This window comes from Lepidochelys kempii, chromosome 16 (assembly GCF_965140265.1).
Source record: "Lepidochelys kempii isolate rLepKem1 chromosome 16, rLepKem1.hap2, whole genome shotgun sequence".
Taxonomy (NCBI): domain Eukaryota; kingdom Metazoa; phylum Chordata; order Testudines; family Cheloniidae; genus Lepidochelys; species Lepidochelys kempii.
Window position 1 is genome coordinate 15,291,057 of NC_133271.1, and position 508,706 is coordinate 15,799,762.

General features: G+C 45.8%; 9 protein-coding genes across 25 annotated transcripts; 8 read left to right on the forward strand and 1 right to left on the reverse strand.

Moving 5' to 3' along the window:
• The first annotated feature begins 5,478 nt into the window (after positions 1–5,478).
• COL27A1 (collagen type XXVII alpha 1 chain) lies at positions 5,479–300,339 on the forward strand. 6 transcript variants are annotated; one of them, XM_073314250.1, is made up of 63 exons: positions 5,479–5,527; positions 8,302–8,385; positions 61,682–61,981; positions 75,577–75,647; positions 82,770–84,205; positions 97,715–97,768; positions 111,194–111,247; positions 119,432–119,485; positions 121,537–121,590; positions 130,565–130,609; positions 131,457–131,510; positions 136,251–136,295; positions 139,308–139,361; positions 140,633–140,677; positions 164,128–164,181; positions 170,961–171,005; positions 179,175–179,228; positions 179,671–179,715; positions 187,096–187,149; positions 188,885–188,938; positions 189,091–189,144; positions 191,300–191,353; positions 191,667–191,720; positions 193,600–193,644; positions 195,565–195,618; positions 196,877–196,921; positions 207,503–207,556; positions 210,664–210,717; positions 211,455–211,508; positions 214,588–214,641; positions 228,427–228,480; positions 230,395–230,439; positions 230,622–230,666; positions 230,897–230,950; positions 234,786–234,839; positions 237,947–238,000; positions 240,656–240,709; positions 242,117–242,170; positions 245,724–245,831; positions 263,441–263,494; positions 263,600–263,707; positions 267,288–267,341; positions 267,702–267,755; positions 276,731–276,787; positions 276,975–277,028; positions 278,644–278,697; positions 281,405–281,458; positions 282,996–283,049; positions 283,129–283,236; positions 283,674–283,781; positions 284,944–285,051; positions 288,036–288,089; positions 288,824–288,886; positions 289,845–289,898; positions 290,989–291,024; positions 291,703–291,720; positions 292,124–292,159; positions 292,471–292,497; positions 292,807–292,875; positions 293,878–294,046; positions 294,284–294,393; positions 297,258–297,476; positions 298,234–300,339. In XM_073314250.1, exons 3-63 carry the CDS (start codon positions 61,926–61,928, stop codon positions 298,378–298,380), a joined length of 5,241 nt encoding a protein of 1,746 aa, XP_073170351.1. In that variant the 5' UTR covers positions 5,479–5,527; positions 8,302–8,385; positions 61,682–61,925; the 3' UTR covers positions 298,381–300,339. The 6 variants fall into 6 exon arrangements, with proteins under 6 accessions (XP_073170351.1, XP_073170352.1, XP_073170350.1 ...); XM_073314251.1 differs by lacking the exons at positions 5,479–5,527; positions 8,302–8,385 and adding an exon at positions 8,448–8,496; XM_073314249.1 differs by lacking the exons at positions 5,479–5,527; positions 8,302–8,385 and adding an exon at positions 60,163–60,245.
• Positions 300,340–303,865: 3,526 nt separating this feature from the next.
• Positions 303,866–310,487, forward strand: LOC140899218 (alpha-1-acid glycoprotein 1-like). The gene is made up of 6 exons (XM_073314285.1): positions 303,866–303,979; positions 305,988–306,130; positions 306,786–306,859; positions 307,442–307,543; positions 308,332–308,432; positions 310,458–310,487. Exons 1-6 carry the CDS (start codon positions 303,866–303,868, stop codon positions 310,485–310,487), a joined length of 564 nt encoding a protein of 187 aa, XP_073170386.1.
• A 16,779-nt stretch (positions 310,488–327,266) lies between these two features.
• Positions 327,267–362,545, reverse strand: SLC25A25 (solute carrier family 25 member 25). Of its 3 annotated transcripts, none has more exons than XM_073314709.1 (10): positions 362,233–362,545; positions 335,693–335,819; positions 335,499–335,586; positions 334,261–334,372; positions 332,840–332,998; positions 331,894–332,046; positions 331,329–331,436; positions 330,883–331,050; positions 330,286–330,436; positions 327,267–329,814 (listed from the first exon to the last, which is right to left on the reverse strand). In XM_073314709.1, exons 1-10 carry the CDS (start codon positions 362,476–362,478, stop codon positions 329,630–329,632), a joined length of 1,497 nt encoding a protein of 498 aa, XP_073170810.1. In that variant the 5' UTR covers positions 362,479–362,545; the 3' UTR covers positions 327,267–329,629. The 3 variants fall into 3 exon arrangements, with proteins under 3 accessions (XP_073170810.1, XP_073170811.1, XP_073170812.1); XM_073314710.1 differs by lacking the exon at positions 362,233–362,545 and adding an exon at positions 347,082–347,777; XM_073314711.1 differs by lacking the exon at positions 362,233–362,545 and adding an exon at positions 339,553–339,883.
• On the forward strand, positions 362,249–375,073 carry NAIF1 (nuclear apoptosis inducing factor 1). Of its 4 annotated transcripts, XR_012155293.1 has the most exons (5): positions 362,249–363,237; positions 363,637–364,192; positions 366,492–367,201; positions 371,603–371,949; positions 375,016–375,073. XR_012155293.1 is itself a non-coding variant. In XM_073314714.1 (3 exons), the coding sequence occupies exons 1-3, from the start codon at positions 363,118–363,120 to the stop codon at positions 366,962–366,964; spliced, it is 1,149 nt and encodes a 382-aa protein (XP_073170815.1). In that variant the 5' UTR covers positions 362,249–363,117; the 3' UTR covers positions 366,965–368,970. The 4 variants fall into 4 exon arrangements, 2 of the variants coding, with proteins under 2 accessions (XP_073170815.1, XP_073170817.1); XR_012155292.1 differs by lacking the exons at positions 371,603–371,949; positions 375,016–375,073 and adding an exon at positions 368,219–368,969; XM_073314714.1 differs by lacking the exons at positions 371,603–371,949; positions 375,016–375,073 and having other exon boundaries at positions 366,492–368,970.
• Positions 375,074–377,091: 2,018 nt separating this feature from the next.
• EEIG1 (estrogen-induced osteoclastogenesis regulator 1) lies at positions 377,092–422,311 on the forward strand. 2 transcript variants are annotated; one of them, XM_073314712.1, is made up of 12 exons: positions 377,092–377,139; positions 378,066–378,756; positions 403,917–404,037; positions 404,399–404,428; positions 409,146–409,262; positions 409,831–409,877; positions 412,109–412,263; positions 413,804–413,908; positions 414,237–414,426; positions 414,628–414,749; positions 415,994–416,063; positions 417,207–422,311. In XM_073314712.1, exons 2-12 carry the CDS (start codon positions 378,611–378,613, stop codon positions 417,250–417,252), a joined length of 1,149 nt encoding a protein of 382 aa, XP_073170813.1. In that variant the 5' UTR covers positions 377,092–377,139; positions 378,066–378,610; the 3' UTR covers positions 417,253–422,311. The 2 variants fall into 2 exon arrangements, with proteins under 2 accessions (XP_073170813.1, XP_073170814.1); XM_073314713.1 differs by lacking the exons at positions 377,092–377,139; positions 378,066–378,756 and adding an exon at positions 398,401–398,420.
• An 11,166-nt stretch (positions 422,312–433,477) lies between these two features.
• DPM2 (dolichyl-phosphate mannosyltransferase subunit 2, regulatory) lies at positions 433,478–439,893 on the forward strand. 3 transcript variants are annotated; one of them, XM_073314143.1, is made up of 5 exons: positions 433,478–433,606; positions 434,622–434,742; positions 436,687–436,776; positions 438,200–438,302; positions 438,598–439,893. In XM_073314143.1, the coding sequence occupies exons 3-5, from the start codon at positions 436,696–436,698 to the stop codon at positions 438,654–438,656; spliced, it is 243 nt and encodes an 80-aa protein (XP_073170244.1). In that variant the 5' UTR covers positions 433,478–433,606; positions 434,622–434,742; positions 436,687–436,695; the 3' UTR covers positions 438,657–439,893. The 3 variants fall into 3 exon arrangements, with proteins under 3 accessions (XP_073170244.1, XP_073170243.1, XP_073170245.1); XM_073314142.1 differs by lacking the exon at positions 434,622–434,742 and having other exon boundaries at positions 433,480–433,606; XM_073314144.1 differs by lacking the exons at positions 433,478–433,606; positions 434,622–434,742 and adding an exon at positions 434,749–435,411.
• A 6,215-nt stretch (positions 439,894–446,108) lies between these two features.
• PIP5KL1 (phosphatidylinositol-4-phosphate 5-kinase like 1) lies at positions 446,109–459,547 on the forward strand. Its single transcript, XM_073314255.1, has 11 exons — positions 446,109–446,455; positions 447,729–447,865; positions 449,724–449,918; positions 451,206–451,256; positions 451,775–451,929; positions 453,444–453,568; positions 454,119–454,153; positions 454,269–454,324; positions 454,985–455,097; positions 457,394–457,556; positions 458,318–459,547. The coding sequence occupies exons 2-11, from the start codon at positions 447,863–447,865 to the stop codon at positions 458,736–458,738; spliced, it is 1,317 nt and encodes a 438-aa protein (XP_073170356.1). The 5' UTR covers positions 446,109–446,455; positions 447,729–447,862; the 3' UTR covers positions 458,739–459,547.
• Positions 459,548–467,022: 7,475 nt separating this feature from the next.
• ST6GALNAC4 (ST6 N-acetylgalactosaminide alpha-2,6-sialyltransferase 4) lies at positions 467,023–478,244 on the forward strand. Of its 3 annotated transcripts, none has more exons than XM_073315007.1 (8): positions 467,023–467,239; positions 467,568–467,673; positions 468,489–468,551; positions 471,639–471,812; positions 472,653–473,065; positions 474,365–474,472; positions 475,401–475,586; positions 476,189–478,244. In XM_073315007.1, the coding sequence occupies exons 2-8, from the start codon at positions 467,644–467,646 to the stop codon at positions 476,229–476,231; spliced, it is 1,017 nt and encodes a 338-aa protein (XP_073171108.1). In that variant the 5' UTR covers positions 467,023–467,239; positions 467,568–467,643; the 3' UTR covers positions 476,232–478,244. The 3 variants fall into 3 exon arrangements, with proteins under 3 accessions (XP_073171108.1, XP_073171107.1, XP_073171109.1); XM_073315006.1 differs by having other exon boundaries at positions 467,599–467,673; XM_073315008.1 differs by lacking the exon at positions 467,023–467,239 and having other exon boundaries at positions 467,650–467,669.
• A 7,439-nt stretch (positions 478,245–485,683) lies between these two features.
• On the forward strand, positions 485,684–502,327 carry ST6GALNAC6 (ST6 N-acetylgalactosaminide alpha-2,6-sialyltransferase 6). Of its 2 annotated transcripts, XM_073314304.1 has the most exons (7): positions 485,684–485,824; positions 489,140–489,200; positions 491,553–491,617; positions 498,257–498,436; positions 499,484–499,881; positions 501,066–501,173; positions 501,276–502,327. In XM_073314304.1, the coding sequence occupies exons 3-7, from the start codon at positions 491,603–491,605 to the stop codon at positions 501,463–501,465; spliced, it is 891 nt and encodes a 296-aa protein (XP_073170405.1). In that variant the 5' UTR covers positions 485,684–485,824; positions 489,140–489,200; positions 491,553–491,602; the 3' UTR covers positions 501,466–502,327. The 2 variants fall into 2 exon arrangements, with proteins under 2 accessions (XP_073170405.1, XP_073170404.1); XM_073314303.1 differs by lacking the exon at positions 489,140–489,200.
• The last annotated feature ends 6,379 nt before the right edge of the window (positions 502,328–508,706 follow it).

Sequence of the window (508,706 nt, forward strand, 5' to 3'; positions counted from 1 at the left end):
AGAGCTTGACTTTGCAACCTTTTAACCCTTAACTTTGTATTCTTTCTTTTTTTTTTTTAAATGATTTAGCTTCTTGATGAGAGCAACCTTAACTAATGTTAACCAAAGGAGTTTGTTTATTTCTTTGAATATAACACAATGCACACAACTAAGTAGTTCACACTTTGTTGCATTCATGGTACAAGACTGAACAGTCATTTATCTTACTGTACATTTATCAACCTGTGTCTGTAGCCTTTCCTCTTCTGGGATTGGACTGGCTGGTTTTAAAAAGCATACAATTATTTATTATTTAAGTCCTATAGTAACCCATTAGTTGGTCTCTCCCAGTCAGCTGGTGCATGAATTGCTTCATGCTCTTAACCATTCCACGTAGCTCTCAGATGCTTGAAAATAGTTGGGATCTAGACAATGTCTTTCCAAATTCAGCTCTCTCTTTTATGCTGCCCCACTCCTGTATTTTAATAAAGGATGGGAAATGGCACTGCCTTGGTTGAAAATAAATTAGTCTATGCAAACTCATTGACTCTTGCATGATACTAAGCTGCTAGAAATGAGGCCTTGCTATAGCAGGAAGCATTGGCTAACTGGGTTCTCTCTGCTGGAGAATAGGCAGCATATAGTCTTGCAAAATTGTCCCCAATATAAGAAGCAGAGTCAGTACGAGCCAGCTCAGAAATACAGGACTGTACTTGGAGTCATCAGTAAAAAGACGCATGTAGCATTTTGGAGCCTGTTTTGCCATTGCCCTATTCCAATTTAAAGTTGGAATAATTCCATTTAAATTAAGCGGGAGTAACAGTAGTGAATTGGGCCCTTTTATCTCAAGATGCCAAAGTACTTCTAAAAGGTGGATATCACTATCCCTTTTTGCAGCTGGGGAGAATAAAGATGGGGAGAGATGTTTGTTGTCCAAGGAATGTAGTGCCATTGTAGAAGAGCTGGAAATAGAACCCTCATTTCTTGAATCACCTTATGGTGCCCTGTAAAATGGAGATGGGTGAGTTTATTGATACTGCAGACAAAAGCGGTCCAGATAACGTATCAGGCTGCAGTTATCAGAAGAATAGACTTTTCCTTCAAGGAGACCCAATGAAACTGAAGGGCAACACACGTAACACTGATAAATAGCAGACACTTTGTGGGAGGGAAAGCATAATTAACCTGTGGAACTCGTTGCCACAAGATATCATTCAGACCTAATCTTTAGGCAGATTCTAAATTTTTATGTATATTCTGCAACTGGGGATGATTAGATAGGATAAAAATTGTATCAAGGGTATAAACCATTGTGCATTAGGTAACTGATGGGAGGCGGGGGAGGTTTTGAGAAGAAACAGCTCCTATGGGTAGAGGGAGGATGGTGCAACAGTTAGGGTGCTAATCTGGGCTGTGGGAGATCAAGATTCAGTTCCCTGGTAAAATCATTCAGTTTTTCTGCTTCAGTTCCATCTGTAAATTGGGGATAATAGCACTTCCCTTCTTTGCAGAGGTGTTGTGAATATAAATCTTTAAAAGTTAGTGAGGTGCTTAGATACTACAGTAAGGGGAGGTGGGAGACATATATAAATTGTCTAATCCCTAAAATAGTCAGCAATTATGGAATAAACTATGGCACATCTTGCACCTTCCCTTGAAAAAATCTAGTACTAGCCGCTGTAGGAGCGGTGTTGCCAACTCCACATAGCAGGAAGTCGTCAGAGAAACCCTGAAAACTCGCTAGATGTCGCTATGTAACCTACATGAGGGACCATTTCAAACAGATGCAATAAAAAGTGTCCATCTCACATGAGAGGGAATATCTCTCTCTGCTCAGTGATGAGGGGTGCCCCGGTCAACGTCCGAGTGAGGGTGTCTCTCCCCTGTGAGGGATGCGGGGGAGACGGGGCAGGGTCTGTGGGGCAGGGCAGGGTCTCTGAGGAAGTATTGCTGGGAAGCGGGGGAGACCGCACTCACTGGAAGGCTGTGACAATGAGGCACTGGTTCTCCCAGGTCTTGGGAGGTGGTGGCTGAGACACCATCTGCTCTGGCTCTGTTGTGCACGCTAGGCCAAGTCACCCCGGCCCAGCCTCCTCCCTCTGCACCTGATCATGGCCTTGCCTGGCTTGATGGGGGAGTGCCAAGCTGTTCATCTTATGGAGATTGCGGTGATTCTGGGCCAGGCCATGCCTGTGGCTTGAAGTCTCGAGCTGTCGTTGCTCAGTCCATCCCCAGCTCGGCAGGTTTGCTATCTCCAGTCCAGACACTGGTTTCCCGCCCCCCTCTGGCTTAGGGCTGAGGCCCACCGGCCGGATCATATAGTAAGAAGAGCATGGAATGGATTTTATTATGGTTTTGTGACTATACATATTGGTGACTTCTTTCTCTGAATATCACAGCAATTGTCAGTGAACGACGCTAGATTTGTCGCCGGTCACTTTGATACTAATTTCCTTGCTAGGGAAACCAAAAAGTCACGGAATCTAGCAGCAAAATCGCTAAGTTGACAACACTGGCTAAGGCAGGATGTTGAGCAAGACACACCACTGGCTGCTCTGGCATGGCAATTCTGAGCCACTTTCTGGTAGTTGAGCCAAAAATGCTGCAGGAAAAGCTTTCTGGTGATATTTCTGGTTTCAGCTGGAAACAGGCAGTGCACATGGAATTTAAAAGGGGAAAGGTAAAAGGAGGAGCAGAGTGGTTTAAACATTTTTAGCCTCCAAAGAAAGTTTGGGTTGAACTTCAGGCAAAAGGTTGGGTTGGTTATTTTAGCTGAACCAGTTCTCTCAACCAGTGATAAAGACTGCAGTAAAGAAGGGACATGCCTAAGCACAGGAATCATTGGCTAGTGGTTAAAGCATGAGGCTAGAAGTTGGAGATTCTGGATTCTAATCCCACCTCCTATTGTTCTACCAATTTGCTGTGTTTCCTTTGTCTCTCTGTGCTCCCATCTGTAAAATGGGGATGATGATACCTATCTGATGGGTGGGGCTATGAGGATTAATTTGCTAAACATTACAAAGACCTTTGAGATCCCTATAGAAATGCCTGGTATTGTTCAAGAGAAGGGATGAACGAATCCTTATGGTAGAAGGTTTGCTTTTAAAATTAACAGCAAAGCCTCCTGTGAAGAAGCCAACATTTCCAAACTTGTATATTTAATATTAAGCACTTAAATCTGTGTTTACATAAGCATCTAAATATGTTTCCTTGTCTCCAGAGATACTGAGCAACTGCAGGACACTTAAAGCCAGAGGCACCTATGTTCATATTTAGGTTTGAAAATGTTGGGCAAACTTCTTGAATTCTACTCTCTATTCCCAGAACAGTAAAGTAGTGTAGATCTCTGTTGCCCAGCAGAGGGAGTCTCTTACACGTTCCATCTACTACTAGATATGCCCTGGACAGAGACGCTTGATTTATTCATAGGGTGTTTGGTTTTTTTTCACATTTGAAAAATTTATCAGGAGGGATTCTTTGTAAAGGTAAAAAAAAATGTGGGATTTATTGGTGTCTGACTATTGTTATGAAATAGATAGACTTGCTGACAATCCACTGAGTGAGAGGAGACGTGAACATCTGCTTGGGTCCATATGTTTTCCCCCGGTGAACCTTATGAAAGAACTTCTCAGTCTATCAAAGAAAACAAAAAGAAGTGTTAGGAGCAGAAGCTTCGCCAAAGCTTGGGGTCCCAGCCAAGAAGTTGGAGGGGAAGAGAAAAGGCTAAGTGGAGAGAGAGAGAGAGAGAGTGAGTGTGTGTGTGTGTGTGTGTGTGGTTTAAAAAAAATAAATAAATACAGGCCAGGTTTATGTTTCAATAGTAGTGCAAGATTTATTCACCAGCCGTTGTAACCCCTTCTACAGAGAAGCGAGAGGAGCTTTAAAGAGAGATAAGGAAAGAGTCCTTGGTGCCGAGTCCAAACAGCTAATGTGTCTCATTCTCTGGCAGTTCAGACACCAAGGGTGCACATCACAAGTGCGTTCAAACGTGCACATGCCATATGCAGGATACAGCTTCACGATACTGTCTAACATCCAGGATTAGGTTACAGTTGACAGATCAACTTTGACTATTATTCACAGCATAGAGCTTCACCAGTAGCAGCAACATCGATAGATACCTAGCCTGTACCTCACCCCCTTCCTAAGCATGCTCATTGTCTGTGGAATTCAGTATTAAGTGAAGTCATGTGCAGATTATGATTCCCTATGGAGAGGATGGGGATTCTTCTCCCCACCCCTGCCCAAGTCTTTGCCCATTTTCTTACAAAGCCATTCAGTCAATCAGGGCAGGTTACACTACAGCCTAAGTCAATATAACTTACATGTGGAACACCCCGTGCACTCCCTCACACGAGAGATGCAAGTTTTACACCAGCACTATGTCAGTGGGAGACTCTTTCCCCCTGACATAGCTTCCACTTCTCATTGAGGTGGAATAATTATGCCCATGGGAGAGCACTTTCCCGTCAGCATAGCCCATCTTCACCAGATGCGCTACAGTGGTGCAGCTGCGCTGATGCAGCTGCCTCGATATAGCTCTGTAGTGTAGACTTGCCCTCAGTTTTGCCACCTGTGTCCTCACATGGATGTTGAGAGAGGCTGCTGATTCTGCAGTAGCATAAGCCCCTCCCCCAGAGGCCAAACATCTTCTGATACCAGTGAATTGCTAGCCTTCATTTCAGGGCTTTCATGTAGAGGGACTTGACTGAGCCCTTTGGTGATAACTGACCTTGGCTGCAGTTGCTTCAGGCTATAGTGCCTTTTCCTTGACAGACAGGCCTCTGACCTTGGTGTAAGATGGTGACTTTTCACTGCAATCTTCCTTGTCTCATTTAAAGTAGGGTAGGATTTTCTAGCATCAGGACTTGGTGATGGTTGCTAGCAAATGTCTTTCTTATTTGAGGCCAGGATTTGCTTTTGCATCTTCTCCTCCTTTCTCAAATGTAAGGTTCTGAGGTACTATTTCTCCTTTTATCAAAGGGATGAGTGACACAAGCATGTATATCATCAGTGATTTCAAGTCTGTTCTTTTGTAGGTTCAGTCAGAGGTATAGGATACAGATAGTTTATCAATGTTTGAGCTCTTGAGTAGTGAGTCTGCTAAACTTTACCAAGGTCTCTGAAATACTAAACCTTTAAAAATGGTATTTTGCTACATGCACACTAGTGAGGGTGCTATCAGAATTTCAAGCCAGCTAGCTCATGCTTGCGGTCTCTGTCTATGTATATATTATTCAAGTCTTCTACCATCTATTGCCAATACACTTCTGGCATCTCCAAAGTGAGGAAGAGGCTCTCCTCTCTAGGTTTGTGCAAGCAGCAAAATGGAAATCACTAGATCTCCTCTTCTGATTGAGTCCTCAGGCCAAGACACCCAACTTGCTGTTTGTTGATAATGTTCTTAGCATTCTGTTAAACTTAAATGTCCCAAGGTGAATGCTTTTCATGCTCTGAGTCCTGTGACCTATTGGTAACTACCTCCCATTTATTTGTAGTGAACAGGAGTGGGGCCACGGGACGATCGAGATGGTAAAGGAGCACTCAGGTATGATAAAGCCATTGTGGAGAAACTAAATTAATTCTTTGCGTCGGTCTTCATGGCTGAGGATGTGAGGGAGATTCCCAAACCTGAGCCATTCTTTTTAGGTGACAGATCTGAGGAACTGTCCCAGATTGAGGTGTCATTAGAGGAGGTTTTGGAACAAATTGATAAACTAAACAGTAATAAATCATTAGGACCAGATGGTATTCACCCAAGAGTTCAGAGGGAACTCAAATTTGAAATTACAGAACTACTAACTGTAATGTGTAACCTATCATTTAAATCAGCTTCTGTACCAAATGACTGGAGGATAGCTAATGTGATGCCAATTTTTAAAAAGGGCTCCAGAGGTGACCCTGGCAATTACAGGCCAGTAAGCTTGACTTCAGTACTGGGCAAACTAGTTGACTATAGTAAAAAACAAAATTGTCAGTCACATAGATGAACGTAATTTGTTGGGGAAGAGTCAACATGGTTTTTGTAAAGGGAAATCATGCCTCACTAATCTACTAGAATTCTTTGAGGGGGTCAACAAGCATGTAGACAAGGGGAATCCAGTGGATATAGTGTACTTAGATTTTCAGAAAGTCTTTGACAGAGTCCCTCATCAAAGGCTCTATGGAAAGTAAGCTGTCATGGGATAAGAGGGAAGGTCCTCTCATGGATTGGTAATTGGTTAAAAGATAGGAAACAAAGGGCAGGAATAATGTTCAGTTTTCAGAATGGAGACAGGTAAATACTTGTGACCTCCAGGGGTCTGTACTGGGACCAGTTCTATTCAACATATTAATAAATGATCTGGAAAAAGGAGTAAACACTGAGGTGGCAAAATTTGCTGATGATTCAAAACTACTCAAAATAGTTAATTCCCAAGCAGATAGGGAAGAGCTACAAAAGGATATCACAAAACTAGGAGACTGGGCAACAAAATGGCAGATGAAATTCAATGTTGATAAATGCAAAATAATGCCTATTGGAAAACATAATCCCAACTATTCATATAAAATGATAGGGTCTAAATTAGTTGTTACCACTCAAGAAAGAGATCTTGAGGTCATTGTGGATAGTTCTCTGAAAATATCCACTCAATGTGAAGCGGCAGTCAAAAAAGCGAACAGAATGTTGGGAATAATTAAGAAAGGGATAGATAATAAGACAGAAAATATCATATTGCCGCTGTATAAATCCACGGTATTCCCACCTCCACTGTGTGCAGATGTGGTCACCCCATCTCAAAAAAAGATATATTGGAAAAAGTTCAGAAAAAGGCAACAAAAATGATTAGGGGTATGGAACAGCTTCCATATGAGGAAAGATTAATAAAACTGGGACTTCTCATCTTAAGAGGGGATATATTAGAGGTCTATAAAATCATGACAGGTGTGGAGAAAGTAAATAAGGGAGTATTATTTACTCCTTTTCATAACACAAGAACTAGGGGTCACCAAATTAAATTAATAGGCAGCAGGTTTAAAACAAACAAAAGGAAGTATTTTTTCACACAGTGCACAGTCCACCTAGGGAACTCCTTGCCAGAGGATGTTATGAAGGCTAAGACCATAACAGGGTTCAAAAAAGAACTGGAAAAGTTCATGGAGGATAGGTTCATCAATGGCTATTAGCCAGGATGGGCAGGGATGATGTCCTTAGCCTCTGTTTGCCAGAAGCTGGGAATGAGTGACAGGGGATGGATCACTTGATTACCTGTTCTGTTCATTCCCTCTGGGGCACCTGGCATTGGTCATTGTTGGAAGACAGGATACTGGGCTAGATGGACCTTTGGTGTGACCAAGTATGGTCGTTCTTATGTTTTTATGTATGCTAGCAACACCAAGAGGCTCTAGTTGAGTTCAGGGCTCTGTTGTGATGGGTGCCGTGCAAATCCTTCAAAGACCCATCACTGAAAAACTCAGCATCAGAGAAGACTTGTGGTGTATGAAGGTTGGGTGGAGAGGGATTCAGTCAAATATGTTAATTTATATAAACAAAAAGAAAAGGAGTACTTGTGGCACCTTAGAGACTAACCAATTTATTTGAGCATGAGCTTTCGTGAGCTACAGCTCACTTCATCGGATGCATACTGTGGAAACTGCAGAAGACATTATATATACACAGAGACCATGAAACAATACCTCCTCCCACCCCACTGTCCTGCTGGTAATAGCTTATCTAAAGTGATCATCAAGTTGGGCCATTTCCAGCACAAATCCAGGTTTTCTCACCCTCCGCCCCCCCCCGCCAAACTCACTCTCCTGCTGGTAATAGCCCATCCAAAGTGACCACTCTCTCCACCTTGATTATCATACAGATTTTAAAGAGAGTGGTCACTTTGGATGGGCTATTACCAGCAGGAGAGTGAGTTTGTGTGTGTGTGGGGGGGGCCGAGGGTGAGAGAACCTGGATTTGTGCTGGAAATGGCCCAACTTGATGATCACTTTAGATAAGCTATTACCAGCAGGAGAGTGGGGTGGGAGGAGGTATTGTTTCATGGTCTCTGTGTATATGTAATGTCTTCTGCAGTTTCCACAGTATGCATCCGATGAAGTGAGCTGTAGCTCACGAAAGCTCATGCTCAAATAAATTGGTTAGTCTCTAAGGTGCCACAAGTACTCCTTTTCTTTTTGCGAATACAGACTAACACGGCTGTTACTCTGAAACCTGTCTTTATATAAACAGTTGCAATTATTCTTATATTTCTAAATAGATACATGAAGAGTTAGCTATCTCCATCGGCCTTTCAGTCTAGCCAGCATTACTAATTGGTTGATTTCTTGCAGGACTTGCAGCCTGCCCATAGGTCTTAATGAGGAGAGACTCGTGACCTAATGGATCAGTTAAGAAGGATGCTCAATGCATAAGAGGTATGTGAAGATATCTGTGTGAGAAGCTGATGAGCAAGGAGATGAGGCTGGTGAGATGGAGACTGCATAAGAGACAAGTAGGAAGGAGCAAAGCTGGGCAGGTCCTTAAAGGTATGTACAAGTTGTAAGGCTCCTAAAGTGTTCCTTGTATGAAACAGAGAAGAGAATCCTTTGCTAACTCCCTGAGTCTTCTGCACAGATGAGCTATTTGTGCCAGGTAAAGCTCATGATGAAGAGTGGTTGGGAGCCAAAAAAAGAAAGCCAAAGTATGGGCTCTAGCCAGCTCAACTAGTAGTGACCATTGGACTGGTTGTGACCATTCGGTGATGTTATCTTACACAATTATCTTCATCTTAGATCTGAAAGGTTGGTCTGTTCTCTGAGCAATCTTCAGTAACCCAGTAGACACATTATGGGTATCTCCTGGGTGTTAATCAAAACTCCAGGGTGCTAAACTAAACCTCCTTGAGGCTCCCCATCAGTAATAGATTCTGAACCCATTAGTCGACAAGAGAAAATCTTGAGTAATCTAATGTGTGCATGCTGGTTGTATGAATTATGCCATACTGTACTATTCTGGAAAATGGCTTTCTAAACTGTGGGAGAAGGATTTGGCACCTCCAACTAGTTGAGTTTCCAGAAGCTAAAATCTTTCTGAAGACTGAAACCGACTGGGGTTAACCTGACTCCAGAGGTAGTCTGTGGTGAGTTCTTGGAATTATTATTACTTGTATATCACATAGGAGCCCCAGCCCTAGACCTGCCGTGCTAGGTGCTGTACAAGCACAGAAGAAAAAGGCCTGCCCCCAAAAGTGCACAGTCTAAGTGTGAGACAAATGGGGGACTACAAGGAAACCATGAGACAATATTGGTCAGCATGATGAACAATGGTATGAGCCCAGCAGCAGCCTAATTGTTGTCAAATTTTCTGTAGCAATCATGGCAAATGAAAGTTATAACACGGCCTTGTGATGGTGGTGCTCCTGGATGTAGCATATGAAATATGTGATGGTAAATGGAAAAGCAACAGAAAGTGTGGGGGGGCATTCGGTGCTCCGATTAGCTGAGACTAGAGCCTATTTACAGTAGAGATACTGTGTATGGAAAAGAGAAATTTGTGTAGTTATGCTCCCTAGTTTTAAATTACACTGGCTATCAGTGCACATGCATCAGTGCCAAAGGAAACTACGGACTAGGATCAATTTTATATGACTAAAGCCATATTCTGGAGACTATTGATCAGATGCATCTAATTGATTACTCATTGGTTTGGCCAATATTTTTTAATTGTGGCATCTGGGATTGAAATGCTGGATAAAATTCAAGGAATCCTGAATATGGAGACAGACCAGCCCAAGACTTGCAAGAGTAACTAAGGATTTTTTGGTCCCCCCACTTGCAACCCTCCAAATACTTGAATTTCCAAAAGTACTAAGCATCAAAAAATCAGACCCCTTCAATGTGTCTCAAAATGAGGAGACAGGGCCCTGAAATATGAGCCAGGCTGGCCACAAAATCACTAGGCCTTTGAAAATCTTGGCCTAGGTTCTTTTAAAATAATCTCAACAAACACTCTGGAGTTTCTGCTGTCTACTATCAATGCTAACCTAAGTACTTTGAAAATTTCATCTTTCCTAGTCTATATATACTAGACATTACCAGCTCCATTTGATTGGACTTTCTGTTTGCAAATAGAATAATCTTGTGACCTAATTTCCTAAGGAGGACTATTATTTATCAACTATTATGTAAATTCTACCCCACGACTTTTGAATTGCTGCTATTTTTAAAGATCCAAATCTCCAGGGTGATAGATCATCTTGTAGACATGTTAAAGTCAGAGTCATGCATTTACAATTAAATAACAAAACTTCACATGAACAATTTATGATGTAATACTAACTTATCCGTAGAAGCATAATTCATCACGCTGCCTACAAGTGGCAGATGCCAGCAGTTTGGACAATTAATCCATAGTTCCATGAACATCAGCAAACTTTGTTGGCAACCTCTTTGTAGGCAGCACATAATAGAGACTTTCACTTGTACATATGAAATGCAACAAAAACATACAGCCCTAGCCAGGAGTATCAATTTAGTTTCCACAAGTCGAGGTTTTTGAAAGTTAGGGACATTATTTGAGACTTTTCCCCCTCCTTGTCTTTTTCCCCTCTCCACCCCCATAAGTAAGATGGGGAAACTTCTTCTTTTTGAACCAATGATATGTTCAAGAATTGTGCCAAAAGTAAGAAAACAATGGTGGCAATACTCAATTCAGTAGCCTCAAACATGCAGTGCTAGGAGGGTGATAAGTCTGTCAGCATTTGCCTGCAACATCCCACATTGCTAACAGAGGTGAAGCGTTAAATGTTCTGCTTATTCAATGAGGTGTAGGTGGCTTGTTACTTGTTGGATAGAAGAGAGGTGGAAGGGACTTACTGGGTAGAGAAGATCTAGAGTATGGGCTGAGCAGTCCTAAGGGAGGAACCCTAGGAGCAGCCAAATCTGCCAAGAAGGCTTGAGCTGAACTTTACTATCTTGCTGTTGATATGAAAGCCAAACTTCATGAAGGTGGGGGGAGTAGGGGGAGAGTCTTTGGGTTCTACACAAGCATGTGGGGCTGAGAGTCTAGTTCAGATTGGGAAAGGCATCTCCTCACATGGAAGGAGGCTATATTTGAAGGACAATCGAGAAATTTATGCTACAGAGTATTATTGAATTTGTACACTAGCTTCTACAAATGTTGGCCAGAAAATAAAGTGTCATCGGCAGATATTGAGGGAAATGAACGGAAAGATCAGCCCAGTCAATGTCACAATATGTCCATTGTGGCATGTCTCCACAAACTGTCTACCTCCAACACTAGAGGCTTCCCTGTTGATATTTTCATTGGCTCACTCACAGCATAATGGCCTACTTTGTGCTCTAACCCTGTTGGTATTTGAGGACCCTAGGACAGAGGATAGTTGTAACTTGCAATGATGTCTCCTGCAGTGGCAGATTTAGAGTTTGTGGGGCACTGTGCGTAGCTTCCTTTTTTGCCGTCCCCCTTGGGACCCAGCCAAGAAAAAGAACATTCTCTCTTATCTCTCTCTTGTTGTTCATTCTTTTCTTTTTCTTCATCCTCCTCCTATATTATAAGTAATGGGGAAGTAAATGAAAATAAAGTGAGGTACCTTGATTGGGGCAGGGAGTTGGGTGCAAGAGGGGGTGTAGGCTCTGGGAGGAAGTTTGGGTGCAGGCTCTGGGCTGGGGCAGAGGGTTGGTGCAGCGCTGTCCCTAGCAATTCTGGGGCCCTACGCAGTCCCCCTGTGGGGTGGGGGGCCCCAGGCCTCTGCGGGAGGGGAGTGTGGGGGCAGGCCCCAGGCCTCCGCGGGGCGGGGGGGGGGAGCTGGCTTGGGGGACAGAGGGGAACCATCCCCCAGCACTCACTGGTGGTGCGGCTGGGGCCCGGTCACCGCACTTCCCACTGCCGGTGAGTGCAGGCCCAGCCCTGCTACACTCCTCAGGGAGGTGGGGGCGGGGAAGAGGCGGGGCGGGGCAGGGGCCAGGGGGAAGAGCCAGAGCAGGGGCTGGAGCAGCACATAGTTGCACAGGGCACCAGGAAATTTGGTGCCCCAAATTTCCTGGTGCCCTACGCAGCTGCGTACTTTTGCATATGGGTAAGGACTGTCCTGGGTTGGGATGTGGGAGGGAGGCAGGGGAGGTGGCGCTTACCTTGGGCAGCGCCAACTCCAAAGCAACCAGCACACGCACCCCTCTGGCAGTGGCTCCTGGGCGGGGCGGGGGCAAGGGGTCTATGCGCACAGCTGCCTGTAGGCACTGCTCTCACAGATCCCATTGACCACAGTTCCCGGCCAATGGGAGCTGCGGAGTCAGCCTTCAGGGTGGGGGCAGTGCGCAGAGACACACGCACACCCCCCAGGGATCACAGGGACATGCCGGCCGCTTCTGGGAGCGAAGCGGTGCGGAGGGAGGGAGGCAGCGCGGGCAGGGAGCTGCCTTAGCCCTGCTGCTGGCATGTCTCTGCGCACCCCTTGGGAGGAGGGGGGCAGCGGGTCTCTGTGCGCTGCCTGGGGTGGGGACAACATGTGGCGCTGCCTCCCCGCACCCCCACTTGGGGCACGCAGAGAGCAGCATGGGGCCACGTCATGCAGGCAGCCTGCCTGCCTGAGCCCTGCTGTGCCACCGGACGGGACTCAGGCAGGTTGTCAGATATTTGTCCTGCATTTTGGGGGGTACTCTGTCGTTGGTGGCCCCATGCCAATGCACAGTTTGTTTCATGGTAAATCTGCTCCTGGTCTCCTGCAGGAATGGCTGCAGTTTGCAGGAGCAGTGTGGATAGAACATGTGGTCTGTTCTAGCTCCTCCCACTGGACCACTGACCACACTCTCTTTTCCTACTGAGTTCAGGACACTGATCATCTTCTTCTGATCAGAAGTAGACCGACTCAAGCTAGTGGGCATCTTTCCTTCAGCTAAGAGGCTTCTGTAGTGCTTTCCATATCAAGTTGCTACTTCCGTTTCCCCTGCTGTGGCATGGGAACTTATAGCCCTGAGTATCCCAGAAAACAGAATAATTGTACTCCCAGAAAACATTAATTCTTGTTCTCTGCATTAGCCCAGGATAAGTTGTTTTGATTTCAAATGTGCTGAAGAACTATATTGTAAAGATGTAATAAGCTGCACCTTTAACCTATACAATCCATGCACCCAAATGTTCACTTAAGTTGCCATTTCCATTCCTATCACTGAAACTTGCATAGCAAAAAGAGAATAACTCTTCGGGGGGGATTTTAGGAGAATTTTACATGCTATTTCACAGGCTTTGATTTTTCAATCATGTGGAAAGATAGTTGGTCAGGGAACAGACAGACAAATGTGTTCCAGATCCATTTCCAGACTTGCATCTGATGAAGTGAGCTGTAGCTCACGAAAGCTTATGCTCAAATAAATTGGTTAGTCTCTAAGGTGCCACAAGTACTCCTTTTCTTTTTGCGAATACAGACTAACATGGCTGATACTCTGAAACATTTCCAGACTGTGTTCTTACACTGTAGTGTTTGTAATAACTGTTGGTACTGCATTAAGGGAGAATACATGAGACACTTTCCCCTTGCTTGGCATATATTTTAAAAAAAAGTTACCATGGTCTCACTCTCATTATGTTTGACGATGACATATGAACATCTGATGGATAATTAAGGATAAAATTAGATGGCTTCTTTTCTCCGATCATTTTTCTTCCCATTACTGGAAAGGGAAATAACTTGAGATAGAGCCATCCACTCAAAGAGCAGTCAATTCATGTAATTGCTTTTATTGGTTGTCTTGGAGTGGTAATGACTGTAGAAAAATATTCCAGAGCCATGTGTAACTTAGTCAAGCCAAACAACTGGTCCCATAAAATATTAGGTTGCTTCAAACCTAGAGATGGCCCCGTACCAAAATCCCTGATTCCAACTTCGGGAAAGTTTAGATGCCAAGCTAAATTTAGCAGTTTAGACTTGTCCCTGCTCAAATCTGGTAAAGTCAAAATCCCATGTGTCGTATGTATCTATCATTCTGATCTTGGGAAGATAACAATAATGGTTCCCTGGCAAAGCTGTATAGCAACAATAGTGTGTGTGTATACTCTGATTTTATTCAACTCTTCAATACAGGTGGAGCACACTTGGAAAATTGTTTTGTTCACTGGCTATTCAATGTTTATCTGGACTGCGGTGTCATTTCAGAAAAATTCTAGTGGTGGGAGAGGGGTGAAGTTGTCAGCATATAGACCATCACATTATATGATATCCTGCAAAGTCCGAATGTGGGGCAGGAAGTGGAGCGTATAGACCTGTGCCTTGCCCTACAGCAAATGATGCCCTGATCGCCATGATACCATGCCACGAGTTGGGCTATAATGTGTGAAGGATTTGCCGTATAGCTAAGCCTCCCTCTCTGCTTGACCTATGAGTCATTCTTGCATCAGTAGGTAATTTACTGTCCCATCAAAACTTCATTGTTTGTTAATGTAGTTCTCCATTATTTTCTTGGGGACTTCAGCAAATGGTGTGGTACAAAAAGCATATTTGAGGTTCATTTGATTATCCACAGTTTAGAAAGTTTTTTTTTTTTTTCCCAATTCATTAGATCTGTTCTGAGCCTCTTAAAGCAGGGGGAGAAAAATTGATTTCAAAGAGTTTATTCTCTGCGATAACCTTATAGCATTTCCCTAGAAAGCCCATGGAGCTGCATTTCAGTTCTGATGGCAAGAAGCAATCCTCCCCTACTTAAAAAAAGAAAAGACATCATATAATCTCTACCAATGTGTTTAGGCCACTGGGAATGTCCCTGTATGAAGACAAATTGAAGTCTTGCCACTGTCAGGCTACAACAGCAAAGACTTATGGTGGTGGGGAAAATATCTTTATTCAGGAGGAGGTGGTGTTATTAACTTACATGTTTGTGTAACAGCATATAATTGCCTGGTACATTACAGAAATGAAGATACAGACCCTACTTTATAGAAATTGCAATTGGAGGCCCTGATCTTGCATTGAGCTTCTGACAGTGTTGCCAACTCTCACCATTTTCGTTCAAGTCTTGTGATAGTTGGTGGGCTTTTTTCTTTAAGCCCCAACTCCTGGAGTCATGTTAATAGGTAAGAATTTCGGGATTTTTAAAAAATGAATGAGCCTATTTAGTTGTGTATAGAAGCTTAAAAAGGTGAAACTGAAAAGTTCATACACCAGAAGTAAAATTGAAAAGAAGACTGGTTTTAAAAAGAGAGAATTCTATCTCATGATTTTGGGGGCTGAGCAGACTCATGATATTTTTTTTATTTTTTTTTTTTTTTAATGTGGGATTGGCAATACTGTTTCCAGACAGCTATACCACTACCCCTGTGGGAAGCCTCCTAGATTTCAGTGGGATTCTGCACAGAGTTCATTGCAGGATTGGAACCTAAATTGGATAAACATAGGACATTTATTACAACGGATGGAGGAAGGGGGTTAAAGAAGGATGAAGATTTAAATGGAGATAAAGTTACATAGTTGCATGTAACTGGATGTACTGCCCCTTTCAGAGCTCAGTTATGAGAGTGATTATAGGAGGGAGAAGAGGTTCTGAAGGGGCTGAGAGAGGCAGAGGGGAAAAGCTCTGGGAGCTGTAGCAGAGGAACTACTTTTGTTTTGATGACTTGCTGAAGTTTTATGTTGAAGAATATGACTAGGCCCTGAAAGAGAAACGGGTATGGCAGCGAGTCTAACCTGAACAAGGGGAAATGGAGGCAGCAGCTAGCTCCATAGGGTAAGTGGCGTTGTTACAATGCCTCTAGGTAAAACGTACTCCGTGCCTTTACCGCTCCACGGCTGGCCTCATGTTTGAGCGTGTACGCTGAAGCAGACTGCAACAGGATTATGCTAAAATTGCGGTGGACCATCATGATGTACGTAGGACATCCCGTAGCACTCGAAGCTTGTTCTGGCCAGCATGTCTGATTCATTAAGCAACAGAGAGGTGGTAAGTATCTAATATCGGCACACTTTCCCTTCAGGACACAAAATAAAATAGCACCTTGGGTGTATGAAAGGGCTGCCATCCAACCAAGCACAACATGTGCATTCTGTTCCTTAATATAGTAATGTACAATCCACAAAAATTAATGCTGGGATCCAAAGATCTCAAAGCATTTGGTAGAGGTTAAGCAAGACTCTCAAAGCCTGTGTGGTGTGTGTGTGTGTGCTTTAAAAACCAGGGTGACCTAGGTAAATGTTGAAATTTACTTTTTAATACTGCTGAAATATTTGAACCTTAGGTGGCGTTCCAGACAGACGCCAGCCATTCGGAAATATAAATGCTTACTCACCCTTCTGAATTCTGTATCTCTGAAAACTCCAGGGGGACTTATGACATAGCAAATAGATGCTCTTAGCTGTTTCAAGTCTAGTTATCTACTTGGTGGTTATACTTCGGTTTTCTTCCACATGCACTAACCCCCATCACTTCATAATTTTGGAGCACTTTTTCACCATGAAATTTTCTCAGAAGTGAGGGAATTTTGCGCCAGGCGAAGCTTAGACTCCTTGTTGGTCCTGGTTGGTGTCCAGAAAACCTGCATAAGGTGCCGTACTGTGTGCCAGCCAGTTGACAGAAAACCTCCTTTCAGAACCACTCACTTTTTACAGGAACAGTTTATTTGGTGACTTCCATAAAGATGCCCATAAAAAGTCATTATATCAGATGCCCAGAACTAAATGGCTCTTCTAATGATTTGTTTTATTATGTGATAATGAATGTTTGTTGGAGGGTAGTTCTATGTGGTTTTAAAAAATAATCCTAAAAATGTTATTTGCATTTTCTGAAAGTTCTCCCCAGTCTTTGTATAACTTGAGTCTGCAGGGAACTGTAAAATGTGTTGCAGAGATTGACTTGGATTTGATCTGCTCTGACCCTTTCTGTGGGAAGAGTGACAGAGCAGGAAAGAAGAATGTGCTGATGTTTACAGGTTGGGAGGATGCACTTTGCCTTTCACTTATCAAGGTTCTGAGTGAGCTTGACTTGCTACCTGTGATAAGGTACCATGCACTTCTGTGGCTGATTAAAGCCAGTGGAGAAATGCTAAACCCTTTATTAAGGCATGTTATCTTCTCCCTCGAGGAGTACAAGGTGCCAGCCGCACTGGAGCAAACAGCAACTATACCTTATTCAAAACTGCCTTTCTGGATGTTTACAACTTCCTCAATTGCTGTTCTTTCTTGAACCTACCTTTTTATTTTGAGGGGGAGGGAGATTGAGGGGAGTTGGAACAATTCCAAGCTACACAATTCCAAGCTACGCAGTTTCTCTTGATCCATCTCGGCCTACTTTCTGACCTAGAAACTGTTTTGGTACCAGGTTTCAGAGCAGCAGCCATGTTAGTCTGTATTCGCGAAAAGAAAAGGAGTACTAGTGGCACCTTAGAGACTAACCAATTTGAACATAAGCTTTCGTGAGCTACAGCTCACTTCATCGGATGCATACAGTGGCTGATCTAGCAATGGATGAGGGAAAACATGTCATAATATTGGATGGGATTTTCAAAAGCTTTTGGAATGGGCCTAACTCTGCTCCATGGAAGTTCAGGGAAAGTGACCAAGTAAGTGTCTTGCATCGTGCCTTGATCTCACTTCTTTGTTTAACGTTACTAATATTTCTGGCAGAGGGATAACCTTGTAACTGCTGATGCATACCCAATATAAACCTCAGCCTCACTTTCTCCTCTAACTAGGCTGTTTCTAGGGTTTCCGTGAAAGGCTCTTGCCCCATTTCCTTTTATATACTGGTTGGAGCTAACTGGACTCACCTGCCAGCATGACTCAGCAATAATTGCTCTCAGTCTTAGTGCAGTGATTTAACACCTGAGCCTAGTGTGACTCTGCAGAAGAGCCCTGCTTTTCTAAACAAGGTCTTAGATTCGGCTACCCCATGACCTGCCTTCAGTCCGTAGCAGAGTGCTCATTGGGGAAGGGCCAGGTATTGTCCCTGATCCATGGAAGGATTCCAGTGAGTGCCAGTTGTACTTGTGAACTTGGATCAGGGGGAGTCTATGGCTTTCTTCCACTTTAGCAAGCTTGAAATCAGAGGCAGTACTGATGCTCTGCAACATAGCCCACTCTGGCTCGTTTCAAGGCCCATTTCCTTGTTCAAAACCATTCTCTCTGTTCTCTCTTTGGAGAGAGTGAAAACTTCCTGGAGGCTTCACCTCCCCCATGTGCATGGAGCACAGCCGCTGGCAGATCCACATTGACAGCGTGACTCGGGTTTCCAGGTAAGGAGTGAAAGGGCCATTAGAGGCACGGTTCTTTCGAGAGAGGACTTTTATTGGCACAGACAGAAAGATGATGATTTTTTCCACCCCCCTTTCCTCTGCACAAATCTTCTTTTCTTGCCTAGTTCAAAGAGCCGCCTGACGAATGCTGTGGGAATTGCCTACTAACAGGCGTGTGCTTGGTGATATTTTGAGCAGGGACACGAGGACTGGGTGGGGTGGTGGCGAGGCACTCGCTGTTTGCCTGTTAGATGTGTCAGGCTGGTGTAACTTTTTGAAAAGACCTCTGCCATGTTACACAGCAGCTTTGTGGACGAGCTTAAATAAATGAGTGACTTATCCCACTGCCAAGGAGCATCAGTGGGAGGTCAGTATTTGATATTTCCACACCCAAAAAACCAGCTCCAAGCTAGATTTACAGCACAAAATACCTATTCAGGCCTCTCCAGCCCTCTGTTTTCATTGACTTCCATCCTCTGCTTGTATAAACAGAACCCCTTCCTTGCTGAAAGAAAACAGTATTGCTGATAAGGGACAGCCTCATCTCAGCATGTCAATGCACCACAACTAGGGTTTTGTGTACCGATCTGATCCCTGTCACAATGTTAACAAACATCTAATATGGGAGCCATATTTCCACTCTAAAGACAGCTTTGAGGGTGCTATGTGAAATGCGTTCTACTTTTCATTTATGCTTCCCTCAGCAGTTCCTTCCTTCTTTAAAGAAGTTCTTAAGATTCAGCCTTCTATTTATCCTGCCAACTACTTTTTAAACAAAGATCCTTGTTCTCTACTGTCTATCGATAAATTACTAGCCTTTGCCGCTTTCAAAGGATTATCTAGCACTGCATTTCTGTCTATATAATCACAGTGGGATGTCATTAAAAACTAAACATGTACCCCCTCCCAGCAGCAATAATTAAATTTACTGTGGTGTTTCCGTTCCAGGTATGGGGGACATGGCAAATACCACAGTCAAGGTAAATACTGTGTTGATGTAAATATTTGGATTTTTAATGGTGCTGCATGTGTAAAGGTTAAGGGGCAAAAAGTGTATGCGGTCCCTACCTCAAAGGGCCTTGGGGTCTAACTCAGAATAATAGTGCTTTGCATATCTGAGGCGCTCAGCATCTTGCAGGATTAGGCTCTAACATACGAAGGCTTTGTGAAAGAGGCAGGTCTTGAGAGAACTGCCAGACTGTTTGTCTGTCCTTTGTACTTTTAAAGCGCCTTCCACGCTAGAGACCTTCAGAGCACTTTATAGATACTAATGAACAAAGCTTCAACAGGCCTGTGAGATAGAGGAATCAAGGTGCAGAAGTTAAAGGAACTGCCCCAGGCCACACAGCAAGTTGGTGTTAGCAATGAGATTAGTACTCTGGAGATAGAAAAGGAGTACTTGTGGCACCTTAGAGACTAACCAATTTATTTGAGCATAAGCTTTCGTGAGTTACAGCTCACTTCATCGGATGCATTATATTGGAGATATTAGTTTCCAGCATGGCATTGAATCACTAGTCCATTCTGTCTCCCTAGTAGCTTATCTTAAGTGATCTCTCTCCTTACAGTGTGTATGATAACACCCATTTTTTTCATGTTCTGTGTGTATATAAATATCCTCACTATATTTTCCACTGAATGCATCCAATGAAGTGAGCTATAGCTCACGAAAGCTTATGCTCAAATAAATTGGTTAGTCTCTAAGGTGCCCCTAGTACTCATTTTCTTTTTGCGAATACAGACTAAAACGGCTGCTACTCTGAAATCTATTTATTTTGATTTTTAACACAGAGACATATATTTAAAACAAACCCTCCTGTCACAGGCTCTAGTTAACCTTCATAGGTAATTAATACTAAAGTTGGTTGGAAAATGGGGGTTTTCCCCCACAGAATTTCAATTTTGGGGATGAAAATTGAAAAACGTGGCTGAAAAAAATTTTGATTCATAAATGGCGCAATGCTGCCTTATGTTCCCATTTTTCCACATAGACTAGACTCCCTAAGTGGACTACATCTTTCATAAGACACCACAAACTCCCCATTGGGCAAGAGGCAGTGCATCATGGAAAATCATGGGAGATGTAGTCTGTGCAGGAAGTATAGCCTATAGAGGAGAAAAGGGATATAAGGCAATTGAACTGTAACTCCCATGAGGCACTGCAACAGCATAGCCTAATTAAACAAAAAAAATTGTTTGGATTTCTTTGGGGATTTTTTGTTTGTTTGTTTTTTAGGAAAAATCAAAATTTTCCATGAAAAGCAAACAGTTGTCTAAACAAATGTTTAATGGTTAACCCAATTTTCCTTCAAAACAGTTTAGAGAGAATTTTCGATCAGTCCTAATTAAAATGACCATGCAGTCCACACCTTTAAAATGTCCCTGTCTTTGCTTCTGCAAAACTCTATCCTCTGCAAATAAAGAGATAGACCTCCACCTTCCCCAGACCCTTGCCCAAATCACTGGGCTTTGCAGTACGCCAAAAAGATCAACAAATTTGGGCTATACTGGACCAAGGGCTATTTTAAACACACTCAGACATCAGCTAGTGCTCTCAGTAAATGGAAATCAGAAATACTTCGTTGCTTCACCAAATTACCTCATTAATACTGATAGAGACCAATAAAAGCCAAGTAACAAAGGTGAACTGTGCTTTGTTCATAGGCATGTGTCTCATATTGGGGAAAATGCAACCTCTTGGCCCAGTGTTCAAATGGAGGCCATACAGTGATGTCCAAATCACACAACTGAATACTCAAATTGTTCCTTGCTAGTACACACAGTCCATTTTCCCTGATCAAGGGTGGATGTCAGTGTCAAAATGCCTTACTTGGATTTCCTATTTTAATAATTGATAGGGCCCTGTAATGTACATAAGCATGTGAATAATTTTAAGCACCTGAGCCATCTCTTTACTTCAATGGGATTACACTATGTAATGGCACTTGCAGTCTGTAGATCTCAAACACGTTACAAAGAGGGTTAAGTGTCTTTGTTCTCATTTTGCAGATGTGGAAACAAAGGCATGGAGAGCCCAGCCTCTAGAGGAGAACTGGGACATAAGGCAATCAAACTACAATTCCCACAAGTTGCAATGACTTGCCTGAAGTCAAACACCAATGGCTTTGATAAATCGCAGAGCTGGGAGTAGAAATTAGGTCTCTCTCAGTCTGGTGTCATACACATTGTATCCTGCTATCCATATTTTATTGCCAATGCTACTCAAGCTTTGATAGTATCTTCCAAGGCTCCTAACTTGACCTTTCTACAAATTAAAGAAGTGTGTGTGTGTGTGTGTGTATACACACTTCCAGTTTACAATTCTGCTTGTAGCTCTGCATAGAGAGCCAGATCCAACTTCAGGTCAAGTCAATGGAAAAGCTCCCAGTGCCTTAAACGAGAGTCGGATCTGGCCTATAGACCCTGATTCACTAAGGTATTTAAGCACATTTCTAACTGGACCTCAATGGAATTACCCATGTGCTACAAGTCAGGCACATGCATGTGTAACTTGCTGAATGGGAGACATATTTAGAAAGCACCACACTTTTTAGTGCTTTGTGAACAACTATCTTAATATTTCTGACCTTTATTCTTGAGAACCGCTTTGATTTCCTCTTCTATACTTTAATGCATTAGCCATAATGACTCTTTAATATAATATAATTGCAAGTGGACTGAAATCTTTAAGTGGCCAAGGACCAGAACAGAGAACTCCATAAATCTGATATTTTCAGCTTTATATTCTGCCTCTCTTGCTTCTGCTATTTTTTTCATCTCCAATGAATAGAAGGCTTCATCTTTGTAAACGACATCAGGACAACACACATGAATGGATTCCACCACAAGCTCCTCAGTAACACTCTCACTGTTTGGGGGAAGTAAATATGTGAATTTCAAAAGGTCGTTCTGTGTGGAGAATCTGTTTGGACTTGAACAGGAAGTGGGGAGCAGGCATATAGGTAGAAATATTAATGAAGTTTTTGATAAAGGCTTCATTCAAGGCTTTCAGAGAAAATATAACTCTTATGGGACCCACAGTTTATCTGCCAAGTCCAAGAATCTGGCTGGAATTTTAAAAAAATATTTAAAGGTCTGCACAAGAAGTGAGGATTAAATGGCAGACCTACCTCACAAAGTCACACATGAAATTTAAAGAGATTGCAGCTATAAGAGGAGAGCAAGGTCTGCAGAATAAGGTTGGGGGTGTTCAAGTCCATGTGTATTGGGGTGTACTGGTGAGATTAAATTATAGGTCCTTCATGTTGTTTTACATTGGTGTGTGTAGAGGGCAGGCCTGATTGAGTTAGTGTGGATTACACTAAATGGATTACATACCCTTCCAAGTGGCAGGCCTATATAAGAGGATAAGAACCTACTACTACATTACTAATGGAGTTACTTCTTTAGCTCAAGTGGTAAAGGCTCATGGTTTTGATGACCCAAACATGAAATTGTTGCATGCACGCAGTGCTTGTTGCTTAAAAGAAGCAGTAAAAACTGTAAGTGGTGTTAGGAACAAGGTTAAATAGAGGTCCTAGAGCTGCCAGTTGTGGGAGCCAAGATAAAAGTTTTATCAAGTGAACTGGACAGAATATTAGAGAATACACTGAAGGAATGGATATGAGCTGGTATAGGGTGACCTAATAGGGAAGGTCATCAATCTCTAATAGGCCTGTTCCATTTCTAACTTAATTGATTTCCCAAATAATTACTTAAGATCAGAAATGTCTAGGCCAGTTGTTTAGTGAAATGGTTTCCTTCGCAGCAGGATGGAAGAGTCATCTCTTCTCCTTGAATTAAGGTTTGATGATGTTTTATCATCTCACCCTGAGGTTTGTAGCAGGGTTGGCCAGGAAGAGCCTGCATAAGGAACTGACTCAGAGGTTCAATTATTTCCATAATCTCATGCTTTTGGGGATAGTAATCTGTTACTGGTCCTTTCCTTGTATGTGCTTTGCCTTTTGCCTCTGTAGGGCCATGCTATCTGGCCATATCACTGATGCCAATGGAAATTGTACACTACTAAGGAGAAGAGAGTAGTTATGGATTGTGATTAAGGAGAAAAACTTCCTACAACTGGACTCTGCTATAAGATTCTTGACCATGGAATTAATGGTCCTGTCCTCTAATGTGCCTTAACCAGCATTTCATTGGGAAGGAAAAAGCAAAATCTCAACTATATAAAACACAACCTTTTTCTTTGCTACCTTTCCTGAAGCATCCATTCGCAGTCTCTGATATGCTTGCATATTTTTTGACTTGTACCCTATAGATTACCTCTGCCAGAACTATTAATATTACTGATCATTTCCCAGAGTGCACTGCTTGAAAATACACACCAGACCTTTCTTTTCTCTCCCTTTCTAGAGCAAGGATGAGTGTTGTACTGTGCATGGCTTCAGACCTCCCTCACACCCTGGTTACCAAAGCATAGGTTGCCAGCATAAAAACTTGACTTTTTTCTTCCAAACATCTCTTCCTCCCCACAACCTGGCATACCAGTGACTTTCAAAGTACTCCTTTTAGAAGCCCTCTCCTTAAATGGAATGCATGGGTGGCATTGTGTTTACTCTCTATTTTGGGGCAATGTTGTTTGCTTTCTGTCCAAGTTTTCTAAGGTGTGTCCATGTAGTAATGTGAATGTGATGGGTACCCTTTATAAATGTATGTACAGGAAAGATAACCTTAAATTATTTCTACTGCAGTAGCACCTGGAGGCCACAATCTGGATCGTGGCCCCGTCATGTGAAGTGTTGTGTAGAAAAAAATGGTCCCTGCCCAAAAGAGCTTACAAGTGACTGCAAATGGATACAGCAACACATGGGGCAAACATAAGTAACAGTGAGATGATTACAATTTGTCTAAGTATTTTCACCTCCACTTTAGAGTTGGGTAACTGAGGTGTAGAGAGATTAAGTGACTTGCCCAAGGATTCTCACAGAGAGTCTGTTGCAGAGACCCAGATCTTAAATCCAAATCTCCTGGATCTCAGTCCAAAATATTGACCACAAGATCATTCTTCCTTTGTCTAAAACCTTAATACTGCAAAACCTTAAGTATGTGATTAACTCCGCAATGAGTCTGTTTGCATGCTTAAATGTTTTGCAAGACTGTGGCCTAAGTAATGTACATCTGCAAAATTTCAGGATGAAATCCTGAACCTACTGAAGTCAATTGATTTCAGCGGGGGCAGAATTTCCCCCTAGGTCTGCCCTTGTTTTTAAGACAAGCAACAGAATATTAGAGAAAGAACAAACACCATCTAGTGGGTTTTTTTTTTTCTGTTTAGAGCAATGAACGGATGCATTTTTTGTAAATCAAAGGAAAATGAGACATTTTATGCGGTAAGCTTTAAAAATCTCGCATCATCCTATGAATACCTCTATGATATTTGCATAGAATTTTTTTAACAGGTAGAGAATGTTGTTTCTACTGTTCTGAATCCAACATGTTTTATTATGAATTCAGGAGCTTCTTTGGTGCTCTGTTCCACTCTAAGAAAAAACGAACAAAACACACAGTAATCTTTTACCCTTTATTTTTTTTTCTTCTTCATATGGGGTTATGAAATAGTCTTTCTAAACATGGATAGTAATTGATAAGACCTGGCAGAAATTTGAAATAAGTTATGTGACAAAGTTCCTCCTCTACCTTGGTGGGTCTTACGCTTATTGGCAGATTTACTCACCTTGGAGCTTCACGGCAGCCCTTAGTTTGGCCATTTTCACGAACACACAGTCCAGGTCCAATCCTCCTGTGTCTGACCAGGAGTTGGGAGGTTTGGGGGGAACCCAGGCCTGCCCTCTACTCCAGGTTCCAGCCCAGGGCCCTGTGGAATGCAGCTGTCTAGAGTGCCGCCTGGAACAGCTGTGCGACAACTACAACTCCCTGGGCTACTTCCCCATGGCCTCCTCCCAACACCTTCTTTATCCTCACCATAGGACCTTCCTCCTGGTGTCTGATAATGCTTGTATTCCTCAGTCCTCCAACAGTCCACGTTCTCACTCTCAGCTCCTAGCTCCTCTTGCTCCCAGCTCTTTACACACGCACCACAAACTGAAGTGAGCTCCTTTTTAAAACCCAGGTGCCCCGATTAGCCTTCCTTAATTGATTCTAGCAGCTTTTTGATTAGCTGCAGGTGTTCTAATCAGCCTGTCTGTCTTAATTGTCTCCAGAAGGTTTCTGATTGTTCTGGAACCTTCCCTGTTACCTTACCCAGGGAAAAGGGACCTACTTAGCCTGGGGCTAATATATCTGCCTTCTGTTACTCTCCTATAGCCATCTGGCCCGACCCTGTCACAGTTCATATTCACTTTGATATTCATACTTTTTTTTTTAATTCCAAAAGGAAACGTTAAATTGTCTAATCTGACTTCTGTATAACATATAAAAATAAAGTACTTAGATTGTAAGCTCTTTGGGACAGGGCCCATGTTTTTGTTTTGTACAGCATCTAACACAACTGGGTCCAGATCCATGACTGAGGACCCTAAGGCACTAGTTTAATACAAATAATAAATTAACAGTATTTGGGTTCTAGTTAGTTGCCGTGCAATACTGCAGGCTACCAACAAATGGTGACTGATTTTGTTGAAGGTTGGACTCTAGAATAAAAAGCAAAGTGGGACAGGAAGTTGTTGCTGACAGCAGACATAGCTATTTCCTGACTTTATCAAATGTGCAACAACCCTTAAATAAAGCCTGTTTGGGAACATACTTCTCTATCTAGTCAGACCTCATTAACTTAGACTGCTAGGATATGAAGCAAGGATCTGGGCGAGGTGTGTACATGAGTGGTGCTGACAGTAGCTGGAAATATGATCTGCTTCCAAGATGTGGCAGGGTTGTGTGATTGTACTTAAATTTCACTCTGGGCAAAAGACACTCCGGGACTGCTCTCCTATTTGTTTCTCACCTTAGGCTGTGAGTTCCTTAGAGTAAGGACTGCTTTCCTTGCATGTTTGGAAAGTGCCAAGCATATAGTGGGTGCAGCCACAAATAAAATAAGGAACATGCAAATAGTCTCTCTGGCTTTGTCCTGACTGCCCAAAAAGATATGTGTTCACCACGGCCTAACACATGTTAACTAGCCTGCTGGAAATCCCTAGTAGAGACAAAGAGCTGTAGCTTTTACTGCTCAATAAACCAGGCAGGCTCAACCACGGGCAGAGGCATAGTACTGACCTCACCTTCATGGAAAAACTACAGCACCTTTCTCCACTAAGATTTGACAGTGAGATAACGATGGTGTGTTAGTTATTTTGCAATTTAAAAGAAACCCACACACACAGAGACACCTTTTTTGCAGTGAAGACTGTCTATGAGCAGGGTGATATCTACCCTTGGGTCAAAGAGGCAGACCAGCTTTGCTGTTACTGTGGGACTGATTCTGATCTCACTTACCTTACTGTAACCCCATTGACTTTTCTGGAGTTATTCCTGATTAACACCACTGTAAATGAGTTCACAAGTAGGCTCCTTATCTGTAAACTTGATATATGGTGACAGCTTAGGTAAATAATAGCTTAGGAGTGCATCCTATGAACTCTGTGTAGTCCCACTGTGTTCTGTCACACAGGTCATGTTCTTTTCTCATGATATTTCTGACCTATGTGTTCTAACGCATTTTCTCATGATGTGGGTGTATGCTGGGGCTGTTGCTAGAATACAATGGACTTGCTGGCATAGGGCCCTCAATCTCACCTTCTGCCACCACAAATTCTCGCTACTAGCAGAGCACGGCTAGCTGCTCCTTTACTTCTGTTACATATAGTGAAATCCTGGCTCCCTTGGAATCCATGACAAAACTCCCATAGACTCCAGGGGCAAGAGTTCTCTATTTCCAGTGATGAAGGACACAAGTTCCATTCCCATCACCCATTCCTTGATGCTAATGACTGCATCACCTCTGACCTATCTATGGGTGCACAGATAAAATAGTGATTAGTTTGGTATAAATAACTACTAAAGTGATAGGAATGTCAGGCATGCTCAAACAACTTATCATAAGCCCTAAAACTGATAGAACTTCTTTTTACTATATCTCTTCTTATGATCATTAGGTTATGGTTAGCATTGACTCAATTACGTTTTATGGATACAAATCATTTCAATGGCACATTGTGTATAGAACTACCTTGAATCATAGCCTAGCCCAGCTTAACAAGGGATGTTTGAGTCATAATCCTCTCCGGCCATGGCTTTATCTTCACTAGATCTCTGTTCTTCAGGTTGGTGAAAGATCAAAATATCGCTATGTGCAGAATTTAAAAATAAAGGGGGGGGGGGAATACTCCCTCAGCACTTGGGCTTCAAATAGACCAAAAGAATTCCCAAGAAACATGGGCTAGAAATAGATAATAAAATCAGTAAGGAGGCTGTGTTCCGGAGTAAGCCATAAAGAGAGAAGTCAAGAGTTATTCAGGGTATCTTATTTTGTAGACTAAGGAAATCATATGAAAATGGCCTCTCTGTCTGAAGATTTTTTTGGTGTGACTCTAGTTGCTGAAACACCCAAGACAGGGTGCATATTTTGGCCCATTGGATAAACAGAACCTAACATGAGGAGCAACATCTGATTCCCTCCCTTGCTATATAAACTGATGGTGATTCATCCAGTTTTCAATAGAAAGGCCACCAAGTTGGCTGAAATGTATTTGGGGCTAGTTTTGTGGAATAAAAAGATCAACTCAGTACAGCAAAGCACTGACCAGATGCCAACACTCCGTGGTGGGCACAGAGACTGGTAACTTGTCTTGTAAGCAGTCAGATTGCCCGGCAGAAAGGAAAGGTGCTTGAAATTGCTGATGGTTTGGCAAAAGAGAACTTTGACCCATTGTGGTGGTACAATGTTTTCCTATCTGTTCTATTAAAAGTTTCCATACGTTGTTTTTTAAAGCACCCTATTTTATAAGTTAGATAAATAACACAGAAGCTGTTTGGACAGGAAAGTGTCATTTAAAAAGTAACCTAGCAAAAATGATGGCTCTTAGCCAAATTAATAACATAATGTGACTAAAAAAAGTCTCTCTCTTCGTGTAACGCTTGCAGTGCTATCGAAATAACAAATAGCAGCAGCGACTCATTCTGTGGAGTCCATTAGTGCCTATGCAGAGTGTCAGAGTAACAGCCGTGTTAGTCTGTATTCGCAAAAAGAAAAGGAGGACTTGTGGCACCTTAGAGACTAACCAATTTATTTGAGCATGAGCTTTCGTGAGCTACAGCTCACTTCATCGGATGCATACCGTGGAAACTGCAGCAGACATTATATACACACAGAGATCATGAAACAATACCTCCTCCCACCCCACTGTCCTGCTGGTAATAGCTTATCTAAAGTGATCATCAAGTTGGGCCATTTCCAGCACAAATCCAGGTTTTCTCACCCTCCACCCCCCCACACACAAACTCACTCTCCTGCTGGTAATAGCCCATCCAAAGTGACAACTCTCTTCACAATGTGCATGATAATCAAGGTGGGCCATTTCCTGCACAAATCCAGGTTCTCTCACCCCCTCACCCCCCTCCAAAAACCACACACACAAACTCACTCTCCTGCTGGTAATAGCTCATCCAAAGTGACCACTCTCCCTACAATGTGCATGATAATCAAGGTGGGCCATTTCCAGCACAAATCCAGGTTTTCTCACCCCCCCACCCCCATCCACATACAAACTCACTCTTTTGCTGGTAATAGCTCATCCAAAGTGACGACTCTCCCTACAATGTGCATGGTAATCAAGGTGGGCCATGTCCAGCACAAATCCAGGCTTTCTCACCCCCCCTCCTTTTCCCGGGGACACACACACACACACACACACACACAAACTCACTCTCCTGCTGTCCTGATGCCTTACTTTTCAGCTAGGATGAATCAGACAGTATTGTCTGTGACTTCAAGGGAGTTATCATTTATGGGCTTTAATTCCATACCGTGGAAAGACAAATGGACACTTTTTAAGATTTATAGTGGAATTCAGGGGGCTCGGGAGCACGGCTAGAGCAAGAGCATTTCCGTTCTTCCCCTGTAAAACTGATTATGATTGTGGCGGCTTTCAGAAATAATCTAAAGTGCTCATTTATTATAACAGGAACATCTCTGGTTCCAACTTTTTTTTTCTCATTGAGCAATGTCCAGAGACTTTTGTAGGTGGAAGAGGTAGTTGCATCAAAGAGCATATGACAGGCATACGGATGAGTTCAAGCTGCTAAATTCAAATCCAGATACAAATTTAAACCAAGCTTTGAGGGTGTTTTGGATTCCTGATTGCAGTTCTGTAGACAGCAGTGAGTACATATGAGCTGGGATCTGGACTGAATGTGAATTTTATGTTTAAAAACAAGAGACTAACCCCAAATCTTTCCTGAGGGTTCCGTTTGTTTTCCTACATTTCTATTTATCTAAATTCATTTTGCAAGCAGGAAATACGAGATTAAAAAACAAACAAACCTTATTGCTGAAGGAAATGGGTGGGGGAACACCCAAATCTCTGGCTATTTGTCCAGCCTCCTGAAGAGTAAACAACTGTAAGAATGTGAAAACTTTGTTTTCTGGACTAATTGTTCAAAGCTGGGGGTTTACAGCTTGCTGAGAATTATTTGATAGAAAATTTAAATCTCCCTAACTCTGCCATCTCATGTTTTTCCCTTGCCTCTCTCTAGCCCAACTCCTTCCCTTCTTTCAGAGTACTGTTGACACCCATAAAGGTCCCAAATGTGACCACTGGGGTGGAGTTAGAACCTGATTTAACACCCTTCAATGGGTGCCTTACGTGGGGTCTGATCCAAAACAGGTTGAAGTGTATAGGATTCTTTCCATTAACTTGAATGGGTTTTGGATCAGACCCTATGTTCGCACACTATTTTGAAGCTTAATTCACTCTGTAGAGTGCTTTGAGATTCTCAGGTGGTATGTGCTCAGGAAGGACTGATTCTTAAACAGTGACTTTTTTCTTACTCATTTTGTACCTGTATTTTCTATCTATCTAGGTTTCTATAATGTGCTCTCCATGTAGTATCTAAAAGATGTGATTATTTTCCCCCTAGAAATGCAATAAAATATGCCTTTTATCCACATTCTGGTAATTATAACCAAAGAAGAATGTACTATACTTGGTTTGCTTTGGGAAATCTGCTTTTGTACCTCTTCTTTGCTTTTAAGTCCAGAAGACACAATCACAATTATCTACTCTGACCTCCTGCATAGCACAGGCCGTAGAATTTTATCCAGTGACTTCCTACGTCTAACCCAGTTGAGGAAAGTAATGTATTCAGTACTCAATTCTCTGTTTCAATGTGTCCATTATAACTAAAGAGCACTATTTCTGTGAATGTGTATTTGTGGGAATATCATCTGAAAGCTTAATCATTGCTGTAGGGCCAGTTGGAGTCTCCACATCCAAACATCCGCACATTTTTTGGAGTGCTGGGAAGTGAATTGTTATCCAGATCTGAATTTCACAACCGGCCTGTGTAAACAGAGATCCAATTACTCGCACAAGCAAACAGGAAGATATAATCTTGGTATGGGAGGTTTCCTATGGGCCAGATTTTCAAAGGTTTTTAGTTGCCTAAAGATGCAGATGGACGCCTAGTGGGATTTTCAAAGTTTAGGCACTTAAATCCCATTGATTTCAATGGGAGTTGGGCACCTAACCTGCTTAGGCACTTTTGAAAATCCCACTAGACATTTATCTGCATCTTTAGGTGCCTAAGTACCTTTGAAAATCTGACCAGATGCCTCTGAGCATTCCGAGTATGAACTAGACATTTCCAGAAGCTGGAGCAGGTTGTACCCAAGCTGGGTTCTTGTGCAGACCAAGGTAGAATGGAGAGAAACCACAGTACTTATCTCCTTAGTTCTTTACTAAATGTTGCCTCTACCATGAGCTAAGCAAAATGCACAGAGCCCTGTTCTCCTGCAGCATGACCGGAGAACAGGAACCACCCACATCCTAGATCAAGAAAACTGGGCCACTGCATTCGAATTGAAAAGGCGCGCGCGTGTGTGTGAAGCCTGTTCTAGTGAAATTATACTTCTAATATAGCAAAGCTCCCATTTATTTCAATGGCTAAGGGTCAGGCCCCTATAGACTTTTTTGTAGTGACCAATCAATTCCCACTGCACAGAATCCTTTTTAACTGATCCTCCGAGACTTTCTTTTGCTGTGCTCTACTAATTTAATGCACTAATTTGGCACATAAGAGGTGGAGCCCATGATATCCTGTTCCTGAGGAAGAAACATTGGGGAACACTGCAGCCCACTGTTCCAACCTTAGGCATGTTTACTTTAATTAGAAAATGCACTTGTTGAGTCCTCAATTAATTAGGTAAAGCTGCATCTACTGAAAACAGATGAAAAAGCTACTGTGTGGGAGGAAGAAGAAAAAACCTAAAGGATGAAAGGGGAAAGATAATGAGTGCTGGAAAACAAATGGTGTTAACGAAGCTAGAGAGCGATCACAGGTGTGGATCTGTTTAAAGCTTAAATTGTAGCTGCTGTTTTATAAATTGGCTGTAGGTGAAGTTGCCGCTGCTGTTATGTAGGATATTTGGTGTGATTTTTTGGGGGTGTGTGTGTGGCAGGGGGTGTGTTTTAAAGCAGATCATGGAAAATACCTATATGTTAATCTTCAGATTTATTACAGTAGTGCTTAAGGACCAACCATGCATAGGTCCCCATTGTGCCAGATGCTGTACAACCACAGATAACCATCCCTGCCCTGAAGAGCGTTCTATCTAAATAGCCTAGAGAGGTAGAGGGTGAGTGAATGGTAGAACCCACAAGCAGAGCTATGTGATTGCAGCAAAGGGCATGTTAGTTCTGTGGATTATTTTGTGTGGGGGGGGGCTTTAGTTAGGAGAGAATAAGCTAAATGGAAATTGAAGAGATAGAGGACCGGGAATGGGCAGGGGTAGGTGTGGAGTGAAGCCAAGGTGAAGAGACCGTGTGGGTTGGGAAAGGAGAAGGTTGAACCAATCAGCACAGGGCGGGGAAAGTCCCCTCAAAACTAGAAAGTTCTCTGAATGCCCAGAGATCCCTGCTCTGGCAGCTTCTGCAACTGCTCCTACCAGCTGGAATCTCTGACTGGTTTCTCTCAACAGAATTTTTCCCAAGGCCGCATGGGGATGGGCCCACTCGAAACCCAGTTCCTTATCCTTCATTGTTTCTCCATATTTTGGGGTAGTTTAGATGAAACCACGATCTGTATTTCATGTCTAATGCCCTACATCTATTCTGGGACAAACAAAAATCATGGATCCAAACGTTCCCTCCAAGTTTTATTTTGGGTGGCAGTTGGGATGGTTTCAAAATCCAGATGTGGATCAAAATTTAGTAACACTGGTCTGTTTCTGAAAGGAAGTCATCAATCCTTCTGGTTTGTAAGAGATTTTGAAAAGCCCACCCACCCCCATTTCATTTTACCGCTTTCGTTTTTCTTCAGATCCAAAATCTCAAAGCGCAAGAGTCAAAATCCGGGTTCTAAGACAGAACTGTCACGTTTCATATCGTTACAATGCAAAAATACACACACGGTATTGCTAACCCCACATGTTGAAAAAAATCCCCAAATCATGAGATTTAAAAAAAAAACAATGATACATTTTGGGTTAATTTTATTTGCATTCTGGTTTCCAAGTCTTTGGATTCCTGTTTTCAAGCTCTTCTCCACACCCGTGAGAGAGAGAGAGAGAAACTTTTTTTTTTTTAAATGTAATTGTCTGATTCCAGGAGCTCTGGCTTTAAGAAATATGCCAAATATCATGAGAGTTGTGCTAAAATGATAATAGTTGGCAACACCAACTGCATCTCCAAAATGAGAGGTTGACTGAAACCTTAGCCCAGATGTTCTGGAAAGATTTTGTGAACCTTGGCAAAGTTTTGGCATTGACAGGCAAAGTGGCTGCAGGGTTTATTACAAAAGTTTATCGTGGTTCTAAACAACACTACTCAATCAAAAACCCATTTGGTTCATGGTTGTATTAAAGTAAAAAAGGCTCCTTGTTGACTAAGCCATACTTCATCACTGTAGATAGATAAATAGACTTTCAACTGTCTGGGGCTTTTTAAACTCTTCTCTTCTGGAATGTAAATGCAAGAATCTTTCAGATGCTTCTGATGAAAGTTTATATTCAGCTGATGACTACATACCAATTTCCAGGGAATCGTAATAACAAAACAAGCCATTCTGTTCAGAGGCTGAAAGAGCCCTTCTTTGACAGTTCTGCCATTCAGTGCAATTTTCAGTCTTTTTCCATGCAGGAATACAAATTTAGTTTAATGAAGGATAAAGACTTTTTTTTTCCATGGAACAGAATGAGTTGTGTTTTATTTATTTATAATATATTTTCAAAGCTGTGGAATATTCCTAACAAATACATTTGTTTAATGACACGGGATTAAGTCCTGACAATCTTTGGAATCTGACTTTTTGCTTAATGCTAACCTGGCTTGCTCTCTACTGCACAGTAGTCAGACTTTCTGTAACTGGAGCCTCTGGGCCGAGGAGAAGTTCGATGATTATGCCAGCAAATGGATTACTCTGAAAACAGAAAAATACAAAACACTTGAGGGGTGTGTGTGTGTGTGTGTGTGTGTTCCTGGGTTTGTATCAGTTAACAGATTGTCATCAATGCTATCTTTTCAAATAGGCTTTCTGATCCCAAGCGTAGGAGAGGCTAGCTGCTTGGCTATTGCTGCTGCTGCTGCAGCCCTGTCATTTATCTCTTGGCTTCACAAATGTTGAAACAAAACATAAACATTCAGATCTGAGGAAGCTGCCTCTGTCTACTTACACTTTCATTCCAGCTGCATTAGCTCTTCTTTGTGCTCTTATTCCTGTTTACCTGCTGATACTTCAGCCTCTAAATGCATTGCTTAATTTTATTCACTCATTTGCATAATGTTTTCCCAAATGAGCAATTTAACCTTATACTAAAAACAAATCACATTCAACTCTGTAAAATATCTTGGGAAGCTTTGCACGACAGATACAATTTCTGAACTGCATTGGTTGACGATTTCAAAGCCGTCTCAGGGATTTAGATCCAAATCTTCCATTAATTTTAATGACTAACGGAAGAAGTGGGTCTAAATTTGCTAGACTGTTTTGAAAACCTCAACCATTGAGTGTGAAAAGTCTGGCCCTTCTTCTCACACCACTGTCACCCTCTTGATGCCAGTGTTGCCCCTTTCCTGAGCGGTAGCAGTTGTCGGAGCCTGGAAAGTCAGTTTCCCAGTATAGGAGAAACCAGTGATACACTAAGTGGTAACTTGCTTGATTTACATAAACACTCCTGTCCTAGAACTGAGATGCAGGGTCATCCCTTCTTTAAGGCATTTCAGCACACCACCAACGCTTAATTCCCAGAATCAAAGCCATATGACTTATGTAACCAGTTAACGCCAAGTATTTTAAATCTTGAGCATGGAATTCTGATGATGACTCGTTCACAATTGATTCATGGAGTCAAAAGGCCTGTTTGAATCATCAAAGAGTAGAAAAATCACCATCTACCAGCAAACTTTCTGAGAGCAGAAAAAGGTTGAATTTATTATGAAACTATTTTCTATGAATTATTTGCTCAGCTCTGGTCTATTTATAGATGGGTCAAGGAGGTGATGCTAAAATCAGATTAGGTTTAGGTTGCATACTGGTTCAAGTCTGAATCAGAACCTGGTTTGGGTGTAAAATGCATGGACCAGAATCTCACAAAGGTTATTTTGTTTAAGATTTCTTTACCACTTTTCCCCTCACCCCCACAAAAAAGCTGAGTTCTCACAAGATTTCAACAAATGCTAGAAAACTAGTCCCATTCAAGTGGTGCATCTGACCCAAAATCAAAGCAAGAGTGGGTTGCTTTAGATCCAAAATTTGAATCTGAATACCCTTTCTCCCCCATCCCCCATGAAATTCAAAAGTGTCCAGATCAAAGATTCTGATATTGGCCCCTTTCTATACAAATATAATCAGATGCTCAACTAGCCCCAAGCTAAAGTCTGCCAAGTGGTGAAAGACAAAATATATGTTTTAGTGGTGCCAAAATTGAGACCTTAAATGTTTGTTTGTTGTGAAAAAGATGAGTATTCTGCATGATTTTTCACAGTTCCACGGAGACTACCAATGGACATGGATCATTTTAATCCTGACATGCAGCATAAATCATATATAAAAGCTGCATGCATATAAAAACTCTCCATCCTAAAAGAGAATTGATATGGGAAATGAAGTGATATAAGAAGAAAGGAGGGGTGGAGGTGAGAAAAGGGGGTGTGTCAAGATTTAGAAGAAAATGTACCACAAGGGGTCAATTGATGTGCTTTTGTGCTAGACTGAGAACTGACAGCATTAGTTGCCTATCTCATTGCCTTATAGGACTAAGAGTTTGTTTCAAGGAATATAGGAGCTGTGTTTCCTCTAGCACAGGGGCTCTCAAACTGGGGGTCAGGACCCCTCAGGGGGTCGCAAGGTTATTACAGGGGGGGTCATGAGCCATCAACCTCCACCCCAACCCCGCTTTTCCTCCAGCATTTATAATGGTGTTAAATATACAAAAAATGTTTTTAATTTATGGGGGGGGGTCGCACTCAGAGGCTTTCTATGTGAAAGGGGTCACCAGTACAAAAGTTTGAGAACCACTGTTCTAGCAGATGTAATTGTCTCTGGGAAGTTTAATTAAAGTAGGATCAACTGACCACCTAACAATCATGGGAACTGTGGTGGATTCCCAACAGTGTGTGTTGTTGTCTTGGCCAAAGTTAAGGAAGTAAGTGTGCTATAGAGAAATAGCATAGTGAAATCCTAGGAACTGACAAATTCTAGGATGCAAAATCTTATCAGGGGGTGGGAGGCCTGCTGCAATATCCACTTAGCTCTCCACTGGTAGCAGGGCAGAGAAAGGCCCGTTCTTTGCAGTCCCATGTGACATGAGCAAACAGTCCAGCATTTATTGGAACCGTAAGTTATGCTTTAAAGGCCACTGCCTTTAAGAATAGAACAAAAACTGTTTAAGATCCCTGACCACAAAAGTCCTGTTTAGCTTTTAATGGGATTTAATGATAAGATTCACATTGACTTCAGTGGGAATTGGATCAGGCCTGAAGTGTGAAATACACCTAACTATGGAAGCCCTTCTGCATCACTTAACTCTGTGACCTTGCACTCCAGATGTTTTAAGAAAATATGTTTATAAGTGTGAATATGATGTAACTGGAATATGCTTTATGCAAAAGTTCTCTTGTAAGGTATCATTACAAAGGTTATAACCTAATGAAGGTTTCAGAGTAACAGCCGTGTTAGTCTGTATTCGCAAAAAGAAAAGGAGTACTTGTGGCACCTTAGAGACTAACCAATTTATTTGAGCATGAGCTTTCGTGAGCTACAGCTCACTTCATCGGATGCATACTGTGGAAACTGCAGAAGACATTACATATACACAGAGACCATGAAACAATACCTCCTCCCACCCCACTCTCCTGCTGGTAATAGCTTATCTAAAGTTATCAAAGGACAACTGGTTGTAAATGGCTCTGTTTACTTGCAAACCTTCCTGTGTACCAGCCCATAGATAATGAGGAATGAGATCTCACAGGATATGTGACTAGGTCCACATGATACTGAAATCCATCTTAAATCTGGTACTTTTCCATTTAGGAGGAGGGGTGGGGACCCAGAGACACAAAAGATTCCCACCTTGTGCCAAAGCTATAAAAGGGGCGGGGGGGAGCAGGACAAAGAGGCTTCCAGTCATGAGAAAACCCCTAGTTTTCACCTAAGATGTCTGCTGGAACTAACAAGGACTGTACCAGGGAAAGGATTGGGCCCAGACTAGGAAGGAGTCTAGTCTGTGAAAGAAGCTTATTGGACCATCTCTGAAGGTGAGATATTAGCTGTAATCAGTTTCTTAATGTATTAGGCTTAGACCACTGTGTTTTCGGTTTATTTTGCTTGGTAACTTACTTTGTTCTGTCTGTTATTCCTTGAAACCACTTAAATCCTACTTTTAATACTTAATAAAATCACTTTTGTTTATTAGTAAACCCAGAGTAAGTATTAATACCTGGGGGAGCAAACAGCTGTGCATATCTCTCCATGTTATAGAGGGTGGACAGTTTATGAGTTTACCCTTTATAAGCTTTATACAGAGTAAAATGGATGTATTTGGAGTTTGGATCCCATTGGGAACTGGGTGTCTGGGTGCCGGAGATAGGTACTTGCTGAGTAGTCTGTTAAGTCTGCAGCTCTGGGGGCATGGGTCAGACCCTGAGTCTGGGTTGCAGCATGCTAGCATGTCTGGCTCAACAAGACAGGGTTCTGGAGTCCGAAGCTGGCAGGGAAAACGGACTCAAAGGTAATCTCAGCACATGAGATGATGGTCCCAAGGGAGTCTCTGTGACTGAACCCGTCACACTTTCTCATTGCAACCCAACTGGGGATGTGAGGAGGGCAGCTGCCTAAGCTATCCCATGTGAGATCCCCACCAGAGGAATGTGTACTGAACCCTGCCGATGTCATGAAGATACGCACCTAAATCCAGGCTGCATGGAAGCACTCTGCTTAGTGATCCACAAATGGGAACCTGCTGTCTAGAGTCAGGTGGTTTAGGCACCCAAGTAATTTCTTGCGAGAATGAATGAGGTGCCTGTCTTGCTTCACACACAATGGCTGGAGGAGGTGGTGATGGTAGTACCACCAACTTTATAACTTTTAGCCCAGAGGTGAGAGCATTCATCTGGGATGTGGGAGACCTGACTTCAATTTCCCCCTGCCCCTTGAGTGGTAGAAAGATGGGAGACCCATGCTCAAATCCTCTCATGAGAGGGCTGTAATCACTTGGGGCTTTTTCCTTCTAAAAGCTCTCTCCAGCTAAAGAGGAAGGGAACAAAAAGTGTTAAAATGAAAGCCATATTTAATACTTTACATTTCAAATGTATTAACTGATTTTCCGTCTTTTCCTTATCTTTAATAAAAGGTTAAAGGAATTTTTATTGGTGTGTTTGTCATGGTGCTAAGCAGGCTGAGCTCTCTGTACACCAAACCCTAACCATTGTTTAATGTTGGACAGTAAACTGGGTTAAATTGACACCTTTGGCCCATTTATTTAATCTAAATTATTACAACAGAACCCAAACATCCTGGCTCTGTGATATAACCACTGGACTGTGCTGTCTCATTAAATTGATCGGGGTGGCATCTGTTGCATAAGTTTGGCAGGATGTTGTTTCCAATTCTATTGTGCATCTAGCATGCCGCTCTACGTGCATGTGCATGAACAGCTTTAAAAACACCATGCATAAAGGATCAGTGGCCTTGACAAACAAGGTCAACATCACTACTAACTCTTTTCCCCACCTCAGAAAAAGAAGAGAGTCCTCTTCACTTCATTAGTCCCCTCAGGAAAAGCCTGAGTAAACAGATAGGCTTTGCACCATACCCTGCAGGTCATTGAGCATAGAGCACCAGAACAAGGGTAAGGGAAGCAAGTCCCAGAATGGAGGGCCCTCTGCTGAGAAGACTTTTCCCCAGATGTACAAATATAGGGAATGTCTGCTCATTCACTTCTGGTGATGTGTAACTGTCAAGCAAAGTGAATTGATAAGTAAACGAATCTGGAGAAACGATGATGTTGGAAAGAACTCCTGTCCTGTGATCCAGTTGTTATAATAGGAATTTGTTTGCTATTAGTTAGATCCAATAACTCATGGAGATTTCAGTAACTTTTCAGTGGTACTTTTTCATACTGTATTATTAGCCTATGATTATTCCAGACTGGCACTTGGAAAGTTCAGTGAAAGCAGCACCAGACATTCTTGGTAGCTTCTAAGGACAGGCCAGGAGGCATTCAGATTCTTTCTGAGCAAGCCAAGAGAGTTTGTTACTGGGATGAGGAGAGGCGGGAAAGAGTGTAATGGGCATAAAAAATGGATAAGCTCCTTCTCAAATGTAAACCAACCTAGGATAAAAAATCTGTTTGTAGCCAAGGTGTCTTCAGAAAAATTATGCATGGAAACCCAAGTAATAATGGGAGGTCTATGTCCCACTGCATCCTCTGGGCCACCGTAGCTCATCATGGTGTCTTCACCTCCTTGCTACTCATCTTAACTTTATTTCAGTGATGGTTGGATGAACATGAAAGGCATGTCCTGATTTTTATTTCATTTTTGTTTTGCTTTGATTCAGATGTACTGGCCTCCCAAAAATCTTAAAGAGAATTTCTCCAAGAGTCTGGGTCAGAACTAGATCCTTCTTTCATCAGACAAATTTAGGCTGTGTCTAAGTTGGAGAAATTTGCCAAAATTATTCAGACCTGGTTTTAACACAGATTCCATTGCCCTGATGTTAAAACAGGCTAGAGCCACAGTATAGATAAGGTTTGAGTAGCCTGAATAATTTCTCCAGCTATTTCAGTTCAACCTGCTAAAAAACAAATCTAATGGAAATGGTTATCTTGTCTGTTCTGTAGCCCCGCAGCTAATTTTGACCTTGAGGTATCAAAGTCCTTGGGCTCGGGCACTGTACTGGGACTCAGAAGTTGAGTTCCATTCCCATCTCTGCCACAGACCTGCTGTGTGACTTTAGGCCAGTCTCTTCACCTCTCTGCCTCTGTTTCCCCCTTCTGTCTGATCTACTTAGATTGTAAGCTCTTCAGAGACAGCACCTAGCACAAAGGAGCTCCCAATCTTGGCTGAGTTCTCTAGGCACTATGCAAATAATGGTAGAAACAGATTGAATTTTGTCATGTAAATTACATGGAAGTGGGTGTCTAAGTAACTTACAGGATGAGAGATAAGCAGAGAAGAGTATAATGGGAAAACAACTAACAGGAATGTGTAGTAGTAAGAAAGAATGTGTGGGTTAAAATAAACCCCGTTATTTTAGGGCTAGGAAAGGGATGTAAGTTATACCTCCTTAGATTCCTTACATTCAGAGTTCTTTACACCCACCATACATCAGCTTTCACCACATTGTGATCTCTGAATTTAGCCCATGGACTCTAATAATTCCACAGGTGTCCAATGAAAAAAGACTTGGACCTGTTCTGAGCTAAACCAATCGGTGAGAAGCCAGAGAGACTCTACTGTATCTAAGTTTAGTGAGGAAACACCTGGATTCTGTCAGACTACAGTGCAAAATCTGAGAGAAATGTAGATTCTCCAGTATTCAAAGGCAAAACAGCTGGATCCAAGTACTGATGCACATCAGAATTTTAGATCTTGTTGGCTCTCATAGATGCTTAATTCAGAACATTCCAGGATTGTGCCAGAATTACACAGAATGCAGCATTGTTAGCTTTTTACCTTCATGCTCTGTTTGGTAAGTGGTATGAACCAGCACGGCACAGGAGAAATACTAGTTACAGTATGTGAAGTCCTGTGGTAACACCATTGGTTAACATAGTCCGAGTCACAGTATGTGGAGAGCTGTTCTGTGAAAGTATCTTTCATTCCAGAGTCCATGTGGTCTAGTGGTTAGAACCAAAGGCAAGAAGCCAGAGGAGAACTGGGGTTCTTCTAATCCAGCCTGAGTCACTTACACAAGACACTTGTCCTTCTTGTGCCACCTAAGTCAACTGAGAGGCTGTTGCATCTGGATTTTTCTTACAGGAGGAGGGGAAAAAAGTGTTCATCCTGAAAGCTGTCAGTTGAGATGCTAGTCTCTTTAACTTGTCATTTCTTCTGGCTCTGGAACAGACGGGGCCTCCGTGTGTTAGTTAGATGGCAGGCTATAAGATAACATAACAGTATACAGGATCATCACGAAATCGTCACTCTTCACATGTGGAAAAACTTCATTTCCATTTTGGGAAAGGAAGGCTATAAGATAACTGACAAATCCTCCAACTATGCCAAGGCTTTCTGGATGTTTCACAACAAATGGAAATAGTATTCTGGACAGTAACAGCAAAAGATAGGGAAAACACCAGTCTATAGAATGTATAAAAGAAAGTGTGTGTGTGTGTGTGTGTGTGTGTGTGTGTGTGTGTGTATGTAAATATATAATATAGAACTTAGAAACTCTGTCTGAAGTGACTTGCTACGCAGGGGGCCTAGCCCAAGATTTTCAAACAGTGGTTTGGGGTGCCTCCATTTTTCGGGTGTCCAACCTGAGATACTTTTAAAGGGACCTCGTTTTCAGAAGGCCAGGCACTCAGCAATTCCTGAAAATTAGGCCCTTTTACAGTGTCTCAAGTGGGGTACCCAAACATGGAGGAACTCAAAATCATAGTTGCTTTTGAAAAATCTTGACTCGAAAGTGAAATTTCCATCTCTATTTAGGAACTGAACTAGAGAGCTGTAGTTTCTATTATTTTGACAGACTAATGTTGTTTGAAAGAGGCCCTTAGACATGAGCTCTCAAGGTTCCACCAAGTCCTTTGTCAGAATGTGGGGTTGTATCCAAGTCTATGGCATGATTTAAAATGGCAGGTTTGCATCTTTCTCCATCCCAGGCTGCTCTTTCACCATCTTGCAAAGTGACATTTCGGGCATGAAATTCCACTCTTTTTTTTCCTTTCTCAGTTTCACAGCTGCTGTAAAAGTGTTGTTGTAGGGCATAACTCACACCCTCCTCTCTTGGTTTATCTAAAACAGTCGACTGCTCTTGCCTCGGCTTAAATCAAAGAACAGCAGAAAATCTCTCACTTGGAATGAGACTGTGACACACTAACCCATGGTTTTGAGCTGAGCTGTTGTTTGAATGTTCCTTGGATTCTGTGCCCTGTATGTTTGTGTATGCACTTTTTCCCCACCAGTCTCAGACCTGCGTAGCATGAAGGAGTTGGGGGAGAAGGGCCTCCTCCATCAGAATATCTGAAACCTGCCCCATCTTCAGTAAACAGTAGCCTCTCTCCTCAACAATCTCACGAGCTTCTCCACATCACCTAATGCTGTTTGCACTGTGTGGCTCAAATCTGAAAAGTGAGTTTGTAAAACTGTCCTTTCTCATTACTACAGCTGAGCAGGTGGGATTTATATTGGTAAATTTCCACCATGTCTACACTGCAACAGTTGTGATCATTGATCAACAAGCCAGTGTCCAGAACATCTCCCATTCCCTCCTTGAGTGTGCAGTGGGGCAAATGAACATCACCCAGCCCATTGTATTCCCATAAACCAATGATCGTTGGGCCAATCGCTTAATTAATATGGGCTCTTCTTTCCCCAGTGATGGACCAATGACTCTGAGAGGATTTTTTGAAGTAGGTAAATACCAGCACTATTAACCCTGTCACCTGGGATGTGTAAGTTAAACACTTACTATCATATTGTAGGCTCACTCCTTCTGTGATGGCCAAAGAGAAGTGAGCCAATAACCATTTAGAAGCCCTCCAAGTTACACCTCACTCTTGGTTTCCGAGTGGATCACCTTTTCTGTTTGTCTTTTAGATTGCGAGCTCTTCATGACAGGGACTGTCTTCATTTTGCACCTTGTAGAAGGCTAACTGGTCGGCTGCAGGGGAGGAACTGTGGGCCAGGCTGGGAGTGATGGAAAGCTACTACCTTAAAATACTAAGAATTGAGCTGAAACATAAAGCAGGTTTTTAATCTCATACCCAAGTTGTCCACACACACACACACACACATATACTGCATATATACACAGGATTCAACAGTAATCACCCTCAGCATTTAAGTTGCTGTGTGTTAGACCACCAACATTGCAAGCCTCTCAAGTATTCAAAAATTTGAATCAGCAGGAGGAACAAAAGGCATCTGGGTTTTAATGGCAGAGAAAGTCACCATTTTAATAACCAAGGTGCGTGTTCTCAGCTTTGACTTTTATCTTGGAAACAACATCCAGTGATTAATCTATTCCTGGCTTTGTTCTTTTTGTGACCAGGGAAATTGTCTGTGGAGCACTTTATTTCCTGCTTTTGGAGAGGTTAAGCAAGGCTAATTATTCTGTAGCAAGCAAACTAGAAGTATCCTAAATTCCTATAGTGGGGAGATGAAATAGATAACAAATTAGATGCAAATGTTTGTTGCCTAAAAGGCCATGTGCCAATACTGTAGCCTGTTTTAAAACAATTCAGCTGACTAAAAGCTTTGTGTATGTTCTTCTGTCAGTCAGGATCTGCAGATCTGCTTTTTTTAGCTAGACAAAGCATTGGAGAGGCAGGACTGATTTTTCTCTTCACCACTGTAAATCAGGAATAGCTCCAGTATGGAGTGTGGAGTTATACAGGGGTAAACTTGATGTAAGTGAGATGAGAAACAGAGCAGTATGGGCTGCTGTTTCCAATAACCAGCCCATTAAGGTTTAGCTTGTGTACTGTTTTACTTTGCCATTCACAGCTAGGGACATTTCATCGCATTACCTCGGCCCCTGCTGTTCATAAGAGCACAGAATAGTGAGCCTCTGCCTATAAATGCTGTGTTGCAGTCACAGATCCACATCTGTTTAAGCACTCTGCCCCAGGTCGATCACAGCTCCACATTGCACTAGTTGTATCACTGTGGAGTACATTTGTCTGCTAACTTCCTTGGAGCTTTTACTGCTGCTGGCTTCTGGGCATCTCTCACATGATGGTTTTCGATGATCTGTAAAGCAAATGGAGAATCAACTCGGATGTGCCATGTTGTTAAGAGACGTTTCCTGGGTGTACTTGCCATGAAGTTCAGTGAGAAAAGGGTTAATTCACTCTGTCTTTTGTCTTTACAAAAGCCTTTTGTCCATCCAGTGTGTCAGCTGGGGAATAGCTCTCACCAAAACATGTCACATGAACAATACAGGTAATGGTTTCAAAAACGACAGCACACTGGAAAGAGACCCAAGATGTCCACCCACTGAGATCACTCCATTAAACTGGATGAACCCTCAGTGAGGAATAACTGCTGCATCGTAAAGAAAACATCTAGCACAGGATCCACTGACGGCACACAAAGCAAGGGAAACACTTTCTTTCAATTAAAAATGAAGGAGCGAGGACTTAATCATGCAATATCTGCTTCTGACCCTGTGTCTTATATTAAAGTGTCTTTAGGGGCAAAGATTATCTGAATCAATTCTATTGTAATTAATCTCGTAATCCCTCTACACACACCCTTTCTGGAAATGTTTAAGTATCAATACAGGCTATTGGCTACAGTAGGAAACTGGGAGTCGGGACTCCTGGGTCCTATTCCCAGATCTGTCGCTGACTTGCTGAGTGACTTTAGGTGATTCACTTAAAGCAAGGTTCTGACACGTATGCACCTTACTCTGTGAACAGCCCCACTGAAATCTGTGGGATTACTTGAGAAGCAAGGGTAATACACTACATGAGTAAATTCGGCAGAATCCAGCCTTTAATCTCTGTACTTCCGCTTCATTACCTGTGAGAGGTACAATACCCATCCAAAAAAGGTGTTAGAACATGAGAATTGCTGTACTGGGTCACACCAAAGGTCCATCTAGCCCACTGAATTACATAGGGAAGAAAGTGGCTCTTTTCTCCTTAGAGATCATTGTAGCCAGTAGTCCTGGTGCTAGGTGCTTGGAAGGGGTAACTGTGCACAAACCCACTTTGTAAAAGCAAGCTTTAAACTAGTTCTGTAAGGAGAGCTCCTCTCCCCAGCTTTGTCTCCCTTAAGCACTGTGATCTGTGTAGGCAGGCAAGGCATGCCTTCCTGCTCTGGTACTTTTAATAAGCACCTCCCAGTTGTGGGTGTTTGATGTCAGATTGCTACCTTTACTCTGCGTGGTTATTTCTGGCGAAGGGAAGATTAATCCTTCAGTGGGTGTTTGATGTGTTAATAACTATGACTGAGTTTTTGTGGTTCCCTTGCAAACTCTGAAATCTATAATTTTCAGTAAGCTATCATCCCAGTATTCCTAGAGGGAGAGGGTGGTCTTTGGTGGTTTGCAGAAAAAAATAAAAATAAAATCAAAGCCATCAGTGACACTTGCAAATATTTTAATTCAATGTTTTCCTTTTTTTTAAAGCTTGCATTTCTTGCTATTTTACCAACTAACTTCGGGGTGGGGGGGAGTCCTGTACAGAAACTTGCTTATGTCCCTTGGTTTTTCCTGACCTTCCATTATTAAACAAGTCAGGGTGAAGGGAAAAACAGCACAGACAAGCTGTTTATTATTTTCTTCACAAGCTGTCTCAGTGACACTATATCTGGGACAGGCATTTTTTGTTGTTGTTGGGTTTGTTTGTTTTTTGCCTCCCATCATTTGAAATACAAATTCTTGGAAACTTACAGAATGGAATGGGTGTTTAAAGGGAAGAAATGTGGGCTGAGGGATTGGGAAGCAGGATTCCTGGTTTCTTTTCCCTGCTCTGCCGCTCATTTGCTGCATGACCTTGGACAAGTCATTCATGGCCTGGTTTTTAGAGTCATGCTGAGCGTACACAGCTCCCGTTGACCTCCTTTGGATCTAGGAGTGAACAATACCTTTGAAAAGCAGGCCATTTAAACTTCTTGGGTTTTCAGTAAATCCATCTGTTAAACAGGGAACATAACTTACCTAGCTCATACAGGTGTTAAATTTGAGATCGCATTCATAATTGTAAACTATTTTGAGATCCTATGAGGAAAGATGTATTAGAAATACCTGCCAAGTGTTGTTTGTAATAACAATCTATTCATCATGGGGTTGGTGGTGACTGGCGAGTTGTTTGGGAGGGAGCAGTGGGAGAGTGAGCTGGGAACCACTTTCCCCCACATTGTGAGTTAGCTCCTTAACATAGTCTGACCATGGGGTGCACTGTGGATAATATAGCGGACAGAACAGTGTCTCCCCATATCTGCCTTACTGCACAGGGCAGCTACACTGGTATGAATATTAAGAAAATATGAATGTTTTATGCAAGGTTTTGGAGATGGAAAGTGTTAAGTATTATCACTTATTTATTAGTTCAAGTTACTTAATGCAGGACTTTTACAAAGATTGCAGACCTGAGCTACACACTCATTTAAAAAGTGCAGTTGAAATAGTTCAAAGAAGGGTAACTATAGTGATGCAACGAGAAGAGACTAGTGGAACTATTCCTTTCATCTTAAAAAACAAAGAAAAAAACCTTAAGCAGTTAACATAACAGATCCCTATAAATAACTCCAGTGAAACAATATAAGAGAAAAAATAACTATTTAGGGTGGATATAAAATGGGAGCTGAAGCTGACAAAGGATAGATTTGACTTAGAGACAAAATCTTGAGGATGGTGAAGTCAGTTTGCCAGTGGAAAAGTTTGTCTGCTGATGTGCTAGTGAGATGTTCTATCTGATGAGAGATGATCTCAGAGTTAAATCAGTTCGGCTATTTTGTTTTCAGAGTAATGGAAGAACATTTGGTATCACTGTCTCTGGTTATTTTGGGGTACAAATCTCAAGCCTCATCCACAACATATTTAAGTCAATTACAAGACTCCCATTGACTTCAATGGGCTTTGGAAGAACAGCAGTGGAGAAAATAGACTTAAAAGCTGTTGATTTGGTCCCTATAATTGCCACCCTGTAATGATGCCACTTAAAATGACATCTGCCCAGCTAAGGGTCTAAGGGCCAAATTCTGAACCCAGCTACACCAGTGTAAATATGAGGCAAACTCCATTGAAGGTAACTCCATTGAAGGTAACATCCCTCTAACTGTGAGTGGAGCTGGGACCCTAATACTTATTCTTCATATGGAGTGTTGGATTTTTTCATCCTATTATGAAACTGTGCATGGGAACGTCTGCTCACAAGTAGTGAACATTTTATTTTAATAATGTGAGCCAAAGTGACCATGCTGTACAAGCACTTAAACTCCTTTAAAAAAAAAGACATTATGGAACAATCACTCTTTGATATCTACAAAACTAGGCACCTATTTAAAAATGCTGGGCTGACTTTTCTGCCAGCGTAAATGGGTGAAACTCTTGAAATGGGTTATGTCAATTTATACCAAGAGGGAAGTGGAACCTCTAAGCCCCCTGACATACGTTAACAAACAATATCAACTAAACTCAGCAGCTAGTTCAGCAGCCCCTTTCTTACAGCCCCCTTCTGGTTCAAGACTCTAGATATCTTGAAGAAAAGGGACTGAAAGTTCCTTTTAGAAGGGATTTAATATAAGAGTAATAGTGACCCTATTATCTAAGGTTAAAATTGAGGTACTTTTGAAAGAAAATTAATACATAAAAGAATGGCTTCTTGTTCCATCCTTAATCAAATTGGAGGGATCCTAATCATGACAGCAGACATCAAATTACTCCAGTTGGCTACCATGTTTGACTTTTCTGGGTAAGCTACTTCCAAGCATTAGCGAGTTGCATGGGATTTGGCTGAGCTAAATTACCTCGGTGGACATAGGAGACGGGATCAGAGAAGCTAATGTTATGATTAGTTGCTTAAATTAGATGGTTTATGATTCATACAGAACAGGCATGCCCTGGAGACTAGATATGGGGAAATAAAGACCTACACAGCAATTTGTCATAGGCAAGTAGAAAGCAAATCCCTTACTGAAAGATCTTCTCTTTAATGTAACTGCCTGCTAGGAGAAGTTGCATTTTGCAGTGGGCATATACTGGTTTTAAAAACAAAAACAAAACTTATTAAATTCAGAGCCTGCTGCAAATCCTACCTTGATGCCTCAACATGGTGCAGCGGTGACCCTGGCTGTTTGACAGCGATGGTAGCAGAGTGCATTCTCCAGCAGGTCTAGCCAAGCTATCAAGGTGCTGGACTGTCAGCCCAGAGAGGGGGTTGCTTTGTCTGTGGAGGGGCATATAATCCCTCTTTCTGAGGCTGTAAAATAGCTAAATTGAGGAGGTAAACGCGCCACTGACAGCCCAGTCAGTGGGTGGCTGAAAACAATGGCTAAAACAACATGGAAAACCAAGTCTCCATTCTCTGCACATTCCTCGATCCCCACTCCAGAGGCAGTGAGGCATTGAAATGACAAGAGGCTGCAAAGCATCTCAGGTGCCAGGTTGCCAAAAGGAAACCGGACAACTCTCTCAGTGTGCACTTATAACTGCAGAACACTGACGAGGGAGGAATCAATAAACCATCTCATAGAGGAAAAGGCAAATACAGCCTGCAATGTGCTGGGCGTTTGCGAAACATGACGAAAAAGGTAGATGGTGGTCAGCTGGAAGGATGGAAGCACGGTCATTATAGGAAAAGGAGAAGGCAAGAGGACAGTTGGAGGAGTTGGATTCATCATAAAAAAGGAATGGTCTTCAAAAATTGTCTCATGCTATTTGAAGTCATCGTGTATCGGGGTGCTTTACCACCGATTGAACCAAAATAGTACCCTCAAAATCATCCAGATCTATGCTCGCACAAGTGCATGCGAAGATGATGATGTGGAAGGATTCTATCAGGAACTGGAGGAGACCCTCGCTCAGAGTTCCACATATACGATTGTGATGGGAGATTTTAATGCCAAGGTTGGAAGAGGGAGAGAGGGCAAAAAGTTCATAGCAAGGTACGGTATTGGAGAACGAAACGCGCGAGGAGAACTAGCTATATTGACAGAGACGAGGAGAATGTTCATTGGGAACACCTGGTTCCGAAAGAAGGCCAACAGAAAATGGACCTGGATCGCATGAAACACAAAGACAAAAAATTAAATTGATTACTTTCTGATCAATAGATGATGCATCATGCAGGATATTTCAGTAGTGCCATCATTCAATATCGGTAGCAATCATCACCTACTGAGAGCCAGACTCACATTCACTGTGAAGGTGGAGAAAAAGGTGCTGAGTATGGCAAACAGAAGGCACCAACCGGTAGCCTTCGATGAGGCAATCCTGAAGGAAAACATTTCTAGGGAAGATTGGAACCTCCTGAACGACTGCGACGATGATTATGAGAACTTCAGTAAGACTGAAACGGTGTGTGAAATCAGCTGAAATCAGCTTGGTGAAAGACCAAGAAGAGCTAACGGAAGAATCTCGAAGAATACAAAGACTTTATTGGAAAAGAGGAGGAAAATGAAAAGAAATGGCAGCAACAGGCTTGAGTATTCCCTTCTCTGCAAGCTCATACGAATAAAGTTGAAGGAAAACTTTGAGAAATTTCGAACCAAAAAGCTCCTAAAGGCTGCTGAAGTTCGTAAAAGTCTCAAAAAATGCAAACGGGAACTGGCGTTGTACAGGTCATCATTATCGGCTTTGAAGGACAGGGACAGAGAATTAGTAACTGATCGAATGGAGATGGAGGCAATCTGCAGGTATTTCTATACCCCTGCAGGTATTTCTATACCCAGCTGTTTGCATCCTGTATAGACGCGCCAATGCCATCACTTCAACAAACCGATGAACACATACTCCCGGTTCTCATCAGCGAAGTCCATCACGTAGTCCATCAAATGAAAGAGGGGAAGGCTCTGGGCAAGGATGGTCTGACAGCAGAAATGCTTAAGGCAGGAGGTCAGGAACTTTGGAAAGCTCTTGCCCAAAGGTTCAGCCACTACCTGGAAATCCAGAAGATACTGTCCAGTTGGAAAGAGTCCAATACCATCTTGCCGCATAAGAAAGGCGATGGAGAAAATCTAAAGAACTATAGCCCAATCTGCTTGCTTTTGCATATCTATAAGTTGTTCACTAAAATAATAAATCGACTGTCGCAAAACCTGGATGAACAGCAACCTAGAGAGCAGGCCGGCTTTCAAAGGAATTACAGCACGATAGACCACTTCTTCACTCTAAACCAACTATTAGAGTGTTCAAGGGAATACAAGTTCCCTTTGTGCATTGTCTTTGTGGACTACGAGAAGGCATTCGACAGCATAGAGACTAACGCTGTTCTTGAAGCTCTTTTAGAACAGGGCATCAGTGCAAAATATATCACATTACTGAAGGAAGCGAACTCTTGCTGCCGCATGGACATACTGCTGTTCGATACTCCCCTCCGAATCCCCATCGAGAAAGGTGTGAAACAAGGAGATACAGTTTCACCAAAATTATTCACAGCCTGTCTTGAATTGGTTTTTCGACTAACAGACTTGAAAGGCGGGATTAATATCAATGGTGAGCGGCTAAACCATCTCAGGTTCGCAGATAATATAGTGCTGATAGCCAAAAATACAGCCCAGCTTGAGAGAATGCTTAAAGAACTGAATGCGAAAAGTAGTCAAGTCAGATTATAAATGAACCGGTCGAAAACGAAATACATGAGATCAGATGTTCTGCCAAGAACGCAAATAACTCTTGGAGGAGAGCAGATCCAAGAGGTTGATAAATAAGTTCATTTGGGCCAGGAAGTCAACATGTGCCATGATCAGAAAGGCGAACGGTCACACAGAAAAAAAGCTGGATGGTGCGCATTCAATGACCTCAAGGACATCCTCCAAGGAAAGATCAGCAAAACAACTTGTGCAAATCTTTTGAATTCAACCGTGCTTCCAGCGATGTTATATGGCAGTGAAATATGGTCGCTGACAAAGACCGAAGAACGTCAACTGTCTGTCACACAGAGGGCGATGGAACGAACATTTTTGGGCATTTCACTCCACGACACATCCCCAGTGAAATAATTAGGCAGCAGTCTGAAGTGCGAGATGTTGTTGAAAGCAGGGTCAGCAAAATGCGGTGGGCGGGACATGTGGTCCGACTCAGCGACAACAGATGGACTGCAGCTATATCCAAGTGGTATCTGCGAGAACAGAAATGGCCACGTGGTTGGCCTCCAAAGAGGTGGGATGATTTCCTAACAAGGAAATATGGACAAACATGGCGAAGGATGGCCAGAGCGAGAGAAGATTGGAAGACGTGTTGTGATCGGCTCAGTCTCAACTGATGAAGGACCGACAGTCTACACAAATTCAGAGCCTGATCCAAAGACCATTGAAGTTAATGGTAGCCTTTCCATGATTCTGGTGGGCTTTGGATTAGATATCTACATTGGGAGAGCAACAACAACACTGATAAATTGGTTTAGACTACTGCTAGAATGCGAGCCACTTCTAATTCCTAAGTGTTCTGTCCAAATCTGAGAGGTGCCGAGTACACCTTGAACTTTTAGTGGGATTGGAGGGTATTCAGCATCTTACATGACTGGACCTTTCTAAACAAATACAGTAAAAGATCGATCACTGTACACTGTCCAATGAACTTTTGTTCACTGATGGAATCTCCTGCTGTGTGGTCACTGCCTGACGAATAGCACGCTATCCAATTATGTTTAAATTAAAAATAAAAAATCTTCCGTAACATCAGTTTCAATCACTTCATTTTATTTCACTCTCCTCTGGGGAAGAAGGGATTCAGTTCACTGTTGGGTATATAAATATTGGCTTGATTTTTTGGAATTGGAGGAACAGAGACACAACCAGGTCTCTCATTAGTTCTAATCCACATCAGTAAATATTCACCTTCTGCAATGGATCCAGTTTGTAGAGCTTTACAAAATACTATTGCCATTGTGGAGGGGTGGAGAGAGCGAGAGAGAGCACAGAAGTGAGGAGTTTGTTTGATTCAAAAAAGAAGGCCTATTAGACATGGTGTAGATGTATATAAAATTCCCATATAACAGTGGGCATTTCAGCACAGAATCCCAATAAGCCATAATATATTAATGTAAAGTGCCATACCAAAAAATGTAATATTAACCCCCAAATTCAACCATATGCATATGTATCTGGCTACCAAATTCCAGGAAATATTGTTGAATTTGAGGATTAATATTAAATTTTTTGGTATGACACTTTATAGCCAGATATAACTGAAAGATTCCTAATGAACTTCACATATGAAGTTGGGACTGGTTGGGAAATAAAGTCACACTTCTTCCTGTAAATGGGGTGTAGGTTTTAGGATCTATTAGCAACTGCATAGGAAAATAAGACTTCTACAGTGCTCTTTATTTGTAGAACACAAAGATCTTCTCCACACAAGAGGGTTGCTATCATTTTCCCCATTTCATAGATGGGGAAACTGAGGCACAAAGGGGTGCTATAACTTGCCCACGGTCACATAGTAGGTCAGTACGAGAGCTAGAATCTCCTAGGTCCAAGGGTAATGTCCTAGGCATTGGACCACACTACTTCAAGACAGAGAAACCCTGTAGTTTGTCTGAAGACACAACATTTTAGAAGCCAGTTTGATACCTAACTAACTACTGACTGATATCTAATAACCATATCACTTTCTCTGAATTGCATCAGGAGCAGTAAAACACTTTGATAAGCAATCTGTTGTAAATATTCTTACATACAATTACTCAAGGAAACAATGCCATATCTGAAAATCTTAGTTTAGATTAAGTTAAGAAATTGCCTTTTATGGCTGCTTGGGATCTTAATGCTACTCTCACAGGCAACATGAATCAAATTGCAACAGTTTCACTGTTAATACCTTAGGGCTTAGCTGAGTGAAAGCCTCAGCTAAGTGCGTGTGCGCGCACATGCACGCAAAAAGAAAAGTCTATTCCTAGTGTTATTTAAGATTTGTTGTTTTGTTACCACACCAGGTGGATTCCACCAGGTGCTCAGCTCTTCTCCATCTGGTCTCAGCCTTGCTTCATTTCTGCTCAGACATATTTTTTTCACCTTAATTCCTTCTTAACTATGGTTTGCTGTGTCATCTCAGAAATCGTGACGTGACCGCCGTTTTTACTCTTGTTATAGTCTTCTTGAAATTCAGACATGGCTACCTTTGATGCTTTTAAGCAATTCAGTAAGGTTCCAGTCCAACACCCATTGAAGGTGGCAGGTGTCCTTCCATTGACTTCAGTGGACATTAGATCAAGCCATAGAATCTCACTATGACCAAGATCTTGCCCTAATCTCTGTGCGGGTGCAACCCCATTGACTCTGTTGCATGTGCAGTGGTTGGCTGGCAGTGGGTATAATTACATAGTTCTCGGATTTTACAGCCTGATTCTTCAGAGAGAATCTTGCAGTTTCCAATTCCAGTATCTCTGAAAGGGCACAGCTGGTCTGGTCTCAACACCATACTTTTTTACAGCTAGAATGAGGGCCACTGTTTTGGCCAACACGCCAGGGACTGAACTAGGGATCTCCAGAACTAAAAGCATGAGTCGCTAGATCTTGAACTAAAGCACTCTAGTTTGCGCTGTAGCACTTCATATCCTCTGTGGACCAGGAACAAAGGGGCACCCGTAGCACACACTCACCAGGGGTTTACACTAGCAGCAAACTGTCTTTTCATAATCTTCATATTTCGTTTTGATTAGATGATAAATTCTTCAAGACAGGGACTCTCATGTATTATGTGATTGTACAGTACTGAGCAAAATGGGACCCTACCTGGTTGTGACATTTAGGCACTAACTCAGTATAAATGTTTAATAACCATTATTATTATTCTCATACTCTTAGAACAAAAAACCATCATCAAACAAAATGTAAGATGATCAAAACTTAAATTACAGAATAGAGCACAGGGCTAATGTTAATAAAGACAAAGCTAGCAAATACTCTTTCATAGCTACTGAGTAGTTTTTGTTCTTCTACTTCTGCTGCAGTATTCCAGAGAGGGGGTTCACAAATCCATTAATTCTTGCATTGCTTTTGTAAAACAAAGAACAGACAATGCTGCAAACAGGCAGACAATACATACAATTATATTGTACTTTTATGTGATTAATAGGATCTACATCTTATCCATCTTCTACAGTGGTGCTTTTAAAGCATTCAGCACATAACACAGTAGGAGGTGTAACCCCACTAGTCTCCCTTTACAGTACAGGAACATATTTTGATCAGTGAGCCTGGGCTCATATTGTCTTTTCCAAAGAGAAGATCCAGAGTAACTTTGGAGGTCTCCAAAGGTGAGGTTGCTCTTGGGGCAGTACTGCTAGCAGGAGAACAGATCCTTGGTTTCTGTAGCAAAAGAGCATTTTACTTGAACAATAAAATCGGGACAGCGCTTGGTTATGTCTCCACCAATGCAGAGTGTCGTGAGCAAACTCCAGTCATTTGACATACCGAGTCAAATGTCCCAGCTGGTATTTGCTCATATATTAGTGCATTGATCAAGCACAACTGCAGGACTAGGAAAGAAGAATTATTGCTTTGCATGAGCAGCAGTGTGGCATATTAAAGTTTATTTTATTAAGGGAGGGAAAAGTTGGCCATGGCGATCTTCTGTTCATTTCTAAAAGCAATGCAGGATCGTCACAGCCTGCCAGCTGCCAAAGGTGGGCAGGAAAGCCTAATGTAACATCATATTTGGAGGATATTGCTGTTAACAGTGCCACTCCCCAGTATTTCCCAATAGTGTAAGCCATTGGAAGAAGCCCAAGACCTAGTGTATGATTTGAACCCATCTTAGAAACAGGTATCCAACCAAATGAGTCTAACGGAAAGGAATACTGCTGCAAGCAGACATTGTTTCTGTGAGGTGACACCCTGAACAAAGACACTTAGGAACAGCTAGGAATGAGATATCTAGGGCCCGCCTACCTGACATATCTAAGCATACTAGTGTGCTGTGGTCTGGCATGTTTTTTGGGGTGTCTATCTAATAATGTGTATCTTGTTTGTAGTATGGGTGGGACAACACATGTTACAGCTAACTCATGGCCCATGAAATTGCATAACAATTCTTCTGCTTAACAATAAAAGAATACAATAGAGGCCTGAGCAGCCACCTGCACTTCCATAAGAAAGGTAGGTTTGGCTTTGTTTCTCTGCACTGTGATTTATTTCATTCCATGGACAAGGCCTAGGTTAATAATTAACCATTATTCCAGCCTCCTTGAGATTGCCATGCTGTCCAGCCCAATGTGATGCAGTAACAGGAATGCACACAAAATTCATCCTTGCCAGGCATGGCATCTCAGCAGCAGTGGTCAAAGAACAATGGCTCTTATTGTTCTAGCAAAGTGCAAAGAATTTCACACATTTCACATCAAACAGCTGCATGAGTTCAAACATGTCACCACTAGTCCACTGTATCGCCAAGCAAACCGTAAGGCACAAAATGGGGTAGAAGTTATTAAAATGGCCACTGCAGAAGGAAAAAACTCCACCAAACAGTAGCTGTGATCCATACATGGCTTCCTAGCTTACTGTGCAGCTCCTGTACCATAAAGATTGTTCCTGGGGAACTATTAATGAGAGACATACTAGTAGTGCATAACAGTTCCTTGAATCACTAAAGAGGAGCCCAACATAAAAGGATAAAAATCACTAAAGAGGAGCCTGGCATAAAAATAGAATTTCACAAATACAACAAAAGAAATGTTTTGGTCTTAATCCTGCAGCAAATACAAGGCCCTGAATAATATGATGTCATGACTGAAACTGTAAAAGAAGGAAGGAAGGAACAAAAGAGAGATTCCTTAGAGCATTTAAGTATCAGCTAAAATTTGACACCAGGACCCAAATTCTGCCCTCACTCAAACCTTGATCCTCTAATGAGCTGAGCACAGGTAGAGCCCGTAGTAACTTCAGCAATGCTCTGCACATGTGCGGGGGTCTGCTCGTGCATGCCTCATTGCAGGGTACTGGGCATGGTGGATAAATTGGGGAAGGATTTGGTCCTGGTTCTGTGCAAAGAGCTGACTGGAACTAGTGACCAATGGAAGACACAGTCAGTACAGGAAGTTGAGACTACAGAGGCTGAATGGGAAAGCCACAAAGAAACTGAGTGATACTACAAAAGGAACTAGTAACACACTTAAGTGCAATGTAGGAACAATGGGCCAGATTCACTGCTGACATAAGCTGCATTGACTTCAATGGAGATGCACCTATTTACTCCAGCAGCAAACAGGGCCCTACATCCTCCTATGTCACCAGAAAGTAAAGGAGCAAATGAATCATTCCCTCATCCACCACCTAAAAGTTTTGAGTTATAAACAGCTTGGGCCTGATTGTCCCATCAGTTGTGGGAAAACAACTCATGATGAAGTTAATGTGCAACTGACTGGGTAATTGGGCCTTAATATGTAATAAACCAATATTTGGAGAGAAAGGGTGGGAGTCTGAAAGTGAGGCATGTAATTGTAAAGATTAGACTTACTGTTCCTTTAGAACTGGAACAATCTGTTACAAAAAGCACCAGAAACTACTGCTGCAAAGAGCAACGCAGAATATTCTGGTTCCTGTTATGAATAAAGGATGAAACAAAGGTTGGTGCTTATATATCACTCCCTGGGGTGATTATCTCACCTTTACAGACTATGTTAAACGATGGATACAGGACGCCCTGGGCCAAGCCCTGCCCCGTGCAAATTCAGTTGACTTCGATGTCCTGTGGCATGTATCAGACCAACAAAAGGAGGTGAGATGGGATAAAAAGCCTTTTGCCTCTAGGTCAGTGATTCACATCCAGCCCAGGATGCCAGAGATCTAAACTATTTTCCCTGCTGATAAGTTTGGTGGTTTATGTGAAATTGAGCCTCATGGGTATCAAAGCCCACTGAGCAGGTGCAGGATCAGGGCTTAAATGAGCCACCCTGGAGACTAAGGTTTATATAATTACCAAACAGGTATTGCGTGGACATGGCAAGCTTCATCCCATACCAGTGTACTGTACTAGTGATCTAGAGGGACGATCTATAGCACAGAGAGGAGAGTTCAGTCTCCATGGCTCATTTCAGTCTTCATCTCCTTTGGTCTTGCAGAGACTGCTTAACCTCCATGGTGGTAGCTTTTTATGATGTAGACTAGAGTATGTTCAATGTAATATAAGTCACCAAACAACTTAAAGTCAACAGAGAAACAAATTTAGATGTTTGCTAACCCGGGCTGGATTTGAACCATCAACCAAGAGGGGGTGAAAGCCACTCTATTCCAGCTCACCTTCTTTTGTGGTCTGATACATGCCACAGGCCTTTCCTGTGCCTCAGATTTCAGGCTGCCTATGCCCTTTGCCTGGTCTTGTTGCAACTTTAAATCTGAATAGGGCACTTAGCTAAAATAGATCTAAACATATCTGTGAATTTCAGGGTCAATAAGTGATTCAAGATGCCTTTCAGAACTTGTACTAAGATGACTGGCTCAGGTAAAAATGCACTGTGATTCAATGAGAACGTCATTAGGACCAAGCCAAACTGGAGGAGGGCAAGTCCAGGTTAGCTTCTGGAATTCAACTTCTGCTTGAAGTCAGATACTGTCAGTTGTATAGCACAGCTGTAATGCACTCTTTCCTGTCACTCCTGGGCATTTTCTCACTTGGTCTACACAAGAAGCAAGGGAATGAAACGATTTTAATAAAAGCCTTATTGCTTAACCAGATTCCAAGTTATGGATCCAAAGAACAGATGGGTAGTGATTCTCTTGGAAGTTATCTAAATATGGACAAATATTTTAAATACTCTATGTATTCAACCAGTAATGATTACATACTGCATTTTTTTTAAGGCATACTTTTTGCAAGGTTAAAATCTCTTGTATAAAAAAAACCTTATGGATATGTCCTTAAATTATTTAAATAGACTTTTAAAAAGATGGAAAAATCCAGTGCACTTTTCACTATTTGTGGTGTGTATGTGGTTTTGGTGGCAGTTGTTTCTTCTTCGTTTCTCAGTTTGGCTAAGTAACGAACCTAGAATGGTAAACTTCAGTTTTGTTTTTGCTGAGTTTCAGTTTCTCATGCAATGCCACTATGCTGAGGGATCTGAATTCGCAATACCTACATTATTTTAACTTTTATTGTAATGACTTCCATTGAAATTTGGTTTAAAAAAATCTGTGAAGTTATTTCTATTCAGACTGTTTTTGTAGCTTCTCCCTTTAAGAACAAAGTCTAAATTCTGAATCTCTCTTTCATTGGCAGTACGTATTGCTGATATGGTACTGGGACTTATTTTATCTAAACTAATTTACCTCTCTCTACTTTTAAGATCACAATACTGTGATTGCATCCATGTCCACATCCTACAAATGTTTATCTTTGTGCTTAGCTTGCTTTTATATGACTACTCATGTGATTAAAGAGAAGCTTGTGAGGAAGCATTTGCAAGATTGTGTCCCAAGTCTATTTCATTTGAAGTCCTAGAGAAACTGCTGTGTATCCCAAGAACTGGGAACTGCTGTGTTAATAATGTGCCAGTGCGATCTATGCATATGTTTCTACCTCCACCTTTCTTTAACCTTTGCTGTCTTTTGTTTTGTTTTGTTTTTTGTTTTGTTTTATATTATAGCACTGTCCTGAAAAGCATCACCTTGTTCTCTTCCCACTGATGGATTTTTGGGGAAGGAAAGTTTGGTAGAGTTAATGTTGACTGGTCTTGGAGGGGATGTGCATTTATAGGGGCAGGAGGAAGAAAGGTGTGTTTTGCATTTTAAGAATGACCAAATGTGTCATTTCTCTTAGTGATTAAGGTCCAATCCTGCAAGCTGATCTTCACAGTTAGACCCTTGCTCCCATGACTTCAGTGGGTTGCTGCATGAGCTTTCGGGTTTTCTGGGCAAAGCAGCTTGCAAAGGGTCAGGTCCTGAATTGCTCATATGGTAGCAATTATCTGGATGTGTTTGTACACATTTAGATGTCTGTACATTGCTCTTACTCATATGCCTCATGAAAGCTTATGCTCAAAAAAATTTGTTAGTCTCTAAGGTGCCACAAGTACTCCTTTTCTTTTTGCGGATACAGACTATAACGCAGCTGCTACTCTGAAATCTGCCTTCTGTGTGAGAGAACAATGAAATGTGAGATCATCTGAATCTGTCACTGAAATAACTGAATATAATGAGCTTGTTTCCACTTTTGGTTGCTTCGAGCCTTCTCTTAAAACAAACAAAGAAATTAAATGCAAACACTTCAGAGCAAAGTTATAGATGAGACTTCACACCCCATAGAAGTGAGGTGATACAAACCATAGTTCCTAGAAGCAACTGTAACTTGGCCAAATTGCATACATATATTACAGAAGAACAATGCTCAGCATATACAATAATAGACCATATATTTTATGTACGAGGGGGCTGAGTTATGGTAGAAACCATAATTTTGGGCCAGATTTTGAGATCTTTATTCAAACAAAACTCCCATTGCTCAAGAAAGGTTCACAGAACTTTGACTTGTGCATCTATCTTATTGTTTATGGCATTGTATCCAAGTATTTAAGGTGGTTTAATGTCAATATCATTTGCAGCCAGATTTTCAAGAGCGGCCTCTAATGTGTGTGCCTTCAATTTGGGTGCCCATGCCCAACTTGAGTTACCTTGGGTCTGACATTCAGAGGGATCGAGCATCCACAGCTGCCACTGATTTCCATTGCAGTTTGGGCTGCTCTTATAAATCAGGCTCAGGTGTCTCATGTTGGAAACCCAAAACCGTTTAGTGTCTGATCTGGTGAGGTGTAGCGTGCCCTTGATTCCCATTCAGTGAAGAGCATCTTGCAGGACCTTATGCTGCAGTGGGTCATGTCTTCCTGTCTGCCTTGTGCAGTTCTAAACACTGTCAGCCCTTGATAATAAATAGGTGTTTTATATTTAGTATTTTGTGTCCAGTTCTCTCTAGCTTCCCTGCTGCATGCCTTTATCCTTCCCTCCCCAGTCCTCCTCTGTCTCTCTCCACTCTGTGTGAGTGCCACCCCAACCCCATTCCCTTTTGGGATGTCACTGTGTCCCTAAGTGATACTCTATGCCCAGCCTTCCTCAGTAGATTCCTTTGTATGTTTCAGTGCAGTGTGGACCCTGCCCCCTGGAGGCTGGATCCTGGCTCATTAGCTGAATGTTTGCTGAAACCGGACACCTGGTGCACTTGAGCCAAGGCAGAGTCCCTGGCTGCAGCTATTTAAAAAGGACAAGAGCAGTCTTTTATAATTTCCACCTCTCTTCACATCAGAAGGCTTCTAAGCTCCATGTTCCTTCAAGGCCAGTGCCTGGTCCCAAACCATCTTCCCCACTGACCCACAGCACCATCCATGAGCCGCCAACAGAGCAGCAGCCCTGGGAAAATCTCTCTGCAAAAATCCTGGGACAGGATTATCTGTTGAACTTGGGGGAACAGAAACTTGCCAGGAAGGTTTGGACCTGTCAGGGCCAACGACCCAAGGAGGCGCTTGGTGCTGTCTGGCCCTCAGCTCAGAAGTCATGGTGTGATTTAAAGAAAAAATCAGAATCAGAATTTTTTTTTTAAGTTGCTGGGACAAATGAATACAAATGAATTTAGGGTCTGGAAGGAGAGATTGCACAACCTTTCACCTCACCACAAAGTAAGTGTCAAAGACAGAAAGCAAAGGGTGGAAGGGAGAAAACATTTGAAGAGGGGAGGGGATCAGGGAAAGGGGACAATAATCCAATGAGCTGGTAAACTGAGGCTTAGGGCAGAAAACAGAGCAGAAAACAGCTTCTTAAAGTGTCCGACTCTGACACATTGTAGTTTTAACTAGTAAGGGTTCTAATTTCTATGCAAGCCACCTGGGTTACAGTGAATCTAACAGCCAATCTCTCCCTCCCTTCTTCCCCCTCCCCCATGTACTCAAGTGATTATTTGCCTGCCCTGACCTTTTTTTTTTTTTTTTAACTGTTACACGTGCTCGACAAAATGCATGTCTGGAACACTAACATAGGTCTATACATGGGAATTTGGGAGAGTGATTCATACTTCACTAACAGTAATTAGAAGGGGGACCTCATACAGCTGGAGAAGGTAGCACCTTTGAGATCACTCAGTTTTCTGCTTTATATGCACAGAATCATCCAAAGTTTCCTTTCTAATTATACAAAGCTTTGGAATGATGACTTGTGACTCTTTAATTTCTAAAGAGACCCTAGGTAAGAATGACATCAATTCCTATGCTCTGTATTTTGTGCGCTTGAGTATGGGTAAAGAGGGGTGTGGGAGACAGAGAGCGTGGAGAGGAGAGAGCTCCTTGCATTTCAATCACCTGTTACATCAGCTTGCCTGCTCCAAAAGCAGAAAATACAGAAAGAGGAGAGAGGGATAGCGGTGCCTTTGTGTGGATGACTGAAGGCCCTAAGCAAGAATCTAAACTGCCTCTTCAAAGCACTCCACAAAAGAAAAATCTTTAAAGTACCTTTGACTTTGCTATCAGATGGGGAGAACAGTTGAGGCAATTTGTGGGTCAGTCCTACCAGAGGTTTTCTTTTCAGGTTTTCCATTCCTGGTGAAAGATGAAGGGGTCGGTTTGAATGTAACCTTTGTTAATTTCCCTCTATAGGCCAGAGAGGGGTTTGAATGGAGTTTCTCTATTTATTTTCTCCTGGGATAGACTGGAAGGGGTTGGTTTCTTTCTTTCTTTTTTTTTTTTTTTTAAGTGCTTCACTTCAGTGTTACAGAGGAGGGCAGCAGAGAGAGGCAGCAGAAACATCCTTAAATAATTTTCATTTCTCAAAATCTGCCTTTTCCCCTCTTTTCTCTAAGTCCAGAGAAGAGTTCGTGGGGGCTGGGAAGCACATCTGCATTGCAAATAAAAATAATTCTGATCACCACCACGCAAACAAACAAGTAACAGCTCAGAGAGAGAGAGAAAAAAAAAACACTTTCCACCAAGGACTTTGGAAATAAGAGATCACAGAAGTTATATTAATAGTAAGGAGGAAAATAAGAGGCAAGAAATACAGCGACCATGGGCCACATTTTTTTCCTAGCTTGTACTTTCTGTTCCTCTCTCTCCTTTTTCCCAAGGTAACTGCAGTCTGCCGAGAGGGAGTTAAATGGGATTAAAAGCTCTGTGTAAGCAAAAGGACCCAGAAGAGAAGGAGGGAAGGAGTTGGCCGTGCGGGCCAGGGGGTGTCTTTGGCACAGCTGAGCCCCTTAGAGAGACAGAGAGCTGAACTCCTGGGAAGGATGCACCCACAAACCAGCCTTTTCCCCTTTTTCTGATGGATCGCTGCAAAACTTGCCCGAAAGAGACAATGCACTAAACGTGATGGAGCCGGAATCAGAGCCGGTCTCCAGACTCAGAGCAACAGCAGCAGCCAGGGGGTGAGTAAAAACTCCTAACTCTGCCTGAGATGGGGAAAGCAACAACCGGGGGGGGGGACGAGGGGGGCCCCTCATACAGTGTGGGGCCTGGGGGGAGCGAGCCGAGGAAGAGAGAGGACTCCGCACGGGAAAGAGCAGCGCTCTGCTCCCGGGTGGCTTGGGATGGGGTGGGGGAGACATTCCTGCTCTAAGCAGGGGACGATGTGAAAACTGCCAGGCTGCAGAGGAGAAGGGGCTGGGAAAGCGGAGGCCACGCTACCCCAGACGGGGAGGAAAGCGGCCAGGAGGGACCGGAGCTGGGCAGCAAAGGACGAGGATGAGGGGTGGCTTCCTCCTACCCCGTTCTTTGATTGGGGGGGGGGTAGGTGGGGGAAGGGAGGGAGCTCCCGGCTTGGAACCGGAGGGGGGGGGGAGGAAATGTATCCGCAACAAATGCAGAAAGTATTAATCTCCTGTTCCTGAGTGGGAACAGCTTCCAGCTCTTGCTGGGAATGGGACCCTCAGTCCCTTCCCCCATTTAAGTGTGCGGGGCCTTATACCTAAGGCTTCCTCTCTCTTCTCTGAACCCCCTCCCCCAAACCCTCAGTAAGGGGCTGCAGAAAATGGATCAGAGCTTTGCTTAGAAACTTGGGGGTGGGGAGGGTTACTTTCCCACTGAGGCTCACTAAGAGACCCCCGGTGTCTCCTTTCCACACCTTCTGGCCCAGTGAAGGGTTAACCGGAGGCTTGCGCTGTCGGATGTGATGATGATTTACAGATACTCCCTTGAAGTGCTGGGGTTCTTTTCCCCTAGCAGTTTGGAAGCCTTGTGTACATCTCCTTGTGTTGCCAGCCAGATTTATATGGCGTGTCTGAGATGGGAGAGGGCGGTGGGGAGGCGTCTTGTGCACCCCTACTCCCCCTTGGTGTCATGCCCAGCTTGCTTGGCTACATGCAGCTTGCAACTTGGATGTGACTTCTAAAGAGAGAGCTGCCTGCTTCCTTGTAGGCTGTGTGTATAACTGTGTGGAGAGGTGGGTGGTTTCTCCACAGGGAAGGCTCGGGCTAACTGTCCCTTGTGAGCCCTTGTGTGTTGATATATATGAAGACTGAATGGGCATGTTCCCTTTTCGCCCAGGCTTTTCGGTCTTCATCCCAATCACACCTTGTGAATGCTGGGCGTACTCTTTAGAGAAACGCCTGCTTAGGTCTAACAGCCTGTGGATGGGAGGGTGTGACTCTGATCCATCTGTCAAAGGTGGAAATGTAGGAGGGGAGAGAGGGGCAGTGGAGACTGACTGGAGGGACTAGAGCAAAGGGAGAAGGCCCAGAGAGAGATGTTTGGCAGGGCAAGGTCACCTTACTGGGCACCAGCTTTTAGGCATGATAACTTATCACACCATTACTGTTCCTGTAATGAGGACACAAAGGCTACAAATCCCAAGGAGCATCCAAATCCTGCTGAGGAAGCAGTTAGCACAGCAAGAAGCTGCAACTGAGGGAGGAGAGTACAGCATTGTAGCTCGCTGAGTATACTACTTATGCTAGTTCTTCAGATGTCTGATTCTCCCAGAATAATGGTCTCCTTTAGTTAAATACCTTACAAGGGTGTTGCTGATAAGCATGTTGCTCATTCTTTCCCTCCTCGCAGAGGTCGCTTGCAACCTTTCACGTTATCCCCGAGCTTTTTATTTTGTTCTGTTTTATGTTGATATTTGCTCCGAGAAGGCTGTGACTGTAAAATATACCATTTCAGTAGCTGGATGTACATGTTAAGGCCTCTAGTCTTAGTAAGCATCCCATTCCCCTTGAGCATGCCTGTATCCACACATGGCAGGACATTTTGCATTCAAGAGTTGCTCATCTTGGAAATGGTTTAGTGCAGGGATTCCCGAACGATGGTACCTGAACCCTGGGCGGTATGTGAGCTTGATGTTCCCTCCATCCACTTCACAGCAATTTTTTAAAGAAGATGGTACATCAGCCATTGGTCTAGTGCATTCACACAGCAACGCTGTTTTATAATGGAGCCATTCTGGCACATTCACACATGGTGTGATTGTACGAGTGCATTGTCATACTCCTGATTCACCCATTCCAGTGTGGCCAGAACCATTGCTGCCCGCAGTGGTTAATTTCCAAAGGTGAAACGTACAATGCAGGATGGAGTTAGACTGGATTGACTGAGCCAGCAGTTATTGCCTGTGGTAGGGTGAAATAAGTGTTGAACGCACTGGGAGAGCTAATAGCCTCATCCCAGTCTATACAACCAGGGGGACACAAGGAAATCTGACAGACGTTGCGAGCTTAGCGACCTCTCATCAATGGTTTATTGCAGTGTCTTTTCAATGTACGCAGGGTCTTGGAGGCTAGAGAGCAGGTTTCTGCACTCTGCTGCTGATTGATTGAATACATCAGAGCCACAGAAACTTCATGGTCTTCTTCAGCCACAGCTACATCTGTTCAATTGGATCCAGGCAGCACAGGTGCCAACTAATGACGACGTAGGAGGCTAGCCTAATGTTTCTGCAAGCCTCTTCAGTGTGCCTGTTCTGTGACCCAGCACTTCTGCTTTGGCATCCTGGAAACATGCTTCCTTGTACTTGTTCGCATGTGTTGGCCCTTCATGTGCCAAAACAAGAATACCTCAAGACTGACGCTCAGCATTCACCTGCAATGCTGGCTACCACCAAGGCAGACTGTAATGCACCAATTTTTTTTAGAAAACCTAGAAAGATCATTTTGGGTGCCAGCTTGTATGTAACAAGAAATTACTGCCCCCGTCACTCTGTGTAGACAATTTCATGATAGATCATGGCACCACAGGACAAACTGAACAACATGGAGACAACCAGCTGACCCTGTGTTGTACATATGCACTGGACAGTTGGGGACAATCAGGAAAGCATAAGATCTAGCTCTGTAGATTCTTATACCATACCAAGTGGTGTGATATCCTAGGGGTAAGAAGCATTGCCTAATGGATAGGGTACAGGACTAGGGTTACAAAGATCTGGGTTGTTTCCAGCTGCCAACCATTTGCTGTGTCAGCTTGGGCAAATCCCTTAATCTACCCTCTCTTGCCTTTGTTCCCTACATGTAAAAAGTGGTTGGGAAGGAGACTTCCGTACCTCATACTGAGGTTATCATAGAATATCAGGGTTGGAGGGGACCTCAGGAGGTCATCTAGTCCAACCCCCTGCTCAAAGCAGGACCAATTCCCAATTTTTGCCCCAGATCCTTAAATGGCCCCCTTAAGGATTGAACTCACAACCCTGGGTGTAGGAGGCCAATGCACAAACCACTGAGCAATCCCTCCCCCTAAATCCATAATGGTTGAGAGGTGCTCAAACACTGTAACAAATGCTGCAGAAGTACAGTATCTAACTGGAGATGCCCAGTCCAAAGGCAAAAAAAGACACTGTACACCCTTGCTCCCGCCCCCCTCTCCCAACCAGGCTAAGTGTATTGGGGTCACAAAAATAAATGACAGACTTTTATTTAGATGACAGTGAAAACAAATGGGAATTCTATGAGCCTTTGCCAAACCCCACTGACAAAATCAAAGAATGCAAAGAGGCTTGTAGGAAGAACAAAATAGATGTTTGGTGACAGACTATGCTTAGCACTTTTTTTTTTTTTAAGGGTTCCAGTTACATAACTGAGAACACAAAAGAAATGAGCTTATTGAGTGTTGTCACTTCACACAAAAGCAAGGTCAACAACCAGGCAGATAATGATACTGATCAAAGAGGAGCCCAAGGGTAAAATGCTGTTGCTGGTCCTCTAAACAGCATTTGAGTCATAACAAACTAATGTCCTGTCCTCCATTTAGTGATTGAGGAGCCAGATCTTCAGCAACAGGAACTCTAAAGGAAGAGAACTGAATTAAGTATTAAGAAAAGGAGTACTTGTGGCACCTTAGAGACTAACCAATTTATTTGTCACAAGTACTCCTTTTCTTTTTGCGAATACAGACTAACACGGCTGTTACTCTGAAACCTGAATTAAGTATTAGTGTATTAAGTATACTGACATGTTTGTCTAACCTGTTCTTAAAACTGAGCAATGCTAGGGATTCCACAACCTCCCTAGGTAACCAGTTCCAGTGTTTAACTGTCCTTAAGTTAAGGAGTACTTGTGGAACCTTAGAGACTAAAAAATTTATTTGAGCATAAGCTTTCGTGAGCTACAGCTCACTTCATCGGATGCATTTCTGTAGCTCACGAAAGCTTATGCTCAAATAAATTTGTTAGTCTCTAAGGTGCCACAAGTACTCCTTTTCTTTTTGGGAATACGGACTAACATGGCTGCCACTCTGAAACCTGTCCTTAAGTTAGAAAGTTTCCCCTGATATTTAACCTAAATATCCCTTGCTTCAATCTTAGCTGATTACTTCTTGTCCTGCCCTCAGTGGACATGAAGAACAATTGATCACCATCCTCTTTATAACAATATTTTACATATTTGAAAACTGTTATGTCTCCCTCTTAATCTTTTCTGGACTGTACAGACCCAGTTATTTCAACCTTTCTTTATACATCATGTTTTCTAAACCTTTTATCATTTTTGTTTCTCTCTACTTGACTCTCCAATTTGTCCACATCTTTCTGAAAGTGTGGTGCTCAAAACCAGGTGCCGTGCTCCAGCAGAGGCCTCACCAATGTCAGGTAGAGTAGAACAATTACCTCCTGTGGCTTACAAACAAGACTCTTGTAATGACCCCAGAATGACATTTGCCTTTTTCTCAATAGCATAATGTTGTTGACTCATCTTCAGTTCGTGATCCACTATAACCCACAGATCTGTTTTTGAAGTTCTACTCTCTAGCCAGTTATTCCCCATTTTGTATTTGTGTTTCATTTTTTTCCTTAAGCATAGTACTTTGCACTTGTCTTTATTTAATTTCATTTTATTGAATTCTGACCAATTCTCTAATTTGTCAAGGTCACTGAAGAACTGGATTAGAATTCTCAGAGCGCTCGCAAGCCCACCCAGCTTGGTGTCATCTGCACATTTTATAAGAATACTCTCTCCACCATCATCCACGGGTTCACCTTTAGGCCTGCTTCACAGAAAGAATTGAATTGTATCTATATCTGCCCTACTTCCTGCTTCAAAATAAATTGTAGCAACAAAAAGAGACAATCCCCCTAACTCAGCAGATCCAGATAACTTGCATCCAAGAGTTTTAAAAGATTTGGCTAGAGTGCTTGCTGGACCATTAATGTTGGTTTTCAGTAATGGCACATGGAGTTCCAGAGGACTGAAAGAAAACTAATATTGTGCCAGTTTTTAAAAAGGGCAAATGGGATGACCTAGGTAATTATAGGCTTGTCAGCCTGACATTGATGCTGGGCAAGATAATGGAGTGGCTGATATAGGGCTTGATTAATAAAGAATTAAAAGAGGACAGTGTAGTTCATGGAAATCAACATGGAAATAGATCGGGGTGAAAGTAAGTCTAGTGACTTACTGGTACGGGGCTGGGCTGGGGCCGGCTCTGGCCTCTGGAAGGGGCGGGGCCTCGGGCGGAAGGGGTGGGGCCTCGGGCAGAAGGAGCGGGGCTGGGGGAGGTCAGAGCCAGCCCCGGCCCATCCTGTCCCGGCAAGTGCTTCCTTCTCCCTGCCCGGGGTAACAGCGGCAGCTGGAGGCTCTGGCAGCGGTTTAAAGGGCCCTGGGCAGTAGCGGCGGCCGGAGCCCTGGGCCCTTTAAATCGTCCCTGGAGCCACACCGCCGCTTCCTCAGGACTCTGGCAGCAGGGCTCCGGGGACGGGGTTCCGGCCGCCACTACCGCCCCAAGCCCTTTAAATCGTTCCCGGAGCCTGCCAGAGCCCTGGGGAAGTGGTGGCGGGGCTCCGGGGACGATTTAAAGGGCCCAGGGCTCATCCGCCAGGGCCCTTTAAATCGCCGCCCAGCCCTGCCACCGCTGCCCCAGGGCTCCGGCAGCAATTTAAAGGGCCGGGGGCTCCAGCCGCTGCTGGGAGCCACAGGCCCTTTAAATTGCGCCTGGCGAAGCCGATTCACCCCGGTACGGTGCACTGGCTCTTGCTAGTATGCCGTACTGGGGCGTACCGGCTTACTGTCACCTCTGAAATAGATCCTGTTAAACTAATTTGATACTTTTAATGAGATTAAAAGTTTGATAAAAGTAATAGTGCTGATGTAACATACTTAGACTTCTCTAAGGCGGTTGACTTGGTACTGCATGACACTTTGATTAAAAAAAGGAGAATTGAGTGTGCCATTGTGAATTGAGAGTGTGCCATTGTGAATTGCCATTGTGTGTGCCATTGAGAATTGTGTGTGATATAAAATTAACAACTGACTAACCGATGTCTCCAAATGTAATTGTAAATAGGGAATCGTTGTCAAGTGGGTGTGTTTCCAAGGGGGTCCCACTGGCCCGATGCTATGTAAGATTCTTATTAATGACCTGCAAGAAAACATAAAATCATCACCTGATAGAACTTCCAGATGACACAAAAATTGGAGAAGTAAATAATGAAGAGGCCAGGGTGCTGATTCAGAGCAATCTGGATCACTTGGTAAATGAGATGCAGACAAACCATATGTGGTTTTAATACAGCTAAATGTAAATGTATGCATCCAGGAACAAAGAACAGCGGCCATACTTATAGCATGGGGGACTCTATCCTGGGAAGCAGTGATGTGAAAAAGATTTGGGGGCTACAGTGGATAATCAGCTGAACATGAGCTCCAAGTGTGACACTGTGGCCAAATGAGCTAATGTCATCTTGGGATGCATAAACAGGGGAATCTCAAGTAGGAGTAGAGAGGTTTTATATCTGTATTTGGCAGTGGGGCAACTGCTGCTGGAATCCTGTGTCCAGTTCTGGTGCCCACAATTCAAGAAACGTGTTGAAAAATTTGAGAGAATTCAGAGAAGAGTCTCATGAATGACTAAAGGATTAGAAAATGTGCCTTATAGTGAGAGACTCCAGGAGCTTAATGTATTTAGCTTAACAAAGAGAAGGTGAATGGGTGACTCAGTTACAGTCTATAAGTACCTATAATTGACATGGGGAACAAATATTTAATAATAGGATCTTCAGTCTAGCAGAGAAAGGTATAGCATGATCCAATGGTTGGAAGTTGAAGCTAGACAAATTCAGACTGAAAATAAGGTGTAAATTTTTGACCATGAGGGTTATTAACAATTAGAGCAATTTACCAAAGTTTGTGGTGGATTCTCCCTCACTGGCAATACATAAATCAAGATTGGATGTTTTTCTAAAACAGTGGCTCTCAACCTTTCCAGATTACTGTACCCGTTTCAGGAGTCTGATTTGTCTTGCGTACCCCCAACTTTCACCTCACTTAACAACTACTTGCTTACAAAATCAGACATAAGTGTCACAGCATGCTAATACTGAAAAATTGCTTCTTTTCTCATTTTTACCATATAAGTATAAAGTAAATAAATTGTAATATAAATATTGTACTTACATTACAATGCATAGTGTATAGAGCAGTATAAACAAGTCATTATCTGCACAAAATTTTAGTTTGTAATAACTTTGCTAGTGCTTTTTATGTAGCCTGTTGTAAAACTAGGCAACTATCTAGATCAGTTGATGTACCTCTGGAAGATCTCTGCGTACCCCTGGTTGAGACCCACTGTTTTAAAAGATCTGCTCTAGGAAGTATTTGGGGAAAGTTCTATGGCCTGTCAGACTAGATGTTCGCAATGGTCCCATTCTGGTCTTGGAATCTGTGAACTGCTGTTTACTAAAGAAAATCAACTCTATTCCACTTTGATTCATAGGATGCATCCATGGCTCAAAAATGTCAGAGAAGCTGGTGTTTGTCCTATTTTTAGGGATGTGCAAACCCCAGCTATTTGTCGGGAAGGATGGCTCAGTGGTTTAAAGTATTAGGTTTGAAATATAGTATATTGGAAAAAGTGGTTCAAATCCCATCAGAGTCAACTCAGACCTTCAGCTGTAGTCTTCTGGATATGACCTTAGAAAATGAGGTTCTGTGTATGCTCTACATGTAGAGCCCTGCAAATCTGCGGATATCATGAGTTGGATGCAGATACAAATTTTGTATCCACACAGGGCTTTTGTAACACCACATGGACACTGTAAGAGAGGGAGTCTTGGTTGAAATTTCCTCTCCATTGTCTGTCTACTGTGTAACTGCCACTTTCCAGCCCAGTGAAAGCTACTGTATAAGTGTAAGGTATTTAAATTGGGCTTTAAATTAGAGTTGTCTAAAGAACCAGCGCCATACTGTCTTTCTGCATGTCCTATTCTAGGCTTTTATGAAAGAAAAGCATCTTTGTAATGCTGGGTGCTACTGAATTGCTGTTGCCAGTGTCTGAGGTCCCACCCCATGTGAATGACTCCTCTCTTTCATCTTGCTCTGTTGAGGCACTCTGATGTTGCTAGGAGCCACCTCCTCAAGGAAACAGCAGTTTTTTGGTCCATCATAGTTAGACAGATGTTGCCAAAGCTGTGTGCGAGTGCTCTATTGACACAGTGCTAATTGCATTTTCATCCTGAATTAAGATTAGAGTTATCCTGGGAAACTTGATGACAATGCTGTGTGTACGTACATTCTAAACTGTCACACCCCCGACACACAATCATGGGAAAACAATGTCTCATAATCATCCCTGGGATGAAGTTGTCTGGCTATATTTCAATCTCACACTATTCTTACCCAGAAATGTTGTAAAGACAGTGTTTCAAACCATTTCACTTGGTATTCCCTGCAATGTGCTGCCAAAATTCACGTACATTTTAGCTGATGTCTTAGGGCATGTGGGTTTTTTCCCCCTCTTTCAGGCTATACTTGGAATGAGTTCTCCGTTCTCATTTTAAAATCTGGTGTGATAAGTACTTAGCATTCCAGAAGAACACATTCTTAACTGTTCTTTGCTTAAAAGCTACTAAGGGCTGTTACTGGAGACATCTTTCCTTTTTCGCTCACTCACAGCTGATTGACTTCTTCTAGGTCAACTCCACAGTTTCCAGTCTTTTGAGGTTATCATGAAAAAAATCGGGGCACAAAATCTGCCTTCTTGGCCCTTGTTATGACAATTGATGATGACCAGGGTCAAAAATTGATGATGTTTGACTCCCCTCTCAAAAAAGTTACTTGCCTTGGCCAAGCAGAATTTTGCTATAGCACCTGGCTGTTCTAATGATAGGCATTGTGTAAATAAATAAGGGGTCAGTGCTGCCAGACAGGATTCTGTCAAAGAACAATGTGAGGTGTCATTCATAAAGCAGCATATATATGCTTTAGGATCCCAAGAAAGGAACATGGTTTCTTTCTGATAGATGTATAAATAAAGGTGAGAAGAAGGGTCTTTTGATTTGTCAAGGACCAGAGTTCAGTGTTCTAGGTGTCATTGCATTACTCACACCTCTGATCATTGAACTGTTGTTTCAGTTGTGGATCATCAAATCTGAGCGGGCAACTAGAGCTTGGGTCTAAGTAGGTAAGTATTAGCAGCAGCAGTGTTGAGACAGCACCTATGAACCCCAGGTGTGGACTGGGGCCCTGCTATGCTAGGTGCTGGAGAGACACGAAATAAAAAGACCATCCCTGAGTATAGTGGGGAAGCTGATTTTTGTTCATGTTTTTATTTTGTTTTATGAGGCAGTTTAAAGTCTCTACTCGTAGGCTGAGATTTTTCAATTCCTGTTAGGAACTGAGTATCCAAATGGGTTAGGAGTCTCTGAAAATCTCAGCTATGGTGCTGTGTTTAGGATTTAGGCTCTACGGCAGGACCTGTATGTGTTCATCTCTCAGAAACACCGTCAGATCTCATAGCAGGAAATGTTCATTTAGTCTTTTCGAAGAGCAGTTCTCAGCAGCCAGATTCCATTTTTGTCCTTCGTGCAGGGAAAGGCACTCTTGAGTGATTTATTCCAAGATAAGATGATACTTTTTAGCAGTGGCTTTGTCATCACTGAATCAGTGCATTACTATATGTTACAAAATATAGTGAATGCAAGGTAAGAACTGATAGCCATCAAACATTCTCAGGATGTTTTTATTTTTGCCCTTGAGGCAAGTGCATTGTACATGACACATATCGGGATTATCAGCGAGGAAGATTCTATACAGACCACAGAGAGAGAGGACTGATGACTCTCTTGGCCCCAGGGGCCCATCAACTCGTTGCTTTCAGAAATTTGATCTCTAACCTTCACTAGAAGAGTGATGCCTGACTCTGAAGGCTGAAGTCCGTGGGTTTGATCCTAAGTCCATTTTGCAAATCAGTAGCTCCACTGAATTCAGTGGGGCTAGCGTTGAATGAAAGTCACCCCTATCCTATGGAGAGACTGGAAGGGCACCTTCTCGGTCTTGAACCAGGGTTTATGTGGAGGATAGGTCTTATGGCAGGTTTCACCTGGTGTCTCTGAGGGTTTGCAGGAACTAATTGAGCTTGCTGGGGATATTTGTTCTTGCTGGGATGCATGCATGCACACACCCATAGAGGGGTATTATTGTGGGTGACTCTAAAAATCCCTAGTGATGGGGTGGAGCAGAGATAAAGGAATAGATAGATCTGCTAGCTCTATATAAGGAGAAAACTCTCCCTTGCTTACTGCTACTCAAATCGCTTATGCAACCCTGTTACCATAGAGTTGTAACGGAAAAAGACCTCATGTTATAAAAAACCTGCAATAATTAACAGCCCCATCAGACACAGGTCTGCCATTTGGAAGCAGCATTCACTTTTTCCATTAAGCTGGTATATTTTGCCAAAGTGTTTTTCTTCAGCATTCTGGCACTTGTCCTCATTCCAATCTTGTACTGTATTGGCTGTTTGAGGAGAGCAGCAGTGTGTCCAGTGCCAGCTGGAGGCTATGCTGTGAATCCATCTCTTTTACTGCCCAGTCAGTGTCTGTGCAACAGAATCGTGTGCTAGATTTTCCCTGAAGCTTGTTCCCCTTGCTTGTTGGTCAACAGGAAATCTAGAGGCAAATTGTGGGGATTTTCCCTTCCTCATTGCCATTTTTATTAAAAATAATGGGCTTTACCTTGGTACATTGTGGGGGGGACTGAATTGGTGACTGATTCACAGGGTTGTTTGATACTATAAAAACATCCATGCTGTATATAGATACAGAGCCCTTGTTCTCACTCGGAAAAAAGGTGCTCTTTATTCATGTGAGCTAGCACATGGAATCAAAGAAAAGGTAAAATCTGCGTGAAGACCAAGGCATTTTGCAGTCTTAATGCTAATTAGCAGGTTGTAGTAAACCCTGGGCTCTTTAACTCAACCTTCTAGTGTGTGAAAGCTACAAACTGCCTTGTCTTCCCTAGGATTTTACCTCATTTTAATTACCATGAGTTAGCTAACGCAAGTTAAGAACAATGTGGTTTTTTCCTATTGAGGAAACCCCCCTTTTTAAGCTCTGTTATTGCATATAGCAATAGCTGTGACTCTGCAGCTCACGCTCAAGACACAAAAACTAAGCCACATCTGAGTTCTAATTGATGGTAGTTTTTGGTTGGTTTGATGGGTCACAGAAATGAGGGTCGGGGATCCGAGCTGGGTTCTGGTCCTTTTACATCATGCCTGTGGCATAAAGGGATCCAGGAAGCAGCCAGGAATTCCGCCGGGGCTGGGAGGGTTCCGTGGGTCGTATGTGGCCAGTGTAATGGTGGAGCAAGAAGGTATGGCTAGGATGCATTATTTAGCTATTCTGAGTTGCTGGGTGGTGCGCTGGGGACCTTTATAATGTGGGAATAAGTTAGAGTAGCCTTCAGGTCCCTCCTGCACCTGAAAGGTGAACCCTGGAATCAGGAGCAAGGAGACTGCAAAATAACAATTTGGTCCATCTAATTAACTTCCCGGATGTGGGATTGTTCTAGTGCTTTTTCTAGTCAAGTGTCAGAACATAGCAAGCAGTGGGGTTCATACATGGATTTCTCTACTAAAGTTAATAGTGTAGCTTCACTGAAGTCAATGGAGCTGCAGTGTTCTACAGCAGCTGATGGAAAGACCCAAACTAATAAAAAACCTCTACAAAGTTTTTCATGTGCAAGAGCTGAAACCAGAAAGGCTGGGAAACAGTACACTAAAATATTGAAATAAATATACAATTATTTTCATTCAGGGTCTATTTCATGCCTTTGTCCCACTCCCACCCCAGATATACTATTGGTCTAACTGAAATGAAGTAGTACTAACAACTTATGAATGATCCATGTTTTTTCTTTCTCTGGTGGAGGATTTTATATAGTTTACATTTTTGTCTCTGTTCCTTCAGCTGCCTAATGGCCTTGAAACTTCAACCTAGCTATTAAATCTCCTGTAGAAGACAAGAGATTTAATCTTATAACTTTCCACAGATAGTTCTGAGTGAATTTAACCAAGGAGTTTCTTATGCTTTTGCATTATTTTGATACCAATCAAGCAATTTGTGGGTTGAGGGGTGGTTTCTGCAACCTTTCTGGTATAGCTTTTCCTCCCTGCTACTGCTTTCACTGGTACCCAGAAGCTTATAGTGTAGCTAGCAGAAAGCTTTTCCAAATGCAGCTTCACAGGTGTGAAACACAACCTTCCAGAGGGGTGCCTCCACATAGCTTGGAATGCTGCAACTCCTGTGGGCGTTTTCTTAACCCCTACCACCGGCAGGCAGAATTTCTCTACACATTGAACTAATGAGAAATGCATTAATGGTAGTGCTTTAACTGTGCTGGGTACCAAAGGGTTAACCGCCTATCCCTTCTCTTTGTATCCTTTCTTTAGAAGAAAATAAATTAAACCGCATAGGGCTTTTCCCCAAATTTGTTCTTAATGAATGTGAGAGCAGCAGGGTTCCAACTTTGTTTACTCAGATGCAAAGTTTCAGAGTAGCAGCTGTGTTAGTCTGTATCCATAAAAAGAAAAGGAGGACTTGTGGCACCTTAGAGACTAGCCAATTTATTAGAGCATAAGCTTTCGTGAGCTACAGCTCACTTCGTCGGAGCATCCGACGAAGTGAGCTATAGCTCACGAAAGCTTATGCTCTAATAAATTGGTTAGTCTCTAAGGTGCCACAAGTCCTCCTTTTCTTTTTTCAGCTGCAAAGGTAACTTACATAACACTTACTGTGTGTCCTCCCATCCCCTAATACGTACACTTTGGTCAAGTCCATCTTTTTCCTTATTTTGAATTGCTTCTGTGTCCCTTTTGCATCCTGGCATTCCACACTGGACAGTGCTGCAGCTAACACAGAACTTTGGTCTTTCTGTAGGACTGACAATCTGACACCCTTGGCATCACTGCATATAGCTCTCATCCCAATTCAGGGCCTGATCCAAGGTCTGTTGCAGTCGATGGACAAATTCCCATTGATTTCGGTGGGCTATTGATCAGGCCCTCAAGTAGGATTCTGGTTATGGAGTCCCAATACGAAGCAAGCAGTCAGTTCTGAGCTGTGAGGGTCTGATCCTCCAGCTATTGTCGTTCATGACAACACCCTCCTCCCCCCCCCCCCCCGACTTCAATAAATGCACGATTGAAGCCTTGTTCAGGATGAAGCTTATTTTTTTGGCCTTTAACAGCCAGACTTGAGTAATGTTTTATATTTTAAAATTGTAACAAAAACCTGATTTTTTTCCCCTTCTCTGATTTTTAGGGGATCCCTCTTTCTCTGGACTGTTCTATATTTTACCTGTTTCCTTGGATTCGCACAGGGAAGTCCTGAAGGTAAATTACACTTGTGTGTTTGTTTTTCTGCCCTACAAAGAAAAATGTGTAAGTGAATTTTAGCCAAGGGGCTTGGCTTCAGTTTAGATAACTGTATCTAATCAAGAGCCTAATGCACAGACTTAATTTACTCACTTCTGCTGTTTTGCTGCTGATGGTTCAGGTGTTGACCTGAGTAGACCATCCAGACTTGGAGACCAGCAGTTAAGGCCAGATTTTTAAAGGTATTGGGGTACCTAAAGATGCAGATGGGCACCTCATGGGATTTTCAGCTCTATCTACATATCTTCATCGTTTGGCACCTAAATTCCTTTAAAAAATCTGGCCCTTAAAGCCTTTTATCTAATGAAGTTGGTCACTAATGAGTTAAGCATCCCTGGGAGGCTGGTAAGTATTATAATTAGGGTCCTACCATATTCACGGTTCATTTTGGTCAATTTCACAGTCATAGGATTTTTTTAAATCATGAATTTCATGATTTCAGCTATTTTAACCTGAAATTTCAGAGTGTTGTAATTACAGGGGTCCTGACCCAAAAAGGAGTTGTGGGGTTACAAGGTTATTGTAAGGGGCATTGCAGTACTGCTACTGTTATTTCTGTGTTGCTGCTGGCGGCGGTACTGCCTTCAAAGCTGGGCAGCTGGAGAGCGGCAGCTGCTGGCCAGGAGCCCAGCTCTGAAGGCAGAGCTGCTGCCAGCATCAGTGCAGAAGTAAGGATGACATGGTATGGTATTGTCACCCTTCCTTCTGTGCTGCTGCTCGCAGATCTGGGCCCTCAGTCAGCAGCTGCCACTCTCCAGCCACCCAGCTCTGAAGGCAACAGCTCAGAAGTAAGGGTGGCATGGTATGGTATTGCCATCCTTACTTCTGCACTGCTGCTGGCAGGGCACTGCCTTCAGAGCTGGGCACCTGGCCAATAGCCTCCGCTCTCCGACCTCCCAGCAATGAAGGCAGCACAGAAGTAAGGGTGGCAATAGCATGACCCCTCTAAAATAACTTTGCAACCCCCCTATAACTCCCTTTAGGGTCAGGACCCCAACTTGAGAAATGCTGGTCTCCACTGTGAAATGTGTATAGTAAAGGTTAAAACACACACAAGACCAGATTTCACGCTCTGTGACACATTTTTTCATGGCCATGAATTTGGTAGGGCCCTAATTATAATCCCCCTTTTACAGAAGTAGAATCTGAGGCATAAAGAGGGTGTAGCCTGTTTCAGAAAAGGCTATGAAACCACCTGCTGCTCAGGTATGGGAAAACACATGCTGCTGTTTTCCTTGAATTACATCACTTGGCACAATGCAATGCTGCTGATGCAATGTAACCCCAACGTTATCCAGAGAAATGATAGGTGGTTTATTGTTGGAGAATCCTTGTATATCCAGGCATGGCCTCTCCCTATCCAAGATGCATGCCAAATGTACCCTAATCTCGCACAGTATGAGTCAGCTCATGCTGAGCACAGAAGCGTCATGTGGTTTTCATCTACTCATTCATGCTGGGTTATGCCCCCCTTCTTTCCCCCCGTTCTAGCCAATTTCTGCTCCCTCGTAGCTGCACTCGCTCTTCACCTGGGAAAACAGGTGGCTTCCTTCAAAATGGTATTGTCCTTCAGTAAGCCAGTATGTACAGTATGGGGCATGAGAACATGGTATATATTGTGCGTTTCCTAGCTCCTATGCAAGCCAGTGTTGGGATGCAATTGATCCAGCTACCCTTAATGTGAGTTCATTGTGCTTTCCACCCACCAAAAGCCTAGCGATAAGATATTGGACCAGATTCCTCCCTGGTGACTTTAACAGTTTTGAACTGGAGATAAGGCAAGTTAGACGCAGATACACGTGCCCAGTGTAAAAATGCCCAATTATCTATTCCCCAGAACCATAATGCCACCTGAGCCATAATGCAATCTAATTTCTGTTGATCTTTTTACACCACCACCCCACTACTCCTGCCTCTCGAACTGACAAAGTTTCTTTGTGTGGGAGGAGGAAGAATCAAATGGCTTATGACCTGATCAAGCTCCCATTAAAATCAGTGAGAGACTGTCATTTGATTTCAGTGGGAGCATATCCTTAGAGAAACCTCCACATTTCACAAGCTAAATTTTCACACTTGCTATTCTTGAGAGATTTCTAAGTTTCTTTCCCACTTTTCTAAAGGGTAAGACTCCTTTAGGATAACTAGTGACCCGCATGGGGATCCAGGAAGTTTCCCGGTTGATGATGATAAAAAGAATTCTCGCTCAGTTTCCATCATCCAGCTGTGGAGAGAATCTGTTTGTCAGAGAGCCACCTCCTCTAAAAATAGCAACATCTCCTCCACATGATTTACTCAGGGTGCAGGCTGGAACTGAACAACTTCCTATATAATCAGCAGGCAATAATAAGTGGACTAGCAAGCTCCAGGCCTCTTAGGCTCCAAAACATGAAGGAAAAATAGAAAGTTGGTTGCAGCTCAGCTGAAACGCAGCCCATGGAACAGTCACCACCACCAGCAATTTTGAAAAAAGTAATATTTTCCAAATTCTACTTTCCTGCAAAGGAAGTGAACATCTGGTTGAATCACTTATTCAAGCAGTTTTCAGAGCGAGTTTTATGTTAACATAAAAGAGAGCAAACAAATACTGTGTTTTAGCTATTTTTTTTATTTTTATTTTTTAATAGACTTTTAACGCTCCATTTTTGGAGTCACGTTTATTGCTCTTTTTACTCCCAGGATAATTATGGGATGTTTAAATGTTTTTTGGCTGTTGGCATCCATATAAAACAAATTTTCATTGTGTGTATGCGCACACAAAAAGCCTTCCATTTTATAGCATGGTGCAATGAAAGCCCTGCCTCTGATGGAATTAATTACCTTCCCTAAAACATCCTGCACTTTTGGAGGAGAGAAGGATGGTTTCCTTACAAGTAAAGGGATAGCTCTTTCCTTTAAAATGTTTGATGTGGGCATCCAAATAAAGGTCAGGTGAATGGTGCAAGCGAACATCAGAGGTTTTAGTCCATATTATCCAAAGCTGGTGCTAACCCGCTGTGGACCATAAGAAGGAATTTTGTTGCCCTCTTTCCCTCAATACTAAAACACTTACGATAAAAAGTGAATAGGGCCCCCTGGAGCTGGTTGGGGCCCTAAGTAATTTCTTAGTCTGCTTATGCCTAGCACTGGTTTATCACTCAAGAATGTAAGGCTGGGATAATGTAACTCTAGTTTCATGCAAGTGAGCAGTGGGAGTTTTACCATTGACTCGAATGGAAGTGGAGTTAGGCCAATGCTGTGTGTTTTTGAAAATCTAGAACTAAAAGGGGAAGGGGAGGGCTGCGTACATTGGAAAGGCAGCATCCATACAAATGCTACAAATTCAAAAGCTTAATGGTCCAGGTCCTCATCTGGTGTAGTCTGTGTCCTTACATTTATGTCAGTGGATCTGCACGGATTTGCACTAGCTGAGGTTCCAGGCCAATAGTTCTGAAATTTAGACTTCATTCAACCAAACTTTGGATGTAGGTCCTAGATCTAAGCCAGCAGAGGCTAGTAAACTAAGAGTTATTTTTTTTCCTACTTTCTGGTTTTGTGGGGGTGGAAGGGAAATAAATTAGACATTTCAGCCTTTGGTGAGCATCTCTTTCAAAGATATGATAGTTCAGGAATCCCTTCTGCATATAGCTTCCCATTTTGGAGAGAAATTTGCCCTCAGCCCCGAAATACTGCTACTTGGGTACTACAATTAGGCCATGTCTGCACGAGAGACCTTACAGCGGCAAAGCTGTACCAATGCAGCTGCATCGCTGTCAGTCTCCTGGACAGCCACTCTGTGCCAATGGAAGAGCACTCTCCTGTCGACATAATTAAATCACCCTCAATATGTGGCGGTAGCTATGTCGGCAGGAGAACGTTTCCCACCAACATAGCACTGTCCACATTGGCGTTTCTGTTCGTGTAACTTATGTCGCTCAAGGGGGTCTGTTTTTCGCATCCCTGAGCGACATAAGTTATACCAACAAAAGTGCCAGTTTGGACATAGCCTTAGTTACACAGGGGTAAGAGACAGAAAGCTTTACTCCATCCGTTTTTTAAAAAACATGTCCTGATGGTAACTCTAGGAGGAGAAAGTTGAAGGGAAAAGGTAAGGTTTCAATAAATTCATATCAGTTTAAAGAAGCCAAAAGTGGCACTTGTGCACCTTTAATTGTACACTAGTTGATGGCATCCCTTCATGGAACTCATCTGGGGACATGCCCATCAGTTCAGTGGACTCAGTATGGGATATAGTAGCAGAGGTGGGCTGGGCAGGCAGATGTGCTGGGCTGGGTGGCTGAGCACAGAGCACACAACCCCCGCACAAGGTCTGCTGTAATCAGGCTCCATACAGACATTGGGCTTTTGGTCCAATCTTATATGTTTTTCAACACAATTTGATACAGTAGCTAACGAGACAGTTGGATTTGTACTTCAAACAGCAGCAGCATGCTCTGAACAGGGGAAACATAGTTATGTCTTTGCAGAGCAGTTCCCTGGAGTACAAAATATTTCTGCCCTATCACTACAGTACATCTCTTGAAGAGAACCTAAAAATACACCTAGCAATTGGAAGCCAGCGTTTAGCTCCTAGTTTTAAGCGGCAAATCTATTTCCTTAGGGCCAGATCCTGGTCCCTTTTGAAGTCCATGGCAAGCCTCCCACTTGACTTCACTAGAGCCAGGATTTGGCCCTTAGCATTGGAAAGGAGTTGGGAAATGATCCAGAAGACAGAAGTGACTTCAAGGATAGCTCTATACCTCCCAGCGGATTGGGGGATTCTATCCATGCTGTGAGGACGGAAATCCCTATTGGGTTATATGGGAGGGGAACCAGGGGCTTGTTTAGCCAGAGATAAACACCAGTATTAATAAATCCATACATGCTCATACAATAAATAATCTCCTCAGCATAGAGGTAATTGAGAGAGAATTTCCATCCCCTTCACATTTGACCCCTAAGCTTCTCTGTGGCTCTGTCCCCTATAAAGGGAATTGAAATGCCTTAAAAATAGAAAGTGGGGTGGGAAATAAAGCAGGTCCCAGACAATCTAAATATTGATTTACTTGTTCTAATGTACAAAAATGGTTATGGTTTGCCAAAGTCTAAGAACAGAGCTGTTCTCTTTCTAGTGTTCTCTCTTCCTGGCCAGAGCCCATGCTAGGCCTCAGACGGGCTTAAGTTTACAGGCTTTCTAACAAACACTCATGAACTCTTTCTGTTCCAGCTCCACAAATACTGAGAACAGCATTGAATATGTCACAGTTAAGGGTGAAGGAGGCCAAATTCTGAGGGCCATTTTGGGGGAGTTTTTTTCTTGGATTATTTTTCTTCTGCTCATTTTTTTTCATCTGAGAGGCCTGTGAAGTTAATTGAAGTGTAGCTGTGGCTGGCACTGTTACGCTCCTGATTGTTTAAACTCTTCCCTTTGGATGTAGGCATTTGGATTGAGGCGTGCAGCCCTCTCCAGGCTAGATTGTACCGTTGATAATTCCCATAGGAAGATTAGGTGGCAATCTAGGAATCGAGATTGCAATTTGTCAGTTGTGTTTATGCCGGGAAGACTATAACCCTCTTTATCTCCTTTCTGAATAGCTACTTTTCCCAGCGAGCTAATGGAACAAAGATAGCAACCCTATGTGTGGAATGAAGAGTAGAATAGGGATAAAGGTCTGATCCCTTAAGGAAAAGTCCTATAGAGTTTAATAGGGAGGAAGCCAATAGGGTTCTATGTAGATGTTAGAGCTTATAGAATTTAATAGAGAACTTCGTCCTTGCTATAGTATTCTATAGGTTGGCTTAAACATTCTGTGGAAAGATTTATTATGTTCTATAGGCCTTATTTCTATTCGGAGTTGAAGTCAATGGGAGCTTTGCTGTTGATTCAAATGGGAACAGAATTGGATTCTAAATGCCCCCATTTCTTCCCCCTCCTCCAGTTTTGCCATTTCCCTGCCCAACCCCAGGACATACTTGCCTTAATGGCTCCTCCTTTCCCCCTCCCTCCCCGGCCCCCATGGACTATTCTCTTCCTCCCTCTCTTGAGCTCTCGAGCATTCTCCCAAGTCCAGCATTGTGGCCCAGCTGGCAGCCAATTGGCTGTAATTTGTGCTGCTGTTGCCTGCTAATCTGTTTTAGACTCTCTGCTCTTTATAAGCAGCCCCTCTGACCATGGGGCCAGGAGCCAAAGGATTCTGCCTCAATCTTCCCATTGCATGCCTCTCACCCAGGCTAGTGGATATGAGCCTATTCAGCTAACATCCAAGTTCATGTTCATAACACTTCATATACATGTATGGTCCGTCCAACTTTTGTACAAAATTTAAAGCTGTGTGCTCATCCATTTTAACTAATGCTACAAGGTGATACCTTCAGTGGCTCGGTTAAGCCTAGATGCAGCCTTCCCATGCTCGGGGTTGCTTTCTCTTTTAAAAAAAACAAAAACAAAACTATTAACACCATACAGTATTATCAAAGGCTATGGGTCTGTCTCAAGTGATGGAGCTGGTGTGTCTGGAAAGATGGAATTATGGGTCTCCACTCCATAAAATTCTGCTCTCTACTCTAAGTGGAAAAGAAATCTTAGTCTCAAATCATTTTTTTTATTATTAAACGTCCAACTACGTCAAGTCATAACTCAACTTCTGCCAAATGGTCATATCCAACATTTAATCCCAAATGTGTGATATTGGGGCTTAGGAGGAAACATTCCATGGGGGAAGGTTATCTTCCAAACTGTCTGCTGTGACTGGCTTTTCTTCCACTTTCCTTCAAAACATCTGTTACTGGGCCACTGTTGAAGACTGGATACTGGGCTAGATGGACCATGATTTTGGTCCATTATGGCAATTCCTATGAGATACTGAACTGCCACTGTATGGGCTCCTAGCCTGGAAATCAAGACAAAATAGATGCATCCATGACCTGACTGTCTTAAACCAGTTTTGAGTGGAGAGGAAGGTAGGCACGATCTATAATCCACTGCATTTGGGGGTCCAATCAACTGCCCATGGTGCCCTTGGAAAGATTCCTGTTGACTCCGATGGTGTTGGATCAGGCCCTGGGTTTGCCTGGGTACTCATGCTCTTTGCTCCTCTTTTTCAGATGTGGACATTCTTCAAAGACTGGGCCTGGCAGGGAAGAAGCCATTGAGCGGATTGTCTTCATCACGCTCGGTTCCTCAGGGGGTTATCCCTTTCAAATCGGGGGTCATCTTCACTCAGCGAGCACGCATCGAAGCACCCATTAGTACCATCATCCCCGCTGCCTTTGGCACAGACTTGACCCTAGTCCTGAGCTTGTGCTCCCACCGCATCAACAATGCTTTTCTATTCTCTGTCAAGAGCAAGAAGAAAAAACTGGAGCTGGGAGTCCAGTTTATCCCCGGGAAGGTCATTGTGTACATAGGCCACAAGCACTCTGTATATTTTGATTACAGTGTTCATGATGGCCACTGGCATAACATGGCCATTGACATCCGAGGCCAGATGGTCACTTTAGTTACTTCTTGTGGGAAGCAAAGAGTACATGCGGATTTGCATTTTAAAAAAAACGAGGCATTGGATCCACAAGGGTCTTTTCTCTTAGGGAAAATGAACCAGCACTCGATACAGTTTGAAGGCGCCATTTGCCAGTTTGATATTTATCCTTCTGCTAAGGCAGCTCATAATTACTGTAAATACCTGAAAAAACAGTGCAGGCAAGCGGACACCTTCCGGCCGAATCTGCCCCCGCTTGTCCCACTCTTGCCCAGGGATCCCAGCGCCTCCCCAATGGCCTCTCTGCAGACTAAGTTCTTGCTACAGGGTTTGAAGAACCTGACCACTGTGATATCAACATCAGAGCTCATCAAGGTCACAACACCCCTCAAGACTCCAGCTACAGCGTCCACCACCTTGGTCCCACATAAGCTGCTGTCTCCCAGGCTGACAACCAAAGCAGCCAAGGTTACAATTGTGCGGTCTACCGTTCCATCAAGTACTGATATGCAGCTGCCGGTCCATTCGCACTCTCGGACTACTACAGCAGCCCTCAGGATTTCCCAACCCTCTTCCAATGCAAGTTCACAGAAGCACTCCGTTCCCGCTGTCAGAAACATCCTGCCTGCTGGCCAAAACTCCATTGCCATCAGCAGGAAAGAATTGGAGCAAGAGACCAAAAAGATGATCAACCAAAAAACTTCCACCAAGCCCTCTGAAACCCTCAGCACTGTAAAGCCAATGAGGAAGAAGATTGAAAACACATCTAGAGACATCCATCCCATGACCATGAAACAAAACCCGGAGAACCTGACCAGTGGACCCATTCCAAAAATGCTATTGCCACTACCAACCAGGAAATCCGTTCCTAGCCTAATTCCTCTACTGTACACCAAATCAACCCCTGGATCTTTTCATCGTACCTTCAGAACCAGTGTGCAAGCCTTCAACCTCACAACCCCTGCTGCTGTTGATGGGTTTCAGGTCTTTGACCCCATTGGACCCACCCTATTTCCATTTTTACTGGGACTTCCTGGATCTAAAGGAGACCAAGGTCCCCCGGTAAGTTCAAGTTTTTAAATATATTCATGGTGTGGTCCAGTGAATAGGACTCCCAGACCAAGGGTCATATCTGCTATCAACTTGCTAGGCCTGCCTTGGGCAAGTCACTTCACGTCTCTGGTCTTCCATTTCTCCACTTATAAAAAGGGGATAATGTTTACCTAGCTCTGTAAAGTACTATGAGGTGGTTTACGTAAGTCCTAAATATTGTTGTTAAACTAGAGAGATGCCTGAGCTACCAGGTTTGTATCTGAACTTCTCCAAAGTGGTTTGGACTTATCTCTGCCCCAAACAGGGTTGATGTGATGTGAACAGCAGAAGTTGATAAGGGTGTCAGCATTGACTTAGAATCTCCAGTGTGTTTCCTTTGTGCCACTCTACAGACATGCGTTTTCGATATCTTCTGTTCTGGGCTTAACCAATGCATTGTGCATCCCTTTCAGTGTATGGCAATTTATGAAGTCTATTTGTAATATTACAAAACCAGCCAGTTAAAATGTGGGGTGCAATATATTTCAAATGTAGTTTAGAAATACACCTTGTTTTGAATATCACAGAAATGGCCCAACTTCAATATTTTTGTATTTAAAGTGCTTTTAAAATGTGACCCTGGAAGATTTTAGGATGAGCTGCAAGATGCATTTCTATTTCCAGACCTTCCCTAATAATGTTTTTTATTACACAAGCACCTAGGGACACCTGTCAAGGCTCCATTGTGCTAGGCATTGTATGAGCCAATAGCAAGAAGAGAGTCCCTACTCCAGGGAGCCTTGCATCTTCCTAAGTGGTTAATGGCCTGATCCTATGTGGTGCTGAGTTCCCGTTGAAATCAAACCCTAAAATCCTAGCTGATTGGTTGGAAACCCCCATAGGCTGGGATTTTCAACAGCACTTAAGGGAGTTAGACACCTAACAATGGTAGCTGGGTGCCTTGACTCCTACAAAAATCACAGCCTTAGTGTGTTGTCGCAATTTAAACCTTGTAAAGGCACCCAGACACCACCCTAATGGGCACCCTACAAAATCTGATGATAACGAAATAATGCCATTGGTTAATATTTTCAAAAGTGACTACTGATTTTTGGGTGCCCATCATGACACCTTTAAAGTGGCTTGATTTCTCTGCTCTCTCCCCCACATCCCAATCCCTTGGGACTGGTCCACTGAGTGCTTTCAGAAAAGCAGGTGTCTCAAGTTGTCTTTTCAGAAAAAACTAGCCTTTTTTGAAAAACTTGGCCATTGTATACACAATGCATATTTTCAAACAAGGGACCGGTAAAACAAATGGAATAATGGAGAAACCACTTTAGAGAGCATCAATATTTTTATGGGGTAATCATTTCTTTTTAAAATAATACACATTTAAAATGTACACAGAATTTCTTTCTAAATAGGCTTTGCAACATTCCATTTTTAAAATAATTTTGATGGATAATATTGATGTTTGTTTTAAGCATTTTTTCTATTTTTATCTATTTAAATTTTTAGTTGTGGGAAATTTATGGCAAAGTCTGACAATAATTATTTAATGACAGGTTTCAGAGTAACAGCTGTGTTGGGCCATTTCATTGTTGGTGAGTATTTGCTTCAGGTTGCGGGGCTGTCTGTAGGCAAGGACTGGCCTGTCTCCCAAGATTTGTGAGAGTGTTGGGTCATCCTTTAGGATAGGTTGTAGATCCTTAATAATGCGTTGGAGGGGTTTTAGTCGGGGGCTGAAGGAGATGGCTAGTGGCGTTCTGTTATTTTCTTTGTTAGGCCTGTCCTGTAGTAGGTAACTTCTGGGAACTCTTCTGGCTCTATCAATCTGTTTCTTCACTTCCGCAGGTGGGTATTGTAGTTGTAAGAAAGTTTGACAGAGATCTTGTAGGTGTTTGTCTCTGTCTGAGGGGTTGGAGCAAATCCCCGCAACCTGAAGCAAATACTCACCAACAACCACATACCACACAACAGAACCACTAACCCAGGAACTTATCCTTGCAACAAAGCCCGTTGCCAACTGTGCCCACATATCTATTCAGGGGACGCCATCACAGGGCCTAATAACATCAGCCACACTATCAGAGGCTCGTTCACCTGCACATCCACCAATGTGATATGTGCCAGCAATGCCCCTCTGCCATTTACATTGGTCAAACTCGACAGTCTCTACGTAAAAGAATAAATGGACACAAATCAGATGTCAAGAATTATAACATTCATAAACCAGTCGGAGAACACTTCAATCTCTCTGGTCACACAATCACAGACATGAAGGTCACTATCTTAAAACAAAAAAACTTCAAATCCAGACTCCAGCGAGAAACTGCTGAATTGGAATTCATTTGCAAATTGGATACTATTAATTTAGGCTTAAATAGAGACTGGGAGTGGCTAAGTCATTATGCAAGGTAGCCTATTTCCCCTTGTTTTTTCCTACCCCCCTCCCCCGCCCCCAGACGTTCTGGTTAAACTTGGATTTAAACTTGGAGAGTGGTCAGTTTGGATGAACTATTGCCAGCAGGAGAGTGAGTTTGTGTATGTGTGTGTGTCCCCAGGGGGGAAAAAAAGGGGGGGGGAGTGAGAGCCTGGATTTGTGCTGGACATGGCCCACCTTGATTATCATGCACATTGTAGGGAGAGTGGTCACTTTGGATGAGCTATTACCAGCAGGATAGTGAGTTTGTGTGTGTGTTTTTTGGAGGGGGGTGAGAGAACCTGGATTTGTGCAGGAAATGGCCCACCTTGATTATCATGCACATTGTGTAGAGAGTTGTCACTTTGGATGGGCTATTACCAGCAGGAGAGTGAGTTTGTGTGTGGGGGGGTGGAGGGTGAGAAAACCTGGATTTGTGCTGGAAATGGCTCAACTTGATGATCACTTTAGATAAGCTATTACCAGCAGGACAGTGGGGTGGGAGGAGGTATTGTTTTATGATCTCTGTGTGTATATAAAGTCTGCTGCAGTTTCCACGGTATGCATCCGATGAAGTGAGCTGTAGCTCACGAAAGCTCATGCTAAAATAAATTGGTTAGTCTCTAAGGTGCCACAAGTACTCCTTTTCTTTTTATTTAATGACAGTAGATGTTGAGATTCAGAAAGTTAAAGCTTTATAACCATTGTGACTAAGTTCCTGCTCTACCTTGGTGGGTCTTTGCGCTTATTGGCGCATTTGCTCGCCTTGGAACTTCATGGCAGCCCTCAGCTTGGCAGTTTTTCTGAACCCACAGTCCAGGTCAACTCCTCCTGTGTCTGATCAGGAGTTGGGAGGATTTGGGGGGAACCCAGGCCCGCCTTCTACTCCAGGTTCCAGCCCAGGGCCCTGTGGAATGCAGCTGTCTAAAGTGCCTCCTGGAACAGCTGTGCGACAGCTACAACTGCCTGGGCTACTTCCCCATGGCCTCCTCCCAACACCTTCTTTATCCTCACCATAGGACCTTCCTCCTGGTGTCTGATAACGCTTGTACTCCTCAGTCCTCCAACAGTCCGCGTTCTCACTCTCAGCTCCTAGTGCCTCTTGCTCCCAGCTCCTCACACGCACACTACAGACGGAAGTGAGCTCCTTTTTAAAACCCAGGTGCCCTGATTAGCCTTCCTTAATTGATTCTAGCAGCTTCTTGATTGGCTGCAGGTGTTCTAATCAGCCTGTCTTAATTGTCTCCATTATCTTTGAAAACTCATGGCGATCCGGGGAAGTCCCGGACGACTGGAAAAAGCCTAATGTAGTGCCCATCTTTAAAAAAGGGAAGAAGGAGGATCCTGGGAACTACAGGCCAGTCAGCCTCATCTCAGTCCCTGGAAAAATCATGGAGCAGATTCTCAAGGAATCAATTCTGAAGCACTTAGAAGAGAGGAAAGTGATCAGGAACAGTCAGCATGGATTCACCAAGGGCAAGTCATGCCTGACTAATCTAATTGCCTTCTATGACGAGATAACTGGCTCTGTGGATGAGGGGAAAGCGGTGGACATGTTGTTCCTTGACTTTAGCAAAGCTGTTGACATGGTCTCCCACAGTATTCTTGCCAGCAAGTTAGAGAAGTATGGTCTGGATGAATTGACTATAAGGTGGATAGAAAGTTGGCTAGATTGTCGGGCTCAGCGGGTAGTGATCAATGGCTCCATGTCTAGTTGGCAGCCGGTATCAAGTGGAGTGCCCCAAAGGTCGGTCCTGGGGCCGATTTTGTTCAATATCTTCATAAATGATCTGGAGAACGGTGTGGATTGCACCCTCAGCAGGTTTGCAGATGACACTAAACTGGGAGGAGAGGTAGATACGCTGGAGGGTAGGGATAGGATACAGAGGGACCTAGACAAATTAGAAGATTGGGCCAAAATAAATCTGATGAGGTTCAACAAGGACAAGTGCAGAGTCCTGCACTTAGGACAGAACAATCCCATGCACCGCTACAGACTGAATGGGACCGAATGGCTCGGCAGCAGTTCTGCAGAAAAGGACCTAGGGGTTACAGTGGACGAGAAGCTGGATATGAGTCAACAGTGTGCCGGTGTTGCCAAGAAGGCCAATGGCATTTTGGGATGTATACATAGAGGCATTACCAGCAGATTGAGGGACGTGATCGTTCCCCTCTATTCAACATTGGTGAGGCCTCATCTGGAGTACTGTGTCCAGTTTTGTGCCCCACGCGACAAGAAGGATGTGGAAAAATTGGAAAGAGTCCAGCGGAGGGCAACAAAAATGATTAGGGGACTGGAACACATGACTTATGAGGAGAGGCTGAGGGAACTAGGGATGTTTAGTCTGTGGAAGAGAAGAATGAGGGGGGATTTGATAGCTGCTTTCAACTATCTGAAAGGGGGTTCCAAAGAGGATGGATCTAGACTGTTCTCAGTGGTAGCTGATGACAGACAAAGGAGTAATGGTCTCAAGTTGCAGTGGGAGAGGTTTAGGTTGGATATTAGGAAAACCTTTTTCACTAGGAGGGTGGTGAAACACTGGAATGCGTTACCTAGGGAAGTGGTGGAATCTCCTTCCTTAGATATTTTTAAGGTCAGGCTTGCAAAGCCCTGGTTGGGATGATTTAGTTGGGGATTGGTCCTGCTTTGAGCAGGGGGTTGGACTAGATGACCTCCTGAGGTCCCTTCCAACCCTGATATTCTATGATTCTAAGGTTCCTGATTGTTCTGGAACCTTCCCTGTTACCTTATCCAGGGAAAAGGGACCTATTTAGCCTGGGGCTAATATATCTGCCTTCTATTACTCTCCTATAGCCATCTGGCCCGACCCTGTCACACCATTAAGACACAAATTGTCAATATCACATGTCAAAATATACAAAGTAAATATCCTTAAATCAAACTCTAATAAGGTCTCAAGCAGCTTTTTTCTTACTTTGCCTATCTGTACATTTCAGTTTGTATCAATGGAAATATTTTTTGCCTTTGTGTGTATACAGTGAAATTGACATTTATTGACAAAAATCTAATCCTTCCAAGCCTACTTATAAATGTAACTACTGCATTCACACACACTAACCATTCTTAAAAGAATATATATGTAGGCGATGAAAAAGTATACATACGTTTTGTAATGCCAAAAGCAATTAGGCCACCATAAAGACTATCTGCTAACTTTTTGGGTTTTTTAAAAAAATACAAGAATACAAACAAGATCTTTAAACTGACTAACTTCTGAGAAAATCTTTATATTTGATCCTCAGATTTTTGTTGTATTGTAAATGTGGGGCAGGAGTGTGTACATCCATATAAAGTAAGATGGTCCCAGAGAGATTCCTTGATTGCCAAGTTCCAGCCCAGAGCTAATTTTTACAGCTGACTTCTTAAAACACTGAAAGAAGGGTTTACAATGGAAAAATGGAGACAAACTTAAGGGACACCATTAGCAATACTTCTGTCTGCAAATGTACTGACTATTGTTACAAGTAACAGCTCCAATAACAATGGCCCTGATCCTGAAAATACCACATGCTTAACTTTAAGGTTTGGCGCCAATCTATAGTTATAATTTCAGGTTTGGATCTAAGGTGCTGATTGTCACCTGATATTTTGGATGCGGCGTCACGGACAGATCTCCGTTTGTTCCAATGTTCCTTTGTGTGACTGAGATCTCAAGGTTGCTACTTTGTCACGGTTGTATGCTGTCAGGAAATTGTAGACTCCTCTTTGATTTTTATATACATTTATATATATGAAATAACACACACCCTCCAATTGTTGACAGTGAGTCAGGAAGTCTCCACAACTTCCCTGTGTACACAAAACTGTCTCCTACAATTTCTTTTGTTTCTCCATAAGTGAAGAGCTGATGTATTTGTGGAGATTTCCCCTTAAGCTTATTTGTTTTTCAGTAGCAGGAATCCAATCAATGATTGTGCACCCCTTCTCCAAAAATATGACGTACCTGTAACTGATGGATCTATAGCTGATGCTCAGGGCTCCAGTGAACTCTTGGCCTCCCCTCTCCAACTCCTTGCTCCAAAAATAGTCTGAGGGTGAACATACTAGTCTTGTTCTTCCTACTTTTCTCTCCCACCCAACATGAAGAACTTGTTGTTCAAGTAGAATGGAAAATCCCACTCAGCCTGTGAATCACAGCAAACAGACTGATGCAGGCCACGGATGGCTTAGGGAATCGATGGCAGAAGTTTCCATCTGCTCAGAGAACAGTTAGGGTCCTGGATCTGGGGAAAGGAGAACAACTAAGCCGCTGCCTGGCTTCATCCCCTTTGACTTCTGGAAACAAAGTGAGCGCATTGAGAGGGAAAGGTTATAGCTGCATCGAAGCTGGCTGCTGTGTACAATATCTTCTGTGACTCATTTGGGGATCTCTGTATGACACTTTGTTGAAAGTTTCACCCCGACATTGGCCTGGGGGCAGAAAGCACTGAATCAAGATGACACGTTGAGAAATTAATTTAGCATTTATGTAGCCATATAAGCGCTGATAGATGCTTCACAGTTGAGTAATTACTCTGGCACCATCTCCATGTTATTGGGCAGACATTTTTGATGAGGTCAGACTCTCAAAACAGTACTTCCTGGTCCGGTATGTGATATCTCAGCCAGTCAATCTTGCCTTGATTAAGCAGATTGCAGGCTGAGACTGTGCACTGCGTCTGGCATAAGGATGGAAGGAAGGAGATGGTGTTAACTCGTGCAATTCTTACCTGATAGAAGGTTCCTTCATGACAACTATTGGGGATATTCTCCTCTTCTCTAGGGGAAGACTCTGGGAAGGTGCTCTGAAAACAGTCCATTGCCAATCTCTAGGGAGGGATTTGTTGGCAGGCATGGAGGAGTCATGGTGTACAGACCTCAAGAGATGAGAAATGGGGCCCATCCCTGGAAAGGGAGCCCCTGCGTGCTGCTCAGCTGCCATTGTATAAGCTCGCTTAAGAGCTGTGCTGGCATAGGCTCCTTCCCCTGCACTTACATGCTCCCCCTCCAAGCCACGGCGGATGAGTTAATGTTGCAGAGAGCCACACTGACTCCCATGCAGACTTCTGCTGGAAACTTACCATGTTGGAAGGGAGCATCTTGAGTACAGCAGCTCCCTCTGGGTCTGGCTCCATTCCAGAAGACTGATAGTTCCCAGCTGCCCACATCCTGCTTTAAAACCTAGGAACTGTAATGATGTGGTGCTCTCAAGAGTGGTCTGGCTGAAAAGGGGTGAGGATGCTGTATTGTCTCTACTCTCCTGTCATGAGCACAGGGCCCTTTGTGCTCTCTCTCTCTCTCTCTCTCTCTAGCTCTTTTGCTGCTAGGCAGGAGGAATAACTATTTCATTCTGCTTTGGTACCGTTTTACACCCATTTTATCCAGGTGTAAAAGACGACACAGGAGCAAGGCAGTGGTGAATCAGGCCCTTCAGTCTTTGCATATAGCACAAAATAATATCAACGTAATCCTAGATTTACATAGGGCCTCTCCTCCCAATTGGCCCCAAAGCTGTTTACAAACTTAACTGCTGTATACAAAGTGTGTGCTGAAAGAATCCCTTTGCTAAATCAGTAAACTTCAGATACCTCTGGGGTAGAGCATAACAAGCTGTTTAGCAGGCCACAGCAGGGCTAATGCAACAGGATATGAAGACACATCCCATACACAATTAGAACTGCAGCATTGACGCCTTAGGAATTTAGGGTAACGGACTGTTTTGTACACAATGGAATTTGGCCAGAACGCCAAGATTATCAGGCTTGTTTTGTTTTTCAAAAGTGCCATGGGATCATTAATGACCACAAAGAGATAGAATTTGTGTCTTAAATCTTTTCTGGGCAGGAAAAAAAGGAGCAAAAAGGCCCCCAAACACCATACTAGGTCACTAGCTCAATAATGACTCAGTGGCTGGCAGTCTTTCCTCTGACTCATCAACACTACTTCCCACAGCACCTATAAAGTCCAGGTCTCCCTTCCATGTGCTGACCCCGGCTGACTTTGGCTTGCAAGAATTGATGAGCATGCAGCCCGTGGCTACAAGTGGTATGCAAAACCACAAAAGAAAATGACATTCTATTAATGCATCCTCAGTGCAAATAAACTTGAGTTCTCCTGCTGATCACATACTGATCACTTGCTGGGCTTTTGGGTGTACAATATATGGCAAGATATAAGGGGCCTTTCCCCATATGCAATAAAGCAGGAATTCCATAGGTTCTTGCCAGCCACAAGAGCAAAGCCCAAGAGACCTGAACGGTGTCCTGAATTTATATGCATCATTGGGGATTTTAATACTTTACTCATGCTGAAATGTATGGTGGAGCTGCCTGCAACTGTCTGAAGCCACTAAGAGGATGTGGTGCCACTGAATAACACTAGTGCTACAATTGGAGTGTGTTTAATAATCAAGCCACAATCTTTACGCGGGGGTGGGGGGGAGAGGGAGAGAGAGGGGAGGAGCTGGGGTGTTTTGACTGAGTTTTAAAATGTCCTCATCAGAAAAATCCCAACATAAGAGGGCACAGTCACTGTTTGCAAGATACCATTTGTAAAGATATTGTACATATGTTGCTTTTCACCAGTTTGGTGAATCCTGGATGTAAAATAAACTTGGTTCTGAAGCCTTTTGCTTTTGCTATGACTTTCTCAAGGAGCTGAGGGATCCTTGAGCTTCCTCAACAGGATGGTGGGGAAATGGAAAGTTCTTTCCAGGACTCCTCCAAAGCTCTTTGAAGTCACTGGGAGTCTTTCCATTAACTTCAGTAGGCTTTGGGTCAGGCCCTTAATACCGAGAATAGGGACTCTGATGAAATTCATCCTTGTGCAGAGGGCCAGTGCAAACTCTCTGCTACCACTGAAGTCCCACTTAAGCTTTGCTTTTTGAGGGCTTAAATGGGACATAAATGATGCATAGACTTTGTGCAGGCCCCCTGCCCAGACATGAATTTCATCCTCTGCGCACACCAGAAAAAATGATACTTCATTAAACAAATATCACGCATATTTATGCTGTAAAAATGTGGTCTCCTTTACAGCCTGGGTGTCGGAGATGTGGGCCCAAACTGAGCAATTTTATGGGGTTACTGAGTGCTACCGGAAAGGTTCAGCGTTTTCTCCACTCTGACTCCACTGGGATTTCAGCATCTTTCAGGGGTGATCCCTCTGGCAGCTTTCTTGTCTGTCGTTCATGAGAGAATACACAGGACTAGGCTTGGCAGGATCCCACTGTAGTCCAAAAACAATGGCAAGAGAGAGATTTCTTCTTTCACCCTTAATTGATGATGGAGAAATTTCCAAAGGTGGAGAATGAGACTCATGGAAAGGGTGGGTTTTATTTTGCATTATAGACCGCTATTCTCCTCAATTGTCATTTCCGTGATGGCTGGGCTACAGATAGAGGGGTTGAATCTGTTACAGCCTTGGCTAACATAGTTGCTTTTTTTTTTTACCTCAAGCAGTAGAGGCTCATGGTTTTAGATTTGATCCCTTTTGCCGCTCACCCACCCAGAGGTACGAAGTTATGCTGGCAGGCAATATTGTTGCAAAATCAAATATGTTTCTGAATCTGTGAGATCGGTCCAGTTTTCTGCAACTACCATCTTTGGAATATCTCTGACCTCCCTCCGTTTTGTTGCAAAAATTTGCCAACTGAATCAGAAAAAAAAAATCTTGGTAATATGGATAGTCCTCAAAATCAATAGAATATTAAATGTCTTTTTCCAGTCCTACTTGTGACATAGACGGCTACCCATGTTGACAACCTGTGATATAGTATAGAACACGCGATGTGTTTCAATGCCCTTAATTTATGAGTCAAGTACAGAAAAGCCACATCGTCAGTATAATATACAGAATAAAGATTAAGATGGTTTTAGAATCATTCACATAATTGGCCCATAAATCATTATGAATTTAAGCAGAAATGCATCCAAAGGGAATCTGGTTTTAGGGCAGTAACTGAGTATGAAACAACAGTCCTGCTTGTTTAAAATGAAGTTGGTGCCAAAGAACAAGTTAAAAGAGCAATTGGGATCAAAGTGCTGGAAAGGAGGTAATGGGAAATATATAAAGAGAAGACAGGAGAAGAAATGATGGAACATAAGACCCTTCCGTTTCACGGTCCTTCAGCATCCTGCCATGGGCGCAAGCATGTAATAAGCAAACTTGGAAAATGCTCCTCCAAACTACCTTAAGCAGCAAAATTGGACTGGAAGTCTCTCAAGAAGATGCTCTTCTCTGAAAGGTTTGTATGAGGTCCTTGCTTCAATCATCTGTATTCTCTGTGTTGCAGTAGTGCCTGGGAGTCCCGGCAGAATGAATATGTATTTTCAATATATAGATGTATTACAAGAACATTTTTGTGGGTGGAATTTTTGGGTTTTTATTCCCTAACCTAGTTGAAACCAGGACGTAAATTATGCAGCAGGGATCCCAGAATATGGAGCACTGTTTACCCTGTTCTGACCCCATTCCCTGACAGTGAAATTAGTACAGTATCTTGTGGGTTTTTTAAGTTCAGTTTATTTTAAATTACCCCCAAATTTTGGAGACTGTGGTATTGAAAAGGTGTAACTGGGTTGCAGTAATTATCAGAGGGAAGGCAGGCATCTCTGGCACCCTGCAGAGAATCAGGGCTTTTGGTACCAAAGACTATCTGGGGGAGATGGGTTTGGTTTTTGGTACTCAGGATGCAGTTAGAATTTTTGGAGAAGGGATGCATTTCCTTTCTTCCTCCCTCTTTTTGGGCAGAGGTGGAGACGACTTTAAGTGATGGGAGGAGTGGTTTGAATTCTTTGTTTCAACTGGATGTTGCTATGGAGGTTGGTGGGATGGGGGAAATTATCTCCCCTCATATGTGCCACTGTTATTACAAGCAACAATGGATGAGATGTTTCTGCTGAAATGATCAGGAGTGGATACTGACATTTTAAATTATCATCATTATACTTCAGAGTCAACACTCTGAGCTGGATGGGAGCAGTTCACAGAAATAATAGTTTCAGGATGTCTGCAGACTCAGATATCACTGCATCAGTTATATTTCATTCATCTTTTGATAATTATTTTCCTAGCTACAAGGGTTGGGGAATTTTTTAACAAAAGCTTGGATTCCGGAGCAGTTATTCTGCAGACTGAAACAAACAAAAAGCCTACAATTATGTGTTTGTACAGCTGCATAATCGCATTATATGTGGTGTTCGGAGTTAACACAATGGCTGGTTAAACTAATGTGCGTATAACTTAACATAAGGATTGGTTGTATCAATGGGGGCTGCTTATATAAGGAACAGCAATACTGCATTAACTAGTGATGGGCATCTCTCAGATCAGATAATCGCCCAAGAGTTCAGACTAGGAATGAGGCTGGAAATCTCAAGAACAAGGGAATATCAAGCAGTTGACATTTGATAGAACCAGTAGGTGACTGTGCATTAGAACTTCCACTGTGATGAGACATTATCCCTATTAAGCCATTATCCTATCTTACGCCTTTAGAACATGCATTCTTTTGATATCTTCACTACTGTCTGGTTCCACCTGAACCAGCCACACTGCAGAAAGAGAAATGCTAATGCATTCCGTGCCAGTCCAAATTAGTAGCATGGAGGGAGGAAGGCGATTACCTGTACATTTTTTAACCTCTGCAAATTTTTGCATTTGTTTGGACCAAGGTTCAGTTTTATCCTTATCTCTTCTGAACTCATTCACTCATCACTTACCTACTGTATGTGAGGATTGGTAATATTCACCAGGGTTCTTTTGAGGAGAGACTTTGTGAGCATGCCTGCATTCAGGCCGTCACTGTTTGAAACCATAGCCTAGGATGGACTTTGGAGTAGGGGTCTCCAAGGATTATCTGGTGCATTTGCGTTTATATTCCTGAGATCTGTGTTAGGGATCTTGAACATTTAACTCTTCCTTTGGTACCGCAGTATGCACAGACTCTGAGTTACCTCTGTTGTTTCACAAGTGGCAGAGTCGGTTTTGTAGTGTTCTTAACTTGTGAGAACAGAGCACCACTTTAATCTGCCAAAAAATTGTTTGGGAAAGGGAGGATGTAGGGAGCAGGAACCGAACTGTGGAGTACAGCATGCACCTGCTTGGCAGCGGATCTGATCACCTCCTACTCACAGTTCTCCTTTTGGTAAAAGCTCTTTGGACTCCAGAGCGGTTGGAAAGTTCAGGCTGGGGTCCAAAGATTCTTTAGCCTCCTGCTCTTTCTCTCCCTCTCACCCCCCCCCCCCGAGAAACAAAACCCATCATTCATAACAAGCTACTTTAATATAAATCCCCAGTGAGACACTTTAGCTAACAATTATTAATGTCAGTGCTGTAAAAAGGGTTGCAAGAGTGATCAGGAGTTGCAGCTCTCTCTGGAAATTTGGATTCTCCAGTCCATTGAGAATAGACTTTTTAAAGGATTTTATAGTTTTACTTCACCATCTTAAACCTCGTTACGTTCCCCTAAACTGTTACAGACCAGTGTGCAGCAGGGAGCCTTTAACTCTGTTCTGTTGTAACCCAGCATCCAAGAATCCCCACTGCTTTGACATGACTAAACTTACCTCTGCGATATTGCAGCACCATGTTCAGGAACTTCCACCATTGACACTAATTTTATTACTTTTGCCATATTATATAATATCCAGGAGAGTACAGAGCTGGGGTGTGATTATCTCTTTAATATCACAGTTCCTCTAGGAACCTATACTAGAGAGATTACTGTTTCCTTAGCTTTTGTATGATAAAACACACAACGTGCCTGCTTCTTTCAACATTGAGATGCAGTTTGTGTTACCTCTATTATGTTACAGCGCAGAACCCAGGAAACTGAAACACAGCTGTGATTAGAGAAATAAAGACTACAGCCGCAAGATGAGAATGCTTTGTCTCTGCTCTATTGAAATACATAGTTCTGAGACTGGTGTGCATAGTTTTTATTCCTTTACAGCAGTAGCATAAGTTGCATGGAAACTCTGGGCTTTGTGCCATAACTGGTCTTTCTTCCCCACTCCTGCTCCAAACAGTTAGATTCTGGCTCTTTCAGAACTGTGTTACAAGAAGCACGGTCTTCTGTATAACTGTAAATAATATTTCTTTACCTCTTTTCTAGGGCCCCCCAGGTCTACCAGGCTTACCAGGCCCACCTGGCAAGAGAGGCCCACGGGTAAGTGGCTTTTTGTGTCTACCCCTGCACCTCATTGCTGGCATCTTGTTTTTCTGTGCTTCTATTCTCCATGCCAACACATGGTGATCACTGTAGTGACTGAGCTAGTGACCACTTTGAGCACAGCTGTTGAGGTCTGGCACAGTTTAGAGCAAAGATTGGCTTCCCTCCTTTCCCCCTCCCCTATCCAAGATTTTCAGCAGGCTGAACTTCTCCTGCCAGGGTCTGGGGAAGGAGCAGCCTGACCTGAGGTTTGGCATTAGCCTATCGGTTGGACTGTTGCTCTCTGTCCTTATCTTCCCACTTCCTCTTTGGTGTCCAACCTTTTATTGTTACAAAACACACACAGACATTAGGTTTGACCATGCTTCTTCTCTGACCTTTATGTGCCAGGTCTCCAGACCTACTTCCTGTCACCTCTGAATTTTGCCGTTGCACACAATGCTATCTGAGCGGCACCTATAATAAAATTCATTATAATAGTTTTCCACTCAGCTTAGCTGTGGCGGACCCAGAGAAAGGTCCTCTCTGATCTGCTTCTTGTCTGTTTCAGAATCTAGGACAAAATCTCTAACCTAGTCTTCAATATCTTCCATGTATTTTCCTTCCTACCCCATATCTGCTAAATTCAGATACAAACATGACTAAGAGTCACAAGAGCCATCCTTGGGAAATGCCTCATCCCCTGAAACACCTGGGTTTTTTGAGCCCTGTAGTCAACTAAGTTACACACAACTTTTAGCATTAGCTCAACGGCTGCAGCAGCTACTGCAGTACTGGGCAATTGTATACCTGGCTGTGTTTTTAATAATAGGTGGCGATTCTTGTGGTAGCACAATGTTGTCCCAAAGCGCAGAGCTGAGTGTGGATCCTGAACTCACTCTCTTGCATGCTGAGCTGGGGGAAATGGAGCCCTTGGCCTCTAGGGCAGGAGGGGAAGGAAGGATCATTTAATATCATGATCAGGTCACCTCTTTCAGTTGACCCTAAGGGTGACCAGATGTCCCGATTTTATAGGGACAGCCCTGATTTTTGGGTCTTTTTCTTATATTGACTCCTATGACCCCCCCACCCCTGTCCTGATTTTTCACACTTGCTGTCTGGTCACCCTACTTGAGGTGCCAGAGTTCCCACTGGTGCCAGAGGGAACTTTGGCTGGAAAGATAAGTCAGCCCCACATGAGGCCTTTCAAAGCTGGCTCTGAGGGCTGAAAACAGGGCAGTGCCAGAGGGCGCTTGTGTTACGTTCCAGTGGAATTCATGGTAAATGGGCGTGGATAAGTGTACCCCATTTCTGTACTAGTAAAAGGGAATGGCCTGATTTTTTCCCCCTAAAGAAGCTGAGTGCCCATAGCTGCCCCTGAACCACTTCTCCTCTGTGGCACAGATAGCGTTAAACACACATGGGTGGAGCCCTAGGGCCCAAGTAGTTTGTTTGCTAGTTATGGGCACAGGTAGTGCCTTACAAGCATGTGAATGTCATTCACAGTGATTCATACAACAACAAAAAGTATTCTGTGCTGGTACATGCAAAGACATGCAGTTCAGAGGAAGGCAGCGTATCTAGTGCTTAGAGCAGATGCCTCCATTCTAACTGTGATTCTGCCACTGACTCATATGACCTAAGGGAAGTCATTTAACCCCATTTGTAACAGAGGAGTCACACAGGGATGTAATACCGCATTCGCTTAACTAACAGGAGGGGTGAGGATTAGCTAACTAACGTCTGCTCTTCCGTTGCAAATTTTTCATTCCAGGAGCTCTTAAGCACTTCTATAATGGGCCCTGATTCTTATTTACACTAAGGCTCCTTTCCTCCACTCTTTCAGTGTAAAGGGACCTTAAAGTGTAATTTTTGCCCATTTTAAGGCCCCCTTATGCAGCCAGGATGATGTAAAGGGACCTTCGTAAAGGAGGACCAGGCCTGATGTTTTCAATACAGGTTATTTATTTACATCACTGTTCTGCACTGGAACTTTTGCAGCATGGGCACAGCATTTAGCTATTGTTTTGTACTGTTGCCTTCACAGTACTGGGTAACATTTTGCACAGATACAGCTGATGTTTTGTGCAGAGATCTGCGCGTTGCAATCCATGTCATAGGCAGGCATAGCTACCTTTTATTCCCCCCTCTGGCAAACAGAGTGACCCAGCAGTGGTTTTACAAGACTCCAGTACATATTTTACATAATCCTTTATTGACATACACATTAGCACAGACCACACTTAAATACCAACATGGGGTTCTCCTATAAGCCTGCAGTTGTGGAAAATTACCAGTTAAAGAAAGTCTCTGCTCTCCCCGGCTCGTTATCCTTACTGCAGGTCTCCAGCAGAGCTTAGTGAGCACAATGGGATGTCTACACTTGGAGCTGGGAGTGTGATTTCCCGCTCAAGGAGACCTCATCCTGCAAGCTCTCATGAAGCTAGCATAATAAAAACAGAAGACCGCTGCAGGGGCACGAGCAGCGAGGGACGTATTTGGGTGGCTAGCCTCTCCCACTGCGTGCACTGGCCATGGCCTGTGTTCTATTTTTAGTGTGCTAGCTTGCTGAGAGCTAGTGAAAGTAACTTTCCTGGAGCTGGGAAGCACAAACCCAGCTTGAAGTGTAGACATACCCTTATGGTATGTAAACTTAATCCAGGGTCTGGAGGCCCCAGCTTTCCTGTGCACATATATCCAAATTCCTCCAGCTTAACAAAACTGAGCTTTGAAATTTCAGTGGCATTAAAAGGGGGGGGGAAAGTGTTGTTAAGACTCTGAGCAGGTCTTTCAGTGTCCTCCTCCCATCCATGGCACAGCCTGCTTCAGCAGGGAAGCCCCTGACAGTCACGTGTAACTTCTTGAGTTAAATCCCAGCCAGGGGGTTCTCATCAACTCAGGATGGAAATCCCAGCTGGGAAGTAATCAGATGCAGCTGAGCCTAGTTTGGCTGGCTCAGCTCTTTGAAACTGAGCCTAATTTCAGGAGAGAGAAAGGGGTGGCGGTATAAATGCCTGCACTTGGAGCACTAGAGACAGAAGAACTGCCCTGCGTGTATTGTTGTTTTGTCTTCATTAACGGTTCTGGGATTTAAGGATTTGCACTGCGGGAAGGGAATGTGGCCAGACAGTAGGATGGGCTTAGAGGGGTTCTTCTTTTTTGGTTGCAAAAGAACCCTGAAAAAATAATCAACCCCAGAGAGTTTTTTTTTTTTTCCTTTTTGCTTAACCTGGATGTCCTATGAAATTCCTCTGCAGCTACACAGACCTTGTCCCTGCTACAACAAGACCCATACTGGATCGGCCCATTGGTCTATCAAGTGAGGTATCCTGCCTCTAGCAGAGAGGCTAGCCCCTGAAATTTTAGGGGGAGGAGGAACGATGCATGTAACTAGCTTTGCAATGTTGTACATTTTGAGAGCAGGAAGGATTTCTTCCTCTCCTCTGCAGTTTATGGCCTGATGAGGCATGGTGCTCTCATCGTACCTTGGATAACTTCAGTGTTGTTAATGCTTATAAAATTAGCCATCTCCTCAGAAACCTGCCATGGCCTTTGACTCTGATCACCTGCAACAGTGAATTCCACAGGGCGACAATGTCCTATTGATACAGCACAGTATTTCCACTTCTTTATACAAGTCTGCGGGGTGACCCCCATGGTCTCTGATTATTGGACAGCGTAAAAATAACTCTGAGTGGCTTTCTCTTTTCTAGGGTTGGTGGCCCACTGTTGGTTTATGGAGAGCTGGCTGGTCACATGATGCTGGCTCCTTATTTCCAATCTTCCTGAGCAAAATAAGCTATAACAGTCGAAGCATAGTATTGCCAGTGCATACCTGTATTCACGCTAGGGGCTCTTGCCAGCATAGCTCTGTCGGTCTCCAATCTCACCCCGACCGATATAGCTATGCCAATGAAAATTTGTAGAATAGATCTGGACGGTGACTTAATTGTGATAGGCATAGAACTCACTAGCTGTAGTCCGTGCTGGCACTACATAGTGGGTTTTTTACTGGTATTTCGGTTAGGGGCATGTGGGATTTTTTATATTTATATTGAAATACTTTTAGTGGTACAATCCCTGGCCTGGATGCAGTTCTGTTGGTATAAGGATACCTGATATGGGAATAGCTGTACCAGCATAAAGCCCCTTTGTACTGACATAACTGCATCCATGCTAGGGAAGTTCTACCACTTTAACTATGCTGCTAGAAAGTGGTACCATATTTGTGTGCAGACAGCTCGATTGCACTGAAGAATATGCGTGGCTTAGTGAGGTCTGCAGAAAGAGAGTTAAAAGGTGCTGTAAACCACAGCAATAATGCTTACGCGGCAGTTTCCAAATGTTAATTAAACCTTACAACCGCACTCTGGAGTAGCACAGGAAGCCTGCACATGTGGAAACCAATGGGAAGTTTGCCATTGGATTCACTTCCACAGAAACAGACTTAGGGTAAAATTTTCAAAAGTGCTTAAGTGACTTAGGAGCTTAAGTCCCATTAAAAGTCAGTTTTGCAGGTGGGCAAACTGATTTGCCTAAGGTCTCATAGCCAGCCAGAGGCAGAGCTGGGAATAGGACCCAAAAGACTTTAATGCCAACTCTCTGCACTAATTTTAAGCTCTCAATAAATAGGAGAAATTCCATTGTGCAAGTAGGTAAAATGTTGCTTTTGCACTCACTGATTCTTACCTCCATCACGCCATGAGCCTCAGAGCATTGGAAGATTCCAAGCTCCTGCTGTAGCATTTCATTGCTACATCTTGTCTTTGGTTGCAAAAAAATAATCCTAATCTTTTTCAAAAATGGGGCTTTTCCCCCCAAGATGATAAAATTTCAGTCTTCTGTAAAGATTGTCCCAATCTCCTCATTCCACTAGGAAGGTTTTCCAGTTTCTAAGAAGTGTTTAAAGAAACAGTTTGTTTGGCCTCATTTCAAATATTTAGCTCATTTTTCAGCAAGCCAAAGGTCAGAGTGGAATCTGGAGGTCAGGAGCAGAAAAGCTGCTTTACATTGTGAAGCCCCCAAGTATAATGAGTTTTCAATGAGTAGCTGTCCCTTTTGGATGAAGCGCTGTAGCATTTTGCGTGAGTTTTTTAATGGGGGGGATTGCACACAGTTGCACTTTTGTTAATTTGTGCAGGCTGTGAACCAGTACAAATAAAAGAGTTTCTGTGAGATGGGTCCCATCTCTGCCCATGTAGCAGAGATGAACTGGCTGGCGCTGTGGAGTTCACAAGTAGATAGCTTTCACATGAGGTGGCATTCCATCCAGATTACAAGCCCAGCCACATTTGGGAACCCCCTTACCCCACCCCATTTTCAGAACACATTGAGGGATTGTGTTCAACGCCTGGTTTCCATGCTGCTGATTCTCTGGTGACTGCTGATGATTAAAACAGTGTCCCATGATAAAACTTTCCATGGAATTTCTGGTGCCGAGGCTGGAAGACTTCAGATATAAATCGACTTGTTGCTGGGTTTTATTGTTTAAGCAGTGCCGAGAGTGAGCCAAGATTGTGTGTGTGAATAACATAGAGGCTGGTAGAATTTCAGCTCCTAACTTGGTGGACTCAATGTTGTCCCATCCGATGCAAAGAAAAGAGAGAAATGAGATGATGATGATGATGATTACATATAGTCATAATACTTATGAGTATATACCGACCCTTTTAGTTGAAGGGGAAAGAAGTAGGGTTTAATCTAGAAGAGCATGAATAGAGGGTAGCAGCTAGCTCTAGCATAGCTCATCTATGGAAAGATGGCTACGTCTGGGAGATACGGATTAGGGATAGGTAATCCTGATGGTCTGGAAGGGGAGGGTAATGAAAACTGGATTAGGCTGGGTAACACAGGAGTAATTAGCTGAAAGGAAGATTGGACAGACACTGTCTTTGTGAGGTGCGTGTTGATAGAGGGATGGATGTCTCTGAGACTGTTGGTTTGATGAGAAGAAGCTGCCTTTCAACATGTCATATAACAGGCGGTTAACTGGGATTGGAGCATCAAATGTTGCAGCTGTAGTTGTTTTGTGCTAGTAGTCTGATGTGGTCCCTTTGCCGAGGAGCTGTCCTATATATGCCTTTGGTGAAGTTCCCTCTGTGAGTGGTTAGTTCAGGTGGGAGTAGTTAAAACTGATCTTACTGGAGTGGCTAAGGGTTGGTGAGGATGAGATTGTGCAGTTAAGAAGGGGCTTTGATTTGCTTTGGCTTTTTATACATTCTTTGTGCCTTCAGTGTGAGAGAGAGGGACAAGATTGAGAGTACTATAGACTTGGGAGGCTGCTGGTTTTCCTACCATCCATTATTATTTATTTGTATAGTGGTAGCACCTAGGAGCCCCTGTCATAGACCAACACCCCACTGTGCTAGGTGCTGTACAAATACAGAACAAAAGGACAGTCCTTGCTCCAAAGAGATTATGACCTAAGTGTCTATGTTCCGGAGTTCTGGTCAAGGAATAAGTTTTAGAGGTGAAAGGGTACGTCATTCCCCATATCCATTTAATCATAGGGCACTCTGTTGAAATTGCCTATAAGCATGCAGCTTGTGATGGTGGAGAGATGGGCACCTGAGCAGCAAAGACTCAACTGAGACAAGGAGGTTGCATAGGCAGCCCCACGGCTATTAGATGACAATGACTTGTTTATTACTATCCTTATATTCATAGCTATGACCTAAAGGTGAAAGATGTCCTGGTTTATTAGCAAACTCCCTCTGATTTGGAATGTTTGCTAGGCAGGAGTTTATACTTGGACCGGCTGATTCTACAGAGTTGGAGCGTCACCATCTTTCGTGATCACTTATTATAGCTGAAAGAGAAGTGTAATGAGCTGAATAGTCGCTGTTGGGATCAGTGTAAATGAAGGGGTAGTTGCATCTGCCATTGGCTACAGGAGATAATAGAATGGCTCCATGAACATCTGAGACACACATTGTTATATTTAGGATTGATTGGGTTGCAGAGGGGCTGTTAGCTCCATTAGTGGTTTGATTGGGGTACGTGTCACTGGGACATGTGCTATGCATAAGGGCACTTGTTTCTGAGATGGATGAATTGAAATTAGGTGTGGTGGTTTCTCTTTTCATTTTTGCTGCGTGCTGGGGTAGGTTGTTTGTAGTTGCCTATGGGCAGATTTGATGAAAGGCAAGAGGTGGTTGATGGTGAGACGGTATGAAAGAGGAGTGAAAGTTGCCTGTGGGATTGGAGAGGAACAATAAGGTAGGTGAGGAATAAATGCACCCACGGGCTGGCAGAACACAGAGACCATCTCCATATAGCATCTTAACACTGATCTGGGCATGTGTATGTGGGCTTGGAGGGTGCAGTTTAAAGTTCCACCAATTACTTCCATTGCCATTATAGACAGGTGCGTAGCTTAAATCCTAGGGCCTGCCTGTTCAGATTTTCGCTGCTCAAAGCTCCGGAGGCAGATGCTGTCCTGTACGTTTTGTTACTCTGCTCATGGTTAGCTGTACCATGCTGACTCTTTCTCCTCTGCCAAGAATGTGGGTGTAAACTTAGATTAAAGGGCTAACCGTGTTGAAACATATCAAAATCAGTTATTTTTTACCATTTTAGGACTCTTGCCAGACTACGCCCTTGTCTCTCCATAGCTGCACTATACATTTTAAATGAGACTCTCATAACCTTTGGGCTTGATCACTGCCATGCCCTGGTTACTGGGTTGGACTTCCCACTACACCAGCAGCACATTGCCTTCCACTTAGTCAGACCGGGATGCTTTGGAGATTTCAAGTGAGATGGATGTCTGCTATTTTGATCTTGCTAACCCCATGTTCTGTTCACCTCCCTATGTCTCTGATCCCACTGAAGTTAATGCTAAAACTCTTATTGAATTCAATAGTATAGGAACAACCCCTTAAACTAGGGATCTGGGTGTTTATCTTATTGCATATCTTATCACTTGGTGTTGAGAATTCTGATCTTGCAGACCTTTGCTTGGACTGAAGACTGGTCCCTTTTCAGGCTGGCTTTTGGTTAATGCTTCCTACGGTTGTGCTGCAAAAGTCTGCCTATGAACAGTGTTAGGTACATTATTTGTTAGCCCATGAGTTTCTGACTGGAAGTTTAGCCATAGATAGGGCTACAGATTTGTTATAGCATTTTTTAAATAAAAAATCACAGAGCAGTCATGGTGAATTTAGTAAAAGTCACGGATTTAATGACTGCTCCATGATTTTTGTTTAAAAATGCCCTGACAGACATGTAGGCACCGACCATCCATAGCAGCACCCTCCGCCCCAGCACCACAACCCTAATCTTGGTCTGAGTAGGAAGAGGAGCTGAGCCCAGACCCATGAGACAGCAGCCGCTGCTGCAGGGTGAGTCACAGACACCAAAAAAGTTGCGGACAAGCAGGAAAATCGCGCTATCTGTAACTCTCTTCCCACCATGACAGAGCTGTAGCTGTAGATTCTGCATTTCCAGCTGGAAGCTGGGTCAGCGTCAATCAGCATTGGCTGTTCCCGGTTGGAGGTTGTGCTGCTGCCTATCGCTTTCTTATTGAGAATTCTGTCTTGTATTATGATGGATAACAAGTCGCATGAATGTGCACCAAAAGGAGACCAAGCTGTAACATGGGATTTGAGCTGGGATGTTTGACTCTGAACTTGCATAACAGCTGAACTACCCTCGCTTTATAAATCTGGCTTGGTGCTTTAGACCTTGCTCTGGACTGCTTGCATTAACTGCTAGTGTGTGAAGACATTTTAGGATCTTGACTTTATAGAGATGTTGCTGCTCTAAGCTCTGTCATTAAAACTAATCCCTCTATAATTAGGACATTTTTTCTTTGCACAGCTATATGGCTCTGAATATTTCCTTGATCCCAAAGACCCTAGGAAAATGCTTTAATCAGGGACAGCGAGGAAAACTGGTCCAATGATTAGGGTACTAGCCTGGGACTTGAGAAAACCTGTGTTCAATCCCTGCTCTGCCAGACTTCTCATTCTGTGAAACATGATAATGTACATAAGAACATCCATACTGGATCAGACCAATAGTCCATCTAGTCCAGTATCCTGTCTTCCAACGTTTCCCAGTGCCAGATGCTATAGAGGGAACTAACAGAACAGGGCAGTTAAGTGGTCCATCCCCTGTCATCCAGTCCCAGCATCTGGCAGTCAGAGGCTTAAAGACACCCAGAGCATGAGGTTGCAACCCTGACCATCTTGGCTAATAGCCATTTATGGCCCTATCCTCCACGAACGTATCTAATTCTTTTTTGAACCCAGTTATACTTTTGGCTTTCATAACGTCCCCTGGTAACGAGTTCTGCAGATTGACTGTGCATTATGTCAAGAAGTACTTCCTTATGCTTGTTTTCAACCTGCTGCCTAATAATTTCATCAGGTGACCTCTGGTTCTTGTGTTATATGAAGAGGTAACTAACACTTCTCTATTAACCCTCTCCACACCATTCATGATTTTACAGATTTCTGTCATATCCCCCCTTAGTCGTCTCTTTTCCAAGCTGAACAGTGCCAGTCTTTTTAATCTTTCTCCATATGGAAGCTGTTTCATACCCCTGAGCAACAAAAATGCTTTTCTCTGTACCTTTACCAATTCTAATAGATCTTTTTTGAGATGGGGGGCCAGAACTGCATGCAGTATTCCAGGAGTGAGCATACCATGGATTTATATAGCGGCATTATGATATTTTATGTCTTATTATCTATCCTGTTCCCAACATTCTGTTAACTTTTTAAACTGCCACTGCATATTGAGGGGATGTTTTCAGAGAACTATCCACAGTGACTCCAAGATCTCTGCCTTGAGAGGTACAGCTAATTAAAACCCCATCAGTTTTTATGTATTGTTGGGATTATGTTTTTCAATGTGCATTACTCTGCATTTATCAACATTGAATTTCACCTGCCATTTTGTTGCCCAGTCACCCAGTTTTGTGAGATCTCTTTGCAGTCTCCTTTGCACTTACCTATCTTGAGTAATTTTGTATCATCTGCAAACTTTGCCACCTCACTGTTTACCCCTTTTTCCAGATCATTTATGAAATTATTGATGAGCACTGGTCCCAGTACAGATCCTTGGGGGACCCTGCTACTTACCTCTCTCCATTCTGATAACTGACCATTTATTCCTATCCATTGTTTCCTGTCTTTTAACCAGTTACTGATCCATGAGGGGACCTTCCCTGTTATCCCATCAATCCTTACTTTGCTGAAGAGCCTTTGGTGAGGGACCTTGTCAAAGGCTTTCTGAAAATCCAAGTACACTATATCCACTGGATTACTCTTGTCCAAGTCTTTGCTGACCCCCTCAAAAAGTTCTAACAGATTGGTGAGGCATGACTTCCCTTTACAAAAGCTGTTTTAACTCTTCCCCAACAGATCTGTTGGCTCAACAAATGCTCATGCTACCAGATGTAATAAAAAACTCACAATTTTAATGAAATGAAATAAAACTAGTGGGATAGCTCAGTGGTTTGAGCATTGGCCTGCTAAACCTAGGGTTGTGAATTCAATCCTTGAGGGGGCCATTTAGGGATTTGGGGCAAAATTGGGACTGTGTCTTTTAAAGGCGATTAAAGGCACTGAATTCCTTTGTTAGTTGGACACTAATTCCATTTGTCTCCTTTGGAAATCACAGTCTGGGAGATCTGGACCCAAACATGCAGAATGATGACAGCAAATATTACTGTCTCAGAGCTGAGAAAGCAGCCAAATAACTTTCTCTTTATCCACCAATCTATGCTCCTCCTTTAAATCAAGAGTAAATGAAAGTACTTCTGCTGGTGGTGTAGAGATTGTGCATGTTGGCAGAATGCGAATCTTCAGAATTGACTCTTCAAATTGCTATGCCTCCCAGGAACGTGTTCTGGGATTTAGCAGCATTATTACCTCTGCCTGAAAAGTTAGCAGATTGCTTCTGCTCTGTACAAAGCCTGGGATAATTTATTTTTAGCTTCTTATTCCAGATAGCTCCTTAAATAGTCTTTGGAAAACATGTTGAGTTCTTTTAATAAATGATTTAAAAGGAGATATTGCTATATATCATCTATTGTAGGTATTTTACAGTGCCAGTTGCCCTTAGTATTGTCAAAGTCAGATTCAGGACTCACATAATTTGTCAGACCACTCTGTTTATTAGGAAAGCGCTTTGCCAATGCACCCAGATATGTGAGCCCCTCTCTGAGGCTCAAGCTAACTTATTTATACAAATAAGCCAAAGCCAATTTAACATAAGAGACAAAACGAAGCAGAAACTGGTAAACGTTAGTATGCAAATAGGATATGTATGTATATTTGTCAATCTCCTACCTCAGTAGGAGCTCCTGGTTAATTAGTTTGAGGACCTATTGTCTCACACTCCTTAATGTTTCTCTTCCTGACAACTATATTTCAACAAACCCTTCAAGCAGCATTTCTTTAAAGAATTATAATTTCAATATAATTCATTCTACTTTCACAGTATCTAGGCAGAGAAAATTGCTATAGCTTTTTGAGTGAGGGTCACAGACTATATTTTTCATCACTGATGTATCTATTTTTGAAATGAAAGAATCATTTAAGTGCCACTGGGGAAAACTGAAGCTCATTTTAAACAGGGACTTTACCATATGCCAATCACAGTATGGATTTGCATTCTAGTCTCATCAGAGCCTCTAAAAAGGCAAAATTTCAAGCACTTTTCAGGGGATGTGCCCTGAAGATTAAACAAGTAGTTAAACCGTTAAAATTTCATTGTAGCAAGTACCTCTATTTCCCCTTATTTGAGCTCTCAGAAACGTGCCTGCTGCTTATTCTAAAATGCCAAGTAAATCGCTCTAAATATATACAGTCTTCTCGATCCCCCAAATCGCTGCTCCTTCTGGGGCTTTTGCAACTATTTTGATTCCTGATGAGGATGCAGCGATGCCCACAAAGCACACTTTATACTGCTGTAGTAAAGCTACCTCCCATGAATGAAACAAGCTATTCTGATAAAAGCACAGCTTTGCTGGAACAGCTGTGTCTATGCTAGGGACTTCTGCCAGCACAGCTCTGTCGGTCACAATCACACCCCTGACTGACATGGATTATGTCTCTATTACAGACTTCTGCCAGCATAGCTAAGTTTTATGCACCCTGGTACCGCACTGGGGCTAAGCACAAAACCTCCAAGGCTGCCAGGAGTTTAAAGGTCCTATTGTCTGCTAGCATAACTCCACTGACTAGTGTCCCTAGGGAGGAAGTCAGGTCACATAGGAAATGTGAGGTTTCAGAGCAGCAGCCATGTTAGTCTGTATCCGCAAAAAGAAAAGGAGTATTTGTGGCACCTTAGAGACTAACACATTTATTTGAGCATAAGCTTTTGTAGGGAGGTTTCAGAGCAGCAGCCGTGTTAGTCTGTATCCGCAAAAAGAAAAGGAGTATTTGTGGCACCTTAGAGACTAACACATTTATTTGAGCATAAGCTTTTGTAGACGAAAGCTTATGCTAAAATAAATTTTTTTAGTCTCTAAGGTGCCACAAGTACTCCTTTCCTTTTTATAGGAAATGCGATTGCAGAGAAACTCTTAGACTTGAGGCCTGGTATTAATTGAAGTCAGTGGAGCTATGTGGAAGCCCAGCACACTTGAGAGAGATCACCACTTTACTGCCATTGCTAATGCAGTTGCAAGTAGTTAGTGGGTTGCTCTCTAAAGTGGTTGCTGACACTTTGCGTATCTGCACTCTGGTGGGAGACTCCTGCAGTTGTGCATTGATGTGAAGGTAGGTTTTTTAAACCATCTTGCATCCCCTGTGTCTCTGCATTGCAAACTGCTCATGTTCTCAGTCTGGTTACAGTTGTATTTGCCATACAAGAACAATCTGCTAAAACGGGGTCAGCCCTGTCCAGCCACAGTGCCATTATCTCCTTGTTACTGCTGGCTAATTAAGAGGGCTGCCTAATCAGTGTTCTGCTTAAGCCACCTCCCTCCTGGGAGGAGCAAACTGAAGCTGTGTTGATTCCATGGAGGGGAAGAGTGACTGAAATGCTCACACCAGCTCTATCCCTCCTGCTGCCAGGAATGGCTTTTGTTAATTACAGATGTTTCGGGATGGTGACCTGGTCTACACTTAAAAGTATTGCCTGCATAGTTATGTTGGTTCGGAGTGTGCAAAACTCCAACCAACATTGCTTTCTGGCAAAAGCCCCTGTGTAGATGTAGTGTTATTGCCCCCTTTCCCCCAAAAAAGTCCTTTTTTTCAGTGTAGCTTATTTTGTTTGGGGACCTGGATCACCTCTAGGAGGGTTTGCAGGTATAGCAAAACCTTTCTAGTATAAACAAGGCCTGTGTCATTCCTGGGGATTGGACTGAGCCTGGATCTGAGCTTCCTCAAAGTTCGGGGGTGCTTGGAGCTGGGGTTTTGGCTCCATCCATATTGAATAACGTTGATTTGTATAGATTTATTATGCCTTTTTTTTCTTTTTTTTTAGGGTTCTCCTGGTCCCCATGGAAACCCTGGCCGCCCTGGTCTACCTGGCCCTAAAGTAAGTGTTTACCAATGTGAAAAGCTTTTGCCTTCTAGCTCCAGAGGAGACCCCAGTAAGGAGAGAGAGCACATAAGGCTCCCTAGGGAAATAATTGTAAGGGCTCTTTCATCACCTCTTTTCACACACAACACAGCAAGGTCCTCTCCCTACACCCTGTGAAACTCCCTGCAGCATTGCAAGGCATGCCGTCTGCACCCTCAAAATTCACACGAGGCTCCCAATAGTATCACAGATTTCTTCATCCTCCACAAGATCAGACTTCCGTCCTGTAAGGCCCCTGTTGTTGTTCAGCCTTCTTTGGGTGCTTAGTGAATTCTTGTGGGTTCTTCAGCACTCTTAGTCAGCTGTGTGACTGCTACTCCAGTCCAGACCACCCAGACAGCAGAATTGGCAAAGTATTTCTTTGTCTGTCTCCTCCCTCCCCTGAAATCACTTCCATCTCTCCTCTTCCCCTCCAAAATTCCACCCAATTCTTCTTCCTCTGCCTGATACCCCCTTTAATACCATGCAAAGATTCACTTCAGAGTCCTGGCCAAGATTTTGGGATCAGCCAGCAAAGAGGCAAAGAATCTATCCCAGATTTGAGCCTGGGCACAACGTATGGTAGGACAGAACTCAGCGGGGTTAGTCACTATGCTGTCAATGACTGCAGTTACGTCCAACACAGCTGAAAGTGTCAAATCTTAAGGACATCCTAGTAACCTGGGACATAATATCCTACCTGGACCCTAAAGTCCCACAGTACATCACCTCTTCTGTTGTATTTCAAGTTTCCCTAGTTGCTTCCTTTTGGATGTCCTCTGCCTTCCCCCACCCCCACCAAGTTCTATGCTCCTTCCTCTACTGATTGCCCCCAAAAGCCTTTACTTCTGCCCCTCTCCTTTTTCTTTCCCCCACTCCCATACAGAAGTTCCACTTCAGTTCAGTAATAGCCCAAGTGCTGTACTGTCAGAGGTGCTATCAAAAAGTTGGCCAGTCAGAAGCAAGGCCTCGCCTGGCTGGCTAGAATACATTGTTAAAGATGCAGATGAAAAGAATAGGGACTAATTCCAGTGTGTTGGCCAACATTCCCTCTTCCAGAAACTTCCATTCTAATATCCAGCTTCATTCATTATATAAACACGTTCTCTAGAAAATGTAAAAGTCCTAAATTTGGATTCTATTTGGGGCCTGACCTAATCAGAAATAGCTTTAGAGCTACTGGTGGCCCAAGTGAGACCAGAATTTAGTGTCCTATAAAGGAATGCAGGAGGAGGGAATCAGTGAAAATCTCTCTGTTAAGCACTAACAAAGTGAAAGCTTTAGGATTTCACATCAAATTGAACAGAAGGTGCAAATAAGAGTAGATTATTTTCATTAGCACATCAGTAGGAAGAGATGTTTCAATTGCTATTGATGTTCTGGAGCAAAGAGTCTAGCAACCTGCCATTCTGCCTCTACATAATTAAAAAGTAGGCACCAGAGATGTGCTGGTGAACAGCAGCTGTTCTTTATTTAAAAGTGTAGTTATATGGTCTGAAAAGTGAGGTTATAAAAAGTCTACATCTTGGTGTTCTGTATTTATTCCCTGTCAATGACTTCCGGATCTCACTTGTTGAATTTTACAGGTCAAATCAAGATCTTTTTATCCTAGCTGTCAGCCCTGCAAACTCTACTTGGGATCTGCAATTTGCAAATTCAAGCTTTTTTGTGGGGGAAGTCAATTCCCCTTGCCTTGTACATAGCGAAAAATCATCACTGGTACTAACAATTATTTAGTCCAAGCTTTCTTCTCTTCAGCTGTCTTGACCCTGCCATGTGATTTTATATATTTTTTAAAAATATTTTTCTTCTTTCCTTTACACCATTCTGGACAGGTGGGCTTGAGACATTAAATGTTTGATGGGAAGACAAATGGACCAATGCAGATCATAGATGCATTCTAGTTACAATGCTTTTCCCTACTAAGGTGCAGTGAAGTTATACAGAATAGTGGAACACAGTTGACAACTTGGAGAAAACAATGCTCCCTTCCCCACCCAATCCATAAGAAAAACTCATCATCGCCAAGGCAAGCTACATTTCACAGTATGCTTTGATGATCAGCACATGTTGGGGTTTATTGGACTACTGTGGGGAAGGAGTCCTGGAATCGAGCACTGAGAACACCCTACATTCAGCTCTGTCAAATTCAAATCTTTGGACCTTGATGAGTCCTCTTGATCACCGTTCTGATAGCTGAAGAGTCCCAGCTGCCCTCCTTGCTTGTAGGTGCACTAGGAAAGAGGTGGTTTCAAAGGAAGCCAGGACCCAAACTGTAGTTCAAAGTTAACATCATGAACTGCATCCAGAAATAAGTTGGGGGTCCAATACTGTCTATGGAGCAGAGGTGATAAATGTTTCATGAGTCTGACTCTGGTAGCTACATGGGCCTCCAGCTAGTGCAGAATGTAGAGTTTCTGAGCAGCCTGGTTAATCAAGTCTGTCTAACTTCTTGTCAGTGGCTTGAAAAGGTCCCAGTAAAGGAAAAGAGAGAGCCTCTAGGCTGACAACCATCAGCTGTGGTAGGTGGTTCATCACGATGCTTTCCAAGGCAGAGGGAGAGCTCAGTGTCCCATAGTAATATGAAAACCATAGCTAAGTCTTGGGCTGAGAATGAATCTACATCTGGCCAGAGAATCAGCTGAGCAGTGACATAGTTATGCTGGAACTGGGGGTGCTTCCACTCCCCCTGGCTTGAAGTGGTTTCCATCATATAAAAGGTTTACAGTTTGGTTCAATGGCTCTCAGCATCCCCACTGTACAAATTGTTGCAGCACCCCTGAGCAGTGACTTTTTTGCAAGTTTTTACAACACACTATACAGACTGGGTAGCTCTATCTCTTCAGGTGCCACCTCTTGGCAGGCATGTACAGAGTGCTGTGGTTTTCTCTTTCCTTCCTGCCTTACTTCATTTGGCTGGTATTTAAAGCCCAACTTCTCAGACTCGGGGGGAAGAAGAAGGGCAGAATAGACTTTGCACGCATCTCTCTGACTTTTGCAATGAATCCACATTGCATTAATCTTGACAGGTGGGCTTCCACATCTGGGATCTGACTTTTTATCTAGAGGTGCTGAGTGTCTACAGCTACAACTGAACTTAGTGGGACCTGCAGGTGCTCAGTATCTCTGAAAATCCATCCCCTGAGAGGCAGGCTAAGTAGTGCTGGCCTCAGTTTTTCCTGTTAAGAGGCACTCAGGCAGCTAGCTGAGGTCTTCCCTAGATAGCACTTTGTAATAATAGTAGCTTGGAAAAAACAAGCAATCCAGCAATGGAGACCAAACTTTCCCAGACAGATACAGCTTGGAAAATATGACTAGAACAAATCACTGTCACTGAGGAAGAGAACCAGGAGCGTACTTGTTATCAGCTGAATTAACAGGGCACTGATAAGGCCAGGCGGTCAATTGCACGTTAGGGATTTCGTGGTTAATTTTATTTGACCAAGGGGTGGGTGTGTCTGTGTGTTTATACCATGGTATAAAATCACTTGTAAGTTTATACTACATTTTAGAGCTGTCCTGTTACATTGTCAAACAAATGCATTTTTTTAAATGTACCCCATGTTAAGAATTCCACCTTGTTCCTGTCATTATGGGGAATCTTAATAGGCATCTGTAAGTAAAAAGTTCTTTTAAATAGTACTATATTTTTTTTGAGCCAAATTCCCTGCTGTTGTAAAGGGGCACAGTTTCACTGGATTCAGAGTAGCAGCCATGTTAGTCTGTATTCGCAAAAAGGAAAGGAGTACTTCTGGCACCTTAGAGACTAACAAATTTATTTGAGCATAAGCTTTCGTGAGCTACAGCTCACTTCAATGGATGCATTCAGTGGCAAATACAGTGAGGAGATTTATATACACAGAGAACATGAAACAATGGGTGTTACCATACACACTGTAAGGGGAGTGATCACTTAAGATGAGCTAATTCCAGCAGGAGAGTTGGGGGGGCGGGAGAAAACCTTTTGTAGTGATAATCAAGGTGGGCCATTTCCAGGAGTTGACAAGAACGTCTGAGGAACGAGGGGAATAAACATGGGGAAATAGTTTTACTTTGTGTAATGACCCATCTGCTCCCAGTCTCTATTTAAGCCTAAGTTAATTGTATCCAGTTTGCAAATTAATTCCAATTCATCAGTCTCTCGTTGGAGTCTGTTTTTGAAGTCTTTTTGTTGTAATATTGAGACTTTCTGGTCACTCGATTACAGACCTAAAAGATTGAAGTGTTCTCCGACTGGTTTATGAATGTTATAATTCTTGACATCTGATTCGTGTCCATTTATTCTTTTACGTAGAGACTGTCCAGTTTGACCAATGTACATGGCGGAGGGGCATTGCTGGCACATGATGGCATATATCACATTGGTAGATGTGCAAATGAACGAGCCTCTGATAGTGTGGCTGGTGTGATTAGGCCCTATGATGGTGTTCCCTGAATAGATATGTGGACACAGTTGGCAACGGGCTTTGTTGCAAGGATAGGTTCCTGGGTTAGAGGTTCTGTTGTGTGGTGTGTGGTTGCTGGTGAGTATTTGCTTCAGGTTGGGGGTCTGTCTGTAAGCAAGGACTGGCCTGTCTCCCAAGATCTGTGAGAATGATGGGTCGTCCTTCAGGATAGGTTGTAGATCCTTGATGATGCGTTGGAGAGGTTTTAGTTGGGGGCTGAAGGTGATGGCTAGTGGCGTTCTGTTATTTTCTTTGTTGGGCCTGTCCTGTAGTAGGTGACTCCTGGGTATTCTTCTGGCTCTGTCAATCTGTTTCTTCACTTCAGCAGGTGGGTATTGTAGTTGTAAGAATGCTTGATAGAGATCTTGTAGGTGTCTGTCTCTGTCTGAGGGGTTGGAGCAATTGCGGTTGTATCGTAGAGCTTGGCTGTAGACGATGGATCGTGTAGTGTGATCTGGGTGAAAGCTGGAGGCATGTAGGTAGGAATAGCGGTCAGTAGGTTTCCGGTATAGGGTGGTGTTTATGTGACCATCGCTTATTAGCACCGTAGTGTCCAGGAAGTGGATCTCTTGTGTGGACTGGTCCAGGCTGAGGTTGATGGTGGGATGGAAATTGTTGAAATCATGGTGGAATTCCACAAGGGCTTCTTTTCCATGGGTCCAGATGATGAAGATGTCATCAATATAGCACAGGTAGAGTAGGGGCATTAGGGGACGAGAGCTGAGGAAGCGTTGTTCTAAGTCAGCCATAAAAATGTTGGCATACTGTGGGGCCATGCGGGAACCCATAGCAGTGCCGCTGCTTTGAAGGTATACATTATCCCCAAATGTGAAATAGTTATGGGTGAGGACAAAGTCACAAAGTTCAGCCACCAGGTTTGCCGTGACATTATCGGGGATACTGTTCCTGATGGCTTGTAGTTCATCTTTGTGTGGAATGTTGGTGTAGAGGGCTTCTACATCCATAGTGGCCAGGATGGTGTTTTCAGGAAGATCACCGATGGATTGTAGTTTCCTCAGGAAGTCAGTGGTGTCTTGAAGATAGCTGGGAGTGCTGGTAGCGTAGGACCTGAGGAGGGAGTCTACATAGCCAGACAATCCTGCTGTCAGGGTGCCAATGCCTGAGATGATGGGGCTTCGATTTGTACTCCCAGAGAATTTAAACTGTTGTTTTTTTCTCAAATATTTGTAATACTACAACTGTTTACATGAACCTCTTGCCACTTTGCAACAGCAGGTGACTTCATGTCTAATTAGTGAGGATGATGATAATCTCTCAATTTGACATGGACTTCTGTTGTACTAAAGACCATGCTTGTTGTCTTGCTAATGACTTGATAAAAAGAAAAGGAGTACTTGTGGCACCTTAGAGACTAACAAATTTATCTGAGCATAAGCTTTCGTGAGCTATAGCTCACTTCATCGAATGCATGCAGTGGAAAATACAGTCGGGAGATTTTATATACACAGAGAACATGACTTGATGTAAATCTGCCCATGTCCTAACAGCATTCAGTGTTGGGGGGGAAGGGTTTCTCCATCAGCCAAACAATGTTTTGTAAAGCTGTGTAAAAGCTGTTCCTGGAATGGGGATTCTCTCTATCATCTGGAGGCCTTTTGGGCTGAAATTGTAGTGGCTCTTCTGAATAAATCTTCATTTCTATAATGATACAGAGAGGATAAATTTCCTTTGGGAGTGTGGTTTGGCTCTAGAAACCTTGATGTTTAAAACACTGCTGGTAGTCGGATTTCTGGGCTGGAGTATTTTAATTTCACAGCTCCTGATTTTTTACAGATAGGAAAAAAAACTTTTTTCCCATGAAAAGGGAAAACAATATGGCCTGTTAGAGCAGGGAACTGAGCATCAGGACTCCTGGGTTCTATTCTTGGCTCTACCACTGTCTTGCAGTGTGATTTTGGGGTAAGTCAAGCTCCCTGTGGCTTAGTTTACCCACCTATATAATGGATCTAATAGCGCCTACCTCACAAGCATGTTGTGAGGCAGGGTCTTGGAAAAGTGCTTTGAGATCCTCCAGTGAAAGGTGCTGTAGAAGTGCAATTACTACTTAGTTTACACTACTCTAAGTGATCAAGCTAAGAAGATGTGACTGGGAAGGAAACATAAAGTAAAGACATCTGCCTGCAGGAAAAAATGCTGCTTTTGCAGAATAAAAAATGCTCCACATTCCATGAGAACACTTACAGCAACCATATTAATATGCTCCCAGCAATAGCAGGTCCCATAAGCAGCTCAGAGGCCTGCAAAGGAGGATTCCACAGACAGAAAGAAACTGCAGGGACGATAACAGCTGCATGCAAAGTGAGATTATCTGCATGACTTAATTTACTGTTTGGCAAACCCAGAACTCTTCATTCAGAATTTGTACAGATACATCTGCATCAAGTCAGCAGTGCTCTCTACAGTCTACGTCCAAGAAGTCTCTGACCAAACCTGTCGGCTTGTGGGGGACAGAGGGAAAGGGAGATTTACACTGTTTGGAAGTAAGTGTCAACATAAGCCCGTCACAGTGAGGCTGGAGGAATAGCTGCTCGTCTAGCTGGAACCGGACCATGATGCTGTTAATGAGAAACACTGGTTAAAAATACTTCTTTGCAACTTTCATGAAAGGACCTCAAAGCACTTGACAAACATTAATTGACCCTCACAACTGTCCCATGCAAGTAGGTAACTGATGCCCATTTTACAGATGTGCATACAGAGGTTGTGACTTACTTAAGATCACAAAAGGGAAGAAACTATAGAGGCATAGCATTGAGACTTCTGAGTGTTAGGTACCAGATTGTAGTAGAGATACTAGACAGATCTAAGGTTCTGCATGTGCTAAAGCCTAACTGTGACATGCCAGAAGAATCTAGTACGTTCCAACCTTTTGCCCTCACATGCTCCCAACTAATTCTCTGTGTCCCATTTGGCCAGGCCCCACCTGCTAAGATTTCAGGCTGGGTTTTCCAAAGGAACCTATTGGAATGAGGTGTCCAAATCCTACTGAAATTCCAGTTGGGACCTGGGCACACAACTCCCTTTGGCTCCTCTGAAAATCCCGATCCTAAATCCCTGATTTCTCTGCAGGAGCAGAAAACCTGCAACTTGAGTCACAGCTGTGAGAAGGGAAAATTAAGAATACCACCATTTAAGATACAATGGGCCTCTTTCATCTGCCAGCCGAGAAGCCCTACTACTGCTCTTGAGTCTTGCCGCTGCTAGCTCCTAATTAGTATACTGTTCCCTCTGGTTTCATCTGTCCCCTACAGTTAAATCTGGAAACAGCATCTACAGTAAGTTGCTGACCCGTACTACTTAGCAGTAGCAATGGGCTTGGAGTGTTGTTTTGTGATGGTAATTTATAGGGGAAAACTGGGGGTGGGGTGGGTGGGAGGGAAATCACAACTATCCAGTAAATATGGGAAGGCATGGCATTGCTTTCTTCCAGATATTTCTCTAGTTATTTTAATGCAACCAAAAATAGTTTAAAACATTTAGTGCTTTAGCAGCAACAAACGATTTAAAAAACCAACCCCAGCCGATGCACCAGTAAAGTGGAACCATATAAGAAAACTTTCACAGGTGTGGGAGGAGGGGATGAGAGGAGGCACAATAAAATAGTTTTAGAATTTAAAGGCTCCATTCAAACAAGACCAAATGTATAAAATTATATCTCTTCAAATATTGTCATGAGTTTAATTCCTTGTTTCAGGGCCAAAAAGGGGATCCTGGGCTGTCACCTGGAAAAGCTCATAATGGAGAGAAGGTAAGCATCATTTTTATTAGACAGAGATTGGGGTCCTGTTGTTCTCGTGGCTGTCTATGTACCTAACAAGACACAGTCCCTGTTCCAAAGAGTTTACAATCTAAGCAGAAAAAGCCTCAGAGGTTCCCACTTTACAGATGGAGGGGACTGAAGAATTAAAAGATTGTGTCTGCACTTCAGCTAGAGGTGTGATTGCACTTGTGTAGGCATACCCATATTAGCTTTAATCTGGCTATCATGGCTAAAAATAGCAGGGAAGACACAGCAGCGCTGGTGTCAGCACAGGTTGTATAAATGAACCTGGAACCCTGGGTATGTACCCATATTCCCAGCCCATGCTGGGGTCTGTGATTTGCTCAAGATCACAGAGGGATTCTGCAGCAGAGCTGGAAACTCAGCTTGGATCTTTTGATCCAGTGGCTTAACTGCCAAACCCACCTAGCTGTCTGGGTGAGGGGGAGAGATTTATCTTGATCATCGTACTCAAAGTAGGTTGCATATACTCTGACCCTGGTGTGTGAGAATGGATTTTTGTTTCCCCCACTGAAGTCTAATCATCAGTGCAAACCATGCAAGACCAAAATGTACAGTCTAATTTTTGGTTTTAGCCTTTGTTAAGGATCAAGGGGTTCTATTGCTAGACCTTTTCAATAAATTAAGATCTGAGTTTTTGCTGTTTCACATGTGAATTGGTTTTTACTGATGTCTGGTAATAGGGGCTCACATAAATACTGAAATTAACAGAGGAACAATCAGAATAGCCTAATGTGTGTATTGATTTGTTCTTTTATTAGTGCCTGCACACTTCCTAGTTCATAACTCATGTCCAATGCATATGAACTTTTTTTCTCTCCCTCACACATGAGACTTTTCCTATTCATATACGGTTAATGGAAAGCATTGGCCATGAAGGGACTATTAATTTGAAGCCAGGTGCCTTTGGGCCATAAATTAAGACACCCAAAACCAGTAAAGATGAAGAAGTTAGAGAACACTGAAATTATTCTTTCAACTCAACAGCATGAGGTGCCCTTGACATTTTTCGAGTTGCTTCAGAATGGGTATGACATGGAAAGCATCTACCAGAAAGACATGTAACAGTTTTCTCACAAAGTATGCCTAGTGTAAGCATGAGTAAGGCCCAGAGTATGCTTAGCCCATGTTAACAAGGCCTGCTGGTATTTATAGAAATTCAGAGCTTTCAGCAAGAGTTTGGAGTAATGCCTAATTCTTCAGCTACTTATGCCAAACTCATGTTAAATAAAGACTGAAATAATCAGTGACAGTCGATGCTAAAGTCCTAAGAGTTCGTTGAGTCTAGTCAGAGAAAGCCAAACTGTACTGTAAGTAAGGAACCGGATGTGGTATGTAAATAATTTGCACCAAAGGGCCTGGTCCATTCTTAAGATATTTCTAATACACCAATCGGGGTTGAATTCAGTCCTTTCCCAGGAGCACAGGCAACCAACAAATCTCTTCTTCTAAGCAGCCAGGAAAAGATCAACCAACATTGTGTATACAAGGAAAATAATTTTATTCTTAGAGCTATCTGAGACTGAGTTGGAGCAATGGGTTGAGCCACTTTGGTAGTAGTAGGGTAGTTTATGAACCTGGCTCCTGGATTTGACAAGTGGAAGCAGCCGATGCCTGTTGTTCATGCTGCATTTAAAAGACAGGATTCTGCTATTTAAAATCCTCCAAAATGCAATTGCAGTGTGCAGCTGAAGGAGAGAATTGAAAAGAGGGCTCACATTCTGTTGGTGAAAACCTGGAGTCCCCACAGTAGCTGCAGCTAATTCCCCAGTTTACTGTTTAGGTGAGACAATTAATAAAGAGATTGTGAATTTACAGTTATCTTTTAATGGCACTTTTTTACTTCTATAAATTCTTTTTAGTGGATTTCTGAGGAATTAAGAATACGAGTCACAGATACCAGCAATTCAGCCCCTCTATCGTGGAATCTATTCTATGACAAATAATTTCAATAAGACTATACAGCAAGTGGGAATAAAAACAGCTGAAAACTAATGAGGCATGCTTGTGTTTTACAGGGAGACATGGGTTTACCTGGTTTGAGTGGGCTTCCTGGACCACCTGGTCGGAAGGTAAGCACATTTCCATTTCTAGTTAATTAAACCAATATTGTCAATAAATAACTGTAAGTACCCTTCTCAAGCATCTTTTACCTTAAAATTTCAAAGTGCTTTCAAATATTTTAATTAAGCCTCAACACTCAGTGTCGGGGAAGCAAGTTGTTGTTTTTGTCTTACAAATGGGTAAATTGAGGCACCGAGATTAAATGACACCGACGAGATCCTGTCAGAAGCAGGGACTAGAACACTGGAGTGCTGACTCGCATTCTGCTTTTCTAGGCACTGGGCTAGACCGCTTTTCTGCCCTTTGACTCTGTGTATTGACCAGGAAAAGTGTCCAGGCTTAGGTCAGGTTTAGCTAACACATGCTAGCCCAAGTCATTCTAAACTTGGTCTGTCTTAGGTCCTTATATAGCCCACAAAACTATAGAATCTGACCATCTCACAAATTTTAATGTATTTATCCTCTCAGCATGCTGTGAGGCAGGACAGTGCTGTTATCCCCATTTCACCATTGGGAAACTGAGGCACAGAGAGGGTAAGTGGCTTGCCCCAGGTCACACCAGAAGGCTGTGGCAGAGCAGGGAAAAGAACCTGGGTCTTCCAAGACTAGCACCCTACCAATTGGAACATGCTTCCTCTAAATGCAACCCTCTCCTAGGGTGAATGCAGGCTACCATCTTTATTTCAGTTAAAGCTGATCATATTCTAGTGTGGGCAGGAGCTATATTAAGGTACCGGTTTAGGTATGGCTTAGTTAGTGCATGTTATCTGAGCCCACTAAAGCTTGACCACATTTTCTGGTCAAGACCAACCCATATGCATTTGGAGAAGGAGTTTCTTTCTCTCTGTATTTTGAATGGAGCTTGAAATTAACATGGATCTGCTTTGTTTGCTTCCATATATGTGCCATCAGCAGCACAAATGTCACCAGGAATGTGCATGGGTCTGAGAATGCCTTCAAGTGCTGGAGTGTGAGATTCCTCACTGCCATGTCCCACCATTGGTGTTTGCTTTCCCACATTAGTGCCCCAACCATGCTAGCACTATTAATTGTGTCCATGCTTCTAGTGGTGGCAAATTCCACAGCTTTGCATGAGTGTTTGTGGAAGCATTTTTCGCCCCCAACACAATTCTGTTTTTTGTTTTACCCTGCTGCAAAGAAGAATCAATCTAGTGTGGTGAGTGGAAAGACTGAAATAAATGGCGTTCAGGGAGCATGAATGAGACCTCTCCCAGCCTGGAGATGAATTATCCCCCAACATGGGATGCCTGATTGCTTCTTCCTTACTATTTGATACACTAATGACTTTGGTGAAAGTTTCAAAGTAGTAGGGATTTCCTTCCAGGTTGCTGATGTGGAGCAAGCTCTGCTGATAGTGGCTGGAAGCTCTTCAGTGGCTTATGTGAAATGGGTCTCAGGGTCTTCATTGCCATTCCCAGATGGCAAATATTGACATTGCAAAACTAACCATCCTAATTGCCACCCTTTTGATCATCTCAGCAGAGAGGTCAAGATGTGAATGGGTCATTGAGAATGAATTGTCCCTCTCAGCAATTCCCTGGCCCTGTTCCCCGCATGGGCCGTGCACACAAACACACACCCCTACCTCAGTTTAGGGGCTGTGGCGTTTGGAGTAGAGTGAGGTGGAATTTTTTGATTGAAACTTTTTTTTCTAGAAAAAATGCAAATTCAGCAACCCAGAAATATTTAGCAAAGTAGTGTTAATTTCACCCGGTTGTTTCTGCTGGGCATGGGGAGGGGGAAGGTGGTTTTTTTTGTTTTTGTTTTTTTTTTAATTTAAAAAATGGAAAGGTTTCCATTTTAACTCTTCTAAACGAAATGTTTTGCTTTCAAATGACTTTTCATTTCTAAATTTTCTTTAACTTTTTCAGTCCAAAACAGATGCTTGAAATTGAACTAAAACATTTTGTTCAACCCAAAATTCATTTTTATGGAGGGTTGTTTGGTTCACCAGCAATTCAAAAATAAAAAGTCCATTTTTTTAAAAAAATTTTTTTTGCACTGCTCTAATTTGGAGAACTTTCACTGTGGCTGCCCACCTGTTCCTGTTCTGTGGCTAGAGGGGTTCAGACTCCAGGGCTGTCACTTGGTCCCCTTTCATCTGCAGTAGATTCACAGTAGGGGGAGCTGTGCTTATTTATCCTATTCCTAAATACTGGGGAAAGTAGGAGAGGGAATGGAAGTAGAAATCACCTGCAAGGGGCAGTGGTGCTTGTTCCACTTGAGTTGTTGAGTAGAGCCAGGCAGTGGACCGACTGGGGCTTAGCTAACCCCCACACTCAGCTTTCTCAAACTGGTTCTAATGAATTAGGTGCAAAGAACACAGTTTTCTTAGCATAGCAGCTCATAAAACGAAGCCTCGCGGTTGTGATCAGCAAAATGCAATGGGCTTATGGTGGAAAGAATGGAGCAGGAGTAGGAGACTAAACAAATAGACCCAAAGCCAATGCACAGGTCCCACACCAGACTTTGGAAAACCTGAAGCACATTCAGGGGTTGTTGCGGAGGGGGCGGGGGAGGAGGTGTTTCTGTTTCTTCAAGGACACGAGTAAGTTGGATTGTGGGATTTTCCTTCAGTGCAGCAAAAAAGAGGAACTGGCTTGGCAGATGCTTTGGTGCTGCCTGGATTTTATTAGCCTTCTAAATTAAGAAAACTTTTTAAAGCTGTTGAAGAAATATTTGGAAAAACAATTTTTAATCTGTATTCCTTGCTGGCATCTCCCCAGTGAAAATACCATGGTGTTTGGCTGCAGGCAGGCAGCCCATTTAGCCTACAAGAAAATGGCAAAGTCTTGAAAATTGGCATAAGCAAACGCAAAAAGGTACTGTCCTTCTATGGGACAAGTCAGAAAAGAGCATCATGCAGGGGGTTTGGATGGAACCCATTCATATCTGTTTGTAAACTCTCTGTGTAAGAACTTCCAAAGAGACAGAAGTTTCCCTCATGGGTTTCTTTCTCCCACAAACATTTTTCTTTCTGAAAGAAGCAGTTGGCTCTGCACTTTTTGAGATGGAGCCGCTACCAAAGGCCTGTAGTTCTGTATGGCATGGTTTGTACCATAAGCAAACATGTACCATGTAAATTCACACGCCGTCTATTCCTTTGTAGGTTTGGATACTCTGGTCTCTGAGTGCCCACAAATATTTTTTGCCTTTGCCCAGCTACAGGGTATGTGAAACAGCTGTTCAAACAAGGGATACCAAAAACATTGGTGTGGTCTGAGAGAGAGACATTGCTCATCCACTTCACAAGGAGTGAATTTTGTTTTTGCTGAACAGCAGTTCTAGAGAATGGTGGCAGGACCTGAGGCACCAGAAGGGAAGTGCATTAAAGAAAACTAATAGCTCATAAATGCCTCTTGGCATTTGGCTGTCGGATGCAGAATATGACCATCTTGCAAATTGATTCTACTGAAGTACTGTGCAACATGTCCTGAGACAGAATGTTGCTGAGGACAGAACAGCTGCTATTGTAGTTGAATGTAAGGCTGTGCCTGATTGAGAGGTATTGAAAGAGTGAGTGACTCACCCAAGGTCATGCAGTGAATATAAGGCAGAGCTGGGAACCTGAACCCAGTTTTCCTGGGTTGCCAGTTCAGGGTTCCAGCCTCAAGACCATCTTTCCAAATAGGCTGCATTCAGTGGCCTCTTCCAGCTCAGCCACTGCCCAAGGTCTGCTTGCTGAAGCCTGTCTGTTTCCCACAGAAATGCGAATTGTCATCTGTAGCTATGACAGTGTGGATTATAAACATTGTCACAGCTGAGCAAATCCTTCAGTGAAGTGTAATTTCCCCTTGTAGTGACAGCCCCCTTGTGTTTAATCGCCCTGTAATCATCAGGAAGTGTTTGGATAGGAGAGCAAATGTAATTGTTTTCATACACTCTTCTCTGTTATTTCAGTGCTATTTAAAGAGTATTGCAGCAGGTAAACACTTTCACATACCAGCCAGCCTTAAAATGCATGAGCTTTTTCAGTCCCTAGCTATGATTAACCTCAGACAGTGGTAATCATCAGTTTATGTGAAGAAACACATTTTAAACACCCCCGAGTTAGCCATAAATAGTGAAGAGTATATTTAATAGGATGCAACAATAATATACGGTCTGTATATTTAACTTGAGAGCTATTCACTTGGCTTTATATATAAAAACATCATGATGCACGGTGCAGACTTTAGCTCAAGATCTTCTAGTCTCCAGATCTTCTTCTACTCATGCTGTAATTGGGGCTGGTAGGAAATCTTATGAAGCAATCAAATTCCTGGATCTGCCTTATCTAAAAGAAGCTTTCATGCTTCTTGATAATTTTTTTTGAGGGGAAGAGGAGGAGCTAAAATGTTCCTTATTTTTCTAATGTAATCTCTCTGGGGGGATTCTTGGAAAGGGATCTTGATATGAATGTAGCTCAGAAGATCTGTGACTTTTTGAGGACATCTTTCTGTCTGTAGGGGATCTCTCCTCATAGCATGAACAATGCTCTTTGATTTTTCTGACCCCAGTGATAGGCTTTGATTTGGATTTGAGATACAGAAGTCACTAACTCTCCTGTGCCTCCATAGATTCTGATTCTAAAATCTAAATCAGGTCCTTGATGTGATCTTTAGGTGGGAGATCATTTGTTTTTATGCCTTAGGCATAGATTTCTTTTGAAAGGGACGTCTCCCTCATTTAGTACCAACTTTGTTGCTGTTTATTATCTGTAGACCACCAAATCTGGGCTTGGCAACACATGAGATATAAATAATGACACAGTCTCTCCCCCAAATAAGCTGACAGTCTAAACAAGACAGAAAAAGGGAAACTCTTTGTATTGACATGAAGTGATTTGCTATCTCTCGGACAGATGGACTTCCAAGTCCCAGTTTAGCTGCTTAGATCCCAGAGTTTTGTGCATCAAGAAACTTTTAAAAGAGGAGCAAGAGTCTGCACTCAGATTTGTTTGAACATCAGGAATCCAGAAACTTTAAATCTTGACCTTTGCAGCTATGTCTCCTGACAGAGCCTATCTCATGGAAAGGACTGAAAAAGGGCCCTTTTATTTCTCTGGGATAGGGAAGAGGAGACAGCCTTCTAGTATAATTTTTGGCTAGCTGTTCAAATCTCAGAATGGTTCTAGGCTGATGGCAAGTTGAAAGCACATTTCAGGTACCCAATCTGGGATTCCAAGACACTAGCTTCAGGGTATGTATATGAAGATGCTGGGCACGGAGGTTGTTGTACAATACTTAAACAGCCAGCTCTTTTCATTTGCCTCCTATGGCACTGCCTTGCTCTTACCTCTGGATGAAGTTACTCATTCACTTTAAGGTGTGATGTCCCCATTCATGCCAGCCCTGTCAGGAGAAGTGGCTGGAGAGGCTGATTACGTGTAGAAGCAAAGACGTTACATTTTGACATGGGGCTACCTGGAGGCCTCTGGAATCAGTTTTGGCTCCTGCTGTTTTTCTGACACTGCTAGTCACAGTGACAAAGTGTGCCCTTTGCAAAGTGTTCCCGCCGAGTGCCCTTTGCAAAGTGACTGATATCAGATGTGAGTCCAGGAATCAACCATAGACCCTCTATGCCTGACTGAGGTGAAAGTCCCACATCCTCCAGGTCCCCAAGGAGCCGGAAATAAAGATGGAGGGCAGAGCCAAAAGAGAGGAATAGCCTGGTGTGCTCAGTGGAAACCAGTAAGCCCTAGAGTCTTTTCATCGCATTTGTCTGATCAGTAAACCCACCCCCCCCTTACCTGTCAACTTGCCAAAATCCCAGTATGGGTACATGATCTGGGACAAAGATCTAAAACTAGCACAGGTTATTAATGCTACGGTATGGGGGGAAAAAAATCACACATCGCTGATAGCTTTGCGAACTGCAATCTAGTGTCTAACCTCCCATTCCCAAATCAAGAAGCTACCAAAACACATATCTCAAATTTACTGCTGGTACCCTTGACCCCTCTCGGTTGAGCTTCAGGGCCTGATACAGAGACAGCAGGGTTAACTTCTCCCTGGGCTTGGCAAGGGCATGAGACTCTCCCTGCTCGTTTAGTCCTTGAGCTCTTGGTGAGTTGAGGTTACCATTTGCAATGTTGGCTTTTGTGATCTAGACTCTCCTTCACTAGGAAATGAATGGAGACAATGTCAGGTTGCCAACAGCCTTTGGAATGCAAGAACTTTTGGTCACTGCCTGCTTGGAGATCCGCAGGTGAAAAGCACTTTATCCCATTACCTGAGCCATCAGGCCTCTTTGTAACTCTCAGTATTATGATCCTGATCCAAAGCCCACTGAAGTCAGTAGAAAGACTCCCATTGTCATGATTAGACGTTGGATCAGGCCCAGACCCTATGTTAACTAATTATAGAAGGTTCAGCTAAGGCTTACTTTACCCCCAGCCATTTGATCTTTCATTGAAGTCCCAGTGTGTGACTTTCAGTGGCTAGAGAGAGAGAGATGAAACACAGGATTGTGATGTAACAGCAGGATCAAGCACAAGAAATGGGGTCATGAGAGAGAGTGAGTGTTTCTTTAAGCCCAAATATCTGAAATAATGAGTGAAGAGGCACGTGAATGGGAAGTAGACATGGAACATTGTGAGGGCTGCGTTCCTTTGCGAGGGAGGAGTTAGGCTGCAGGTCCTAGAAGATCACATGGGAAAAATAAAAAAACAATTGAGCAGAAGCAAAGTCCAGTCACTTGTCTGGTGAGTGAACTGAAGGGCTGAGCACTTAGCCGAAAAGGGTACCATTGTGTCTCACAGAGGGGGAAAAATAGGCCACCTAACATGTTTGACTACGCTACAGTGACATCTTTGGATCTCCAGTCCAAGACTGGGTATAAAGTTATAGATCAGGAAATAATTAACCATTATAACTCAGCCTGAAGGTATTTTTGTTGTTTCTATATTTTTATTTAAATGTTGATACTTCCCCCTCCCCTCCACTCCCCACCCCAGCTTGTTTTAAGTTACATTTTTCTATTTTTTGTGTCCTCCGTAGTAGCCCAATTATCACGTTAGTCCCTAACTAAATGTAATCTTCTGATGTGCTTTGCCTCTACTTTATGGAGACTAGTTTATTTTAAATAGCTACAGTAACATAATAAAGGGAGACAAAGAGTATAAAATCCAAGCATGTTACTTGATATACAAAGGGAGATCTAAGTAAATCTGGAGAATGTAAACCACACCTTAAAATGAAGGGTCTGTTTGTTGGCAGTGAAAATTATAAACTCTTTTATCCTCTAATAAAAAGATGTACCACATAATCTGGCCAGCTGATTACCAGAATAGTGTCCACTTCTGGTGTCCACACTTCAAAAAAGAGGCTGAAAAAGTGGAATGGGCTCAAACAAGAGCTACAAGAATAATCTGAGGTCTGGAAAACCTGCCTTGTAATGTGAGGTTTAAGAAACTCATCCTGTTTAGCTTATCAGAGAAGTATGAGATGACTTGATCATCTTTAAGTACCTACAGGGGAGAAGATGCCTGATAACAGCGGGCTCTTTAATCTAGCAGACAAAGGCATAACAAGATCCAAAGACTGAAAGTTGATGCTAGATAAATTTGAATTGGAAATAAGGCAAAATAAATAAATGAGGGTAGTTGGCCATTGGAACAATTTACCAAAGGATGTGATGGATTCTCCATCTCTTGGATATCTTTTGGAAAGATATATGTGATAACTGAACCCTATGTTACTGGCCTTGATTCAGGAATTGCTGGGTGAAATTCTGTGGCTTGTATTATGCAGGAGGCTAGACTAGATGACCCAAATGGTCTCTTCTGCTTTAAAATCTATGGATGCAATCCTGGCTGTATTGAAGTCTGTTGCAAAATTTCCATTGATTTCAATACAGTCAAGATTTCATCCCATGAATCTGATTTAACGGGAATTGTGGGAGGTCACTGCAGGACACAGAGAATGTGACTAGTCAGGTAGATCATTTTGTAGATATGTTTTTCCAGCTCCATTCTAAGATTGAGCCCTTCCTAATGGATAATGTTCAGGTACAAACAAAGCAGCTTCATCTGTGATACTGAAAATCCAGCTGCGAGTGGTGGTTATTTGCATTGCAGTAGCATCTAGAGGCCCCAACCAAGAACAAGGATCCACTGTGTTAGGCGCTGTACACACACATGGTAGCTGACTGCCCTAAAGAGCTTAGTCTAAACAGACAAAAGGTGGGAGGTGAAAAGTTAGCATGAATCATAAAACGGATTATAGATTTGGAGGAAACTTCTCTATAGAGCTTTCATAGATTCATAGATATTAAGGTCAGAAGGGACCATTATGATCATCTAGTCCGACCTCCTGCACAATGCAGGCCACAGAATCTCACCCACCCACTCCTGCGAAAAACCTCTCACCTATGTCTGAGCTATTGAAGTCTTCAAATTGTGGTTTAAGGACTTCAAGGAGCAGAGAATCCTCCAGCAAGTGACCCATGCCCCATGCTACAGAAAAAGGCGAAAAACCTCCAGGGCCTCTTCCAATCTGCCCTGGAGGAAAATTCCTTCCCGACCCCAAATATGGCAATCAGCTAAACCTGAGCATATGGGCAAGATTCACCAGCCAGATACCCAGGAAAGAATTTTCTTTAGTAACTCAGATCCCATCCCATCTAACATCCCATCACAGGCCATTGGGCCTATTTACCATGAGTATTTAAAGAGCAATTAATTGCCAAAATCATGTTATTCCATCATACCATCTCCTCCATAAACTTATCAAGTCTAATCTTAAAGCCAGATAGGTCTTTTGCCCCCACTGCTTCCCTTGGAAGGCTATTCCAAAACTTCACTACTCTGATGGTTAGAAACCTTCGTCTAATTTCAAGTCTAAACTTCCCATTGACCAGTTTATATCCATTTGTTCTTGTGTCCACATTGGTACTGAGCTTAAATAGTACTGAGCTGGGATGAGAAATTCAAACAAAGTTCTGATTATTTTGTTCTGTTACTCTTATATTTTTAAACAGGGATACAAAGGCTACCCTGGACCACCAGGTCATCCTGGAGACCAGGTGAGTGCCCCTTCCAGGTTCCAAGACTTTAAATCCATCCCTCTTTGTAGTTTATCTCTCGTCTGCTAATAATCTGAAATCAGGCTGAGTCATTTACCAAGCTTTTCAGTGGAATCAAAGTGCTTTTTCGGAGCCAGCCTAATAGAGAGACGATTTATGCAGCTAACTCCCGTGCTAATTGGGAGTTATGCACATATGTTAACCAAACATCAGTGGGGGCAGGGAGAAAGGAGGGACTTATTTAAGCTTCTAATTTATTTGCAACATTTATTGCCCAAACTTGTGCAAGTTTATACAATGGAAATAGGGGCAGATTTATACTCATTCTTTTTTCTTTACATTAAGTTTTCAGCTGGAGTTTACTAACTAACCACATCATACTAAGTACTTGACTGTAACTCACGTTCCACCCCCTTTTTTTATTTGGATAAATCTGATGTTTGCAGTCAAATAGCAATGAATAGCAAGGCCTGTTATAGATGATGTTAAAGGATATTATACATGAATCCATTTAGTTTTTAAAAAGTTTGGCAGAGCTTTCCCCCTGGTAAAGCAGTTCCATATGCCAGAGATATAGACACAGCCTTACACCTTCTCTTAGCCTCCTTGTTCCAAACTATCTGCAAGTTTCAGTGGAGGTGGGAAGACAGCAACGCTTGCTTTATGCCTAGATCCTGTTGAGTTGGCTTCTGTAGCTTTTTCTTCTTCTTAAATTTATTCCTCTGCCTTTTTTTATCAAAATTTTCTTTCTCTTTATAAATCGGAAACAAGTTCATTCACAGCCCCCCACTCCCAAAATCTAATAGGCTGTAGCATTAACCTCACCTTTGTGTGCTTTTCTTTTAAGGGTGAACGAGGACCAGACGGGAGCCCAGGTGCCAAAGGTTATCCTGGCAGGCAGGTGCAGTAAATCTTACCGTGCTGTGCACAGAGTAGGGATTTGGGTATGCAGGTAGATATAAGCATACTCCACTAAATACGGTGCTCACACCTTGGAATGTGTTGGTTTCTTTTTGTTTGTTTTTCCCCCTTAGCATAAATAATTTGGTCCTTTCTGATTTGTTAGTGAACATTCAGGTTCTTAGAAATCGTTCTGTTCCTTGTGATCATTGTCTTTGAAAAACTAAAGCATACTCATTCGACAAATTGACGTGATCCCTGGAGAATCTGCTCGGAGTATCATGGAGGTCCTGTGCAGACACGATCATGGCAGGATCTGCACTTGTTGGAGACGTAAACAAAGGAAAAACTACTAAGCATGTTTTGTTCCTTCACAGATATAAATTCTGTATGGCAGCACCTGTGGTTTTTGTACTTAAAAATTCCCTGCAGATGGGAACTCTGTAGAATCTGTTCCATATAGCTTCAGTTTCTCCTTATAGACCTTATCTCTGGAACTATGCTCACTATGGGCCAGGTTATGCTCTGTGGACACAACAAGGAGCCACCATGCCCCTTCCTTCTGACCCTACACAAGAGCCAGGTGCAATGGCGGGTGCAGGAACAAGTATTCTCTGTGGCCCCTGGAGTCAAGGCATCTCCCTGCCCACTTTGCAATGCCTTGCATCCCAGGAATGGCCCAGGTGGGAGGAGGTTTTCATCCCTTAGTGCAAAGGGAAGGAGTGCAGCATCTTTAACAATATTCGTTCTTTCAAGTGTCAGTCAGGCACTGGAGTTACACGTGTGGAAGAAAAATGAGCAAAGAACCTGGCTAGCTGAACATCCCTTCCCTCAGTTGCTCAATTTTCACTCTCTTAGCTCATGGGATGCCGTCATTTTAACCCGTTCTCCAGTCATCACAGTGTCTTCTGTGGTGGGCAGGATCTGAACTTGCAAGATAAAAACAAGGGAAATCTGGCCACATTTTTTCAGACCTACTTTATTAATCATAAAGAGATGAGAAGGGGGCGTATGCCTAGTATCCTAACTACCTGCAGTTTGCAGATCACTTTTAATACCTAATATCAAATAGGAGAAAAACCTAAGACAGAAGAAGTCTAGTGACAATAAAAGATCGTGATTAAAGCCAGCAGCAAACTCTACCTATGAAGCTTTGTCTGCTCAGCCTTTTGCTAGAGGGACTATGGAAATAGGGTCAGTCTGCTTTTGGAGATCCCTTGAGGAAGTGACTACTAGCTAGTCCCTCATGTGCTACTGTACAGCACTAGAGGACAATGGTTAGCCATAGGAAACTCACCCATGCTGCCTGATCCATAGCCCTCCACCTCCAGCATATTTACAGCCTGTCAAAGCAGAGCCACAATATAATCGCTAAACACAGTGGGTGCAGCTGGATATTGTTTTTAGCAACATGTCCACACAATCCCTGGTGAAGAACAAGTTCCCGCCACGATGCTGTGATCACCAATGTCACCAATCATTTAAAAACTGTAAGATGGCATCCAGGACACACATCTTGCCCGTTTTTAAAGTAGAAAATCTGCTCTCTGTGTCCTCAAGATCCAGTCTCTATGGCATGTGAGATCTGAGAGATGGGTCAGTAATTTAACCCCTGCAGAACCTACTCTCTCCCAGTAGCTGGCTGTATCCACATATTGGTAAATCTTCCAGCTCCCCTACAGACATGCTCACTGGACATTATATCATACAGACTGGCCATGGATGTGAACAATGGAGGAAAATTCTTCCAGTCTCTCCTACGTCTTTTATCCAAATGCATCTAATGGAGACATCCATTTCCCTAGCCTGATAAAAATTCCATAGAGAGACACACTGTGAACCTGTTTGGCTTATCCTAGCAGTTCCTTTACAGGCATGAACGTGCACGGGCTACGGTGGGGATAATCCAAGAGCAGGAGTGCCAAATGTCTCTCTTGGACCAGGTGGTCCAGCACTCCACATCAGTTTACTTTTGCACACCAATCTTGTCCTGCTGTGAGCTGCAGTAAACAAATAGCCCTGCAGCACAGTAGTAAGGTGTAGGTGGAGCTGACTGCAAAGGGGAATAGACTAAAGAGACAGAAGAAAACTGACTCTCTGGCCTTTACCCTCTAAAAAATGTGCCAGAAGCCCTTTATGTGTGCAAAATGTTGCAGAGGAAAATAGACCAGGCTCAGGCACTTTCTTTAATAACTGCTCTGGAATGATGCATGCTCTAGACTGCCTGGAATGAATGCGGAGAACATGCGCAGAGGCATGAGGCTCCAGCTGGAACTGTCCCCTGATCCTCCATCACCGTGGCCCTGGTCCTGCAAAATTTTATTCACGCAAGGTCAATCACCAAGATTTTGAAAAATGAGTACCTTAAAGCCAGGCTCCCAGTCTGTATTTAGAAACCTAAAGAAGAGTCTGATTTTTCAAAAACGTGGAGCAGCTAGCAGCGCCTCCTGCTGATTTGTAGAATTAGTCCCGTGAGTTAGGGTTTACAGGATTGGGTCCAGAATGAGTCACACTCTTGTCATACAGGTATGAACACAGCCATGTATCTCAAGGAAAAAAAAATCCCAGGTAAACACTAGAAAATGTAATTATTAGTGTTGTCTCGTGGTTGAGCTTAATGTTAAACATTGTACCTAGCCCTACTGGGGGTATGTCTACTCTGGAACTGCAAGGTGTAATTTCCAGCTCAGGTAGACTTTCCCACACTAGCTCTGATTGAACTAGTGTACTAAACAGAGAAGTGTAGCCATGGTGGTGGGAGCAGTGGGAAAGGTTAGCTGCCCCAAGTGCAGTCCCAATCCAAGACCCTAGCTATGACCATGGACAGCTGCCGCTCGTACTGCCATGGCTACACTTCTACTTTTAGTGGGTATGTCTATCCTAGATGGAACTTACACTTTCCAGCTCTCCTGTAGATGTACACAGGTAGGCTTGTACTGTGTGATCACTTTCATATGACTCCATACAGATGCTGATTTGTTAGTCTATTAATAATAAGGTAGTGCAGATATTAGATGAAACTTTCTGCATTCATACATCTTAGGAGTGAATATGAACAACCGAGGGTTCATTTAGCATATTCCAGAAATACAGTGCTGATAGCATTCTAGAGATACCCAAGTCTGTGAATCTACAGCATAATGTACAGACTAATTCACTGGAGAGTACAATCAGTAGGAGAGATTGAGATATTTTTATGAACCTAAACGTGAATGTTACATTCACACCCTCTGCAAGGCTCATGAGAGATTTGTACACCAGAACATCATGTGAGAGCATGTGTTCATGAGTTCAACCAACATCCTAACCATTTGCGTTATGGTGAACTGACAAGATTAGTGGATGCTGTTTAATGGATTCACAGAGTCTTACTCCCAGTCAGATATTCTGGACAAAGTATTTGTCCCCAGGTACATAGAAAACAAAAGTACTTTTAAAATGCAGTTATGGTCAAGAAAGTGGCTCTGAAAAAATGGCACCTTCTTATTCAAGAGATCTGAACCCTGTGTGTTTTCAGTCAGTTCTCCCTACTGACTAAGATTTTACTATTTGTAACTTCTGTCAGCTGTGTTGGCTCTGCAGTGCTATGGGAGAGGGAGCTTGGCTCTATTTTGCTTCGTGCATCATAGGCAGAATTGTTAACGATGTTCCGACGGCAGAAATCTTCTACTGGTGATGATGTGTGAGCCAGAAAGAGCACAACTTGACTTTCAGATCCCAGGTTGAATATGCAGAGCTGACAGCTGAAGAAAAAATAAACCTGTCCTTTTTACTTGTAAACTAGATAAATTTGGTCTGGAAGCTGGTGAAAGGCAATAAACATGGAAGCTCATTATGCAATTTTTATAGGGCCTCTTTTTAGAGTACAGCCCTGCTTAAGGGAAGGGCAGTGGGTACAGAAATACAATGAGATTTATTTTGAATTCTTTCCCAGCTTCCAATGTTCTGGATAGAACCTGCCCAGTGTACCTAATTTTTACAGATGTCATAAGGCTGATCCTCCTTCACTTGAAGCCCAATGGTAATTTTAGTAGTGACTTCAAAAGGAGCATGAATGGGCCCCTCATCATTGCTAGAAAAGTGGGTGCATTGATTACAAGTCTTTCCACTATTGAAGGTAAAGAGGGTCATTCATGTCTTGGAGCTCAAAAATTTAAAATACCTTTTTAACCATTCCCTGCATGTGGAACTGTGGGCCTGATCCACAGCCTGCTGAAGTCCGTGGGAGTCTTTCCCTTGTTTTCAATGGGTTTTGGATTGGGCCCCATCTACAGTCCCCTCCCAGGAGTTAAGGTATTTTTGACATTGCAGTTAGCTGCCGCCTTGTCTGTATGGTTCATTGGCAGCATGCTCAATCCCACCTTTTGGTGAGTGCCACTGTCTACATGGTGTCACTTTACATTGCAACTAGCATTTGATAGCAATTTACTTGCATCCCACTATGTTAACCTCTCCAGTCTTTATGACCAGAAATCTCCATTCTAGTTCCAGTGTTCTGGGTCTCAGAGAGTGAGCTCCTGTGTTTTATAAGATTCCTGTTTTGCAGAGTCATCAATTCACAACAATTAGGGATTTGTTCCTCTTCTCCCCCCACCCCTCATTCTCCCATATTGATACCCCTTGGGATAGTTGTGAAATCATCAGAACCATCCTAGGATAGTGCTGTAAATATGGCACTGCTCATTAGGGTTTATATTAAAGCCTCTCCACATTTGTCTTTGTTTTTTCTCTTGTGTTTCAGGGTTTACCAGGACCAATAGGTGAAGCTGGTCCAAAAGGCAGTCGAGTAAGTGAGCCATTTTTTACCTTGTTTTTCTTTCCTCTCCCCCTGTTCTATCCCCTAGTATCTGTCGCTCCTTGTGATCAACTTTGCAACCCTAATATAAGTTTCTTATTTTTATTACATAGAGCTCATTAATTAATTGATGCATCATTAAATCCCCAATTGGTTTAAAACTGTACCAAAACCAACGGAGCAACTTCCCAGTATTGCTGTGCTGCAAAGTCAACCCTTTCAAAGTCCAAAGAATTGGAGAGGAAACAAATCCAAATCCCAAAGGATTGGTCTCCCTACAACTTTGGTCTCAGTGAGGCCTCTCTAGCTTCATCAAACACACTGGTTCAGCCACTCCAAATACTTTGAAGAGGGGTTCTTCTAGATGTAGGCTGGTCCTGAGCTTTATAAGCAGAGAAATTTGGAATTGATTTTACATCTTTATGCATCACAACAAGCCAACATCTTGAAGCCATATGCAAATGAGAACATTAATATCCCTGCATCTCAGCTTGGGTTTGCTCATCAGCTCAAGCTCTGGGGATTCCTGCTGACTGTTGAGGGATGAATTAAGAATTAAAACTGCATTTAATCACCTTTTGCTCTTCACCTACAATTAGAAATCCATAGTGATCCTCTGAGCCAATAAAAATGCTCCTCTCCTGACCATGTGGTCCTTTCTCCATGAACAGTAAATGCTACCAGCTGGTTTCCATCACTTGAAAAATTGCAAGCAATAAACAAAAGCTGACTCCATAGCTAACTTTATTCCTGTGGTAGGGAAAGGGGTGGGGGGAAGCATCAGCTGCTTAATGTACTCCGGTAGACACAGGTCTGTGATAGCACAGCTTGCTTCTCTCACTTCACTAAGTAGTAACCCTATTTCTGAATCCCCCATTTCACTAGAGTAACCAGGATCTTGCACTAGAGAATTGTGTGACTTATGGTACAGTAGGAATTCAGCGTTCATACGGGGTATGGGTGTTCAATCCAGGATAAGCCCCTTGAAAATTATCATTCATTTGCTACCCCTAAATGTCTGGGACTCAGATTTTGAAAGCCACCTAGGAGAACTGAACCTCTAATTTCCATTACAATTAATGGGAACTTAGTCTTGATATTTCTTAGCCCAGATATCGACCATTTTATGGCTGAAAGAGTCTGAATTGTTCACCACTTCGGGCCCTCTTCCCCCACTGCTTTTTCATAGGAAATGTGGGGAGATGTGAAGGTGGCTGCGTTGTGACTCAGGATGAGAGGACAAACAGTGGGTTAGATGGCTGGGCTCTGTCTGTGTGGTTGTATCATCCCATAGTGAAATTCTAACTAGTTGAAATACTGACGTGGTGTGGGATAGTGGTCTGATGGGCTCCCAGAGAGTCTCAGAGGCTTATTGGGATGGGTCAGGAGATTTGGGGAGTGGGAAGGAGGAGGGATGGAAGAAGTTCAGTGTCAGTGTTTGAATTTTTTTCTATGGCGACCCAAGTTTTGGGAAATCGTTGAGGTGGCTACCTGCTAAAATTCACTTCTGCTTGATGCTATGCAGTTGACAGAAAGAGTCCTGTGCAAAGGAGCAATGCACAAGGTAACATTTTGTTTTAATCACTGCGTGCAGCGAATTAAGCACAAGTCTCCAGTTACTGCAAGTGAAAGGACATATAGCATTTATGCAGCTGCTTTTGCCCAGGCAGGGGCCCAGAGCCCAGGAGAAATATTGCAGAACTGAATATATGACACTCACTACTGAACTGAGATGCCTTTACAGTAAACTGGATTTTAATGAGGAAGAGGAGACTCTTCTGATCAAAGTTAGATCGTGGAGGAAATGTAGGCATGTAGAAGGCTGAGCCATTGTACATAGCTATTAGGAAGCTTAATGCAGACCCAGATCAGCATGCAAGGCCTGTACAATTTCAGAGTGGGGCCTTGGTGCTCGAGGAGAGGACAAGGAGTCTGGTGAAAGGCTCGTGGAGGTATTTGGTATGGTGGGCCTGGTATTTGTAAGTGGTCTGGCTAGAATCTGCACCACAGGGTGCCCTATGGAGAGCAAGAGACAGGATTCAGCAGGAAGATGAGGGAACAGATGTTGATAAATCGAAGAGGGTGCAGAGAAGAACCATGAGAATGATTAAAGGATTAGAAAACTTGCCTTACAGTGATAAATGCAAGGAGCTCAATCTGTTTACCTTAACAAGGAGCAGATTATGGGATGATTTAATTACAGTCTATAAAGCACCTACACGGAGGACAAACAGTTAATAATGGGCTCTACAGTCTAGCCGAGAAAGGTAAAATGTGATCTCATGGCTGGAAATGGAAACTAGACAAATTCAGATAGGGAAAAAAGGTGTAAATTTTTAATCATGAGAGTAATTAACCGTTGGAACAATTTACCAAGGGTTGCGGTGGAGTCTCCATCACTGACAATTTTTAAATCAGGACTGGATGTTTTTCTAAAAGATCTGCTCTAGGAATGATCTAGGGGCAGTTCTGCAGCCTATGTTATACAGGCAGCCAGACTAGATGATCACAATGGTCTTCTGATCTTGGAATCGATGAAGGGAAGGATGAGCTTCAGGGACACTGCGGAGAGAGGAGGAAAGGAAGACCAGGTATGCGGCTGACAGGAGGAGAAACAGAATGAGAAACTCCAGGGGGACCAGGCCCTCCCACAGAGATCTCTGTTTGGCGTAGGCATGCAGTTGACCATGGTTGTAACTCTCTTGCTAACCTGCAACCCAGCTCCATTTCTCTCAGGTACGATCAGAGCCAGCCCAGGTAAGGTTCCGTCCAGCTGGCCTCTTCCTGCACGGAGTCCTCATGATCCCTGGTGTGAGGGTATGTGCCCTTGGACTACATCGTGGAAGCCAGCACCATGCAGTCCATGGGCATATACACTTGCCTCAAGGTTTATTTCATCACGGCTGCCATAGACCAGCGCTGGAGGACGTTCTTCTGTTCAGGCAGGATGGAATAACTGCTGAAGGGAAATGTATTTGACTTCTTGTTTCCTCTTTCCCTTAGGGGTATATTGGTCTCCCAGGATTATTTGGGCTGCCAGGGCCTGATGGAGAACGAGTGAGTATTTTGTGAGGAAAGCCCTGGCTTTCTGTCTCTAGAATATCCATCACCCAATTTCTTCGATACCTATTGCAGCCTCTTCTGGACGTGACTCTGTGGTCTGCTCCCTCGCTTTGCCTGCTCTTAAAAGAACAGGAAAGAATGCCTAATACTGAGACAGAGAGATGGTTACTCTCTTCAGTATGCTCCTTTCCTCATGTAGGAGATGGACCTTTGTGCAGTACATTAATGGGCAGCTCAGGAAACTCAGGGTTCCAAGCAAGGTGACACATTGCTATTCATAAAGTAGAGGGGAGTGTTCAGGTGGATTATATTTTTCCATTGTTGCTGTGATTTTTTTTTCTTTTGGTCCATCTCAGTGTAAGAAAAGCAAATACTTAAGGAAAAAATCATTCCTTCAGCCTGGGACAAATGTTTTTCCAAATTGACTAGTGATTTTGAGTGCTGAACTGGAAATGCCTTCAAGGAGCCCGGTTCTCTGAAGGCAGCTGCTTGTCCCTTTCTACTGTTGGGCTCCTTTCAGGTATCTCCAGATGGGCAACCTAAAGTTGAGGCATCCAGTGTGACTGGTCACTTTTGAAAATCCCCATCCCCTCACCCCATCTTTTCACTTACAGCTTCCATGCTTTCCAAACCATTGATTCTGATCTGGAAGAGTAACAGGGGACCTTCCTTTCCTCTCTTCTCTTCTTACCCAAGCCCTTTTAAAAACAGTGCCATTTCACCCCCTTGCCAGCCACACAGTAAAGGGCCCACTCTTCCACCCCCTCCCCACCCCCCCAAACCAGATCTTCTAAGGATGAAAATTGATTTTTATTTTTGCTCAACCTGATTAGCAAATACAGACTCCAGAAACAAGAAAAGCCGTTGAACATGTGTGTGCTTGCATGGGAGGGACTCTAATGCTCCGGAGTGGCTGATTTAATGCTCATAGAACTAAATAAGAAACATAAACAGAAGCTCTCTAGTGAGTGCCTTGGCTGTAGCTTTCATTTGATTCCAGGCCAGTGGCTTAATTACTGCTACTGCTAAGCATAGCCTGCTGCCCCTGGGTGTGGATGATGCTTGTCCGAACTATGGGGAGGTTATAGTTAATGGGTTAAGGTTATTTCTCTTCCCACTCTCTCTTGCTCTCACAGCTGACTGCAAATAGCCAACATCTTGATTTCTCACCAGTGCCGCAGTTATTAGCCTGTTTTTTGTTTCCCTTTGTTTTGTTTGTTTTCCCATTCAGACCTATTTTTTTTTCTGTGTGTTTTTCCTTACAGGGTATCCCTGGAGTTCCTGGGAAGAGGGGCAAGATGGGTAGGCCGGTAAAGTTTTTCCTCGTCTATTATGCAGACTTTGTTGAATGAAACTGGAAACATAATCCTTCTGCTGCCTGGTTCTTTTCTGTAACTTCTGGTGATAGCTGAATGGGGAGATCAAAGATCTCCTGATAGCTTTCTAGCTCTCTGGCTTGTACCCCCCCTGTCCAGACAATGCCATATACACAAGTGCATTTTGTATAGCAACAAATTGTGTCCATGAAATGCTTTATGGAATTAATCAGCGCCATCATTTTATTGTTATGAAGGTATAATAGCTGTGGATGGAGGGGAAGTGTGAGATCTAGGTGAGAGAGAGAAGAAATATTTTCCGGAGAGTAGATGAAGCCTAGAGTTGCAAGAAGGCAGGCAGATGGCAGGCACGGCCCAAGACAAGGCTCTTGCACTACCATTGGCCAAATTGTGTAGCAGGGACAGTGGAGAAGAGTGTGAGATGACCAGGGGAAGCAGGGAAGGGAGGAAAGGTAAGACTCATGTGACTGTATCCTGCAATGAATGTGGAGCCAGATGATATTGTTTGGAAGCTCAGGGACTGGATGCATTGGTGTAATGACTCTTCCCTGTATGTGTGAGAAAGCTGGCAGCTGTGTTCTGCCCAGTCTGGAGAGCTGACACTCAGGGAGTTCCATTAGCCCATTTGCTCCTGCTTGCTTTTGGCTGTGATCTGTTGTGCATCCCTTTGTAGTGGATATGTTCCCACTTTCCCATATCTGCTCTCCAGCACTGTTATGCCATCACTTGGCTTATTCCCTTTTATGCTCTCTCCCCTGCCTGTGTTTGCCTTGCCAGATCTGTTACGCAGTTGGCAGATGTACACGTGGTGTCATAGCCCTCTGACAATCCCTGAGAAGGCTTGTTCTTACATTCTTGTATTCAGTGCCTTGTCTTTCACCTAGTGTACGTTTCTGCTCTGTGCCCCTGTCGCTGTCATGCTTCCTTGTAAATTGTCCCTTTACCCACATGCAGAAAAATCCACTGCTCCCCTCCCTCATCCTTGCATGCGAACATGTGTTTTCTAGGAGTCCCACGCCTACCACTTGCTGCTGTTCTCACAGTAAAAGCTATGCAAACATCCTGACAATTCTTCATTCATCCCTGTTGACTATTCATCTCTTGGAGGGGGCAGGGGAGCAAGGGGTAGAAAAAAAATGGCCAAATCTTCCTATAGTTTCGTAGAATGTTAGTTACATCAAAAACCACTATGATGAATAACTGCAAAGAGTCCATTGAAACTCTGACTCACTAACCAGAATAAAATAAACAAGGCAACCGTCGTTAGGTACAGGGATCTGGTCAGGGTTTCTGGGCTCTGATGTGTTTCCACATACAGTGTGCTGTATGCTCAACACATTCCAGCTGTTTGGGAGGTTTTTTTGGGTTTTTTGTTTTTTGTTTTTGGTGATCTTCCACATGGAAGTCTTTGCCTAACGGTCACTGTTACAAACCCAATGTTCCCTGGAGGTCAGCGGGATTCTCTCTCACAAATGCGTATGTACTTAGGCTGTGATTTTCAAAGGCCATAGGGAAGTTAGGTATTCAAGCCCCACTGAACTGAGTGCCCAATTCTTAGACTCCTTGTGAAACGTCCAGCCCCATTCCCATGATGGGATATCAGGGATTTATCAGAAATCTTGAACATCCTGTTCTGTTTCGGTTCTAGTGCTGCACCCTTCGCTGCAGGATCCTCAGGCCCAGATCCTCAAAAGCAGTTAGGCCCCTGACTCCTATTGAAATCAGTGGGAGTTAGGTGCTTAAATTCATTGATTTCAGTGGGAGTTAGGCACCTAAATAACCTCTCAGGCTCTGAGCCTGAGTACTTTCCAGGGTTGCATTAAGGATTGATAATGATTATCTACTTCCATAACATTGTGAGACACAGGGAGGTTAAATGACTTGCCCAAGGTTACAAACAAATTGCTGGTAGAGCTGAGACAAGTACTCAGCCTATCTGACTGCCGCTCCAGTGCCTTATCTACTAGGCCATCTGCCCTTCAGCATATCTGCATTGTCAGTGGGCCCACTTCAATTTTGTTCATTGCTTCCCTGGTCTGGTAGGTTCTCTGTAGCTGTGCTTGTACTTCTGTCTCTGTCTGTTTGAGTTGCTTGTCATTGCAGTACAGGACCTCTATAGATTAAGCACTGAAAGTTTTGTATGTTACACTGTGAGCCTCCCAGGATGATGTAAGTGTGTAAAGATTAAAAAAGACAAACTGGATATGAGTCAGGTTTTGAAACCGTTCCAGGGGAGTTGAGCTGTGCAGGGCTGTAAGGAACATGGTGAATCTGTCCTGAAAACAGCAATTCAGCTGACTCTTCCTCCTCCTACCGCACTCCTCCTACCATGCATCAGAAACACACTAGATGAGTGTACTTATAAAATGTGTGGGCAGCAAGGAGTTCCCTAGCACAGGAGAGGAGGTCTGGGGCTTTGTGCTGGGAGAGTTACTATTAAAATGCGATGTACTAGGAAGACTTTAATAACATGACTCTGTGATGTCTCGAGGACAGCTGCCTTTTGTAGGAGCAGGCTGGAGCCTGGGAACCCAAGTGGCTGTTACTAAACCTTCATCCTTTCCAATGCACTGACTAAGTGAGGGGGTTTTATGGTGCTCAGATGGGCAACTGGCCATGAGGTCCTGGCAAGAGAGAGAAGGGGATGAAATTGTAACTTGATTGGCACGAGAGTGGAATGCGCACAGTTTCAGATGCACAAAGGAGGGGAGAGAGTCCGAGCTAAAAGGCTTTGGCTTTATCTTTGTATGAGCGAGGGGCAAGCTGGCCATAATTCATCTTCACAAGGGAGATGTAATAGGTCAGGGTGGGACAGGCAGCCTGTGTAATATCTTTGCGTAGAGGAGTCTATTGCTCTCCACCTTTCCCAGGGAGCAGAGCTGGTAGGAATCTCTCTCACTGTGTGGGATAGAGATGTCTCATCTTTAGAAGGAAGTCTGTGGGTTTTCAAGGAGAGTGAGAACAGTCTGAGGTTCTCTACCAAGAAAACGAAAGAAATGCATGAGGCTCTACCTTCTATCAGGGAGATGTAGTGGCTCATGAGAGAGTTGGCTTTTAGATTACTACAATAATCAGAGTGATTGTGACATGTGGACACTGTAGGAGTTCACTAAAATGTATCTCAAAACCTGTGCATGGCAGAGAACACTGAATTGCTATTCAAGGGGAAAATGAGTTCCATTTTCAAAAGCAGCTTTGGTACTTAAACCCCTGAGCCTCTTTGGATGTCATGCAGGAAGCCTATGCAGAAACCCATAGCTTTAAGTGAGGTTGATGAGAGGTTCTGAGAGATAGAAAATGAGTTACCTGTTTCATAGAGATGAGAAGTGAATTACAAACTGTTTGAGGCAGATTATTAATCAGAAAGGGATGAGCATGTAAAGAAGGAGCTAAAAGTGACAGAAAGAAATAGGATCTAGTGTTTGTGATTCAAAACTGTAGACAAAGGATGTGCACTATTAATAGCAGTGATAAGAATGAAGAGCAGGGTAAGATGAGAGGAAAATGAAAAGATCTTCTGAAGAATAATGGGCAACTTCTAAGGCATAAATTGAAGCCCATTTAACGGTACCAGGTTTGTATGGGTTTGGTATGATTTACATCAGGACAATTTTAAATAATTGTAGCCTTGGTTCAAATGGCATGGATGTCACTCCCCAACTCAAAACTCTGCAATAATTCTAGCACTCATTATCCCAGGTCCATGGCTATTTGTTAGATATACGTTTGCCGGTTTGCACAATGATAGTTGACTAGGTCAAGTAATGACCTCTTGGAGTTCTCTTTTGTTTTAGTATGTGGCTAGGCCAATTCACAATCTTTAACTCTTATTAAGAATGCCTTCCTGATTTACTCATCGCCTCTCACAATGTTTGTCCCCGGTTTGTGGCCTTCCTGTTCCTGTGGTGGGCTTGGACTTGGGTGTCCTTTATAAACAAACAGTTTACATGAATGTGAGCTTTGATTAACTGTGCATGTTCAGGTAGTCAGGTCCAGTAGGAGATAAGGAATCTAGCAACATTGAGATGGAAAAGACCTGTTGCCTTCTTCTGTCTACCTTATTCCCTAGCTGTATCATAGCTGCATATTTCCTTTTGGTGTATCCAGTGGTCTGTTAGACACCTTGTAACTATCTCAAATGGTGGAGTCTTTGTCACCTTTCTTGAGAGACCACAGTCTAACAGGATCTTGGATTCTGCAGGGGCTGGCCTTTCACTCATGAAGGGCACAAGCTGAATTTTTTGACTTACTTACTTTATTTATTTTGACACAGATAATGGAGGGCAGGAAACAAATCCCCATGAAGTGATGGGTTAAACAAGTGTGCAAGTGAATGTTATAGGAGAGATTTTTCTACTGACAAATCCGTTCCAAAAGGTTCCAAGTTCGGTTCGGAGAATTGGTGAACAGTTAATGGATTTGTCTGAAGTTTATTTTGATGTAGCCAAACATTTGAATTGCTCTCCCACTCTGTGACCCCGTTGCAGTTGCTGTTCCTTGTTGGCATGGCAGATGTGCTAGGTGCTGTACAAATGTAATGAAAGAACAATCCCTGCTCCAAGGAGCTCTCATATGAGAAGACTCAGTCACTGGATGAGACAAATTATTGTGATTGGGAGGCCAAGGTAAGAGTAAAGAGAGAACATTATCTGTACGATACACAGAGGTCTCAGCTCCCCGCCTGCCTAGACATGCTCATCTGGTAATGTTTTGTAGAAGTTTTTCCTCATCCCTATTATTTTCTTTGCTCTTCTGTAGCTTGTGTATTTGGCAAGTGATAAGCAACTGTGTTCTGCCAGCTGTTAACAGATTGCATGTTGGGAGAGTACTTGTAATCCAATATGCCAACTAACCTTCAAAGAGGGAGACTTATCAACAGTGCAGCCCTGTCATCCCACTTACAAAACCTTTGGCAAGTTCCAGCGTGTTGGCCAAAGTGCTGCTCCCAGTGGATAATTGGACAGGTGGCTTGGATTATACAACTACCATGTACAAAAAAAAAAGGAATCAAACCAAATCTTCATGGTCTGTTAGAATGGTGCCATGTACCCTAAGGATGAGCATTGGTGGGAGTCTGTCAGCACAAGCTATGGGGAAACAGCACAGTCCAGTGGCTGGGATACTGGACTGGAAGTCAGGAGATGTGGGTTCTAATCCAGTCTCTGATGTGTTGTGTGACCTTGGGAAAGTCACTTTTCCCCTGTGTGGCTGAGTTTCCCTGTGTGTGAAATGGGGATAATTATATCTCCTTTCCTTTGTAAAGTACTTTTGAGATCAGTGGGTGGAAAATGGTATGTAGGTGCTAAGTATTATTCTATTAAGATATAGTGCATACGTACAAGCTGCCAGTTCTCCAGCAATCCCATGGAAGTGGCCTCCGAGTGCCACATTTTGGCAAGCTGCAGAATTTGGCATCCGTTTTGCATGAGCTGACCACAGTTTAGGTCTGCCGGCTGGCCAACTCTCCGCTTGTAACCTGATGGTGCCCTTCTTGCCTGGGTGTTTTTCATGTCTGCTGTGTTTATAATTCAGTACAAAGAAAGTTAATATTTTAATTGTCTACAGTAAGCATCATGGCACGGTGGATTTTTTTTTCTCCCGCCCCCTTAGGTCAGGAGGAAGCAGTGCGTCAACTGTGGGCCCAAGCATTCACCACTTCCTACTGACCACCTAATAACCGGTGTCATCTGCATCCCTTCCTAAATGGAAAGATGTTGCTGTGTTTGACACACCAGATAATGAGAAGCAGGACATCTCAGGCTCTTTTTTGTTAGGAAGGGTTAGTTTTACAGCACAAGGAGGAGGAAAGTTGGCAGGTCTGAGTACTGAGTGGTGAACATAAGTGGACACAGTCATGCCAAGTTACACAGTCTCTCCTGTTGCCCAAACAAAGAGTGGTGGGACACTTCTCACCATGTGTCTGGAAAGGCGGAGAATGACTATGAAAATAAATATAATTCATCCCAGTGAAGACTAGGGCCTGAACCAACCTCTCTTCCCCACTTGGGTCTGTACTCCTCTGCAGCCGGGTCCAAACACCATGGCTCTTCCCTGTCTTCAGAATGAGATCCGTGCAAGCCCTAACTTTGGGAAGGTTTGGATCTAGACTCTGTAGCTAGGCCATCTGTGTTTTAGCACCCTAATAAATCGTGAGGTCATAACGGCTCTGACATTGCACCGGCAGACTCCATTCAGTGGAGCTCCATTTGGGTGCCCGTGGGAGTCTGGCCATGTGGAACTTCTTGCAGGATCCTAAGAACCTGCTGCTGCCCACATTGAAATGAATGGGGATTTTTGCCATTGACCTTACTGGCATCAGTATCAGGCCCAAAGCACTCACATATAAAGTGTGTGAACATAATGGTTCCCATTGACCAACGAGGGTTTCAGCCCATGTGTCTGTTCCATTATCCCATCGCTGCAATCTGGTTAGCAACAGAGACCCAGGGAGGGAGTGGGGAGAAAAGAAATAAAATTTAAAAAAAACAAAAAACTCAAACTCTACTTTAAAAAATATTTTGTTAAAAAATAATAAAGAACTGTTTTAAATACTTACAGGCTTAAGCTCTGCAGATTTCCAGCTGGCTGTAGAGTGTTTTATTATGTTGATCCAGCAGCTATTGCTTTCAAAATAAAAAGTGAGAGGAATGGAAACATACTTTTTTAAGAAATGCAAAAGCAGTTTGAGATCCCAAATGATAGAATAAGGTATATTCTAAACCCCCAAATCTTTGCTCATCAGCTCTTCCTCCCCCATTCTCCTGCCAAGCCTCAAGTCTGGAACTGGGTATTCACCTTAAAGAGTTGGTTAAATAGCTCAACCTTTGAACCATCGTTGCATAACCTAGGAAGTCATTTAAACACAATCTGTAGCACTCAGTCTTGCATCCATGGATCCTTTCTCTCAGATAGCGACCAGTTGAAGTCAATGGGATTCTGCACAGAGTGAAGGTCAATGCTCTGGTGTACACTTAAAACTTGGGTTGACCTAGCTGCATCACTTAGGCTGTGAAAAACTTCATGCTATGTGTGATGTAGTTAGATCGACCTACCCCACTCTGCAGACGCAGCTAGGTCAACGGACGAGTTCTCCCATTGACCTAGCTACCACCTGTTGAGGGGGCGGATTTATTACAGCCACAGGGAAAAAGAAACCTTCCATTGCTGTAGCAAGTGTCTACGCTACAGTAGGGTAGCTGCAGCTGTCCTATTGTTGCTCTTGTAATGTAGACCTAGCCTATGCATACAGGTAACTTTGCAGGATTACCGCTATGGTTTGTCCAGATGATGTGGCTAGTGGGAGGAGAAAAAGTGTTCTACAACTGACCCTAAAACTTTGTGCCTTCACGCACTGAGACCTTGTCTACACTAGCCCTTTTTGGAGCAGTCTTGCACCATTCCAGTGGTACTAACAGTGATGGCAACTGTAATGTAGACCGGCTGTTGGTGTCCACCAGCAATTTTAACACCGTGTCATCTAGACCGTCTCTGAGCAGTGGTAAAACCAGTGGTGTCCTGTACTACCCTGAACTTGGGTGCATTCAGGATCCAGTATCATGGCTCCACCCTGTCTTCAGAGTGGGCCAACCTAAAACTGCCTAATCTGTGCAAGCCCAGACTTTGGGAAGGTTTGGATCTAATCTCTGCAGCTCAGGTTGTCTCTGCTTTAAGCAGCCTAATAAACAGCAGTGTCACGAAGAGCCTGATGCTGCAGGGCCTTTGGCTTTGGCAGACCCCCTGCTGACTTCAGTGGGGCTCCTTTTGGGTGGTGGGGGGTCTGCCCATGTGGAACTTCTTGCAGGACTGGGGCTAGCTGCCGTTGGTGCAATGCTGGAAGGCTTCCCCAAGAGGCTTTAGTATGTAGACAGTTCCAGAAACGTATTCGCTAGGACATGGTTTCTAACCCCTATGTAAAGTGGTTTGATGCCAGTGCAAAGTTATGCTACAACCTAGCTTGGCCTCCTTTTTGTGCTTTAGCTGCCTCTGTGGTTAAACAAGATTGCTTGCCCTGTTTTAATGAGACCTAGAGCAGAGCATTTTCCTGACTGGGAGGACAGTCTCAGATCTGAGCCCCCGGGCCTAGGTAGCAAGCTCTGAAGGATGACATGATTTTCAAATATTTTGTTTTGAATAAGTGTGGTACAACACCTAACACAGTGGGGCACCAGTCCCTCACCCTGGGTCTCCCAAGCCCAGCAGGGTCAGGCTGCTTCAGGAACTGGATACAATAGAAAGCTTTTGGGGAACACAAAGGGGTTTCAGGAATTGGTGGTCATGATTTGTGCTACTGGCCTTTCAGGAGCTGTTGTCTATTGGAGGTAAATCAAACGAGGTCCTGAACACTTTGTAATCAATCAAACTCCTACTGCAGTTTGGGGAGGAGCAGGGGGTGTTACCTCTTTAATGTCATTTTGCTTGTTGGCCAGATAAGTCTCTCTTTTAAAAGTAATTGCTTTTGTTACTGGTGGTAGCACTTTAGATGGTTCAGATGGGACATATTTCAAAAACAGAATTTACTTTTCACTGCTTCTCTGGTTTCTTTACTTTCTCCTTCTGCCTCAACTTGGACAGTAAAATTGGGCTGTTAATTGTCACTTCTCTCTGGGCCTGTTTCACCATCATGACACACTGGTATCAGTCTGAAGTGACACACTGGTCTCTTTCTAGTTAGTTTCACTTTCCACTTTTTAAAATAATGTGTTTGGGTTTCCTATATCCATCTAGCTAGGTACTTACATGGCTTCTATCACTCTGATTTCTGATGCCTCGCAAGCATGTATTATGTGTTCCCTGAACACTCCTGTGAGGTAGGAAAGAATTATTATGCCTAGAATCTCTTTTAATTCAGGGGGAACTGAGGCACTAAGAGATTAAGTGATTTAACCAAGGTCATCTGGGGAGTTCCTGGCAGAACTGGGAACTCAGAACCCAAATCTCTTGGGTACCAGTCTGATGCCTTTAGCATAAAACTGTCCATCCTTCCTGCAGGTAAATGTTTACTCATTGATCAAACGAAAACCTGAATTGATTTAAATTTAAATTTAAAAAAAAAAAAGTAAAAACATTCTTGCAAATTTAAAAGTTTTTTTTTCAAAAATGTAAAATTTGGGTCTAGAAATGTTCCTTAAGGAGAAAACAGCATGATTTGGATACCTTGGTTGATAATGGATTAGGATGCTTGAAAGAAAAGTTGCAGAGGAAAAAAAGGTAAGTAAGGTCTCTATAGTGCTCATCACCCTAGGGTCTAAGCTGTCAATTAGGGCACCAACAAAGTGAAAAAAGTCCTATGCAGCAAAACATGGAGCAAAAGGAGTGAAGAATCAAAGAGGCCAGAACTGCAAAGAAGCCCAAGTGAACGTCAATGGAATTTCAGTCCTCCAGTTGAGGGGCTTGATCCAAACCCTATTTAAGTCAATGGGAGTCTTTCCTATGGCTCCCATGTGTCTCACAGGTGGAGATCTGTCTAGGTACATAAGAGGATGATGTGAAATCTTTGTGAGAGAGCATGAAACGTGGAAGAGTAAGGTTATGTGTCCATCTCACAATGGCCGTCTCTGAGGAGCAAAGGGGCAGAATTGTAGCAGTACCGCCCATCTGTTACAGGGCTCCAGGAAGGAGATGGTGGTTTGGGTGAGAGGAAGTTGCTATGGTTCTAGATCTGGAAGCAGGACAGGTGAAGGCTCTTGTCCTTCCTGAAGAGTCAAAAGCATGAATGAACACAGCCGGGGAGCCTGGAGATTGTACAGTGTTAAGGGTCTGCGTGCGGGGACTTCTCTTAGCTCTTCTGCCTCTAAAACATGCACTTGGACATACCTGTCAGCCCCTTTGCTCACCGGTAGAGAGGCTCATGCCTGTTCTATTCACAAAGGATGTTGTCAGAGATCAACGCTGCCAGCGTAAGTTCCATTCGTTTATTTTATTATCCCACTTTTTCTATGCATGCCTTCCCCTTCTTTTTGTTTAAACTGTTTGACTTACAAACTCCATCCTTCAGGGAGACTTTCTGGGCAGCAGCTCACCTGGCTGAAGCCAACTGGCAAACATAGCTTTTTGCAGACCAAGGCTGGAGGGCTGGGTGCTTTGGGCAGCTTTACCTTCAGCCAACAGGAAAATAAAATCCTATTTTTGGAGAAGGATTCTATCGGCCTGAAGACCTGCCAGGATTCTTTGAAGCAGCAGCCACCAGATTGCTTCCCTTACTCCAGCAGAGAAGGAGTTTTAAATAAAATCAGATGTTCTCTTTCTCTTTTTCACCTCTGAAAAAGTCTAGGGGAGGTATAAGATTCAAAGCATCTTACCATTCTCCTCTATTTCTTGAGGATCATTGATCTCCGTGATGAGGTTGAGAGCTCTGTTTTTCTTTCTGTCTGTCTGTCTTTCTAGAGCCTCTCTGACAACCATAGCAAAAAGGCCTGGTTTCTCCTTGTGTCCCTTTAAGCAGTGAAAGGAGAGGACCTGGTCTTGAGCACCATTTTAACAGGCACCATGATATAAACAGGGAAAGGGGAAAATAGTGTTTGTGTTCATCTATCTGTCTGAGCCTGACCATCCTCAGCAGAACTCTCATTAAGCTGGGCACAGGATGATATGCCTTTTGCAGAGGGGAAGGCTGATCTGATCCAGTGGTTATCCTAGGATGTTGAAGACCTGGGCTCCATTCCCAATCGTGCCACAGCCTTCCTGGGTGGCCTGGTGCAAATCATTTACCCTCTTGGGGCTCAGTTACTTCTCTGTAAAATGGAGAGAATAGCAGGGCCCTGCCTCACCAGGGTATTATGAGGTGCTCACATATGAGCACCATGTAATGGGGGCCATATATATACTGAAGACCATTTCCTTAGGGCAATACCCTCTCCTGCTTGTATATGCTGTTTTTGAACGCAACTTCGGCTTGCTTCTTTCAGGGAGTTTCTCTCTGACAATGTGAAATCCATTCAGCTTTTTTTAATATTTCCCAGCTGCTAACTAGAGCCAAAAGTTTGGTCATACCTGACTTCAGCAGTCCATAGAGGAGCCCCATTGGCTCTTCTCCAGCAAAACTTGTTACTCACGTGTTTTCCTCTTAGCTCTGTTGCCTTTGTTGCCTCCATCCAGTTCCCCACTTTGGATCCTATAGCTGGCAGGATGAATATCTATATATTTTTCAGTGTGGTGTTTCTCTGTTCAATCCCAGTCCTTGAGCATACTTTCCACAGGCTATGCTGCTCAGGAAGCAAACTGCAGCGTGCTTGCAACACGCTCACAATCCTAAATGGTAGGATTTTCATCAACGAAAGTTATACATTTCTTTACTATCCTGTGGGGCAGGATTTTTAATTATATTAGACTGGTTAGTCATTTTCACAAATCTCTTGTCGTTGGCCCCACCCTGTATTTGCTTATCAGCAAGGCTGTGAAAGAAGCGCTTTCTGCCTCTCCCACGTCTCTAATGTGGTATATCACGCTAGTGGAATAGAGCAGAAGTGAGTCAATGCAGAACTCCTTGAGGACTCTAGAGGGAGGTAGTAGGAAGAATCTGGGGAAGAACAAGAAAAGGAGTACTTGTGGCACCTTAGAGACTAACCAATTTATTAGAGCATAAGCTTTCGTGAGCTACAGCTCACTTCCTCAGATGCATATCGTGGAAACTGCAGCAGGCTTTATATATACACAGAGAATATGAAACAATACCTCCTCCCATCCCACTGTCCTGCTGGTAATAGCTTATCTAAAGTGATCATCAGGTGGGCCATTTCCAGCACAAATCCAGGTTTTCTCACCCTCCACCCCCCCACACAAATTCACTCTCCTGCTGGTGATAGCCCATCCAAAGTGACAACTCTTTACACAATGTGCATGACAATCAAGTTGGGCTATTTCCTGCACAAATCCAGGTTTTCTCACATCCCCCCCACCCCCATACACACACAAACTCACTCTCCTGCTGGTAATAGCTCATCCAAACTGACCACTCTTCAAGTTTAAATCCAAGTTAAACCAGAACATCTGGGGGGGGGGGGGTAGGAAAAAACAAGAGGAAACAGGCTACCTTGCATAATGACTTAGCCACTCCCAGTCTCTATTTAAGCCTAAAATAATAGTATCCAATTTGCAAATGAATTCCAATTCAGCAGTTTCTCGCTGGAGTCTGGATTTGAAGTTTTTTTGTTTTAAGATAGCGACCTTCATGTCTGTGATTGCGTGACCAGAGAGATTGAAGTGTTCTCCGACTGGTTTATGAATGTTATAATTCTTGACATCTGATTTGTGTCCATTTATTCTTTTACGTAGAGACTGTCCAGTTTGACCAATGTATATGGCAGAGGGGCATTGCTGGCACATGATGGCATATATCACATTGGTGGATGTGCAGGTGAACGAGCCTCTGATAGTGTGGCTGATGTTATTAGGCCCTGTGATGGTGTCCCCTGAATAGATATGTGGGCACAATTGGCAACGGGCTTTGTTGCAAGGATAAGTTCCTGGGTTAGTGGTTCTGTTGTGTGGTATGTGGTTGTTGGTGAGTATTTGCTTCAGGTTGCGGGGCTGTCTGTAGGCAAGGACTGGCCTGTCTCCCAAGATTTGTGAGATATTTGTGATATATGCCATCATGTGCCAGCAATGCCCCTCTGCCATATACATTGGTCAAACTGGACAGTCTCTACGTAAAAGAATAAATGGACACAAATCAGATGTCAAGAATTATAACATTCATAAACCAGTCGGAGAACACTTCAATCTCTCTGGTCACGCAATCACAGACATGAAGATCGCTATCTTAAAACAAAAAAACTTCAAATCCAGACTCCAGCGAGAAACTGCTGAATTGGAATTCATTTGCAAATTGGATACTATTAATTTAGGCTTAAATAGAGACTGGGAGTGGCTAAGTCATTATGCAAGGTAGCCTGTTTCCTCTTGTTTTTTCCTACCCCCCCCCCCCCCGAGATGTTCTGGTTTAACTTGGATTTAAACTTGAAGAGTGGTCAGTTTGGATGAGCTATTACCAGCAGGAGAGTGAGTTTGTGTGTGTATGGGGGTGGGAGGGATGTGAGAAAACCTGGATTTGTGCAGGAAATAGCCCAACTTGATTGTCATGCACATTGTGTAAAGAGTTGTCACTTTGGATGGGCTATCACCAGCAGGAGAGTGAATTTGTGTGGGGGGGTGGAGGGTGAGAAAACCTGGATTTGTGCTGGAAATGGCCCACCTGATGATCACTTTAGATAAGCTATTACCAGCAGGACAGTGGGGTGGGAGGAGGTATTGTTTCATATTCTCTGTGTATATATAAAGCCTGCTGCAGTTTCCACGATATGCATCTGAGGAAGTGAGCTGTAGCTCACGAAAGCTTATGCTCTAATAAATTGGTTAGTCTCTAAGGTGCCACAAGTCCTCCTTTTCTTTTTGCGAATACAGACTAACACGGCTGTTACTCTGAAACCTTCATTAGGGAAGAACAAGGAGCAGATAGAGTAACAAAATCTTCCTCTAATCCCAGTGGCTGCTTGCTTGCAGCATTCTGGCCAATTTGTGGCATTACCAATGTTGTGGAACATGACTGCCTTGCAGGATCAAACAAGAGGCGATTGGCTGCGCGTTGGGGACGGCCAAGTTGGGAAATAGCCATAGATATGTGTGGGAGCTAATGCAATTCCCTGAGTTAAAAAGCAGAGTACTGCAGTAATCCACAACAGGGGTCCAAAGCAGTGCTGCTCACCCCTTTAAAAATACTGCAGTATTTGGTAAGCATCTGAAACACTGTAGCATTACTATTGAAAGCTCTCATGCACTGGACCATTGCTGTTAGAATATTTCATAGTTTGGATCTTATCTTTGTAGAGAGACGGGCTTTGGGACCATCTCCCCTGTCTTTTTCATGGTTGCATGCAATTCCTACATCTGTTGCATGTATGGAAAATTAGTACCTATGACACTGTGCTTAAGTTCCTTCTGAGGCTGGGTTGCCCCTGTTCCCGCAGGATTCATTTTACATGTTTAGGTCCAAAGACATGCACCTGGGAACCACATGCTGCCATTAACACCTGGGATTTGGGAGGGCTTAGGCCAGTTGTTCTCAACCAGGGGTATGTGTACCCCCAAGGGTACACAGAGGTCTTCCAGTGGGTACATCAACTCATCTAGATATTTGTCTAATTTTACAACAGACTACATAAAAAGCACGAACAAAGTCAGTACAAATTAAAATTTCCTACAGACAATGACTTGTTTATACTGCTCTATATGCTATATGCTGATGTAAGTACAATATTTATTTTCCAATTGATTTATAATTATATGGCAAAAATGAGACAGCAGCAATTTTTCAGTAATAGTGTGCTGTGACACTTTTTTGTATTTTTTGTCTGATTTTTGTAAGCAAGTAGCTCTTAAGAGAGGTGAAATGCAAGACAAATCTGACTCCTGAAAGGGGTACGGTAGTCTGGAAAGGTTGAGCACTATTGGCATAGGCTGCATAATTTAGGCAAAGGGGAGACCAGGCCAAGGGTAGTGAGTGTTGTCTTGAACCTACTATTCTAGCTGTTAATGTTGACATCCCTGTTCTGTGTTTCAGTTCTTAGTTTATTGGCATTTTGGCCCTATTTTCCCCCAGGCTGGGGAAGGGCAGAATAACAAAGGCGCTTTAATCTTTACCGAACTCTCTGGACACCAATGTGATACTTACTACCCAACAGCCCCGTTCTGTCTTTTTACCGTATATGGTCCCCATCACCACAGTATTTGAGCACCTCACACTCTTTAACACATTGATCCTCACAGCAAGGGAGGGTTGTACTGTTATCCCATTGTACAGTTGGGGTACTGAGGTCCAAAGAGACTAAGTGCTTGTCAAAGTTACACTGCTATAAATTAAGATGTAAATTGAAATTATATGGGTATAACTCCCCATGTGGACACTCTCTTGTGCCTTTTTCTGGTTTATTTTATCTTGTTCTGGAAGGGGCATAAACTAAACCCCAAAAAAAAAAAATTGTCCACAAAATACTCAGACCAATACAGCTGTATATATCAAATCAGTTTAATGATACCAGTATAATTGTTAATAATTCCCTGTGTAGACAAGCCTTTAGTGAGTTGCTCAAGGTCACACAGGATGTCTGTGGTTGGCAAGGACTTGAACCTAGAGTTGACCAAGTCCCAGACGAGCACCCTAACCACTGAGCCATCCTTCCTCTTGTTGCCCATGGGTCATTTTGAGAACTACTGCTGTAGTGCTTTTCTCTTGGGGCATGTCTACATTGCAGTTGGGAGGTGTGATTGCAGCTCATGTAGATCAAAGATAGCTCGAGTAACAGTAGCAGCAAAGCCATGGGGCAGCATGGGCTAGCCCTGCTCATGCAGGATCCTGGGTACATGCTTGAGCAGCTGATGCCGATGCTGCCATGGCTTCACTACTATTGTTACTCAAGCTAGCTCTGATCTAGCTAGCTAACTGATCTAGCTAACTCTGGTACATCTACACATGCTGCAATCACACCTCCCGGTTGCAGTGTAGACATACCATCAGAAGTCAGAGTGCTGTTACTAGAGTGTGGAGAGTTATCATATGGAATATGCAGCAGTGTAGCTACAGTGTCATTTCTATAAGCATTCTTATCATCCTTCACTAGTTGTAAAATTGTAAACAAAAGAATATTCAAAGGCAATATCATTTTATTGATCAAGCAACGAGTTTTCCCTGTTTTAGCCTTATTGGTTCAGCACGTAGCAGAGTTTTGGTTTTTCCTGTTTTTTGCTTTTTTTAAGAATGCCCTTTATTTATTTATTGTGTCTGCAGACATCAGAAAGCTGCTTCCAGCAGGCATTCACCACAGCTTCTTGGCCAGGCCTGTGTGCAGGCTTAGGAGACACAGTGCCTAGTTGGAAAGGCGCACAACTTTCCCTTTTGCAATGATTCCCGTAAAATCTGAAACCTGACCCCAACCAAGTTTTTACACCCTCACTAGCATGGGCTGAACGCTGCAGATGATTGGTACAGCAGAGGGGGAAATCTTGGCTCCACTGAAGTCAATGACAAAACTCCCATTGACTTAATTGGGGGCAGAATTTGATCCCTGGGTGTTAACTGCTCCAGTCTCTGGTGCAAACCCTTGGAAGATAAGTGAATCTCTGGTGATGTCTTATTTTCAGGCTTCTCTGCATTTTTTGCTATTGGTGTGCTACTATTCGAGTCTCACTCATGTCAGTTTCACTGATGAAGTTTCCAAATGGCATGCTGCTATTGGCCATCATATTTTGCTTTCTTCAGATTCATCTTTCCAAAGAAGCCTCTGTCCGTAGCATTCAATGGAGCTGGTCGGGTGCAGCTGTGCAGAGTGCCAGCAATTAAACTACCAAAAATCTTTGGGGCGAGAGAGAGGGTGTGAGAGAGAGAAAGCGAGACACTGCTTGGAAAGGACTGCTATGCCATCATGTTCTGGCTTCCAAGGATCTTACCAAAGCCCATTTTTTATTCTCTTAGTGTCTGCCAGTCTTGTGTCAGATAAAATGAGCTGAACCAGCATTCTGAGCCTGACTTTCACTTTCTTCAAAGCTCTTCCCGTCCCCGATCTGTTTCTCTCTGAGACAAACCAGCAGTGGAATGTATACACAAAGAGGTTCCTCTCTGCTGAACTGGAGGGAATCTCGCTCTCTCTCCCTCCCTCTCCCGCCCCATGCTGTCATCTAGCAGTCCACAGAACACAATAATATCACCCACTGCATAGCAGACTCCCAGTCAGACTTCATCTGTTGGAGCCAGATAGGTGGATTAAGGGAGCTCTATGGTGACTTCTTATTTGAAAGCCTCCTCACAGCGTGTGTGTCTGTCTGTCTAGGTTCTCCATATTGGCGTCCATTACCATAGTATCTGTGCATGCGGCAGGGGACGGTTGTTTTGAATAACTTGATCCTTTCTGCTTAAGCCCTAGATATAATCACAAAATCAAGGGGCCAGATGCTCCATTAGGCTCTTGCCTGAGTGGCACTAAGAGTCTCACTGTGGAGAACTCCCTTAGCAGAGGGGATCTCTCTGTTGGCATAAAGCTGGTGGACCTGGCTCCTGCACCAGCTGCCTCTGCCCTGCCCCATTGCAAAAGGTGTACCAGAGGAGGAAAGGAGTGGGGCAGGTAGGAGGCATGGCAAAACTCTGCTGTATTAATCCTCCAATTGTCTTGTAGGAGTTTTACACCATTGGTGTAATTTAGAGCAGCCCATAGGCTACTCTAACTTGATCCAGCACCAAATCAGTGAGCTGCAGTTGGCTCCCTGACACACCTCACATACCCCTGTGCTGAGTGGAGCTCAAAACTAGAGAAGAGTCCAGCCAAAAATCATCTTAAACACAACTTCTTTCTCCTTGAAGACACACTTGTGCTTGATGTAGTGACTACTGCGTACCCCTATACTTGAGCCCTCATTGGCAGGGAGAGGCAGACCAAAAAAGGAAAAGAAAAGTTAGTTCTTATTGCTCTGATGATGGACTTTGGCTCTTCTATTGTGAAACTGATCTTATACCAAAAGCATTTGGTGTTTATGGAAGTAAAGAGTCAATCTGTGCATAGGTCTGGTTTGTGCTTAAAATTTAAGTCGACATAGCTACAGTGCTTACGGGTGTGAAAAATCCAGAGTGCTGTGTGCCGTAGCTGTGCTGCCCTAACCCCCGGTGTATATGCAGCTTGGTCGATGGAAGAATTCTTTCCAGCTACCGTCACTCAGACAGGAGGTGTTCCTACAGCGACAGGAAAACCCCTTCTGTCACAGTAGGCTACTTCTACACTATGGGGTTAGGGCAGCATAGCTATGGTGCCATAGCTATGGCACTATATTCCCCATTACATAGACATAACCATAGTCTGTGCTGTGTGACACACACAACTCTGGGCAGCTCATTGGTTTGTAACGCCAGTGTAACTTAGAGCCATTTACTGCTCTTGCTGGAGAAAGGGTTATGAATAAATTCTAGCCTCTGAGGGCAAGACATACTATCGGCAGTTCAGTTCAGTGAAGGCAGACAGACAGTGGCTTGCAAGCCACAAGTGGTTCTTTAACATGTCTCCTGTGGCTCTCTGCAGCTCCTGATATTAAAACACTGTGGGATTTAATTATTAACCAGTCTAAGTTATTAACCAATCAGGATGCTTTTACTGTTGTTGTTGTTGTTCAATTAAGTTAACAACTTGCATTAAGTTATTAACTTCCTTGCTGTGAGAATTCTATAATATAAACAAAATATTTCCCGTCATACTGTTTAAATAGGAATAGTACTGTAGTAAATGAAACTGAATTCACACTACTGTGGCTCCATTGAGGTCTGAGTATCCTTGAGTTAGGTATTTGCAGAATGGGCTGTGTGGACAAGACATTAAGGCTGTCTTAAGATGGAGAAAGCAAGTAATACTGAAAATATTATTGTGTAAACTGATGCAGGGGGTCTTCGCTATGAAAGTTCTGTTCATCTTGGTCCCTGCATTTCAGAAAGAACCTGGCAGGGATGGGCAGCTGACTGGAGTTGAAGTGTACCATGGGTGGGGACAGGAGGGATTCTGTGAATGGAGAGATTTAAAAGTTTGAAAAAGAGAGGTGAATATTAGGAGATATGCAGAATGTCAGAGTGAAGATGTCCGTGTTAAGGGTAAGGCACTGGACTAGGATTCGGAAGGGCTGGGTTCAATTCCTGGCTCAGCCACAGACTAACCATGTGACCATGGGCAAATTACTTATCCCTCTGTGCCTGAGTTCATAGAATCACAGAATATCAGGGTTGGAAGGGACCCCAGAAGGTCATCTAGTCCAACCCCCTGCTCGAAGCAGGACCAATTCCCAGTTAAATCATCCCAGCCAGGGCTTTGTCAAGCCTGACCTTAAAAACCTCTAAGGAAGGAGATTCTACCACCTCCCTAGGTAACGCATTCCAGTGTTTCACCACCCTCATAGTGAAAAAGTTTTTCCTAATATCCAATATAAACCTCCCCCCCTGCAACTTGAGACCATTACTCCTTGTTCTGTCATCTGCTACCATTGAGAACAGTCTAGAGCCATCCTCTTTGGAACCCCCTTTCAGGTAGTTGAAAGCAGCTATCAAATCCCCCCTCATTCTTCTCTTCTGCAGACTAAACAATCCCAGCTCCCTCAGCCTCTCCTCATAACTCATGTGTTCTAGACCCCTAATCATTTTTGTTGCCCTTTGCTGGACTCTCTCCAATTTATCCACATCCTTCTTGTAGTGTGGGGCCCAAAACTGGACACAGTACTCCAGATGAGGCCTCACCAATGTCGAATAAAGGGGAACGATCACGTCCCTCGATCTGCTCGCTATGCCCCTACTTATACATCCCAAAATGCCATTGGCCTTCTTGGCAACAAGGGCACACTGCTGACTCATATCCAGCTTCTCGTCCACTGTCACCCCTAGGTCCTTTTCCGCAGAAAGAGTTCCCCATCTGTAAAATTGAACCAATAATCCTTTCTTTCTCCTACCCTCTGTGTTGTCCATTTAGATTATAAATTATTTGGGATGTGGACTCTGCTACTTTATGTATGTACAATACCTCATACAATGGGGTCCTGATCTCATTCAGGCCTTTAGGCTCCATTGTAATACAAATAATAAAATACTGGTAAAGAGAGCCAATTGAGAGCTTCAAGTTACCCTCACCATATGACAAGAATGAGGAAGCGCTCAGTGAATCTTAAAAGACAAATGTAAAAAAACAATAAAAAATAAGTCCGTTTTTTTTTCTTTTAGGCATCTGTAACTAACCTTTGGAACTCACTGCCTCATGTTATTTCTGTAGAAGCAATTTATTTAGTAAGATTCATAACCAGGAATTGTCCTTTTGATACAGATACAAACAACACATGGATTTGTGCTAGATAGGCTACACATGGTAAGATCCATCATTCTTCATGCTTTCAAGCAAAATCTGGGATGAGGAAGAAATTTTCCTTCTGTAGGATAATGTTGCAATAGATTCATTAAGGATAGGTTTGTGACTTCCTTAGGAACATATGATATTGGAGACAGGGTACTGGGGATGTCACATCTCTCTCCATAAAATATTTCCTACTAAAGGAACATGAGAATTGCTGTACTCTTAAATACAACGTTTGATCCCCCAGGATACAGCCATTCTGGTTTTTCCTCTAGCAGGCAGAATTATCCCTGTTGAAATGAATGTACCATATTGGCTTTTAAAGAAACTACAGGGAAAGAATTTCAGGTCTGATCCTGTAGGAGCTGATTTCCTCAGCTGCCATTAGGTCAGTGAGAGTCAAGGGCACTCAGCACTTGACAGGATCAAACCCTAAGTAAATTATCTTCCAGGCAACTTCTTACCTTAGAGGGAGGGAATTCAGAGGGTGAAATACAAAGGCCTATGCACCACTTATGGCCTGTTTTGAAGATTTGAGTGTTTAGGCCTTGTGCTTATGCTCTGCTCAGTGGTGAACAGAGCCCTGAAAGCTGAGTCATGAAAGGGGAGACCCACCTGTATTTTCAACTCTGGCTATTGTTCCTTTCCCACCGCATCTCTTCAGTTTCTGGCCTAGGGAGAGAAGGGGCAGGTCCCCAAACAAGGGTAGCTAAAGTAATTGGCTTCTTCCAGCAGTATAAAGAGGGATTGCATCTCTAGAGAATGGCCAGCAGGGGCACGCGATACCCCATGTCTCGGCAGCGATTGCTAACATGAGCAGCGGAAGACCAGTCCCAGTCTTTACAGTGTCCAGCTTCCTTCTCCTCTGCATTATTGCCACTGAGCTGCATTTGGCGAGATTTGCACGACTCTGGATTTGATCGCTGAACCTAAGTGATTGCTATGCACAGTGAGCTTCCTGGGCCAGATGTGAAGAGAAGCTCAATTGCCATCTCAAACAGGACCCAAGTTCTTCTAAATCAGGGGTGGGCAAACTTTTTGGCCTGAGGGCCACATTGGGGTTCCAAAACTGTATGGAGGGCTGGGTAGGGAAGGCTGTGCCTCCCCAAACAGCCTGGCCCCCATCCCCTCTCACTTCCCAGCTCCTGACTGCCCCCCTAAGAACTCCCCACCCATCTAACCCCCCTGCTCCCTGTCCCCTGACCACCCCCTCCTGGGACCCACTGCCCCTAACTGCCCCCCCGGGACACCACCCCCTATCCAACCCCCCCTGCTCCCTGACTGCCCCGACCCCTATCCACACCCCCGCCCCCCAACAGGCCCCACAGGACCCCACCCCCTGTCCAACCCCCCGCTAAAGCCCCTTTCAGAATGCGGCCCTGTGAACATGGGCGGAGGATGCAAGGAGCAGGGGTAGCCGGAGAGAGGCAGCGGTTTCTGCTTCAAAGTGCCGCTTCTCTCCAGCCGGTTGCGTGGCCGCCCGGTGCTCCTCCTGAGTCCTCCATCCACGTTCGCCATGCTCCCGCCACCTGCACTGCCCGCCTGCTCCCTGGAGGCTGCAGGTGAGCCTCCCTCCCTGCTCTCCCCTGCCCCCGCAGTGCAGCCCCCTCCCGCGCTGGTGGCATGGCGCACTGAGGCTGCGGGGGAGGGGCCTGGGGCTAGCCTCCCCAGCCGGGAGCTCAAGGGCCAGGCAGGATGATCCCGTGGGCCTGATGTGGCCCACCTCTGCTCTAAATAGCTCAAGCCAAGGAGGGTCAGTCAAGCTCTAATTGGCATTGCCACAAGCTGTCACTTTCTTTTCCTGCAATCAAACATCACTCGAAAGGTGCAGAATTCTTTCCTGCCTTCTGTAAATACCAATGAAAACTCTTTCCAGACCGACCCTTTCCACTGAAAGCCACGCTGATTGGTATAAGTCAGGGAGCCCCTACATCAGCCCTAAAGGGAAGCTGCTTTTGGGACTCTCAGCTGATCTAAAGAGCTTGTACAAGCAATGATCAGAAAAATTCAAATCCCACTGTATTTTAAAGGGGAACCACCCCTGTCTTGGGGGGTAAGATTGGACTTTTTCTGCTCTGTCCAGCCTTCTGAAAGCTCAAGCCTTTCTCCCATGCTGTATGCAGTCAGTATTGCTGGGGGGATATGTCTTTGATCTAACTTTGTATTCCCTGATCTACCAACTGGCCGGTAGGTGAGCTCTCTCCGGGTACGTCTACACTGCAGCTCAGAGCGCACTTCCCAACGCAGACAGACAGGCGAGCTAGCTCTGGTTGAGCAAGCAGTGTAGCTGCTTGAGCTAAACATAGCTGTGTCGTGGGGGGTAGCATGAGCGGCAGCTTGGCTAAACTGCCAAAATACACACCCAGAGGGTCTGGATGGGTGTGTACTCATGTCGCTAACTAAGCTGGCACTTGTGCTACCCTGCCATGGTTAGAGCACCAGCTTGAACAGAGGTAGCCTGTCTACCCACGTGGGGCAGCATGCTCCCAGCTGCAGTGTGAACATTCCCTCAGTGTCACGGGCAGCATCGGATCCCTCAACTTCTGTTCGTTACCCTCATTATCACTTCACATCTACACAAAATTACAGATCTTCAGGGTGTTTCTTCTTTGACATACACAGTGCACTTTGCGGGGCTCTAGAAATGTTAATGTGACAGGCAGCTTCTGGCTTTCTGGTTTAATACCCTCTCTTTCCTCTCTCTGCCTATATTCCAGTAAAGACTTCAGCTATAAGCAGCAAAGCTTCTCTTTAGGTTGCTGTGACCCAATTTTAAAACAGAATGAAAGCTGGCATTCGGTGCCTGACTCAGACTTTCTGTAGCACTGCTGGTGGTTCTCCACAAGCTGTCAGCAACTTATGCAAGAGGCAAAAGTGTGTGTGTGTGGGGGGGAAATCAACACATACCTTTTGTCCTCATTGGAGCCTCCAATGCCTTGTCTAAGCTGTGATATTTGTCTGTTGCTGATAAAGGGGGTTACCAATGGATGCCGCTGATCCAGTGATAGATATGGTTTTAGCTGCAAGAATAGATAAGGGCAAACCACGGTCAACAACTGTGCAGGTTTTAACCACGGCTTACGAATTGGTTTGTCCTTGGCTATCTCATTGCTGACCCCTATTGCATTCCCACTGCTGACACCTAGGTGTTTTTCACATTATGGTCAAGGCTACAGACTTCTTTGTTTTCTCCTCTGATTTCTACCTCTTGGGACTCTTACTGCTTGAATGTATTACGGCTCATGGCTGAGTGATGCAAAGCATGCTGCAGATGTGGTCTGTCTCTTTAGCACCTCCTGCTGGCCTCTGGACAGACTCAAACCTTGTTCTCGTCCACATGGCCGTATAGTGCTCCTCCAGTATGTTGGAGGTGTTGGGAGTCTTTTTAATCATAATCTTTAACTTCAGGCACCACAAGTGGCAGTCTGTCTGTGCTCAGACCTGCTTTGTAACCTGCTGGCTTTCAAAACACCGCTCTGAGCAAAACAGGAGTAGCATTAAGTTGTCTGTTTTCTTTTCTCAGTATGTGCCAATAACCAACATTTGTTTGTATTTGCCTCCCAATCTCAGGGTTTTCCTGGCGATTTTGGTGAACGAGGACCTCCAGGCATAGATGGGAACCCAGTAAGTTGCAAAGTCTTCAGTAGACTTTTTGCTTCTCTCTTGCTGCTCCATTTTACACCCTGTTGTACTATGTTGTGCTGGGTGCCTAGAATCTGAAGGAAGCTCTCTGCTGAAGCTGTCTTGGAAGTTCACAGGCAGCTGTCAGTCTGTTGTTTTAGATCCCTCTGAAAAGCCCTTCCATCTCTTACATAAACTGCTAGTTCCAGTGTTTCAGTTAAGAGGTCATTGTAGTGCCATCTGCATCCCATTTCCCTCTCTGCCCCCTCCATTGCTTCTCCTGCACCCCAGTCCTGTGGAGCACTTTCTTCCCATAGGGATATAATTGTAGGGAATTTAGCGTGGGTGTGAGGAATGATGTTGCTCTTAACCAGTGCTGAACTGTAGCCGGTTTGCACCGGTTCACTAGAACTGGTTGTTAAATTTAGAAGCCCTTTTAGACCTGGTTGTTCGCGAGGGACAACCGGTTCTAAAAAGGCTTTTAAATTTAACCGGCCAAAAGTGGTGCCTTAGGCGCCGACTCCACAGGTGCTCCAGCCCTGGAGCACCCACGGGGAAAATTTGGTGGGTGCAGAGCACCCACCGGCAGCTCCCCGCCCCACCCCCAGCTCACCTCACCTCCACTCCGCCTCCTCCCCTGAACGAGCTGCCCTGCTCTGCTTCTCCACCCCCTCCCCCCCGCAGCTTCCCGCGAATCAGCTGTTCGCGTGGGAAGCCGGGGCGGGCTGAGAAGCAAGCGGCGGCTTCCCGCTCAGGCCCAGGGAGGCAGAGTGGAGGTGAGCTCGGGGGGGGGCGAGGAGGGCCGCCCACGCTGCAGCAGGTAACCCGGGGGGGGGGGGAACTGCTCCCCGCCCCAGCTCACCTCTGCCACCCTCGGCCTGAGTGTGAAGCCGTGGCCTGCTTCTCCGTCCTCCCCTGCTTCCTGCTGAACAGCTGATTTGTGGGAGGCCAGGGTGAGGGTGGGGTGGGGTACCGTGGAGAAGCAGAGCAGGGCGGTGCGTTCAGGGGAGGAGGTGGAGATGAGCTGGGGCCAGGCGCGGGGCGGGGAGCTGCCGGTGGGTGCTCTGCACCCACCAAATTCTCCCTGTGGGTGCTCCAGCCCCAGAGCACCCAAGGAGTCGGTGCCTAAGGCGCCACTTTTGATGTGGTCAGTGGGGAAGCAGCCTCTCCCACGCCCCTAGGAGCCAGAGGGACCTGCCGGATGCTTCCTGGGAGCTGCCCCAGGTAAGCAGCGCCGGGATTCCCCACCTCGCCCCCCGGCAGGTGCCTCTGGCTCTTAGGGGTGGGGTGAGCACCCACTACGGTGGCCCACAAGACCCTCCTGCCCGGTTCTGGGGGCAGTCAGGGAACAGGGGACGGGGGTGGATGGGGCAGGAGTCCGGGGGGGGGGACATCAAGGAACGCGGGGGGGTTGGATGGGGCAGGAGTCCCAGGGGGCGGGGGTGGGCAACGACCGCCCCGAGGGGTGAGGAGGGAACTTGTTGTTAAGATTTTGGCAGCTCATCACTGCTCTTAACCGACTTGACATGCAACTGTCAATATTATCCTCCGTAACAGTTTGTGCTCTCTGGGCCTGATCTGGAGCTCACTAAGGTCACTGAGTCAAGAGAGAGACTCCCTTTGATCTTGAGATCAGGGCCTATATAGGCCTCCTAGGAAAATTGCCCCCAAACTGGCAAGTGACATTTTGGCTTTTACAGCCACTCCTGGTTTCTCTCATTTTAAAATTCCAGGATCCTGATTTGATCTGGTTTCACTTGGCCACTGCTGCTTGTGGGAACAGCTTGGGGGTTCTGGAAGGCTGTATGTTTAACAGCAGAGATATGAAGCAGGCAATTGTTTCAGAGAATGGTACATGCCCATTGTTATCTGTTCTGTCCTTGGAGTATCAGGGCAGGCATTCAGCAGCACTAATTCTCCTAAGCTTGTACTACAAGTGCAAGGGGTTGTTCTCCTAACAACCTCCTTTCTATTGCATCTCATTTGCCTGATGCTGGTAAATGAGCTAACACGCTGCCACATGTCTCCGGCCATCGGATCATTAATAAATGTGTGTCTAGAGTATTTGGAGGAAGCTCTAAGATCCTCTCTCTTTTAAAGTGAATTTTAAATACCTGTTCAAAGGTGCCAAATCGCTAGCTCTGGAGCTTCTATCTATGGACCAGATACTGCACAGGAAATGACTTCACACCTCCCTACTCTTGTGTCCCAGCTCTGACCTGGAACAAGTGTCTCCAGACCATTCAGTTCTTGGTCTCTCCTATATTTTCAAATTACCCTTACTGGGTTTTTAAGAAGTGGTCTTGTCCTGCTGGAATTGGACTGAAATCACCAATTCATTTCACATAGGCCACTGAACAACTGGATGTTGGTACTATTTAATCACTGTTCGAGCAGAGCAAAATAATTAATAAGAAATAAGGTGTTCACCGCTTTTTTTTCCTGCTCACAACATATTTCCTAGCAGATTGCAGACTTTCTCAAAAGTATTAGTTATTCATGGATGTCTTTGCCAATTCTCCTCCCGATTTGTTTATGAACAGTTCTTGGTCAATCTTTCAAATACACACTGCACTGGTTATTTACACAAGTCACTGGTATTGTTTCTGTACCCTGATTGGATGATTTGTATAAGTCACCCTTAAAGCGCACATTTTGAAATTTCCATTCAGCGTAAAATTCAGTTTCTGCAAGCATTTTCTGCTAGTCAGGCTTGATTGGTCCAGCTTTAGTGCAAAGTGAAAACATAAGAGTCCTGAACGCAGTTGATTCAATGTTTTTGATTCCTAAAAAGTATTCTTGGAATTTTTTCCCCCACTGTTCAGTGAGCTCTGGCAACTCCTACATGGGTTAGTTTTGAATCAATGACCTAGCAATGAAAGGCTATAGATATTACCAATCCTTTAAGACAACCAGTCCTTTAGGAAGGTCTGAGCTCCTGATGTATGTTCAGAGAGATGTTCTCTTTTCCAAGAACACACTTTTAAGTTTCCAAGACATCGAAGGCCCATTCTGAAGATGTGTTTAAAAGCAGCTGAATGCCAACTCCCAAAGTATTAGAGAGATCCTAGGAAAGTAAATGTCCTCTCCATTTAATTCATCCAGAAGGATCACTCTGCTTTCATCTTATCAATGGCCTTTAAATATTAATGTGCCTCAGAGATTACGGAATGAAAACAGAATGTTTTGGCTTATTTGAAGGGAGGTTCATGAGGTCACGAGCAGAGTCACAGACACAGAAAAATTCCAGAAAGTCTGCGTGTGGAACTCACAAATACGCCATGTTCGCTAGGTGAAACGTGGCTAAATCACAGGCAGGCAGCTATGGGTCCTGAGCTGCCCCTTCCTGTGTCTGATCCACTGAGCTGCCTCAGCATCTGTACCATACTGTACTGTTCCTTTTTCTGCTGCTGCACGGGAATGACTGGTGCGGTCTGCGTCTCATCCTCTTTCCATTCATCTCATACAGTGAAAGGAGCTAGTCTACCGCAAGTCTCCTCCTGCCAGCTTCCTGAGAACTGTTAAGCCATCACATTCCATATCCCCCACTCCCCTGATCTCTGGCCATTTAAATGAGTTGTAAAATCATAGGAACTGGACGTGGGAAACAATGATTAGCTCGCCTCATCTATCTCCTGACCCAGAGCTAGAGTCAAGCACTACAGGAGAGCATGGAGTCGGATTTCCAAGCTATGCACCTCTCTCTCTCATAAGCAGGAGATGATAATAAATCTGGGGAACTGTTAGTGGTCACGCTATTGTTGTGGATAACCTAGCCAGAGAAGATAAAGGTTGATGCAGCCAAGGCACCAGTGAAACCTCTGCTTTCCTTTCGTAGGGCAGGGAAAGGCTGGCATGCGTGACTAACCCACCACCCCCTCTCCTTCCCAAGCAGGAAAACCTTGTGGTATGTTTTGACAATTGGCTCCAGCCTCACTCAGTCCCTGGACACTAAAGTGCCCCTTCTCCTGAGGTATACTCACTGTGATATAGCTCGGGTATCCAACCGGTCACACCAGTAACAAGGAGCATAGAATAAAAATTAAACCCCCCATCCCTTACAGCAGGGGACATAGAACCCATCAGGAATCCAGAAAATGAGGTCGTACTTCTATTCCCTGGCTGGATAAATCGAGTATCTTTCATCTTGTAACTGAACCAGGCAAAAAAGGGCTACGACTACTGAACTTTTAAAGGAGACCTTATCCCAGAAGCAATGATCCTGAAATCCCACCCAAGAGAACAAAGCTTTAACAGATGTCCAAAATATGCAGGAAAGGAATTTACCATGAAAACCAATTTTAGGTTGGTTGGGATTAGTGTGTGTGTGTGTGTGTGTGTGTGTGAGAAAAAGTCCTTTTCTCCATTTTCCATAAAATAAACACATTTCCTTCCTCAGAATAGATCAGTACACTTAAGCAGGCAGGTAGGTCCTTCTTTCAACAAAGTTCACTTTCTCCACCAAACAAGCTCACAGTACGCAGAAAAGTAATTGGCGCCTTGCACTGTATTGGAAACCATTTAGGATTTTCTCTTAATTTTACAGTAAAAGGGAGTTTTATTATATGGAACTATGTAAAAACGGCTTCCACTGCATGCACATCATAGCCTGGGTAATTCTGTCTACTTTCTTTGATAACCTATCTAGAGTTGGTGTATCTGATCCAACACAGATTATATAAAAAATTGCAATGTGGAAGGAGTATATTACTATTTTTGTATGAGTGGCTGCTAGAGGCTAAAGGGATTGTGCTAAAGTCTGTACATGTGCATAGTAAGACCTAAAGATTTACAGTCTAAATATTTGTGGTGGAATTGAAGTGTTATCCCCATTTTCAGATGGAGAACTGAGGCACAGGAGGTTTAAGTATCTTGCCCAAAGTTACAAAGGGCCAGATTTTCAAAGGTATTTATGCACCTAAAGGTCCAAGGCAGGGAAGGTCATATCTTTCATTGGACTGACTTCTGTTGGTGAAAGAGACAAGCTTTTGAGCGCTACATGATTCCAATGGGAGTTAGGCACCTAATCTGCCTAAGTGCTGAGTGAGATTTTTCAGAAGTGCCTGTCTGCTGCTTTAGGTGCCTAAATGCCTTTAAAAATCTGTCCCCTGGCAACTGCATGGTGGAGCTGGGAATTGAGCCCATATCTCCTGAGCGCCAGCCCAGTGCCTTAACCACAAACCTAGTCAGCATCTCTGTTTTGCTAAATGGTTGGCTCTGTTACTGAGAGTCCAGTAAGAGTAGCTGGCTCTTTCCAAGGTTACCTGCACACAGGGCATCCATAGTGGATGATAAACAGTAGAGGGCACAGGGTGAATAGGGAATCCTGTTGTTTTGGCACAGTCACACCAAAATGCATAGTATACTGCCGATTGCCTATTTGAAACTATCAACCATATCTTCTATAACAATACCACCTCTGTGTGTGCCTGCGTCTGCCTCTGAGGTGTGCTAGGGAGGGCGGCATCTCTTACAACAATGTTTGCATCTGACTTTATTGTTGATTACTTGCTCCCTCTGAATAGGCTGGATCTACTAGAGAATACCATCCCTAGCACCCAGCCAGTAATGGGTGCTGCTTTCCACTGTGTTATTACAAACGAGTGTCTCGAAAGCGATAGCAGAATCCTGAAGGGATTCCTGCTAAAATGCTCTGGGTGCAAGGCCAGCCTCCCTTTGGAGAAGCTGCTGCAAGTAAAGCCCATTTCCTTTCTGGAAATGAAGAGTTACAAAACACTGTGGACTAGATTGGGGTCAGCAGCTGCATGAAGCGAGGGAAGAGGAGTTGAAAGGAGTCACCCTCTTTCCCTGACACCTCCATGCAGAGGCTGCCAGTACTGGACTGTCTCTAGAGCAGCCCTGTCCTGCCCTTTCCAGTAGTCAGCAGTGTTGACCCCCATGTGCAATGGGAGGTGCTACATGCTCTGCCCAGTCCCACTCCTCTTCTCGTCTGCGGGCCCCCATGCAGCAACTACTTAGCCCTGCATGCACAAGAGATCATGCTTCTTAGTAGCAACCTCCTCACTGGATACAGCCCCAAAATGTGCCCAGATTGCAACCCTGTTTTCTTCCAGATGGTCTCTTGTGACCGATTTCGTTGCACGATTGTTCCCATTTTACAGAGGGGCAAACTGAGTCACAGAGGTGCCATGACTTGCCTGACGTCACTCAGGAAGCTGGTGGCAGAGCCGGGGATGGAACCCAGATCTCCCAGCCCGAGTCGTGTCTTCACACCCTATTAGACGTCATGGCCTGTAACCACTCACCTCCCTGCCTGCACGCCCTAGGGCTAAAGGAACTGCTCCCATATCCTTCCCACCAAGCTCTGCTCATCCCTTTTAACTCCCCTTCCCTCCTTCCTTTTCCCTGGCTGCCCCCCCTTCCATCCCATCCTCTCTGTCCAGTTCCCTTCCTCCCCGGTTTTCCTTTCCCTTCTCATCTGCCACCCTTTCCCTGTCCTCCCTTCTCCTGCCCCTCCCCCTCAAACACCCAGTGAAACGCTCCCTTTATCCTGCCTGCTCCTAGGAGGGGAAGCCAGTCTCAGCGCATAACTGCAGGGACTGTAGGAGAACAACAAGTAGCCTTCTGTCTGAGGGCCTGCCCTCCTTCATTAACATGCTTTCTGAAGATGGAAGCTCTAGATTGCTCAGGCTGTTGGAATGGGGGGGCGGGTGCAAGGGGGAGGCTGGTCTTTTCCTTCAAGACCTTGAAACACTGAGCCACTTTTCAGCCTCTGTTTGTCTAAAAAGAGTCTGTAACGGTGTTGGTCTCTTTCCTTTTAGGGAGAATTGGGAGCCCTGGGTCCTCCTGGAGTTCATGGACTCATTGTAAGTACGAAAACAAATGGAGCTTTGGCTTCTGAGGGCTTTAACCCTTTCAGGGCACTGCAGTCACACACCATTTTTCTTCTTCCTCCTCCTCTTGTGAGGGAGACTCAGGGGCATGTGACTCTTCTTTTTATGGGGGAGAGGAAGATTAAAACTCTGGGGGGAGGTGCCAAACTGGGATGAGGAAGTGGAGGTGATAATTTCAGGTATATAACATTTTTAGGCACAAGGTAGTCCTTGAGAATTTAGCCCTACGTGTCCTCTGTGACTTCCCCTTTTGGTGACATTTACCAGTCTATTTCTTTAAAGATAGGATCATGCATTTATTCCTGGTAGGAGTCTGTTTTCTTCCTTAAAAACAGACCCTCTAACCAGTAATGCCAGGAAACTAAATTGTTTGATCAAGGAAGGATGCCTGGTTCCTGGACAGTGAAATTATTGCATGAAGGAGTACCCTGACATTTGGGAATGTAACTACCCTCCTCTCACAAACACACAGCTCAAATCTGCCCTCTGTTACACCCTCATTGACTTCAGCAGGGCATGAGCTGGTTTAACAGAGGGTGGTATTTTACCCACAAACCTCTGTGCGCTGAAGTGAGCATATGCCCTACGTGCTCTCTCTGCTCTTGGATTGGCACTCTTACTTTTACTTTTTTAGGGCTGTGATTTTGTTTGGAGCCATTTCCCTCAATACACAAGAAGTGACAAGCTTTTTTATTATTGTTAAGATGACATTTGTTCGAAACAGTCTCCTCTTCGCTGATGGCTAGCTGTGAAATCTGCCATGCAGATTATGAGCAGTTACAAATATCTCCTCATGCCTTGGGGTAATCGTTTATTGTATGACAGTAGCACGCAGATGGCTCAACTGAGATTGGGGCTGCATTATGCTAGGCGCTGCACAACACACAGTAAGGGACAGTCCTTGTCCTAAAAAGCTTACAATCTAAATAGACCAGACAGACAGAGCATGGGAGAAAGACAGTGTAATTATCCCCATTTTATAGATAGGGAACTGCAGTACAAGGATTCGCATAGGGTTACAGAAGAACTGAACCCAGGTCTCCTGAGGTCCAGCCAGTACCGTTAACCACAAGAGAGGAAGTTTTTTTGGAAGTTATGGGAAACCAAAGGACATTACTGTCCATGCCAGCACAAATGATGGACTTCATCCTTGTCCTATTGTGAGCCATCTTGATTGGCCTTGCTTCCAGTGCAGAAAGGCATTTCTTTCAAATGCTGGCTTTGGGTTGCTAAGGGTGCAGCCTTCAGTTTGCTTCTCTCTTCCCTACTCCTTCCTCTCCCTTCCCAATTGTTCTTTGAAAAGATACAATTTCTGGTGTATGAAGGACCTTTAGAACCACACACCTCCTCTGTATTCCCACAAACTGGCGCTTCATCAAAGCAACTGAGGGGAGAGCCTGTCCAGTTGTGAATCAAAGAGAGGGGCATCACTTCCTAAGAGTTATTTGCTTCAAGACCAGTACCTTGAATGATGACATTTCTCCTTTCCAGAGACTCATTTTATGCTCATGGTTTTTAAAGGGCACCAGTTTCTTCATAAGAATTTTCTCCTCCCATGACAAATATCTGCAATGCCTGGACAGCAAAGATGACTTCACAACTGTTTTCTCCAATTGTTCACCACTCCTGGCTCTTCGAACGTCTTTAGCGAGAGCTTCGGTTGATGGACTCCATATGGATGCTCTCAGGCAATCACAAAAGCTATATCCTTGATCGTCACTCATAAATGCTCCAAGCGCTCTCTTCAGATTGCATGGAGCTACTCCAGGTAAAAAAGGAGACCTATCCCACAGCGTAGGCCCATGTGAAATGACCTGAATCAGCCAGTCCTGGAGTACCTTGTGGCTGTCCAAGTCCACCAGGAGATTGTCTAAAGAAGGGCCCAGCATAGGAATGGAACCACATGTGAGATGATTTGAGTTCAGCAATGTGGCTGATATCTAGATCTAACTAAAATCCCCCTAGGAGGCTTTCTTTCCAATCTGGATTTCAAACACAGATGGTTCCTAGCACTCACACTTCACCATGTGCATCTGCCAAAATAGCCCTGCATTGTGCCCTGGAGAGTGCAGGAAACTTACATGAAGATAACTTGGCAGTGGAGCAGGTCAAAGCTGCGATCCCTATGTAAGTAGGAGCTGTGTTTAGGCTTGGCCATGTTACTGTCCCTTCACTAGCACCTGGTCTCCTTAAAGCGTGCGCTCCCTCTGGCAGGGGTTGTTGAAATAATTGGGCCTGCCAATTTGCCCTAATTGTGAACTCAGTTGGGAGGAGTAAGTGAAAGTTCATGGAATGTCACAATAAACTAGGACAACAAATGTTGATGGGAAAAGGTGCAAAAGCGAGATGGAATGACTGAATTAGTCCAAACAAAAAGGCCTACTGATATAATTCAAGGACTGTGTTAAGATAATGCCTGGTAAATAAGAAAGTGTCAGACCAAGAATCAATTAAACAAATTTGGTGTGTCAGAAATTAGGCTTGTTGGTGGACAAAATAATGACAGGATGGGCTATTCCACCCATCCCTCCCCTTTTGGGGTCCCCAAAAAGAGACTTTAGAGGGAAAAGCTGGCTATCATGATGCTGTCTGACTGAAAGATGAGAGATCAGGAAGGAGCAAGCTTCACCCTCATGGCTACCATCTCCTGGGATCCCAGGCTTTCTTCACCCTAATCCTGAAAGATGTCTTGACCAGACCAGGCCATAGAGAGGCAGCCAAATGACACGGCCACCTCCTCCAGCTCCTGCTAAATCCCAGCCAACACTTTGGATGTGAGACTTTGTCCCTGTTCCCCTACCAACACCCCATGAGTCCTTTTTCCTTCCTCACCTTATTTCTTCTCTTTCCTGGCTCCTTTTTTTTCTTCTGTTTAATAAGGGTCTGGCTCAGCTGGCCAAGACTGCATATTTTTCTGCGCTGCTGTGAGCCTGCGACCCGAAAGGCAGCTAAATGCAATGCCCTAAACAGCCTGACAAGTTTGCCTGGTCTCGGAGTAGCTGATAAGACTGTACGCTCGTCCTGGGTTTTTTCCAGCAGTGAGGTTGCAGGTGAAAGTCAACACCAGAGACAGAAGGTGAATTTTCAATCTTTGCTGTTCTCTTCTCTCCCCTTGTGCGTCTGTCTGTCTGGTTTTGTCTTCTGAGGAAAGAGGATTGGACTTCAACAACAACAACAGCTCCAGCCCATTTCAATAAACTTTTTCCCCGAAAAGGACAGTTATTACCATCTTTGATACCATCTAAAAGATTGTCAAACAAGGGGGCTTTTCTGTCTAAAAACTCTCCAGCTAAAAGGGAAGAGAACAAGGGATGCTGTTACAAAGAAAACCTTATTTAATCACATACATTTCAAATGCTTTAGCTCCTTTTCCTTCTCTTTCTGTATCTTTAATAAAAGGTTATAAAGATTTTTAATGGTGAGTTTGGCATGGTACACGCAGCCTGAGGTCTCTGTATTCTAAACCCTGAACCTTGTTTAACACTATTTAGCATTGGACAGTGACTGGGTTATGTTAACACATATGTCTGATTATGTGTGGGGGCATTATGATTATGGGTTATGTTTGATTTTTGGGGCCTCTTTGTTCCATCTAAATTAATACAACAGGGTCTGTGACTTAGCTGAATTTGAACCGTGCATGTCACTTCTTTGCTTTGAAAGCACATAGTTCCTACTTTAGGTTTCTAAAACCCCAGAAAGAGCGACCCACTCCACAAAGGCAAATCTAGGCAGTTTCCATTGGAAAAATCAACACGTTCACACTAGACAATATTGTTCTCCTGGCATCCAAGGAGGCTGCTACCATTCAGGCTTGGGGCAGTTCTGGGAAACAGGGGCTCCAAAGGGTGGGAGTTTTTCTGGGGGAGAAGTTCTCTCTTGCATGCATCTGCAGGCAGAGGAGAGCTCTCTTGATGTCACAGTACTTGCAGAGGATGAGTTGCTTCAGCTCTGTATATAAAATATGAGGAGAGAAGTGAGTTCTTTCTTCACCCACTTTGTACAAGGGAGCTTGAGCTAGACATGATTCCAAGCGGTCTGTAATAATCCTCCAGGAGCAGCTGGTTCAGAGAGTGGGTGGGTTATAGGAAACCCTTAGTAAGGCTGACCTAGGAGGGGGCCCCCCAATCTCTTTCCACTCCACCTCATCCCCGTCTCCTTATCATCCCTCCATCCTCCCTGCCACACAGAGTAAGAAAGGGGGAGATGGTGGATCTTCTCTACCCCCATCTCCTCTCTCTTCTCAGCTGGTGGCAAGAGGCTCTTTTCCTAGACCAGGATCAGCAATCTGACTAGGCATGGCTAGGACAGCTTCCTTAAGATGACATCAATTGTTGGGTTCATGCACTGCGTGTCTTGAAGCCCACATAACTTCACCCTGCCAAACTCCATGCAGTAGTTTCCTCCTGTCCCAGTTCTGAATGCTCAGAGGGCCACAGCCCCATTTTACAGTGGCTACCGAGCTCCCTGCAGGGGTTTTTTGCTTTGCTGTTCGAAGGCTGAAGAGCAGAATTAGTTGTAACTGGAGCCTCCTACTTTCGTAATTAACCGTGTGGGTGAGCGCTAAGTAAATGCGTTCCTACAAGAAGCCTTTATGCTGGAAGGTATGAAAAGGGGATCTGTTTTAATACAGCCTCAGCTCAGCACTCACAGTGAGTCTGCAGCCACATGACCTCCTGTTATAGAAATATTCCTCCAGCAAAGGCTTCCCTGTTTATTTACACATTACAGGAGAGCTTGGTGCACTGTATCACTGGCTCCCTTCATGGGGGAGAGAGCAATCAGAAGCCTGTTTGAATACAGACCTGTGAAAGCTTTTTATTTTAATAACATGAACTCTAGCGTCTTTTCTAGCCTGACGCATTAGTGCTACAAGGGTAAAGAGTCCTCACCACAGCAGAATTTCCAGGTGGTTGGAGTATGCCTTTCCCTGACCTTTTTTTTATCCTTCCCCATCTCCTAGTCCTTCTCTGTCCCTTCCACAGATGACAGAAATCAGAGTCGATAGAACTCCAGCATCCTTGCATGTTGCTTTCCTTGCTGGATCCGTGATTGTTTCAATATCCTTTTTTAAAAGCCCCATAAAGCTCCGCTTGAGCCAGAGAAACAACATCAAGCTCTTGAGGACTAAAATACTGTTCCTAAATCTCTGTGGTGATGAGCAGCTCCAGCAAAAATAAACCAGCTTTGACCGGTGCTGAAAAAGTTGCCATCAGCATCTTCCAAGGAACCAGCAAAGTTGTAGCTGTTTCCTCCTGAGAAAGGGAAGAGTACAGCAGAACCTCAGAGTTACAAACTGACCAGTCAACCACACACCTCATTTGCTACTGGAAGTACACAATCAGGCGGCAGCAGAGACGACAAAAAAGAAAAAAAGAAAAGCAAATACAGTACTGGACTGTGTTAAACATAAGCTACGAAAAAAAGGGAAAGCAGCATTTTTTCTTCTACATAGTAAAGTTTCAAACCTGGATGAAGTCATTGTTCAGTTGTAAACTTTTGAAAGAACAACCCTAACGTTTTGTTCAAAGTTACGAGCACCTCGAGTATGGAGGTTGTTTGTAACTCTGAGGTTCCATAGGAAAAAAGAGAAATGGAGTCTGAGTGGGCTTTCACCTCTTCCTTTTGTATGCACAAATACTTGTCTGTAGTGACCGAACTGGAGGTGGAAAATATCCCTTTGGAGTTAGTATTGCAGTGCTAGCCATATGGCTCTAGCTCTAAGTCAGCCCTCTGCAGAGAGCACCTGTGAAATTCAGTTAATAGTACATGAACTGGTATGTTTACTAGACAACAGAGCAGACAAAGTATAATTAAAGTGTGTGTTCTTTCGACCTCATTCATGTGGCTCATGTAATTGTTTAGTGCCACAGATAATGAAAGAGGAAAATCCATCGCTGTTCAAAAACTAAAGAGAATGGGAGAAATTCTAACCCAGAAATCTGACTAAATATTAATCTGGTGCATCTCAGATGAGCTGTAAGATGTACCTCTAGGCCCAACCGTTCCCAGTGATTAAACTTTGGTTTCTTAGCAGACTTGTGAAGCTGCAAGCGGCAGCAGCCATGGGCGCATGGTGCTATGTCTCAATTTAAACCCTGTAACTTTCCCAATTATGATACCAATAAGTCCCAAATAAATGCTTGTAATAATATGGTAGAAAATAGCAGCCCTGGGAATGTGCCTTTATACTAGCACTGAAAAAATGCCTCCTCAGCAGAATGTTAGTGTAAATTAAAGTTCTCAATTAACCCAGCCATTTCTCCTCTGGAGTTTAAATGGTTTGCAAAATGCAAATAGTTTGAAAACTCCTTTTTAAAACAATGCCAAAGACAGACTTGTAAATAAACCTCAATCCAGGATTCAAATACAAAGATGTTATTGAATTAAAAGATGAACAGATTGTTTCAACCTCTGAGGGAGCATTAGGGATTCAGATAGATTGCTATCCCCAAGGAGGGCTCAGGTTTGAAATGTTGGATGCGACAGGAATCGGAGGACCACTTTCTAACTTAACAGGAGCCAGCCATTGTGTCCTCTGCTCTGGGTAGCTCATACCCATGAACGTCAGCTCCATGTGTATCGCATATTGGAATATGATGCTTCATGCACTGTGGGAGATGGCCCTGGATGTGGAAATCTTCTTGAATGAATTGCACCTTTCTCCTCTCCACTGCTGGATTTGAGGAACTTTTGGAGCAGGAGCTCATTTAGAACTTCTGGGATTTCTTCTGGAAAGGACTTTTCACTGCAGATGTCGATCCATCTATAACGCTTCTTTAATCCCCATGGACAGAGAGATGGAAGGAAATCTATCAATTCGCCAGGGCTCATGGTACAACCTCAGTGGTGTTTAAAGCACCGACCACAGTGAATGGTTGAAAATGTAGCAAGGGAGCTGTACAAAGGCAGCTAATGAGCCAGGCCACCCTTGCCAAGATCTCACTAGGTATCCAATAAACTGGGGCTAGGATTTTCAAAGGAATCTAATGAAGTTAGGCACCCAACTCCCATTCAGTTTCAAACTTCCTTAGGCTCTTCTTACAATCCCAGCATAGGAGTCTGCTAAGAGAGCTCAGGGGCTAACAATTTAAGAATAAAGAAACAAGAGAAATAAAAATGCAGCAGGGTATTGGCCTGTTACCTTTGACTGCTTCAGCATAGCAGTGCTGCTCTGCTACGGAAGTACTTTTTAAACTGTGAAACAGATTATGTGGCAAGCTTTGCAGGAGATGGTACAAAAGTAATTGGGTCAAATTTCAGACCTGCTTCGTTGGAGTTGCACCTGCTTCAACCAGGTCTAGATTTGAGCCTTAGACTTGAATGTAGATCCAAGAATCTGCTGAATTTAATCCATAGCTTTCCTAACTTCATATTATTCTCCTTTCTTTGTTAGTCTCCTACCTCCTCCACACCTTCAGCAGCACACATTTTAGATTCTATATGTGTAGAACTTTCTTGGTGTATATTCCTTAGATGTTAATCCCATATTGAGTTTGGGAAGGTAGGTGGTATTCCACCTACTTAATTTCACTGAGTAGATTTCAGCTGGATATATTTCTATAGATAGTCTATATTTCTTATTTTAGGGCCTGTCCTTATTCCCATTGAAGCACATGAACTTCTATGGGAGCAGGACCGGAACATTCCTTTGTTCTTCTGGTGTTGTGCATTGCTGAACTGCAACAATTCTCTACACAGTTGGCCGCATTTCAGTAGCGGATGAAGTGATCCCTGAGGAGAACTTCCGTATCAGTTAGTTACGTTTACAAAGTGTGTTTGGTGTCCTTCGTTCTGAATTAAAAATGTGATGCGAGTAGAAGTTGCTCTTCTTACTTAATTATTCTGCAAGACATATACTTGGTATTTCTATAGTTAGAAGCTACCTATACACTGATTATAAATCTCTTGACTAACAGGATCCTGCTTCCATTGAAGTCAATGGCAAAACTTCCATTAACTTTGAGAACAGAATGTGGCTCTTAAGTTTTCAAACAGCAAGAAAATCCTCTCTATATGTTACTCAACCCAATGAACTGGTGAATAGGGTTAGAGGCCCTGGCAGGAGGGTTTTCATGCCATATATCAGGATTCATCAGCTACACACCTAATAAATTTGATTTATTGTGTTTCTCTTACCAGGGAGATATGGGTGCTTTCGGACCAATAGGCTATCCAGGACCAAAGGGACTAAAGGTAAGGGAGTAACTAAGCCTTGTGTTCTCTTATCTGTCCAAACCAGGACTGACTCTGTCTGAAGATTGTTCAGTTCATTGTTTGGGTGAAAGTGGTTGTCTTTATGAGGAGAAGGTTGGGCAGTAATGTTTGTCCACTGACCAGTGAAGGATGGTAGACAGAACATCACTCTGGCAGTCTGCACCAGGTGTGGATTACTGGGGAATGCAAGGAGCATTTTTTCTGTGCAACTTCAGACCGCGGAGGGTAATTGGCAGTAAATCCGATGATCCACCTCAGAGGCTGTATGAGGAGAGAGACCTGTGGCCCAGACCAGATAACCCTGGATGCCATGCATTTTGGTCTATGGTCCCATTAGCCCTGTCGGTGACTTAGACCTGATTCAGGTCTTCAAGATACCGGAGCCGTGCTCAAACTCAACTTGGGCTTCCTCTTTTTTCAGGGGCTGATGGGAAACCCTGGAGAACATGGACTGAAAGGTGATAAGGTGATCTGAATACTCCCTTATTGCACTGTGTTTTATTCTGCATGTGAAATCCCACTTGTAGCTTCTGTTTCGTATTCTGCACCACATTATGTGCCCCATTCTCCTTCCTTTTCTGGCTATCTACCAGAAATCCCATCCTCTTCATCATTTATCATCTGTTCTCCTTTCTTGACACTCCCATTTATATTTTCCTTTCTTTTTAAATAAAATGTCCATCCTGCCCCTGGCCTACAGAACTCTTCCCATGGCATCACATGGGGTGGGAACATTGCTACAGTGTATATGGCTTACCCTTTTAGTTTTTCTGGTAACAAGTGTAGACACAGCTGTTAAGGTGTAGATTTGAGATCAGCATGAATCTTACTGGTGACCAGAATCTATGCTATGGAAAGCCCCTGGAGTGAAAAATTATGTCCCTGAGAGCCTTCACCTCATTTCAGCACCACTTCCTTTAAAAAAAAAAAGGGGGGGGGGTGGGGCAGAAAACCCCATTGGGTAATATTTCCCTTTCAGATGAGTTTTCTAGGCTAATCCCGGTCAGCTCCTCTGTCTTTACAATGATGCTATTGTGTTTGAGTTATATATAATGCATTGTATGACAATGTGGTTTTGTTGTTATGCATTTAGATCTTATCACTGGATGGGGTAGAAGTAGGGCTTTATCAGCATTGTTGCCACTTTCATTTATTAGGGCATGTTTCAGGGTGTCTCACAATATGACACAAACATGCAGACCATGTTCTTTCTTCTCGTGAGGAAGGTGATTGAGAGATCAGCACAGAAGCTGGATGAGACGTACCTACTGGAACCTCGATTAAAAACAACGTTAAGAGATGCAAAACCTCATGTAGCCGCTCTTATTTCAGGTTAAGATTGGTTTATATCAAGTTAGTTTGCTGATAAGGAAGAATCAACTTAAACTAAATTGATACAAGCCACTTTAAAGTAGAAATAAGGGGTGGAAGTTGCAATGGTTTAACTAAATTCGTTTAAAATGCAGCGTGAGTTAAACCAGAGCAAGTGTGAGTGTAGACAGGTCTGACTCCCATAAATGACACCCTCCTGCAGATGCTTGGTTGTAGGGTTTGTTTCTTCCTTCAGAAGAGGGAAATGCAATAGGGTAATTAGCCTTATGACGTTGACTGCTTGGGAGGATAGAGCAAAGGGGTAGTAATTGTATTGTCCCCCTCCCATTTTCGGGGGGTGCTTTAATGGCACTGTTGCATTCATTCACTTGCTGCTGGTTTTAAACTGTGGTCGATCGGCACGAAGCCAGGTCAAGGAGCCAGATGCCCTCGTGCCCTGCGTTGTGCTAGCAGGTCACTGTCGCCCTCCCATGTACCCAGGGTCAGCTTCTGCTCTATACCACCTCACCCTTCTAGGAGAGTGGGGGGCACAACTGGCAGCAAGGCATGTTTGGGCAGTAGGGAGACTTCCCTATAAGGGTAAGTCATGGTCGCCATAAGCAGGAATCCTGACCCAGCACTAACTCCAAGGGCCCACGAACTCTCCCAGCAATGCAGCCTGCTCTCCCTGAAGAATTGGCTTGTCCTTAAGATGCTGAATCTCTTACGGATTGGCCAGTGTTTTAGGCCTTACAGGCAATATCATTCTCCCCTTTTTACAAAGATTATCAGATCTGTCTATTTAACGCACTACGTGCGTCACGGTCCTTAATGTATTTATCTTTACAACACCCCTGTGAAGTCAGAAAGTTCTAGGGGATTGGATCTGGATCTCCTGTGTCCCAGTCTAGTGCCCTGGCCCCTACCTATTGTTCCTTCATTGCTACCAGGCATCCTGCTTTTGGTCTCTCTCTCTCTTTCTTTCTCAGCAAGGTTGGAAGAACCCAGCGTTTTCTCTCCTTTCTCTGACCACCTCTCCTGTTGCATCCTCCTCTGACTGGGCACGCTTCCTGCCTGGATTTCATTAAGGCCCTTTCCCACTCCAAGAATGACAAATGACCTAGCTCAAGCCTTCTCTATCCTTAATGAGTTGACTTTTCATTTCAATATCCTGGGGCACTGTCAGAAAATCAGATCAACGATGATATCACAAATGGGAGAACGCTTCCAGACGCCTTGGGGGCATCCTTTCCAGCAGTCACATAGCCAAAGCCCTGGGAAACACAGGGCCAAGTAAATAAAACCCATGTTGAATTTGACAGCCTAGTTCTCTTTCACACAGGTGACCGCAGTCAGTTTTGATATTTTAACTATAAAGTCTTTTACTCGAGAGGCCAAAATCTCAAAATATGCTGCACTCACTTGCACAGATAAAAACGAGACATATCAGCTCAGTAGTGAGATTGGGAAAGTTTGTCTTTCTTTCGGCCTGTGTTTTTCAGCTTTTTGGTTTTGTGATTTTATTTTTTTTTTGCATCGGTATGCAGCCAGTTGGCTTGTTTCTAATACCTAGACTTAGCTTTTCTAAGTGATCAGTAACCTGCTGTATTCATTTGGTCTCATGCTTCTTTATCTTAGTGCATCTTTTGGTCATATTGATCACTCTGTCTATTTTTATATTGTGCACCAGGAGCAAGGAACAGGTGTCTCCTCTCCTCTCCTATCTTGCTGTATTATGTTTTTTATTATTGGTATTCTAGTCAAACATACAGACCTTGTCTGGTACTGGGCCTGGTTGTGCTAGCGCTGTATATAAACACACAGCAAGAGACAGTCCCTGCCCTCAGAGTGCTTACAAAGAGTCTAAATAAACAAGACTGACAAAGGACGGATTATCATCATCATTTTACACGTGGGGAACTGAGGCACAGAGAGATGAAATGATGTGCCCAAGGTCACCCAGGAAGTCTCTGGCAAAGGCAGGAATTGAACCCAGTTCCCGAGTTCCAGCCTATTTCCTTAGCAGCAAGACATCTTTTTCCCTTTTGCTTCCTTCCTCTTTCATTTCTGTGAAACTACGTTCCGTCCCAACCACTGCTAGGTGCCTCAGCATCTTTCTTCCTCCATATATGCTGTACAATTGAATCTGTTAATAGAAGTCTTAGATGTAATGAAACTCCTTTCGTAGTGAGGGTGCAGTCCCCAGATTGCCCTCCATTTTGGTCATGGTGCCCCTATGCATAGAGTGGAGTGGGAGACGTGACTTGAAAGTAAGGGTCCATTCTGCATTCACCTCCTGGATATCTCATTACTAGTTTCCACCTCTGATGTGCGTTTTACATGGGTTTTCTGTGGCCCGTGGCCTTTCTCTGATCCCTTAATATCCCTTTTCTGTCTGTCAGATCTTGACTTCATCACTACCTTCCACTGTCTCCTTTATCCAAACCTCTACTTTGCTCTGAAGGCCAGAAACCTATGACACTTCCTTGGCACCCATGTTTCCCTTTTGTATCTATCTTGTCTGAGAGTTTGTCTACCACCATCTGTGGGATGTTGCCAGCATTTGTCCTTTCCTGCATGTTGCCTCTGCAAACAGACAGTGATTAGTACCTCTATCACTTCCTGACTAATACAAATCCCTTTCTGTTGGGTGTGGTGGCTAAGGTTGTGGAGAACTTCTTGGCTGAATGCACTGAAGTCCCCATCCACATCACAGATAAAACCTTCTGAAGCATAACTGGGTTCTGACAAACTCAGCTTGACCTAGTTACAGCTAACACAGTTCGGCCTCCACACGGCAGCATTTCCGGTACACAACCACGTGTCAAGTGTGTTGGCTTGTGCACACCCTTCACACTGCACATCTGTGTTTGTGTCTGCTGCCCAGGCTCCCTCTGGAGAATGCACTGTTTCAAGCAGGCCCTGCTGGAGGTACTAAGTGGGGTATGTTTTTGCATGGTACCTTGCACTTTAGAATGCCCTTGCACAGACACATCTGGGAAGTAGGACTGCCTGACTCATGTACACGGCAGTACATGGGTGGGAGGTCCCATCTGCATGTCATATGTTCAAGACTGACAGTCTTGTTAACAATCCTGCTCACGAACCGGGGTCAAAACAGTAAGGGACCACAGCCAAGAATTTCAAGTGTCTAGTGACTTTGGGTGCCCAACCTCAGACATCTTAATGGGGGCTCACGTTCAGGAAGTGCTGAGTACCCATCCTTTGAATGCCCAGGCTCTTTTAGGTGTGTCAGGTTGGGCAGCCAAAATGACTAGTCACCTTTGAAAGTCTTCATATGCTAACCAGGTTGAGTTTGCATGTCAGCCATACCTTCTTACAGCGTGGTTACTAGCGTAGATGGCTTGAAGGCTTAGGAGAAAGAAACTGCCAGCTTTATGGAGCATGTCTACTCTGGCTGGGCATCCATACTGACTCCTAACTCAGATTCCAGGGTCTTGTCCCAGCATGGGTTGGGTCTTGTGTAAAAAACCTGGGGTAGATTCTTGGAAGGCAGTTGCTGATGTCCTGTTCAGGAATGCAGAGACGGCTTCCCTAGAAAGTGGCCCAAGAATTTGTTGCAGGAGATGTGTAGAAGGGGCAGCCCATTACAGAACCAGAAGAGAGGGGGGAATGAAAGCACCAGCTCTGCTCTCCTCTGGTGAATGTGGAGTTATAGCTCCGCATGGGGCTGGAGTTTACATTTTATATATATAGCCCAGACATTAGACAGCATCTGGAGACAGAAATGCTGAATCAGCAGGAGGTGGTGCAACATTCACCCCCGCCAGGCTGACGACAATCAGTAATCTTTTGTAATTATTAACTCAGTTCAGATGAGAGCAGCCTTGATTGGCCTAATTCATTCCATCTGCCACTTCTTGCTGCCGAGCAAAGGTCTGAAAGGGACTGAGGGCTTTGAGGGTGTTCCGCACCCTGCTTGGCAAGGTGGGGCTCTGTCACCTTCCATCAGGGCTTGCAGGATTTGGCCCAGTGTGTGCATCTCTGTCTCGGTGGAGATTTCCCCACTTTGTTGCACTGGAATCGCAGAGCATGGCTGGTGGGGGCATCCTTAGGCGGTGACAAGCCAGCAGGCTGGAATTCCTAATGTGAGAGCCATGCCACTCCAGAGGGAAGATGGGAATTAACGGTAGGCCCAGCAGTTCTCCTCAGAGCTGCGGTTTACAGGATCTTCCTAAGGATAGCTAGAGTTACTTCAGTTTTACAGCTGCAGTGTCATGTTAAACCCTGCTATTACAGTTTCCTAGCCCAGATGGTTACAGGAGAAGCACATGGTCTTCTGGCCTACTCCAGCTACTGGGTTGTTTTTCCCACAGTGAAGGAAAGCGCTCCCTTCACCCCTTTGCCAGGGAGGTCTGCTCCAAGCTCTTTGAGGTAGTTATCCCCCTTCCCAGCACCGATTGTATGAGGCAGCACAACAGAGGAATTAAAAGTTTCTGCATGCTTTGCAACAAAATGTGCCTAATCCATGTCAAACACACACACATTCCAGCCACACTGCTGAAAGGCTATAGACTGTTTGGCGCCATGGATAGCAGCTGGACGGATATACATGGGGTATGCCACACTTGGGTAGTGCTTCCTGAATCCATCCCATGAGTGGTTCTATACCCTCAGTGCCTTGAAGGTTAATGACAATGGGTACAGGCTCTAGTCTCACATAAGCCAGGCCTCTCTTCTACTGGAGGATCTCTTGTCTTCATTATAACCTCTTATGGGGAAGCCCCAGTTCCAAAGAGCCTGGTTAGTTCCAGAAAGATAATATGGGACTGTCCATAACTAATCTGCTTTTGGTAAGGTAGAAGCCCCTCTGCACATCCAAACTTGGAACTCTGTTCCTTAACATCGTCTTTACGGATTTCCCATGAACTGCCATTTCTTTCCTCACCCCTACCTCATCAAGATGATTGAAGACTGATTTCTCTTTCAGATGATCTGTATCAATGGCTGTATGTAAAATAAAGTATCACTTCCATCCATGAGCACTTCAGTCTTTAGCTGGAGTCTTTTTAGCCTGCGCAAGTCTGGGACCTCCATGTATTTTCCTTTTTAAGCAGCTTTTTTAATGCATATTATATCATAGCTTGGTTATGAAACAAATAAACCTTTTCTTACGGCTCTCAGTTACCAGGTTTGACAAAGGCAGGCTGGTTCTCAGAACAAACCCAGCTTCTTCACCCCAGGCTGCTCTCCCATCTCTCAGGGCAAGGGAGAGTGGCCTAGTGAGTTGGGATTTTCAAGGCTAGGGTGGACAAAAGACTAGAAAAATTAGAACATTCAAAAATTGGAACCATCCAGCATTAACAAGGAGATGGGCTGGACAGTGCAACTAATGACTCCCGTACTCAGGGTTCATCTTAACGAAGTGGTGGCACTTCCACTGATCTTCTTCTGTGCATTTGGAGATGCACTTATGTTCATTAATCTCTGTAATCACTGAGTGCTCAGTTGTTAACCTGAGTGGAATCTCTCCTCGTGGGGCTTTTTTCTCAAGTGTTGGAAGTCTGTGACTCTACATCTAAAGTTCGTGGTCTTCCATACAGATTCCGTTTAGAAGTATAGTTGTATGCATTGCTCTGTGCTACTCTCTTATAAGAAAGCCAGGTCGGGATGGACTGGAGGGACAATCTATATGGGACACAGCCTCCATAGCATTTGCTGCTATTTGGCCTTGTCGTCATGCAAAACTTTTATAAAGATTACTTCTCGCATTTGTGTTGGGGAGAGAAACTGCCTCCCCCCTCCCTTCCCTCTCTATTCTTTAGAGCAGATTTCCCAAATCTGATTTCCTAATCAGTTCCTCTGATGGGACAGTTGTTTCTAAGTGCCCAGAGAGTAGGGATCCTCTTCCAATTTGGAGAAAACAAAGGTCCCATATTGGGTCATCTCCCTAACAGCTCAGTGCTAGCCTACCCATTTCTTAGTCAGGCTTCGTGGCTGTGATTCTCAAAAGGACCTAAGTCTCATTGAAAGTAAGCCAGCATTGAGTGCTTAAACCTCTTTGGAAATGCCAGCCTAGATTTCTGCAGTAGGTTGGTACTGAGGGATTTCAGTAGATGTTCAATACTTTTATAGGGGAAGGGGTTGATCAGTGCTCCCAGTTCCAGGCTATGCCTTCAGAAACCCCTGGGAGCCAGGCTCTGTAGAGGAGAACAACCTAAGAGGAAAGTTCCATTTACCAATAAGCAAGCTGGCTGTTTTGCTCAGCTGTATTTTGACATTCATCACCTATGTGTTTGCTACTTGCAAGGGAAAAGCAGCCTGTAGTCCTCTCGTCTAACATTTTTTGCAGCAGGCACAGGTATTTTATATTTTCTCTCTCCTGTGGTTTTGTTTCTCAGTTCAGATTTGTTGTTGGAAAAGGCATATTTTGCTCAAGATTATTGTGATGGATTATGACTTTTGATTTGTCACCAGTTCTGTTTGAAAGGGGCCTGAAATAATTTCCTATAGACCTGGATGGTTTTGCCATTGACGGTGTATATTGTAACTTTCTTTGGTGATGTGTATTCAGGGTGATCAGGGACTGCCAGGTGTTCCAGGAGATATTGGATTCCAAGGAGACAAGGTAATTGCTTACAATTTTTCTTCTTACATAGATAACATGCATAGCTGCCTGCTTTCTCTGCTAATATTCAAACCATGTTCTTTTGAAAGCTCTGATTCCTCCTGACATAAAGACACTATAGTTATTTGCATTACACCCTCAGATTCACCCCCTGCTCTGCATAGCTCTGAGACCTTCTCGAACCGAAGTCAACAGAATGGGATTTTTTTTTTAAAAAAAATATGCAGTTCTATACGGGAAAATAAAGTGCTTCCTATGGAAAAGGTCATAACCTCCCGCAGAAACTGAAAGTGATGGAACAAGTTCTTCAGATTAGGAGCAATATGCGTGGTCCGCTGGCTGCAGAGTCAGTGAATTTGTCTGCTACAGGGACTTAGGCCCCGAAGCAGCAAAGCACTTAAGCATATGCATAACTTTAAGCACGAGCAGTCAGAGTCCTGTTTACTTAAGTGGAACTACTGGTATGATTAATGCTACCCACGTGCTTATGTGCTTTGCTGGACTGGGCCTCTGTAGTGGTCAGCCACGCCTCCCTACAATAGCTTATATGTTCTTCTACTGCCATATTTAGAGGGTACAGCTCATTGGCATCAGTGTGGGTGACCCTGCTTACGCCAGGGTTGAATTTGGCCCCAAGAATCAATAGGTTTTTAGCATGTGTCCCTCTGAATACAACCAGAGAGCAGGGAATTTCAGGCAAAGAAAGCATGCATGCCAGGTCCCTGCCCTATGATAGCTTGAATGTCTTTGTGCTACGTATCGGTGAACACAGTACAGTATGCAAAGGTCTGTGTAGCTCTTAGGATCAGGGTGCGGAAAGTGTGTGTTTTCCACGTGTTGGGGAGCAATGTGCGTATGTCCCGATGAAAAGATGCTGTCAGGAGGTGTGTGCTGGATGTCTGGGTACAGAGAAGAAGAGTGCCTGCATTAGCCAGGAAGATCACGTAGCAGAGAGGGGAAGTGTCAGTGAGCCAGAGAGCAGATGTGTGGGTTGCCTATGTAACAGGTATAAGGGGCCAGGCATGTATATGTCTGCCAGCTAGGGAGGAGAGTGTGTGAGCACCTGCCAGCCAGGGGTTGGTGTGTGTAAACAGCTGTGTAAGGGCCTGTAGGGAGTGGAGTTGGAGTATTAGCATGTAAAACTCTACAGATCAGAGGTGGGAAACCAAGAAATCCCTACACCCTGGGATCCACTGTGCTGGGATTTTCGTTGGGGAAACCACCAATCAAAGGACTTTCAACAGCTGGCCTTAAGACCCTATGAGAGCGAGAAAGAAGAGGACATTGGAGAAATGTAAATGTACAGCAACGTTAAGTATAGGTGTCCTTCTAGAACTCAGTCTTCTTTAAATGAGTGACTCCTAAAGTCCTCTCCTTTTTGAACCTTCAGGAAAGTCTTCCCCAGCCTTGTGTTGGTGACAATACCATGCAGCCCCATGAGGCAGCACAGAGGACTCCTTTCTCCTCCCCTTACACATGCTGAGGTCCCTCCCAACATCCGGGTGTATGAATGCACAAAGTGAAAAGAGAAAGGCTTATGCTTGGCAGGTTTAATCTGTTCTACTGTGTCCTTCCATGGTGTGGTCACCCACCCCCCAAAGCACTGGATATGACTGGAGTTGTCAGGAAGAAAAGATTCTCTCGCTGTTGCAGAAGCATGGGGTGGGGGCTTTACAGTGGTTATTTTGCATCTGTTTAATTCTATTTCCTGAAAAATTGTTTCTCTGTTTCCCAGGGCAGTCAGGGCTTTCCTGGGGTACCAGGAGCCCGAGGGAAGCCAGGTCCCCCTGTAAGTAATGCCTTTAATCATCTTCTGTTTCCTAATCTTGCCTCTAAAGAGTTCAGTGCCCAGCTGGAAAGAGAGCTCAGCAGGGTGGATGTTATTCTAAACAGGAACCTCAGCAGCTGTCTCACATTCACCCTTGTTTTCTGATTTTGCAGGGAAAAGCTGGTGACAAAGGTCCAGTTGGGTTTCCAGGATCACCCGGCCCTGAGGTATGTGCCTTCAGCTCTGATCATTCCTTTATTTGTTAATTTCTGCTGCCTGTCTTCATTGGCAAACCTTCATAATTCCCCCACCTCCCAAGCAATCCTCACTGCAAAGGGAAATGAGAAACAGCCATTTGACAGCTGCAGGCTACTTCGCTGCTGAGATTCCGCCTCCTTTGAACACCAGCTTGGGTTTTAATTTAGGAATCATTTAGATACTCACTTCCCTGCCAGTCTTGGAAACCACTCTTCAGGTGGACCCATCTATAGATTCGGTGGAATTATTTGCTCCTGACTCAACCAGTAATGCTCCATGTGGATGCAGGGTTGAAGTCTTTGCTAGCAAAGGACAGGCAAATTCCTGTTGAACTCATTGCTGTTGTGCTGCACTGACAGGTGGTCAGTTTGCATAAGGACCCCTCCTCTGTGGTTACCTTCAGACGGTACCCTCCCTCCCCACTCCATGCAATCTCTGGGGGCTTCCAAAGTCATAACTCCATGCTATGCAGTAAGCCTCTCCCACATTCCAACCCAGCTGCAGTGATGTACAGTGAGACCAAGAGGATGGAGTCCTTTTGGGCCACCAGTCCCAACCCACTCTCTACCTCAGTGTGATACCAAGGCCCCACTTGTTGTAGTCTGTTCTCTCCTCGTTCTGAGGTTGTGCCCTCAAAGACTCTGGTAATAGGATGTTCGGTCTGGCTGAAAGACTGTTTTAGACAATTATCTCCCTCATTTTTGTTTTGACCCCTTCTGCAGCATCACGTTCACTTAAAAGAGAAGTTTCCTACAATCACTTAAATTGCTAATAATGCTTAGCGCCTTTTCCTCCATAGGGTTTGAAGCACACTAAGAAAGGTGGTATCATCCCCATTTTTCAAATAGGGGATCTGAAGCCTAGAAAGGTGAAGCGAGTTGCCCAAGGACACATGAAAAGTCAATGGCAGAACCCAGCTCGCCCAGCCTTCTCTCCTTTCCCGTGGAGCAATAGATATAACCATCATGGCATCCCTCGCCTGTCCAAGCAATGTCCCATAGCTGTCTTGGTCACTTGGCCTCCTGCTCACCAGGCAGCTCTCCAGCCTGTCTTCTGCTGCTGCCCCCTTCCTGGGGAAAGAGCTCCTTTCCTGAGCCAAACCCTGTCAGAAAGGTTCCTTTTTGGTCAGGGGAGAGGACTGGGGACCCACTCTTCCACTCTGGAAGATCATACATCAGTCATGGTGAGGAGAACAGCAGTGGGTTTTCAGCTCAGCAGGTTCATCGTTGACCTATAGTGAGTCTCAGTTCTTCCCTGTTTATCCTTCTAGCCTCTGTCGTGGGTAACCTGGGAATCTTTTTAACCAAATACTCTTCATGTTAGAAGACAACTCCATTGTCCTCACCCAAAACCACATTGTGATGCCTTCAAGTACAAGATCAATTTCTCTGCAGCATGTTGTGATTCACACCCTTATTAATAATCAGAAAATGTTCGTCGTGAGCCTGAGAGCCACTTGCAGTGCTGGCTGATAGACTGTTTTCCTTTCATCAGTGTTCTGGTATTTTGCTGGGCCTGGAATGGCTCTCTGTCAAGTGGTATCGCTTAGTAATTCTTGTTCTTTGTTTCTATTGGAAATGACTGTGGATTCCTTTGTTTCTTCAGTGAATGGGCTGTGGGTGGAAAGGGGGTCACTGTTTGGTTAAAGACAGCAGCTAATGAGAATGTCAGCACCTTTTCTAATCCCTAGGCTGCTTCCCTTTGTCATTCAGGCCGGTGATTTATTTCTCTGAGAAATGAGATTATATACTGCCTGATAAAGATGAATTAAAAACCAAAATGCCATTTTTAAATATGTGATGACAGGGAGGCCCTTACAACAATGAATTTTGGAAGGAGATGGACCAAAAAGGGGCTGTTGACGGAAGGGGTCCCTTGTTCTTACTTAAACCAATAACCTAGATCTCTTTTCTACTGTTACTGTCTACCACATACTGGATTTCATCCGGTTATTTGAAAGCTGCTTCAGTCCCTGCGGATGCCCCACAGTGGCCTGTATGTGCACAGTGCCGGCAAATAATAAATGTCACAACACAAAGTATCAAGTTAAATCTTTAGAAGAGCACAGGAAACCTTTCCAGAAAGCTCTCTAATGTAACACCAACCATTTCTGATTCTCTCTAGGGCTTTCCAGGGGATATTGGTCCACCAGGACAAAATGGCCCCGAAGGCCTGAAGGTGAGCGGCTCTCAGATAGAAGCCTTGTGCTGAGTTGGAAACAGCCAATGAAAACACAGATGTGGGAAGGGGGGTGGGGGGAAAAAGCCCTGGAGATTCCTGGAGATTGTTCTGGCTGAGACTTCGGTTTGGTCTGTTTGGATTGAGGTCCCTCCAAGAGTGGGATTTTTCTTTTTTTTTTTTCTGAAACAAAATTGACATTGGATCCTGTCCCATGGCAATGTGTGTCGGAAAGAGACCCGTCTCACTTTAATGGACCCTCAGAGCTTATGCTTCTATTTTCTGAGAATCTTTCCTTTTGGATCCATTGCAGGGGAAGCCCGGAGCACGAGGTTTACCTGGGCCGAGGGGACAGCCTGGCCAAGAGGTAACTGTCCATGTGGCTTTCAAGGCCAAATGCAGTTCTTGTCCAAGAAAACTTTCCCTTTCCAATCATGTTAATCTTTCGCCTAAATGGGGCCCAGGGTTCCAACCGTGTGCTCCATTTGCACCTGGGCACAAATACTTCGTCTCAGTCACCAGTCAGAAACCTGCAACATCACAGACCCACTGGAATTAGCGCTCGGGGCTACGTGCTCCTCTCAGTCCCTGCATCCAACTGCTGCTGGCGTCAGCAGAGGCCTAGCCACTCCATTAGCTTCCTTTTTCTACCCCTCATCTTGGTGCCGTTTTCCACTCAGGCCCGTATGCCTGAAAATCCTCCTTTCCTGGCCCACAGCCCAAGGTGCCTCTGTTCTGTGTTCCTGCATGCACTGCCTTAAAGTGCATTTTCTAATGTGAGGCCTACAAACCCTGGTCTTCCCCACAGAGTAACATTGTCTTCTAAAATAAATAATGAACAGGATGTACCCACTATTCTCCAGTGTGGGCACATGACCTTATTGCTGCATAAGCCCAGGTCTGCCGCCTCCACCCATACAGTTGTGCCTTCATTCAGGGCTTAATTCTGCCCCTCACTACGGGGGTGACCCTTGAATTGGAAACACTTTAGAGCAGAGACAGTGAGCCTCGTTCTCCTCCTGCTCACAACAGCTCTACACCAGTGGCACTCCAGTGACTTCACTGTAGTCTCTCTTGATTTACATCAGCCTGAGTGGAAAATCAAGCTCATTGTCTTTTGTCTTTCAAGAGCCATCTACATTTGTAGCCCTCTGCAAATAATCCAAATTCAGTGCATGAACTGAAAGCATTGTATAATAGCAATAATAATTCTTAGCCTTATTTAGCGCTTGTCATTTTAAAAGAGCTTTTACAAGCATTAACTTATTCATCTCCATGACCCCCATCCCACCTGTGAGATAGGAGAGTATTCTATCCAATTTGCAGATGGGGAATCCAGGACATAGATTAAGTTGCTCAACCCAGGTCACACAGTGAATCAGTGTCAAAATCAGATATCCTTGACTTCCAATCCCATGTTCAGTCCCATTGACCACGTGGCTTCTATTAGTCATCCTAATGGTCTAACTCAAAACCACTAGAGCAATGGGTGGTCTAAGAGCACTTTCAATTTCTCTTTCTATTGTGGGTTTAGTCTAGACACTTGAGTTCACCATCATGTGGCTTAATTGAAGGTCTTCTAGAAACTTTAAATCTGATCCAGACTAAACACAAACTGACGAGGAACCCAGATGCAGGGCCTAGTCCAATTGTCATCTAAGCTTTTGGGAAATTTCAATAGTGGAGCCAATCTAGTGTCTTGTGTGAAAGTGAAGGAAAAACCTCAGTATATTAGCCAGTTTGATATGTGTGAAAGTCTGTGAGAAACCTTGCATTTGGGAGAAAAAGAGCAAGCTCTCCAGGGTTTGCATCCTTGGCCAAACCAAGTTAATCAGATGCCCATGATCAAGTACAGTATCTTGTGGGCCAAATTCTTTCCTTTGGTAAGCACATGCAATTGCCATAACTTCTCTGGGAATTTCTGGTGGGCGTCCACAGGCAGGATTTGCCTTTAGGTTTATTCCTCTGGCACTGGGATGGCTCCACAGACATATCTGGCTGCATTGAAATGGGATGGGGTATCACAATGGTGATGAGGTCTCCCAGAAAGAAGTGCTCTGATAATCTTCCTTTCTAGTCTGATGGGATGGAACTGTTAAAGTGTTATGACAAGACAGCTATTGTGTAAGCATGAGGATTGTGTATTTAAATGCTGATGGCATTACAAGCTGTTTACTTTCATAGCATTTCTGGAACCCAAGAGACCTATAAGATTTTCTTACTAGTTTCATTTTTTTCCCCTTCAGGGAGATGAAGGACCCATAGGGCCACCAGGGTCCCCTGGTCCAGAGGTAGGTTTCACTGCTCTTAAGTGGCCTGCTCAGTTACTAAGTAGCTCTATACACCTCACCAGGCATTTGAGGTTGGAAATAAAAATGAAAGATTTGAACCCTCTGTTTCAGTCAAAGAACAGTCCCGCTGGCAAGCATTGTATTGTCTATGTGCAACAAGGGCTGGATCCAACATCCATGTAAAATCAGTGGAAAGACTCCCACTGGGCACTGGATGGGGGCTATATAATGTCTTAATATTCAACTAAAGATAGGGCTACGTTAAAGCCCCATATAAACAACCTTTAACTTTGGGATAGTTCAGATCCAAGTGCAAACTGTGTGACTTGGACCTAGCTCCATAATTCATCCCCGTGTTGGCTTCCACGATTCAAAAATATGTCCCTGGTCTCATTTGAATGCTGTATTTGTTTTTAAAGGAGAAGAGCAAGAAAAAGGATGGATTGAGAAATACAAGGATATGGACAGTAGACTTAAAAAGTCCTTTTGTCTGCCCCATAATGTGAAAGTAGGGGACCCTCAATCAAAACAACAGGGCAGTATATTTGGGATAAACAAAAGGAATATAGTCATATCTTTGGAACTCACCACTGCAGGATTTTATGACTTCTGAGAATATTTGCAGGATCGTGATATAATGGTAACCAGATCTTACCCTCTGGGTGTAATCTAATTGCTATACAGATAAGGAAAGGAATGTCTTATCCCACATACAACTTACTGCTATTGAGCACATGCGTTGATACAGGGATTTTCACTGCTCTCTATAAACCAGGTATTGGCTGCTACCAAAGAGCAGAGTGATTCCTTGGATCTGATGCTATAAATCCATTCCAGCCCCAGCAGCTAGGGCAGAAACTAAAGCAGCTTTCCCAGGCAGGGAGTAAGTTTTCACTGGACCTTTGGTTTGAGGGTGTATTCCTGCTTTGATGAGTGATAAGCATGGGGAGCATATACTCACGCACACAGTCAACAGTTCTTACTGCTCTGTGCTGGCCAGCAGTGATGCAACACTGCTGCAAGAAAGCTCCTATTGGCTGAATTCTAGCTGGTACCAGTGAGATATTGTTGCCAGGAAGTTCATGCTCCCAAATCCCAGCTAGTTTCTGTGGGATGCTGCTGTGACAAAGCTCATACTGGCACTAGGAGATGCTCCCTTTAGGGGCTCAGGATGCTGGGGCCTGAGCTGGCACTAGGCACAGATGGCTGCTGGGAGTGTTAGGATGCCAGATGAAAGCAATGCATAATTACCCAGCATTAAAAGGGCAGCAATAAAGTCCTTCCATTCATTTCTTACAACACCCATGCTGCACTTCTGGTGTGATGCTGAAGAGATGAAATTTACCTAATGGTGGAGCAGAGACTTCCTTACACATGCAGTTTCTATCTAGAGCTGGGATCCAGGTCATCCAGAGATCAGACCCAGGGCCAAAGCATTGTGCCCTGGTGCCTAGAAGGGCTGCCTTGGGGTGTTGTAAGCTGGATTCTTTTGGAGACTCTACTTAGTAAGCAGAGCTGAGCAAATCATTGATTTTTCAGTTCGGCCTCTGACCAAAACTGATTTTTTGTTTGTTTGTTTTCGCTCTGTGAAATGAAAAAGCAAAAAAACCAACTCCTTCATTCGGGTCAAACATTTTGAATGACTATTCGAAACGCCATGTTTGAAATTTTGGTTTTAGGGGCTTTTTTGTCAGTGGAAACTATTCACTGACTCTGACCCAAATTCATAGACCGTTTCAGTGCTCCCTAAAATGCATTTTTCAGTAAATTTATTATTTGCCAAAAAAATGTCACCCAGCTCTATTTGTAAGTTGCATCAGGTCACACAGGCTGTGGCTGCTGTGATCAAGGGCAGCTGCAACAGCTGGGAGCAAAGACAATATTGAGCCTTTTATATTCATCATCCTTTGTACGTTTCAGGGTCGACCTGGCAGGAAGGGATTTCCTGGAAAACATGGCCCTGATGGTCCAAAGGTAAGGCGGGAGGGGTGTTCATACCAGAGAGCTGATGGGTTGGGGTGGGAGCCAGGGGGAAGAGGAATTCAAGACTGGAGTGAAACTTCAAGACCCCCTCACATTTAACATGTGTCAAGCTTCCAGTTTCCATCATAGAAATGAAACTGGGCAGTGAGGATTTGCTCTTCTCTCTGCATTTCTTTGTCTTCGGCTTCTGGAAACTCGGCCTCAGCTTGGTTTCTGTGGAAGAATGACTGTGCATTTTTAAACCACACGCTTTATTATAAACAAGTTTGTTTCTCTTTTGATATTAAATTGTTTAATTGTTTTTCCATTGCCTCTCCATTTTTTGTTCTGAAACCATGCTAACCATTCCTATCTCTGCTGTTTCACTGGCAGCAGGAGGAGCTATTCCAAGAGCAGCCTGCGCTTCACAATATCCACCCCCAGCAAAAAAAAAAAAGGCAGCTCTTTAAACAAGTAAATAACAAAAATCTGTTCTGGCAGCACATCTGGAGTCACATTATCTGCTGACTGAGAAAATGCAGCTGCTGTGACCCAGAGACAACACCAGGTTAGCAGTGACTGTCTTTTAGACAGCCTGTCCTGAGTTACTCAGACACTTCCCTGGACCAACTCTTCCACAGTCCATCCTTCTCCCTGGTCAGTCTGGGCTTATGTACATCCCTGTGCTTTTCTCTCCATCCTCCGGCCATGCTCTCTGAACGATTGTAAGAAGTTGACTTTTTAATGGTGATCACAGTAAGTAATCAAAGTCACCACCAGAGGCTGGATTTTCAAGTGCACTGCACCCACGATTGATCCTGAAGTTTTCCAAAGAATTCTGCACCCAACATACTGAGCTTTTAGAAATCTGGTTCCTTATTTTGGTGCTCAAATGGGAGCTGAGCTCTCTTGAAAATCTGGCCACAGAAGTGCATCTGTCATGTTAGCACAAACTCTGACTCTTCGTTCCAAATTAACAGACTCTTGGAAAACGTAGACAGCTTGGCAGTACCTATTTTGAAGGCTTGATCTCATTAAAAAGTGGGCTGATGCACCAGTTTGGTGCAGTGTCATAGCACAAGGCTTGTTAGTGCTGGAACTCTCAGTATTTGAGACCCAGCACTGCTCACCCAAAACATTTAGTGACGCCTGTCACTAACCCTGTTGTGCTGCAGTTGAGGCACCAGGAGTTTAACCCTTTTGGAGAAAGACCTTTGACAAAGCAGCACTGAGTTAGCCTTCTGTGATACCTCTCTCCATCTCAATGCAGGGTGAGCCAGGACATCCAGGGCGGACAGGAAAAGTTGGTGATCAGGTAAACTCCTTATTTTCTTTGTCTATTTGAGTGTCTCGCATGTACCCATTTCCCCATGCATCCCTGGTACTGGGGCAGAATCTTGACCTGTTCACTGAAGATCAGGTGTTTTGTAAACACTGGGATTTTATAATATACGAAATAGTATTGGGGTGTGTGTGTGTGTGTGTGTGTCGCAGAAAATGGTTACCCTCCTTGCCCCTGTATTCTTTTCGTCCTCAAGGGCCTCTCCTTATTCCTACTTTTCTTGCAAAATCATTGGTTCCCAACAAAGTGGATTCTTTCATCACTAAGCCCAGATCCAGTTAGCTCAGCCTCAGAGCATCGGTGACCCAGTGGGTGGCTCTCAGATGTCCAGAAGTTGTCAGTGGTATTTATAGGTGCACATGGCACCCTGCGGACAGTTTGTACAAAATAATGGGTTCCTGCCCTGAGGCACCCGAGACCCAATAGGAGATACAAATCAGATACTAAGGCTATTCCCCGATGCAAACTTGGTAGAAATAATCATCAGTTTCTTGAGTCTTTACACAGTCAACACCCCCTCACTGCCTGCCTGGTCCAGTATTGTACTGACCCCACCCGTGAGGTGCTGCGCTTCCTCGAATCCCTCTGGATTCAGTGGAAGCAGGGGTCACTCAGCATCTTGCAGGTTCATGCTTTTGGCAACAATAGAACAATGATGAGCCCTGCTTCATTGCACCATAAAAGAGAATGTGCTGACTAGGAAACATAGGAAGATGCATCATCTCCATAGGCTTCAGGGAAACCACAGGGTTCAGGGGAAATGAAACAAATGTTCCCCGTCTTTGTGTGATCGAAACCAACCTACCTATCCATGACCAGCCCTGAAATTGCAGCCACAGAGCCTCCGACACATTCTTCTCATTCCCACATGACCACATCGAGCTGGACGCGGCTGATTTGGCCAGAGCAACTGAGAGGCTGACCAGCCATTGGCAGAGGGACGTGCAGCTTCTCCTGGCAGCCGGCTTTTCGTTGCTTGTCAGTCAAGGTCTTTGGTTTGTTTGTTTTTTGTTTTCCAGCCTCCCTGGATCTTTGTTCTCATGTATCCAACAGCTGGAGGTCATTTGTCTCATAGCTCTCTGACCAAGCATGTTCAAAAGCTAGTGTCACGAGGGGCAATTGTCAGTGCTAGCAAGACTTTCTCAGGGATTTGGCTAGATTGCAAGCTCCACTGAAAAGGTTAGTTAGTTCTCCGTAAAGCACCATGCACGCCTACAACGCTATCGAACTAACACAGTATAACCACCAGGCCCTTGCAAAACTGGGGACATCAGTCAGCCTCCTGCTGTTCTTGTTGCTACTTCAGGGATATAATGTCTCAAGACTGTTTACCTTAAACTCTGAGCTGGCCTCTGGCCGCAAAGCTTGCAACTACTGTATACCCTTCGTTTTCGGGGCATCTGGGACACGTTTAGGGCACACAGATACCAGCCCTATATCCAGAGGCTAAAGTTCCCTGTTAGTGTCTTAATTTTTTATGGCAGATTAAGGGATTTATATATCTCAGCAAACTTTGCATAGCACAAACTGAGTCCAAATACATTTCAATGGCTTCTTTTCAAAGACATTTTCAAGCAGATTATAAAAACAGTGGAAACAAACAATGCTGGGAGACATGGAGGTGTATTGGACAGAGCACTGGACTGAGACTCATGAGACCTGGGTTCTATTTCCAGTTCTGCCACTGGCCCTGGGCAAGACACTTCCCCTCTCTGTGCCTCAGTTTTCCCATCTGTAAAAACGGGGATGATGATACTGACTTCCTTTGTAAAATGCTTTGAGCTCCACTGATGTATCGTTAATATTACCACCTCTTGCAGCTCACACCAAATGTGTGTGTGTGTGTTGCAGAAAATGGTTGCCCTCCTTGTCCCTGTATTCTTTTCGTCCTCAGGGGCCTCTCCTTATTCCTTATTTTTACAGAATTTTCTTCAGACTCAGGGATCAATACAGAGTAATTTGATCACTCCACAACCCACATTGGCTTCAATGAAAGTAGAGAATGCTCACCACTTCCTGGAAGCATGATCTGTTTATTTATTAATGTTTGAAATAATAAATATTTGGTCCACAAAGAAGAAGCAGAGGTGCTTAGGATAGTGTCATTTCGGTTTCTTTCAACAAGATCACTCATTTGTTTGTTTTTAAACAATTAAATGGGGCTTATGGGGAGGTGGAAATAATAAACAATAAAACAAAATCCTCTCAGTGCACAAACTTCTCCATTCTCTGTAAGTTTCACTAAACTAAAGGAAGAACCTACAGGAACACAAAATGCTGAATTGTATTAGCAGGCAATTTAAATAGGAAAGGTTGATCTTATCAAATAAAACACTGGGCTGGAAGTCAAGTGACCTGGGTTCATTCTTGCTCTGCTGCCAACCAGCTATGTGAACTTGGGCAACTCCCTTTAACTCTCTGTGTCTCAGTTTCACCCCTGCAGGATGAGAAGGGTAACCCCCACTGCAGGTGGCAGTAAGACATGTAATCAATTTAGAGTGTAAGTTCTTTGGGGCAGGGACAATCTCTTGCTCTCAGTTCTTACTCTGTACAGCTTCTAGCACATAAGAGCAGCCATACTGGGTCAGGCCAATGGCCCATCCAGCCCAATATCTTATCTTCAGACAATGGCCAGTGCCAGATGCTACAGAGGAAATGAACCAAAAAGGGCAATTATTGAGTGATCTATCCCCTGTCATCCTGTTCTGGCTCAGGGACACCCAGAGCACGGGATTGTGCCCCTGATCACCTTGGCTAATAGCCATTGGCGAACATACCCTCCATGAACTTCTCATTCTTTTTTTGAACCCAGTTACCTAGAGCTTTGCGTGGACCCAAAATTTGTATCCACATCCGATCTGCAAAAATGAGTCGCGGATACAAAACAGATATCCATGGATTTGCAGAGCTCTAGTTCTACATGTTCTGGGCTCTGATATCTATTGAGAACTCTAGGTGCTATTGTATTGCAAATAATAATGAATATTTAGAAAGTGCTTTGAGATCCTCAGCTGGAAGGTAGTGCAGAAGGACAGAGGATCATGATTATTATTCCTTAAGTCCCTCAAGGATGACTCTGAATAAAAACTATAGGCCCCATTCAGTGAAAAGAAAACACAGCTGGCCTCTGCTGATACTGAAGCCAGTACAAGAATCTGAAAGCTGGCTGTACTATTTTTACTCAATTAGTCTCTGTCTAGAAAAAATTCCATTTCCTTACCAGTTATGTCATTATAACAAAAACGTCACACCAGGTTTGTGATAAATTACCTCCTTTCCTAGCACAGCTTTGCTAGACAATGCTTAGAGTATTTCTTTCCTTCCCCCTCCAAATAGCATCATTTGGAGCTTTGGGTCAGGGCAAGCCAATACTGGGGATTTTTCATAGATCTGTGGTGGAAGTGGTATGGGGGAAAAAAACTATACCCCAGATTTCCAGCCCATGAAAGATCTGATCTTCCCCATTTCCTGCCTCTCCCAGGCAAAGGTGCTGTCTGAGAGGCCCCCATAGCTTCTGTGACAGCGATGCAGCTTTTCAGAGTTGCTGCTAGGCACTCGGTAGCAACTGCCTCTGGCTGGAAGCAGCCAGCGTGGTGGTGTGAAATAAGATCACATATACATCTCCTCGCTAGGCTCAAGCACTCTGCTTTCGGGTCCGTATGTTTAAGCAAACATGCGAGTTTTGGGAAGCTTTCCAGTGTTACTTGCTGGGAATTTTTAAAACCTGTAGGGTGGCCCCTGACTCCTTACATCTCTATTGCAAAGAAACTGACTCAGGACAGTCACTAGAGGTTGCGCTCTGGATGCTGGAAGATCCACTCCCTCCAACCTGGATCTGTACGGTTTAACCCTTCCTTGCCAGCAGGTGGAGACAGAAACTGGGTGAGCAAAGACACCACAAGGGCAAAGACACCAGCCTTCCTCGTTACTGAACTGTGTGAAAACAGGCCCCAAGGATGGGAACTGCCTGCGTGTCCATGCCAGAGGCAGAAACCAAGCCAAGACGACACCAGAGGCGAGGAGACCCCTGCCTTCCCCCTGAAGGAGACAGAATAACAAACTGGGAAAAGGTGCCTCAGGGGCAAAGACCCCCCTGCCTGCCTTGTGCTGGGGACCATAAAGACTAATGATCAGCCATGTCAGCAGAAGCAGCAGGGAGAGCCTGCGAACGACCTACGCTCTTAACAAGGAGCAGATTCTGTTCCAGCAGCAAGGTTTCAGTGCCTCCCCTCATCTTTAACAAAAGAATAACTAATTGCTATCCGGTTACAGTGCATCCTGTTGAACGTTATGTTCAGCTACTTACCAGTCACATGGGGAGAGTACAGTGACGCTGTGCACTTGACCTTTGAAGACCCAACAGTGAAGATTCTGTGCCTGTTGCAGACCCCTCTCTAATTATCAGCTTTCCCTGAGTATTGTTAAGATTTCTGAGTACTTTGAGGTCAAGACAGCTAACCTAGCTCTTTACTGTCTGGCTTAGTCCCATCTCCATCAGTCCCGTGCCTCTGACTTGTATCTAATTGTCTCTGAGAGTCAGTGGCTACCCACATCCAGGTATAAATTCCTTGTAAGGTATTTACGTGGCTCCCACTACCAGAGTATCTGAGCTAGGGTAAAAATGTATTTACCCTCACAGCACCCCTTCGGAAGCAGGGCAGTGCTACTATCCCCATTTTACAGAGGGGGAACTGAGGCATGGAGAGATTGTGACTTGTCTGAGGTCAAGCAGGAAGTCAATAGCAGAACAGGGAATTGATCCCAAGTCTCCTGAGACCCAGAGTAGCACCCTAACCACTGCACCATCATTCCTCTGGGGAACTAGTGCTTCTGAGCTGTGTGGCCCTTTGCTTCCAGGTCTACAAACACTGCAGTGCAAGAATCTTCCTTGTGAGACCAGGTGTTTGGTCAACATGTCAAAACACATCTTTTGTTCAGTGCTCAAAGTGAAGCACAAAAATTCTAAAGGCAGAGGGTGGGGTGCTTTGGTGTGCAGAGAGTTAAAACCACAGAAAATTCAATGCAAGTCATGCAGTGCGGGTTAGAGTGGCCTCCCAAATCAGTGATATTTACTGTTTTACTTTCCCTTTCTTTCATCTAAATGGGATTATTGTACATTACCCTCCATTCCTTTCTGCTTCCGTTTGTTTTGTTTTCAGTTCTAACGAACCAGTGAAACACGAGGGGCCAGTGATTGGCTCCTGCTGGGAGCAACTGGCGGGCACTCTGAGCCTGTGAGCACGTGCTCATGCTGAGCTCTGCTGTTGGTTGGGTTTTTCAAATGGTGTATGATTCATTGCCAAGCTGCAGCAAAGGGGACAAGCTTAATTGTAACGGGGCTGCATGATAAGCCAGGACATACTGAACAACTCATCCAGTGTAAATGTTTTACATTCTTTACTGGTTACTGTGGGACTTTAACCATGCAGCCACTGCTGCTGGGATTTCATGTGCTTTATTACGCATGGTCCTTGAAGTTGTGTTTGCTGCTATGTTTGATTTCATGGCAATTGCTGGGAGGTTGGAAAAATATTTTACACTGGGTCCATTTTGTAGCAGTGACAGCAATCTAGGTCTACATTTCTCCCATGGCTCTGCTGGTCAGTATCTGCCATCATTGGCTCTTTTGGTAATATTTTAAGGCACGTATTGTTGTTTCCTGTGTTCTGTTCAGTGTCTCAGTCACATTTTGGCCAGCAAAGAGCTTTGTGAGCCAAGCCCTCATACTGATTTCAGATACCCCGATGAACTCAATGGGACTTTATTTTGCCTAGACACAACTATGTTGTTCGTGTATGCTTTCAAAAGTATCTCTCAAGCTAAAGTTAGCTCATCATAGTAAACTGGCTGCAAAAGCCAGAGGGACATCTTACACCACTGGGTCTTCTGCTTCTTCTATTTAGCTATGTTGCTACACACAGTCCTCTTCTTACTAGGTTCACATGAAGCAATGATGTCTTCCCTTGAGTTGTAAATGAGAACATATGCCACCACCATAGAGATCTCTCTACAACTCTTACTGGAGCTAGATGCTATACTAAGAATCAACCCACATTACTTCACCCATTCTGCCACAGAAAATGAAGTGTGAAGTGTTTGTCTCCTGCCTGCTTGCATTTGCAATGTACGTGATGATGCATCTGCCACTGCCCGGTGGCTGAGATGATGAACTTGTGACAGAAATAGGATCCCATGGGGACATATTGTTCGTACTCTGCTTTGAACTCTTTCTTCAAGGTTAATGCTGAGTTTCTGTTCCAATAGCCCATCACTATAGCACTGAAATGGCTCACATCGGGAGGCCAGGAAACAGAAAATGTCACATTTTTCACATTTAACATCCAGCTGACCCAGCGAGTGGCTTCCTCAGTTTTCTCAGTCTTGCCAGCCTGTTAAGTTCTTTTCATAAAGACTTCCCATAATGTAAATTGGCGCTCCATGGTGGGCATCCATTTTGACATGGAAGGCTGTGTACCCAGCCCTTAGGAAATATTCTAAAATGGCCTTGCTTTCAACAGTGTCAATAGCTTTGTTTATTGCAGGTGCCTATAATGTTGTGTGGGACACACTTTAATTAGCCTCTGAATTTCATATGCCTTTTCACCTGCGGGAGAGGCTCTGAAATCACTAGGTTTTCAAGAAAACGGAGAAACATTTGACTTTTTACCTTTTACAGTAGCTTTCAGCCTACATGCCTTTTCATTTAAGTTGCTTGGTCATTCTACCCTGTGCTAGAAGACCAGCCTTTGTGTTTATGGCCTTGTGTCCAGGGTCAGAAAATAACTAATAGTTATCAACTATGTATTTGTACCTGGGTCTGATTGAAAAGAGAATTGATCCATTGACTGTGCCACCTAGTGGTCAGATATTTTCACGCCTTTACCTTCACCACCACTGTGTTCCTGTGTTGAACAGTTCAGGCTTTTTCTTAATTGGCCATTAAAATAAACACGGCTTCACCTTTCTATGTCTCATAGTATGGGTGTTGGGTTTTTCTTTCTGATATGCGTCCTAGTGCAGTAGAATTCCTTCAATTACGTTCCTTGATCTAGGTTATGGCTGGGAGCATTTTAAAATACTTGCTGAGGAGAATGCTGGCTCTTGTGAGAGATGCTAGTTCAACAGCCTGGAAACAACATCAAACTTGAGTTCCAGGATTTCTTCTGAGTCCAGCTGTGGCTTGTTGTTGTATTATTATTTATCTGTTTATTTGTATTGCAGTCCTTCATTAGAACCCTGGTCAAAACCAGGGCCCCACTGTGTGAAGCTCCGTACAAACCCAGAACAAAAAGATGATCCAAAGAGCTTACAATACAAGCATTCATTCCATAGCCTGCTTTATCATGATCATTGAGAATGCAAGTTCCTAAAGTCATGTGACTGAGCTTGACCCCCCGCATCCCTAGTAAAATGATACTTTTACAATCAGTTTGTGTTTCCTCCTCTCTTCCATGGAGCTGCAGGAATGGCTGGCAACATCCTGATTCCGAGGGGGTAGCTGTGCGTCCTGGATGGTAGGCATCGTTTTGGCTTGGCCTGGGTTTGCGTCATGACGTGATCACGTCTCAGTCTCCTGGCAAGTCGTTGCTGGACAAATTGCTAAAGATAGCATCTCACTCCAGGCTTAATCGCTTCCAATATGCTCTCCACCTTTCCCCAGCTGGCTTCTTAATAACCCACTTTCAATGAGACATCACTCCCAGTTTCAGACCATGATGAACAATTGCACCAACCTGCCAAGTGAGTGAGAACGTCGGGAAGAGCATGTGTGTTTGACCTCTGGCCCTGCCTAGAGATTGGCCTAACTGAGTGTAATCCAAGGTCAGATGTTCGCATACAGGCCCATCCTGCACCTCAGGAAGGAGCTCCTGTGGCAGCTACTCTCCTTGCATTTAAAAGAATATAGCCCATGGGGGCATTCAGGATAATCAGCAGAAGTCAGTGGAGAGACCTCTGTAGTGTTAGACATCTCTGAATAGCCACAGTACTGAGTCTCAAACACAGGCATAACAAGGGCTCTTCTTCCTTACTACATGGCACGGCTCTTTTTTCCCCTTTCTTCCCACTGGATGTGACTCCATGGAGGATGATTACTTTTGGCTCCTGTGGAAGTTGCATAACCTGTAAGCCGACTGCACTGACTGTGATTTGTAACCGGGTGGTATCACTTGATGCTCTCTCAGTGAGCAAAGGTAAACTGAACTGTAAAGAGTGAGAGATTGTAGATATCTGCCATCACTTGCTGGAGACAGACACCAAAGTGGACTGAGAGAAGGTATACTGCAGGAGCAGAGCCCACCTGCCTTTCCTCTGCTGGGAATGAAGGGTTTGAAACACTGATAGGTGATTTGAAAATGCCCCATGCCATCAAAGTGGAATTTACAGGGGTGGAAAAACCTAGTGATTTTTTCCCTGACATTTCAGTAGAATGTTTTAAAAAAGAAAAGAAAAGTGTGTGTGGTGGGGGGGGGGGCGGCGGCGGGGGGAGGGCGGGCTAATAAATGTAAGTCTTGTGAATAAAATAGTGACTCTTCCCTCCCCCACACACTTTGAAATTTATTCTGGGTGTTGCTGTGAGTTAACCCTGACATGGATCCTGAGAAGGCAGTGTTGCCCAAATAACCCTCTTCAAAATCACCTGACAATACCAGCCTAAACATTTGGGGAGACTGCCTTTGAGTTAATAATACTTCCAAAGTTCATAGTGTTTGGCATCTGCAGATGTGACTGTGCTTCACAAAGGTGGGAAATATGGGGGCTAGCTGGGGAAACTGAAGCAGAGTAGTTAAGTGACTATTGCCCAGGTTTGCATAACAAGGCAGCGGCAGAGCTAGGAACAGAACTCAGGTCTCCTGGCTCTCAGTTCACTGGTGCATGCTGCCTCCTTAACATGTTCCTGAATACTGTCAAGATGGTCCTGGAGCTTCTGAAGTTCATATCTGGATCTGAACTGCGTGTCTTGCCTCTGTTCTCATAATGGATCAAACCAAAACCCCAGATCTTGAACTTTAAATTTTTATCCAAACTTTGCAGTTTGTGCTCATCTCTGAACATCAGTACGTCTAAAAAGTCCTATCTAAACATGGTGCTATGGAGACATTCATTCACGTCGGGTGGGATGAGGACAAAGGACTAAAGAAAGCTCTTGTCGAGCTGCATTGGGACTGTCCACTGCTCTCTTTGTGAACCCCATCTCGAAGTGCAGAATTTCCGGGATGGGCCAGTTCATTTTTTGTTCCTCCTCTCTTTACTGGCTTAGGAAATCCCCATTTTTTTAAATTCTCTCCCAGCACCCTACGGCTTCCTTTTCCATATGTTTCAGCTCTGTGGACCACCAGGCATGTGTGTGAGAGATCAGAGAGTCTCAAATTCACAAAACAGTTTTAAGCTCCATAGAGGCATCTAACACCACATTAGGGATCTGTCCAAGGAACTCAGTTAGAATGGTCTGACACCGACTGGCAAGACTTGCTCAGCAACTGCCTCTCAATAGCAGCCAAGGCTCTGTCTATAACCATACAAGCTGGAAAGTAGCTTTCATTCACACCACAGATGCCAGCTATTGGCAGGTTGTGAAGCGGTTCAACATGAGATGAATCCCTTCAGTTATGCGTTCTGAAAAAAGACACAGTATCGAAGCTTGCCAGGATGAGAGACAAGGTGGTTTGCTGCTCCAACAGCCCTGCAATAAGAGAGAAAATAGAGTGTTCCATTTAAAGCAAACCCACTAGAAAATGTTCCTTGTGTTTCTAAAGCTTTTACTGAGTTGGGAGGGTCTATTTTACTCAAAAAACGTGAACAGCATCTCAATAATTTTTAGTTTATACCTTTATGCTGTAGCCATTTTCTTCTTCATAATTAAAAGCAGTTCTGTTTGTTTCTTTATCATCCCAAATGATGTTCATTCCCAAAGATCTTGTGTCTGGGTTCGTTTTTCAAGAAGGTTTCTTATTAGTGTGACAAATCTACGGTTCTGTTAACCCGTCCAATTGCATCTGCTCCAGCTTTTATTCTCTATAAATATCCCAACCATGCTGCTCCTAGAATGGCAACATTAGTCAGACAGGGCTCCAAGCAGCTGCTGACTTTTTAATCCTAACTAACCCAGAGCCATGTCTACACAATATGATGGTTAAAATGCTGGTGGCCACCAGAGTCTTGTCTATGCTGGCTCTTCCCCCACTGATATCCCTGGCAGAATTGTGCTGACAGAAGCAAAGTCGGGAAACGTTAGCAACATAAAACCCTCCATAAACTAGGCCTTGCTGTCGAATGCTGTTGGCTGAGTCAGTAATTTGTTCCTGGTATTGTGTTTTGTGGCTCTCGTAGGTGCTAGCATTAAAGTTCCAACTGTCTCATAAAGCAGAAACAGCTGGTTGAATTAGGGACTCCTATGTCTGGGAGCACCGCTACCCTCTGTAGTAGCCAATAAGAACTACTGAACAGCGTACAAAGGACACTGGGCTAATTCCACTAGCAAAGAAAATCAAATACATTGTTTACTCTCTGTGGAAATAAAGCAGAAAATTAATTGCACTCTTCTGTTCTCCTCAGGGTCTGATGGGTTTCATCGGTCCAGTTGGGGAACCTGGAATAGTGGGAGAGAAGGTAGGAATGGTTTGCAAACAAATTGGCTGTTATATTTGGGAGGAGGATGAAGGGAGTATGTGAAATTATTTAACATTAACAGTGTAGTTTTCTTAACTCAGAATGCCATTAAGAATGTTGCAATTCTAAGATGTGATGAGTTAGCCTTGTGCCAGTCAGAAACTTATGTTCTACTTCACTTTAGGGACTGCCACTCGTTCCTCCTTTAAAGGAACAGTCACAAATTTTTTGAACATAGGAATTATTGCCGGGCAGGAGAGGAGTTTCGCGCATTCATTCATAGCCTTGTGAGAAGCCCATAAATAACATTCCCAACTCTCTTTCCTCTGGCAAACGTTGCCTCCCCTCCCAAGACTGTGACTCAAAGAGAGGTTGAGCTCACCTCATTAGTGCATCAGCATCACTGATCATGTCACCGCATCTCTGAGAATGTGAGGCCCGGTCCTTCATTCTGTACCTCTGACAAAGCAGAAGCAAATGGGAGTGCAGCTTGCAACCTGATCCCTGCATTGCATATCCCTGTGCCCATGCAGAGTTCCCCATGAATGCCATAGGATCTGGGCCTGAGCAAGGCCTTCAGGATTTGTTAGTAAATCTCCGATGCAAAGGGAGCACAGTACTGTAGATATGGAACTAAGCAGACGCCAGTCTTAATACCATTTACATTAATTAGCTATAGAACATGGATGATGTATAAACAGTAGACAGAGTTCAGGTTCTCTTTGTTGTCAGCAAGACCGTCTTATTGCACAGCACACTCTAAAAATGCTAACACCTCTAGCATGCTAGAGGTCCAGCCGTAAGGTTAATGCAAATATAAAATGGTACATTATACTGCACCCTCACCCCTTTCATGATTGCTCCTTAGACTTTTGTCCTCTGGGACAAAGTCGTGGTGGCAGGACATCATTCTGTTTGTTGTGTTGTCTTGGGACAAACTTTATTGCTTATATTACACTAAAACCTAGAGACTCCACTGTGGTAGATGATGTACATTCACATAGTGTATGAGACAATCCTAGCCTAAAAATAGCTTACAGTTGAAATGGACATGGCAGACAAAGGGTGGAAGAAAATTACGTGTTGCTAACTTAATTTTATACAAAGGGAACGGATGCACAGATTAAGTGACTTGCCCAAGGTTACACAGAAAGTCTGTGGAAGAGCCAGAAATTGAACCCAGGTCTGCTGAGTTCGAGTGGAGTGTCTTAATTTCAAAACCAGCCTTCACGCTGGAATTTAGCATTTGTAATAAGATGCTACATCAGTGTCAGGACAAACTCAGGCTGTCTTATGAAAATCTGCATTAGGAAATCCTCGGTGCAGCTGAAATTTGTACCAGATCTTTTCTTCTCCCCCAAGGCAAATTTACTGATAACAAAAAGTGACTATCATCACATCAAAGCCTTGGCCATAATTCCAGCTGGCATTCCATTTTAGCGCTTACTGTGTTACTGTGCACTAAATGAAGTGGGAAGTATGCTTTCATTTGACACAGCTGTGTCGGCGATCTCCATCCAGAAAGTTGCAAAATGTAATGCTGAAGCAAATGGAATCAAACTACTGTCAGAGAACAATGTAGCTAACAGGTCTTTAATAAACTCCATACACTGAGAAAGAAAGCTTGCCATTATCAATTGATTCACAAGGTCCAGCTAATGACAAGAGCCTCTTTGGATTTGTGTTTAATAGATATTTAGAATCCAGGAGACATTTTCCCAATACAGTCTAACTACTGGAAGGAAGGTCAGATTTTGGGTGTAATCTACTACATGGCAGTATGTTTGTAACTCCTTCTCATCCCCCTGACCCCAGTAGTGTGCACACATACACTGTGAATTTAGGTGTGTGTTACCAATTGAGGATCATAGTCACTGCATGTGTTGCCAATCCATCCAGGCAGGAGTAATCATAAACCTATTGTTAGAACTGTGGATCGATAGATTCACCATATATATATCGATAGATTCACCATAGATTCAGGCAGAAGTACAGTGATGCAATATTGATAAAGAGTTATAACTCACCTATAAGACTCCTGGCCTTCTGTATCTCCAGCTATCATGATATGGAGAAGCCAAGGATATATTGAACAGAGGTGACACGTCTCTATGTGATAGCATAAACCTCTAAGGCCAAGATTTTCATAAATGACTAGTGATTTTTGGAGTCCTCAATTTTTGGTGCTGTCTTGAGACTCCTTTTTTAAACAAAAACAAAAAGCCTGGTTTTAGAGGGCAGAGGCTCAGCCCCTTCTGACCGTAAGACCCCTTTAAGGTGTCTCAAGTTGGACTCTGCAAAGCATAGGCACCCAACATTATTATTTATTATTTGTCCTTTGGTGGTTCATGAACCAGAAACCCCTGGTGCTAGGTGCTGTACAAACAATGAACAAAAAGATGGGCCCTGCCCCAAAACGCTTGCAATCTATTTTTGAAAATCTTGGACTTAATTTCCAAACATGTTCTCAACATTAATAGTGACACCTATTCAGAATCCCCACCAAAGCTCCACAGCCTTCAGGCCCACGCTGCTCCAAATGCAGCAATATGCAGCGCGGGTGAGACTCCTGAAGGGTTAGCAGTTCAGATGGGGAGTATGGATATACCTTTCTGGGTTCTGTTCCCAGCTCTGGTATGGACTATTATGGGACCTTGAGTGAGTCATTTGCATTTCCTGTGCCTCAACTTCCCCATATTTTCAATGGAGATAATGAAAACCCACCTCTCGGGGGTGCTGAGAATTGATGAAACTGCTGTATTATGCTTTGAGATGCTACAGACACGTGGCCAATTGTGAATTTCTTACTGTAATTTTTTTTGTGGGATATCAGCGGCTGTAACCTGGTGGCCTCTTCGCACTAAACAGTCATTTTCAGCTGACAAACCAGGGGCCACTGTCAGTCCACTCACTGCTACAGTGTCAGAAGGGAGTAGCTGTCAAGCTCAGCACTATTCACCGGCTATTGCAACTTCAAGGCAGCAGGAGCAGTTGAGACTATCTGGATGCTTCATGATTTTTCAACCACAGTATTGTCCCACCCATTAGCTCATAATGCTCATTAACAAAATTACTTGCTGTGCTTTGTGCGCCATTGTCTTTCTTAGGGTGACCGAGGCACAATCGGAGCACCGGGCCCACCAGGAGTCAAGGGGTCGATGGTAAGGAGTAAGTCTGCATTCTTTCGCTCACTCTCTGACTAACGGCCTCCTCATCTCCATGGGAAATTACAGCTCCTGCCAGTCTGTCGGGTAAACGCGGATAACTCCACTTTTTTCCTGCCTGCGTGGAGGTGGGATGGGCATTTGACTAACTTGATATCAAACTATAAACATTCCTACCTATCCACCTTAGCAGGATTATCCACACTGGCCACTCTGTTTACACCTCGGTCCACTCCCTCTTTGAAAGCGTGAGAGACCAGTGGTGCTTTGCAGCATGTCCTGTAGGTCAGCAAATGTGGGGTCTGTTTCATGAGGCAAAGATAACTCTTAACTACTAGTATGCTGCAATATCTGAAGTGTTGCTTGTTTGCCGCATCCTGTCTGATGGAAAGGTGTAGTCTAGTGGTCTGAGCGCCAGGAACTCCTGGATTCTTGTCTCGCCTCTGACGCTAGCTCCGTTGGTGCCCTAGGCCAAGACTTTAAGAGCCAGAAGTTCATACCTGCTCGGTCCCCAATAGTCTGAGCTCTTTTGAAAATCTGGCTCCAATTGCAGGTGCTGAGCCCTTGAAAACCTGGACCTCGGGTCTTTTACCCTAGCAGAACTTGCTTGAGCTGGCAAGTGACTGATGCTGCCCTAGCTTCTATCACCCCCTGCTTTTCCCACTGAAAAAGGAAGTAGGTAAAGATTTCTAGGGAATGCACGCCATGTGTCTTCATCTTTCTTTGTCTTTTAGGGGCATCCTGGAACGCCTGGAGGAATTGGTTTCTCAGGAGCTCCTGGACCACCAGTAAGTAAAGCCTAATCATCTTGTAACAACTGGGAAAGAGAGTCCGTGTCTTATATACCTGGTGCCATGGGCCAGACCCAAGGCAGTCCTCTTCCAGTTGGCACTGGGTTTGAATGGTAATTTGTGAATGAGAGAACCTGATGAAGACATGGTACATGGGGGATACAGAGGGTTGGCATGGAAAGCAATTCTAAAATGGGCCAATACTTATGAGATGGCGAGGAGATGAGACAAAGGAGAGCTCTGAGCTGGTGCAAGAGTCCCACACCCCCACAGAGCAGCTTTCAGGACCAGGGCCTTTGTAAGTGTACATATAGTCTGAGGGGCTGGTGCTGAGTAGTGCATTGCAGGAGCCATTCCCCCTTGCTCTGTTGGGCCCTGATTCAGCAAACTTGTGGAAGGAGGTTTTCTGAAGCTCTCAGAAGCATCCCACAGTCTCTCTGAGAGAGATGGTGCCAAATGGCTTATTTGGACTCTTGCTGGCAAGCATCTGCCTTCAGCTCTTAATGGGGAATGTGGTCAGGAAAAATGCAAGGCTTGGCGAAGTGCCCAGTGTTTGCTTGTTTTCTTATCATGGTGAACTCATCTGGCATTCTTTTAGCATGTCTCCAAGGCTCACAGGTATCCGAAAACCAGCTCGCCCAATAAGGCAGCAAAGCAGTGTGCGTTTAGCAGCTGTGATTGTTGCATTAACCTGGCTGTCAGTGACCATGTTGCAAGTGTTCACATAGCGACCATCAGAGTTTGCTGCAGAGTCACCTCCACTAGAGGCTCTGGCTCATAAGTCCCCTGAGGTTTGGAGGAGGATTTAAACATCCTTGGAAGGCAACAGAGGCTCTGGATCCCCGTGGGTCCTAACTTTTGCCACTCGTTGTTGTCTAATGCAATGGGCCAAAATCCTGCATCCAACCCCTGAGCATTTAAATAGGACTGTGCTCATTTGTTAAAGGCATTATTCGAGGGATCCCTCTGTGCCCTCTCAGCTGTGGGTTCCAGGCAAGGCAGGGAGCTCTCCTGCTGCTGCTTGGGAGCCCTGTGCTGGAATAGGGACTTGTGCAATATACAGAGCAGCTGGCCCCAGTTGGGCCCTTTATCTGGAAGAGCAACTCTGGTAAACCAACAGCTAAAAGAGGAGCAAGGGATTGGCACAAGGATGGATTTTATTCTGGGGTAAGTCTCATGCGGTTGGCCAGTGCCAGTGCTGGGCCAAAGGCAGAACTGCCACGGCTGGAAGGAAGGCTATAGCTGGCTGGAAGGAGCAAGGAGGAAGTTGTAGGGGAAGGAGAGGAGCACAGAAACAGATTTCCCACTATGTATGTGAATTTTCACTAGCTGGTTAACTGATTTGTGCTGGGAGTTAGATTTCTGAGGTGAAATGCCAAATCAATGCCAAGGGTTTATCTTCTGGAGGTTTACGACAGCCCTGCCCCATCCAAGAGAGTTCACAGATCCTGCTGGTCACTCTACCTGCCAGCTGCAGACAGCTGCTGCCTGGTCTCCAGCCATTTAAGACTCTCTGAGGTAGCATGATATGGAAGTAGTGTGTGCCTAGGACTGAAATTAAAGAGCTGCCCCCAGGTTATCAGAAAGGTCGACCTGCTGCATTGAGGGTAGGGCCTGGGAAATCCTGGTAAACTGGAAAGTTTCAGAATAGCAGCCGTGTTAGTCTGTATTCGCAAAAAGAAAAGGAGTACTTGTGGCAACTTAAAGACTAACCAATTTATTTGAGCATAAGCTTTCGTGAGCTACAGCTCACTTCATCTGATGCATAAAAGTGGAAAATGCAGTGAGGATGTTTTTATACACACAGACCATGAAAAAATGGGTGTTTATCACTTCAAAAGGTTTTCTCCCCCCACCCCACTCTCCTGCTGGTAATAGCTTATCTAAAGTGATCACTCTCCTTACAATGCGTATGATAATCAAGGTGGGCCATTTCCAGCACAAATCCAGGGTTTGTCAAAGAGCTGCCAATTGCGGAAGGATCCAATGGTGCTGCCCTTAGTGACACAGGGTAGCTAGCACCTGACATCACAAGTAGCACCATGGAGGAAGCCAATGGGGCAGCTTGCAGAGTAAGGTGCTACTCAGTGTAAAGGCAGCACAGTCTTGCCCGCTGGAAGCAGCATGCATCTCCGGAGTCCTTGGCGTGAGATTTGCTGCATTGGCGCATCCTGAGGCTGCATTTGCTGCGTTGGTGTAGCTCTATAACCTCCTCCAATAACTTGTTTTCCTGCTGGAAAATAACCAGCAGATTCCTCCAGATGAAATGTTTTCTCCAAACGGGCGTTTTTGTTTTTTTAAATTGAAGTCCTATTTAGGTAAGCCAATTTCCCAGCAAGGCCAGGAAATAAAATCAAATTATCTCCTCATATTAAATCCATATTTATTAAGGCCACTGCTGTAGCTCATTTCACCTCCAAACAGTCCTTTATTATTTACTCTTTAAGCAAAACCCATGGCATTTATTTATTTATTTATTTCATTGTTTGTTCTCAGCAGCAAAAATCTCCAAAGGCCAAAGCAGCTCACTGAGCCTCAGCAGAACTGGTGATAGGCTAACCCTACAAGGGGTCAGTTACAGAGGTGTAACTAACAGATAGGAAACTGTCCTCAATTGCAACCCATCCAGGCTTGTAAATTCCCCACTACTCCCACCATCCCCCACTTCTGGTTCTTCTCATGCATTAATACAGAGGCTCAGTAATAATTTACAAAGTTAGGTTAGTTCAATGTCCCCCATTTCCCTGAAAAGATTTAGTTCTTTGGAATTTTAAGTGGGAAACTCGTTATTCCATAGAATTTTACTCCCTGCAAATGATTTTTAATGGTTTTGTTTTTCTACGTTGTTTGGGATGGGGTAGGACTTTACAAATCCCAACAGAGTACATCATTTTAATGGTTGGCAATAATCAGAAAAGGGACCCCATAAAATATGCAGCTGACATACCTGCTCCTTGTGTGTCACAGTCATCTTCTCATCCAGCAGTTACTCTTTTGTTGTTGTTGTTTGGTTGGTTCCTGTGTGTTTTTATTTTGTCTTCAATTTGTTTCCTCTCAAATTCTTTTCTTGTTGTAGGGCTCTGCTGGAGTCCGGGGACCCCCAGGTATAAGGGGAGCAAAAGGCCGTCGGGTAAGCAGTTACTAACTTAGTAACGATTCTTACAATCTCCTCTCTGACCTTTTGACATAGAGATTTAGGTGGCTAGTTCCTTGGAATAAAGATAACTAAGGGCTGGAGATGGGATCAGGATGGTGGGATGTTGCTCTTGTTGGTGAGTTACTGAGTGTCGAAGAGGAAAGCTGCTGTTGTGTCAGTGAGATAGGTTTCTTAAAGAAGTGAATGCAGATAAAATATATAAAGGGCTCTGTTTGCCTAGAGGTCAGTGTCTTGGCATGGCATTTCCAAGGAAGCCAAGAACCTAAAATGTGCTCATCATGTTTTCCTGCTAGATACATAGGGATGATGGGCACAGCTGGTGAAGATGATGGGTACAGTCCAGTGATGCAGGATTTCAGCAAGGGATAAAAGCTGTAGCTAAAAGACCAGAGACACTGCCTTCATTTTCCTGGGGGCTGCGGGAGGATGACCTGAGAGGGGCCGTGTGTAGTGATTTAACTGAAGGATGATAAAGATTGTTTCAGTTTGCTATCATGACTGCAGGCACTTAACTCCAGCTATGAAATTAGTTGCCACAAAATATTACCAAAGTACAGAGCACCAGCAAGGCTGAAAAATAGAGACTCGGGCAGAGTAACAATAAGGCAAGTGCATCTCATGCTTTCCAGGTTCCTTCCATTTTAGTCTCACTTGGTTTAGTCTCACTTGTTAGCTAGGTTCTGCAGTGGTGGTGAGGAAGATGCATTTGGAGTCATGCTCTAATTAGAGTAAAAGTTCTTTGGGGCAGGATCTGTGACTTACCATGTTCTTGGACACAGCCTAGCACAACTGGGTCCCAATTCATATCAGGGCCTTTACATGTTACCACAATACAAAGGGAGACATGAATTCCTATTCTCACTTTGGATAGCCGTTACCTGGGAGTTGAAACTGACTAGTGATATTAAATAGCATCACTTGTTATAGCAGAAATACATATTACATAGCATAAATATTTCTGCAAGCTCCATATGCCAGTTAGGAAATTAGAACTTGTTCTTCCTGCTCATGTTGAATGAAAGCCAGTTCAGACTTAGATTGATTTTCCTCGTCCAGTTGATGTGTCCAAAGCATTAGCGGTGAGTGGTTTTTGTTGAGGACCCAAAGAGCACAATACATCACGTCACTGTAAGGTCTTCCTTCCAAGGATTGTAAAAGGTTTGTTTTCATATATTTCAATCTAGGTCTGGAGTAACCCTAAATTCCACTCTCTCTCCCTCGCCACAGCCCACAGCCTATAGCAACGCCTGCCTGGAGAATGTAGGACAGCAAGCACTCGTGTGCATTTCCCTATGCCATAGCTAATCTGTTCTGCAGGCAGCTGGGATGGGGTAGAATGAAATGGGATCACCTGATTAGAAAGTTTTATAACCACAGGGCTATAGTCACCTTGAATTGTTTTAAGTTTTAAAAGCACTGCTAGGAGGACATAAAATAATGTCCCACTCAGAAGATATGTCATGGTGTTTAATTTTTTGTCTTTGGCTGGGAAAACTAGCTTCCTTGTCCCCCACCCTTGTATTAAGGGAAGCCCTAGTGTTGTAATTCCTGCACTCCTCCTCTCTGAAGAGTTGTCTCGGGAGCTGAGGAGTCTCTGTGTTACGTGGTGTGAATTAACGGAATTGGTCAGTGAATCCGTGAGCATGACTAATGAGGAACTGAAGACATGGATTCCAAGGAAGGTTGTGAATGAATCTGGGAGTTGCCTCAACGAAAGACTACAGAGTAGATCTGAATGAACAATGACATGTGAATGACCCCCCACCCTGCCGCTTGCACAGGCTCCGCAGATATTCCTTGGAGAATATCAAACAGTCTCGTTGGGGTGTAAGCCTTCAGTGCCCTGATTCATATAAGGGCAGAAAAGGGATCCAAGTGACTGCCTCTCTCTCTCAGCTTCCAATTCTGGAACGCCAACCCCATTCCGTGGAGCCAAGTCAGTTCTTTCAACAGCCAGCTGTGTGCGACTGTGCTACTTGGCTCCTTGTTTGCATGAGGCTCAGACTTGCACAGGATCTTGTTATAGTTCTTACATTCTAGCTAGACTAGATGAATCAGGCTACTGGGAGAGCAAACCACCAGCTTTTAGCTCCTCTGCTGCCCTGATGCTGTCAGAGCTGATTAATAGAATATTTATCATCTTGCAGGGTGAAACACCATTTTTAAGCAAGTGGAACTAGAGTGGCTAATGGTTCATTTACTGTATAAAATGTCCAGTGAGAGGTTTTTCCTGCTGTGGAGGAAGAGATGGATTCTAGAATGGATTCAGCTTTTAAAAGGGCTGGACTTGCTTTGGGGATAAGCTATGGAGTCAATGAGGCCTTGTCTTCAGGCCCAGGTGACTGCGTTAATATATTAAATAAGAACATAAGAATGGCTACTGATGTCTAAGAATGATTGTCTCGGAAGAAAGACCAAGGGCAGGAAACCATTGCTCTATTAGAGTGGGGACGACCCCTTTCTAGAGGTGAAACTAACCCTAGTGGTGCTAGAGGCCACATTGCTGGAGCTAGACAAGGAGAAAGCAAGAGAGTCTCAGTCTCTCCGGTGCGATACAACAGGAAGCCAGTTAACTTCTGTAAATCCTTAGCACTAGTGCACTCCCATCCCAGAATGACATACCGTATGTTATAGAAATTTCGTTCGGCATCACTGGGCCAGATTTCCTCTCCAGATTTCCAACCCAGCAGCCCCCAGACCAGTTGTTTTCTCCTTTACGTTCCTGCATTCGGTAATTCCACTCATGCCTGAGGAAATCCAGACTTCAGACCACATCAAAGTACCAAGGACTAACAATGACAAAAGTCACTCTAGACCAGGGAGTGGTGGTGGAGGGAGATGGGGAGGTAGTGTCAAGTGAAGAAGCTGTGTTAATGTCTTGATCTCTAGTACAGCTCCTTGTAGTAGTACTTCTGTATCAGCGAGATTATTAGTGTGCTGCATTTGAAGCCAGTGTCTGCTGGTGCTCTGCAGCTAATTTAACTACTCTCACTCTTCACTGATCTTTCCTTTCAAACCAGTTCTTTAATAGTATATAGGTTGTTATATTTCTTTTATGGACAATACCTAAATAATCTGATAGAGATTAAATCAATGGGATTCTAAAAAGTTGTCATTCTATAGGACTTTACCACAAGGGCTGCTTGTTCTCACAGCTCTCTTGTCTTTGAAATTTTCTGCTTTGCACATGTCTGCCTCTGTCTCTCTATTGCCTCATATTCCTTATTTGCGTAGTTTCCTTGCCATTCATGCTCTTTGTTTCTTTTAGTTTTTGAGGACTGGGAAATGATCCCCTGAATGGAATTTCAAACACTGCCCTTCGCAGCATGCTCCATATTACAATTCACAGCAGAGATGTAATTCAATTCAGAATGGAAACATTAATGCAAAACTCTGCCAGATGTTTGTGGATTGCACTGATCCGTGTTTGGATACCTCGTTAAAGTAATTGCACTTTTGAAGACAACATAAGTAGCAAATATGGTTTGGATTGTAAAGAACAATGGAGACTTTTGGGATCTGTATTTAAGTTGTTATAGCTATTGTGCTGTTGACATAAAAATACTGATTGTCAAAAAGAGAACCTTTAAAAATCATAACTTTCCTCTTCTTAGTATGAGAGCGGACTATTGTTCCCTCCAGTTTACTTTTAGCCATCAAATCGATGTTGTACAAGCCTCCACAAATGCAATTTTTCTCTCTTCTCTTCCTTATGGCCCCAATTCAGAAAAACACACAAATACATGCTGACCTTTAGAATGTGCTTAAGACCATCCCTATAAAGGATAGCACTTACACACACGCTTAAAGTTAAATCAATGGGGATTAAGCACGTTTACAGTTAAGTGTTTAGAGGAATTAGGATTTAAATTTTAGGAAGACTGGGATAGCTGGCTTCTCCTCCCTTAACCCCCCACTCTAGATCAGAAAGCAAGACAAGACTGGTTTTCCATTTAAATATTCAGAAGGGTTACATAGATGGATTTCCTTGACTGGAGGCAGGCAGGTACTAAGTGGTGAATGGCAGGATGGCTAGTGGATAACCTAGCTGAAGATCTGATGGTTGAGATTGGGATTGTTTCCAGTTGGCTAATGGGATTCAACTAACTCTCTCGGCCAACATTTCCAAAGTCAGGCACCTAAATAAAAGTACTTGATATGCCAAGATGCGTTAGCACCTATGACCCTGGCTACAGTCGGGGGACCTGCAGGTGACTCACTTAGAAAACTTTAGTGCTGAGCTAAATCTGTCACCTTTTAATAGCTTCTCTTTCTCCAGATCCATGTTGCTCAAAACTTCATCTTCTGAATTGAGGCCTTTACTCTGTGACCTGCAAGGACTAGCGCTTACAGACTGACACTTGCCAAGCTTAAAAAGTGAAGTCAGCCATGCTGGAAATGTCAAAGCAAACATTAAATCAGGAGGGGCCTGCAATGGTTATTTATTTTTCATTGCTCTTCATGCCATCTATGCCACATCCCAGGAACCCTACGGGCAATGCCCAGGCTAACAAATCATCAGAGCAGACACCATGCAACAAATTCAAGAGCAAGCTCCGGCTAATCAGCTCCTCACAGCAGGAATGTGCCTGGTTTCATCGCCCTATCCATGAACTCAGCTCAGACCTGGATTGAGAATCTGCACAGGAAACTTAATATCAGTTGAAGCTGTGAAGCTTAATATTAACTGAAGCTGTGACTTTATGGAATGGTCTGTAAACCTCCAGCTGAAATCCATCTGACAAGCCCCTCATCCTGGCCTGTTCTCCCAGCCAAGGTGCCAGTCATCAATTCAGGAATGTTACTCCTTTAACTCAGAGCCATAGTGTGGCTGCCTAGAGGTAACTCAAAAAAGCTGCAGTCTTTAAAAGTCCAGAGGTAGAATTTACAGGGTGTATCTGTGTCTCCCAGCTATGCCAGCTAATGTCAACAAGTCCCCTGCATTAAACAATAAATAGCTAAAACCAGCAAAGATCTAGATATGCTGCATGCTTCAGAACTCCTTACTGATACTTGGATAACTAGACCAATCTCTGTCTAACCACATGAACCCTGCAGCTTGTAGCCTTAGTGACTGCAGGAATTTATCAAACCCTGGTCATTTGCAACATGGTGGTATTTAAACTTAGGTCCTAAAATCATTCCTTTGCTCTTGGGCTTGCAGGGATGAGTACCTGGCTAGTAGAAGGCAGAAGAGCATCTTACTTTGCTCTCCAGTGACCTTTCAGCTGACTGAAAGACCAGCATTAAAAGATGCTGGAATACGGTATGTTCAACCTTCCTTGGGAAAAGGACAGTCACACCATTTTAAGGCCTCTGAAGTGGCAGCAGCAAGGATTGAAGGAGGATGGGGAAAATCTCCTAAATTTCTCTGCAAAAATGAGAAGTATCTGAACTCCTGTGTACCACCTCTTAGCTGCACTGGGTTATTCCTTTCAGAGTAACAGCTGTGTTAGTCTGTATTCTCAAAAAGAAAAGGAGGACTTGTGGCACCTTAGAGACTAACCAATTTATTTGAGCATGAGCTTTCGTGAGCTACAGCTCACTTCATCGGATGCAAGTGATGAAGTGAGCTGTAGCTCACGAAAGCTCATGCTCAAATAAATTGGTTAGTCTCTAAGGTGCCACAAGTACTCCTTTTCTTTTTGGGTTATTCCTTGTTAATGTCTGAAAGTTTGGTAATTCTCTTTGGAAATGTTCTGCTTCCATGTTCCATTGGTGAGCCCCTGCTTATCTTGGGAGTCTCTAACACTGGCATTACACACTAGATTAATAGCTAAAGACTCAGAGTTTATAAATCATTTGACAGTGGGGTGAGTGTGTCCATGTCCAGGTGAATGACAGAGGTCATTGGCTCATCCGGTGGCACAGAGTGTTCTCAGGGCCTGTTCTGTTCAGGTTCTTAATGCCACATCCATCACCTCACTCCAGCTCTTTCTCATGTGGCTGAATTAGAAATACTTGGAAGAAGAGAAAAGAGGCTTTGCATTTTGAGAAGGCACCTGCTGTTTCTGACCTCTCCTTGCATACCTAGCTGTCCTTCCTGAGTGTGATGGTGAAAGGTACCTCTGCTCCCTCCTTCATCTCCCCAACACTTCTATTGACTGGCTAGTTTGGAAAGAAGGCCCTTGCTATCCTCTACTATCTGGAAAGTACAAGAGCTGGAGAGCAGATAAACTAAAATTCAAGATTCCTGAGAGCTGCTTGAACCCAATGCACTGAGGCACAATTCATCACCCCTGGAACTCTACCATATAAAGCGTCCGTCAGGCAGCAATGTAGAAGATGTATGCATTGTGAAATATCTCCCACTTCAAGACAAATTTAAGGATATGGAATAAGAGGCAGGAATCCCCCTGAGGTTTGTGTGACTGTCTCTCTCCATTGTTATATCAAAGTTTGATGGCCTCTCCCTCTGTATGTAAGTTGTCTGCACCTTGCCTCCATTGAAAAAGAAAAATGTAGCTCTCGCTTGTTGAAACACCTTTCTAGGCATTAAGTTCTATTCAGATGGAGTGTTGTCTGCTGGAGGCATTACTCTGTAGCTCTGTTGACTGATATACACTAGAGATGCAAAATTTGGATCCAAACTTCCTCAATATTCAGATGCTAGGGCTGTTCACATCTGGGCTTTGAGTCCTTATTAGCAGTGTCATAGTTTTGTTCAGTCTCGGTCTGAAGCTCTCGGAAGGTAGTATTGCCTGAGGCTATGATCGTTCCCCTCTATTCGACATTGGTGAGGCCTCATCTGGAGTACTGTGTCCAGTTTTGGGCCCCACACTACAGGAAGGATGTGGATAGATTGGAGAGAGTCCAGCGAAGGGCAACAAAAATGATTAGGGGTCTGGAACACATGACTTATGAGGAGAGGCTGAGGGAGCTGGGATTGTTTAGCCTGCAGAAGAGAAGAATGAGGGGGGATTTGATAGCTGCTTTCAGCTACCTGAAAGGGGGTTCCAAAGAGGATGGCTCTAGACTGTTCTCAATGGTAGCAGATGACAGAACGAGGAGTAATGGTCTCAAGTTGCAGTGGGAGAGGTTTAGATTGGATATTAGGAAAAACTTTTTCACTAAGAGGGTGGTGAAACACTGGAATGCGTTACCTAGGGAGGTGGTAGAATCTCCTTCCTTAGAGGTTTTTAAGGTCAGGCTTGACAAAGCCCTGGCTGGGATGATTTAACTGGGAATTGGTCCTGCTTCAAGCAGGGGGTTGGACTAGATGACCTTCTGGGGTCCCTTCCAACCCTGATATTCTATGATTCTATGATTCTATGATGATTCTATGAGCTTGCCAACATTAGCAGTAGCAAACCAACACAAAGGACGGTAAGCAGTGAAGCCTATGTTTACAAATGGGCTAACGATTATGTGTGCGGAATGGGATTAGGGATAACATTTTCAAAAGGGCCTAAGTGATGTGATGTTTTTCAAAATGATTTCGGCGCTACGGGGCATAAATCCCATTGACTTTCTACCCTGTAGGTCTGCATGGTGCCTCCTGGAGATACTAAAGCAAGAAATGTACCTAAGTAGAACTATCTATTTAGAGTCAAACAAAGCTGAGCAATTGTATTTTGCAGGCTTTACTAAACATTTAGTCAGTCCAGGTCTGGGTGGGTTCCCCACCTCCTTCTCCCCTCACATTGGGTATCACTCTGTGATCCATGACCCCAAAGCAAACATCAGTTAAAATGGCTAAGTTTCACCTGCTTCTGCACATAAACATTTGACCCTAAAATGCATTGTATTATTCCAATTCATAGCAACACACCTTCCACCACTGGGCCTATGTAACCGAAAGGGCCAGAAGTATAATTTGTTGATTTAAATAGAGAGAAAGATTGGTCTTGTGGCTATTGCGCCAGAGTGGGACTCAGGGAGATCTGGTTGGAATTCCTGGCTCTGCCACAGACTTCCTGTGTGACCTTGGTCACATACTTAAAGTTAAGTATGTTCTTAAGTGCTTTGTTGTATCAGGGCCTATAATTCTCTCTGCCTCCTATTTCCCATCTGCTTTTGCCCTCCCACTTCCTGGATCCCAATAGGATTTCCCATCTGCAAAATGGAGATAAATCTGCTTTTACCTTCCTATTTTCCTCTTTTGTCTATTTAAATGATAAGCTCTTCAGAGGTTGTACTGTTCGTACAGCATCTAGCGCGATGGGTTTTATCTGCTGGGGAGTCTAGGTGCTGATTGATATTGAATACTAAATGAAAACTTAGCTGCTCTAGGAAACTTCACAGCCCCCAGAAGACAACTATGCAGCCTGCCTAGCACATTGTAATGTAGACCCTGCTTACTGCTGCCTGCTGGCATTCCAGTTTCCTGTAGATGCTCCAGGGTTTTCCTCACTTGTCTGTAACTGGCATTGTCAGTAAAAGGGAGTTTCAAAGATTTAACTAATTGGCTAAATGTAGCTTTTCCTGTCAGGGTGAATTAGGGAAACCTCTTAGTCTGGGCAAGATGGAGCTTTCCTGGTCTGTTCCTGAATGCAGGGGCAGTTTCACCTTTTCAAGTCAGATGTTGATGAAATGTTTAGTGATGGATTAACCAGGTGCTTGCTGTGAGGGAGATTGCCCTGCTGGACTCCTGGGTTGCTGGTGACAGAGAACTGCTGGGAAGAAACTACGATACTCCAAACAGTGCTGTGGCCATGCGAGTACTGGCAGGCTGCATTGCTGGGGGTCCAGGTTTCCCTGCCTGAGCTGCAGAGCTGTGAGAAGGCAGGCTGGAGCTAGCAGGGGACTCCATCCATTTCAATGACCACTCCCACAAGTACAGTGCCAGGTGACTGGAAAAGGATGGGGGGGGGCGGAGAGGGATGGAATACAACAAGAGATTTGAGAGACCTGCTTGTCTCTGAGGAGAGACTGGCCTTATAACTGTATGCAACAGCTGGATGAGCAAATGTGTCCGCTATTGACTAACTCCTTGGGAGTGGCCTAAGTGCTCGGCCCAGCTCAGTTCTGGTTCTAGTCTGTCTTTGATGCTAGACTTGCGGGGCCTAGGGAGATGGGGCTTCGGGTTAGAGTGATCACACATCCCGCTTTGGCCAGGACCGTTCCTTTTTTAAGCCCTGTCCCCACTGTCCCAACTTTTTTTTTTTTTTTTTGGCAAAACTGAGCCTTTGTCCAAAAAGTGGGGTGCGGTGCGGAGGGACTTGCAGAGATGTGGGGCAAGTGGAGATGACAGCCCTGTACAAGGGGGGAAGGCAGGGTTCCAGCGACTGGGCAACCACCTCGTGCGGGAGAAAGGAGGGCCTCGGACGAGCGGCTGGGAGTGTCCCCTTTTCTCTTTGGAAAATATGGTCACACTAGTTAGGGTAGCAGAAGAGTACCGCACACTTAGCATATCCGGTTCATAGCGAGAGCGCCTCATTTCACTCAATGACTATTCTTTGGGCCACTTAAAGGCTGCTGTGATGAGTGCCAAAGGGCAGTGGGCCCCACTCTTCTGAGCCTGTGTCATGTTTCAAGCAGAGTCGCTGAGTGGTGGGCCTCGAACCCTTAGAATCTCTCTGAAGACAGCATCACCAAGATGCTCCTTCCGTTTCCTTGAGAATTTCTGGTTTGTCATCTGGTTTCCTTCTCAACAGATAGGTGTTCTGACAGGGCATCGCTCTGTGCTGCCGAGAGATGCAGAATTCCCACTGCTCCATTTTCAGTGTGAACTTGTAGTTTCCAGAGGTGCAAAAATAGACACTCTCCACCATTGCTGGGGTTTGATTCACCCCTGGCCTGCTGATCCCCCTGTTTTCAGCTTCCCCAGGAAAAGAGAATAATGGTCCCAATGAGGACAAGGCCAACCCTCAACTCAGACACTCTGCCTGGGGACAGTTTTTGTGTCTCCATATTGATTGATTGCAGTGGGGGAGGTTTAGGTTGGATATTAGGAAAAACTTTTTCACTAGGAGGGTGGTGAAACACTGGAATGCGTTACCTAGGGAGGTGGTAGAATCTCCTTTCTTAGAAGTTTTTAAGGTCAGGCTTGACAAAGCCCTGGCTGGGATGATTTAATTGGGGATTGGTCCTGCTTTGAGCAGGGGGTTGGACTAGATGACCTCCTGAGGTCCCTTCCAACCCTGATATTCTATGATTAATTTGTAAGGAAAACAAGATTGTCTTTCTGCAGCACAGCAAGGATGCTGGAGAAAGCTCTGGCATTTCAGCCATCTGTAGATTAGCTCCTTTGTCCATCTACTGTAACTGGTTTCTGTGCAGATTATAAGGGGGAAGGGACTTGTGGAGAAATGAGATCATGGTCCAAGGAAGACAAGGAGCTCATTCTGACTTTGTGAGCATAGTACTGAGCCTGACTGTCACAGAAAGTCATTGGGGCCAAGAATTTAACAAGACTCAAAGAGGGATTGGACATTTATATGGATAACAGGAATGGCCAGAGTTGTCATAACTGTTGGACATCGGGATGAGACCTAATGTGGGGGGAGGGTCAGATTATCCCACATCTGCTGCTGCGCCATCTCTTCTTGCACCTTTCTCTGAAGCAGCTGGGACTGGCCATTGTGGGAGAGAGGAGACTGCATTAGATGGACCTCGGGTCTCATCCATTCTGGCAATTTCTATGTCCCTATCAGGTTGGGGGCAATTCTAGGGTGTTGATCATGGTGATAAATTTCAAATAACTCCCCAAGGGTGAAACGTGTCTCCATCTGCCCGTCTGTCTCTTTCCGTTATCATCATGACCCCTCAGAGCAGAGAAGATGCCTGCCCCTCTGTAGGTCTGAACGTCTCGGATCTCCCTCCCCTCACGACCATCCAAGCAGAGTAATGTTACTTGCGTTCCCTGTAGCAGCTTCTTTTCTTTCCAACATCCAGCAGAGCAGTGTGGCTCTGTCTGAGATCCAGCCACCTTCATGGTTCCAAGGGGTCAATTTCCCTCCGGATGCTGTTTTTTCTTTGTTTGTGCTTGTTTCTCTAGGGAGTTCGGACAGGAAAGTGATGGATGGATGTGTGAAGTCATGAGTTTGGGGAGGGGAATTCTCAGCCTAACAGGGTGGTTATTGTTTCCAGGTAGCCCAGAGAAGGTGAAAACTCAGTTCACAGAGCTGGACAGTTTGACTTAAAGCACAAGCTGCCTGGCTGCTTGTCCCTTTGTCACCCATTTCCCCAAGTGAAGTACAAATACTGCACTGTTTCATGATCCAGAACAGTTCAAAGAGCAGAGGCGGGCTAAGCAAAAGGGAGGAAAATGGGAATCCAGTAGCAGGTTTGCCATTACACCCAGGGAGGCTTTGGTGAACTTTTCTACATGTGGATTTGTATGCTGTCAGTCAAAGGGTGTGTCTACACTTTGAGCTTGAGGCGTCCTTTCCAGGTTAGGGAAATGTCTCGATCCAAGCTAGGAGCCATACAGCTCGCTGAATGTAGCAGCGTGGGCAGTGGTTTTGCTGTTCCCATTTGATGCACAGTGACTGTTCTAGAGAGCAGATTCGGTATACTTTAAACTGTGTCTTATGGGCATGCACTATGGTTATTTGGTCTCGGGTCTGTTCAGCATAACTGAGTTTGCCAAACACAGTAGAAGTTTTTGCATTATTTTATATTGTCAGTGTTTGCTGTAATAATTTGGCTGTCTTTCCTATACATCTTCTGCTATTACACTGCCTCTCTTTGTGAGTCTCTCTCTCTCCCCTGCTGTCACACTGTAGTTGCTTTGCTAACATATTGGCCCCTGTTATTACATTTGGCTCTCAGTTTGCATCTCGATTAAGCAAATTGGCTCCTATTTTCTCTATTTCCACTTTGGCCTGGTGTCTGAATTCCTTTCACCATAACATATACACCACAAAGCAATGTTAGAATTATGTATGCTGCAGTAGTGCCTAGAGGCCCAGTCAAGATCAGGGCTCCATTGTGGACATGGCACACGTTGGTGTGGTCTCTCGATCTATCTTTTTATTCCTACCTGCCACCCCTCTGCCTGTTGTATGTCAGTGTCACAGAACTTACTCTTGGACTAGGATAGGGATGGGGGTGGGGGAAGAGTTCCACTGAGATCAGCTTCAGTGCTATCTAGGGATTTTCCACTGTGCACAAATGATGCTTTTCTGTTATACCCCTGAAGAATAAGCACATCTCTTTTTAGTCTTGAGCATGATTTCCAGGACGATAACTGTCACGTGCATGCTTTTGTGTAGGTTCTCCGCTAACCGTGTTCAGCCTCCTCATATGTTTGAACATCTGTAGATGCATGGAGCTGGATTCATCCCCCGACACCTGGCTTTCTCATGCATATACATGCCTTGAAAGGTTCCCGTGTACACTTGGACCTGAGAGGTTTCATCAAAACATACTTAAGCACAAATGACTGGCCATCTGACCACACATGTACAACTGGTCATGCTACATGCCCCTACCCATTTCATATATACATGAATTCCTGGTCATGTTCATAGCAGTTCTCTAAGCAGCAGGTAACTATAATAAAATGCCTAAAACACCTATCATTAATGAGAAGCTAACCCATGGCACTTTATTAAATACGTCCAATTCCAAGTTGCCTTTATGCATCTGTTTGGGCTCACATTGTGCATCTTATAGCTTTGATGACTTGACTTCAACAGCGACATGACCATGGATGTGAATAACAGGGAGTGGTATGCAAAGAGTTCAAATTGTATCATGTAGGGGATGATGGGAGAGCTTGACTCTTCAGAAGGAAGAGCCATGATGTGAATAAATTCAGATTTCAGGGTCTGTCCCAGCAAGATTACCATAGTCATTAAGGTCTGAAAATGAAGCCGTTCCTGACCTCTGGCCTGTCTTTCTCCTCTGGCTCTCATTTTGGGCTTAATGTTGGCTAGATAGAAATAAAAATAACATAAATGCACTGCCCAATACATGATGAGAAATTAAATAAATTGGCGGGAGGGGGAGAACAAAACTAAAAAGTGGCTCCATTGAGCCTGGGAATCAGCTGAAACACCCATCTAAGCAAGACCTGTGGCTAAAGGAAGAACTCTTCTAATGGGCTTCAAGAGTTCTGAAGCTAGGGTTGCTGTTGCTTTACTTTTGGGTGAGCCTTCTACCCTACATGCAGTAGGATGAATCCTGCAGCAAGGAGCCCTATAACAGGAGATGAACCTTGACTCCAAGACGAATGTTAGAAACAGTCTAACAAGCCCAAGCTTTAAACCCTTGGGAACCACAGCCATGCTGTGCATACCCACCTTCCTAAGCATTCATCTGGTTGTTGAGTGCCAGCATCCCAAGGGTTAAGAGCAAGAGGAGAATTAAATATGGCTATGGACAGAGAAATCAACACACACACCCCACACACACACAAGCAGGGCTCCCTCCACCCATCTCCTCTTCTGTTTCAGAGTAGCAGCCGTGTTAGTCTGTATTCGCAAAAAGAAAAGGAGTACTTGTGGCACCTGAGAGACTAAAAATAAATAAATAAATAAATAGGTTCGTCTCTCAGGTGCCACAAGTACTCCTTTTCTTTCTCCTCTTCTGTGTTACTGAAGCTACTCAGGGTGAAAGGCAGGGAGGATGGATCCAATGGATCAGACAGGTGAAGGGTAGGAGAAGTGTAGCTGCTTCGTTTTTTGGAGAAAGTCCAAGAACTCAGCCCCCTGAGCATGCAAAATGTGCACTGGGGAGGTGGGAGAGGTCAGGCTGCACAGTGGAAGCTGGGATCACACCCAACCCCCAGTAGACAACTCCCTGTTAGCAGCACAAGGGGGACACCTGCTGTTCACTTTTGCTGTGTAACTCTCTCTCTCGGTCCCCCAGGGTGCCAGAGGTCCTGATGGACCAGTGGGGGAGCCAGGGTCAAGAGGTGTTAAGGTAAGTTCTAACAGGAGTGCTAGTTCTGACGGGTCTGCTCTTGAGCATGCTATGAGGCTCCCCTTTAGGCCCTGGGAAAATCAGGATGTCTCCCACCACCACCACCTCCTCACTGCCTCTCGCCCTTCATGGTGTATCCTCAAGTCAATTTAAATAGCTCTAGCTCCATCAGCACCAAGCACTAAGTCCAGCCAGTGCCAGTTAGCCCAGCCAGCATTCCTCTGTGCAGAGCAGAGAGGAGCGCCCCACACTGGTGGCAGAGCCCAGCTGCCAAGAGCCAACACTCGCTCACATCAAGGCACCTTAAAAGCAACCAGCATGATTTTGTATGGCACCAGCTGTCCCCCAGCACACAACCACCTAGCTTCTTCCCTGCATCAGGTTCCTAGCACATGGCTCTGCTCAGTGGGAGACCAGTGGAAATGTCTATTCCCTGGTCTCCCAAAAGCCTTTCCATTTGGGGAGGAAGGGTGGGGATCCGAGGGAAGAATGCTGTCTAAATTCATCCAGAAGTTATTCATTTGGTAGAAATACAGTCTCAGAGATAATAAAGGTTCCAGCTGTTCGGTTAAAGTGAAGGGGGGCTGTAAGGTAGCTCAGGGCTTGTTTACACACAAAGTTGTGCCACTTTACACCAGTTGCACCCCCGCACGGGCACAGCTGTTGCAGTATATAGGTGCTTATACCAGGATAGCTTATTCCCATATGGGAAAGGAAATAAGCTATATCAGCATAAAACACATTTAAACCAGTATAACTGAGCCTACGCTATAGGGGTTATGCTAATTTAACTATATTGGTAAAAAAAAAAAAATCACACCCTCTAACTGAAATAGTTACACCAATGCAAAACTTGTAGGTAGATCTGGCCTTACCATCACCACACCCTTAAGGATTCTGACTGCACATTTCTACTGCCCACACACACACACAGAGTAAGTCAAAGATATGTGGTGTTTGCTGTCTTTACAAAGTGTGTCTCCCTGCAGTGTGGTATGATCAGAGCAGAGACATTCATGGAACAGAAATCCCCCCTGCCTCCTGGTGCGAAGGGGGTCTGGCAAATGGCCTCCTGGAATAGACCTGCCCCTCATTAAGTCTGATTAAGAGAGTATCCAAGCCAGATGCTGACAAAGAACCTTCTTTTGAGGCAAGGCTGCTGAGAAAGAGAGGGATAGGGTGGTAGAGCAGCTCCCAATATGGGTGTTTCCTTTTGGAATATGGATGGCAGCCTAGCAAGAAGGCTAGTCCAACCGATGAGCATTGAAATAGTGGCAGACTTTTCAGTTCTCTGTCATGCCTTCTTTTCTCCCAATTGTTCTTCTGCCTTATAAGACTTCTCCTGCATCCATGTCCTCTCAGCCCCTAGCTCCTCAGAGGCTCCCTTCTCAGGCAGAGCAGCAGTTAGAAAAGGAAATAATGCTTATGCTGCTGGCTCTTACCTGAGCGGGTGTGTGTTGTACTATTGAGGCTCTTCCACCCCTGAATGCTGAGCACACAGCATGAAGCACCTTTGGAGTCCAAGTGCCACCCGGCCTACTGATCAATGTGTGGCTAATGCCCTGCCCCTTCTCCACCCACAATGACCTAGAGTTGGATGGAGAAACTTCCCCCTTTTGAACCTGATAAGTGGGGAGTCCTGAGTCACTGGGATTTCTAAGAGCAAGAAAGAGAAAAATTGGATTATGCTCCAAGCTCCTCAGCAGATGGGACTATTCCCCCATGGGAGGGGGACTTTAGGACACTAGCTAGCCCCTTTAAATGCTGGTGGGGAACCAGAAGCAAATGATTGACCCTTCCCTGGGGGATTCCAAGAGCAAGAAGGCTGGGGCATCAGGAGGAGCTAGCCAGTCAAGAGTCTCCACTGCACAGCTCATGCCAATGCCAACATGTCTTTGTCTTTTTCATTAACAGGGCCTTCAGGGGGAGCCAGGCAAACCAGGGCCCGATGGGCAGCAGGTACGTCCACTGTGAGAGCTGGTGCTGGATGCCAAGCTGGCACTGTGCCAAACGCTACATGTATGTATACTCACGCGTGCGTGGCTCCCAGTAAAATACAGCTTTGATCGACTTCCCTGGCCAAAGCAACCAGGGCATTTCAGCACGTTCCCAACCTAATTACTGTAACCTTCTGTTTACAGGGGAAGATGGGAGAGACTGGGGAGACAGGACCACGTGGCTTCCCAGTAAGTGCCAACTACCTTCTATTCCCTTTTATAGCCTACATTTTAATTAAGGTTTTACGTTTTTTGATTCCTGCTCCAGAAGGAGAAACCTGGACAATGTCTCACAGTTCAGCCTCAGGGCCACCTCTGTGTTCCTTTTATAAAGTGTTTACGAGGTGAATCTGACATGCTGGGAGGTGTGAAAGGTGATGATGGGACAGAGCTGACCTTGGTGCTTTTTCTTATCCTAGGGTATCCAAGGACCTTCTGGACCCCGAGGAGGCAAAGGCACTCCAGGCGACCCGGCAAGTGTCTTCTCATTCCCTCTTCAACCATCTGTCCCTTTCTCTTTCCCCTCATTTCCTCCTCAGTCTTGCTTCCCCCCTGCACATACACTCCTTCATTTCCATCCCTGCCTCTCCTGCTGAATCCAGCTTGATCAGGGAGGCAGCGTTAAAGGAGGGCCCAGGAAGGTTGGAAGAAGGGCAAGATCAGATCCTACAGAGGCAGAAGGGAGGCACTTAATGAGATTCAGTAGCAAGAAGGTAGAACAGAGACTGGAGTTGACTCTGGCAGGGAGGGTGGACAGAGGGGCAAGTCTGGATTTTGGGAGAGCAAGAGGGCCTGGATCAGATTAAAGATGGGAAAGTTAGAAAAGAGACTGGACCTGATTCTGACAGAGAATTGAAGGAGAAACCAAGGGAGAGTCTGGCAGGGAAGGTGGAAGAAAGAGGTCAGAATGGAAGTTTGGAAGAGGCACTGGAAAGGAAAAATGTTTTTTGCGGTCAAGGCATTGCACTGGGACTCAGGAGACCTGGGTTCAATTCTTCACTCCATCACAGACTCCCTGGGTGAACTTGGGCAGCACCTCAGCTCCTGTGTTGGTAAAACTTCCTTTTTGCCACCCTTTCTCTGTCTAGGCTATTTGCATCCAATGAAGTGAGCTGTAGCTCACGAAAGCTCATGCTCAAATAAATTGGTTAGTCTCTAAGGTGCCACAAGTACTCCTTTTCTTTCTGCTATTTAGACTGTAAGCTCTTCAAGGTCGGAGTGACTAGGTATAGCACGTAACACAATAGGGCCCTCACCTTGGGGGCAGTAGATGCTACTGTAATGATAGTAATTAGGCTAGATGCTTGCAAGGACGGGTGGAGGAGCTAACTGTCTTAGGACTGTAAGAGGTTCCACGTTAGGCTGCTCAGGAAGGCCATGGTTAGACACTCCTGAGCCTGTTAGAGGATGATCCCAGACTGGTCTGTGTCTGGGAGGGTGGACTGGATCTGGTTATGTTACTGGGAGGGGTGGAGGGAGTCAATTGAGAACCATGAGAAAATGGCAGAAAGAGAATCCAGTTCTGACTCCATCTAGGATGGAAGGGTTGAAGTAGGGGTCAGGTCAGATGGATGGAATAGAAGGGGGCTGTGATTGGCGAGGGTTAGACTGTGGTGACTGAAGGAGGGATGTGCTGCAGGCTCTGAGAGTGTAGGAATGGGGGTGGGCTCGGGCTGTGTCAAGGCAGACTAGAGAAGGGAATTATTCAGACATGCTAAGGTTGCCAACTATTATCAAAAAGAAAAGGAGGACTTGTGGCACCTTAGAGACTAACAAATTTATTTGAGCATAAGCTTGCGTGAGCTACAGCTCACTTCATCAGATGCATTCAATGGAAAATACAGTGGGGAGATTTATATACGTAGAGAACATGAAACAACGGGTGTTACCATACACACTGTAACGAGAGTGATCAGGTAAGGTGAGCTACTACCAGCAGGAGAGCAGGGGCGGGGGGGAAATCTTTTGTAGGGATAATCAAGGTGGGCCATTTCCAACAGTTGACAAGAATGTCTGAGGAACAGTGGGGGGTGGAGGATGGTGGGAATAAACATGGGGAAATAGTTTTACTTTGTGTAATGACCCATCCACTCCCAGTCACTATTCAAACCTAAGTTAATTGTATCCAGTTTGCAAATTAATTCCAATTCAGCAGTCTCTCGTTGGAGTCTATTTTTGAAGTTTTTTTGTTGAAGAATTGCAACTTTTAGGTCTGTAATCGAGTGACCAGAGAGATTGAAGTGTTCTCCGACGTGTTTTTGAATGTTATAATTCTTGACCTCTGATTTGTGTCCATTTATTCTTTTACGTAGAGACTGTCCAGTTTGACCAATGTACGTGACTGAGGGGCATTGCTGGCACATGATGGCATATATCACATTGGTAGATGTGCAGGTGAACAAGCCTCTGATAATGTGGCTGATGTGATTAGGCCCTATGATGGTGTCCCCTGAATAGATATGTGAACACAGTTGGCAACCGGCTTTGTTGCAAGGATAGGTTCCTGGGTTAGAGGTTCTGTTGTGTGGTTGCTGGTGAGTATTTGCTTCAGGTTGGGGGTCTGTCTGTAAGCAAGGACTGGCCTGTCTCCCAAGATCTGTGAGAGTGTGGGTCGTCCTTCAGGATAGGTTGTCGATCCTTGATGATGTGTTGGAGAGGTTTTAGTTGGGGGCTGAAGGTGATGGCTAGTGGCGTTCTGTTATTTTCTTTGTTGGGCCTGTCCTGTAGTAGGTGACTTCTGGGTACTCTTCTGGCTCTGTCAATCTGTTTCTTCACTTCAGCAGGTGGGTATTGTAGTTGTAAGAATGCTTGATAGAGATCTTGTAGGTGTTTGTCTCTGTCTGAGGGGTTGGAGCAAATGCGGTTGTATCGTAGAGCTTGGCTGTAGACAATGGATCGTGTGGTGTGGTCTGGATGAAAGCTGGAAGCATGTAGGTAGGAATAGCGGTCAGTAGGTTTCCAGTATAGGGTGGTGTTTATGTGACCATCACTTATTAGCACTGTAATGTCCAGGAAGTGGATCTCTTGTGTGGACTGGTCCAGGCTGAGGTTGATGGTGGGATGGAAATTGTTGAAACCATGGTGGAATTCCTCAAGGGTTTCTTTTCCATGGGTCCAGATGATGAAGATGTCATCAATATAGCACAAGTAGAGTAGGGGCATTAGGGGACGAGAGCTGAGGAAGCGTTGTTCTAAGTCAGCCATAAAAATGTTGGCATACTGTGGGGCCATGCAGGTATCCATAGCAGTGCCGCTGCTTTGAAGGTATACATTGTCCCCAAATGTGAAATAGTTATGGGTGAGGACAAAGTCACAAAGTTCAGCCACCAGGTTCGCCGTGACATTATCGGGGATAGTGTTCCTGATGGCTTGTAGTCCATCTTTGTGTGAAATGTTGGTGTAGAGGGCTTCTACATCCATAGTGGCCAGGATGGTGTTTTCAGGAAGATCACTGATGGATTGTAGTTTCCTCAGGAAGTCAGTGGTGTCTCGAAGATAGCTGGGAGTGCTGGTAACGTAGGGCTTGAGGAGGGAGTCTACATAGCCAGACAATCCTGTTGTCAGGGTGCCAATGTCTGAGATAATGGGACGTCCAGGATTTCCAGGTTTATGGATCTTGGGTAGTAGATAGCATATCCCAGGTTGGGGTTCCAGGGGTGTGTCTGTGCGGATTTGTTCTTGTGCTTTTTCAGGGAGTTTCTTGAGTAAATGCTGTAGTTTCTTTTGGTAACCCTCAGTGGGATCAGAGGGTAATGGCTTGTAGAAAGTGGTGTTGGAGAGCTGCCTAGCAGCCTCTTGTTCATATTTCGACCTATTCATGATAATGACAGCACCTCCTTTGTCAGCCTTTTTGATTATGACGTCAGAGTTGTTTCTGAGGCTGTGGATGGCATTGTGTTCTGCACAGCTGAGGTTATGGGGCAAGTGATGCTGCTTTTCCACAATTTCAGCCCGTGCACGTCGTCGGAAGCACTCTATATAGAAGTCCAGTCTGTTGTAAATTGGTTAGTCTCTAAGGTGCCACAAGTACTCCTTTTCTTTTTGCGAATACAGACTAACACAGCTGCTACTCTGAAACCAACTATTATCAGTTCAGCTTCAACATAGCAGCTCCCACCCAGACACAGGGAAAGTTTCTGATCCTTTGCTTGCTGCTGTTCAAGCACTTTGAGCTGCCCATTTCTGGTCTTTTGACCTCCTCTCCCATGCCTGTGTAGTGTCCATGTGATGTGGGAGGGCACTAGGGAGCGGATTGTTCTTCAGAATTGACAATGTTGCACGAAAGAGCCCTGTGTGTCTGTCTTGCAGGGACCCCAGGGATCACAGGGGCCAGCTGGACCTTTAGGAGAAATGGGACATAAGGTAGAGTATGATCTTTGCTTTTTCTCTACAATACACCTCTCTTCTGCCCCATTTCCCCCCCCCCCCCTCGCTCACCTAGAACTGCACAGCTGAGCGAGGGGCAGTCTGGCTTGGTCTGCCTTCAGTAACTCTTGAGGGAAAAGGACAATGAAGGTTTCTGTGTCTTGAGAGTTTTAATGTCAGCATTAAGAGTGCAAGAGAAAAGTTACAAATACAGGCCCCATCGTCAGTCCAGACAGAACCATATTGGGCTGAACCAGACTCTGACCTGGTTACAGGTGATGCAATTCAACACATCCACACACCACCATTTAGGGTTTGTCAACCTTCCCATATCGTCCACCCAACAGATCCCAGAGCATTCTGGAAAAATCAGGGCAGCTAACCCACAGAGCGTCACCTTGGCACCAGTACTTAGGTATTTTTCCCCAGGATGCAATGCGTTTTGGCCTGCCCTCCCACCCAGAGACCTGGGAGGCAGGAGGTTGGCTAACCCTGTTACACAGATGTGCAGTCCCACCTACACAGCAGAAGGAGCATTTTTAAATCTGGCTGCAGTTTGAGAATTGTCACAACCCCATTCATGCTTTAGGAACCAGGCCCAGATCCTCAAAGGCATTTATGCATCTAACTCCCCCTGAAATTAGTAGAAGTTAGGAACCTAACTCCCTTTGAGCATCTGGGCCCATATGTTAACTCTGTTGTGTATAGAATCATCCGTGTTACAAACTCAATAAAAATCTGTAGTGAAGAAGCCCCCAAGTCTCTTTCCCTTCCCACCCCCAGTTGCTGCTGTCTCTGCCTGGCAATCATATTATTCAGCCCAGTCTTGATATGTTCTGATTGTCAGATGCAGTCTCACCACTGTCCAAGTGAGTGGGTGGAAGAAATGCCTTTGCTTTAGAACGACACACTTTTTGCATCATTGTTACCATTAGACAAAAGTGACACTTTGCAACAAAATGAAAGGAATGGTTACTGATATTTTGTGCCCATGTTTAGGAGCACAGGAGGGCAGAAGCTTACTCAGTAGAGTTTCCTCTAACCCTCCGAGCACCTGGAGACTCTCCTTCAATTCTTACCATCACAGCCGATCACCGCAGACTAGGTCACCCACTTCTAGCTCCTCGCTGTGTGTCTGTGATTGTAATATACTCAAGATGTTCACTTGGTCTCAAAAGTAGCAGCTGAGGTACCTTTTAATACAACCCACTGCAAAATGTATGAGTCATGAGATTTTCCAGTCTCCTGCCTGCTAGACTGGATAGAGTGAGCTCTCAGTGTGGTAAACCACACTAGGGATCTGGAAAGTTGCTAGGCCGCTACTGAGCTGCCCTAGGCCTTGCTTGTTCTGAAAGCACAGAGCTCCATATGATAGGATCTTGGAGGAGATAGAGCCTTTCTCTTGCACCGGAACCACTGGAAAAACCCAGGCAGTATTTCTGCTTTCACTGGAACTTGCTTTTTCTCATTGCATGACTTGCCCAATTGTTCCGAAACCTAACATGCACCCACTCACCGCTACCTCCAGTTCGGAAAGCTGGAAACTGGAAACCTCCGAGAGCTCCTGCAATTACAAGATCTTGTTTCCTTTATTCCTAGCTGCAGAGAAGAGAGGGATTGTGGTCTGGAAAGTTAATACAATAAATAAATAAAAACCCCTTCAAAACTGGCAAGACCAGCTTTGCTGTGTCACCTTTGGTCTTATTTAACGGAGTCCCACTGCCTGCCCTAGCAGGAAATCGATGCAAAAAATACAACAATTAAAGTTACTCTTTCCCCTAATCCCAGGTACCAGTGGGTGCTTTGTGCAGTTGACCAGCCTAACACCTAGAGTAAGGGGCTAGACACATCCTGAAAGGGTCATGGGGAGAGAGCACAAGGAGGAGAGGTCTCTCACAGACCCCACTCTACATTACTCTTCATCGCTTTCCAGTGAAACAGTTTAATCTTTCAAGGCTCATTGGGAGAAGCTGGTTCAATTGTACCCTCACGCTCCGACAAGGGGCCTATTATCCTGGCCCCCAGCTCCTTTGTTTCATCTAATATGTTTTTAAAATGTACAGTTTAATGATCGCAGTGAAGTTCCGATCCAGATCCAACCTTTATGCAAGGTCTGGGGTGTTCAGCCCATCACAGAGCCAGAGAAAAGGGGGTGGATGCAAAGGTCCGATCTGAATTTATGCGAAGTTATTCAAGGGAGTTTGGACCTAGGATTCCAGCTCAGCCCACCTCTAGTACACAGCTGATGTTTTTAATTCCCTTTCCTCCACGAGCTAGCTGCCCATGGATGTCCTCATTATACAGATGTGCATGGCACTTTATGGACAAATAGGAGATCCGATCCCTGCCCCACAGACTTTAGGCCTTTTCCACATGTACAAGTTATGCCATTTGTATTGTTAAACTGGTACAACACCTCCCCTCCCCAGTGTGGATGCAGTTGCCCCATGTGCTCATACTGGTATAGCTATTCCTGTAGGGGAATAAGCTCCACCTGTATAAGGTACCTCAATACTCATATAATTGCATCCACATTAGGAGTTTACCGTAACTGAAATAGTTACACTAGTACAAAAACTGGGCACAGACCAGGCCTTAGAATCTGAGTTAAAGACAAAACCAAGTGATAGATAAGGGGTCAGAGAAGGGAAGGTATTATGTGGTTGAAGTTATTTGTGATCCATTGTGTTAATGTCTTTTATTTAATCCTTTTATGCTGATTTTAAGTATTTTGTGCTCTTTCTTTCTTTCCTTTTTTTTTCTTTTAACTAGTGTGGGGTAGAGATCTGCACTGGGGACCCAAAGCCTGGAGGAGTTAGAGCGAGGGAGTTAGAGCGAGGCTGTCTGGCAAACAGGCTCAGAGAGTTCGTTGCAGGAAGGGGAAGGGAAAGAAAGGTGTGAAAGAAAACAAACGTCCTTGTGGGAGTGGGACACAGAGGTGTACTTGGCCTTTTCTTTTGCTTTGTGTACCCTGAGCTAGCTCCAGGAAGGTAATTACTCTGCGACCAGGACTCCTCTATCCCCAAAGTGTTCTGCTAAAGTAATTCGCTCTTTGATCTTGCTCTGTACGAAGTAACAATGGCCTTTTTTCCCCCGCCCCCCAGGGACCTCCTGGCTCAATGGGACAACCTGGCCTTCCAGGTGAACCTGGCATGAAGGTAAGAAAAACACTTAATGCAAGTTCTCTGTCAGAGCGGAGAGATAATAGAAACTTTTGTTCCTACCAAGAGTCTGCTGTTACACCGGAGTCCCAGAGGACCCCGGCAGTGCCCTTGAATAAGGTATCCTGTGAAGAGGCCTGGGAGCAGTCTGCCTAGTTACAGTGGGCAAGGTCAGACTGCTAAAGATAGATACTATAGATAGGTGTATTCAGGGAGGGGAGCGGCTGGGTGACCCCACAGCAACTGCTCTTTACATGTTTCTCAGCCACAGAGCTCTCTAGTGACACAGTTCCAGGGGGCGGGGAGAACACTTTAACCCTTTGGTTATACAGTTCCAGGGCCTCACGTCTCCTGTGTGGGCCGCTAGCGATCTCAGGTAAAGAGGCTCAAATGCAGGAAGCTTCAGCCTCTGTTTTGGGCATGCAGAGAAACAAAGGAAGGGAGACCCTGACTCAAGAGCCCAAGAAAGGGTCTCAGTAAAAACCCAGCTAGAGCTACATAATCCAGTCAGCTGAATCACAGGCAGGGGCTGGGGTAACGCATTGATACAAAACCTGCAAGAGGATCCCTAGGGACCCAGAGTCAGGGTTTAACCTAGTCTGGAAACAAGAACTGTCTCTGTATGGGAGAGCCCAGGAATATAAATGCCTTAAAACAAGGGCCCCCCGGGATTCCCAGCGCTGGGTTTAAGAGGATGAGCACCCAAAATGGGGGCTGGATTCTGCTAATGCTGATATGGAGTTCTCTTTAAAAAAAAAAAAAATTACTGCTCTGCAAGAATTTAAATATAGCACCTCCATGCCCACACATCAATTAACTAGCTGTTGTTTTTAATCAATACAGCACAAGGCACAGTGCCAGGTGCAATGTCACGGAGCTGTGAATGCACCTTCTCTCCTGGATGAGGAGGAGTGTAATTTTTCTCTCTTTATTTGAATAAGATCTCTGTGCTGCAGAGCTCACAAGTTTTCCATTCTCCATTTAAATTTCAAAGGGTTGCCACTGTGCCAGGGAGTTTAGAACAGCCTGTATTTTGGGATTAAATGCAATTTCCTCTTTGCCATTCTCTTCCCCACCACCACCACCTTTCCTCACCACGTTTTCTTTGGCAAACCTTCTGACACATCACTCAAGCGACTGTGTCTTTGGAGTCCTGATACTCCTTTAACATTTCAGCTATGCCACTTCTGCCTGCCACTCGGCTCCCTACTTACCTTGCCCAGGAACAGAATGCCATTGATCTGCTCAGGTTGCCGGCATCCCCCTCTATAGGATTTACAGTAGCAGCTCTTCTCCGGCTCCCATCGCAAGCAGGAAGGCGGGCGGTGCATGTATCCTCTGGACAGGCTGCCTCAGCTGAGCCAAGCTGATGAGGAGCATTGGCTGAGCTTGAATGGATTGTTTGAAATGGTGGTTCCTGAGAGCAGGCTCCTGAAGGCCTGGAGAATGTCCTAGCACCTGACCCAGATTGAGAGATGGGAAGGAAGGAGAGTAGTATGCTGATAATGGAGAGATGCTGACAGCTCCCACTTAACCACTTTCACTGCAATGAGTCTTGCATTGGTTCAGAGCATGAGATTCTGGTTGCGCTCTCTCCAACCTTGGAGGTATTTAGATGTTCTAGGAATCTCCAAGCAGTAGTTGCTCCCTTGGTAAACATTCAAGGACTCTCTGAGCAGTAGTTGCGTACATTTGTATAATCTAAAGCTGTAGGGTGGCGAAGGAGGAGCACACCACTAGGATACAGTTGCGTCCTTGGCCAAAATTTCTTGCACCTTCCACATCCTTTACTGTTGTGGTTGAATGCTGGCCTCCCCAGAAGCAGTTGCATCTCAGTGGGGCCATGTGCATATATAGCTCAAAAATGACTCTGTGGCGAAAGGCATTATATAAACATAGTACTATGTCACTGGCAGCAGTATCAATTTTTAACTTTTAGAACAATGCTTGGAGTTTCAGAGTGAGGTGAATGGGGTGGGGAAGGAAATGAACATTTTCTGCACATTGCTCATTGCAAAACAGACAAATTGATCTGGATCCAATGTCCCACAGCTGCAAACTGCATCCTCCTCATACTTAGCACTTCACCAAAATATATCGACATAACTGCCAGTTCCAATACTATGTCCAGTTTGCTCCTTTCTGTGCTGTCCATAATCTAGATTCTGCTCAGCACCCATCAGTCATGCCAAAGATCATACTGCTGTTTGCTGGGACGTGTCCGCTCTCCTTCTCATCACTCCAGTTGCACATCTGTTATGAGCACTACTATGCCCTGGGTCCTGGTGTTGTTGCTTTCCCGATAAGATAGCATGAAATTGTTTCCTGCTGTAAGGTGCACGGGTAATTCCCTTTGGCTCAGTCTTTGCAAGCATCCACTGCTGATTCTTTGGCCTATTGCATATCAGTCAGATTCACCCTGTAAGGTGCATGCCATCTTAGAGCTTCCTGTTGGGGTGATGCTGGGTACGTGATTGTCTCAGAGCCATGTTCGCACCCAGAGATTAGACATTTGAACAGGACCAGATAAAGGAAGAGTCAAAATGCAGGAAGAAATGAGAGTGGGGAGGGGGGTGAGGGACGGGAGAAATCGACTTCATCCTGTGGATTTAATACTGTCACCAGCTTGAGTCTGTGCCTCTGTGTTTTTAGGGTGATCTTGGACAGCTGGGGGTCCCAGGAGAACAAGGCCTTATTGGTCAAAGAGTAAGTAGAGTTAGCTTCATATTGGAGTCCTCTTCATTACGTGTATGTGAATGGCTAAGCAGATGAACTGTGGTTTCTCGACCAAACTGTGTGTATAAATGGACAATGCACTGCTCCCTCAGCGTGGGGAGGGTATACTTCCAGCCTTTGGAATGTCCACTGTGTATCTGCAGTGACCGAGCTGGTAGCAGCCTGGGCTAGCCGATCATGGATTCAGGTCTTACCCTTGGACTTGTGAGCCCATGGACATGTGATCATGGCGTGGCAGGAGGCTGAATGTGATACTATAAAGATAAACCATAGCCTTGGGGTTAAGATACTATACTGGGACTCAGGAGCTCTGGGTTCAATTCCCAGTTTGGCTGTGGACTTCATTGGGCAAGTCATTTAATCCTTCTGTGTCTCAGATCCTGGTCTGCAAAATGGGGGAAATACTAACCTCCCTTCCAGGGGGTTGTGAGCATAAGTTCATCAGTATGCATGAGTTACTCTGATACTGCAGTGACAAGGGCTGGATAAGAACCGAGATCAATGGCCTGTTTGAGAGATGTCCAGATGAAACCAAAAGATCACAGGGACTTTTTTTTCACAGGGTAGAGGATTAGCCCAATATCCTGGCCATTTATTCTCACAATAAAACTAGATAGCTGCATGTGAGCTACCAATGAGCTCCTCTTGCCCACAGGGTGATGGCACAACTGGACATGCTACTTTGCAAAACGCTTTAAAGTTCCTTTCAATATGAATATGTGTAAAAACAAGCCTGTTCTGTTCACAAGTTCTTCACAACTTGGGTATGTGTAACCTAGAAGTGGCAGGAAAGGACTCTCGCTGAAGGCCAGCATTAACAAGGAAAACACTGGGTACAGTATGCGTAAGTGGGGAGGGAGCCGGAGCTGGGATGAATGCAGAGATTGAACCAGAAGTGTGTTTCTTGTCCCTTGATCTCCAGACTGAGGTCAGTTGTTGGAGCAATATGGAGACGCCCAAGGTTGCATGAACACAGAGACTGAATTCCCTGCTCCATCCAGGGGAGAGAGGACTTCCACGGGTCAGAGCTGGGGACTGTTGAAGGAAAGCCTGGAACAGAATGAAGAAAGGAGTTGTTCTCTCACTCCAGTGGGGGCTTGTTCCTCTTGATCAATTTTGAGATACTGAGCAAGATGGGGCAACTTCATAGCATAGTCCTAAAAGATGGTGATATAAACAAAGCATACTGGCCCATGCATGGCAATATAGATCTCCACCCTACACCAAGAATATCAGCACTGGAAACCCACAACATTCAGCTCACATTGTTGCAAGGGGAAGTCACTCCTCCTCTGAAGGGTGTTGGCTGCAAAAAGCATGAGAAAAAGGGATGGTGGAAGAGACTGTCCTAAGTCTGTTTGTCTATCTCTCTTGCAGGGAGAGCCAGGCCTGGAAGGGGACAACGGCCCATCTGGGCCAGACGGAGTTAAGGTAAAGATTCTGTGTGGTTTTTTTGTTGGGTAGGTTTTCTTCTCACAAATTTAGCCACTTTCAGACCATGATCCTTCCCCCTCTGCAGACAGGCAAGGGAAGCAAGTATTGTCACACAAGCTACCCTGTTCATCTGACCCCAGACCCTTTTCCTGCCCCCCAAAGACATGTTCAACAATCGTCTCCCCTACCCCATACAGTGGCTACAGTAGGAGGAACAATCCCAATGTAATCCTGGGGGATGCCAGGCAGTATGTCACATCTCTTTGTGTCATGTTCCAGGTTGATTTTGCATCTTAGTGGCCCCATGTGACACATCCCCACCTCCAGCTTAGGGTTTGTATCAATGAGCTGTGACCTCCTTGGTTCAAGGACTCTCAGAGCTTGTCATTGTATCTCCCCGATCAGATGCCTTTCTCCCACACTGCATATCTGTTCTATCAGCAGCCAGTAGTGGGAACTAGTTCCCAATGCCATGTGCACTCCAGGCTAGGCTTATCCTGGAAGGTGCAGGGATCTCCTCTGTAGATACTTTTAGCCAGGCTTGAGACTAACCATGGCTTCTTGCAGCACATCAATTACATGGTAGCATAATGCTCTGCTGTCTAGTTAGGCTTTTCTGTATTGTGCCCTCTTTTCATCCACCCCAGGTGGGGTGGTAAACAGTCTCCACAACATTTCTGGCTCCCACCAGCTCCTTCCATCCCTCCCTCTCCCTTTCTGCACAGACTTACCTGCGATCCAGACCATGGGAAGTAAACCACATCACCTTCCCTTGCCATCCAACCTAAGGTGGGAAGAAATGTAAAGAAGTTTTTTATTTCTTCCATTAGATATGCCATCTTGAGCCAGAAGTCAACTGGGTCTTGAAAAACCTTTTATGCTTCTTGTTTGGTCAAAGATTCCAATAGCTTCACAGCAGTCTTAGGAATCCACCAGGGTATCTCCTTTGCCTCCTTTTAACCCCCACATACTGTTGCGTAAGCAATCCTTAAACCTGCATCCTTCACTGCCCCTTTCAAGTGGATGCTTCATCAGACCATCATAGTGTTTCTCTGGCCTCTAGCTTTTCCTCCCCTGTTGATAAAGTTTTCATTTAACCCTTCCTGAACTATGGAAGCATTTGTGTAGTACACACTAATACAATGGCTCTTTGTCCCCTTCCAGTGGGTAGGACACACAAAGAGATTTGAGTCTGCCGAACTATTGATCCTTTAGCTTAAGCAGTAGAGGCTCTGCTCTTCTCTTAGCTACAGAGATTCCAGGTTCAATCCCCAGAAATGTACTAACCTGGAACATCATTACATTTGTATGACAATAGGATTGAGGTCCCATTGTGGGCTTGGTGCTGTTACAAACATGCATTAAAAGAACTGCCGTGCAGAACTATTTACAAAGCTTATCCTGACCGCAGGTGAGAACCTGAGAATCCCCCACAGAATAAGTTAAATCTGTGCTATGTTCAGTGCTTTTAATCTTAAACACCTCCCTGCTAAAGCTGTTGTCTCTAGAGCCTGAACAATATACTCAGCACAAAGCAGTTACAGATGGATGGTGGGTGTGGGTGACATTTTTCCATGTAATCTTTCTTGCTGTATTATGCATTGTATCTGATCACACATCTTCCATCTGTCTCACACCAAATCGTTCCCTTCTTGATTCCTTTTCCATAATTTTCCTTTCAATCCTGAAAGTTTCTTTGCTTCCTCTTGTTCACACCCTCTCAAAAATAGCATCTCCATGGGGAACAAGTTCAATGCTTGCTTTTTCCCACTAGTGGGTTTCTTCACATCTCTTGTTGCTGGGGCAAAGCCCATAATTAGTCAGTTTGCCAATGCTCTCTTCTGTCCAAAAATATGTGCCTTCCACTTCCATGAGCCCTAAGTGACAATGAAAGCTCCTTCCTACTTTAAATATTCTTTCCTATTCCAGCTCTTTCTCTAGAAATGGAGCTACAGGCAGCCAACAGCATTTTAAGCACTATTACATGGCCAGATTTTATCAGATCTACCTGGCATGGCATTTAAACAACCTGTCATAGGTGCCTTACGTGAACGAGGGCTCTAACTACTGCAACTGTTGGTAGAGCTGAACTTGCAGTAGCAATACTTGGGAAACTTGGGATTGGAATAAAGTCTACTATAGGAAAAGCCTAATAGCATAAAGTTCTCTCTCTCTTTTTTTGGGGGGGGGAGGGGGGGCATTCCCTTTCAATTCTTCAGTTGCACAACAATTAGTTGTACAGTTTACCTAATTAAAAGAGCAAGCCAGACAGACTGATTTTTCAAGTCCATATTCTGTCAAACCAAACCTGTATGAAGCCTTGTTTACAAGAGATCCTTCAGGTTTCAAATCTCGAGCTGCATTCTTGGTGCATCTCAGGAACTTCTTTCGGATCTCTATGAAGGTCCCGTTCTTCTTCAAAAACGGGTGGTCAACAACTTATTTTGTTTGTTTCAGTTTCTACAGATTCAATTCTTCCTTCCTTACAGAATTTTCACCAGTCTGAAATTCCACAGGCAGATCAACAATTGTCCCAAAGCCCTCAACAGCCTCACAGCCCATACCACTATTTGCGAGTCCAGTAACAAGATCCGCCCCCCATTTCCTGGTGGGACCCCCAAATCCTTTTCCGTTCTTGCATTGCATCATTTCTTTTCTGTTCCAAATCTGCAACCTTACCTTTGGATTACAATCCCAATTTCTATCCTTGTGTAGCCTATCCGTCTGCACAGGCCAACAGTTTCATGCCACGGAAAGTAAAACTGGCCAATCCCACAACAAAGTCTTGCGGTTTATTGCTTCATTCTAGTTAAAATATTTGCTGTGCTTCTTTATTTTTGTTTATCATTTGTCAGATCAAACAGTCCTTCCTTATATGATTTTCTCGGGCCATCACTTGCTGCTTCATCTCCAAGTGGTCTTGAACACGTCCAGTTTCTCCCAACCCAAATGTTTCTCTGGACAGTGGAACTGTTGCTATTCATTGCACAAATATTTGTTTAACCACAAAATGTAATAGGCATGATTCTGCTTATAGTAATGCAAGTTTAAATCAGGAGCAACTCCACCAAGGTCAATTGGGTTACATGAGTGTAAAACTGCTGTGAGAACAGAATTGGGCCCTTATTTGTGCCTATAAATTGCTATGCACCAATTGTGAGAGTGGCAACTTGATGCAAGTTTTTGCATCTAGCGCTATAACGGCTGATCTTTCATGTGGGTCAGATGCTGCTGCTCTGCCGTGTGTTCATTCGGGACCTGGGGTACTTCCCACAGCCTCCCCTGACAGCCTTGTCAAAATACCCCTTCTGGGGCTTCTAGATGAGTCCAAAGAGACTCTCTGTCAGATCTCAGCTGCCTGCCTCATGCCCTTAGCCCAGACCCAGGAATTTCCATGCGGGAGATTCCTGCTCAGTTCATTGTGGGGAGAAGCAAAAAGTTCAAACCATCCTGTCTTGTCTGATCCTCCCTTTTTCTTTCTTCAAGAGTCATACACAAAGATCTATGCTTTGTTTGTTTTGAAAAGCAAACATACTCCATTCTTCTGCAGGGAGACAAAGGAGAGCAAGGCCCAGAAGGAGAGAGAGGAGAAAAAGGCACCGAAGGACTGAAGGGAAAGGAAGGGCCTCCTGGATATCCCGGAATCACAGGTGTCCGAGTGAGTTTGAGAAACCAGTCTGCCTGTCTTTGTCTGTCTGCTTGTCCTTGTGTTTCTTTCCACAGAGGTGGTTAATGTTCCTCCCCAACAAATTGAACTTGGTTCAGTTGGTACGTCTCAAGTAATGAATTGTCCTTGGAATAAGTATTAGGCCAGCAGTAATTTCTGCACGCTGGTGATATGTTTTCTCATGCATTGGGTTTTGAATCCGCAGTAATGTCCCTTTCCAAACCGAGTGAAGAAAAGCATTTGTGCAGGCAATCACTCTAAACATTTGCGCATGAAATGATTATCATCTTGGTTATCAGTAGGGACTGAACCCAGGACCTGCCAGTGCTACAAATATGACCCTTTATAACTTGAACTAAAGAACTGAAATCAGTGGGAGGCTATCCAATGGGATTTGGATCAGGTGCTAAGCCGCTGTATCTGACCACGTGTCCTTTGTGGATCAGATTCTGCGTGGGATGTATAGTGTGCACTGAGCAGTAGGTTACAAATGTACAAGTTAACAATCCTCTCTTCTGATAACCAGGAGCAGATCACTGCTGATTTATTAGAATCAGCTACTGCGCTTGCATTGCAGGCAATCTGAAAAGACAGGCTTCAGGGGGGACTCATGTATGAAAAGGGCAAGAGAAAACCCACATTGTGTGTTTTTGGGCCTCTGCTTCATTTAAGCCCAGCAGGAAATAAACACTCGCTTTCTTTTAGAAAGACAACTACGAGGAGGGTCCCGTCGTCTTAGCCTGAAGGTGATAGTCAATTGCTGTAGACGCTGTACAATTGCAGTTAGACACAGCACACACATTGCACCAAAGTCCATCAACAGCAAAGGGGCTATGACTGGAATTTCATCATAATATGCTTAATTAGTACCTAGAAAAGCTCAAGCACCATTTGAGAAGAAAGTTGCCATGGAGTGTAATGGAATTTTCTATGGAACGTTCCATTGTCACTGTTTAGGAAAGGAAGTTCCTTTAAATATAAGGTGACCCAAAACTCTTAAAGTGTGTAATATTGCAACTCCAGCACACAGGGGAGGAGTTTGGTCAATGGCTAAGGTGCTAGCCTGGGACTTGCAACCCAGGGTCATTTCTCTGTTCTGTCATAGACTTTCTGTTTGACTGTGAGCAAGTTATTCGTCTACACTCAAAAAAAAAAAAATCCTGCAGCAGCAAGTCGGAGACAGGTCAACTGACCCAGGCTTGTGAGGCTTGCACTATGGGGCTAATAGCAGCAGGTTTGATGTTCCTGTTTGGGTTGGAGCGGGGCTTTGAGATCCCTGCCTTGCTAGATTTCAGAAACACTGCATAAAACCGCTCAGAGGCTGCATGTTGGTCTCAACTGATTTGTAACTGAAATCAGACCCTCTTGTTTAAAAGGCAAAGAAGGTTTATCAACCAAACTCATAGTTAGAGTGAACTTTTCAGAGATCAAAGCCCTTTTAGGGAGCAGGCAACTTCTGAATTATCTTTCCTTAGAAAGAGAGCTCAGCCCCTCTCAGTAATCCTGAAGTTCCCAGTTGGTCTTTCTTGCTTAAACATAATATAAGTCTGGCTCTTTATGCGGCCAGAAAGTATATTTCATAGTGTTGGATCCATCACTCACCGTGCCTCTCTACTGAGCTGGGACTCCTATAGGTATGTGATCATGTTCTTTGCTGTGGAAAGAATTGAGGGCTGAGTATCTGAAGACTGTTCCTGTAATCCCTCCATAAGAAAATAGGAGGAAACTGTGGAGTCAGGTATCTATGATTCTGGATGGCTGCTACCTTAATAGTTGAAATGCGTTCTCCTTTCTCCTTCTGTGCTTGAGGCAGGCTAAGAGAACAGCAAGAAGCTAATTGTTGGGGTGGGGGAAGCAGGATTAGCCTGGATTTATGTTAATATTTTGCATTGAGGTTGGGAGTTGGGCACTGTGTTGACTGGAAACTAGAAATATTGGCTTAATACCATGTTATTATACAGCACCATAAATATGCTGGATGCTTTACGGAAAAATAAGGCCACAGCCCTGCCCCAAAGAGCTTGCAGTCTAAACCCCTGATCTACAACAGATCCCTGCATCCACGCTGAGCTCACTGCAGGAGTGAGTCCTGTGGGCTCCATCCTGTGACCCCTGACTCATCTGAATAGTCTCAGGACCAAGGTAACGTAAACCCACTGGCGACTAAGTTAAGACACAATCTGACAAGGGAGGGTAAAATATATTGCAGCACCCTTTGCAGCTGTGGGCAGGCACCGCTTCTTGTTCAGCTTTGCTTATTGCCTGTTGTGTGCTGTATTTTTGGCAGGTTTCCTTCGTTTATATTGTGCATGCTTAAGAACCAGTAAAAATCACACAGCTGTATTAAGTTCTGTAGTATAACATATAGAATATAGCAGATTCCAGAGCTTGTTTTTTGCCAAGTTGTTCCCGGGAACGTGGTGCCTTTTTCTGTTTGTTTGGGGAGAGGGGTTTGTTTGGTTGGTTTTTTTGGGGGGGGGGTTAAGTCTGATACAGCCAGAACGCCTGCTCAGAATCACTTTGTTTGGTTTTTTTCTTACTACAGAACACTGTATTGCCTTCTAATATATTTAATACACATTTTGGATAGCCTGAACTTTTAAAACCACATGGCTTTATAACCAGCCCAAACTAAGCCCCAGATATGAAATCTCTCTTTGCCAGACTCTTGGCCCCTTCTCATTGTATAGGCTGATATTCCTGCACCCAGTGGGGTAAGGTTAAAAATGGAGGTTCTCTGATGGAAGGGAGACCAGTTTTTCTTTTGCAACTTTATGTGCAAGCCTTTTGTATTAACCTCCCACACAGAAAATCTGTAGAATCAAATTATAGAATATCAGGGTTGGAAGGGACCTCAGGAGGTCATCTAATCCAACCCCCTGCTCAAAGCAGGACCAATCCTCAACTAAATCATCTCAACCAGGGCTTTGTCAAGCCTGACCTTAAAAACCTCAAAGGAAGGAGATTCCACCATCTCTCTAGGTTACGTATTCCAGTATTTCACCACCCTCCTAGTGAAAAAGTTTTTCCTAATATCCAACCTAGACCTCCCCCACTGCAACTTGAGACCATTACCCCTTGTTCTGTCATCTGCTACCACTGAGAACAGTCTAGATGCATACTCTTTGGAACCCCCTTTCAGGTAGTTGAAAGCAGCTATCAAATCCCCCCTCATTCTTCTCTTCCGCAGACTAAACAATCCCAGTTCCCTTAGCCTCTCCTCATAAGTCATGTGTTCCAGTCCCCTAATCATTTTTGTTGTCCTCCGCTGGATGCTTTCCAATTTTTCCACAACCTTCTTGTAGTGTGGGGCCCAAAACCGGACACAGTACTCCAGATGAGGCCTCACCAATGTCAAATAGAGGGGAACGATCACGTCCCTCGATCTGCTGGCAATGCCCCTACTTATACAGCCCAAAATGCTGTTAGTCTTCTTGGCAACAAGGGCACACTGTTGACTCGTATCCAGTTTCACGCCCACTGTAACCCCTAGGTCCTATACTATATAGATACTATTAGGAGCCTCCTCAGCTCTCTGCCAAAATACAGTTTACAGAGCCAGAAATGTAAGTCACCAGAGATAACTGTGATCCAACTTCAAATCCTCTACTTTAAAGGGGGAAATATAAACAAATAGTTAGCCCTTCCACTAGTGGGGAGATGTGGCAAAAGCTATCTCAGACACAGCCAGCTAAAGAATACTGGAATCGAAAGGACATTTGAAGGTTCATATATAAAGACAATGAAAATTCCATCAGGAAAAGCTAACATGGGGCAAATCCCAAGTCCTGGCTCAGGCAAACGCTCCCTGAGAATTCCTTGAGAATTTTGCCTGCACAAAGATTGGATAAAAATTGAGTGAGAGCCTCAAGATTTGGCCCATACTGCAGCATCTGTGATTTCATCCATATTTATCAAATAAGCTTCCTGGGTGGGAAGGGGGAGAAAGTGTGTATAACACACACACATCTATACATAATATGTGTGATGTATTATATAAACATATCGCAGGGGGCAGGTATGTTGCATGTATGAAGAGTGTGTGTACATAACACACATGCACAAACACCAATATGTGCATATAATATAATAGTATGTATTGTATATGCATAGCGGGTATCCCAATTCATATTCTAGATAAATAATGTTAAGCAGATCTTCATCCATAGCTGCTGCATCTTCAGCAGGATTCTAGTGGGTTGTCCAGCAGCAGTCCCAACAATGTTTCAGCCTCATTGCAGTTAATACCTTTCATCCACAGTCTCCCATTTGGCCAGATTGAGAACAGTAATTTAAGCACCAAGGGTTACAAAAAATCCCACTTGTCTAAACGAAATCCAGGATTGTTGGTGAGTTTTTCACTCCCCTTTCTCTTAACTAAAGAGATCCAAGAAACAATCCGTCGTGTTACCTGTGCCAGAAACTTGAGACACAGCTGGGACTGGGCACTCTTTAAACTTTATCTGATATTAGTGGTGGTTGGTTCAGATTTAGTGTCTAATATAACTAAGTGACAAAACCCATCAGTAGCTCCTGTTCCCAGATAACTTTCTTTAAGACCATCAGTACATATATTTTGATTTTTAGCTTGATTTGTAAAAGAACTCAACATTTCTATTTAACAAGCATTCTCAAGCAAATTTAGAAAATAAGATTACTTGCTGTTATCAGTGATCTGTTATTGATTTGTTTATTTTTAACCCAAATTAAAACTTTTGTGCATGAATTCAGCCCTGGGGAAAGGTGGTGGGCTGACAGCCCTAGAGAATGAAGTTCTCTGTTTAGCCACAGAACAGATAGACACAGGGAGCAGTGGCAGGGAAAGTTCCTTCCCACATGAGCTGTTTTGCACATGACCTCAACCCTGATTCTGCAGGGACCGCATACAGGAATGAAAAAGGGGTGTTGGTCTCTATGGGCCGTGCAGTCCTCAGCCTCCCAGCTAAGATTGCAAACAAAGGGGGTCCTTGAAGGTTAACCATGATGGTGAGTTCATAGATTTTTAAGGACAGAAGGAACCATTAGAGCACCTAGTGTGATCTGCTGCATAACACAGGTCATAGGCTTTCATCCAGTAGTTCCTGCATCAAGCTCATATCTTGTGATTGATCTAGGGGTTCTCAACCATTTACTTTCAGAGTCTGCCCCCAATATACTATAAAAACTCCATGGAGGGGGGACTCTGGGCTTCAGCTGCAGGGGGGACTTAGGAGCCCTGAGGGCTTGGGGCGGGGGGGGGCTCAAGACTTCTGCCCCACAGAACTGAGGGGGGCTTGAGGCTTCTGCCCCATGAGGTGGCTTCTGCCGGGACTTGGGGGCTCTAGGTTAGGGGTTTCAGCCCTATGGGGGCGCCAGGGCTTGGGACTCCAAGCTTCAACTGCCAGGCTCGGGGCTCCAAGTGGCTCTGCTTGGCAGACCCCCAGTGGTCCATGGACACCCAGTTGAGAATCACTGATCTAGAGTGTATTTTTTTTTTATAAAGACATCCAATTTTGATTTAAAGTTACTGTGTGGTGGACATTTATCCACTGGGAGCTGGACTGAGACCTCCCCAAATTCATCTCAGGTAAGTCAAGTCACACCTTCTAGCTAATAGCTTTTGGTCAGTTCATACTTTTTCATTATCTGTGTTCCCTCCCTCCCTTCCCCAAGGGATTATTGGTGAGATGTATTCCACCTTCCGTGGCACTAACTTCTGATTTTAGAGTTATCAGGTACCCTGCTCTATTGTAATGCCACCACCTACCCTTTCAGCCATTCCATCCAATTTTAGCCCTTCCCTGAGACTGTATAAATAATTAACAAGTCAAGAAAAAAATGAGAGATGGGTGATAACATGACCCTGGGGACTCCAGCCACCTTCCACATGAGTCCATTTTCTTTCTTTAACTCTGCCTTGCTTTGTTTTTGTGGATTTGTCAGGGGCTTGTTTTAGCAGTTTGCTTGTATGAGCCTGTATTGCATTATGTCTATTTTGGATAGGAGGAGGAGGATTTTCAGATAACTGAGGTCTGGATAATTAAGGATGGTCAGCACTTGTGTTAATGTCCTTGGTGTAACATCGTAGATACCTTTATAATAATTCTCAGGCTGTAGACAGGGAAAGAAGCCCAATCAGCATCACTATAAAGGTAACAAGAAGAAAAGGACGACATGTGGCACCTTAGAGACTAACAAATTTATTTAAGCATAAGCTTTCATGAGCCACAGCTCACTTCATCGGATGCATTCAATGGAAAATACAGTGGGGAGATTTATATACACAGAGAACATGAAACAATGGGTGTTACCATACACATTGTAACGAGAGTGATCAGGTAAGGTGAGCTATTACCTTACCTGATCACTCTCGTTACAATGTGTATCGTAACACCCATTGTTTCATGTTCTCTGTGTATATAAATCTCCCCACTGTATTTTCCATTGAATGCATCCGATGAAGTGAGCTGTAGCTAACGAAAGTTTATGCTCAAATAAATTTGTTAGTCTCTAGGGTGCCACAAGTCCTCTTTTCTTTTTGCAGATACAGACTAACACGGCGGCTTTTCTGGAACCTATAAAGGTAATAGTATCACAGCTGTTGTGTTGCACAGTTGCTGTCTGGGCTCCAGGTGGCCCAGCTGGGGCAGTGTAGTAGCCTTTTGTCTCTGAAAACCTAGGCTGAAATCGCAGGTGAAAGGAGTAGGTGGAGTCTCAATCTGGTGACTAGGGGAAGTTTGTCCACATCTCCAAACCAGGGGATATCAGCAAACAATCCTGGCTGCTGAGACAAGCCATGCGTTGTGTTGAGCCCCAGACAGCTGTGGCTGGTAGAAGGGCTTCAGTCAGTTGGAGGGGTAATGTTCATGCAACATCTGTCATTTGGCCATTTTGTCCAATGAACTTAGTCAGGCTGCTACCAAAATCCCCGTCAGCTCCAGTCCCTCCCTGGTACAGTCAGCCAGTTTGCTCCACTCCTCCCATCGATAGGGCTAGGCCAGCCAGCTCCACCCCCGCTTCCCTGGCAGTCTCCAAGTATGATCCTTTCCTCCCTGACAGTCCCAGCTGCTTTCCCCACTCTAGGCTTCCTCCCAGCAACCTTCCAGCTTCCCTCTTCCAAAGGCCCCAGCTCCCACCCCAGCAATTCTGCAGCTTTGCGTAGCACCAGGACTGTGAAGGATTGTACCACTGCACCCAGCAAGAAATCCCACCTGGCATCCCCCTGCAGATAGGTCACTTGTTTCTTTGCAATATTAACTGGAGAAGGTTAGTACCTAGCACATTAAAACACAGTCAAAAGCAGCATCCAATGTACTCCTCTTAACTTAGATTTAGAAATTCAGGCAGGCTTGCACGTTTCCCCTTGCCCTTGCTCTCTCGCTCATGACAGTTTCTCCATAGTGGGGTCCCGGGCTGGTTTCTTATTTCCTCTACTGGGGTCCTACTGGTTCTTGCTGACCTCACTGTAATGAGACTCTGACTCCTTTCTGGATTCAGTGATTTAACTCTTGGCTCATCACTCATTCTGCTTAGTGAGATCCCTGGCTTGTTTGAGCTGCAAGAAACTGACACTGTATCTCTGTTCTCACACAGGAGTTCTTTAGACTTTGAGCCTCTGCAGTTCAAAGGGTGGCTAGAGATGAGGGTCCTTGGTGACTGGTCCAAGTAGAGTGATCAGGCTCTCTGAGCACAGCAGATGCTGCAGGAATAGGGTCCAGAGTCTCTTTGTGTTCCATGTGCGAGTGAGGTAGGGAGACAGTATCTCAGCAGCTAACACAGGGGTAGGAGGATGGCATCACACTGGCTAGTTTGAATTCAGGGATGCTGCACTTTGGTTGTCACTGCAAGAGGAGGGATGTGGTTTGCTGGTGTTTAGGGCAAGTTCACCTGCCATCTGTACATCTCAATTCCTGGAGCAGGGAATGACACTGCCTAGAGGGTAATGTGCACTTCATCCAAATCCCTGCTGCTTGTTCAATCCTCTTCCTTGTAACTGAGGATGGTCTGAAACAAAGGTTGAAGTCACCATTATATAAGCAGAAACAGCAGCAGCTTGCCAGGTGTTGGACATGAGCAGCCAGCAGCTGAGAGCAACCCATCTCCTCTAATATGTTCCTATTTAAACCTCCTCTCTTTTCATTCTACAAAGAGTCCAGCATTTCAGCCTCCTCCCTCTGAGAACAGCTAATCAGCTTGTGGCTGTGTGGAAGTGCCAAGCCAACTGGCAGGAGCATGGTAGTGGATTTCCAGCTGCTCTCCAGAGTTGAGCACTGTGGTTTTCGTAATGTGCTGGTCTTCGTACAAGTTGGATATCTGATAGCAGGGGTTTTACAGTTCCAGGAAAGTAATTGGAGAGCCCACAGGTAATGAAGTATAACATGATCTGAAACAAGAAAATCCCTCATTTTATGGCAAGACCGGGAGCTAAAGCCTCCCTTTTTTTTTTATATCTTCACTTTGAACCTGAAATCACATCTGCGGTGTCATTTGCAGCTCACATCTGGGGTCAGAACGTCCTTGAGCCAGACCCTCAGTTGGTGTAAATCAGCATAGCTCCATTACACCAGCTGAAGATCTGGCTCTGTATGTTGTTGCTGCTGCTTGTCAGCATGGCACAGGGCATCTGCACAGCCGAGCAGACCAGAGCCGCTCTAAGGACTGGCAAATAACTCTTTTTAGTTAATATAATAGCATGACAAGGCCCAAGAGCCATCCATGCATTCCAGAAACCAGGCATCTACCTCTCCCTGGCTAGACCACAAGTGTGTAGGACAGAGGAACAAACCAGGGCTGGGGACTGAAGGTATGATCAGTTTCTTGATCGGAATACAGCAAACTCAACCCATTGCAGAGGGACAATGCAAAACCTATGCCCCGCTTAAGTCTTCTTTTGTCGCTTTAAGTAGGACTTAAATGGTGCATTGGTTTTGTTCCCAGCCTTCTGCATGGGGCTGAATTTCACTCTATAAGGATAGCCGTTTGATCATCAGAAAGGAACAAATCTTTGAGCAGCAAGAGCTCATGCTAAGGGGGTTTGTCCCAAGATGAGGCTATTTTTCTGCTTATTTACTGGGTGTGTTAAGCCATTTTCATATCTTATATCCATCAACTTCACACCCTTCAGAACAAAACCCCAAGGAACAGACCTTGTTGGCTGAGACTGATTTTCCACTTCTAAGCCACAGATCCACTCCAACACCTTTATAGAATAGACGTGTGGCTGGTTTCTAATCTCATTACACTGGTGTGAATCTGGGGTAACTCCTATCAAAGCCAATGCTCCACTGAAGCCAGCGGAGTCGTTCGGAGTCACTGAGAGCTGAATTTCCCCCCTAGTGGTTTTACATTGTTCTTTTCCATTTCCTGCCACTGGAAACATGACTGAAGAATTTTGTGCAACTAAGTGCCTCCCTTTGCGGTCACTGAATATGTCTGTTCATTCTGAGCATGAGAGGTCAGCGAGAGCCGGCAATGCCACATCGAGGAATGGCATTTAACTCACTGCAAATATCAAAGCTGCTTAAGAGCAATCCTACAGTCATTTCTGCTTTAACTTGTGTCAATGCAAGGAGAACTTATGCATTTCTGGTAAGGTGTTAAGGACTGTCTCTCTTAAACTAAGTAGCTGTCAAACTGTCGTCTATGGACCATCCATGGAGCCCTTACCGCAGGAAACATTTTGAGAACCATACACTGAGGGATCAAAGAATTGGGAGGGGACTTTCTCTTACCAACTGATCCACAAAATAGAAAACATGGAGCACCATAGTGTAAAGGAGTACTGCTGAAAACACCACCTCCTTTAGACGGACTATGGAGCAACTCACTAATATCTAGCACTTTTCATCCATAGATTTCAAACCACTTTCAGTATCATAAACCCATTTTAAATATGGGAAAACTGAGGCAAAGAGGTGAAGTGACTGGTCCAAGGTCACCAAGCAGACTAGTGGCAGAGTCAGAAATAGAGCCCAGGTCTCCTGAGTCCCAGTCAAGTACTCTATTCATTAGGTCACACTGCCTCTTACATGATATGCCTTGAAGCCTGTAAATGTCATTGCTGGATGGACGCAAAGCACCAAATACTGTCCCAATTCAGCAAAGCACGTAAAGACTGTGGGAATTAAGTATATGTACTTAAATGCTTTGCTTTCAGCAGGGATGGTTTGCTGAACTGGGCCTATGGAGCTGCATCTTTAGGTGTGGTTGCAACTCATAGGCATCTCTCTCCCTCCCATTCTGCAAGCATGGCTGCAACCCCCATGGAACTCCAAACTCTGCTGCTATGGGTCCTCTTTCAGTATTGCTCTAACAGCCAAGGCATCTCTTGAAGCACCAGTTTGATCTCTGATCTGGAACAGTAAACAGTCATTTTTAATGAACATGTGGGTGTTTGTTTTGTTTGGGTGGGTTTGTTTGGGGGGGCTGTCTTGCTATTTTGGTATGTGTGACTCAGCCCATCAGATCTGCCTAGTGGAATCTAATGTCCTGCAAGCAGCAAGAGTTCTGTGATGATTCACAGAGTTTTCCCCCTCAAAAATCTGGAGCATTCCATCAGACACATGTGGACGTTGCTCACAAGGGGAGATTGATCAGCCTTCTGCCGCAAAGAGGAGCTGGTTACCTCTTTCGATGAATTGGCCAGCTCTGCTTGGGCTTTTCCATTCTGAGAATCTTGCTCTGCGGGAGGAGGGCTGGTCCCAGCTGGTTTTCATTTAGAGTTAATAGGAACTGAAATGAGCCAGACTTTGAAATCAATCCTGTTTCCTTGGCACAGGCTCTTTCCTGACTCAGACTAAGGAGACTCACTCTTTCTCTCTCTCCCTCTCCCTCCAGTTACTCCAAGATTCCCCCTCCTTATTGTGAGAGAGATTTCATTCCCCACCTCTGCCACAACCTCAGGGCCTTCGTGTTCTTCAAAAGGAAGACTGTAACCCCTGCTGCTTAAAGGAATTGGACCTACACATTTCTCACTGCAGAAAACGGGAGTCATGCTGCTAAAATGCTGTGTCTTGCCCTCCCCCATGTTTGAACTAAAAGAGCTAGTTCATGTGGTGGTTCTGGAGAGACCCTGTATAAAAGCTTCACAGCTGAGCACTTAGTGATGCTTTGCACTTCTCCAGCTCTTTCCACCCAGCTGTTGACAAATACAGTATTAATCATGTCTCACTAGCTATTGCACTGTGGAGTAGTCAAGTATCCCTATCCCCATTTCACAACCGGGCAGACAGAGGTACAGAGAAGAGAAGTGACTTGCCCAAGCCACACAGCCAGTCGGTGACAGAACTCAGACTAGAACCCAGGAGTTTTGCTACAAGTCTCTAGCACTGACCAACAGGCCACACTTTCTTTGTACGATGCATGCTGTTGACCATGTAGATGCTTCCACGGTAAACTTCAGGAGTTACATGACAGCGCTCTCAGTATAGAAGACCATCTCCTGCATTATGTTCTCTGTGACCCAGACTCTGGATGTCAAGCTGTGGAAGTCGACTCAAGAGGATGCCAGAATGACAGCTTTTAGCTACAGTCTCCCAGTTTGAGCTTTAGCTCTTTTTATAGGATTCCCCGATTGTATTTTTCATTTAATCTCATCTATCTGGCTGTACCAGCACTCTTCACCATGGGTGAAGAGTCTCTTGCTGCTTCCCAATAATCACAAATTCAGACCTCTGAACCTTGAAAACCAGTTGCTTCTTGTTTTCGTTCCTTATATCCAGTCATGAGTTGCTCCTCCTCCAAACCACTGCTAGACAGAGAGATTACAAAATGTGTTTCTTGTAAATCTGAAACATTTATGTCTTCAAGTGCCCAGCCCCAATTATCTCCTAATTTCCTGAAAACTTGTGGACTGTCCTCTGTGGGGGGAAGGATTCTCTCAATCAGTTTATTAAGTGGAGCTTCTCATATGGAGACCTTGCAGAGCAGTAGGAAATGATAGGGTGTTTTTTCATTTTCCTTTATGTTCCTCCTTTTTCATATTTTTCTTTGCTAGTCTTATTGCACCTTTGGTTTCTTTCCTACCCCTGTTACTTCCTCTGAATCCATCCCCAGTTCCCCTGGCCCATACTCCCCCCTTTTCCCCTCACTCTTTCCATCTCCACCAATACACATTTTGATTACAGCAATCACATGCCTTCTCTTTAACTGACACGTTTCTAATCAGAGGGAGTGATTTAATGGCTTCCATTCAATGAAGCCCAAAAGGCATTGGCATTACATTGATAGTCATTTTCCTGAGCAGGTTAATGAGCAGTATTGGATCAAAATTGTGTCCATGGGCTTTGGTAGGGTACATCACCCTTATAAGACTGCTTTTCATGACTGTCCTGAATGTCCTGACAATGCTTTCTTCCATCGCTGTGTTACATCTCCAGATGCATATTTCCTAAGTTTTCCAGAAGTGCTGAGTACTTGCAGATGCCATTTAAAATCGGGTCAATTGGGTCATATCTTCATCAACTTCAGTAGAGCAATGCTGATTAACATCATCTGAGAAGCTGGCCCACCTATGATTATTCTAGAAGTGGGGGCAAATCTAACCCCAATATCTGAACTCCAGCACACCTTTGGGAAGTTTGGATCCAGACTGGAACTTCGCTGTTCAGGTCTATTTGGCCTTTAATCAGTTTTGGAGTCTTCCATTCACTTCTTATAATATTTTATAGCAAATCTCCACTCACTTCTTATAACATTTTAGTCTGCAGGGTTTTAGGGCTGTAATGTAGATCTCCATTGGTCATGCTCTGTGAGTTATACAATGGGAGTGCATTTTCCTCTTCCCCCAAAAGCTGACAGATAGTGGACTGAAAAGAGCTGTTGCATAGGCTGTGTTCTCTCTCCTTGTCTAAGGATTCTTGTACCCGAATGGACTTCAGTCGTCCCCACACATTTCCAGATACAGCCTGAAAATTAAAAAGTTAAATCCCAGTTTTTCCTTCAGCCACTCAATGTGTTAATTCATACATTAAGCTGTGTTATATATTTAAATGGGGGTAACAATGAAAGACGCCCACAGGCGCAAGAAGAGCTGAGTCGGGCTGAAAATTGTAGGAACAGCTGGTGCACGCAGTGTGGTGGTCTGTCTTTGTACAGTGTAGAGATTCATGGAACTGGGTGGGCGTTAATTATCAACAAAAGTTTCCCAATACATAAGATAAGCAACTGCTTCAAGTATCCGTGTGGAGCATGGAAATTATGCAATAAAACACCCCATGTGCTCTTGAAACAAAGAGGTGGGAAACCTACTGAGAAAAGTGATGAACTGAGACCAGATGAAGAAATGACTGGACTTGTATACATCTTGAGAAATTACTTCAGTGTTTAGAAAACTAACTCTAATGCGGCTAGTGACAGCTCAGTTGCTGTGAAGAGTGATGTGGAGAGAGGACTTGCTTAAGAGTGTAAGAAACCCTTGGGCTCTGAAGCACAAGGCAGTGGGATTGAATAGCTCAAGGCATTTTGGAAAAGGACAAAATGTTTCTGATGAGATGAAGGACTTTGGTATAAAGGCGGGAAGGAGGAGCCCTAAAACAAGAATACCTGCTTCCTCCTGTTAAGCAAGGTGGAGTTATTGTCCCAGGGTGAAAGTCAGCCCTGTGCAGAGGGCCGGCACAAAACCAGTGTGCCACTTAAGCCCTCAGACTAGAAGCTGCAGTGGGACTTAAGTGGTTTGTGGGCCTATTCTGGGTGAATTCCAACCCTCATCTATAGAATTGTGTGAGCGCCACCATCCTGGTTGTGTAGATATTTCACATGACTTGGTTTTTTTTGCACCCCTCTCAAATATTGCTTTATTTGCATTCCATGCAAGAAACATAACTCTTGATTGCCAAAGCCATCAGCCGCTAAAAACACCCCCGTTTGTTGGGAAACTAGCCGTCCCCTCACCCTTTGAAAAATATCCCAGACCTCTGGGGAAAAACCTGCAAAAATGGGCTCTTTCTCAAATTTGTAATGAAATTTTCAAATGAGCAAACCAACAGATTGTAATTTCTGTTTTTCTTAAGCAAATATTTTTGCGCACCTAACACTGTATGGCTTTAGTTTAAAAATGCTCCCTTCACAATGTCGCATCACAAATACCATAATCTCCTAGAGGCACTGGCATGCTGCAATTTTTTTTACAGATCTGATAAACAGAGCAGTGTATAAAGGGATATTGCTATTTAGAAATAATCCCACTTAAGGAAGAACAATTGGAAAGAGGATTTGTTTTTTCAGCAAGATGATGACTAAAAGTTCCCATCAAAAAGCTTACAAACTTTCTCAAAGAATAAAAATCACCAAGTGTGTAGTGCCTTAGCCCTCAGATTCAGCTGATTTGAATCCAATAAAAAGACCTTGGAGTGAATTGTTTTTATTTATGGCTTCTCTATGGTGCCCATCACTGTAGTGTTTGCGCTAGAGATCAGTAGCTAAAAACACAGGAACTGGCAAAAGACACTAGAATCCACCATGCTGCAGACTCTGGGTGGGATTCTGGCACCTATGACTTCAGCAGAACCAGGATTTCACCCTCTGTTTTCTCACATGGACAGACAGACAAACCCTGATTTTTTTTCCCCCAAAGGAAGTGTATTGGAAACCTTCAGATAACTGAGAGCTTTGGTTTTGCTGAGCTCACAGGGTTGCATCAGGCAAGGTTGTGATTAAGCCTGTACGTGGCAGTATGGCACACCATTTGCTCTTTCTTGCTGCCATCTTGTACTCCAGATTCTAAACTTACTTTTTGTTTTAAAATGAAAGTTTCTGGCTCTTATGGTTACAGAGAGAGCCTCTAAAAAGTGAACTAAGTGTAAAAACAACCAAGAGACATCTGCAGAACCTAAAACAATAACAGAGGTGCGAACTGCTCCTTTCATTTCAGCAGGGGCCAGCTCAGATACCCAATGACAGTAATTTTACATGTCAACCTTGTGGACAGTTTCACAGCTCACAGAAGAAAGAAAGAGGGAGTAATGTATGAAGATCAGCACAGTCTCCTGTGTGTGACAGCTAGCTCATTTTGGCACCACCAGTGTGGGGGCTTGGGAGATACTGCCACTTTTTCCCTCTCCGAATTAAGAAAGAGTCAAGCCCAAGGAGTTTAGCAGATCCCATGAACATCTGAGCTACACCTGCCCATAGCTATGTCAGCACAGACTCTTAGGGTGGATGCAGTGTACACCAACAGAATGAGGAGTTTTGCTGATGTGAGAATACTACCTCCTTGAGTGACATTAGCTATGCCAACAGAAGTGTGGTTATGTCAGCGTAACTATGTCTACACTGGGGATTTTGCCAGCATAGCTGTGTTGTCGGGGGAGAGGAGGAGTTTTCCCACTCCTGATCAACTTAATTATGCTGGTATAAATTTTAAGTGGAGACCAGGCCTGAGACAAAGAGAGATTAAGACATGTGGCCTGATGTCACATATCAAGTTGGTAGCAGAACTGGGAATGGGTACTCAAGAGGCCCAACTCCCCTTCTGTTACTCTCACTACTAGAGTTCATTGCCTCCAAACTCAGGAGCACAGTGAAAGGATTCCTTTAGGTTCCCAGTAGAAATATGAATTGTGGGTGTGCTGCAAGACTGGACCCTTGGTATTCAGCACTGATAAAGTGCAGCAGTGGTACAACCTGCTGTCATACTTCTGGGACAACTGTCGTTCTAGCTCATTGATCTGTGCATAGGCTTGGAAAGGTTCTGGCAAAAAAAAAAAAAAAAACAACCCCTAACAACAACAACTGGGGAACAAAGAGGGGAGCTCCATGGGCTGGAGACAACTGATAGAAGGAATCAAGTACTCTGGAGCAGAGACAATAACTTTATGGAGGATTATTAGCCACTCTTTTCAGAATGCTCTTTTGAAATGTATGGCTCATGCAGAACAGACTCGCTGTACTCAGGGAATTGAAGGGCTAGCTCAACTCTTCCATGGAGTGCAATAGGTTTGAACTGCTCTTGGAGCAGAGACCTCTAAGGCGCTTGTGTCAGATCAAAGCTGAGAAACACTGCATGTGACCAGGCTTGTTATGTGTTGATACTTTTGTTTAGCCAAAAGACATCCGATTAAACCAATCTGCTTCCACAGTGTCATTAGTGGTGAAATGCCGGAGAGAGATCTGGGCAGACACAACTGCTAGACTGATACAGGAAGATGGACTGGTACATACATACTGAGGAAAACTTCAAGTTCCAATTGCCCAAATGTACAAACTCTTTTTCAGTGATTGTCCAGCTGCTGTTAATTCCTGTCAAATCCAGTCTATCACCAGGCCCACAGCCACCGGCACTCCTAATAAAACACTGAATCCCTGGGCTCCTGTTTTCCAGCTGATGAAAAGGAGCTGAGACATGGCCCTGTGAAACTACTGCTGTCTCATTCTTGTCTTTCACACATTTCATGCACTTCCAGTTCTATCCTGGGTCCAGTGTAGGGACCTAGAAGTCTGCTATATTTAACTACCTTTCACGCTCCCGTGTCTGACTCCCCACAGCCTGGTTTACATATGCTTTGTGTGCATGGACGGGTTGCAGGTCTTGTGTGTGTGATTGAGAATAGGTGTAAACAGCAGTCCTATATGTGTGTGTCTTGCTGTCCAAGAGTCCCTCTGTATTTGTGCGTTTGAGTCTATTCCTATATACTGTACATAGGTCTGTGTGTAATGGGGTCTGTTTTTATATATGTCCATGCGTGTGAATTGTAATAATAATACAAATAGATAAAATGTGTGTGTAATGAGCAGAAAGATACTTAACAGGCAAGTAGAAAATAAAACCAGTCATTGTCAATACACTTCCAGTCTAGTAGGAATGCTAGTTAACTATGCAGTGACTCCAATACACAGCCACTTTCCAGAGCCATTATTCTAAACAGCACTTACAGAGTTATCCAAACCCATATTCACTGCTGGTGAAAGGTGCTTGATTGAGAGAGTAAAAGTTCTCTCTTTATGCGTAGATAGAACAAAGTACAGCAGGAAACAGCAGGGCAACTTTCTCTGCCAATGAACTGACAGGGAGCACTGCCAAGAGCGAGAGGACTGTACAGTTCAATCAATCCTTGCTGTCTCTTCTGAAACTGCCAACAAAGAGGCCAGTTAGGATGCCATATTTGATGCCACAGGCAACTTTGCACGCAGAACTCCACTGAGACCTGCCAAACACTTCACATATGCTGACAAACAGTCATCAGATGGTGATGGTTAGTCTTTAGAGTCCTAGTCTGTATATGCCGTGTGATCTGAAGGTTAAAAACCCTGCATCTTCTTACTGCTCCCCCCAGAACTAGGCAGCCTTCCTGGCACAGAAATCTCTCCATCGTGAAGTGGTTGGTAAGCCTCAGTTTCATGTCAGAGGAGCTCAGGAACAATCTTAACCTTGCTCCTGCTCTGCCATAGTGCTGATAAAGGGAATTTATTTTGTCACATCTCATGGTCCATTGGATTATTGCCTAAACATCCTTCCTGTTTCTCTGCTCCCATGGGAATAGGACTGGAGGGGTAAAAGGACTTGTTACCTGGCACCATCGCCAGAGATGGGCTCCGATTATCATGCTCAGGGGGCGCACCATGGTTGCTGGGTAGAACTTTTACTTTAGTCTCTCATGGCTCTTTGGGTTTCTCCACTCTCCTAGGGACCAGAAGGGAAACCAGGCAAACAGGGAGAAAAGGGCAAAACCGGCCAGAAGGTAAGAGCCTGTTGCCAGTGTTACCTCCTTTTCATTCTTATCTCTTTGCTTCTTTAAGGTTTTGTTTCATTTTGCGTCAATAATCTGTATATGCCTCTTTTACAGGGCAGCAAGGGCTATCAGGGGCAGCTGGGCGAGACAGGCCCTCCAGGGAAGATGGGACCAAAAGGGATGCAAGGCCTTAAAGGATCCAGAGGTACCCTGGGACCTATGGTGAGAATAGACCTGCAATTGATTGAGTGCAACCCAAAGTGACAAGTGGTAGGGTGAGCCTGGAGGGGGTGGGGAGGCATCTGTGTGCCTTGGGGAGACAGAACAGAGGCACAGGAAGGGGGTGAGGCAGAGAGAGGGATTCAAATTTACATTATTTTACTTCTTTTTCGTGGTTTAAATTAGAGCTGATCGAAAATTTTCTAGCAAAACTTTCCTTTGAAAACGGAAAATCGATTTTTTTTCCTAAATGAAATTTTTTACAAGGAAAGTTTTTGTTGGCTTGTTTATGCTAAAACAAAAATCAGATTTTTCTGTGAAAAAACAGAAAAAAATATTTGGGGAAGGTTAGGGGTTTTTTGGGGGGGAATTGCTTTTTTCTCCCATTTTTTTCTCCTCCCCCCTTTCCAATGGCAAATTATTTTAGGGGCAAAAAGGAGAGAGAAAAAGAGGAAGGGTGGAGGTAAAAGAAAAAACTACAGAATTTTCCATTTTAACATCATAAAATCTGGAAAAAATTGTTTTGGTTTTACATCAAAAAACTCAAACATTTTCACAAGAATTTTTTTTTCAAAATTTCCCATGTAAATATTTTTCCAACCAGCTCTAGTTTTAGCTGATCAGTGATTTTAATAATTTGCTACTTTGCCACATGAGAAGGAATCTCTCAAGTTTTCATTTGTTGATAGCAGATGTAGCCAGTTAAGGATACATTGCAGTTTTATATGGACTCTCTCCTCTCAAGTCTAACTCTTGAGAATATATTTCTGGAAGAGGGAATGAGCTGAGAAGCTGTATTTGCTCAGAGCATTCCCTTTGAGACTGCATACTCATGGTGAGAGCAGCTTCCAAGTCAAACTGTTTTATTACGTGGAATTCTGCCTTGGACTTCTGCCCCAGCCATACACCCACTCTTGATCCACTATCTGGAACACTTGCAATGAGCACAGATAGAACATGATAAAGGTTTTGGGTGTGGTGCTGGAGTGAGGCTGGGAGACAGAACAGCAGCAGTTCAGTTACCTCAAGATTGTCAGACAGTGGGATCCAAACAGTCGCAACAGGCAACAAATATTTCTTCATATGTATCCAACCAGCAGGGTAACTATCATGACTGAGTCATGGGCCATCAGACATAGTGGTCAGAGTAGGAGTCAGGATGAGTTGGGTACCAGAGGGTCAGAGTCCGAGAGAGGCCACAGGGCAAACCAGGAGTCAGGCGTCAGTAGGCAGCATTGTCCATTACCAGGAGGTCAGAGTCCAAGATAGGTTGGAGGATAAACCAAGAGTCAGGCATCAGGAGGCAGGCACATACAGAAGCTGGAGTCTGGGATCTCTCGTGCACAGGGTCTAAAGCAGGACAGGCGGGCAATCTGTATGTGGTTTGGACAACTCACTGTCATGGCTTCCTGTTTTAAGTACCAGTGCCAGCTAATCTGTGGGCTCTGAGGAGCTGCCACTCAGGTCCTGCTGGGTGGTACATCCTCCTTGGCCCAGCCTCACAGGGTCCTCCCACAGGAAGACCCCTAAGCCTCCAGTGGAGGTATCAGTGGCCCAGAACCACTGTGGTTCCGGGTTCTAGCCCTGCAGGTTCTTATAGTAATTGCTTAAGTATCACTTGCCTCCTCTGATTTAATCTGTAGAACATACTGAAAAGACAGGAAGGAACCAGGAATTGCTAAGATGTTTCAGAACAGTAGCACTGAGTGACTGAGCAACAGCGATTCTGCTGTGATTTTTAAGGCCTCCATTAAAAGTTATGGTCTTTCCAATAGATCGTCCCTGCAGACTACTTTGGCAGAGTCTCCATGGATTATTTCTCAGGGAAGCAGAGAAATTTCTGAGCAGCAGTCTGTTGGACTGAGTGTATCTTTTCAGTCTGTCCTTGAGGAAAGGGTAAAAAATATGATGGAAAAAATGGAAGATTTGGACAGTCTAATGAGACCTTACAGTTTCTGACCAGCAAGGTGGGGTACAGGGCAGGTCGTGTGAGTGGATCCTGTGGGCAGAACCCTCCTCATGGCACACTCAAGCAACTCCTTGGACTTGTACAGGACTCACGTTGATGGACTCCAGGAGGAGTTACCCACACCTTTTGTGGGAAACCCAACACCAGGTCTCTGAAGCAGGATACTGGAAGATCCCAAATGACCTCAAACAAGAAAAAGTCTTGTTTCCCTCTAAAACAAAGTACACTCCCATTCTGATAGATCACCAGAAAAATCCTCAAATTCAGGAAGCCATCCTTTGCACTCTATAGATTGATTATCTGCTTTCTCGGCCCATATCCATGCATGCCAGCACTTGAACTTCCAGCAGTAAAGGGGAAATGGTTAATGATCGTATGATTTGTGCGATGGTTTCTATCATCTGGAGTGACTAATGCATGCAACTCCTCCTGTGACCGAGAATTCTATATTCTACCCATTGAGTAAATGAAGCATAGAAATTATCAGGGTATAAAATATAAAGCACCAGAAGGAGATATGTCCCTTAGCGTCAACAGTTAAAACTTACTCCGCTCACCACTGGCTAGAAAGGTAGTATGAGTTTGCCAGTATCTGCAGTTTAGTAGCAAAAGGCTTGCATCCAGCTTTAATCTGAAGATCAGGATTTGGAAACTCTTTTTTTAACCTTTTGTTCAGATTCCTAAAACATCAGCTCTTGCAACTCCCTAGTCAATTGCAGCTCAGGAGCTGACTCCTCAATGCCATCTTTATTGCCAGGCCTGAGAACCACAAAAAACAAAAGCGGTCTTTGTATGTTTAAGGGTTCAGGCCTTCATCAGAACTGTCTCACTGAAAACTTCACTGAAGGAATATTCAGCAAAAAAGACCTTGTATTAGAAGTTAGCAATAGAGTCCGGAGGGGAAAGGCGAAGAGCAGAACATTAGCACAATGTTCACACATCACCCTTTGCTAGTTTTATTATGTATGTATCCAAGGATGCTGGAACAATTTGTATAGTGAGGGTGCTGAGAGCCATTGAACCAGACTGTAAACCCTGTGTATAATGGAGTCCACTTCAAGACAGCGGGTGCGGCAGCACCCCTAGTTCCAGTACCTATGTATACATCTAGCAGTTAGCAAGGCATTATCCACATTGCATTGTCTTGAGATTTTCCTCTATATGCCCACATGATTTGGAGAGCAAAGGCAAGAGTTTAATTTCCAGGATACGTTGGCGTAAGAGGAAAGACCAGGACTCTACATTTTTAGGAGTTATAGGAGTCCAAAAATATGAGCCAGTTCCCAACTGGAAAAGAACTGATTACTGGGATGTCAATATTTCTGTAAATGAGCTGGGAACCTCACTGATAAACTCTTGGCAGAGACTTGGGTTAGAGTAGCTACCCTCCTATCGATCTGATAGCTGAGTGCAGAGAATACTTCAGGATGCTGCTGCCATAAGACTACCTGGTTTGCCCAAAGAATAGATGGGAGCATTTCAGTTTAATCTCCCAAGCCTAAGGTTTGCCTGTCTTGAAAGTCCACTTTCTGCAGGCCAATTCAGCATGTGGTTTCTGAAGACAATGACAGCAGGCTGTTCTAATGGCATTTTTCTGTGTGATTGCTTCCACAGGGTGCTCCAGGAAGGATGGGAGCTCAAGGGGAACCTGGCTTAATGGGTTATGAAGTAAGACTGCTTTTTTGATGCTCATTCCCCTGCTTTACCCATTTCCAAATCTAACATCATAATTAGCCCAGGATGCAAAACTAATTTAACTATATTTATATTTCCAAACTATAATAACTATATTTGTTGGGATGATAGACAGCTCAGTTCTTTATTATTCTCAGTCTGGGCTGTGGAGAATTCTTCAGATCTGGTTTTCCTCCATCTTCCAGGCATGGATAATGTCACTGCTGATGCTTCTATATTTCTCTGAAGCCTGCATGTGCAATTCAGGTGTCTCTGTAGTCAGCAATACAGGATCCTATCACAGAAGTGACTCCATTTTTACAATCCCATCATATGTTTTCTGTTCTCCCACAGGGGCATGCAGGACCGCCAGGGCCAATCGGACCACCAGGGCCAAAAGGTGAAAAGGTAAGAGCTAAACTGCATGAAATTTGCCATCTCCTGTTCTGCATGAGCCAAAAGTGCCCCTGCTCGGAGAGCAGCACCCATTCCAAGCGAAGCACCAGGGCACAGCTCCCACAGACCCATTCAAATAAACACTAGCACCTGTAATCCAACACAAACACAAAGATGTGAACCATAGATGTGCAGACAACCCTTAGCCACCCGCTAGCTGCAAACATGTGGCCTAGGAAATAGAAACTGTGACATCCTGTGCCAAAAACACAAGCTTCTACTGCTTGAGCTGAAAGAGGCTCTTGATTTAACCATCATCAATAATAGCAGCACTAGCTACATTGTATCCTCTCTTTCTCCCACTGACCTGCTAGAGGCAGCTGTTCTCAAACTGTGGGTCGTTTTAATGGGGTCTCCAGGACTGGCTTAGACTTGCTGCGGCTCGGGGCCGAAGCCTGAGGGCTTCAGCCCTGGGTTGCAGGGCTCAGGTTACAGGCTCCCTTCCTGGGGCTGAAGCCCTTGGGCTTCGACTTTGCCCCCTCCCTTCCACCAGGGCGGCTGGGCTCAGGCTTCAGTCCCCGCTCCTGGGGTTGGGTGGTAATTTTTGTTTTCAGAAGAGGGTCGTGGTGCAGTGAAGTTTGAGAACCCTTGTGTTAGAGGATGAGCATTAGAAACTGATAAACATTTGGACAAGTCTGGCATCCCATTCAGCAGAGGGCAGTGGTGCCAGTTAGGATATGTCTATACAGCAAAAAACAAAACAAAATATGGCCATGAGTCTCCGAGCCCAGTCAGCTGACTCAGGCTTGTGGGGCTTGTGCTGCAGGGCTAAAAATAGCAGCGTAGACATTCAGGCTGGAGCCCAGGCTCTGGAACCTGGCAAGTGGGGAGGGTCTGAATCACTGCTGTCTTTAGCCCTGCCGTGCAAGCCCAAGTCAGTTGACTGGGCGTAGCTCTGAGGCTCTCTGCCACAGGGTTGGCGGGGGTGGGGGGGAGGGGAATTCTTTTTTTTTGTTGCGTAGACGTACCCAAACACACAAGCCAGTGCATTATCAGTGCAAGTCAGGATCAGGGCACACAATCCACCAGGACACCATTTCCAGGCACCCATACTCTCTTGTATCTCTGGAAGGGCCCATAGGCATGAATATTGGGGCCGTTTCCTAGTTCCACAGAAATTCTACTGAATCCCCAAGATAAAAGAAATTAGATCAGTAGGTTTTGTTGTAAAGTCAAACTAAAACTGTGCACACATGCCCCTAAAACTGTCTGCTCTTGGAAAATCTTGCTGCTATTTCTGTTTGTTCCAGCCTATTACATTTCGTAAGTGAAGCACAAATGGTCTCCCTTCCCCCATCCCATTTTACTCATAGCTTCTCACGCCTGTGACTTTTGTCCACCTACACCCCTTGACTGCAGCTGGAATGAGTCAAACCCCTTGTTCCACTGCTGCATTCTTTCAAGGCTTTTGCTGAGTCAGCTTGATCGTACCCAATTCAGGCTGGAGAAGTGACTCATATTTTAGTGGCTTCCTCTCGGCACAGCTTGCTGCTCAATGCTCTGAAGATGATCCCAGCTGGCTTTGGCTGTACTTGCATTGTTGCCGGAGCCAATCACATGTCTGTCAGTAGCTACAGCAGCAGCTTTCTTCCCCCCTGCGCAGGAAGGAAAAGAGTAGTAATTGGAAGTGGTTGCAAATTGGACCCTACCATGAGAAAAGTTGTTTGAATTTTTATTGATCCTCGTTTTCTACCCTACTGTACCTAGTGTTCCTATTGCAGGAAGCACTCAGTGCAGGGTTTGAATTATTGGCATCCCTCAGCACTTGTGTTATTGCACATGGTCACAATCACAGACGTGCATCTGCAGGCAAGAGTTTCCTTCCTTACAGGGACTCCTGAGATTCTAAGAAGAGATCTCATGGGTACATCTTTGCCAGGACTTTGAACCCATTATACCAAGTGAGGATTCCAAGTGGAAAGGCACCCATAGCTAGGCCCTTCTACCTTGGTGTGTCTAGAGATTCTTTACATTGACATGAGTCTCTGAGACATGTGAGTTGGTCTCCTTTTACGCTGTGACTGACTCCACTGCAGAAGTTGTGACAAAATATTAGAAGGAGTTAGGAGAGCATCCAGTTGTTGAATTTAGATACACTCTCAACCCAGAGATGCTGCCCCAGGCATGATTATTATTGATGCCACTGAGAATTCCTGAACTTCTCTCTCTGCTCCCTTCCAACCTTAAGATGTGTCTCTGGCACTGGGGCATCTGACCATTTCTCTGATACTCCCTTATCTCCATCACCAGCTTGCTGAGTAGCTTCTCCATCTTTGTTTTTATGGCCACCCCATCCTCTTTTTGTGCTACCTGTTAGCTTCCCAAACCTTCCCATAGTGTTCTCCAGTTGTACCAAGGTGAATGGCCCCCAGCTTCTGTGTCCTCCATTAAGTGGCATCCATTCTCCAAGAAGTCTCCTGCCATCATCTGGCTCAAAGTAGAAGAGCTAAAACTTCCCACCAAGCACAGGCCAAGGTGCAGGATTTGTTGTGTCTAAACCACCCAAGGCAGATGGCTCCAGCCTCCTTTTGAAAACCTCCAGCAAAGGAGCTTCCATGACCTCCCTAGGCAGACTGTTCCGTTGTCCTACTGGTCTTACAGTTTGTTACACATTGTCCTTTGAGAGACTGGCCCAGGTTTCCAGACACATTAGATACAGGAGGCTTCAGTGTCCTGGCGCAAAACAGTGAGTGTAACACACCAAAAGCAAAAAGAGCCATTGTCTCTAAGCAGTGAAATACAGAGGAGAATGAGATGTGTGCAGATATTAGACTTTGTATTGTATAGTCATTATTGCTGGTTTATCCCTACATACTGCAAATTTTAAGCTTATCCAAGGTGCCCACCTTGGTATTTAATGCTCCCAAAAATCCTTAATCTGAACAGATTTGCTTGCCAATCCCTCCTTCTCTATAGCTACCAATTTGCCAGAACCACCCTTGGCAATTGGCCTACCCAGCCTCAAGAGACTTGCTTGGCAAACTGTGCTTGCAATCACTGTGCTTGGAAACCTGTCCAACACCAGACAACTGCTAGCTGTGCTTTAAAGCCTCACAATTATCAGGCAGTGCTTCTGCTGCTGGGATTGGGAACTGCTTTGGATGCCAGCCACTGACAAACATGCTCCTGCCATCCCAAGTGGACTGGGCTAGCACACGTTAATTAGATGGCACAGGTTGCAGGACCAGTAATCAATTTCCGGAGGATCAGAAATAGCAGTGGTACACAAAAGGAGCAACTGCAGAAAGACTACAAGAATAAACAGCAGAGGCATTAAGAAGATGGAGAGAAAATGTATCCCAAACCAAACAGCTGCTGTTGGAAGTCACCATACCAGAGGCAATATATTTACACAGCATTTACCAGGCACTTTTCAAAATTAAATTATATACAGGGGTCATTTCATCCTCCAGTGAAATGCAGCCAACTCTGGGTTAAATCTGGGAAGTGAAAGTGAATCCCATAGTCCGCTGGGAAATGCAGGGGAATGTAATTACCCAAACTGGAATTTGGCCAGGATGTCATATTAGGGAGGCAGCTGCCTGACTGGCACTTCGTTGGTCAGCTGCTCTCTTTGATACCTGTTTCTTTGAATGAGCTATGTCATGACGCAGTAGTTAGGTGGACCCTGCTGCCTCGTGGGAGAGACAGACCACCCTGGGACAGAATGACACTTCTGACAGGCTCATGTGCCCCAGGGGTGTATGTACCACAGTTTGGGAATCTCTGCTCTTGTTCAAACAGGAATTAATTCAGGGAAGTCCTATGAGCTATGTTATACAGGAGGTCAGACTAGAATTGGATGATCACAGCGGTCCCTTCCTGCCTTGGACTCTCTGAATCAGAGCATTACAATATCTCTGCTGTTAAGTACCATGGGAACTTGTAATGACCGCAAACGGTCAAGCCCCCTGTTTTTCATCGTACCTGAAAGGTGGCACCTCCACCAGTACAGTGATGCTTTAATCCCATCCTGGGGCATTGGTTCTATAGTGACACGGAGAACGCAGCATTACTTGCTGAATCCCCAGCACCACTTCCTGAAGCATGTCGGTGTTCCATGGGGGCCTCTCATCTAAGTCCTAGCCTCACCCATCCCTCCTTATCTTATAAGAACTGCCTGGATCACAGCACACGAATACACGTGTCAGGATCCTTCCCCAAGTTCACGTGTAAACTTAACACCAAATGAGGAAGAATTCAGACCTTGGAGATGAAAGAGTGAAGCGAAAGCTGCAGAGGGAAGAAATGGGGCCGTGATTGTGCTGTGACTTTTTAAACTCTGTAGGAAATGAGCAGTGCAGAAGAAGGGTATTTAATGGTGGAGAAAGTCTGCCCTTTTCCAAAGCACTAATTAGCCTGAAGATATCCATTATTTTGGAATTGAGTTCCACAGCACCATCCCAGTTAATTATTCTGCTGGATTTTAGTACACTCACAGCTCCTCACAGAGGCCTTGCTCGGATCATTTGGCAGCCGCTTAGGATTGTCCAGATGAGATCCTTTTAAAAATTACAAACTGGTGTATCTCACTTTGGGAGGGGAGCCAATAACAACAAGCCTTTCCTTTTCCTCCATGCATTTTCCATTTGTATCCCAACTTGTTTACTTTTCTGCCCTTTACTGTAACTTTTTTTTAACTGCAACTTTCCAAAGAATTAGCAAAGACCTTTAGTCTCCCTCTCTCTGAAAATAATCCAAACGTCAAGAAGTCCTAGAGAAGCTCAGCCCTGCGGTACTGGAATTTATCAGTCAGGCTTAAGACCCCTGTAGCATCCAGGAGCTGTTGAAGACCTGTAGGGAAGGTGTCTAGTATATATGGGATCTAGAGCATCATCACTCTGTTCTAGGGACCAGCTACAGAGATCTTGACACTCTTTGAAGAAGTCCCAAGTTTAGAACTTTCTCTGATCTGAACCCTGATCATGTCGGATTAGGATGTGAAATGAAAAGGCATCCACAACCTCTTTGGAGAGAAGTATCCAATGTCAAGCCTTCTGCATCCTGATACATACATTCAGATTCTTATCTGAGACTGAGGAGCTGTGGCTTTGTATCCCTATTTCCTGAGGGTCCCTACTACTCTAACAGTGGCTAGAAAGTAGATCAGTTGTAAGGTATTAGCTGGTGGCTTCACATAGGAAGCCCTTTCACAGTGGAGTCTCTGGGGGCAGCATGGGAAGGACTGTTAGACATATTTTGTTTCTTATTTTTAATCAGCCACCAAAATCTCTCCATCTATTGCCCAACTCTATACCCATGAGCAGTCCTTGCACAGCTTCTCTCTATATTCCATTCCTCAAGAATCCTACTGAATCTCCCAAACATGTTATCCCTTAAAAATGGAAATGTAAACCTAACCCCACCAGTACCACTCCAAATCCTTGGCGTAAGATAGTGAATTTTGGAATGGCAGTACACAGAGAAAGGAAAGAATGCCATTATCTCTAAGAATATAATGGAGGGGATATGTATTGCTTAGTTGTCATCATCTTAGCGTATGTGCAATGTCCCTCAAGTGGCACGTGACTAGGATTCATCACCGAATTTGATCCGCTGGTTGGATCATTAGCTTCCCCAGCTTGAGCTGGGTCCTGATGGGGAGTGCGACATGAACACCGATCTGAATACCACCAGATGCAGTGTTGCAAAACCTTTAGGAATCTAACTCTGCCAGTCTGCAAAAGTTAAGCTTGGTGCAAGGCCCTCTTCATCCTTGAACTGAAAGCCTGCAATATAGCTTGGCACATCCCCTTCCCCGGTGCCACAGTCACACTTGATAAACTTCCCCTGTGCCTACACCCACCCTCAGAAAACGAGCTGTTGGCAACAGCCGCGCTCTGCTGCTGAACGCAGTTGGGACTGTCTGAAGTTGAGCATTGTCAATTGCATACCTGCCGTTACCAAAAGTCAAGGACAGACAAACAGTTCTGCATGTCTTCTCCCAGGTGGCAGCATCATTGAGCAATTGCCAAATGTTCGGGGCATCATGGGTACCCACAGCACCATAGAGGACTTATGGAAGAAAGATAGAGGGGACCTTAATAACCACACTGGGATGGTTTGTAGAAACCAATTACCAGAGAATTACGAAGACTCAACTACTTGGCTCCACATGAATTAACTTTGTGAGTTCCCATACATGAGAGAACTTTTGGTGCAGCAGCCCCAAAGAGTCAGAACCCAGCAGCCCCCATGTGCCAGGAGAAAGGATCACCTAAAAACTGCAGTACAACAATCCTAAGGACCTGGAACCCCAAAGGAGCTGTGAAGTGCATTAATCCTGAGGAGCCAGTATGTCAAAGATTCAGCAACATCAAGTCGTCAAAAACCAGAGGAGCTGGAATGTAGCTATCACGCAGGGAGCTAAGAGACAGATGTCTCTGAACTGGGCTCGAGAAGAAATAGGACACTGTAACCCCAAGTGATTTATGCAAGGGAATTTAAAACAACGACAGCAAAACAGCATCTATGTTTTAGAGGGTGAAATGCACAGGAAGGGTAACTGAGTGCCTCATTGTGAGCCCCTCGCTCAGGCTGCTGAGTAGTTACTCGCACAAGTCATCCCACTGAATTCCGTGAAATTACTCACATAAGCAGTTGTGTAAGGGGCTCACCATCTGGTCTGAAGTGACTACAAGAACAGTTTGTGATAGCCGCATGTAGCCAGGGTATGTATTTGGAGCAGTTCTGCTCCCTTTATAGATCAGGGAATGTGCAATCGGGTGAGGAAAAATGTGGCTCAATTCCGAACTAGGTTGACTGTCAGGGCGATACAATTCAGAAGGTCAAAGAAGCATCCTGCTCCCTCCCATTGCTTAACTTTATAGGCAGCTGCAAATAACTCTGTGTAGTTGCGTTCCTCAGAAAAGGGTAGCTAGACCAGGCAGAAGCAGTCCGCAAAGAAACCATTCAGACATCACTAGAAAACTAACGCTCTTGCCAAAGCCAGCATTGTACTGCAGCCCTTGGCTTAGAATAATCCTTCTTCTTGGTACAATAAGGATTGCTGTCTACCCCACTCCTCCTGGCACGAGATAGTATGTGAGCAAACTCATGTCACAGCATGGACAGTTTTGCACAATTTTGCTGGTGCCGGGTTGTTAGGGATGGGCAAATTGGTTCCAATCAATACGAACCAACCCAAAATTTAGACCCAATTTTTTGGAAGTTCAAAAGATTTGAAATAACTTTGTCCTCCTCTCCCTTCCCCACCCACCACCAATTTCCCCTTGTTTTCCAACTCTACCCATTTCTGTGTTTCTGCTTCCTGACCCAGATGGAACTGGGAAGGGCAGAAATGCCCCAAGTGGGACTTGTTGTTGCAGCATCCCCAGCATGACCAGAAGCAGGAAGTACAGGGAATAATATGAACGAGAGAGAGAGAGACAGACACTCTCAGACCTTCCCTAAAATTCCATCCCTGTTTGCCAAACCCAAAAGAAGGATCTGAACTTCAAAGGCTAATCTCTCATCATAAATCCAATCTATCTATCATGTGCCAATCACTAAAGCATCTTTCCTCATTTTAAAGAGAGCCCTGCAGAGTTTTACCCATCAGTGTTCACTTAATCCTTAGCCTGAGGCAAACTTAGCAGTATTTCATCCTTCATAATCCTTATCCAAACAGGCATGTAGGTGTGATTCGCCCTTCACTAAGCCTCACCCTTGGAGGTACCCATGTGTATTTCAAACAAATCGTTTTAGCTAGACTTCCTTTATATGGAAAAATATTGAACGGAAAGAGATCTAGGGTAACGTTTTCAAAAGCAACTATGTGATTTAGGTGCCTACATCCCATTTTCAAAAGGGATGTAGGCAATTAGGAGCCCAGGTCCCACGGACTTGCAAAGAGCCTAAGGGTATGTGTATACAATTAAAAAAAAAAAAAACCACCCACAGCAGTGAGTCTCAGAGCCCAGGTCTACAAGCTCAGGCTGCAGGGCTAAAAATAGCAGTGTAGATATTCGGGCTTGGACTGCAGCCTGGGCTTCGAGACCCCTGCCTTCACCAGGTTTCAGAGCCCAGGCTCCCGCCTGAGCCTGAACATCTGCACTGCTATTTTTAGCCCCATGAGCCTGAGTCAGTTGACCTGGGCTCTGAGACTGTTGTGGGTCTTTTCTTGCAGCATAGACGTAGCCTTAGGCTCCTACAAGCCAGACTGTGAACAGCTAAGAATTTACCCAGATACCTAGTGATATTTTCAAAAGTACCTGAACAAGTTAGGTGCCTAATTTCTATTGAAAGTTGATGGGTGTTGGGCATCTAGGCTACTTAGTGCTTTTGCAAATCCCACTCGTGGCTTAGCTGCATCAGTAGGCACCTAAATGCCTTTGTCAGTCTTGCTCTAAGTCGTTTTGGAAATGGGACTTGATCTCTGAAGTCACTTAGGCACTTCTGTAAATGTTATCCTTAGACTTAAAGGGGCCTCCTCTCAATTTGAAATGTTGTCAATTGATTTTTAAAGAGAGTTCAGTAATTTCGGGAGCTAGTCCTGCCTGAGGCCTCTTATTCAGATCTGGTGGGTTTGCCGTCACATTTGACTATTGTTAAAGAATGTTTTTTCTCTCCTGTGTTGCTGTGCAAAAGAGATGCGCACACAAATGGGGGAAATGATGTGAAACTGACTCAGCACAAAGTTAACCAGCTGAAAAGAATCCAGAGGAATGTCTTTATATTTTTCTTTTGTCATTCACCTTTGGGAATCACAGATGCTATCTGTAAGAAAAACAGGTAAAAACAAAAAAACTTTTGAACAGAAATGTGATGATTATTTTAATTTTAAGTAGTTGGTGCCCTTTTAAAGCCATCTTTTTATCCAGTCTCTAAAGCCTCATTCAGACCCCACTGAAATCATTGGGAAGGTTCCCACTGACTTTAAAGGGCTTTGGATCTGGCTGTTTTAACATTAATATTTATGTCTACAGGGAGAACAAGGTGATGATGGGAAAATAGAAGGCCCCCCAGGACCACCTGGTGACAGAGTAAGATATTATTCATGTCCCTTCTCTAATCCTGTGGCCTGATTTTTGCGTGTGATGCACATGCAGACAAGCCAACTGCCTGGATTTTTTCCCTGATCACTGAAGATGCTGTATTTAGAGATCATGACACATGGAGTGGACCACTGGCATTTCACATCTACCTTGAACCTTTATTGTGTTGTTGTAGGGTCCAGTTGGCAACAGAGGAGATCGAGGGGAGCCTGGAGACCCTGGCTACCCTGTAAGTCCTATTCTGAATATTTGCCTAGGAACTAACTTTGGAGAAGTTTTTCACCTGTATAACAGCCCACAAAGCTTACATCCTTGGCCCTGTTTATTATGTGACATCTCACCATGGTTGCTCTTTGAGCTTTACTCAGGACCCAGAGGAATGATTCAGATCTCTTTCCTTTAAAGTGAAAGAGCAGTTGCTGAAGGCAAAGAAAAGACCAGATAGCATCAGGTCCAGCATCCCACAATATCACACATCTGAGCTGAGCTTGCAAGGCTGAGAAAATGAGCAGGACCTTTTTATCAGTGACTTAAATCCAGAGGAAATATCATGGGGTCTGGGGAACATGCTCAGAAGGCTTTGATGAAATAGCTCACAAGACAGCTAGGTCATGATGATGTTGGGTGAGAGTTGAGACAGTTGGGTTGTAGTTGCCGGCACAAGACTAGATGCTTTCAAGGGGATCCCTATTAACTTGCTGGATTGAGTTTCCAAAATCTTTTCAGTTAGCTGTGGGCTCTCTTAGCCAAGACCAGATTTATGAACGAGTCCCCCTTACTCCTGTGTTGTTTTTGTATAGTCCTCCAGTCCCTGTGTCAGTAGCTTCTCAACATGATTGCTTGGAGCTGGTCTGAAAAGAATCTCTTAGGATTAGGTTTTGCCTCACTACAAAGCAGTCAGTGAGAGTGATTAATTACAAAAATGTACCAAACTCTCTTATTTGTCATCTCCAAATGACTGTCCACAAGTTGCCAGAGAAATGCTACTCACTGTAGTCTTTCTATGGGGCATCAGTAATCAAGTGTTTAGTTAAACTAATGCATTGTGTATTTATTGATGCATTAGGTACGCTCTGTTTCCTGCTTAAATTGTGACATAGTAGCTAGTTGTAACTCTTAGCTGCCTGATGCCTATGAATATCCATGAAAGAGTGTACATTATTCTTGGAAAAGTTAACTAGCTCAGTTAATCCAAGATGTCTGTTTCCCTAAGAATGTTCAAGAGGCCATGTCTACTTGCCACTTATATTCTATACTTACTGTAAATACCAGGGTATCAACTAGCCCTAAAGGGTTCAGACCTTTGTTTGTACAGTATCTATGTACAGTATGCATGCAGAGTTACAGTGCTATATAATACTACATAAAACTAAATACAGAATAGCAGAGCTATATAATAATACTGAGAGAAAGTGATCTAGACAAGGGAGAGGAGATGTTTTCAGATGAGAAACTCATTGAGGCAGAGAGATACAGGGAGGCTGTTCCAGATCAGAGGAAAGAGAGAGGAGAGGGAGTGTTCAGAGTCAGAAATGAGCCCACAGTTATAGAGAGGGGAAATCTGAGTTGGGAAGGAATTGGAGGAGTTAGGAGTTCAGCTGGGGGAAGGTCCTCTTGCCCAAGAAAAACATTTGCTTCCCTGTGATGTATTCATCTGAATAGCACCACCCACATACTTTGCCTTCCCGGCATTGGCAGAATACAGCTGCGTGCATTGCACCTCTCCCACCACCCATTATCCCCCAGTACCACACTGTATGCTGTGACTGCAGCATCCACTGCTGCTTACCTATAGAAAGAGAATCCAGAGAATAAACTAACATGCGCACTCTCATTTATTTAAGGGTCAAGAAGGACTTGATGGGGACAGAGGAAAAGCTGGACAGCAAGGTCTACCTGTAAGACGCTATTTTATTTTATAATTGATTGATTTTAATCTGATCTTACTCTACTGTGTATGTGACAAATGGAGATAGAATGGGTGAGCAGCATGGGAAAGGGGGTTAGAGGAAAGGCATGGTGAGCTACAAACTACAATACGTGCATTTCCATATGCCAGGGCTCAGTGGGGTTTTTAAGAATATCTATATCCATAAACTTTATGCTTCCTGAAGGTGTAATCAAAGTATGTCACATGATATATTTTGTTTTTCCTATAAAACAAGTAGGGAAAGAGACAGGAGCAGCTTCCCATGTTCTAATATTGTGTCCCTAGACCTGTCTTACCAGACATTTTTAATGATTAAAAGAGGACGGGAAAGCTTGGGAGATTCATAACGTAATGATTATATCAATATGGGGGCATTCACCTGGAAGTCACGGGTCTGAATCCAGAACTTGTCAGTAGTGATTCAGATGGGACGGCTGTTTAGTGACCTGTGTGAAATGCTTTACACATACCTGGACTAGATAAGAATGAGTTGGATCTTCATCCAGTTCCCACTGGACGAGTGTCCACATTGCATAAATCACAATAGGCCCCCACTCCTCATTGGCAGTCTCAGCAGAGGCCATAGATTGATTGGGTCCCCTCTCACTCCTACAGAGGCCCATCCAAGTAAGCTGAGGACCGCTGGAGGGGCAGCGGGAGATACGTTTGTTCTGCTGCTGCCCGTGTTGTACCTTCTCTCAGTCCAGCATGTTTAATGAAGACTAAAATCAGTTAAAAAATGAAGGCCTGATTTTTAAAACCTGAACTTCTGGGGGCTGTGTGTAAATGCATCTACTTTGTACATGCAAATACTGTGATTGTGTGCACACACAAATGATCGGTCAAACCACTGACCAGGTATTTTCATGCTCAAGTACTAGATTTTTTTGCACACAGTGATGGTAATTGTGGCCTGTAAATTAGACATGCAAGTGCACAAGTGTTTTTGTACTCAGCCCTGATGTTCTCAAGTTTTGAAAAATAAGCCCTAAACATTGGCTTGGCTGTCTCGCCATTAATCATTCCATAAACAGTGGGGACTGTAGTAACAAGCCATGCATCAGATTCCTCTGGCCAGATCCTTAGCTGATTTAAAGCAGCATCACTTCACTGAAGTCTGTGGAGCTTTATCAGTTTACATCTGCCAAGGTTCTGCTCTGTTATGTTTACACAGCTCTTAGATGTGACTTAAAATGCATTCATTAGGATGTTCTTCAAAAGGGGGTTATGAAATAAAACAATCACTTCACATTCTACGCAGCGTAGAGCATTGGTGCTCCCATTTTTCCTCATTTCTAAGTGCAATTTCAAACATGAATGTGTTACTCAGTTGTAAACAAATAATGCAGAAGTTTTTCAGCTTGAGAGAAGTGGCCAGAATGTCAGTGGGATGAACATAGATGGGGTATTGTCAAGTTTCTTTCATGTCAGTGCTGTTTTGATATCCCCTCCATATTGCTCCTATTGTTACACAGTCTAGCATAGTAATATAAGACTGTTTAATAGAAATTTGAGATGCTGTGCATACCTTCAAAGTACACATATGTAACTGATCCCCAAAGACATTCATACTGTTTGTGCTATCTAGGCTTATTCTAGTTCCTGAGCTGCATCTGCTCAAAGCTTCAATGAATACCATTCCTGAAAATCAGCTTATCATCTGGTTTCTCTCCAATCAGAGCTGTAAACCCTGGCATGCAAAAACATACTAAAACATATTAGACAGTGTCAGTTAAATTTGAAATGACTTTCATTCTTTGTGGGGCTATAGAAAGAGTGTTGTAGGTTCTATTACTTAAGTCCCAATCTCAGTGATCTGTGACATGATTAGAAGGGGTTAGGTGATCCTTCATAGCTCTTTGACTCTAGCCTCTGAATTGCCCCAAGATAATCAACAGAAGCAGGCAGCTCTGGAGAAGAAGGTATAGAAACAGGAGGCTCAGAAACAGCAGACGATTAGAAACTACAATGAGAGAGATCTGCAGACAGGCAATAACCTGCTACATCTTCTTTGGAATAAGTCCAGGGTGTCTCATGGTTAGAGAATACACATCCTGCTGCTTTGCTATCAGCAAAATCCACTAAAAAAGCGGAATAGGAAGAGGGGAGGGCGCATATATGTGATGGGGAGGGGAATGTTTCAGATTTCTGAAACGGTGATCTGTTTCCTTATCTCTCTCCCTCTCCACTTCGTAGCTGGCCTTGAGACATCTGAAATCTTGATTCAAGATTGGGATTGGGGCTCAGGAGAGAGAAGGAGGCAAATACCATAAGCATCATCGTGGTATTTGCTGCAAAAACTACTGGATCTGCTTTAAAAACCAGAGCTGTAACTCTTCTTTGAGGAGCCTGATCCTATTACCTGCTCTATTACCTGATCCTATTACCTGATCCTATTACCTGCTCTTTGTTGTGGATCTCAAAGTCAAACAGTCCCAAACCAAGCAAGGGAGAGACTATGCTGCTTCTCCAAAATGACACCCTGTTAAATAGTCTCTGGAGACCGTTTCTTATTCCTCCTTCCCCAGGAGGGCTGTGAGAGCAAAGGCTGCTCCCAGTAATTGATTCCGTATGGTCAGTGCTGTAAGGGACACAGCAAATGCTGCTCTTCATACTTTATGCAAGATGCTGCCAGAAAAGTATTTCAAACAGATTTTCTTTGTCCTCTTTTCTAGGGGGATCCTGGCCCACCAGGCCAGCCAGGGCCAAAGGGATCCAAAGGTGAAGAGGTAGGCTTCATGGGGGTGAATTTATGGCATCCAAAGCTTAAAGCTGAAGTGAAATCAGAACTGTCACGGTTTTTCCAAGAGTATGTGGCTTGTTCATTGGTCTGTGGCTGGAAATGACCATGGAGAACCCAGTAGGAGGGCTGTAAATATTGATTTGTGTGTCCAAACCCATTAGTTTGTTGGCTTCCTGGGGCTGGAGAAGATCAAGAGAATTACAGTACTAGGACTGTGAATGAATCCCCGGCAGGTCCTTAGTTACATGCCTTGGGACCTTGGTGTGGTCCCTCTTGCCCACACCTCGTCAAGTTTCTGCCTCTCTTGACCACAATTGGCATCTCTGCCCCTGGGGGAAATCTGAACCAGGCAATTGTCTCTCTGTAGCTGGGTTTCAACCATAAAACTTTTCTGGCTTAAAACCTTCCAAATCCAGAGTCCATTATCCACACAATTCTCCTTTTCCTACTTCTCAGAAGGGTCATTCCCTCTAACTGCTCCCCCCGCAACGAAGAGAATCCACCGCATGTGGTTTTATCTGAACTGAATTTATACCAATATCTACTTCTACTTCCCTGTCTCTACAGCTTCCCAATCCGTTAACCACCAGAGACTTCTTTTGCCTAAATTTAAGTGGATGACCTCAATCCTCGGCTAATTCACATTCCATCCTGCAAGATATGGGAACTGGCATAATGCCAAGTAGACTAATCTACAATAGGTGATTTTAACAGAGTTCACTGGCCACTGGATTCAAAGAAAGACACACCCTATTACCCATAGTAGATCTGGAACTGCCCGTGGGTCTAATGAGTAACAGTAGCTCTTGTTCCACACAGTTGGCCAGTTTTCAGAGACTTGTCTGCAGATGGAGAAGTGATACACGAAACACTTGGTTTATTTTTTAAAAATGTGTTAGCAGATGACAGAGCTTCAAAGCTTCTGAATCCTAGCAAAGGTGATAAGGCCAAGTGTTCCGTTCATACTGCAGGAGTTAATCCTTGTTCCTAGCTAATAATCAGAACCACATACTTGCTGCTTTGACACTTCCCCTCCCCTTATCGGCAAATCAGCATTACAGATTTTAGCCATAAGAAGCTTTTATCCCCCAACTCTCCAGGACGGGGGGAAACTATCTAATCTATCAGAGACCAGAATAAGACCTTCCCTATCTGAGTCCCCTGAAGAAGGCTTGGTTGTTGGTTTTCCATGATGCCGCCAAGGAATGATGAATGGGATGATTTTTGAGCATCTCGCAGTAATGCATGCCAGTGCTGTGGAGTTCTCTCTCAAATTCATCGTCCTGCTTTATTTGTCCTCATCTGTTCTATATTAGGAAAATGCAGGGCCTTTCCTTCTGGCTATTCATTCCTGCCCTCTAAAGAAGATAACCCAGAAACTCTTAGAGAACCACTTGTAATAAAACCAAATAATAATTCATCTCCTTTGGCTGTAGCAACTGACCTCATATGTCTCCTTATTAAACTGCTCTCCATTGCACAGGCCAAAATGGGCTTCCCATTATTTCTTTTTTTGCCTTAAGGGTCAAAAAGGAAAGCAAGGAGTACGGGGTGAAGGGGGCAGCAGAGGCTCGCCGGTAGGTGAAAATTCAGCCTTTTCTTTTACAAGTCCCTGGCATCCCAACACTTCAGTCACTAATTCTTTTGTGTTTGTAGGGTCCTCTTGGGTTACCTGGTCCTAGGGGAGTAGTGGGAAGGCAGGGTCAGGAGGGTTCTCCTGGAGTGGACGGAGTGCCTGGGAAGGATGGCACAACTGGGCTGCAGGTAAGTTTGAAACACTTATATTGGGACACCTTAAGCAAACACTACCCCAGAGGAGGGAAGGGCAAAGGATAAAGCAGTAGAAATTGACACACCCACTGCTATAGCCATGCTGTCTTATATACACAGAGTGGGTCCTGTACACCACTGCACAGACTTCACACATACAAACCCAGGCAGATGTCTCCATGTGGACAAGTGTGTAAGTAAAGTGACTCTCACAGCCAGACAAACAGGCTCTTGTATGCGCAGATCCATGTGCTGTAAAATCTTGTGCATATGCGCATGCTCACACAGCCATTCATAAATGCACGCCATGCCAGCCACGCCCACCCAGTGTAGCTGTAGTCACGCTGCTCTGGCTGCCTTTTCAAAGGGGTGAGCATGCCCAGAAGGATAGGGTGACTTTCTCTGTATTCTCTCCTGGACTTGTTTTATAGGGAGAACAGGGAGATGATGGGGAAGAAGGCACAACAGGGATTTCGGGAAAACGAGGGAACCCCGGCATACCTGGTCTCCCCGGAGCACAGGGGCCACTAGGATTTAAGGTCAGTTTCCACCTCGCCGTGGTACTGGGTTTTTTGTTTGTTAAAACAAGTGTGAACTTGGGAAGGTGGCAAGGAAGCTCACACAGCCTGTCCTGGCCCACACTGCTTTTAGGAAGCTCAGGCTGCTAGACTCCTAGCAAGCATGACCAGGCACCTCCTTTGGAAGGTCTTGGATCCTTGGAAGTCTGTACTGTTAGTGTCTTAGAAGGCACTACTGGAAAGAAGCTCACACTGCCAGGTTTTCAGCTAGCACCAACAGGGCTTGAACTGCTGGAACTGGTATGGTTTGGGGCACCGTTATGAGCCAGAGGAAGCAGTGAAAGGCTTGTTTAGTGACCCCTGGATTTCTCACTGGTTCTTGCCCTGTCCCATGTGGATCATAGGACACAAAGCAGACCCAGTAAAGATTTAGCCATTTGTAAAAAGGGACTGTAAATAGAGAGATTCCAGCTGGGGTTGGAGAGGCCAGAAGAATTTGAATCAAATTATACTCATTTAACACATTACCATTAAGTTGTCACTTACTGCCCCCCAGCTGCCTTGGGTAGAAATAACAGGCTGTCGCCACTGATTGATACTTGAGCCTTTATCACTGGAGCACTGCAAGGACAGGGGGAGGGGGAAGGAGTTGAGATGCTGGGTCTTGGACGCCCCTTTGTTGTCTTTGACTTGGGAAGTCGGTGCCAGGGCAAATGTTAGCTTTGTAACTTTTGGATTAAAGTTACTGAACTGAAACCTTGGAATTCCTTTAGCATTTCAGGTGGATTAATCATCTGTTGTCAGCCTTGTTCAGAGAAGAGACTGAGAAATTGTGTGGGGCAGGGCAAGTAGGCATGCAAGGGTGTAAATGAGGGGGAACATGAACCTTATCCCTTCAAATGCTACATTGTGACACACCTTGTACAGCTGTGCTTGTAACTGCAGGTCTTGGTGAACTACCTCTAGGAAAACGGGGGTCCATTACTGGCTTCATGCTATACATCCTGTAAGAACATCTATCATTGCACCCAGCCCTGTGTGATACATATAGATGAAGTCACATCTCCTACCCCAGTGGCCATTATTTTTCCACCTTGTCATATATACCCTAACACTGGCCATTTCTGTTGCATGTTTTTATATTTAATCCCCTGGAATGATTTTAATTCTGTGTTCTTTGTAGGGTGAAAGAGGATTGCCTGGGCAGACTGGCCCAACAGGGAAACGGGGTACACAAGGAGGGATGGGGCTCCCAGGAGGCCCAGGAGAGCCAGGACCCAAAGGACAGCCGGTTAGTTGTGTTCATTTAAATGATCGTGTCTCACTGTAGTTCTCCTAGCTACAAGAGGTGGCTCAGAGTCCCAGCAGTGCATAGGGGGTAGAGTCCTGGGATGCTCTACTGCATGCATTTTTGTAGCACACGGACACAATCTCAGCACACGCTTCCCAAGGCTGGGCGGTTGTGGAACTCTGTGCACATCATTTCATGTTTCGCTTTTAAATAGTGAAGTTTGTGCGAGTTTGGAGTTCATAAACATGAGACAGTGGAATGGCATCATGTACTGAGCAGCTGCACTGAACAAGTGCAATTACGTCAGTACAGACCTGCTTCTTCAGTATTGGCGCTCTTTAATGTTGGACTGGCCACTGAGGTGAGACCACCAAGCTCATTCCACCCAATCACACTTTCATTTGCACCCACTCAAATAAATCCTTGTCAATCACAATTTGAATGTTACACACACCCTGCAGCCATTACTTTATATTACACTCCTTGGTGTCTATCCTACTACACAGCATCCCTACCTCTAGAAATTAGCGATGAGTAAGCTGACCCAGGATAGGAAAGGAATGTTGCAGCCTGCATTTGGTAGAGCAAGAGGTTTAGGAGCAGTACTTAGCAATAAGGCCATCTCCTGGTATGGTATCAATGGCAGTGTAGTTGTAAGTCCAGAGCCAAGAGCATTGTCTACAAAGCAGCTGGGCGGTGTAATTCCCCGTGCAGATAGACACACATGCACTAGCTCTGTTTGAGCTAGTACCTCAAAGTCGCATCGCCCCTGGTGGCAGTTGAGGCTGGCCACCCAAGTACATACCTATGGGGCTGAGTGGGATTGTACTTGAGCAACGGAAGCCACTGCCCATTCCACTGCAGCTACACTGCTTTGTAAGGCATTAGTTTGACCACAGCTAGTCCATGTATAGCACTGGTACTTACGCATCCCAGCTGCTGTGCTGACACGCCCCAAGGGAATCCAGTTTTATGGCTCTCAGGGACACCAACCACTGATCAGCCTCAGCAAAGGAAAGGAAATGTGCACACACCCCATTACTAAACCAGGCTGCTGCTGCTTATTGTTTTTATATATTGCACTTGTAAGATTGCCTTGTCTAGGGCTGTGTATCTGGCTATATCAGAGAGAAGGCTGATGCCATATTGGGAGTTTTAATAGCTTAGACTGTAAACAACTTGGGGCAGAAATAATATCCCTTTTCTGCCTTCTACAGTGGAGAGCAAACTGTCAGCACTTAATAAATACTTTTGCATCCCTTACTATCCCTAATATTTAGAGAGCCCCTAAAAAGAAACCAATCTAAATCTCTTATTGTACACTCTGTCTGCTCAACATCTGTTTGCCTTTGCATCCAGTGGGATCTTCAACTGTTTGAAATATGTATGCATGCTGGCCGGTTCGTTCCCCTTCCTAGACTAAGCATCACAAACAATGAGATCATCAGTACATTTAAGCCATGGATAAATACCTAGCAATGTGTTAAGATTAGGTTTATTGCTGTCTATGCCAGTGTTGGACCCCATTCTCCTCTGGAATGGGTGAGTTCTCTTCCTTCACTCCAAGGGCAGTGCCACTCTTTAAGAGAGTGAGACTAGAATGCTGCATGCGCCACCATCCAGAAGAAGCGTTTAAGTGGCCACGCAGGTCATAGGCTCCTGGCTCAAGAAGCAGAGTCCATTTGAGTCCCATTATGTTGTTTTTTGTGTGTATGAGTGGCAGATTCATGTACCCAATATTCATTTCTGGAGGTTGCTACGTAAATATTGATCCAGGCCTCTTGGATAAGATGTTCCTGTAACTTAGTACACGTCCCCTTTTCCTCTAGAACTCTTCTTGCTTTGCATTTATTTGTGCTGCCAGCCACTCCATGGAGAGAGATTCTCCTACTGTGGGAGCAGCAGCAGTATGTTTCCCTTCCAGGATCCATAAATGGGTAGTTAAGGTTTTTAGTATCCTTGGAAAGCTTCTTGTACTCTACGGATTTCACATAGGTCCTGGCTTGCCAAGCAATTTATCACTACGATGGCAGGAAAAGCTTCCTACCAGCAAGTCTATTAGACTTTGGAATTACCTTGTAAGAGAACTGGTGGAATCCTCATCACCTAAATCATTTAGAACTGGGCTGAACAAGACACATTTCCATCTCTTTTATTACTAGGATTCTAGAGTCATTGTGCTTATATTTTTGTCCTAATCTTTTCCTAACCATCCTGAGTCACTTGGCATGTCGCTATTCAGTAAGTCTATAGCTACCAAAAAGCTTGTATCTCAAAATATAGAAATGAGGGTGTTCACATGCAGATTTGTTTGTTCCATTTTTATTAGTGGTTACATGTATTATGACAGTGTCCACTATGTGTTAATCCAAGTTTGGATCACACACCCTAACTGTTAAAAGGTGATGTTTTTCCCTTGAAAATATGAGCAATAATCCTTGGAGGCATATTTGAAATGGGCAAGAGTTGAAAAAAATATATTTTTCATGGTTTTTAAAGTTCTAAGCACATACTTTGACAGACAAAACGCCTGCAGCTTGAAATGGGCCTTCAAGAGGAGTCAGCTTGGCTTAGTTTGTATTAAAAAGCAAAACAGGGTTTTCATTTGACAGTTATCAGTGTCTGAAGCTGTGCAAAGGTAGGGGCTGTAGAGACCTTTAAGGACTGCTCATGGAGCAGACACTCCTCTCCCCTGACCATGGCCCAAACTCCCAAGCTGTGCCCTGTTACACCTCCTAGCAACTTGGGAGTGGGGAGGAGAGACTATGCAAATATCTTAATTCAACCAGATGGGAAGATCCCCAGTTCTCTCTCAGAACAGCTGATTTCCTTTCCAAGTCTTCATTCATAATTCCAGGCTTAGAGAGAATGAAAAATACTTATGGATGTTTCTATTTCTCTAAGTGTCATGAACCTTTTAGTGATAAGCCATTTATGATCAAATGTATTGCTCTTGCATTTCTTTGCTTGGCTGTTATTTCCAGGGGGACTTTGGCGAGTCAGGATTTCCAGGGATTGCCGGCATGTTTGGGCCAAAGGTAAGACACTTCCTTGTATGTCATGGGCTCTATAGTGTCTGTACAAGGTAGACATTCTCTTCCTCACTTTACTGTGGCAGATGGATTACTGGGAACAGCCACATGCTTCTTGCAGTTCTAAGCTCTTGGGAGATCCAATGCAGACTGGCAGCAAATTTCTTTACAGGTGCCGCTCCAGAAACTACTGTACCCAAATGATGATTCCTAACTACTTGAGTTTACTTCTTTTTAGCTGTTTGAGCTACACTCAACTTCTAAAATCCCTAAAACACTGAAGTTACAGTCATCTTGGTGGAGCTCAGATTGCCCCCAGGATGGATGGTGAGGGGATTAATGTTCCATCCCTAATGTCCTTTTGACTTGTTGAATGTCTTTATTGCCCTTGCTCTGTCAGAAGAGATTCCCATCTTCATCTACAGTTATCCTATCAAAAGACCCTGCTGAGTGACACTGGTGTTGTGTGCCCTTATATAGGTTTTACACCCGTTTTATCTGAACATCTCATATGACCTTAAATTTAAGTTACCAAAGGAAAAGGACTATTCTGCTTTCTAGAGAATGGGGGGGGGGATGATTTGCAGAACATGGGAGTGGGCCCACAGGTTAAAAAAAATCAGGACTTGCATACAACTGGTTGCATTTCTGTCTTTATTCCAGAGCAGCAAGCAAAGAAACAAACTTTGTGTGTGCATCCGTTGAGTCTTTCAAGATTCATGTCTGATTTTTATCTACAGGGACCACCAGGGAACCTGGGGTTCAAAGGAATTCAGGGCCCACGGGGACCACCAGGTCTCATGGTGAGTTCTTTGAACTTTATTGTAGAACTTCCTTGTTCCCGTCGTCTGCTTTTTCTCAGGACAGTCTGTGGGCCAAACCCTGAGCTGCACAAAAAGGGGGGCTAAAGTGGACTTTAACCCAGCACATTTGACATACACTCTAATCAGAAGCTGCAGTTCAGCTGGGTCATACAGGAACACATGTACAAGATACTATAGCAACCTTTGATTTCAACACCACATTCTAACTACCCCACATATACTGAGTACAATTCTACTCCTCCTTTACTAGAAAACTGCAGTTAAGCAACTAATTCTTGTTGTCCCCTTAAGTCACTAAGATGAATTTCAATGTAAATAAATTAGCTGTGTACAGCATGCTATTTTACCCGGGAAGTAATTTTTTACAATGCTGCTAGTCTCCAGTAGAGATTCCCCAGCATGAGGACTCTCAACTGTCCAATAAACCGCTTCCCAAAGATATGGTCTCATTGTCCAGTCAGGTCTTATTTTACATACTCCTTGTAGTGAACTCATTAACAGTCCACGGAACTAGCAACCTGCAGTTCAAGGAGGACAGGAGTTCTGGGCTGTGAATGCCTTTCCCATGGATACAGTAAGTTAGTTCCCAGGATGGAGAGAGCAACTCCACTGTTGGGATTGATTTCTGAGGAAAAGGAAACCACGAAGACACTTTTTGAAAATGTATGAGATCCCAGAGATGCTCCGTAAACCCTTGGGCTCTCAACACAGCAGAAGTTTTAGCGTAGCAATTTGTCCTTTAAAATGTCTCTGATTCAGCTGTTAGGAATGAAAAGGCAACTCCAGCATCCTTAAAGGGGACAAGAAGGGGGAAATCACGATATCTTTGTACTGGGTATAGAGCCCTGTGATATTCCACAGGTCTAGTTTGGTAAGAAATGACTTCCATTCCCTAGACCCCAGTTCATAAATGTCTTTTTCTCGCTTTCTGTTTTAGGGAAAGGAAGGTATTATTGGTCCGCTTGGAATTCTGGGTCCTACAGGAAACTCTGTACGTGTGTCTATTGTCTCTGCCCTTACTTATTACAGCTAATAATGATTGAGGGTATTTAGACCAGTGTTTGCTGCTTCCTCGAAAGTCTCTGAATTTCACTTCCTAGCTATGTACAAGTACAGCCTAAACCTCATCTGAATTAACAGGGGCGAAAAAGTTTATTTTTATAGAATAAGCCAACAGAAGTGCAGCTGCAGTCACAGGAGTAGTGGGAATTCTTAGTTTATAAATTAGCAGCAGCCCTATTTAAGTATGGGTTTGGGGTGGGAAGGATTAGACTGTTAAGAGTGATATTTATAAGCTGTGGAGCCAGATTTGGAAAAGAACTCCTCAGCAAGTGGCCAAATTTTCAGAGGAGCTCAGCACATTTGGTGCGAACTCTCTTGAAAATTTCACTAAGTATCACAATGGGAAATACTAGTTTGAGCACTTCTGAAGATCTGGCCCAGGACTCCTATTCCCACCCTAACTCCTAAAATCCAAAAGGGGGCACTCAGTCAAAACTTCCTAAAAATAAAGAATAAAATATTTCTCTGCTTCCTTCCTCTTATTTTATGATGCCACTTTCAAAGTCAAATAAACACACACACAGGAAACTGATGTTGATAAAGATGAAAAAAATCTATGGGAAAATACAAGGATTAGTCCATCAGTTTTAAAAGTGAGGCGGGATGAGCTGAATTAAATGTGCCAGGGAAGAAATATGTAACACCCTAATTGGCAGGTGTGGGACAGAACAAGTACACACCTTGCAACTCTCTGACACCAAACAGCATATATGCACCAGAAGTGCTGTAACAGTTACAAAGCCTTGGCTGTTCCTTTGACATGCATACCTTTAGCCAGACTTCAGCCTGGAAGTTTATAAACATTCCTTTTTGTAATCTGTGAAACTTTCAACAACACTAGCTACTTTTTCCCCAAAGAAGGGAGACAAGACAGACAACCAGCCATGTTTTGTTTAGAGATATAGTTGGGCCACATGCAGAGAGTTTTTCACCAAAACATGTCAAACCCTCAACATGATGATTACTCTTATTAGGAGCCTGCCTGATTCTAATCATGTTCTATGTGGTTCTTTAAATAGGGTCCCAAAGGAGACAAAGGCAGCCGCGGTGAAACGGTAAGCACTCTTCCAGAATCCTTCAGGTACCTCAGCTGCATAGGAGACTGTTCTCAGATTGGGTAGACAGAGGATACCAGACAGGTGGAATAGGAGGGAGCAAAAAACTAAATCAGCCTTTCATCCTTCCAAGATGGATACAGTGAGCTTCATGCAGTTTTACTGTGTGCGCATTTTTCAGAAGAGTCTTTTATAAAAAGATGTCCCTTTCTGCACTGCATAGCCATTAAACATCCCAAGGCACTTTTCAAATAACTGGGGATAACTCAATATCCTTTGCCATGATTTCCCTTGGCAATATGCTGGGCCCAGGTTTCTTGCTGCCCTCCAATGTGGCTGCATTTTGATACAGCTTCTAAAACATACTGACAGGTTTCAGAGTAGCAGCCGTGTTAGTCTGTATTCGCAAAAAGAAAAGGAGTACGTGTGGCACCTTAGAGACTAACCAATTTGTTTGAGCATAAGCTTTCGTGAGCTACAGCTCACTTCATCAGATGCATCCGATGAAGTGAGCTGTAGCTCACGAAAGCTTATGCTCAAATAAATTGGTTAGTCTCTAAGGTGCCACAAGTCCTCCTTTTCCTTTTTCTTAAAACATACTGGAAACCCTTGGGATGAAAGACCTTATGTTAGAGGCATGCAATCGTTTGACACACTCCTCCTGATTTTCTTCTGCAGGGTTTGCAAGGTCCAAGGGTGAGTATTTCAGAGAACTGGTTTCTGGCTGTCACCATCCTTGTTTGAATAAACGGATGTGCCACAAAGTTTAGGAGGGAGGGAGAGGAACTATGGACAGTAGGGAAAGTTAAAAAATGGGGGTGTGGCCTGGGACCAAAGAGGTGCAGGCACATGCCACTAAGGATGACAAAAGCATGAGAGCTACATGAGGAGACAATATAGAATAGTAAAAAGCTGCACTGTGGGAAGATATGGCCACCTCCTGTCTCCACAACGGGTTGAGCTGAGGGACAATAATATGTTGAAGAGCTGGAAGATTTTTGGGAGAGAAAAGATATGGGAGGGGGCTCACCTTTTTCTGGGATACAAGGATGAATCATTTCACTGCTGACATTTTACTCACTGATGCTTTTCTCTTTAGGGTCCACCAGGCCCACGAGGACTCCCTGGGCCTCCGGTACGTACATCAGGAAAGGGTTCAGAGGATGACAAGCCCTATCCAAAGAGACTACTCACTCATTTGGAAATTACACCGATTCCACCTGTAAAATAAGGATAATAAATTACTTCACAGGGAGTTTGCATGTCTGAATGAACTAATGCTTGTAAAGTGCTTGGAGATCTAAAGGAAATAATATTTCCCCTCTGTAGCGAGGACCCCACAGGAAAGAGGGATAATCTCAAAAGGGGATCAGAAATTCTTTGACATTATTATCCATTGAACATAAAAATCAGTCATAGTTAACAGTCTTTTCTTTTGGTTTCTAGGGTCCAACAAGAATTCCAGCTTCATTTGTAAGTTGCTAGGTTTTATTCTATACGATAGATTTGTTATTGTTGATAGTGAGTGAAGTTGTGATATGCACATGTGAACATATGTAGAGCTCAGAAACTCACAAGTGTGCTGATGTCCCCTAGCCTAGAACATCCCCCCTACATGGACTGAGCAGAAGATACAAGCAATATCCTGCTAGAATGGTATTTGGCACCTAAATATAGAGAAACATCTACTGTTCAGTTTGCTTGTGCAAAGGGCACTCATCTCCTATTACAAATAGGTCTCACAATCTCCTAAAATGCCGTTGTTATATTTTCCCCCACCAGCAGCAGGATGGCTTTGGTGCAGCTTTCCAGGCAATGATGGACTCAAACACGGCACTCAGATCTACAGAGGTACCAGCATGCTTTTCAACCTACCAAGCTTTGATACAGATGCAGAGTGCTGCACTGTGTAATCTTAAAGAGGAGAAACAGCCTTTCATGCCACCTTGCCTGCTCTTTTTATGTAAAGCAATTCCATCTTCCCAATTTCCTTCCATGATCCTATCCCTCTACCAGTATACAACACAAAGCCTGAATGCATCGTTCTTACTCACCGGACTTCAGTAGGAATTTTGCCTGTGTAAGGACTGCAGGATTAGACTTTGGTTTGTTAAGCTTGTGCAAATCTTAACATTTCCTTTCTCTCACCTCTTTTCAATGAGATGTCCAGTCTGTTCAGTCGCTTGATAATTTAAAGGGCTCTCAACCTGAGCTGCGTTCAAAATGTTTCTATTCAGGTAGAGGTGTGCTCTAGATTACAGATGCATTGCTTCTTTTCTAAAGAATCCCACTGTTGACACTAAGAACAGATGAATATGTTTAAGGCCCCCATCAGTTCCAGAACCTAGAATGCTTGCGTTCTGCTGTTGGAAAAAGGTGGGGAGGCATTATCCCCATTGTAAAGTATTGCAAAAATTTAGCTAATGCACGTTATTGCCAAGACTGGACTGGGCTGCCATCAGAGAATGCTTGTGCTCTCCGAATAGAATCCTGGGGGGTTTCTGCCTTCTTAATGTTTTGCTTCTCTCTTTTGGGGAACAGTGATGAATAGCTGGGACCATCTAGTGTCAGTCATGCTTCGTTCTTTATAGCATGCATGTGGGAAAGTTCCCAATTGAAAACAGCTAGCTATGACTGTTTGGACTGAATGGCATTGGTCACTTCCATTACTGACTGTACCTTTTGCCTGGGGTGTTTTTCCCAAGAATACAAAGGGGTCAGTTGCCATTGTTACGCATTCTGATGACGTGTCTAGCCAATGCAGCATTTGTTTGTGGGGGCTTCTCAAACCGCAGCAGTTCTGTCAAGCTCAACAGTCAGTGCCTGACTGCCGTCTTCTCTATTCCACAACAGAGCTATCAACATTCAGACTTTTTGATGCTAAACCAGGAAGGAGAGATCTTTAAGACTCTACACTACCTCAGCAACCTCATCCAGAGCATCAAAAGACCCCTGGGAACAAAGGAGAACCCTGCACGCATCTGTCGAGACCTCATGAACTGTGAACAGAAGATGGGTGATGGTAAGCAGCACAACCATGTCCTGGGAATTCTCCCAGCCGCAAGAGGGATACACGTATAGGGCCAGTTAAAGCAGTTCAAACAAACAGGCCCACTTTCACGGGACTAGCATAGACACATTATGCAGAGAAATTAAAAATCTCTTCATCTGCTGACGCCTTTCTGGATCTTATGCATAGGAAATGCGGACTGGTTCACTCACCTATTCTTCCTCATCCCAGATTGCTCCCTTTCTTCAGGTACTTACTGGATTGACCCAAATCTTGGCTGTTCTTCAGACACCATTCAAGTCACCTGTAACTTCACCAAAGGTGGACAGACATGTCTCAGCCCCATCACTGCCTCTAAGGTACACACAGTTCTACCACTGTCTCTCAGCGGGCTTCCCCTCCCACTAGAAAGCAAATGCTATGTTGTTAAAGTGAGATTTAGGGTAGTGCGTAACAATGTATATTGATTTGTGCCAAAGGGGGTAGAATTTACTACTGCTGTATCAGTTTCCTCACATTATTGGGTATGTATTAGTTCTTATATTGCTGTTTTAACAGTTTTGAAAAAAAAATTGCTTATTATTCTTCAATTACATTCTAACACTGTTCTTTGTCTATATTATGGCTGAAACCATGACAACACTGATTAGACTGCCCCACCTCCTCTCCAGCTAGTCTGTTGTCTCCATAGATCAGGGAGTGAATGCTAAGGTTCTACCAACACATGGATAATTTACCAGTATCATTAGAAGGAGTGGGTGAATATTCCAAACATGCTTCTAAAAATATTTTGTTGAATTTTTAAATTAAGTCCCTTCAGTCACGTTCATGTCTCTTTGTATTTGCTTTCCATAAATGGTTGTGAGAAACAGTTCAACTCACATGCACAAGCACTTTAGGGTGAAATCCTGTCTTTTTTTACTTCAGTGGGAGCAGGATTTCACCACAGAATTTTAAATTCCCCCATATGTGTATTTAGAAAGAGGTGCTTGCAAATGCACACTCATCTAACTAGGGACCAGAAACTATATTGAGACTTATCAGAATTAATCACCACAGTTCTATTATCAAAGTACTTGAAGAGAACTATTCAATGATTTTGGGGGTAAATTTCTTTAATTTTGTGGAATGATCCAATACATTCTTATCCCCAAGAAGTGGGAGGAAATAGCAGTCTGCTTCCAGATTTTCCACAAACAGGAACAGGCTTATTGATTCACTTTTAATCAGGATGAATGAGTGGCACAGGGAGAGACAGAGAGAAGCTAGCATGAGACAGGAGCAGAGAAACTAGAAAAAGCCCCAACCCTAGGTAAGACTGGAAAGCAGGAAGCTTTCTGAAGTTATGATGAAGACCCTGTGATAGTACCATAATGTACTTCCTGTATTAAATTATTACAGCACTAGATTCTCCCTACATTTATTCCTTCTCCCCCAACATATTGCTGTCTACAGCAACAGGAGGGATGGTGGAAGCTTTTCCAACATAGAGCTATTGGCACAGGGGAATAAGCAGACTCTCTAGTTCCACTATTGCCTGGCTCATCACTGTCAGCAACAGTTACTTGCACAGCATAGGTGTATGCTCCAGATAAGCAGTTAAAGAATAAAATGCTCATTTACTCAATAACTCCACCCAAGACTGAAGGAGGTATGAGTTTCAAGGAACTATACCCAGTAGGGATGGGATTTTCAAAAACACACAGCCGTGGTGACGATTTCTTTGGGGTGTGATTTTTCAAAACTACTAGGCCTAACTATGCACCCATATTCATTTAGCCATCACCTACAAGAGATAATTCAGCCAAAACAAGCCACCTACATAGTATGAAACGTCAAATTAATCAGAAACAGAACAGTGATGCTTGCTGCATCAGCATCAATGGTGGATTCCATGCAAAGTCAGGAGTCTGCAAGGCATTAATAAGCTGTTCAGAACTCACTGTAGGCTTCAAGAAAACCTGACGTAAAATCGAGAGCCCACTTTGCACATGAAAAGAAAACACCACAATTGACATTAATTGGCCCCTCAACAGAGAAGTCAGTGAGACTGAATTTCCCTCCAATCCTTAGATGGGATGCTACTAGTTCAAAGGTGTATTGGCTGGGTAGTGTGGTGAAAGTTTGTCCTTCCACTGCCCCTGCTGCATGGCTCACTGGAGGACTTCGGTCTCCAGGATTGTTTACCCAGCCCTGAACTCACACAGTGTTGCAACTAAGCTGAAGATTCAATAGCAGTAGGACTGGAATTCTTCTTTAAACAAAGCCCATCCTGCTTCTTGCCTTGTAGGCTTCCTTACTGAGGGCCTAGGCTGGTTTGAAACTGCCCTGTCTACACTCTGGTTAGAAAAAAATTTTCAAACCCTTTGTTGTTTACAGCTATGCCAGACTAGTCTAATAGAACCGTGCAGGTATGACAGAGAGGCCTCCTCTCACCATTGCGAAGCAATGTTTGAACCAGGGGCTCACATTACTTTGTAATACTAGATTGACAGGTTCCTAGGTATAAGAAAAGTCAGCACTCTCTGTGTCCCCTGCAAAGGGAAGCAAAATCAAATACAAGAAAACTCTCCAGGCTGGTTCAGCATCTAGCCAGGATCACATTGGGCATATAGATTGAATACAAAAAGGGCTCCAAGTTAAAACTTTAATTCCAGAACCCTGTGACATTCACATCTGGAGTCAAGTGCCAGCACCCAGACCTACACAGTAACAAAAATCTTGTGTGTGGTACATTACAAGGACTGCCCTGTGATTTTGAACTGGTTCACCCCATAACAGCTGTCTAAATTGCCTATTTAGCAAAGTGAAAAAGTTGGGGACAGCAAGTATCATAGGCCAGGGGAGGCTAAGCTGCTGCAAACCCAGGCTGTGGCCCCGCCCATGCTCCTCTCTGAAGCCGGTGGGAGCTCAGTTCCACCTGGTGGCCTGGGGCTCGGGCTTGCCAGCAATTTGGTGATGGGGCCGGAGCTCGGGTGTCTGGGTGACCAGCAGCTCAGGGCTCCTCTGTCGGGCACAGGGGTTGCTCCTGATAGGCTAGCCTCCCCTAAGGGGGGGTTCACCTTCTGCCCATGGGGACAGCTGTAATGTACATTAATACACTAAATATCTTTGCTGCTGCTTGCACTAACTGCACCACTCTAAGACTACTGGGTGTATCTGACTCACGGTCTTCGGGATGGAGTGTCTTAATTTTCATATTATCTCTTTGTTGCGTTAACAGCTGGAATTCAACATTGGTAGAGTCCAGATGAACTTCCTTCACCTACTGAGCTCAGAGGTGGTTCAGCACATCACCATCCACTGTTTGAACATGTCAGTGTGGAGGGAAGAGTCAGCTCAGAAGCCTTCAGAAAAAGCGGTGCGTTTCAAGGCCTGGAATGGACAGATATTTGAAGCAGAAGGGCCGTTCAAGCCAGAGGTGGCAACAGATGATTGCAAGGTACAGAGCCCCTACAACGTGGCCAACAAAGCAGCTAAAAAAAAAAAACCAAACTGACCTAAGAGAAAGTGGGAGAACTGGAGATGCAGCATGCCCAGTCAAGGGGACTTCACGGGGACATAAGAAACCAGAAGACATTAAATTTAGCCAAAGTCTAAGTACCCTTAGAGCATGCTGCAAGATCCAGCTATTGTCAGTGCTTCCCCACCAAGACCAAAGACAAGGGAACAGTGCTGGAAGAGCATTAGCCTCTATGAACCCCACTCTGAGCAATTTGCATACAAATCTAGTTAATCTGGGCAGCGCTTACATTCTGCAGTAAGAGGTACTATAGAAATGCTTAAAATAGAGAACACATTTGAGTACCCTTTTTATTTAGAAGAGTTTTCTGCTTGGAGACAGTGTGATCTAGTGTATAGAGTTGAGAGATCGGTCTTCTATTCCCACCTCTTGCCCAGGGTTACACTGAGTCAGTGGCCATCTTTCAAATCCACACTTTGAAGGGTGACCTCTAATTTTAGGTGCCCAGCATAGAGGTTTCATTTTCAGTGATGCAGAGTACTCACTGCTTCTATTCACTAGATCACATTGCCTCCATTTCCCCAACCCACATTGTCTCACTTTGCCATAACTATGAACTGGTGATAACTTACCTGTCTCAGTGCTTTTCAGCCATATCTTGATGGAAATTATTCTTCCCCACAGGGATCTACTCACTCAGCTAATTGACCCCCATTTTCTCTCCCTCTTGGTTCAGATTCAGGATGGACACTGGCATAAGACTATCCTTATGTTTCGGACACAGGACCCTAATCAGCTGCCAATTGTCAACATCTACAACCTTCCACCATCACAGCCAGAGAAACAGTATCACCTCGAGGTCGGACCCGTGTGCTTCCTTTGAACTGTGATCTCTACAGTGCTCCAAGGTTTTGGCCCCTTTTGGGGGGGCCTACGTGTTTAAGTAGGATCCCCTGTCCCTCTTCAGCACAGATGGCTGGGCCTTGTCATTTGGGTCAACTGTTGCTCTGGCCATAGAGCTCAAAGTCTTAAAGAACCTTGATCTCCCAAACTCAGTTGATTCTCCAGCATAGTCTTGAAAGAAATTTTAAAAAGCAGAACACTGGGGGGATCCTGGCATCAGCCAAGACATGAACAGTGAAGGGGGATCAGGAACTTGAAGGCCAGATAACACAAGCAATTCCACACACAGAGCTTTTTCCACAACCAAAGAAATAGAGAGAGATCTTAAGAAGAAACCTACAGTGCATATCTTTGTCCTACCCCGTTCCTGAGTTACCAAATGTTCTTTCCATAAAATTAGAGCCTCCCTTTAAGAGCTCATCTTCTGGACAGCTCACCGCTGAATAAAAGAGAGAGATGAAGTTCTCATAAGTGGATTTGCAAGTTAAATCTGGCTGCTCTGTGTACAGGAAGCATTTGATGTGCAATATTAGAAGAGAAACAAATATATAGATATATATTTTATTTAAGCAAAAAAAAAGTTAAGTTCTTCCTTCCGTGAGTCAGTCTAATAAACATCCCTTCTCATGTGTGATGATAGGGTGGGGGAGAGTCCCAAAGCTGAAAGGGGAAAATAGATGTTTGGGGGGAGGGGCAGGGAGGAAGAGACTGGTGCTAAAATAGAGAGAGAGAGGATGGGCTTGTCTGGTTTGTTTCTACCTCTCACTGTGAAATCTCTGGTGCTCTTAAAAAAAAGTGTGTTATTTTATATATGATTTTAAACTATTTAAGGTTCTGAAGGTGCTACAATATTTTGCCACAGACCCAAAAAAAACCAACAGCCATGGGGACTTCTCTAGAACAAGAGAAGGTGGCGGGAGGGCAGTTTGCAGTCTTTAGCTAAATCAGAAGAAAAAATTGAAATATTTTAAACACACTAACAAAGGCAAATGATTTTTTTAAATCTAGGTTTGTAAAGATAATTGCCTTGGGTGTCAGTAAATAGCACAAAATGGGTCTAAAATAAGTGTGCCCTTGGGTTTTTTAATGGCATTTCACTGTTTTATTTTTCAGTGGGCAAGTTGTACCCCCCAAAGCTGTAAGAATTCAATTGTAGGGGAGCCTTGAAGAGAGCTAGTTTGGGTTGTTTCTGTTATATAAATAGTTTTTCCGTGTTGACAATGTGTATAGTTTCCTTGCCAGCTCTTCTGTATGCAGTGATTCCCTACACTGGGATCCAACAGCTGATCTTATTTAAAAAAAAAAAAAAAAGTCCTTTGTCAGGACCTGTCTGTCAAAGCTGAAATTACGGTACCTTGTTGCTTCAGAACCCCACCAAGCTTGGAGGGGTTTTTGTTTTGTAGAAATCTAGACTCTGTGTGTAAATTTGGAGTTTTTAAAAAAAAAAAAAAAAAGAGGATAACTATGGTAATCTCTTTATTCTACATAAGGAATAATATTATGTAATCTGAGCTGTACTGTATCAAATGCTTCAGTACCTGTTTTGGAGTTTTTCATGTCTCGTATGGACTACGGATTATTTGTTTGGAGAAAAACAGTCTCATTTTATGTATTCTTTTTTGCAATGGTCTTCAGTTTGTTTTTCCAGTGAGCTAAAAGTTAACACAATTTTTCAAATACCTCAACTCCCTTTCTGATTCTGGTGCTTCTCCTCAAAATACCTCAAGCTGCCAGCGCAGGGCTCCGCCATTGAGTGCCTCTCATCCCAGATCATTCTTCAGTGCCTTTGTGTTGAAGTTACCATAATCTCATCTCTTGCTTGCTTGCTTTCCTAGCGCTCCCACACACATTCTCTGTTCCATTTCTCATCCTCTTGTTAATGGTTTTTTATGTTTCATGAGGTTGGAATTTCCATTTGTTCGCCTTAAATTTTTTTTTTTTTTTGGAACGTTAAATAAATATTTAAAACTGAAGCATTGAAATGGGACTTTCATGGTTTTTTGCTTCTTCACAGGAAATTAAGATAGGTGAGAGGAGCAGAAATATCCTCAGGTTCAAAGCTCTAACACAGGTGGAGCTTAAATCTAAACTTAGCCCCCTACGATCCTGCAATCAGCATCATGGGGACAGATGCACATCACCTGCATCATCATCAGAGCACATCACCTGCATAGAGAGCCCTAGTGGCTTAGGCAGGACTCTGAATGGGGACACAGTTCTGCCTATATGGCACTCATTGCAGGATGAAGCCCATCGCTGCAAGCAGACCAATTAATAGACCCTTTCTCTGAAAAACAAACAAATCCTAAAAAATCTTCATAGAAGATTCACCAGCCCAGGCACTAAATCCTCCATTTAGCCATAATAGAAAACACAAAATACTGATCCATCAAAATCCCTTGTCCCAGTCAAGACGAGTTGTTCAAGCATATGTTTGACAAAGCTGCCCACCAATCTGATTTCTCCTCTGCTTTCCCTTCAGGTTACTCTCTCCACTGGAAAGAAAAGAAAGCAGCTAGCAAACTAGTCTTTTCCACTAGGCTCCAGTAAGCCCACATAGCTTTTTAAATCACGTTTCAAAACTGTGTTAATTCTTGATTGGGTGTGAGCAGGACAAAATGTGTACATTAGAGTAAGTTTTAGTCCAGGTACCTCCTGCACCTGCTGACTTTGCCAAGACTTCCTTCAACCATTCAGTTAAGTTTGGGAAGATGCATGGCCTGGTGCATGAGCTTCCATTCAACTGGTAATAGCTACCCATATTACAACTAGAGCTCAATGTATGCATAGATCAGTTTGGATTTCCCACAGAAGCAACTAGGTCATTTTCTCTTCCAGGAACAGCTACCATCCTGCTTCCTGGAAGAAAGTTAAACATTGCAGCTTTAAACCGTCATTCAGTGCTGCTTTGCATGAATTCCCATCAACATGGGTGACTTTTTGCAAGATCTACCCTATCCCAATCCCTCCCTCCAACCCTAGGCTAGGTTTGAAGGGGAAATCATAATCAGAGGCAGGCAGCAGTGGAAATTTTGCTATAATTGCTTAATGGAACTGATGGGAAACAGTTCCAGATAAGCTTTGACAGTGTGTCAAAAGAAGCACAGACACTGAAGGGCTGATTATATCTGACAGAAGTCCACCGTTATTCAATCACAAAATGCTAGTGTTTAGGAAAGAGACAGACAAATACAAGTGCACACAATTAGCTACACATACAGCTATGTGGCCACCAGCCCATCATATTATATATCCACCAAACAAAAGGATACAAAACATAGGGATTAAAAGCAATTAACTCACTCTGAAGCTAGAGAAGTCATAACAGTAAAAAAAGAGTCCATTCACATTGCAGTGGCAGTTCCTTTGCCTTACGTGCACAGTTGGTGTTTGACAAGTGGGTCTCTGTCTTCCAAGGACTGTTCCTAACACATCATCTTAAAAGGATTAAGAAATAGCTAAGTAAAGGAAGCTGGTCTATCAGGATCTAGAGAAACAGCAGAGGAGGAAAGGCAGGTTATAAAGGCCATTTTATCAATACAAAGCTAGATCTATTAGTCTGGTGAGAGCGCTAGTGCAATAGTTGAACAGTGAATCCAGCAAGGCAATCTTAAAATCTACAGGGATTAATGCTGTAATGAATAAAATTAATGCATAGAAGTGGCATAAGACAAGCCCTGTCAAAGGGCTCAGATACTAGAGTGATAGGTGTCAACCTAAGAACCTATATAAAAACACAAAGGTTGAATAAAGGGCCAAAATCTTCTCTCCTTTACACTAGTGCAACTCTCTTCAAGTCAATGGAATTATACTGACATGATAGAAGATTTAGTTTGGCATTGCAGACTATGAGACAGAGCTGAAAACAAAGGGGTTCACTTTTAAGAGTGGCAGCACCCTCTATGTCTCACTGTGGGCAAGGCTTAGCACCTTCCTGGGAATGGTATCCCTTGTCACCCTACACAGGACTTAACAGCACTATCAGCCAATTTATAAGCCATGCTGTGACTAAGCCAATGTAGAAAAATATGAAAGTTCCCTAAGGATTTTAGTCTGCTCTAGCTATAGCCTCAACACGTCCCATTATCTCAGACCACAAGGCTGTCAAAGTGCCACTTTGAGGCTTCTTTAGTCAAACATACATAGCTTTTAAGTCCAGCACAAAGCAGGTGAAATAGTTACACAGGGTTTCTACATCCAACAGGTGTCCTCAGAGGGTTCTGGGATGATTTAGAGAGGAAGGACGGTTCTGTGGTAAAGGCACTAGATTGGGACTTGGAAAAACTGAGTTCCATTCCCAGTTCTGTCACAGGTTCCATTTGTGGCCTTAGAGAAATTAAGTTACTTGCCTCTGCTTAATTCTCCCTTTCTACCTCCCTGATCTGTCTTGTCTACTAGACTAAGTGCTTCAGAGTAGAAACCAGCCTACTCCATTTATGTAGTGTCTAGCACAACAGAGCCCCAATTTCATTCAGGGCCCCTGACCGTTGTGTAATAAAAATAAATGACCATTTCTTATCTGACTTAGCAGAAGCTAGTATAGGAGGAGGCCAACAAAGCCTAGCTTGGCTCACCTCAAACTCCTGAAGATCCCACTTAGGCAGTGATGGAGGCCACATCTGGCAGATACATTCAAGGCAGCATCTCAGAAAGGAAATGCAAAAATACCCATCAATCTAGGTAGAAAAGCAGACAGTAAAAGTAAGAAGCTGAAAGGAAGCATAAGGAAAGAAGGATGAGTAGTTAAAAGCTTTGACATTATTACAAATTGATTTATTTAATATTGAGGGGTTAATTAATTAAAGAACTATGGACAGTTAATGGTGCAAAATAGATAAGGCCTTAAGCAGTAACAATAGTCTCATCAGCAAGGAATAAGGAAGCAACAGTATAAAGGAAGTTGAAGCCATTACACCGCATTAGCAAGCAGGCACATCCCATCCACTGATGAGTACAATTGGGGTGGGGAAGGGGAGCAGCAGGGAAAGTTTTCCATTAATGATGTAGCAAGTTGCTGAACTCCAATTCACCCCATTTGCTCCCCCTTTTATAAAATACTTTTTGTGAATATTTGTGCAACCAGCATTCTGTCCGTATGAATGTTCAAGGGAAATTAATTTCAGTTGATGCAAACAGAAACCAATTATTAGAAAATGATTTTGTCTATAGATCTGTTTAAAGGGCTTTTTACATTCTGTCAACACACCCCATAAACCAAAAATGAATTTAGCCTTATGTTAGAAGTTTAACAGAACAGCACCTCTCATTGCTTCATCACTAAGCAAACAGAACATTGGCCAAGTCAGGTACACGTCGCCAGCAAATTCCTGGATTCTGAGGTACATTTGGGAAATCTGAGATTTGGAGTCATGAATGTCTATAAATACAGATACCTGTGTTGAGATGAGAAGCTTCAGCTGGTGAGTTTGATTCCACTGCTTCTCACTTCCCTTCAAAAAGAAATCATGGCACTGACCTGCATTGCAATTATTCTTGGTTTAGCACATCTCCTTACTGCTAAACCCCTGGATTGTGAGCCTCTAGTTCCAGAAACCCTTGACAATGCAACAATGACCAAGGTAAGAAGTGCCCTTAGAAGGGCCTCAACTTTGATGCTTATATTCTAGATGGGGCACTCAGAGGTTCATTAAGGACCTGTCCTAGACTAAGGCACAGGCCAGGCATGCAGGCAAGGGAACCATTTAGTAAAATTAACCATATAGTCAGGCTTTAATCTTACAAGCTGAGTAGTATTTATACCTCATCAGTACCCGCTGAAATATAAATTACTGAATGGAAACTGGGCAACAGCATGGTGTGCACCGCAGGTTTTAATCCAAGACCTGGAGATGTCTGGATTCCAAGTGATAGACCCAGGAGGGAACCCTTAGAAATTAGAGGAAGACCATTTGACAGAGCACCTCAATCCATTGGATTGGTCCCTGAGGAACATTTACTAAGTGCCTTCCCCACCTACTTTTAAACATACCAAGCGATGGGGATTCCAGGAGCCTGGGCCTCTTCCCAAAAAAGTATCCTTGAAACCTTAGAGCCCTCAGCATCCTAATGTTCATGCCACTTATTTTACTGGGGATTCTTAATAAATCTCTCTCTGAAGTGATGCCAGTGACTGTGGAATCAATGTGAAGAGAGTGCGACAATGGCAGCTAAAGTCAACGCTTACAGTCTGGAAACTCAGGTGGAACGCTGCCCTCTGCAGATATAGGAAAAAAAAGCCAGCATAAAACCAATCGACCTCCTTCCCCATTCTGTGAGCCACTCACAGCCCTAACAGGTTAGCTCTTGCAGATGAAGGATGCCTGCAGGGCAGCTGGCTCCTGTCTTTACAGAGTTCATGAAGGGGCTCCACAAGAGGAGCTTACAGATGCTTCCAGTTTTCTAAAATGATGCCAGCAGTTCCAGCCATATTTTGTTGGCATCAGCTCCTTAGCAGGGAACATGAATGCCCCCCTCTCCTCTTGTACCATGTGCTGCCACAGCTGTCACTATGTCTTCTTTTTACTGTCCACTTTCTTTACATTTCTCCACTGCTTAATTTGTCCCAGGGCTGAGCCCCGGCACCACTGGGCATCCCATGTCAGTTATGAAAGTAAAAAAATTGCTTGATCCCCAGCAACCTCCTACATTACATGTCTCCTTTCCCATCTCTTCTCTGCCATTTGGTCTTTTTTGTGTCCCCTCTTCCTTTTGATTTCTTATTTTTTTGTTCGTTTGCCTGTTTTTGCCAACTCTTCTCCCTACCCCCCAACCCATAGCTCTGATTCCCCCTCCCTACTTCATCAGCCAGCAGACAACACACCTTGCTAATGGGAGTGGGGCATAGTTGCCATCCAATCCAGAGCTAAGTGCCATGGGAGCAAAGGAGAGGAGTTTAGCAGAGTGAGCTGCCAGCTGAGCCTGAACCCCTGTACACATGAGCTGTTCCCACAGCCAGCTGCATTACACAAGGCAGTAGGGAGGGAAGGTGGAGGACTTTCAAGGAGCTACCATCCTCTTTGCTGGTGGACGAGGCAGCATGTTTATTCCATGGGGGGTGGTATCTGGCATCTTTCCCTTCTCCTGGGCATGTGGTCTAGCACAACCTCTCCCCCCAAGTTTGAAAACAGTGTATTACTGTTACCCCACCTAGAATACTCACCACGACTTTGGGACAAATGGGTAGCATGGTACTGGCCTAGGGTCACATACGTAGGCTAGAGCATTGCACAGAGTGCTTTGATGGCGTAAGAAGGTTGTTGTGGTTTTTCAGCACCTTGATCCTCTTTCAAGGGAAGCTTTAGTTCCACCAGGTAAGAAGAGGCTATCACCACCAGCTGTGAGAAAAGCTTGGGTAACTGGCAATCTGCCATAAAACTTACTGCCACAAAAAAATAGGTCTATTTAAGTTGTAAGTTCAGGAGAGAGACCATTCTCCTCTGTGTCCATACAGTGACTTGTACAAGAGGGGCCCTGATCCTGACTGGGACCAATACACAATCCAAATAAATAATTACACATACACACATGCTGAGGCTTATAGGGTCTCCTAACAATTTGTTTCTTTTTCTTCCCTCCTCATCTTCACAGCTGCTGGGCAAATGGTTCTACATTGTTGGGGCCTCTCAGCACCCACGCACCCTAAAGGAGATGGAATTGATAAAGAATGCTTATTACTTCATATACCCTAGCAGCCATCAAGACAACTTCCCCGTCACACAAGTCATGAAACTGTAAGAGCATTTACAACACAGACCTTACTGACAGTGACATGCTCCCTTACTCAGGGAAAATATTTACACAAACATTTTCCTCAGTAGGACCAGGCTACCAGGAACTACCATTAATGAAACAATGTGCAAAGTCTTTCTTGCAGTGTGACTCTTACCTATGCTTGAAGATCCCTGACTCACGCTGAGGTTGCATATGGCTATTCCATGCTTATCCAGACCACTACCAGGAGCCACCGTGCAGCCTTCCCTAACTCCATCTCTTCCTCTTAGGCCTTCTCATTCATAGTCATCCCTGATCTCCTGGACAGCAGGCTCCACTATTGTCTCACGGAGCACCTTTGGCCTGCATTGAACGTGTTCTATATCTGGGCAAGGGCCATTAAAATCCAGGGCTGTCAATCCTGCATCAAATCCTATTCTCATACACACAAAGTGCTACTCTGGAACAGAAGGGTGGATTTAGCTACCCTGACAATCCCTTCAGATTTCCCTCAGTTGACTGGGGGTGCTAATGTAATATACATACAGAAAGTTTGTGTGCAGTTCTGTGTTTGATAGAGGCATGTAATTCACATTGGCTAACAGAATTTAACCCAGAGAGCCATAGAGCATCACCCCCTGTGGTTAGTCCACTGATTAATCTCTTCCCCTTTAGGAAGGACAAGTGTGTGGTGGACAACTCCAGTTACATTTCAGTCATCTGGGACAATTTTACAATGATCCTGCACGGTAAGAATCCAGAGATGCTAAGGAGAAAAGCACAAATGTCCAGTGCATCCTATTGGGAAGGGTGGATTGAGTTGTGGTTGGAGAGGTAGGAAGGTTTTTGTCCTACATTTCACTTTCTCATTTCTACCACACATTTATCTGGTCCCACAGCAGAGTTGCATAACTAATCTGAATCCAGAGGTCAGCTTCCCCCACTTGGCAAGGAATAATTTCCTCTCCTCGTGGGCAATTCTTTGCAACATTCTCATTACAGTGATAGAAGGATTTGTCTGTATCAGGTCATTTCTGTAGCCAGTAGTGGCCTCCATATGCAACAAACACACAGAACTGCCAAAGCTGATCATTCTGCTACAGCTAACACTAGTTTCCAAAAGGGTTTAGCCTGCAGGCGTGAAGGGGTCAGCACAGAGACATAGGTCTGCCAAGCCACATCTAGGTCCGTATGAGATGAGTTTTTTATACCTATACACAGTACCGCCAAATCACAGAATACAGTCAAATGTCCTTGTAGGTTTATATTACACTTCTCCTGAGATTTTGGACCGAATACTCTAACCACCCCTTGTGCCTGTTCTCCTGAAGGGCCAAACGAAACTGGCATAGCACAACTTATCAAGAGCCGCTCCGAAGACACTATGACACTATACCACATTGATGGGACCCACAAAGGGTTATCGATCTCGGGTAAGTAAAGCACATCCCCGCACCAGAAAAGGACCTAGATAGCCAGAGATGCTCTATGTAGCCCCTGTTACGACAGCATCTCACAAACCCCCTGCAAAGTAGAGCTGTTCAGTTATCCCCATTTTACAGGGAAGGAACTGAGGGACAGAGTAAATTAAGTACCTTGCCCAAAGGCACACAAGAAGATCCTGGAACTGAATGCAGGTCTCTCAAGGACCAGTGCCCTAAACTGAAAGAGCATCCTTCCTTCTGTTCTGCTCCTAGAAAAGTGGCTGCAGGACCCAAGAAAGAGAAAGGCAGGGACAGAGCATGAAAATTAAGTAGCTGACTAGTCTGGCCTGGGCAGGAACTGTGGCTGATTCTAGATCTTTTAAAGCACTGTGTATATGCTTAACAACAATTATCTAGGTCCTAGGATAAAAAGATTATGGCCAGGAGGGTAAATATTAAAACCTCGGAATCAGTTTTGATTTTAGGGACACCCCATAACTCTTTCCATCTCCCACTGGAGATGGGCTGACCAGACAAATCTCTTCTATCCCCTCCCCCACCCAATAATAATAATAATAGGGGAAATAGAGGGTCCCAACAAAGAAGAATAAAGAGGGGATGCAGCTCCCTTAGCTCAAGGGGGAGAGGTACATGCTTTTGAGTAGGAGATCTGAGTACTACTCTTTGTTGCTGTGAAAGCTTCAAACAAACCGTAGGTACAATGCAGCTACTATACCTCCTAAAACCAACTCTGCCAAATGATTTTCTGCAATTTAGTATTGCATCTTTCAAAACAGCCCGGGCCCAAAACATGAGCACAGAGCAGCTGGAAGAATTCAAAACTCAAGTGGCATGCCTTGGATTGAAGGAAGAGGAAACATTCTATTCTCTAGATAAGGTAAAGATCAACATGGGGTTCCTATGAGAGTTATCAAGCCATCTTTAGAGCTTCAGAATCACACTGAAATTGGAATCAAAATTAAATGCTCCAGCCTCCTCCCTGAAAAGAGGCTTAAAAAAAAGAAAGAAGAAGTTTAGTAACCCAAAGCAAACCCCAACACGTAACATATTCAAGAGTATGCACTGCACCACGATGATATGATATAATGAATGGGCTAGTGAGCCATCCACTGCCCTTTAATTAATGGAATCAAAACTGCTCAACCATCTGCTATAGCAGGGGTGGGCAGGCAAACTTTTTGGCCTGAGGGCCACATCAGGTTTCAGAAATTGTATGGAGGGCCGATTAGGGGAGGTGCTGTCTTCCCAAACAGCCAGGTGTGGCCTGGCCCCCCACCCCCTATACAACCCCCCTGCTTCTCGCCCCCCTGACGGCTCCCCCAGGACCCCTGCCCCATCCAATCCCCCCAGGACCCCTGCCCCATCAACCCCCACCCCCCGCTCTCTGTCCCCCAACCGCCCCCAGACCCCCCACGCCCCCCCATCCAACACCCCCTCTCCTGCCTGACTGCCCCCCCGGGACCCCCACCCCATCCAACCACCCCTTCTCCCTGACTGCCCCCGGAATTCCTGCCCCCATTTCCCGCCCTCTGACCGGCCTGACCCCATCCACAACCCCAGCCCCTGCCCTCTATCCAACCCCCCTCCCTGCCCCCTTACCACGCTGCCTGGAGCACCGCTGGCTGGCGGCGCAGCTGCTCCGGGACAGGAAGCCACGCACCACGCAGCGCAGAGCACCGGGTCAGGCCGGGCTCTGCAGCTGCACTGCCCCAGGAGCTTGCAGCCCCGCCTCCCAGAGCATTGCTCCAGCAGCTTCAGGAGCAGAAGCTGCGGGGGAGGAGGGACCAGGGGCAAGCCTCCCGGGCCAGGAGCTCAGGGGCTGGGCAGAACGGGCCCACGGGCCGTAGTTTGCCCACCTCTGTACTGTAGAACTTATACTGGTAACCCCAGTGGAGACTCTCCTGTAGCTCCGAGTTAGAAGGAGGGTCTAAGCTAGCTGTCCTCATGAAATGTCAAGTGTGCACCATAGGGACAACCATGACGTTCCCTAATGGCCACAAACGTATTCACAGCAAGTATAATATAAACCAGAAAGAATACAGGAGCAAACCGTCTACCCCCATGCCTTGATAGGAATTAAACAGAGAGAACTTTAGCTGCACAGACCCCTTCCCCAAAAGAGACATAAACCTCACAGTTATTGTAAAACCAATAGGTACTGACCATGTACTGGGCTGGTGTTAGATCAGAGTCCTTCCCTTCCAAACTGCCTAATCCTTGGCTTCCTTGGGGAAGTGCCACCAGACTCCACATTCACCAGTCCATTCCTTAAACCTCTCAAGTCTTTTGGAATCCTGTCAGGTTTAAACACCACCATAGTGAAAACTGAGATTGCCAAACCCAGGGCCTCCAAAAACATTGAGCCAGCACGCCATGATCAAGGCCAGACATACTCAGGCCCATTTAATAAATGCTTCTTCCTTCCCTCTGAGCAGCCAGCTCTCCCCAGTAGCTGGCTGGGGCAGCTGCTAGCCCTTAATGAGCTAACAATAGGCAATGCAAACCCACACAAGGAATACTGCATTTTAACAGCTTCTCTCTCTTCTCCCAGCGAAGGGGTTTCGCCTTTAATATTCACCTCAATTTGCTTGCTTGACAAAAATCTTCGCTGCTGAGCAAGCATATTGTTCATATTCCCGAAGCAGCAATGAGCAAGTCCACAGCCTAGCTGAAGCAATGTAAATCTTTAAATAGAGAGAAACGTTCCTGCGACACAACTTCTTGCCCTAGAGGCTGCTGAAGTTGACACTATTTTAGCCTTTTGGGGATTCTAGTGTGTTAGGCAGGAGGAATTTGAAAATGCACAAGAAATACTGCTAGTTTTGCTGTAAGAAAATCCTGTACTACTAAGAGCACATTTTACACACGCGATACTGACTCTCACTCTTGTTCATCTCTGTAGGATCTGTGTCCTATGGAAGAAGAAAGATGACAAAAAGCACTCAGTTGAACTGGTAGAACCATCACTGGGGTAACACACATTTCCACAGCAACGTTGCTCTCCACACTGGATATCAGCAGTTGTTAATTCTCTTCCACCTGTTTAGCCACTGAAGGATCTCCCCTTGTTGCATCTGACCATGTGGTTTCTTTGGCACAAACTACTGACATTTTCATTTTCTGTGTTCTGCACCTTTACATTTCTAAGCACTCTTCACGCATGCAGAGCTCAGCAACCATTTGTTCTCAGCTCTTAGTGCAGACTTTCACAAAGGAGACCCACACACTATGCTCTCTCCTGAAGACTTTACTTTCATTCTTTCTTGTTGATTTAAAAATAAAGATAAATCTGACTGACAGTAAATGTTTGCTATCTGAGTATGGCAAAAACAAATACCAGCTTTTTTTTCCCTACAGTAAAGGTCTTGTACTGACATCTGCCCCTTCAAGCAGCACTTACTATGCCCCAAAATAATATACAAATGCACACACCTTTAAATTTTCTATAAAACAACTGTAACATGGCTGAATGATAACATCACCCTTTTTTTCCCCCCCGAGTGGCATCATAACACTTAGGGACAAATCCTGAGTTATTGGCTGTTCGCTACCAAGCCAGCAGTGCCATAGTAATGGGCCATGAGAAAGCTGTCATTTTCTTCTGTGATAGAGGCAAAGGAGATGGAAGAGACTTGGGTATGAATCAAAATTGCAGCCCAGATAAAAAGAAAGATTTCCTTTTGTCTTTTCTCTCCTGTCCCCTGTTTGGTTTCCCTGCTGTACAGCTTAGCTCCCCTACATGGGAACTAGGAACAGCAGCAGTGTTAGTTGGCAGTAAGGAACTGATCCAGCTCCCATTAGAAGTCAAGGGAAAGATTCCATTTTACTTCAGTGAGAGTTGGAACAGGCCCTAAAATCCCTGTCTCTCAGGTATCAGCTAAGAGGTAAGCTGGGGAAGGGCACAGCTGACTTAAAAGATTCCCGCCCTGCTTCAGTACGAGGTGTCACAATACTCCTACCCACTCACTCACTATATCCAAAAGCAGCGTTCATGGTCTCTGGCCATGTTGCCAGGAAAGCCAAAAACAATCCAGCACACTGTGCTCTTAAATCTGCCATCAATGCACAAAGGGGTGCACCCCCTGACCTTATCTAGCACCATCACAGGACTGCCCCAGAGATTCATGAATTCACAGGAATGAGCCAGATCTGAGAACGTCACTACACGATATCTGGTGCAACGCCATCAACTGTGATCACTCTGGCTGGTGCAACAGTCCTCAGTAGACTGTGTGTGACTGACTGATTGATGAACTGAGCGATGGATGCAGAGGAAACCTTTCAACTTGTTCTGAAATTTTACAAACTATAGCTTCAAAACTAAATGTTGATATTGTTTTAGGGCCTGATCTCGCAGTCTCCCATGCATAGAGGTTTCATTAACTTCAGTGGAACCTTCTCACGCAAAAGGCCAGGAGGATCAGAGTACATTAAAGATGAAAGGCACCCTGCAGGGTGGGGAACACACAGTGAGGAGAAAATGAAAATATTCCGTAGGACACATGCTCCAGGGCTCTGATGAGAATTCACACCTCACCCTTTTGAAGACAATGACACAGTACTGGAGTTCCATTTGGACTATGCCCATCACAGCCTGCACACACATGAGCTACCCTTGCTGGGGGAGTCACACTGTCTAACCACAATGTAACCAACACCCCGCACAGTTCCTTAGGGAATCATTACCAAGGCACAGTCAAGATTGCTTGTGTGACTTTAACTGTGAATTTTCCTTTCTTTTAAATTTTTGCAGTATTATAACCTTATTATTTCATCTCTTTTTAATGTTTGGGGATCATTATAAGGTTTGAAAGCCTGGAGTCAGTGATAGGAACTTTCAACAGAAAAATGCAGTATGACATGGAGTTTTGTTTCATCTGCAAACATGAAAAAGCTCAGAGCTGCCTATTTCACGCCACATTAAAGTGCAGAATTCAATGCAAAAGATACTTTTTTAAAATCATGGAAATTTCGCAGAAAAACGCCTCATTACTTAATCAAATACAATGTGGCACGAGTTTATTACATGTATATTTGTACAGTAGATTTACTCCCCCGAAAGTGGCAGGCTGATTTTTATAGAGATGAGGGTGAATAAAATAGATTCCTGTGCCCAGATGAGCAACTTCAGCCAGTGCATTTTATTCCACCTCCCTTCATGTGAAGCCCTGGCACTATGTTGGTCTACATTGCTGTTGTTCTCAGCTTAGCACATCTCCTCACTGCTCAACCTTTGGATTTTAAACTACTTCCACAAATACCCGATAACACCACAGCATTAAAGGTAGGAAAAGCCCTAGGTAGGGTCATGCTTCTTCTGGCAGTTACACCCCAGTTCCAAGCAAAGGCTGGACAACAACTGTATGGAGAAGACAGTTCACTAATGTCTTCATATCTGTTGTACAGAGTGCACAGCACCCAGAATTTACATCACAAAAATCTCTCAAATATAAAACCCTAGATAAAATACTAAGGCACCAGGCAAGACATCAGGAGACTGGTGCCTATGACTATTCCTGCCTCTTCTACAGACTTGCTGTGTGACTTTCGGTAAATGTCAGTCCCTGTGTGCCTCAGTTTCCCAGTGAATATTTCCCTACCACACAGAGAACTGAGAATTCAATACTTTGTCACCAGAAATTTCACAAACCCCACAACTTCTAACCAGGACTTCATTACGGATAGCAGAGTTCTCTTTTGCTTTGAAGGTTTCACCTTGCCCTACATCCAGGTAGCGACTCAGCAATGGGAAGAAAGGGGAGCAGCAGGATGGGAAATCAGTGTCAAATAGCCAATAGACTTCCAGTTGCAAAAATGGTTGTTGCAGAGCTTTGATTTCATTACACATTCCTTCCAATACGCACAGCCAGAGATGCATCCTGTGTTTATATTGCATCGCTGCCCCACTCATCACCAGAGCCACTACAGACTGACCCCCTGGATTTCACAGAAGGGATAAAATGGAGGATGAGCCATTATAGAATCTCTCCATTAATAAGGTTTTTAATTTCTACATACTGTATCTTTGAACTGGTTGGGCTGGTAAAATCCAATGGCCTCATCCTGCAGTGTGTGTGTGTTTCACTCCCACTGAAATCCATGAGCAGTGTGAGGAAGGACTGCAGGATCCGGAAGGTTACAGATTAAAAGAACCCTGCAGGAATGGAATATGCAAGGGGTAGAAAATGCAAACCAGGTGCTGAGTCACTGCCCTTTGGAGGAAATCCCAATCAGCCACATGTGAGGACAATGACACAGAACTGCAGTTCCAGCCCTGCCAGGGTTCAACCTATCTCAGCCTGTGTGCACGTAATTGGGCCCACTCACTTTTGCAACGTATGATATCAAAGTCCTTTTTGCAGTGGAACCAAAGACCCTCACAGATATCTTTCAGAGAACCACCTTAAAGTAGCATGTCACATGCATTAGCTCAAAGCCAGTGTTTAGGCCAAATTAAAGCTCAGACTGCAGTGCAAATGATGCAGCTTTTATCTGGGAGATTTCCTGGAAAGGCACATCATTGCTTCATCTCCACACAAATGCTACACAGGCTGTCTCGGAGACATGCACCTAGCAGATTCGCCCTGACACAACTGGACAGTTGAACAGTTGCATAGAAATCTCTATACACAGATTCCTAAACTGAGACGTTTCAGTCAGAGGGATTACTCCCACACTCTCTCATCTCCCTTGAAGAGACGCCATGGCACTAGCCTGCATTGTTACGTTTCTCAGCTTGGCACATATCCTCAGTGCTATGCGCCTGCACTGTGAACTCCTGCTTCCACAAATCCCAGACAACACTACAGCATCCAAGGTAAGAAAAGCCTTGCAGAGGGTCTTGCTTCTTCTGGTGATTACACTCCAATTCCATGCAATGACCAGGCAGGAACTGGGCAGTGGGGACCATCCACTAAGATATTTGGGTCTTATGTTACAGGGTGAAGCACCCAAAGTTTACATCACAATATAATACTCTCTCAAATATAAAACCCAAGATAAAAAGGTTAAAGTACAGGATTAGGAATCAGGAAACCTGGATTCTCTTTTTGTCTCTGCAGCAAACTATCTATGCATCTTCTATGCCTCGGTTTCCCCATTCGTAAAACGTGGACAATACTTCCCTATGTAGCAAACACTGATTTCAAGTACATTTGTCACCAAAATATCCCACGACTGTAAGCACTTAAGTACTATATTATGTCACAATATAAACAGTGAATATTAGCTGGTAAATTTATTTGAGCATAAGTTTTCGTGACCATAACCCTAAGCTGTAGCTCACGAAAGCTTATGCTCAAATAAATTGGTTAGTCTCTAAGGTGCCACACGTCCTCCTTTTCTTTTTGCAAATACAGACTAACGCAGCTGCTACTCTGAAACCTGTCATTAGCCGGTAGTAGAACTGATGGAAAATGGGAAAGAATCCATATATGTTTTGACATATTCATAAATATTTTCAGTCCCATTGGATTTTGTAATAGCCCCGTTCTCTTTTCCCCCCCACCAAATTCCCCTGGGATTATATTTCAAAATCAGAATTTCAAACTCGAAAAGTTTCCAAAATAAATTAAAGTTTTAATGCAAAACAAATCCCACAATGTGACTTCACTGACCATTTAAAAGTGACACAAGGATGAAAGGGGGAAAAAAAAAACCCGAAAAGCTACCTTAGAAAAACCAACACACTCAATATTTTTATCCACCTTAAAGAATGCTGTTTCTCTCTTTTGGCTACTCTTGCTAGTTTTAATGAGAGAACTTGCCGGGGCAAAACGCAGTACTACAGCAGAATATGAGAGCAAGACTTGTCACTGTAAAGACAAGTTTCAGAGTAGGAGCAGTGTTAGTCTGTATTCGCAAAAAGAAAAGGAGTACTTGTGAACTGTTGCTCAGGAAAGCTTATGTAAAGACAAGTCATTCATTTTCCCTCTTGGAACTCCATAAGAGTCCCTTATTCTATTCTCCTTCCCCCACCTCCCCCTTTATCTTCACAGCTGCTGGGGAAATGGTTCTACATAGCTGGTGCCTCTCAGTTCCCCTTTCACCTGCTGGAAATGGTGCTGATAGATAACGGTTATCTTGATGTGAACCCTACTGAGCAGGAGCAGGAGTTACTCATCAACCAGCATGTCACAGTGTAAGACTGTTCATTCTTCAATGCCTCCTTTTCTTCCCTTTGTCCATCTGCTCACCTATCTTATTTGTTTATACCATAAATTAGCATCACCTGAACAAAGAGGGAACAAGGGAACGTTTGTTAAAAGTTTCTCTATGTAATTTTTTCCTAGTGATCTGTATGTCTCTCTCTCCTCCCTCACTAGTTCACGTCTGACTAAGCCTCCTACTAACAGCACTACAAAAGTTTAATTTATCCTGCCATCTTATTATTATTTTGGGGAAGTTCTATGGCCTGTGTTACACAGCAAGTCAAACTAGATGATCACAATGGTCCCTTATAGCCTTGGAATCTATTGGTTTCGTATTTGTTTTTTTTTTCTTTCGGTTGGTTTTTCTGACCTCTTTCATGGTCCTTGCAGTCAGGTTAGATTCTTTCTTGTTCTCCTAATCAATCTCTGGCTAGGTACCCTGCATCCATATTAATGTACTAGACTGTCCCCTGCAACACAAAGACTGCCTGCTTATGCTGTATCTGCCAGACCATGGATGTTCATGCACGGTAAAAACAGCATTGGGCTGTACCATGAGCCAGGCATTGCAGACCCATCTCTGCCTCGCTCTGTCCCTGGCCTCCGTAGATTGAATCCCTCCTATCCAAGCAACAGGTTCTATCATGGTCCTGGCAGGACCTCTTCATGTTTGCCCAGCCCTCCTCAGTTGCTTGTGCTCACTCTGACCTGTGGATAGATAGAGGCCATCAGTCTGGCACTAAACTCTCTTCCCCTCAGTCTTGCATATGTGAAACAGGTGGAAGAAGCTGGGCATATCCTGAGTGCCCTGCAGTATAAATACTTTGTATAAGTGTACCAATGTACCACACAATACACCAGTGTGTGTGTAATACACACAGACACTAGGCACTATATGAAGGCATGTAGCTCCCATCAGTTTATATAAATACCTTCCTGGGGAAAAAGAACAGGAGGACTTGTGGCACCTTAGAGACTAACCAATTTATTTGAGCATAAGCTTTCGTGGGCTACAGCTCACTTCATCGGATGCATTTTCCTGTGGAGAAAATACTGGGCACTAAAGGAATCTTTAATCTACCAGAGAAGGGCATAACAAGCATCAGTGGCTGGCCATCAAAGCCAGGAAATTCAAATTAGTGATAAGCTCCCCCCCCCTTTTTCTTTTTAAACAAAGTGGGGGTGATTAACCACTGGAACAAGCACTAAGGGAAGTGGTGGACTCCTCATATCTTGATGTCTTCATGTCAAGACTGGACACCTATCTAAAATATATACTTTTGTCAAACAAGTTATTGGGCTCAATGCAGGGGTAAACTGGGTGAAATTCTATGACTTGTCTTATACAGGAGGTAAGGCTAGAAGCTAGATGATCTAATAATGGTGCCTTCTGACCTTAAAAATCACTCTCTCTCTCTCTCTCTCAACTCTAATGGTAGAATTTGCCTCCAAGTGTCTCAAGACAGTAGAATCTTTACCCTCACCTCTGTAGTTATAGCATGTTCACCCCCCCCCTCTCTTTTTAGCAGGGACAAATGTTTCTCAAGCAACTCAACTTACCTTGAAGTCTCTATCAATAATGCCACACTGATCAAGTATGGTAAGAATCTGATGACAAGAGGGAAGCGGAGCACACAGAGGCATCATTATCTAAACATAGAGGAGGGCAAGTGGACAGGGGAGGGGGTCAGGAGTTTATAAATTAGTTTCTTGGGTGCATCTCATTTTCCATTGCACATTTGAAGCCTCAGTACAGGGAGGAATCAGGTAACCGAATCCACTGAGAACTTGAGGGACAGATTCACCCTTGGAATGATCCCCTCCTCATTGGGGCAGTTCTTTGCACCATTCTGAGAGAGATAAGATAGCAGTCAGAGAGCCATGCACAACCATTTATGGCTGAACACACCAAGGAATCATGAGCCAGCTGCATACATCCATGTTAGGATGAGGGCCAGGCATCTTTGGCTCCTTAAAATCCCAGGTCATTATCTAAAAGAAGACCAAAAAACTAAAGGCCTTGCATTGAAATCAATGGGAGATTTTCTCCCACTGACTGCTGGGAGTTGGACTGGGCCCTATAGAAGAAGCTACACCAGGAAAGGACTTTTCTGCACATGATCAGATCCCTGAGCAGATGGTAGCAAAACATGTATTCATCTGCAATCAGACCAATAAACTCTGTCCAGTGTTAGCAATTCTTGTAGGTTTATACCAGGTCTTGTTATACAGAATTGTGTCAAATTATATATTCTTACTGCTCCCCTTCCCAACCCCTGACTGTGTTTTCGCGAAGCCAAGAACCAGCGCACCATGGGGAAGCTTATGAACAGCAGTTCCAAAGAGATTTTCCTCATTCAATACCAGATGCATAAGGAGAAGAACTACACAGGATTGTATCTTTATGGTATGCAAACCCATTATAATATAACTTGAAGCTGTGATCTGAGGATATGAAGAAGCTTCACCCTCATATAATAAAACTACGTCAGAATTTTCAGTGTTGCCAGCTCTCATGATATTTGGTGGTTTTCTTGGAGCCCCAGCTGCTGGAGTTACAGAAATACATAAAAATTGGAGCCTCCATTTTAAAAAGTTTGTAGCCATTGTAGTCACAAACAAAAGCTTGAAAATATGACCCAAGTGCACCCTGTAGGTTCAAAAACCAGAATGCCAATAAAAAACTCAAAATGTATTGGTTTTGTAAAAGCACATGATTGTAAGCCAATCTCATGATTTTAAGTGGCCTAATTCATTATTTTTTCCACACTTGGGCTTGGCAATACTGGAACTTATAAAGCCCCCTCACCAACCAGATCACTCTGCTACTCCACAAGGTACAACTTCTCTTTACTCCTTCCGGCTCAGAAACCACTACATAAGGAAGAAAGTCCCAGCACTTTCCACAGAGTGCCTCACCCCTCCAGAGCAGTCAGAGACCTGCCTAAGGACCCCCAGCACTTTCTGTAACATCTATCCCTCAGCAGGTCACAGGGAACGCACGAGCACAGACAATAATGGCAGTCCCACCCGCCGCTTATAGCGGGTGCCTTTATGACGAACAGAAGTGACACTGGAGAACAAGTGAAGGATACGGGGCATTAGAGAGCAATGCCCAAGCATAGTGTGGTGCTTGGACCAGCACGGGGGCTGTCCTTAGCTCCTTAGCTGACTGTGACTGGGTTCAGGAAGGGAAGGGATCAGCCGAGCACTGCGGAACGTTCTGGGCTCCTCAGCAGTGCTGGCACAAGATGGCCTCTGCTGGGTGCCAGCGACCTAGAATGTTTACGTTAGGAGACGTCCTGTCAGCCCACGGGGTGAACAGATGGAACCCACAGCCTGGGGCTTTTTAGTGTACAGTGGGTTTTCTTGGGCTACAAATACTGATTTGGGGTACCGATCCTAGAGCAAAAATGTGCAGCTAAGATGCCATTTTCTCCCACCACATTGTGTACACCCAAAGCTGTTTAGAAGTGGACTCCACTTACCCCAAATCCTATCTCCTGTCATCGCAAGTGATGCCATGCTATCCCTCTCCGTCCCCTCCCACTTCCCTTCCTGTCCCACCCACATTCTCCCTTCATGCTGTCTCCATCGTCTGTCCCATGCTCATCCTTATATTGACCTCCCCTCTCTCTGTTTCCCTCTTTCTGGCTCCCCCACCTGTGTCCCTCCCACACCCCCCAGTCTCTTGCTGCCTCTTGGCCCTCTCCAACCCCTTCAAACTCCTGCCCACTTGCCCAACCCTAGAGCCCTTAGAGTGGCCATCTTCCTAGAGTGCAGCCTGGCTTCAATCTCAGTGAAAATAATAAGATATGGTAACAATCATGACTCAGGGTAGCCTCAATTCCACATACAGAAACTAAAGGGGAATGGCAGCCATCTTGACTGAGAGAAGCCTATGGCCTCCATCCCATTGAGAGTAATGGAAGATGGCAGCCAAATCACCACAAGGGCAATATTCACAAGAAACACAAATACCAAATATCGTGAGAGTTGGAAACTCTGTGCTCCCCTAACAGAGGGGGCATCACTAGCCACTGAAGCCAGCCTCTCCAGTCCTGCCTGGCTCCTTTTCTGCTGAGGTGGTTCGGGGGGATGGAGGGACAGGCTGAAGAACCACTGCCTACAGTCAGCTGCTGAGATGGTGCCTGTGTTCTCAATCCTGCTTGAGGAAGTGGGGCTGACTGAGCTGGGAGAGGGAAACCGCAATCTAGTGCCCGCAGAGATCTCCAAGCACCCTGACTGGGGGGGGGGGGGGAGGGATGGAACAGGAGGGACAGGCCCTTCTCCCCTCGCCTTCTCTCTGTAGCCGGCAGGGGAGCGAGGTACCTCAGAAGGAGAAGCAGTGCTGAGGGGAAAAACTCACCCAGAGCCTATGCAGCCCCGGGACATGGCTGGGATTCAGTCCAGCCATTTACTAAGCCAAGCTATCAGAAATCTGGGAGAGTGTGTGTTGGCCTTTCCCCTCATAAAAGCTCTGTAGTAGGAAGGGGCAGATGAGCTGCCTGCCTGCCTCCATGGCGGGGGAATGGAATCACCAGGGACCACAGAGGATAGGGCTTCCCCAGCTGGTAGGTCTGGGTCAGGTCACATGGCAAGCAGGCTGAAGTGCCCATTGTTATGGTTCTGTGTCCCTCAGCACCATGAAGAATGGGCAGCAGTTAAAGTATTTCACAACAGACAAATCCCCCACTACACCAGCCACGCTGGAGCGGGAGAGCCAGATGCCCAAGCTGAGGAGAGAAGTGGGAATTGTTCTCCTTCCCGCTCTCCCTCACTTGAGTCTTCAAGAATGGGATTACACCCACCAAGCCAGTAAGATTCATGCCTCTCTGAGCTGCATTCAGGCTCTCCAGCCATATTAGCCCAAATGAGGCTCTGATGGTGGGTTTAAGTAGCTTTGGAAGTTCACTTCTCAGCAAGTAGAGCACCGGTGACAGAAGAGCTGCAGATAGAGAGTTCTAGGCTAAATGTGGGAAGCACACATTTTAGCAAAGGGATTATTAGGTGCCTTGAAAAATTGATTTCTATAAAACCATCTTAATTGAAAATGCATTTTATTAGCACAAAACATCAGAGGACTAATTTTTCAGTAAATATATACCACTCAGCTCTGGTGCATTGAAGCAATTATGTATTAAGCAGTATGCCCTGTTAATCAGGAAGGTGAGCATGTACTGATTAACATATGACAGCCTTCCATACACACCAAGAGTCATCATCAGCATGATTTGGACTTCAGATGTTCTGCACCACAGCACTGACCTCTACTACACAAGCTAAAGGAGCACCATTAGCTAGTAGCAATAGTATACTGTTATCCTCTATATCAGCGGTGTCCAATAGAAATTCAATGCTAGCCACATTTGTAGTTTTGAATTTTTCTTATTCGCCACATTATAAAAAAGCCACATGCATTAGCCACAATTCAATAGCCTATTTGCCACATGTGGATAGTAGTGAACATATTGGACACCGCTGCTCTATATGAACCAGCCGCTAGAGAGGTGCAACTTTACAAGTGTGTTATAAATACATACCCTGTGGGGGTTAACACTCACAGTACAGATAAAGTGACATGAATGGAGAAGAGAGAGAATCTCTTACTAGGACAACCTGGTTAAGTGTGACAAACAGAGGAAATGAAGAAACAGGGAGGATAGGTAAGGAACATGGAAATTATATGCCTAAACTAATTATATTCATCGAGCGCCTACTAAACTGCTCTCTAATATTTAATGCTGCAATTCCTCCCTTTTTAAAACAGCCCGGAACCAAAACATGAGTAAAACCCAGTTGGAGGAATTCAGAGACCACGCTAAATGTCTGGGCCTTCGTGAAGAGGAAATAATTTATGCACCATGGCAGAAGGTAAAGTTCTCATTATGGATCAGTAAACATCCTCTCCCCATCTTCAGTGCCACACAGCAATATTCAGAGGGGTAGCCATGTTAGTCTGTATCCACAAAAACAACAAGGAGTCCAGTTTTCAGAGTAACAGCCGTGTTAGTCTGTATTCGCAAAAAGAAAAGGAGTACTTGTGGCACCTTAGAGACTAACCAATTTATTTGAGCATGAGCTTTCGTGAGCTACAGCTCACTTCATCAGATGCATAACCCACTTCTTCAGATGCAACAATATTGTAACCCTCAGGAGCCAGGAGGGAAAAGGGGCCAGCCTCAGCTACAAGGAGTTTCATAAAAAATGAATAAATAGCCTTAGATCACCGCAATGTATAGTCCAGGGGAAAATTTCAAAAGCACTCAAGTCCCATTTTCAAAAGTGACCTAGGCACTTAAGACCCTAAATGTCCTTGTAAAATCAATTGGATTTAGACACTTAAGTGTCTAAATCACTTTTGAAAATGGGACTTGGGTGCTTCTGAAAGTTTTACTCCCAGAAAGCAAATCTTCATGTGATGGACACACATATTCACAGAACAATGCACTAAAAATGTGTAGTTTGTAAAGATCATAAACCCAACCACCACCTCCCCCCCTCAGAACAGGAATTAAGTACAGAATTTAAATACAAAAAGAATATACCCACAGACACAACCTTCCACTATCTATAATATCTTACATTTCTATAGTATCATTCATATCAGAGTAATTTATAAGCCACACATTCAAGGAACAACTCACTTATCACTAAAATGGAGCCATCTGTGGGAAGGAACATGGCAACTGCTAACACCACACTGCACAACAATTTAGAACAGGGTTTCTCAACCCATGGGTCAAAACCTAAAATTGGATCACCAGAATGTGTTAGAGTCTCATGTGGCAGCTCCTGTCCTATGGGGCTGGCTGGGCTCGCCTCCCTGCTCCAGGCACTGCCATCTCTGGGGTCCCAGCACCACTCAGGTTTGGCCCAGGAATTTGGGTAGGCCAAATTTCAGTGAGTGGCACTGCAACCCCAAGAGGCAGGTCACAAGTCCACTCACACAAATATGATCCAGTCAGGGGGGCGGGAGGGATCCAATTTAAGTGGCACTGTAAGCCCAGGGGTCGCAATACCTGAAGTGGAGAGCCGAGCCCAGCCAGCCCCACAGCACAGGAGCTGCCACTGTGGGGTGAGTGCCCAGGCAGGACACCCCCCAGGGCAGGATCTAACCAAAACCACCCCAGGGCAGGGCCGTAACCAGGGTGGGGCAAGTGGGGCAGCCACCCAAGGTACAAAGCTACGGGGGCAGCTTGGGTCAGTGAGGCTTGGTCAGGCCAGCCCCGCGTGGCTGGGCTCGGAGGGAGCGCCACCTCCGCCCAACTCCTCAGCTGGCCACCCAGCTTGTCTGGGTTCGGGGGGAACACAACCAAAAAGGAAAAAAAAAAAAAAAAAATCAGGGTGCTTGCTCACCCTGGGTCCTATAATGCCTAGTTATAGCTTGGTCCCAGGGCCTCCACCCCCAGGTTATTTATTGGGTCGCAACAGGCCATAAACATTTACAAATGGGTGCTGAGCCCCCAAAAATTTGAGAACCCTGGTTTAGGACATAGCAGGAAATGAAGAATGCTAAAACTAGCTGACCCTGCAGGAGCTAATTTAGCCAGAAAAAGTTACTCAGACCGGAATTTAAAGCTACAGATCTCAGTCTGGATCTGGCAGAAAGTGTCAGCTGAAAGACAAAACTCTTCAACAGCACATCATCCACCCTCCTGCCCCCATTTCCATTCCAAAGCATTCCTTCAGTACTGATTCCAAAGGAGGAGCACTCCCTGTCCCCACTGAACAACCAGCCCCACTTCCTATAGAAGTTTGGGGTTTTCTAGGAGGTCTCCCACCCAAGAAATAGCCCAAGGGTGCTGGAATTTGAAAGATTTAATAAGAACATAGCTCAAGACAGTAGAGCCAGACCCTTTCCCTGTTCCAGTTAATATACACACCTGGTTCAGAGGCTTATGTCCAAACAAACTACTAAGATCTCTAGGTAACTTTATAGTCCTGGCAGGCATACATTCTTTTCCAGACAAAATGGTGGTGCAGGGATAACTCTTACCATATGTGATCCAGTGCCATCTCCTCTGCTTCTTCAGGAATGTCTGTTCCTAATTTGTACCTGAATCCAGCTTCAGGTGGTCTCATTAGGCAGCCCACCACTTAAAGGTTAGTAGAGAAAGCCTAGTCCCAGAGAGAATTTGAGTACTTCCACACCAGAGTAATAGAGGAATTTCTCATGGGGAATCTCCCACACTTTCATATGACAATTAAGGTCAAGGGGAAACAAATTACTGAAAGGAAAGCTTTGAAACAGTTGCCACTACTAAATTGAACAGAATTCTAGAAAGAATAGTCAGACAACCTGAAGCCTGTGTCTCGATTTGCTCCTTCTTTCCCCTTTGAGCAGCCAGCTCTCCTGGTAAGCCAATTTGTAATCACCTGTGGAGGTAGCGACTTGTTCCCAACAAGCTAATTATGGGTTGTTGTAAACTTAAAGGGACAACCCTACATTTGGACCAAATTTAAGTTCTGGTAAAAATCATAAGTTTCAGAAAAACCAATAGGAATAGTGCAGATCAGTCTTGTTTTTTCAAAGTTCTGATGAACACAGGTGCTTTCAAATAAAGAAAGATTCCCCTGCAGAGTCTGAGACCCAAAACCTCTGCAGCCCTAAAAATTTAAAAGTGAAAGTGACTATACCAAAACTAGGACTGACTTTGATTTTCCTTAGCCAGGCTGAAAGAAATGCAAGTGAACAGAGCAGAAGTAGTAACAAGCATAACAGGTTTTAAAATGTTACATTTTCAATCTAGGACATCAATATTAATATAGTTAAAGAAATATGTTGACGGGGGATTTAACTTCAGTACGTCTTTTAAGAGTACAATTTTTTACCTAATTCCTCGAGCTTCTAAAAAAAGGATTTCACCCTTTTTAATTCATATAGTTGTTTTCCCATATTCACTTTAGGGCATGCTTAATGTAGAGGTCACAAAGTAGCATTACTGTTGTTACGTATAGTTCCTACTTTATATTACAGACTTAGAAGAACTGTTAGCTGCAGTTCTAATCCCACCCAGAAAAAGAAAAAAGTTCTGTGATCACAGATCAGCAGAATCCAGGGAATGGCGTAGGAGAGGTTACAGCTACTGTAACAATGTTAACCATGGGTAAAGCACACAATTAACACAGGCCCAGTTTCTCCCAACAGGGTGACCCAGTTCCTTTGGGGGCTAATTTATTGCTGAGCAAAAACTCAAAGAAAAAAAAAGTGATCCTGTTGCTCTGGAGAACTCTCTCTTGTTGGTGCCATACTGACATCAATTGTATTCGCTGCATATTTTTCTCAGAAGGAGCTGTGCCAAATGAAAGAAACCAGACAAACGATTCCCCAGGCAAGGAGACCCCAGATGCAGTCCAAGGATAACTCTGAAGCTAGCGGAGCTGGACATCAGCAACTGACCACTTAACCTCTGCAGCAAATAAAAGTTTTCCTAATTATTTCTGCTGTGTATTGTTGATGCAACATCAGGGGAGTTGTTCTACTAGATAGATAGATCAGGGTTAGTGAAGAGAGATCACAGCTAGTTTTGATTTTCCTAGTTATTTGCAAATAGACAGTTAATAGGCCAACTTTCCACATGCTGGACAAATGGCTGTAACCATGGTTGCAAACCAGCGTGAAACTTGGACATTTCTTCACTGCTGGCTCAGAGCGCTGAGTTTACACTGATGGTTCAACAGCACCAAATGGGAAAATATTTCCACTGTGGAAAGGCATTGATGCCACGCAGTGTTGTGATCACCAGAAGAGGGCACTCCTGTACTGCTACTGCTCTAAAAGTTACGGTACCTTGTCTGTGGGGAGCTTGAAGGCACAGTGAATGTCATACACAGGGGAAAGCCTCATTTCTATTTTCCTTTCAAACAGCTGGATAGTGTACAGCAGGCCAAAGCGTAAAATTGAAGCTTACTTGGTCACAAACTTGGCCACCAGAATTAGTTATCTGTTCCTATGAGGAAATTCCTTTCTAAAACTTGTAGACGTGAATTAGAATCCCAGGTCCAAAGGATGTTTGCCCATTTCAAGGTCCTAGTAGAATGGGCAAGGGAAACTGGCTGACCACTAGGTTAGCAAAAACGATGACCATGTCAGATCTCTAGGAGCCTACACCAGTGGGGGTTCCATCATTCAAAAATGGAATTGTTTCAATAAGAGGGATGTCATGAACAGCCTAATTCCCACTAACTCCAGCATATCAAAACCAGAGACAATCAAATAGCAGAGCATTTTATTACAGGCTTTCCCAGAGAAAGCCTGGGTGGCCTTACATGAGCACCTCACATCAGTTCATTAATGTAATGTCACAGCCCTGTGAGGTGGGGAAGTTTTATTGTTCTTGAGCCAACTAAAATGTACAGATTAAGTGACTCACCATGGCTTGGCTCACCTGTGACAAAACCAGGAATGGAACTCAGTTTGCCTTAGTTCCAGTCCAGTGCTTAAGCCCCTAAACTAACTTTCCTCCTCCTTTGGGATGAAACAGATCATAAGAAATGCAAGGAAAAGGTGGAGTAGAAAGTAAATCCTTTCTCCACAGAGCTAATCCCTCCTAGTTCTAGGGTGGTAGGTATTTGAAATTGCAGTGCTCACTAATCAGTTTTGTTCCTTCATTTCTCTAAATAGGGGAGAGGGAGAATAGGTGTCACTAGTGGTTCCTTTAATGAAAATGGAATTGTAGAGGTTTTTAATCTCTCAGATGTGCCCCTCATGATCTCAGGGACCAGGTACAGGGCCAGCCCCACAATTAAAAACACCTCTACCAGACTGACAGGCTGGCTTAGCACTATGCCCCAAAGGACAGAGTCTAGCTGAGTGCTCAACAGGAGGCCATTAACTCAGTAACACTCTCCACTGATAATTGCCACTAGCCTTTAGACTAGAGGATCCAATCTAAGGAATGCTAACTCAAATGCCTCAGCTGATTTCAACTCCAAAAGGCAGTTTCTCAGATACTTAGGATACAACCTTGCTAAGGTTTTACAAATGAATAAAACTCCTCAAACATCTGGAAGTACATAGGGAGCCAGCACAGTCCTTGGAAGGCTAGTGTAAAATGGTCCCCGTGGTTAATTTTGCTAAGCAGGTGGGTGGCCATGTTCTTCACCAGCTACTGTACTTGAATGGTCTTCCAGTGCTCCACATAGAGCACTTCATTGTTAATGGACACTGTAAAAAGCACATCAGGACAATGCCCTTTAAAACCCGAGTGCTGATACCTTGACGGTGCAGTCAGACTAAATAAAATGAACTACAGATCCTCTATGCAGAAAAAAGATCCAGCTCTTGAACATAATGAGAACCGGGATTCACCAGCGCCCACTGCACAGACAATAGGTTGGTAATAGGATATGCCTGACTCATTCTCATTGCCACAGTAAACATTTAGTTCTGGTTATACCCAGGTGTTCCCTTGACTTAGGATTCAAAGGGGATTCTGCTCTGACAGCCTTGCTGTCAATTACCCTCAGTGAAGGAAAGGGGTTTTTAGGAAAAAACTGGCCCCACAGACACTCGCACAGCACCTGTGGTGCACACTCAGAGAAAGGCAGGCACATGGTAGCTTTGATAGACCTTTATTAGCAGACTGTTCCCTCCGTGAGGAATCTCATTGGTTAGATTTGTGTTCTGACAACTTCCAGTTACAACTACAAAGACAGTCACATTTTGCATTGATTTTTGTATTCAGAATATTCCCATTAGGCCACACTGGTAGGAAGGAGCCACTGCAGAATTAACAGTTGGTCTCGAAGAGGGAGGTGGAAAAAAAATCATGTCACTAATCCAGGTACGAAGTTAGATTTCCATCCGGCAAGAACAGACAGCAAGGAGAGTACCTAAGGACTGAAGGTTCTCCATACCGCCAAAGCCTGTCACACCAGGAGCAGCTGTCAGGAGTGCCTAATGAAGCCCTTCCCGCTCCCACACCCAAACTTCTCCATTAGTGCCTGTGTGTGTGAGGACCACTGGGACTCAGCAGCAGGCCTGCCCACTCGCCCTCAAACAGAACTGCAGCAGCTTGTATCCAAGTGCAAGTTTCCTTCCATGTTTCTGAAAACTGGCAACTTTTGTCTTTTTATTTTAAATCCCTGAGATTTTTTACCTCCCCCACAAAAATTCCAATCAACCCTCTCTCAATTAGCCGTTGAGACATCAACATACACAGACCTTCCATTTCCCCAGCTTGAGCCATCCACAGGATCCACAGCCATCCACAGGAAATCCTCTCACTCACACACATGCGAGGCAATTCCAGAGTAAGGCAAGCCTCAAAATCCGTGTCCCTTGTCACAGTGCACTGTTTTCTAGCTAATCAGTTCCCCTCTCTTCTATGGCTTACTGCTACAGGGAATTTCTCTTGACTGACTGAGGCCCTTCAATAACCACCCCAGATATAAAAAGAACAGCTCAGGCTTTAGGGGAAGAGAACACTAGTGACCTCAGTGTCTTCCCCTGCTGCTGAGCTGTGTGATGGTAAAGGTGCAAATGGGTAAGAAAAATACTACACAACTTTAAATAGGAGAAATACAAGGATAGTAACAATGTTTAAACAAGTCTATAAAAATAGTTTGACATAACTCTGTTTAAATAAATACAAAATAAATATGATTTAAGCAGTATGACATCAGTGGAATGTGACGCTGGTCCATTTTGCCCCAAAATCAAAAGTTGGATGAGGATCTCCTGGGCCCCAGAAGCCTGATCCTATAGACTGAAGTAGTCCATAATACAGTCAGAGAAAATTTTAAAGCCATTCCTTTCCCTTCCGCCTACAAAAAGCACCCTCTGGGAGAAAACGCAAGCCGTCGTCTTCAAACCCCTGACGAACCCAACCTCCTCCCAATGTCAGCTAACATCCCTTCCCACAACAGAATTACTCCTAGCCTGGGAAATCCCTGTCCCTCAAATGCAAACCCTAACTCCAGTCTACAAAGAGATCTAAAGAGGGATAAATAGCAGCTTAGCTGCAGGGTTTGGAAAGGGTCAGTCGACCCCCCCTTGGGACCAGGCAGAACCTTGTTCAGAGTGCCACGCAGGCTGAAGAGCCTTCTCCCATGCTGTACCAGGAGCCCAGCTACAGAGATGGACAAGAGCAGCAGAGTGCAGTCAGTTATTCAGTGAAGCCATGCATCAAGGCAACAGTCCTTCCCTTTCCAAAACTCTGCTGGGCATGAATGACAAACCCATCTAGCATGCAGCAATGCAGGCGTGCAGGCGCTAGTCTGCTGCTTCTGTTAGTAAGTGCATCTTGTTAGCAGGTTTATGAGAGAGACTTGATCTGCCCTATAAAAATAAATAATCCTAATTTGCCACCAGGCTGGCCTAAGTAACCTTCAGCCTGAGCGGAGGAATTACTGCTCACCAGCCCTCAAAACTGGTACAGTTTAAAAGTTACATTTCCATGTCAGTGTCTTGGAAGCAGAACACGAATGTCTCCTACCCAAAGAAATACATGTAAACTTAATAAATAAGTCTGTGTGGTGGCAGCACCAACACAAAGTTTGTACAATTTTAAACAGGTAGGAGGCTAAACAATGGAAAAAGAAACTCCTTCAGCATGTCAAAAGCTGCTACAAATCTCTAAGCCAGCAGCTCTGTTCCTACATGCAAGATCCCCACTCTACTAGGCTGCTGGAAACTGACCTCAAACTCGCAGCTTTAGACACAACAAGGAGTCGATCCCCTGGTCTCCCAATTGGTCCCTTGTATGTTTGAAGGACCACTTGATGGTTTAAGCAGAGCTCTTGAGTAGCAAGATGGCAGAGGACACCAAATCCTCTCCATCCCAACTCACACACAACTGGGTTTTCACAGCTTTGCTTAGTCAGCTTAGTGTCGACACATTCACAGAATGAGAGATGGCTATACACCCCAGGATTACAGCCCAAGATTTCAGAGTTCAGAATCCTTGTCGTCTCCTGGTCACCGTGACTGCACCCCCAGAGTCATCTTCAAGTTCTCATAAACCACGTAGCTGATGCTTACGGCTGGGATCACCTTCATGAAGTTCGGGGCCAGACCCCGATAGAGGCCAAATGCTCCCTCTGTCTTTAGAATGTGTTTGAAGAGTCCCCTCATTGTCACCTCTGGAGCTCCCTCCACTGAAGCTACAACAGAAACCACAAGAAATAAATAGAGCATGGATTAAGGCATGTTGTAAGAAAATGCCCATCTCAAAAGGGATGTGTTAGATTTGTTTATTGCACTCACATGAGGACAGATTCTTGAGGTACACTGGCCATATAGTTACATGACCGTGTGTGATTAGGCAGCAGAATGAGGCCATGCCACATATGCCTGCCATTTACTTACACACCCACCCCCACATACTCTCATGGGCTGACTAGAGCACACAGGTAAAAAGAATGAAAAAATGGCTTTGTTATAGGGGCTCTGGGTCCCAGTGCCAAGAATGGCACAAAGTTCACATCCTTCTTGATCCTTGGCCAACAGATATCCCAGAGTTCAGCTGCACAGAAACATTAAAATATGCCTTAATTTTACAAGTCCTTCCAGAACTCCACTGATGCGAACATAGTGGCAGTCCAGACTCTCTGGAATTCCAGAACAGTTCTTACCTTGAGCCTGCATGCGTGTTCTCACGAGAGCCAGGGGATAACTGGCTAGCTGCCCACAGGTGCTGGAGATGGTGCCACAAGCCAGGAGAACAAACACTCCAGGGTCAGCACTGTTCACAGCATAGCGTTGTAACCAGGTATTTTTTAATGTCTGGAAGAAGTAAGTCAGGTGTTAGCTGAGAAGGACAGGGCGTAGAGCATCAAGAGACTGGCCCACATGAGGAGAGAAGCTGGGATTGGAGGCTTGTGGAGATCTATGCAACGTCAACTAGAAATAACTGCAGAAGAGAAGATCCTAGCTTGTCAGATTTTCTTGAGCAGCTGCTGCTGCCACTGCACCACCATCTGTGAAAGACACTAGTTAGCAGCTTTGCTGCAGCGACTCCCTCATCCAAAGGGCAGGGCCATAGATTGCCACAAGGCTTGTGCTGGCATTACCTTTTTTTCCCCTAGGCCATGTGTGTTAATCTCGAGGGGCATGTGCAGAATTTAACCAGGAGGGTTTTATACTCCTACGTTAGCGACAGGCACTACATCTCCCTGCTTGTCCCAAAAGTGAGATGTCCCAGCCCCAGAGAAGCCAGGCAGGCGCCATACCTCATAGACTGCCAGGTCAATACCAGCATATGGAATGATTCCTAGCATGTTGGGGATGTAGCCTTTGTAGAAGGCAGCCATTCCCTCCTTGGAGAGGATGTTCTTGGCGCAGTCCAGCATGCCTGAATACTGTCCTGTCTTCCGCAAGGCCATTCGGGTCTTCAGAACCTAACACAGCACAAGAACACGCACACTGTGAATGCCTACAACCACACTGGGAGCAGGAACAGGTCACAGTAATGTCATGAAGGGAGCACACCACCACAGGGAGTGCCAGCAACTCCATTTCATGCATTGCTAGAGCCCTGTTACTGCCTTTAACACCCAACACAATTAGCCTCACAATGTGGCATTCAGCTCACATTACCACACATCAATTTCTCCATTTAATGACTCCCCATCCCGTCCCCCATGTCATGGAGCAGGATGCCAGCCGCCAGCCTCACCTCCATTGGGTAGATGCTGCTCTGGGCAATGACCCCTGCCAGAGAACCAGCCACTAGCCGCTCGTGAATTCCCAGCATTTCCTGGTCAGTGCCAATGAACCGCTTGATCTGTAGAAGCGAAGAAAGATTATAATAGAGGGGGGCTTCTCTGACTGGCTGGACCACATAACACCTTCCCTCCTCAGCATGGGCCACAAGCTACCTCCCTTTTCACTTGCTGGGTCTGTCACAAGCTGGAGAGGGAAGTGTGAACACCAACTCTGTTCCAGCCATGCACTCCATCACTTCTCTGTGACTTAATGCTGCCCATTTCTCCAGCTCTGCCAGGGGGTGAGGTGTGAAAGGCACTGTTCCCACCACTGGAGAGAGGAGATAGCCAGGCCTGGGCATAGAGCTCATGCCCTCTGCCTGCCCTCAGTCTTCCTAGAGGCACCATACATTTATATCCTGACTGGTGGGTTACCATCCGTTACATGGCTCTACTTTGGGCAATCACTCGGATGAAAAGGCTCCTCCAGCTCCCACGTGGCCTTGGGTCTAAGCTTCAATATGACCTTTCCCTTACCTGCTCATAAGCCATGAATTTGATGGCAGACTCTGGCGCAATCTTCAGGACATTGATGCCATTTCCCCGCCACAGCGACTTGGGCCCGCCCTCTCGGATCATATGGGTAAAGCCACCAACGATGCACATGTTGTTACTGCGGGAGGCATGGACCTGGCAGGGAGGAAGAGGGAGAATTCTGATTAGTGCTAGTCCTGATTGCCACAGCTGCCTGTAATCCAAGGACAAAGGGCATTTCTTATCTACCCAGAGATTTAGCAAGCTTTAACCCTTCCCAGACAACATTTATTTTAAAAAAAGGGGGGGGGGATTTTTGGGTTTTAAGTTTGTGATCAGTTAATTGATTAATCCACCTGAGCCCCCAGCCCATCACAGCAGGAAGGGGAGGGAAACATTCTTGCACAGACACCCTCACAGCCATGAGCTCTGGTACAGGGAGAAGAGGCTTCTCAGTTAAGAGACAAGGACAGTCACTAATGACTGCATGCCTAAGCAAAGTCCAAATCCCTGCTGCGTAAGGTTGATTACATTTATCTCTGCCCTACAAGTCAACTCAGTCATTTCCAGGGGCCGGTTCTCAAATCAGCGACTCCTCTTGAACCAGTTCCATGGAACTAAGAGTTCCCAAGGCTGTAAGGTACAAGATGGTTTAGCTAGGACCAGCGATGGCGCTCTCATCTGCTCAGCTCCTAAAGTTTTCATAACATTGTGACAACTAACAGGTCAAGAATGGCTTTTACACAGCTAGAAATGATATTTGGTACAGACCAAAAGGCTGCCACACTCCAATGTGGAAGTAATGAGACTGAGTCCAACCAGAATCAGTCACTTGTCTGGACAGACAGTTTCAGGTCTGCTGCTAGGATCCATTTAATTGGACCAGTGCCCTAAGGGAAGCAGCATGTGCACCTTGATAAAACAAAGTTGTCCTTGGTTTTTGCCCTACCTGCATGAGTACTTTTAGCCGGTCCAATGGAGCCGTGCAGGTTCTGGACACTGCACCTGCACCTCCACCCGCGACCAGATGTCTCCACCACATACCCGTCTGCCTCTCTTCCACTGTGAACTCATCTGGGACTGTCAGATTCTCTCCCACATCAAAGATCTGCAAAGGAAAGAACAGAGGTGTTGAGAAGTGCTTGGAAGGATAGAGTTAGGTAGGTAGCTTCTTGTCACATCCTCAGAGGTCCCGCAGTCAGTCACTTACAACTTCCCATAGCTTGAATACTTAAATAAATAGCTGTAAAGCACTGAACATGAGCTTAATATTCAAATTCCCAGTCTGTTTGCAAAGCGTAGCTGATGTGTTTGACCACAAACAATAAAGGAACTGCCAGTGACAGAGAATATGCAAATCACCACCACATAAGAATAGCCATACTGGGTCAGTCCAGTCTGATCATATCTGACAGGGGTTGGTGCCAGATGCTGCAAAGGGAATGAACGAATTGGCCAATTTCAAAAGATCCACCCCTGTCATCCACCCCCAGCTTCTGGCATTTGGAGGTTTAAGGACACCCAGAGTACAGGATTGAGTCCTTGACCATCCTGGCTAACAGCCATTGACAGACCTATCCTTCATGAACTTATCTAATTCTTTTTTTAACTCACTTATACTTTTGGCCTTCACAGCATCCCATGGCAACGAATTTCACAGGTTGACTGTGTGTTGCATGCAGTAGCATTTCCTTTTGTTTGTTTTAAATCTGCTGCCTACTAATTTCATCAGCTAACACAAGAACTGGGGGTTATGGGAGAGGTAAAGGACACTTCCTCCATACCATTCATGATCTAATAGGACATGGGGACCCTTCACATTTTAATGACTCCAGTTCAGGAGGCTAGGGACTTGCCAACCCTTTGGGCTGCCCCAGTACAGAATGCCTAACTTTAATGATCGAAGTGACCAACCAAGGGCAGTGGGGCGTGGAAAAAGATCTGAAGCTTTTTGAACCTTCTGGCACTCAGCCAGTCTGCTCTCATTACACATTATAAAAAGCACTGAATAAATATATCAAGGAAGGGCTGGTGCCTGGCGTATTAATTTCTGGTATTGGCAGGTCCTGAACTAGCAGGAACTGGTCTGAGCTCTCAGAGCTGTGATCCAAGTCAACCTGCTCACTTTTCCCTCCCTCAGAAGGTCCAGTTGTCACCTGTGCCAGGGACTGCAGAAGCCATGCCAAGGAGATATATAAAAAAGATAACGGAGAAGCAGAAAGCGACCAGGCTTCTAGAGCTAGAAGGCAGCTACTGAACCAAGAAGAGAATGATGGGGACTTGGTAAGTGCTGCTGGGAAGTGTCACTCTTATCAAGAAATTGGAGAAGGATCAGGCCTGCTTTGGTGGAGGAATTTTTATTTCTTTTACCGTGGAGTGCTTCCAGTATAGGATGATCTCAGGAATGTTCTCCACTGGGTGCAGCAGGTGATAGTCTCGCCACTCGTTCCAGTCAATTGTCATAGTTCCATTTTTATCCATGCTGCAAAAAAGTGTATTACAAGCAAATGAACAGGAGATGGGTGCATGGCCTCACTGAGGGAGAAACTCCTCCTCACCTCCCCCTGGGTTATTCAGGGCCCCTCCCCTCGCCCCAAAGTAAAACCTTCACAGGGCAACTACTGGAAAGTGTTACAAGGGTTGAAAGGTACAAGACGCTGCTAGGGAATCCTCTCCTCCCAAGCCACACAGAGTCGGGGAATATGGCTCATTTTCTCCCTCCCCACTAGCCACACCAAAGGATTTGTTGTGCCCCCTCCCACCATGGTTAGAAAACAAAACAAAAAAAACACAAAACAAAAAATCCCTCCGGCACTGCAGAGAAGATAAGGAACTGGCAGAGACTAAAGTTACACAGGTACTTACTAGGTGACAGGACCCCAGAAATGGCCTGTCCTTATTCTGACAGACAGGCAAACAGACAGAGGGAAGGATGGCAAAGGAAAGAGGAAAAACAGGACAAATAAGTGATTGTTACAGTGTTAGCAGCATAGTGCTAAGCATTTCAGTATAGCAAGTAAACAGTCCCTCTCCAGAGCAGCAAGCTGTGGATGACAGGGTAGAGGCACACGGGATGCTGGTATGATCAAGTACATGCCCTTCTCCACAACAGGCTAGCGAAGGATCTTTAACTGCAAGGCTCTAAGATCTGGGGGTGAGGGACTACAAGCATTCTTCTCCATTCATTCTATGAACGCCTCAGAACCTAGAAGAGGACTGTGCATAGATGTAATTCCCACCTCCCCAGAAGTATCAGATGGTAGCCATGCTGGAGACAGAATACCATCTTTATAGCCCAGGGGTCTGATCTAGCATCACAAGTCACTATTCTTATTCATTCTATTTGACCAATGTTCTTGCTCTTTATTCCCCCCACCTTTTATTCAAGCCTACTGACCAAATGGGTGGTTGTTCTTCAGCCTCCATAGTGCGCTACAGTTTTCAATACACAGAAGATTGAAAAAATGCAGTGAGAAGGGACAGGTCCGAGGAGGGAGAGCTGCCGTCATTAGGGAGAGTATACCGGGAGGAAAGTGGAGATAAGGTCATTCTTTACATTTCCTTCTCGTATGTGCAAACTGAGGAGTAGGAGCCAGCTGAACACTCACCTCTTGAGGATCTTCTCGGCCTGCTGTTCGGAGATCTTGACTCCCAGGTCCCGGAGGGACTGCACGATCTCCTGGGCATCAATACGGCCTGCAAAGATAGAAGCCAGTGAGCCCAGAGACCATTCACCCGAAGAGGCTGTCAGGTTGGCCTGTGGAGGCCAGTGATCGTCTAGGACTATTAGGAAGAGCCTCACCATCATTCTTTTTATCCAAGCTCTTGAAGACCAGCCTCAGTTTCTTCTCATGATCTTGGAGATAGTGAACAAACTCCTCGAAGTCCAGCTGCCCATCCAGGTCCTTGTCTCCAGCTTTCACAATTTTCTGTTTTGGGGACATCAAAACAATCAGTTCCTTGCTCATTCAGATAGGTTTACCCCATCCTTCTTCTTTAAGACCCCTCCCCCACGTAACACTAATCAGTTAACTAGACAGACAGTAGGACGCACATGCAGCATCGAGAAAAGTTCCCCTCCAAACTGGGCTCCGCTTTACCCAGGAAGTGATCAGCATGGAACTGTGCCAATCATGTGTGCAGCAAATTGAGGGCAGGAAGGCAAGGACAAATTGATTCCAGGCACATATCTTCACAAGTCAGCATACAGACTGGATTACTCATAACTAGCTAAATATCTGTTGCATAGGTAAGTGTCAGACCTGTAGTAATATACAGCCCCCTATGCCGTAGATTAGAATTGTTCAGGCCTCTGTCTGAGATTCAAATAGAAGCACTAGGACTGCAGGAGGCTTGGATCATAGAACCTCAGGCAGATTTTCCCCCTCCCAATCCAAGCTTTTAGTTAAAGAAGAGTTTTCTTCCTCCCCACGGTGCATGAAAAGGAAAACCAACACTGGGAATAACCAATCCCAGCCAGCAAGAGCCTGTGGCCAAACTGAAGTCCATCTCTCATGGACAGTGTTAGTGATAAAAGCTCCTAGGATGCCAGCATGAACTGGTTTAGCCACCCTGCAGCTATACACTTATGTAGACCTGAATTGCACAAGGTCGCCAGAGACACAGACAGGACAGAGCACTTACATTAAAGATGGGAACCTAGCCCAAGCAACTGGGAAAAGATAGGGAACTTTGGCATACAGAGCTCTCACGCCTCGACTAATTCCAGCATGAGGAAATAGCACATGGCCTGGCCTGCACAAGGGCACATAGCTACTTGTTAACCAGGCAGGGGAAAGCCAACCTGCACAGAGCAATAATTTAGGACAATCGGTTCCTGCTCCACACCACATTTGCTAGTTGCCTTGCACAGATTACAAGAGCCAACAGCGACCAGCACCAAGTAACTCAGTCCAGTCACGTTCAGCTCCCTTTTGGATTATGATGCTAGTTATTCACTCTGCAAACAGTGGATGGCTATTATTGTAAAAGACCTCAGTTCTGGACTCCCAGATGTCAGACCCTTTAATGAGTCTTGTACTTACCAACCTAACTCATTAATTTGTAAGGCAGGTTCACAATGAAAGTATTTCAAAGGGAACATGTTAAGCCAAGTTTATTCCAATATTTCTTAAACCTATGGAAGCTAGCCCCGCTCAGATGCTTTTAAATCAAGATACACCCATTTAGTTTTAAATCCCATATGTAGCTATACACACTTGGCCACTACATTTAAAGTTAAAGTCAGACAAACACCTAACTGGTCAATTTTGGCCCCAGGGCAACCCAGGATTATTGCTATCATTTCTGAGAGTGTTAAAAAAATAAAAAGGAGTACTTGTGGCACCTTAGAGACTAAAAAACAAGTATTCCTTTTCTTTGTGCGGATACAGACTAACACGGCTGCTACTCCGAAATAAAATAAAATGCAAACCTGAACCGCAGTGACCTTAGAGATATGCCCACCATGTTCCTAGTCTGCAGACAGTCATATGACAGCTGTAAAAGACACAGATGGGGCCCCATATTCAATTTGTAGGCTAAAGATAGACAAACACCTCTGGCATGTCAGCAGATCAGTGTCAAATAGCTGACCAGGCTTCCCTCTAGCAGATAATCCCTGACCAGTTCATGGCCAGTGAGATTCACAGACTCCATAAAACAATTAGGAGAGCTGAAAGGCTCTCTTTCCTATGATACTTCCTGACAGTTATCACAGAGGAGATGGGGATAACAGGAACAATCATAGTTAGGCAGCTTCTACCTGATCAGGCTTGCTAAATTAATCACTCCAAGCTTCACTAAGCAATGAAGGATGCAAACTGTTTCCAAAGTCACAGCACTGGGCTTGCATCAAGGGCATTGCTGGGATTCTTTCCTACTTGTGCAGGAAGTAGGGTGACCAGATGTCCCAGTATTATCGGGACCGTCCCGATATTGAGGGCTTTTGTCTTATACACATACACAACTATCCTCTCTCCCCCCCACCCCCCCTCCAAAAAAAAGTGTCTCGATTTTTCACACTTGCTGTCTGGTCAACCTAGCAAGGGGAGTACACGTTATACCTTCAGCATCCTCTTCAGGGATATGGGTGAGCACCCACACCCGCCTCCTTGCCTTCAGAGGCGAACAGGAATCACTGCAGCGATATCTATTTTGTATTCTGTAAGCAGAATTCAACACTAGCACAGCTGTGCTTTTGCAACTTTGGGTATTTGTTAAGCTGCTCATGTTTTTCCATGATCACCTGCATAAAGTGCCTCTCCAGCTGTTCCCCTGCCCCGCCTCAGTTCTTATGCACAAATCTGCCATGCACGCAGCCTCCTGAGAAGCATAAGAAGCCACCAGTGCCCTTAACAGCATAGTCATCTGACAAGCAGCTAGCACCTGCAGCAGTGTGTGCTGGAACAGAAGGGACTGCAGTGGAGTGGCGAGAGGGTGAGTGTATAATTCTAGTACAGGGGTGGCCAACCTGAGCCCGAGGAGCCAGAATTTACCAATGTACATTGCCAAAGAGCCCCAGTAATACGTCAGCAGCCCCCCCTTCAGCTCCCCCACCCTCACTCCCAGCACCTCCCACCCACCGGCAGCCCAGCTGATCAGCACCTCTCCCTCCCTCCCCACACCTCCCGATCAGCTGTTTCGTGGGGTGCAGGAGGCTGTGTATGGAGGGGGAGCGAGGGCATGGCAGGCGGCGGCAAAGGATGGAGTGGGGGCAAGGCCTGTGGAAGAGCCAGGGGTTGAGCAGCGAGCACCCCCCGGCACATTGGAAAATTGGCACCTGTAGCTCTGGCCCCAGAGTCAGTGCCTCTACAAGGAGCCACATATTAACTTCTGAAGAGCCGCATGTGGCTCCGGAACCACAGGTTGGCCACCCCTGTAGAATCTAGTAAGTTGCCCTTCTGTAGCAGAGGGCTTTACATGAAACATTTGTGGGTGATGCTCTAGCCTTGCCTAAATGATGAAGTCGTCCATGTAGGGTTTAGACATGGTTACTGAAGCCATGGTGAACACGGTTTGTGTTTGTCTACACTTGCTGCTAAACAGTGCTCAACATGGGTTCAGCTCCCCCATGGTTCAAACTGCAGAGTAGACACAAGACGTAGGTGCACATGCTGCTGGATGCTAGTACACAAAAAAGGGTGGAGGACAAGTAATAATGAGGAAGGAGCTAGCACTACAATTGTCTAAGAGCCGATAAGGCAATGTTAAGAAAGGAAACTCTTCCCCCCCAGAACTCCGTAGGATATCATGCAGTTAATCGGCTGGTTTACTACTAAATTCAGGAAGAATGAAATATAGGGGCAGATACCTAAAACAGCATTTAAGGGGAAAGGATATTTGGCTCCCATGTCCCACCTGTCCACACACACACACACACACACACACACACACAGTTGACTCCCCTTTAAGGGGAGGGAGGGAGGGAGCCTAGGAGGAAAGACGACTGCCCTATGGCTTGCTGCCAGCAGCCCCTGCAAAGGGGAAGTGGAAAAGATGATGGCAGCCCATGCCTCTGGCTATAGGGATGAGCAGCAGAGGCCACAAGCAACCTTGTTTCCCATCCACTAGCCAAGCCATTTAGTCCAGAAGATCTTGATACACCATTTTCCCCACCGCATCCCCACCCTCCTTTCTGCCACCCTACTCCCAAAGCCATACCTGTTTCCACTGACGGTAGGTAGAGAATTCCTGGGAAGGAATGAAGAGGCTCAGGCGGAAGATAGATTTGAGCTGGGCAGGGAGCCCCTTTGACTCAAAGTATTGGAACTCCGTCTGGGACTCCCCAAACACTGGCACATACAGACACAAGCAGAGCATGTTTCTGTACCAGCAACTTAGGTGCTGACCTACACAGCCAAACAAGGATGGGAAGTGACCTGAGCGATCCCCTGCTGGAGCTAGTTTCAGTGCGTGGGGGAAAGGAAATGCCGGCAAGTCTCATGACACATGGCTATGAGCTGTCCGTGCTCAGCTGCCATTGGCTGAGCAAGCCCTGCCCTTCTGCTTAAAGGGGAAGCCTTTTTTGTGCAATACCTCCCAGCTAGCCAGCCAGACATTGGCTTTGTGACAAGGCATGTGAGCTGCCTCCAATTACTCAACTCCAGGCTCTCTGTAAAGCCCAAGAGGCCCACGTCACACTCTTAGCAGAGTTAACTCTTCTCTGTCCCCCTCACTTAATCCCTTCTCCCTCCTCAACCAAACCGAGATGCAGACAGCACAGTCACATGCAGCACTCAAAGCACGGGGGCTGGGAGAGGCTGCAATAAATGCTTAAGTGTGTAGAGGGAGAGCTGCAAGAAATCCAGGAGAAGCTTCTCCCTTCCCCATTTGTAATGCTCACTGGAGAAGGGAGAAGCTTAGATTAGACTGGACTCTTTGGGGCAGGAATCATCTCTTCCCAGCACACAGCACAATGTCATCCAATCCCGATTATGGTATTGACCAAAGGCCACAGACACTAATGCTAGGATTGAAGGGACTGGATTTCCCCTCACTCCACAAACAATATTCCTATGATTTTCTTACTTCCTCTAAAAGATGCGTGGGACACAGTATACTCCATACACCCACTGCCTTCACCCCTCATTCAAGATCTCCAGCTACAAGACCCCAAAAGTCCCATGTTTAAAGAAGGCTGTGGCATAACAGAGGATAATTAGCTCTCTAGTTATAAACAATCTTGAGAAATAATTAGAGCTTGGGTGATGTCAGCCATGAGGGAGTATTGCCAGTATGCCCAAACAGATCAATGCTGCAGCTCTGTTCTGAGGGACAGAGAAAAAGTGGGTGAGAGACGTATGCCACTGTGACAGACTTGCAGGAAGCCAGTCAAAAGCAGGCTAAGGTGGAATATACACTTCAGACTCAGTCTTGGAAAACTTCCGTGTCTAATTTTGAGACAAATTAAAATCTAACTAGCCATCTATGGAGCAGTAAATGTACGCTCACATACTTACATAGTAAGTGGTTAATTATAGATGGGAAAACATGAAAAAAACATTTTGTCCAGGTACAGCTTACACTACAAAATGGTCTGGGTGGACACAGTGTTTTCTCCTGGTTCTCCCAGCTATTATTAAGCCACTTAATGCTTTCATCACTGGTGCATGGAACAGTATAGGGTTGGTCAGGTTGACAAATGGGGTGTGCGGTGAGGACCCCTTACTGAGCACAGATATGACTACAGGCTTCTAAACACTTAGCACTTTGGTGTGTGGGCACTAAATATTCCCTGGCATTGCTGTATACAACAAAAAAGCAACAAAAAAAACCCACACACCAGGCTGAGCGTTCTGTAATCAGTTACAGGGCTATTAATTGCTTCCCATAATCCTCTGCATTATTAGAACATAGTTGACTTTACCTCCCTGTTAAACTAGAGTCCCTGTCCCTAAAATCTGCCATAGAAAGGCTACCAGATGAGAGATGAGAGCAAGAATATTCAATTTCCAGCTTTCCAAAGCACTATGATCTGTCTGTTCTACGGGAAAGGAAGCTCATTTGCTGGACTAGTTTAAACCAGTTTAGCAAACAGTTTACCTTGCTAGAGCAATAGTTTGCAAATGATTATGCTCTGGCCACACAAACTATATGCCAGAACCAGTTTAAAAACTAGTTCAAACATTCTCTCCCCCACATCCTAGTGTCCAAAAATCAATTAAGACCTTTCAACAGAATTTTGTTCATTAGGGTGAAATTTTAAAATGTGTCTTTACAAGCTGATCATAGAGTAGCAAACCAGTTACATGGACTGGGATTATTTAATCTGGGGCTTTAATGTGAGGAATTTACAAAAGCAAGTCATGATCTATTAAGCAACGTTTAGTATTCTCCCCAACTTCAGCTCCCAAAAGCTTGGCCATACTACAGCTTTCTTAACCCCTCCCCCAGCATCTCACCCCACTGTGCCCCTTTATTTCCCTATTACCTAATCAGGCTTAACCTACTCCCCTCTGACGTCTGTCTGCACACAGAACAGGATCCTCTCACCAAATCCAGATCCTCTTAGAGATCAGCTGCAGAAGCTTGTGTGATTTACAAGCCAATAGCGCACCCCTCTTTCCCAAAGACCAATCTTTGCTACAATCGTCAGCCCAACAGAGTCAAAGGCAAATGCCTCCTACAAGGCCCACTGAACTGGCTTTTCCCATCTGAGACCTACTCCACTACACAGTGATTGAGAAGCCCCCACCATCACCATACACGCACGCTTTCCTGGGTTCCCAGACGTCATTCTTTGTTACAGCCGCTTGACACCACAGTTGCTATGACAGCACAATGCAGCTTTTCCCAATGAAATCCACCTACACTTGGCAGTGGGAGACAAATGGACAAAACCGTGCGTTCCAGGGAAGAAACGCCCACCATCCTACGTCAAAGTAGACAAGAGAAGAGGAGGGCAGGCAAGAAAGCCATTTTTAAGCAAGATATTAGTTACCGCACAATGAACTAAGAGGAGGAGATGGAGTGCACCTTGAGTTTACACCAGCAACTGCATTTACAGAGATGAATGCAAAGCAGGAGTGTGTGCAGATATCAAGTGTCTAGATTCCATTTCAAGAAGCTGGAAGGTTAGAAGTATCAAAACAAATTGTTCTGTAAAGCATCAGAGACCTGGGTTACTGTGGTACTGAGAACTGATTTCTACATCCTTTGAACAATGAAGCCAAGGATAGCGAGTGCCTTTTGGAAACTTCGGCAGTGCCACTGTCCAGCCCACTCTCCATACATCTGCAATATGTGAGGCTGAGCTGCAATGACTCAACTACTTGGACTCTAGAAATACAGTGAAAGCTACACAAGACACCTACCTCAGGCCAACGGGCTCTACTACTGCTTCACTGTGAAACTCTGAAGTATCCTTGTCTTACTCCTACGTAAACTATCCCTTCCACCAATTTCCCTTCCAGATAGCAGGATGGAGGAGACGGGGAGGTAACAGTCATGTGACAGATCCATACCTACTCCTTTCTTGCAGTGAACTCCCCGCAGCTGTCTCCCACCGAGACCAGCCCTGCCCTGGAAAAAGCACTGCCTAGATCAGCTTTCTTTGGCTACAAAGGACTGACCTTAATTTGCTTACTTTCAAATCATTCATAAACAGCACTTGGCATAATAAAACAAATCCTCCAGTCAGTTACCAGTTGCAACATCTTATTTGAATGTTAACTGTTGGTCTGTGCATTCCTGTGTACAGGGGACATATTTTTTGGAAGACCACCACAAAAGAACGCACGACCAAGTTTGCATTCATTAATGTTGTGACTTGCAGGAGTATCCTCATCCCAGCAATTCTCATGACTTCCCCCTCTTGTGCGCCTCTTAAGATAGAGAGCCGCTTGTGAATGCCTCATCCCAAGCATTCCCAGGTGAAACACAAGATCTTGATTACCTGAAAAGGATATAGGACAGTATTAAGGTGACAAGATGAACGTATCAGAATCATAGACTTTAAGGTCAGAAGGGACCATTATTATAGTCTAGTTTGACCTCCTGCACAACGCAGGCCACGGAATCTCACCCACCAACTCCTGTAACAAACCCCTAACTTATGTCTGAGCTACTGAAGTCCTCAAATTGTGGTCTAAAGAGTTCAAGGTGCAGAGAATCCTCCAGTAAGTGACCTGTGCCCCACGCTGCAGAGGAAGGCGAAAAACTCCCAGGGCCTCTGCCAGTCTGCCCTGAGAGAAAACTCCTTTCCGACCCCAAATATGGCGATCAGCTAAACCCTGAGCATGTGGGCATAGCCCTATTTGATATCCATGCTATTTATTTCCTCTCCCTGGGCAGAAGCTTGGCATTAGGGAGCAAGCCCTTGAACTATCTGAAGTCCCCTTAGTGTAAATCTTTCCTGGTTACTTAGAATATGTCTACACAGCAATAAAAACCCTGCGGCAGGGAGTCTCTGAGGCCAGGTCAATTAACTCAGACTCACGGGGCTCAGGCTGCAGAGTTAAAAATAGCAGTGTAGATGTTCGGGCATGGCCTGGAGCCTGGTCCCTGAGACCCTCCCCACTTGCCAGGTTTCAGAGCCTAGGCTCCAACCCAAATGTCTACACTGCTATTTTTAGCCCCACAGCCCAAGACAGCTGACCTGGCCAACCGCAGTCCTGCTGCAGGTCTTTTATTGCAGTACAGAACCTGAGGGTATGTCCATCTCCCGTGCATTTGTGTCACTTCCAAGTTTAGCGCCCTCCACTAATCAGACCATGGTTGAATTTACACAAAAACACATCTGCCCAGAGACATGAGACAGCTACACTAGGACAGAGGGTTTTGTTTTTAATTTAACAGGTTAAAAAAGCCTCTGGAAATACTACGGGTAGGTCTACACTACCACTTATGTCGATATCACTTACGTTGCTCAGGAGTGTGAAAAAGCCACCCCCGAGCTATACAAGTTTCACTGACGTATGCGGCGTCCACACATAACTACCGCCTCTTCTGGAGGTAGAATAATTCTGCTGACAGGAGAGTTCTCTCCCAGCGGCATAGGGCGTCTTCACTAGACGCGCTACAGCAGCGCAGCTGCTCTGGCACAGTTGCGCCTATGTAGCGCTTCTAGTGTAGACTAGCCCTAAGTGCTGGACTGGGCCACAACTCACTGGAAATATCAGCTTGAAGGCTAATGTGTTTTCCCATTGTGGCACAAGCAGCTTGGTGGACCACTGCTGGTCCCCGGACCAGTCTGAGATCCACTGTGTCTGACTATCGCTCAGCAAAGGAATAAATAGGTCCTGATTGGTAATTTCTTTTGATTTTGTATTTTCACTCCTGGAAGGTGGAATATAATTAATTGTACAGGACAGAAAGTCCTAACAGGACACAAACGTCAAGGAATGGACAGGGATACAAAATGGGGGAAGAGGGCAGTTAATCATTTGTTAATTCAATACAGTCCACAGCAAACTAAAGAACAATAGCAGCGAGCCAAGGCTACAGGGTGGGGGGGAAGTAAAAGATAAATATTTCACATGAAGGTAACTAAACTCCAGGAGAGCTGACCTCTTCCACTCATGACAACCAGGTCAAGAGTGACAGATCCTGGTGTGATTGGCAGAAATTTGCTGTGCACACCCGGTAAGCATGCCAGCACATCACATGCCCATCAACATTTTACATACATGTGGGTGAAAAACAGCCTGATGCTTCAATAAGCACCTCCATGTAGCCAACAAATCAGCAAAGCCTGTCCAGCTGTAAGGCAAGGACCACGGGGATAAACAGAAGCAGTTCACACTGGACTATGGAATCTGCTTCTTAACATCAGGTTTGGTCGTACAAATGAAGCCATCACAGCATCTAGCTCTCAGGCATACTAAATATTTCATACTTATATAGCAGCTGAGGAGCTCAAGGCACTTTTACAAAGGGAACACAGAGGAATTAGATGACTCACCCAAGGTCACAGACATTCAGTGGCAGAGTTAGGAATAGAACCCGCCTCTGCCTCCCATATCTCAGCCTCTAACCACCAGACAAAAGTTCCCCCTACATGACAGCAAAGGAAAATGAGAAGCCCCTTAGTGCTGAGCTAGGCTCTCCCCATCCCCACCCTCCCACAGATTTCAAGATTGAGTTAATTCTCTCCCCACTGTCAGGAAGCAGCCTCCCAAGGTCATGGGAATGTGTCAGACAGGGAAGGAATTAAACAGACCTCAGCTTCACCCCCACTCTCAAAAAGGGTACATTGATCTGGAGAGGCAGACTGATCCTCTCATAGGCAGAGGACCCATTATTCCCTTAGAAGATACACTAGAGATCTTTAACCCCACTCATTCCAGGCTTCCCCTCACAGCCTGCTTTAACTCATCATTGGCTTTTCTGTCCATCCCCTTCCTATCTTCTCTCCATTCATCCTTTCAGAAGGGTACCCAGGTCCCATCACCGGACAACCAGCAAAGAGGAATAAGTCCCTGCAGCTCTCTCAGTCAGGCCCAAGCAGGGACGGTCCCCATCCAGTGGAACCAGAGCCACAAATTCAGCCCTGCTTGCTTCAATCCAAGGCAGAAAAGATTACAATCGCCTCCACTACATAATCCCAGCCTGTTCACCCCGTGTTCTTGTAACTGGAGAGCTTTTACAACAGCATCTATACCTAGTTCCCTGCCTGGTAAACTGGACCATGAAAGCCACCTATCATTATCCCTGCTGCCCCCCCCCCCATCTGTCTCAACATTCTTCCCTTCCCCTGCTCCCATCACTTGGAGAGATTGTACCTGGCTGCCCCCTTTTTCCCCAGCCACTCCCTTTGTAACAAACCATATGTAATCATTGCTCTTCTCTCCCCACCGCCACATTAACTTCTACAAGTAAAATCGGACCCAGCCCATTCTGTCACATGATCCCAGGCTACTGTACATTAACATACTGCTCAACCGCCTTTGTCTAGCTGCCCCAGATGGAGAACAAAAGGAGATTCCTTGTATCTATTGTATTTGTACTTGCCCCCCATGCCCACTCTCCCCCTCCTCAGAAGTTTCAGTCTTCATTCCAGTTCCAGTGTCCCTTCTCTCTCCTCTCCTGGGAAACTATTCTTCGTTTCCAAGGTGTAAATCCTCCTGCCTCTGACAGACTCCAGCTCTGTGCGCCATTTAGCTAATGCTGTCAGGCTCTTGCTTGCTCAAAATACCCTGGTTTCTCTTGCATCTCCCGAGGCATCGCCCCACCTCGCCAAATTACTAGACTATTTCTTAACCCTTAACCAGTCCCCAGTGCAGGTGTGGAGGTACATAAACACCACTATTAGCCCATATTACTTTTCCTTGCCTTCTCGAACTAAGCCTCCTCTTTCAGTTGCCAAGGAACCTTTGGGCTCCAATATTTCATCTTGCTCCCAAAACAGTTTCCCTGGAGAGGTCAGCCCTCAAAATATTTTGTGATTTGGGGGGGGGGGGGGAAGCGGGCGGGCGAGCGAGCGAGCAGGAACTACTGGCAGTTCATTACACCTCTTCCCTGATAGACACTTCCCCGTCTCCTTTCTCCTGCCATACACTTACACTTTTAGCAAGCCCACACCCAGAATCACTCTCCCTCCTTGCCAGCCCCCCTCCCACATCATCCCTCCCTTCAGGGAACCCCATTTTCACACTCCCTCATCTCCCCCAACACCCTTTGTTCCAGTAGGCCAGGCACGTGCAACCCAGTGCAAGCCAGCCCCCATTCAGGAACCTCAGAAGTGCCGTTACCTTTGGAAAATGCTCTGCGGGTCCAACCACCAGTAAGATACTTGGTCTCCTTTCAGTGGGATCAGCCCCTCTGTCCTGTGGCTTCCCCAACAGGTTTGGCCCCTGGTCCCCTGGGGTCGTCTCTCTGGCCTCATTCTCTTTTCCTTCTGCAGGACCTTGGCACATGGCCCTGGTAAACAGGTTGGACAGAAAACGCCAGAGGGTCTGCAGCATTGCTACTCCAGTCAAAGTCCCAGTCAAAGAAACCCTGCAATCAGTGAATGCCTGCTGCCAAGGATGTGACTGCAATACCAAGCCCTCCAAACTGGGAATCCGTTCCACACAGCAGCCAGAAAGAGATTCAAGCCGGCAACTCCAGAGGTTCGGTTGCTTTACAGACTATTCCTGCCGCCGATTCCTGCCTTTTGAAATTGCTGTTACTGCTGTCGTGCCTGGCCTGATAAGCAGTTCACTGCACAAGAGCTTCAGAGCTGGTGGCAACAGACAAAGCTCAAGAGCGCTGGCACGGAGAACCCAAGATATTGAGCTTTAGAGGAAGCCTGGACAGAAAAGCCAAGATGCTGAGCTTAATATAAAAGCTAAAATGGACCCTTTCACTCTGGGAAGCTGCTCAAAGCTACCAATTAACCTAGGCTCTCCCTGGCTCATCTAACGCGCATCAAGTGAGCCGAAACCCTGAGTATCCAGCCTGCATTCTCACTGCAGCAGTGCCCAGCCAATCACCTCTCCCGACACTAACGTGTGCATTATTCAAACCAGCAATCTTAGCCCAATAGACGTGTGCGCAACCAGACGATTTCTTTGCATGCAGCCAGATAGTCCTGCAAAGAAGTGCTAACTGCGGCCCGCAGAATGAGGCTGGATTAGCCAGGTACCAACAGGGTTGGAGAGGACTATATTCAAAAAACAAAAACAAAACAAACAAAAAAAAACCACACGCCAGTTCTGGGCATCTAAACCACAACCTTGACGTGGTTACTTTATCATACAGAAACCGGAAAAGGAGGACAGGAATCACACATACCTGATGATGACTCAGCAGCTGTGGCTGAATCTATATCCTTTGTTAGTAGAGCAGACGGCTCTTTATAAGCTTAGAGACCTGTGGTCCTTAGCCACAACTGAATTGACCTGTGAAGCAGCGGTTCTCAACCAGGGGTACGTGTACCCCTGGAAGTAGTCAGAGGTCTTCCGGGGGGACGGGGACATAAAGTCATCTAGATTTGCCTAGTTTTACAACAGGCTACATAAAAAGCAAAGTCAGCACAAACTAAGATTTCATAGACAATGATTTGTTTTTATTGCTCTGTAATTCTATACTCTGAAAGGTAAGTAAAATATTTATATTCCAAATATGGTAAAAATGAGAAAGAAAGCAGTATTTCAGTAATAGTGTGCTGTGACACTTATTTTTATGACTAATTTTGTACGTTTTGAAGTGAAGTAAAACTTGGGGTACACAAGACAAATCAGACTCTTGTGTCTGAGGTTGAGAGCCACTGTTCTAAAGGAAGGGGGGCATGCAGCTAGACTATAATAGTCTCATCCGTAGTACACTAGCTACTTGGTGCTGCATTACTTTTCAGGCATGTGGCTTTAACTAGGATACCATGACATATTTACTAAGCCTTCATGGCTACTTCTCTTTCCACAGGCTTTAACATGTGGGTTAAAGTGCAGCCTGCTAGTCAAATTCAGCCAGAGTTCTACGATGTGGCCTTTAAATGGTCCTATGAGAGGATGCATGGTCTAGTGTGAGGATAGTCTATTTTTTTTTGGTCAAGGTCCAGATTCCAGAGAAAAACAACAAAACACCAAGAATGATTATAATAAAGTAAAATAAAAAGGTTTCGAGGTCTGTTCAAAAGCATGTGGTGGTCTGGATTTGGCCCACAGTCCGCCTATTTACTATCCCTGGTCTAGTGGATACAGCAGGGGATTGGGAAGAGATTTCTGGTTTCTATTCTGAACTGTAAAATGGTCTGATATCTTCAGATGAAAGCCACTACAAAAGTATTAATATGGGAATGTGACTCAGATTATAGGTCCCAGCATGCTATGCTTCATCTTGATTTAAGTGGCCTGGCTGTATTAAAGATGAGTTGTTGCAGCTCTTTATTTAATGCAAATTAAAGTGTTATCCTCTGGATCCTGGAAAATTGTTAGCATAGCCAAAGATAATGCCGGACAAAGGAAGAATGGATTTGGGAATAATAATCCTGGAAACCTCCTAGGGAGGAGGGAAAGTTGCTTATTGTATATAGTTGATTTTCCTTTGTGGTGATCTATCTTCAGCGTTTTACCTTATTAGGACTAGAGTCATTTACAGCCCAGGAAGTTATACAATTCTGCAGATGCTCTGTGTGAAACTAGCAGCAAAAGTTTGCAAAGCAGTTATAAGCTGTAAGAAATGGCAAGCTATTTTGCAGATGAGCTTGTAAGGATGTGCATGCATCTATGTATTTATGAACATTACAAGTCGACTTAATCACTTATGTAATAATTCAAGTCATGTACGATCATGCAGCAAAGTGGAAAAAAAGCTCAAGTCTGAAGCTGGTCTTCTCCAAGTGTACAGGAGACTTCACATTACAAGCATATCTGCCGAGTCTCAAGTGCAATGTACAGGCCTTGTGACTCCACAGCATCCCCTTGCTAAGTGATTTTTTTTTTTTTTTTTTTTTTTACTGGCTCTGCATTAAAGGAGACCAGGAGAGAGAGGTTAGGAAGTAAAGAGGAAGTGATACAGAGTATGAATTTGCTGGGCAAACTACACACCTACCACAGTCAAAGAATGGCACAAGAAAATTGTGGTTTGGATTTAATCTACTCAGAACAGTCTACAGGAAAAAAGTGGGAGCAGGAAGAATACTTTTTTTGGTAATGCCTTGACTAAGCAGTCTGGTTGTAGCCATGATGGTCCCAGGACTTTAGAGAGACAAGGTGGATAATGTAACGTCTTTTAGTGAACCAACTTCTGTTTGGGGGCGGGGGAGGGAAGGAGAGAGCACGAGATGAGCCTTCAGGCTTACACAGACCTCTTCCTCACAGCTGGGAAAGGTACCCAATAACTGTTCCACAAGTTAAAAGAAAGCAGGGAGATTATATACAGCCATTTAAAATATTAGCATCGTACTGCCACAAAAGTTAGACCACTCTTTAGGCCTCAGACGTTGTAAAAATCCGAGCTGCAGGTTTCCTTGACAGAGTAATACAGCAATGACAATTTATAAACATAAATTGAAAGAATCATTCTATATCAGACCAGTTTTAAATTCCTTAAATTTTCCTTTTAGGTCAAAGTTCTTCACGCTCTCTCAGCCCAAGCAATGAACTATTCGGGGGGGGGGAAGGGGGGGGGTGTTTAAGGTGGACAAACCTGGCTGGAGTAACTGAGTAACAGTTCTTGCAAACCAACCTTCCTGTTAATGTCTAAGCCTGCAAGAGAAGATGCGAGGACAGTGGGCTTCTAGTTCTGATTTGCTGTTCAGCAAGGCCCATTCATACAGACAACAAAGTTAAACACCAGTATTTCCATTGTTTCCTGCTGAAGATAGGCTGTAAAAGTCTTGGCAGGGACTGTATCTTCCTATGTTAGTGCAGAACTAGGCACACTGCTGGTCTTGTGCAAGGGATGACATTATTGCTCTGGGGTAGAAATCTAGCCAAACCCCTTTGGGTTTCATCCTTTTAGTAAATCAGGCCTTGTTGGAATTCTTTCACTGTACTAATCTATCGACTGCTGTATGCATAGGTAGATTTTTCTAATCTATATTTAACAGAAGAAAGTTTTGTTCATATCAAGTGAAGAAAACCTCATATTAGGGTTACAAAAATAAAGCCAGTTAAGGGCAGGATGTTTACAGGGGGGTTCAGCTAGCACCAAGATATTTGCATATAGCACTGGGGACTTCAGCAAAAACACCGCTCTACCCAAGGCGCCAAAAAGTGACAGACACTCTCTATAATCCACTCAGATATGCAACAAATATTGACACCAACCTGATGTGTGCATCTCAGAAGAGAACCAAGAGCCACATACTGAAATTGACCATGGCAGTACATATTGAAGACAAGACTGGCCAGAGGTCCATGTTTATCCATTAGCTATACCTATGCCCAAACTGAAGTCCAGGCTGATGGTCCCCTGAAAGTGGCCTGGACATATGTTGGCGCTCCTTGTTTCCAGCTGCTTCTACAGGTCCGCAGTCCAGGCTCCTCATGGAGAGAAGCAGCTGGAGGGGCCTCTTTAAGCAACTGGAAATGAAAAGCAGCCAACCTAGCTGCCTCTATTAGGGGGTCACTGCTACAGGAGCAGCCTCAGGAACCAGAGCCACCAGTGGGACTGGAATGTCCAGGGCAGAAGGTAACAAGGCAGCCAGGCACTCTGCCCAGGGGACAGAAAGCAGTACAGACAGGAGGGGGAAGATGAAAGGAAGAGCAGGGTTAGGTTATTTTTAAATTAGGACACAAAAGTTAAAAATACAATAGTTTCCTCAATATTACTTTGCCATGGGAGTGATCACTGTAGTTGCCACAGGAATGTTCTGCAACAAGAAAGTGATGAGGGTGGAGAAAAAGAGGTGACTTGTAAGCCATTTATTAAGACTGGGCCCACACTATGAAAGTTTGAAACCCTTTGACCTATTGTTTCCCGCACAGATGGGTGCCAGATGAATCACCTTCCCTTTCCACCCACATAACCATAGAGAGTTAACTTCAGTCTCAGAGAATTTGCCTTTTCACGCTGTTTTTTAAAACAACTTCCTCACTGAGGAAGTTTGCAGGATGTTTCAGTGAGAACTCATTGACCCAGCTAGCTAATATTGCAAGAATGTGAGGGGTGGAAAAAAGGGAGCTGCAGACTGGATTGCTTGTTATGGCATCTTTCATCCTCCTGCAGTCACAAGGAGCTAGAAGCCACAGTAGCCCCCATCTCCAGTTCCCCAAGTGACCCTGCAGGAATGAACAGTGACCCATCTTATTTCAAAGCTCCATTCGAAACACTCAGCTGAGGACAAGCACTGGCTGCAAATAAGCAACCCCGTGATACTGCATTAGCCCTGTGGGTCTCAGCGTAGGAGAAGTTACAGTGTTTGTCATCCTCAACCTTTTAGAATTGAAATTGTTGGCAAAATTAACAGGATTGAATATGTGAACTTTTCAGAGACAGAGCTGAAATGCAGCCTGCAGTGCTTCTTGTATCAGGCAGTTAAAACCAGACATTCTGGCCATTACTTCTTGGGCAATTAAACTGGGTGGTACAAAAAACACCTTCTAACAGTCAGCTGTAGTAATGCATTAAGCTGATATAAGGCACAGTGTCGTAAATGCTACACTGGTCCCCTTGCTACATACCTGTAAAGAAAGGTACAGAAAGGTACTCTGTGGTATAAATTCTTTTTACAATTTCAAATGAATCATTCCAGGTGATAAATAATTGCAAATCATCAACTGGGAGCCTGTGCCAAACACAAGGGTATGAAGAATGCAGATGAGGGGGGTTGGTACATAGAGCCCGTCAGGGTCACTGAACAGTGAGTACTCAATAAGGTCATACAAATCACGTGAGGAGTATGAGTGTGGATAGGAGACTGGGCAGACTAAACAATGCAAGATTAAAATTGTGTTCTCTCCCCTGCTCCAGTAACAAATAACTTAAAACCCCAGACTACTCCCAGTTACAAACTGTAGTGGGTTAAATCCCAGGAACATAGCTATCAAGTTATTTTCTCCCTCTAGTCCTGAGCCACAAGCTTATTCCCGCACAGCTCCTGAGGTGCAATAATGCATTTAGGGAAATGTATTTAGTCCAATGCAGATACCAAAGGATCCTGCCATCCCATGTGTCTCATAATCTAACAGATTAGAGCTCCTACTGCAGAACCCTTTTCTGAAACCCACTATAGTGGTCAGAAGCGGTCATATGACTTGCTTTAGCTCATGGATAACTTTGAAAAAACTTCATCATCATTTACATTCCTGCTGATCTGGGGGTAGACTGCAGTTACCTTATCTACTTCTGAGCTTCAATGTGGGGAAAAAGATGTTACACTTCCCAAACTTCCAGCTGTGTTCATGCCAGTGGACATCAACTGTAGTGAGACTGCACAATCAGTGAATGGTGACATCAGTAAAATATTAACCTGCAACATGTGAGGCTGACCCTGGATGCTATAATATACTAAATAGGCAGCATGGATCTCCAACTCTCACCATTTTGTGAAACTTACTCTGAATCCTTACTGAAATGGTTTTAGAGCTATTTCAACCATTTAGGAGTCTGTTTTACTTTTAAGCAGGTTCTTGACTTTTTATTTTCATTTATTTTTCCTAATTGAAAGAGTACCAATGGGTGGCCCTGTATCTTGGGCTCTTGCCTACCTTTATTTCTGATAAGTATTTTGTTTCCTACCACCACTCCCTGTATCAGTCCTCACTTGCAGCCAGGACTAGGAGAGGCAGTTTCCCAAAAGCAGACATTGGGGCTAGTTTGCCCAGTTCTCCTCACCCATTATTCATTATTCCATGGAGTAGGTCCTAAAAACCCAACAATGCCCACATGGCATGGTCATTGCCATTGGCTATAGAATAAGGCCACGTGTTTTTGATTCTGTAGCTGCTTGTGATCTATCACTTCCTTTTGTAGGTTGTACTTGCAGCAAGTCTCTGTAGTTGTCCCATTTGGTAGAGAAGCCAGAACGTGCTTTATCCACCAGGAATAAAACATCTCAGTAACACGCAGAATACATCTCTACAAATTACATTCCCTCACTTCATGCTATTTACATTTAAAAAAAAAAACCACACACATATGTAAGAGTCATTGCTACTTCTGCATCCCACAAAGGTCAGGCCGGACCTAATGCAGAGGCTTCTTCCAGCTTAAGACACCTGATAAGCATCATCTGCCTTCTCCAGTTTGCTGGAAGTGCAGACTACCAAGCAATCTATTTAACTGAAAGAATGTTCCAGGATCACATGTCCAAATAAGACAGGACATCTGACCCCCCTTGATATCCCAGCATAAGACACCAGGTATTGCATATGTTGCTTGGAGTGCCAAGTGCTCTGCTTATTTAACTAGGCAAGGAGGGGTGGGGAATTCCTATCTATGCATTTAAAAGTTCTCCCCCGGCTACTCTCAGCAACAATGCATAGCTTGCCATATGTTGTAGTATTTTATACCTCTAGCAACAAAGATGAACCTGTGGGTGGCCAGCACTGAGCTCAAGAAGTGCAGCTCAAGTTTTTCACCAATATTAAGTGAACCCTAAGTATTGACGATCCCCATTACATCCCAACTGAATTTCTCATTCGCTCTGTGGGTCAGGGCAGAGTGACCTAGGCAGACAGTGAACATGCCAAGCAGTTCCCCAGATACAGGCACTCTCACAATCCAACCCTCTAGCACAGTTCCTGTCTTGCATGGCTACTGGCCAAATCTTTTAAATAGAATGACCCCAAAACTGGAAGATTTGCCTGTCCCAAGGCCAATCAGCACATTTCTCATCTGCACGGAGGTTTTGCTGTGGCAGTGAGGAACTCTGGACTGATTATCAAGTGTTCATTTTGGTCCTAAACTGAGGAACACGGTATGAGTTTTGTATTTCATCTACTCCCAACAAAGCTTCTGAATACCTTTTACAGCTAGAACAACTCCGGCCCACCTGCCTACAGAACTGGTGCCATGATGTCCTGGTACATGAGAAAAGAGCAGAGATTTCATCAAGCCACCCACCAACACAAGAAGAGATACTCCACTCCCTAGTGATCGTCTAATGTATTCCTATTTGCTTATCAGGTCAAGGAAGGTTATACTCAAAAGTCAGGGGTGGGCAAACTTTTTGGCCCGAGGGCCACATCAGGGTGCGAAACTCTATGGAAGGCCAGATAGGGAAGGCTGTGCCCCCCAAACAGCCTAGCCCCTGCCCCCTACCTAACCCCGCCACCGTTGCACACATGCGCCACCCCCTTACCCTGCCGCTCAGAGCGGCAGGAGCTCGCAGCCCCACTGCCCGTGCGACAGCATGGGAGGGAGAACAGCAGGGGAGGGGCCAGGGACTAGCCTCCCGGGCCGTAATTTGCCCACCTCTGTCAAAGGTACTAAGCTAAGCTTGGCTTGAGAACAATTTCATGGACATGAAGAACTGCTCTCAGAACTGATACAGAACATTCACAATACTCCCCCAGGATGGTTAGTAAACTGTTGGTAAATATCTCAAAACAAGCAAAAGACTATAGTCCGCCATTTTAAAAGGAAACAATTTGTAATTTGTTTGAATTCATGCATATTGCAAAACCCTTAGTCAAGTTAATGTTGAATGAATAGGTTACACATGCCTCAAAACTCACTCAGTTACTCCTGTGGAAATTCTGCCCCACTATGGAAGGCAGAATTTGCACAGAATTAATTAAATTAGAAACTGGGTTGGGCTCAGGGAGAGAGGGGGTGTGGGTGAGAGACTGGAGGGGCAAAATTTTCCCCCCTCAAGATGTGCCTGGCTAGCATGTGTGACACACCAAGACTGAGGTGCCCAACAAAAGCGTAACAGCAAAACACAATCTGGGTTCTTGAACACTCTACTCCTGGGGGTAACTTTTTTATTGTCTCTATTGTTAGAGACAACAAAAAAGTTTCCCTCCGGAGTAGAGACACGTGTTTTGAAATAAATTGCCAAAATAATTGAAACAGGTGTGATTATATTGTATTATTTTGACAAAATATGCAAAATTTTAAAATATTGTGTACAGAACTTTTTGGCACAGCATTCTCCCATGAGTAATAAGTGCCACAGAAAGATTCATAACATGTATAGTAAAATATATTTTATCAAACATACACAGGATTTTAGAGACAGTGTAGCCTGTTAAAGAACACCTACTGGTATCATCCCGTGCTTAATACTTTCAGTTTGAACAGTGGAATGACTGAACAGACCTTTGTCATTCACTGGACCCACCAAATTTATTATTACAGGTATCTTCATCTGATGGCAGATTTTGTTTATTTGTGTGGGGTTTTTTTGTTTTATTACTTGGAACAGAATACAATTTTTCCTGCTTTCTCTACCTCTAAATTACTTACAATATACTCATGCTTTCTATGGTATCAATACAAACTGTAGCCCAAAACATTTTGCAAGGTTAAACAATTACAGAGAAATTTAAAAGTTAGTAACAAGATCTGAAAGGAGAGGGAGGACTGATTAGGCAGAAAATTAAAGGTGACTACTCCGGATGGTAGCAGCTACAGTCAAGAAGGCAAATGATAAAGACTAACACAGACAATAGTAGAGACAGACAAGTTATTTGAGAACATTTGGGGAAAAGTCCATGGTGGGTTATAAAACAAAGACAATTTTAAACTGGAGCATGAAGCAAGCTGCAACCAGTGGAGTTTGTGGCTGGAGCAATTCAGTCACATTTCTTTGTGCACATGAGAAGGTGAGCAGAACTCACATGCTTGAATCGGGAGAGCTGGTACTTGACGAGATCAGAGAAGAGAGCTGCCATAGTCAAGGAAAGTGGAGATGAAAATAGATGAAGATTTCAACACAGGTGGAACTAAAGCAGTATCACAAAGGGAACATGCCACTGCGGTGAAGACAGGCAGATTTGCTGATATAGATGTGGGAAGAGAAAAAAAGCTCAGGCTCAAGGAGGACATCATAGTTACAGAGAGCAGAGGCAAACAGATGGTCATGGCTGAGAAGAGAAGGAGCCGTGCTTGACTCAGTTTCTTAAATATCCTTTAGTCCAAGTGAAGAGGTTTTCCACCATCGCAGAAGAGACTACTGCAGACCAAGCTGATTTATTACTTCAAACTCTGCATGTAAGTGGCTGGCCAACAAATCCCATCAGTTCACTAGTTCAATTGGCTTTAATTTCAGCAGCAAAGGCGCACTTTTGGAAGGAGACTCCAGCCCTGCAATTGATTATGATTGGTAGGAGAAATGACTGTTAGCAGTATGAATGAATGAGCAATAAAAACATGCCTTTTTAAATAGAGAGTTTTTTGTTTTGTTTTTTAAATATGGGGAGCTTAACCCCAGTGCAATAGCCAAAATAATACCCAGGCAAGTCAAACTAGTTTCCCATCTGAGCACTCTGTAGTTCAATTGGAGAAGTTACTTTTCACCTACCCTCCTATAAAGCTTTTGTAGTGTTGCTCAGACAATGACTGGCTCTTTATGCCAGAGGTAGCTGCCATCAAGTGATAGAGGAGTGGTCCCTATACAGTTAATAGCTCAGAGATCCTTCATGAGTGAGTGAAAATATAGGTGTGTGTAGATATACATCTAGTTGCTAAATTCACACCTTAGTTTTTGAAGTAAGTACAGTATATGGTTTGTCTTATACCAACCAATGAGAATGAACTATTATTTAGAAAAGCAGAACATAACTGAAACCAGTATTTTGATCATCCTACACGGTTAGTGATACTGTCATTGATAGTGGTTTGGTGAAATATAGGCTGAATAGTTTTAAAGTAATCATAGGGATAAGGCCACATTATTTACATAGCAACTTTGATCTAGAAAGATGCCATAGTAATGCAACTCCATCCCCCCCATATACTGAAATGCAGCCACCTCTGAAATAGAAAGCAGTAGTTATTCTGTACCAAAAATACTATGCAGCAACAATAATTTCTACACCTGAAAGTTTTCATCAAAAGAAAACTGAGGTAATTGGAGTATTGCCCAGGAACCTACACTGATTTAATGTTTGCAGCACACACTCAGCACAAGATCAGTGTTAAGAAAAGGAGGACTTGTGGCACCTTAGAGACTAAAATTTGAGCATAAACTTTCATGAGCTACAGCTCACTTCACGAAAGCTTGTGCTCAAATAAATTTGTTAGTCTCTAAGGTGCCACAAGTCCTCCTTTTCTTTTTGCAGATACATGGCTGCTACTCTGAAAGATCAGTGTTGTTACTACAAGAATCCAGCTCATTTATTAAGGCAAGTGGGTTTGTAAACTCACTAACATTAGACACACATCAGTCCAATCCACATTTAAGGTTGAAGCTAGCCTTTCTTCATAAGAGTAATTCTCTCCCCCACTCCACAAAAACTGAAGTGGTACTCCAATCCTGCAACTCATTACAAATGGTAGGAAAGAAGAACGCTAGGTGCCCGAGTGCTTGTCTACACTTACAGGGGATAATGAAGACCCGCTAAATCGACTGCGGATTGCTCTCCCGTCAACTCCTGTACCCCACCTGAACGAGAAGCGCAAGCATCAGAGACATAGTGTAGCGTGGACCCCATCCAAGTACATCGACTTCAGCTACATTATTCAAGTAGCTGAAGTTGCTTAACTTAGATCGATCTCCCCCCATAGTGCAGACAAGGCCTGAACCACAGCTAACCCACCTGAAGTTTCACAAATGTGAATTTGTGCTCAAGTAGAATTTTCTTGAGCAGTTTGAGACATCAGGTAATGGGTCTGGAGACATGGGGATTACAATATTTTCACTTAACATAGTCCCTTAACATGACTCCAAATTAGTTGACACTGACTAATACTGGTGCTTCTGGCTAGTTTTAAGAATGAGAAAAGGAGGGGGACTAGTTAATAAACTATCTGGGAAACAGGAAACATTTCTCTCAGAAGTTTATCCAATTTTTCATTAAAATTATATTTTGATGGAAATATTCCAACCAGACCTACCAAAGGGTTGTTTTCACATACTCAAAGCTTTGCAACATTTTAAACTCTGCATCCTAGCTAATGCATTTATTAAGCACATATTGCCCCAATGGATAAATTATGAAATGTGCAACACCCTAGCATACGCTTTATAAACTCTGAATGTCCAAAAGCCCCAGCTTTAGAGAGAAGAGACTTGGCTACTCTCTTTAGTGGGGGAAAAAGTGAATAGGGATAACCATGGCAATGACAGGAGAATAGGGAGAGAGAGAAAGTGAGCCCAGTGAAGGGATAGTGTTGACAGAGGAAAGAGCCTTCACTGAAGAACAGGCTGGATAAAGTGAGTTCATACAGCCTGTTTCCCAATTAGAAGCATATATTCCTGCCCCTGTGAGCATTTCCTCACTGGGCTTCCTGCAATATGGTGGTTTTCATCTCACATGAGATGCATACACACACACCCCTACCTTAGAAAATGTGATGCCAGATAGAACGACGCTGCCAGGGAAGAAAAGGGCCTGCATGCTGAACTGCCCAGGCATGTAGATGTGAGCACAGAATGTTCTGTTGCTCGAACCAACACAATTCTCCCCGAGAGTAAGAAGCTCAGTGCCCATGAAGAACAGCTAGACAGGCATTTTATGAGGGCAAATGCAGATGGTTTATAGTTTGATGTTAAGCTTAGATTTCACAACCTAAACGCTTCTCAGTGCGGAGAATCACGGATTAGACACAGAATCCCACAGATACAGTCAAAAACAAAATACCTGCACAGCTTGTTAGTTTCATCACAGGATCTGTGCAGCTGGCAAGATCTTCATGTAACTGAAGAATTCTTTCCCTTTACTTCAAAAAAGTGTAATTCTCAGGCAAAAAGTTATGTTGAAGAAAATATCACTTAGGAAAAAAAAAACACCTGTGAGAATATTGTTTTCATACACAAACATTAGAAAGTCTAATTCTAGAGGAACGAAAGGATGAAAGTCACCCAAACAATCTCCATAACGCTACCCTGAGCACAGCAAGAGTTTGAGGATCATGAGGACTTTAAGAACACAAGTGTTCATTTTATAAGAGACTCCAAAAGTTAAATACATTTTACTAGACTATTTCTTTCACTCTTTCAGAAATTTTACACTGCCCGATCATATTTATAGACTACTAATTCAGGAAGTCTGGGTTCTTTAGGGACATGGACACACACACACAGTGCAGGACACTTAAAACTAAAAAGCACTAATAAGTACAAGGGCTCTACACTGATCCACAAAGGTAAATGCTTCCAGCGACAATCAGATACAGCTACAGTACCTACAGGACCAGATCTTGTAAGCCTAGTATCCTCAGTTATGGGTTTTACATGAACAACAGATGGAGGCATGAGAGTGAAATATCACAATATCAGAGACTCATGTAAAAGTCAACGTGCTGCAATATGTATCTGATATATGCCACATGTTAGCTATACAAATACACCAGCTCTGCTGAATGTAATATACCCTCCGTCATAAGCTGCAAACTCCTTAAAGTTATTACAAAAACTGATTTAGTGCTTTGGAAACTATTTAATGTAAAAATCTTACAAACTAAGTATAGAGTTTACATCAGGAAGGCTAACATCAACAAGGGAACAGAATTAAGGCTGTTCAGATGACCTGATCTGAGTCTAGCCATACTTTACAATGCCTTTATTATTGTTTCCTAAGTGGATCCTCCTTGATTGAATTTCTGAATACTTATGTTGAGAAAAAAAATATTTTTTCTGAAGTGATGTTTTCAACCTTAATTTCTGTTCAGTTTACAAATATTCAGATTCACAGACAGTAAGACAAATAGATTCCTGTAGTTTCAGTGTCAAGAGTGAATGGGGCTGCCTTTAGGAAACAAGAAAACCTCCTTAGCAAAGCAGTGCAGGTGTGTCTCCTCACATATACACAATCCTGCATTCCCTAGAAGCCATCCCTAAGAGGCAGGAGCACAATTGGATAATATTGCTTAAGTGTTGCCATACAACTGTGGGGCTTCTGTCCCAAGACTAACCTTGCAGGGAGGTTCCACTCCCCAAAACCAAAGCTGCTTGGAGAGGCACATTTATGGAGGAGCAACTTCCACAACAGGATCAGCATGCACTGCTCCCAAGTAACAGTGTATCTAGAACATCCACCAGATGCCACAGCTGTGCCCCCACATCAGCATGGGGTAGGCAGACATTGAATGGCAGCTGCAGGGTAGATACACAGGTAAGCCAGTTATTTTAGAAAAATACTTTCTGTCAGGATTACAGCCAGACACTTTCCCATTTGTCTAAGGATGTAAAATCTCAAGAGTCAGACCAGGATGTACTCTCCATGGAGAAAGGGTCCCCTTAGAAACAAAAGGGTTTGAGCGTGAAAAGAGCATTACCACCACCGTCTGTATGCACCCCACACCATCTTATGTGCCAGAGGGCCTCCCACACAACCCCAAACCCTACTCATCTCTAGGCCCTGCATCCATCAGTCCCTATAGTCCCCCCCAAATACACATATGGACTGTTTTCAATTAGACCCCAACTGTCTCCCTCTGCAGTCCCCAAACTAGCCTAGGCTCTGCCTCAGAATGCAACTTCTCCGCAAAGACCTTGCGTTCTTTAGGTGTGGTACTGCCCTCTCGGTGCAGGCCACCCACCCAGAGCTCCCCTTCAGTGTGGTGCCAACCCCTTTGCCGTCTACTTCCTCCACTTACACACCCAGAGCTTTCCCCCCCCCGCAGTGTGATGCAATGCACACACCCCCTTCCCCAGTCACGCACTTGGGGGCACGTCCCCCCAAACCTCCCCCTTTACCATGATGCAATCCCCCCCCCGCCCATCACTCAACCCAAGGCATGCACCGCCTCCACATGATGCAATCCCCCCCTTCCCCAGTCACTCAGGGGCACGCTCCCCCCTCCCCCACCCGCCGGCATGATGCAATCATCCCTATTCCTCGGTCACTCACCTGAGCGCATACCCTCAACAGACCGCCCCCCTCAGCGTGAGGCAATCATCACTCCCTCCTTCCCCGTCACTCCCTAGACCGCCCCCCTCAGCGTGAGGCAATCATCACTCCCTCCTTCCCCGTCACTCCCTAGACCGCCCCCCTCAGCGTGAGGCAATCATCACTCCCTCCTTCCCCGTCACTCCCTAGACCGCCCCCCTCAGCGTGAGGCAATCATCACTCCCTCCTTCCCCGTCACTCCCTAGACCGCCCCCCTCAGCGTGAGGCAATGCCCCTGCCCTTCCCTAGCCACTCACCATGGGGCAGGCTCCCTCCCCCACACTTCCCCACTCCGTCACCATGGGGTACGACGACGTCATCCTCCGCCCCCCCCCGCCCACCGCCACCCCTCCCCCCCGCCACCCGTCCCCCCCGCCCTTCATTCCCCCGGGGCGGCCCCTCCCCCCGCCCAACATTGGTGCGTTCCCCTCCGGGGCCCCGCAGCTCCCGAGCCCAGCCCGCCCCCCACACTCACCCACAGATCCCGCTCGGTGCGGTGCAGCCCCAGCTGCCCCAGCCCCACCGCCAGGTCGTGCACACAGAGCGCGCCGTCCCGGTTCACGTCGAGCTTCTGGAAGAGGGTGTGAAGACGCCGGTGCTCGGGCCCCCCGCACAGGGACCGGCCGCCCGCCTCGGAGGCGGGGGTCGCGGCTCCTGCCCGAGGGGAGCCGCACGGGCACAACACGCCGCTCACCGCCAGAGAGCGCCGCGGACCCGGCATCCTCCCGCGGCTCGCGAAACGCCGGCAAATGGCGGGACTCCCCCGCCCCCACAGAAAGGAAGTGACAACGTGCTTCCGGTTCGCGCCGCCAGGCTAATGGCCCACGTGACCCTTTTGTAGCCATTCGGAAAGGCATAGTCGCAGGGGGCGCGAGGACGGCACTGCGGACGCACCACGCACCCCCACCGTCTGAGCCAATCAAATCACGGGCGTTTGCATTTCGTCACACGCACGCCTTCGCCTCAGCCAATCAGAATACAGAGGCACCCACGCCGGAACTGGGATTTGGGACGGTATTCAAATTGATGGAGGATTCCCATTGGTAAAGCCGCGGCGGAAGGTGGAGTAAGGTGACAACAGGCCCAATGGGCTGAGACGCTGACTGCCTGAGCCCGTATTATATCTTGACAGACAGAGGATGTATCCAATAGTCTGGTAGAACAGAGGGTACTTAACTATGACTGGCAGGAACGGCACCCAATACACTATGGCGGCGGCCCCTGGAGGCGGGAACACCTTTTGACAGGCAGCATGCCGGCCTGCAGCTTGGAATGGTGCTGAGGGAAGGCGGTGCCTACTCCTGACAAGCAGCACCTTTGACCAATAGGATTATGGCGCTGGCGGCGGGAGGTGAGACCCATGTCTGACAGGCAAGCAGGGGGCCCAATGGGCCGAGGCAGGAAAGGGGCTGATTCTGGAAGCCATTACGCCACTGCCGCAGGGTGGAGGCCGTTTAGCGGGGCCTGCTGGGTGGCCGCGGTACGCAATTTGCGTATCCTTCGCTATTGAAGGGGGTAGCGCCCCAGGGCCCGTGAGGCCCCTTGGGGCCCCCCTATTTTTCCTGGCCCTATAGATCACCAGACTCTGTTAGGTCTTCGGGGCCCCTGGGTCCCACCCCTCCTCTGCCTCCGTTAGGCCCCACGTCCCTCTCAGGGCCCCTAGTAGCCCTCCTCCACCCCTCTCTGGTCCCCCCCCCCGGTCCTCTAAGGTCTCCTGCCCTTCCAGGCTCCTCTAGGGCCCTTTTGGGCCCCCAGCTCCCTGTCAGGCCCCCAGCCCCCATTCCTCTCAGGCCTCCTGCCCTTCCAACCCCCTCTAGGGCACTTTGCCCCCCTCCCCCCACCCCCTGTCAGACCTTCTGAGCTCCCATCTCCCCCGCAGGAGTGGCTCCCCCCAGCCCCATCTCACCCTCAGCCCCGTGACCCCATGGCAATGGCATCGCCCCTGCCCCCCCCAGCGAAGAAGCGTAAGATGAACTTCTCGGAGCGGGAGGTGGAGATCATCGTGGAGGAGCTGGAGCGGGGCAAGCACCTGCTCATCAACCACTTCAACGCGGGGGTCCCGCTGGCCACCAAGGCCGCCGCCTGGCACGACATCTTGCGCCGCGTCAACGCCGTGGCCACCTGCCGCCGCGAGCTGCCGGAGGTCAAGAAGAAGTGGTCAGACCTCAAGACTGAGGTGCGGCGCAAGGTGGCGCAGGTCCGGGCCGCTATGGAAGGAGGCGGTATAGGGCAGGATGGAGCCAGCGAGGGCCAGGATGGCGAGGACCCTACTGGTGCCACAGCCACCCCTGTCATACTCACCCCCATGCAACAGCGCATCTGCAACCTGCTGGGAGAAGCCACCATCATCAGTCTGCCTACTGGGGACTGCACTGCCGGGGATGGTGCTGAGATACCCATCGCAGCCTCCACCACCACTGTCACCCTGACCCAGAGTGAGTGCTGCCCCTGATGAAGGTGCTGGATCAGAAGGCCATACAGGGGTCCCTGCAATTATCCCATGAATAGTGAGAAGGGGCCCTGCTACCCATGCGGAGCAGCCCCCATTCCTCAAAAGGGCAGCAAAATGAAACCGTGGCATCTTTTACAATATAGTGAAAATGGCACCCCTATAAGCCCTGGTGCTATAGAGGCACAGGATATGCAGGTACTGAAAGCCACCCCTGTTTGACAGCAAGGTCAGTCTTAAGAGCAAGGAAACCAAACAGCCTTTTGGGGACTTGGCATCCCAATGCACCTTTGCAACAAACAGGCTGCCCCAGCCTCCCTCTGGAGGATAACTATAAGGCTGTATCATAGGATGATTAGTAGCTATGCATAGTTGTATGTGATTAAAGCTGATTCAGGCTTATGAGTGGGGTAACAAATTATAAAAGGGAGCAAAGATGGATTAAGGGGGCTTAGTAGAGAAAGGAAAAACTTGAAAACTGAGCTTTCTAGACCAGAATAAAAGCTCACAGAACATGGTTATCTGCACAGATATCTTTCTTATGCTTTCCTTCCCATTGAATGGATCCTCATGCTGTTCAGTCAGGATGGAGCAAAATAGGAAACTACAGAGACCTCTGGCTATATATATTTGTTAAGCTAGTTTATACAGAGCTTTTTTGATGTTTAGATGTTCAGAGATCTGCAGGTTGAAACAGCAGCACCTAGCTGTTTTGACACTGTGATGAATAAGTGAAACCTATTTTGTCGTGCAACGGCTGAGATTAATAGATTTGTCTTCTGTGGCTACTCCCAGCGCTTCCTCCATCCCCCACCCCCTTGTGAGTTACGGAAGATGGAAGTACATTTCTATTCCTTCTGTCTTTAGAAACCTATTTCTGGGTCTGTGGAGATGTTCTAATGGATACTTGAGCAGTCGAAGGCATTCTGACCAATGCCATTTCATCTCTTACTTGTCCTTTGTGTCTATTTATTAATGTTGCTTGGACAGCTCCTCTTGAACTGGGGGTTGAGAAGTGGTGTATCTAGGTATATACTGGAGTATTCCCTACGCTTTTTGACCCTGCACTGTCCAGGCCTGGGGACAGATCCAGATCAGGAAAGATCAGTCTTCTGTAGGACTAGCTTTCTTCTTTAGTGTTCTGCATGCACATACTTCTCTGTTTTCTCCTTAGGCAGGCACTAAAGCAGGGGTGGGCAAACTTTTTGGCCTGAGAGCCACATCTGGGTATGGAAATTGTATGGCAGGCCATGAATGCTCACGAAATTGAGGTTGGGGTGTGGGAGGGGGTGAGGGCTCTGGCTGGGGGTGCAGGCTCTGGGGTGGGGCCAGAAATGAGGAGTTCAGGGTGTGGGAGGAGGCTCTGGGCTGGGGCAGGGGTTTAGGGTGCGGGGGAGAGTGAGGGCTCCGGCTCTGGGGTGGGGCTGGGAATGAAGGGTTTGGGGTGCAGGAGGGTGCTCCAGGCTGGGACCGAGGGGCTCAGAGGGCGCGAGGGGGGATCACGGCTGGAGCAGAGGGTTGGGGTGCGGAAGGAGGTCAGGGGTGCAGGCTCTGGGCGGTGCTTACCTCAAGCAGCTCCTGGAAGCAGCAGTATGTCCCTCCTTCAGCTCCTACGCAGAAGCGCAGCCAGGCAGCTTTGCGTGCTGCCCCGTCCGCAGGCGCCGCCCCTGCAGCTCCCATTGGCCATGGTTCCCAGCCAATGGGAGCTGTGGGGGCGGCGCTTGGGTCGGGGGCAGCACACGGAGCCGTTTGGCTGCTCCTACGTGTAGGAGGTGGAGTGGGGACATGCCTTTGCTTCTGGGAGCAGCATGGATCAGGGCAAGCCCCAGACCCTGCTCCCCAGCGGGAGCTAAAGGGACAGACGTTTTAATCAGTTTTAATCTGACATGGCCTGCGAGCCGTAGTTTGCCCACCCCTGCACTAAACCCCTGGCACTTACATTTGTTAGTGGTGTTCTATAGACCAGTGGTTCTCAACCAGGGGTCCAAGGCCCCCTGGGAGGCCACAAGCAGGTTTCGGGGGGCTGCCAAGTGGGGCCAGCATTAGACTCACCAGGGCCCTGGGCAGAAAGCCAAAGCCTGAGCAATGTAGTTTTGTGGAGGCTCCTGTGGCTTGGGGCCCCAGGCAGTTGCCCTGTTGCTACCCTGTTATTGTGACACATGTGGGGCCATGGAGTTTTTATAGCATATTGCGGGGGCCTCACAAAGAAAAAGGTTGAGAACCCCTGCTGTAGACATTCACCCAAAGAGCTGCAGCCTCTGACTTTTCTTTTCATTTGTGCCTAGTTCCTGCAGAGACAACTTACCATAGTCTGGAGGATGGAGTGGTGGAGTACTGCACGACAGAGGCTCCCACAACTGTTACTGCTGAAGCACCCTTGGAGATGATGGCACATCAAGCTGAGGCATCCATGAAACCCCAGGAGCTGAAGAGCCGAATTGCCCTAAATTCAGCCAAGCTCCTGCAGGAGCAGCGAGTGACCAACCTACATGTGAAGGAGATCGCCCAGCACTTGGAACAGCAAAATGACCTGCTGCAGATGATCCGTCGCTCTCAGGAGGTGCAGGCATGCGCACAAGAGCGTCAGGCGCAGGCTATGGAAGGGACCCAGGCTGCTCTGAGTGCCCTCATCCAGATCTTACGCCCCATGATCAAGGACTTCCGTCGATTCCTGCAAAGTAATACACCCAATCCTTCGGTAACTGCTGACCCCAGCCATGTGGCCCAGAATGGGCAACAAGATGGCATCATCCAATGAAATAGGGACCGACTGGACTCTTCTCTCAAAAGAGCTACATTTGCTGCTGTTGGACACACTGGGTCAGAGGTAGGAGGGACAAGATCTTCTCTTGTCATTGTGGATTGGTTGAGTTCCCGTCCTCTGGGGTCAAAAGCTGTTCCTGGACAGCATCTTTTTCTGTGATGATCCTGCACTATCTGCTTCTGTGGACTCAACATCCAGGATGGGAGCCAGGATATGTGATTAAACTTGGAAGTTAGTGTTGTTGGATTTGTTTTGTTTTTTTTTTAAAGAAAAATATTTTTTCCATATAGATTTCTAAAAAGACAATTATTTTTATTTCTATCTTAAAAAACGACACCTCTTCCCAAGGCATACAGCCTTTAACTGGCTTCTAACACACGGAGTGTCTTGCAGGCATGGCTCATCTTTGAAGGTGCCCAGATAGTACAGAGGAGCTAATGCAGTCCAGTCTCTTGCTGGACATTTGTAGAGTAATAATATGGTACCTGAGGTGGTGCAGCCACATCTCTGTGCTGGAGGTTTGTGGATGCTGCTCTCTAAGGGTGAAAGTCAGCCCTGTACAGAGGACCTGCACAAGGCCTGTCGACAACCTAAATCCCACGGAAGTCCCACTTTAGCTCTCAAAGGCCTCTGCTGGCCTTCTGCACCGTGGTGAATTTCATCCAAACCTAGCAGAGGTGTTTTTACATGTGTATTAAATGTCTCTTAGTACTTAAGAGAATGAATAAATATGAATTTCATTCGGGTAGGTTTACATACAGATGAAACCAGTGGACTAGGTACTGCAGTATAGTTTGAAATCTGTGCAGTATGTTACCACAACAAGGTGGGGAAAATATGGAGTTTTCAGCAGAGCCATAAATCTAAAAGTCTTTGCTTGTGTGAGTTTGTCAACTATTTGCTATTTCAACAGTGTGGGAGGGAGGTTGGTTTTTGTTTACAGTTTGTCATTTATTTTGTATTTTTAAGGCATTAGAAACAAATTCTGTTGTCTTTAGTCAATATACAGTTGACTTCAGTAGGCATTTTGACTGCCTAAGGACTATGGGATTTGGCCCCAAACCTTTTTCTTAAGATTATATTGGGAAAAAAATGATCCTTCACACCTACTACCCTTCCTCCTTTTTGAGCTGTTCTGGCTTTTGGGGCCCGGAACTAAGTAAGAGCAGTTAGGCAGTTGACTTGATAGTGTGAATGTGGTTGTTATAGATATGCACCAACTTCATAAATGAATTTTTTTTATTTCAGATGAAAAGCTTCACCTCAACATGTGTAGAAGATTATTGATTTGTTTAAAAAAATAATAATTTTATTGTTAATGTCTTCCTTCTGCCCCCCCCCACTTGCAGAACCAATGAGTCAAAATTACGGATTAATACTTGCCAAATATTACTGTTAAAATTGAACTTTATAAAGCTGAGTTAAGTTTGCTGTTGAACTCTCTGTAGGGCTGAGAAGCAGTGAGCTGAAATTCATGATGGAATGAATGTGCACAATTAAATTATAAACCCCTGAATATATCTTTCTATGATGGAAATATTGATGGGGCCCTTAACCGACCAGTACATGGGATATTGCTATATTTAATAACCTTTATTTTATTGGTAGTTCAACTGTCTCTTGGAAGGAGGAGGAAGGGATAATGAACAGTGTTGTTTGAAAGCTTTGGCCCATGGAAGATCCTTCACCCATTCATTCAGTCTTCCACTCCTGAGTCAGAAAAGCACCATCACTGGCTTTCCCACCTTGTTCACCATCTAACCACATCAGTACAATTTTCTTGGCTTGTTTCTCTCAAACCCTGTGGAATCAAATCAATGACTCAGTTGCAGTTTATTTTTAAAACAGACACTGCATCATATCTGTTTGGTTTTACATCACTTGTGAATATGAATACCAATATGAATTTTTAATAAAAATGATTTTTTTTGGTAAATCGCTCTCAGTATATCCGTATTTTCCATAGGGAAAAAAATATGACACAAGGCAGAAAAGGACTCAAAAGTCGGGAAATACCAAAGTTAAGCAAAAAGAAAAGGAGTACTTGTGGCACCTTAGAGACTAACCAATTTATTTGAGCATGAGCTTTCGTGAGCTACAGCTCACGGATGCTACATTGCATCCGATGAAGTGAGCTGTAGCTCACGAAAGCTCATGCTCAAATAAATTGGTTAGTCTCTAAGGTGCCACAAGTACTCCTTTTCTTTCTGTTTATGACAGACAACGATGACTCATGAAAATCACATTGTATTCATCTGCCATGAGCTGGATGCAGTGTAACATCCTAGAATAATAAAGGACAAAGTGCTGGCATTTATAAGGCTTTAGAATTGACTTACATTAACTTTTTCAATGACTGCAGCCCAAGAAGTGGTTTCTGTAATGCATCTTACTGCAAATAGTTACTACAGGTAGTTGAATGCCTGGCACTTGGAAACACCAATTTGTATGTCAGGGAGAAATATTGTGCTAACACAAATCAATAGCATTCAAATGTAAATTGTGTACATAAATTCTCACTCATGAAAAAACTGCAGCAATATTTTAAATATAGTACAAGCTGCCTGTCTAGAGCGCAACCATTGATCATTGATTGGTTTAGTGGAGCCCTATGAGGAATAAAGAAAAAAATAGTGCACTCAGGCTGAAAACTAGATAGTAAAGGGAAACATCACAAGAAGGTATCCCAACTGTGGTTTAGGGGAGAAGAGGGTGTTATACTGATTGAACACAAAAATAGTGCCCAATAGGGACAGAAAAGAAGAAGCAAAGTATCCAGGATGCTGATCTATGCCCCAAGCCTGCTGCTCTTCGTTGGAACTGGAGAGTTCAGTAGCAAGCTGCCTGGACTGAGGACAGCCATTCAGGAATGTACCAAGCAAGGATGTTCTTCTCCAACAGGACACAGCAGATGTGAAAGAGTATCCTACAAATGTGATTTGAGGATCTGTAGCGTAAATCACCAAAGCTAGGAAACAATGCTATAGAGTAAACACTACTGGGAATTCTGGTTTGTCAGTGGTATATAGCACACATTTCAAGTGTTGGAGGTTTGGGAGATAAACCTTGAAGTGGTCTCTGGTCCATCAGAGGCCATTCCAGATTGGCCAGGTTGCTTTACGTGTGCCAGTCTACCCCTGGAGCAAATATATAGTTTTAAAGGTGTTCAGCTGGCTGGTGATGTACATTCAGAATTCATTTCAATTCTCTCCTGCAGATGGCACCATATAACAGAATGGAGAAATTGCTGCAGCTGATAACATGGCCAGGCATTCCACTGAGATCTTAGTTCAGCCATGAGCAATCAATTATTAACATATATGTTTTAAATCCTACAGCTGGAAAGCCCTACAGTTGCACTGGCAGGGAGACATACCAGACTGATCTAAAAAGTCTCCCCAATCTCTATCTCCTATGATTCTATTTGCTCCTCTCACAATTCTCTCTCTCCTTTTTGAGGCTGACTGACAAGCTGAAAAGAAATGCAGCATAGCAGAGGGGGGAAAAAAGCCCTGTGTCCAAACAAAAGACAGGTTGGCTGAGAATGCAAAACAACATACCCTTCCACCAAAAACAGACAAAGAACTTGAACATTTGGAACTCCCTTTTTTGATGTGCTTGCTAATGAACAGTATTTCTAGTAAACAAGTTTACTACAGAATAAAAGGGACAGACAAGATATAAAGACAGATCAGTTATGCATTTACAAGCAAAGGGATGGAAATCAAAGTTTTTGATAAGCATAGCACATGATATGTCTGTATCTCCTGTATATCCGGTGTGCATGTAAGTTACTTTATAGGTTTGGTAGCTAGTAACTGGCAAAGTGATAAGAAAGGTTCAAAATGATCATGATTTGAATCTTTGTCTAATTTTTTTCCCTGCAGTATATTTTTTAAAGCTTTACTGTCAAGCCTATTTTGGCCAAATTAATCTGTGATGTAACTGCACAAGAAGTGAGATCAAGGCTGAATTTGGCCTGTTGTGTTGAGCTAGGTATGAAAGTCTAAGTATTTCAGGCCCTTCCATTTTTGGATGACACTCTTGAAAATAACTGGCAGGAGACTGGTAAATAAATGATCAATTGCACTTTATGGCTGCCAATAAAACAAGTTCAGTAAAGGTTTCCCTCGCCTATAACCTCTGAGACACATGGCCACTTGAGTCCCAGTCCTGAAAGGTGATCCACACAGGCAGACCCCGTGCCTGTGCAGAACTTCATTAACATCAGTGAGACTCCATATGGGCATAAGGATCTGCCCATATGGATCAGGATCAGGATGTGGGTTAGGACAGGAAGGTCTGGGTTGCTTTCCCCTCTCAGGTAAATCTCTTTCTTCCCTGAGCTCCCTTTTAATAGACAAGGCTGTTGCCTTCTTCCTCACAGCAATGTCTGGTGATTAGCTTCTAAAGTGTTATTTTCTTAAACTCCATGTATTATAAGCGAGATGGCAAGGCTTAACGTTAGCTGGGATACCAGGGGACTGCAGACCAGGTCTGAGGCAGGTCAGTTAAAGAAAGGCGGCAAATGAGAAAGAAGGTAAAGACAGGACCAAGGCTTAAGTAGTTAGGAGTTAAGCATTGTCTATCTCCACCTGGAATATTTTTATATACATTTCTTGCTCTTTTCAGAGTACTTGTAACTGATGCTGTAAAGCACACATCTCAGCCATGAGGCACCCCTTCTCAGCATCCTAAAGGGACACAAAAAAGAGAAGACAACCACTAGAGAAGCAAAACAAGTACACAATCAACAAAAGAAGAGAGAAAAACTATACAACCGCATATTAAATCATCAAAAGAATAACAGTAATTAAAAACACAAGCTCCTTGCCCTCTCAGGCACCATCCAAAGGTGGCAGTGCTCTCCGTAACAGACAGTGGACAGACAGACCCAGAGTTGATCTGATAGTGGCTGGAGGAAAGGTAGAGAAGAAGAGGAAGAGGGGATCTGGTGACTGCTATGATAGCATCAGCAGGTGAGTGTGATGGGTATAGCTCCTACCCCTTGCAGCACATGCACAGCTCCTTGTGCAAGACAGAACCATTTGCAGCACCCCTGGAACAAATAAAAATGTGAATAGGTGTAAATAGATGTTTTGTGCCATGGTTGTCATGCACCTGCTTGTGAGACTCCCAGGAGCAGTGCCAGGAACTGTAGGATGGATGCAAAACTCCACAGCTAGTGTGAATGCCCCACACAATTGCAGTGTGCTATAAACATAAGACTGTATTTTATAAACAAGACAGAGGCTTCAGGCACGGCAGATACAAGTTGGAATATGTCAGAAGGAGAAAACTAAGGCCATTCTTTTCTGTTGATGTGCATCCCAGAAACAAAGGGCGATTCCTATGAGCTACTTAACATACCAAAGACACTAAGGGAAGATATTGAGACCAGTAAATAAGAAAGGTCAGGCAGCTGGAGATTTGGGATTGTCCATGGGCTCAGAGAAAGGAATACACTGATTCCAGATTGTTATGATCCCTTTTACCCATAACTAGTGTCCCAAGTCCCTTCGAACCAGGAGCATACCACTCAGGCTTAGCTGCATTCCCAGTGTGTAGCTTTTATGAACTTGGCTGGTAAGGTAAGCGTGAAATCAATTCATGGCCCTTTATTATCATAAATACTATTAACATACAGAGCTAATCAAAAATACAAGCAGATCAAAGAGGAGCTCACAGTCTGCTATTAAGTTAAGCTGAGAAGATACAAGCTTAAAGTAACTCAGTAACACAGGATAATCCTACCTAATGAGGCTTGGCATACATTTTCCTTTGCACCACTCCCAGTAGCTCTCCAACTCCTGAGCTCTATAAATGGGGTGCATCTCTCTGCAGTAACTTGACACTGAGGCGTCCTCTGCACTATGCTGTTGCAGCTTGCACTGGTGATGCAAGGTGCAACAATGCAGTGTATTCCCACTAGCCATCCTAGTGTGGGGTCACTACTGTCCCACACGGAGCTCTCTGCAAGCATTGGAGAAGCAGTGCAGGTACCTATCCCACAGTATCTGGTATGGCTACCTAAAGCAGGTGCATTGTAGGCATAATCAATATTTGGCAGCAGTATGAAGAATACATTTATACAGCATAATTAATTTAGTGGTAACAGTTATATTCTTTGTACGATAACATGGAAAACTCATTAAAACTATTATAACTGTAGTTATAAGCTGTACTGGAACAGGTCCATTACTATGCTTATATTGTAACAATGACTGTATATAATTTGGTTTCCAAGTCTTCAGTGTTTGGCTGAAAGTGTTTTCCAGAGGAGGAAACTATCTATTTTACAAGGCTTGGTGATATACTGATTGGAGACTCCCAGTCTAAGTAATAGGACTAAATGGATCCCCAAAGGCTTTGCACGCTTTACTGACCATATCTATCTATCTAATCTCATTTCACCCAGCCCAGCCCCCGTTAAAATTTATCTCACCTCACTTTATCCTTGCTTTTTCACTATCTCCCTCAATTCTTTTCCCTCTTCTCCCCCTCCCCCAAAATATATTTCTGTCTCTTAAAATTATTTCCTACCTGTACCTGTAATCATTGGTAGCCGTTACTTGGCAACTTCACAGCTACTTGTTCTGCTTGAATTCACTCTCCATTTCCTCATTTTTATATCCTGCTACCCAGTGCACTCTATTATACACCTCCATAATTATGAACACGTCCATTAAGTCACCTCCAAACTTCCTGTCTGACCAGAACAAGCTGATGTAGCATATTCTTCAGAGCAATCATATTTTCCAAAAGGGATCAGAGCTAGATACTGTTCACTGGATTAGGTGTAACCAGGGTTCTGTACAAAACCAATCTAATTCCTCTGATATATAATCGTTTTTGAGGAAGAAAGAGGAGCTCAGGTTTTTAAAAAGGATGGAGCCAGGCAATCAGGGACGTAAAAACTATGGGCCAGAGCCTGAACAGCTAGGGATTCCTTCAGTGTGATGAAATCAAGGAGTGGTGTGTAGAAATACCAAAGCCAGCTATACAAACCCCTCCCCTCTGAATAAGGGGTATCTCAGGAAGAGGATCGTGTCCAAAACGTAGTATGCCCTATAGGGTGGTTAAAAACAAACTCAATTTTGGGCAGCCTGGAGGCTGCTCTATCTTGTGTGTTGGACCAAATCAAACCCTGGCTTTCCTCAGGCCTGGGAGGAGGGAAAGGTCACCTTTACCCCTGGCCTACCCTTTCTTGGGTCCTTAGCTGAACAATGCATATACAGACCTGAAGATCTGGTTCATCTTAATCTCTGAGATCACTCCCTTAATTTATATGGGTTTACCCTACATATAAATTTGATCCAAAGTGAGCGATTTTGACCTGCACCCTGAAAGTAATGTGCTGTCTGTGGAGCTGAGCATGGGGTGGTCTAGCCATGCTGCTCCTGACTTCCGGGAACGTGGGGAGCAGGATTTTGCACCTGCTTGAGTCTAAAGAGCTAAGGACTTGGAGATGCTATACGCTTTCATTATAATCCCTATGATATCTTCATGGAACTCACTAGTTAATTACATCTTTACTCATCAGTACACCCTAAATCATGCTTCCCTAATTACTGGCCCTTTGAAGATTCTAATTTATCAAGACACAAATGTGCAGTAAAAATACAGAAATACCAACATGGAGAGTTTCAGAATAATGAAGAATCTGTGTCCCAAGAGTTTAATCCCAGTTTCATGACACTTCCTTTGTTAGAGAGACATATATCTCTGAGAATCGAACTACAGTTGTTATATTGCAGACTGTTCAGCAATTCTCTGGGCATTTTTCCAAGTTAATTTATTTTCAACGTCAGGCACATTATTCAATTAATTATAAAGCAAACATTGAGGTTTTCAAGAGATGTTTCTGACAAAGCTGTAGAGTAAATATGCGTGAGAACAGCAGGGCTTAAAATCTCTGTAAATTTTAACATCCAGTCCTGATTGCTATAAACAAAGGAGATAAGTCCTTAGGGGAGTTATTGATGAGTGAATCACAATAGATATCCCTAGTGGCCTACTAAAGGGACAATTAATCCTTTCTCTAGTGATGAAAGTGGATACACCATACTTCTGACAGTGGATCTTACAGAAAGCATGCAAAAGGAGAGGTGACCTTGAAACACTTCCAAAATTCTACAAGGACCTCCACACCTTTCACAGCTTGGCAGATTTAAAATGTCCAGCAGATTTGACTCTTCACCATGGCATTTCTATTAAATCAAGGAATAGGAGGTGGAAAGAGTTAATATCCACCAACGCCTGGTTGCCCTTGTAAGCACAAGACATCAATTTACAGGGTATGGGATACAACCCCTTAATCTTAAAAAGGGTTCCCCCCTGCTCAAGGCTGTGCTGAAAAGTTAACCCCCTCCATCACGCTCACCTCATAGGCGCCTGCCAAGAGGCCGGGAGGAAAACAATTAATTCCTGACCCTGAATTTGACAATCAGTTTAACCCTGTGTGTGTGAGCAAGAATCAGCATGGCAAAGTGTTCACCCTAATCAGACCTGAAGATATCACTGGGTCCAAGTACGTTTCCATGTGCTTTTTCTGTCACTGAAAAAATATTTCATACTGGAGGGGAAATAATTTAATAGTTCTTGGTATTGTCAGCATTAGTGATTAAAGGCAGTGATTCTAGATGTTTAATAGGAGCAATGGGAGACTGGCAATGGGAGCCAGGACTCCTGGGTTTTCATCCTGTCTCTGCCAGACTTGCTGTATGACACTGGGCAAGTCACCTCCCTTCTCTAGGCCTCAGTTTCTCTATCGCTATGTGGGTAATGGTCCTGATTCTAGAAGGCCCTTAAGCACATCCCTAACATCAAGTCCATAAGTCCCAATGATGATTGTAAGCCCTTTGGGACCGGGACCATCTTTTTGTTCTGTTTGTACTGGTCCTAGCAAAATTGGGACTTGGGCCATGACTGGACCGCCTAGGCATTACCATAATACAAACAGATAAATAAATAGTAATATAAATGATTTACATGCTTGAAGTTAGGAATGTGCTGAAGGACCTTCCTGAATCCAGGCCAATAGTAGTCAATGGGATCAGAGAGCTGTGTGAATTAAGGGCTCGGGGCAGACGTAGAGTGCTATGGAAGGGCTAAATATAAGTGTTATTGTCATCACCAATAAGTTATCACAAGCCTCGTGATATTTGATGGTTTTCTTTAAAGACCTAGGCCCACGTCCTCTCAAGTATTTAGGTGAAATCAGTGGGAGTTAGGCACCATCTCCTGAAGTCATGTGACAAGGCAAGACTCCCAGCTTTCATTTAGAAATAAAAGTAACTTTCTAGCCTTCGTGGCTGCAGAGAAAAGCTAGAAAACATGACATGAATGCACCCCCCGAGTCTCCAACCCCAAAACGCAAATAAAGCCCCACAAGTGTCTAATTGCTTTAAAAATCTTGTGCTTCCTAATCCCATCACGCGATTTTGGGGGCAGCCTGCCTAATGATTACTGAAGGTGTGGTGGTGCTGCCGTGTCCGTTTCCTGCATGGTCCTGTCCCCCTCAGTTTCCCTGACTTGCTCTCCATTTTAGATCTTTTTATTCCCCATCTAACTTTTCTCCCCCTCTTCTCCTGATTCCAGCCCCCTCTCTTCTACCCTTTATCTGCCAGTCAGATTTCCCTCTACCTTTCTTCCCCTCTTCCTCTTTTTCTCTCCCCACCCACCTTTCCCTTTCCCCCTCCCCCTCCCCCTCCCCCTCCCCCTCTCCCTCTCCCTCTCCCTCTCCCTCTCTTGTCTGTCTCCTTTTTCCCCCTCCCCTTTCTCTTTCACCTGAATCAAGACGAAAGGGGATGGTTTTTAAGAAGATTGACAGTTACCTCCTCCAATCACTAAGCCCCTAAGCTCTTTCCTTCCTCCCCCTAACCGTGCTGTAGCAGCCAATCCGAACCCAGGGCTAGGAGTTTGTGCCTTTGCCTCTGCCCAATCCGATGGCGCCACTCTCCCCCCCCCCCCCCCCCCAGCCCCCGTGAGAAGGAAGGGCGGGGGGGGGGGTGTTGTCTGGGCTTTCGTATTCTCAAAGCTTGGCGGGCCCGCGGGGGCCTGCCACTCTCTACGCCATTGGCGTGGCGGGCGCACTTGGCGTAGGCGCGCTAGCCGGGGTTGCGGGGCGGGCGGGCGGCGGCGGCGGCTCTGCGGGGCGCGGGCAGAAGGTGAGAGCGGGGCTGGTGGCGGGTCCCGTGGCCGCGCCGTCCACATGCCGCGGGGCGGGGGAGGGCGCTCCGCTCCGCTCACGGTGCAGAGGCGCGGCCGGCCGAGCGGAACCGGGCCGGGAGCTCGAACCGGGCCGTGGCGGGCGGGGGCCGCGGCAGGGTTCGGGCTGCTCCTGCCGCGGTGGCCCCTGGCGAGGCCGCCGTGGGCGGCCGGCAGCGGGCTGGGCTGGGCTGGTTGCGCGGGGAGGCGGAGGCGGGCAGAGACCGGACTCGGCTCATCGCATGTATCAGAGAAGCCCAGCCCCAGCGTGGCCCGACCCCCTCGTGTGGACAAGGCGCTTGCAGCCGGCTCCCCTTGCCGCCGTGTTTAGTCCCTGGGCTTTCGGCGGGTTGAAGTGGGCACCGTGGTGAAAATGGGTCCGGCCGCATGAACTTGGCTGTCGTGAGGACTCGCTCTGGTGCCCCTGACCCGGGGGGGGGGACACGCTTTATTATTCGCGCTAGTTGGGAAAAAACGGAGAAGAAAAATTGCAAGTTTCGTGTGTGTGTGTGGAGAGGGTCAAAATACTGAAACTTCCCGAAGAGCTCTGACTTACCCCCCCCCTCCGCATTTCACCAATATTTCTTCCCGGTTTTTCATCAGATCAGCTGTTAGACTTGCCTTCCTTTGTACAGTGCTTTGAGATTTATGGATAAAAATGGTTCTAGAACAGATGAGTATTAAACACTTCTTCCAAAATAGAGAGCAACCCAGGGGCAGTAGGCAGAAAAGGGGGAAAGGGATCTCTGAAGCGGGCTAACTGGATTCCTCCTCCTTAGATTGCAGTGAGGTTGAACAGAATCTTATCCACCTAAACAGGTTTCAGAGGAGGAGCCCAGGACTGGCTGGGACTAATTTACTCGTTTCCCTCCCTACTTGACATTAGAGACCTGTTGGAGCAGTAGCAACAGACAGCAGAGACCTGTGTAAAGTAGTCGCACAAGGGGAGGAGACTGAAACCGAGAAGCCTTGAATGTGCAGTCTGCAGACCTAGGATTTCTTCAGACAGACTAGTTCAGGATGACTTCCTATCAGAGATGGTTTCTGAAGGGGGCCTGATGGACACAGAGCACCACAGCCTCTAAACAGGAGAACTGCAGGCAGGGGAGCTCCTGCTGGTCCGGAGCTTGAATTTTTCTCCCTCCTTTTCCTCCTTGGAGATGTTCCAGAGGTTTACTCTGTCCTCTTCCTCCTCACCTGAAGCCTGCCAGGGCAATGATCCCACAGCCAGATCCGACCACCAAAGAGAGAAGAGGATTGTGCATTTAAAGCTGGGCCGTCATTGCAATTGAACTGAAATTTACGCTCTCCTTCTTCCACTCCTGAAATAGCTGCCTGTTCCTCTGTTTATCTGTGTGCATTTTGAGAAGCTCCTTTCTGACTCTGATTTTGTTGTTCTGCATTCCTGGACTTTTCTCACTGAGCCTGCCCATGGCTTTCCTGATGAAGAAAAAGAAGTTTAAATTTCAGACCAGTTTCACCCTGGAGGAGCTGACTGCTGTTCCCTTTGTGAATGGTGTTCTGTTCTGCAAAATCAGGCTGCTGGATGGAGGGGACTTTGCTAGTTTGTCTTCCAGGTAAGAGGCTCTGTGTAATTCTCTCTTCTCACCACCCTCAGACTTCTCCTTTCCTGGTTAAACTGTGTTGGACTGAGTTGTTTAGTATGTTGCTAACACTTGCCTGCCTCTTCCACGTGATTTTAATAATCCTGGTGCGTGCAATTTCTCTTCTCCCATCGGGACATAGCCATGAGTCTGGTCTTCGTTGGCCAGCTCTATGTGTGTGGCCTCTGACCAGAACTGAATTGAATTCTTCAGCTATTTGGAGGTGACATTTCTGAAAGATATTGGGGTCTGATGATAACTTTGGATTACAAGTCTCCCCCCACCCTCCCAAAAAAGAGAAAAAGCTTACACACACTACATATGAAAGAAATAGCCAAACAGTACTTTTGCCTAATGAGAAACTTAACTCAGTAGAAAATTGCATCTAAACTGATTGCGTGAACCCTGCTCAACTTTTCCCTCCCCGTTTGCTTCTGAATTACTGTCCTTGGTAAGGGTTGAAATAGCTTGCTTTGCATTGCAAATTGCCATGCAAAGGAAAACGGCTGCCTGGAAGTTAATGTTGTTAGTTTTAAAACCATGGTTTATCTTCTCGAATGAGTGCTGTTGAACCTCCTGTTTGCTGTAACCTTTTTAATGGAGCGAAACACTCCAGCAATAATGTAATCTGTAACATTTGGACCACTTCTGTAGAATTCTTTTATAAGGATTTCCCCCTTTCCCATTGTGGGTTGGCTTGGATTCTCTCTGCCTGCTTGGGGGCTCTTTGTCCCCACTCTCACTACAAACTGCTAATCAAAATCTGTTTTGTTGCCAACTATGCACATTGATTATCACCTCCTGCTATGCAAACACAAATTCCAAAGCAGCCCTGGACTTGCTGTCTTACTGCCTCAGTATGGTTAGGACAGCTTTCAGTTGTTTTCAGAATCTGTTTTTATATTAACCCAAGAGTAATTAATCTTATTTAAAGGTAACTGTTAGTGCCGCTTGGTCTACAAAGGCTCTTATGGCACTGTATACTGAACGGTGGGAGCTGTTCCATTCTAGGAGAGAGGGTTTTTACTGGCCAACTGTAATCCTTTTCTGCCTTGCAAATATGTATATGTGTGTTTGAGCAACCCTGCAGCAGAGCACCAAGGCCTGATTTTGCAGAAGTGCTGAGCACCCTAACTCCAGGTCATGCGAGCTGCTGCACCTCTGGAAAAGCACACCCTAAGTGAGTTCCTCCCAGGAAAAAGTCTATCAAAATAACTCTTCCTTGCAATTTTCTCCCCTGTTAGATCCCTGGGTTTGGTAGAAGTAGCTTATCGCAGGAATTTTAGCTGTATGTGAGCTCAGGAAGGAATTAACCCCTTTACTTCCTAGATCAGCTCATTCATTAGGAAACTATTCCAGGTGAACTTGGTCTCCCAGACTGGGTTTCAAGCTTCTTCCTGTTGTCCTAGAAAGCAGGTTTCAGGAGTGCAGGTTTGGTGCTACTGCCAGCCTTGTGGGTTGGCATTTTGGGTGGTTTTTTAAGCTGTTTGAGGTTCAGGAGTTTTCTCAGCACGTTCAGGTGCCTGCAGAGAAATCCTCTGTAATTTAAACCAAATGCATACGTTACTGTGACTCTGCTTGATTGCTAATAAACGAGCAAAAGGGGAAGCTGGATGTTGGGTTTGCCTTCTTTCCGCTAGGCTGTCTTTGGTCTAACTGAAAGCATGTGGGAAACCTGTTCCTATTAGAAAAGTTTCTAGGCTCAGTGGTATTAATTCATTTGACCTCTTCCAAGACTTAGTCTCTTACAGTCTCTCTAATGGTAAGAAATGGTGATCTAGGAATTTCCAGAAACAGGGTTACCATGTACTGAGGATCCCCAGACTTGCCTTTACTTAGTTTACTGCCTTTTCCAGTTACTGTGACCCTTTTAAAATTCTAAAGATTTGGAGAAAGACTGGGGGAATTAAGAGAGATTGTATCCATGTTGAATTGGAAGTTTTGTATGTGACTAAGAATTTAGCTAGAGTCTGTGATTGGTTTTTTGGCGCCAGAACATTTCCAAAAGAGACTGGAATGCAAGGTGCTTGCTGGGGCAAACCATCTGGTGTAACGGAGATTCTTGCTGTGTTGATTATGGTGTGGTACACGCCCACGTACAATTTCTAAATGCTGACTGTCATTGGCAATAGAATGTCAGGTACTCCCTTCTACAGAAATTTTTCATGATTGGACAAGTAGAACAGCTGCCACTGCTCTCCAACCATGACTTTTCCAAAAGGAGAGAGGTGGAAACATCATCTGGGTAAGGAAGCGTGTGTACCATAGGGAAGACTTATAATGGATTTTAAAATTGGTTTAGCTGAACCAATTTTAAAACCTGTAAGGAAATTTCCCAGATTAGGCCAATCTTTGATGTAGAAGGAGCCCTCTTGGGGTTTCAGTGGAAGAATTCCTTCTTTTGGAACATGATCTGCAACAGAGACTCTCTCCTGGTATTTGCCATGGACTTTTAGTTAAGAAACCCATGGACACAAGGGTGAAAGTTTTGGTGAGAGTTCAGGGAGGAAGCATATATGATCAGTCACTCAGTAGCATTAACTGGGTCAGATTGATATGACCAAGCAGTTTAATTACCCAAACTGAGTAAAGGAGAAGTTAGGAAGCTTTATTCCCATATCCTAGCAGGATATCTTTGTTCCAACCTGAACTGCATATACATGTTACTGTTCCATACAGTAGAGTTGGATGGAGGCCTCTCCGGGTTGTGGGGTATGCAGATTCCAGCCAGAGAATGTTAACGCCCTGAGGCCGGAACCCCCTCCTTTAACTGAAACTGTAGCCAGTAGCTCCACTGGCTGAGGCAGAAACAAACCAGCCTATCTAAGAGGGGAAACAGTCCAAAATGCATTGTGACTTAACGCGTTTAGGAATTCAGAATATCCTGGAAAAGCTCCAAGTCCCGTGAGCGCTTCCAGCTGGTTTGGAGTTCTCATTTTCAGAAGTGTGCCCTCTTACGCACACGAGCTGGCTTGGCGGTCCACATTAGGCCTTGGTGATCTTACAGTATGAACTTGCAAGCTGTAAATTCCTTTTCACATTTCCCCCGTAATCAAGTCCTCTCCTAATACAGCCTGGAAGAGTCCTGTGAGGATAAGACTTATCTTATCAATGTCCATTTACAGTGCTCTGGCAGAATGACCGGCTATTGTTCTGTGTTGGTTGAGTGCTGTTTAGTTGGAGTACAGAACCTGGTGTTCATGAAAGCGCTGTTTTTTAGAGCCAGGCGTAGGGCAAACAGGTGGTCTGCAAGTTTTCCCACACAGCTCTACCAATATACCGCTCAGGTATATACTTCTAATCAAGGTATTTAAAAATCGCCTATCACCATTGTATCAGACTGCCTCCCAAGTATTCAAAATAGAAATGAGGAGCAGGGCACCAACATGATGTATTCATGGCCACTGGTCTTTCTAAGCAGGTCAGCTGCTGCATTCTCCCCCCACCAGCTTTTCCAGGGTGTGTACCTTCCATCTTCAGTGTTGCAATGGCCTAATCTAGAGATCTCAAATGCATAGATCACCACAGCCCACTCTCTCTTCGATAGGATCAGCTCAATCTTCTAGCCACTTGCAGGTGGAAGTGGACCTCCCCGAGGCTACATGATCAGCCAGTAGCACCAAGAAACCCAAAAGGGACAGGAAGGCTGCACAATGACCTGAGAAGTTGAGGGCTAATGAGTTAGTCAAAATACAGACAACATCACCACAGCGTTGTCTGAGTTGTGTGATAGCCAAATGCCCCTTATCCAGGTGCTGATGTTGGCTATCCGTTCAGAAGGCTGGGGGACAGTGCTGTCTGCCTCTGATGTAAAGGAGCTGCAGTACCAGGTGTCACCCACCTATGGCTGACACTTTAGCCCATGTGGTTTCACTGGCTCTCCAGTAGCGTCATACTGGTGTTGAATATTATAAGGGAGAGGATTGAGCTTTTAGGGAATCTGCCGCTGATAACTCTTGAGGTGGAATGCTTGTCCATAATTATCTGGGTTCTGCAAGAACTGAGCCATTTCAGGGCGTTTCCATTCGTCCCTGGAGGTGGAAAATCTCATGCACTTAACCATTTATCTGTTCTGTTAAGTTCAGTTGATGATGATCATAGTTTTGGCTGGTGTAGCATATTAGTTTGGTTTCCTCTGTGCCTCCAGCAAAGTGGTCCCCAAACTGTGGGGCACGCCCCCCTAGCAGGGAATGAAGGAACATTCGGGGGCGTAGTGGGGCCCAGGCCAACCCCTATGGGGGGGTGGGGAGGGAGTGCCCCTAGCCCTACTCTGCCCCAGCTTTGCTCCAGCCTCAGCCCCTGGCTCTGGACACAGCTCCAGCCACAGCTCTGGCCCATCTGCAGCTCTGCTGCTGGACACAGCCCCGGCTTCGGACATGGCTCCAGCTTCTGCTCTGGGCTCCAGCCATGGCCCGGCTCCTGGCCACAGCACCTGCCCATGGCTCTGAGGGGTGGGGCATGATCAGAGTCCATTACGGGTAAGGTAGGATGTGACCTAAAAAGTTTGGGGACCACTGCTCTAGCGCTTGAACTCTAGCTTAGGCCAGGGAACTAGTTTTTTTTCCTCTTTCTTTCTTCCACAACTTAACAGCTGCTTATTGGCAAGCTGAAGTGGTGGAGTTGTGATCCGGGAAGAGCTGACCCCGTTAGGGTGGTCTGGCTCATTAGGAGGCTTTTCAGTGCTGTAGGTTGGGCTGAGGAAGTTGCTGATGTGGAGTCTTATGACTTTCAGCTAAGTGCTATAAGAATGTGAGGCCACTTCCTTTGCTGACTGCAGTGTTCACAAACTTTACCCCAGAGAAAATGAAGGCAAAGTAGCTGGCCTTTGGAGATGCACTTGGTGCAGCTGATGGTCCCATGTGAGTTAGGATCTGGCTCTCAGTGTTGCTGTGACTTTCTTTGCTCTTTTGGATGAAGAATGTGTTTTGCTTTAGATCAGTGCTACTCAAAGTATACCGGTGCCGGTCCGTGAGCCATCGGCTGCTGGTCTGCATGCACATTGGGGGGAAAAAATTGCAGGTCCCCCACATCAGAACTCCTTCTCCCAAAGTATACTTGAAGCACTTTACAGATATCCTTATATGGCACCACTGAAATGCAGCTGTCTCTGGGGTCAAAGGGAATACAGTACACAGCAGAGGGAGATGCTGAAGTTTGGGCAAGAACGTCAGGGAAACCTCTGCTTGTATAAAATGTGCCATGAGATCTTCCATGTCCACGCAGAGTAGCCAAGACACTTTTTTTATCAAGGTCTTGTCTGAAAGAGCAAAATGTGGTACATTGCTTACAGTTCTTCAGTGGATGAAGGGCTGTCTCAATCCTGCTGGGATTTAAACCTGTTTCCACATAGTCTAGGTATGTCAGACATTAAGTTTAGAGAATTACACAATCACCTTCCATAGTTAGTCCCTGCCAGCATGAGCAAAATAATTGTCTATAATGATGGGAAAGGATGGGGGCTAAATTCTGCCGTAGGTTATTCTCTTGAGATCCCACTGATTTCTGAGGTGCAGGGGTCTAACTGAGGGCAGAATTTGGTTCTAGTTGTAGGAGTAGCTGCTTGTGTAGTAGAGCTTGCTTCATCCCAGCATCTGCAGGAGCATACAGCAGGGTCATTTCTGAAGGGCTCTTGCTGCAGGCATAGCTGGAAGTAAAGGCCTTCCCTGTGTAGAGACAAAAAGCTCTTTATACCACCGAACAACATCACCAGATACAGGAGTTTAGGACAGCTGTGGGTGGAGCTGTGGCCAGGGGTCAAGGCTGGGGACGGGAGCAGAGCCGCAGCCAGACTGCAGTGGGGGCTGCTGAGCCCACGGCCAGATGAGGACCTGCTCCCAGCCTCGGCTCTGGCTGGGAACAGAGCCGAGGCCAGGGGGCAAGGCTGCTGGTGGGGTTGGGGACAGGGCCAGCCATGGGGCAGAGAGCTGGGGATGTGGCTGTGGGTGGGACTGGAGCAGAGATGGGGGCAGGGAGGGGCTGGGTGGCGCGCCTTCCCCACTCCCTGTAGGGGCTGGCCCCGGTTCTGCCACACACACCCCAAAGGCCCCACAGTTTGGGAGCCTCTGCTCTAAGAGTTAGAGAACAATATAGAGAGAAACTAGGTTGTATAGACAATAGAGAACAACTGTCTTCATCTGAGGTTTGAAACCCAGTGGAGTCAATGAGGTAGGGAAAATCCAGATAGCAAGACCTATAGAGAAGTCTTTCTCACTGACAGAGGTGAGATGGGAGTGACAGAGGAAACCAGTGCTGGAGAAACCAGGAGGGAGAAATAGAGTAAGACACAATGGCAAACTGTTGTGAGCTAACAACAAACAGTCAGGTGTGGTGCCGTTCTCCAAGCTACCTTGGAGCTGCTGTGTGTTTACATTACATTTTCTTCATACTTTCTTAGCCTGTGGTTTGTATGCCTGTGGCTCGTACACCTGCGACATCTGACCTAGAGAAACTTCATTCGGAGCTGTTGCCTAATGCTGAGCCAGTCTGTCCAGTCTGTTCCTGTTGTAGGTCACAGTTGCAGAATTCTGTTAACCTTTTGCAGAACGATGTTAAAACTTTCCTGCTCTGGGGGCTGTATCCTGTTATCTAACGATAGTCCTGTAGACGCCATAGCTCTGACTTCCTGTCCTGCCTAGTGCCTCGGAAATAGGGTTCTGTGGCAGAAGATGGAGTGTGACTTTATTCTCTGTAACTGACGTGCCGGGACAGGGATCACATTACCCCCCCCCCTTTTCTGATCACTGATCCTGCACCAACCGTTGCTCTGCCAGCTAATACTTACAGCCTTTCCCATATGACTTTGAGCAGCCCATATTTCAAAAATTGCCCACTAGGAATAAATGCTCTACACTAGGGGGGAGGGAACCTGTGGCCCTGTTTAAAAAGTTGCGGTATCCTCTGTCCACTCCATTGTGGATTTAGGCCCAATGCAGGAGGTGAGAGGGGGGCACAGAGCCTGGGAGATAAATCCTCTGAAGGTTTGTAACTACCCTCCTAAATAGAGGGGAAGGAATAACCAGCTTTTGGCTCATCCCTCTTTGTGAGTTGTAATCTGTTTGAGCAATTTGGGACCCTGTGGTTTTGGGGCGCATCTGTTGGTATTTTTAAGAGGCTAATAGTTGCCCATCAAACTGTTCTAGTACCGGTTTCTAGATGTATACCAGGGAGGCTTATATTTTATTGCAGGAAATTGCATCTGCTCTTTCAGAGTATTCTGGGGAAGAACACCCACTTCTGCTCTTCGAAATCAGAAACCACTCTCCCTTCCCGGCAAGTCTAAACATTGGCATGTGTGTTTGGAGCACCTCAGGCATCCAGGCTCCCTGCCTGCTTGACTGGAGAGGATCATGTTTGTGGGAGGATGAAGATGGCTATGTCTGGATATACAATCTCCTGTATCTAACAGGATTCATTCAGCGTGCTTCCTTGTGGCTGCATTGCTGTATGGCATTAGAAAATTGGGTTTTTAAGCTCCTTTGAGGTGGATAAAAATTGTAGCTTTGATGGCTCATCGCATACTGGCCCATGATCTTATTGGGTCTATCCTGGACCCTTAATCTGGTAATGCTGTTTTTATTTGGTATGGGCCTAGGACCTCAGACCAGTAATTTAACTGTTACTGTGAGAGGTGTCAGTGCCTTGTCCCACCCTAGCACATCTGATTTAGAGAAACTCCCTTTCTTTTCCTGCTGACTTTTGCTCTTTGCCCATGTCTTACTCTGTGCACCTGCTGGAAGGCACAGTGTATATCACTGTTATCACTGAGTCAGGAGTTAATGTCTTCGGTACTATACAGCTGGGCTTTGAATCTCATTTTAGTGGTTTGGTTTGAAAGGCACTTCCCACTAGACAAACAGTTGCACTTGTGTTCAGAGGAGGAACAACGTTGTTGTTCTTTATCTGTAGCCTGTTGATGAGCAAGGAATTGTTCTGCTGGAGCTAAATTTGCTGATTTCCGTGAAAGTCTTTGTTTTCCTATGCTTCTTGTGGGGTCACCCCTTCTAGATGTGTTGATGTGGCTGAGCTGAGGAAAAAATGAGGGAAATGAGATGGGATATGGAAGTGAGGAGAGGGAATGAAAAGGAAGCACAAGGAGACTTGAGGTACCTTTTGGTAAAGATCCACATTAAGAAACATTTTGCCTCTCTTGCCCTTCCCTCCTTTAGAAACTCAGCTGCCTGCATTTTGTGCTTCTCGGAGATAGTGTCTTATTAGTGAGTGATTCCTTGCCCTCAGTGTCTGTGGGACCATTGCAGCTCTGGGACTGACTACCTCAGCCCTGTGTCTGTCTTGCCAGCTACCAGTCCATATGGGGAGAGGTGGTGATGAAGGGAAAGCTGCGTTAGGGTCCTGCCACCATAGCACCTCCCTCTGTATCACACTCCCACTGCCCTAGTGGGCTGAGAGGCAAGGGGCTGAAGTCAGATCCTCCATGTGCCAGGAAGCAGAGACTGCCTTGGGCCTTGTCTCCTGGCCCTGAAGCTAATTGAAAGGATGTTGGCTGTGCTGAGGGTAGGTGCACACTGGACCTGCTCTAAAATAATCTGGCTCTAGTCTGCAGCCTAAGAGAGAGGCTAGGATTGTTGGTAGCTTGTCTGTAGCTGTTAATCAACAGGAAGTCCTCTCTCAAAATAGAGTGGAAGTGGGTTTGTGTTGTGGGAAGATTAAACATATCACTTTCACTTTAAGAATAAAACTACAGAAGAAACAAAACACAAATATTTCAAAAAGAAAAGGAGTACTTGTGGCACCTTAGAGACTAACCAATTTATTTGAGCATGAGCTTTTGTGAGCTACATCGGATGAAGTGAACTGTAGCTCACGAAAGCTCATGCTCAAATAAATTGGTTAGTCTCTAAGGTGCCACAAGTACTCCTTTTCTTTTTGCGAATACAGACTAACACGGCTGTTACTCTGAAACAAATATTTCAGTAGCATTTCTCTAATGGGAATCTGATAAGTGACTATTTCTGCTTTAATCAGTAGAGACCCCCCCCTAGCCCACATGCTGGGATGAAAGATTCTCTCTAGTGTATGCTTAGGTGTGTACTTACTCTGTAGTAGGAAGAGGCTTGATGTGTGACACACCCCCTCATTTCAGTTCTGTAGCTGGAGTGTACTTTATGGGTAAGACTGCTACAGGGTTCAGAGGCTAAAATGAAGCTTGACAAGCCTTCTAGAATTGCTTTTCAACTAGCTTGTTTTTCCCTTAGCTTTTTAGCACTTGGGCTGAACTTTCCAGGACTTGGGTAATGGCTACAGCCACATTACAACAAAAAAGGGTGTTTGTGTCTTTGGGCTTGGAGGGTGGGCAGAAGAATGGAAGAGCTGGGTGTCCAGGATTTTCAGTGGGTTCACTTCAGAATGGATGGATTTAAATCAACTTTAGTCTTGTTTTGCATTTGTACTTTTCAGTTATTTTCTTAGAGCTGTTGCTTCTCATTGCTTGGTAACCATTAAAATGTTGATTTGCAACTAAATAGAGCCTTTGCACTAAATTTGGTGTTAGTTTTTGCTAATCAGAATTCACTATTTACACACTTATTTGAGTGTTTCTATAGCTTAACATACATGTATTCCAATTCTTAACTTTAATCCTTTGTATTATGGTAGACAATGGTGAATGATGGGTTTCTTATTTACTGGATAATCTTTTTTTTTTTTAATTTACTTGTGACTTGTGTCAAGCTGCATTTGGATGGAAACTGGAATTCAATTAAATTCACACACAAAATGGTTTTTATTAGTTAAATAAATCTACCTAAAATGTGCTGGGTACATAAGGGAAAAAAGTATGTATCAAAATACGTCTTGTGTTTAAAACTGATTTATTAAACAAAGGAAGTATCTGTAGTTAGTGAATTGAACTGATTGGTTCTGGTGACCGTGTTCTTTGAGATTTTAGAACTAGTAGATCTCATTTTCTCAGACTTCATTTTTCTTCAAAAAATTGGAAGAGGGAAAATGAGACTTCCTGCTCTTTCAGCTCCCAGTCCATTTCTGAACTTCGAATGAACTAGTCATTGAACTAAACTAGCTGAAAAACTGAAATGAAGAAAAATAGCCTCTTCTGCAGCTGCAGAAAAGTCTACTGCTGTCAAAACCTGGTTTAGCACTTCAGCAAACTGTGGTAGCTGATGCTTAACCAGTGACTTCCACCAGTTCAGTGGTTTGATTCTTTACAAGTTTGCTGTTCAAGTTTCATTTGTTTGAATATTTTTTATTTAACTTAAAATTATTTTAATACATTAAAATGTTAATGTAGTAATTTAAGAATTTTAATAGATTAATTTTTAATATAAATTGTCATAATTTCAAATATAATTTTAACTAGGTTTATTTTTAAAAAATAGTGTTTAAATTAAATTTTTAAAATCTGACTGAAATCAAGACATTTTTATTTTTATCCACACTGCTTCCCTTTGGTGTCTTTTCTTCATCCCTGCAGACATTCTTCTCCTTATTCTGGCTGTCTTCTTGCTCTCCTCCTCCTCTGTGTTTTCTTTGTACTTCTCCTGATCCATCTTTGTGTCCTGCTAAATTCAAGGGCAGAATTTAAGGTGCTCGTAGTGCATTGATCTTTCCAGGGTCATTCCTAGTGTCCCTCAGTACTAGAAACAGGCAATAGCTAGGCTTAGGAATGTAGAAATTGCATGTACTGGATCAGACCGGGGCCAGTTTGATCAGGTATCCTGATTCCAGCAGTGGTCTCTACCAAATGCTTCAAAGGAAGGTTGCAAGAAATAGAACTTTACTGTAGACAGTTATGGAATCACCTGTCCGTAGGCAAAGATTATTCCTAATCCCCATCGGTCAGATTGGTTTATGCCCTGAAGCATGTGGGCTTTTATGTTTTCATTCGTACTCCAGTAACATTGGGTGGCTTCATGTGTGTAAATGTCCAATCCATCACTACTTTAGTCACAACCTCAGTGCTACCCTGTGTGGTAGTGGGTTCCACAGGCTAATTATACATTTGTGTGGAAAACCTATTTCTGCTTATTGGAAGGCTGCAAATCTAAAGCCAATTTCATTGAATGTCCCCTTGCTCTTGTATTCAAAGAGTGAGTGACTAGCTGTGCCCGATACACCTTGTCTATGCTGTTCTCTCCACAGATCAGCCTCTAAGACAGCAACATTGGGAGTGACAGTTCTGCCTTATGTGTTTGTGGAGTTGTCAAGTTTACATGGACAGCAGGGGGAAAAAATCTTGGTCTATTACAAAGTTTCCTAGGCACTACAGTAATACAAATAATACCCAAGTCCACTGTAAACAAGGAACATTCTGGCCCTGATTCTCTACTACATCTGAGCATAGCTCAGAGACAGAGCAGGGTGGTGGGTCCCTGATCCTCAGTCACTTGGTCCCAGTGGAAGTTAGAGCAGTAGGAGGCTATTCTAACATCTGCCACTGGCATAAGCGCTGTAACAAAGTAGGCATCGCTAAGTGGTCTTAGCAAACTTGAGAATCCAGCCTTCTGTTTCTGCCTAAGCTGTGGCTCATGTGAGGCTACCCTGATCGTTGTTCCGGGTATGGCCTGAGAACCATACCTGTGAAACGACAGCGTCCTGCCTCCTAGATTGTGTAGAATAAGACTGTTATTGGCGTGAGCTGCAGGGGATGCTAAATATGCTTGCTGTGTGTAGCTTCTGTTTGAGTATGCCGAAGTGACAAGGACACTGTGCAAGTCTGCTGCCCTAGAACCCTTTACATCTTGCAAATGACTTCCCCTATGAGTGAACAGGAGAAGCCTTTGTGCGGGTAAACTCCCACAGCTAGCAGCATTAATAAGGATGCCTGAAGATCACCTGGTACTAGGAAACCTTCAGAAAAGTGTTAAGTCTAGAAATAGATTTCTGCAGCTTGAGATCTGATACCAGCCAGGAACACCAGTGACTGTTGCAGGGCTGTAAATGGGTGTTGGCGTGCAGTGTGAACAAGCGTCCTGCGGATGGGGTAGAAAGGTGCTGCTGATTGGAGACTGTTCTCATTTGAACTGTGGTGTGGACTCTGGCCGTGCACTTGGGCACCACTTGAGAGTGACTCAGGATGGAACATGCCCAGGAATATCAGGGCATTCCCTCCGGACTGCTTTTAATAACCCTGGGTTTGATTTCAGGCTCATAATGCTGATACGTCCTGCATTAAAGACTTGAGCCAAATCAGTGGCTGTTGAAACCCATTGTGTTGGTGGAATTACACCAGAGGTGAGCTTGGCCTTTTTGTGTGTGCTTCTTGGTTTTTCTTAATTTCTGAGCTCTGTTTATGCACAGAGAGCTTTTTCTTGTATATCTGGTGACGTAACAGCAACATCTTGTATGCTGCGTAATAGGAATACGATCAGATTTTTCCCTGTGGGACTCTCCCTTGCAGCGTTTCTTCAGCAGGAACTGAGTTTAGTCAGCAAGAAATTGACCCCTAGAGCATCTCCAAGTGATCGCTGTATTTATGAAACTTTTTATTCATCCCACAAACTTTGTCCAGGCTGTTCATAGCTAATGCTTACTAAATAATCTGTACAGCTTGCGGAACTGGGAAATCAGCACATCTTTATTTTTGGATCCCCTCTTTGCTACTAGCAAAAAATTGCTAATAGAAGATCTGCTCTGAAAACGGAGATTTAATCCACTTTGTCCATATTAAGCACATATACAGGGTCATCTTGTAAAGCCGGGGTAGCCAAACTTACTGTCTGTCTGAGCCACATACGACAGTCTTCAGAAGTTCAAGAGCTGGGTCACACCTGCTGGGAGCCAGGGGTTGGGGCTTCGGTCCTGCTGGAGCCCCGGCTGGTGTGCCCTACAAGGCCTAAGCCCTGAGACCCCCGCTCCCCACTGGGCATAAGCCTCTACCGCACCACCCCACTGCAAGGAACAGGTCCTGAGCTTCCCCCACTCCCGCCATCTAGTGGGTGGGGAATGTGGGGAGGGGACCCATGGTAGGCTCCGTGAGCTGCACTTTAATGGTAAAAGAGCTGCATGTGGCTCGCAAGCCACAGTTTGGTCACCCCTGTTATAGAGCCCCAGATGAACAGCTTCAAACCCTTTCCCCTGGTCTTATCCTACTTAGATCATGATAAGAAAGATAAGATAAGTCGGTGACAGAGGGGAGATGAGAATCCAGGAGTTCTGACCCCTAGAGTGTGTCTTCACTGCAGAATAATTTGGGCTTTTACTTGGGTGTTGCCCCAAACCCTTCTGTCCATGCCCCAAACCCTTTCACCCAAGTTTGGTGCTTTAAACTCTGGTTAGCTGGCCTGGTGAGTGTATAGGCTAGATCTTGTGTGCCCCTTTCACTGAGGCTGGTAACCCCGCCCCCAACTTTTCAGTGAGGACACAGGCTAAGTCACGCAAGTGCAAATAGTCCTCCAGCGCCTTCCCACAATTCCCCCCCATGTGCCCAGAAGGACAGACCAATTTAACCACAGTTCACTAGGAAGGTAGTGTAGAGCAGTTCAGCTTACCGCAGCACACAAGAACATGGAATATGCTCCCCAGAAGTCCTAGCAACACACAGGTGTGTGCAGCACCAGTGAGGACACAGTAAATCAAGTGTGGCTTAGCCGTGTGGCTGTGCCCACCGAGGCTAAACTAATCTGAATGATCTGACCTGTGTGCCAGTCACTGGAGTTAACGGTGCAGCAAAGACCCTAATTCCTTGCTCTCACCAGCATAGTCCATCTGAATTTGCTTATAGGAGAGTAGTAACTTGGTTTGGGAGCACAGTAGGCAAATTCTTCTTAGGCTGGTTGGAGCTGTTGCAGTAGCTATCAGAACAATGGGAGTGGGAGAAGGGGGTAGTGTTTCAGTAGACGGTGATCAGAATTCAAAAAGGTATATTTACCTGTGTTTAAGATACACATCTTTCATAGACTTGTATCTCAGTAACTGAGTGTCACCCGCCCAGCAGCTCTCATTAGTCATATCTTCTCTGGGACTGCAGCGTAAGCTCAGTTTGACTGACTCTTCTATTCTTGTGATATTTCTGCTTCTGGCACGTATTCCTGGCCTCTGGCCAAAAGCAGTTCTCGTTGTTTCTGTAGATGTGGCAATAAGACCTTGGGTTTGCATTTTTACTTCATGTTGGTCTTTGGTGGTTCTTTTATATGTCGGTCTTTACCCTCCCTCCTCCCCCCATAGCCTTTGTCTTTCCTTCCTGTGTTATCTGATATTTTCATTAATGACTTGGATACTGGAGTGGAGACTAGGCTTATAAAACTTGTGCATGACACCAGCCTGAGAGGAGTTGCAAGCACTATGGAAAACAGGATTAGCATTACAAATGACCTTGACAAATTAGAGAATTTGTCTGAATCCTTAAGATCTCTTTCTACTGTCTCTTCCCTTAAATCCTAATAGATGTTTTGTGCCTATAGGAAGGCCTATAAACACCTTTTTCTATAGGGTTTAACTATCGGCTGTAAGGTTTTTTGACTTATAGCAAACATCATATTGAAAGTGCTGGCATCTTAGCATATTTCACTTCTAAGCCAGGGGTTCTCAAACTGCATTGCACTGCGACCCCCTTCTGACAACAAAAATTACTACATGACCCCGGGGGTGGGGACACAACTGAAACCTGTCTTCCCAGGTGGGGAGCCAAAGCCTAAGGGATTCAGTCCCAGGCAGGGGGCCTGTAACCTGAGCCCTGTTGCCCAAGGTTGAAATCCTTTGGCTTCGGCCCTGGGCAGTGGGGCTCGGGCTTTGGCCCCAGACCCCAGCAAGTCCAAGCCAGCCTTGGTGACCCCTTTAAAACAGTGTCACCATCCACTTTGGGGTCCCGACCCACAGTTTGCCAACCGCTGTTCTAAGCTGATTTTCTTTCAGCAGTTGTAGTTCCTAGATGCTATGAGCAGTTGAGGATATTTTCTTACGGTTTGTACCTCTGATTTCAGGGGCAGAGAATGTACTGCAGGGTGTGTTAAGGGTGTTTGGAGCTTGTAGAATGACCGTGCGATATCCTATGGAGTGTACTGGAGGCCATTTACTTAAGAAAGGGGTGTTTTGTGTGGGGTGCAGGGTTGTGTTAATATGCCTTTCAGTTTGGCTTCCTGACAGTAGGATTTTTTTCTCAGTTTGGACAAGCAAAATTAAATTATTTCCCACCAAATAAGGTGCTAACCTACAGTTAGAAACTCCGTATGTATACATTTGTAACTAGGGGTGAATGCCCTGGAGTTCGCTTTACTATTAAGTGTAGCTGAAATCCCAAATCCCATATTAGAAATATCACTCCCCTGACTTGAAACAATCTATCATTCCTCAATACTAATGACCGTTTTAGAGAGTAGTAATTTTTCAGTAAAATGCCATACTTAAGATTGGTTTCAGAGTAACAGCCGTGTTAGTCTGTATTCGCAAAAAGAAAAGGAGGACTTGTGGCACCTTAGAGACTAACCAATTTATTTGAGCATGAGCTTTCGTGAGCTACAGCTCAAGCTCATGCTCAAATAAATTGGTTAGTCTCTAAGGTGCCACAAGTACTCCTATACTTAAGATTGACTTTCCTCATTTAAATAAAATTGAGGCAGCAAAGGACCCCCTTCCTACACAGAGCAATGGCAGAAGTAGGTGCTTCATTACCTTTCCAGGGGATTTCTCGGTCTGTTCTTATTGTGCTATGTTCTGTCACCTTCTCTCTGGTTCTGTTGGTTTCTGCTCTAGTTCTTTTCCTTCACCTGCCTTTCCCAACCCTGGCACTACTTACTTCGTCTGGTTCCATAGAGAAGTTTGATCCTAACTGTTGTCCATCTCACTTTCTCAGCTGTCACTTCAGTTCTCTTGGGTAACTCCTTTCGTATTCAGCTTCCACTAAACCTTATTCCTGCATTCATCCCTTCTCCAGTTAAATGAATATCACCCAGACTGTTCTGCTTATTTAAACTGCGGTAAATCAAAGCTTGTTTTCTGCTTCAATTTCCTTTTAAATCCCACTGAACAGCAGAAGAAATAGAACCATCCCAGGGATGGGGGAGAATTAAGTAAGTAACTTTCGTAAAGCACTTTGAAAATGTATTTGTCATACTGTATAATTTGCCTTGATCCCGAAAGGGCTATTGTAGCTTGTTGAGCAATCAGGTTTAGCATTTGTGTTGTCTGTGGGTGAGTTGCCTTAAAGACAAGACATTTGTAGCCTGGCATTAATATGAATGACTGAATGGACAGTGGTGGGTTTTTAGGGGATGTGAGTAGGCATGTTAATGTACGTATGTGACTGCAGTTAATGTATGTATGCAGCAGGAGTAAATGGGTTTGGGAATTCAGGAGAGAGTGAGTTTTGTGAGTAGGTGGATGTGGTGACCCATATGAGTGAACTATTTACTTGAAACATTTTTTCATGGAACACCCAAATACTGTTTTTCTCAAACAATAAACATTTGCTTACTGAGTCTTCTCTGAGTAACAAGGGTTTATTTACATCATCTGTCTCTGAACCATTCTTTTTCTACCATATCTGTTAACATCTAGCCCATAACAGCCAGCTCTTGTTAGTCTGAGAATACTGGGGTTTTCAGGGAAAGAAGCATGTAGATGTGAACAGCTGACATTCAGCTATTTAGTTTGGCTATTGTTTTAATGAGTGACATAAGCTGGGTCGTAACTGAATGATATCAGTGTGATTCATTGAGTAGCTAGTGTCCTTTCTGTTCAAGAAAGACAAGCTCTGGATATAAATGGCTTTTACCATTTAGACACTTACACGTTGCTGTATTCCGGGCTTCATCACCTTAGATTTCTTACCACATCATGTATCCAGTGTTTTTCTCTAGTCAGTGGCATCTCTCAGACTCCTGGAAAGTTCAACAAAACTTTATCACAAAGCACTTAAAAATTTGTTGGCCACAACTTGCTTTCTTTCACTCATCTCCTCTTCCCAAACACGGACATATCTATTCTCGTGGAAGAAGACGGCCCCACAAAGTAGTCCTCTTCAAACCACGATCCCCAGAACAGTTTCCTTCCCAATTGAGAAACACGTGCAAGTGAAAGGAGGGAATTCCTGCCATCTTGTACTGCTCCAGGTGGACATGTTCGTTTTCACTCGTAGGTCCTTTATATGGCTGTCCCATGGCTTGCTGCACAGATATCAATCTGTTTAATGAGTGTCTGTCCCTACAAACTTGATTGATTGAATTTTATCCAGAAGTTGGAGGCATAATAAATCCACAGGAAACAAGCATGTGGCAAAGTGATCTGGAGGTAGAGCAGTGAGAATTCAATACATGCACTTGGAAGGTTCTGCACTGAAAAGCATAAATGCCCTACGTGCAGGGAGAGGAAGCAAATTGCACAGACAGAACAGCAGAATTGGGGTCCGGCATGAGAAACCGATGTGATGGGTGCAGCTATTCAATTAAAATTAATCTTGTCCTGGTGTTACCATAGCTGCTGTATGAAGAGGATGGTATCAGGTTTGGGGAGGTGGCCATGTGAGGCTGCAGTCACTAGTCCAGTGATTTTGAAAAGTTTTGAGAACCCTAGGTCTAATGATATACAGTACAGCTTGGACTGTTTCTTTTTAATCAACATCAGAAGAAAAATCTTGGTGCTGTACAACCGGTGTCTAGGAATCTATTCACTCACCACTGCCATGGTCTGCTGTGCAGCTGCATCTGGGGCTTAACACAGCAGCCATTTTACACCGAAAAACTATGTAGTGTAAGGTGTGACCTGTGTGAGTAACAACTTTAGCTGAAACTATGAGGAAATGTAAGTAGGCAGAATGTAACCACCCAGTCTTTGTCAGATCGCTGGGGTTAACTCCCAGAATGCATCCAAGAAGTGCTGTGTCCTCATTAATGGCCACAGGTGGTGAGGACCTCTTTGTATCTCCTCCTAACACTGTGCTCAAATACTGTTGCATACTGAGTCATCAGCATCCCTTCTTCCTGTAGGTTTCAGAGTAACAGCCGTGTTAGTCTATATTCGCAAAAAGAAAAGGAGTACTTGTGGCACCTTAGAGACTAACCAATTTATTTGCTCAAATAAATTGGTTAGTCTCTAAGGTGCCACAAGTACTCCTTTTCTTCTTCCTGTAGTACATGGCTGCTCTTCAAAAGTGTGTAATCCAGCTGCTATCCCTGCTTCCTGAGAGCTGAACACCTACGCAGGTATTCCCAGTTTTGGAACACGTGCAAAGACCATTTATTGGCTTGTTTCTACCTTTTCCCTAAAATCTTAGAATGGATGGGGCAAGAGAAAGACAGGCTAATCAGTATTAATTGGTGTTCCCTAAGAAATACCTCTGTGCCTACCTCCCTCTCAATCCTTTGGCGAGTTTAGGGACACACCTGAGGAGTTAAAAGCTGGGACATGAGAGAGTCTGGGATGGAGAGAGAGTCTGATTACTCTGGAATGTTAATGGCCACTTTCTCCATTTGGTACAGTAGCAGGTCTAGCAAGTTTAGTTTCTGACAAACAAGGTGGTTGGGATTTTTTTGTACATTTTTAAATAGTTCTAACTCACCCTGGACTGAAAAAAGAAAAGGAGTACTTGTGGCACCTTAGAGACTAACAGATTTATTTGAGCATAAGCTTTCGTGAGCTACAGCCGATGAAGTGAGCTGTAGCTCACGAAAGCTTATGCTCAAATAAATTTGTTAGTCTCTAAGGTGCCACAAGTCCTCCTTTTCTTTTTGTGGATACAGACTAACACGGCTGCTACTCTGAACCGTGATCTGAGTACATTGCAGCTGATTCAGGTGCGTGCAGGCTGCTCTGCAGTGGGCAAAGGAGTGCCAACCTCAGCTTCCTGCTCAGAGGCTGCCTCTTAGTGCACCAGCTACTGATGGTGTAGCTTGTTTGCTGCTGACTTCTTGCCATTTCCTTGCACAGAAACCCGATAGCAAGTGTCAGAGCTGCAGGGTTTCCTCTCGTAATGGCTGCACTGTAGTAAAGACATCCCCTGTTGTCACTGTCTGGACACCCTTTGGACCATAACACTCAACTTGCCTAGGGCCAGATGTAGGACACTGGCCTTCTTTTACATGTTCAGAGACACTTTTTAAAGAATTCAATAGTCAAGATAAGTGTGAAATCATCTGGGGTCACATCTATTTTACAAAACTTTCACTAAGTTTGTAATGAGGTCTAGGGTTTGATAGCTGTGGGACAGGTGTAAATTTGGATGTCTAGTCAATAGCCTGCCTGTGCATTAAGCCATTGCAGACACCATAGCATCATGAGACCTCGTTAGCACCTAAAATTTTTTTTTCCAGAGCTGCTAATGGGTTACACTACAGCTATAACTGAGTCAGGGAACAAAAGTGATCACCTGACCAAGTTATGTAGTCCTATGTTAGAGCATAAATGAGACCTAACAGTATTCCTGAAACCGATTAAAACCCTGGACTGTCTCATGCTTTAGCCTGGTTACTGGGATGCAGTTGGATCCCATCTACAGTACAGCTTTTGACGGTGTCTGTAGCAGGGTCTTCTGGTTCCGCTTTTAGCCTTCGTGAGATTGTGAAGGATTTAAATGTAGGCATCAGCCTCCAGGAATAGCTCCTGAAACTCATAAAATTTTTCCTTTCAGCTCTGGGGAATGCCTTTGCCCTAGCTCTCTTGGTCTTGTTGTACCAACCATCTTCACTCCAGAGGAAGAGAGATGGGAGGAGAAACCTGGAAGATGGCAAATGGTACAATGGCTGCTCCAACCAATCCGTCACTTTTATCATAGGAATCCAAGCCGGGAATTGGCTGGCTGACCTCTTTAAAACAGTGTCACTAGCTTGATCTGACTTGGGGCTGGAAGGGTAATGTTTGCAGTGCAATAACTGAATGAAGTGGTGAACCAGTAAACAGGGCACAGAGTACCATCTGCTGTGGGCATGCAGGCGGATTAATGCTGCTCAGAGTTGCTGACACAGATCCACATCTTAGAAAGGGTTTCAAACTGGGAGCAGTTGCAAGAGGACGCTAATGACTATGAGCATCACGGATAATAAAGCTCTGCTCCTAAATTTGAAAGGTGAGAGAGCTAAATAAGGAACCCGACTCATAGGGGAAATACTGGCACACAGTATGTAACATAACAGTGTGATAGTTGGCTATCTGCCATTTCTGCTTTTGAGTGTAAAGCTTCTCGCCCTTTAGTGCAAAACATGTTGCACTATTGAAATGTCTGTCATAAGAAAGCTATCTTTTTCTTAAGTGTTTGTGCAAGGAAAATAATATAACACTTCCCAAAAAGACCACAGAATAATAATTGGGGAAAATCAAAGACAACTGTTTTCACTAGCAATGTAGTTACTACTTCAGGATTCAAGTCAATGTGAAACTCAATTTTTCTTTAATAATCAAAGGTCTGACAGGGTGAAAATTCTTCTCCATTGGTGCGCATGTTGGGATGTGTGGCTGGGCACGCTTTGGAGAGACTAAAGTCTGTCTATGATCTGTTTGGGAGTTTAGGTATTTTTCTGGTTAGCTGTTACTCATATGCAGGACAAGAAACTTCACTGATTCAAAGACAGCATTTATTCCACACACGGCCTTTTCTGAATGTCCTTTTTAGCCATCTTGCAGTCATGGCTGGTTTTGTGGCTTGCTATAATAGTGCTGTTCTGTGCTTGGCAGATGTGCAAGTAAATCATGCTTGGTAACTATCTCTACTGCTGAATCTGAAACGCTTTCCACCTTCCAACTCTAAGCCCCTAGGTAGGCAAATCTGTACAAGACCTGGCCTGAAGAGAACCTTTGAGGTCTCAGAATCACCTTGCCTTCTTGTATATCCTGACTTGCTGGTAGGCTGATGGGATGTCCCTGTCAGTCCTTCCAGCCACGTAGTGCTCTAGTGCATTATGGCACCCCTTGGTCACATTGCACTATGGCTCTTGGTGGGGCAGACCACTGGCTGAAAGGATGCAGAGGTCTATCCCATTGACTATCCAGGGAGTCAGGGATATGTTAAATGGACAAGTTGGGAATTTGAAGTCCCTAAAGAAGCCCTTTCTTTAGACTCAGGTCTTCCACACCTTCTGCAAAGAACTGGCATTTATTCTATGGGCTTGGTTGGGTTTCCATTGTGAGAATGGTATAATTACTCTTTCCAGGCTAAGTATATACAGTTTTTATAAAACTTACTCTGTTCAGGGTCAGAGCTTAGCTGGCAAGGGCTCAGGTTTCTGGGGATGTAGAACGGAGCAGACTGCAATAGACAGTTACTAATATAAAACCTCTGAAGACCCAGTGGTGAGTCTACACCTTTGTCCAGGCGTTGGTCTGATCTATTTCTGGCTCCTCAAGTATAGAGTAAGGTTTAAAATTGGACACATCTGTTTTAGGCTCTTAATTTTGCATGACTCTGTGATTAGGGTTGTGAGAGACATCTCCCTCCTCATCTCCTAGCCACACTTCTGCCATCTCACTGGTTTTTGTGTGTGATGTTTTCTAATTGTACACCTGGGAGTGTCCCAGAGCTAAATACGAAACTCTGGGCTTCATTCAAGGCCACCTTTAAAACATGCTCCCCTGTAATTATCTGCCCAATGATAACTTGATCCCAGCAAACGGGCAGACAAGGTCTGCCACTTCAGCAAACACCAGCCTATCTGAGCTGTTTAAAATTATTCTTTTTTCCTAGAAGAAGTCAGCTTTAACCATTCACTGTGCCCCTTACTGTCTCCTGTGTAATGATTTTTAAGGACTTTCTAATCTGCCAGCATTGGCCTTTTCCACCATTACACACAACACTTTTTTCCAAAACCAAAAACCTTCTAATCTCTTCTACACTAATCAATGATGGGAACTGAGCACAAGGTGTAAAACATTTGAAACTACAGAATACATAGGGTTCATAATAAATAGAATGACTTCAGCCAATGGCTGGATCAATCCCCAACACAGATAATACTGCTAACAACTATTTAGTATTGCACAACATTCCTTGTGGCCCAGTCAGTACGGGCATCACTTTTTGACGTAAGTCCCCTCAAGACGTGTTTCTTGTATGTCAGCATCTCCTGGTCGAACGTTAGTGATGGGGTTGGTTCGACTTGATCATTCCACTGCTATGTGACAAATACAAATTACAGGTAAGAAAACTAATCTGTACATTCCAACAGCAAATCTTGCCAAAGGAAAATGTCTGAGGCGCCTTACAAATCTGTGAATGTTGACACATGAAAGCGTAGTCATTCAAAATGTTTGGGCTGGTGAGCTTTTACGTGTGCAACTACTTACACGATACAGATTTATTGGTACCAAGAAATTATTAAGCCTAAATAGTATGAAAATCCATTCCTCCTTTTACCTGCTTTTAGGGCCCAAGTTCAGGCTTTGTCTTCTGCACAAATTGTGTTAGTTACATGCTGCCTAACATTCTGCCCTTTGAAAAGAAGTGAGGAAACCCTGTAGTGTTGCTGCGGCAAAACGTCTGCCCCAATTCCAGGTGGGTGAAGTGATTGCTCTGCATACTGTCCGTAAAGCACTTAATTTGAATGCAAGGATGCTTAATTTGCCCATCTGTAAAATGGGATAATGCCCACCTACTTAACAGTGGGGCATGAGGATTAATGTTTAAAGCACTTTGACTTCCTTGGATGAAGTGTGAGGGTACATTGTATGACATTTTTCTCAGATTGTCTCATCTGTGCCAGTTCTGTATGTGACTCTCCTGAGGCAGACAGGATTCTCTTCTTTTGTTCTATATCTTAATTCCCCAAATTCTCATGGCCTTTCATTCACTGCTTTGAACATGGGCGCCTCCTTGCCTTGATGTTTCCAAGGCTTCTACCAATCCCAAATGCCTGCCTTGGATCGCTGAAGCATGTGTGACATTTTAGGTGTATTTTTGGCCTGCCTGGACTCCTTTCTGATCCCATGTCCAGAGAATTTTCCTCCTGAGCTCTCGGCATGTGTGCTACCTGCCATTAGATCAGGTTTATGGCATCACATCTGAGTTCTTTGACTCATTCTTCCCTCCTCTCCCTTTTTTAAAAAAACAGCAGTTCTCTCAACTTGGCTGGTGCTAAGGAATGCTTTATTGTGGGGGAAAAAAACCTTGCAGTCTCCTCCGAGAGCAGTATCACTTTTGGTCCCAAGGCGTGGAGCAGTGGTTTGAGCACAGAGTAGGAGCCAGGAACTCCTGAGATCTAATCTTACGTAAGACGCTAGGATCCCTCTGTGACTTTGAGAAAATCACAGCCTGTCTGTTTTCCCATCTGTAAAAGGGGATGATAAGGGAGGATTCAGTATTTTTGAGCTAGTAGTAACCACCCTATTCTAGCTCGCTGCTGGATTCACCTGAACCCGTTTATACAAGCCACAGGAATGAGAGGCTTGTTGACTTCACTTTGAAGTGTGGGCCAGGCAATCCGGAGATAAAAACAGTATTGGAGAGGTTTTCAGGCTGATGTTGAAGGTATTTCTTCCTCACACCTCTGATCTCATTATCTTGTATTATGCCTGGGTGCTATGGTTGGGGACAGGGATTGCTTTTAATAACTAAAGTACAGAGTATATCTGGTTCCCTCATTCCTTTCTCTCTTGCGCTGTGCTAGGAGAGGGAGGAGATAATCCCTATATTAAGAGTGCCTACTAATGGCAAAATCCCTTGTCAAAGATTCATTGTCCCCCACCCCAAATACCCTGAGAATTTAATTGGCTCAAGGCGGAGGCCTGAGCTGGAAATAGATCAGGCCAGGCTTCCCGGTGTGCAGAGGGACAGTTGGTAATGTGAGCATCGCGCGTAGCCCCAGGCGCCCTCTCTGCACGGATATTCAAACCCGACCACCGTGCTCACGCGCACCACCCCCCAAAAAGAGGATTTGTTCCAAACCTCCCCTTCCCCTCGCCTGCTTCCTTTCAGGCTTTGCAGAGGCAGGAATCTCAATCCGAAGTCCCTGTAAGTTAAAATAGAGGCAATTCTCTTGTTGCCTCCATTTCTCTCCCTTCCATTTCTTTCTGTGGCTCAGGCTACAGTAACTCGATTTAAACACCTTTTACCGTGTCTTGCAGTGCTTGGATTAGGTAGAGGGCTTGGATGGCTGGTTTCCCCCATTCCCAGACTCTCCCGGGTACAGGTTCTCCCCTCCCTAGCACCATCTTTCTCTTGGACGGGGCCAGCCTCTGTTGCAGCTGCAGTGCAAACCAGGAGCACAGGATCTTTAGCTGGCATGGTCCCAGTCTGTTGTTTCCCTGCTTTCTGTGCGTATGGTGGTGGTCTGCTTGCAGTGCTTCGGTCCTCTAAATGGCTCTCAACTTTTCCAGACTCCTGTACCCCTTTCAGGAGTCTGATTTGTCTTGCGTACCCCCAAGTTTCAGCTCCCTTAAAAACTACTTGCTTACAAAATCAGACCTAGAAATACAAAAGTGTCACAGCCACACTACTACTGAAACATGACTGACTTTCTCATTTTTACCATATAATTATAAAATCAATTGGAATATAAATATTGTACTTACCTTTCAGTGTATAGAGTATAAAGCAGTATAAACAAGCCATTGTTATGAAATTTTAGTTTGTGCTGACTTCACTAGTGCTTTTTATGTAGCTTGTTGTAAAACTAGGCAAGTATCTAGATGAGTTGATGTACCCCTTGGAAGACCTGTGTATACCCCCAGGGGTGTGTATACCCCTGGTTTGAGAATCCCTGATCTAAGGCTGCTGTGTTCACTGGAACCCAGCGTGAGAGCAGAGTTGCCACGCAGAGAACCCTGTGTAGGTCGTGTGCTTGCCTTGTAAGATATGTGGTTAAATTTTGAGTCCAGGGCCGTGCACTGGCCTAGCCAGCAGGATGGTCTAGAAACCAGTTCTTAAACTTGATTCTAACAGAGTTTAGCCCCATTCACAAGGGACAGCCAATCAACTGAACAGGTTTAGCTGGAAATGCTTAAAACACTGTTCCCAAATTCTGTTTAAAGCTCAGTGTAGAGGAGCTGTGTAGTATGGTGTGCAATTTGGATTGGACCCTGTCTGCTGGTCAGGGGAATTGTCTTTGGCACCTAAATAACCAGAACTGTGTGTGATTTCTGGCTGACATTGATTGAAATGTCATGCAGATGTAGCTTTGCAGACCAGGCATCTCTTCACAATAGAGGTTTTGCAGTTGGGATTGGCTTGATCTGCTTTGTACCTTCCTTTCAGGCTGCTTTTTCTTGATTTTTTTTTTTTCTTCTTGTTTTTCCCTCCATAGAGAGGAGGTGCAGGAGAACTGTGTCCACTGGAAGAAGAAATTCACCTTTGTGTGTAAAATGAGTGCCAATCCTGCCACTGGCCTCCTGGATCCCTGCATCTGCCGAGTGTCTGTGCGTAAGGTGAGTACCCAGCCTCCACCTCTGATGCGGAAGCATCCCCAGCAGCTGGATGTATTGGTATAGCTCCGTGGCTGCCTTGTCTTGGAGGTGTGAGAGGATGCATGGATATTGACTGGTAATCGGAAGCTTTATGCTTGGGCTAGTTGAATGGAAATAGTCAGAGCCCTTCCCTCACACGTCCACCCCCACCCTCCTGCAATGTTGTTTGTAGGGGAGACTAGGGAGGTGGCACCCTGGGTGCCAGGGAGGGGTGAAATCCTGGAGGCCTCTTCCAGCATTGACAGTATGATGAGTTTCCCTTTGTTCCCACAGTAAAGCTGATGGCTCCTTTTCCTGTTTTTCTTCTTGTTTCACATTATAGGAACTGAAGGGCGGAAAAACCTACTCAAAGGTAAGAGCAAAAGAGCATGCAAAAGGACTAGAATGCTGAGCTGTCCTGTGTTCACTCAGTGCCTCTGGCCTTTCAGCGCTCTGACAAACGGCCAGCGGTGGAATTTCTCAGGAAGCAGGGCTATGTTTGTGTAAAGCAGCCTGAGGAAAGAGCCGTTGGTTGTAGTTGGGGATGAAACTAATTTATTTCCCCTAAAAGGGCAGGACTGTGACTTGCTGGGACAGAATCCAGATCCCATTGAACGTGCGAATTCTAGAGATGGGACTGACCAAAACCACTGACCCGCACATCCTTTAAACTTTGGGGAAGTTCTGAGACAGATGTGAACTCTGCCGCTCGGGGTCATCCCTAATGAACACGAACTCAGAAAATGTAGACTCTGTTACCCTGCGTTCCACAGAATGCAATAACCAGCTTGGACAGCAGCTAGCTGTGTTAGCTGACTCTTAGAACTGCAGTCTGGAGCTTAGCTGAAGCTCGTAGTGCAACAAGGCATGTTCATGGAGAGCACTATCATCTTGGAAGGGATGAACAGATTGATCAACAGAGGGGTTTTATTGTGGGACTCATTCCTTTTCTCCTTCTATCAGGCATGGTATGCATGAAACCCCATGCGCTGCAATAGAGGCAAAGGGCTATGAGTCTCTTCCCTCTTCAGACTGGGTCCTACTGCAGGAAGGAGAGATTGGGTTGGTTTAAGAGTTGCGAATCTGCACGGGGCCCAAAGCCAGCTGCTTGCATGTGAAAGCTCGTCTTTGGCCTATGTGAAATGAGCTGATAGTGTCTGTGCCCCGTGGGCAGGTGTTCTGGTTACATAAAGCCCCATCACAGTTTGCATCAATTGGCACCTTTATTGGCAGGGTCTGAGACCAAGGATGGAATCCGCTTTGGAGGCTCAACAAGGCTCTCACCCTTACATGTGGATTCAGGCCTGTGGGTGGAGGAAGCTGTTGCTGCCCACGCTGTTCCTGTTCTGTGGCTAATTATGACCTCAATCTCCAGGGCTGACCATCTGTTTCTCACTCACTAACTTCACATTTTTTAAAAAGCTGTTCTTCCATTCTATAGAGCTGCTTACCCAGCAAGAGAGCCACGCAGCTGGAGGGAGGGACGTGCATGCAACACCTGGTTAACTGAATACATACATGTCTGTTCCCTTGTTAATCTATGTCCTGAATTTTTCCCTACCACTTGGAGGTGTTGGGTTGGAAGAGCCTCAGAGGGTATGTCATTTCAGAGTTATCCCATGCTTTTACTTGGGTGTTGCCCTAACACTTCCCCATGCACACAGAAACCCCTCTGATCTGAGTTTAGTGGTGCTTTAGTTCTGGGGTATCTGGCCCACCCTAGGACACAAGCTAAAGTCCAAGTGCTGTTTTTATTTGGGCTGAGAACCTGCCCACTTAGCAGTGAGGGCATAAGGTAAACCACTCAAGTGTTGATAATCCTCCAAAGCCTTCCCAGAAGGACAAACAAGTCCCCCCGCAATTTACTGGGAAAATCAGAGCACCTTACTACAACACACAAGATCCATAGGCTCTGCCCCAGAAGTCGTAGCAGTGCAGATGTGAGTGCAGCACCACTGAACACAGGAGCTCTGCTAGAGCTTTGCAATGTGGCTACTCCCGCGGGGCTAGGCTCACCCACACGCCGATCACCCAAGCTAACTCTGCAGTGAAAACCTACCCCAAGATAAGCAGTGGTCTTGTGAGGTGCACTAGAAGGGGGTTGTGGGTGCACACGTTCTATGCGTGAGCAGGTTGCATGCAGATGAACATCCTTCCTAAACTTCAGGGCTTTTCATCTCTTTACAAACTCGTAACTTTGCTCAGTGGAACAAAATCTCCTTGAGCTGTGAGGAGATAGGAGTGGCCCCAAACAACGAAGATATCGCAGGGATCTCCGGCTGCTAACGAGGACGCCAGACCCTTGCCACCATTCCCCTCCCTTCCCCCCCCCCCCCCAGTTATGCTGCCAAAGTGGCTATGAGATACTGAGACTCACTTGCTGATGCTTCCGAGTGGCTTTGTGCACAGGGCAGAAGTTGGGTGTCCGTAGACCTTTGGGCTTCATATTAATGTCTCTGTGGGAGGGTGTGGGGACCGGAGCTGTTACGGATCGGGGCCAGCAGGATGTGCTGTTGAAGTGGAAACTCTTTTTCCCTCCCCCTCCTGTTGTCCCTGAACCGGATGGAAATGCCGTCAGCTGGCTGGAAAAATGAGGGAAACTGCTCTGAAAGGTTATAGCTGAGAACATCCTTTCATTAAGGGATCCTTCCTCCTGCAGCTTCTGCCTTCCAGCAGACACCTCCCTGCACTGGGAGTCTGCTTCCTGGAAAAAAAAATTCCTGGCCCCAGTGTGCTGTGTAAAGCTTTGCATCAGTTTATACCCCTGCAGTCATGGGGACCAGTCAGCTGTCTTCTGAGGGAGGGGGCCTGGGGTTTGTGCATCGGATGGTAGGGGGGGTTGCAGTTGGTCCGCCCCTGGAGGAGGGTGGTGTGTAATGGTATCTTATTGGTGTATTCATGATTGTGAGCCCAAATCCCCCATTCTGGGGTACATCAGTATTTTAAACAATACTGCTAGCTGCTCCTCTCAACCTTATGGTCCCCACTAGTGTTTACTTTGACCAGCAGGGAGCCTGGGGTTTACTCTAACCTACTGACATGTGTCAAAACTACATCTGCCTTGTCCACACTAAGATTTTACCAGGTTATTCGCTAGGAAGTGGTGGTAGGAGCTGGCCATGTGTTAGCAAAGACAAGGCCTTGGTCTTGGAGCTACTTAGCATTGGAGCCTTGTTGTTCTCTCGGCCCTGAAACTATTACCTGTTCAGCTGGGCGTTGATTCGTAGCCTCGTGTAGTAAGAGCACTGGGAGAATACACTTTACCCCACTTTCTCTTTTCTCTCTGCCCCTGCAGCCCCCTTGGAGGGGTTGGTGGGGAAAAAGGAAGTGTCACGGTCCTCTTGCCTTCTCCTTAGTCTCTTGACCATCAGTTAAGTCCCAATCTCCCTTCTGGTCCCTTGCTCATTCTTATGCAGGCACATCCCAGCTGTTTAGAACTTGGCTTCCTCTGTTTCAAATACAAAATTCATACAGTAGCCATTAACTGATTTACAGTGGCACTCTCTAATCCCCTGTCAGCTTCCAAGAGTGACAGGATGAAATCCCAAACGCCATTAGCATGGTGCTGACCCAGGCCCATAATTCACTGATCCAAGACGTTCTAGTAGGGCAGACCTGAATTTTGCTGCCCTATCCTGGGTTGCAAATGGAACATTGGTTTAAAAAATTGTCAGGGGAAAAAATACTGATGAACTTGAGTCATCCTTGTGATTCAAACAGCAGAAGGAATAGCATTGTTCCTTTCGAGTGTTGAACTGCTGGCCAGCATGGGAGGTTGGAGTTTTTGCTTGCCAAGAGGTAAGAGTCAGATAAAAACAGGGGAATTCTAAACTGAGCCCTACTCAACTGTTTTCAGTTTCAGAAAAAACCCACAAGATCAGAAAATGTTACCTTCAATGCTGCCAGATAGCTTTCTTTGTAATTAAGGTCTGTGCTCCCTCCTAAGAGAACCTCAATGACACCAGACCTGTATTGCAGTGTATGTTGTAACAACTTATCCTGCATTCCCTGTGAGAGAGTGGGGCCTACCCACTGAAGAGCGCCAAGCTTTTCTCTCCTCGCTGTGGGGCTGGTTAACTTGCTCAAACGCGGGGAAAGGGTAGAAACGGCAGCTGGTTCTGATTGATTAGGCTGAATGGGTCAAGGAGAAAACTTATCACCAGAAAGTGCAGAGAACATGAACAGTCCTGTTGGCTTCTTTGATTGATCATCTAGGTAGGGGAGTCAGTGTTCATCATAAATCTTTAAAGGACTAGGAGTGCAGAGTAACATGACTGCTGCTTTTTGATTCAGGTTCTTGTATGTTGTAACATGTATCTGATTTTGCTTCCTATCTGCTCTGCTTGTAGTTTGTTTTGCATTCTCACTCACCTGTGTCCTTTTCTTCTCTAGTTTATTAAAAGAACTAAGATTTAGAGAGACACTAATTAAAAATCTCCTGAAACATTCCCTTTCCTTCCTGTCTCTCAAACTTTCTGTTGGCTGGCTAACTACTAGGGGTGTGAGGGAAACGCTGTTCCAGGTGCACCCCATCAAAATGGCTAAGCTCTAGGGCATACACCAGAGGGTGTCTGGGGTTTACTGCATTGCCAAAGGGATTATAACTGGATATCTACAACTAAAGTGACTTCTGGCTTGCTTTTCTGATGGTCTCATTCTTGTTTCTCAGAAACAATGTGTCAGTTTCATCTACAACAATACCCTTTCATCTCTTGGCTTGCAGGCTCCAGTGCATTCTGGGATGTCCTAGTACAAAGAGTACCTTCTTATGTTTGTGTACGTGATTGTTTTTTCCACATCATTGACCCAGAGCCTTCCACGTCCTTGGTTATGCAGCAACCACAGGCTGGTTAACGCTGTCCTCACCAGAACTACCGTTGTGTTTCCTTGCTCCATACACGGGCTTCCTGCGGCTCAGAAATGTTCACCTAAGATCGTGACTAGAGTAGATGCTGACATGTAACCACAGCTACACCGTGGTCTGCATAGGCATCTGCCGTGTACCACAAACCCATTCTCTTCCTTAGTGCATCACATGCAGAACAATCTCTTTATTGAGCTTTTTTTTCCCTGTTTTCTCTTGGCCACAGCTGGGTTTTGCTGATCTGAATCTGGCAGAATTTGCTGGCTCTGGATTCACTGTCCGATGCTGCTTGCTGGAAGGATATGATACCAAGAACACCCGGCAGGATAACTCCATCCTAAAGGTGCATAGTCAGTGTCCGCGTGGGAGGGATCCTAGAGTTTGGTGCATTCTTCAGAAATCCCGCCTGAATTTGTAGTACAGGATTTTGTTCCCAGCCCTCCCACTTGCGTCCTCATGGGCAGGGATCTTTAGCAGACAAGCCCCTTACCAAAGCTAGACTGGAGACAGACAAGCAGTTGCTCACTTCCATAGAGAGCAGTCACTGATATGTACAGAGATACAGTTAAACAACAGCATTCCCATAACATCCTGTATCTGCGGATAAAACATGAGCAGGCCGAAAGTCTTGAGTGCACCATTAGCAACATCTTTCTGAGCAGGAGGTGCTGATACATCTTGGATATAGTGATACGAGTGGCTTAAAATAATACTCCGCTGTGTCCCTCAAACTTACTTTTGTGCTGGATGGAAAGGCAGTCCAGCTGATCCAAAGTACTGTGCAGGCTCCTGATTCCTAGATCCCCCTCCCCCAGTATCACAGGACCCAATGCTGATATCCCCATTGATCACTGACTAGTTGGGTGGAACTGGCAGTTCCTAATGACCTGTATCATTTCTATCTCCCATAGGTCACAATTGGAATGTCCCTGCTCTCTGGGGACCCCTGCTTCAAGACGTGAGTTGCTGCATCGTCTTCCACTACTACGGAACCTGTTACATTTGATGGGGTTTTGGACACACAGCTGTTCCCTGAAGGGTGGGGCTATCTACCCTGAGCTGGCCTAGATCCCTGGTAGAGCCCAGTGACGTACAAACATGATCATGTGCATCTTCTCCATAGATCACCTAGGCAATTTTATAAACCAGTAAACTTCCCCAAAAGTACAGTAGAGAAAAAGCTTATAATTAGAATGCAGAAGTCCAGATTCCCATCCCCAGCTCTGCCAAAGACTCTGTGTGACAGGCAGTTCACGTATTTTCTTTGTGCTTGTTTACCCATCTGTAAAGTGGAGAAAACATTTGTCTTACAGAGGTGTTTGTAAAGCATTTTTAGATATACAGATAGAAGGTGTTATACAAGTACAAGGTCACTTTTTGACTTCTTAGAACTGCCAGTTAGTGGTATCTACTACTTACATTTAAAAAATTCTGATTGGATTAAGGGATTAATGGTAACAGCTATAAATGAACAGGTGAGATGAGCCATGAAAGGAGACCTGTGAGAGACTTTCCGAAGTGTGCTCCCATTTTGGCTTCTTTGCTGCTTTGTGATGGAGAAAAGAAGCATAATTTTTTTAAAAAAATTTGGTTTTTAACCTTAAAAAATATCAAGAATGTAGTCTTGATTTCTGTCCACCCCCCTCCCCGACCGGCTTTGTTGAAGGACTTTTTTTTTTAAGGCAGGTGGTGATGGGAAGTGGTCCCAGGTCTGTGCTGTGATCTGTTTGTACACCTTAACTGAAGATACCCTTTCCGCCCGTGCTAGGCATTGGAGACTGTTAGCAACAAACCCCAGCTCTCGATATGAGCTGTACCGTTCTGTCGTTTTGTGAGCAGTAGTAACCAATCTTGAGGCATTGGAGAGAGATTTCACTATAGAAAACAAGGTCTCTGAGAGCCGCAAAATAATTGTGGTATGAGATCCTGACATTGTTTTGCAGTATTTGCATAGTGACGTCATGATAATGCCTGAAGACAGTGAATCAAAACCACCACAAATATATTACACTATAATGTTGAAAACTCCTGACTGGGCTATATGTGCATCTCTTGGCGACTGTTCAACAAAATAACTATTTTTTTACTTCTGCTGAATGTTTCTTGGAGTTTACACATAACTTTTGCCTCTATAGTAATGTCCGTTACAGATGTGACTTTAACAACATATTTATATGGGCAAAAGCCCTAGTGTAGTTGGATTTATGCTTGCAAACATTTGCTGGTATAGCTTATTTTGTTAGGGGAACTGGTATAAACTGTACCTGTAAAAGCGCTTTTCTACTGATATAAGCTGTATCTAGACTAAGAGGATTCACCCCCTTTCCCAAATGCGCTTTTTTGATGGGGGGAGGGGATTCCAAAGATTTTAGTGGACAGTTCTCGTGTCCTGTGTTTTAAAAAGGATGTTGAAAAATTGGAGAGGACATGGGAGAACCAAAAAAAACCCCTTACAGTGAGAGAATAAAGAAGTGCAATCTGTTCAGTTTATCTAAAACATTGTGGAGCTGAATTGATTATAGAGTATAAGTGACCTTGTAGGGAAAAAATGCTGACTACCGAAGGGCTAGTTCAGAAAGGCATAACAAGAACCAGTGGCTCGAAGTTAAAGCCAAATTCAGATTAGGCTCACACTTTTAGTAGTGAGGGTGATTAGCCACTGGAACAAACTTATCAAGGGAAGTGATGGATTCTCTGTCTGGATCTCTTCAAATCAAGATGCCTTTTGGAAGATATGCCTGAGTCAGTCACAAGTTATTGGACTTAATCCAGGAATAACTGAGTGAAATTCTCTGGCTTCCGTTATGCCAGAGGTCGGACTGAATGAATTTTATGGTTCCTTTTGGCCTTAAAATCTATAAAATAGTCCTGAGTTGGCTTTTTTTTAAGTGACCAGTTGAGAGGACAAAAGACTTTTTTTTTTTTTTTAATCACTTGTCAAGTAGTAATTTTGCTAGTTCTCTGGCCACTGTAGTCTTCTAAACTAGACAAAGACCTGAATTTCTAATGTAAAAAAATAGCAGAAAAGCAAAGGTTTTGCTGTGTTCCCTACTTGCAGAACTCCTTACAGGCTTGCATCCTTCCCCACAAAGAAGCAAGAAGGGAGTGGCCCCCTTTGTCGGTCACCTCCTCAAGCTGCCAGTTCTGCTTAGGTAATTTGTGTCACGTCCTGTCTTTTGGCTATTGCAGGCCTCCTTCCACAGCCAAATCTATCACCATCCCGGGACAGGACTCCTCCCTGCAGTTGACCTGTAAGGGCGAGGGGACGACCAGTAGCATCAGCAGCTCAGCCACTTTTGGAGCAGTGCGCCCGGCCAAGTCGAGACCCACCATTCTCAATCCAGGTACAGGCCCTCTGTGCTCAGGACTGATACAGCACTTTGTTGTTCCAGGATTCCATTAAGCTTACTGCAGCGCTTGGAAGGTTAACGGATCTGTGCATTGCACGCTCTCCCTCACCCGTCCTAGTGTCTTCGCTAACTAAGAAACCTGTAAGACTCTCTCTTAAATGTAGCTGAGCAGCGGGAACATGAAAGTGCAGCACGTGTATTTCTGTTAACAGAGGAGATACACATTCAGGCAGTCCCTGCAATGGCTTTATCTTGCAGTCCTCTCTAAGGTGCCCATCACTGTGATTCCTCCTGTATTCAGTGACACTGTTCACCCCTCCGCTTTTAGGTTTGCTTAGGCTGATGTTTAGAAAATTTCCTGCGCAGCTTTTAGTGCTTCAGGGTCTGAGATCTAATGGCCTCATTCCGCCTGCTGAAGCAGAGTTCCTAGACTTCCATTTTTCAAGGACATTGCAGCCTCCCCTGGCTCCCCTCTTTAAAGTGATTGGGCTCCAAATATACCATGGCCGATCACATAGTGCACCAAAATCTGGAGCTACCCAGTTCACCTCCGTGGGTGAGAAAAGGGTAAATGAGGGTCTTTATAAAACCTGGCATACGTGTTTACCCAGGAGACCAAAAAGGCTCCTTATAGCCCTTTCACACGCAGGCGGAGATGGGGAAATCGGGAAATTCAGAGGGGACGCCAACTCTTCAGGCCACATTCAGAGGTGATGTAATGATGGTGAAACTCACCCTTATGAGGGTAGAAGAGCGGGGGGTTATAGTAGTAAGAAAAGCAGCTAACAGGAAGGAGTCCTTCCCCTTCCTTGTTTTATATCTTACATCTGTCCTCCATTAGCCTCCCCCTTGGGCTGAGTTCCAGTCTGAGCTTTACCATCATCTGACTCAGACCCCACATCCGACTTGTACCTGTGTATATGAGGGAAGGATGGATTCAGAGCCTTAACTGGCAATCCACCTCGCTCTTGTCAGCCTGTCACAAACTCGGTACATTTCCCTACCTGTTGAGGATCCTCCCGCATCTGTGTTGGAGCTTTGAGAATCCTGCCCCTTTTGGTTTTTGTACCACCCTCTGTCACTCTTCACTTGAAAAGTCCTGTATTATGGCCTTCACCGTACTCCACACGCTGCTGTTGGTCTGAGTAGTGAAGAGCCTATAAATAGCACCTGATCTCTTGCATGGTGTGCACCAAGCTGGCTTAATATTTTTCAAAGCTGTCTTTTACTTATGAAATAGCTTCAGACGTGACCTGTCATCTCCGTGGGCTTGAGGGATTGGAGATCCCTGGTAACTCCAGAGTTGGGCACCCCATCAGCCACTGGAATGGGTGACTACTGACACAGCCTCTCACTGCTTCTGTCATCAATGGTCCCTGGCAGCTTCTAGCTCCGTGCAAGTCAGTGCAGAGCAACAAGTGTGCACCCTTCCAGCCTTCCCTGGCCCTAGTGCAACAACGTCCCCATCCAGTCTTTCTGTGGGAAGTGGTGAGCTGGCTGGCTGAGAGATAATGAGTGCTCCGTTGTTTGACAGGTGTTCCAGAGGAACCAGACCAGAATCTGTCTAGTCCAGAGGAAGTATTCCACTCAGGGCATTCACGGAACTCCAGCTATGCCAGCCAGCAGTCCAAAATCTCCGGTAATTGTTGACCTGCTGAACTTTGGCATCAGTGCCCAGGAAGGCGCAGGTCTTCAGATCTCCAAATCTGTTTTTCTGTGGCACTCTCCTCCTTTGAGAGTGATTCACAGCCACGCCTCTGACCTCCAGCTGCTCCTGAGCCTGCCTTCTGAACTCCCAGTTTTGTGATGACTGCAGATCTGATCTGATCTGTGTAATCCTCTGCCTTTGTGGACTAAGGTTCCTTTCCTCCTCAGTGAAATGTCCCTGCCCTGACTGGAGACTTGGCTATTTGCACTGTGTTGCTGTGGGATGGTAGGTTTGGTTTGTAATGAGTCTCTATCCACAGGTTATAGTACGGAGCACTCTCGCTCCTCCAGTATGTCTGATTTGACCCACCGCCGGAATACGTCCAGCAGCAGCAGCGCCTCTGGGGGGCTCAGTATGACAGTGGAGTGTCCTGAAGGAGAACGGGACCACAAACTAGACAAGCCACCTCGCCCCCCAAGACCAAACATCCTTTTGGATAGATCATCCCGGTAGGTACAGTGTAAAGATGATATCTCTGTGGATGGGGGAAGGCCTAGAAACAAAGGATCCTTCACTCTTCCTTTACCTTTATGGCCTCAGATTTGCTGTTGCTATAATCTGAAAGGAAGAGGCTATAGCTAAAGGACACAGACATCACTGCAGCCTGTGACCCTAGGGGCTGAATCTGTTTTGTTTTTTTCCCCTCCCAGAAGGAAAAAGGATTCAGTGGAGAGTCACCCAACGTGGGTGGTTGATACTAGGATTGATGCTGACGACATAGTGGAGAAAATTATGCAGAGTCAGGATTTCTCAGACGTCAGCAATACTGAAGGTGAGATTAATACGAGGCGCAGAGGGGAGACTTGCTGCTCCTCTTCCAGCCTTAGCGACATTCATCAACCTCTCTAATCCCAGCTCTGGCATCACCCGATATTGCCTCCCACGCCCCTGTAATTTGCTGTTAGTACTTGCTTGAAGTTTCAGTGGCAGATACCTTAAAGGGACCCCACTGATGTGAAAACTGCATTTCCTTCTGAAAACAGTATGTACCCGCTACTGTTACAAGTAACTGCAGCGGTGAGGCTGGAGGCAAACAGTCCTTCTCTTTTCCATGTTTACTTTTGACAGCACTTCATGTGTAGTCAGTTTCTCTGCTCTGCTGCTCAGTTGGATCACCCTCCTGCATAGGTCTGGGGGCAGCTCCTGGGCATGCTTTTTCCCATGCTGTGCAAGAGGGTGTTTGCCAGTAGCAGCAGCGGAAGCAGGGTAGGTGTGTGCACAGAGAGGGGAAGGAGGGGTTTAAACATACTGGCACTCGGGCCTGACCAGAAGACCCTTAAGAATACTGCAGAGGAGGAAAAAAGCCTTATCAATCTTTTTAAAGGAATTGAAACCAATGTTTTTAAAAATTGGTCAGTTTAGGGAAAATTTCAAATAGTCCTCTTTTAAAATAAATGCTTTTTTTAAACTAATTTTCTTACCTGTTATACAAACCACAGCTTAGATTTACTAGAACTCAAAACTTTAATCTAATTTGGTGTTCATTATTCACACAGTTCACGGTGTGCGTTTGTCAGCTTGGATGATTAAAAAGGAGTTATCGTGCTTCATTAATGAATTTGCACTTCACTCTCTGTGGGAAAACTAGACAGAACAGGGTACCTCCATAGTGGTGTAATGATATTGCAAATGCTGCAGGGGAATGTTTTTGTCTTTGTTTGAGTTTTTAAAATCATATTAAGGACTCCTTAATTCATGACGTGGTTTAGAAGTTTATAAAAACCCAACCTAGCCATCAAAACCATATTCATTAAAATTTGTTTTTAAAAGTTTACTCTTCCAAAGTCTGATTTGCCCCAGGGGTCTTTCATAAAGCAACGAGGAGAGGGAGTTCCACGAAGCTTCACAACCATCAGAGCAAGAGTGTAAACTCACCCACGCTCACAGAAATGGAAAGAAAATGGATTTTTTTTCCCTTGTTGAGCATTGTGTAACATGGACCAGAGGGAACATCTGGGGATGGTCAGGAAGGACTGTGGATTTTACTGTCTTGTCTTCCTCTTCTCCTATCCGCAGACAGTAACCTGAGGTTGTTTGTGAGCAGAGATGGCACAACTACACTGAGTGGGATTCAGCTGGGAAACAGGTATGACTCCTGAAAGGTTGGTGGACACTGGGGCTCGGTAAAGATAGGTAAGCTTGTTCTTTGTGTTTAGGAGACTTTCACCTCACCTCAGTAGAGATTTCTGAAGATTGTGTGATACATGATGGCTTTGTTCCCACATTAATACTCTTGGGATCCCTTTAGTCACAGGATGCAGCTGTGCTTGTGTGTATTCAGAGCTCAGCAGAAGCTTGACTAGGGTATTTGATCTTGGCTGCTAGAATGGGGACAGAGGGAAGGTGTGCAAAAGTACAGAACAGTCCAGGGTTAGTCTATCTTTCTCTGCTTTCAAAGCCTGGTCAAGGCAGGCAACTTTGTTGTCCCCTACTGGATTGTAGCAAAAATGCAAAGCCTAATTCATTCTCCATTCTCAGCTGCATGCTTTCCTGTGTCCATTCAGAGCGCAAAAAGAAAAGGAGTACTTGTGGCACCTTAGAGACTAACCAATTTATTTGAGCATAAGCTTTTGTGAGCTACAGCTCATGTCATCGGATGAAGTGAGCTGTAGCTCACGAAAGCTTATGCTCAAATAAATGGGTTAGTCTCTAAGGTGCCACAAGTACTCCTTTTCTTTTTGCGAATACAGACTAACACGGCTGTTACTCTGAAACCATTCAGAGCTCGTTTCTCTGTGAGGAGAGATGCTATTAAATAGTGTTCCCATAATGCTTTGCGCTGCCATAGCGCCTTTTATCACAGGATCTCAAAGCCATTTACGTTCACTAAACCTCACAAGCTCCAGGATAAGTGGAGTTTGGGGTGAAGTGTCTAATACAAAGTCACACACCAAGTCAGTGGCGAAGCTGTGACTAGAGCCCTGGAGTGCTAAGGCTTTCACTGCTCCAATAGACAGCTTCTCCTCTGGAGCCTTTCCAAATGTCCTCTGCCTAGCCTCTTTCATCTGTCTCTCGCAGGAAGGAAAAGTGTGTGACAGTCAGTTCTCTTTCCAGCTTTGGGGTGTTGATTGCCATTTGGCTGCCTCGCTTTTGTTATGCAGGCTGGTTTAGCTATTTTCAGTATATTTTTTGTTTGGAAAAAATTCCTGAATTCTGAGCTCTGCATAGATGCTTCTGTATTAATCTAAAGGTGTAAATACAAGAACTTGTTCTCCCCCTCCTCCTGCAGGGTCTCATCTGGAATTTATGAGCCAGTGGTGATTGAAACCCGTTAAATGTGAAGAACAGGATAGACCTGCTGGCAACAGACCCCCTACCCCGTCCTCTGCCACACGGATGCCAATCTTTACCTCTCTACATGCAACATTCCAGAAGGGATTTCTCCAGACCCCTCCCCTTATGTTTGCACTGCAGAACTCCTCTGAGACCATACCACTCCAGAACATGCACTTTTCCTGACTTGGCATTAACTCCCCACTCATCCCCGTGCTTCCAAACACCCTTGAATTCCCTGCAGATCCAAGGGGTCTGTCTGGAAGTCTTCTCTTTGTTGGAGGATGTTCCTCCCTTCCCCAGTCCCTCATTCCATGCATTGCTTCCTTACTAGGGATTTCTTCACTCCTGTATCTGCAAACCTTTGGGTTGTACCACTGTGAATTTTTCAAACCACTGAAGGGGAAAACCAGAACTGACAAACCATGAGAGCAGTTCCTTGTTGAAACAATGAGCTGGCCACTTGCAGGATACTTGATTCCACTGATTCTGCATTGTGGATTGCAAGGAAACTTCACCTCCTATGGCAACATTTTACTGAGCAACGAATCCAAAAAACCAAACCCCCCAATCATCTGCTCATAGGAAACATTTCCCAAAAGTGCATTTCAGAAAACGAATGAAACAGACAGAGATGGAAGTCAATGTTAAAGGTTAAATGCTATCGCTTGTTAGCTTCGCTAACTGCTGTACTGCCTTTCACTGCTGGGCATGGGAGGCTGTTTTCATCGGTTGGTATTAGCAGGAGCACTTTAGAAATTCCATATGTGCCCAGAACAGGGGGTGTGATTTGGTTGTGATGATCTCTCCCATCATGGCAAGAGTGGCTAAACGGTTGTCTTTCCCAACCAGAGCCAGTGAGGGAACTGGTTTCTGGTTGGCCCTTCGTGCTGTGCGAGAAGGGAGCCATTGTCAAGTCAGTCCCCTCCTATGCTGGGGAGCAGCTTTGACTAATGCAGAAAGAAATGGCTAAATCTCCGCTACTTTGGTGGAGTGGAGCCTTCCTGCTGCACTAGCCACAGCAGCCATTCTCCTCCACTCCGGAGGTGCGAACTCTGCATCGGACAGGCTTAAACCTGTCGTCTTGGTTGATCTTTTCACGGTTGAGCTTTTTCTCATTTGGTTTCTGCAGTTGCCTGAAACATTAACTGCCCTTTTTTTCCTGGTGCGATGTGGCAGAGAAGAGGTGAGCCTTTTTCAGCTCCCACTTGTAGATTTCTCCCGGCTGCTGAATTACAGGTGAGGATCTAGGCAGGCTTCTGCCTTGGGTCGGCTGCAGGCTGTGTTCGCAGCCCTTTCTGTACAGGCGCTTTCAGCCTATAAGCTATTTCTGTGTGGTGCTCGTTCGTTTTTTGCTGTTGTCCCGTAGTAGCACTCGGCAGCCATGCGCTTTGACTAACAGCACACTCCAGGTCACTGGCAACACATGTGCGTGCACACACATCCTGTTTTTCTCACACACGCTGTCCCATTTAGCAGGAAGAAGTCATTTTTGATCTTTTTGGTTTTTCAAATTCTTAATTATGGCCAAGCTTTTTTCAGGACTAACGGTTGTGTCCCTGGGTAACTAAAACACACGCAGATGAGCTGCTGGGAAAGGCAATTCCACAGATGATTGCAAGACTGAAGGGGCCTGGATTTCTAGTCTGACTAGCACCGGTGGCTTGGATGGGGAGGATTCTGTGAGCAGAACAGCAAGGCTGGCTCTAGCTGTTTCTGCGACAGACCCACCAGTCCCTCTCCATTTGTACTATAGCTGTGCAGACAGCATTTTGGGTGGGCACTTTTTCTCTCGGCCACCTACCTTCCCCTCAGAAGGAATTGACGAATCTTGGCCTAGGCCCGTCAAACCTTCTGTTTGAACATGGGAAAGAGCTCCTGGTTAGACCAAGTCTGTCCAAAGCCAAGGCCCTTTCACTCTTGCCTACATTTTAATCATCATCTCCTCTCCGCTCGGGTTGGCACCGGGTAGCGGGTTGGTGAGATGCCCAGCTGGCTTAGGTAGGGCTGGCTCTACACTGTTGAGGATCCCAAAGGTTTGGAGAAGGGGGAGAATTAGTTACTTGCCTCTCCCTCCAGAGCTGCTGCCAGAGAAGCTGGGTTGGCTGGCACAGCGCCCATCCAGCAGCGCTCCCCACTGCTTTCCCTGTGGGCAAAGGCGCTCTATGGTGCGGAGCCCCCTGAAGTCAGTGGGAGCGGTGGGTGAACTGTGGGTATGCAGCACTCCTGGAAACCGGCTCCTAAATGTCCTCCGCCTTCCAGCAGCAGTTCAAGGACTTGGGAGGAGATGAGTAACCCAGGAATGAGTCCAAAGCCAGGTCAGCTTAGCTGCTTCCTTCCGGTGTCCATCTTGCTTGTTACTACAGCAATGGCTAGGAACCAAGAGCCTTTGTTCTGGGCTCCAGCTGGCAAGAGAGGTAACTGGTCTGGGAGGGGATGTTTGCTGTTAGACATGTCACAAAACACCCTTTGAGACAAAGGGAGAAATAGCTCCTTCCAGAGAGACAACAGGAGGAGCAGGCTAGCTTTCAAAACCTATGTCCTCCCCTGTCACCAGGCTGGCAAGCAACCCTAACCTCTGATCCCGAGACGTTGGAGAGCTGCGGCCTTTCTGTAGATTGCTGTCTCTGGCTTTGCAGCAGTTCGGTGCTCTGCTGTTTAAATTCTTGGCAGTTTTTGTGCCTCTTGGTTTTGTTTCCTGGCAGTTGTTGATGAGTTTGTAGATGTTGATCTGTTAGCAGCTTTTAGCTCAGACCCCTCCTGTTTTGACTAAGAGCAGCCCTAGTCATCTGGAACAAGTGAGTACAGCTAATCTTGGATTGTTCAGAACAGGGCCAGGGAGGGAGGGAGGAGGAGTTGTCTTTCCACATACCACACCAAATTCCAGCTTTGCATCCTTCCTCACAAGTGATGCCCAACAGTCCCGCAGCCTGGTGCTGCATGTGTACTTTGGAGCACAGAGGGAGGCTGAGCAGGCATTGGGATCATCTGGACAGCAGCCCTGCTGCCTGGCTGGAAGCTTTGTATCTTGCAAGCACTTTTTTCCTTATGGCATTGCTGGTATTTGTTGCTAGTTGGGATGCTGAAGAATATTTTGCGAGTTTGTCAAACTTAAACCACTGGTTAGTTTCCAAGTCTTTTTTCCTTGAAGTTTATTGAATTTTTATAAACCCAGCAGGCTGGTGTTCTTTGACTGCATTGTGGTGTTGTCGTTGTTTCATTGGTATTTTATTTCAGGGGGGCTAAGGGAGGTAACTTTTCCTCCCCCAATTGTCCCCTTCTCAGGGGATCCAGAAGTGAACTAGGCAAGGGAAGGGCCCTCTGGCAAGATTTTGCATCCCTGATCAATGGTGTAGGCCCTGGTCTCTAGTGCAGGAGAGCAGGATGGTTAAGCTGGGCTGACCCCGGGGAGCAGAGCTGGATTCCCTGCCCCCTTGCCCTCAGCCCCCAGGGCCAAGATGGAATGGACTGGATTCCACACTCCCCATTACAACAGATTAACATTTCAAGACCTTTCTATTTGGAAGCCCACCGCAAAGCGTGGGTCTTCAGCCTATCTTTTTTTATTAACTTTTTTAAAGAAACTATAAACTGAAGAATTATCTGGGAAGGGCAGATGTAAAGGTCATGACTTGGCATAGCCCCCAAATGAGTCAGGGAAGGAGACTGGTTCGGCTCTGCTCTGGATGGGAATGGGGAAAGGATGACCTAATGCCTCCAGTTTCTCTGTGACTGGCACTTTAAATGGGAGCTTTCATGCTGTCCTGATGATTTAAGGACAGTCAGTTTCTTAGTGTCTCCCCCACCATCACCCTCTGGAAGGAAAGTTTAGCCCTTTTAAGTGTTTGTTTTTGGTTTTTAGAGTGTTTCGAACTGGGCTGAGATCTGAAGAAAGTTGTTGCATTAAAATTTAATAGGAGGGATTGATTTTATTTTATTGCGTTGTTGTTTTAAAGTCATGGTTGTGCAGCTGGACTCTGCACTCACCACCCTCTGGGAAATCTCGCTCCAGGTACGCTTGAGACTAGAGTGCCCAGGTGAGAGAGGCTCCCCTCCTGGGGAGAGGGAGCTGAGCAAATCTTCCCCACCCTGTTCCCTTGCTGCCTTACCTCAGGAGCTGCTAACTAATTCATTGCTCCTCTCCTCTCCCCCAATCCCAAGCTGAGGGAGTTGCTGCTCCAGTGACTCAGTCCTGTAGACAGGGCTGGTCTCTCTGGGACTGTTCCCACAAACACTGCGCCCGGTAGCGAGTGTTTGTGGTACTTACAAGCCGCCACCTCTACCTAATGGGCTGATCCTGCAAAGTCCAGTCCCCACCCCCCAAGCTGCATTTTCCATCAGCCCTCCTTTGCAGTCCTAACCCAGTCTCCTCCACAGCTCCATGGAGCTGTTGCTTCTACCCCACTGGGAAGGAGTAAGCATAGAAAACCTGGGAAATCACAGGAACTTGGAAGAAGGTTTGAGCTGGAGGTGCAGCTGATCCTCTTACTTGCCTTGAGAGAATAAGAAAATGTTTGTTAAAGCCCATATTTTTTCATGTGGGGGGGGAAAGGGGAGATCATGTTTTATTCTCTTGAACGTGAATTGAACTCAGTGATCTTCAGAAGAGAAGCGCACTCGATTTATATTCAGATGCTATAGCGAGAGAGATTACAGATATTTTTGGAAAGGGAATGGGTCTATGCAAATTTCCAAAATGGCTTGAAAGAGAATTTAACTTTTTTTTTTTTTTACTTTGAAATCTAAAGAAGAGAAAATCTAACTTTTTTCACAAAGCAGAAGTGCGTGGAGAAAGAAGCTACTTCCACGGCTCTATTTTGATGTTGATTCTCGGAAAGTTTATGGGCTGGAGGGAATGAGTATTTTTCACCATTGTTATCTTGCTCCTCTAGTTTTGTTTCTTTTCTAATGGAATGCTGTGCCATCTTTGATTCAGCAGATCGCGTCTGTATTTTCTGTATCTGGTTCCTAATGTAGAGAAATAACAAATATAAGAGGAAATCACTATAATGTCAAATGTTGTTATGGTTTTGGGGAAAATAAAGGTTTTTTGGTACTTCACTTATTGATCCTTGGTTTGTTTCTCTCCCCCATCCCTCCCCCCCCCAGTTGCATCTTGGGTTTTCTTAATCTCCTTGCTGATGAAAGTGAAGCTGTGTATATGCAGTACCTTGCACAGTGGGCTCCTACATGTCCCTGCAATACAAATAATTGACCCATGGAATCGCTCCAGGAATTCTGGGATAGCAGCTAAGCTATGAAGGGCTTATTTAGCAGGACTCTCCCTCCCTTGACTTAATTACTGGAGGTGGGTCGGAAGGGAAATCAAGAGGGTTGCAAATAGCACAAGCCCCACACCCAACGTGTAGTGGATCCCCTGAAATGGGGGTGGGGGGTTTCCAGTCTCAAAGAGGAATACAAGAAAGATGCAAAGTAGATCTAGCTGAAATGCCTGAGCAATACATGGAAAGGGAGTTTGGTCTGCATTGATGCAATTACCACCATCTTGCCCAGTACAGGAAAAGATAGTGTTTGATCCTGGGCAGACCAGATCCACCCTGTGTGCCTGCATTGACTACTGCTTTTGTCCGGAAAGACAAAAGGCAGAGGTTCCCAGACTGGTCCGTGGAGCATCTGCTGGCCATCTGCAGCGATCTGGCTGAACACATGGTTCTGGTCCCTCATTTGAACTGTGGAGAAGCCGGGAATCTATTAAACAGCTTCAGAGGGCTAGGCTAGTCTACACACTACCCAGGTTTTGGTGATACAGCTATACGGGCAGAGCCACCTCATGTAAAGCTGCCTATACCTAGAAAAGGAGTTTTTCTGCTGCGTGGTAACACCACCTCCCTGACGACAATAGCTGGGCCCACGGAAGTGCTCGCCTGGATTTGCCAGCATACATATGTCAGCTGGCGGGAGGGGAGAGTGACAGACACAGCTATACTGACAAAACTTTGTAGCATAGACCTGGCCCCAGTATTCCCCTTCCATGAAGGTTATGGCTGTCGCCACTACAGGGTGGTTGTGAGATTGCACATGGAAGGGGAAGTGCCAGCCAGGGAGAAATGAGAACCCTTCCTGTAGACAGACTCAACCTGCACCCTTTCCAAGATACTTGCTTGGAGCTGCACACTGGTTAAACTTGGCATCCTGGGTTTTGCTTCATCCTCCCCCAAAAAGTTTCTCTCTGTTATCAAATGCCCAAATCTTTTAAATCCCACCCCATATACTTCCTCACTTGCCCCATGGGCTCCCTTCTAGCACCATTAATACCTTTCAACTGGCTGGTTGGGAGCAATGCAAGACAGCTCATTCTTTTCTCTTTCTTCCTGGCAGGGGTGGACTGATTTTAAATCAAGGTGATTTAAACCACCAAGTGGAAAGCCTCGATTTAAATCACTGATTCTAAACAACTTTTCCATTTGTACTTCTGTTATTTCCTAGAAAATGGTGCATTCTCATTGGATGATATAACCATTAAAATATGACAGGTTTCAGAGTAACAGCCGTGTTAGTCTGTATTCGCAAAAAGAAAAGGAGGACTTGTGGCACCTTAGAGACTAACCAATTTATTAGAGCATAAGCTTTCGTGAGCTACAGCTCACTTCTTCTGAAGAAGTGAGCTGTAGCTCACGAAAGCTTATGCTCTAATAAATTGGTTAGTCTCTAAGGTGCCACAAGTCCTCCTTTTCTTTTTTCATTAAAATATGTTGATTTATAGCTACATGGAACCTTTACACTTGATTTGGTACATCTTTTTGCTTCCCAGGAGAGTACACTGTAACGACATCCATTTACTTAAGCAATTATGTCGCTTCATATTTTCAGATTTTTATTAATTAGGCATTTTTAGTATGTTAGAAAATGGTGACTGAGTGGAGTCATAAAAATTCATAATTTGAGAACTAAGCCAATCAGAGCTCAGGTAGGGAGGAGCTATAAAATAGGGGTATGAGACCACCCAGGGAGACTTATGGGATACACCATGGTGTCAGCGGCTGGGTCCCAGTGCCTGTGATGACTTTGCCAGTCTCTTGCAACCAGTAGAGCACCCCCTGAGCACCCTCCTCACCTACCCAGGATCAAGCCCTTAATACTGCACATGACCTATTCTCTATGAAACTTGACCTCCAAAGTTAATGTTTTTCCCTAGGTTCTTTCTTTACATAGAAAAGCGGCCTTGAACTCAAAAAATTTTTATAGACTCGTGAATTCAGGCTACTTAATTTTTATTTAAATGTTTAAAGAGATTATAATAAATTTAGGCCTTAATATATTCTGTATTACATTCAAATTCATTTTAAATTAGTTTTTTTAAGTATTATAATTTAAATAATATTTAAAAATCCAATTTAAATAAAATATTTTTTAAAAATCATTTTTTATCCACCCTGTGGAGTAGGGGATTGCATGCGAAAACTGCATTAATGTGATTTAAGATGCATTCTTCTGGCTACATAGAATACTTAGTGTTGGCCGAATGAGCTGATTTTAATCCACACAGTCAATCCGTTTCAAGATGTCAAAAGGCTCACAAAGACCAGGTGTTCATGGGAATTGAAACCAGATCAACCTGTTAACCCTAAGCAAATAAAGGCCAGTGCTGGAAGAAGCCTTGGCCCTTTTTTAGACCCTGAGTGCTGCATTTTGAGAACTGTTTAACAAAAGGAAATTCACCACCGGCACTTGGTGGGAGCAAGGCAAATTCTGCTCCATTTGCTTTCTAGGTCAGGCATTTGCCCACATTTCAACAGCAGCACCAGTGTTCTTAATCTAGTCCCTAGAGCACTGTGCAAACATGCACTAATGTATCCCCACCCCTTTGATGGATCCTGTAATCTGTAGATTTGTGTTTTAGGTGCCTGTTTAATTTAGCACATGATTATTTGTAGTGCAGAAGTACATAGCGGCCTCAAGATAAGAATACCATTGTGCTAGGCACAGCAGGGTAGGGCAAAGTGCAGCAATGCACATACGCTTCCTAAGTGTCTGCACAAAGGAGGGTAGTCCAAATAGACGAGACATTTAAGGAGTGGAGGAGAGGAAGGATTATTTCCCTCTTTTGTCATTCTCTCTGACTCTGGCCCAATGAGCTAATGGGATCCTGAGATCCATAAAGAGGAATCTCGGGTAGGAGTAGAGGTTCTTTTACTTCTCCATTTGCTGCACTGCTGCTGGAATCCGATGTCTAGTTCTGGAGCCCATGATTCAAGGATGTTGGTAAATCCGAGAGATTTCAGAGAAGAGCCAGGAGAATGGTGAAAGGATTAGAAAGCCTGCCTTACAGTGATAGAGTCAAGTAGCTCGACCTATTTAGCTTAACAAAGAGAAGGTTATGGGATGACTTAGTTGCCGTCTAGAAGAACCTATACGGGGAACAACTATTTAATAGGCTCTTCAATCTAGTAGAGAAAGGTCTAACATGATCCAATGGCTCGAAGTTGAAGCCAGACAAATTCAGACTGGAAATACGATGTAAATTTTTAACAGAGTAATTAACCACTGGAAAATGTATCAAGGGTCATGGTGGATTCCTAATCACTGACCGTAATTAAATGCAGACTGGGCATTTGTTTCTAAAAGATCTGTTCCAGGAGTTATTTTATGGAAGCTCTATGGCCTGTGCTACACAGGAGGTCAGACTAGAAGGGTGCCTCTCCCCGCATTCATTGTATAGGGCACCTAGGCACCGAGCTCAGGCTTTATAGATTGCAGAGGCATTCCTGTGATTTTTTTTTCTAGGTGCCACGTCACTCAGCATTGTATATCTAAGTGCCTTGCCTTAACCACAAGGCTGACCTTCCTCCTAGGAGGCTGGCCACAGACTTGGGTCTGTGTTATTGTCGCTGTCCCAGCCTGCCCCTCTCTTGCTGCTGGGACATTGCGGAAGGATTGCTGTATCTTAGGGCTCGTCTACACCGGCAATGTTAAAGCACTGCCACGGCTCTAAAAAACCCACCTCCACGAGGGGTTTTTTCACACTCCTGAGCGAGGAAGTTGCAGCACTGTAAAGTGCCAGTGTAGACAAGCCCTTACTCTTTGTTGACTTTTCAAATCTATGAATGAAGCAAATGGATGTACAGCAGGTGTTTTCAGTCTGAGTATGCTCTGCATCGCAGGGCCGGGGGGATTAACTGAGAGGCTGTTTGTAGCTCACTGTGCCTGCCAGAGCTGACTATCGAGCTGAGGCATTTCTGGCTTCCAGCTCCACAGCCTCCAATAGCCTGTTCTCCTTCTCTTTGCTGTGTTTACAAATGCCCATCTCTTGGGACAGGGTTCCCCGCTTCCCCTGGTCAATCAGAGGCACAATCTGGAGGGAGGTAAAAACCACAAGAAGCAAGTCTTTTCTAGCTCCCTTCATTTTAGCTTCTTTTTAGGAAGCCAGGCCCTGGTTCTGCTGTGAATATTCCTTGCCTACATGGGAGAAACTACCTGGCACAGGTATAGTGGAATAACCTGCTCTAGCTATTCCAGAACAACTGCCCGGGCTGGAGCCACTGTTCCAGAGCAGAGCCATTTGAAAATGAAGTAATTAGTCTGGAATAAAATAACTTATTTTGCAATAGTATCCACCGGGGCAGTTATACCAGAATAGCTACTGAGGAACAGTTATTCTGTTCTAGCTGCACCAGGAAGTTTCCACCATCAAGACAAGCCCTAAGGCGCAGCAAGAGCCGGCAAGAAGGAATCAGGAATGGAGTCCAATTAGAAACTGGAATGTGCAAACTTAACTTCCACTCAGATTCCTTCCTCAAGGCTTCTGAGCCAAATTGCAATCCAGCCAAATTCCATGGCATTTGTGACTTTCCAGTTTCAGGAAGGAAGGGCTTTCAGCATTTAACATTTTTAGGGAGGGAGGTGGCTCCCTTGATTCTTATCTACACATAAGAGCATTTAATCTGTTTTCTTGCAACAACAGGTAGAGATTTATCCTCAAAGCCCTTTACAAACATTACTTTAAACCCCACTAACCATTGTCAATTGCCTCCACCCTCACTTCCTTTTTTGTGAGGTGCAGATGTCTCACCTTGGCTAAATAAAATAAGCAGGGTTATAGCCCAACCAGTGTCCTTGCTGGATTTGGTCTCCTGGCCACGAGCTGTTCTGAAGTCATAAAACAGACTTCGGAAGAAAATGAAGCAGAGTTCACTGTTAATAAGAGAGGTTTCTGGATTTGAATGAAGTTCTTTTCTCAAGTTGGCAGGATGTTTGAAAAGCAGTCAGTTCATATCCACTAAGCTGATGGCACCTTACCAATGATAAGTTACTGGTCCTAGAATCTAGACAGACTTGTGACGTACTGTCTGATCACTCATGATAACTTAGTCAGGGAGATGAATTAAATCTCAACACACCTCTGTGCTAAATAGAGCAAACTCTTAAATCAGCATTGGCTGTAAACTCAGATTCTGCATAGGTCACTTAATGAGTTAACAAACAACGTTAAAGAATTAGATTGTGGGTTAAATATAAATGCATCCTTCATGGCCACAGAGAGTTCAGTGAATGTTATCTAGCTGCTGATCTGCTGTTTCAACATGGGCTTTTTTGGAACTCTCTAACTATATCTCCAGCTGGGTTTTCATTTCAAGACTATTCTATATTTAAGAAACTCATGGCCCTAATGGGAGACAGCCCAGGATGAAATATTCGGCTTGTATGTAACAGTGCACAGAGTGATCTTGTGTTCCAGCCAACAGCACAATTTGGTTTCCTTTGGAAGTAAATATTTTGTTCAGGCTTTTCAAACACGTTAAATTAATATCCAGTTTGCAAGGCCTGGCGTAGCATTGAAATGAAGTCCTGTGTGGCAGTGAGTAATTCCTAACCTTCAAGGTTCCTTGCCTCTTGCACATTGCTGTACGTCAGCAAACAATCTGGAAATGATGATGCTTTTCGCATCTGATTCAGTCCTCTCTGGTTCTTCTCAGAATTGTGGAAATCCCTGGAATAATTCCTTGGGTCTGTTAGCTCTTCTGTAATTAATGCCTTCTGCATTCTCCAACCTGTTACCCAGCTTTGGGCCTTCCTCCTGTTACTGTTTGCAGCTTGTTGGGAAACAACAGTTAATCCGGGAGAGTGGGAGGCTGATTCTTCCACTTCGATGTGCCTTTCCGGGGGAGATTAAGCAAAACAACCCGTAGGTCCCCTGAGAGTTCAGACCTGGGGCGTGTCTCTCTTCAGTGGACGAAAACTCATCCCCGTCTCCCAAATCATGGGATAGGGTAGGAGGTCTGTGCTACCTAATCTAGTGGAAGGTGTAGGCATCCCTTCCTACCTCTCCATCCTGCATCGTCACTTGCAGAGGCAGATGGTTCTAGTACAGACCGATAATGGGAATCCGAAATGATTCTCTTCAACACCAGGGTGATCTGAAGGCTATTACCGTGTGGGGATGTATTGCATCTTTGTTTGCTGTAACTTGTATTTCAGTAGCACCTAGGAGTACCAGCCCTGGACCATGCCCCCATTGTGCTAGATGCAAACACAGAAGAGAGACAGTCCCTGCTCCAGAGCATAAGACAGCTAGAGGCAGACAGACAAGGGAGTACAAGGGGAAAATGACCATATTGACCTCTGTCACTGCCTTTCCCCCCCCAGTGACCACCACACCTACACAGCTAGAAGATCAACCTCTGGGGGCCATGTAGGATGGTGGTTACTCCCGTCTACCTGTTCTCTGGTGGGGCCCCCCTTTTTTGCTGAATTCCTTGATTGGGGCTTTCGTGGCACGGTGCCCTGTCTGTAACTGTGCACTGTCTTGGATTTTCAATGCCTGCAGTGGCTCATCCATCTTGGCAAATACCATGGGCCTTTTCTCCCCTGCCTGGCACCTGGTGTAGTCACTTCTGTGTAGTCACCGCACCAGTTGTCTGCATTCTCCTGGGTGCTTGTGGGTTGCACCCTTTTCACACAGATTTGAACAATTCCTGGGATGCAAGCAGTGGAGAATAACAACAGTACCTCCCTCTTCAGCAGTAGATCTCACAGCACTGTACAAAAGAGGTCAGTACCATCCCTATTGGACAGCTGGGGAAACTGAGTTACAGAGCAGTGAAGTGACTTACCCGAGGTCACGCAGCAGGCCAGAGGCAGAGCCAGGAACAGAACCCAGCTCTTCCGAGGCCAGACCAGTGCTCTGCCTACTGGGCCACATTTCCTTCAGGCCCTTTGTTTTCCCAGCAGTTCTGTCATACCAACTAACCCCCTTGATTCCTATTTTATAACTTCCTTCTATCACCACTGGCCTCTGCTCCAGGTGGATCTAGGTGAGGGTAAAAGGCAGCTCAAGGATTGCTGCAGGTATGGGGGTAGGGTGGACAGGTGTTTCTTGGGGAGTAAGAATATGGGACCTGGCCTATTAGTGGGGCCGCTGTCAGTTCCATTGTCACTTTCATTTGATCAGAGGTGGCTGTGTGTGTAAAACTGACCAGGGCCAGCCCTGAATACAGGAATGCGCCTGGCTTCCCTGGGCAGCTGCTCCCCCTAGTGCCGGGCGATCTGTGTAACCAGCCACAGTCGGGACAAAAATCCAGCTCAGTCCCTCAAACCATTTTTGATTCCCCACCCTTCTGCCTCATCCCCCCACCCATAACATTACACAGCTAGAATGGGGCTTTGCCTGAGGGTATGCCTCGACGCTGCAGCGACTGTGTGAGTGTAGCCGTGTCGACAAAAGCATTCTTCTGTCAACGTAGCGGTGTCTACACTGAAGGGAGGTGGGCAGGGCTCTGTCAGGCCGGGATGGCTTTTTCACACCCCTGACCGATGTAGCTATGTGGACCTTTTAAGTATAGACCTAGCCTGAGGCTCGGTCTACACTACAAACCTATGTCAGTACAACAACGTCACTTGCTACTGAAAAATCCACACCCCTGAGGGATGTAGTTATACAGACTGAACCCCCGATGTGTGTCAACAGCAGGGCTTCTCCCCTCGACCGAGGTGGGGACCTATGCTGATGGGAGGAGCTCTCCCCGCAGTGTAGCTAGCGTCTTCACTAAGCGCTACGGTGGCGCAGCTGCACCCATAGACAAGCCCTCTGTCTTGGGGCTGAGTAGGAATCACACAACTAATCTGGGTTGGTTAAGGCCCAGTTCTCCAGGGGGAAATCTCCAGAGTCAGTCCGATGAAGTGAGCTGTAGCTCACGAAAGCTTATGCTCAAATAAATTGGTTAGTCTCTAAGGTGCCACAAGTATTCCTTTTCTTTTTGCGAATACAGACTAACACGGCTGTTACTCTGAATCCAGCCCTCCTGTGACACAGAAAACCTTCTCCAAAGTCACCTGTCTGTCACAGGCCACTTTTCATATGGTTTCCTGCTCCTTGCCCAGTAGTAACTAGACACCACAGCTGAATCTCCAACCAGGCTGGATGAAAGCAGAACTTTTGAGGCAAAGCAAAGGTGCTTCCCCATCCCCACCCCACCTTGCTGCTGCTTTTTGCAGGACGTGGGAGAAGTTGAGGGCTGAGAGATCTACTTACCGAACATGCAGTAAAGGGCCTCAGCTACAGCCACTGCAAACAGGAGGAGTCTGATGCAGCCAGGCCCCGCATCCTCAGGTTGGCAGCTACTGGGGCAGGGGCTCTGCTGGAAAAAAAATCTCCCGAGGCATAAGAGGCAGAGTGCAGGGAGCTGCATCTGGAATGAGCCAGAGTCTTCAAGAGGCTGTTGGATAGGGCTGGAGACAGGCAGAGCAAGCATTAGCACTACTGTGTGAAGGCAGCTGGTGCCCAGACCCCCAGGACAACCTGCCCCCCGATACAGCCTGGAGTGGCATCTAGGAGGAGCCCAGAGTAACCCTCCCCCTCTCACTGGAGGCCCAATGCCTCTCCCATATCTATGAACTGGTCTCAACCATCCCCACCCCATCCCTTGGGCCCCAAAGGCCAGAGCTGGTTTTCTGGGGCACCCTGAATCAACAGCTGAATTCCACACAGGAATCAGTCAGTGTCTGCAGTGACCATGGCTCTACTGTGAGACTACTTATACTGGTATAATGACACTGGTAGGTTTCCCCATGTAGTAGGAGTATTTAAAAGGTCTGATTCACTGCTGGGGGAAAGGCTTGGTGGGTGACTAGGGGAGAGCTACAGCTCAGCTCTACCCCCAGGAGAAGTGACACCGTGTTTTGCTGCAGTCCTCTTTCTAGGGAATGGGGGCCCATCATTTCCCAGGGCTTGCAATCTTCCTGTTGGAGCCTGCTAATCTTGCGCTGTTGCCCTCTCCCTCTGAGTTCTGGGATCCTTTAGCGTCTGTGCCAATTATTTAAGGTATAACTATACGGTATAATGATGTCAGTAAATTTCCCTGTGTAGACAAACTCTTAAGTTGAAGTCCTCCACTTCTTGCACTTAGTCTCATTACTGTGATAAGTAACAATGAGGATGTCCGTAGTGTTGCTGTAATTAAATTCATTATTGTTGTGTTCTCTGTAGCCAATGTAGCAGGTGGTTTTATCCCTGGAGCTGGGGTCCCTAAGAGAGAGAACACAAAGGGCTGGGCTGGGCAGATCCTGAATTTTTCCAGAACGATTCTATTTCTGACGGGCACAAATTCTTTCTGAAGTTTTCTGCATGCTTCCCACCAGTCGCACATGAATATTTCCCATGTTGTCTGTGACTAGATCTAGGGCAAACATTTCAAAAGCACCCAAGCGACTTAGCCTAAAGTCTCGCTGATTTTCTCCTAAAAGTGCTTGTCACCTTTGAAAGTGGGACTTAGGCTACTGGCTGGCTACTAAGCCACTACGGTGCTTTTGAAAATGTTACCCCGTACAACAAATCATTCAGGCTTTACTTAAGAACCTCCCGAATGGAAATGTAATCTCCTGCTGTGTTTTATACAACCGTCTAGCCTTGCTTACTGTCCCTGTTCTAGCTGGCCCTTTAATGTTAGCCTAAGCGCTGCAGCCATGCTTGGTAAAGGAATGTTACTGTTTGGTTCACAACCAACCAGCCTTCTTCCTTACCTGACTATTAAACATGTTCTGCGTCTAGGCAGCCTGTGGCAGTGAAGTCTGCTGGCTCGCTGAAAGAGTGACTGTGACTGAACAAGGCTGAGACCTCCAGCCCTCTTCCCTGTTCTTCCTGAGCCAGCTTACCACTGAGCTCAAGAAACTTTCCCAGATGCATCACTGCAGCTAGGTTGATCAAGCTTGTCCCACCCTTCATCAGGCACTTACAGGGGCTCACCTTTATGCATCCTGTCTGTTGGGAGGAGTCCCCCAAATTGAACCAGAAGCAGCTGAGAAGCAGAATGTTTGATCGTCCCATCCTATGTGGAGAACATGTCCGGGACCTGATCACACTGGAACTTAGGTGAGAAATACCAGCCAGAGCAAACCTACCCAGCCTTCCATTTGAGGGAAGAGATCGGAAGGGGGCCAGAGGACGGATCCTCCTGGCATATTAAAACCCAGCTAGACTGAGATGTGGAGCTGGATGCAGCCTTTCCCTGTGGGATACAAACGGAACGAGTACTTCTTTTCTTTAAACTGAACGTTGATTTTGTAAAATCTCCTGCTGGGAGGTGGGAAGGAATTTTCTAGCTCATGATTGTTGGAAATAATTTTAAACAGCACGTGTGTTTTCCTGGTCTGTTTTCCTTTGTGCACTTCCTTGCTTGGAGACAGCCTAACGTTGGCTTTTATTTACAGTTAGTTCTACTCTTTGGTCGTACGAAGGCTGCAGAGGAAGGTTTGTTTGGTGGAAAGGAGAAGGTGGGCTCTTGGCATTGAAAAGAAAACCCCTGCTGGAAGCACAGCGTTGGCTTTACGTTTGATAAAATCTTGGTTTTACAAAAAGGAAAGTTGGGGCCCACTTTGAGCAGCCCATGCCCCCTTTCAGTTCCCCATTTCAAAGGAAGTAGGGGTTTACACGGATTGCTGTCACATGGTGAATGATGCCTAGGTCTGTTACAGTCACACACCCCACCCACACCACAGTCCCCAGAGGCTTGGCAGGAGACAGGCCTGCAGCGCAGCCTACAACCCCCATCGTGGCCGGGGGGGACGGAGCCACGTAGAGCCTACATCTCCCATGATGCCCTGGGGGGAAGTAGTCACTTAGAGGCTGCATCCCCCATGATGCCCCGGGGAAGGGCCACGTAGAGCCTACATCCCCCATGATGCCCCGGGGGAAGGGCCACGTAGAGCCTACATCCCCCATGATGCCCCGCGGGAAGGGCCACGTAGAGCCTACATCCCCCATGATGCAATTGTGCCAGGACAACTCCGGTGATGCTGCGGACCCAAAATGCCGATTGCTGATTGGCCTGGTGCCCCCGGAAGTGTCTGAGCCTGGTGAGCGGGCTGCGGCGGAGTCTGCGGCGGCGCTCGGCGGGGACCATGGTGGGTCCCGGCAGCCCCTTGGGGGAGGAAATTGGTGTGGGCTGGTTTCCCTTCGGGCGGGCACGGGGGGAAGGACTTGAAGGGGTTAATCCCCCTGGTCAGATGGGAGGGGGGAGGAGGAGCGAAGGGGTTAATCCCCCTCGTCAGATGGGAGGGGGGAGGAGGAGCGAAGGGGTTAATCCCCCTGGTCAGATGGGAGGGGGGAGGAGGAGCGAAGGGGTTAATCCCCCTCGTCAGATGGGAGGGGGGAGGAGGAGCGAAGGGGTTAATCCCCCTCGTCAGATGGGAGGGGGGAGGAGGAGCGAAGGGGTTAATCCCCCTCGTCAGATGGGAGGGGGGAGGAGGAGCGAAGGGGTTAATCCCCCTCGTCAGATGGGAGGGGGGAGGAGGAGCGAAGGGGTTAATCCCCCTCGTCAGATGGGAGGGGGGAGGAGGAGCGAAGGGGTTAATCCCCCTGGTCAGATGGGAGGGGGGAGGAGGAGCGAAGGGGTTAATCCCCCTCGTCAGATGGGAGGGGGGAGGAGGAGCGAAGGGGTTAATCCCCCTGGTCAGATGGGGGGGGAGGAGGAGCGAAGGGGTTAATCCCCCTCGTCAGATGGGAGGGGGGAGGAGGAGCGAAGGGGTTAATCCCCCTGGTCAGATGGGGGGGAGGAGGAGCGAAGGGGTTAATCCCCCTCGTCAGATGGGAGGGGGGAGGAGGAGCGAAGGGGTTAATCCTTTGGGGCTTTCCCCATTGCTAGGCGGTGCTGTGCTGCTGGAGCTGCAGCACTCATGGGATGATATAAACCCCAGGACCCTGGCGCTGGAGGTCCAGAGGCCCCCCCACGCAGGGTTAGCCTAAGTGTCCAGGCCAGGTTCCAACCCCATTAATGACCTTCTGTTTCCCCACCATGGATCCAATCCCCACCCCACCCCACCCCAGTCACCCAGTTGCTCCTGGTTGAGGGATTCCCCCTTCACTTGTCTTTAAAAGCATAGTTTAGTCATGCAGAATGGTGTCCCTGTTCCACCCCAGACGTGGCTGCCTTTCAGCGATGAAGATCAGCACCTTAGGAGTTTCATAGGTGAACATGGTGGAGCTTGACTCATATGATTATATTGGCCTCACAATGAAGCTGTGTTAATGTTGTGTTGAGGTGAGGAATTTGAGCATTCATGAAATGCAAGGTGTTAAGATTATCAAAATAAATTGAACTCAGGAGTTGATTGGGTAGCCAGGTTGTAATTATGTGAATTAGAATTTGACCAGGATAGGGAAGTTCACATCCCTGGTCTTTCAGAAAGTGATTTGGGCTCATTAATAATCTCATGTGCTCGACCTTGGTTTTCCATATCATTAAAAAAAAAAAAGACACCCCAGTAGCACAGTGCCTCTTAACACCCTTCTGGATCAAAGTCTGCGCTGACTGCAGTGAATCACCACCACCACTTCTGACAGCTTCCTGGGTTTTCCTAGAAGATCTCCCATCTACTTACTGATCTGCTCAGCTTGAGATTTCTAGGATCATAGCACAGGGGACATTGCTGCAGCCTCTGAGTAAGAGTAACTGCTTCAGTTACAAGGGACTGAGTGAACCACAAGTTGATGAGCATCTCACAGAAGCATGATAAGAAACCTGTCACTATTTCAGAGCAAGAGGGGATGGGTTTTATTACTGAGGCATTTATGGCAATATTTTTGCCAAGTATTTTTCCTTTTTTGGCTTTTGTTCCAAAACTACAGTGGTGTATCTTCATGGCCAGGAGCTGCAACCTAGAAGGGATACATATAACTGCATTTTTATTTATTTGTACTACCATCGCAGGTAGGAGTGCTAGTTATTGTAGCCCATAGGATTATTTTGCTAGCTATTATATCCTCCTAATTCAGCCAGCCGTATCAAATAATATGTTTCTCTTTCTGAATTAATCCATTTCATTCTTATATTTTATCAGTATTAATTCCTATGAAATGTGTTTCCTAATAATTATACATAGAATAAGTTTTGCTGAAATGCAAGAAGCCTACCAGCCTGTATCCGGTAAGATCCACTAAATAGCTAAAAGTATAATCAGTTAAGAGTAAGTCATCATAAAAACTGGCAACCTTTGGCACAGATAGGAATGGTCCCTGACCTTTGGGGAACCAAAGGGAGGAACTACTCACAACACTGAATGGATTTATCCGGCGTCTGCAACCGGTTGGTAACCACAGGGTACACCACAAACCTGGAAGTTGCCAAGAGAGCCTAGATTGGCAGTTTTTGGAGTGAGATAATATGTAGAGAGTAAGTGTCATAATCCACTAACCTATAGGATAAGAGTACCCGTAAATTTCTTAGGGTACAGAAATAAGATTTGGGTATAGTAGGTTGGGCCTGAATTGCATAGCATCAGGATCCTATAAAATACCTTGTAAGGATATCATAGGGGGCTTTTAGCTCTTTCCTTTCTTTGTCCTTCTATATTCTGTAGACTATCCTTTTATCAATCTATCAGTCTATGTTCTATCACGCTTTCAGTTCAGCTTGTGTAGTGTAGTATAACTACTCAACATTCCTAACTTTTGGGGAAGCCAGCATCATCGTGTTATTGGACATGCCAGGAGTAAGGCTGGTCCTTCACCTCCTATTATCGGGTCCTCGAGGAAGGGTGTGAGTATGTTAAGTTAAGGTACTTATAATAGGAATGTTACCACCAGGAGTTTTGGAATTCTTTTACTGTTTTGCAGTCTTAAATTTTATAGCATTTATTATTCTTTTGTTAATCTCAATAAAGTTTTTATCAATTTGGTATTGTCCTCAGTGTAAGTGTTTTTGCCAAGCACCCCAAAAGTCCTCTCCTAGTATAGAACTCTCTGAGTTCTTGGACCCCGTAGTCTGAATTGGACAAGAACCTATAAATCTTTTGGTCAGATGCCATCAGTGGCGAGCCATGACAACTAACCCATGAAATTCAGGTCAACGTTACGGACCAGGTCCCCACCATACTAGGGGCTGTAATATACACTTGTACTTTAAATGTCATTGTGCCATTTATACTGACTGTAATTCAGTTGGAGGATCTGAATTGTTTTGACTTTTGACTCTCTTATATTCCAGGCCACAGCAATGGACCAACTGGTTGGATTTGGCTTGGTAGCCTTTAGCCTCCTTCTTTTTGTTTACTACACCATCTGGATTATTATACTGGTATGGATCCCCACACACACTCTGGTTACTCCAGTCTCAATGGCTTCACTGTTGTGTTTGTTTGTTTAGACTTTCTTTAGAGGTGTTACTCTGTTTGTCTAAGTATGTGCAAGCTGAAAAGCAATTACTAAAAACTCCTTCTTGCCCAGTCTGCCATTTAAAACCTTGATCATTTGAACCTTCACCCAAAGGTCAACCACAAAGGATAACTATAGGGTTATCCGTAGCAGTGTGCCTTGTTGGGTAGATGCACTGGTTTGGATAAAGTTCCACACATTTGAACCTTCACCCAAAACTCAACCCCAAAATAGTTCTGGGGTTTTCAAAAAAGGGTTGTTCTCCCATTATTTTTCACTTCCACGCCCCATCTGTTTCCTGGTTCTCATGGGAAGTGGCAGAACTGAAATACGAGAGTCCATTCATGTGGGATCTCCAGCCCAGTACGAAGCAGGACGTATGGGAAATCATATAAGGAAGCTTTTTTTTTTTTTTTTTGAGCTTTCCGGGCCAGTTTTTAGACTCGAGGTTTGTTAAAGCTTTGGATTGGCATCTAAATCCCTGGCAGCTTCCAGTCCAAGATCTGAACATTTTTGGGTTCCCCCTCTGAATTCAAAAGTTTATTGTTTTGCTGTTACAAACCCTGTATTGTTTGTACACTCTCTGAACGTTAGAGTGCTGTATTAGGGGTATAAATATTGGTTAAGAAAGTTAACCGGTTAAACGATTAAAATTATATTGTTTAACCGGTTAACCGTTATCCAAGGTAGCTCCAGTGGGCGTGGTCCAGCCGTGGCTGGGCGCTGGTCGGCCTGGTGCAGGGCCACTGAGGTTAACGGTTAAGGTTAGTTAACTGGTAAGTCTAGTGCTTACTGATTAACCTTTTACATCCCTATGCTGTATAAGGGTTATCTGGTAGCAATGGGTATAGGTGCAAAGTTCTGCAGCATTTAACTAAACCTGCAACACCTCTGTGAAGTGGAGTAAATAGTATTGTGACTTTCCAAGAGAGGGAAGCTGAGACCCTCCTGGGGATAAGTGATTTATTCAGTCCCAGGCAGTGAGGAAATCTGAATTAGAACCCCTGAGTTTTTTGCTCCTATGCTCAAGCCATTAGACAGCAGCACTTTTGACATCCCTGGTGTCACATGCTTACTACAGTACCATGGATATATTCCACTTGTTCAGCTGCCCTTCGCTTATTACATTCTCTGTCTACAGCAGTAGCTAAAGTACCTACTGCACGCTAGTCTAGGTTATTGAACAGGCATGTTATCTCGTTACTTGGGTTTAATTTTCAAGCCGAGGGGTAATTGTGGCTCTTGAGGTTAACTGTCCCAGTGTTGCAACCATAAAGCTCCGGGTGCTGGAGAGTTGTCTTTGTATTGCCCAACTTAGTTGTGCCCTTCACTTTTGTTTCCTGCAGCCCTTCATTGACAGTGATCACGGGATTCATAAGTTCTTCTTGCCCAGGGAGTATTCGGTTACCATTCCTGTGATCGCAGGGCTCCTTCTGGTGCTGTTTGTAGGTGAGTCACATTTCTGTCTTATTCTGATCTCTTTAAAAGTTGGTCACTAATGTTTCATCTGATTGCTGACAGCAGTGAACTGCCAGTATCTAAGGCTCATGTGGTGTGAGCTTCCACACAGCAGTGCCCTGTCTGTGACTCTGCACAGTGGAATTGAATGTGAGCTTCTGCACAGTGGAATTGCCTCTCTCTCCTTCTGTGATGAGGTTCCATTTTTCGTAGCAGCGTGTTTAAAAAGCCACAGCAGCTGGCAGCGGTTATGTTTTACTCAGTCTCTCTCTCTTTCCTGTGTTAGGGGTTTTTGTAATGATTGTGATGTGGAAGAACAGAAAACCTGCAAAGAAATCAGACTGAAGACAGCAGGATGGGAGAGGCAGGCAGAAGGTGCCTGGCCTGGAATGCGTCAACAGGGACAAGACTTCCACGTGCAGAAACAAGAGGACACTCCACTCTAAGACTCTGTCACATGCTTGAATGGACATTGGACTTTGCTGTGCCCTCTTTCCATGACCCCTACCCTGAGACTTGTATCTAGCTATAGTTTACAATTTACTGCCCAAAGGGAAATGAAACTGTCTGACCCACAGGACTCCTCTAGTGAGGGACCAGAACAGCAGCCCTACTGAATCTGTACCTAGGTTGGGATAATCCTGGCATGCTGATGGCTTTGGACTCACACAGTGCAAGGACCGTAATCCTGTACTAAGGTGATGCTGTTCTGGCACCAGGCAGTGCTAGTGAGTGAAAGGCTCAGACTTCAGAGACTTTCCTCCTCTCTGCTGCAGACACCTCCTTTACTTGGTTTGTTTCTTTCATTTTTTAACTGGCTACTTTAGGTTTTTTATAGTGGATCCAGTATGTGAAAAAACAAGATCATGGATAAAAAAGTGCTCCTCTCTAAAGCTCAAAGGGCAGGTAGGGGAGAGATCCCCCTCCCCACTTACCTACTGGAGGAGTGGTGAACCATCAACATCTTGTACAAATAGAGTTACTGCCGAGAGGTCACATTCCACCCCAGTCCACCTGCTCTTATGCACACACAGGCTGTCTGTCCTATCTTAGTCAGGAGAAAGGTGGCCTCTCCACCATGCATGGCATGTTACAGGGAAGCCACAAGCTTTATAGCCTCCTTCCCGGCCCACTGTGCAGAGGAGGTAATGGAGAGGTGAGGTCCTCTGTTGTTGTGCACAAGGTGCATCACTGTTCTCCATGCTGTTCTATTCTCCGCAGGGTGCGTGCATTGAATGGGGATGGAGAAGAAAGTTCTGCTCTGCTGAACAGCAACTGAAGAAGAAGGGGAGAGGGGCTCAGATACTGTCCTGATAAATGTGGTATTAATACTTGTCCAGTGAAGCCACTGGCTCTGCTTTATACTTATGAACAACTTTCTACGTTCATGGTTGGCATAGGCCTGTGAGGGGGAAGAGCATGCAAGCTGCCGGAAGCCGTGCTTTTTCTGAGCCAGGCAGGGCTGAAGCAGCAGGGTGTTTTCAAGCCTTAGCACGCTGACTTGCTTCAAACCCTGCAGGTAGAGTTCTGGCAGCTCTGTTTGAATGTGAAGAACTGGAGTCTCAATAAATATTATGCGGTATCTCTGTCTGTGATCTTCCACTGCCCCAGACGGGTGCAGGGTCGGGGAAGTGGAGCCACCGGATCAATGAATCAGAAAATGCAGCCTGCATGTAACCTTAGGAGCACTGTGCAGCTTCTATGAAAGCCTTGCTGGGATGCGACCGGTTCTTGTTCCTGTCCTCATTCTGCTGTTGAGTCCTGTGTTATACCATGATCTGCTGCATGCTAGAGAGCTGGGAACGTGACATGGAGACCCCTCTGGAGCAGGGTGATCAGGCATGATGCCAAGGGGTGGCATGTTGGGAGTGGAGGATGAGGGTGCAGATTTGTAGTTTCTCTAGAATAAATCATGGGTTGGTCAGTTAAAGTGCAGAGATACAATAACCAAGGCTCGGGTTCAGGGGTTCAGATGCTTCATGGCATCTCTGATTTTCCTGACCAGTCTGCTAACACTCTTGAGATGTCAGCACTGGAATGCTCTCAGAGCTGGGTTCTTGTTCCAGCAGCAGGGGTAAGAACTGCCTGGGGCCATTTCCTCTGCCTCTGAGGGGCCTGTTGACAGGCGCAGATGCTAGGACAACTCCAGGGAGCCTTTCTGCAGCACCTTGCCAGAGCCTGTCAAAGAATTAACCAGCCAAGAAGCAAACTTGGTAACAGCATCTTATGAGACAAATAGTTAAATAATAGAGTGGGGCCCAGGGCACAGAACTCCAAGGAGAACGTCTGCCAGTTGCCAAACCCAAAGGGTTGTGAACCAGCTCACTAACTTGCCTTAGACAGGACTGGTTTGCACATACTGCTGTGACTCCATTGAACTGTGCAAAAGGAGGGGGCTCTGAGGTACTGTGAAAGTCCCCTGTGGTATAACAATGATTTTTAGTGGCTCCGCTTTACCTTCTCCCCGGTGGACAGGGACAGTGCAGAAGGCTGCTATCAGCAAAGACCGGGGCTGCCCACGTGCTCTGCGCTGGAGGCTCTAGAATATTCAGGTTTGATAGAAGATCGCTCCTAGCTTCCCATGTGCGTCAGCCCTTCTGCTCTGGGAAGCCGAGGGGTGGCTCTTTCACCTCTCCTGCGGCCCCACTTGCAGCTGCTGCTCTGGAGCTTTGCCACAGGAGTTGGGCTATAGGGTGAGAACGGCAAGATACCAGCCAGACTTTTCTATTTAGAGCCCTTAGGCAAAGGCATCCTCGCTGCACTGTGTACCCGCTCTGCTGCCAATGCCTTCCCTGCAGTGGGCCAGTCTGCTGGGACTGATATCTTCCCTGGGCAGAATGGGCCCTGTGTCAGAGGTGGTGGGGGTTGGGCTAGTCCTAAATCCCTCCGTTTCCTTTCTATACTACCTATTGCTCCAGCTCTCTTGCTTCCCACTCAAGAGCTCTCCCGGTGCACTTCTCAGTCTGCTTTCTTCAGTGCTTGGAAAGAGGAGAAACGGCAGCAGCTCCCATGAGTATGAGGTTACTCCACCCCTGGATGCTTTCGGGAAAAAAGGAAGCAAAAGCCTCATCTCTTAGCAACTCCAGGCATCTTTCCTAGCCTGCCCGCCCTGGAGCTGCTGCTGCTCCATTTCTTCCCGCCCACCTTCAGGAATCTGCTGCTTCCAGCTTCTACTCCCTGTGTCTTCTAACCCCAGCTACCCTAGGGTGCTGCTGGAATAATCCCCAGGATTCTGCTTGCGTCACTGGAACAAGCCCAGGGACTCACTCTCCCAAGCATTTTCACGGGAGAGGCTCACAGATAAGGGCAAGTATGAACCCAGTGTGGAGTCTGAAATGAGAGTGTGAGTGTGGGTGGCAGTGGCAGGATGGCCTGTCTGTCAAGAGAATGGTTCAGCTGTCCAGTGGGTCTGGTGAGGAGGGGGAGGGACTGCGGGAGGCAGCCTGTCCTGGTGGAGCACAGGGCCCAGAGCCAGAGATGGCCAGCGAGTGGTCCGGTTTAGTGTGAAATGTAGCTGATTCCCCGCTCTTCTCCCAGGAGCCTGCTGCCTTCTGCTCCCCCTCGAATGCTTCTGCCAGGGTCTTCGCAGGTTACTCTGGCACAATGTGTTTAAAAGAGAAACCTCTGTCTCTCGCCAAAAGGGAAGGCAGTTTTTACCTCCTGAGATGTTCTAGAAGCTGCAGGGATGAAGGCTCACCATGGATGAGGTGTCTGCTCTTTCCTCAAGCAGGAAGGAGCCCTGCCATGCTTGGGGCCACCAGCTACCCTGGGCGTTGCAGATGCCTTTGGAGCAAAGCCTGAAACAGCTCACCAGGGCCAGTCAGTTGAGCTTTAGTCATAACAATGTTAACACCCTTATTGCTTTAGAAGAGTGGCAGAAAAAATGAACTCCCATGTCTATTGAGCAAGCCCACTGCGCTCTCTCCCAGCTATATGCTCTCTGTGTGCAGCATGTGTTGAACAGAAGATGAGATTCTGGATTCCTTGTTGCCCGTTGCTTTCTTGCTTACCCTCAGCTTTCTCACCCTTCCTGCTAGGCTCTGGCCCAGCTGTTCAGTTTAATATCATCTTCTGGGACTAAAGGAGGGGTTCTGCAAAACAAACAATCCAAACTTACCAAAGTCTCTTTTTCAGAGTGGGTATCACTGAAATGGTATTACTTTACAGCAAATGAGAAATGATTGCTACTTTGGAAGGATCATTACTGAAGATGGAAGATGGGATGTCAGCACCAAACTAGCAAGAGCGGAAGAGACATTGTGGAGCAATAAACATCTGGTGAGAAGGGACATAAATCTGAAGACTAAATTCCGACTCTTAAAAGCTTACATTTGGTCTGTGTTAAATTACAGCTGTGAAATCCGGACATTCAAACAGTTGATTATAAACTACAATCCTCCAAATAATGGGTCAGAAGAATTCTGAAAATCTCATGGCTAGACCATGTAACCAACAAAAAGGTACTGGAGATGATTGGAACTCAGCAAACCCTAGTTAGAGATTTTACGAAAAGAAAGATTTGATTTGCAGGGCACATTTTATGGGGTTCCGTGGGCGATGCATGTTTACAGGCACTTGAAGGGAAAGTTGATGGCAGAAGAACATGAGACAGAAAAAGAAGATATTGGATGGATAATGTGGTATCCTGGATGGATTAAAAGGACTATTCATCCATCAAGAGATTAGCTGAAGATCATATTGACTGGGCTACGTTGGTTGCACACTTGCAGTAATGGAGAGGCCACATAAGAAGATTGCTTAGTCTCTTATTTTTTCAAGCAATCTTTCTTAACGGGGAAGAAAGGGTTAGTTCTGTTGCTCAATGTTGAGTTGGCCCCTGTTAATGATGGTTACTTTTTCTGCTTTTGACAGCCAAGATACAGAAATGGAGGGGAGAAAGGATAGCAAGCATGGGGAAATGCAGCTTTTTGTTGATGTTCTCAGGATACATGGTAGTTAGTCAGTCACGGACAGATGCTTTGGGCTGGCAGATTCCAGGATCAGGTGAAAAGCCGAGAATGAGGACAGGAGGAAGATAGCGGCAATGGAAGGGAATACTCGAAGAAAGGGAAGCTACACACGAGATCCTGCTCTATCAGGCAGAGGTCTTCATTGGTCCAGGCAGCCTCACAGTGCGCTAGGCTGGAGGTCCCAATGCTCAAGGCTCACCAACGAAGGCAGAGTCTCTAGAGCAAAGCAGAGCTCTATTGACTTTTGCTTGAGGGAATCCCCCTATTCAGTCCCCCCAAAATCTCTTTAAAGGATCCCAAAGGGGGGCGATGGGTGACCACCAGTTAGACATAATATCCGACATGCCAGTTTTGGTCCATTAATCTCCGATTCCATTCTCCTCTAGTTTACCAGTCACAATCTTAACAGACCTCGGTTGGTGTCAGCAGATTAAGCCAGTCTTTGTGGCCCTTTTGTACCTTTCTCTGTCAGCACTTATTGTTCTAGATGATTGTCAGATGTGTGTGACCTTTCACCCACTGCCTGCCAGCTGAGCTCACAATTGAGGGAGGCTTGCTACACCCCAATTATTACAACAGCTCCTTCAGTGGCCCCCCCAGAGCAAGGGAGGGAGTCCCGTGCAAGGGGTGGAAAGTCCTGTCTCACTCCTGGAAAGATGCCAACAAAAGAAGCAACCCCGGCCTCTTCCTCCTAAAGACCAAAGGGAAAGGAAGGAAACTGGACCATTAAACTGGAGAAGCCGGGAGGAAAACCCCAAAGGGGACAGGTTGGTTGCGGAACCTGCACTTGCTTCAAGGGCGAAGGCAGGAGGATGGTGGGAGCTTCTCCCATGAGAGTTAGGGGACAGGGCTCCCCTGACACTCTGTCAGGGGATGGCCAGGAGTAAATCCCAGGAAGGGCGAGTACCATCCAGGAGTGAGGCCTCAAGTCCTTTCCCCACCCCACACTAGAGGCCCTAGGGCCCATGTCTCAGCTAAGCTGCTTCTTGGAAAGGGCTGTGGTTTTGCCTGGATTCCTGGCTCCTTGCCACACACAGGAAGACACGGGCTGTCACTGAAATGTGCTGACAAAGCCGGGCTGAGGCAGCTGCCTGGCTGGCTCCCACAGTGCCCTTTTTGTGGTGCTGCCCACCAGGGCCTTGTCTCCTCTCTGCTTGTTTTCCCCCCGATTTCCCACTGTTTGGAGCTGACCTGTGGTAACGGCTGAGGGAGGTCGTGGTGTCCTGGCTGTATGTCACATAGATCTGCCCTGAGCAGGGGAGTCGGTGGATAGCATCATTCCCTCCACAATGCATCTTACTGCAGGGAATGCACCCCTGACACCCGCTTCGTCCAAACGCATAAGGGGCCAGAGCCCATGGAGCTTTGTCCTGGCCCATGTTGCTGCAGATGCTATTCTTATTCATACAGTACAAAGGTATCTGGCAGCCTGGAAGAAAGGGGCTATTAGGGTGAATATGGTATGTGTTCTGCTCCAGGTGTGCTGCCTGGGATTCTTGGCAGGATCCTGCAGGGCATCGCACGGTCCCTCCCCTGGCCTTCGGGCTTCTGCACTTGGTTAGGGTCCCTCCTGCCTCCCCCACATGGATCTGGAAAGGGCTGTTCTTGGGATCAGAGCTGGGAGTCGGGATCTGGCTTCTATTCTCTGCTCTGGCACCAACTCACTGGATGACTTCAGGCAAGTCACTTCCCCCCTTGGGGCTTCAGCTCCCCCCAGTGCAAAGTGTGAAATGGTTCCTTGCTCCTGGGCTGGAAAGTGCAATACAGGCAATGGGGGTTATCTGAAGGCCTGTCTTCCCCACAGGGTGAGGCGAGGACAGAGTTCCAGCCTCCATCAGGACCATCCTGGTTGCTTTATTCTGCCCCGTGCCAATCGCTGCTCTGGGAGCTCTGGCCCAGTGCTGAGGAGTCAGTGTCATTCTGGGCCTGACTTTCAGAGATGCTGAGCACCTGCAGTCCCCCCCAATGTCGGTGGGAACTCCAGGGTTCTCAGTACTTCTGAAACTCAGGGCAATTGATTTCAAATGCTGGGCCAGGACTGAGCCTGCAAAGGCAGGTCCATTTACACCCCTCAATCCACAGCAGATCTCCCATCAATAACAATACAAGCAATCAGGAGAATGATGAGGGGCGGCTGGCCCAATGCTGGTAGGGGAGAGGATATGGCCCTAATGTGGTCACTAAACTTGTCATTCAGGGGGAGAAAAAAAATCTCTTGGGTGCTGCAGCCTGCCAGGGTTCGGTGGCATGTGACCTGCGTTGCTCGCACACTTGCAGTGGTTGCCCCAGGCAGCTGGTCACCCATGTTACATGAAAACCTGGCTCTGACCATGTGGTAATTTGACTTAATACTTACTGCTCCATCCAGGCTGTTCACCTCCCTCCTAGAGCTGTTGTCCCAGGCTGCCTGCAGACTCAGGCAGACAGAACTGTGTCCGCTACACACCCATCACCTTTGGAAGATTTTCCTTGCAGCCATAAGGGCTCGAGACGCCCCCTGTTTCTTCATGAAAAACTTGCAGGGTGCTGCCCCTGAATGCCAGGTGAATACCTTGTGTGGGCAGGTGCAGAACTCAGGGCTTGAAGGCCTCTGGTCTAATGGTCTGAGGGCAGAATTGGAACCTAGGTCTCTTGTGCTCAAAGCAGGACTCCGACAATGACTCCCCGGGTGACCCTGGGCAAGTGACTGCCCTGTTCTCTGCCTCAGTTTCCCCCAAACGGGGCTCCAGCTACCTACTCTGCAGGGATGGGTGGGGATGAAGCCTTGGAAGGCGGCCCGTGCTGAGGACGGCTACACGTTGGCAGCTGTTAACCCTGCACCCTCTGGCAGGGCCAAGACCCACCCCCGCCGGGGGAGTGCGGGCCGCGGTCTCCTCTGCCTTTCCCCCGCCCGCCGCGGCACTGCTGCCAACGGGGCCAGCTGCCGGCAGGCTGATGTCACCCGCTCCGCTCTGCAGCGGGCAGCCCTTGGGCAGCCGCCGCCGCTGCGGCAGGGGTTCCGGGGCCGCCAGCCTCCGCCGCCGGGAGCCGGAGGGCGCCTGCTAGGGACAGGAGCGATGCAGCAGCAGCCCGGGGGCTCGGGGAGGCGGCTGCGGGCTGGCGCGGGCGGGCAGTGATGTGGGGCGCGGCGGGGCCAGGCGGCGGGGCCCGCGGTTGCAGAGGACGCCCGCAGAGGTAGGTGCTAACAGGACCACGCCGCCCCCCTCACTCCGGGGCAGAGCCCAGCGGGGCCCTGCGCTTACAGCCGGCGCCCCCTGCCCGCGCCCCGGACCCCCGGCTGAATGCCATGAGACCCCCGCTCCCGGGGTTGGGAAGGGGCGGGCCGCTGCCCACCCTGCCCCCCAAACCGGCAGCAAGCTGTCCCTGGGCTGGGCTGTCCTCCCCCAGCAGGACGGGGAGCCCCGGGATCAGGCTCATTTCCTGCTGGGAGCGCTGCTACCGGGTCTGCCTTTCCCCCTGCCTCCCCCAGCACCCGGTGACTTCTTCAGAGCTCTTGGGGCAGGGACCGGCTCGTTGTACAGCGCCTAGCACCCCAGCGTCCTGGTCTCTGCCGGGGTGCCTGGGCCACTACTGGAATGCAGATGAATAGGCATCATCATCATCATCATCATGAGGAGAGTCTAAACTAGGATGTTCTGAGACCAAAGGGCTTGTCTGCATAGAGAAACTGACCAGAACAACTGTTGTGGAATAAGCTATTCTGCCACAGCGATTCCAGAATGGCTCCGTGTGTGGACATTCTATTCTGGAACGGTGACCATGCTCACAAAGCGCAGGAGTCATTCCAGAACACAGGGGACGGACTGCAGAATAGGGTCCCCATGGGGAGCCGTTCTGGAGTAGCCCTTGTGCCCTCCCCCGGAAGGGGCTCATGGAGCCTCATCCTGAGAGGAGCTCTGGGAAGTGGTTAAGAAGAGGGTCACAGTGATACATTGAAGCCAGCAGCGGCTCTCACCTTGTTTCAATGAGAGCAGGCCCTATGGCTCTGTAATTTCCCCAAATTTGCCTTCCTAAAATCGGACCGTCTCGAACTGTTGACTGCGTTAGTGCCAAGGCTTCCGCAAGCCCGTGGGTTCTAGCTTTTCGACTCCTGTGCTCCATGAGGTAAAGTCTCTCGATGTCAGTCAGTCTGGGACCCACCCAGCACCTAACTCCCTTTGGAGTCTAGACTCGCCCTGTTTGGTCCCACTTCACTGCTGATCCCATCCAGCAGGCCAGTCAGAGCTCACTCAAGCCCATCTTCCTGCCACTGCTCTGCCCAAGCAGTGATCTGTATTTTTACCTGGGTTCAGCTGTTGCTCCGCACACTGATTCATGCCCCCGGCACTAAGGCAGCTGGTTTTTCATGTTGCACTCCCCACTTCATGCATGCATGCTCCATCTAACTGTGCTTTGTCTGGTTGCTGCACTGACCAATCATTGCACCCTGTGCTCTTGCTTTGCACAGGCTGGTTCCCGCCAGCATGGACGGTGTTCCCCGTGGGCTATGGACTGGTGTTCGTTGGTAGGAATCCTTTGTGCCAGCAGCATCAGCAGGTAGCGTTCACTGTAGAGCTGAGGCCTGACATTCAGAGAGAAGCCATGGTGAGTCATATTGTATTTTATAGGCGTTCTCAAACTAGTCTACAGAGAGCTGACTGGTGACTTGCAGTGGTGACTGGGAGATGGCATGTGACGATAGACGGGAGGGAAGGTGCAGTGTTGATAAGTGCAAAGTAATGCACTTTGGAAAACATAATCCCAACGTTGGGTGTTTGAATTGAATAGCGATTTGCGATTGTCAGATGACAGGCTCATACGGAATTGATTTAATCTAGATTATCAATCAGAGATTGATACAGCTCTATACAGAAGGAACAGATGCTTTGCCACCCCCCTGTAGACGGTGAAGAGAAAGTAGTTGAATCCCCTCCTCTGTACTGGAGGAATGCCGACAGTGTTCGTTCCCTATCTAACACCCCAAACCTATGTCCTTTTATAGTGTGTGAGACAAAGAAACTCCTTTTTTGGAAGGGAAAATATTTTCTCATAATTATTTTTACCATATGTTCTGTTTTCCTCATTACTAATGGAATTTCTTGGAATGTCATCCTCAGTTTACCTGACTGATGAGCAAAAAAGAATCTCTAATCCAGTCATTATTACTAACAGCTGTGACTACTGACAGTGCTTAAATGATTTAAAAACACCTTTCAGTGGTGCATTATTTCATCCATTACAGAGCCCATCTGTCATAACAAGTATCCTGTATCAGTCACCTCATTTTGTTTATAACATCCTTCTGTAGAAACTTTGTAGTAGTTGGTTGTGGGTGGGTGGGTGTGTCTCTTCCTGGGACATCTGGCCTATATTAATAAGATCAGGGTAAAAGATTATACGCATTTCATCATTGAGTTCATTGTCCCTGTGGATGGATCACTTGATGATGACCTGTTCGTTCATTCCCCCTGAAGCACCTGGCATTGACCACGGTCAGAAGACAGGACACTGGGCTAAATGGACCATTGGTCTGACCCAGTCTGGCCATTCTCATGTTCTTTGCCCATTAGGTTCAATTAAAGGACAAAGAACTTTTTAATTTCAATATATATAGGACAATAAATATATAGATACACAAAATAAAAAGGCTTATGGTTAGCATATAAAAGAATTATGAGAGATTAACATACAAAAATGATAAAAAGTTAATATCTGCTAATACAACTATATGTACAAAATGATGGGGTCTAAATTAGCTGTTCCCACTCAAGCTGCAAACTGATATCCTAGTTCCCTCAATCAGGGAAACCCCTGTTATGCTACTGGGCTAACTCAGACCTGGCCATGTGACTCAGTGTCTTGGGCGGTAGCCTCTCTTGGTTGTAGCTGTTTTCCTTACACACAAGGGTTAAGTGCTCCTTCTAGGGAGTCTGACAGAGAGTGCTTGGCGCCCCCATCGGTTTTACTGAGGTGTGTGATTGTCCCTGGATTACAGCCCCCACTGGTGGCAGCCACTAGTGCCTTTCAGCAGAGCGATAACCACCATTCTGTCTGGCCTGCCTGGCTCTGACTCTTGCACGCACACTGCTCCTGTCTCCGCGAGGACTAAGTGTTTGGCTCTTTCACCAGGAGTTCAAATGTTCTCCAGGGGCAAAATCCTGGCCTGCTTGAAGTACATGGCAACTTTGGCATTGATGTCAGTGGGTCTGGGATCTCACTCAAGGACCAGAGGGAGTTTACTCCCCTTCAGCCCCCTGGTCCTTGCTGTTGTTCCTCTCTGAACTCCCCCCACTTTGCCAGTCATCCATCTTCCCTCAAACCTCTTCAAGCTCAGGTCCTATGCCCCTCACTGTCTGCTGGGAACAGGTTGGTTCTTCTCTGCCCAGGGACTCCGGGGCTTTCCGTCTCCGGATGGAGCCCTGCTCTCTCCTCTGACTCCTCGACTGGGCCTTGTCCCCTGCAGACGGATGCCCCGGAGAGCACGAGGGGCCGGAGGTCTCTCACGCTGAAGCGCAGGTTCCTTTGGAAGCTCCGCCAGAAGTGGAAGCTCCTGGGCCTCTTTGAGATCAACGGGGAGCACGAGTTTTATGACCTGACCTGCATGTTGAAGGTGGGGCTCAGGGCCGCCATCCAAGAGGCCATTGACAACCCGCCTGCGGTGAGTACCTCCCGGGACAGGCTCATTCGCCTCCCCAGCTGCCCGACCATACGAACGACGAGACTCCTACACAGCCTTCTCCCCCAGCATGGGGCTACCAGTGGGTGTGCTGCTGTAGCAAAGGTGTGCAGCCTCCTAAGCGCTCCCGTCATGATCCCATTCTCCTCCCTCCTGTCTCCCCGCAGTCAAGGAGCCCCAAGTGCTTTGCATCCCCCTGACACTGAGAGGGGAAGGGCCGGGCCCATGTCCTAGGGCGAGGCAGCCAGGCAGCCCCCTACTTTAAGAACTAGGCTAGTGCTCCCTCTTTGGAGAACGCTGACGAACTGATGTGAAATTCGGCCCTGGCTGGCCCAGCCAAACTGGTGGCTCAAACGCACTGCTTGGCTAGCAGCCCGGCGCAGCTCTGCACAGGTGATCAGAGCAAACTCCTGACTGACAAGAGCAAAGTGGCCCCTCTCCTGCTGGAGGGAGAACAGGCTGCTCTGTAGGGGACTCCCCGCCCCTTGCCCCCAGGGATGGGGGTAGCTAGTGATCTGTGTCATGCGCACACCAACTCAAGCCCAGGGTTGGCCCCCATCCCAGCATTCCCGTGACCCCCCCCCCGGACTCACTGGACATTATGTGGAGTGAGCCAGCCTCTTGGTGGTACTCCATGAATTTCCCTGCATATTCAGACCAGAGTGACTGAGATGGGACTCCGGCCCTACACGGGGGCTAACAGGGCGGGCACAGCTTCATAGAGAGAGCCAGAGGACAAAAGGCCTTTACAATAATAAGAGACCTGCTAGACCAGGGGCTGCAAGAAGCGTTCCCCTTAGCAAATGGAGAAGTCTGTGCCAGGGGGCTGAGATCCTGCAATGATGGGAACCAGAGAAGCATGAGGTGGGTAGATGGGGGGGGCTATCCCTGCTGAGGAAATCCTGACCTCCTGTGGCAGGATGGTGACAGCTGGCTAGCAGTGAGGAGAAGGGGTTCAAAAAGACAGGAATAACTGTCCCGCATCAGTTCCATCCACAGCACTGGGGCAGAGCAGGGGAAAGAGATGGAGAGAGATGGGGCAGGCCTGGGGCTGGGGTGAGCCCAGAGGCCGGTGTACTCCCTCTAGTTGCCATCATGTTTCTTGCAGTCCCCACACTCCCAGGCCGATTTCCCTTCCCCCTCCCTCCCCCAGATCATTTCGTATTTGCTTTCCGGAAGGCCCATTGGGAAGGTCGGCGAAGCAGCGAACGTGAATGGGGAGAAGTCCCCTTGCAGTGCACTCACTCTCTGTCTCTCTCTCCTTGCCAGGATGCCCTGAGTGACACAGACTGCAAGGCAGTGCTGAAGCAGGCCCATGAGGTAGGAACTCACCACAGCAGGGAAAAAGCACAGGCCCCGGCCAGAGGCTTTGGTACACCAGGCCCAGTTCACTAACACGGACCTGTCGCAGGATTCCTGAGCCACCCCCCAACCCCTACCTGTACCCGCACACCCTAACCATACAGCTATCCCCAGGGTCCATCAGAGCTGCAGATAGCCACCCCCCTATTTCTATACCTCCCACCCACATCCATACCTATCCACACCGTCTCGTATACATACATATGCAGAGGCACATCCATACAACCTCCACCAGTCACCTGTGCTGACTCTCTAGTCCAACAGTAGCCATGTCTGCGTTCTGTAGCTTTGAGGGAGGACCGAGATGCTGTTGCTATTCCCAGCTCCCTGTGGGCCAGCCGGTAGCAGTTGTTCCCCCGCCTCTCCAGCTGACTGGGGGAGGTGGGGTGAAAGCACTTGGCAGCCTGGCATGCGTGCCGGGTAGCATGGTACAGTAGAACCTGATCTCACCTCTTGGTCCTCCCGGGTCGCTGCAGGGCTTTGAGATGCGTACGTATGGTGGCCCGGCCTTCGCTTACTTCAGGCACTTGCTGGGCATATCGGAGAAGGAATACCAGCTGTCCCTGTCTTCTGGGAGCTCCTACCTGCAGTTCATCAGCAACTCCAAGAGCAAGGCCGACTTCTTCCTGACGTGAGTCTTCCCATGGGTACAGAGAGAGGTCTGCGCTCTCTGAGAGCTCAATGGTCTAGGTCAGTGGTTTTCAGCCTTTTTTCATTTGCGGACCCGTACAAAATTTTGAATGGAGCTGCAGACCCCTTTGGAAATCTTAGACATAGTCTGCGGACCCCCAGGGATCTGCAGACCCCAGGCTGAAAACCACTCCTCTAGGTGATCAATGACAGCCAATTTAACCTCAGGTACTCCCGCCTAACACCTACTGATATCCACAGGAAGACAGGTGAACGTCTGAAGGCAGAATTTGGCCTAAGATCTATTTGTACCGTGCCTTTCAGAACTAACTGCCTAAGTGAACCAACAATCAAGAAGATAACTTACTACTGACTAGAAAGATCTGTCGTGATCAGAGAGCACCCAGCAGCTGACCCATGTAACAACCAGCACGAATATGCTGCCTCTGCTATAGTGTAGGCCAGAGGGTTGGGACCCCAAAGTGGGTTGCAATCCCGTTTTAATGGGGTTGCGGAGGCTGGCGTTAGATTTTCTGGGGATTGGGGCCCAAGCCCAAGGCCCACCACCTGAGGCCAAAGCATGAGGACTTCAGCCCTTAGTGGAGGGGCTCAGAGTTACAGGTCCCCTGCCTAGGGCTGAAGCCCTTGGGATTCGTCTTTGCCCCCCTACATCCAGGACAACGAGGCTTGGGCTTTGATCTCCCCAGCCAGGACAGTGGGGCTCGGGCAGGCTCAGGTCTCCCCCCTTCCTTGGTCATGAAGGGGGTCATGGCACAATGAAGTTTGAGAACCCCTGATATAGGGCATTGTATGTGGCTTGTGTGTGCAGATGCAATGGGTGCGTGATGCTGTGTGCACTTGGCTGTAACGGGAGGGAGAGAGGATGGATCTGTGTTTTGTTAGATTTGCGTAGGTACCCAATATGTTAGGGTGTGTAAGTGTGTGTTGCATTTTGGCATGACCTGGTGGATATGTCAGACCATGGACAGTGTGGGTAGTTGCATGGGTTTGGGGAGGGGAGGCTACCCATTTATTAGGTGGGAGATCACGCTTGTGTTTTGTCCCCTGCTCTGCGGTGGTTTCCGTGTGTGACTGGGAGGCTATCTGTATTTTTGGACAGCGTATGTCCCAGAGTGTTGTTTCTGTCCAGTCTCTGGGTATGGGACAGTGTGTGGGTATGGATAAAGTATTGGGGGTGCTGATCAGAACCGTTCGTGTCGGATATTCACTAGCAAGGGGCAATTCCTCATAGCAGCAGTCAGGACGCCTTTGCAGTGTCCTGGCGATGCTAAGAAGGGAGACGGGTCACATGTGTGTCTTCATGGCAAAACTCCAAATGGTCGGTTATTGCTGCTGTGGGGGGAGGGGTGGACACACAGTGTGCAGATGTTGGGCATATAGGAACATACCTGGGGAGCTGAGTGTGTCCTGGGTCTGATCAGGACATGAGGACTCTCGCTTCCCCCTATCCCCATCAAGAGCCCGGGGGTAACTCTCAGCCTCCTCGTGCTGTAGGAACAACAAATGCTTCTTCCTGAAGACTCAGAGTAAGAGAGAGATCCGGTTCCTCCTCTCCAACCTGCCCAAGTACATCCAGCACCTTGAGAGATACCCCCACTCCCTCCTCGTCAAGTTCCTGGGTAAGAACCACCTCCGACATGCTGCGGGGAAAGACTGAGGCTCCATAAACACCAGGGAGAACAGTCCGGCTTGGGACAGTACCTAACAGAGAGGAGATGGTGGGACATGGCACCTGGGAGACATGGCCTAGGACCTTCTGAGGGGGAACCTCATCTCGCCTATCCCCTGTGATTCTGCTTGAGCCAAGTCACTATTCAGGGGACCAGAAGTCAAGGCTGCCAAGTGAGGATCTAACAGGCTTTTGCTGGGCAGTGTATCGAGAACCACTGGGTTCCAGCCTGAGAAGGGACCTTGTCTATAGCAGGTGGCTCTAAGCCCTGCTCTCAACCAGTCTGGCCTGTCCTCCTCCTTGCTAGCCATACCTGGGTACAGCCTGTTTGGCTGCAACCATGTTTAAGATTTTTGAAACCCAGGTTGCAAGGCCCTTGTACCCTGGACACGGTACTCAGTGTCCCTGCTGGTTAATGGGGGTGTCAGAGCCGCCAGCGGGCCAGACTGCCAATTGTGGTCTGTGTTCTCTGAACTTTCCCCTTGTCTCCTCCCTTCCAGGGGTTCACAGCATCATCGTGCCTCAGGAGAAGAAGGTAGGTTCCATCTGCCTGTCGGAGTCCGTGTCACGTGCCACCAGCCCCATCTTTGGCACAGCCAACTCCATCTCTGTGCCGGTTTCCATCAAGTCTCTTCTTCTCTCTCCTCTAGAAATACTTCATCATCATGCAGAGCGTGTTCTATCCCGACGAGAGAATCCTTGAACGGTGAGTTACAGGCCCATGCGGTTAGAGGGGTCATGGCTCTGGAATCAGAGGGATTTGTACAGTCCTCTCCTCTCTGGAATAATGTCCTGCCTTTGTGGCTGTCTGCCCCTCTGCAATGTGTGTGTCACCACTGCCCACTAGCAAAGGGAATGTCAGACCTGCTCCCATGTGTGTTGTTCCTTTGCCCTCTAATAGCTGCAGCTGTGAGTTTACAAACTCTGATATCGCACAAGCAACCCTGATAAAACGTGGGTGATCATGTCACCCTCTAGTGGCTGCAGACTGAAAGGGATATGAACCTACTGATGAGCATGAATATTTCATGGAAAAATTACTGAGCACTGAACCCTTTTCAAAGTCCATGGGCATAACCCCTTTGCATAGGGTGATCAGACAGCAAGTGTGAAAAATCGGGACGGGGGTGGGGGGTAATAGGCTTCTATATAAGAAAAAGACTCAAATATCGGGACTGTCCCTATAAAATCGGGTCATCTGGTCACCCTACCTTTGCACTCTCAAATGGTGCAGCCCAATGAGATACTTTCCTCCCCCTTCCGACCCACGGCTGCAATGGGCTCTCTTGTATGTCATGCCTAGGGTGTGGTGCAGAAAGGGTTAAACAGGGGTTCAGGAATCACCTATCCTAATTGCCATGTGCAGGTACGACATTAAAGGGTGTCAGGTGAATCGCTGGACGGAGCCCGCCCCTGGGGGCAGCCAAGTCATCGTGGTGCTGAAGGATCTCAACTTCGAAGGAAATTCCATCCACCTGGGTGAGTACTTCCCTGGCCAAGGAAGGCCCGGGGAGGCAGGGCGACCCGCTGGGACACCCACCCACTTCATACTGTCCAGCCGTCTGCCATTCAATCCACCCACCATCCAGCCTCTGTCTCTATCCATCTACCACACCCCGCTTAGCTAAACCTCCTCATTACATCGGTCCCAATCTGGAAGGTTGTGAATTAATCATAGGTTGATGGGAGAAAGAGAGAGAGAGAGAGGAAAGAGAATGACCCAGCTTAGCGCTGGAGAAAGATGCAGGATCCATGTATCCGGAGGCCTAAGTGCTCTATTCACCAAAAAGGTACGACATCCCCTCCCGCAGCCACCTTGCCAAAGTGCCTCACACCTGAGCTGAAGGCAGCCACCTCTAGGGAGAAGCCGGTAATTCAGTCTGTGGCCTGTTCACTCCTGGCCTCACTGCTGAGGCCGCCAGCGTGGGAAGCCAATTGGTGGTGTGAGCTGGTTTTATGACATGGATGCTGACTCGCTGGGAAGTGGACGGAACCTCCTGTCGGAATGACCATAACTGCCCCTCGGATCCTGGCTCTTTAGCTCAAGCTATAGAGTCTTGGGGGTTACGGCTGCGGTTCCTGGTTCCATCCCCAGGTGTCAGCCAAGATGGCAGATGTCCTGCTACCCCGTGATGATGGGGTAATTGTTAGGGCTGTGGCCCAGCAAACCCCAAAGGCACTAGGAGCACACCAGGTGTACTGTGACTTGGAGGCAGGCTCCGAAGACACTTTAGATGCTAGGCGCTAGCCCTCATGGGTCACTGACAAGTCAGACACTGGGCTAAAGGAAGGGGTATTTTACTAGGACTAGCAAAAGGGGAAAGTGGCTTGAAATCTTGCAATTTAAGGTCAACCAAAAGTGGTTTGTATGTGGGCCTGTGGGGGTGGGGAGTAGTTCAATAGAGGGTCAGGGCTCCTCTGCCTGGTGCCTCTCCAGCTCCGTTTCTGCTGGAGGTGGGTTTCCAGGCCAGGATCAGCTAATGGTGTGTCTCCTTGGAACCTCTCTGCCCACGTTCCCAAGCTCCATTGCTTCTCCACAGCTTCTGCGCAGACCTGACCTTGGTAGCACATGTGGTTCCCTGGCTCCTGCCCCAGCTGGTTCTTCCCATGATTCCCCGACACCTTCTGCTGCATTCAGCCTCCCTGCTGCTCCTGGTTTGCCATGCAGCTGCCGCTCCCCCCCAGCGAGGGTCAGGGTCTCCCATAGGGTTTCTACCCCCTTCTCCTATTGGTCAGGATGTGCCTGTGTGTCCACCCTGCAGGGTTGTAGATTGGTGCAGAGAGGCTGGATGGAAATGGTGGTGTCCTGCTTAGCCCATTCATCACCATGCTGACGATGATAATGATCCTTGGCTCATGTCCCTAGAGCTCCAAGCAATCTGCAGAGGAGGGTCAGAATCATGAGGGGTGGGGAAACTGAGGCACAGAGACTGGGCAGTGATTTCCCTGAAGTCAGCATGAAGGACCTTCTATTTATTTGTCTCCTCCAAGGCTCAGCTCATTGGCTCTGGGTGATCACGTGTCCCCCCCCTGCCCCTCCCCCCGACCATATCTGCACCAACCACCTCTTTCTTCAGCTTGCCAGCTAAGTTTCATGCTGATGGAACCACATGAGACAGACAGTCCCGGAGCACAGTGAGGTGGAGCCTGTCCAAGCACTTGGCTGCGTGTGCCTCTGCTTGCTCTGAGCCGCTGCTTTAGCTCATCAGGCAGACGCTTGGGCCTCTGGGCTCCTGCAAAGCCTGTGAGTGGCCTGTATCTAGCCCTGCTGCTCCATGGCCAGCAGGCAGGTGGCTGTGTGCAGTATGGAGTCTGGGTCCCAAGCCAGCTACAAGCTGGGGACCCCAGTAACCCTCCCATTCAGTATTTCCCGAACTAGCAGCCATCCTCTCCCTCTGCACTGCCCTCCCCTCTGCCCTCACTCATTCTCTTGTGATCGCTCTGTGATCTTTGCTGTCACTTGATTTCTCTCTCCGCTCTGTGTGTCTCCTTCCACTGACTCATTTCTGCTGCCTGGCCTCCAGTTGCACTCCTCTCTCCTCCACAAGCAGCTGTTTCTCCTCCAGCTGCAGCTTCTTCTACTCCTGATCCTGCTACATCAGAACTGTCTGTCACCCTGCCCAAGGCCCCATCTGCTTGGTCCCCTGCAGAACACTGCCCCTCCCACTCCCAGGCTAACTGTCCTTGCTTATCTCCCATCCCTGGCTATCAGACCTTCCCCTCCCTGGCTGGGGCTCTCACTCATGTCTATCAGCCTCTCCGCTCTCTCCTGCAGGTCAGCAGCGCTCCTGGCTCCTATGCCAGATGCAGGTGGACACGCAGTTCCTGAAGGAGCTGAACGTGCTGGATTACAGCCTGCTGGTGGCATTTCAGGCCCTGCATGCAGACGAAAAGGGCCAGAACCTGTCCTTTGCAGACATCATCTTCAGGACCACCAAGTGAGTGATCAGCCTCCTGCAGAGAACGCTCAGCACAGAGGGGGAGCGCGTTGCCACTTTCACAGCCAGCCCTCTGCTCCTCCTGCAGCTCTGGCTGCTTGGGGACAAGCAGCAGACACGACAGGCTCTGCCCCCAGCTACCACGCTGCTTGGGGTGAGCCTGCAGAGTGCCTGAAACCCAGCATCCCCGGGAGGGCAGAGACCCCACAGGAACGTAGTTGGGCTCGGTGTCGCAGGCCCTGATTCTCAGTCACAGCATTCCTCCTTTGTGGCCAAACTGGAGGATGAGGCAAAGGGGATGTTAAGTCCCTGGTGTCAGTCCCAGCAGCCTCAGAGCTGCTCTACCTTTCACTCTCTTTCCGTCAGGTGCTTAGGAGCCCTAGGAAGCAGAGAACAGCTATAATCTCTGGCCATGCCCTTCCCTTCCATGCTCTGCCCCTGGCCTGCTCCTGACATATCTCCTGCACCTGGGGCTGGGAGCAGCCTAGCACAGAGCCCTTACCCTAGCTGTATGCTGCCCTCTCCTCTGGGGGAGGGTCTCAGGGACCCTTTCCCCTGCCAAGTGGCATAAAGGGCTTTAGTGTAACTGAGAATCAGGCCCACAATCCATGACCGTAGATGACTGAACCTTAGGAGCCTGTGAGCGTCCAAGGAACCAAGTCAATGGGGAAGCTGCAGACCAGCTGCTGGTTCCTATCACTTTGATCTGGGGTGTCCCCAAGATCTCACCCATTCCCTGTCCTGGCCTTTCCCTGCTACAGGTCCTTGAGCAATCCCGAGAGCTCCCTGCTCACCTCCATGTCAGGGATCATGGATGAAGAGTCTGACATTGTGGTGTCTGAGATGGTAGGAGAAGTCGACCTCTACCAACTGCGTGAGCTGAACTCTGGGGTGCAGGATGTCAGCTTCCAAAGCAGCGCCAAGCCTGACCATGATCTGGCCTACATCCTGGCCCAGAACCGACGCTTGCTGCCCAGATGCAGGAGCCCTCTGCACTTGCTTGATGGCCCGGAGCTCCGCTACTTCATGGGCATCATTGACCTGTTCACCGTGTACAGCTTCCCCAAGAGGCTCGAGCACCTGTGGAAATGCATCCGGTACCGGGGACAGACCTTCTCCACCGTCAGCCCCTCAGATTATGCCAGGCGCCTCTGCCAGTGGGTGGAATCACACACTGTATGAGTGGGGCCCTGCACTGGGGCTGAAACTGATGGCAGCTTCCCAGACAGCCCCACTCTCACGCTGGGAGAGTTACAGGCCCACAGACAGTGCTGCAAGCTGACTACTGCTGATCTCCTGCACCACCAGGGGGCAGCCTCAAGGCAGCATTGCCGCTGTGTTACTGGAATGCTGCGGAAGGACCAGTCCCAGCATCCTGAGAGCCGGTTTCTGGCATCAGAACTGAAGAGTCGGAGGGGCTGTGACCCTGTGGGCAGCAGCTGTCCTGCAGCGTGCTGTGGGGATGGGGTTCAATGTCAGTGCTGCAAGTGTCCAAGGAACCCAGTAAATGGGGAATCTGTGAACCAGCTGCCAGTTTGCATTGCTCCCGCGTGGGGTGTCTCTGGGTGTGCCAGGTTGGATCACAGAAACCCCCTTGGGCCTGCCACCTGATGTCCTGGGACCACCTCTGAGCCCGTTTTCCCCGGCAGCTTGGGACTTCAGTACCTTGCCTGGTTGTGCCAGACAAGCTAGCCAGCTACGAACACAGACCCAGGTCTGAACCACGTCCTCCAAAAGCTGCAGGCTTAACTGAAAACAACTTAAGAAGTGCTCCTGTCTCCAACACCCAGACCCCCAGCTCCCAATGGGATCCAAACCCCAAATAAATCCGTTTTACTCTGTATAAAGCTTATACAGGGTAAACTCATAAACTGTTGACCCTCTAACACTGATAGGGAGATATGCACAGCTGTTTGCTTCCCCAGGAATTAATACTTGCTCTGGGTTAATTAATAAGTAAAAAGTGATTTTATTAAATATAAAAAGTAGGATTTAAGTGGTTCCAAGTAATGACAGACAGAACAAAGTAAATGACCAAGCAAAATAAAACAAAAACTTGCAAGTCTAAGCCTACTACAGTAAGAAACTAAATGCAGGTAAATCTCACCCTCAGAGATGTTCCAATAAGCTTCTTTTACAGACAAGAGTCCCTCCTAGTCAGGGTCCAGCAATCACTCACACCCCTGTAAAAAGAAAAGGAGGACTTGTGTCACCTTAGAGACTAACACATTTATTTGAGCATAAGCTTTCGTGAGCTACAGCTGTATTTATGCTCAAATAAATGTGTTAGTCTCTAAGGTGCCACAAGTACTCCTTTTCTTTTTGCGAATACAGACTAATGCAGCTGCTTCTCTGAAACCTGTCACACCCCTGTAGTTACTGTCCTTTGTTCCAGTTTCTTTCAGGCATCTCTTTGGGGTGGAGAGGCTATCTCTTGAGCCAGCTGAAGACAAAATGGAGGGGATTCCAGGGGCTTATATAGTCTCTCTCTTGTGCGTGGAAACCCTTCTCTCCCCCTGTGTAGAATCATAGCTACAAGATGGAGTTTTGGAGTCACATGGGCATTTCACATGTCCATGCATGACTCAGTTCTCTACAGGCCGTCACCATTGCCCGTACGTTAGCCCAAACGTTCCCAGGAAAGCTCAGATGTGGACTGGCATCTATCAAGATCCATTGTTAGCCAAGTACTCCCAATTACTTGAATAACCCCTTCACACTATGTTGACCAAATCTGCCTTAGATTCTTTCTACAGCAAACACTTCAAATACAAGCATAGAGCCAACGCTCATAACTTCAGATATAAAAATGATACATGCATATGAATAGGATGAATACATGCAGTAGAACATAACCTTTGCAAAGATATGTTACATGGCATATCTAGCATAAAACATATTCCAGTTATGTCATATTTACACTCATAAGCATATTTCTATAAAGCATTATGGGGTGCAACGTCATAGCCGGTTTGTATCTTGGGTGGTGAAATAGCCCCACCAAAATCCATTCATGGTCCCCAGATCCTCTCTTGGGATGACGATGGGACAGGAGATGTGGATGGACGGAAAGGGACGGCCTGATCTCCCCGACTGCTGGTGCCATTTCGATCCCATATGAACCCTACTAAGGGCCGCTGGAGCAAAACCCAATCTCCACGGGCACCAGTCTGGGGTTCAGAAGGCACCTGCTGAACCAGAAGCATGCTGGGAAGCTAATGACAGACTCAGCAGCCAGTTCGTTTGTGCATTGAAGTAGCACAGAGGGTAGCCAGAACCTGCATCCTCATCCTAGCCCCATCAGTCCTATGCCCTGAGCTATCCCCGCGGTGGACTGTCTATGATCTAGGGCTAGCTCCTGAAAACCTACCCTCCCTTCTCTCCGAAGCCACTGTCCTAGTACTGGATTGGTTTTGATTGAGGGCTACGCTCCCTGACTATCTCTAAAGCTGGGCTGTAGGTGATTACGAGCCGGGCGTCACAGCAAAGCTGCGCTCTCCTTGTGTTAGCTTGTCTGGGTATAGGGAAGTCAGGAGGCTGTCTAGCGTTACCCCAAGTTTGGGGCCCTGAGAATGCTCCTTGAGTCGTGACTCTCCGGCTTGGCTTCCTGTGAACGCCCCGTTGAGTCAGTGCAGTTGTTGTGATGGTCACGCATGAACCGGGGCCTAGCTGCTGTTTGTGTGTTGACATTTGGACTCCCTGTAGCCTCACAGCAGGAATCAGAAATCCCATCCAGCAGCTGTCAAACCTGGTGTTGGCAATGCCGATTGAGGGAAAAAAACACTGGGATTGCCCAATCTGCAGGGGAAAACATGGTTGTTTAAACCCCCCCCCACAAAGCTTTGGCCTCAGAGACCTCAGAGCCCAACCAGAGACTTGTTGGGGGTCAGTGAAAAGGAAAAGAATAAATAGCAGGGGGTGGGGAGCTCTTAATGAAAATAAATAATTTTAAAGCAGGGATTCCTTCCTGCAGTCACCCAAGAGGATGCAGCTTCCTGGTCTTGTCCAGCAGAGCAATTCCCTATTTGAACATTGACACCTGACACAAGCCAAAAAAAAAAAAAAAGTCCAAAGAGCAACTGCATGAAAGAGACAAGGTAGGGGAAGGGGCAGCGCAGTCTAGCATGGCGCTGAGCGTCAGGACTCCTGGATTCTCTCCCTGGCACTGACCTTGGGCTAAATCACATCTTGCTGTGCCTCAGTTTCACCATCTACCGCATGGGGATAAACAGATTCATCGGCTTTCCCGTGGGTGGGGTGAGGCTTCATTCATGAATGTCAGCAAAACGCATTCAGCTCCTGGGATTAAAGGCGTGACATAAGAGCTTGTCTACGCACAGAAGTTACATCAGTTGAACTTGAATCACTTTATTTGTATTATGGGTAACACCTAGGAGTCCTCATGAACCAGGACGCCGCTGTGCCAGGTGCTGTACAAACAGAATAAAAAGATGGTCCCTTCCCCAAAGAGCTTATAATTCCGATGCATCTTTGTATTTGGACACACTTATACTGCATCTGGTTTGTAGCACTTTATAAGGGGCATAATCCAGTTTATAGCCTGTGGCACAAGCTAAACTGCTATAAACCAGGTTTAAACTAATATAAGCGGCACAAAGTTACACCAGTTTAACCAAAGTGATATCAAATCACACCTCTAGTTTTATAGGTACCACTTTGTATAGAACTGGCCTGAGTACAAAGTACTATCCTTTTCCCTTAAGTGATGATTTTAGGCAATGGAAAGAGGATAGGTGTGGGTGTGTGCATGTGGGTGTGGTTTGAGATCCTCATTTGATCTGATGATGAATCCATTAAGTGCAGATGAGCTGTGTCATCTTCTCTGTGTTTCCTGAACTGCTCTTCACATTGCAAATTCTGAAGGCAACTCAGGGAGGAAAAGGAACAAACAAACAAACAAATCAGATATTCTGTCTTCTCATAACTGCTCCGGGCTACTGCAGATGACTAAGCAAGGAACCATGGCAAAGTCAAATCTTCCACCACAATGTGCCTATTTCTGTCTAGAAAGAAAAAGGAAGCTGAACTGGCTTTCAAGCGACCTTAAAAATCTATTAAGAATCCCCTCCAGAGAGTGACTGCATTTCAAAAATGATTTAAATTAATGAAATTAGCTGGTTAGGGCTCAATCTTATCTTCTTACATGCCCCAAATCCAGCAGGAGTCAGTGGACCATCTTGTGGGGACATCTCAGACAAGCTAGCAAGAGGGAAGATGTCTTGTGGTTACAGCCCAGGACTGAACTGCGACAGACCTACTGCAAACTTTCCTGTGCACCTTGGACAAATCATTTTGCCTTTCTGGGCCTCAGTTTCCCCATCTGCAATATGGGGACAATAATAACTCACCTACTTCACAGATACAGAGTGGGGCTAATGTCACTGGGCCAGTGGTGAATTTGGCCTATGAATGTTTATGCAGCATTGTGAGGTCCTTGCATGGAAAGCACTAGAGAAAAACAAGTTTTATTAGAAAATGCACCAGGGTACAATTCTTCTGGTCCTGTGGGACCAGACTAGAGGACCTAACGGGGCTTTCCCACCTCTAATTCCAATGGGCCCAGAGCATTTTTAAACCCATTTTGACAGAGAAGCATAATACTGTTATCTGGTTCAACAAGGGAACAATAACTCCTGGCTTTTAATCCCCTCTGGCTGTGCCTCTGGGCCAAGTGAGGCTGAATGCTCCCGATATTCACAAATCCTTTCTCAACAGCTCCCAGTGACCCAGGCTGCAGTCACACAGATGAAGGCTGACAGGGCTGCCCAAGCATTGACCAAGTAGATGTTAATTTTTCTCCCCACCCCCGCCCATTCAACCTTTACAGAGAATAGTCTCAGCTACATGCTGCATTGGCAGGGCTGCGGCATGCTGATACTGGGTGCGACCCACTCTGAAATGGCCTCTGCATATGGCTATGCAAATAGTGCAGGAGAAAACTATCAAATAAAGATCTCAAGCCCCCAACTCATTTGTGTGAACCAGGGAAAGGGATTTACTGGAGCAGCAGGATCTGGAGCTTCCGTTGTCTAAGTGTCTAAGTATCCGATGAAGTGAGCTGTAGCTCACGAAAGCTCATGCTCAAATAAATTGGTTAGTCTCTAAGGTGCCACAAGTACTCCTTTTCTTTTTGCAAAGACAGACTAACACGGCTGTTACTCTGAAACGTTGTCTAAGTGTGTCACTCCAGCTGATGGCTTCTGTGAGCTAAATTGACAGAGTCATTAACCAATTTATTGGGAGTGGTCCCAATCCCTCCGGCCTTACTCAGGTAAAACCCTCAATGAAAGTCATAGCAAGTGAGTAAAAAGGCTTCAGGATTTAGCCCAGGAATCATAATTGTGTGTATAAACTCCTACACAGACACACTCCCTGCCAAGGCACAGGGTGCTGCATGGCTGAAAGAATATTTTTGCGATGCAAACAGGCACAGCGCTTCAGCTGGTGTCCATCAGTGTAGCCTGCTGAAGTTAATGCCGAGACATTGATATGGATAATCCAGAGTTACTTTTAGGCTTGGCAGAATTCAATTTTTATTTTTTATAAATTTGCTGGATAATATCAATGTTTATTTTTAAGCACTTTTTTAAATTATATTGATTTAAATCTTCACAGTTGTGGGACAGTGATTATCTAATGACAGTGGATGTTGAGATTCAAAAAGTCAAAGCATTAAAACCCAAATTGTCAACATCACATGGCAAAAATATACAAAGTATAGATCCTTAAATCAAACTGTAATAAGTTCTCAAGCAGCATTTTTGCTACTTTGACTGTCTGAAAATTTTTGATCATCATTGATGGAAATATGTTTTCAGTGTGTGTGTGTGGGGGGGGTTTGAAACTGACATTTATTGACATTTACTGGTAATCGAATCCCTCAAAGCCTAGTTTTGCTACACAGGAGGCAAAATTTCTAAGGCCGCATGCATCAGGGCATAAACCACTCACTGATGGAGATTATGAAGAAACATCCCCTCTTGGCATAACTGTCCATTATGGCGTATCTTGCACCTTCGTCTGATACTTCTGAGCACTGTTGTACTGAATACCAGATTAGATGGGCTGCTGGTCTGATCTGGAGTGGCAGTTCCTTTGATCGTATTTAAACTGAAAGTATTTTAAATACACAGTTCACTTACCCGTTTGTTCCTCTTTCTTTGCTTTCTGAATTTCTCAGCATGGCCAATGGAAATTAATGAAGTCAGTTTCCGTTTTGTTTGTGCAGTGGTACTGTCAGGTTTGGCTTGCTGGGGAAGGCTAATGTGCGGAGAAGGAGAGGAGGGTAAGGTACTTTGCAAGTGGCAGGGACTGGTGGAATGGCATTCAGTGCCACAGGAGAGGAGTTTGGTAGGATACTAGGGAAGAGAAGCTGGTTCTGGAGGAGGAGGAGAAGAGAGTGGTCAAAGATGGGGTGTAACTTTGGAGGTGGCCAGTGGGAGTGGGAGGGTTGACACCAAAGGGAATATCGGGGGGACTGGTATGGGGGGCACTGATACCAGTGGGGTATTGGTCTCAAAGGGGGGATCAATACAAGAGGGGAGGTTGAAATTGGGGGAGAGGTATCAATGTTCGTGGTGGGGTTGGCATCAGAGGGGTAGGTCTCAGGGGGACAATATCAGGGAGGATTGGTATCGGAGGAGGGGGGTATCAAAGCCAGTGGGTGGGTTGGGATCAGAAGGAGACAATATTGGGGGGCGTATCGATCCCATTGGGGGGGTTGGTATTGGAGGGGGGATGGAATCGATGTTGGTGTGGAGGGGGTTGGTATTGGGGAAGAGGTATTGGAGGAGGGGGTTGGTAACAGGGTGGTATCAGGGGGTTGGTGTTGGGGGAGGTGTCGGAGGAGGAGGTTGGTATCGGGGGATTGGTTTTAGGAGAGAGGTATGGGAGGAGAGGGTTGGTATCAGGTGGACGATATTGGGGGTTTACATCAGGGAGATGGTATCAGAGGTTGGTAATGGATGGGAGGAAGAGGTTGATACTGGGGGGTCAGTGTCTGGGGGCTGGTATCAGGAGGTTGGTGTTGGGGGGAGGCATCAGAGGAGCAGGTTGATATTGGGGATTGGTATCAGGGGGATGGTATCAGATGAGGGGGTTGGTATTGAGGGGGTGATATCAGGGATAGTAGCAGGGGAGAGGTATTGGAGGAGGAGGATGGTACTGGGGCGTTGGTATTGGGGAGACAGTAGCAGATGAAGGGGTTGGCAAGGGGGGTGGTATTGGCAGGAGAGGTATTGGAGGAGGGGGATGGTATTGGGGGTTGGTATTGGGGATTGTATCGGATGAGAGGGTTGGTATGGGGCGGGGTAGCATCCGGGCAGAGGTATCAGAGGAGGGGGACAGTATTGGGGGGATGGTATCAGATGAGGGGTTGGTGTTTGGGGGGTGGTATCTGGGGAGAGGTATGGGAGGAGGGGGTGGTGTGTGGGGGGAGGAAGTTTGGGGAGGGGCTCGGTACCGAAGAAGTGTTTGGTGTTGAGGGGGGAGTATCAGAGGGGTTGGTAGAGGGGGGAAGGTATCAGAGGGCTGGTGTCGGGGGTGGTACGGGGAGGCAGGGGGGAGTGTTGGTGTCTGGGTCAGGGGGAGAGGTATCAGAGTGTTGGGGTCGGGGGGGGCGGCAGGGGGGAGTGTTGGGGCGGTGGGGGGGTATCAGAGTGTTGGGGTTGGGGGGGCGGCAGGGGGGAGTGTTGGGGCGGTGGGGGGGTATCGGAGTGTTGGGGGCGGGGGGGCGGCAGGGGGGAGTGTTGGTGCGGTGGGGGGGTATCGGAGTGTTGGGGGCGGGGGGGCGGCAGGGGGGAGTGTTGGGGCGGTGGGGGGTATCGGAGTGTTGGGGTCGGGGGGGCGGCAGGGGGGAGTGTTGGGGCGGTGGGGGGGTATCGGAGTGTTGGGGGCGGGGGGGCGGCAGGGGGGAGTGTTGGTGCGGTGGGGGGGTATCGGAGTGTTGGGGGCGGGGGGGCGGTAGTGGGGTATCTGAGAGTTGGGGCGGGGAGAGGTATCGGAGGGCTGGTATCGGAGCGGGGGGAGGTATCGGGAGGGCAGTAGGGGGGAGTGTTGGGGGAGGGGTATCGGAGTGTTGGGGGCGGGGGGAGGTATCGGAGGGCTGGTATCGGGGGGGCCGTGGGGGGGAGTGTTGGGTGGGGGGGCGGAGGGGTATCGGGGGCGGGGGGAGGTATCCGAGTGTTGGGGGCGGGGGGGCGGTAGGGGGAGTGTTGGGGGCGGGGGGAGGTATCGGAGGGCTGGTATCGGGGGGGCAGTGGGGGGGAGTGTTGGGTGGGGGGGCGGAGGGGTATCGGGGGCGGGGGGAGGTATCCGAGTGTTGGGGGCGGTAGGGGGAGTTTTGGGGGCGGGGGAGGTATCGGGGGGGAGAGTTGGGGGAGGGGGGGCGGACGGGTATCGAAGTGTTGGGGGCGGGGGGAGGTACCGGGGGGGCGGTATCGGAGCGGGGGGGGCGGGGCGTGAGGCCGGGCCCCGGGGCGAGGCTGCCGCGGGGCTGGCGCTGAGGCCCTGCCCGGGATCCAGGGCCCGGGCGGGAGCGATGGGAGCCGGGAAGCGGCTGACCGGGACCCGCCGGAACCGCCCTGGCGCCGCCACCCCATAGGCGGGGCCCCACTGACAGGGCGCGGGCGGGGCTGGCGCAGCTCTGCTGCCCTGGGGCTGGGGTAAGGCCGGGGCACCCCCCTGGGGCATGGGTGGGGAGTGGGCGGCACAGCTCTGCTGCCTTTGGGGGGGCGGCAGGGACACCCCGTCTCCGTGGGCCTGCGGCAAAGAGACCCCTGCAGAAGTGTGGGGCGAGGTGACACCGAGGTGTCGTCTCTGGCCTACTCGCCCTCCCTGGGTCCCTTCTGGTGGATGCTGTTGTCGGGTTGGTCTGGATTGGGTGTCCTGCAGCCTGGCACTGCTCAGGAGGGAGCCCGCAGCATCTGGGCTCAGGGCGAGGGGGCCCTGGCCGCAGAACGGAAGCTTTGATCCTCTCCATCTCTTGGCCAGACGAAATGACAGCCTGGCATTTCCCCCCCAGGCCCTTCCAGCTGAGGATCTCAAAGTACCCGGCAGGCCTTGACGAATGAAGCCTCGATCCACCCCCACAAGGCAGGTGAGTCACTGTAATTCTCAGGGAAACTGAGGCACAAGGCTGATGCGAAGCCACGCAGTGAGTGAGGGAAAGAACTGTGAACGTGGCCCAGACAACTGGCTGGCACAATGGTCCGTAGGAGGCTATGCATGTTTGATAAATATTCCTATCCTAAGCTCTAGTGTAGCGATATTGTGCTCTGTTAAACAGCTGTGTTCCACCCTAGAGGTGGCTGCATTTCAGTGGTGGACAGAGTGGCCCCTGTGTTTTCTCACAAGGGTGTTGTGAGGCTTAGTAATTGTTAAAGACATTACTGAGTGTGCAACACCCACAGAGTGTATAAAACACATTGAGGAGTAAGGGAATCCTCCGATGAGCAGGTCCTGTACAAGTGCAGTATATTGTTGTTTGTTAGCCTGGCTGGTGAGATCTGAAGTGAGAGATATTCCAGATGGCAGGTGCTGCAGAAGATAAGGCTTCACGCCAACAGCAAGGCGATTCTGTGGAGGCCTGAGCTATACAAGTGGCAGGGCTGGGAGATCAGAGAGTTACAAGGAAAGTGTAGTTGGCTGGAGCAAGTTGACAGAGGGCTTCACAAGGAAGGAGAGTGGTTTTTAACAAGACCTTAAAATGAATGGGGTGTTCAAGGTGATGGTTCTCCAGACAAAATCTCGGGGGTACCATATATGGTCTCATGCACATACTCCTTAATGTACCCCTTTTGGACTGACTCTGCTCAGAAGTTTATCTAGTTTAATATCAATGACTTTGCTTTTTGTTTTCTTTGCTAAATGTTTATTTTGTTGCCAACAGGCTAACCTGTCTGTGTTTTGCAGGGCATAGTTCCTGAATCCCAAGTCAAACCTGTGGCAGATAAGACACTGAAGCTGAAGACACTTGTAAGTAACCAGATCCCAAGAAGCAGTGATGCTCTTAAACCCCTCTTCCAAACCCCTGAATTTAGGACCGTAGTGATGGTAGCAAAATGGGCTGGCATTACAGAGCCAAGGAAAAGGTGGCAGAGGCAGAAATGCTAAAGGGCATTGGGTATCATGTCCTTAACGGACGTGAGGATGGTATCTATGTTCCAATTGATGGAGAACCCTCAAGGACAACTTGTGGACATGTATGTGGTCGCCATATGGAAACGTACACCATCTCCTGCTCAGTAGGCTGGTTCTAGAGTCCTTGTGCCCCGGTAGAGTCCTGATAAATATCCTCTAACTGCAGAGAACAGGAGACTATACGGGGTGCCCTGTGGCTTAAAGGGGCTTTATTAAAAGGCACCTTTACAATGTCACTTTGTGGGAGAATGGGGAGTACATCCGTGACAACCTGCTGGGGTCCCCAGAGCTGTGAGCCACTGTGTGACCCTCTCAGCCTCAGCCAGTGAGAACTTTGCTGCTGCTAAGCTGTGTGACAGCTCCCCGACATGCCAGCTTATCTGTCTCACCAGCAAACTTTCCAGGACTCTGCCAGTCCAGACCTTCCCTAGCGGGCAGCAACCAGTGAACCCCAGTTCTCGAGTTCCTCAGAGAGGTCTATCTGCAGTGCTTAGCCCCTCTGACTGTAGCACCCACAAAACCTTACGGAGTTCGCTGCTCCTTCAATCAGACAGTACCCAGCACCTTCTTAGCATACCTGGGGCTAGTGCTCTGTTTCAGTTAAAGCACTGAGCTGGTTTATAATAAAAGCAAAGTGAGTTTATTAATAAAAGGAGATAGGTTTAAGTGATACCAAGTATAACGAAGGACAGAAAGGCTTACAGAACCGGCCGCCGAAATGCTGCCAGGAAGCGGCAGCGGCAAGAAGCGTCGCTGCTGAAATGCCTCCAAGAAATGGCACCTGCTTCTCGGCAGCGTTTTGGCGGGCGGTTCTTCGGCGGCGCCACTGCGGTGGCGGGGTGTCCGGCAGGCACACAAAAATGTCCCTGCGGGCACCGCGTTGGGGATCACTGATCTAAACCCTCCGGACCGTGTTAGGGAAACGCTTCCCCTCTGGGCAGGGTGGGATGGGCCATGGGGAACTAGTCAGTCTGTTCCGCCCCTGATGTTATTGCTATGACCGTGTGTGAGTGCAGCTCCCCACCCACCGTGCTTTGTCAATGTATAGGGCTCATGCCTTAGCTTCCTCGCTTGTGAGCTCGGGGGAGCAGGGATTTTGTCTGAGTGGCGTGTGGCCAGTGCTTAGTGCCCATCATGGGCACGACTGGGACGTTCAGGACACTCATCACAATGCTGTTCTGGCATCTCTCTATCTGTCGCTGTCCTTCCTTCCTCTTGCATCCTCGGGCTGAGAGAGGCCCCGAGCTTTGCTCCCCCACCTCCCTGGTGTTCAGCACGCATGTGGGGATGTGCTGGGTCAGCATGTGTCTGGCTAAAGCAAAGAGCCCAGAACAAGTTTCTTGCTTCCTGTTTATGACCCCCCATTAAGGCTATGCCCCCCCCCATGTTAGTGTTTGTAAGAGGTCCCAGACTGACAGCCCAGGGGCAGATGTCCTCAGCATGGACAGTGGCAATGCGAGTATCGCTCTCACACATGGAGAGGGGGATAGCACAGTTCAGTCCCCAGGGCCACTTTTGCTCCTTGGCCTCTGCTGAGATGGGCAACATGGGGCCAGGTTATGCTGGTGGTTGGCCTCACGCTTTAGCTAGAGCCAAGTCAGCCATGATCGCTTAGGTAGCACCCCCATTGTACGTGGAGCTCTGCGTGGTTCCTGGTATGCTTGACACTGATCTGCTCCTCCCTGAGGCTCAAGCAATCCATAGTCATGACAGAAGCTGACATTACAATCCAGACAGGCACAGAGCAGCACGTGGCCCTCAGAGCTTTTTAAGGCTCGCCATTTGTCAGCTGTGCAGCCTGTTTTTGCTAGAAAGGAAGTGAGTCATTCTGAAACAGAACAATCGGGCGCATCTGAGCTACTCGTTTGCCAAGCACTCCCCAGTTTTGATGCGTGACTGAAGGTTTCATATTGACCGGTAATCACTGTCAATCAAAGAGTGCAGCCCTGCTCCTTGCGATCAAGCACTAAAAAGGCCGAGTGACGCTTGGTGTCTTGGGGGCCGTTGTGCAATGAAACTAACCAGGGTGAGCTCTGTTCTGAGAGGAGGAGAGAATTACAGGATGGCAGTAGCAGGTAGTAGCTCTGCCCAGGGACGCGCGAAGGGGAGCAGTGTGTGCTGGTGATGGTCACAGCTGCAAGCCCCTGTTTCCCTGTCCCCTCCTCAGGTGTAGATTGCTGACTGGCACCAATGCTTCCTGGATTTCGTAGGCAGACGTTTTGTGAAAGGACCTGTTTTCTGGTGGCCAGAGCAGGGGTTAGGAGTCTGGGCTCTTTGCCATGAGCCTGCTGTGTGACCTCAGGCAGGGCGCTTAATCTCCCTGCCCTTCAGCCTTCCCTTAGCTGGAAAGCAGGGGCAATGTCACCTTGTGGGAGTGCTGTGAGGTTGAAAACATGGGGGAAGCTCTTTGGGTGGAAGGCATCGCGCGGCTTTTCAGTAGGGGGAGATGTTGTCGCAGGACCAGGTGAAGAACCCCCCCGTCGCCCTGCCAGCATCTATCCTGGTCCTTCTCACTTGCTTTCCCCTGAGCATTGCCTGATCCAATCACAGCTGACTCCATTTCCTTCCCCTCCTAGCCCTTGTTCCCATTGTGGACCCCTCAGAGTATTTAATTTAGAACAGCAAGGGTCTTTAATTACACTGTATCATGGTCTCTCAACCTGGAAATCACAAACAGGTGTCAAGCTCCACTGCAACACCCTGCCCTTCCCATCCCCAGAGGAGGAGAGTCCCATCCCACTATAGGGAAGAAGGAAGAACTACAGTCCTTGTTTTGTTTTCCAGGATGCCTGCAGCGTTCGGTTCACCATAGCCCTACCACAATGAGAGATCCCTGGTCACTAAAATGCAGTCATCCCTGTTGTTGCCATGTGCTGGGTTCTCAGCAGCGAATCTTGAGCTTCCCTTCTCAATGCGTTGCAGGTCCATCTGTTCTTAACTCTGGTGATTCTGTCTGCTTGTACTGTGCTCTACATCCTGCTCTGCCCGCAGCTGTGTTGGCTCAGCTATCAGCGGCTGGAGGAACATAAACCTCCCTTGGTGACGGTGTCTGGAGCCCTCAGCTTCGAGGGATACAGTCGTGTTCCTGATGGAAAGGTGGGTTAAAGTTCCAGCTGCGAATGGACTCTCCCAAGACGCAGAGAGTGTGAGGTAGTGGTTAGCACATGAGACTGGGAGTTGGGACTCCTGGTTTCCATTCGCAGAGTCACTGTGTGCCCTTGGGCGAGTCACTTCACCCAGCATTGCCTCAGTTTCTCCATCACTAATGAAGATGACAATGTACCTACTTCCCATGAAAGTTGAGGCTTATTGATTAAAGTTTGCACAGTGTTTGAGGCTCCTAAGGTGTGAAAGATGCCTCAGCAATGCAAAGTGTTAGCCGTGGGGCTACTGTGGCCTTCTGCTGGTGTAACAAAGCCCCTTGGCTCACTCACATCATCCGGAGGCTGTTGAGTCTCTGCTGTCCATGTCCTGGACCAGGTTCAATGCACATCCGACATCTGGAGTAATCGAAAACACTACCCTGTGGTGGGGGCCTCAGTTAAAGCATGCTGCTTTCAGACTCCAGGGAGGCACCAGGGGATAGTTAAAGGGAGTCAGGAGAAACCAGTTCTAGGTGGTGTTTTAAAGCTCATTCCGGTAACATGGCTCTGGCCCCTGTGTAGATTCAGCTTGAGAGCGACACCACCCTGTGCCAGCAATAGGGAATTGCAGGGAGGGCGGCTCAGAGCAGCACCATGGAGGAAGTGGTGGAAGGGGGCCCTGGAGGGAGGGCGGTTCTGAATTGGATTCATAGACAGACAGGAAGCCAGTGCAGGTGATGAAAAGGTGATATGGCCTTGCTGCCTGGAATGAAAACATACTGCGATCCCCTCCCGTTGCAAGCCCTGGGTCTTTCCTGTCCCTCTCCATTGCTAACGGTGCGTCTTGCTGCAGCCGTTGGTCAGAGCTCAGTGCCGCCAGTGTGCCGTGGTATCCAGCTCGGGTCAGATGCTGGGCTCGCGGCTGGGGAAGGAGATTGACCAAATGGAGTGCGTCCTGCGCATGAACCAGGCCCCCACCCATGGCTACGAAGAGGACGTGGGGGCGAAGAGCACCCTCAGGGTCGTCTCGCACACCAGTATCCCTTTGCTCCTGAGGAACCAGTCGTACTTCTTCAAGCAGTCCCGGGAGACCATCTACATCGTCTGGGGGCCTATGAGAATGATGAGCCGGGAGAAGGTGGGGTTGACCTACAGGAGTCTCCAGGAGGTGAAGGAGATGTATCCCAGCCTGCAGATGTACACGCTAACCGAGAGGATGATGGCTTACTGTGACAAGGTCTTCCAGGACGAGACGGGGAAGAACAGGTGAGTAGGCGCCTCGCTCGCTTCCTCCCTCCCTGCCTGTAATGTCCCAGGGCCTCCCTGCCACAGGCACCTCCTGGGTGTAGAGAGTAGAGCTTTCCACCCCAAGGTCTACTGTAACTGGATGCTTCTGGTAAACCAATCAACAGTGAAATAGTTAACAGTGTTGCCATTTTAGGGTGGGATTTTCGAAAGCACCTATAGGACTTTGGAGCACAAATCCCAATGGGATCTGTGCTCCTAAGTCAATTAGCCAGTTTTCCACTCTCTAATTGTAAATGTTGGGTTTCAGAGTTACCAACCCATTGACATGAGTGGGACAGTTTACTCCCCTTCCACAAATGCAGTTTGCCCCTCAGTGGTGAGTGGACCTGCAAGGTATCTTAGGAGTGTCAGTGTGCTGCACATGAATGGATTTAGCAGGCAGTCACCGTGTAAATTGCAATGGGCTATTTGTGGATGTTAGAAAGTTATGGAGTCACCTTCATCCCAGGAAGAGTTGTAGCGTAAGAATTCATTGCTATAGAACAGTATGTAACATGTCTGTTACATCATGCATTTATGGGCAGTCAGCACTTCAGTTCAAATCCTGGGCAGGTCAGCAGTGACTAGCAGTCATTTGTCCTCTGCTTGGTAGATGAGTGGAGGGTTCCATTTCGTTCCTAGTGGCCGGGTGTCCACAGCACACAAATCTCCATCGCCTTTGGCATTGATAGTCCCCCTGGTCAGCAGATGGGCCAAGAACTGACTGACTGGGCCGTGGAGACTGAACTCCCCTCTGACCCATCGTGCCAGGGATGAGGCCATTGGAGGAGGAGGCTGAGAACACTCGCCCCGCTTCTGCCTGTCCCATACCCTGTGTGGATAAACAGGGAGCGTCCGTCTCCAGAGCTGTCAGTGAAGCTTTGTTCACCAACCCGATACTCACTTCAAGGGGCACGACATGCCAGGAGACTGGAGTGGGAGGAGGCGGAAAGAGAGAGCTTCCAAACACATGTGCATCCTGTATTGCTGGCATTTCCTCCCCCTCCCCGGTAGCCAAAGAGCCCATCTTCCTCCCCGCCGCATTTTGCTTGTCCTGCTCTTCTGTTTGCTCTTCCTATCCTCATACAGAAACTGCTCCAAAGGCCCTAATCACACCCAGTAGATGTCCCTCAGCCAGGGCAGGATGTGCCTTACTGTCCACTCTTGGTCTAGGAGATGAGTGCAGGTTTCCCTCCCACAGTTTGTGTCCATTTCTCTCTCTGCCATGCTGCTTATGGCAGCCTGTCCCCTCCAACTCTGTTGCTGTGTGATTTGTAGGATGAAGTCTGGCTCCTTCCTGAGCACTGGCTGGTTCACTATGATCCTGGCAATGGAGCTGTGTGAACAGATCTTTGTCTTCGGCATGGTCAGCGATAGCTACTGCAGGTACGGCCATGGGGAGAGGGAGGGGAAGAGGGTGGGAGACTTCGAGGGGCTTTTACCACACAGCATGTCTGTTCGTCAGCTAACTCAACACAAGGCAGCACAACCATTCCACATGCAATACAATACATCTTCCATACAAACTCTGTCCCCAGAGACTTCGCCAAGTTCAGTAACAAACAGCACAGGGAGGGGTGTATTAGGGGGCGCAGACAATGCAGAAAATATATGAAGTGGACAGATACAGGGAGGCTGCTCCAAGCAGCAGGAGTTGCAGAGGAGAAAGTCCTCGCGCCAACAGTGGTGAGATCAGAGAAGGAAGGGGACAGAACAGAGAGAACTGGAGTCTGAGCTGGGGGCGAGTTCACGAGGTGTTTTTATAAGCAAGGAGGCAGTTTGAAACAGGACCCCTGAAAGGAACAGGGGGCTGGGGGCCATAGCTGCGGAGGTGACAGGCTCTGATCTGTGTGTGACGCCCACACCTGCTGGAGTCTGCAGAGCTGGGTTGCAGTAAGATGATGGAGGGAGCACGTGGTGGGACTGGAGGTCCAGGGCAATGAAGGGGATTTCAGCAGGGGCGGGTCTGTAACACAGGAGGAAGTTCTTCATTCATTCAGCTCCCCCATCCCCATCTCGTGGGGCAGGATGGGTCCCTTTGGTAGATTTGCTTGTGCTTTGTCCAGCCTAGTGCGGAGGTTTGGGGGGTGGGTGTTACATGCTGAACTCCTAGCAGGGGGGTTGATGGCTGGGACTCTTGCTCTGTGCCCAGAGATCCCTGTGTGGCCCAGAGATCCCTGACACTGAATGAACATCTCTGGGGTTATTAGGCTGGTGGCTCTCTCGTGTTGGCTCCATCCCTGCTCTGGAAGCAGGAGTCTGCCATCTTGGCCAGTGCCCCGCTGCACTACCTCTTGTCTGCTCTGGTTGGCAGGGAGAAGAACCATCCCAGAGTGCCTTACCACTACTTCGAAAAGGGCAAGCTGGATGAGTGCAGGATGTACCTCGCCCATGAGAAAGCCCCCCGGGGTGGCCACCGCTTCATCACTGAGAAGACTGTCTTCTCCCACTGGGCAAAGAGAAAGAACATTGTCTTCCATCACCCCTCGTGGGTGGGCAGGTAGGGGCGTCCAGCCCACGTGCTGCTCCTGGGGAGAAACGTTTCATTCTGTTGGTACGATAGGCTGTAGCCCGATGGGAATCCTGCAGCGTGGCATGGGGTGCTGTCTGGAGGAGTTGCACAGGGGGGGTCAGTGCATGAAGAGGAGCTGCACAAACACAGACTTGATGAGAGGCAGAGCATCCTGGGAGGTGTGGTGCATTGGAAGGGCTCCCTTACCGAAGCTGCTCTAATCAGCATGTTGAATGGAGCAATAAAGGCACATCTTAGATCTAACACATGCCCACCCTCTGCAGGGTCCATGCCACTTGTGCTGGAGCATTGATCTGCAGGTCATAGTGTCTCTGTGGGTCTGATCTTAGGTCTTGCACAATCCTTCCCAGGCACTCAGCTGGAAGGAGGCAGAGAAAACCTAGGGGATCATTCAGAGCACTCAAGGTCTCAGCCCCTCCATTGCTGCAAGCAATCCCTGATGTCTCTGCAGCCCCCTCTCCCCCAGCATTCCCAGCTCTGACCCTAGGACTGTCTATGGAAAGTTTTTAATCTTTGAACCACAATGAACATTTAATCCAGTATTAAACATTTCTGTACTTATGTTCCAGCGGGCTGCAGATCTTAGAAAAGTGGAATCGCTCTGAGGTTTAAGCCAGTGCCTCTTGGGGTGAAACTCCTCATCTCCTTCCACTTAAACCCCCAAAGAGGAGGATTAGGTGGGTGACCAGAGAGAAGACGGATAGTCTTGTAGTCAAGGCACTAGACTGAGACTCAGGGGACTTGGACTCAAATCCAAGCTCTGCCACAGATTCCCTGTGTGACCTTGGACAAGTTACCTAGGACCTGATCCAAAGCCTGTTGACATCAATGGAAAGACTCCCATTACTCCAATGGGCTCAGGCCCTTAATCTCTCTGTCTCAGTTCCCAGTCTTCTGCTTGTGCGTTGTATTTGTTCCTCTCCTTTGTCTGTCTTGTTCGTTTTGATTGTAAGCTCCTTGGGGCAGAGATTGGCTCTTATGCACAAGGGGCCCTGATCTTAGCTGGAGCCTGTAGGCATTACAGTTATCCCAATAGTACTTCTTCCTGTTGGTTTTGGAGCCATGCACAGGCCTCGTGAATTGCTCCCACACAGAGCAAAGTGGCAGGAAATGTGGGGACTCTAAACTGACCGAAGACCCAGGACCCCCAAAGAGTGAGAGGAGTGGAATGTTCCAAAAGCATCTCTTGCTGTGACTTGGCCTAATGGAGGCGAGACACCTGTCCTCCAGTGGGCATGCTGAGCTGGATGTGCAGTGCAGGGAAAAGAGATCCCCTGTCGCCAACCGGCCTACCATTCAGTGAGGTGTAGACATAAGAACAGCCATACTGGATAAGACCAAAGCATCTAGCCCGGTATCCTGTCTTCCAGCAGTGGCCAATGCCAGGTGCTCCAGAGGGAATGATCAAGTGATCCATCCTGGCAGCAGTGTTTGTGCTGAGGTGCTGCTGTTCAGCAAGGAAAAGGACACTCCCTCCTGGGCTAGCAGTCCATAGCGTCTGTCCAAATATCTTGTCTTGTTGTGTCTGTCCCAGCATGGGGAATTTTGACCTATTTGGGGCACCTGACTGTGGGCTCCACTCCCACGCATCACACCTTTCAAAGTAGTGTGCATCTGCCCTGCAGCTCCTGTTACCCTGCACTACAGGCCCTGCATTCCAGACATGCCATGATGTGATCTAGACGCTGCCCTGACCTCAGTAAGGGTGACAGCTTTTTGCCAGAAAAATGGGGTCAATTATGGTTCAAGATCCTGAATGATACACCTTACATTGCTGTAGCACTTTTAACCGTGAAGGATCCCAAAGTGCTTTTGCAAAGTCTGAATAGCTACAGGAGCCACCTCATCGCCTTCTGGAAATTCAGCTACTTCTGGAGTGGAACACTTAACTGTTCAGCAGCACTCTTCACCACCCTAGAACCGTGGTTTTCAACCTGGGGTCCGCAGACCATGTCTAAGGGGTCTGCGAAAGATGGTCATTATCATAGAAGAGAGGTTCTCAACCTGTGGTCCCCGGATCCCTGGGGGTCTGCAGACCGTGTCTAAGATTTCCAAAGGGGTCTGCACCTCCAGTCAAAATTTTGTTGGGGGTCTGCAAATGAAAAATGGCTGAAAAAGATGCTGTATCTAATTTAAATGGTAGGGGGAGCCTAGTTTTACATTGTCTTCAAATACAGTGTGCATACATACATAATTATAGTTGCAGCTATTTAAAATCCTTGTTAGAGGGTTTAAACTGCGACCGCTGTGAATGAAGTTTTGGAGATGGCCTGTAATGTTCATCTCACTCGGGCCACACAGCAGTTAGTGGCAGCCCGTGTGGAAAGCCCATCTTTGTGCAGCGCGCTGTGCTGTGACTGTTTGAAACCGCTTCTTAGATGAATTGGTTTGGAAAAGACTCTCAGCATAAGATGTTTCTTGGACTGGAGCAGAGTGTGGTCGCTTTGGGGTTCAGGCTGGACGACACAACTTCTGTCAGCAGCTCCACCGTGTCAGGAAGAAACATTTCCTTCCAGTGTTCTGGCATGTACCCTTTGAGTTCGTGTGCTGCCTTTGTTACCAAGTGCCCTTGGATTGATACCAAAGCAAACCTACTTAATAAAACTATTTTTAATTCTGTGATCATTCATTGTGCAAACTGGGTGAATTTATCCAGCTGGACTCAATCCTGGAGTCCTTGCTCAGACAAAGCTCCTATAGCCATCCTGCCAGAGCATTTTTAATTGCTGTAAATTCTGTTCTCCAGGATTCAAGGCATGGGCATGGGGTAAGAGCCCTGTTCTTTGCACATGCTGCTCTCACCATTTCTCCTCAGCTGTCAACTGTTATATGCAGTTCCCATAATCCCCCGGCACGCGGCCTGTGTAATCCACCTTCCGTAGCATGGGTTTTGTCCCCTAGTGGCTATGCCACATAAGAGATTTGAGTCTGCTGCTGCTGCAGGGTTAATGGGTCCGTGTGCTGTGGCCGGCAGATGGAAGCGGTGAGCTTCTAAACAAGGTTTGAAATCTAGAAGCCTCTGTTCATTGGCGGAGCCGTAGGCAGGGGGCAGGGCTATCAAGGAGGTCAGGGCTTTATAAAGCAGTGAGCAAGCGACCAGGGGCCGCTAACAGGGAGTTTCGAGAGGGAGTTGGGAAGGGGGCGAGGTACACTTGCTATTCTTTAAAACCTTTAAACTAAACTGTAATCAAAACTTCTTGATTTAAACAAAAACCCTATCTTTAACCTAGGTAGCTGTAGGAGAAAATGCAGGCAGAAGCCCAGCAGCAGAGTGGGGGCTATCCTCTTTATTGCAGTTGGTGTAGCATTTATGATTATCTGCCCTGTGGGCGGGTGGCGTATGTGTGCATTCGGTGCAAACTGCACCTGGCCCTTGGAGACCGTGCTTTGGAGGCCAGGATTGTGGAACTGGAGGAGCTAAGGGAGGCAGAGAGGTATGTTGATGAGGCTTTCCGGGACACTGTAGGTTTGTCCCACCTCCGGTCAGACAGCCCCTGCACTGTTAAGGAGGATGAAAGGCCCAGAGAAGGAGAGCAGAGGGAAACCTTCCCATAGTTGGAACCCTCCTTTCAGATGATGTTGGGATATCCTCTCACACTGAGGTTACCTTTCCAGGGGAGGGAACTCCAGTCAGTAGGAAAGGGCAGGTGTTAGTAATAGGAGACTCGATCATTAGAAACATAGATAGCTGGGTTTGTGATGACCGGGAGAATCATATGGTGACTTGCCTGCCTGGTGCGAAGGTTGCGGATCTCTCAAGACATCTAGATAGACTTATGTGTAGTGCTGGGGAGGAGCCGGTGATCGTGGTACATGTAGGTACCAGTGACATAGGGAAGGGTAGGAGAGACGTCCTGGAGGCCAAATTTAGGCTGCTAGGAAAGAGACTGAAATCCAGGACCTCTATGGTGGCATTCTCAGAAATGCTCCCCATATTGACTGGGTACTTGTCACCTCAGGACAAAATGCAGAGATAAAATTTCTCGATACTTTAAATGACGGCTTCTTGGAACAGCTGGTACAGTAACCCACCAGGGGAGAGGCAACTCTCGTGAGTGGAGCGCAGGATCTGGTCCAAGAGGGAACTATAACAGGACGGCTGGGAAATAGTGACCATAGTATAATAATTAACATTCCTGTGGTGGGTAAAACACCTCAACAGCCCAACACTGTGGCATTTAATTTCAGAAAGGGGAACTATGCAAAAATGAGGAGGTTAGTTAAACAGAAATTAAAAGGTACAGTGTCTAGAGTGAAATCCCTGCAAGCTGCATGGACGCTTTTCAAAGGCACCATAATAGGCTCAACTCAAATGTATACCCCAAATTAAAAAACACAGTAAAAGAACTAAAAAAGAGCCACCGTGGCTTAACAACCATGTAAAAGAAGCAGTGAGAGAGAGGCATTTTTTAAAAAGTGGAAGTCAAATCCTAGTGAGGTGAATAGAAAGGAGCATAAACACTGCCAAATTAAATGTAAAAATGTAATAAGAAAAGCCAAAAAGGAGTTTGAAGAACAGTTAGCCAAAAACTCAAAAGGTAATACCAAAATGTTTTTTAACTACATCAGAAGCAGGAAGACTGCTAAACAACCAGTGGGGCTCTTGGATGATCGAGATACAAAAGGAACACTTAAAGACGATAAAGTCATCGCAGAGAAACTAAATGAATTCTTTGTTTCAGTCTTCATGGCTGAGAATGTTAGGGAGATTCCCAAACCTGAGCCGTCTTTTGTAGGTGACAAATCTGAGTAATTGTCACAGATTGAAGTGTCACTAGAGGAGGTTTTGGAATTAATTGAGAAACTTAACAGTAACAAGTCAGTGGGACCAGATGGCATTCACCCAAGAGTTCTGAAAGAACTCAAATTTGAAATTCAGGAACTATTAACTATGGTTTGTAACCTGTCCTTTAAATCAGCTTCTGTACCCAGTGACTGGAAGATAGCTAATGTAACGCCAATATTTAAGAAGGGCTCTAGAGGTGATCCTGGCAATTACGGGCCGGTAAGTCTAACGTCAATACCAGGCAAATTAGTTGAAACAATAGTAAAGCATAAAATTGTCAGACACCTAGAAGAACATAAATTGTTGCACAAAAGTCAACATGGTTTCTGTAAAGGGAGATCATGTCTTACTAATCTATTAGAGTTCTTTGAGGAGGGGTCAACAAACATGTGGACAAGGGGGAGCCAGTGGACATTGTGTACTTAGATTTCCAGAAAGCCTTTGACAAGGTCCCTCACCAAAGGCTCATATGTAAATTAAGTTGTCATGGGGTATGAGGGAAGATCCTTTCATGGATTGAGACCTGATTAAAAGACAGGGAACAAAGGATAGCAATAAATGGTAAATTTTCAGAATGGGGAGAGGTAAGTAGTGGTATTCTCCCAGGGTCAGTCCTAGGACCAATCCTATTCAACCTATGCATAAATGATCTGGAGAAAGGGGTAAACAGTGAGGTGGAAAAGTTTGCAGATGATACTAAACTGCTCAAGATAGTCAAGACCAAAGCAGAGTGTGAAGAACTTCAAAAAGGTCTCACAAAACTAAGTGATTGGGCAACAAAATGGAAATGAAATTTAATGTGGATAAATGTAAAGTAATGCACATTGGAAAAAATAACTCCAACTATACATACAATATGATGGGGGCTAATTTAGCTACAACTAATCAGGAAAGAGATCTTGGAATCATTGTGGATAGTTCTCTAAAGACGTCCACGAGGTGCGCAGCGGCAGTTAAAAAAGTAGACGGGATGTTAAGAATAATTAAAAAAGGGATAGAGAATAAGACGGAGAATATCTTATTGCCCTTATATAAATCCATGGTACGCCCACATCTTGAATACTGTGTACAGATGTGGTCCCCTCATCTCAAAAAAGATATACTGGCATTAGAAAAGGTTCAGAAAAGGGCAACTAAAATGATTAGGGGTTTGGAACAGGTCCAATATGAGGAGAGATTAAAGAGGCTCAGACTTTTCAGCTTGGAAAAGAGGAGACTAAGGGGGGATATGATAGAGGTATATAAAATCATGAGTGGTGTGGAGAAAGTGAATAAGGAAAAGTTATTTACTTGTTCCCATAATATAAGAACTAGGGGCCACCAAATGAAATTAATAGGCAGCAGGTTTAAAACAAATAGAAGGATGTTCTTCACTCAGCGCACAGTCAACCTGTGGAACTCCTTGCCTGAGGAGGTTGTGAAGGCTAAGACTATAACAGGGTTTAAAAGAGAACTGGACAAATTCATGGAGGTTAAGTCCATTAATGGCTATTAGCCAGGATGGGCAAGGAATGGTGTCCCTAGCCTCTCTTTGTCAGAGGGTGGAGATGGATGGCAGGAGAGAGATCACTAGATCATTACCTGTTAGGTTCACTCCCTCTGGGGCATCTGGCATTGGCCACTGTCGGTAGACAGGATACTGGGCTGGATGGACCTTTGGTCTGAGCCAGTATGGCCATTCTTACGTCCTTTAATTCAAACAGCGGAGGTCATGCTTTTAGATCACTCAGTCCCTGCTGACACGTCCAGGGGGTCAGTACATGTGCAAGTTGAATGCCCCCTCTATCAGTCCCATTAGTTTGTCCTCTACTGACGTTGCCAAGTCACCTTAGCTCTAGGGGCTGCTCCTTTGGCTGGAAACACCAAATCACAGGCTGATCATGTGTCACACAATATGTCACGCTGCCCGCTTGCTCTCCTGGACCTTGGTTTAAATAGAAACAGACATCACTGAGGGAGGCAGAGCCCCCTGTTCCCATCACACTCTTCCCTGCTCCTCTTCTCTGGCAGAGGCTGCTGAACTTATACAGGAAGAGCAGGCTGCCTGGAGCAATGCCAATCATACAGACTCTTCCTCATCCGATGAAGTGAGCTGTAGCTCACGAAAGCTTATGCTCAGATAAATGTATTCGTCTCTAAGGTGCCACAAGTCCTCCTTTTCTTCTCCTATAGATGTCAAGCATTGGTTGCTGACTCAGCATTAGTCAGCACTGTGTGCAGACTTCCTTCTGTGGGGGGATGGAATTTCCAATCTATCCAGAGGAACAATGAACATCTTAAAAATCCCAAGTAGCTCTCACACTCATAGTCAACTGACTGCTTTGAGAGCAGGCTCTTAATTAGCTCACAGAGGGCCTGATTCTGCTGCTTTTACTGGCTGACCAGCTGTTTATTTTCTGAGTAGCCCTGCTGAAACCAATGAACCTGCTCTGAGAATTCACTCCACCCCGAGGAATGAAGAAGAGAAAAACTGAAAGAAACGACAGTCGTTTATATTCCAGTAGCCCCGAGAAGTTGCAGCTGAGCCTCCTGGTGCTGGGCACGGTACATACACAGAGCGAGAGACAGCCCCCGCCCCAAAGAGCTTACAGTCTAAATACATAAGACAAAGGGTGGGGAAGAGGCAGCACTGATGCTAGTGGGAGACTGTGTTGTTCAGTGGATAGGGCAGTGGACTGGGACTCGGGAGACCTCGATTCTAGTTCCAGCTCTGCCACCAACCAGCTGCATGACCTTGGGCAAGTCACATCGTCTCCTGTGTCCATCTTGTCTAGTAGGCTGTAAGGTCTGTGGGAGAGGACCAGCCTCACACAGTGTATGGTCTATGTGGGAGGGACAGCCTCTCACGGTGTGACACAGCTAGCACAACAGAACCCTGCTTTCAGCTGGGGCCTTTAGACACAAATAATCACTACTACTAAGAACGATCTCTTTTTCAAAAGAATTCAGTTCCCATATAGGCACCAGGAGCAAGCCTTGAATTTCGATGTGCCTCATTTATGCAAACAGCTTGATGGAGCTCACCCAGCAAATCATGTCAGAGCAAGAGACAGAAGGTACCAATGCCCATCTCCTTACTCTAACCACTTGGCAACACTCCCTTGTTTAACTAAATGGTCTTTACACAGTAGTGTCACCAATAAGGGTGTAACAGTGGGGAATACACAGCTCCCTAGCAAAGAGCTGCTGTTTATTCTTGGAAGCAGAGGAATGCCTGTGATCTGGCGGGTGCCAAGGGGTTAAAGGACCCAGATTCCATGCTGTCAGTGAGGAAGCTGCTACAGTCAAATGGGTCCCTGTGGAAGCTACAAGCCTCTTGCTCTGGGAACACTCCCCAATTAAAAATAGCCCCCTCCTCCCCCTGTGAACACAACGGACTTCTGCCTGCCTATTTCCCAGCAGCCACATGATGGCATTGCTCAGTAAATAGGGTTTTACTTATTGGTTGGCTTTGGCTGAAGTTACCTGATGCCAGCCAGTAAGTGCAAAGTTTTGTTTCATTTGAGACTTCAGCCCCACTGGGCTGGCTCAGTGGTGGAGGGGTGGGAGGCCAGCCCTAGCAGCAGCCCAATAGCGGAGTTGCTAGTGGAAATGGATCTGAGTGGCCTGGGTGTGCCCAGCTCTCCCTGAGACTCTGTGTTGGGCTGGAGGAGGATTAGTGCTACACAGCGGGATTTCCCAGCCCTCCAGCCCCAGGGTTGCTTGTGTTCTCGAGAGAGCGAAGTGCCAATATGTGGTTTGTGCACATTGTGGGCCTTGTGTCACTGGGGGTTAGTCTGTGGCCAGCCAGCCAGCCTTGGCTATGCAGCTATTGGCAGCTTTCATCTCGGCCTCATGCCCCCCAACTCCACGCAGTGTACTGGAGGGGGCAGAGTAGCCGGTCCAAGGGGGTGGGGGGAGACGACACGCAAGGCAGGGCTTTCCCAGCTGGACAGGTTCATTTCGACATCTTCATCTCTCCAGTGCACGGCCCATATGAGCATGCACTGGTATGCAGGGCTGCCATGGCAACTGTGCTTGCACAGGCGGTAACCAAGGCGAACATACACACATGGGGTTAAGGAGCCCGATTGCCACATGGGGCCATTTCATACCAGGCGGGCGCAGGTCTGCGCTGTGCTTCGCTGGGGCGGAGACCAGACGGGCAGGATGAACATCACCCGCCTTATTTATCCTGAAACCAACCTAGGGATCCCCAGACAAAGTGGCTCCCACGCTACGTGTTGGGATGGGGGGAGGCGGATCAGAAGCGGGATCCAGATTCCACAGCTAGGCCCACTTCTTATGCCTGTTTCCTTGGTTTTACAGTACAACCCGGCTCACAGGTAGGACCATGCTTCTTTGGGAGGCGGACTCATGTCCAGAGCTGACCCGCTTTACCTGGGCAGTAACTTTCTGTGCAGGTGCTGGCAGCTGGCTCTGCACAAACAGAGCCCAGGGGTGCTGGAACAATTTTTACAGTGGGGGGTGCTGAGAGCCATTGAACCAAACTGTAAACCCTGGATATAATGGAAACCCCTTCAAGCCAGGGGGTGCTGCAGCATCTCCCGCACCTCTAGTTCCAGTCCCTATGTCAGAGCCTGTAAAATAACCTCTTGACAGCGTAAAACACCAATGAAGAGAGAGGCCTTCAGAGCCACCTACCACCCTGGGAGCCATTGCTCCTGCCTCTGGCTAGACAGGGATGTATTCATAGGACCAGACTCCCACCTGCCCCCGAGACTCTGTGTCCTGGTGCTTCATGCACAATAGCTTCCCAGCCCCAGGAAATACCCTTCTCCATTCCTCCATATTAGTACTATTATTTGTGAGGAAGAAGTGTAGTCTAATGGTTACAGCCAGGCACGGGGGTGCCCAGGACTCTTGGGGTCTATTCCCAGCTCAGTCACTGATTGGCCGTAAGACCTCGACGAGTCACTTAACTGCTCTATGCCTCAGTTTCCCCCGCTGCAAAATGGGCGCTATGAAGCGTCTCCTACTGAGGCAAACCCTGCGGTCCTTAGCCAGTCAGAACTCCGCTTGGCCTCCGTGGGAAGTCCGAGCACGGAGGGCAGGGTTTGGCCCCGCGCTTTGAGATCCCCCGAGGGCAGGATGTGTCGCCAGGCCAAGTATTATTACGCCGGCTGCATCTCCAGGCCAGGACCTGCCCGCGCCTTTCCCCCAGCAAGGGCAGAGACCGCAGCGCACGCGCGCTCCCGGCAGCCGATGGGGGGCGCCCTTTCCCAGGCCGCGCGAATGGGGCTGGCGAGGGAAGGGGGCGCGCGCTAGGACCCGGGCAGGGAGCAGGTGGCCGCGGGGGGCTGCAGGCGCCGCGCTCCCAGCTCCCGGGCGCTCCTGCCGCGGGGCGGCTGGTCCCGGGCTAGGAGAGCGGGGGGCTCCCCCGTGTGCCCGGGGCTGGCGGAGCTCGCAGGGGAGCGAGGTAAGCGGCGCATCCTCGTGCCCTTGGCGGAGCCCCGGCACCGCGGGCGGGGAGCGGGGTGCAGGCGCCCCTCGGCCGGGAAGTTACCGGGCAGGCAGCAGAGGGGCTGGGGAGGGGAGAGGCCCTTCGTCCTGCTGCAGATGCACCCCGGGGTGGGCCGCCTCTGCTGGGGTTAGGGGCTCAGGGGTGCGTCCAGACCGCCCCACGGAGGGTGAACGGGGCTGGCTGTCTCCCGCAGGCAGGCCCTCGCCCCAGGGACCGGCTCCGGGGGCACAGCGGCGTGGGTGCTGCCTGGGGGCCGCGTGGGTTCTGTGCCGGGTGGTGCTGGATGCCCGGGGCCTGCCCCGGGCGCTGGTGACACGCTCGGGCGTGTGACCGTGATTTGCACGGGTGCGCAGGGCTCTGCCCGAGGCGGGCTCAGGCCCCAGGTGCGAGTGGCGGACCGGAGCGGGAAGGTGGGATTTAGTCCGGCTCTCCGGGGGCAGGGGCGTCGTGCGCTGCCCCAGTTTAGCCGGATAAGGGTATTTCTGTAATACCGGCGGATTAGCCGTGACGCTCGTTTCACTCTGATTCCCCCAGGCAGAAAGGGGCAGCTGGTTGGGTTTTTCACTCTAGGAGGTTGCAGACGGCAGATCGGATCAGCCCTCCCCTTGGGGCAGGGCCCTGGCGGGGGCAGAGATGTGACAGAGCGAGCCTCAAGACGGAAGGGCAGCCTGCCCGTCCGAGCTGGGGCCCGCTCTCAGTCCCTTGGAAGGGGAGGGGGGAGAGACATCCCCCCCCCCCAAGCCAGGCTCTCGACTTCCCTCATATGAAAGGTCTCGCCCAGGTAAGGAAAAGGGAAACTTCACCAAGGCCTCCCTCTCTGATCTGGGACCCGTCCTCGAGGTTTGCACTTCAGCAGCCTGGATGTCCTGATCACTAGGGATTTGTCGGTGAACTCCTAGTGGGGAGGACTCTGCAGCTGCCGGGCGAATAGGGCATCGTGAACTAGACAGGACATGATAGTGCAACCCAGAGGCAAGCAGAGAAGGGGTGGGGGGCTAGCCCACTGACTTCACTGGGCTTTGGCTCAGACTCCTAGCGCGTGGTGTGTTCGGAGCTCTGTGCTGCTGGGTGGGCTAGGGGGGTGCTGAATCACTGCCTTTGGGGGAGCCCTGAGCATTTGTGCATCTTCCTTCCCCTGGCTGTTTGCTCTCCTTCCCTCCCTCTCTCTCTTTTTAGCGCCCCTTGTGCCATCACCTACTCTGGGGAAATTCAAGGCTCAGACTAAGCCACCCACCTGTCAGGGGCCAGCCAGGGAGAGGGTATTTGGTCCTGCCACCATGCAGAGGACAGGGGCGGTAATAACCTCCCAGAGCCACTTTCCAGCCCAAGTGATGATTCCCTGCTTCTCTCCCTCTGTCTCCATCCTCCCCCCACCCACACAAAACGTTATCCGCCTTTGCTTTTTCCTTTCCCACACACAAAACATTATCTTCCCCGCCCCTCAGCTATTCAGGCGAGGCATGAAGAGGCGAGTGATGAAGGAGCAAACGGAGTCGGTGTAGTTGGGAGGCTGAGTGTTAAGGAGGATGAATTGTACTCAGTGAGAACGGACGGCTTCCCACACCAGCCGTGGGGGGATATTGTGGACTCCAGGATGGGTAGGAGAGCCAGGAGGAGGAGCAAGGAGTGGAGACATCCAGATGATAGATTCAGGTGGCATTATGCCTACGTTGCGGGTCTGGGAAGCTTTGGGGAGCATGAGCTTTGCCCGTCTCAAAGCACTACCGGTGCACACAGAGTCTGACCAGGCCCCATCCTCCGATGCACCCTCTTCTGGTGCTGAGCAGGGCCGGCAGCGCTTGGGGAGCGCTGACGGCAGCATTGTGGTTCACTCCTGCGTGGGTGCCAACCAGCGCCGGCCTTAGGGGTGGGCGACTGTCTAAGGCACTGTGGTCAGGGGGGCTCCGTGGTCAAGGGGCTCGGGCTCCCTGTTGCTGCCAGCGGGGTGTGGTCCAGCGTGACAGGAGCACCCTGCTCCCAGTCAAAGGCTCCCTGCTCGCTGCCCCACCTCGTTTCCCAGCCCAGCTCCTAGTCCCATCTCCTCACTCTGCGAGTTGTTTGGCTCTTCCCCTGCCACCCACTGCACTTGCAAACGCCCTGGACCCAGCCCAGACAACAGGCAGGGCCCAGGATGGACACTGTGGTCAACAGGCAAGAAGCAGGTGGGACTGGGGTGCAAGGCCGTGGGAGGGATCTCGGGGGCAGGGGCGATGCAGGGAACGGCTGGGAAGGCAAGAAGGGCCAGGGGTAAGGGCTGGGGAGGCAGCAGGGGCGCCAAAATATAAGTTCATCCAGGACACTATTTCTAAGGCTGGCCCTGGGTCAACCTAACCTTTTCCACCCTGTGCACTTTTCTTTCCAGGGGACCAGTGTAGGGGCAGCCCCAGTTCAGTGCTGGCTGACATAGAATCATAGAAGATCAGGGTTGGAAGGGACCTCAGGAGGTCATCTAGTCCAACCCCCTGCTCAAAGCAGTACCAATCCCCAACTAAATCATCTGTATGGGCTCCTCTCTGCTGTCCTTTCCCCTATCCATCCCACTGTCACCCATGCTACACACACTGAGACTGGTTGGTTTAGAGGTGTGCAGAGCCGCCTTTGGCCTCCTAGGTGATCCCTTTGATCCTGGCCCAAAGGCCATCAGATTGCATTTGCCAGGCTGTCCCTCTGGCTCCTTTCCCCAGCAATGACGGCACAGGAAAGAGTTACAAGGAAAACCCATGGGCATACGGGTGATGTTGGTCTGCTAAATACATCCTGCCCTTGGGCCTCAGGCCCCCTTGGGTCACCTCTGCGGTCAGGGCTCCCAGGCTGTGTGAGATTAACTCCCCTTTGTGCATGCGTGTGTGTGTGTTATTTCCCAGCCTTCCCAAGGCAGTGAGGAAAGAGGATTTTTCCAATCATGGTAAGTAACGAAGAGGGGAAATTGCAGTGACTCACTAATGAGGACTTAAAAAACAATTGGTTAGATCTGTGCTTGGTATGGAGCAGCTGTGGAATGGTAGATCCCTGCAGAGCGAGAATGAGAGCTCTTGTATGTGTCCAGGTACACATGTTAGGGTGGGAGGGAGACAAATATACTCTTTAGTGCTTCTTTGTTCATAGAGGTGCTGGCTTGAGCTGGGAGCGCCTCTGTGAAATGAGTTAGGTGGTTCTCAGCCCAGTTCCTATTGCACAGGCATCCCCATCTGTAGCTGGTCTCAGCAAAGAGGTCCCTGTCAGACTGGGCCATGGAGACTGAGCTGCCCTCTGCTGATTGGGTTTTTCCAGGACTTTGGCCCGTTGGCAGGTAGCGGGGACGATAGATCGAAGACCCTTCTCCCAGACTGAGGTACATCAGCAGTGATCCCTTCCCCGACCCCTCTCTTCTGAGCTGGAGGGGACCCCTGCTAGTGGAGAGAGGGGAGCTCATTCCTCCTGGCCCATTCACCCCCCAGCCTCCGGGCTGAGCCTGCCAGCAAAGGGAGCTGTGGAGTGCCAGATGTGGGGATGGAGTTAGTGATGCAGGCACCTGTCCACCAAGGACTGGGCTGAGACAGACCAAACTGTCTGTCCATTGTACATGCATGGCCCCCATTACCAGAGCGCCTGAGGGCCACACAGTTGTTCATGTATTTGTCCTCACGGCACCCCTGTTTGGGGCGGTTACGTCCTCCCAGTTACAGATCAGGGAGCTGAGGCACAGGGAAACCGACTGACTCACCCAGTGTCACGTGGGCTGTGTCAGAGCTGGGATTGAAACATCCTAACCTAGCACCTTCATTTAATACAGGCCACCAAAGAGCCATCAAATGGCACCAACTTGAAATCACCATCAGCCTAGGCTGGATTCAGGCTGGGGAGGTGGCTGTGAAAAGCTCCCTCTCTCCCTGACCCAGCCAGCCCTTCCCCTCCACCCATGTAAAACCCTGTGGGAGCCCTCGGAGAGGTGGCCGGCTGCCTTTGCTCCATTCCCAGGTGTTCGTTTTAATGGGATTTTGTATCTTTGGAGCCTGCAATCCCCTTAGAGAGGTTGGGTTGATGTGATCATGGGTAAACATTGTCCCCCAGCAGATTTATGGCCCTTGATCAGGTATTTGTTTGAATGGATTTTACTGAGCTTTTTGGGCAGGAAAATAATCTCCTCCTAAAGCTTAACCAGCCTGCAGGTTCGCACTGTAATAAGCCAGGGGGTGGGAGGCATGCTTATGCCGAAGGCTGCCTTAGGAGACCTCTCCCTCCACCTCCCTGCCAGGGAATGAGCCTGTGATGGGGAGACTGATGAGTTTGCAAAGCTGTCCTCGCACAAGACCTTGCTATACAAACACTGGTTTTGATCTTGAGCTCACTTCTCCAGCACAAGCTGAGGAAGGAGAGTTGCAGCTGACTCATAACCCCTGCAGTTCGGAAGATCCGTGCCGGCTCACTAAGCAGAGGAATATTTGACCCATCTCTTGGGCCTTCCATCTAAGGGAACTGCAAAGCCCTTTACAAACATTAACTAATTAAATTAAGTGAAAGTGGCAAATTGTCCTGTGGCACCTTATAGACTAACAGACGTATTGGAGCATGAGCTTTTGTGGGGGAATCTGAAGATTCAGCTGCATGTGACGAAGGGGGGATTCACCCATGAAAGCTTATGCTCCAATACGTCTGTTCGTCTGTCAGGTGTCACAGGACTGTTCTGCTTTTACAGATCCAGACTAACATGGCTACCCTTCTGATAATGAAATTAAGTCTCTCAACCCTTCCCCCCATCTTTTGGCAGATATTATTGTTTTCCCCAGTTTACAGATGGGGCCACTGGGGCCCAGGAGATCTAGTGACTTGCGCAAAGTGTCAGGACCAGGGATAGAACCCAGGAGTCCTAGATCCCAGACCCCTGCTGTGCTTCACTGTAATGACCCATTATGTAAGCTGATTTAGGTATGGCTAATCCAGTTTACAAACCATCGCTTGCTTTTCTTCCTCCTGGGAGATCTCTCTGTGACCAGCAGCCGTTCTGGGGCTGACAGCGTCTCTCTGTCTGAGGAGCACTAAACACATGGCTGACTTACGCTTTAGAAAAGTGACTGAGCTTTCACCCTGTGGCATGGTTCCCCTGCACCTCCCCTGCTTTAATTAAAGGGTGTAGGAGGAGGGGCTGCTTCCCAGTAGGTGGGGAGAGTGGGAGACCCACACTAGGGTCAGAGGACTCTGTACTTCAACTTTGGACCTGGCTGTGCTTGGGAGATGGAGCAGAAGGAGAAGGCAGCCTGGGAGCAATATGCATGAAAAGGGCCATTTAGGTGCAGAGCCCAGGTTGAGGGCAATGAAAGACCAAAATAAGGGGGCTGGGGGGAAATGGTGACATCCAAAATTGAGCTGTTGAGAGACGGCTCTGAGCTGTGATCTGTGGCAGGGCAGATGGGCACATCTGGGAAGGCAGCATGGTGCCAGAGGGCCTGATGCAAAGCTCTTTGCAGTCAATGGAAAGACTCGCAGTGACTTCGCCAGGCTTTGGGTCAGGCCAGGAGAGCACAACGCAGCAACATGGTGTGTTCGGCCCTGTAGGTGCGCCCAGCCCAGCCCAGCCTGACCTGTTTGGGCTGTGCTGTCATGTGGGTCAGAGTACGATGGGGTGGAGATTGGTAGCCATGGACTTGTATTCGAGGAAGGGGGCAGATAGTTTAGAGAGTGACCATGCCTCTTTGTTTCTGTGCAGGGACTTGAGTTATGCTGATGAAGGCTCCGCACTAAGGTTGGCAGAGAGACATGAGTAACAACACGGTAAGTCCTCCCCACGAAGCAGCCCTCCTGTCCTGGTCCCGTGCGTCCATCTTCCGGGCCCTCAGAGGGTGTCATGGGCTTCCTCCTCCCCTTTGGAGCTCGTTCTGCTCGGCCATCTACCAGAGCTGGTTCGCTGACCATCCTGGCACAGTGTTGGAGGTTAATGTGATTTTTCACTGGCTTCGGTTTCTTTTCTGGGCAGCAGCGGCAGCTTGTGCTCTGGGTTCAGGGCAGCTCTGTACATAATTGCTGTGCTTCACCCTCGGAGCGTGGCGTCTAGACCCTGTGGCTGTACGTGATTTAAAAACAACCCCAATAAACCCACCTAGCCCCAGGTCACAGAGGGAGCCAGAGGTAGGTGTTCCTTGCTCCTCAGGCTGGTCGGCCAAGCCTGTCGCTCGGGACTGGGGAAAGCCAGCCCTGACTGAGCCAAGACCTGCTGTCCTGTCCTCCAGGCTCTTGAAAGAGGGAGCTGCAGCAACGCTGGGTGGTTCATTCCAGCCTTGATGGAAGCAGGAGGTAGCAGAAATCTCACCAGAGGACCAGACTCCAGGGGAGAGGGTCCCAGCCCATGGTCAGAGGCCCAGGGGGCATCTGAACAGACCCAGTCTCAAGAGAAACCTCCAGACTTTACCGCAAGTCAGGGCAGAACTGGGGGACTCTGTCTGGTTTCCAGCAGAATCTGTGCATCAGCCCAGGTTCCCATGAGGCACAGGGGAATCTCATGGGAGATGTGAGGGGACCCTGAAGCTTTTGCTAGAGCTTTGTGGGGAGGACTCTTACTTGAGACAGCAGGAGCCTCTGGGGCTTACTAAAAATCTCTGGGCCTCGGGGAGCCTGGCCAGAGCCTTAGATTTGTGACTAAATTGGGAATTAGCGGAGTTTGCCTGGTTTTAGGTTCCCCAGCTCTGACCTTTCTCTCCAAGCCTTGCAGCGTTCGTCTCTTACTCCGCCACTGCCCTGCCCTCCGCTCCTCGACTGCTCTGGGCATTGTTACCCTCCCCACTCCCCCCCTGTCCCCCCTTCCCCCACTCCCCACATTAGTAAGTCTGCTGGCCAGCCCCAGCTCTGGTGGAACTCCTTTGACATGAGGGATGACTCTCTCCCACCCAGCCAGCCTCGCCCTCCGCTCCATCAGGACCGTGTATGTTCATCTGCGTCTGTTTTCCTGTATTCTGCCCACTAGTGATAGCAATCTGAAAACTGCTCTGGGCCCCAGGCAGCCCTGTGGCTATGGGGTAGGAGAAACTCTCCCTGATGCCCAGTGGGGCCTTGTGTCCTGCAGTGGGAGAACAGGGCTCTTGGGTTTTAATCCCAGCCATGAGCTTGGGCAGTCACTGGAGCCAACATCTACAAAAACAGCCTCTGGCTTTGGGTGCCCAGCTCCACCTCAAGACATGCAGGGTCCTTTGCTCAGTGCTGATGAGCGCCCACAGCTCCCCTTGACTTCGGCCGGAGCTGCAGGTGCTCCACCCTTCTACAACTCAGGCCCACGGTGACTCAGGTTGGACACCCAAACCCAGTGGCCACCTTTGAAAAGATTGGCCGTAACCTCTTATTATTCAGTTATTTAACACTAATTACAGTAGCCCTCAGAAGCCCCAGTTGGGATCAACGCCCCAGTTGTGCTGGGTGCTGTACATAGACTCAGCCCCTATACGAAAGAGCTCAGTGCCTCAGTTTACCCATTTGGAAAACAGGGCTAATGTCACTGATTCTGTTCTCAAGCCTGATATGAGGACTGGCTCACTCATGTTTGAGACGTGCTGTGCAGATGAGGCCATGCAGGAAAGATGTCTGAGTGGTTTTCCTCTCAGGAGATCTGTGCATTCTCAACTGCTCAGAGCAGGCGCACCAAGTAGCAGCATTCATATCAAATCTTTGTACCCTGAAGTCATGGTGAAATAGTAGCCAGGTAACCTGCATCTGCCCTGTTGTGGGAGCTGGATTTCATTAGCTGCCAGCTCCAGGTTACTGGGCTGCCCTGTTTTCAAATGCACCATGAAATCCAGCTGAGATTTCACTGGAAAGAGGGCAGGGAAGTGAATAAACCTCACCCAGGAGTGTTTGCCCTGACGTTAAGTCTCCCTGAAAACAAATTAAGTACAAGGGAGGAGAAAACGCAATCTTGGCTAAGATCCATCTGAGGTTCCTGGAGCAGAAGGCAGCTGGCAGGTTGTTGATAGCCGGCTGGGCTATTGGGTCCCTGTGCTGCTCCATAGCCTATTAGCCCTTGTTAGTTTCCAGTCAAGGAAGGCACCTCTGGGGCCTGCTCCTGCAGGGGACTTTTGCCTAAAGATCAGGCCTCCTATTCCAACAGGGGATTGTATGACTTGCTGCCATAACGTAATCCAGGATCTAAAGGACTGGAGGATGAGTTGTCTGTTTCCCCCACACACACACACACACAAACAATTGTTCTCTTTCCTCCATGCTGAGCACTGATGTTTTGTGTGACAGGAGTTTCTGACACATGATCTAGTGGTGACTGATGCTGAATCGTGGCTGTGAGGTTGTTGTGAGTGTGAACAATAATGTTTTAAGTATCAGGGGGTAGCTGTGTTAGTCTGTATCCACAAAAACAACAAGGAGTCTAGTGGCACCTTAAAGACTAACAGATTTATTTGGGCATAAGCTTTTGTGGGTAAAAAACCCACTTCTTCAGCATTTTAGTGAGCCTAAGAGAGGAAGAGAAAATCTAGATAAGAACTAGATTAAACTTTCCCCAGGGTCTTATTCCAGGCCAAATTATGAAGGTGCTACTCAGGGTTTTTATTCCATCTCTCTCCCCTTCTTTCCAGCCAGCCCTCATCACTTGGGTATCTCAGTGCCTGTATTCAGTCCTTGCACAGGCAATGCTCCTGTCTGCTTCATGGGAAATTTTGGCTGAGTCAGGCCTGTAGTTGTTGTTTATTATTTGTATTTTTCTGTAGTGCCCAAGAGGCCCTGCTGTGCTAGGTGTCATCGGGCCCTGTCCTGAAGTGAGTGTGTCAAACGGGATCTGATCTAAAAACTCTTTCCATTGACTTCAGTGGCAGTGGGCTTTGGATCGGGCCCTGAAGGAGAGACTGGGAAAGGCGAGGACAAGGGTAGAGGAAATAGGATCAGGCTGCTACCCAGGGAGCTTTTGCACATTCTGGTGTATCCTGGTGGTTCTAAATCATTTTACTTAGTTTTTAAAAAATAGGTGAAATCAGCCAAGTGATGCCAGAGAAAGAACATTGGGTTTGAACTTAGTACTCACCGACCAGCTGCACAGCAGCTGTCTCGTCTCATCCCCTCCTAACGTATCAAGGAATTCACTCTCTTTTTCTTGGCTGACTTCCGGTTAAATCAACAAGCCAGATTTTAGTGTCAACAAAAAGGAGGCCAAAGAAGAGAAGTCACCGGTGCACAGAGATTGGGGCAGTGTGCTGTGGTTGCTGACTTCTATGGATTATCGAAGTAATTTGTTCACAAGGCACCTCTAAGCACTGTACAGTAGCAACCAAATGTGAGGCCTAGAATACAAAGCAGCCACATATCCAGGCAGTTCCCACAAATATGGTACAAGGAGGAACCCAGTAACTACACAGGGTACCCAGCTCGCATGAGGAAGGAGGCACTGTGGGGAGAGGGCCCAAGAAACACTGACAAATAGAACAGGTGAAATAAATGAGTTTGGTGTGATCTGCAGGCCGGGTAATCTGCCCAGGGGACAGATGGGCACGTATCTGAGACAAAGTGCCCCCCCTCCCCCTCTGCAGCTGAATCTAAGGCTGGGAGGGGGAAAGCCGAGATTCAACGCAAGTAGCCCCGGTGATCAGCAGGTATTAGAGAAATATGTGAGAGAACAACAGGTCAAAGAGACGCTCAGCATAACGAAGGGATATTCAGAAGTGTTCAACGCTGGCCTAACGGCTGCCATGGAAGCCAGTGGGAATTACCACTGGGAGCAGAGTTCGTCCAATATTGAACGCTTCATAGTACCACATCCTGCCCCGCAGCGTGTAACTCGGGGGGAGGAGGCAGGGCCATATGCTGCCTTTGAAAACCAGTGTCCTTTCCTCTTTTGCTAATAATATAACCCGGAACTTTGAAAAGCTTACTTGTGTCCGTTTAAGCTGCTGCTTCACTTTTTTTTTTTTTTTTTACCTTTCACAGAACTTGGATGGGGAAGCCAGCCTGGTCTATTTCACTTTTGTTTCAACTCTGGGCACTGGCATAATGTTGTCTGTGCTCATGGTTCTGGGGGGAGCATGTTGAATTGTTTTTTTAAATCCACTTGTTTTCTTTGAATTTAAAAGAAAAACCAACATTTCTACTTGCATTAGATTTCATAAGCACAGCTAACGTCTACGCGTCCAATTCAACAAGATTTTACTCCTGCGTGGACCAAACTAACAGCGAAGATCCCTGTCTTGCAATTGGGTCCATCCATGCAGAAATTATTTGGCTTAAGGTCATGGCTAGGGGCCCCAATCGGAGAGCAGGGCCTCGTTGTGGTAGGTGTTTGACTCGCGTGTAACAAAAAGATAGTCTCTGCCCCTGAGTTGGTATTCGAACCATGCAATGAGAGGTGGCAGATGGATGACAGACAAATGAGAGAGCACCAGGGAATGATGAGATGATTGAGAAGAATTCACTCCTACACAGAATATTGGAGAAAAAACATGCAGAAGAACCAATGTCTGTAGAAACGTTAGGCCAGCAACAGTGCATCAGGCTGACTGTGCTCCCTGACACCCTCCCGCCCAAGTATCCAACTAAGGAAAACAAATGCAATTATATAAAATGGCCAAAGAAACTAGTAACCCCAAAGGTAGGAAAGTAAGGCCTGAATTACAAATAGAAAAGGAGGAGGCAAGGCAGGAGACTAGAAAATGAGAGTAGGAAAAAGAAGTGGTAATGAAGCTGAAAGAGAGGGGCAGTAGCCACACTAGAATAATAAATGGTAGGAGGTCCTGGCAGCGTTCTGCAGGAAAATCCCTTTACAAGCACTGACTCTTGGCCCCTCTGCCTCGGGTGGCATTGACTAGTGGTTAGCACCCAGATCTGGGAATCAGGACTGCTGGGTTCTGTGCCCAGCTCTGCCATTGACTTGCATAATATGAGTTTTTTCCTGTGTAAAATGGTAACTTTTGGCCACTTCTGAAAGGGGCTTTGAAGTCCCCCAGTGACAGGCACTGTGTAAGGGCTTGTTTACACTAGCTGGGCTACCGCGGCATAACCCTACAGCAGCCGAGGGGTTTTTCTGTCACTGTAGGAACTCCACCTCCCTGGGTGGTGGTAGTTAGGTCAGAGGAAACATTTCTCCATCGACCGAGCTGTGTCTACACCAGGAGCTAGGTTGAGTAGACCAGGGTAAAGCGAGGTGGTGGTTATAGGAAGGCACGAGTGTCTCTCCCTTCTAATTTGGGGGCAGGATAATCTCATAAACTCAAAGTCAGCCAGATTCCCTCTATCTCTGTCTGGCTCTGTGAGATGTGGTTTATTTTAAGGCGTGGGACGGGATCCCGTCCACTCTCTGTGATAAATACCTTCAGAATAAGGTCCCCACCCTTTCCATGGAGTTTGTAATGAAAGCTCTGATGCGACTGGGCCTGCTGTAATGGGGCCAGCACACTGCTGCAGAGGCAGACTGGAAGCTGCAGGGCCCGTCTCTTTGCACAGCTGTCTCATTAGCTGGCCTCCCTGCTGGGATCTTCCCATTTAACCCAGGACAAGCCACAGCCCAGGCCTCTCCTCTGCCCCCACGTGCTCATTGCTCCACTTGCGGCTGCTGGTGCCTCCTGTCCCCGCCTTAATTCCACCCCTTGCAGGCCTGCACCCCTCCTGTCCCCGTCCCCCCCACCATCACCCTGCAACACGCATAGTTAACCCTTTCATTCCTGGTCTCTTTGCTGCCACATCCCGAACAAAGCCAGCATGGGGAGGCAAAAAGCTTGACCAATTGCTGGCCATGATAGATAATGATACAGTGCTTAAAGCAGCCTCTGGCTTCCCGGTGCTTCTGGGCTTGGGGTAATGTCTCATTAAAGCTGGACGTATATTCCTTTAAGAAGCTGCCCATTGCCAAACTCTCCCTTGACATCCGTCTGTGTGTCACAGCAGAGCTTGGGGAGGGGGGAATTGGCCATGGCTGCCTGTCAAAGAACATGGGGGTGTTTGTGCTTCTGGAGCCCTTTGCTGTGGTGTTAGCTGCAGGGATCTCTGGTGTCACAGACAGCGGGGGTGCTAGAGACCGCTGGGAGATGCCCCTTCTCCCCAGGGATGGAGAGCCACGTTTTCCAGGTACCACTGATTTGAGGGACGGGGTGGGGGGCAGTGTGGGAGACCTGCGGCCTGACGGTCAGAGGGGCTCAGTGCTTCCAAATATCACGCCCAGGGTATTTTAAGTTGGGCACCTGAAATCTGAGGCTCGTGGGAGCTGTAGGCTGGAATCCTGCCCAGCTGCTGCTCCTGGCACGGGGTAAGGGAGAAGGGGGCACGAATGAGGTTCATGAGGGTTAAGCCTGTAGTCTCTCAGTCATTTATCGGAGACCATTGCAGAAGCTTTGCCGGTCCCCTCGGCTGCTCTTTCCCAGGCTCCTTCAGAAAGGCGGGGCACTTGGAGACGCAGCACTGTCTCAGTCCCAGGCTCTCCTTTTCCCACTCCAGGGCCAGCGCACAGCAATCCTCGTGGTCCTCTTTGCTTTGATCATGCTGCTGATCATCTACAGCTCGAACAGTGGGAACGAAGTTTTTCACTACACTGCCCTGCGGGGGAAATCCCCCCATCCCCCCAACCTCAAGAAATGGGGATTGAAAAGTGGATACCTCCCTGTCTATGGGAACAAGGTAGGTCGCAGCCCACCGCGGGTGAGCCCGGGGCGCTCCCTGCGGTCACGTCGCAGACTGGGTCCCAGGTCTCGGGGGTGAGCCCAGCAAGCGGTTTACACCGGGAAGGAAGGGCTGGGTTATAAATCACTGGGAGGAGCCACGCGATCGCAGGCTGGTGCATTAGGAGCGTGAAGGGCCGCTGCTTTTCTGGCCTCCGTACGGCTGCACCCTGCCCAGTGGGAGGGGTGGAGCGGAGGCGACACGATACAATTTGCAGCAGCTCAGTTGGAGAATGGACCTTTGTGTTTCTATTATGGAGGCGCCACCCATTGCTTAGAGCCAGGAATCAGGTCTTCTGGACTCTGCTTCCAGCTCACTAACCGGCCCTTGGCAAGTCACTTTGGCCCTCTGTGCCCTGGTTTGCCCATATGTGAAATGGGGGCAGTAATTCCCAGGCATCGTCAGAGGGTTCATTAGGGAATGTCTGGTAAGCAGGTTGGGATCCTCGGACAGAAGGTGCTTATCAAAGGGCAGCATGGTAGGGAACTAGCCAGTGAGTGTGGAGCATTGCCCTCTGCCGCATGGAGCCAGAACTGTGACCCAGAGCTCCGGTATTGCTGTGAGTGACCGTAATGCTCTCCGGCCTGGATCCCGTTGTGCTAGGTGCTGTGCATCCACTTAGAGACACTTGCTACCCCAAAAAGCTTCCAGTCTGAATTGACAAAGGAAGCGTTCCTGGCTTCATTTCACAGACTGGGAACTGAGGCACGGAGAGATGGTGACCGCCCAGGGTCACCCAGGGAGTCTGACAGAGCCAAGAATTGACCCCAGATCGCCTGAGTCCCAGCCCAGTGCCGCATCTGAAAAACAACCCTATTTCCTGTCACCTCAGAGAGAACCCCCGATAGCTCAAGTGGCAGGGGCCAGTGTCTCTGGAGGAGGAGGGTCTTGGTTCTGTTCTCTCCATCGCCTGGGCGTTCTAAGCAGGGAAGGTGCACAGGGTCGTGGTGGTGGGGAGGTCTTAGTTGGCCACAGGGTCCTTGCTAATGATGGTTTCTTCCCCAGACCCTGAATTCCCACTGCCACCAGTGTGTGATCATCACCAGCTCCAGCCACCTGCTTGGGAGCAAACTGGGCTCAGAGATTGACCAATCGGAGTGCACCATCCGCATGAACGACGCCCCCACCACCGGCTACGAGGCAGACGTGGGCAACAAGACCACGGTCCGGGTGGTGGCTCACTCCAGCATCTACAGGGTGCTGAAGGGGCCCCAGGAGTTCGTCAACAAGACCCCGGAGACCATCCTCATCTTCTGGGGTCCGCCCAGCAAGATGCAGAAGAGCCTGCTCAAGATCCTCCAGCGCGTCAGCATGTCCTTCCCCAGCATGTCGGCCTACGTGGTCTCCCCCGTGCGCATGAAGCAGTTCGACGACTTGTTCCGGGGAGAGACCGGGAAGGACAGGTACCTTGGAGCCCCGTTCCCATTCCACTCCTGGGGGCATTCGGTGCCAACAATTCCGGATCCTGCACACAGTATTTTAAAATTCTGCACATTTTATTAGTCAGAAGTACACTACATAATCACGCCCGCTTCGATTATTTTGGTAATTCAGTTCAAAATACCTGCCAGCAAGTATGTCTGTAACGATACAGAGCCACACACAAATTCCCCCAGGAGCAGAGAGTTAAAGCAACTCCTATGACAACCTAGTTCCTGTTTCTCTGCCCACTTCTGCGCCCCCCCACGCATGTCCAGCCAGGGGGTCAGACACCCACAACCCTTCCCCCCCAGAGCCCGGCTGCGGGCCCCCCCCTTGCCCAGATACCCCTTACACACACACAAGCCCAGCCATGGCCCCCTCAGCCCAGACACCCACTCCCACCCCCCCAGCCCAGGGATCCATAGGGAGAAACAGCCTGATGGTCCATCCCAGGCTTGCTGGAACCCTCTAGCTCCCTCCTGCCCCGCTTTGCCTCACACCCCCCACACCCCTGCCGCAGTGTCTTCTGTGTGCAAGCTGGGCTCTGGTGGGTCTAGTGGCCCCTAGTGGCAGCCAGCAGCACTGCATCCCGTTTCTGGGGGGGGTGGCGGGGAAAGGAAATTCTGCATGCACAACGTTAATTTCTGCAAAATTCTGTGTTGCACAGTGGTGCAGAATTCCCTCAGGCGTACCATTTGCATGCCTGGTGACTGGAGCCCCAGCCTCGCTGGCCAGCCCATCCTATTTGTCTGCCCCTGCTGCAGTGCCACTGACCTGGGCTGTCTCGCAATGCACACCCATGAAAAGAGGCCATACTGCCCTCTGGAGTCACTTGCCTGCCTGGCAGTACATCCTGGTCCCTAGCTGGGAAGGGGAAGCCAGCATGCTTGGGTGGTAGGGAGCCTCAGGAGAACAGAAATGGGGTGGGGATGGGGGGGTAAATGGGAGACTCAAGAACTTGGCATCAATATAATTCAATGTCCTCCCACCTTCTCCTAACTGGTCACTCTCTGTCCTCCTCCCCCCACCATCCTACACTCCTTTCCTTCATCACTCTTCCCCTGGCATTCCCTTCTTCCTCCTCTTCTTCCTGCTCTGTCCATCTCTTGTTCTTTTTCTTTCTCCCTCTCCTTCTGCCGGCTCCCTGCCATTCCCCGTTTCTCAGGGAGAAGTCCCGGTCGTGGCTGAGCACAGGCTGGTTCACCATGGTGATTGCCGTGGAGCTGTGTGACAAGGTGCATGTTTATGGGATGGTCCCCCCTAACTACTGCAGGTAAGAACCCAACCCCCACCAGGTGCCCCTCCCGGGATCCCAGCGCTCGGCCATCGGCCGGCAGCGCCCCAGCGGCTCACCCTGTAACTCTGTCCTCCGCAGCAGGAGACCTCAGCCCGGCAAGATGGCATATCACTACTACGAGCCCAAGGGCCCGGACGAATGCACTACCTACATCCACAATGAGCGCAGCCGTAAGGGCAACCACCACCGCTTCATCACGGAGAAAAAGGTCTTTGCCAGCTGGGCCAGCCTCTACAACATCACCTTCTCCCACCCGGCCTGGGACTAGGGCTCCCCGAGGAGACATGGAGCCATTTGAGTGCCCAGCCCAGCAACTGGTGCTAGTCGTGGGATAACTTCACCTGGAAGGGAAAACATCTCTTGGATTAACCCTGTGAGCCAGGCTGGGCTCTGAGGGAGGAGGCCCCACAGCACAAGCTGCCCCGGTTCACTGTCCAGGGCCAGAAGGACTGGCTGAGGGGAGGAAGGGACTGGGATGGTGCCTGTGACCCGACTTGCAGTCCCAAGGCCCAGGGAGTGTTGCTACCCGCGGGGCACTGCTGGGTTCATGGTGCTCCCACCCACACACACACCTCGTGCACATCGCTGGCTCCCTGCTTTGAGGTCACCTCGCTCCCCCATCAGCGATCAGCTCAGGGGCCCAAGAGTGAGTGGGAAATCATCACTGGCTTCCCAGATGGAACGGCTGACCCCTTCTTAGCGCTCTGGGTGGCGTCTCTGGTCTCACCTCTCTTGGCTTCGGGAGAACGTATTTCCGAGATGGGAGGACTGTAACCCTCTCAGCTCCGCTAGGCTCAGCCTGATACTGAGAACCCGGGAGGCAACCCTGCCCCAGGCAGCCTCTGCCTTGGAAAACTACCACCTGCGTCCCCAAGGTTTCCAGTGAGGCCTACATAGAGACCAGCCTCAAGGGGGTAGACTTCTCAGGTGGGTCTGAGGCATGGCTAGGGAGGGGGCATGAGACATCTTTAAACAGGCTGTCCAAGCACTGACCCCCATACGGGACAAGGACAGAGCCCACTCTCCCCTGAGAACTCTCTGCCCTGCTGCCTGTGGCTGATCCCTTGTGTGGCTGCTTAAGACAGGGATGCCCTGTGGGGTGTGGGAGGGGTGTTGTATTGGGGAGCGTCACGGTCACTGGGAGGGGTGTTGGGGGGGAAGGGGAGCTGTCACCGTCATTGAGGGTGCTGTGTTTATGTGTGTTGTTCGCTGGGAGGTATTGAGGGGTGTGTAGGTCACAGTTGCTGGGAGGTATGGAGGGTGTCACAGTCACTGGGAGGCAGTAAGGGGGGGGTGTGACAGTCATTGGGAGGTGTGTTAGGGGACAAGGGGGTATCCGTCTCAAAAGGGCTTCTTTTTCCCCAGCTGTAGAGGGCACTGGGCAGGGGGTGGAGAGGTTCCTTGTTTTGGCATCACCAGCTGCCCTGGGCAAAGCCCAGTCTGAGAGCCGCGTGCCAGGGCGGTTGCTGTCCGCTGGCTGGCAGCCGGTGACTGCCCTCCTTTAACCCCACTTGTGACCAATGCTCCCTCTAATTTTTGACAGGCTGTGTGCGCAAAAAATTTCTTCTGGGCAAATTTTTGTGGGCGCGGTGTTTCGCCGTGTGTGTGGGGTTTCGGAGCTGGGTGCGTGCACACAGCTTAGAGGGAACAGTGCTTGTGACATCCAGATTTGGTGGCACTTGGCCACGCTGGCTGCCCCCAGTGGGCTGGGAGGCCTGGGGCTGTGGTTTATTCACCTCCCCCCCACACCCCAAGCTCTGTCCACATGGGCTGCAGTGCCTCTTCCACTCCTAGTCAGGACACAGCAGTGACACCCCCCCCGACCCCCCCCCCCCCAGCTGCATGGCTGCACGTCCTGCTCTCCTGTCCCTGCTGCAGAGACCTTACGGCTGCTGGTGCGCTCACTGCCTGGCCCTTTCTCAGCGTGAGGCAATGGCGCTCCCTGCTGGTGGCCAAGAGGCAGTGCCATTTGCTAGGCTCACTGTTTGCATGGCTTCTCCATACCATTTTCAGGGCCGTTCCTCTTGAATGTGCTTTCCTGCTGCTGCTTCTGGTGCCATTGCGCTTCCCCTCCCTCCCACCCACCCACCCCTCTTGCATCTCTCCACTTGTCAGTGAAACATCTGCCCGGGGAGAGCAAGTGGCCATGTGGTAAGAGAGAGGGCAGCAGTACTGTGGATATGGAAGTTATACCCTCAGCTGGAGGGAATTGACTTACAAGGAGCCAGGCACTTTTCAGCTGCCTCCCTAGTTCTGTCTGTCTGATCGCTGTTCTGCCTGGCTGCCTCTGATCCCTGCCGCTGGGTCTGTTATGCCTCAGGTTACTGAGAGTTCCTTAAATCAAGGCACTGAGACTCGACAGCAAGCACTGACCACGACTGCATGGCAGGGGTCTCCGCTCTGGGCTTGCTGAACATGGCTTCTTCTGTGTACACGCACAGCTGAGGGGATCGTGTGTGGGTGTCAGTCAGACATGGTTCTGTTCTTAGTGTAGATGCAGCCTTAGGCTTGATGCCTGTTTCCTCAGGGTAGAGTGGGTGTGAAGTGCTCCTGTTATGGTTTGGTGTTACTCTGTTCTGGGGGGAATCACAGGGCTGGAAGGGACCTCAAGAGGTCATCTAGCCCAGTCCCCTGCACTCATGGCAGGACTAAGTATTATCTGAACCATCCCTGAAAGGTGTTTGTCTAACCTGCTCTTAAATGACAGCACAAAGTGCAGACAATACAGAGTCGTGGATTTAGATTAATAGATTTGGACCCCTTGTGTTTACTCCCATTCTCTCCTGCTCTCACATCCCCATCCCACCTCTCCCATTTCTCATGGTCTCTTCCCCTCTCTGCCTTCCCCAGCAATTCAGGGGCTCCATGAAAAGTGCACTTCAGCGTGGGGCCATCAGATGCTTTCTAGTCACCCACCAGGTTGGATTTTGTCCTTTCCTGGTCCTCGGCAATAGCTGCTGAAAATCTCCAAGTTAAAAAAAAAATAAATAAAAAAATAAAAATACTGCAGTCTTTTATAGTAACAGCCCAAATCACGGTGGGCCAGATCTTCACTCAGGCAAAACTCCCCTCTGCGACTAGTGGGACTTTTGTCTGGGGCAGGGCTGCAGGATTGGACCCTGGAGTAACCTGATTGTGAACTGGTTACAGCGCAGGGGCAGACTTGGATCCCATGCCGACCAGTGTGAATCAGCAGCCAGCCTGCTCAAGCTGAACCAGAGAAAATGAGGTCAGAATCCAGCCCCGTGCCTGTAGAATACAGCAGCGTTTTCTTTGAAAACAAGGGTGTGACTGATAAACGTGCTGGAGGAAAAACCATCAGCTCTGTGCTCCACCACGGGGGGTTGAATGGGTGCACGCCTCCGTGCAGCAGAGACGTTGTCCATGCACCCCTGGAGTGGAATTGTATCGTGGCTGTGTGAGCTGGGAGCAGATCCCCCGCTTACTCTGACACCCACAGGTGGGAATGACCCTTGTGCAGTCATCTTGACCATGGCTGATATTGCAAGAGGATACTCTCCCCCTGCACTTTGGGAGGGGAACACATGCAGGAGTGTGATGGCAAGGAGGTGGGAAGGGGACCTTGAAACTTACAAATGTCCCTTGGGGGACATGCCATTTCTCCCCCCACCCTGCAGAAGATCAGCCAAATCCATATCCGCTGATACGAACAAACCATGCTCTTGGTTACTACAGTCAGTGGAGATGCTCTGGATTTACACCCGTGTGACTGAGCGTCGTGTGACCCCTGATATTCAGGACACAGGAAGCAAAGTGTGCCCAGCAATGTGGAGCCGGCTGTGAACACCTATTCTGAACATCACTGCCGCCCCGGAGGATGCAGCTTGGAAAAGACTCCCCAGCCAGTGGAGAAGTCCTGGCTACCCTTCTGGGAAGGCTGTGGAGCTGCTACTTTCCCACCATAGCCAGGACCTGTCGGGTGTTCAAAGCAACACTGTTGAGATGTTTTTTGGGGGGAGTGGGTTTTTTTTTTCCTGGTCCTTGTATTTGTATTGGTTTCCTAAAATAGGTTAATATATTTTAAAATTGCACAAGAAGCAGGGTGAGATAAGGAGGCTGGGAGGCAAACCCAGCTGGGTGCTTGGTACCTGCAGCTCCATTGATGTTGGCTTGCCAGTCTGACCCCCATCTACATCTGGGAGTCATGGGTGCTCAGCACCCCTGTGTACCAGGCCATGCCTTCAAAGGGATCTAATGCTGTTAGATGCCTTGCTCCCCTAATGTGTTTCGGACCCTCTGGAAAGCCCAGTTGTACATCTTGTACTGCCCTGGCAAATTCTGCAAAACCCGATAGGGTTCTGTAGAATGCAGTAAAGGAACTAGGGTTGATCCCTTTTTGGTATGCTTTTCTCTCTGCTGCTACTCTTCTGGGCTTCTGTAAACAGCTGGTCCGCTTAAACCACTCTGTGAATGATCCTTTGAACAGAACTGTCAAGTCGCTCGTCCGGGTAGCTCCTATAAAAATCAGTCACTCTTGAATATAAGGTTGCATTTATAAAAGGTTAATATATGATGAATAGATGTTAGAAGCCTGTTACATACATGAGTAGCATGAATTAGAAACACATCGGTAGAAGGCATATATATGGTAATGAACCCTCGTTATAAGCAAGCCATTAGGCTCTCTAATAACCATGGATTAGCCATTTATGAGAACATCTGTTAATCATTTATTAACCCGTTATAAACTATAAATGGAACCTTAATAGAAAGCGCGATGTAAACACCTGGATGGTAACATAACAGCATGCGGTTGTACCATTTCATGTGAGACGTTTGCTATAAAAGTAACTAGCAATGCAACTGAATGGGGTGCTGAAGTTTGCTTTTTTTCCCCTCCCCCCATTGCTTGGGCTGTGGAAGAACTTGGCAATGCAATTTCTTCCGCTCCCAGCTCCATCCTCTCCCAGCTGGCAAGCAGGGACATTTTCTAGTGTTTTGAATGAATGTCAACGCTGCCTCTTGATTTAGCAGCAGCATTCACCTCTGGGGCACCTTATCTGACCGCAACATCCTTCTTTTGTACAGGAGCTGCAGGGATGGGGGCCCAGCAGCACTGGGAAAAGCATTTGTTCATTCGCTCCTGCTGCTGTGCAGGCAGCCAGAGGAAGGTGATGTTTTGCTTGTAGATCCACAGATCGTGACTACTCGCTTTTTTTTTTTTTCATCAATTTTTCAGCAGTGGAGTTATGGATTTAAAAAACCAAACAGGGTACTAAGAATCCAGTTGGCTTATGTTCAGACGCAGCCTGACAGGACTCCTGGATTCTGTTTTTGAAGCTGCAGCTGAATTGCAGTTCAGCCTCCCTGTGCCTCAGTTTCCCATCGGGAGTCATGATTGTAATATAGCTCACCAGGGCATTGTGCGGCTTAATTCACTGTGTGAGATCCTCACGTACATGGTGTGCAAAGGTTTATTATAGCCTCGTTAGATTATACCAATGTCAAAGTGTTAGTTGTTGAGCCTGCCAGAGCCCCTTTAAGAGGTTCAAAGTACAAGAAGGCACAGGCTAAAGGAGAAAGGTCGCTCTGTGCCAGATCCTTAGCTCAGGGGCAGGCCCTCTCTGACTGCAGGTCCTCTCACTCAGCACGGAGGCCCAGATCCTCATGAGCTGCCGTGAAGTGTCAACATAACACATTTGGTAGCCTTGACTTGTGGTACTGCTTCCGAGTGACCCCCTGTATCTGGGATTGTCTGTCAAGCCAGCAAGGAGTGAATGTTTTGTAATGATTTGTAGGGGAATAAATATTACTATGATCTTAGCCGCCATGTTTCTGTGAATTTGGATCTTGTATCATTCCAAGGCCGCAGAGAGGCTGCCCTGCCTCGTGACAGCTGCTGGTAATAGTGGAACGGACTTGGTTCATTAAAGTGTTTTGTGCCCTCTCGCCAGCCAGCACTGTGAACTTCCCCCCAGCAGTGCCAGAGCTGGCTCTACAGTACAGCGAGCTGCTTTCCCAGGTCGTCCTCTCGAGGGCTCCAGTGTGAATGCTGCTGAAAAGCAGCGTCCAGCACAGTGTGCAGTGGTGGGAGGTTCCCAACCGCAGTGTCCGCTCTGGGTCTGCTAGGACAGTGGGTAGAGTGGAAGGAAGAAAGGACGTATAGGGGAAAGCCCTTAATCTCCTTGGGAGTTTGCCATGGGGCTCATACTCCTTCCGTGTCATTCAGGTGCGTTGGGAGGATACATCTATTGATAGGGGGGAGTTGTCCAGATATATGCGTGATGGGCATCAGATAAATAGAGAGAGAAAAAGCCGGGGCCCTGGCAAAATCTGAACAAAACAAGACAAAAAATCTGAACAAAACAAGACACTCCTCCCCCCGAAATAAACAGTTAAATTGTAAAGCTAAGCCATAGTTGCTATATACACACCTTCCTAATTTGACTAGTCCAGCATCAGGATTTCAAGTCCCAAGGGTCCCACAGGTAAAGTGACACTAGACTGATTACTCAGACCACAGGTTGTCTGGGAAGGGGCCATCCTGGTGGTGTATGGGTGCAGCGTAGTGAGGTGGGGCCTGATCCTGGCCTGAGGCCTCTAGATACTTCCTCATTATACATAATAAGTCCTGTGTATTTGTGGCTATTTTGGGGTCCTTTTTGTGCGGCTTCAGGCTGGGAGATAGTGATGCTGGTGCTGGTCCTAGGGCAGGATCAGGGCTGCCGCCGCAAAGCTAAACCGAAATAGACCTGACTTTGCTTCCTTATGGTGCAGGAAAAAGGCCTGAAAAGGGACCCCTCCAGTCAAGAGACAAGGGGGGTGGTGGTGTCTGCTTGTGTTTTCACCTAGAAAGTCAAGGTCCTTGTCTCCTGAACTCCACAGCCCGCTGGAGAGCTGATCGGATGATGGCAGCCAGAAGACCCCAGTGAGAGGCCAGGTGATTTTCATCCAGCCCTGTGAGGGCAGCGGGAGGGTGGAAGGCAGCTTCTGGCTCTATTGCGGTTGGTTCTTGGCGGCTGTCAGGAGCACCTGCGTGTCTGCCAGACTCGCCTTCTCAGCTGCTCGAACCAGTGCCTCATTTCTAGTGGCTTCATGGCAGGTCCCGTGTTCATCCCCTCATGTCTGCCCTAGGCCTGCAGTGAGGACATGGCCCTGCTGGGGGGCTGGGCTTGCTCTCCTCTCCCCCAGGCCCTTCCCATCCCCACACCTGGGCTGTTGCCCTCCCATGGCCGGGGTGTGTGTGTGTGTGTGCAAAGTGTGGCTAACTTTCCATGTGCCCTGCTGAGAACTGCAGCCCCCAGCCCTGGACCCACAGCCTGCACCTGTCCCTCCCTTCTCTCCCACTCCCCCCAGCAGCAGCCCTGGACCCACAGCCTGCACCTGTCCCTCCCTTCTCTCCCACTCCCCCCAGCAGCAGCCCTGGACCCACAGCCTGCACCTGTCCCTCCCTTCTCTCCCACTCCCCCGAGCAGCAGCCCTGGATCCACCAGCCTGCAGCCCGCAGCCCCACAGCCTGCATATCCCCCACCCCCAGATCCTGCAGGC

Coding starts and splice junctions, on each gene's coding strand:
- SLC25A25 (XM_073314709.1), bottom strand. CDS start 362,478: ATGCCGGGTCCGCGGCGCTCTCTGGCGGTGAGCGGCGTGTTGTGCCCG. Junction 334,373..335,498: donor GCCGAGAAGATCCTCAAGAG/GTGAGTGTTCAG, acceptor ACTTTTTTGCAG/CATGGATAAAAATGGAACTA. Junction 332,999..334,260: donor TATACTGGAAGCACTCCACG/GTAAAAGAAATA, acceptor TTTCCTTTGCAG/ATCTTTGATGTGGGAGAGAA.
- COL27A1 (XM_073314250.1), top strand. CDS start 61,926: ATGGAGCCGGAATCAGAGCCGGTCTCCAGACTCAGAGCAACAGCAGCA. Junction 179,229..179,670: donor CAGGACCAAAGGGACTAAAG/GTAAGGGAGTAA, acceptor CTCTTTTTTCAG/GGGCTGATGGGAAACCCTGG. Junction 267,756..276,730: donor CAGGGCCAAAAGGTGAAAAG/GTAAGAGCTAAA, acceptor TTATGTCTACAG/GGAGAACAAGGTGATGATGG.
- LOC140899218 (XM_073314285.1), top strand. CDS start 303,866: ATGGCACTGACCTGCATTGCAATTATTCTTGGTTTAGCACATCTCCTT. Junction 307,544..308,331: donor CAAAGGGTTATCGATCTCGG/GTAAGTAAAGCA, acceptor CTTTCAAAACAG/CCCGGGCCCAAAACATGAGC. Junction 308,433..310,457: donor CATTCTATTCTCTAGATAAG/GTAAAGATCAAC, acceptor TCATCTCTGTAG/GATCTGTGTCCTATGGAAGA.
- PIP5KL1 (XM_073314255.1), top strand. Junction 451,257..451,774: donor TGCTGAAGCAGGCCCATGAG/GTAGGAACTCAC, acceptor GGGTCGCTGCAG/GGCTTTGAGATGCGTACGTA. Junction 457,557..458,317: donor ATCATCTTCAGGACCACCAA/GTGAGTGATCAG, acceptor TCCCTGCTACAG/GTCCTTGAGCAATCCCGAGA.
- NAIF1 (XM_073314714.1), top strand. CDS start 363,118: ATGTCTGACAGGCAAGCAGGGGGCCCAATGGGCCGAGGCAGGAAAGGG. Junction 363,238..363,636: donor GGGCCTGCTGGGTGGCCGCG/GTACGCAATTTG, acceptor TCTCCCCCGCAG/GAGTGGCTCCCCCCAGCCCC. Junction 364,193..366,491: donor CACTGTCACCCTGACCCAGA/GTGAGTGCTGCC, acceptor ATTTGTGCCTAG/TTCCTGCAGAGACAACTTAC.
- ST6GALNAC6 (XM_073314304.1), top strand. Junction 499,882..501,065: donor GGAGAGACCGGGAAGGACAG/GTACCTTGGAGC, acceptor CCCGTTTCTCAG/GGAGAAGTCCCGGTCGTGGC. Junction 501,174..501,275: donor GTCCCCCCTAACTACTGCAG/GTAAGAACCCAA, acceptor TGTCCTCCGCAG/CAGGAGACCTCAGCCCGGCA.
- EEIG1 (XM_073314712.1), top strand. CDS start 378,611: ATGGCTTTCCTGATGAAGAAAAAGAAGTTTAAATTTCAGACCAGTTTC. Junction 404,429..409,145: donor GCGGAAAAACCTACTCAAAG/GTAAGAGCAAAA, acceptor TCTTGGCCACAG/CTGGGTTTTGCTGATCTGAA. Junction 412,264..413,803: donor ACCCACCATTCTCAATCCAG/GTACAGGCCCTC, acceptor GTTGTTTGACAG/GTGTTCCAGAGGAACCAGAC.
- DPM2 (XM_073314142.1), top strand. Junction 436,777..438,199: donor CCATCTGGATTATTATACTG/GTATGGATCCCC, acceptor TGTTTCCTGCAG/CCCTTCATTGACAGTGATCA. Junction 438,303..438,597: donor CCTTCTGGTGCTGTTTGTAG/GTGAGTCACATT, acceptor TTCCTGTGTTAG/GGGTTTTTGTAATGATTGTG.
- ST6GALNAC4 (XM_073315007.1), top strand. CDS start 467,644: ATGAAGCCTCGATCCACCCCCACAAGGCAG. Junction 468,552..471,638: donor CACTGAAGCTGAAGACACTT/GTAAGTAACCAG, acceptor AATGCGTTGCAG/GTCCATCTGTTCTTAACTCT. Junction 473,066..474,364: donor GACGAGACGGGGAAGAACAG/GTGAGTAGGCGC, acceptor TGTGATTTGTAG/GATGAAGTCTGGCTCCTTCC.